Source organism: Sturnus vulgaris, chromosome 13 (assembly GCF_052056855.1).
Source record: "Sturnus vulgaris isolate bStuVul1 chromosome 13, bStuVul1.hap1, whole genome shotgun sequence".
Classification (NCBI taxonomy): Eukaryota; Metazoa; Chordata; class Aves; order Passeriformes; family Sturnidae; genus Sturnus; species Sturnus vulgaris.
The window spans coordinates 1,582,472-2,152,654 of record NC_142255.1 but is presented as its reverse complement, the minus strand read 5'-3'; the positions used below and the strand labels follow the sequence as shown (position 1 = coordinate 2,152,654).

General features: G+C 49.8%; 13 protein-coding genes and 2 long non-coding RNA genes across 29 annotated transcripts; 7 read left to right on the top strand and 8 right to left on the bottom strand.

The window, feature by feature from the left end:
• The first annotated feature begins 2,073 nt into the window (after nucleotides 1-2,073).
• STRA6 (signaling receptor and transporter of retinol STRA6) lies at nucleotides 2,074-27,338 on the top strand. Its single transcript, XM_088172313.1, has 18 exons — nucleotides 2,074-2,423; nucleotides 6,619-6,775; nucleotides 8,182-8,260; nucleotides 9,167-9,252; nucleotides 9,766-9,905; nucleotides 12,268-12,434; nucleotides 13,339-13,461; nucleotides 14,511-14,578; nucleotides 14,656-14,732; nucleotides 15,588-15,649; nucleotides 16,611-16,791; nucleotides 18,734-18,809; nucleotides 19,633-19,766; nucleotides 21,498-21,615; nucleotides 22,981-23,082; nucleotides 24,095-24,258; nucleotides 24,989-25,126; nucleotides 26,569-27,338. The coding sequence occupies exons 2-18, from the start codon at nucleotides 6,654-6,656 to the stop codon at nucleotides 26,745-26,747; spliced, it is 2,016 nt and encodes a 671-aa protein (XP_088028439.1). The 5' UTR covers nucleotides 2,074-2,423; nucleotides 6,619-6,653; the 3' UTR covers nucleotides 26,748-27,338.
• A 1,685-nt stretch (nucleotides 27,339-29,023) lies between these two features.
• ISLR (immunoglobulin superfamily containing leucine rich repeat) lies at nucleotides 29,024-32,002 on the bottom strand. Its single transcript, XM_088172866.1, has one exon. It carries the CDS (start codon nucleotides 31,125-31,127, stop codon nucleotides 29,880-29,882), a length of 1,248 nt encoding a protein of 415 aa, XP_088028992.1. The 5' UTR covers nucleotides 31,128-32,002; the 3' UTR covers nucleotides 29,024-29,879.
• A 5,022-nt stretch (nucleotides 32,003-37,024) lies between these two features.
• Nucleotides 37,025-40,783, bottom strand: ISLR2 (immunoglobulin superfamily containing leucine rich repeat 2). The gene has a single exon (XM_088172308.1). The coding sequence runs from the start codon at nucleotides 40,781-40,783 to the stop codon at nucleotides 38,681-38,683; it is 2,103 nt and encodes a 700-aa protein (XP_088028434.1). The 3' UTR covers nucleotides 37,025-38,680.
• LOC148222208 (uncharacterized) lies at nucleotides 37,443-46,573 on the top strand. Of its 2 annotated transcripts, none has more exons than XM_088172310.1 (3): nucleotides 37,443-38,084; nucleotides 44,559-44,688; nucleotides 45,009-45,198. In XM_088172310.1, exons 1-3 carry the CDS (start codon nucleotides 37,624-37,626, stop codon nucleotides 45,183-45,185), a joined length of 768 nt encoding a protein of 255 aa, XP_088028436.1. In that variant the 5' UTR covers nucleotides 37,443-37,623; the 3' UTR covers nucleotides 45,186-45,198. The 2 variants fall into 2 exon arrangements, with proteins under 2 accessions (XP_088028436.1, XP_088028435.1); XM_088172309.1 differs by lacking the exon at nucleotides 45,009-45,198 and adding an exon at nucleotides 45,208-46,573 and having other exon boundaries at nucleotides 37,476-38,084.
• Nucleotides 46,574-47,398: 825 nt separating this feature from the next.
• Nucleotides 47,399-64,846, top strand: LOXL1 (lysyl oxidase like 1). Its single transcript, XM_014889279.2, has 7 exons — nucleotides 47,399-48,530; nucleotides 55,665-55,773; nucleotides 57,057-57,194; nucleotides 57,989-58,145; nucleotides 60,738-60,833; nucleotides 62,608-62,723; nucleotides 64,729-64,846. The coding sequence occupies exons 1-7, from the start codon at nucleotides 47,414-47,416 to the stop codon at nucleotides 64,733-64,735; spliced, it is 1,740 nt and encodes a 579-aa protein (XP_014744765.2). The 5' UTR covers nucleotides 47,399-47,413; the 3' UTR covers nucleotides 64,736-64,846.
• Nucleotides 64,847-65,488: 642 nt separating this feature from the next.
• Nucleotides 65,489-73,208, bottom strand: ZP3 (zona pellucida glycoprotein 3). Its single transcript, XM_014889254.2, has 9 exons — nucleotides 72,818-73,208; nucleotides 71,173-71,291; nucleotides 69,959-70,062; nucleotides 68,707-68,884; nucleotides 67,458-67,578; nucleotides 67,288-67,379; nucleotides 66,794-66,924; nucleotides 66,343-66,426; nucleotides 65,489-66,227 (listed from the first exon to the last, which is right to left on the bottom strand). Exons 1-9 carry the CDS (start codon nucleotides 73,139-73,141, stop codon nucleotides 66,118-66,120), a joined length of 1,263 nt encoding a protein of 420 aa, XP_014744740.2. The 5' UTR covers nucleotides 73,142-73,208; the 3' UTR covers nucleotides 65,489-66,117.
• A 3,807-nt stretch (nucleotides 73,209-77,015) lies between these two features.
• LOC148222207 (uncharacterized) lies at nucleotides 77,016-77,915 on the bottom strand. Its single transcript, XR_015806450.1, has 2 exons — nucleotides 77,802-77,915; nucleotides 77,016-77,519 (listed from the first exon to the last, which is right to left on the bottom strand). It is a non-coding gene; the product is annotated as an uncharacterized LOC148222207 (long non-coding RNA).
• A 173-nt stretch (nucleotides 77,916-78,088) lies between these two features.
• PML (PML nuclear body scaffold) lies at nucleotides 78,089-85,610 on the top strand. The gene is made up of 8 exons (XM_014889247.2): nucleotides 78,089-78,318; nucleotides 79,362-79,426; nucleotides 79,976-80,549; nucleotides 82,109-82,686; nucleotides 83,643-83,680; nucleotides 83,947-84,012; nucleotides 84,119-84,311; nucleotides 85,075-85,610. Exons 1-8 carry the CDS (start codon nucleotides 78,230-78,232, stop codon nucleotides 85,161-85,163), a joined length of 1,692 nt encoding a protein of 563 aa, XP_014744733.2. The 5' UTR covers nucleotides 78,089-78,229; the 3' UTR covers nucleotides 85,164-85,610.
• Nucleotides 85,611-89,547: 3,937 nt separating this feature from the next.
• On the top strand, nucleotides 89,548-98,646 carry INSYN1 (inhibitory synaptic factor 1). Its single transcript, XM_014889282.2, has 4 exons — nucleotides 89,548-89,612; nucleotides 90,843-90,997; nucleotides 91,278-91,777; nucleotides 97,888-98,646. The coding sequence occupies exons 3-4, from the start codon at nucleotides 91,589-91,591 to the stop codon at nucleotides 98,521-98,523; spliced, it is 825 nt and encodes a 274-aa protein (XP_014744768.2). The 5' UTR covers nucleotides 89,548-89,612; nucleotides 90,843-90,997; nucleotides 91,278-91,588; the 3' UTR covers nucleotides 98,524-98,646.
• Nucleotides 98,647-101,439: 2,793 nt separating this feature from the next.
• On the bottom strand, nucleotides 101,440-109,390 carry CD276 (CD276 molecule). Of its 7 annotated transcripts, none has more exons than XR_015806449.1 (8): nucleotides 108,848-109,384; nucleotides 108,618-108,747; nucleotides 106,743-107,093; nucleotides 105,631-105,927; nucleotides 104,577-104,712; nucleotides 103,844-103,885; nucleotides 103,314-103,349; nucleotides 101,440-102,215 (listed from the first exon to the last, which is right to left on the bottom strand). XR_015806449.1 is itself a non-coding variant. In XM_088172302.1 (8 exons), the coding sequence occupies exons 1-8, from the start codon at nucleotides 109,184-109,186 to the stop codon at nucleotides 102,193-102,195; spliced, it is 1,359 nt and encodes a 452-aa protein (XP_088028428.1). In that variant the 5' UTR covers nucleotides 109,187-109,379; the 3' UTR covers nucleotides 101,440-102,192. The 7 variants fall into 7 exon arrangements, 5 of the variants coding, with proteins under 5 accessions (XP_088028428.1, XP_088028431.1, XP_088028430.1 ...); XM_088172302.1 differs by having other exon boundaries at nucleotides 104,577-104,717; nucleotides 108,848-109,379; XM_088172305.1 differs by lacking the exon at nucleotides 103,844-103,885 and having other exon boundaries at nucleotides 108,848-109,390.
• Nucleotides 109,391-130,028: 20,638 nt separating this feature from the next.
• Nucleotides 130,029-168,320, top strand: NPTN (neuroplastin). Its single transcript, XM_088172307.1, has 8 exons — nucleotides 130,029-130,277; nucleotides 149,226-149,394; nucleotides 151,345-151,439; nucleotides 157,679-157,812; nucleotides 158,523-158,796; nucleotides 166,512-166,533; nucleotides 166,857-166,930; nucleotides 167,256-168,320. The coding sequence occupies exons 1-7, from the start codon at nucleotides 130,190-130,192 to the stop codon at nucleotides 166,915-166,917; spliced, it is 843 nt and encodes a 280-aa protein (XP_088028433.1). The 5' UTR covers nucleotides 130,029-130,189; the 3' UTR covers nucleotides 166,918-166,930; nucleotides 167,256-168,320.
• REC114 (REC114 meiotic recombination protein) lies at nucleotides 167,345-183,689 on the bottom strand. Its single transcript, XM_088172804.1, has 6 exons — nucleotides 183,519-183,689; nucleotides 182,991-183,080; nucleotides 173,543-173,626; nucleotides 170,552-170,719; nucleotides 169,813-169,881; nucleotides 167,345-168,549 (listed from the first exon to the last, which is right to left on the bottom strand). Exons 1-6 carry the CDS (start codon nucleotides 183,687-183,689, stop codon nucleotides 168,388-168,390), a joined length of 744 nt encoding a protein of 247 aa, XP_088028930.1. The 3' UTR covers nucleotides 167,345-168,387.
• Nucleotides 183,690-226,332: 42,643 nt separating this feature from the next.
• HCN4 (hyperpolarization activated cyclic nucleotide gated potassium channel 4) lies at nucleotides 226,333-318,178 on the top strand. Its single transcript, XM_088172300.1, has 8 exons — nucleotides 226,333-227,698; nucleotides 256,350-256,773; nucleotides 283,417-283,578; nucleotides 291,139-291,357; nucleotides 301,218-301,364; nucleotides 302,493-302,733; nucleotides 304,504-304,668; nucleotides 314,375-318,178. Exons 1-8 carry the CDS (start codon nucleotides 227,001-227,003, stop codon nucleotides 316,006-316,008), a joined length of 3,690 nt encoding a protein of 1,229 aa, XP_088028426.1. The 5' UTR covers nucleotides 226,333-227,000; the 3' UTR covers nucleotides 316,009-318,178.
• Nucleotides 318,179-327,808: 9,630 nt separating this feature from the next.
• On the bottom strand, nucleotides 327,809-491,908 carry NEO1 (neogenin 1). Of its 8 annotated transcripts, none has more exons than XM_088172863.1 (29): nucleotides 491,778-491,907; nucleotides 438,407-438,724; nucleotides 423,156-423,431; nucleotides 419,476-419,629; nucleotides 411,908-412,044; nucleotides 388,627-388,781; nucleotides 387,740-387,860; nucleotides 369,955-370,174; nucleotides 365,470-365,624; nucleotides 364,875-365,023; nucleotides 363,803-363,941; nucleotides 360,234-360,283; nucleotides 359,668-359,812; nucleotides 357,906-358,016; nucleotides 355,282-355,476; nucleotides 354,615-354,710; nucleotides 353,387-353,610; nucleotides 349,843-349,981; nucleotides 347,266-347,373; nucleotides 343,898-344,092; nucleotides 343,275-343,307; nucleotides 339,697-339,765; nucleotides 338,913-339,060; nucleotides 337,167-337,405; nucleotides 336,574-336,666; nucleotides 334,572-334,730; nucleotides 332,472-332,708; nucleotides 331,839-331,975; nucleotides 327,809-330,397 (listed from the first exon to the last, which is right to left on the bottom strand). In XM_088172863.1, the coding sequence occupies exons 1-29, from the start codon at nucleotides 491,890-491,892 to the stop codon at nucleotides 330,314-330,316; spliced, it is 4,401 nt and encodes a 1,466-aa protein (XP_088028989.1). In that variant the 5' UTR covers nucleotides 491,893-491,907; the 3' UTR covers nucleotides 327,809-330,313. The 8 variants fall into 8 exon arrangements, with proteins under 8 accessions (XP_088028989.1, XP_088028991.1, XP_088028990.1 ...); XM_088172865.1 differs by having other exon boundaries at nucleotides 369,955-370,114; XM_088172864.1 differs by lacking the exon at nucleotides 343,275-343,307 and having other exon boundaries at nucleotides 491,778-491,908.
• Nucleotides 491,909-494,729: 2,821 nt separating this feature from the next.
• On the bottom strand, nucleotides 494,730-557,145 carry LOC106861075 (uncharacterized). Its single transcript, XR_015806625.1, has 7 exons — nucleotides 557,032-557,145; nucleotides 553,411-553,563; nucleotides 552,918-553,075; nucleotides 511,435-515,766; nucleotides 498,059-498,168; nucleotides 497,642-497,826; nucleotides 494,730-496,872 (listed from the first exon to the last, which is right to left on the bottom strand). It is a non-coding gene; the product is annotated as an uncharacterized LOC106861075 (long non-coding RNA).
• Nucleotides 557,146-570,183: the final 13,038 nt, after the last annotated feature.

Sequence of the window (570,183 nt, the reverse complement as noted above, 5' to 3'; positions counted from 1 at the left end):
TGGGATAAGGATGTCATGGAAATTGGGATGAGGACAAGGCGAGGACTGGGGTGAGGAGAAAATTGGGATGAGGATTCCATGGAATTCAGGATGAGGTGAGAATTGGGATGAAGATCCCACAGAAATTGGGAAGAAGATCCCGTGGAAATGGGGATGAGGATTCCATGGAATTCAGGATGAGGTGAGAACCAGGATGAGGTGGAAATTGGGATGAGGTGGAATTTGGGATAAGGATGTCATGGAAATTGGGATGAGGACAAGGTGAGAATTGGGATGAGGATCCCAGGGGAATCGGGATGAGGATCCCATGGAAATGGGGATAAGGTGGGAATTGGGATGAGGATCCCACGAAATTGGGATGAGGATGAGGTGGATGATGCCGGAATTCCCTGGATCCAGCGCCTTATCCAGAAGTATGGGATAAAATAAGGGGAGGGATAAAGGGAAATTCCCCATCCCTAAAAGCTCCCAAGAGAATTCCCTGGAATTCCCCATCCCTGGAAGTGTCCCTGGATAACCCAGGCTGCTTTTCCTGCTCTTCCCACCTCTCCCATTCCTGCTTTTCCAGAGCCACCCTCAAATCCAAGAGTCCTTTTCCAGGAAAAAAAACCCAAAACAACAAACCCCAAACTCCTGGAATTCCAACTTTCCCAGGATATCAGAGCACCTGGAAGAATTTGGCACCCCTGGAATTATCCTGGCAGCAATCAGGATGGATTTTTTATATAGGATTAATTAACCCCCCCCCACCCTCCCCAGAACACGGAATTCCAACCATTTCCCAGGAATCTCCTTCGGGGGATCACCCAGTGGCGTTTTTCCTTTAAAACCAGCGGCAGGAAAAGTGGGAAAACCAACACAAAAATCCCAACAATGGCTCCGGTCACGAGGCTGGGGCTGGAAACGAAGCGGAATTTTCCATCCGGATGAATTTTGCCGGGATTTGTGGTCACGTGGGGATTTGTTCACATTCCCGAGGTTTTGCCCCCGAGCTCCTGGATTTGTTCGTGGAGGGCGAGGTTGGAGCTGCTCCCAAAATCTTTGCATCCCAAATTCTTTTCCATCCCTTTCCCGCTTTCTCCGGGGGGGATGATGCTGGGTTTTGGTGTCCCCAGATTCCCAAGAAACCCCAATAAAGCTGCGGGATTTGGGGATGGGATTGGGATCAGTTCTGAACATCCCAACCCCTGTGGGATCATCCCGACCCTTATGGGATCATCCCAATCCCTGTGGGATCATCCCAATGTCTGCATTTCCAGCACCACCCCAGGGAGGTTTGGCCCCCAAATTCCCAAAAAAACCCAATAAATTTGTGGGATTTGGGGAAAGGATCCAGCTCAGCTTCCCCTGCATGTTCCCCCTCTATCCCAGGGGTATTTGACCCCAAATTCCCAAAAAACCCCAGTAAAACCTCGGGATTTTGGGGATTTGGGGAAAGGATCCAGCTCAGTTTTGCACATCCCAATCCCTGCACTCCCCTCTCCATCCCAAGGAGGTTTGGTTCCAAATTCCCAAAAAATCCCAAAAATTTGTGGGATTTGGGGAAAGGATCCAGCTCAGCTCTCCCTGCACTTCCTCCTTCATTCCAAGGAGGTTTGGCCCCAAATTCCCCAAAAATCCCAATACATTTGTGGGATTTCGGGAAAGGACCTGGCTCAGTTTTTCACATCCCAATCCCTTTGCTCCCCCCTCCATCCCAGGGAGGTTTGGCCCCAAATTCCCAGAAAAATCCCAATATATTTATGGGATCTGGAGGGAGGATCGGGCTCAGCTCCCCCTGTACTTCCTCCTCCATCCCAGGGATGTTTTCCCCCAATTTCCCAATAAATCCCAATAAATCCCAATACATTTGTGGGATTTGGGGAAAGGATCCAGCTCAGCTCCCCCTGCACTTCCTTCTCCATCCCAAGAAGGTTTGGCCCCAAATTCCCAAAAAATCCCAAAAAATCCGTGGGATTTGGGGAAAGGATCCAGCTCAGCTCCCCCTGCACTTGCCCCACTATCCCAGGGATGTTTTTCCCCAATTTCCCAATAAATCCCAATAAATCCCAATAAATCCCAATAAATCCCAATAAATCCCAATAAATCCCAATACATTTGTGGGATCTGGGGGGGAGGATCGGGCTCAGCTCCGGCTGCTCTCGATCCCAAAAGTTCCCATCCCATTCCCGCCGTTCCCAGTCCATGCCAGCAGCTCCCAAATCCCGGGAAAAGCTCGGAGCCGCCTCCTCCCCCCAGAGGAGCCGAAATCCCTAAAGCCCCGCGGGTGGCCCCGGGCCATGGAAGGGATAAAGTTCCCAAAGTTTTCCCAAAGTTCCCAAAGTTCCCGGAGGACTTTCCGCGGCTTCCCGAGCTCGCCCCCCGAATTCCAGAGGGAATTCCAGGCGCGGCCGGAAGGGAGGGAAGAAGGAAGGAAGGAAAAGGTAACTTGGATTTGGGATTTTTCCTTCTTTTCCCTCCCCCTTTTGTGGGATTCGTTTTTTTGGTTTTTTGCTCCGGGGTGGGAATTCGGGATCAAATCCTGCCCCGAAATTCCCCCAAATCCCCTCGTTCCCTTTCTCTGGGGGCTGCGGCATTCCAGCATCAGGGAAATCCCAAAAATCCCAAATTCCGCCCCCCCAGCAGGGATTTCATCCCCAGCGGATCCAAATCCTGCCCTGGGGGGTTGCGGGAATTCCCAAAAATCCCAAATTCCGCCCCCCCGCAGGGATTTCACTCCCGGTTTTCTCTTCCCTGGGGGATGCAGAATCCCGGGATCAGGTTTTGGGATTGTGGGAACGGGGGAACCGCGGGGATTTTGGGATGGGATCAGGAACGGGGTTGGGAAAAAGCGGCTCCATGAGCTCCTCAATCCCTTGGGATGAACCCACCAGATCCCCAAATCCCAGTTCCCAAACCCCATTCTCAGTTTTTAAACCCCATTCCCAGTTCCCAAATCCCATTCACAAATCCCAAACCCCATTCCCAGTTCCCAAACCCCATTCCCAGTTTTTAAACCCCATTCCCAGTTCCCAAACCCCATTCCCAGTTTTTAAACCCCATTCCCAGTTCCCAAACCCCATTCCCAGTTCCCAAACCCCATTCCCAGTTTTTAAACCCCATTCCCAGTTCCCAAATCCCATTCACAAATCCCAAACCCCATTCCCAGTTCCCAAACCCCATTCCCAGTTTTTAAACCCCATTCCCAGTTCCCAAACCCCATTCCCAAATCCCAAACCCCATTCCCAGTTTTTAAACCCCATTCCCAGTTCCCAAACCCCATTCCCAAATCCCAAACCCCGTTCCCAGTTTTTAAATCCCATTCTCAGTTCCCAAACCCATTGTTGGGATTTGCAGGAATGGAATTCAAGGAAATCCGGATAATCCCAAAAGCTCCCAAACCACTTTTTTAGGAACATTTTGGGGTTGGATCGTGGAATTTGGGACCTTTCGGAGTGGGACTGGAGCTCCTAAATCCATTTGTAGGATTTGCAGGGATCGGGAATGGGAATTAAAGGAAATCCGGATGATCCCAACTCACCAGTCCCAGCATTCCCTGGAAAATCCTGGAATGAAATCTTGATTGTTTTTATTTAACAAAAAAACCGGGATTGGAATCTGGGAATTCCCTCCTGGATCCCATTCCCAGATTTATTTTGGGAATTGGGAACTCTCTTTCCCATTCCCGGATTTCTTTCAGTGATTGGGAATTCTGGATCCCATTCCCAGATTTATTTTGGGAATTGAGTATTCTGAATCCCATTCCTGGTTTTATTCCAGGAGCTGGAAATTCCCTCCTGGATCCCATTCCCGGATTTATTTCAGGAATTGGGAATTTTGGATCCCATTCCCGGATTTATTTCAGTGATTGGGAATTCCCTCCTGGATCCCATCCCTGGATTTATTTCAGGATCTGGGAATTCCCTGCTTGATCTCATTCCCAGTTTTATTTTAGGAATTGGGAATTCTGGATCCCATTCCCGGTTTGATTCCTGGATCTGGGAATTCTGGCTGCTATTCCTGGATTTATTTCAGGAATTGGGAATTCTGGATGCCATTCCTGGATTTTTCTGGGATTCCTGGCGGAGCGGGATGAGGGATGGGCAGGAGTTTCCATGGAGCCCGGAGGGGTCACGGAGAGGAGCAGAGGGATCGGATTCCAAAGAAAATCCTGGACTGGGACGGGCCCGGCCGGGAACGCGGATCCTGCTGGGATTTTGCTGTTCTAACCTGGGTTTTTTTGGGATTTTGGGAGTCAGGAAGGAGCTCAGGGATTCGATTCCATGGGCAGGGACAATTTCCGTTGGCCCAAGCGCTCCAGAGGCCGGAAAATTGGGAATGAAACATTCCCTGGGATCTGAAAAAATCGGGAACTCCCAAACCCCAAACCCCAAATCCCAAATCCCAAACCCCATTCCCAAATCCCAAATCCCAAATCCCAAATCCCAAATCCCAAATCCAATTCCCATAACCCAAACCCCATTCCCAGCTCCCAAATCCCATTCCCAAATCCCAAACCCCATTCCTAAATCCCAAATCCCAAATCCAATTCCCAAATCCCAAACCCCATTCCTAAATCCCAAACCCCAAATCGCAAATCCAATTCCCAGACCCCAAGCCCATTCCTAAATCCCAAGTCCCATTCCCAACTCCCAATCCCCATTCCTAAATCCCAAATCCCATTCCCAAATCCCAAACGCCATTCCCGAACCCGGGATGGGCTTTGGGATGGGATCTGGAATTGCTAAGATCCCAAACTTGGATTTGGGGTTACTAGGATCCCAAACTGGGATTTGAGATCACTGAGATTTGGGATTTGGGAATGGGGTTTGAGGTCGCTGGGATCCCAAACTGGGATTTGGGATTTGGAATTGCTGGGATTTGAGATTGCTGAGATGTGGGATGGGATTTGGGATTTGTGGGATCTGGAATCACTGGGATTCCAAACAGGGATCTGGGATGGGATCTGGGATTTGGGATGGGATCTAAAATTTGTGGGATCTGGGATCTCTGGGATCCCAATCCCATGAGATGATGGGAACACCCTGGCAAGAACCATTGGTGGGGATCTCATTCCTGGTGGAGTTTTGGGAAGGAAGGTGCAAATCCCAAAATTTCCATCCTGGCCTGGAGGAAATCCCTGGGAAATGTGACCAGTGGTGACAGTGACACTGGTATGTGACAGCTGCAGGGATCTCTTGGATCAATCCCAAACCAAATCCCAACCCCAACCTCAATCCCAATCCCAATCCAAATCCCAACCCCAACCCACATCCAAATTCCAATCCCCAGGGAATTCCAGCCCTGGAGCAGAGCCACCCCCAGCTGTCCCCTGGCATCTCTGGGGACACTGGGGACATTCCTGAGCCGTGTCCCCAAAATCCTGGGATGTCCCCGAGGCTTTTCCCAGGATGTCCCCAATGTCCCCCGAGCTGTGCCTGGGCTGTTCCCAAATCCCGGGGTGTCCCCAAGTCCTGGAGTGTCCCCAGTCCCCGCAGGTGACATTTGGGGACATTTTGTGTTTCTGCCGGAATTCCCGGCTGGGACTGGGGACAATTCCCGGCTGGCGCTGTCCCCGCTGGTGACACTTTGGGGACAGCGCCGCTCCCGCCCCTCCCCAGCCGCGACCTTTGCACCGCTTTTCCAGCCCTAAAAATTCCTTGGAAAACCCAAACAAAGGCTGCGAGCGGCTCCGGGATCCCTCGGGACCGTCCCTCCCCCAGCTCCAGGGAAAAGTTGGAATTCCGCCGGGATTTTGGGATCAAACCCGCCGGGAGCGGCACCTCCAGCCTCATTTTCCCGGCCTTTTTCCCACTTTTCCATCCTCCAGGCCGCTTTTCCCGGTGCTTTCCCAATTTTCCCAGCTCCTCTCCCACTTTTCCCGGCGTTTTTCCCCACTTTTCCAGCCCCCATCCTGCTTTTCCGGGTACATTTCCCGGCATTTTTCCCACGTTTCCCGGGGTTTTTCCCACTTTTCCAGCCCCCCCATCCCACTTTTCCCAGCTTCTCTCCCGCTTTTCCAGCCCCTATCCCGCTTTTCCCAGCATTTCCCCCACTTTTCCTGGAGTTTCCCCCCACTTTTCCCGGCATTTTCCCCTATTTTCCCGGTTTTTTTCCCACTTTTCCCGGCATTTTTCCCACTTTTCCGGGAGTTTTCCCCACTTGCCCCAGACTTTTCCCCACTTTTACAGCGCCCATCCCACTTTTCCCGGCATTTTCCCCTATTTTCCCGGCTTTCCCCGGCGTTTTTCCACTTTTCCTCGTGTTTTTCCCCACTTTTCCTGTGATTTTTTCCCACTTTTCCTGCCGTTTTTCCCAATTTTCCTGGCGTTTTTCCCACTTTTCCAGGAGTTTCACCACTTTCCCCAGACTTCCTCACTTTTACAGCCCCCATCCTGTTTTTCCCAGAATTTTCCCCACTTTTCCCGGCTTTTTCCCCACTTTTCCAGGAGTTTCCCCCCACTTTTCCTGGTGTTTCCCCCACTTTTCCCAGAATTTTCCCCACTTTCCCCGGCTTTTTTCCCACTTTTCCCAGCATTTTTCCCACTTTTCCTGCCGTTTTTCCCACTTTTCCTGCCGTTTTTCCCACTTTTCCTGCCGTTTTTCCCACTTTTCTCGCCGTTTTTCCCACTTTTCCAGCACTCACAGGGATCCTGAAGGGGGAGGGGGTGGCCATGGCCTCCAACAGCTCCTCTGGAATTCGGGATTCCCCCCTGGAACCGGGAATTTTCCTGGATGAGGATCTGGGATCCGACTGGTACATCTACGAATCCACGGAATCCACGCCCCGGGATGAGTGAGTGTCCCCAAATGTGTCCCCAAAAGTGTCCCCAAAATTGTCCCTTTCCCATGGAGCAAATCCTGGAATTCTGGCCTTTCAGAAAATCCTGGATTTTTTTTGATCATTCCATGATTTATTCCCAGATTTTTGGCCCTCTAAAAAATCCTGGAATTTTTTGGGGGTTGGCTTTGTCATTCCTTGATTTATTACTGGATTTTTGGTCCTGGAATTTTTGGGGTCGGCCCCTTCATTCCCTGATTTCTTCCCATCATTCCCAGATTTATTCTCAGATTTTTGGCCCCTCTGAAAATCCCGGGATTTTTTGGGGCATCAATCCCATCATTCCCAGATTTTTTGGCCCTGGAATTTTTGGGGCTGGCCCCATCATTCCCTGATTTATTCCCAGATTTTTTGGCCCTGGAATTTTTGGGGTCAGCCCCTTCATTCCTTCATTTATTCCTGGATTTTTGGGCCTGGAATTTTTGGGGTCGGCCCTGTCATTCCCAGATTTATTCCCAGATTTTTTGGGGCTGGCCCTACCATTCTCAGATTTATTCCCAGATTTTTGACCCCTCTGAAAATCCTGAGATTTTTGGGGGCATCAATCCCATCATTCCCAGATTTATTCCCAGATTTTTTGGCCCTGGAATTTTTGGGGCCGGTCCCTTCATTCCTTGATTTATTCCTGGATTTTTGGCCCCTCTAAAAATCCCAGAATTTTGTGTCCTGGTTAAATTCCCATTCTCAAGGATGAGAGAATTCCCATAGGGAAATCCTGACCCTATAAACATTTGGGGACAGCAGGAATTTTTGGGATGCCTGGAAAATCCCAATTTTCCTCTGGGACCCTTCCTTGCTCCCATCCTATTGGAATTGTGGGGTTTGGGAAGGGCTTGGATGGAGTTTTCCCTATAAATTATGGGATATAGGAGTTTTCCACAGGAATTTATGGGATCCAGGGATTCTCACTCCTGATTTATGGGATTCAGGGGTTTTCCCTATAAATTATGGGATTTAGGGATTCCCACAGGGGATTTATGGGACTCGGGTTTTTTTCCAGCCCTTTTGGAATTAATCCCAAATCCAGGATTTTTCCCATTTTTCCATCATTTTTCCCCAGCCCTTTTAGGCTTAAAACCCCATCAAAATCTGGGATTTTTCCCATCATTTTTTCCAAGTCCTTTTAGGGTTAAAACACCACAAAATTTGGGATTTTTCCCATTTTTCCATCATTTTTCCCTGGCTCTTTTAGGGTTAACCCCAAAACTGAGGTTTTTTTCGTTTTCCCATCATTTTCCTCAGCCCTTTTAGGATTAACCCACCAAAATCTGGGAATTTTCCCCATTTTTCCATCATTTTTTCCTCAGCCCTTTTAGGGTTAAAACCCCACCAAAATCCGGGATTTTTCCCATTTTTTCCAGCCTTTTCCCCGAAGCGATCCCGGAATGTCACCCCACAATTTCCCCCCGGATGTACCACACCATCATGGCTCCCATTTCCGTGAGTATCCGCCCCAAAATCCCCATTCCTATCCCAAATTTTTTGGGAAAAAAACCAAAAAAATTCCCACATTCCCACATTCCATTCCTCACCTGGAATCCACGGATTGGATTTCGGGCCGGGCTCCATCTTGGATGAATTTTCCCACCTAAACCATCCCAGAATTTCCTGATTTCTGGGATTTTGGTTCCCTGTGGGACGAGAATTCCAAAATTCCTCCTGAATCATTCTCAGGACCCCTTTTCCATGGATTTATGGGGTTTCCATGGAATTCCCAGCATTCCCAGGACTCCTTTTCCATGGATTTATGGGGTTTCCATGGAATTTCCATCATTCCCAGGACTCCATGGATTTATGGGGTCTCCATGGAATTCCCATCATTCCCAGGACCCCTTTTCCATGGATTTATGGGGTTTCCATGGAATTCCCCTCATTCCCAGGACCCCTTTTCCATGGATTTATGGGGTCTCCATGAGGTTCCCATCACTCTCCTTTTCCATGGATTTGTGGGGTCTCCGTGGGGTTCCCACCATTCCACTTTTCCATGGATTTGTGGGGTCTCCATGGAATTCCCATCATTCCCAGGATTCCATGGATTTGTGGGATCTCCATGGGGTTCCCCCAATTCCACTTTTCCATGGATTTGTGGGGTCTCCATGGAATTCCCATCATTCCCAGGACTCCATGGATTTATGGGGTCTTCATGGAATTCCTATCATTCCCAGGACCCCTTTCCCATGGATTTGTGGGATCTCCATGGGGTTCCCACCATTCCACTTTTCCATGGATTTATGGGGTTTCCATGGAATTCCCATCATTCCTAGGACTCCATGGATTTATGGGGTCTCCATGAGTTCCCACCATTCCCAGGACCCCTTTTCCATGGATTTCCCATCCTTTTCCCAGCTGGCCGTGATCCTGGCCTTGTCCTTCCTGGTCAAGCGTCGCCGACTTTACCAGAACTGCTGGAACGGCGTCCCAGGATTGCTCAGGTATTGGAATTCCCCAAATGCCACTGATCCCCCCTTGGAAAGGGCTCAGAATTCCCCAAATCCCATGATCTCCCCTCGGAAAGAGCTCGGAATTCCCAAAATCCTGCTCAACTGTCCTTGAAAAGGTTTTGGAATTCCCAAAATCCCGCTGATCCCTCCTAGAAGAGAGCCCAGAATTCCCCAAATCCTGCTGATCCCTCCCTGAAAACTTCTCAGAATTCCCAAAATCCCACTCATCCCTAGTTGGAAAGGGCTCAGAATTCCCCAAATTGGATCCCATTGATCCTTTCCAGGAAAGAGCTTGGAATTCCTAAAGTCCTGTTGATCCCTCCCTGGAGAGAGCCCAGAATTCCCAAATCCCGCTGATCCCTCCTTGGAAACATCTCTGAATTCCCCAAATCCCACTGATCCTTCCTTGGAAATGGCTCAGAATTCCTAAAATCCCGCTGATCCCTCCTGGGAAACACCTCGGAATTCCCAAACCCCGCTGATCCCCTCCGGGATTCCCTGCAGCCCCGGGAATTTCCTGGAGGAGGATGGGAATCGGGGCCTGGCGGCCGCCGTGCTGGGAATCCTGTTCTCGTCGCTGTGCCAGCTCGTGCTGGACAAGGAACCGCTGCCCCTCGCCACCAACACGGCCCCCGGAGCCCGCGGTGAGCACAGACACCCACACGGCAACGGGGACACGGCAACGGGGACACGGCAACGGGGACACGGCAATGGGGACACGGCAACGGGGACACGGCAACGGGGACACGGCAACGGGGACACGGCAATGGGGACACGGAAATGGGGACACGGAAATGGGGACACGGCAATGGGGACACGGAAATGGGGACACGGAAATGGGGACACGGCAATGGGGACACGGAAATGGGGACACGGCAACGGGGACACGGCAACGGGGACACGGAAATGGGGACACGGAAATGGGGACACGGCAACGGGGACACGGCAATGGGGACACGGCAATGGGGACACGGCAACGGGGACACGGGAACGGGGACACCGCAATGGGGACACGGAAATGGGGACATGGCAATGGGGACACGGCAATGGGGACACCACAACGGGGACACTGCAATGGGGACACCACACTGGGGACATGGCAACGGGGACACGGAAACGGGGACACTGCACCGGGGACACGGCGATGGGGACACGGCAACGGGGACACCGCAATGGGGACACCAGAATGGGGACACGGCAATGGGGACACGGCAATGGGGACACGGCAACGGGGACACGGCAACGGGGACACCAGAATGGGGACACGGCAACGGGGACACGGCAATGGGGACACCAGAATGGGGACACGGCAATGGGGACACGGAAATGGGGACATGGCAATGGGGACACTGCAATGGGGACACGGCAACGGGGACACCAGAATGGGGACACGGCAATGGGGACACGGCAATGGGGACACGGAAATGGGGACACGGCAACGGGGACACGGCAACGGGGACACCAGAATGGGGACACGGCAACGGGGACACGGCAATGGGGACACGGCAACGGGGACACGGCAATGGGGACACGGCAACGGGGACACGGCAACGGGGACACCAGAATGGGGACACGGCAATGGGGACATGGCAATGGGGACATGGGAATGGGGACACCGCAATGGGGACACGGCAATGGGGACATGGCAATGGGGACATGGCAATGGGGACATGGCAATGGGGACACAGCAACGGGGACACGGCAATGGGGACACGGCAATGGGGACATGGCAATGGGGACATGGGAATGGGGACACCGCAATGGGGACACAGCAATGGGGACATGGCAATGGGGACACGGCAATGGGGACACGGCAATGGGGACATGGCAATGGGGACACGGCAATGGGGACACCACACTGGGGACATGGCAACGGGGACACGGAAATGGGGACACTGCACCGGGGACACGGCGATGGGGACACCGCAATGGGGACACGGCAATGGGGACATGGCAATGGGGTCACCACACCGAGGCCACCACACTGGGGACACCACGCCCCTGACACGGCGTCCTCGATACCACACCCCTGACACCGCACCGGGGTCACCACGCCGGGGTCACCACACGGGGGTCACCACGCCCCCGACACCAGGATCAACCCCATCCCACACACCATCCCCATCCCAAACACAATCCCAATCCTGATCCCAATCCCAAACACAATCTCGATCCCAAACCCAATCCCAAACACAATCCCGATCCTGATCCCGATCCCAAACATAATCCCTATCCCAACCCCAAACCTGATCCCAAACACAATCCCGATCCCAAACCCAATCCTGGGATAACAACGCAGAACCTCAAGTGCTGGAGATGGGAGGGGAACGTAGAGCGCTCCTGATCCTAGTCCCGATACTGATCCCAATCAGGCTCACAATCCCAATCCCAATTCTGATCCTAATTCTCATCCTGGTCCCCATGCCAACCCTGATCCCAATCAGGCTCTCAATCCCAATCTCAGTCCTGATCCTGATCCCAATCAGTGTCTGAATCCCAATCCCAATCCCAATCCTGATCCCGATCCCGTTCCTGATTCCCATCCTGTCCCCATGCCGACCCTGATCCCAGTCCTGATCCTGATCCCAACGAGCCTCTCGATCCCAATCTCAATCCTGATCCTGTTCCCAATCAGTCTCTCAAGCCTAATCCCCATCCTGATTCCCATCCTGGTCTTTGTGCCAACCCTGATCCCGATCCCAATCAGGCTCTCATTCCCAATTCCAATCCCAATCCCAATTCTGACCCTGATTCCCATCGTGGTCCCCATGCCAATCCCAATCCCAATCTCGATCCCAATCTCAAACTCTAAATCCCAATCCTGATCCAGATCCTGATCCTGATTCCCATCCTGGTTCCCATGCCAACCCTGATCCCAATCTCAATCCCAATCAGGCTCTCAATTCCCATCTCAATCCCAATCCTGTTACTGTTCCCAATCCCAATCCCAATCCCCATCCTGTCCCCATGCCAACCCAAATCCCGATCTTTTCCCCGTTTTTCCAGAGTTCTGGAAGATCCTGGCTCTGTTCTATTACCCACTCTTCTACTCGCCCCTGCTGGCCTGCGCTGGCCCCCGGCACCGCCTGGGCTACGCGGCCGGAGCGCTGCTGGCCTGGGCTCACTGCGCCGCACACCTGAGCCACCGCCTCCAGTGTCCCCTGGCCACCAAGGTGAGTGGCCCTCAGGTGTCACTGAGTCTTCCTGGGGTGGCCCTGAGGGGCTGTGGCTACCTTGTCACCTTCTGACGTGGCCCTGAGGAGTTGTGGCTCCCTTGTCATCTCCCTGGGGTGGCTCTGAGGGATCGTGGCTCCCTTGTCACCTCCCTAAGTGGCCCTGAGGTGTTGTGGCTCCCTGGCCAGCTCCCAGCGTGTCCCTGCAGTGTCCCCTGGCTCAGGTGGTGGCACTGGCCATGTTTCCCCAGGGACTGTGGCACTGTCCCCAGGGTGGTGGCAGTGCCCCCATGTCCCCAGGGTGGTGGCAGTGACCCGTGTCCCCATGGCAGATCCACAGGCTTTACTCCCTGCTGTCCCATGTCCCCAGGGTGGTGGCAGTGTCCTCAGGGTGGTGGCAGTGTCCCCATGTCCCCAGGATGGTGGCAGTGTCCCCAGGGGGGTGGCAGTGTCCCCATGTCCCCAGGGTGGTAGCAGTGACCCCAGGGTGGTGGCAGTGACCCCATGTCCCCCGGGTGGTGACAGTGTCCTCAGGGTGGTGGCAGTGTCCCCATGTCCCCAGGGTGGTGGCAGTGACCCGTGTCCCCATGGCATATCCACAGGCTGTACTCCCTGCTGTCCCATGTCCCCAGGGTGGTGACAGTGTCCTCAGGGTGGTGGCAGTGTCCCCATGTCCCCAGGGTGGTGACAGTGTCCTCAGGGTGGTGGCAGTGTCCCCATGTCCCCAGGGTGGTAGCAGTGACCCCAGGGTGGTGGCAGTGTCCCCATGTCCCCCGGGTAGTGACAGTGTCCTCAGGGTGGTGGCAGTGTCCCCATGTCCCCAGGATGGTGGCAGTGTCCCCAGGGTGGTGGCAGTGTCCCCATGTCCCCAGGGTGGTGGCAGTGACCCGTGTCCCCATGGCAGATCCACAGGCTGTACTCCCTGCTGTCCCATGTCCCCATCCTGCTGTCCCTGTCCCTGCTCAGTCTCTGGTACCCGGCACTGCTCGTGCGCAGCCTGCGCCGAGGGGACAGCGCCGAGCCCCAGGTACGGACACCGGGAATTCGGGATCGTCCCGGGGAAACGGGAACGGGAATGGGAACAGGAATGGGGATGGGAACAAGAACGGGGATGGGAATGGGAATGGGAATGAGAATGGGAACGGGAATGGGAATGGGAACGGGAATGGGAATGGGAACGGGAACGGGAACAGGAACAGGAAAAAGAATGGGAATGGGAAAGGGAAAGGGAGTGGGAACGGGAATGGGAGCAGGAATGGGAATGGGACTGGGATTAGAATCAAGATTGAGAGCTTGATTGTGATCAGGATCAAGACTGGGATCAGGGTGGGTATGGGGACCAGGACGAGAATCAAGATCAGGATCAGGATCAGGATTGGGATTGGGATTGAGACGCAGATTGGGATCAGGATCAGGACTGAGATTGGGATTGAGAGTCTGATTGGGATCAGGGTCAAGATTGGGATCAGGGTTGGCATGGGACCAGGATGGGAATCAGGATCAGAACTGGGATCGGGATTGGGATCAAGAACCTGATTGGGATGGGGATTGGGATAGGGAGTGCTCTGCATTCCCCTCCCATCTTCAGCTGGGTTGCTATCCCAGGATTTGGTTTGGGATCAAGATTGGGTTTGGGATCGGGATCGAGATCAGGATTGGGATTGAGTCAGGATTAGGATCAGGATCTCTGTGTGTTCCCCTCCTGGCCTCAGCGCTGGGGTTTCTCTGTTGCTATCACAAGGACAGGTATTGTGATTGGGATTGGGATCAGGATTGGGATTGCGATTGGGATCAGGATTGGGATTGGGATCAGGATTGGGATTGGGATTGGGATCGCTCTGCATTCCCCTCCCAGCCCTGCTGCTAGGGGTTCTCCGTTGATATCCCAGGATTGGGTTTGGGATTGGGATCAGGATCTCCACGTGTTCCCCTCCTGATCCTGGAGGAATTCCAGAGGGATTTGGGAAGGGATTATTCCCACTTTTCTGTATCCCATCCTGGGCTGGGAAATTCCCGTTGGGATGAGGGCGTGGCCAGGCAAGCTCTGCCTCCCCAAATCCATCCATTTTTTCCCAGAATCCCGGGAAAAGCTATTACAGGAAGTACCTCAAGGCTGTGCTGTCCAAGCGGGGCCGGAAGGAGAGGTAAGGATGGCAATTCCCATTCCTGGCAAATCCCATTCCCAAAATTCGGGAATGTCACCCTCTCCCACCTCCCACAGCTCGGCCAAGATCGAGGAGAGCCTCTGGTCCCGGATCCGCTCCTACCTGCGCTCCTACATCTACATTCCCGAGGAAGGTGGGCACCAGGAAAATCCCGGGAACGGTTGGGGTTGGGATTTATGGATCATTCCCAAGATCCCAGGTTGGAAATCCATTTAAAGGGGGTCCTAGGAATGATGGGAACCCCATGGAGACCCCCTAAATTCATGGGAAAGGGGAGTGATGGGAACTCTATGGAGACCCCATATATCCATGGAAAAGGGATCCTGGGAATGGTGGGAATTAGGGGAACGTCATGGAGACCCCACAAATCCATGGAAAAGGGGAGTGGTGGGATCCCCATGGAGACCCCAGAAATCCATGGAAAAGGGATCCTGGGAGGGATGGGAATTATGGGAACCTCATGGAGATCCCATAAATCCATGGAAAAGGAGAGTTATGAGAATGATGGGAACCCCATAAGACCCCAGAAATCCATGGAAAAGGGGTCCTGGGAATGGTGGGAATTAGGGGAACCCCATGAAGACCTCATAAATCCATAGAAAAGGGGAGTGGTGGAAAACCCATGGAGACCCCACAAATCTATGGAAAAGGGATCCTGGGAATGGTCCTGGCCCAATTGCAGGGAGTTTGGGGCAGCCTCAGTTTTCCCAGGAAAGCTTGGCCAGGGAAGGACGGGAGCAGCTGGGGCTGGAGAAGAGAATTTTCCTGCATTGAGGGGATGAAATCCCGGGAATGTGAAGCCACTCCTGGCTGTTCCCACCCATGGAGGGTACAAGAGGTGGCACCTCTGGAAGAGCAGGGTGGAGCCATCCATCCATTCCCAGCAGGAATTCCCAATGAGAATCCTGGCGTTCCCCAGGAGCCTGAGCCTGCCCCGCTGTCCCTGTGCCATCTCAAATCCCAGCTCCTCTCCCGCTTTTCCCTCCAGGATTCCGGATCCCACTGAAGCTGGTGGTGTCCCTCACCGTGGCCGTCATCGCCGTCTACCAGGTGACACTGGGGACATTCCAGGAGCATCCCGGGGGTCATCGGCACACCATTGAAATTCCTTCTGGAATTCTGCACTCCCGAGGCTCTGCCGAGCTGTAAATCCCAAAATCCCATGGGATTCCCAGCTGTAAAACCTGTGGGATCCCAGCTGTAAATCCCACAGGATCCGAGCCATAAATCCCAAAATCCCATGGGATCCCAGCTGTAAATCCCAACATCCCACGGGATCCGATCCATAAATCCTGAAATCCCATGGGATCCCAGCTGTAAATCCCAACATCCCACGGGATCCGATCCATAAATCCTGAAATCCCATGGGATTCCCAGCTGTAAAACCTGTGGGATCCCTGCTGTAAATCCCACAATCCCGCAGGGATATGATCCATAAATCCTGCAATCCCGCAGGATCCCAACCATGAATCCCGAAATCCAGTGGGATCCCAGATATAAATCCCACAGGATCCCTGCCATAAATCCTGCAATCCTGCAGGATCCCAGCCATAAATCCCAAAACCCCACAGGATCCCAGCCATAAATCCTGAAATCCTGCAGGATCCCAGCCATAAATCCCACAATCCTGCAGGATCCCAGCCATAAATCCCACAGGATCCCAGCCATAAATCCTGCAATCCTTCAGGATCCCAGCCATAAATCCCGAAATCCTGCAGGATCCCAGCCATAAATCCCACAGTCCTGCAGGGTCCCAGCCATAAATCCCACGGGATCCCAGCCATAAATCCCACGGGATCCCAGCCATAAATCCCTCAGGATCCCAGCCATAAATCCCACAGTCCTGCAGGATCCCAGCCACTAATCCCACGGGATCCCAGCCATAAATCCCTCAGGATCCCAGCCATAAATCCCACAGTCCTGCAGGATCCCAGCCACTAATCCCACGGGATCCCAGCCATAAATCCCGCAGGATCCCAGCCATAAATCCCGGAATCTCCTGTCCTCCCAGGTGGCCCTGCTGCTCCTGGTGGCCGTTGTCCCCACCATCCAGATTGTCCGGGCGGGAATGACCAAGGACGTGGTGGTGCTGCTGGTCCAGTTCGGATTGGTGCCCTCGGAAAATCCGGCCGTGCCGGGGGACATGGAAAAGGAGCTCGGCACCGTCCGCCACTACCTGTGGTCACTGGAAGGTGAGATCCCAACCATTCCAGAGGGGGATTTGGGTGGGAATTCTGAGAAATTCCTGGTCTGGAGGGTGAGATTGGGAGGATTCCGGGGGATTCTGGGGGATTCCTGGTCCGGAGGATGGGATGGGATGGGATGGGACAAATTCCAGGAGGATTTTGGGAAGATGGGATGGGGCAGATTCCAGAGGGATTTCCAGAGGATTCCTGTCTGGATGATGGGATGGGGGCAGATGGGGGGAGGATTTTCGGAGGATTCCTGACCTGGAGGACAGGACTTGGGAGGATTCCAGGGGGATTTTAGGAGGATTCCTGGCCCAGAGGATGGAATGGGGCAGATTCCAGGGAGGATTTCTGAAGGATTTCTGACCTGAAGGACAGGATTGAGGGGATTCCAGGGGGATTCTGGAGGATTCCTGGTCTGGAGGATGGGACTGGGAGGATTCCAAGGGAATTCTGGGGCATTCCTGGTCTGGAGGATGGGACTGGGGGGATTCCAGGAGGATTCTGAGGAATTCCTGGTCCAGAGGATGGGATTGGGAGGGTTCCAGGGGAATTCTGGGGGGTTCCTGGTCCGGAGGATGGGATGGGACAAATTCCAGGGGGATTTCCAGATAATTCCTGGGCTAGAAGATGGGACTGGAAGGACTCCAAGGGGATTCCAGGAGGATTCCTGGCCTAGAGGATGGGATGGGGCTGATTCCAGGGGGATTTTGGGTACACTGGCAGGGATGGGGGCAAATTCCAGAGGGATTTCCAGAGGATTCCTGGCCCAGAGAATGGGATGGGGCTGATTCCAGGGGGATTTCCAGAGGAAAACTGTTCCAGTGGGGATTTTGGGAGTATTCCTGGCCCAGAGGATGGGATGGAGCAGATTCCAGGAAGGATTTCTGAAGGATTCCTGACCTGGAGGAAAGGACTGGGAGGGTTCCAGGGGGATTTTGGGGGGATGGTGGCAGATTCCAGGGGAATTTTAGGAGGATTCCAGGCCCAGAGGATGGGATGGGGCAGATTCTGGGAGGATTTTTGGAGTATTCCTGACCTGAAGGACAGGATTGAGAGGATTCCAGGGGGATTTTGGGAGCGGCTGGCAGGGATGGGGCTGTGCCAGGCTGGCACGTGCCAAGGCGGGAAGAGACTCCTGGAAAAGCCGTTGGGAAGAGCCAGAGGGAAAAGCCAGAGGGAAGAGCCAGAGGGAAGAGGCAGCAGATGCTGCAGGCTTGGAAATCTGCTGGAAGTGAACAGATGGGCCCTGGATCCCTGGAGAGTGGAAATCCTTGGATGGGGGATGAGGGAAGAGCAGGGAAGAAGGAATAGCAGGGAGGGGAGATAGAAGGGATCAGGGAATTTCAGGGATGGAGGGATAGCAGGGATGAGGGAATTTCAGGGATCAGGGAATAGTAGGGATGAGGGATAGGGGGAATGAGGGATTAGGGATAAAGGAGTATCAGGGACGAGGGAATTCCAGGGATAAAGGAGTAGCTGGGATGAGGGAATTTCAGGGATGAAGGAATTTCAGGGATCATGGAATTCCAAGGATAAAGAATCAACAGGGATCAGGGAATTTCAGTGATGTGGGAATTTCAGGGATCGAGGAATTCCAGGGATAAAGGATCATCAGGGACACCCCCTCCTTCCTTGGGGTCCCACCAATTCCCAGGAAGATTTCTGTGGCTTTTCCTGGATTCCCAAACCTCTCTCATCCCGTTTTTTTCCCTCCATCCCTCCTCTGACCCAAGGCTCCCATCCCACCCCCTGCCCATCCCACCTCACTCCAGGGATTTTCCTGGATTTCCCTTCCCCTTTTCCCTCCCTCTGTCCCGTCCGTTCCCCCTTGGGAGCTGAAGGAAGGGGAAACTGAGGCAGGGGGCCAATCCCAAGGCACAATTCCCGCTAAAACCCCATTCCCAGCCCCAAATCCAGGGATGTTTTCCCGTTTTTTTCTCAGTCTGCTACATCTGCTCGCTGGTGCTGTGCTGCCTGCTCACCTGTGCCATGCTGCTCCGGAGCCTCGGCATGCACAGGTGGGGCCGGGCCCATTCCCCACATTCCCCACATTCCCCACATTCCCCACATTCCCCACATTCCCCACATTCCCAGCCCCTTCCCAACATTCCCATCCCCATTCCCACTGTCCTCACCGCCATTCCCAATGTTCCCAGCCCCATTCCCAATGTCTCCACCCCCATTCCCGACATTCCCAGCCCCATTCCCGACATTCCCAGCTCCATTCCCAGCATTCCCATCCCCATTCCCGACATTTCCATCCCCATTCCCAATGTCCCCACCCCATTCCTCATGTCCCTGTCCCCATTCCTCATATCCCTGTCCCCATTCCTCATGTCCCTATGCCCATTCCCGACTTTCCATCCCCATCCCCATTCCCGACATTCCCAGCCCCATTCCCAATATTCCCTTCCCCATTCCCCACATTCCCATTCCCACTGTCCCAATGTCCATTCCCAATGTCCCCATCCCCATTCCTAATGTCCCTATCCCCATTCTCGATGTCCCTGTCCCCATTCTTCATGTCCCTAACTCCATTCCCAATGTCTCCACCCCCATTCCTGACATTCCCACCCCCATTCCCACCATTCCCACCCCCATTCCCACTGTCCCCATCCCCATTCCCACTGTCCCCACCCCCATTCCCAGTGTCTCCACCCCCATTCCCAACATTCCCAACTCCATTCCCAACATTCCCAACCCCATTACCAACATTCCCAAGGTTCCCATCCCCATTCCCAACATTCCAACCCCCATTCCCAACATTCCCAACATTCCCACCCCTATTCCCTCTGTCCCCATGCCCATTCCCGGTGTCCCCATTCCCGGAATTTTTCCCAGGTCCAACCTGCGGGCGCTGTACCAGGGCGCCGTGCTGGACGTGTTTTCCAAGGCTCACATCCTGCGCCCTTCCCGGGCAGCCGTCGTCTGCTGGATCGGCTTCTCCAGCTTCCAGGCGGCCTTCGCCTGCCTGGGTACGGAATTTTGGGATCATGGCATGAGGAATCCCAATTTTCCTAAGGATTAAGTGGCAATTCCCCATTTTTGCCCCATTTCCAGGGGGGATTTTATCTCCCTTTTCTCAAACGGGAGATGACAGGAATTTCAGGAACATGAGGATGGTTGGGAATTGGGAAAATTGTAAAAAAAATAGAAAAATTGGGTTGGGAATTCAAAGAGGAGGATGACTCTTGGATAACGGAATTTTGGGATCACGGGATGAGGAATCCTGATTTTCCTAAGGATTAAGTGGAAATTCCCCATTTTTGCCCCATTTCCAGGAGGGTGTTTTTCCCCCTTTCCTTAAATTGGATCTGGTGGATTTTGGGAACATCGGGATAGTTGGGAATTGGGAAAAGCTGGAAAAATAATTGGGAAAATTGTAAAAAAAATTAGAAAAAATCGGGTTGGGAATTCAAAGAGGAGGATGACCCCTGGATAACGGAATTTTGGGATCATGAGATGGAAGATCCCAATTTTCCTAAGGATTAAGTAGCAATTCCCTGGTTTTGCCCCATTTCCAGGAGGGATTTTATCTCCCTTTTCTCAAACGGGATCTGGGGGGGAATTTTGGAAACATGGGGATGGTTGGGAATTGGGAAAAGCTGGAAAAATAATTGGGAAATTTTTAAAAAAGAAAAAAAAAGGAAAAATTGGGTTGGGAATTCAAAGAGGAGGAATGGGTGGGATGACACCAGGGTAACAGAATTTTGGAATCATGGGATGAGGAATCCCAATTTTCCTAAGGATTAAGTAGCAATTCCCCATTTTTGCCCCATTTCCAGGAGGGATTTTATCCCCTTTTCTCAAACGGGAACTGGTGGTTTTTGGGAACATTGGATGGTTGGGAATTGGGAAAAGCTGGAAAAATATTTGGGAAAATTGTAAAAAAAAAAAAATAGAAAAATTAGTTTGGAATTCAAAGAGGAGGAAGGGGTGGATGACACCAGGATAACAGAATTTTGGGATCATGGCATGAGGAATCCTGATTTTCCTAAGGATTAAGTGGCAATTCCCTGTTTTTGCACCATTTCCAGGAGGGATTTTATCCCCCTTTCATGAAATGGGATCTGGTGAATTTTGGGAACATGGGGATGGTTGGGAACTGGGAAAAAAATGGAAAAAATAATTGGGAAAATTGGAAAAAAAAAACTGGAAAAAATGGAAAAATTAGGTTGAAAATTCAAAGAGGAGGAAGGGATGCAATGATGCCTGGTTAACAGAATTTTGGGATCATGGGATGAGGAATCCCGATTTTCCTAAGGATTAAGTGGCAATTCCCAGTTTTTATCCCCTTTTCTCAAACGGTATCTGGTGGTTTTTGGCAACATTGGATGGTTGGGAATTGGGAAAAGCTGGAAAAATAATTGGGAAAATTGTAGAAAAAACCTGGAAAAACTTGGTTTGGAATTCAAAGAGGAGGAAGGGATGGGACAATACCTGGGTTTGGCTGGATCCCAAATATTTGAATGGGAAAAGCTGTGGGATCCTCCAGTCCTCTGAGCATTCTGGGAGCTCCTTGTCCCCATCCCAGCCTGGATCATCCTGGGGACCCCAAAAGGAGGGAATATCTTCACCCCCAGGAATTGTGGGGACCTCCATTGGGAATGCAGAGCTGTTTGGGGCACTGGTGGCGTTTTTATGGGATTTATGGAAGAAGAGCCATTTTCCCATGCCAGATTCCCTCTCCGTGTCCCCATTCCCAGGTCTCCTGATCCAGCAGGTGATTTTCTTCCTCTGCTCCGTGGCCTTCACCTTCCTGGTGGTGATCCCGCTCCAGGCCGGCACCGGCTCCCCCCTCTTCGGGATCATCCGGAACATGTGGTGAGTCCTTGGGAAGGGCTGGGAACCCCAAGGGATGGCCCTGGACAGGTTTGGGATGTTCCATTTGGGGTTTTTCTGACACCACTGGAAGTTCCTGCCTGGGACGGTATTTTGGGACATTCCCAGTATTTTGGGACATTCCTGGTGTCTGCCCTGATCTTTGGGATCACCCAGAAGCCGTGGTGAGCTGGAAACCCCAAGGAATGGACCTGGATGGGTTTGGGATGCTCCATTTGGGGTTTTTCCAACTCCACTGGAAGTTCCTGCCTGGCACGATGTTTTGGGACATTCCTGGTTTTTTGGGACATTCCCGGTGTCCCTGGGACAGTGTTTTGGGACATTCCCACTATTTTGGGACATTCCCGGTGTCCAGCTTTCGGGAAGGGCTGGAAACCCCAAGGGATGGCCCTGGATGGGTTTGGGATGCTCCCTTTGGGGTTTTTCCAACTCCACTGGAAGTTTCTGTCTGGGATGGTGCTTTGGGACATCCCTGTTTTTTTGGGACATTCCCAGTGTCCATCCTGCTCTTTGGGATCACCCAGAAGCTGTGGTGAGCTGGAAAGGGCAGGAATGGCCCTGGATGTGTTTAGGATGTTCCATCTGGGGTTTTTCCAACACCACTGGAAGTTCCTGCTTTGGGACATCCCTGTTTTTTTGGGACATTCCCAGTATTTTGGGACATTCCTGGTGTCCAGCCCTCGGGAAGGGCTGGAAACCCCAAGGAATGGACCTGGATGGGTTTGGGATGCTCCATTTGGGGTTTTTCCAACTCCACTGGAAGTTTCTGCCTGGGACAGTATTTTGGGACATTCACAGTATTTTGGGACATTCCCGGTGTTTTGGGTCATTCCTGGTGTCCCTGGGATGGTATTTTGGAACATTCCTGGTGTTTTGGGACATTCCCAGTACTTTGGGACATTCCTGGTGTCTACCCTGCTCTTTGGGATCATCCAGAAGCCGTGGTGAGCTGGAAACCCCAAGGAATGGCCCTGGATGGGTTTGGGATTCTCTATGTGGGGTTTTTCCAACACCGCTGAAAGTTCCTGCTTTGGGACATCCTTGGTTTTTTGGGACATTCCCAGTATTTTGGGATATTCCTGGTGTCCACCCTGCTCTTTGGGATCACCCATAAGCCGTGATGAGCTGGAAAGGGCTGGAATGGCCCTGGATGGGTTTGGGATGTTCCATCTGGGATTTTTCCAATGCCAGTGGAGGTTCCTGCCCAGGGCAGTGCCTTGGGACATTCCTGGTGTTTTGAGACATTCCCGGTGTTTTGGGGCATTCCCAGTATTTTGGGGGTTTCCTAGTGTTTTGGGACATTCCCGGTGTTTTGGGACATTCCCGGTGTCCATCCCACTCTTCCAGGCCCTTCTGGCTCACCCTGGTGGTGGCCGTGCTCGTGCAGCATCTCCTGGCTCATTTCCAGTTCCTGGAGCGGCATTCCCTGCAGCAGGAGCTCACCAACAGGTACAGGGACACCCACACTGTCCCCAACTGTCCCCTGTCATCCCCAATTGTCCCCAATTGTCCCTGATCGTCCCCAGTGCGGGTTTGGCGGGAATCCCAGGCTCCCACAGATGTTTCTCCAGATGTTGTGGCCTGGATTTTGGTGACACCGCCGAGGGTGGCCCTGCTCCACCAAGGCTGGGCAAGCCCAGATCCCTCGGGATTGGCTGGGTGGGGCTGGTCACCGGTGGCAGATGTCCCTCATTCCCACGTGATGTCACCACCCGGGACCAGGGTGACAGAGGGACCCAGGTGTCCTGTGCCACCCCCTGGCAGGACAGTGACGCCCTCCTGGAGCTGCTGGCCTCCATCCCAGGCCACCAGCAGATGTCACTCACTCAGGGATGGTGTCATCACCCCAGACCAGGGTGACAAAGTGTCCTGTGCCACCTCCTGGCAGGACAGTGACACTTTCCTGGCACCGGTGTCCATCCCAGGCCACTCATTCAGACACGGTGTCATCACCGACCAGGTGACAGAGGGACCCAGGTGTCCTCCTGGCAGAACAGTGACACTCACCTGGAGCCGGTGTCCATCCCAGGCCACCAGCAGATGTCCCTCACTCAGGGATGGTGTCACCACCCCAGACCAGGGTGACAGAGTGTCCTGTGCCACCTCCTGGCAAGACAGTGACACTCTCCTGGAGCCGGTGTCCATCCCAGGCCACCCACTCAGGGATAGTGTCACCACCCCAGACCAGGTGACAGAGGGACCCAGGTGTCCTCCTGGCAGAACAGTGACCCTCTCCTGGAGCTGCTGGCCTCCATCCCAAAATCCCAAGCCGCCATTTTGGCCGGTTCCTCAATGTCCAAGGACAAAAGGAGCTCCTGACACTTCTCCAGTGTCCTGGGAGGGCGGTGGCTTCTCCCAGCGGGATGGAGCCACCTCATCCGGACACGGGCGGGGCCGGGAGGTTGAGATTATCCAGAATTTTCCCTGGAAGCGCCACCCCATGGATGTGTGGCCCTTGCAGGCGCGCCCTGTACATCGTCACCTTCCTGCTGTTCCCCACCAACGTCCTGGTGGGCGTCCTGGCCGCAGTTTGGCGCGTGGTCATCTCGGGCCTCTACAACGCCGTGCACCTGTGCCGGCTGGACATCAGCCTGCTGCACCGCGGCGTCGACACCTTCGACCCAGGTGGGGCAGCCCCAGTGCCACCGGCGGGGTCCTGGCAGGGGGACTGGGGCTGCTGGGATGGAGGGTGGCCTCAAATGTTGGAGCTTCTCCTGATTCCTGCGTTTTTATTCCGAAAAAAAACCCCAAGTGGTGACTTTTGAGTTTCACCTCATGTCCTGGGAGAAAGAAGAAAGGACCTCAGGGGACTTCAGGGACCTCAGGGCACCTCAGGCTTTCCCCCGTTTTTCCAGCTGGGATTGAGGGTGGCTTGTAAATGGGATGATGAGAGCAGGTGGCTTCTCCTGATTCCTGCTTGGTGTGGCTTTTTTATCCCCAAAAATATGGAATGACCTTTGGGGTATCACCAGTGGTCACCTCGTGTCCCGAGGTAAAGGGAAGGGGACTTCAGGGGACCTCAGGGGACCTCAGGGGACCTGGGGCCTTCCTCCGTTTTTCCTGGATGGAGGGTGACTTCAAACCCTTGGAAATGGAACACCTGGAGCAGGTGGTGCCGGCTGGGTCCTAATTTTTATCCCCAAAAAAGTGGGCTGAGCTTTGGGATTTCACCTCATGTCCCAGGATACAGGGGAAGGGACCTCAGGGACCTCAGGGACCTCAGGGACCTCAGGGACCTCAGGGGTCCTCAGGCTTTTCCTGCTGGGACTGCGGGAGCACGGGAAGCAGAGCAGGATCCTTCCCGGGGCAGCGGGAATGGGGAATGCTGTCCCCGCTGAGCGCGGTGTCCCCGCAGGGTACCACACCTACTGCCACTACCTGAAGGTGGAGGTGAGCCAGTGCCACCCGCTGCTGAAAGCCTTCTGCTTCCTGCTGCTCCAGCCCGGCCGGCACGAGGCACCGGCACCGCCCCGGGACACACACCTGGAGGAAGGTGGGACATGGGGACACAGGGGGATGGGGGGAGGGAGACCTTGGAGAACTCTTGATGGCACCGCTGGTGGGTGTGGAGACAGCTCCATCCATCCCTGCATCCTTCCATGGATCCATCATCCATCCATCATCCATCATCCATCCATCATCCATCCATCATCCATCCATCATCCATCATCCATCATCCATCATCCATCATCCATCATCCATCCATCATCCATCCATCATCCATCCATCATCCATCATCCATCCATCATCCATCATCCATCATCCATCATCCATCCATCCATCATCCATCATCCACCCATCCATCATCCATCATCCATCATCCCTGCATCCTTCCATGGATCCATCATCCATCCATCATCCATCCATCATCCATCCATCATCCATCATCCATCCATCATCCATCATCCATCATCCATCATCCATCATCCATCATCCATCATCCATCCATCATCCATCATCCATCCATCATCCATCATCCATCATCCATCATCCATCATCCATCATCCATCCATCATCCATCATCCATCATCCATCATCCATCATCCATCATCCATCATCCATCATCCATCATCCATCCATCATCCATCATCCATCATCCATCATCCATCATCCGTCCATCCATCATCCATCCATCATCCATCATCCATCATCCATCATCCATCCATCCATCATCCATCATCCATCATCCATCCATCATCCATCATCCATCCATCCATCATCCATCCATCATCCATCATCCATCATCCATCATCCATCATCCATCATCCATCCATCCATCCATCATCCATCCATCATCCATCCATCATCCATCATCCATCATCCATCATCCATCATCCATCCATCATCCATCCATCCATCATCCATCCATCATCCATCATCCATCATCCATCATCCATCCATCATCCATCATCCATCATCCATCATCCATCATCCATCCATCATCCATCATCCATCATCCATCATCCATCATCCATCATCCATCATCCATCATCCATCATCCATCCATCATCCATCATCCATCATCCATCCATCATCCATCCATCATCCATCATCCATCATCCATCATCCATCCATCCCAGGGCTGATCCCTTTCCAGGGTTGGGATGGGGTTCTTTGGGGTGTTGTGGGATCTCAATGTCTCCAGGGAAATGGGGCTGGAGCTGGAATCCGGGATTCCTGGAATGCTTTGGGTTGGGAGGGACCTTAAAGCCCAGCCAGGGACTCCTTCCTGTCCCAGGCTTCTCCAAACTTTCCCTGGACACTTCCAGGTATCCACATCTCCTTTGGGAATTCCATCTCAGCCAGGAATTCCTTCCCAGCCTCTTCCTGTGTCCCCTTTCCCAGAAGGACCCCATCCCTCTGCACCTCATCCCAATCCCTGTCCCACTTTTCCAGGCCCTGAATATTTTTCCTGCTGCTCCCATCTCCTTCCAGGACTCCAGCTGATGCATCCCAAGCATCCTGCTCCGGGAAAAGCTCGGATCCGGCGGATCCGGGCTCGCTGGTGGGTGGCCTACACGCTCCTGCACAACCCTTCGCTGACGGCTTCCCGAAAAACCGCGCTGGCCGATCCCGCCGCCAATGGAGCCCAGCTCGGCATTCCCAGGCCCTGAATTCCCGGGAATTTCATCTCATCCCATCCCCCATCCCATCCCTGTCTATCCCAGCGGGAATTTCGGGCTCTTCCCTCTCCCTGTCGCAGCCTTCAGATTGTCCCCAAGGGTTTATCCCGAAATCTGCTCTGAGCCACTCCCAAAGTGACGCCTCCGAGCCCGGCCTGGAGCCGAGCCGAGGAAAACACTCCCGGCATCCCGAAAATATTTTGGGATTCACTCCTGCAGCGAGCCTGGTTCTCAGCAGCTTTTGCAACACTGCACAATTCCCAAAGATCTGGGAGAGGAGCATGGGAGGATCCTCAGCCAGCCGAAGGAATTCTCAACCGCCAGGAATTATCCCTGGAGCTCCACTTGTGACAGAATTCCCATTCCCAGCTTGTCCCTTCCCCATCCCGGCTCCATCTGGGCTCTGCATCCACTCCTGGGATGGTTTTTTCCCCCAGTTTTTGAAGGATCAAATCCCTCCCTGCTCCCTGTCCTCTACCATTCCCGGTTTTGTGGTGATCCCACGGTTTTCCAGGGCTGGGATCCATGGAAAGCCTCCCTGGGAAATGTGGGGGAGGGGAATAAACAGATACCTCATCCCTACTCCCGAATGTGCATTTTTCCTTGGATATTCCTGGTTCCAGCAGGATTTGGGACCATCCCGGCCCTGAATCCAGGGAATGGTTGGGATGACCTCCCCCACAGAGATTTTGGGATCTGCTCCACCCACTGGGAATGTCAGGATCTAATCCATGATCCCATTTTAGGGCGGTTTTTATGGGAAAACCTCTCCCTTCGCATTCCCACAGTTTGGGAAAGGCTCGAAACCGCGGCTTTGGGAAGAGGGTGAACAAGAATGGGGAATTTTGGGGATAAAAATCAATGGGATGGGAACGAGGTGGTGCTGGATCACCTCTTCCTGCTCTTAAATCCCACAATTCCCGACCTTTTGGGCTGGAAAGAGCAGGGTCCTGGTGGCTCCTTCCATCCCAAACACTCCAAGATTCCTTCCCTTGGGAATTCTCCTCCCACCCTGCGTGGAGCTGTAGGATAATTTTGGGATTTCCTTGGAAGTGGCCAGACCTGCTCCCCATAGAATCCAAAGGGTGCCAATCCGTCCCTTTGGAATGTTCCCAGCACCCTCCGTGGTTCCCATGCTTTGGGATTTCCTTGGAGGGATTTCCTCCCAAAGGGATTTCCTCCTTTTTCCCAGGATTCTCTCCCAGTCCATCCCGACCCCTGAGACTCCAAAGGCAGCCTAAAATCCCTTTTAAAAAATCCCCTTAAAAAAATCTCTAAAATCCCCTTTTAAATTCCTAAAATCCCTTTAAAAATCCCAAAAATCCGTGTCAGCTCCACGGGCGGGGCTGAATTTTGGGATCGGTTTCCACAGCCCCACCCAGGGCTCCCTGGAGATCCATGGAATTTGTGGGGTTTCTGGGATAGCAGCAGCGCCCTGGGCGGGATTTGGGATTTTCTTCCCCTTCCTGGTGGTTCCTTGGACACCCTAAATCCACACCCCCATTCCAGCTGACATTTTGGGAATAAATCCCTGCTATTTCCTGGGATAAAACGGATCCTGGGTGAAATGAACCCAAAACTTTTATCGAGGCCACTTTTTTTATTCCATAAAATTTGTGAGAATCCAGGAGCTCCCCACAGAGAGCTCAGCTGCCACTTTTCCCTAAAATCGGGCTGGATTTGGAATTTCGGTGCTGGAGAGCTCCAGGCTCTGCTTTCCCAGCTGATTTTGGGGTCCAGTCCATTCCTGGGCTGCTGCAGGGGTGGGATTTTGGGGTATCCCAGGATTTTGTGGGGTTCATTTCCAGGACTGAGGGGGGGTTGGGGAACAGGGAAATTTGGGGGATCTTGGGATGCTCTGGCACTGGGAAGGATTTGGGGGAGCTGCAGGGATGCTCCAGAAATGGGAAAGATTTGGGGATTCTCCAGCACTGGGATTTTTGGGAAAGATGGGAGGATTCTCTGGGACAGGGAAGGATTTGGGGGATCTGAGGGGATGCCATGGGACTGGGAAAGATTTGGGAAACTCTGGCCCAGAGGGATTTGGGGGAGCTGCAGGGATGCTCCAAAGCTGGGAAGGATTTGGGAGAGCTCCAGCACTGGGAAGGGTTTGGGGGAACTCAGGGAAGGATTTGGGAAAACTGGGGGGATGACAGAAGTGTCCCCTGATACAGGAGGGTTGGGGACAATCTGGGGGAGACCAGGAGCCACCGGCTCGGGGAGATTTTGGGATTTTGGGATGCACAGACCAAGCGAAGCCCGGCTGGTTTAGGAAAAAAACAAAAAAGAGTTTATTCCAGGTGTTTATAAAAAGTGATTATTAATTCAAGGTGATTATTAATTCAAGGTATTTATTAAAATGGCTTCTTTATTAAAAGTGTTTGTTACAGGTATTTCTTAATCAAAGGCGTTAATTAAAGGCATTAATTAAAGGCATTAATTAAAGGCATTTATTGCTGTCCCTACAGGGCGCTACAAGGCCAGGGGGCTGCAGGGAATTCCCACCGGGAATTCCGGTGGCACCGGAGCTGTGTCCCAGTCCGGGGGTGATGGAAGATCCCAAATCCTGCCCGAGGGATTTGGGAACATCCCAGTCTTTCCCCCATTCCCACTGGGAATGGTTTGGGAATCTTTGGCTCAAGTGGGGCAGCCCGCTGGGTCCGGCCCAGGCGGGATTTTGGGATTGGAATTCCTGCAGCATTCCAGGGGCTCCTACGGGGATCAAACCTGGGAATTCCTTCCCGCTCCAAGGCCGCGGCTCCATCCCAATCCTCTGTCACAGCCGTGCCCCCAGGACCCCATTCCCAGGCGGTTTTCCCCCTCCAGGGGAAGGGATTTTGTCCTCGGTGGCTCTGGGGTGGGATTGTCACCGCTGTCACCTCCCACGGCCGCGCTGGGATCTGGGCAGGGAGAAAAGCGGGATGTGGCACTTTGGGATCCCGGCTGGATCTGCCCCACATTCCCTGAGCCTCTCCAGGAACTCCAGGGGCTGGGCCACCCTCCGTGGGCCTGCGGTGGCCCCGTGGGGCTCGCGAGCGCTGCCGGGTGCCAGAAGCTCAGCAAAGGCGCTAAAAAAAAAAAAAACTACGGAAAAACCGGGAATGCCGAGGCTCCGCTCCCCCTTCACCAGAGCAGCAGCAGCACCCCCAGAGCCAGGCCCAGAACTCCCGGGCGGAATTCCCGGCTTCCCCCGGCGCTCCTGACCTCCCTGGGCACGTGGTACACGATGAGCAGCTTCTCTCCCATTCCGGAAGGATCCAGCTCGTCGCCCTTGGCGCAGCTGTGGCCGCCGGGCTGCCCGGCCTGGGGGTCGTCGCGGGGCAGCTCCTCGGCCGGCATGTCGGAGCCGGCCAGCGCCACGCTCACCGACACGTCGCGCGTCCCCACGTCGTTGACGGCCACGCACGTGTAGGTGCCCTCGTCGTCCTTGCCGAAGTCGGCGATGGCCATGGTGCCGTTCTTGAAGGCCAGGAAGCGCTGCCGGCCCGCCTTGGCTCCGCCGTCCCTGGCCACCGTGGGCCCGTGGATGTCGAGGCGGCCGCCGGCCGTGCGGATCTGCCAGCGGATCTCGGGCGGGGGGCTGCCGGCCACGCTGCAGTGCAGGCTCAGCGTGAGCCCGTCCTTAGGCCCGGCTTTGGCGGGGCTGGACAGATAGGTGAGCTGGGCCGAAGGCGCCACGCACAGCGAGCCCGGCATGTCGGTGACGGCGCGGCCTCGCAGCCGGGCCGGGGCGGCGCACAGCGTGGAGCCGGCCCTGGAGATGACCACCGAGGTGCTGTCGGCCCACTCCTTGAGCCAGAAGAGCTTGCAGGAGCAGTTGAAGGGGTTGTGGAAGAGCTGCAGCTGCGCCAGCGCCGGCAGCGCCTCGAAGGTGCCGCGGGCCAGCGTGGTGAGCTCGTTGTCGTTGAGCCAGAGCGAGCGCAGATCCCGCAGGCCGGCCAGCGCCCCGGCGGGCAGCGAGCTCAGCCGGTTGTTGCTCAGCTTGAGGATCTGCAGCGCGCTCAGGTTGCGCAGGTCCTGCCACGGGAACTCGGCCAGCCGGTTGTGGCTCAGGTCCAGGTTCTTGAGGTGCGGCAGCGCGGCGAAGGCGCCGGGCTCCACGGCCGAGATGTGGTTGTAGCCCAACCACAGCGACTGCAGCTCGGGCACCTCGGCCAGCGAGGAGCGGCCCAGGCGGCCCAGGCGGTTGGCGGAGAGCGTGAGGATGGTGACGTTTGGGGACAGGCCCCGCGGCACGTCGCGGAGCTCGCGGTAGGCGCACTCGGCCAGCAGGCGCCCGTTCTTCTTGGGGGAGCAGGAGCAGGGGCTGGGACAGGCCAGGCCTGGGGACAGCAGCGTCACCAGCGCCACGACGCCGAGCAGCGCCTCCATCCTCGTCCTGTGGATAGGTGGGGGAATTCAGCACGGCGGGACATTTTTGCCCGACATTTTTCATTGAGAATCGAGCTCTATCGGCAAAGATTCCGATTCCTATCAACAAAAAAAAAAAAACAAACCCCAACAGAGACCGGGCCAGAAGAGCGGGAGGAGAAACAATTCCGGCTGGAAAAGGCGGGTTTGGGATTCTCCCCAAAGCTCCCCCTCCAGCTTCTCCTTGCCCCTGTGGAAATCCCTTTTCCGGGTTTGGGATGAAATGTTGTTTGGGATGAGAAGAGGGAGCCGGGGCGTTCCGGATTGCTCAGCTCTTTCCCAAGCGGCCTTGCCCTAAAACCTAATGGGATTTTTGGCCTGAGCCGCCGCTCCAGCTTTCCTTATGTCATGGAAAAAAAAAAAAAAAAACAACCAAAAAACCAAATCCTCAGCCAGGAAATCTGCAATTCCTGGGAGGGGGATTTTCCCCAACTAACTCCTGATTCCCCTCTCTGGGACTTTTCCAGGCGGGAAGAGGAGAATTCCCGCTCCAGCAGCAGCTGGCAGCCAGAGCCCTTTGTCTGAGCCTCGCAGGAGAATTTCCCCGCTCCCCTCGGCTCCTTCCCGGCTGGAACCGATTTTTTGGGAATGCCGAGACGGAATTAACCCGGCCCCGACGCCTCGGTGACATTTTGGGAGTGCTCGGGGAAAGCCAAGACTCATCTCCCACGGATCGGGAAGGGGGATCCTGGAACTTTTTCCCTCCTGGAGCTCCTGTCCCATCCCACCCCTTTTCCAGAGTCCCCCCCCCCCCCGGGGGCGCATTCCAGAACCGTCAACACCCGCCCTGCCTCCTTCCTTCCTTCCCTCTTTTCCCGATTTTCTCCCTGTTTTTTTGGGGGTTTTTTTCCCCGGTTTTTCCCGGTTTTTCCCCGCTCCCCACCCGGCCGTCCCTGCCCCGTCACCGCCGCTGTCGCCGCTGTCGCCGCTGCCGAGCTCGGCCCCGCCGCTCCCCGCGCCCTTCCCGGGCTTCTCCTCCTCCGCTCGTCCCCTCCCCGTCCCCCGGGCCCGAGCCTTTGGGCCGCGCCACCGCGGGGCCATCTCCGCCCCTGCCCCATAAAATATCCCAAAACCCGCTCATCCCACAGCCCTGCCCCATAAAATATCCCAAAACCCGCTCATCCCACAGCCCTGCCCCATAAAATATCCCAAAGCCCGCTCATCCCACAGCCCTGCCCCATAGAATATCCCAAAACCCCATCAGCCCATTGCCCTGCCCATAAAATATCCCAAAACCCGCTCATCCCACAGCCGTACCCCATAAAATCCCCTAAAACCACATCACCCCAAAGCCCTGACCCCCTAAATCCCCTAAAACCCCATCACCCCCTAGCCCTGCCCCCCTAAATCCCCTAAAACCCCATCACCCCATAGCCCTGCCCCATAAAATCCCCTAAAATCTCATCATCCCACAACCCTGCCCACAAAATCCCCTGTAACCCTTTATCCCACACCTCGGCCCCCTAAATCCCATAAAACCCGGTCATAGAGATCCTCTAAAAATCCTCCAAACCCCAAAAACCTCGTCCCCAAAATCCCCTAAAACACCCTCACCCCACACTTCTGCACCCCAAATTCCCCTAAAACCCGCTCGTCCCACAGCCCCACCCCATAAAATCCCCTAAAACTCCATCACTCCATAGCTCTGCCCCCCTAAATCCCCTAAAACCCCATCAACCCAGAGCTCTGTCCCATAAAATCCCCAAAAATCTCATCATCCCACAGCCCTGCCCCACAAAATCCCCTAAAACCCCATATCCCAGCCCCATAAAATCCCCTGTAACCCTTTTATCCCACACCTCGGCCCCCCAAAATCCCATAAAACCCGGTCATAGAGATCCTCTGAAAATCCCCAAACCCCAAAAACCTTGTCCCCCTAAATCCCATAAAACACCCTCACCCCACACTTCTGCACCTCAAAATCCTACAAAACCCTGCCCCACAAAATATCCTAAAACCCCATCATCCCATAGTCCTGCCCCCTAAATCCCCTAAACCACTTCATCTCACAACCCTGTGCCACTAAATCCCCTAAAACCCTGTCATACCGCTCCTCTGCCCCTCAAAAATCCCATAAAACCCCATAGCCCTGCCCCACAAAATCCCCTAACATCTCATCATCCCACAGCTCTGCCCCACAAAATCCCCTATAACCCCTTCATCCCATAGCCCTGCCCCACTAAATCCCCTGTAACCCTTTTATCCCACACCTCGGCCCCCAAAAATCCCATAAAACCCGGTCATAGAGATCCTCTAAAAATCCCCAAACCCCAAAAACCTCGTCTCCAAAATCCCATAAAACCCTTTCACCCTTCGCTGCTTCACCCCAAAATCCCCCAAATCCCATCGCCCCACGGCCCTGCCCCATAAAATCCCCCAAAACCCCACAAACCTCGGCCCTTTCCCTCGTCAAACTGGGAATTTCTAACTGGTTAAACTGGGAAATTCCAACTGGTCAAACTGGGAATTCCCAACTGGTCAAACTGGGAGTTCCTGATTGGTCAAACTGGGATTTCCTGATTGCTCAAACTGGGAATTCTTAACTGGACAAACTGGGAGTTCCCAGCTGGTCAAACTGAGAAATCCCAACTGCTTAAACTGGGAATTCCTGACTGGTTAAACTGGGAATTCTCCACTGGTCAAACTGGGAATTTCCAAGTGGTTAAATTGGGAATTCCCATCTGGTCAAACTGGAAATTCCCAACTGGTCAAACTGGGAATTCCAGCTGGTTAAACTGGGAATTCCTGACTCCCCAGACTGGGAATTCCAGGCTGGTCAAACTGGGAAATCCTGACTGGTCACACTGGGAATTCCTGACTGGTCAAACTGGGCATTCCTGACTCCTCAAACTGGGAAATCCCAACTGGACAAACTGGGAATTCTGGGCTGGTCAAACTGGGAAATCCCGACTCCTCAAACTGGGAATTCCTGACTGGTCAAACTGGGAATTTCCAACTGGTCAAACTGGGAAATCCTGGCACCTCAACCTGGGAATTCCCAACTGGACAAACTGGGAATTCTGGACTGGTTAAACTGGGAGTTCCTGACTCCTCAAACTGGGAATTCTCCACTGATCAAACTGGGAATGCTGGACTGGTTAAACCAGGAAATCCCATCTGGTCAAACTGGGAAATTCCAACTGGTTAAACTGGGAATTCTCCACTGGTCACACTGGGAAATCCCAACTCCTCAAACTGGGAATTCCTGACTGGTCAAACTGGGAATTCCTGATTGGTCAAACTGGGAATTCTGGGCTGGTCAAACTGGGAAATCTCAACTGGTCAAACTGGGAATTCCTGACTGATCAAACTGGGAATTCCTGAGTGGTCAAACTGGGAATTCTGGACTGATCAAACTGGGAAATTCCAACTCCTCAAACTGGGAGTTCCCAACTGGTCAAACTGGGAATTCTCCACTGGTCAAACTGGGAAATCCCAACTGGTCAAACTGGGAATTCCCGACTGGACAAACTGGGAAATCCTTCCTCATCCTCATCCTCACCTTCTGGGATATTTTAACCATTCCCTACAGGAATTTTTTCCCGGAATTCCTGCTCTGGATGAAGAGTTCCATCCTCATCCTCCAGGATTCCCAGCAGGAATTTTTCCAGGAAAAGCCCCACAACCTCATCCTCATCCTCATCTTCATCCTCCTGGGAATATCCACAATTATTTATAGGAATATTCATAATTATTTATAGGAATATTCACAATTATGGGAATATCCACAATAATTTATGGGAATATCCACGGTTTTTTTTATTGGAATGTCCAGAATTATGGGAATATCCACAATAATTTATGGGAATATTTACAATTATTTATGGGAACATTCACAATTATTTATAGGAATATTTATAATTATGGGAATATCCAGATTTATGGGACTATCCAGGCTCTGATGGGATGAGGGGCTCCAAACACCTCGGATTCCCGGGACTTGAGGGATTTTGGGGGGATTTGTGGGATTTTGGGGATTTTTAGGGCATTTGGGGTTTTGGGGGGGGGGATTTGGAGGGATTTTGGGGAGATTTGGAAGGGATTTTGGGGGGATTTTATGGGGATTTGAAGGGATTTTTGGGATTTTTTGGCGGGATTGGGAAGAATTTTTGGGGAATTTGGGGAGATTTTGGGGGGATCTTAGGGGGGAATTGAGGGATCGTGGGGGGATTTGGGGAATTTGGGGGGATTTTGTGTGGATTTGGGGGTTTTTGTGGGGATTTGGAGGGATTTTTGGGATATTTGGGGGATTTTGGTGGGTTTGGGGGGATTTAGGGGGTTTTGGGGGGACTTTAGGGGGAATTGTGGGATTTTCGGGGGGATTTGGGGAATTTGGGGGGGATTTTTTGTGGATTTTAGTGGTTTTTTGTAGGGATTTTGAGGGATTTTTGGGATATTTGGGGGATTTTGGGGGATTTTAGGGGGGTATTGTGGGATTTTCGGGGGATTTGGGGAATTTTGGGGAAATTTTGGGCGGATTTGGGGGGGATTGGGGGATTTAGGGGGATTTGGAGGGGGTCTTTGAAGGGATTTAGGGGATTTTGGGGGGAATTGTGGGATTTTTCGGGGGGATTTGGGGGATTTTGGGGGGATTTAGTGTGGATTTTGGGGTTTTGGGGGGCGGTTTGCGGGGATTTGGGGGATTTGGGGGTTTTGGGGGCGGATACGTAGGGATTTTGGGGAGGATTTTAGGGGGAATTGTGGGATCTTGGGGGGGATTTGGGGAATTTTGGGGGGATTTTTAGGGGGGAATTGTGGGATTTTCGGGGGATTTGGGGAATTTTGGGGGGATTTGGGCTCCAGAGTTTAAAATGGGGATTTTTTTTCCCCTGAAAAAAAAGAAATATTGGATTCCCAGGGGATGATTTTGGGGATAAAAATCATCGGCGCGATGGGATCGGGAGCAGAAATCCAGCGGGAATTTTGTCACCGAGGTGACACCGGCAAGGAGAGGAGTTTGGGGAGAAAAATGAAAAAAAAAAAAAAAAATTTAAAAAGCGAGATTTGGTGTGTTTCTCTAGAAATATCGAGATTGTAGAAATTCTATCTAAAATGAAATAAATTCCAGATAAAACGGTAGGAATTCTATCTAAAATGGAATAAATTCTAGATAAAAATGATGGATAAAAATGACAGGAATTCTATCTAAAATGAAATAAATTCCAGATAAAATGATAGAAATCATGGATGAAATGATAGAAATCATCGATAAAGTGATAGAAATAATAGCTATAATACAGCTAAAATGACAGAAATTCTCTCTAAAAATGATAAAAATTAGACACAAAATGACAGAAATCATCTCTGCAAGATCCAAAATTCCCTCTGAAACGGTGGGAAGCGCGCCTCAAATTACAGAAATTATATCAAAATGCCAGAAATGACGAGGGAAATTGCGGGGAAGGATCTATAAAATGATAGAAAATGATGTGTAAAACGACAGAAAACACATATCCGTGGGATGTTTCCTCGCTCCAGTGCGTTGCGATGCGCGCCGGGGGAAATCCGAGTAAATTTTTCCTTCCTCCGCTGGTGAATTTATAGGGAAAAATTTAATGGATTCCAGCGATTCCATTTCCTCCCCCTCGCGATTTATGGCCGGGAAAATGAATTTTTTATTTTGAGGACGGTGCCACCCCCTGGCTCGTCCCCTCCCCGCCCCTTTGGGGACAGAAATCCGGTTTTTTTTTCCCCCAAAGATTTAATGGATTCCAGCGTTTCTATTCCCCCTCTCGCGATTTATGGCCGGGAAAAATGAATTTTTATTTTTAAGACGGTGCCACCCCCTGGCTCGTCCCCTCCCCGCCCCTTTGGGGACAGAAATCCCGGGTTTTTTTCCCCCCAAAGCAGGGAGCGGCTCCGCTTTCAATCCTTTTATTGACTCTGCACACACCGAAACGCGCACGCCCCGGGGCCACCGTGGCCACCGGCACAAACACTTGGCTACAAGGCTACTCTACCCAAAAACACATCGAGGGGCCCCGCCGGCACCGGGGAAAGGGGATTTGGGGATTGGGGAGAGGGAATTGGGGGTTTGGGAGCGGGGAGAGGGGATTTGGGATGGGGGAGAGGGGATTTGGGATGGGGAAGAGGGGATTGGGATTAGGGAGCGGAGAGAGGGGATTTGGGATTGGGGAGAGGGAATTGGGGATTTGGGATCGGGGATTTGGGACTGGGGAGAGGGAATTGGGGATTGGGGAGCAGGGAGAGGGGATTGGGGGTTTGGGACTGGGGATTGGGGAGCGGGGAGAGGAGATGGAGGAGAGGGGATTGGGGACTGGGGAGAGGGAATTGGGGATTTGGGATTTGGGATAGGAGAGTGGGGATGGGGAGACGGGAGCGAGGATTGGGGATCGGGGATTTGGGACTGGGGAGCGGAGATCGGGGAGAGGGAAGAGGGGATTGGGGAACATGGATTGGGGAGCAGAGATCGAGGAGCGGGGATTGAGGATTGGGGATGGGGGAACGGAGATTGGGGATCGGGGATCGGGGATTTGGGATCGAGGAGCGGCGAGCCCCGGGAGACCCCGGAGCCTCGGGGGGCCTCGGAGCTGTCCCGGTGTGCCCGGTGCTGAACGGGGAGCGCGACAGGAGCATCGGGAACGGGAGTGACAGGGACCGGGAACACCGGGACCCAGCGGGGACGGGAATTGCAGGAACCAGGGAGCAGATCCCGGGAGTGGCGGGGAGCGGAGAGCACCAATATCCATCGGGGGATGGAGAGAACCGCCCGGGAGAGGCGGGGACCGGGAATGTCGGCACCCAGCGGGGAGCACGGAGCATCTCCCGGGAGTGGCGGGGACCGAGGAACCCCGGGATCCATCGGGGAGAGAGGAAAACTGCCCGGGAGCGGCAGGGACCGGGAATGTCGGCATCGGGGAAAATCGGGATGCGCCGGGGAGCAGTGGGGACACACCGGTGAGCGGCGGGGACAGCTCTGGGGTGAGCGGGGAGAGCGCCGGGATGAGCGGGGACAGCTCCGGGATGAGCGGGGACAGCTCCAGGATGAACGGGGACAGCCCCGGGATGAGCGGGGACAGCCCCGGGCTCGGCAGGAGAGAACCGGGGATCAGAGGGGACTCACCGAGCACCGAGAAGCGGCGGGGAACCGCCGGGGACTGAACCGATTCCAGCAAAGAGAATTTTGGGCTCTCGGGCTTTCTGCTTTTAGCGTTTTTTTTCTGTTTTTTTCTTTTTTTCGTTTCTTTCCTGGGAGGGGAAAGCGCCCCCGGGGCTGGCGGGCGGCAGAGGGAGGCGGGGGAACGGGAATCGTTGTTGTCGCCGGAGCCCGAAATGGAAACGAAATGGTGGGAGGCTCATCCCGGCGGCACCGAGCGTGCCCGGGGGCCGAGGGGCGAGCAGCAGGAGGAGGAGGAGGAAGAGGAGGAGGAGGAGAGGCGGGGATGGCTCGGGTTGTTTTTCCCCGGGCGGAGAGGGGGGTGGGGTTGCGGGGCCGGGGTCTCGGGGGTCTCGGGGGGCTCAGCGGGGCCGGGGTCTCGGGGGTCTCGGGGGGCTCAGCGGGGCCGGGGCCGGTAGTTGCCGTTGATCTCCGGGGAGATGGTGACGGCCTCGGCGCCCAGGGGCAGCTTGTCGCTGTACTCGGAGCGCACCTCGAACTCCTCGGCGCCGCCCTTGGACTGCGACTCCGCCATGGAGCTGGCGGCCACGCTCTCCTCCCGCTCCAGCTCCGCCGCGCCTTCCCCCTCCCTCCCGCGCCGCCACCGCGCTCCTTCCTCATCCCCCGCCTCCTCCTCCTCCTCGTCCTCGGCCTCTCCGGCCTCTCCGGGCGCGAAGTTCTTCTCGGACTCGAGGTAGGAGGCGCGGGGGTCGAAGTCGGCGGCCATGCGCTTCTCCATCTGGTCGGGGTTCTGCGCCTTCATGATGAGCTTGTAGGGCTTGGCCTGGAGCTTGGCGAGCAGGTGGCACCACGTGGCTCCCAGCAGCGGCAGCGTGGCCAGCAGCAGCAGGAAGATGCTGACCACCACGATGATGATGAGCGACGGGATCTCCTTCTTGGTGGTGAACACCACCTGCACCTGGCACTCCTCGCCCGGCGAGCTCAGGCACACCGAGTAGTTGGTGCCGGGGCTCAGGCCCTGGAACCAGTACGAGTTCACGCCGGCCTCGATCTGCGACCACTGCAGCAGGGCGTGGCCCTGGCGGCCCTGCTGGCACAGGTACAGCACGCCCAGGTGGCCCCCGCCGGGCTGGGTGGGCGTGAGCTGCACTCGGGCGTCGCGCTCGGCCACGTCCAGGGCGATGACGCCCAGCTCGAAGCTGTGCTGCTTCAGGTCTCCGCTCTGGTTGAAGGCGTGGTTGGACACGTACTTGGAGCCGCCCGGAGAGGAGCCGCACGTCTTCCCCGGGACCGGCGGCTCCAGGGGGACCCGGTCCCGGCGCTCAGGCTCCGGCCCCGCCGCCGCCGAGGGCTGGCTCTGCCGGGTGGGGCCCAGCGCTTTGCCCCTCTCCTCCGGGGTCAGCACGCTGTTCTTGGCCCCCTTGGCTCCGGGTTTCTTGTCGCCCGCCTGCTTGTCCCCGCCGGGCACCAGCGGGTGTTTCTGCGCGCCCGCCACCGCCAAGCTGAGCGACGAGTGGTTGCTGCCCACCTCGTTGGTGGCCACGCAGGTGTAGGTGCCCTCCTCCCGCTTGCTGAGGCGCGGGATCACCAGGGTGCCGTTCTTGAACACGGCGAAGCGCTCGGGCTCCCGCTGCTGCTGCTGCTGCTGCTGCTGCGGCTCCTCCTTGGCCGCGCTCTCCGCGCCGCTCCCGCCGAGCAGCTCCAGGCTCTGGGAGCCCGTGCGGATCTTCCAGCGCACCTCGGGCGCCGGCGAGCCGCTCACGGCGCAGTGCAGGCTCAGCGTGAGCCCGTCGGGCAGCTCGGCCGCGTCCAGGCTGCTGGGCGAGTAGCTGAGCTGCACGGTGGGCGCGGCGCAGCGCAGGTCGGGCAGCCGGGCCAGCGGCACGCCCCGCAGGCGCTCGGGCAGCGCGCAGGCGATGGAGTCCTTCTCGGGGATGGAGATGAGCGTGCTCTCCATCCAGCGCTTCAGCCACTGCAGCGCGCAGGAGCACTCGAAGGGGTTGTTGTAGATCTGCAGGTGCGACAGCGAGCTCAGCGAGTCGAAGATGCCCTCGGCCAGCGTGGCGAAGCGGTTGTTGTTGATGCGCAGCGAGCGCAGGTCCTTGAGGGTGCGGAAGGCGCCCGGCGGCACCGAGGCCATGCGGTTGTTGTTCATCTTGAGCAGCTGCAGCGCGCTCAGGTTGCGCAGGTCCTGCCAGGGGAACTCGGCGATCTGGTTGTGGCTGATGTCCAGGTTCTTGAGCTGCACCAGCACGGCCAGCGCGCCGGGCTCGATGGCGGCGATCTCGTTGTGCGCCAGCCACAGCGAGCTCACCTGGGTCACCTCGGCGAAGGCGCCGCGCGGCAGCGAGCTGATCTTGTTGGCCGACAGGCTCAGGGTGGTCACGTTGGAGGGCAGCCCCGCGGGCACGGCCTGCAGCTCCTTGTAGGCGCAGTCGGCGAACTGGTGCGCGTACTTGTCCACGCAAGCGCACGGCTCGGGGCACGCCCGGCCCGAGCCCAGCAGGGCGGCCAGCAGCAGCGCCAGCAGCGGGGCCATGTCCCCCTGGCAGGGGACAGCGCGGGGCTCAGCGCCAGCGCGCCCCGGCCCCGCCCGCCGGCGGGAGGAGGAGGCGGCGGGGCCGCGCCCCATTGTCTGTGCCCGGCTCCCCCCGGCTGCTGCCCGCTGCCTCCCGCTCATCCCCTGCTCGCCCTCTCCGCCGCTTCCCTCCCCTTCTCGGGGGCTCTTCTCACTCTCTTTTTCTCCGCTCTGTCAGGTTTTTCCTTCTTTCCTTCTCCCTGGCTGGCTCTTCCCACCCTTCTCACTCTCTGTTACCCGGCTCGATCGAGGTTTTCCTTCTCCCCTTCCCAGCCGGCTCTTCTCGCCCTTTTCACTCTCTTTTTCGCGGCTCTGTCAGGTTTTCCTTTCCTTCTCCCTGGCTGGATATTCCCACCCCACTGTTTTCCCCGGCTCTATCAGGTTTTCCTTCTCCCCTTCTCGGGGATCTTCCCACCCTTCTCTTTTTAGCGGCTCTATCAGGCTTTTCCTTCCCCCCTTCGCAGCCGGCTCTTCTCGCCCTTCTCACTCTCTTTTTCTCCGCTCTATCAGGCTTTCCTTTCCTTCTCCCTGGCTGGCTCTTCCCACCCTTCTCACTCTCTATTTCCCGGCTCGATCGGGTTTTCCTTTCCTCCCCGTCTCGCGGCTCTTCCCACCTTTCTCACTCTCTCTTTCCTGGCTCTATCAGGTTTTTGCTTCCCCGCTTCCCCCCACCCCCCCCCAAAACAATCAATTAATTAACCTCCATTTTTCTTCATCCTCCGCTTTCATCCCTCCTTTCCCAATTATTTCTTTCGCCTTCCTCTCCTCTCCTCTCCCTCGCTCCCTCTCTCTACTTCATCCCCGCCCGGCTCCCCGCTCTCCTGGCCGCCGCTGTCCCCCTGTCCCCCGCCACTCACCCTCTCCTAGGTGCCTCTCCGCCACCCGCAGCCCTTCCCGGCGCTCCTCATCCTCCTCCTGCCAGCCGCCCGAGGGGCGGGGGGACCGGGGGGACCCCGCCCGCTGCCCCCGCGCCTGCCGGGGCTGAGCTGCGAGCGGCTCCGGGCTGCCGAGGCACAGCGAGAGGCAGCGATTTGCATTTCTGCCAGCCTAGCCTCCCCCTCCGCCCGCTCGCCACCCCCTTCTCCCAGCCCACCACCCACCCACCCACCCACCCACCCGGCCGGCACCGCCCGCCCGCCCGCGGCCGCTCCCGCACCGCCGCTACGCCCCGAAAATGCAGAAATTAACCCCAAAAACCGCCGAGCTGTCAGCGCGGGCGATCCCCGCCGCCTTCCCGTGCCCGCTGCTCCCGATGCCGTCGGGGCGCGGCTCCCCCGTCCCGCCCGCGCATCCCGGGAGGTTGGAGGGAAAGCGGCTCGGACCTTCCGCGCCGCTGTTCCCGATCCGTGCGGGAATTCCAGCGGCGATGCCGGCCCGTGCGGGCGCCCCGTGAGGCGGGAGGGAGGACGGAGGCGGCGGCGGGGGGGGGGCGCTGCTCCGCCACCCCGCTCCAGGAGGGCTCCTCCCCTGGGAAAGCGGGATAAAGGGGAAGGAACGGCTGCACGGGGGCGGTGCTCGCCCCGAGCCCGGAGCACGAACCATCGATCTGCAGAGCGGCATCGATTCCCGGCTCGCTCCAGCCCGTGGTGTCCCCATCCTAATCCCCATCCCGATCCTAATCCCGATCCCAATCCCAATCCCCATCCTAATCGCGATCCCAATCCTCATCCCGTTCCTAATCCCCATCCCAATCCTGATCCTGATCCCGATCCCGATTCCTCCATCCCAGCCCCTCGGCTAGAGGAGAGGCCCGGGGGGCTCGGCGGAGATTCGGGGGGGTCCAGCCACTCGTGCTGGTGTCGCCGACATGACTGAGTCGCGACAGACACAGCCCCGCCCCCAACTGTGCCTGCCGACCCCATTCCCTATGGATACAGGGATGGAGGGATGAATGATGGATGATGGATGGATGATGGATGATGGATGATGGATGATGGATGGATGATGGATGGATGATGGATGATGGATGATGGATGATGGATGATGGATGATGGATGGATGGATGATGGATGATGGATGATGGATGATGGATGATGGATGGATGATGGATGATGGATGATGGATGATGGATGATGGATGATGGATGGATGATGGATGGATGATGGATGATGGATGATGGATGATGGATGGATGATGGATGGATGGATGGATGATGGATGATGGATGATGGATGATGGATGATGGATGGATGATGGATGGATGATGGATGGATGGATGATGGATGATGGATGATGGATGATGGATGATGGATGGATGATGGATGATGGATGATGGATGGATGATGGATGGATGATGGATGATGGATGATGGATGATGGATGATGGATGATGGATGGATGATGGATGGATGGATGGATGATGGATGATGGATGGATGATGGATGATGGATGATGGATGATGGATGGATGATGGATGGATGATGGATGGATGATGGATGATGGATGATGGATGATGGATGATGGATGGATGATGGATGGATGATGGATGATGGATGATGGATGATGGATGGATGATGGATGATGGATGGATGATGGATGGATGATGGATGATGGATGGATGATGGATGGATGATGGATGGATGATGGATGATGGATGATGGATGATGGATGGATGATGGATGATGGATGGATGATGGATGGATGGATGATGGATGATGGATGATGGATGATGGATGATGGATGGATGATGGATGATGGATGATGGATGATGGATGATGGATGATGGATGGATGATGGATGATGGATGATGGATGGATGATGGATGGGACAGATCCCATGCTGTGAGGGATTCACTCCAAATCCCAAATCCATCTGGGAAAATCCATCCAGGTGTAACCAGGACTCTGTCCCTGTCCCTGGGCCGTTCCCATCCCAGCAAATTCCCGGGATTTTTTTCCTCCCACTGGAATGCTCAAAACCCCTGCACACCCCTCTTGTCCATGACCCCACCCTCCTGATTCCCCAAAAAACCCCTGTCCTGGAATGTTGGGAACACCATTGAGCCATCCCAGTCTCCACAGATCTATTGGAATTTTCTTTTCCCAGCTGACATCACGGCTGGCGAGGGTTGGAATTCCCAGCAGGAATCTCCTTCTGTAATACCCACCTTGAGACCATGGGAAGTGAATTCCATCTTTCCATCTTCTCATCCCAAAAAATCTGCAGGGATACCAGGACAGGGATTTATAGGAAGAATGGAGCTGCAGATCCCGGGATAAAATCCATGGAGTGATTTTAGGAAGAGGAGAAACGTGAGTGGAGGATTCAAAGAAATTCCAGCTCCTCTCAGATTCTGGTTTTACCATCTCCCATCCCGAGGTGAATCCAAGAAATTTCAGTCCGGCCTCAGATGGATAAAAATCCCTCAAAAATGCTTGGAGTGGGAGCAGTTCCCAAAAAAATCCTTCTGGGATCCAGGGAGAAAATCTGGGAGAGGATCATCCTTGGAGAATCCAAGCTCATCCTTCGCTCCCATTTTCCTTCCCATTCCCAGGATTCCATCTGGATGGACCCATGGATGGGAAATCCATGGAAAGCAACAGAAAAATGGGAATAATTTTATTCCCAATCCTGAATTTCCCCCTTCCTCACCCTCCCACCCCCATTTTTATTGGATTTCCCAGGAATTTTCCAAAATCTGCAGGGAGGGGTTTTCTCTGGGGGGGGGGGGGGGGGGGGGGAAGGGAATTTTATTCCTGGAATAAATTCCCTCATGGAATTTTTCTGATATTTTTCCAGGCTCATCCAGGATCTACCGGATCCAGCTGTAATTCCCAAACCAATCCTGATTTTTGCCATTTTTTCCGTTTTTCCTGGGATCCAGATGGTTCTGGTTTTAAAATCCAGGGAAAGCAGGAATGAGGAAAAGGTGAGAAACTGACTGATATTCCCATTAAAATAAAGAAGGAAATGGGAATAAATGGGAAAAATCAAGATTGATTTGGGGTTTGGAAAATCCGGAGCTGGGAATTCTGGGCAGGGAGCTCGGGAATTTGGGATTTGGGGGTTTCGGGATGGAGCTCCAAAAAATTCCATCCTGGATCATTCCCCCCCCCCCCCCCCCCCCCACCAAAATTCCCAAATTTGGGGGGAAAATTTCATGGATTTGAACTCTCCAGCAGGAATTCCTGGAATATCCAGGTTTGGGAATATCCCAGGGATTCATTCTCATTCCCACCTTTCCTGCAGCCTGAATCCATCCAGGATACGACAGGAGAATCCCGTGGGATCGGGATCTTCCGGAGCCCCTGGAAAATGGGATTTGTTCCTTCCAGATGTTGGGATGAAATCCTTCTGGACCCCCTGGATCTGGGCATTTCTCTGGCCCAGATGTTGGGATCAGATCCCTCTCCACCCCCCGGATAATGGGATTTTTTTTCTTGCCCAGATGTTGGGATCAAGATCTTCGGGAGCCCCTGGATCTGGGATTTGTTCTGTCCAGATGTTGGGATCAGATCCCTCCGCACCCTCTGGATCTGGGAATTTCTCGTGCCCAGATGTTGGGATCAGCGTGGGCTGCGGGCGCCCCCTGGCGGCGGTGACAGCGCCGGTGACAACCGGGATTTGGGAACAGCCGGGATTTGGGGATTTGGAATTTGGGGTTCGGGATTTGGAATTTGGGGTTTGGGATTAGAGGATTTAGAGATTTGGGATTTGGGGTTCGGGATTTGGGGATTTGGAATTTGGAGGTTTGGATCCCGGGTTTGGGATTAGGAATTTGTGGGTTTGGGATTTGGGACTTGGGATTTGGGGTTTGGGATTCTGAATTTGGAATTTGGGGTTTGGGGGTTGGGGGTTGGGATTTGGGGTTTGGGATTTGGGGTTTGGGATTTGGGTTTTGGGGTTTTGGGTTTGGGGATTTGAGGTTTGGGATTTGGGAACGCCGAAATTTGGGGTTTGGAATTTAGGGTTTTGGATTTGGAGTTGGGGTTTGGAATCGGGGTTTGGGATTAAGAATTTGTGGGTTTGGGATTGGGGATTTGAGGTTTGGGATTTGGGGTTTAGGAACTCCGAAATTTGGGGTTTGGAATTTAGGGTTTGGGGATTTGGAATTTGGGGTTTGGGATCCGGGGTTTGGGATTTGGAATTTGTGGGTTTGGGATTTGGGGTTTGGGATAGGGTATTTGAGGTTTGGGATTTGGGGTTTGGGGATTATCCCGGATTTCCATCCCACCCTGCTACATCAACTCCGGCATTCTCAGAGGGGAAAAGCCGGGAATTTTTGGGGGATCCAGAGGATTTGGGGTCCCACCGGCCATGGGATTTAGGATTTGGGGATTCCCTCCTCGGATCCCTCTTTTTATTCAATATCCGGCCCCCTCCCCCCCCCCCCAAAAAAAAAAAGTTTCCAGCCAAATTCCCGATTAATCCCAAACTTTTGCCGCCACAATTGGGGATTTGATATCCAGGGGGAAAATCTCAAATGGACCCAAGGAGGATAAACCTGGGGGAAAATCCCAAATTTTGCGAGGTTTTCCTTCGGGAAGCTCTGGAGAGGAAATAAAGGGGTTTTCCCAGAGCCTCGCCCCGGAAAAATCGGGAAGTGATGGGAATTAGGGGGGGAAAAGGATCCTCCAAGGGTTAAAAAAAAAGCGGGAAAAGGGGAAATTCCATTTTTTAAAATCTCTACTAGATACAATTCCCGCCTTCTCTGGGAGGGCAGGATCAGCTCTGGGAGCGAATCCCGAGGAATTCCACCCAAATTCCACTCCAGGGTTAAAAAAAAATATAATAAAAGTGGGGAAAAGTGAAAATTCCAAAGTTTATTTTCCCCGCCTGGCTGCACTTCCGGCCTCCTCCCGCAGTTCGGGATCCGCTCTGGGTGCGAATCCTTGGAGCGAATCCCGAGGAATTCCAGCGGAATTTCAGCTCCTGGCCGGCAGGAGGAGGAGAAGGAGAGGGAGAGGGAGAGGGAGAGGGAGAGGGAGAGGGAGAGGGAGAGGGAGAGGGACAGGGACAGGGACAGGGACAGGGACAGGGAGGAAGGCTTGGAAAAGTGGGAGGAGGAAATAGAGGAGGAGAAGGGAAAGGAGGAGGAGGAGGAAGGAGGAAAGTTTGGAAAAGGAGGAGGAGTAGGAAAAAGGGGAGGAGAGAGAGGGAGGAAGGCTTGGAAAAGGGGGAAGAGGAGCAGGAGGGGGGACAGGAGGAGGAGGAGGAGGCGGGGTCGGAGGAGAAGGAGGGAGGAAGGCTTGGAAAAGGGCAAGAGAAGCAGGAGGGACAGGGGGAGGAGGAGAGAGGGGAGGAGGAAAAAGAGGAGGAGGAGAAGGAAAGAGGAGGAGGAGGAAAAAGAGGAGGAGGAAAAAGGGGAGGAGGGAGAGGAGAAGGAAAAAGAGGAGGAGAAGAAGGAAAGAGTAGGAGGAGGAGGAAGAGGAGGAGAAGGAAAAAGAGGAGAAGGAAAGAGGAGGAAAAAGAGTTGGAGGAGAAGGAAAAGGAGGAGGAAGGAGGAGGAGGAGGAGGAGGAAGGAGGAGGAAGCGGAGTCGCCGCCGCTCCGAGCGGGACGGGCCCGAGCGGCGCTGCCAGCGGCGCTGCCCGGGGAGGCGCCAGCAGCGGTGCCACCCGCGGTGCCACCGGCGGCGACAGCGACACCGGGGCGATGGCGGCGGGGCTGTGGCGGCGCGGGGCGCTCTGGGCCGGGCTGCTGCTGCTGGCGGCCGCGCAGGAGCCCTGGCGGCAGCTGATCCAGTGGGAGAACAACGGGCGGCTCTACAGCCTCCTCAACAGCGGAGCCGAGTTCGTGCCCGCCGGGCAGGAGCGGCCAGCGGGGAACCGCCTGTGGCTAGCGGGGACAGCGGGGACAGCGGGGACAGCCGGCAGCGTCCGCCGCCAGGCTCCCCCCGCCTCGGGGACAGTGCGGGGACAAGCGCGACATCCCTTCGGTTTCGGCCAAGTGCCGCCCAACTGGAGGGACGGCCCGCTGGGCGACAGCGCGGGGGGACAGCGGCGACAAGCGGCGCGTGGCCGCCAGGCGACCGCCACGGGATCGGGGGTGGCCGTGTCCTCGTTCGCCTTCGCCTCCGCCTCGGCGGGACAGCCGCCCTTTGTCGCCGCGGGGGTGGCACCGCAGCCGCCCTTTGTGGCCGCGGGGGTGGCGGCGCACGGGGAGCGCCAGGAGGGTGGGACAGGGATGGGGACAGGGACAGGGATGGGGACAAGGATGGGGACAAGACTGGGAACAGGGATGGGGACAGAGATGGGACCAGGGATAAGAACAGGCATGGACACAGGGATGGGGACAGGGATAAGAACAGGCATGGACACAGGGATGGGGACAGGGATAAGGACAGGGATGGGGACAGAGATGGGGACAGGCATGGACACAGGCATGGGGACAAATATGGGGACAGGGATACGGACAGGGATGGGGACAGGGACGGGGATGGCGTTCCCGCTCCAACCCCGCGCGCTTCCCGAGGATTTCGGGGAGGAGCCGAACCCCTACGGAGCCGCGGGGTTCCCGCTGGATCGCCGCTATTCCCACAGCCTGTACCACGACGCCGATCCCGAGCCGCACACCGGCACGGGCTCCATGGAAAATTTGGGATTTGGGGCGCAATTCCCGCCCCAAGAGCGGCAGCCGCCGTTCCGGGCGCCCGAATCCTTTGGGATCGCTCATCCCGAGCCCTTCATTCCCGAAATTCCACAGGCCGTGCCCGACAGCCAAGCCCGGCTCAGCGTGGGCAGCGTCTACAGGCCCAGCCTTGGGGCGAGGGGTGAGTTTGGGGTTTCTTTGGGGTTTCCTTGGGATGCGCGGAATTCCCGGCGGGGCTGGAGCGGGGATGATCCCAAAGGGGTTCTTGGAAACCCCGCGGGTTTTGGGGATGGTGGGAAAGGGGAGGGGAGGGAAGAGCAGGGCCCGGCTGAGGGGGCTGGGATTGGGATTGGGATGGGGCTGGGCTGTGTCCCAGGGCATCCCAAATTTGTGGGATGTGGCTGTGTTGTGTCTGAGGTCATTCCTGGAGTCTGTCCCAAGTAATCCCATAACTTTGGGTTTTAGGGCTGTGTCATGTCCCAGGTAATCCCATAATTCGGGTTAGGGCTGTGCCATGTCCAAGGGCATTCCAAAATTTTGGGATGAGGCTGTGCCTTGTCCAAGGTCATTCCTGGGGTCTGTCCCAGAGCACCCCATAATTTTGGGATAGGGCCGTGCTGTGTCCTATGGTATTCCAAATTTGTGGGATGGGGGCTGTGCAGTGCCCCAGGGCATTCCTGGGATCTGTCCCAGGTAATCTCATAAATTTGGGATGGGGCTGTGCCGTGTCCCAAGGCATTCCATAATTTTGGGATGGGGCTGTGCAGTGCCTCAGGGTATGCCAAAATTGTGGGATGGGGTTGTGCTGTGTTCCAGGGCATTCTTAGGGTCTATCCCAAGCAATCCCAAAATTTTGGAATGGGGCTGTGCCATGTCCAAGGTAATCCCATAAATTTGGGATGGGGCTGTGCCATGTCCCAGGTAATCCCATAATTTTGGGATAGGGATGTGGCTTGTCCCAGGGCATCCCAAATTTGTGGAATGGGGCTGTGCTGTGACTGAGGTCATTCCTGGAGTCTGTCCCAGGGCATCCCATAACTTCGGGACGGGGCTGTGCTGTGTCCCAAGGCATCCCAAATTTGTGGAATGGGATTGTGCTGTGTCTCAGGGCATCCCATAATTTTGGGATGTGGCTGTGTTGTGTCCGAGGTCATTCCTGGAGTCTGTCCCAGGTAATCCCATAACTTTGGGATTTGGGATTTTTTAGGGCTATGCTGGGTCCAAGGTAATCCCATAATTTCGGGATGGAGCAGTGCCCTGTCCCAGGGCATTCCTGGGGTCTGTCCCAGGTAATCCCATAATTTTGGGATAGGGATATGCCGTGTCACAGGATATCCCAAATTTGTGGGATAGGACAGGGCTGGATCCCGGTTATCCATGGGGTGTTTGGGATGGGATAAAGCTGGATCCCGGTTTTCCTGGCTGGGACATGCTCCATTCCCATCCGGACAGAAGGATGAATGCACAGACGGATCCGTGCTCCCCCCATTCCCGGAGGTCACTCCAGGGTCACTCCTTCCCCATCCCGATGGAATCCCATGGATTTGGGCTGAGTTTTCCAAGAATTTTCACTCCGTGCTGGAGCTGGAAGGGTGTGAGGAGCCCCCGGGAGCCATTCCCAGCCCATCCCTTGGGAATCTCATCCCAACCTGACCCTGTGACCCGTCCAGTCCCATCCCAGTTTTCTGAGAAAAACCCATCCCAGAGGATTTGGGGTGGTGGGAAGGGCCCAGCCCTGCCCTGCCTTCCACTGACCAGGAAGGAACACTCCGGGAAAAACTCAGGAATGGGATTTTTTGGGATCTCAGGAGGAGCTGGGATTGGGACACGGGGAGTGAAGGATGTGAGGGATTCATGCCAGAATTCCCGAGGCTCCGGAGGGACACCCAAGGACAGCTGCCCCGCCGATGACCCGGCAAAGATTCCGGCCAAATTCCCCGGCAAAGATTCCGGCCAAAATTTCCCCTTTGGCAGCATCCGAGTCCTTCCAGGATCCCTGGGAGCCGTGGTGGCCCCACCAGGGAATTTGGGACACCCAGTTCCCGGAGCTTCCCACTTTTCCTGGAGAAATTTCACAGGAATCGAGCTCATCCCGTGAAATTCCGGCCTCTCCCCGGGTCACTCGTGGAGTGTTTTGGGAATGTTGTCACCTCCCTGTCACCTCCCAGGAATCCTAATTGGAGCAAACGATTCCCGGTGCCGGATCTGGCGTTGGTTGTTAATTATTAATTATTAATGATTAATTCCACGGCCAAAGCTCCTCAGGAGCCTCCTAATCCCGGCTGGATCTGCCAGGAATGTTTGGCATTCCCGGCCCCCGGCTGGGGGTTAATGAAGGAATCTGATCCCGCTGTTTTTATCGGGGAATTATCGGGGTTTCTGTGGGAATGAGGGCATGGGGGGTCCGGACCGGGTGGGGAAATTGGGGAAGAGGGGTTGGAAAAGATTCCAGGTCTGATCCAGAGGTGGGAGGGAGAGGAGCAGCTCCTGGGGGGTGTGGAAAGAAAGGGGGCTCCAGACACCCCAAAAGTTTTCCCTATCTGGATTCCAACCCCAATCCCATTTCCAGGGGATTTCTTCATCCTGATCCCAGCCCAGATCCCATCTCCAAGGGCTTCTGGGTCCCCCCATCCCATGTTGGGATGTTCCTCATCCCAATCCCAGCCCAGATCCCATCTCCAGGTGTTCCTCATCCCAATCCTCACCCCGATCCCATCTCCAGGGATTCCTCATCCCAATCCTGACCCCAATCCCAGCTCCAAAACTTCCTGGACCCAATCCCTGCCTGGATCCCATCTCCACGTGTTCCTCATCCCAGTCTTGATCCCAATCCCATCTCCAGGGATTCCCTCATCCCAATCCTGACCCCAATCCCATATCCAGGGATTCCCACGCCCCAATCCCATCCCCAAAGGTTTCCCAACCCCGATCCCAAGCCGGATCCCACCTCCAGGAGGGTTTTTCCCCCTGACCCCATAGATTGGTCCCCCAGGGTTGGTTTCGGAAGGAAAGTGGGATTTGGGAATTCCATGGGGTTCTGGGGATTTGGAATTCCGTATGGAATTTTGTGCTGGGAGATGTCAGAATTCCCAGGAAAGCCTCCCTTTGGCGGGGTTGGATTTGGGATTGGGGAGATTCCGGAGGTTGAGAATCCCGAGATTTCATGGGACAGAGGAGGGATTCTACTGGGATGGGTTCAGAATGGGAATGGGATTGGGAATGGGATTGGGATTGGGAATGGGAATGGGAATGGGAATGGGATTGGGAATGGGATGGGGAATGGGAATGGGATTGGGAATGGGAATGGGAATGGGAATGGGATTGGGAATGGGAATGGGATTGGGAATGGGATTTGTGTTTGAGTTTGGGTTTGGGATTGGGAATGGGATTGGAATTAGGAATAGGGTGGGATTGTGGTGGGATTGGGATGGGATTTATGGCATTTGGATTTTAAATGTAATTGAGATGGGATTGATGGAATAAAATTGGGATTGGGATAGGATTGAATTGGGATGGGATTGATGGGATGCAATGGGATGTGATGGGATTGATGGGATTAGGAATAGGAATGGAATTGGAATTGGGAATGAGATTGAGATCAGTTTGATGGGATGGGATTGGGATGGGGTGGGATTGATGGGATGGGATGCCGGAATCCCTTCACTCCGGGTGTCCCCATTCCCATTCCCATTCCCATCCCCATCCCCATTTTCCATTCCCATTCCCATTCCCATTCCCATTCCCATCCCCATTCCCATTCCCATCCCCATTCCCATTCCCATTCCCTGGCTCCTGGCCTCCCCTGCTCCTGCTTTTCCTCGGCTCCCTGTGGGATTTTCCCCCTGATCCCAGCACTCCTGCACAGCCAGGGGCTGATTATCCCAATTTTCCCTGGGAACAGACAGAAATCTCCTCTGGCAGCTCCCGGGGCTTCCAGAGGGGCTGGGAGGGAAAACCAAACCTTTTCCTGCTGGGATTGTCCCAATCCGGGGACGATTTTCCTTGGATTTCTGGGAAGCAGGAAAATGCTTGCTCAGCAAAACCCCCAGGAATTTGGGGACAATTCCAGAGGTGGGGATCCCAGATCCCGATATCCCACGAATTCCAGAGGTTTGACCCCAAAAGGAGGCGTAAGATCCTATAAAAACCACGGGGCCATCCCAGGGCGAAATCCAGAGGGAAAGAGGAAAATCCAAATCCCATAAAACTCCCCGTTGGTCCGGGAGTCGGATTTCGCTCCGGAGCTTCCAAGAATTCCTTATAAACAACAGCAGGGAGGGAAAAAAGTTTCTGAAATGACGGAAAACCTTCCCTTGGCTGGCCCGGGGTGGTTTTCCATGTTTTTTTTTTTTGTTAAGGATTTTTTTCAGGGATGGGGGAGAAGTTTTTCCGAGCTCTCCCGGTTGTTTTTTGGGTTTTTTTTGGGTCCCCTTTGGGAATTACATCAGTGGGAATGGGGCAGGAAATGAGCTCCAAAGGAATGACGTGATCCCTCCCGGGAAGGCAGGCCCAGAAACAAGGAGGCATTGTTCTCCTTTCCAGGGAAAAACGGGAAAAAATGGGGAAAAAAAATGGGAGAAAATGGAAAAATGGGGGGAAACAGGGAGAAATGGAAAAATGAGGGGAAATGGGGAAAACGGGGAAAAATGGGGAAAACCAGGGGAAATGGGAAAAATGGAGGGGAAAATGGAAGAAAATGTGAAAAACGGGGAAATAGAGAAAAGGGGAAATGGGGGGAAACGGGGAAATGGAAAAATGGGGAGAAATGGGAAAAAACAGGGGAAATGAGGGAAAACCAGGGAAAACCAGGGAAAACCAGGGAAAACCAGGGAAAACCAGGGAAAAACAGGGAAAAACAGGGAAAAACAGGGAATACCAGGGAAAAATGGGGAAAAATGGGGGGAAATGTGGGAAAATGAGGGGGAAAACGGAAGAAAATGTGAAAAACGGGAAAATAGAGAAAAGGGAAAATGGGGGGAAATGGGGAAATGGAAAAAATGGGGAGAAATGGGAAAAAATGGGAAAAGATGGGGGAAATGGCAGAAAACAGGGAAAACCGGGGAAAAATGGGGAAAATGAGGAAAACCTGGGAAAATGAGAAAAATGGGGGGGGGAAATGGAAGAAAATGTGAAAAACGGGGAAATAGAGAAAAGGGAAAATGGGGGGAAATGGGGGAAACAGGGAAAAACAGGGAAAATGGGGGAAAACAGGGAGAAATGGAAAAATGGGGGAAAAACAGGAAAAAGGGGAAAATGGGGAAAAATGGAGGAAAACGAGGGAGAAATGGGGAAAACGGGGAAAAATGGGGGAAAACGGAGAAAAACAGGGAAAAACGGGGAAATGGGAGGAAAATGGGGGAAATGGGGGAAAAGAGGGAAAAATGAGGAAAAACGGGGGAAACTGGGAACTGGATCAGGAAATGGCACCATGGGGAAGGGGGGGATCCTGGTGGGGATGGGAAGGGGTGGGAATGGACTTGGGAATGAGATTGGGATAGAGATTATGGGAATGAGGTTGGGAATGGGGATTTTGGGAATGGGAATTTTGGGAATGGGATGGAGATTTGGGGAATGGGATGGGATGAGGATAGGAATGGGAATGGGGTTGGGAATGGGGATAGGGATGAAGATGATGGGGATAGGAACGGGAATAGGGATGGAGATGGGAATAGGGATTATGGGAATGGGGAGAGGGATGGGGATTTTGGGAATGGGCTGGGGATGGGAATGGGAGTTGGGAATAGGGATGGGAGCAGGGATAGGGATGAGGCTGGGAATGGAGATGGGAATGGGGCTGGGGATTTTGGGAATGGGCTGGGGATAGGGATGGGAATGGGAATGGGGATGGGGATGGGAATGGGAGTTGGGAATAGGGATGGAGATGGGAATTTGGATGGGGCTGGGGATTTTGGGAATGGGAGGGGACAGGAACACGGATAAGGATGGGTGTGATAGGGATGGGAATGGGAATGGGGATAGGAATCGAGATTATTGGGATAGGAACAGGGATAGGGATGGGGACAGGGAGGCAGAAGGATGGGGATTGGAACAGGGTTGGAATAAAGATTATGGGAATGGGGACGATGGGAATGTGGAGAGGAACAGGATGGGGATTACGGGAATGAAGATTATTGGGTTAGGAAAAGGGATAGAGATGGGAATGGGGATTTTGGGAATGGGGATGAGCATAGGGATAAATACTGTGGGTAGGGGAGAGGAATAGGGATAGGGAGGGGGATGAAGTTTATGGGAATGGGGATAGGGATGGGGATGGGGATGGGAATGAAGATTATTGGGATAGGAAAAGGGATAGGGATAGGGATGTGGATTTGGGGAATGGGGATAGAGATAAAGGTTGTGGGTATGGGATGGGAACAAGGATAGGGATGGGGAAGAAGTTTAGGGAATGGGGTAAGGATGGGGATGGGGATGGGATAAGGATGGGATTGGGATGGGGATAGGAATGGGGATGGAAATGAGGTGGGGATGGGAACGGGGATGGGGCAGGGAGAAGGGAAACTGAGGCACGGATCACCTGGTGAGCATCCCCCTCATCCTGATCCTTCCCGAGGCGCTGATTCCAGGACAATTCCAGGTGCTGGAGGAGCCTTTGGGAAAGGGGCAGAATTCCAGCTCCATAAATTCGGGAAACCGAGGCAGCCCCGCCTGCCCCTGCATCCCTGTGTCCATCCCAGCTCTTCCCAATGGCAGGGAATTGTCTGGAATTTCAGGAAAGGAGGGATACAGGCAGGGATAACGCCGCGGTTTGGGGTGAAAAACCGGGACTAGGGCAGAGGAATAGGGATCCTGCTATTCCAGGGATTGTCACCGATTGTCCCCGCGTGTCACAGGGACCCATCGCAGGGCCGGGACTGGGAATGGCTTCCAGGGGAGCGGCCGGAGCGGGAAATGGAGGCTTGGGATGTGCCAGAGGGGCCGCGGGCAGGAGGGAGGGGAGGGGAGGGAGGACTTTCCAGCTGGAAATTGGAAAAACTTGGCGGGACACGGAATTTCCCCGCGGGGCTGCCGGGAGGAGGGGCCCTGTCCCCAGGGATGTCCCCGTGGGCATTTCCAGATCCCGTGTCCCCAATCCCTGTCCCCAGGGATGTCTCTGTGCTCATTCCCAGATCCCAAACGTGTCCAGGCCTCCCGGAGCTGTCCCCCCAATCCCAGGGGATGTCCCTGTCCCCAGTCCTTGTCCCTAGGGGCTGTCCCTGTGCTCAGGGATGTCCCCATTTTCCCAGCAGTTGTCCTGGATCTGATCCCAGATGTCCCCAATCCCTGTCCCCAAATCCCTGTCCCGTTTTCCCGGCAGGTCTCCCGGATCTGGTCCCGGATCCCAACTATGTCCAGGCCTCCACGTACGTGCAGAGAGCTCACCTGTACTCGCTGCGCTGCGCCGCCGAGGAGAAGTGCCTGGCCAGGTGAGATTCCCGGGAATGGGAGAGGGAGGATTCCTGGGAATGGGAGAAGGAGGATTCCCGGGAATGGGAGAGGGAGGATTCCCGGGAATGGGAGAGGGAGGATTCCTGGGAATGGGAGAAGGAGGATTCCCGGGAATGGGAGAGGGAGGATTCCCGGGAATGGGAGAGGGAGGATTCCCGGGAATGGGAGAAGGAGGATTCCCGGGAATGGGAGAGGGAGGATTCCCGGGAATGGGAGCGCTTTGGGATTGGGGGTTGTGGGGAGAAAAGGGAGGAGGGAGAGGGACTGGGAGGGGGGGGAGGGTGAAGGGGACAAGGGGGATATGGGGACAAAGGGGGGACTGGGATGGGCGGGAAATGGGAATTTTTTGGGAAGGGGGGGCGGGGTGAGGGGGAGGTGGGGAGGAGGTGAGGGGAGAGGGTTCCTGGGGGAGGGGGCGAGGAGATGGCAGCAGTGCCACCTCCCCACTGTCCCCAATGTCCCCTCACTGTCCCCATTATCCCCATTGTCCCCAATGTCCCCATTGTCCCTCATTGTCCCCATTATTCCCATTATCCCCATTGTCCCCACTGTCCCCATTGCCCCCACTGTCCCCCTTGTCCCCATTATCCCCATTATCCCCATTATCCCCATTATCCCCATTATCCCCATTGTCCCTGCTGTCCCCATGGTCCCCACTGTCCCCACTGTCCCCATTGTCCTCATTGTCCCCATTGTCTCCATTGTCCTCATTGTCCCCATTGTCCCTATTGCCCCCATTGCCCCCATTGTCCCCATTGTCCCCATTGTCCCCATTGTCCCTATTGCCCCCATTGTCCCCATTGTCCCCATTGTCCCCATTGTCCCTATTGCCCCCATTGTCCCTATTGCCCCCATTGTCCCCATTGTCCCTATTGCCCCCATTGCCCCCATTGTCCCCATTATCCCTCATTGTCCCTGCTGTCCCCATTGTCCCCACTGTCCCCACTGTCCCCAATGTCCCTATTGTCCCCATTGTCCCCATTATCCCCATTATCCCCATTGTCCCCACTGTCCCCAATGTCCCCATTATCCCTGCTGTCCCCATGGTCCCCATTGTCCCCATTGTCCCCATTGTCCCCATTGTCCCCATTTTCCCCATTTTCATCATTATCCCCATGGTCCCCACCGTCCCCACCGTCCCCACCGTCCCCGCTGTCCCCCCTGTCCCCGCTGTCCCCGCTGTCCCCACCGTCCCTGCTGTCCCCCCTGTCCCCCCTGTCCCCGCTGTCCCCCCTGTCCCCGCTGTCCCCGCTGTCCCCAGCACGGCGTACTCAGCCGAGGCCACGGACTATGATGTGCGGGTGCTGCTGCGCTTCCCGCAGCGCGTCAAGAACCAGGGCACGGCCGACTTCCTGCCCAGCCAGCCCCGCCACAGCTGGCAGTGGCACAGCTGCCACCAGTGAGTGTCCCCAGCTGTCCCCAGCCTGTCCCCTCCCTCTGCTGGCAGCTCTTTGTGGCGTTTCAGTGACATTTTCCCGTTTGGTGACGTTGCTTTGGGGTTGGTGTCACCTCCCTTGAGATCTTTGTCCCCAAAGCCACCGAGTTCCCACAGGTGATGTCCCCTCGCTGTCACAGTCAATGTCCCCAAGGCAGGCGCTGCCACCTGCTGTGCCCCAGCACTGATGTCCCCTCCCTCCATATCCACTCTAAAGGGTGGGGACATCCCCTGATTGTCCCAGAGTGTCCCCAGCGTGTCCCCGTGTCCCCAGGCACCACCACAGTGAAGTTCAGTCACTGTGACCTGCAGGATGTCACCTGAATGTCCCCTGACTGTCCCCTGATTGTCCCGAGTGCCCCTGAGTGTCCCCAGAGCGTCCCCTAAGTGTCCTGAGTGTCCCCCAAGTGTCCCCAGAGTGTCCCTGAGTGTCCCCTGAATATCCCCGAGTGTCCCCTAAGTGTCCCCTGATTGTTCTGAGTGTCCCAGAGTGTCCCCAGAGTTTCCTCAGAGTGTCCCCAGTGTCCCCAGAGTGTGCCCAGAGTGTCCCCTGAATGTCCCTAAGTGTCACCTGAGTGTCCCCTGCTATCCCCTGCTGTCCTTTCACTGTCCCCAGAGTGTCCCCGTGTCCCCAGGCACCACCACAGTGAAGTTCAGTCACTATGACCTGCAGGATGTCACCTGAATGTCCCCTGGCTGTCCCCTGAATGTCCCCATAATTGTCCCCGAGTGTCCCCAGCGTGTCCCCGTGTCCCCAGGCACTATCACAGCATGGCAGAGTTCAGTCACTATGACCTGCTGGATGTCACCTCGGGCCGCCGGGTGGCCGAGGGACACAAGGCCAGCTTCTGCCTCGAGGACACCACCTGCGACTTCGGCCACCTCAAGCGCTACGCCTGCACCGCCCACACCCAGGTGACACCGCCTCTGTCACTTCTGTCACTCCCGGTCCCTTTCAGTCCCCTTTTCCCCCCCTTTTTGTCCCTTTTTGTCCCTTTTTGTCCCCATTTGTGGCGCCTCCACCGCCCAGGTGACACCACAGGGACAGCGCCTTTGGTCACTTCTGGTCACTTTTTGGTCACTTTTGGTCATCTTTTGGTTACTTTTTGTCCCCTTTTGTCACTTTTGGTCACTTTTGGTCATTTTTTGTCCCCTTTTGGTCACTTTTCATCACTTTTTGTCCTTTTTGTCACTTTTGGTCGCTTTTTGTTCCCTTTTGTCAGTTTTGGTCACTTCTTGTCCCCTTTTGTCACATTTGGTCGCTTTTGGTCACTTTTTGTCCCTTTTGGTCACTTTTTGTCCCTTTTGGTCACTTTTGGTCACTTCTTGTCTCTTCATGTCCCCATTTCGTCCCCATTTCTGGTTTTTGTCCCCACACCCAGGTGACACCCGGGGACAGCGCCTTTGGTCACTTCTGTCCCTTTTTGTCCCCTTTTCTCCTTTTTTTGTCCCTTTTGGTCCTATTTTGTCCCTTCTGGTCCATTCCTGTCCCTTTTTCTCATTTTCTGACCCTTTTTTGTCCCTTTCAGTCACTTTTTGTCAGTTTTTGTCCCTTTTTGTCCACTTTTGGTCACTTTTTTCCCCTTCCCCTCCCCTTTTTGTCCATTTTTTCTCCTTTTTATTCCCATTTCCACCTTTTTTTGTCCCTTTCCCTCCTGTTTTTGGTCCCCTTTTGTCTCTTTTCCACCCCATTTCCCACAGGATCTCACCCCGGGCTGTTACACACCAAGGGACCCTTTCAGTTCATTTTTTTCCCTTTTTTTTTCCAATTTCCCCCCATTTTCCCCCATTTTCTCCCCATTTTCCCCCCTATTTCCCATTTTCTCCCAATTTTTTCCCATTTTCCCACTTTTCCACCCCATTTCCCACAGGATCTCACCCCGGGCTCTTACGACACCAAGGGACCCTTTCAGTTCATTTTCCCCCCTTTTTTAATCCAATTTCCCCCCATTTTCTCCCATTTTCTCCCATTTTTTTCCCCAATTTTTTCCCTTTTATCCCCATTTTTTTCCCATTTTCCCACTTTTCCACCCCATTTCCCACCGGGTCTCACTCCGGGCTGTTACACACCAAGGGAACACTTTCAGTTCATTTTTTCCTATTTTTTGTCCAATTTCCCCCCATTTTCTCTCATTTTTTCCCCATTTTTCCCGGTTTTCTCCCCATTTCCCCCAATTTTTCCCCATTTTATCCCCATTTTTCCCATTTTCCCACTTTTCCACCCCATTTTCCAGGATCTCACCCCGGGCTGTTACGACACCAAGGGACCCTTTCAGATCATTTTCCCCCCTTTTTTTATCCAATTTCCCCCCATTTTCTCCCCATTTTCCCCCATTTCCCCCCCTATTTCCCATTTTATCCCAATTTTTTCCCATTTTCCCACTTTTCCACCCCATTTTCCAGGGTCTCACCCCGGGCTGTTACCACACCAAGGGACCCTTTCAGTTCATATTTTCCCATTTTTTATCCAATTTCCCCCCATTTTCTTTCATTTTTTCCCCCTATTTTCCCCATTTTTCCCGGTTTTCCCCCCATTTCCCCAAATTTTTCCCCATTTTATCCCCATTTTTTCCCATTTTCCCACTTTTCCACCCCATTTCCCACAGGATCTCACTCCGGGCTGTTACGACACCAAGGGACCCTTTCAGTCCATTTTTTCCTATTTTTTGTCCAATTTCCCCCCATTTTCCCCCATTTTCTCCCCATTTTCCCCCCTATTTCCCATTTTCTCCCCATTTTTTCCCATTTTTCCACTTTTCCACCCCATTTTCCAGGGTCTCAGCCCGGGCTGTTACGACACCAAGGGACCCTTTCAGTTCATTTTTTCCTATTTTTTGTCCAATTTCCCCCCATTTTCTCTCATTTTTTTCCCCCTATTTTCTCCATTTTCTCCCATTTTCTCCCATTTTTTTCCCCAATTTTTTCCCTTTTATCCCCATTTTTTCCCATTTTCCCACTTTTCCACCCCATTTCCCACAGGATCTCACCCCGGGATGTTACCACACCAAGGGACCCTTTTAGTTCATTTTTTCCTATTTTTTGTCCAATTTCTCCTAATTTTCCCCCATTTTCTCCCCATTTTCCCCCTATTTCCCATTTTCTCCCCATTTTTTTCCCATTTTCCCACTTTTCCACCCCATTTTCCAGGGTCTCACCCCATGCTGTTACGACACCAAGGGACCCTTTCAGTTCATTTTTCCCCCTTTTTTTATCCAATTTCCCCCCATTTTCTCCCCATTTCCCCCCAGTTTTCCCCCTTTTCCCCATTTTATCCCCATTTTTTCCCATTTTCCCACTTTCTCACCCCATTTCCCACAGGATCTCACCCCGGGCTGTTACACACCAAGGGAACACTTTCAGTTCATTTTTTTCCATTTTTTATCCAATTTCCCCCCATTTTCTCTCATTTTTTCCCCATTTTTCCCGGTTTTCTCCCCATTTTCCCCCCTATTTCCCATTTTCTCCTCATTTTTTCCCATTTTCCCACTTTTCCACCCCATTTTCCAGGGTCTCAGCCCGGGCTGTTACGACACCTACAACGCCGACATCGATTGCCAATGGATCGACATCACGGACGTTCCTCCCGGGAATTACATCCTCAAGGTGCCCCGGGGACATTTTGGCCTCAAAAATCCCAATTTTGGGATTTTCATACCTTTGATCCTTTTTTTTCAGAGAGGTTTTCCTGCTTTTTTTCCCTTTTCCCGCTGAGTTTTGGGGTTTTTTTCCACTGATTTCTCCATTTCAACCCCTTTTTTTTTTTTTTTTTTTTTTTTTTTGTTTTTCCTATTTTATTTTATTTTATTTGCCTTGTTTTGGGATGTTTTCCCTGATTTTTCCATTTCCCTGTTAATTTTGGGATTTTTTTCCCTGATTTTTCCATTTCCCTTTTCATTTTGTTTTTTTTTTTTTTTTTTCCGCTGATTTCTCCATTTCACGCCTGATTTTTGGGATTTTTTTTAAATTTTGCTTTGCCTTGTTTTGGGTTTTTTTTCCCTGATTTCCCCTTTCCCTGTTAATTTTGGGATTTTTTTTCCCTGATTTCTCCATTTCCCTGTTATTTTTGGGGATTTTTTCGCCTAATTTCCCTTTTCCTTGTTAATTTGTGGATTTTTTCCCCTGATTTCCATGTCCTTCTTAATTTGGGGATTTTTTCCCCTAATTTTCCATTTCCCTTTTCATTTGGGGATTTTTTTCCCTAATTTCCCAATTTCCCTGATTAATTTTGGGATTTTTTCCCCTGATTTTCCATTTCCCTTTTCATTTTGGTTTTTTTTTCCGCTGATTTCTCCATTTCACGCCTGATTTTTGGGATTTTTTTTTTTAATTTTGCTTTGCCTCGTTTGGGGATTTTTTTCCCCTGATTTCTCCATTTCCCTGTTATTTTGGGGGATTTTTTCGCCTGATTTCCCTTTTCCTTGTTAATTTGTGGATTTTTTTTTCCCTGATTTCCATTTCCCTCCTAATTTGGGGATTTTTTTCCCCTAATTTTCCATTTCCCTTTTCATTTGGGGATTTTTTTCCCTAATTTCCCAATTTCCCTGATTAATTTTGGGATTTTTTCCCCTGATTTTCCATTTCCCTTTTCATTTTGAGATTTTTTTTCCCCCTGATTTCCCCATTTCCATGCTGATTTTGGGGATTTTTTAAATTTTCTTTTTCCTTGGTTTGGGATTTTTTCCCCTCATTTCTCCATTTCCCTGTTAATTTTGGGAATTTTTTTTTTCCCTTGAATTTTCCTTTTCCCTGTTGATATTTGGGGATTTTTCCATAATTTTCCATTTCCTTGTTAATTTTGGGATTTTTTTCCCCCCGATTTCCCTTTCTCATTTAATTTTGGGATTTTTTTCTCCCTTCTCTTATCCCTGTTTATTTTTGGGATTCTTTTCCCCTAATTTTCCCTTTCCCCTGTTTATTTTTGGGAATTTTTTTTCCCCCTGATTTTCCCATTTCTCTGTTTATTTTTGGGATATTTTTCTCCCTGTTTATTTTTCCTTTGCCTGTTGATTTTTTGGGATATTTTCCTCCTGTTTTTCCCATTTCCCTGTTGATTTTTGGGATAATTTCCCCTGATTTTCTCTTTTCCCTGTTTTGGGATTTCTCCCCTGATTTTCCCATTAACTTTTGGGGATTTCCTTCCGTTTTCCCTTTTGCTTTTTGGGATTTTCCCCACGATTTTCCCTTTAACTTTTTGGGATTTCTCCCCTAATTTCCCCTTTTGTTTTTTGGGATTTCTCCCCCTGATTTTCCCTTTTCCCCTTTAATTCCCGGGATAATTTCCCCCCTTCCCACCCGATTTTCCCGGGAGATTTTTTCCCTGTTGATTTTCTGGATTCCTTCTCCTGATTTTTTTTTTTTTTTCCCCCCCCATTCCCAGGTCCAGGTCAATCCCAAATATTTGGTGCTGGAATCGGATTTCACCAACAACGTCGTTCGCTGCCACATCCACTACACCGGGCGCTTCGTCTCCGCCTCCAACTGCCGCATTTCCCAGTACGAAATTCCCAAAAAATCCCCCCAAAAAACAAAAATCCCCAAAAAACCAGGATGCAGCCTCTTTTTCCTGCTTTTTTCCTGATTTTTTCCCAGTTTTTCCTGATTTTTCCCCCAAATTTTCCTGCTTTTTTTGCATTTTTCTTTTTTTTTTTTGCTTTTTCCCCTCTTTTTTTCCTGCTCTTTCCCCATTTTTTCCCAATTTTTTCCCAACTTTTCCCACTTTTTCCCTCGTTTTTCTCCTATTTCTTTCTTGCTTTTCCCCCTCTTTTTTCCCAACTTTTTCCCTGCTTTTCCCTCTACACCGGGCGCTTCGTCTCCGCCTCCAACTGCCGCATTTCCCAGTACGAAATTCCCAAAAAATCCCCCAAAAAACCCCAAATCCCAAAAAAACAGGATGCAGCCTCTTTTTCCTGCTTTTTTCCCCGCTTTTTTCCCCCCAAATGTTCCTGCTTTTTTCGGATTTTTCCCTCTTTTTTTTTTTTTTTCTTTTTCCCTCTTTTTTTTTTTCTTTTTCCCTCTTTTTTTCCTGCTCTTTCCCCATTTTTTCCCAATTTTTTTTCAAATTTTCCCACTTTTCCCCTCATTTTTTCCCTACTTTTTAATTTTTCCTTCTTTTTTTCCTGTTCTTTTCCCGGTTTTTTTCCTGTTTTTTTCACAAACTTTCCTGCTTTTTTTTCGCTTTTTTTTCCTGCTCTTTTCCCACTTTTTGGACTTTTTTCCCACTTTTTCTGGTTTTCTCCTGCTTTTTCCCTCATTCCCTGCTTTTTCCATTCCCCTCCTCTCCCTTTTTTCCTTTTTTCCCTTTTTCCCCCACTTTTTCTCTGCTTTTCCTCCGCCTCCAACTTCCACATTTCCCAGTACGAAATTCCCAAAAAATCCCCAAAAAACCCAAAAATCCCCAAAATCCAGGATGCAGCCTCTTTTTCCTGCTTTTTTCCCCAGTTTTTCCCACTTTTCCCCCCATTTTCCCCCAAATTTTCCTGCTTTTTTTGCATTTTTCCCCCTTTTTTTTTTTGCTTTATCCATCTTTTTTCCTGCTCTTTTCCCAGTTTTTCCCACTTTTTTCCCCAACTTTTTCCACTTTTTTCCTAAATTTTTGTCCCATTTTTCAGCCACTTTTTTCCCCATTTTCCCCCACTTTGTTCCCGCTTTTCCCCCACTGTTTTCCCACTTTTTTCCCCAAATTTTCAGGCTTTTTTTGCATTTTTTCCTCACTATTTCCTGTTTTCCCCCCACTTTTTTCTCAAATTTTCCATCTTTTGTCCCATTTTTTCAGCCACTTCTTTCCCTGCTTTTGCCCTACTTTTTTCCCCACTTTCCCCCCCACTTTATTTCCATTTTTAAATTTTTTTCCCACTGTTTCAGTTTTTTCCCTTTCCCCTGCTTTTTCCCGTTTTTTTCCCCTTTTTTCACTTTTCCCCCAATTTTTTTCCACTTTTTTTCTCTTCTTCCCCATTCTCCCCACGTTTTTTCCCACTTCTTTCCCCACTTTTCCCTGCTTTTTTCCACTTTTTTTTTGCTTTTTTTCCCACGTTTTTTGTTTTTTCCCCCACATTTTTCCTCACTTTTCCCCCACTTTATCCCAATTTTTTTCTCTTTTCTCCTGCTTTTTCCCACTTTTATCCCCACTTTTTTCCCGGCTTTTCCATCATGTTTTGCTGGTGAACATTAGGGGAAAAAATCAGGATTTGGGGTTTTCCTCATTTTCCATGGAATTTTCTGGGATTTGGCCATTTGGGGTTGGTTTTTCTTCATTTTCCATGGAATTTTCCAGGATTGGGGGTTCCAGTTGGGATTTTCCTCCTTTTCCATGGAATTTTCTGGGATTTGGCCATTTGGGGTTGTTTTTTTCCTCATTTTCCATGGAATTTCCAGGGATTTTCCCATTTGGGGTCAGTTTTTCCTCATTTTCCATAGAATTTTCTGGGATTTTCCCATTTGGGGTTGTTTTTTCCTCATTTTCCATGGAATTTTTCAGGATTTTCCCATTTTTTCCCTGCAGATCCTGATGGCAGCCAAATTCCAGGAATGTCACCCGTCCCCTTTCCCGGGAGGTTCCCGAGGTGGCTCCGACGCATTCCCAAAATTCCCCCTTTTCCCAATAAAAAGAGGGGAAGCCACGAGGACTCTTTGGAATCTTTTTTATCCCAAATTTTCCCTTTATTTCCCAGTTTTCCCCCATTTTCTGAGGGAATCCAAGGCTGGAATTAAAACAGGGACCACCCCAACGCTCCATAAAATCCTCGTGATCCTAAAAATCCTTGGGAATTTTTGGGAATGTTCCCAGGGAGGGGGAAAGAAACAGCTCTGGGAATTTGGGGAGGGAAATCCCACAAAGTTTTTAGGGAATTTTTCTGGTTTCTCATCTTTTCGAAAGCTGGAGAGAGCGGAGGTTGGGATTTGGGAATTTTGGGGCTGGGAATGGGGTCGGGAATGGGGACAGTGGGAATGGAATGGGGACATTGGGATGGGGACATTGGGAATGAGGATGGGGACATGGGGAATGGGAATGGGGACACTGGGAATGGGGACAGTGGGATGGGAATGGGGACACTGGGAATAGGGACACTGGGAATGGGGACATCCAGATGGGAATGGGAATAGCGGGAATGGGGCATTGAGATGGGAATGGGACACTGGAAATGGGGACAGTGGGAATGGGGACAGTGACAATGGGAATGAGGACACTGGAAATGGGGACACTGGGAATGGGACATTAGGAATGGAAAGGAGACATGGGGAATGGGAATGGGGACACTGGGATGGGGACAGTGGGAATGGGGAAAATGGAAATGGAATGGGGACATCTGGATGGGAATGGGGACATTGGGAATGAGGATAGGGACATGGGGAATGGGAATAGGGACACTGGAAATGGGGACACCGGATGGGAATGGGGACACTGGGAATGGAAAGGAGACTTCGGGATGGGAATGGGGACATTGGGAATGAGGATGGGGACATTGGGAATGTGAATGGGGACACTGGGAGGGGAATGGGGATACCGGAAATAGGGACAGTGGGATGGGAATGGGGACAGTGGGAATGGGAACAATGGGAATGGGGACATTAGGACTGGGGACACTGGGAATGGAATGGGGCCATTGGCATGGGAATGGGACACTGGAAATGGGGACAGTGGAAATGGGGACAGTGGGAATGGGAATGGGGACACTGGGGATGGGGACACTGGGACAGGACTGGTGACGCTGCCTGCCCCATTCCCAGGATTCCCCCCCAGAGTGACACCGTTTGTCCTTGTGGGATTTATTGGGAATCCCATTGATCTTTCTGGGATTTATTGGGAATTCCGTTGGTCCTTGTGGGATTTATTTGGAATCCGGTTGATTATTCTGGGATTTATTGGGAATTCCATTGATCTTTCCGGGATTTATTGGGAATTCCGGCGTCTCAGGCCGAGGGCCAGCGCGGCTCCGGCCACGGCCACCACGGCCACGGCGCAGGCCAGCACTGTCCCCAGGCCCAGCGGTGACACCGCGCCTGCAAAGTGACAGGAAGGGACACACAGGTGAGCGGGGATTGTCACCGGTTGAGTGTCACTGATGTCACCGATCAATTGTCACCAATGTCACCGATGTCACCTCAGGACACTCACCCGGGTGGCTCTCGGGGCGCTGGCCCCGCGGGTCACTGGAGAGCAGCACTGGCCCGATGACAACATCGGCTTCGGAGGTGGCACCTGGGGACACAGGGGACACAGGGGACACAGGGGACAATGACAGACAGTTAGGGGACCAGTGAGGGGACAGCAAAGGACAAGGAGGGACAATGAGGAGGGATCACCCCGTCCCCATTGTCCCCATGGCCCCTCTGTCCCTGGGATCCCCACTGTCCCCATGTCCCCCATTCCCCTGTCCCCATGTCCCCCTGTCCCTGTGTCCCCTATTCCTTTGTCCCACTGTCCCCCATCCACAATGTCCCCATGTCCCTGTGTCCCCCTGTCCCTGGGATCCCCACTGTCCCCATGTCCCCATGCCCCCCATTCCCCCGTCCCCCTGTCTCAATGTCCCCTATCCCTGTGTCCCCCTGTCCCCGTGTCCCCTCACTGTCGTGTCTCCGGTAGCGGTGGCCGTTCCATGGCTCTGGTGGCCGCAGGCTCCGGGCCAGCGCGGCGCTGCCGCAGTTGCCCAGCTCACAGCAGCTGCAGATGTCCCTTGTCCCCTCCACGGGCGCCCAGCTGTGACAGGAGGTGACACCGGTCACCCAGTGCCACCAATGGTCGGGAGGTGACATCAGGTGCCACCATGGTGGGGAGGTGACACCAGTCACCCAGTGCCACCAGGGCAGGGAGGTGACACTGATGACCTGGTGCCACCATGGTGGAGAAGTGACACTGATCACCAGGTGCCATCGGGGCAGGGAGGTGACACTGGTCACCCAGTGCCACCAATGGTGGGGAGGTGACACCAATCACCCAAGTGCCACCAGGGCAGGGAGGTGACATTGATGACCTGGTGCTACCAGGACAGGGAGGTGACACTGATGACCAGGTGCCACCATGGCGGGGAGGTGACGGCGCTGTCCCCGCGGTGTCACTCACGTGTTGCGCGCCTTGCTGAAGGAGCAGGCCTTGTTCAGCGCGTCCGGGCTCTGCTCGGCCGGTGTCACCTTCAGGTGACACGTGATGTAGATCTGCGGGGAGGGGACACTGCTGGGGCCACCGCGGGGTTGGGGACATCGGGGTGTCCCCAGGGTGTCCCCGGGGGTTACCAGGCTGCGGGGGTCGCCGGCGAAGCGGAAGGCGTCGATCTGGAAGCGCAGCACGTCCTGCCGGGGACGGGGGGTGACAAAAGCCGAGCTGGTGGCATCGGAGCGCCCGTCCACCAGGCAGCTGTGGGGACAGCAGGGTCACACCCCTGGCTGGCACCGAGGTGTCCCCAAGGGTCCCCGGGTCACCCAAGGGAGGGACAAGGGCTCAGCAGCACCTGGGTGGCTCTCAGATCCCCAAAGTGTCCCCAAATGTCCCCAAACTCACCCATTGAAGTCAATGACGGAGCAATGGGGAGGGATGAGGTGTCACCACCATGCCCTAGACCCCCAAGTGTCCCCAAACTGTCCCCAAACGTCCCCAGGCCCACCTGCTGAAGTCGTTGATGGCACAGTGAGGTGTCACCACCCCTGACCATGTCCCAAACCCCAAAGTGTCCCCAAACATCCCCAAATGTCCCCAGCGCACCCATTGCAGCCAATGATGGCATAGTGGGGCAGGATGAGGTGCCACCCTCCCGCACACCCCCAAGTGTCCCTGAATGTCCCCAAACGTCCCTCAGTGTCCCCAAATGTCCCCAAACATTCCCAAAAGTCCCCAGGGCACCCACTGAAGTCGGTGATGGCGTAGTGGGGTGAGGTGCCACCCTCCCCTTGACCCCCAAATGTCCCCAGACTGTCCCCAAGTGTCCCCAAACATCCCCAGACGTCCCCTGCGCACCCGTTGAAGTCAATGATGGCATAGTGGGTCAGGATGAGGTGCCACCCTCCCCCTGACCCCCAAATGTCCCCAGACTGTCCCTTAAGTGTCCCTAAACATCCCCAGATGTCCCCGAATGTGCCCAGACTGTCCCCAAATGTCTCCAAGTGTCCCCAAACATCCCCAGACTGTCCCCGAATGTCCCCAGTGCACCCATTGAAGTCAGTGATGGCACAGTGGGTCAGGATGAGGTGCCACCCTCCCCCGGACCCCCCAATGTCCTCAGACTGTCCCCAAGTGTCCCCAGATGTCCCCAAACACACCCGTTGAAGTCGATGATGGCGTAGTGGGACAGGATGAGGTGCCACACTCCCGCGGACTCCCAAATGTCCCCAGACTGTCCCCAAGTGTCCCCAAACATCCCCAGATGTCCCCAAACATCTCCAAACACACCCGTTGAAGTCGGTGATGGCGCAGTGGGTCAGGATGAGGTGCCACCCTCCCCCTGACCCCCAAGTGTCCCCAAGTGTCCCCGGATGTCCCCAAACACACCCGTTGAAGTCGATGATGGCGTAGTGGGGCTCGTTGCCGGCGCCGGGGCCCAGGGTGGCCACGCAGGAATCCACGAAGAGCCGGAGGGGGACGTGGCTGTGGGAGCCAACCTCGGCCTGGATGTTGAGCACGTCCCCCAGGCGGAACGCCGAGAAATCCCGCTCGGAGCTCCAGTCCTCTGGGAAAAATAATGGGAAAATGGGATTGGGAAAATGGGATTGGGAAAGGGGAACCCCGAGAAATCCCACTCAGAGCTCCAGTCCTCTGGAAAATCCAACGGGAAAATGGGATTGGGAAAATGGGATTGGGAAAAGGGGATGGGAATAGGGGAATCCTGAGAAATCCCACTCAGGGCTTCAGTCCTCTGGAAAAAATAATGGGAAAAGGAATGGGAAAAGGGGAATCCTGAGAAATCCCACTCAGAGCTCCAGTCCTCTGGGAAAAATAATAGGAAAAGGGGACTGGGAAAAGGGGATTGGGAAAAGGGGATGGGAAAAGGGGAATCCCGAGAAATCCCGCTCAGGACTCCAATACTCTGCAAAAACCAGCGGGAAAAGGAGATGGGAAAAGGGGATTGGGAAAAGGGGAACTCCAAGAAATCCCACTCGGAGCTCCAGTTCTCTGGAAAAAATCCAAAGGGAAAAGGGTTTGGGAAAAGGAATGGGAAAAGGGGAATCCTGAGAAATCCCACTCAGAGCTCCAGTCCTCTGGAAAATCCAACGGTAAAAGGGGATTGGGAAAAAGGGGAACCCCAGAAAATCCTGCTCAGAACTCCAGTCCTCTGGAAAAACCAACAGGAAAAGGGGACTGGGAAAAAGGGGATCCCAAGAAATCCCACTCAGAGCTCCAATTCTCTGGAAAACCCGACAGGATCATCCCCAAAGTGATCCCAAAACGAGGAAAGGAAGAAAAAAAGGGATGGAAAAGGGGGAAAAGGGGATTGAGAAATGAGGGAAAGGGGAAAATGGGGAATCCCAGAAAGGCCCTCTCGGAGCTCCAATCCTCTGGAAAATCCAATGGGATCATCCCCAACATGATCTCAAAAGGGGAAAAGGGAAGGAAAAGGGGATTGGGGAAAAGGGAATGGGGGGGAAAAGAAGGGGATTGGGAGGGGGAAAAAAAAAGGGGGATTGGGGGAAAAAAAAAAAGGGGGATTGGGGGAAAAAAAAAAAAGGGGGATTGGGGGAAAAAAAGGGGATGGGGAAAAAAGGGGATGGGGGAAAAGGGGGATTGGGGAGTCCCGATCCCGCACCGTTCATGAGGCGCAGGGAGAAGAGCAGCTTCTCCTCGGATGCCAGCGCGGAGTTGAAGGGAGACCACGTGGGACGGATGGAGCCACTGGTGACATTATCCCGCCTGGAAAAGGGAATGGGACACCGGAATGGGAATGGGATACTGGGAATGGGACACTGGGATGGGAATGGGATACTGGGAATGGGACACTGGGATGGGAATGGGATACTGGGAATGGGACACGGGACACTGGGCATGGGGCACTGGGAATGAGGGCAGTGGGATGGGAATGGGACACAGGAATGGGACACTGGGAATGGGAATGGGGACACTAGGATGGGAATGGCAAACTGGGAATGGGACATTGGGAATGGGGAGCCACTGGTGATGTTATCCTGCCTGGAAAAGGGAATGGGACACTGGAATGGGAATGGGGACCCTGGGAATGGGGCACTGGGAATGAGGGCAGTGGGATGGGAATGGGACATGGGAATGGGGAGCCACTGGTGATGTTATCCTGCCTGGAAAAGGGAATGGGACACTGGAATGGGAATGGGGACCCTGGGAATGGGGCACTGGGAATGAGGGCAGTGGGATGGGAATGGGACACGGGAATGGGGAGCCACTGGTGATGTTATTTCACCTGGAAAAGGGAATGGGACACAGGGAATGGGACACTGGGAATGGGAATGGTGACACTGGGAATAGGACACCAGGATGGGAATGGGGACACTGGATAGGAGTGGAAATCCCAGGAATGTGGGATGGGATCCCAGGATAGTAATGGGAACCTTGGGAATGCTGGGAATGTGGATGGGATCTGGGAATGCTGGGAATGCAAGATGGGATCCAGGGATGGGAATGGAATTCCTGGGAATGCTGGGATTGGGATCCTGGGATGGAAACTGGATTTCTGGGAATGTGGGATGGGATCCTGGGTTGGGAACAGGATTCCTGGGAATGCTGGGATTGGGATCCCGGGATGGGAATAGGATTCCCGGGAATGCCAGGAATGTGGGATGGGATCCTGGGGACGCTGAGAACTGAATTGGGATGCCACGACTGGAAAGGGGACAGTGGGAATGGGAACGGGATTCCTGGGAATGCCGGGATTGGGGGTGGGATCCCGGGATGGAAATGGGATTCCTGGGAATGCCGGGATTGGGGGTGGGATCCCGGGATGGGAATGGGATTCCTGGGAATGCCGGGATTGGGGGTGGGATCCGGGCAAACCTGGGGTAGTGGCACTCGATGGGAATCACGGCCGGGTTGCTGCGCACGATGGCCGGGTTGCTGCCGGGGCTGGGGTCGTAGCTCAGGAGCGTCCGGTAAATCAGGGAATCCGGGGTGATCTGGGAATGAAAACCGGGAATTCCGTGGGAAATGGGGATCCCCAGTTCAGGGATAGCATCAGGGTGAGCGGGAATTCAAAGAAATCAGGGAATCCGGGGTGATCTGGGAAGAAAAATTGAGAATTCCATGGGAGAGGCCACCCCTCGTCCCAGCACCACCGCTGGGAATGCTGGGGGAATCCATGGAAATGGGGGAAAAGGGGATGGAAAAGGGGAGGAAATGGGGAAAATGGAAAGGAAAATCTCTGAAGAGATGGAAAAGGGGGAAAGGGATGGAAAAATAAGAAAGTGAGAAAAGGGGGAAAGAGGGTGGAAAAGGGGAAAAGGGATGGAAAAGTGGTGAAAAGGGGATGGAAAAGGGGATGGAAAATCTCTGAAGGGATGGAAAAGGGGGAAAAGGGGTGGAAAAAGAATGGGAAAAGGGGGAAAGGGATGGAAAAATAAGAAAGTGAGAAAAGGGGTGAAAAGGGGATGGAAAAGGGGGGAAGGGACTGGAAAAGGATGGAAAAGGAAGGAAGGGGTGGAAAAGGGGATGGAAAAGTGAGAAAAGGTTGGAAAAGGGGATGGGAAGAGAGGGAAAAGGGGGGAAAGGGGATTGAAAAGGGGATTGGGAGAAGGGGATGGAAAAGATGGGAAAAGGATGGAAAATCTCTGTTTTCAGGGAGCTGAATTAAACCCGAGGGAAAAGGGGCTTTTCCCAGAGGAATGGGAAAAGTTGCGGGGAAAACGCTCCAGCCTGGAATGGGAAAAAATCTGCTGGAAAACCGCTCTGATTCCCAGGAAATCCCGGCTCCTCCTGCCCCTGGAATGATCCCGGATCCGGCCCATGGATCCCCCCTAAAACCGGGAATAGGCGCGGCCCCGGGAGCCGCTCCAGGGGGAATCCCTGTGGGAATCCCGGGATCGGAACGGGACCCACCCGGATCTCCCTAAAACCCTGAGATTTGCACGGGGCCGGGAGCTGCTCCGGGTGGGAATTCCGGGATCAGGACAGGGACTCACCTGGATCTTCCCCGACACCGCGGGAGCCTCTCCAGATGAGAATTCCGGGATCGGGGCGGAATCCCGGGATAGAGATGGGACTCACCTGGATCTCCCTTTAATCTGGGATCCGCGGCGCCCCGGGAGCCCTTCCAGGGGGGGATCCCAGGATCGGGGTGGAATTCCGGGATCGGGGCGGGATCCCGGGATTGGGGCGGGACTCACCCGGATCTCCCTGCACAGAGCCGGGAGCCGCTCCGGGTGGGAATCCCGGGATGGGGCCAGGACTCACCTGGATCTCCCCCGACACCTCGGGATCTCCTGGAGCCTCTCCAGGGCGGAATCCCGGTATCGGGACAAAAACTCACCTGGACCTCTCTTAAATCTGGGATTTGCACGGAGCCGGGAACCTCTCCAGGTGGGAATCCCGGGATTGGGAAAAGGACTCACCTGGATCTCCCCCGACACCTCGGGATGTCCTGGAGCCTCTCCAGGGCGGGATACCGGGATCGAGGCAGAATCCCGGGATGAGGGGCAGGACTCACCTGGACGGTGCTGCCGCACTCGTGCAGGCCGGCGCTGAAGGTGACGGTTTTTTGGGATGGATCCAGGTGGGAATGTTTGCAGGCGGCGGGGCCCAGGCTGAGCTCGGCCGCGCTGACCAAGCGGCCGTTCCCGAACAAATCCCGGTGCACGATCACCACCAGCTGCCCCTCCTGGCACTGCACTTCCACGGGAATATGGGAATAATGGGAATGGGAATCATCCCCCCACAGCCAGGGATTGGGGTTTGGATCCCAGGGAGGAGGCGCCGAAGCCGCCGGGGCAGCGCAGAGCAGCGCCAGGAGGAGGCGGATTTGGGAGAGCATCGCGGAAAATCCCTGGAATTCCCGGCGTGGGAAGAGGATTTCATCCCGGATTTATATCCCGCTTGGAATGAGCCCCCCCCCCCCCCATCCTCCATCCCCCCACTCCCCCCACCCCCACCCTTGGAATTCCAAGGGCGCCCCCTGAGCTCGCCCCCGTCATTTCCGGGGTGCGAGGGTTGGGGATGAGCATTCCCGGCGGATTTTTGGGAATTGTTTATCCCAGCCGGAGCCGCGGAGCCGCGGATGGAGGGAATTGTTTGGGCTCCGAGCTGATAAGGGACGATCCAAGGCTCCACTTTTCCCCCGGGATCCCAAATTCCAGGGATAACCCCGGCACCCCCGGAGCGCTGATTTCCCCTTGGATGAAGATTTTTGGGAAAGGGGAGGAGGGAAATCACGTCCTACCACCCCCAAAAAATGGGATTTGCGCATCCAGAGGGGGTTGGATGATCGGGAATGACGGAGAGATCCCCCCCTCACCCCCGAATTCCAGCCCTGGGAACGAGGTCAGAGCCAAAATTCCTTCGGTTTTTTGGGATAGAACTTGGCTTCTCTTCCCCCTCTCAAAATCCTCATCCCCAAACTCCGCTTTTCCCCGGGATCTCGAATTCCAGGGACAATCCCGGCACCCCTGGAGCGCTGTTTTTCCCTGCTTTTACCCCTCCAAAAAATGAAGGAATTTTGGCTGGAATTTGAGGGTGACAGCGACAGGGGCGGGGTCTCGGTCATTCCCGATGATCCAAACCCAAATTCCTTTTCTTGGGGGTAGAACAAGGGGGGAAAACGCCCCGGGGATGATCCCTGGAATTCGGGATCCCGGGGAAAAAAGGAGTTTGGGATGAGGGTTTGGGGAGGGGGAGGGGAAGAGCCACGTTCTATCCCCCCTCAAAAAACCCGGAATTTTGGTTTGGATCACCGGGAATGCCGGACACCCCAAAATTCCAACCCCAGAGCGAGGTCGGGGCCAAAATTCCTTCGTTTTCCCGAATTCCAGGGATAATCCCGGCAAGCAGGGGGCGTTTTTTCCCCCCTCGGATGAGGAATTTTGGGGGGTGGGGGAGCCACGGTCTATCCCAAAAAACCGAAGAAATTTCGGGAATTTCGGCTCCGACCTTTCTCCCGGGTTTGGAATTTTGGGGTCCCCGATATTCCCAGCGATCCAAACCTCTGCGGATGCTCAAATCCCGGGGTTTTTTTTGGGGATCCAACCTGGGTTCCCCCTCCCCTTTTCCCAAAAATCCTCATCCAAGGCTCCGCTTGTTCCCGGGATCCCGAATTCCAGGGGTCGTCCCCCCCCCCCCCCCGCCCCCCCCAAAAAAGGGATTTGGGTTTGGAGCATCGGGAATGACCGAGATCCCCCCAAATTCCAGCCTCGGGAGCCAAATTCCAGCATTTTTCTCCCTCCAGGCTCTTCACATTCCGTTAAATCCAAGGAAAACAGGGAAAGCTCCTTAGGAATAAATCCCATGGATTTTCCAGGCTCATTCCCAGTTTTTCTCATATTTGTGGGGTTGTTGATTGACCTTTGTTATCTCAATCCTGGTTTTTTTAATGGAATTTCTCTCCCTCCTCACTTCTCTCTCTCCCCCCTTCCCCCCCAGTTTTCCATCGGCTCCGTTTTTCCCAAATCCCGCTTTTTGGAAAACCTGAAAAAATCCCCCCGGATCTGGGATTTTTTTTCCAGCTGAAAAATTCCAGGTAAACGAAGGGAAAGGGGGAGTCGATCCCAAAGAAATTCCCGGGGTTTTGGAGCTGGCATTGATTCAACATTCCCAAAAAAATTTTATGGATCAGCGTCAGCCCCTCCACCCCTTCCAGGGGGTTTCTGCTCATCCCAAAATCCCTGAATCCTGGGGGTTTTTTTGGTTTTTTTGGGGGGTTTTTTTTCCCTGTGTTTAAAATACTTTGGAAGCGGCTCTGACCGAGTGGAAATTCCAGGAATTCCAGAGGTTGAGCTCCTGCGTCAGGGAGATATCGGGAATTCCTCGGCCGAGGAGAGTGGGGGAAGAATCCTTGGATTCAAGGCCTCTCCTCATCCCAAAAAAACTCCGGGATTCCTTCGGGATTTCAGGAAAAACCCCTCGGGATGGATCCCAAGGGGGGGAGGGGGTGAATTCCAGAGGGAAAATTTCTGGGAATAGGAGGTGGGGGGAGGAATTTCCCTAGGGAAAAGGGGATTTCTGCTCTCCTGGAAAAATGCAGGAGCAGAATTTTTTTGGGGGAATAGCAGAGCCCGGGAATTCCCAGGGAGCTGGGAAAGCACCAAATCCAGTTTTGGGGGTTGTTTTTCCTGTTCCATTTTCCCTAAAAACCGAATTTAATCCCGGGAATTCTGGGAGCTGCTGGGATGGGATGAGAGCTCTGAGAATTCCAGGAGTTTTTCCTCATTTATTTCAGGAGTGGATTTTCCCGAGGTTTTCCTTCATTCCCGGCTCTGGGATTGGGATTTGGGCTCTTTCCAAGTTTTTAACTTCAAAATCCCTCTGGATCCCAGGAAAACCAAGGGATGATCCCAAAAAAAAACCTGAATGGGGAAGGAATCCACGAGGATTTGGGGCCTGGGAAAGGATTCAGGAATCCTTCCCCAAATCCAAGGATTTGGATGACCCCAAATCCCAAATCCCCCTTGGAATCTCATCCCTAGGAATTCCAGATGAGGTTATCCCGGGATTTCCTGCCCAGCCCATGGAATTCCCAGTTTTCCATGGCCAAAAATTCCAAATTCAAGGGGAGAGAATCCTTGTTCTTCCCAAGGATCCCTTTTCCATGAATCCCTGAATCCATTAAAAAGCCCTGGAATTTTTGCTGCAGAATTCCCAAAAAAAGAAACTTTCCCAGCCCCACAAAATCCCAGGATTTGAGAATGGGAGTGGGATAAGCTGTAATTCCATGGGGGGAGAAAAAAAAAAAAAAAAAGGAGGAATAAAAAGCAGGAAAAGAGAATTTTAGAGCCACATTTGGGAGCAGGGGAAGGAATTCCAAGTGCAGGAATTCCAAGGATTGTTTATCCTGGCGGGATCCAACAATTCCAAACAATCCTTGGAGCAAGGAATGAAACTCCGGGGCTGCAATTCCTCCTTTCTCTCTCTCTCTCTCATCCCAAAATGGATTTTTTTTCCCAAAAAATCAGTCACAGATTTGATCCCATCCCCAGATTTTCCAGCACGGAGGAAATTCATAGAAAAAAGGGAGTTTTGGGAAGAGCTTTTCCCTCTTCCCTGAGGTTTTCCAGGGGAAAAAAAATATCCCTGGAGGGGGGAAATCTGATTCCAGAGGGATTTCTGGGATTTTTGTGCATGTGGAATTCCCGGGATCAGGGAGTTCCAAAGCCTGGAAAAATCGGGAAGCGCTTCCAGCCTGATCCAGGATCCCAAATTCCCTCCTTTTCCTGGAATTTTCCCCATTTTTTTCCAGCTGGAAAAGGATTGAACCCCAACTTTTCCCATTCCCTGTGGGAATTCCGAGCTCGTCTCCCCTTTCCAAGTGCCAAAAATCCAGGAAAAACGTTGGGATTTGGCCATCCCAGCATTCCCAGTTTTCCCAGTCCCGGGATTTCCTCTCCAGCCCCTCCAAATCTTTGGGAATTTCCTCTCAGAGCTCAGTGGAAAATCCAGGGAATCAATTCTTTCCTGGATAGATTTTCTGCTGGAATTTTTGGGAATTTCAAGGAAAACTTCGAGGTCCCAGGGATGGGGAATTTTCTGGGAATGGCCTTTTAGGGGTTTTGTTTATTTTCTTTTTTTCCCCCCCTTTTTAAAAATAATTCCTCACTTTTTCTTTTCCAATTGGAATTTCCCCGGGAAGCAGCACCGCGATTCTCCCAGGAATAAATCAATTAAAAATAAATAAATAAAGTCATTGATTAGCCAATTAATTAATTAATAACTGTTTATTTAATATTTTGATTCATTCATTAATTCATTAATTTGCACCGGGAGCAGCTGCTCCAGCCCCAAATCCCAATTTCCCCTGGAAGTGGAAGGAGCAGCACGAAAAATCCCAGAATTTTTCTAGGGAAAATCCAATTTTCCCACTTTGTCCGGGGGTGGGAAAGCAGCAATTCCTGGGAAATCTGGCCCGGGATGATCCCAAATCCTGTCCCTAAATCCCATCCTGTCCCCAAATCCCATCCTGTTCCCAAATTCCAAATCCTGTCCCCAAATCTCCCGTCCCTAAACTTTGTCCTGTCCCCAAAACCTGTCCTGTCCCCAAATCCCAACCTGTTCCTAAATCTCGTCCCCAAATCCCATCCCTGTCCCCAAATCCCTGTCCCGAAATCCAAACCTGTCCCCAAATCTCGTCCTGGCCCCAAATCCCTTGCTGTCCCTAAATCTCCTGTCCCCAAATCCCATCCCTGACCCCAAATCTTGTCCCAAACCTCATTCTGGCCCCAAATCCCATCCCCTTCCCCAAATCCAAACCTATCCCAAAATCTAATGCATTCCCCAAATCTCCTCCTGTCCCTAAATTTCATCCCTGTCCCCAAATCCCTGTCCCCAAATCCAAGCCTGTCCCCAAATCTCATCCTGCTCCCAGTCCTCGTCCCACTCTTAGGTTTTATCCCATCCCCAAATCTCGTCCTGACCCCAAATCTTGTTTTGTCCCCAAATCTCATCCCTGTCCCTAAATTTCAGCCCTGACCCCAAATCTTGTCCCAAACCTCCTCCTGTCCCAAATCCCATCCACGACCCCAAATCCAAATCTGTCCCTAAATCCCTGTCCCCAGATCTCCTCCTGTCCCCAAATCCATCCTGTCCCAAAATCCCTGTTCCCAAAACCTCCTCCTTTCCCAAATCACATCCACGACCCCAAATCTCCTGTCCCCAAATCCCTGTCCCCAGATCTCCTCCTGTCCCCAAATCCTTGTCCCAAAACCTCCTCCTTTCCCAAATCCATCCTGTCCCCAAATCCCGTCCCGTGTCCCAAGGGCAGCTCCCGGTGGCCGTCACCTCTGTCACTGCCACCCCCAGGGGACACCGGGGGAGCGGGGACATCCCCGGTGACACCGCAGGTGACAATTCCCGGCGGGATCCGAGTTCCGGGATCTTCCCGCGGTCCCGGCCCCGCTCTGGCGACATCGGCGACGCGATGGGGACAGGAAGGAGCAGCGGTGGCGCTTCCTGGTGGCTTTGTCATGTGACGGCGCAGCAGCAGATCCGATCCCGAATCCCGGCCCGGTGAGCGGATCCATTTTTCCGGGAAAACCCAGGGAATGCGTGGATTTGGGATCGGAGGGAACTCAGCCCCAAAAGGGGGTGGGAAAAGGGGTTTTGTCCCCAAAATTCCCGCGCCGCCGCGGCCTCCGTGTGGCTACAGGGAAGGGGAAAGCTGGGGTGGGAATGGGGCCGGGATTGGGGTGGGAATGGGGCCGGGAATGTCCCCCCCCTGGATGGAGCGGGGCGGGCACGGCCCCACGCGTGGGGACAATGGGGACAGCCCGGACAGGTCTCGGGTCCCCGGGTCTTTGGGGAAGCGGCCCCCACGGTACCGGCAGCACTTCCCGGTGCCAGAATTCCCATTCCGGTACCAGGATTCCCCCATTCCTGCAGCCCCATCCCCATTCCTGCAGCCCCATCCCGGTATCTCCATCTCAGTCTCACATCCCCATCCCGGTCCCACCATCCCCATCCCGGTCCCACACCCCCATTCCCGCATCCCCATCCCGGTCCCGCCGGCCCCACATTCCCAGTCCCACATCCCCATCCCGGTCCCGCCATCCCCATCCCTGGTCCCGCCATCCCCATCCCTGTCCCACATCCCCATTCCCCCATCCCCATCCCGGTCCTACCATCCCCATCCTGATCTCAGGATTCCCCCATTCCCACATCCCCATCCCATTCCTGCATCCCCATCCCTGTCCCACACCCTCATCCCGCTCCCACCATCCCCATCCGTGTCCCGCCATCCCCATCCCGGTCCTACCATCCCCATCCTGGTCTCAGGATTCCCCCATTCCCGCATCCCCATCCCATTCCTGCATCCCCATCCCTGTCCCACATTCCCAGTCCTACCATCCCCATCCCTGTCCCGCATCCCCCCATTCCCGCACCCCCGGATTCCCCCGGCACCCCTCCACAGCTCCCGGTCTCACTCTTCCCTTTTCTCCCTCTCCCCCCGCTTTCTCCCTCCTCTCTCTCCCTCTCTCCCCTCCCTCCGTCCCTCCCCCCGCCGTCCCCGCCCCTGTCCCCCGCTCCTCCTCCCGGTACCGTTCCCGTTCCAGGCCTCCCGGACCCGCGGCCGCATCCATGCCCGAGAGCCCGGCCGAGCCCCCGCCGCCCCCGCCAGGTACCGGGGGGACACGGGGACAGAGCCAGAGCCCCCGCAGGGACCGCGGGCGTTTCCTGCTTGGGGAGAGGCTGCGGGTGAATCCTTGGGCTGCCAAATCCCTGTGGGGTGGCAAGAGGCGTCCCGGCTTTTTTCGGCTCCCCCCAAATATTTATTTGGGGGAGAAGGGGTGGTTTGTCCGCGGGGCCGAGCTGGGGGAGGCCCGGGGGGTGAGGGGACACCTTTGGGGACACCTTTGGGGGACAGGTCTGGTGGTGGGGACAGCGGTGCCGGGGAGGTTTTGGGGTCGGTGCCGGGGAGGTTTTGGGGTCGCTGTCTCCCCGCTTTTCCCCCCGTCGGGGCAGGAAAGGGCGGCCGCGGCACCGAAACTGTTTTGCTTTCGTTTCCTCCTCTCCGCTGGAGGTTGGGAAATCCTGAATTCCGGGAAGGCGAAGAGCCCGGGGAGGGCGGGGAGGAACCCGCGAGGATCCCGCAGAACCCTGAGCGGGAATTCTGGCCCCGAGCCACAGCTCCCATCCCACGGGAGGATTTCCCTCCGTATCTCCGCAGATGCGGACGGAACCGAGGACGGAACCGAGGACGGAACCGCGGCCCCCGCGGAGCCGCGCCGCGCCGCGGGCACTCCCCCGTCGGAGGCGGAGGAGCAGGAGGAGGATGAGGACGATGAAGATTTCCAGTTCCTGCGGTGCGAGGGCTGCGGGCAGGACTCGGCGCGGCCGCGGCTGCTGAGCTGCCTGCACACGCTGTGCCCCGGCTGCCTGAGCGACACCAAGCAGTGCCCGCTGTGCCAGGCGGCCTCGGGGGCGCCCGCCATGGACAACCTGCTGTTCGCCAACCTGCGGAGCCGCCTGCAGGTCTGGAGGCAGATCCGGAGCTCGGGCGGGCCCGGCTGCAGCCGCTGCAAGGGCGAGGCGGCGCTGGTGTGGTGCTCGGACTGCGAGGAGTTCTTCTGCGCCAAGTGCTTCGAGGAGCACCAGTGGTGGCACAAGAAGAAGGCGCACAGGGTCAGGAAGGTGGAGGAGCTGCGGGCGGGCTCGGCGCGGCAGTTCCTGGAGGACACCAAAACCTCCTGCAGCCTCTTCTGCTCCAGCGCCAGCCACCCCGAGGAGAGCCGCGTGTGCAGGTGAGGGCGCCGGGGCGGGGCCTCCCCAACCTCATCCTGGCCCCAAACATCGGCCTGGCCCCAAATCTCAGCCCTCTCCCAAATCTGCCCCCATCCCCAAACCTCGTCCTGTCCCAAATCCCACCCTCCTCCTGAAATGGGCAGGAGAGGGATGAGCCTAAATCTTGTCCTGTCCCCAAGTGCCAGCCCTCTCCCAAATCTTCCCCATCTCCAAATCTTGTCCTGTCCCCAAATCTCAGCCCTCTCCCAAATCTCCCCCATCTCCAAATCTCGTCCTGTACCCAAATCTCACACTGTCCCCAAGGCTCGTTCTGTCCCCAAATTTCACCCCATCCCCAAATCTCACCCCACTCCCAAATCTCCCCATCCCAAATCTTGTCCTGTCCCCAAACCTTGTCGTGCCCTCAAACCTCCTCCTGTCCCCAAACCTCCTCCTGTCCCCAAATCTTCCCATTCCCAAATTGCCCCTATCCCCAAATCTCGTCCTGTCCCCAAAGCTCTGTCCCAGGGATTTTGTCCCCTGTGTTTGGGGAGCGTCAGCAGTGACCCCAGAGAGCCCCCGGCAGTGCCAGGGCAGGGGGGGCTGTGCCAGGGCAGCTCCAGCTGGGAATTGTGGGAAAATGCTCCAGAAGGCACTGCCCAGGCTGCCCAGGAATGGGCAGTGACCCCTGTCCATCCCTGTCCATGACTGACCATCCCTGTCCATGACTGACCATCCCTGACCATCCCTGCCCATCACTGACCATCACTGACCATCCCTCTCCATCCCTGTCCATCACTGCCCACTGACCATCCCTGTCCATCCCTGCCCATCCCTGCCCATCCCTGCCCATCACTGTCCATCATTGCCCACTGACCATTCCTGCCCATCCCTGTCCATCCCTGTCCATCCCTGTCCATCCCTGTCCATCCCTGCCCATCACTGTCCATCACTGTCCATCCCTGTCCATCCCTGTCCATCACTGTCCATCCCTGCCCACTGACCATCCCTGTCCATGACTGCCCATCCCTGTCCATCCCTGCCCATCACTGACCATCACTGACCATCCCTCTCCATCCCTGTCCATCACTGTCCATCCCTGTCCATCACTGTCCATCATTGCCCACTGACCATTCCTGACCATCCCTCTCCATTCCTGACCATCCCTGTCCATCCCTGTCCATCACTGTCCATCATTGCCCACTGACCATTCCTGACCATCCCTGTCCATTCCTGACCATCCCTGACCATCCCTGTCCATCCCTGACCCCTGTCCATCACTGCCCATCCCTGACCATCACTGACCTGTCCATCCCTGACCCCTGTCCATCCCTGTCCATCCCTGACCAGTGTCCATCCCTGCCCATCCCTGACCCCTGCTCATCCCTGACCAGTGTCCATCACTGACCATCACTGACCTGTCCCTCCCTGACCCCTGTCCATCCCTGACCCCTGCCAATCCCACCCATCCCGGGAGCCAATCCCATTCCCCCTGGAGCAGCTCCCGGGGGGTTCCAAACCCTCGTGGCTCCGATGCCACCCCTGTCCTGATTCCCGCCGCGTGTCCCCTCCCCGGCAGCATCTACTGTCCGCGCTGCGAGCGGGCTCTGTGCTGTACCTGCGCCCTGCTGGACACTCGCCACGCTCCTTTCCGCGACCTCCGCGCCGAGAGCCGCCGGCGCCAGGACGAGCTGAGCTCCCTGCGCCGGGACCTGCGGCGGCTCCGCGGCGGCTTCGAGGCGGCGCTGGCTCGGCTGCGGAGCGAGGCCGCCCGGCGGGAGCAGCAGCGGGAGCGGCTGCGGGAGCGCGTCCGCGCCAGCGCCGAGCGCCTGGAGCAGCTGGTGCGGAGGGAGGCGGAGGAGCTGCGGGCGCTGCTGGAGGCGCGGCCGGAGCGCAGCGGGAGCGCCCTGGCCGAGGAGCTGCGCGGAACGGAGGGGGCCCTGCTGCGGCTGGAGGCGGCCGAGAGGCTGGTGGAGAGGCTGGGGCGCTACGGCGGCGAGCAGGAGCTGATGGACATGCAGCCCTTCGTCAAGGGAGCGCTGCTGCAGCTGCAGCGGCTGCGGCCGCCCCAGCCCCCCGAGCTGCGGGAGCCGCCGGACTTCGCCCAGTGCCGGGCGGGGCTGCGGGCGCTGGTGGAGCGCGTCACGGGGCGCCCGGGTGAGGGGATACGGGGATGGGATACAGGGATGGGATACAGGGATGGGATACAGGGATGGGATACAGGGATGGGATGGGATGGGATGGGATACAGGGATGGGATACAGGGATGGGATACAGGGATGGGATACAGGGATGGGATGGGATGGGATGGGATGGGATACAGGGATGGGATACAGGGATGGGATGGGATGGGATGGGATGGGATGGGATGGGATGGGATGGGATGGGATGGGATGGGATGGGATGGGATGGGATGGGAGCTCAAGGCTCGGCCGGTTGCAAAGGCTGAGCGATGTCCCAGTTGGGCTTGGACACTTTGGATGGTGGGCATCTGGAACTTCTATTGTCATCCCCCTCCTCTCCTCCTTCTTCTTTTTCTTCTTTTTCTTCTTGTTTTCTACTTTTTCTTATTTTTTTCTTCTTTTTCTTCTTTTTCTTCTTTTTCTTCTTTTTCTTCTTTTTCTTCTTTTCTTCTTTTTCTTCTTTTTCTCCTTCCCATTCTTCCCGTTCTTCTCCTTCTCTTCCTTCTCTTCCTCCTCCTCCTCTTCCTTCTTTTTCTCCTTTTTCTTCTTTTTCTTCTCCTCCTCCTCCTCCTCCTTCTTCTTCCCCTCCTCCTCCTTATTCTTTTTCTTTTTTTTCTTCTTTTTCTTCTTTTTCTTCTTTTCCTTCTTTTTCTTCTTTTTCTTCTTTTCCTTCTTTTTCTTCTTTTCCTTCTTTTCCTTCTTTTCTTCTTTTTCTTCTTCTCCTCCTCCTCCTCATCCTCATGGGATTTTCTCCATTGTTTTTGTGGAGCCCCTTTCGGGGACAGGCTTTGGGAATGCTCATTCCCGAAGCTTCCCGAACCTCCTGGGCCATCCCAATCCAGAGGGGAGGGGCCTGGAGCAGCCGGGCGGGGTTTTCCCAGCTCCGGAGGCTCCGGGATCTCATCCCAGTTTTCTCCATCCCTGGCACAGATGTCCCCGAGGTCGAGGTGGCCCTGGAGGACAACCTGGTGAGACATCGGGGTGCTCCTGCCCCACCCCAAACCCGGCCCTCTCCTTTCCCTCCCCATCCCGATATTCCCGGTTTTTCCTCACCCGTGAATCCCCACATTGCACCAGGCACGGTCCTGCCCCGTCCCCTCATTTTCCACCGGGAATTCCCTGACCAAGGGAGCAGCACCCAGCCCCATCCCAAATCCTCCGTGCCTCAGTTTCCCCATTCCCGAGGGTATCCCTGCCCCCCCCTCTGGGATCCAAATCCACGCTTTTCCCACAGGAAGAGGATTCCATCCATCCCAAAATCCAGCGTGTCTCCAGCCTCGAGGAGATCCCCATGGACCAGGTGAGGCTCATCCCACCCACCTGGGATCTGCTGGGATCCGGGCATTCCCACCCTAATCCCAACTCCAATCCAAACCCCAATCCCAATCCCGATCCTGCTTTTCCAGCCTCTCCCATGCTCCTCCTGGAACAAGCGGCCTCTTCTCTGCGTGGAGAGGGGCAGCCAGATGTCTCCCAAAATCCTGAAGCTGGAATGTGACCACGAGGCAGGCCCCAGCCGTCCTGAATCCCACTGGGAATTCCAGACAGAGCCCGGCCCCTCCACATCACGGCACAACTGCGTCCGCAGCGGTGACGCAGGTGGGGACCGGGAATGTCACCGTCCTTCTTCTTATCCCATTTTTCCCCATCCTGTGGGATATTTCCCAGCCTTTCTGCACCCTCATTCCACGGGAATCATGGCCAAGGATGCTGCAGATCCATGGGGTGAGGGATCCATGGAGTGAGGGATCCATGAGGTGAGGGATTGATCCATGGGGTGAGGGATCCGTGGGGTGAGGGATTGATCCGTGGGGTGAGGGATTGATCCGTGGGGTGAGGGATTGATCCATGGGATGAGGGATTGATCCATGGGGTGAGGGATCCGTGGGGTGAGGGTCCATGAGGTGAGGGATCAATCCGTGGGGTGAGGGATCGATCCATGGGGTGAGGGATCCATGGAATTCAGGATCCATGGGATGAGGGATCTGTGGGGTGAGGATCCATGGGGTGAGGGATCTATGGGATGAAGGATCCGTGGGATGAAGGATCCATGGAATTCAGGATCAGTGGGGTGAGGGATCTATGGAATTCAGAATCCATGGGATGAAAGATCCGTGGGGTGAGGGATCCATGGGATGAAGGATCCATGGAATTCAGGATCCATGGGGATCTATGGAATTCGGGATCCATGGGGTGAGGGATTTATGGGGTGAGGGATCCATGGAATTCAGGATCCATGGAAATCAGGATCCATGGAGTCACCACCATTCCAGGGCTTTCCCCCAAGCTCTGGCTGGTTCCTGGTGTGACACCCAGGATCTTTGATCCCGTGGGATGTGGAACTTTGGGATTTTCCTTGCAGAGGGCTGCAGCATCATCATCTGCAGCTCGGATGACAGCGACGAGGACACCGTGGTGGTGACAGTGACACCGGATCCACCCCCCTGCTGATGGGCCTCATCCTGGAATTCCCACATTTCCACTTGGAATTTTATCTTCTTGGTCAATCCCAAATTTATTCTTGGACTGCGCTTCTGGAGTGACCCCAAATCGCTGCTGAGATCTCCCCTTCCAGGCTTTGAGGTTTCTTGGGAATGATGTTTGCTTCTTAAATCCCATCCTGGTTGATCCCAAAATAGAATTGGGGGATGGGATTTGGGATCTGTGCTGGCAGATCCCCTTCCCGAGCCCCCCAAAATGTGGGGAGATGATCTCAAGGGTGGGATTCCCTAGGGGATCCCCCATCACCACCTGGAGCAGGGAATTCCTTAGGATGTGGATTGGGATTGGGATTGGGATTGGAATTGGGATAAAAGTTGGTTTTCCAGTGTAACAAGGCACTAAAATCCCAGTTTTTTAATGTCTCCCCCAATAAAGCTGTTCCGGGATAAAATTCCAGCCCTGCCACTGCTCCCTCCGTCGATTCTTCCCACCCTGCTTTTCCCAATCCATCCTGAACGGAGGAAAAATGGGAATTATGGGGTAAAACCTGTCCCTGCTTCTGGGTTTTAGGGATGGGAGAAATCCCTGAGGGTAAGGAGAGACCACAGGGATAAAATTCCCACATTCCATGAGTGGAGGAGCCTCATTCCAGCCACATTCCCACAAATCCAGGGCTACCAGGAAAAAGGGAAATGGAATTTCCATTTTCCAGGAAAAGAGTGCAGGATTGTCCTGAGGGAAAACAGGGAATGAATTCAGGGCTCTGCTTTTATCCCAGATCCCATTTTTGGAACAGCTCCAGCTCCAGGAATGTTTTCCATGGATTGCATTCCCAGGATTTGAGTGTTCCTGCCTCAATCCCAGCTGGATTCAGGGCTCTGCTTTTTTCCCAGTTACCGTTTTTTGGGGGGACACTCCCAGCTCCAGGAATGTTTTCCATGGATTAAATTCCCATTCCTCACTCCCAAGGCTGTTCCCATCCAGCCTTGAGCCACCAGCCGGGATTGGGATCCCTTCTCCAGGATTTCCAAGATTTTAGGGATATCAGGAATTTCCCCAGCCCTTTATCAATATGGGAAAGCAGCAAAAATCCCTGGATTTGTGCATTCCTGCTTCAATCCTGGCAAGATTCGGGACTCCCAGATCCCATTTTTGGGACACTCCCAGCTCCAGGAATGTTTTCCATGGATTAAATTCCCATTCCTCACTCCCAAGGCTGTTCCCATCCAGCCTTGAGCCACCAGCCGGGATTGGGATCCCTTCTCCAGGATTTCCAGGATTTTGGGGACATGGGGACACCGGCCCGGGGGTGGCACCTGGCCTTGTCCCCATCCCAGCCTTTGGGATTCCCATTTGGAGCCGGGAATTCTGGAATTCCTCATCCACAAGGGTGTCCCCAAAAGTGACATATTCCGGGGAATGTGGGGACACAGAGGGACCCCAAAATCCTGATCCCAACCGCTTTTCCCAGGATATCCCGGGAGGTGGTGGCACTGGGTGTCCCATGGAAGTGGCACTGGGTGTCCCATGGAGGTGGCACTGCTGTCGCAGGGTGTCCCATGGAGGTCACCTCCGGTGACAGTCGCGGGGTGGGGGCAGTGTCGCCGAGCGGGGCTGGCTGTGACAAGGCAGTGCCACCACCAGGTGTCACCTTCGCACAGCGACTCGCGGGCTGGCGCTGCTCTGGTGACACTGGGGACATGGCAGGTGTGACACGGACACACTGACACTGGGGACACTGATGCTGTGACACTGACACTGGTGACATGGCACTGTGACACTGTGACAATGACATTGTGACACTGACACGGTGGCAGTGGGGACATGACACTGGGGACACTGTGACACAGCCTGTGACACTGGGGACATGACAGTGTGACACTGAGCCTGTGACACTGACACGGTGACAGTGTCACACTGTGACACTGACATTGTGACACCAACAGGGTGATATTGAGGACACTGACTCTGTGACACTGATCCTGTGGCACTGCCACTGCCACATTGACACTGGGGACACTGACACTGGCACAGTCACACTGTCACACAGTCACACTGACATTGGTCACATTGACATTTGTCACACTGACATGGATGACAATGACATTGGGGACAATGACATTGGTGGCACTGACACTGTCACACTGACATTGGGGACACTGACATTGTCACATTGATACTGGTGACACTGACACAGTCTCTCTGGCACTGTCACACTGACGTTTGTCACACGCCCAGACCCCCCCGTGTGTCCCCCGAAGGTCCCGTGGTCACCCCCAGCTGCACCGTGCCAGGGGTGGGGGGAGGGGGAGGGGAAGCCTCTCCGGGAGTTTTTAGGGCCACAAACAGCTCTGGTGGAATCCTATTGATGATCCCGATGGGATGTGATCAATAATTGCCAGCCCCACCAATCAATTCCTAAAGCAACACTGGGGAAAGGGAGGGGAGCAGGAGAGGGAAAAATGGGATGGGAAAATGATGGGGAAAATCCGGTCTGGTGGTGGAAATGGATCTGTGCCATCCATGGATCCATCATCCATCCATCCATCATCCATCATCCATCCATCATCCATCATCCATCATCCATCATCCATCATCCATCATCCATCATCCATCATCCATCATCCATCCATCATCCATCCATCATCCATCCATCATCCATCATCCATCATCCATCCATCATCCATCCATCATCCATCATCCATCCATCATCCATCATCCATCCATCATCCATCATCCATCATCCATCATCCATCCATCATCCATCATCCATCATCCATCATCCATCCATCCATCATCCATCATCCATCCATCATCCATCATCCATCATCCATCCATCATCCATCATCCATCATCCATCATCCATCCATCATCCATCCATCCATCCATCCATCATCCATCATCCATCATCCATCCATCATCCATCCATCATCCATCATCCATCATCCATCATCCATCATCCATCCATCATCCATCATCCATCATCCATCATCCATCATCCATCATCCATCCATCATCCATCCATCATCCATCATCCATCATCCATCATCCATCCATCCATCCATCATCCATCCATCATCCATCATCCATCATCTATCATCCATCATCCATCCATCATCCATCCATCATCCATCCATCCATCATCCATCATCCATCCATCATCCATCCATCCATCATCCATCATCCATCCATCATCCATCATCCATCCATCATCCATCCATCATCCATCATCCATCCATCATCCATCCATCCATCATCCATCATCCATCCATCATCCATCCATCATCCATCATCCATCATCTATCATCCATCCATCCATCATCCATCATCCATCATCCATCATCCATCATCCATCCATCATCCATCCATCATCCATCCATCATCCATCCATCATCCATCATCCATCCATCATCCATCCATCATCCATCCATCATCCATCATCCATCCATCATCCATCATCCATCATCCATCCATCATCCATGGATGTTTCTCTTTCCTGAGATGGCTCTCCTCCAGTTTCAGTTTGAATTTTCCTGGATCCCACAAAAATTATCTCCAAATCTCCCTGGGGGAAGCATCTTTGGAGTAGAGGGGAAGAGCAGGAAAAGGGAGACTCATTCTGAGGGAATGCACCCAGTGTTGCCTCTGTCTCCTCAGATCCCATCCCCCCTCTATCCCCGTTCCATCCCCGCTCCATCCCCGCTCCATCCCCAGCTCCATCCTCAGCTCCATCCCCTCTCCATCCCCCCTCCATCCCCTCTCCATCCCCGCTCCATCCCCGCTCCATCCCTGCTCCATCCCCGCTCCATCCCCTCTCCATCCCCTCTCCATCCCCAGCTCCATCCCCTCTCCATCCCCTCTCCATCCCCAGCTCCATCCCCAGCTCCATCCCCAGCTCCATCCCCCCTCCATCCCCCCTCCATCCCCGCTCCATCCCCGCTCCATCCCCCCTCCATCCCCAGCTCCATCCCCAGCTCCATCCCCAGCTCTATCCCCTCTCCATCCCCAGCTCCATCCCCCCTCTATCCCCGCTCCATCCCCAGCTCCATCCCCGCTCCATCCCCAGCTCCATCCCCAGCTCCATCCCCAGCTCCATCCCCGCTCCATCCCCGCTCCATCCCCAGCTCCATCCCCAGCTCCATCCCCCCTCTATCCCCGCTCCATCCCCGCTCCATCCCCAGCTCCATCCCCGCTCCATTCCCAGCTCCTTCCCAGCTCCATCCCCGCTCCATCCCCGCTCCATTCCCGGCTCCCGGTGCCTTTAATTCCCGTTTCCCGGCGCAGGCCCGGCCCCTCCGGTGACACAGCAGCGCCGGCGCGGGGCCGGGCGGCAGCGCGGGGAGGCTGCGGCCGGAGCGGGGCCGGGCCGGGCCCTCCGCCGCTCATGGCCCTGCCCGGGGCCCGCTCCGCCCGCCCGGAGCCCGGGGAGAGCCCGGCCCTGAGCCCGCAGCGCCGCCGGTGCGTCCGGGGGGACACGGGAGAGGGATGGGGGCGCGGGGGGGCCCGGGGATGGGGGCGCCGGGGAGGCTCCCGTGCGTCCCGGGGGTGCGGGACCGGGAATGGGGACACCGGGAGAGGCTCCGCCCGCCCGGAGCGCGGGGACAGCCCGGCCCTGCCGAGCCCGCAGCGCCGCCGGTGCGTCCCGGAGATGCCGGGGAGGGGACACGGGGAGAGGGGATGAGGGAATAGGGGATGGAGGAACAGGGGATGGAGGAACCGGGAACTGGAGGATGCAGGGAGCGGGAATCAGGAATGGAGGCTCCGCGGATGGAGGAAGCGGGGCTGGAGGATGCGGGGATAGGGAATGAAGGCTCTGGGGATGGAGGGTGAGAGCGGCGGGGACAGACGGAGGGGGATGCGGGGAGCGGGAATGGAGAGCGGCAGGGCTGGAGGATTCAGGAACAGGGGCCGGAGGGTTCGGGAATGGAGAATGCGGGAGCAGGAACGGAGGATGAGAGCGGCGGGGATGGAGGATTCGGGGAGCGGCGGGGATGGAGAATTCGGGAATGGGGAATGGAGGATTCGGGAACGGGGAATGGAGGATTCGGGAACCCGGGATTGAGGATTCGGAGAGCGGGGCTGGAAGCTGCGGATACCGGGGCTGGGAGATGCCGGTACCGGGGATAGGGGAACCTGGTACCGGAGATGGAGGATGCCGCTACCGGGGATCGGGGATGCCGGTACCGGGGCTGGGAGATGCCGGTACCGAGGATAGGGGATGCCGGTACCGGGGCTGGAGAATGCTGGTGCCGGGAATGGGGAATGGCGGTACCAGGGCTGAGAGATACCGGTACTGGGGATGGGAGATGCCGGTACCGGGGATGGCGGTACCAGGGATGGGGAATGGCAGTACCGGGGATGGGGAATGGCGGTACCGGGCATGGGGAATGGCGGTACCGGGGATGGGGGATGCCGGTACCGGAGAGGGAAACGTTGCTCTCCGGAGCCCCCCCTCCACGTGCGCACCCCCGAACCGGCGCCCCGGCCCCGCCCCGCTCCCCCCGCGCCTTTCCCGGTTCCCGGGGGGGCACTCGGGGGCACGGCTCGTTCTCCCCCCGCCGCGGCCGGGGCGGGGCCGGGATCCGGCGGCTCCGGGAGGGGGATGACGGCGGGAAGGGCTCCGGGGCCGCTGCCACCCCCCTGCCGGGCTGGCACCGCCGGTAACGTGTGTGTCCCCCCCCGCGACAGCGAGCGGAGCAGAGCGGCCCCGGCCCCCGCGGAAAAGCCCTGAGGGAGGCGGGAGCCGGCGAGGAGGAGGAGGAGGAGGAGGGGGAGGAAGCGAGGGAAGGAGCCACGGGAAAACAGGACAGGGAAGAGCTCGGAGCGGAGCCCGGGAGCGGCCGGTGAGTGCAGAGCTGTCCCCGTGTCCCCCGGGATGTCGCTGTCTGTGTCGCCCTGGCTGTCCCTCTGTCCCTGAGTGTGTCCCCCTGTCCCTCTGGGTGTCCGTCCCCGGGAGGCCCCACCGGCCCAGGCTCAGAGCGGGGGGACTGAGGGAGGCCACGGGGGGGGTGACAGCGACATTCCCAGGCCCCATCCTGCCCCCCCACCCTCAATTCGACACGCGGGGAGCGGCCAGAGCCCTTCCCAAGGATTTTCCCGGCCCTTGTCCCTCTGTCCCCGCAGGAGGGGACACCCCCGCTGACCACCCGCAGCCAACGCCGGACCTGCCACCCCTCCTTGGGGACACCGAGCCGCTGGAATTCCGCTTCCCGGCAAATCCCAGCCTCTCCTCCTCCTCCTCCTCCTCTTCCTCCTGCTCCTACCGCTGCCGGCGGTGTCACCCCAGTGCCACCACCCGAGTCCCCCCGCATGGTGCGCCCCGATCCCCCCGGGAAGCCGCGGCGGCGTTAAAATGGTGAGAGCTGCCCGGGCCGGGCCGGGCGGGGAGCAGCGGGATGGACACCGGCCCGGGAAGCCCGGGCGAGTAGGGAACGATGGACACGCGGAGCCGCCGGGATGCGAAGCGCACGGAGCGGCCCGGCAGCGGCACCGGCACCGGCAGCACCGGCACCGCTGAGGGCGAGGGAGAGCGGGAGCGCATCCGCGGCCGCATGAGGATGGTGATCGGGCAGCTCGAGGGAATCCTGCGAGAGCTCAAGGAGGTGGCCAAGGAGCTCCGCGAGGTAGGAAAATGCCGGGATAACGCTGATCCCAAAAGGGAAGGGGCTGTTCAAATTTTCTCCCATTCCCAGCTCGGGATGTGGCAACAAAGGTGGAGGGGGGGGATGTCCCTGAGCTGCCTTTCTAAAAGAGAGGAGGAAATTCGAGTGTGATTTGCAAAATTCTGAGATTCCTGAGCTGGGTTTCCAAAAAAGAGGAGGAAATTCGGCAGTGATTTGCAAAATCCCAAGGCAGGAAAACTCCTGAGCTCGATTTCCAAAAGAAAGGAGGAAATTGGGGTGTGATTTACAAAATCCAACTCCTGAGCTGGATTTCCAAAAGAGAGGAGGAAATTCGAGTGTGATTTACAAAATCCTGAGGTAGGGAAAAACCAATGTTGGGATGGTCCTGTCCCAGTTTTCCCCTTTCCCAGGCTGGGATGGGGTGGCAGAGGGATCCTAGGAAAAAATCTGGCTAAGGAGCCAAAAAATCTGGAGGAAATTGCAAAATCCTCAGTTTGCAGAATCCCGAAGTAGGAAAACCCCTGGGATAACCTTGACCCCAAAAGGGAGGATCCCATCCCAGTTTTCCCAATTCCTGAGCTGGGATGGGGCAGCAGAACCAGCTCAGCACCCCCAGCCCCAGGTGGGATCTCCCTGAGCTGGATTTTCCCCCCCAAAAAAGGAGAAATTTGGGAATGGTTTGCAAAATCCACCTCAAGCCAGGGTTTGTTCCCTCCATTCCCAGCCCCAGGAGGGATCTGCCTGAGGGGGAAGTTGGATTTTCCCAAAGAAAAGAAGGAAATTTGGCCTGGTTTGCAAAATTATTCTTGACCTCAGAGTTTGTTCCCTCCATTCCCAGTCACAGGAGGGACCTGGCTGAGCTGGATTTTCCTCCAAAAAAGGAGGAAAATTTGCAATCCAAATTTCCCCCCCTTTTTGAGGCCAATTTTCCACTTTATTGATCCAAATTTTCCCTTTTATTGACCCAAATTTCTCCCTCTTTCTATCCCAAATGTCCCCTTTTTTGGGCCAAATTCTCCTGTCAATTGATCCAAATTTTCCCCTTTTTTATTCCAAAATTTATCCAAAACATCCCAAAATTCAGCTTCTTGACCTAAATCTCACCGGTCCCACCAGGATAACCCAGAATTCCAAAATCCAGAGCTCTGGGGTTTTTTTTTCCCAAAACCACACAGAATTTGGGCTTTGGGAACTCATGGGATGGGTTTGGCTTGGGGTCCCCTCAGAGCCACCAAAGTGTCCTGGGTTTGTGACATTGAGGTGTCCCCATGGAGCCTTTGGAATGTCCATCCCAGTGTCCACCTCTGCTCAGGGCCACCAAAGTGTCCTGGATTTGTGACACTGGAGTGTCCCCATGGAGCCACCACGGGATGTCCATCCCAGGGACATTCTGCTCAGGGCCACCAAAGTGTCGTCAGGGCCACCAAAGTGTCCTGGACTTGTGACATTGGGGTGTCCCCATGGAGCCACCACAGAATCTTTGGAAATTTCCTGGCTGGTGGCTCCAAGCTGAGGTGGGATCATGGATTGGGGTCCCCTCAGGGCCACCAAAATGTCCTGGCTCTGGTGACACTGGGATGTCCCCATGGAGCCTTTGGAATGTCCATCCCAGTGTCCACCTCTGCTCGGGGCCACCAAAGTGTCCTGGATTTGTGACACTGGGGTGTCCCCATGAAGGATTTGGGATGTCCCCAACTGGTGGCTCCAAGCTGAAGTGGGATCATGGATTGAGGTCCCTCAGGGCCACCAAAGTGTCCTGGACTTGTGACATCCCAGTTTTCCCGGTCTCCCTCCTTCCATCCCATCTGTTTGTGTCCAGAATTATTCCCTGATGATTAAAATCCTTGGATGGAAAAATCCCCAAATTTCCATTCAACCCCCCAAAAAATTCCCATGGGAAGGGCTCATCCTGCCTGGAATTGCTGGAATGGGATCAATGGGATCCCAGCACCCCAAAGGGTTCCCTCCCAGCCTTTTCCCTGGAAAAATGAGAATAAATTCCTTAATAATGATGGGATCAATAGGAGATTAACTGGGAATGCTCAGGAAAGTCCAGGGATTGTTATCCCAAAAACAACAGCTTTGGGAGAGGGTTGGGAATTATTTAGGAACTGGGTTTGGGGGAATTTTGGGAGCTGAGTTTTGGGGATTTTGGGAATAGGTTTGGGGGGGGTTGGGGAGCTGGATGTATGGGATTTTGGGAGCAGTTTTGGGGGGATTTTGGGAGCTGGGATTTGGGGGTTTTGGGGATTTTGGGAGTAGATTTGGGGGATTTAGGGAGCTGGGTTTGGGGATTTTGGCTCTTTTTTCAAGGGATGGATGCCAGGAAAGGCATTTGGGATGATTTGGGAATAGGGCCAGGGAATTTTAGGTCCTGGACAGATCCAGGTTGGATCCAGCCTGGAATCAGCTGGAAAATCCATCCCTGGGAGTGTCCCAGGCCAGGCTGGACTTTGGAGCTTGGAGCAACCTGGGATAGTGGGAAGGGATCTAAGAATTCCAACCCAAACCAGTCCAGAATTCCATGGAAAAGCTTTGGATCCCAAAATGGGAAAACCATTCCACACCTCTGGAATGTGGGGAGGGGACACCCCAAGCAGTGCCAGGCCTGGATCTGCCCATCCCAGGCTTGGATCCACTTCCCAAATCCCTGTGGAGATGGAAGGGCTGTCAGATCCCAGCCCTTGGATCCCATCAGATCCCATCCCTTTGATCCCATTGGATCTCAAACCCTTGATCCCATCAGATCCCATCCCTCTGATCCCACCAGATTCCAACTCTTTCGATCCCAATATCCCAACCATGTGATCCTGTCAGATGCCATCCCTTTGATCCCACTGGGTCTCAAATCCTTGATCCTATTGGATCCCATCCCTCTGATCCCATCAGATCCCATCCCTCTGGATCCCATCAGATCCCAACTCTTTGATCCCATCAGATCCCATCCCTTGTATCCCATCAGATCCCACTCCATGGATCCCATTGGATCCCAGCTCTTTGGATCCCAATATCCCAACCCTTTGATCCTGTCAGACCCCACCCTTGGATCCTGTCAGATCCCATCCAATGATCCCATTGGATCCCATCAGATCCCAGCCCTTTGATCCCCTTGGATCCCATGAGATCCCATCCATTGATCCCATTGGATCCCACCCCTTGGATCCCATGAGATCCCATTCTTTGATCCCATCAGATCCCATCCCTTTGATCCCATCAGATCCCAACTCTTTGGATTGGATCCCGATATCCCAACCCTTTGATCCCTATGTCTCAATTCTCTGATCCCATCAGATCCCACCCCTCTGATCCCAGCCCAAAATCTGGGATCTGGAGCCACAAATCCCAACCCCAGCAGGGCCCTCGGGCCTGGTCTGCAGCCAAAATCCCCAAAATCCCATAAAAACAAGGATGGGGCTCCAGATGTTCCACATCTGCCTGAGCTGGGTGGGAACATTCCAGCCTGGTTTTTATTGGGAAGTTCCTGGCTGGCACCAGGGACTCATCCCAAACCTCCTCCCCTGCTTGTGGGGGATGAATCCTTCCCAGATTCCTGGGAATTGGGCCCCTACAAGCAGGAAAGTGGGTTTGGGATGAATCCCTGGGGATGTTCCCAGGGAATTGGGGGAATTTTTCCCCTATAAATACATGATGAGGTTTGGGATGAATCCCTGGGGATATTCCCAGGGAATTGGGGGAATTTTTCCCCTCCAAGAAGGGGAGGTTTGGGATAAATCCTGGGGATGCTTCTAGGTAACTGGGGGTGAGTTTTCCCCCTACAAACACATTATGAGGTTTGGGATGAATCTCTGGGGATATTCCCAAGGAATTGAGGGGATTTTTCCCCCTCCAAGCTGGAAAAGCTCCGTCAGCCTCAGCAAGGGAGGAAAAGGAGGGGGAGCAAAGCCCAAATCCTTCTTTCCGTGTAAATCCTCCACAGGAGCCGAGTGTCACTGAGGGATTTAACACCCAGCTTAAAATAGGGAGTGAGCCTAAAAATAGCCCCGAGTGACACTAATCCCAGGATGGGGACAGCCACAAGTGACACCAGTCACGGGATGGGACCGGGACTGGGATTAGGATGGCGACAGTCATGACTGACAGCTGTCCTGGGAATGGGGCTGGGATTGGGATGAGGACAGGACTGGGACAGGGACAGCCACAAGTGACACCAATCCCAGGATGGGGTCCAAATCGGGATAGGGCCTGGATTGGGATGAGGACAGGATTGGGATGGGGACAGCCACAGGTGACACCAATCCCAGGATGGGGTGGGGATTGAGATGGCATCAGGATGGGGATGGGGACAGCCATGAGAGCCAGGTCAGGGCTAGGATTGGGATTGGGATTGGGATTGGGATGCACTTCCTGCTGTCCCTGCTCAATCCCACTCTCCTCTGTGAGGCCAGGAAGGGACAGGGACATACTGGTGCTGTCCCAGCACTGAAATTCTCAGTGGGAAAAGACGGGATCCCATTCCAGCAGAACCATTTGGTAATGGGGTATTCCCAAAGATTCTCAGCCTTCTTCCCAATTTTCCCTTGTCCTGAAAATGAAGAGGTCAGAAATTATCTTTTATTAGTCTCTCAAGTTTAGCCCTTTCTTTCCCCCAAAAAGAATTAAAAAAACCTGAAAAGGGACCCAGAAGGGAAAAAAGGGGTTTTCCTGATTTCCACACTTCCCTGGGGATATTCCCAACAAGTTCAAAGCCAAAGATTGAGGGATAGAGGGATCCCACTTTCCCTGGAAGTTTTGGGGTGGGAAAATAATGCAAATATCTAAGGAGAGGAGTTGGGTCCATCCAACCATCATCCATCATCCATCCATCATCCATCCATCATCCATCATCCATCCATCATCCATCCATCATCCATCCATCATCCATCATCCATCCATCATCCATCATCCATCATCCATCATCCATCCATCATCCATCATCCATCATCCATCATCCATCCATCATCCATCCATCCATCATCCATCCATCCATCATCCATCCATCATCCATCATCCATCATCCATCCATCATCCATCATCCATCATCCATCCATCCATCATCCATCATCCATCATCCATCCATCATCCATCATCCATCATCCATCCATCCATCATCCATCCATCATCCATCATCCATCATCCATCCATCATCCATCATCCATCATCCATCATCCATCCATCATCCATCATCCATCATCCATCCATCATCCATCATCCATCATCCATCCATCCATCATCCATCCATCATCCATCATCCATCATCCATCCATCATCCATCATCCATCATCCATCCATCCATCATCCATCATCCATCATCCATCATCCATCATCCATCCATCATCCATCATCCATCATCCATCATCCATCCATCATCCATCATCCATCATCCATCCATCCATCATCCATCCATCATCCATCATCCATCATCCATCATCCATCCATCATCCATCATCCATCATCCATCATCCATCCATCATCCATCATCCATCCATCCATCATCCATCCATCATCCATCATCCATCATCCATCATCCATCATCCATCATCCATCCATCATCCATCCATCATCCATCCATCCATCATCCATCATCCATCCATCATCCATCCATCCATCATCCATCCATCCATCATCCATCCATCCATCATCCATCATCCATCATCCATCATCCATCATCCATCATCCATCCATCATCCATCCATCATCCATCCATCCATCCATCCATCCATCATCCATCATCCATCATCCATCATCCATCCATCCATCCATCATCCATCATCCATCATCCATCATCCATCCATCATCCATCCATCATCCATCATCCATCATCCATCCATCCATCATCCATCATCCATCATCCATCATCCATCATCCATCCATCATCCATCCATCATCCATCCATCATCCATCCATCCATCATCCATCATCCATCATCCATCCATCATCCATCATCCATCATCCATCATCCATCCATCCATCATCCATCATCCATCATCCATCCATCATCCATCATCCATCCATCATCCATCATCCATCATCCATCCATCATCCATCCATCATCCATCATCCATCCATCCATCATCCATCATCCATCCCTGTGTCCATCCCCATCTCTGCAGGTCGTGTCCCAGATTGATCGCCTGACATCGGACTTCGCTCTGGACCTGGAGCCGGACGCTTGGACTCCGGCCACAGCCAGCAGCACGTCCAGCAGCGACCGGGGCGGCGCCAGCCTTGAGCTTGGCCCTCTGGATTTCGCCGCCTCCGACGTCCTCTCGGACAGCTGGGAATTCTGCTCCTTCCTGGACACCTCCACGCCCTCGGACCCCGGCGATTGTCCGGAGCCTCCGCGGCCGCCGCCGGCCCGGCTGATGAACGGGGGGGTCCCCGTGGCCAACGGCCCCCGCGGGGGCGGGGGGACCCCGGATTCCTCCAGCGAGGAATGTTTCGGGAGCGCCGTCGTTCCCAAAATGCCGGCGCAGCGGCCGGCGGGGACGCGGGAGCGCGTCCGCTTCAGCGACAAGGTGCTCTACCACGCCCTGTGCTGCGACGACGACGGCGACGCCGATGCCGGCGCCGACGTTCCCGACGATCCCGCCAGGAAGGGGCCTCGGGAACAGCTCCTGAGGAATCCGGGCACGATCCCGATCCGCAGGGCCACGAGGAACAGCAGCACCCAGACCGTGGCCGATAAGAGCACGCAGACGTTGCTGCCCTACGTCCCGGCCAGGCAAAGAATTCCCAACAAAAACTGAGCCCGGATCCGGGTTTGGGAAGGGTTTGGGGGAGGGGAAAATCCCTGGGAAAGGGGTTGGAAAAGATCTATATATAAATATAAATATAAATATATATTTCAATAAATCCGTACTCCTCATAAACGCCGAGTGAGAAGGTGGCAACGAATATCCCGATATCCTGATATCCCGACGGTTTTCCAGGCTCAGGGAATTTTAATTTTTTTTTTTTTTTTTAATGGATAGAAGGAGCTCAATAAATCATCCATCCCAGAGAAATCCAGACCACAATACAGATGTGCCAGGAGGGGTCATCCAGCGTTTCTGGAAGGCAGCAATGGCACACGGATTGGGATGTGGGAATGCTGGAGGATGTGGCAGGATAGGGGACGGGGAATTCCCCTTCCCTGGGATGTGTTATCCCTTTTTGATTTAGGAAAAATCTGTGGGATGGGACTTTTCTGGCTGAGGGGAGTTGGAATGGCATCAGGATGGCTCCAGGATATCCCTGGGATGTCACTGGAATGTCACTGGAATGTCACTCCCAACTCCAAGAGTGACAACAAGGGGAATCACCAAAACCCCCCAGGAATGAGGAGCTGGCCTTGGAAACTCCTCCCCCCTCAAATCCCAAGTTTTCTGCTGGAAATATCCCTGACCATGAGAAACTTATCCAGCTGAAAACACTGGGAAATTCTGCTTTTCCAGAGCTCCCTAACCCCACTTTTCATGGGTTCCCTAATCCTGCTTTTTCTCAGTTCCTTAACCCTGCTTTTCCTCAATTCCTTAATCCTGCTTTTCCTGAGCTCCCTAATCCCGTTTGTCCTGAGTTCCCTAATTCTGCATTTCCAGAGCTCCCTAACCTTGTTTTTCCTGACCTCCCTAATCCTGCTTTTCCTGAGCTCCCTAACCCTGCTTTTCCTGAGTTCCCTAATCCTGTTTTTCCTGAGTTCCCTAATTCTGCTTTTCCTGACCTCCCTAATCCCATTTTTCCTGACCTCCCTAATCCTGCTTTTTCCTGAGCTCCCTCATCTCGCTTTTCCTGAGCTCCCAAATCCTGCTTTTCCTGACCTCCCTAATCCCACTTTTTCAGAGCTCCCTCACCCCGCTTTTCCACTTTTCCACCTCCAAACGCTGCTTTTTCAGGGAAAGAAATCAGGTCCACCTCTGAAAAACAAAGGAATCTAGAGCTCCAAATCTCCCCTGGGCATTTTTTCCCCCAGTTTTTGCAAGGTATCCAAAGGGGTCGGAGCAGCAGCTGCTCCTGGGACAATGTTCCCGTGTCCTTCCCGCGGGCTCCTGGTTCCACAGGGACACATTTCCATCCTGGAGCATTCCTGGCACAAGGATTTTCCAAAGTTTTTCTGAGACAAAAATGCCACCTTGGCACCTGCCTTTCAATCCAGGTCAGCAGAGCTGCATTCCCAAGCTTTTCCAGGTGCAATCATGGAGCTGGGACTGCAGGGTGGGAGGAATTCTGCTGGATCCAACACCAGTCAAAGCAGAGAAAAGGAGATTTTCCCCCAAATTGTGCTGGATACGGCTGGATATGATTGGATTTTTTGGGAATAATGTAAGGGATTGGCTGTGAGGGATTGGCTGTATGGGATTGGCTGCGAGGGATTGGCTGTAGGGGATTGGCTGCGAGGGATTGGCTGTAGGGGATTGGCTATCTGGGATTGGCTGTGTGGGATTGGCTGTGAGGGATTGGCTGTGTGGGATTGGCTGTGCGGGATTGGCTGTCAAGGATTGGCTGTGAGGGATTGGCTGTATGGGATTGGCTGTGAGGGATTGGCTGTCAGGGATTGGCTGTCAGGGATTGGCTGTGTGGGATTGGCTGTGAGGGATTGGCTGTATGGGATTGGCTGTCAGGGATTGGCTGTCAGGGATTGGCTGTCAAGGATTGGCTGTCAGGGATTGGCTGTCAGGGATTGGCTGTATGGGATTGGCGGTCAGGGATTGGCTATCTGGGATTGGCTGTCGGGGATTGGCTGTGAGGGATTGGCTCTCAGGGATTGGCTGTGTGGGATTGGCTCTCAGGGATTGGCTGTCAGGGATTGGCTGTATGGGATTGGCGGTCAGGGATTGGCTGTCAGGGATTGACTCTCAGGGATTGGCTGTCAGGGATTGGCTGAGGCCGCCCCCACCAGCCCAGGCAGGCCCTGAGCTCAGCTCCCTTTGTGCTGCCCAGCCCGGCCTGGGGCCCTCCCTGCAGTCCCCTCTGCGCAGCAATGGGGAGCACAGGCACCGACACCTCCTGTGTGTGCCGCTGTCCCCAAGGCGCGTCCCCAGGGCCACCCCATGGCGGTGGCCACCACCCAGAAAAGCGGGATTGATCCCATGATCCATGAATCTCCCTCTCCCGGGGGTGGGATCGGGGCCAGGGCTGCAAGCCGGCAGCAGAAGCCTCTGGAAAAGCAGATTTGGGGGAGCTGGAGGCACCGGCTCAGGGATGTCTGGGATGGGAGGAGACCCGATCCCATTCCGGCCAGGAAGGAGATCCTCAGGAAGGATGGAGCTGCCCTTCACTCTGGCCAGAGATCAAATCCCAGCATGGATGCATCTTGATCCCAGCCAGAGGCCAGCACGCTTCTCCCGGGCTGGATTTTGGGAATGTTCTCCCATCAGGATGCAGAGCTCAGGGAAGGACAACCAAAAATCATCCGCCATAGGGGATATCAGGAAGAACCCCAGGAAGGATCCCCCGGGAATTCCCACTCCATCTCGGCAGTGAGATGGAATTCAGGAGCCAGCTCGGTCTTCCCTGCGGGATTTTCCTGCAGGATGTGCCCAGGGATGAGGGACAGGGATGGCCCCGGCCCTGCCTGGGTTGGTCCCCGGTGCCGGAGGCTGGGTCGGGACAGGGCTGCACCAGGCACTGAAAGCTTTTCCTCCAGGAATCCCGACCCGTCCCGGAGAGCACACGGAGCCGGGAAGGATCGACCGACACGGTCCCGAATTTATTTGTCAAGGCACGAGAAACCCTCCAGATCCCGGGTTTTCAAGAAGGACTCGACCCAAGGAGCCCTTGGGGACTTCCCCCACTCCGGAGCGGGAGCAGCAGTGGGACAGGGACATTCCAGCAGCACTTGGGGTGTACCCGTGTCCCCGACAGCACTGGGGGGACCCCGGGACATCCCCCAATCCCAGGGGAATAACGAGCTGGGGATGTCCCCAGAGCTGTCCCCACAGCACCCGGCCAGCGGGTGCCCCCGTGGCCCTCCCTTCCCAAAAATGCCCTGGGATCGTTCCCGGTGGGACAAAGCCAGCCAGGACCCAGCAGAGTTTAAGGCCAGAAGGAGAGCGGAGGGACACGCGTGTGGCACATGGGACAAGGAGCGTCCCCACATCCAGCAGGAGATGCCAGCCCCAATCCCGGATCCCCCCTCGGCATTCCCGAGGCTCCAGGCTCAGGAAGGCAGGGAAAGGCACCCTGGGCAGCACCCGGAGCAGGGAAGAGCGGGATGTCCCCACACGGGGACAAACAGAGGGACACGGAAGCACAGGGACAGATCCTCACCCCGTGTTTCCCTGGGAAGGACGGGCCGGGCCTGGAAGGGAGGCAGGGAATGGGAATGGGATTGGGATTGGGGGCAGCAGCTCCGGGTCCTCCCTGCCGGGGCACCCCGGGGTTGTCCCCGCTCGGGGACATCCAGGCGGGGCTGGGGCTCCGGGGGGGCCCCGCTGCCGTCAATCGATCTCCTGCTCCTGACCTGGGAGAGGGAAAGGGAACGGAGAGGAAAAACACCGTGACCGCCAGGCCCAGCAAAAGAGAAACCCCAGGCTGGGATTAATGAATTAATGAATTAATGAATTAATGAATTAATGAATTAATGAATTAATGAATTAATGAATTAATGAATTAATGAATTAATGAATTAATGAATTATTGGGGCCGCAGCCGCTCTCAGGAAAAACGGGCTCCCCCCTCTCCAGGCTGCTCCAGACCCTGGGATTCACTCCCAGGCGTGGTTTTATCCCTTCATCCCCACTCCTGGCTGGAAATTCCAGATGTTGATATTCCAGCCTTGTTTCTGCTGGAAAAGTGGGATTCGCACCGGGAATGAGAAGCCACAGGGTTGGGAAGTGAGGGAAAGAAGGGTAATTCCCGAGGACATAAAATAATTGGGAAGGGTTAATTCCCAACAATAAAAGTAGGAAGTGGCAATTCCCCATAGTAAAATCAGCAGGGATTCAGCAGCAGCAGAGGCCAAGCTCTGATCCGATGGTGAGGGAGGGAATAAGTGGAAACATCAGGATTTGGGGACTGGAAGGAGCCGGGATTGAGCAGGTTTGGAAAACTCTGGAGCCTTTTCCAGGCTGGGATGGGAGGGGGCTGGAGGCTGGGAGAAAAGGGAAAGGCACCACCAGGAGCTGAGGTGTCAATTCCCATGGAATTCCAGCTGGAATTCAGCACCAGGATGCTGCTGGGAGTTCTGTGGGCTCCCTGGAATGGCAGCACCAACCCCAACAAATCCATGGAAACACCTAAAAAACCCCAAATTCCTTCCAGGGTTGGGTGTCAGGAGGCTTTTTGCTTTTTCCAATCCCAGAGTGGCCGGGAAAGGGAGGGATGAGGGATGCAGGAGCTGCTGGATGCTGGGAGAAGCCAGCACAGCCCAAACCAGGCTGGAAACGGGAGCTGGGAATCCATAATTTGGGAAATGCTGATGGAAAACCCGGGAAAAATGGAAATAGGGATGGGAAAATCCCCCCCAAAACCCGATAAATGTTTCCCGTGTGGATTTCAGGGAGAAAACGTCACAAGGGACCCGGGAATTACCCCGGATTTGCCAGAAACATCCACTCACCCTCTCTGCTCTCCACGTTTTCCAGCAGCTGCAGAGCTGGGGAAAGGGAAAAATATCCCTTGGTCAATCCCATCCCCTTCCCAAGGGTTAATCCCATCCCCTTCCCAAAGGAAATGGCTCCAAAATCCCACTTTTTGGGGAATAAACCCCAAGAGCTGCGCCCATTTCCAATTTCCCCACAGAATTCCAAGGGTTTGCTCCTGTGGAACATGTTCAGTGGATAAAGGGAATCCCTAGGAACATCATGGACCTGCTGGATACTGGAAAATGAAGGAATTGGGAGGTTTTATTATGGAATTCTGTCATTTTATGAAGGAATTGGGAGGTTTTATTTGGGAACTGGGAGATTTAATTAAGGAATGGGGAGGCTTATTAAGGAATTGGGAGGTTTTATATGGGAACTGGGAGATTTTATTAAGGAATGGGGAGTTTTATCCGGGATCTGCCAGGTCAGAGGTGTCAGAAAAATTGGGAATACTGAAGGGGCCGAGCACCCAGAGCACCACCCCAAACCAGGATCGGGCACCCACCTGTCTTGGGCTCCTCCCCCTCCTCATCCCGTTCCTCTGGCCCTGGAAAACAATGATCCAGAGGTGGGAAACCCTCACCAAACCCCATTCCTGGGATTCTGTGGGTGCCCCTTGGAGCATCCTGGGCTTTCCACAGGAGTGTCCCCCCCAGCCAGGGCAGCACATTCCTGAAAATCCCAGCAGGAGAAGCCACAGCTCTGAGGGACCTCCGTGTTTTTAGCACAGATCCCTGGATCCCCCAAACTTTGGGATGCTCCCACAGCCCTTCCCTCCCTCCAACAAGATCCTGGGAGCTTCCCACCTCCTGCTGCCATTCCCAGCAGGAAAAATCGCTGTCCCTGCTTCCCAGGCTGGTGGGAAGAGGCTCCTGGTGAGCAAAATCCATGGAAAAAAGGTGATTCCCGAGGGTGTACAGGCAGCAGTGGGAAACTGGGAGCAAAATCCATGGAAAAAAGGTCATTTCCAAGGGTGGCAGAGTTACTTCCCCAGCCCTTCTGGGAGCTTTTTTGGGAATTAATCCCCCTCTGGTGCAAACACCTCCCTGTAAAAATGTGAAATACAGCCCAAATGGGAGCAGGATGTGGGAAAGGAGCCTGGAGCTCTTTCCAGAGGCACCGGAGATGTGCTGGCTGTGGGAACCAGGAGCAGGAAAAAGGGGACAGGAGTCACAGTGCCACTCCCCCAGTGTCCCTCAGCCACACCCATCCCCTTCCCAGCCCTTCCCTGGATTTACCTGTGCGCTCCTCATCCTCCCGGCAGCTCTCCCGGATTTTCTGGTGGCACACGAAGGCCAGGACACCGAGCAGCACCACCACGCACACGGCCAGGGCCACTGTCACCCACAGGGCCACCGCCGGGAATGCCAGGGGCTGGCCTTGCGGGGAGGGAGGGAAAAGCGCCTGGATCAGCACCTGGGCTGTGCTGGGAGCTGGGGGGACCCCACATCCGGGATGGGTCAAAATCCGGGGTGACCCCATATCCAGGTGACCCCACATCCAGGGTAACCCCACATCCAGAGTGACCCCATATCCAGGGTGACCCCACATTCAGGTGACCCCACATCCGGGATGGGTCAAAATCCAGGGTGACCCCATATCCAGAGTGACCCCATATCCAGCATAGTTCAATATCCACATCCAGGATGGGTCAATATCCAGAGTGACCCCACATCCAGGGCTACCCCACATCCAGGATGCTTCAGAATCCAGGGTGACCCCACATCGAGGGTGACCCCATATCCAGGGTGACCAATCCCACATCCAGGATGACCCCATATCCAGGGTGATCAAACACCCAGGGTGATTCCAACACCCAGGATGATCCAGGGTGACCCCATATCCAGGATGGTTCAGAATCCAGGGTGACCCCACATCCAGGGTGGCCAATCCCACATCCAGGGTGACTAATCCCATATCTAGGATGACCCCATATCCAGGGTGATCAAACACCCAAGGTGATCCCAAATACCCAGGATGATCCAACACTGAGGGTGATCCCATATCCAGGATGGATCATGACCCAGGCCCCAGGAATTGCCACGTCAGGGGAATGTCACCATGGAGGACCTAAAGGTCACCCTGGGTGGCTTTGGGTGCCAGTGCCACCACAGCCACCTCCCCCAGCCCCTCCTGGATAGCTTTGGGTGCCAGTGTCACCACGGCCACCTCCCCCAGCCCCTCCTGGATGGCTTTGGGTGCCAGTGCCACCACGGCCACCTCTCCCAGCCCCTCCTGGGTTGCTCTGGGTGCCAGTGCCACCACGGCCACCTCCCCAGCCCCAGGGCTCACCCGTGATGGTGACAGAGGCGTGGCCATGCTGCTGCAGCACGGCGTTGAGCACCAGGCACGAGTAGGTGACGCTGGGCTCCACCAGCACTCGCAGGACGCTGTGCACCTCGAACAGCCCCTCCTCGTTGGCCACCTGGGACGTGGTGACATTGGAGGTCAGGTTGGCACCCCGGCTGTCCTGCCACAGCACGCTGGCCTGCGGGTACCCGCGGGAGGCGTGGCATGTCACCACGGCCACGTCACCCGGCTTCAGGTCCTTGCTGGGCTCCAGGTGCACGCTGGGCTTGGAGTAGGGAGCTGTGGGGACAAGGGGGGGATGGTGTGAGGGCTGGAATGGGGAGCTGGGTGAGCCCCAGCAGGGGATAAACCCATCCTCGGGGTCACTGCCAGCCCCAGCAGGGGATAAACCCATCCTCGGGGTCACTGCCAGCCCCAGGATGGGCTCACCCAGCTCATAAACCCCAGCTCAGGGTCACTGCTGGTTGAGGTGGCCCCTTGGCTGAGACCCTCTCAGGGCACGGATCACACTCTACTCCCCAGGGATTATTTTGGGGAGGTGCAGCCATTGATCCCCAGTGTCAGGAGGGACCCCCACCAAGCCTGGCCACCCTGCAGACCCCTCCTCTCTCGTGCTGTGGACACACTGTTAGAGGTCTAGGAGGATCACAGCCAGGGAAATCATTCCCAGGCTGAAGTCTCTCCTGTTCTCTCAGCTCCTTTCCCAAGCTGATAACGTGCTCAGCTCCAGCAGGAAGGTTTTTCCCCAGGACGTTTGTTTTGTCAAAATAGAATGGATTAATAACATAAATTAACACCTGGTGGTGACCGTGGGACCCATCCTGAAGGACAGTCCCAGAGGTGTTTTCCCAATTATCCAATGAGCCACTGTCTTGTCTTAGCTCAGCAGAACACCCTAGAAATATGCACCGTGTTCTCAATGAATGCCTTCCTTTCCCCAAGGAGGTCCGTGCTGCTCTCACGGCTTTCTCCAGCACGGTAGCGACAACCTGACACCTCCAGGGACCCCCGGCAAGGCTGATCACACTGCAGACCCCTGGTCTCACCTTTAGGGACCCTCAGCAAGCCTGTCCAGGCTGCAGCCCCCTCCTCACCTGCCACCTGCAGCACGACGGCGGCGCTGTCGTAGTCGCGCACGCGCACGAAGCAGGTGAAGCTGCCCTCGTCCTGGATGCGCACTCGCCGCAGCAGCAGGGACACGTTGCCCAGGGCCAGCTGGTCATAGAACAGGGACGTGCGGTTGGTGTAGCCCCGGCCCTGGTCCTGCAGCCGGTCGTGGCCCCCGGAGAAGCCGTGCACCAGGCTCTTGGTGTCGGTCAGCTGCCAGATGAGGCTCAGCTCGGCCACGCTGAAGTTGGCATCGGGAGAGAAGGAGCAGTGCAGGGTGGCATCGTGGCCGAACAGGGCCACCACGGGCTCCTCCGGCACCTGGATCTCCATGGCACCTGTGGGAGGGAGTGAGGACGAGCTGGGACACATCCAGGAGCACCTCCTGAATTTTCCAACTGGAGAGAGTCCAAGGAAATTGAGGGATGCCCATGAGAGGGACTCGTGGGCAGGTGGCATCTCAGGACTGTCCCCAGCTATGCCATCCTGCTGGAAGGGGAACAGTCCCACAGCCAGCACCAAACTGGGGCACCTGCAGCTGCCAGGAGCTGCCAGGAGCAGCCACGGGCACCCAAACCTGCACCGGGACACAGAGCCTGGATTGTCCCCAAGGAGACAGGACAGCGGGTGGCAGCGGTGGGGACACGGTGCCCAGGAGGACCCAGCACTGGCCAGGCTGGCAGGCTCTAGGTGGCATCAGTGCTCCAGCACAGTGCCAACAGGAGTGGCACAGCACGATTCCAACTCATCCCACTGCCTTGGAATGATTCCAGCTCATCCCAGTGCCATGGAATGATTCCAACTCATCCCAGTGCCATGCAATTATTCCAGTTTATCCCAGTGCCATGGAATTATTACAATTATTCCAGCCACATTCCAGTGCTATGGAATGATTCCAACTTATGCCAGTGCCATGGAATGATTCCAGCCCCATCCCAGTGCCATGGAATGACTCCAATGATTCCAGTCCCATCCCAGTGCCATGCAATGATTCCAAATCATACCAGTGCCATGCAATGATTTCAGCCACATTCCAGTGCCATGGAATGATTCCAATGATTCCAGCCCCATCCCAGTGCCATGGCACAATTCCAACTCATCCCAGTGCCATGCAATGATTCCAGCAACATCCCAGTGCTGTGAATGATTCCAACTTATCCCAGTGCTATGGCATGACTCCAGTCCCATCTCACTGCCATGGAATGATTCCAACTCATCCCAGTGCCATGGAATGATTCCAGTGATTCTAGTCCCATCCCAGTGCCATGGCATGACTCCAGCCACATTCCAGTGCCATGGAATGATTCCAACAATTCCAACTCATCCCAGTGCTATGGCATGATTCCAACAAATCCAGCCACATCCCAGTGCCATGGAATTATTCCAGCCCCATCCCAGTGCCATGGAATGATTTCAACTTATCCCAGTGCCATGCAATGATTCCAGCTCATCCCAGTGCCATGGAATGATTCCAGCCTCATCCCAGTGCCATGGAATGATTCCAGCCTCATCCCAGTGCCATGGAATGATTCCAGCTTATCCCAGTGCCATGGCATGACTCCAGTCCCACCCCACTTCCATGGCAGATTCCAGCCCCATCCCAGTGCTATGGAAAGACTCCAGCCCCATCCCTTGTAATACTTCCCGCATGGGGATGAGGGCAGGGTTGGGACAGGGAATTTTTGGGAAGATCCCGTGCTGGGACGGGCAGACAGGGAGGAAAAGAGCACTGGCAGCCGGCCTGGCCCCGGGCTGTCACCCACGGAGCACGAACCCAGGTGGGACGCTGCCACCCCGGGGCACAGCTGTGTCGGGACACGGGTGGCACTGGGGACATGTCCAGCCCCCCCAGCCCCACTCACCTGCCGGGCCGAGCACCAGGATGAGCAGTGGGAAGAGCATCCTCGGCACGGGAAAAGTCGGGATGAGGAAACGGGAGCGGGCACGGCCCCGGGAATCCTCGCGGGAAGGCTCCTCCCTGAGAACCCCGAGCTGAGGGAAAAACACAAGGAAACGCTGGGATGGTGCTGGGAAGGAGGGACACCGAGCGAGGGAAGGGATCCCATGGCAGCCATTCCCAGGGAGCACCCACCCCGCCAGAAACCATGGGAAGGGGTTCGGCTCCAGCCTGGCACGGGCCGGGGGATCGCTGCATTCCCGGCCCGACCCGACGGAGCCGGCGGCAGCTCCGGAGGCGGTGGCCGTGCCCTGGGGAAGCCACGTGAGCCTCTTCCTTCCCTTCCCTTCCCTTCCCTTTTGTTCCTGTCTTTCCCAGCTTCTCCCTGCAGCGCCGGGCCGTTCCACCCCCGTGCTCCAAGAGCAGCTCGCTCCCTGGCTCTGGAATTTCGCTCCAAACGCAACGGGAGCGGCTCAAAGGGAAAGGGTTGAGGGTTCCCAGCTCCGGCAGCGGCTCCAGGGGAGCGAGGCTCATCCCTGCCCGCGGCAGGAAAATCTCCGGGATGGGACTGTCCCGGAAAAGGGGGAATTAAACCGGAGCTGGATGTGGGGAAGGTGAAGGCAAAGTGCCCGGTCCCGCTGGCGGCGGCGCTGGATTCCCGAAAATCCGCGTGACCTGCGCTCCTCTCGCGGCTGGAATGAGCTCGGGACAGCGGCAACACTGCGTGTCCCCTCCCTGTCCCCTCCGTGTCCCAGCCCATCACAGGGACCCGCTCTGTCCCCTCCCTATCCCAGCCCATCACAGGGACCCGCTGTGTCCCCTCCCTATCCCAGCATATCCCAGGGTCCCGCTGTGTCCCCTCCCTGTCCCTGCACATCCCAGGGTCCCGCTGTGTCCCCTCCCTGTCCCCTCCCTGTCCCAGCACATCCCAGGGATCCGCTGTGTCCTGTCCCTGTCCCTGCACATCACAGGGATCCGCTGTGTCCCCTCCCTGTCCCCTCCCTGTCTCAGCACATCCCAGGGTCCCACTGTGTCCTATCCCTGTCCCTCTCCCTATCCCTGTCCCTGTACATCCCAGGGACCCGCTGTGTCCTGTCCCTGTCCCAGCCCATCCCAGGGTCCCGCTGTGTCCCCTCCCTGTCCCCTGGCACTGGCATTGCCACATCTGTGGGGTCACGGCACGGCGTTCCTGGGGTGCAGCGGGAACGGCCGCATTCCCTAAATCCCCTTTAACTGGGAAAACGGCAGCGCCAAAGGGCGGCTCAGCTCAGCTCCCATGGGGGAAACTCAGGCACAAAGGGAAACTGGGACACAAGGGGTGAAAAGGATACAGGGAATGGGGGAAACTGAGGCACAGGAAATGAGGAAAATTGGGGCAGGAAAGGGAAATGGGGGCACAGGGAATGGGGAAAGTGAGGCACAAAGGAGAAACTGGGGCACAAGGGGAAAACGGGTACAGGGAATGGGGGAAACGAGGACACAGGAATGGGGGAAAACTCAGGCACAAAGGGGGAAACGGGCACAGGGAATGGGGAAACTGAGGGACAGGGAATGGGGAAAACTGAGGCACGGGGAATGGGGAAACTGAGGCACAAGGGGAAGCTGAGGTATGGGAAAAGTGAAGTATAGAGGGAAACTGAGGCAGAAGAGAAAACTGAGGCACAGGGAATGGGGGAAACTGAGGCACAAGTGGGGAAAACTGATGCACAAGGAATGGGGGAAACTGAGGCACAAGGGAGAAACTGGAGCACAGGGAATGGGGGAAAAAGGCACAAAGGAGCACAAAGGGGGAACTGACTTATGGGGGAAACTGAAGTTTAGAGGGAAACTGAGGCACAAGAAACTAAGACACAAGGAGGGGAACCAAGACACAAAGGGGAAACTGAGGCACAGGGAATGGGAGAAACTGAAGCCCATTTCTACCCCAAGAGTCCTAAGAGAGCTTCCCCTCTCCTTCCCTCCAAAGCATGAGGTAAAACGAATTATCCAGGTTTTTTCTCTTACCCCTATCCTTAACTTTTCCCAACCGGACACGTCCCAGGCTGCTGGGAAGGAGAAAGGTGGGAAAGAGCAATGGGGCATCACTACCCAGGAGAGGGGAAACCCTGACTCATCCCCCTTGGAATCCTTCCCTTTCCTTGAGCATGTTAAACAAATCCTCTTTTCCAGGTTTGGTGACCTTCAGTTCCTGCCAGGCCAGCTCAGGGGTGTCACGGGAAGGGGACACCCGTGTCCCCAACCCTCCTGCTGCAGGCGGGAGTGTCACCGTGCCGTGACCCAGTTTCCCCAAGCACAAAAGACCTGAGCTCAAGCTGGGATATAAGGAATCCCCCAAAAACTTCCCTGGGAAGTGCCAGGGATGGCTGAACCCTCCAGAAACCCAAGAATAATTAATCCTCCGGGAACCATACGTCACCCGTTCCCTATTGTTTTATAATCCCCAAATTATCCACTGCCAGTTTATCACCCTGAGGTGTCAAGGAAACACCTCCAGATGCAGGGAGAAGTCCTTGTCTCCCAGTCCAGCTCGATCCCAGTTTTTGGGGTGCCTGGGTCAGCCCCGCCTCTGTCCCTCCCCTCGAGCCAAGAGTCCGGCTCTGCTCGGGACTATTTTTAGTTCCCGCTCAACTTCTGGGCGTGCAGCAGCAATCCCTCACTTGGGACTCTGTGGGGATAGGGTGTGGAAAGATGGGACACAGCCCCCAAATCCCATCGGGGATTCGGTCTGTGGTGTTTGGGGTTAGGAAGGGACGAAGATTCAGGGCGACACCTGGCAGGAAGAAGGGACGAGGATTTGGGGTGCAATACTGGGAATGAGGAAAGGATGAGGATTTGGGGTGCAATAATGGGAAGGAGGAAGGGACGAGGATTTGGGGTGCAATTATGGGAAGGGATGAGGATTTGGGGTGCAATACTGGGAAGAATGAAGGGAGGAGGATTTGGGGTGCAATAATGGGAAGGAGGAAAAGATGAGGATTTGGGGTGCAATAATGGGAAGGAGGAAGGGACGAGGATTTGGGGTGCAATTATGGGAAGGGATGAGGATTTGGGGTGCAATACTGGGAAGGGATTGGGATTTGGGGTGCAATACTGGGAAGGAGGAAAGGATGAGGATTTGGGGTGCAATAATGGGAAGGAGGAAAAGATGAGGATTTGGGGTGCAATAATGGGAAGGAATAAGGATTTGGGGTGCAATACTGGGAAGGAGGAAGGGACGAGGATTTGGGGTGCAATACCTGACAGATGGAAGGGACAAGGATTCGTGGTGATCCTTGCCGGGAGGAAGGGACTGGGATTCAGGATGGCCCGGAGGAAGGGCGGGTGGGTTATCCCTTGTTTGGGAACGGGGAAAAGGGGAACCAGCGCTTCCCCTCGGGACCGTGTCCCACGCGCGGGGCTCGTTCAGCCCTGGATACCCAAGAGGGCGTTTCCCATCGGATTCCCAAGCATCCCGGGGTGCCACCTCCCCTGCACCCACCCCGGCGCCGGGTCCCCGCCTCTCCCCGGGACCGCTCCGCACCGGGCCGGGGCACCCCCGCAGCCCCCCAAGCCCCTCGGGGCTCCTGCCCCGGCTCGGGGGACCCCCATTCATTCCATTCCACTCCATTCTTCCCTCCCTTCCTTTCTCCCTCCGTCCGTCCCGGAACCCCGCCCGGCGCCCAGCCGCGGCCCGCGGGAGGGGCAGGGGCAGCGGGGCGGCTCCAGCGGCGGGGGAGCGGCGGGGCCGCCCCGTTACCGGCCCCAGCCCGCACCCCCCGAGCCCCCCGGGCCGCCCCCGGGGCCGCCCCGGCACTCACCGGGCCCGCGGAGCAGGCAGCGAGGGCAGCGGGCGGCGGCCCCGGCACGATTGGCTGCGGCTGCTTCCTGCCGGGAACGGCGCGGGAGGAGCCTGGAGCCGGGAGAGGGGAGCCAGGAGAGCGGGAATGGGAGAGCGGGAATGGGAGAGCGGGGATGGGGAGAGCGGGGATGGGGAGAGCGGGGATGGGGAGAGCGGGGATGGGGAGAGGGGACACCGGGAATGGGGATTAGGGAGACCGGGAACGGGGATTACGGAGAATAGGAATGGGGAATTGAGAATGGGGAGACCGGGATTGGGGAATGGGGAATAGGGAATGGGCAGAACAAGATTGGGGAGCGAGGGGACTGGAGAGAGCGGGAATGGGGACACCGGGGAATGGGGAAAGCGGGGATGGGGAGAGCGGAAATGGGGACTGGGGAATGGGGAAAGCGGGCATGGGGACACCGGGAAAGGGGAAAGCGTGGATGGGGACTGGGGACACCGGGCATGGGGATTAAGGAGACCGGGAACGGGGATTAGGGAGAACAGGAATGGGGAATTGAGAATGGGGAGACCGGGATTGGGGAATGGGGAATAGGGAATGGGCAGAACAAGATTGGGGAGCGAGGGGACTGGGGAGAGCGGGGAATGCGGACACCGGGAATGGGGAGACCGGGATTAGAGATTGGGGAGAACGGGAATGGGGACTGGGGACACCGGGAATGGGGATTGGGGAGAACGGGAACGGGGATTAGGGAGAGTGGGAATGGGGAATGGGCAGAACGAGACTGGGGAGCGAGGGGACTGGGGAGAGCGGGAATGGGGACACCGGGAATGGAGAGAGTGGGAATGGGGAATGGGGACACCGGGAATGGGGATTGGGAATGAGGAGACCGGGATTGGGGACTGGGGAGCTGGGAGAGGGGAATGAGGGCATTGGGGAAACCAGGAATTGGGACTGAGGAGCAAGAGGATTGGGGAACCTGGGAATGGGAATGGGGAGCCTGGAGCTGAAGTTTGGGGAGCACTGAGCAGGGAGATTGTAGAGCAGTGGGCCAGGGATTGGGGTGCCCAGGGGATTGGGGAGCACTGAGGCAGGGGGTTGGGGAGCCTGGGGGATTGGGGAGGTGGGACTTGGGGACTGGGAGCCACTGGCCGGGGGATTGGGGTGCACAGGGCTGGGGGATTGGGGAGCACCCGGCCCGAGGGATTGGGGGTGTCTGGAGCCTGAGGGTTGGGGTACAGCCTGGGTCAAGGCATTGGGGGGCACAGAGCTGGGGGATTGGGGTGCACTGAGGGCATTGGGGTCCACTGAGCCATGGCACTGGGGTACAGCCTCACCCAGGGCATGGGGGTGCAGGGAGCCAGGGGACCAAAGTACAGCAGGCTGGGGGATATTGGGCTGATGGAGCCTGGGGACCAGGACACAGCAGTCCAGAGGATTGGGGTACATGGAGGCAGGGAATGCTGGGGTGCACAGCGCTGGGGAAACGGGGTGCATGGAGCCAGGTGAAGCCCTCAAAGCTGGGACATGCAGCCCCAGGGGATTGGGGTGCACAGAACCAGAGATTTTGGAGATCTCAGATTCGGGATGAGGTGCATGGAACCAGGCAGGAAGGCTGAGCCATCTCCTCTGGGGAGGACAAAAGGCAGCTGGAATTTGCCAGGTGGAGCCCAGGAAAATCCTGGTTAATGATTTCCCCACACCAGCTGTCCCACACCGTGCTGGGCAGAAAGCACTGCTGGGAACACGGGGAAAACCCCAAAAGTTTGGGAGCCATGGCACTGGAAGGGGACACCCACGAGGGTGGTTTGGGCCTTTCTTTGCTGCAGAGCAGAGGAAGCTCCTCACCCTTTTAATTACAGAGGAAAGCTGCAACACCCAAAGCTGGAGAGCTGAAAATTAAAAGGCGAGTTAAAATAACCCCAGACGTGCTATATTTAAACCCTTCCATGTTTTTTTTTTTTTTTCCCCTGGCAGGCAAGGGAGGATTTTGCAGTGAGGGAGCTGCTGAAAGGCTGGTGCTGTGACCTGGGCACCCGTGGTGACAGCAGCAGGGACAGGACAGGGTGAGGCCAACCTGCTTCAAAAGAGACTAAATGGGGAGCCCTGTGCTCCATTCCCGGACATGCCCTGAAAATCCAGAGGGTTTCTAGGAAGGGACCTTCAGGATTGTCTCATCCCAGCTCCTGCCATGGGCAGGGACACCTTCCACTATCCCAGGGTGCTCCAAGCCCCAGTGTCCAGCCTGGCCTGGGACACTTGCAGGGATCCAGCTGCTCTGGGAATTCCATCCCAGCCTCCCAGCCAGGAATTCCATCCCAATATCCCATCCATCCCTGCCCTCTGGCAGTGGAAGCCATTCCCTGTATCCTGTCCCTCCATCCCTTGTCCCCAGTCCCTCTCCAGCTCTCCTGGAGCCCCTTTAGGCCCTGGCAGGGGCTCTGAGGTTTCCCTGGAGCCTTCTCTTCTCCAGGGGAGCACCCCCAGCTCTCCCAGCCTGGCTCCAGAGGGGCTCCACTCTCAGAGCATCTCTGTGGCCTCCTCAGGATTCTTTCCAGCAGCTCTGCAGGTGGGGTCTCACCTGAGCAGGGCAGAATTCCCTCCCTCACCCACTGCCCACGCTGCTGAGGAGGAGCCTGGCACACGGCTGGCACAACAACTCCACCAGCCTCTCAAACCTCAGCAGCCCAAAAGCACAGGTGGAATCCAAGAAAAATCCCCCCAAAAAGTGCTTCCCACCATCCCAGCATCCTGCCTTTGTCTCTTCTCCCACCAGTCTAGCTGGTACAGGCAGCTTTGATTTCTCAGCCACAAGTGCTGCTCTGCTCCTGGTGGTGTTTGAAGGCACAAAGGGAAATCTGAGTGCCTGGAGCTGTCTGAGTGTTAAACAGAAGCACAAAAAATAATTAAAAAAAAAAACACAACAGGAAAAACGAAGAAGCTTGGAAACAAAGGCAGGTTTTTAACACCAGAAGACGCTCAGAATTAAAATCCGTGCTGCTCGTGGGTCTGCTTGTAATTAACAATGAAAGGGCTTCCAGGGGGGAATTTCAGCTGGAGATGTTTCCATCCCAAGTGATTCTTTTTGGCTTCTTTTCCTTCCTCCAACCCTGCAGTAACCCAGGTGTATGAGGAGAAGAAACGTGCATAATAATGACCCAAAAAACCACAGAAAGGTGAAGCAAGGGGCTGCAATTTGCAGGATTCAATCAGGAGGATGTGCTGGGACACATCCAGAGGCTCCCAAGGAGGGCTCCAGGGTCAGCTCTGGGAATCAGGGCTGTTTCTCCTGGCCATTATCACCATGGAAATGCTGCACAGCTTCACTTCCCAGCGTTTGGAGATGTGGGAATCAGAGGTGTGGTGCCCAGGAGGCTCATTCCCAAATTTCCTGCCAGCATGGGGGCACCCAGCACGCTCAGGACTGATCCAGTGCAAGGCAGGGGTTGGAGAGTAAATCCCACCTTCCATCCCCAGACCTGCTGAGATCATGGAATCCCAGCAGGGTTTGGGTTGGGAAGGATCTTAAGGCCCATCCAGTGCCACCCCTGCCAAGGACAGGGATACTTTCCACAATCCCAGAGTGCTCCAAGCCCCGTCCAGCCTGGCCTGGGACACTGCCAGGGATGGGGACAGTGACCTGTTCCATCCTGATCATCCCTCTGGAGCCCTTTGGAAGCTGGATTCACATGGTCCCACCAGCATTGGCCACTGCAGGAGCCTTGGGCACGTGGAAAATTCCAGAAACCAGCTCTGGCTCCTCCTGGGATCACCAGGAACATCCCAGTGCCAAAGCCAAAGGATGTGGAGCAGCAGGAAGGGGCTTTGGAGGCTTTTGGACCACGGGGCAGAGCAGGGAGATGATGCCAGCAGAAAACAGCCCCACAACCCCAACCTGGGTCTGTTTTTGCTGAGGCTGCCTCGGGGTAAGCCCAGTCCTGCTGACTCAGCATGGCAAAAACCAGAAGTGCCAGAAATCTGGAATGCTCCCACAATGCACATGAACTAATCCCACTGAATTAATTGAAATATTAACAATTTATTGGGGTCAGCTCCCCGGATTCCCACTGGAGAGCTCTGGTGCAAGGGAAGAACTGGGAATATGCACAGAGGGAAGTGGGGACAGGGACAGTGCAACCATCTTTAATGAATTTTACCCAAAATTTGCCCTGAGGGGCCTGCAAGGGGCAGTGAGGGAGGGTGAGCTCAGGGTCACCCTCAACACAGGGCCTGCATTCCCAGAAAAAGCTTGGGAGAGCCTTCCCAAGCCGTGTGTGTGCTCCTGCCAGCTGTGCCCAGCTGTGCCCAGCCCCACACAGCCTCCCCGGCCCAGAGGTGGTTATTTTTTAAAATAAATGTAATTAAAATTTAAAATTTTTAAATTTGCAGCAGTGCTGGGAGCAGCCCTTGGCCTGGATGCCTCCCCCAGCTCCAGTGAGCTGCTGGGTGGTGTGATAAACGAGGTTTACTTTCCTGCCCCATTTTTAAAATTTTTTAAACTTTTCCTGCCCCAGATTTGAAAAGGTTTAGTAAAAGACAAGAGACAAACAATAAAGCAAAAGGTTATAATGGTCGGGTGCTTGGCATTCAGCCAAGAGCACATTTGCTGTTTTGGAAACACCCCTTAAATTCATCAGCTCCTTGCATATTCATAGACCTGTCATTTTCAAACTTTTCTAGAAACTATTTTCCATATTCTAGAAACTGTTTTACATGGCCACTCCTGGAGTTTGTCTTTTTAGAGCATGTGTGTATTTTTTTGCTTGTGGTTTTAATTTATTTGTCTTATCAGTCTTAATTTGGGCCGTGATCTTCCATTTTTACAGATGGTCTGTGCTGGTAAACTGGTGTATTGTAGTAGGTGTCTTTATTGGGTATTATCCAACCAAGCAGGCAGTTCACTTACTACAAAGACACTTTGTTAGATTACATTTCCTAAAGAAAATTATATCTTAAAAAACATTTCAACACCACACATGTAGTATCTCCCCTAATATTTGCAAAAAAAGCCAATATCATAATATGTATTTGTAACAGTGGGATCAGCCATTCCCATGGGGTTTTATCCCAGCCTGGGCTCTGGGGATGTGTGTCTGGTGCCCACACCCCAAACCACGTCATTGTCCCCTCCTCAGGGACAGCCAGAGGACTGTGCCCCCTGCACAGAGCTTTTTGCACAGCCTGCAGCATGAAAAGCTCCTCTATTCTGTGAGGCACGAGGGGATGAGGAGCCAGCTGTGCTCCAGGCCCTTGGAGAGCCCTTCCCCTCCCCCAGGCATGGAAAATGAGCCCTTTTTCCTTCTCCTCTCCTCCTGCTTCCTTCCCACATCCTCCCCTCCAGCTTTGCTGCCACCAGCACCCCACATCCAGCAAGGACAGCAGAGAGAAGGCAAAAATTTGGATTTTTCCCCCCAAATTTAAGAAATATAAGACCTTATCCCTCAAAGGCAGCACCCCTCTATGCTGTGTCTTCACAGTGTCCCCCCTCATCCCCTGGAAGGCAGCAGGAGCATTGCACCTGGCAAACCTGGGGCCAGAGAAATTCCCAGAGCAGCAGGCAACAGCCAGAGCTTCCTGCTTCAGTCCCAAAGCACGTGCAGCATTTTGCTCTCCCAGGAAATTAATTCAGCTCAAAGCAGCCCAGCTATCTGTAAATATCAGCCAGGTATTTTTCTTATCAGAGAAAAGTCACCAGGGTTGTTTTTTTTTTGCCCAGCAGCACCTCTGCAAGATCGCTTCCAGCTCGGCTTTCATCCCGACAGGGCTCAGGGAAAAAAAAGAGCTGTTATCTCAAAAACCTTTCCTTGAGGTCTTGTCTTCAATAAACTACAAACCCCAGGTTGCTGCTACAACAAACAAACTCCTTCTCGGGGGGAGCAGAGCAGCCAGGCAGGACAAACAGCTGGGCAGTGCCCAAGGGGGTCAGCACGTCCCCAGGTGACACGGGCCAGCCGTGTGGAACTTCAAAAGAGCTGTCACCAGTGAGGGACAAGCCTGTGGTTACTGTGCTGTAAAGAGAGAGAAAGGACAGCGACACACACGTGTGGAGAGAGCAGAAAACACAGAAGAAAGGTTCCCTGCATCACCAGAACAAGCTCCTTGGAAAATCATGGCTTAGAGATAAGAGATGGCTTGTGAAATGATGAATACAAAAGGAATTTAGCTTCACCCCTTTGGAAGACCCTCTTATCTAACTTCAATATTAGTGGTTCATTCTCTTTTAGTATCCATAGGCCAGCTTTGAATGTAAAATCCCTCAGGGATTGGTTAGAAAGTAGAATTCCATTGGTAATTGGTGCAAATTGTACAACCCTCAAAAGAGATAAAAACCCCTGTAAAACAATAGCCGTGGGTATATGCTAGATCAGATGCCTTCATAGAATAAACCATGGATTTGTGCCTTTCTGCATGTGCTGGTCTCTTCACCCCACTGGTCTGAGAGCTCATCATGAGCCAAAATTCCATCTGGGCAAGGCTGGGGAACGTGCTCTGTCACTGAGGGCTGCAGAAGCAGCCTCAGGGATCCCAAAGGGACCCCAAAACCCCACCAGTGACACACACGGATTTCTTTAGGGAAAAAAGGCCAACTTTATTGAAAGGACAGCCCCGATTTAAAGTGTGTTAGTGCAGCCAGGACAGGACAGGAGCTCATTGGACAATTGGGAAAAACATCCTTGGGACAGCACCTCAGGATGTGTCCCACGGGAAAGACACCAGGGGTTAATGTTGGTGATGAATTCCACTCTGTTTGTCACCATGTTGTCACCCTGGGAGACTCCTCCCTAACTGAAGCTGCAGTCAGCTTGTCAACCTGGGAATGGAGCTGAGAGTCAGGAGAAATCCAGGCCTGAAAAGGAATTTCCAAGCTGTGATTCCCCGGCTCTGTGAATGTGTGTGTCCACACAAGCCCTGCCCAGGGCCTCAGGGACCACGGGTACAAGGTGAGGAGTGCAGGGTCCGGGCTGCTCCCTGCCTGTGGGCACAAACACCACAAAGCTGCACAGGCTTTACCTGAAGGCTTCACCCTACACCTTCATTTACCTGCAGGTTACCTGAAGTTGGCCAAACCTTAGAGCAGGACTGCCCAGAGCAGCTGTGGCTTCCCTGGCAGTGCCAAGGCCGGGCTGGGTCGGGCTTGGAGCACCCTGGCACAGAGGGAGTGGGAGGGGACCTTAAACAAGGCAGGGTGTAAGGATGGGTGCAGGGTCCCTTCCCACCCTCTGCTGTGGGATTCCGTGATCCCAGCGGCTGAGCCATCCCTGGTGTATCCCAAAATCCTCTGGAGCTCAGCTCCTGCCCGGGAGGTGACACCAGCATCACACAGGGCCTGGCACAGCTCTGTGTGAGCAGTGAGTGATTGCAGAGGCACAGCCTGCGCACACGGACACACGGACACACGGACACAGGGACACACGGACACACTGACACACGGACACACTGACACACGGACACAGGGACACACGGACACAGGGACACACGGACACACTGACACACGGACACACTGACACACGGACACAGGGACACACGGACACACGGACACAGGGACACACTGACACACGGACACAGGGACACACTGACACACGGACACACGGACACAGGGACACACGGACACACGGACACAGGGACACACTGACACACGGACACACGGACACAGGGACACAGGGACACAGGGACACACTGACACACGGACACACGGACACATGGACACACTGACACAGGGACACACGGACACACGGACACACGGACACATGGACACACTGACACAGGGACACAGGGACACACGGACACACGGACACACACACACACGGACACAGGGACACACTGACACACACACACACACGGACACACTGACACATGGATACATGGACACACGGACACACTGACACATGGACGCATGGACACAGGGGCACATGGACGCACAGACACACATGGACACACAGACACATGGACACACGGACACACGGACACAGGGACACACGGACACACTGACACATAGACACACAGACACAGGGACACACAGACACACTGATTTGTGAATGGAAAAAAGAGATTTGCCTTTACAGACAAACTGTAGGTTTGCTGAGAAATGAAATTGGGTATTGGAAGGTGAAAGAAGCAATGGGGAAAAACTCTGAATGCCATAAGAATTAAAAATTAAAAGGGAGGGTTGTACATTAGAGGGGAATCTCAGGTATCAGGAGCTCCGGGAAGTCTGCACCTCTCATGTACCTCAGCCAGTGGGGAAAGAGAGAGGGAAATAAATTGGGATAAAAAGGGAGGCTGCATCCTCCAAAAGTACAAGAGACCCGAGGGGAATGCCCCATGGCGTCTCCCTTTATTCCAATAAAGTTACAGGACTCCTCTGTCTCCTTTTTGGCCATAAACCTCTGGTGTTGGTGGATTAATTTTCCTGACAGCAGCCACCACCCGTGCCATGGCTGTCCCAGTTGCTCCAGCGGTGGCAAAGGGCTGATCCAACGGGAAGGAAGCCTGGAGATGGAATAACCCCCACGCTGCTGCTGCTGGAGCAGCTGGCTGTGAGCACACCACATTTCCAGCCTCATATATTTTTGGAGCCCACCCTGTGGTGCACAGCACGGAACTTTTTTCCTAGAAAAGCCCTTCCCAAAGTGGTTCCTTCACCTCAGCCCCACCATCCTCCTCCTCCTCCTCGTTCCCCTTTCCTCCGAGGCAGCTGCCAGAGCGGAATGGGGAATGTGGCAGCTGCAGGAGCCCGTCTGTGGCTGCTGCTCTCAGCTCCTCAGCTCAGCTGTCCCGTGGCAATGTGGCAAGGGCACGGTGCCCAAGGTGCCACCTTCCAGCGCTGCCCCTGCCAGCCCTGCCCACGCCCTCTGCCAGAGCTGCCCCTCAGCAGGTGGCTGGTGGGATGCTCAGAGCAGCCGGCAGCTCTGGATGAGATCTGGTGGCACAGCAGGCTCCAGCTTCTCCTGATGCCTTGGGGTTTAGCTTTTATAATTTTCAGAATCTCTGCTGCTTAGTGTGTAATTCTGAAACTTTATATTAGGTGTTAGTTCTCTTCACAGGGGAGTCGGACAAAACAATTCCTTTCTAACCATAGAATCAAGGACAATTGGTACCCAAAAAGCAGAAACAACGGTGAGGGAAAGGGGGCAAGGCAGGGGGGCTGAGACTTCATAGCCTGGGGCTGTGGGTGGATCATTGACCCCAATGTGCAGATGAACCAAAACTTATAAAAGTGTAAAACTCGTGACCAGGATCTATCTGGGATTTGATTTGGGTGTAGCCCCAGCCGGGCTCTTGCACTGCCCAAGGTGAATCCTTTCAATAAATTCCTATTTTATCCCTTTTGCTCTGTCTGGTGTCTGTTCCAGCTCAGCCTTTCCAGCTCTCAGGAGATTCCCACTCACCATCTGCTCCTGGGGCAGGGACCAGCCTGGGGGTGAGCCACAGGTCCCCTGAGGAGCACAGGGCCATGCAGGACAGCTGTCCGTGGAAACTCAGAGCCTTTTTTAACCTTTACACCGTGCTTGTTTGCTCAAGCAGAGCCCAGAGAAGGGCAGATGTCAGCAAAGCCTGAAGTAACCTCTGCACCCACCCGCTTCCCCTGAGCACCAGCAGGGTTTTCCCCAAGTTTGGAGCCATTCCCGTGATGTCAGGGAGCAGCAGGGAGAGCTGGAGCCCCGGGATGGGGACAGAGGGTGAGAGCTGCTCGTGGTGCAGCTGCACAGCCCAGCCCAGCTCCACACCCACCCCCGGCTTTGGAGAGGCAAAGCTGCTGCAGGGACCCGCAGGGATGGAGATTTCCAGTCCTGCTGCCACTCTCCAGCTTTTCCCAGCCCTGCCTCTCGCTCCTGGCAAGCCCAGAGCTGCTTCTCTTCCCCAGCTCACAGCCCCAGGCCCAGCATCTCCCTCCAGAGTCCCTTACAGAGTCAATCCTTTGCTTTTCCTTAGGGCTGCCCTGCCCAATTTATCATTTTTTCCACAAAATTGATTATTTTTTCCCTCCCCTAGTTCTGCTTTCTAGAAGCACATGGGAAGGAAGTTTCAGCCTTTCCACCGAGGCTATTTCATTCCTGAGCTCGTGCTTCCCTAAAACTGCAATTCAAACAACTTTAATTGTACATTATTTTCTCTCTGAATCGCCCCCATGGATAATTTATCTTTTCTTAGTGTAGCTGGAGGGAGTACAATCTTATCTTTCAGCTCCAGCAAGGCTGACAATTTCCTATCTTCTGATGCCTTCTGCTCTTCACTATGTTGGGGCTTTGTTAGAGAGTTGATTAAAGCAAAATTGCTTTTTTTTGCTGCAATTTTGCTGCAATCTAACCCAGAAATGCCCAAAGAATCACAGTCATTTTTCACAATGCTCCTGTGTTCCCTGCTATAAAAGTCTCTCCTGGCCAGGCTGGAGAATTCAGCACCAGCTTTAATGTCTGCCATCAATTAAACCTCCCCTCCTGTCACTCCTCTGAGCTTTAGGAGGTGAAATAGTTGGGATATTCAGCCCAGTCTGGTCACTCACTCTTGCTCATTTTCTCCTGTTGATAAAAAAACCCTTCTTTCCATCAATTGCTTTTCTTTTACCCTGTGCATCCAGCTCCTCCCAACTCTCTCCACTGCAATTTCCTCAGCCTGTTTCTGAAAGCCAAACATTGTCCCCAATACACACAGAGCCTAAAATGCCCAATTCTGCTGATTTTGCCCATTCCCAGGCCTTAGAGGGGCACAGAACCGTGGAATGTCCCGAGCTGGGAGGATCAGCAAAGCCCAGCTGCTGGCCCTGCACAGGACACCCCAAGATGTGGCACTAAGCAGCACAGCCCCAGCCCTGACTCCACTTTTGGGGATTATAACAATGATTTTGGACTGGCCTAGATGACTCTGGGGTTTTGGTAACCCCCAGCCAGTGGGAGAAGGTTTTTGGATCTGGGTTGTGCATCACACCTCAATCCTGTGATAGTTTGCACCCCATCTGTGTGCTTCCAGATCCCAACAGGATGAAAATGGCCCTTTCCTGGTCTGGAAGTCCAAACTAGACCAGATTTAGCACAGTCCAACTCAAACTAAGAGCAGCTCCCTGGGGCTGGGCTTACGTGGAGCAACAACACAGGGTGGGTGAGGAGGGGTCCCAGGTAAAGCTGCTCAAAAAAAAATTAAAATTTAAAATTAAAATTAAAATCTATCAGTGCCACCCTGCCTGGGCCCAGTTCTTTCTCATCACTGGGGTTTATTTTAGGTGTCACACTCCCACAGGAGGAGGGAGCTGTGGGTTTCATTAAATCACTTTTATTCCATCACTGGCTGAAGTGAATGTGCCCCAGGGCAGCAGAGAATGCTGATCAGAGCGAGCCATTAAGATGAGAACCACCCCTGGCTAATGCAACCTGCAGCACGCAGGACTAGGAAAATGATATTTCTCATTTCCAAGGCCAACTGATAGCTTTCATTTGGATTGAGCTGCTGAAGGATGATGAAAATAAACACCCCCCACAAGAGATGCGAGAAGCAGCAAAGCTCGGTCCCCGAGCTGCCAGCTCGATAGTGACCTCCTGGCTGTCCCCTCTGTCACTGCCACACCGATCGCAGCTCATTGTCTTCATTTCATGTTAATCACTGCTCTTTAGGCAGATGGATTATCGGCCTTTCTGCCTGGCTGCCTTCCCCCCCCCCGGGCGCCTGGGCTGGCTCCATCGATGATGGCCATGATAGCACAGCTCCCATCGATGGCTGCAGCAGGGACCTGTCCCTGTCCCCAAACAGTGACTCCTTAGGGACAGGCACTGTGTGGGACAGGGGACAGGAGGTGCTCAGTGATGGCCATGACAGCACAGCTCCCATCGATGGAGCCAGTTTGGGCAGGGACCTGTCCCCAGCCCCCAAACCAGCCCTGGGCACCCCAGAGTGACCCCACGTCGTGTGGGACCAGAGCCACGAGCCACAAGGGAATCATGGAATCACAAAATAGGCTGATGGGAAGGGACCCATTGGGATCATCAGTCCAAGCCCTGGCCCTGCACAGACACCCCAAAAATCCCACCCTGTCCTTGACAGCCTCGGGGCTGTGCCCATTCCCTGGGGAGCCTGGGCAGTGCCCAGCACCCTCTGGGGAAGAACCTTTCCCTGGTGTCCCACCTGAGCCTCCCTGACACAGCTCCAGCCATTCCCTGGGGCCTGTCCCTGCTCAGGAGAGGGAAGAGTTGGGTTCCTGCCCCCCCCACTGCCCCTCAGGAAGGTGTGGAAGAGCACAGGGAAGTGTCCCCTCAGCTTCCCTTTCTCCAGGCTGAACAAACCAAGTGCCCAGACATGCAGGTTGGCATGGCCAAATATATCCCTGAGGGAATTCTGAGGGAAAATAGCTCCCTGAGGTGTCCCTGGATGTAACCAACAGGGATGCCCCAGCTCTTCTGCCTCTTGGGCAAACGGTGCTGAGTGACAAGTCCTGGGGTACTGAAGCCCTGGCAGCCCCACGTGGGGTGGCATTCCCACCCACAGGCTTGGGAACCCTTTTAAGCTCAGCCCAGGGCTGGTGTCAAAACAGGTCTGAGCTCCTGTTGGTCTCTATTTTAGCCCCAGCTGTCCCTGCACCTCTGTGCCCCAGGGATCTGAATTGACTTCCTAGCTTGAGCTCAGGGCTGGTTTGTGCCCCAGGCTTCTCCTGGCTCTGTCCAGCCCTAGGTGCCCTCGCTGGGACTGATCCTGAGTTAGGATTGGTATTTCCAGCCTATCTTGTGTAGGATGTGGGGACTCCTGGCTGCTCTCCTTGCCTGCCAGCCATGTCGTTGTTCCCTTTCCTTCCCATCCCTGTGGGATAAGAGCCCTCCTTGCTGCCCCACAAGGGCACCCCGTGTCCAAAGCCACACCCCAGGCTACTAAAATACCCCGGGAACAGCCCGAGTGTCCCGTGGGGAGCACCCCAGGACACGGGGCCGTCCCTGCAGCCACCACAGGAGCCCCAATCCCTGCTCTTCTCCTCAGGGAGGAAGGAGAGGAAGACGGAGCCCAGCTGCAGGCAGTGCCCAGCCCTGTGCTAATCCAGGGCTGCCACCTGCCGTCTGCTCCTGCCGGATCAGCCACATCCTGAAAATTCCTCCAGATGTTCCAAGCTTTCCCCTGTGCGTTCCCAGACACCCTCACCGGCACCCAGGAGCAAGCTGGGGTGCAGCAAAGCTTGTTTTTCTGTGGCTGGATGGAGCTGCTCCCAACAAAAGTTATCCCTTCTCTCCCTTCTCAGGGAATGGCTGAGTTATTGGACCCCCATTTCCTAAAAAATTGAGTGGAGAAAAACTTCACAGTGTGGCTGAGCTGGATGAAGAATTTGCAATGGAGACAAACAATTTTGGGCTGGATCAGAGAGGAGGGAGGGGGGAAAGCAGTTTGACTCGTGTCCCTCTTGCTCCTTCCCTGCAGAAAACAAGGTCAGGCAAACTTCAGCTTTCTGTCATAACAGAGCTGATCTCAGCCCCGCTGAGATTCCCCCCGGACTTCGTGTTTGCATTCCAAACCACCCTGCCCCAAATCGCCCTTCGTGTCAAGGCGTTTGTTTTGCATGGAAAGCCATTTCTGCTCCGAGAGGAAACCACGGCGTGACTCCAGTGTGACCACAGCCGGCAGGAGCAGTGAGCACAGGGAGGAGGGCAGCTGGCTGCCAAAAGCCCAGCTGCCATTCCCCATGGGATTGGGAAGTGTCAACTCAGCTTTCTGCTGAGGAAAAAATGACTTCTAGATTTATTTTTTTATGACTACCCTGAGATGGTTTTTTTTGTTGTTTTTTTTTTAGCAGGTTTGCCTTTGACTCTTTTCCCTCAGAGCATGTCAGTGTGTGATTTTACAAGCTCTCCCTTCTCTCATTTCTCAGAGCATGAGGGTTTTGTTCAGTTTATTTTTTTCCTGGCTGTTTAGGATGAAAACTGCAGGGGTCACCTGTGCAGCAGGGTGTGAACGAGGCACGGAGCCTCTGTGGTGCCTCACCCCGATGTTATCTGATGGGGTTAATGTCGTTCTCCAGCTGCCATTGTGCCTTTGGGGAGATGAATACCCATTAATCAGGTCGGAGTTACCTTTTGGGATCGCTGTTTTCCTGGCAAGCGGCCCTCGGAGCATTATCTGATGTTATCCAGGGTTTCTCAGCCTGAGAGCAGCTGAAGAAGAGGAGTTTTGTGCTCTCGGGACTCTCTTTTGTGCTCTGCCCTGCCCTGGCCCAGAACACATTCAAAAGAACGTGAGTCTGAGTGAGGCAAAGCAAAGAAAATCTTCCCTGTGAGGGTGGGGAGACCCTGGATGGAATTCCCAGAGCAACTGTGGCTGCCCCTGGATCCCTGAAATGTCCCAGGCCAGGCTGAACGGGGCTTGGAGCAAACTGGGACAGTGGAAGGGTCTCTGCCCATGGCAGGGGGTGGCACTGGATGAGCCTTGAAATCCTTTCCATCCCAACTCGCTCTGTGAAAGCTTTCAAAGCACATCACAAAACACATCAAAACAACAGGGATCTCTCAAACACTCACAGTTGCAAGAAGACAAGCTCAAAATTCCCCCACAAAATAAGGATGATGCCTCTTTGCTGCTCCCTGAGAACTGAAACTCTCCTGAATTTCCTGCTGATTACAGGGTTTTTTTTTGCTTCCTCTTTGCTTGTCTGGCTTCCAAGATTTTCTGTCTTCCTCGTTCAGAAGGAATAAGCAGAGAATAATCAAAACTGAGATACCATCCCCCCTCCCTAAGTGAAAATATGGTCTTGATTTAAGGGAAAACGCAGGGATTGGAAAATTTTGACATACCTGGGTTTTCCCTGGCATTCCTGAAGCCAGGAATCACCATCCCCACAGCAGCCAAACACATCACCCTGCTCAGACTCGATCTGCTGGAATACCAGGGTTTTCCTCACTGCCAAGCCACCGTGGTGGATCTAGGGCTGCCAAATCCCCTTTTCCTGCAGAACTCCAGCTGCAAGAGGATTCCCTCATCCATGGAACAACAAGAGGGTTTTTTTACCACAGTTTACGAGGCTGGCTACCTGAATACTTTGGTATAAATTTAAGGGATTTGGAGGAACTCTGTGCTCCATGAGACTTAGGATCAGACCCATGAGGACATCTCCTGGTCATGGGGACTTTTTGCTCTGGTTTCCTGTGCTATATGATCACAGATCCACGGATCAGTTCCATGCAGAGCCTTCCTTCCCTGCCTGGGAAACGACCTGCACTGGAGACCTTCCAGGGAAGCTCCAGGTGAGAGCAGAGCAGCGTCCCCAAGGCAGAACCAGAGGAACACAAGTGACAGCTGAGTTATGCAACTGCAGACAGAAACTCCGGCAAAACCCAGCTGGTGACAGAGAGGGGAAAAAATTCCTCCTGCTAAGTTGGGTGCGGGCCTCTGGCAGCGTGAGTCACCCTGAGCTGCCATGGTTACGGAGCAAAGGATTACTGAGCAGATCCAGAGCCTGCTCCCAGCGCTCACTCCTTCCAAACTTGGAAAACAGGCAGTGGAGGTAAGGCCTAATAGCGAGTGGGTGTCTGCAAGGAGCAGAGTGACAGCAAAATCCTGGGAAAACAGCGTGCGAAGAATGGCACGAGGGGCAGTGCCCTGTAAAACTGGGATTTCTGCATCTTTGTTCCCCTTTTTGTCCGGTTTGCAAGGGCTGCTGTCAGGATTGTTCCACACGGGGAATAAAAGAGGATGTTTCCACAGCACGGTGAGAAAAAGCAGAGTAGTGTCACACAGATGAATCAGCTGGCACCAACAGTGAGTCATGGAAATGCACCATGGAAATTCTCCAGCGCAGTGGAATCTCTGAGGCACATCAAACCTGGCATCCCTGGGGAGCCAGGGGCAGCCAGGATGACGTGGAGCACCAGCACAGGGCCGGAATCTGCTGCTCCTCACGCGTGACCTCACCCCTGCCATCCTCATCCAAGTCCTGAAGCGCTCAGGCAGGGATTTCAGCAGGGTTTTCATGGAAAAGGTGTGCCTGATCCTTGCTTTCACTGAGTCACAGCAGCAATAAAAGGACGTGCAGTCTGTTTGCCGATGATCAGCTGAGACCTACCTGGGCAGGGTGAAGGAGGAAGGAGACAAAGTCAAGAAACCAGAACAGTTTGGGATGTCACCACCCATTATTGCCCAGCCCACCCCGCCCTGGGCACGCTGGTGACACAGGGCTCTGCAGAAAGCTAAAAATCTGATTTCGAGGATTTTCTACTCTTTTCTCCCCCAGTCTCCTTCTCTGCTGGTCTGTCCCATGATCTCCTACAAGCCTCCTATCTCCCCACCATCAGCTGGGCTCACGGGCACAGAACAAAGCAAAAGCAAGCTGCAGATCTGACCTGGTGTCTGTGATTTATGACAGGAAAATAGAAAAAAGCCACCCAAAGCTCACCAACAGCCGATTTGCAGCATGCTGGGCTTGTCCAGTCATCCAGGAGAGAGTTATTGTGCTCTTTGCCCACAATTCCACTGCTAACACAGGGCAAACACCTTTGCTTCATGTGGCCTCGATTGCCTACTTGTGCAAAAGCAACACGGCCCTTGAAAATCTTTTGTCTGGAAGCACAGAAGTGATGGATGGAACAATTTTTGCCAGTGTTTTAAGCCCACAAAGAACAGAAGTGAGGAAGAGTGTGGTGCTTCTCACATCCCAGCCAGAGGGGCTACGCCATGGCGGCCCTGAGGGTACAGTTCCCTCAGGAGGGCTCTGCCATCTTGCCCTCAGTGCCCCTGAGGGTACAGTTCCCTCAGGAGGGCTCCGTCATCTTGCCCTCAGTGCCCCTGAGGGGAGGATGCCTCAGCCAGGCTTTAACATAGCAGCTGCAGGGATGAATCCCACAGATGGCTCAGTGCCACGGTGCCCTCAGTGCCCCTGAGGGGATGGATTCCTCAACCAGGTTCTGCCATGGTGTCCCTGAGTAGGGGCTCCACCATGCTGCCCTGAGGGGAAGGTGCCCTCGTAGGGGATTCTGCCATTACACCTTCAGTGACCCTTTGGGAATGGATTCCTCAGAGCTCCACCATGGGGTTCCTGAGGGGACGAATCGCTGATGAAGAGCTCCACCATGGCAGCCTCAGTGTCCCTGAGGAGACAGATTCTATCAGCTCCACCATGGTGTCCCTCAGATCCCTGAAGAAGGGTTGAACCATGGGCACTTTCAGTGCCCCTGAAGGAACAGATTCCTCAGGCGGCCTCTGCCATGGTGTGTCTCCGAGGGGACATATCACTGACAAAGGACTCCATCATCCCACCCTCAACACCCCAGACAGGAAGCTGCCTCAGGCGGGTTCCTCCATGGTGCATCTGAAGGGACGGTTCCCTCGGGCGGGCTCCGCCATCGGGCCCCCGAAGGGACGGTTCCCTCGGGCAGGCTCCGCCATTGCGCCCGAGTATAGGCTGCCTCAGGCGGCCTCCGCCACGGCGCCCCTGAGGGCACGGCAGAAAGGGCACGGGGGAGCTCCCCGCCGCCTGGGGCGTCCCCGTCCCGCCGCCAGCTCGGGAGCTCGGCAAGGAGGAGAAACCCCGGCATAGAAGACGCAGCAGCGCTGAGCAGAACGGGCCGAACGGGGCCAACATGGCGGCGAGGGGCGGGCGAGGCGAGCCCTGACACCGCCCCCCCTCCCCTCCCCGGCGGCGTCGCCCCCCGCCCCCGGCGGATCTCGCGAGAGCGGGCGCTGCGCTGCGGTAGGAGGTCGGCGGAGAAGGACGGACGGAGCCGCCGCCGCTCCCGCCGCCGCCTCACCCTCCTCACCTTCCTCCTCCTCCTCTTCCTCCTGCCCCTGCCTCAGGAAGATGCCGCGCTCCGGGCCGCTCCCCGCCGCCTTCTCGCTGCTGCTGGCGACGGCCGCGCTGCTGCCGGGACCCGCCGCGGCGCAGAACGGTGAGGGAGGGCGGCGGCGGCGGGGGGAGCGGGGGGGGGGGGCGCGTTGCTATGGCGGCGGGTGCGCTGTGGGCAACCCCGCGGGTTGGGGGGCGACCTCGGGTTTGGGGGGAATCCCTCGTGATTTGGGGGCCCCTCAGGGGAAGGGGAAAGGGGGGGAAGGAGGAGAAAGGGAGGGGGGAGACAGGCTCGGCCCCCCGGCTCCTCCTGAGGCGCCTCGTGCCGCCGGTAAAATGGAACATCTCCTCATCTCCTCCCGCCTACTGAACCTGCATCTGCCGGGCCGCCTTAAATCATTTATAATGCAATAAAGCCCGTAGTTCCTTAGCAACTGGAGAGGTCCTTCTGATAGGAGCGTAAAAGAAGGAATTAAAAAAAAAAAAAGAAAGAAAGAAAAAAAAAGAAACAAGCAACCCACCACACCCCAAGCCTTCTCCGTTCCTTGTAGGATAGCGTGAGCTAAATCCAGCGCGGCTGCCTCCTCCCCGGCGAGTTCGCAGCCAAGTGCATGACAATTAGTGGCAGAGCGGAGCGGGGCCAAGAGGCTGCTCCAGCCGAGCCTCCTGCTCCAAGGAAATCCCGCAGCGCCCAGGAAAATGCCTGTGTGCTCCCGGCAGGCCGGGCAGGGCTGCCTGGCCCTGGAGCGGGAGATGGATGCTCCTTGTGCAGCATCACGGTCAGGGCTGCTCGGGCCTGGAGTGCTGGGAAGGACGGGGAGCTCGGATTTCGGGGGGTCTGCCCAGGAGGAGGAAGGGCTGCCTTGCTGATACACCAATTCCACGCTAGTTTAATCATTTCATCCTCCTTTCTCTCTCCTTGCTGTTTGCTCTGCAGATAATATTCGATGTTAGAGTTTTTCTGGCTGTTGAGGTGAATTTTGCCTTGCAGCACGAGGTCCTTGATTCTTTGCTCCAGGGGAATCCTGAAATCCCAGGATTGTGGAATCCCAGCCTGGTTTGGGCTGGAAGGGACCTTACAGCCCATCCCATTCCACCATATGCCATGGGCAGGGACACGTTCCACCAAGCCAGCATTGAGGCTCTCGGGGTGTTTCACAGTGATAGGTGAGATCCAGATGGGAAAAATACTGTCCTAAAGATCCCAGGTGAGAATTATTCCCTGAGCACGTGCAGATTTTGCAGTGTGAAACCAGCAGTGAGCCTCGTGTGTCTGTTAACCAGAGTTTGACATCTGCGCTATGAATGAGGACTGGGGGCTCTCTGCAGAGTGAGGCAGGCACTCCTTTGTGGAGTCTGGGAAGACCCTGCTGGAGCTGTGTGGGAATTGGGGATCTCGCTTCCCTGGGCTCCCGGGAAGGTGCTGGATGGGCTGAGTTATGGGTTAAATGTAGTTCTGTGCTCTCAGGGAAATTCCAGCCTTGGGCTAGGGCGGAGGGAGCAGTTAAATGGAGCAGGGGAGGTGTCAAGTGCCAGCAGCTGGGATGACAATCCCCGATGGCTGCGGGACAGTGCAAACATTTGGCGTTTGCAGCAGTCAGGAGTCTGGAGGTCAGCGATGAAGTGAATTTTGGGGAGAGCTTTGTTGTGACTTCCATGCTGGGCTTGAAGCCGACCAAAGTGGTCTTGGCATGAGAGGAGATTGCAGCCCTCTGGTGTGTCCTGAAAGCTCATTAATTTTTTATTTTTAATTAAGTGGTGAGGGAGACTCTGAGTTTCTGTAACGCTGTGGGAGCTCACACAGGTGGATGAAAATCTGCTGGGGAAGGGGTGGAGCACCCCAAGCCGAGTGAAGGGTTGAGATCTTTCTGACTTGAGATTTATTGCTGCCCCAATTTTAATGTAAAGGCTCTGCTGCAGAGGAACTGGGCTTTTTTTCAGCAAATAATGGCCCATGGGAAGCTTCCTGAAACAGAACAGTTCCTCTTTGGTGTGCAGAACAGGTCCAGCCATTTCCTGGACCGTGGATATTCCTTCAGATCTCCTTTGAAACGGGTGTGTGCTTTGAAGGGGCAGGGGAGGATCTCAAAGGGCAGGAATTTGTTATCTTTTATTGATGTGGAACCATCAGAGTGATGAAAGGTGATAGTCCAAGTGCTGCTGAGCTCAGGGTGGTGAAGGAATGACCTGTTGGAACTGCAGGTCACCACTCACCTGGAGGAGCAGAAAATTCCCACTGGAGTTTTCCCATCTCAAGAAGTTTTGGGAAGCAAAATTTTTCCCCACCTCTGACAGGAGATCACTGCTGAATTCCCAGTCATTTTTCCAGACTTGATGCAAATCAGAATATTTGGAGTCAGGCTCACCTGTGGATTTAAGCTTGCTAAAACTGGAAGGAGGTTTTTGACACTTGGGTGGCTTATTTTGAAAGCTCTTGCATAAACACCTCAAGATCTCAGGGAAATGTGTCAGGAATTGAACTTTTCCTGAATATTCTGCTGGAAAAATGATCAGTTTCTGCTCGTGGCTTATATCCAGAGCAGAGTTCTGATGGAATTGGAGGAGAGATGAGGAGGAAGAGCTGGAGAAAGCCAGTCAGGAGGAACTGTGTTTAACCTGCATTTTCTAAGGGCAGCTATTGGAAAATGGCTTTAATGCTTGAAAGCAGACAGCAGCTCCTGGTGGAGGGGAGGAAAACATGACTTTTCCACTGCTCTTTCACCTTTGAAGTATCTTTATTTCAAAACAAGCAGCTGGAAAACCAAAGGCTTCAGTGCAGTGATAATTCCACCCCAGAGTGGCTGGGATTTAAAGGTTATTTTATTGGCTAAAATTGCTGCCCCCTGTGAAATCTGCAGTGTTTTTTTAGCATGCTGACACAAGAGTTGGAGTGGGAGCAAGCTGGCAAGTTCTGCCCTAAAGTGCAGAGAATTCTTCACCGTTCTTCACCCTGATTGGGTTGTCCTAAGCTGAACATGAATAAAACCAAATTAATTCAGGTGGTGCTTGTTCAGTTCATTCTCTGCATGGATGAGGAAAGAACTGGCTGGCTAAAACCAGAATATGGATTTTCTGTTGGCAGAAACTATATAAAAGTGATCATAAAATCAGGAAAATTAGCTGAGTTAATCCTGAATTCTGAAAATGAATTTCTTCTTGAGGGAGCCAGTGAAAAACTTGGCTTTTATCCTTCTTTTTGACTGCTGAGCCTCATCCATTCTGCTGTGCCTTCTAATGGTGCCCAGATAAACGTGAGCAATGGTTTCCCAGAGCATTTTTGGAGCCTGAGTGTGGGCTGAGCAGCGAGGAGAATGTTCAAAGTTCTGTTTTCTTCCCCACCAGTGCTTCTCTCCTTCCTCCTCCTCTTCCTCCTCCTCCAACTCCCATGCTGGAAGCTGGGATCCAGGCAGGATTTCCCCTTCTCCTGCTGCTGTCCCAAGTCCTGTTTTATCTTCCCAGCCCAGCCTCAGGGACCCTGTAGCCCACCATGGATTTTATTTCATGGTTTCTGTCGTTATTGCACCTCCTGAAATTCACACACGTGCTGCACCTGCCTCCAGTGCTGAGATTTTATTTTTGGGGCTATTTTTCTCTAGGGCAGTGTTAAAGCTTTACTAAAATCAGGACAATTCCTGTGGCCAAGCTGCTCTAAAGTTTAGTTTTGATTAAAGCAGGAGGGGTAACACAGCTTGGGTCTGCCTTACCCCAATTTCCCATTTTTTTTTTTAATTTCCCAGTATAATTCTTTCTGGAGGCTGGAATTGGGGCTGTGTGGGGTTCCAGGTCTGACCCTTTGGGTGTTTGAGGATGTGCTTTGTGTGTTCAGTCAAACTCCTCAGAACAGGAGGATTTGGGAATAAATACAGCCACTTTTTTTCCCAGTTAATTCCCAAATAGGAATCCTCACTTCTATAAAGCTGGAAGAGAGAACTTGGCTGTTAAAACATAACTCAGGAATTATCAAGGCTCTATCAAATCCGATATCCAATCATTCAAATAATGATAATTGTCTGTGATTTTATTTTCATGGCAATTTATTTTTGCTCCAGGTTAAACATTTGTTTGATGCCTGGTGCTGCTTGGTATTTTTTTTTTTATTTTGGTGTTGGAGGAGATTAGCTCTGTGAGACATTTTTCTAGAGGAAAATGGTTTGAATTAAAAAAAAAAAAATTTTTTTTTTGCTCTAATTCCCATAGTTTTGCATTCCATGTTTTAAAATCCACAGCAGTGGACTGGATGAAACCAAGGTGTAGCTCCTCACATTTTGGGGGGTACTGATTTGGAAACCTAAAATGCAGCATTTTATAACCGGTGCATTGATAGAATGGGACAACAAGAGAAAGGGAAATATCACAGCCTAGAAAAAAAAAAAACAAAAAACCACACTCAACCCCAAACCTCAGCTGGAAAAACGGCTGCAAACACACGGAATTCCAGGAGCTTGGGAAAACTGCCACAGAGCGTGTTGGAAATGCTGAGAAAATGGGTTTCAGAGGCTGGGCAGGCTTTTGGCAGTGCAGAGAGCTCCCAGCAGACACGGGAGAGGAGAAGAGGGAGAGAGGCAGCCTGGAATAATTCCGTGAGGGCGGACAGCAGGAGTTTGCAAAAAAACAGATGCTCGGAGCATTTTTAAACCTGAGCGTGCAGCAGCTTGGCTGAGCACTCCCGGGGTTATTATTTTTTTTTTTTTCTCATGGTTTGTTGGGAAAGCTTTGTGGTGCTTCAGCAAAGCCTGCCTCAGGTTTAGGCTGCAAATGGGGGAAGTGTTTGAATTGCTGTCGTTTCAGGCTGTTTGGAGTGAATTAAATGGTGCTGGAGGGGTTTAAAAGCAGCTCTGAGGCAGGGTTCAGCTGCTTGCTCGGTTAGCCTGGTGAAATCCATGCGGGTTAGGAATGCTCAAAGGATTAGAAAATCCCTAAAATGCACTTTTGCAGCTTATTTTTGGTCTGGTGCTCTCCGTGTCTTCACAGCAAATCCCTGTTTGTTATCCTTTGGTGAGTCATTACTGGCTGAGGTTTCCTGATGTACAGAGACATCACCTAAAGCAGCTGTGCCAGGGAATTGAAAGCTTGCAAGCAGCTGAGTCCCATTTTCATAAAATCCCAGGATGGTTTGTGTTGGGAGGGACACCTTCCATTATCCCAGGCTGCTCCAGACCCATCTGGGACACTTTCAGGGATCCAGGGGCAGCCACAGCTTCCCTGGGAATTCCATCCCACGGCCTCACCACCCTCACAGGGGAGAATTTTTCCCCAATATTCAACCTAAACCTGCCCTTTTCCACTTTTTAGCCATTCCCTGTGTCCTGTCCCTCCATCCCTTGTCCCCAGTCCCTCTCCAGCTCTCCTGGAGTCCCTTTAGGCCTTGGCAGGGGCTCTGAGCTCTCCCTGGATCCTTCTTTTCTCCCAGCCTTGCTCCACCCTTGGAGCATCCAAGTCATCCAGGAATAAATGCCACGGAGAAAACAACTGGTTGTAAATATTTACAAAGCCAGCCTGCTGGATTGAGCAGAGTTAAAGAATGTTTCTGTAGTTTCAGCTGAAGATGTGCAGTCTGCACTAACCAGACAGCTGGGTTTGCACTCGAGGATTCCAGGGAATAAACTGGAAGTTTATTCATTTGGATTTGATTTGAGCCCTGCAGCTGCCTCCTCTCACACTGCCAGCCACAGAAATCAGGAGCTGAGCACTGCAGGAGATTGGGGAACAAATCTTGGGAGGTGTTTCCCAAATCCCAGAGCTCCCAGCCATGTCAGGGTTGTGACTCAGAGCTCCTTTGCACCTGCACTTTGGGATTCTCCTGATGGGCTCTTCCTTGTTTTGATGGGAATTGGGAAGCTGGGCCTGCTCTGCTGTGTTTTCCTGCTGGCAAGCAAAAAAATGCAAGTCTCCTCTTTTCTGATGTGTGATCCATCCCCTCAGAAAGGGCTGGGGTTTATTTAAGGTCAAATAAAGGTAAAAAAATACCTTTATAAAAGTAAAATCCCTGTGTGTCCCAGGGAGCTTTGGAGTTGTGCTTGGAGAGCTGTTCTGTGGTGCAGTTGCTCTGAGGCTGCACTGAGTGAAAAATACAGTGAGGATTCCACACTTTGGCCTTCAGTTTGCAGTCAGGAACAGGATATTTGGTGCATTTATTCCCTCTAACCTAGAAACTTAATTATTTTATGTGGCACCCATCCTATAATGCTGATCACGGTCACCTCTGGCTTTTGTCTTTTTGGGAATATTTCTGTTTTATCCCATTTCTGCCAGTTCTTTCTGCAGAAGGGTTGGGAGTGATGCTGGAGCACCCATCTGGAACCCCTGGGTGCTGTGAGAGCTTTTCTTCTTGCTGTCAGGCACGAGGGTAATTCAATATTTTCATTCCTTTTAACAGGATATTTGTGATTAAATCTTTTTCTCCTGGCTCTTTGCTTCCAAAACCAAAACAGAGCCAGGACAGTTCCCCCTTTTCCCCAGTTTTGAGGGTGCTGAACCTGATAGGAGGCTGGGATATTGTATTAATGGTTTCCTTGCAGCTTTAATTAGTTGCATTTTTATCTGACAGGGTTTTCAGCACTTTGCTGAAGTGCTCAGCAGCAGCTTCTGTTCTCACCCCAGGCTCTGAGCTGCGTGTTTGGGGTCTCAAAGCTCCTATATTTAGTGGTGACCCCAATCTTGAGCCATATGGAGTAAAAGAAAAAAAATCTAAAAAAGAAAAGAAATGTGGGGTTTGGGTTGCAGGAAGGGAATTATTGGGAGAATGGAGGCAAAAGCACAGGAGGGAAACTGCCCTGAGGCTCTCCTGCTTTGGGGCCTGACAAAATGGGTTTAGAATTCCCAAAGGATTTCCTTTTGCCAAGTGAAATGGAGCCTCTCAGAGATGGGGAACTGCTAAATCGAGATTTTTGGGTGCTTTGTGGAAACCTGAATTTGCATGGATGGCAGTGGAAAAACCACCTTTGGTTCAGGAAAAGCCTGAGGGCTGGCAGAAAATCCCTCTAAGTTTGCCCTGTTGTGACATTCCTGTCACACTTGGATCAGTTTATCTGTGGCAGAAATTCTCCAGTGCTTTTGCTGGGCTTTTCTCAGGTATTTTAAGAAAAATCTTTTAAAGCTGCTGTAAAATTGCTGCAGAGCTGAGCGTGGCCTCTGGTTGGAGAGCACAAGGGACACTCCTGTCACCTATGAGGGGACAGCTTTTAACACTGGATATAAAACAGAAATAGAAACTTTTAACTTGGCCTAGGGGACGTGGCTCAAATGAGATTTTGTTTAGGTCACTGTTTCTGTTCCTCTCCAACACCACCAAATCCCTGCAGTGTGATTAAACACAATTAATGTTGGTACCACGGTGGTGAAATTAATTCTTTTAATTTACATTGAGCAAAGGAAGCTTCTCCCAGTGTTTTGTTTGTTTTGTTGTTTTTTTTTTCTGGTGCCTCTTTGAAGAGTCCAAATCTGCTTGGCCTTTAATTGGATTTTGCTTTTGCTGGGGAAGCTCTGGGAGCAGCAGGGAAGCTGCTCTGGCATTTTGGGGGGTTCTTTTTCAGCACAGAAATGGTGTGGGGTGTGAGGCAGGATGGGTGCCCAGCACAGGGAGGTGATGGCTGCCTGGGATGAGGATGCACCGATGTGTGCTGGAGTGCAATTGCAGCTCAGAACTGGGGTGTTGGATGCTGCAGGGAGGAGCTGCCCTGCACAGGTTATTTCTGGCCCCATAATCTCAGCAGTGTCAGTAGGCCATGCAGATCAAACCTCCTCAGGCAGGGAGGAGCTGGGCTCTGCTGGAAGCCTGGCTTCACATCCCAGAGCTTCGGGGAGAAATGGGAAAAACTAAACTTGGGGGAAAAATATCCTTAAAAATGCAGTTTTTAACCAGGAGCACAGCAGAGAAGATCTGCTCCACAAAGTGTGGCATCTCTGCTGCTTTTTAATCCATTTCCTTCTTGCTTGCCTGGAATTCTCCTGCTGCTGGATGTGGCACTGAGCAGGCAGGAATTCTCTCCCACTCTGGAGAGCCTCAACTTGGAATAATTACAGCATCTCTAACCCCATCTCCTGCAGCAGGGCCAGGTTTTTACATGTGATTTAGGCTGCAGAGTGTGCTGGAAATGTGTTATCCCATGTGCTGATGCCATTCCCTTGTGCTCACAGAGGAATTATTTTTGTCATAATAAAAACGGCTTCTCCTCAGCCTCTGTTACATAACCCACAATTCAGCAAAGGGCATTTCTTTTGAAAAGTCGCTGGATAAAAATGTCCTTTCCCTCCCTCACGAGGAGATGGAGCAGCTCCTGCTCCTGCAGAATGAATAAAAGGGGGGAAAAAAGCAATGGAATCAGTCTCCCATCAAACACACATTTGTTGGATCAGGAAAGGTCAGGGGAGAACTGGGGAGCACTGAAAACCTTTGGTTATTTAAAATCCTTGCTCTGCACTGTTAGAGAGCCAGGCTGAGGATTTTAAAGAGCTAATCTGACACAAGATCGTTTTTATTACCAACATTTGAGGTGTTTTTAGTGTCTTCAAGACACAAATTTAATGGTCTTTAAATTTTTTTTGAGATCTTCAGCTTCAGTTGCTGCGAAGTGGGGAGAGCAAATTGAAATTGCTGCCTGCTCAGACTCTGCTTCCTGTGCTGCAGCTGAATCCCTTCCCACTGCTTTCCAGGGAATTTTAGGCTTTTTAGTTGTTAACATGGATTTTTTTTTTTTTTTTTGGCAGTTTCCAGGAGCCTCCCTGCCCTGGCTCTTTCTGCTTTGCAGAGATTCTTGTATATCCCTTAGCTGCAACACTAATATTCCTGTATTCCCTTAAAAAAAGAGATTAAAGCAGTGACTGCTGCCTCGGTGGATTTTTTCCCTGCCAGGGATGTGCTGGGGAGGAGCAGGAATAGGGAGAGCAGTGAACAATTCCTGCCTTTGCTGAGTGTGAGGTGGGTTTAATCCTTGGAAAAAAAAAAACAAAACCTCTGTGAGAAGAGGGACAAATAAATTCCCCGTGGAAGGAAATCTCCTCGGGAGGGATTCAGCCCAGCTTCCTGACAGCACAAAGCTGCATTTCCCATGGGATTACAGGGGATGGAATTCCTGAAGGAACAAGCTGGCATTTCCCTGGAATGCCTTTGCCATCCATAGTTTCAGAGGGGTTATGTAAATTGTGGAATTGCCCCAGGAATTTCTCTGGATTTGGCTTTTTTACAGCATATGAGGGAAGTGCCACCCAGGAAATACAATTGGTGTCTCCTGTGGCAGCTCCTCCAGCACTTCTGCACTGATATTCCTTAATATTTCCATTGAAATGTGGGAGAAAAATGTGCTTTTTAGGGCACTGGGCTTGCTGTGGATCTGGGTTCACAGGTTGATCAGAGCTGGCTCTGCTCCATCTTTATCCATCTATTATTTATTCCAGAGTGCTGATCCAGTTGTTTTAGGTAAAGAAGAGATTTTCTGTTCTTCCTGTAGAAGTGAATATTTTTGATACCAAGTCTGCAGCAAGATAAAAATGATGTCCCAAAAAGACAGCAGCACTTCCATAAACTCTATCCCTTTAAATTCCCAAGGTGCACAACCCTGGAATTTTCTAGTTCATGCTGAAGGCCTGGGAGCAGATGGGCTCCAAGAGCAGAGCTGGAGAGGGAGGGAGGGAGGGAGCTGTAAATTGGAGCAGGAGCTGTGACAGGGACACAGAGCTCCCCTGGGGACAGGCACGTGCCCACAGTGACATTCCAGCTGTGCCAGGGGTCTGTCACAGCTCCCTCCTCGGGCTGTGCTGCTCTGTGGAACCAGGGAACTGCCACAGCTTTGTTCTTCCTGGCTGAAAACTGGGGGAAAAAAAACTCCATTCCTGCTCTTGAGAAGGTGACTGCAGCCAGTTTATAAACCCTGTCCTGCTTATTCTTCCCTGTGGGATATTCCAGCCTTGAATCAATTTTCACCTGCACCCTCCAGGTGGTAGCAGCAGGAGGATTGGCACCTACAATCCCAGGAATTGTGTGTTCTGAACCCAGCCAGGAGGGGGAAAAAATTCCCTGGAATTGGGGGAAGCGTGGCTGTGCTTGCTCTGCCACACCAGGGACTTCTCCTTCCAGGGATGTTTCCATGGGCCTGTGCTTCCTCAAGGAATTGGGGCTGCTGAGATCAGGTTTTACCCCATAAAAGTGGCCATAAAGTACCAGTTCTGCTTCAGAAGTGTGAGGGCAAGCATGCTTTTTTTATTCCAGGGAAATTGGATTTGTGGGAGGGTCTCAGGCTTCTCTGAGGCGTTTGTGGGGCCAGAGAACCTTCAGGAATGATTTCCAGCCTGAATTCCCTGATTTATGCCCAGGAACTGATCCCTGTGTCCTGGCTCTATTCAGGAAACCTTTCCAGCCCAAATTCCTGATTTATCCTCAGGAACTGATCCCTGTGTCCTGGTTCTATTCAGGAATCCTTTCTAGGCTGAATTCCTGATTTGTCCCCAGGAACTGATCCCTGTATGCCAGGAATTGTCCCTGGGCACATTCCCTGGATGTCCTCACCGAAATCATTCCCCTCGGGATGCTCCCAATTCCCCACAGCAGAAACACAGAAATTAATTTGCCCCTAAATCTCCTGCAGGCCGAGGCTTTGGGATGTGCAGGGAAATGAGGGATGCTGAGCTGCATCCAGGGAATGTTCAGTCCCTCCTGTGGCCTGGCAGGGAGGGATCCTCAGGTTTCCCAGCCTGTGGAATGAGGCTCCTGCCCTGGCACAGCTCATGCATTTTAAATGATGCTCTCAGGGATGTGTTCACCTCTTCTCCCTGCTCTGGAAAGCTGCAGGATGAGAGTGCAGGAATTAAATCCAGGGATTGCTCTGAGCTCACCTCAGGCCTGGCTTAAAGCTGTTGTGCAGCTGGCAAAAATTAATGGGATTAACGTCAATTTTCTAATTTTGTGCTTCCTGGTGATGACAGAATGGCAAAGCAGCGATCCTGTGGAAAATGGGTGGGAATAGGCAGGATGCTTCAGTGCCTTCCTGGAATTGAGGTGTTTCACCTCTCCCAGCTGTCACTTTTTGTGTATTTAACTGATTTCCAAGATTTTCAGTGGATGTGAGCATTGGCAAGGAACAAAACATTAACCAGGATTAATTCCTTTTTCCAGCCCAAATGGAGTCAAAATGCAACACTGTGACAGTGAGATTTCCCCACCCTCAGGACTCTTGTTGCTTAATCAAGAGAAGAAAAAGGTGTTAATTAGCCAAGGCACCTCATTAACACAGCCTAGCTGAGGGGGGCAGTTCCTGCCTGGCGTTTTTTGGGCTATTCCCATCAAATTTTCAATGTGGGAATAAAGCAAAAATCAGCTCAGGTGAGAGCACAGCAAAGCTGAGCAGTTCTTGGTGGGCCTTGCCTTTTCCATCTGCATTGTTGTTTGTAGAATTTAAGAAAACAGGCTGCATAATTTGGATATTATGCTGTAAAATATAAAAATATAAAATCTGCTCCAGATCTTTCCTGAGAGCAGTGAAATACAAATTTTTGATGTGCTGAAAGGTTTTCCAGGTGCGTTTTTGCTGTAAAGACAGCCAAGCTCAAAATCATTCAGTCCTACAGCACTTACACTTTTATTTATTGTGGCTCCAGACTGAAAATCAGGTTTATTTTTGCACTCTAGCCTTGTAAACTCTCAGTTCTGAGCTTTGAACTGTGCTTTTTGCTTTGAATTAAGTGAGATTCATGTCGAGCAGCAGCCTCAGCCTGCTTTTTGGGGATTCCTTGGTTACAGTTGTGTTGGTTGGGGTTGAAAACTTCCTTGGAAATCCTTTGTTTTCCCCTCATTTTGGTCCTAATTTGTTCATTCTTTGTGCATTTTAAACCTGGGTTTTTTTATCTTTGAGCCTGGCTTAACATCTTTCCTCGACTTGGGTTTTAATGCACAACACTTTTATTTTTAAACTCCTTTTTTTACATCAGACTTAACCTGGGGAGATGAAAATTCTCCCTGCTGTGCTCCTCTAGGGCCATTTTCCTGAATTCTTTTGCCTTGCTTAAACCTTGATGAAATTTGAGTTCCAAAAGGATATTTTAATCAATGGCACAATAATTTCTGCAGTTCAGGGACAACTGCCAGGCACTGCCTTGTGTATTCTTACCCTGGCAGATTTTATGAGAATTTCTGAGCTCTGAAAATCCTGTTTTTTCTCAGTGGGGATTTAATTTTCTTTCCCCAGCACAAATTTTAACGAAAAGTTTGGGAATGTGAGGAGCCCTTGGAATTCCAGTGGAGTTCTGTGTGCAGACTGAAACATTTTCCTGCTTTTAGGGCATTTATCTCTCCTCCACTCCATCCACACAAAATTGGTGCATGAGATCAAATCTTGAATAAATAAACCACTTCCAGAAGGGATTTCAGATTAGTCCCAAATCTTTGGGGTTTAACAGAGCACAGTCCCAAATCTTTGGGGTTATACCAAACACGGTCCCAAATCTTTAGGGTTAAGCAGAGCACGGTCCCTGGGGCCAGCCCTGGGTTTGTGGCTGTGTCTCTGGCTGTGGGTATTTTGCTGGGTGCTGCTGTCTCAGGAGCAGGAGCTGAGCCGGGTGAGCTGTGCAGGACAAGCCCAAGAAAGGCAAGGCCGGGCTCTGGTGTCTCCTGCCTAAGGGGGATCTGCCCAGTGTCACCCACTCCGTGCTGGGACAGCCATGGAATGTGGGAATTTGGGAATCTGGGCAGGGCCCTGAGGCAGCAGCACTTCTCTTCCCAGCTCCCTTGTGCTGCAGCCTCTGGAATAATTCACCTTTTCCCCCATTTTTTTGGTGTTTTTTAAGCCTTCCTTTCCTGCTCAGTGCTGGCAGATCCCTTGTGCAGCTCCTGGCTGGGTGTCACCACGGGCGGTGGCCCTGTGGCAGCATCACCTCGCTCACTGCTGCTTTTTGTGAATGGCTACAAATGCAAAGTATTAACCCAGAGCTGCCCTTGGTAATTGAAATATTTGTTAATTTATACATGGAGGCTGTTTATCATCCCAGGGAGTGCTGTTCATTCATTGGGGTCAGGGAGTGCTGTTCATTCATTGGGGTCAGGGAGTGCTGGTCACTGGGGGCTCTTCGTTATTGGGGTCTGTGGCTGTGGCCATTGGTCCCTGGGGGCTGTGGCCATTGGTCCCTGGGGGCTGTGGCCATTAGGGGCTGTGGCCATTGTGGCTGCTCTAGCCGGGGTTTCCTGCCCCTGCAGCCCTGCAGGATTTGCTGGGGGTTTCTTGGTGCTGAGCCCCTCTGTGCTGGGGAGTCCCTGATCCCATGAGTTTGTAAATCAAGGAATTTGAGGATAATTGTTTAAAATTTCAAATGTTCCTTCAGCAGTTCCTTGCAGCTCCATGCCAGCTGCTCTTCCAGCAGGGCTGTGCCAGCAAGGGACACTTGGTGTGTTTTGGGGACACTTGGGGGCTTTTCCTGCCCAAAGGATCCTTTAGGATGCATCCCTAGTGCCACCTTCCCGTGTCATTGTGCAGCTCTTTGTTTTCTGTGGCCAAGTGAGGGAACAGGGCATTAAATGCTGTTTTTAATGAGTGCTCCAAGTCCATATTTCCATTTCTAAACCTCACTGATTTGTCTCTCATCCTAAAATAATCCCGGAATTCGAGGACAGGGATGGCACAGTCCTCCTGGTGTGACACTGTTCCTCCCAGGAACAGCACCAGGATGGGTTTTGCTGCATAATCTGTCTGGCCAGCTGTGTCCTAATCCTGCACTTTGAGGAGGGGCCTGGGGGGAGGGCTTGGTGTCGAGGCACTGCTATTCTCCTAAATATCTTTGGAAATAGGATTGAAGGACAATTTAGTGTGGGTGTGCTGCCAGCAGGGCGCTGAGGCGGGTAAGTATGGGAGGATTTAGGATATCCAGAATCTGGATATTGTGGCCTCTCCACATTGAGGGGGGACTGCTGAGGTTCCTCTGTGGGTTCCCAACAAAACAACCTTTGAGTGTTCATTCACTGAAATTCCCTCCTTCCCAGAGCTGGGGTGATCAGCTCCTCCAGGAAGAGAGGTCACTTGTATCTTGGGGAATTCCCTGCCCTGGAAGTCCTAAATGGTTGGGAAAGGAGCTCAGGGCAGAGCTCTCAGCTGGCACAGGTTTGGGATTTTACCCCTTGTGCCCCTGTGGGTGGGTCAGGTAAAGAATCCCCTCAGAGAGCAGATCCCTGAGCAGGAACATTTCACCCTGGCACATCCCGAGCTTCCCAGGGCTCAGAAAGGCCTGGAGATGCCTGAGGGTGGGCAGGGGCAGCTGCCAGGGAAAGGGGGAGCAGCGGGAACAGTGGGAATTGCTGCCCTGCAGCCCCGGCCCTGCACCCCTTCTGTGTGCTGTGAGTGTCCCCAAATTGTGTCACTGCCGGTGCCATGGGTGTCCCCAAGCTGTGTCACTGCCGGTGCCATGGGTGTCCCCAAGCCGTGTCACAGCCGATCCATGGGTGTCCCCAAGCCGTGTCACAGCCGATCCATGGGTGTCCCCAAGCCGTGTAACAGCCGATCCATGGGTGTCCCCAAGCCGTGTCACAGCCGATGCCATGTCTCTAACTGTGTTTTCTGCCCCGCTGCTTTGTTGTGTGTGAGCTCTGTTGTTTTCTGCCGCTCTGTCACTGCGTTTCTGCTGCCCCTCCCTGCAGCCGGGTTTGTCAAGTCGCCCATGTCAGAAACTAAGCTCACGGGGGACGCCTTTGAACTGTACTGTGATGTGGTTGGGAACCCCACTCCAGAGATCCAGTGGTGGTATGCGGAAGTCAACCGGGCTGAGGCTTTCAAACAGCTGTGGGATGGCGCTCGGAAGCGCCGTGTCACCATTAACACTGCCTACGGGGCCAATGGGGTGAGTGTGCTGAGAGTAACCCGCCTTACCTTGGAAGACTCTGGGACTTACGAGTGCAGGGCCAGCAACGATCCCAGGAGGAATGACTTGAGGCAAAATCCCTCCATTACGTGGATTCGAGCCCAGGCTACTATAAGCGTCCTGCAGAGTGAGTCTGGTCCCCAGTAGTGGCACTGTAGTGTCTAGAGGCAGTCTGGTGACCCCGTCCCCGTGTCCCACCCTCTGCCACCCTGTGCTGTCCTCCCGACCCGCGGGCTGCTCCTGGCCTCTAGTGCTGACCCTGTGTGCCACCCGTGTCTCTTCTCCTTAGGACCAAAGCACTCGGGAAAACCTCGGGATGTGTGTTAGAGCTTGGATTTGTGTTTGTTCCCTCCTCCCTTTAGTTTTGTAGGAGGTTTTCAGCCTCCCTGGTTTTCTCCACGAGTGCCTTTCTCTTTGATTTTCATGTTCTTCCCAACTCTAACCGTTTTGTTTTGATTTCTTCTGTTCTCTTGGAATTTCTGGGAATGCCTCCTCACCTGGTTTTGGTTACATAAATCCTTCCCTTTCAGTTCCACGTGACCTTTGGTGTTTGGATTTTTCCATGAAGTCGTGGTGTTTCTTTTCCTTCCTGGCCAGCAGCATGTTCCTAAGGAGTTCTCTGATGCAGCAGCACTGAGGAGATGCAGCCATTCCTAATCCAGCCTGTGGGAGGAGGGGGGGATGTCCTCCCCAGTACTGAACTCAGGCTTGAGCTCAGTGACTGAGTGATCTGAGAGCAGAGGCTGTGCTTGGCCCACAGTTGCTTTTTGTTCTTGGTTGTGACAAGGCTTTCCTGCCTTCACTTTGCTTTTCACCCCAGGTGGATTTGGGAGTTCATGTGGTCAGATTCAGTAGAGAAGAATTTTGGGCCAAATGTAAGACTTGCACTTGCTTAAGGAAATGGCTGCTGAGTTACAGGTAGAGGGAATTAAATCTGCAGTGTGCAGGTACAGGAGAACTTGTTTTGGGTGGTTTCTCAGTGTCCTCAGCTGACAGAAGAGCAGAGCAAAAGTGAGGTTTTGCTGCTGTGCTCTGTGCTTTAACGCCCTACTGGGTACAAAATATCAACTCTGTATTTGTATCTCGATTATTTATTTGGGCACCTTGAAAAACCCTCCCCCAGAGCTGTCCCCAAAGCCTGGTTCTGCTGCTGGCACTGCTGGATCAGAGACCTTCCCTCTGGAAATGGAAGCAGCATTGGTGCACGTGTTAAAATGGGTGGTGGCCCCGGTGGTGTGGGGTGACTGCAGGGTTTGGGTGAGCTGGGACTGCTCAGCCTCAGCCCAGCCCTCGCCCCTCCCGTGTCCTTTGGGCTCCCAAAGGACTGCAATGCTTGCATGGCCTCCAGCAGCAGCTGGGAATGATCCTGCCCTGGGACAAACCTGGAAATGTGTCTGCTAGGGAGTGCTGTGTGCTGGGGAGAGAGCCCTGCCAGCCCTGCAGAGCCACTCTGGGGGACAAAACCCTGCTGTGTGCAGAGCCAGCCTTTGGGAGCAGCTCCTGGGGAGATGTGTCCCTATGGAAAGGGGGTGTCCCTATGGAAAGGGGGTGTCCCTGCTGTGTGCAGAGCCAGCCTTTGGGAGCAGCTCCTGGGGAGATGTGTCCCTATGGAAAGGGGGTGTTCCTCCCTCAGGCCCCTGGCACTGAGCTGCTCCAGGGACTGAAGCTCAGCCTCTCCTCCCCTGCCATTTCCTGCCAAGTGCCTTGTGCTGCTCTGGGGCTCTGCTGTGCTGGGGAGATGTGGATCCAAGCCCTGAATGTTTTTGCCCTGTGTGCTGGGGAGAAGGAGCTCGTGGACATCAACACCTGCCTGACCCTGCTGGAGGAGAAGGAAAATGAGGACAAGGTTTCCAAGGTGTCCCTGGAAGTGGAGCCTGCCCAGATGGCCTCAGCTGTTTCCTTACGTGCCTTAACACAGTTTGTCTTGGAAATGGGAATTGTCTGGCTCAGTGGAGTTGGAATTTCCAGCTGATGTGATAGTGGCTGCTGCCCTGCTGTGACACCAAAGTCCCACAGAGCACAGGCTCCATCCTGGCCTCTGCAGAGATCAACTTGCTTTTGAAAATCTGGCACCCAGGAACCACCATCTGCCTTCCACCTCATTCCGGATTTGGAACCAGAATTTCACTTACTGGGTTTTTTTTTTAGTTGCTTTGCTTGGGTTTTAACTGTAAAAGCTGAGCTTACATAAAATGGGCACTTCAAGTGATGTGTAAAAAGTGATTTTCTAGGTGAGCATCCTGCTTTGGCTGCTGCTGTCCCAGTATTCCAACTGCAGTTTGTCTCCTGGAATTAAATGAGGAGGCCAGTCCATCAATTTGCTTTTTTTCAGAGCCAAATCAAGTTGACATAAATGCAGGTGAAGCTGGAAATGAGACTTACAGCTGGCTTCGGTTTTGCTAAACTAAAACTGAAAAGGTTGCAGGTCAGCCACCGAGTTACTATTTCAGACACACTCCCAAAAATATTCCCAGAGCTCTGTCAGTGTTTTTGTGGGAATGCAGATGAGCTCTTTGGGGGTGGAAAAGCACACGGGGCAGGCCAGGAATGGTGCATGATACAGGAATAGCACAACAATTTTGGGCCCAAACAATCCTTGAAAGGAGAAAATTCCCAGTGTGGGAGAAATGAGGCAGAAACAGAGTGAAAAACGTGATAATACAAACAGCAACTGCAGTGTTTCTGCAGTAAAAGAATGACTTAGAGAGCTGGGGGAAGGAGGATTTTCAAAAAGAATATCCAGGCCTGGAATGCTCCAGGTTATCAGTGGATACATATTTTTTTCCCCTGGGCAATAATGTAAGGATATGGCACGGGATACAGGGATGTTCCTTCCCTGTGTGGAAAGCTGGGATGGTTCTGACACAATTGGTATTTTCCAGTCTCTCATTGTGTTTCATGACCTGCATTCCAAAGGCTCCATGGATTATAAATTTATATCCCAAACTTGTTACCACAAGGCAGAGTTTCCAGAATCCAAACTCCTTGGATGACTTGCAGAAACCAGGGAGATGTTTGCTGCCTCCTGCATCCAGAGGGGAGGGAGGAAGGAGCAGCTGGAGCTGCACCTCTGGAATTCCCTGCTCCTTGGTCAGGAATTCATCCCGGGCAGGGCACACAGCAGCATTTACACACACAGGCTCTGGGGTGGCCTGCAGGCAGAGCTGACACTAAAAATCCGTTTGTTTTTTTTTTTTTAAGACTAATAGCAAGAATTGTGACATTTTTAAACCCTGCCATCCTGTGTGAGGTGGTTCTTCACAGGACGCTTCACACCTGCTGTGAGGCACGGGCCCTGCAGCAGCAAGGTCTTGTGGCCAAGTTTGGGAAGCAGCTTCTGTGACTGTGCTGAAAATCAGCCAGCTGTGTGTGCTGGAGAGCAGCAGCACCCGCAGGAGCTGAAGCCAGCGTGGTTCTCAAACAGCAGGACAGTGGCCTCACTGATTTTAACACTTCTGAAAGGCTTTGCCCTAAAAAATGTGAATTTGGTGTTGCCAGGTGAGGCTGTGGAGTGGAACAGCCTCAAAGCAGCCAGCAAAGTGCAGAACTCCCAGCTCTGCTCATCACTGGGGCTGGTTTTGTTCTTTATAAATGTTTGTGCTTGGGGTTGCTTTAGACACAAAACAGTTGCAGCTCTGATTTTACCCTGCTGTGTTTCCTTACATTCCACTATCAGGCTCTGAGTGCTGCTCTCAGCGGTTTTCTCCAATTCCAGACACCAGGGAAATTGTGCCATTTGGAATCTCCTGGGTGCACTTAAGGACACAGCAGCCTTTGGGCAGGGACAAATCCATAACATTACCGAGAACCCTAAATTTGAGCGCTGTTCATATTTTAAAAGGCTTTGTTTGAAACCTCAAGGAGAAGAACGAAGTTCCAGCCAGCAAGAAGCTTGTGGAGGAGCAACATGTGCAGCCCCAGGACTTTGTCTGCGTGTGCTGTGGCAAACATAAAGTGTGTCAGGAGTCTCTGGATGTGTGTGTGGTGCTGGGAATTCCCAATAAACCATTAAAGCGTTCTGTTAGTGCAGCCCGGAGCGGAGCCCGAGGCGTTGCCGCGCTGCTCGGTTTGTGCTTTGTCGCTGTGTCCCGCAGTGCCATTCACTCACTCATTCCCTCCTTCCCCGTGTGGTGCCCTCCCCTCGGCTCCCCTGTGCCATGTAGAGTAGCGGGCGGTGTCGCCAGGGGTGTGGCTGCTGAGGGCTGTCCCTGCCTTGCAGAGCCGAGGATCAACGCCAGCGAGGACGTGGTGCTGCACGTGGTCGGCGTGGCCGTCACGCTGCAGTGCAACCTGACCAGCAGCCCCAGCCCCCTGGCCGCCAGCTACTGGGTGAAGAACGGCGAGGAGATCCCGGGCACCAGGAAACTCTCCAACACCACCGAGTACAGGTGGGTGCCTGCCACAGCCAGGGGGGTGAACCCCAGAGCTCTCCTCTCTCAGGTTCACCTGGACACGCAGCAGCGTGGTTTGCTTTTCGCTGGAGTGTGTGGGGTTTGTGCTGCCCATCTCCTTAAGGAGGGATCTGTTGCTGCACGTCTTCCTGGAGGCCAAAATCCCAGCTGGAATGAGAAATGGGGAGTGGGCTGGGCCAGGCCTGCCCTGGGGAGGGATGGTGTTCCTGAGGTGAGGCTTTGGTCACCCCATTGCTGTGGGATGATCCCACAGACCTTGGCTGGAGTTGCTGGGATCCCCTCAGGGTCTGTTCCCTCTGTGATTTTCTTGCACTGTTTTTTCTTCCCATCCATTTTCCCCCTTGATGGACAGCAAATCCAATTTCCAGTTCCACCTTAAACCAAACTGAAGAGCACTTTAGGGATGTTTTAACCCCTGCTGGCAACTTGGTCCCAACTATTTTCTGAATGTTCCAGGATTTCATGGCCTTAGCAATACAGCCTCTCATCCACAGCATTATGGTTTTTACCCTGATAATGATTTATCCAAATTTTTCCTTTCGTTTTTCCCTTTAGCTTGCTTTGAATTACATGATTAATTTGGCAATTAAAAACTGAGGCTCATTTCCTGCCACAATTACCTCCTGTCCCTTCCTCAGTGCAGTGTTCAGCACTGGGCCTGAGCTTCCTTAGGGAGCATGGCACTGGTGCTCAGGGTTACTGGGAATTGCACATGATTGCCCAGGAAGGGCCCTGCTGAGCTGACTCCTCTGGCATCTCTTCCAAACTGGGATGGATTTTTCCTTCCAAATTCCTCTGCAAATGAAGATTTAGGCTTGGCTTCAGTTTTTACTGCTGGGGAAGGAAGGAGTGAAGTGGGAGGTCACAACAGTGCCCCTTGTCCCCAAGGAATCCCAGCAATCCCAGGGGACAGCTGCAGAAATCCCAGATTTCCATTTGCAGAGTAGATCCTGGATTCCTGACCATTCCTAGGCTGCTTTGCTGATGCTGGAGTTGAGGCTCTCTCTGCTGTTTAGTTTTGCATTGGATCTGTTCCTTAGCTGTGCTGTGGTTACATTTTAAATGCAGGAATTCCAGCATCAGCACAGCTGTGGTTAACAGAGAGTATTTACTTCCCCCATTTATTTATATTTTATATTGGTTCATCTTTTGTATTCCGTTTATTTCCCTTAAACTCCTGGGTTCCTGTTTTTTCAGTCACTTTGTTTTGGTGTTTGGGAGTTCAGAGCTGGGTACTTTTATCATCCAGAAAGCTCTATAATACAGAGGTTAAACTGCTTCCCTTAAAAATCCAGCCTCTTCCATTGCTGGCAGTGGGATGAACCTGTCCTAACCCTTCCTCAGCCTCGGGCTGTCTGCTCCTGGCTGGAGGGAGCTCCTGCCTGCCTGTCACACCCGGAGCTGTGTCACTTTGCAGCTCCTGAATGATTGATGGTAACTGGACCCCAGTGTCACGCTGGCCACAATTCCACCTTGTCCTTCCTTTCCTCACTTTTGAGCATCTGGAGCGGGTTAAAGCCAGCAGGGGTCAGAGTGTGGTTATTGGACTGTTCTGCCATTGGAAAGTTGCTTATCTGAAATGAAATGACTTCATAACTTGAGCCTTGGGTGAGTAAGTGCTGTCAGCACTCAGAGACAAGTGAGCAGCTTTTTCCACGTGTCTGAGCAGTTTCCACACGTAATTAAATTATTTTATTGCAGGATTTGTGTTCTTCTGTGGGGCTTTTTGCTTGATTAAAATAAAATGAATAAAAAAGGAAGCCAAGGAGCTTTTGGGGGGAGTGTGTATGCTGGGAGGGGGGCGCTGGGCCTGCCGATATTACACCAACAGTGCAGTGTGCAATTCCCAGGTGTTAATTGAGGTGCCAGTGGGAGGGGTTGCTGCAGTGGGTGTGAGCCAGCTGTGCTGTGTGCCCTGTGCTGCAGGATCCTGAAGGCCCGAGCAGAGGAGTCCGGGGAGTACCTGTGTGTGTTCGTGTTCTCCGGCTCGCCCGTGGCCAACGCCACCATCGAAGTGAGAGGTACTGCTGTCACTGTGTCACTGTGCCTGTGTCACTGTGCCCCTGTGCCTGTGCCCCTGTGTCACTGTGTGCCTGTGCCCCTGTGTCACTGTGCCCCTGTGTCACTGTGCCCCTGTGTCACTGTGCCCCTGTGCCCCTGTGTCACTGTGCCCCTGTGTCACTGTGCCCCTGTGTCACTGTGCCCCTGTGTCACTGTACCCCTGTGCCTGTGTCACTGTGCCCCTGTGCCTGTGCCCCTGTGCCTGTGCCCCTGTGCCTGTGCCCCTGTGTCACTGTGCCCCTGTGTCACTGTGCCCCTGTGTCACTGTGCCCCTGTGTCACTGTGCCCCTGTGCCTGTGCCCCTGTGTCACTGTGCCCCTGTGCCACTGTGCCCCTGTGTCACTGTGCCCCTGTGTCACTGTGCCCCTGTGTCACTGTGCCCCTGTGCCTGTGTCACTGTGCCCCTGTGTCACTGTGCCCCTGTGCCTGTGTCACTGCCCCACTGTGCCCCTGTGTCACTGTGCCCCTGTGTCACTGTGCCCCTGTGTCACTGTGCCCCTGTGCCTGTGTCACTGCCCCACTGTGTCACTGTGCCCCTGTGCCTGTGTCACTGCCCCACTGTGTCACTGTGCCCCTGTGCCCCTGTGCCCCTGCCCCTTCCCCGGCCATGGCAATGGCACTGCCTGCCTCCAGCAGCTCCCTCACAAAAGAGGAAAAGCCTCCTCATCATACAGAGCTAGGCCTGGGTTAATAATCATCAATAATAATTTATCATCATAGATAACAGCTCTGATTTCAAGGGAAAGCCTGGCACACATTCAGGGAAAGAGCTCACAGGGATTTGTGGACACTAAAACACCTCCTGACATCTCTGGGAGCCTGAAATTAGGGATAAAAGCTGCAAAATGGGCAAGGTTTGGCACGAGTGTTGCTGTAGGTGAAGCACAGAGCAGTGCTGGGGAATTCCCAGTGACCCCTGGGCTGCAGGGAGGGCTGAGTTTGGGAATTGATGGTGCATGGGCAGGCCCTGGGATCCAGGGGGGAGGATCCATCAGTCTGTGGGAGATGGAATTCCAGCACCCTGTGCCTCTGAGGAGCTTAGCTGGGTGTTCAGGGTACACAGGTGGAGCAGATTCATTTTCCTTCTTTTCCTTTCCTTGGGGATTTTTTTCTTCCATTCTGCCCTTTTGCTCAAATTACTAAATCTCCTAATGTTATCCTAATTAAAATGTTAAGTTCCTGCTGCCTCCTCTGGGCTGCTTTAGGTGACAAACCACTCCTGGAGAGGGGAAATGTAACTTTGGGAGTGGAGCAAGACCTGTGCCAGCTCTGGTCTCTGAAGGCCCTTTGGGAGTGTTTGCCTCGGGGCTTGGCTGCTGCTCTGCCAGGCAGGGCCACCAGCAGAGCTTGGCAGGGAGGGGGAGTTCACTCTGGGTGAAGAAAAGCCAATATCTGTGATTGAAGTGCAAGGAGAACTAATCCTACTCACTTCCCACAGGTCATTTACACTTAAATACTCCTCAGATGCTGTTCCTGGCAAATGGGATAATAAATGGGGATTGCACTTAAAGCAGATGTGAGGGACAGTGGCACTGTCTGGGCTGCCCATGCAGATCTGTAATTTAATATTTACCTGCATGGGTCGTGCTGGTGCTCAAGCAATTAGACACAGATTTAATTGCTGATTGTAATTATGGTGCAGCTCTCACTGCTGATGCACAGGGAAAGGAGGGTGCTGAATGCCAGAGTGCTCATGCTCCAAAAATAGGGATTTTCTGACAGCTCGTGAACAGCTTCCCCAGAGCCTGTGGCAGAGCAGCCCAGGCCATGCAGGGCCACCTCCCTTCGTGTGCTGCTGCTCCCGAGTCCCTCCAGCCTCCCTGCAATGGGCCCTGGAGCAGCCTGGGATAGTGGGAAGTGTCCCTGCACATGGCACAGGTGGCACTGGGTGGACTTTAGGTCCCTTCACCCAAACCACCCTGGGATTGACTGCAAAAAGTCCCTAGGGCAGTGGTGTAAGAGCAGTTGGGAATGCCAGGGTTTAAAGGCAGTGTCTGGGGCCTTTCCTGGGAATTCATTCCAAGGCTGGCTTCCCTCAAGCAGCTGTTGCTGAAGTTCTGGGGGAGGCTTTGCTCCTGCTCAGATCCCCAGAGCTCTGGGGGTGCTGTGTGGGGGCAGCTCTGAGCTCTGAGCAGATGCTGGCTTTGGGGAAATGGGGCCTTGGAGCAGGGATCTCTTTGTGCCCCCTTTTCCTTGGCCCTGGAGCTGCCAGGCCTGGCCAGGACAGCCCCTCCTCCCCCCTGGAAGGGGATTTTTGGTTGCTGCATTTCCACCCAGGGGAATCCCTGCAGTGCTGGTGTGGAGCTCTGCAGGCCTGAGGATGAAAAGAAACCCAAAGAATGAAATGCAGTCCTGGAGAACTCTGCAGTGCTGCTGCTCTTACTGGGGTCTTGGGAGAAGGGGAGAGGAAACAGGTGCTGGAAAGTTCTTCTTAATTCCCTTTCCTGGGAGGCCTTTCTGTCCTTCCCTCATCAAGGGATTCTTCCAGCTCCTTTTGCACCTTCCTGTTCATCCTCCCCAGGTATTCTGGGCAAGAGCCTCATCCTTGATTCCTGCCTGTCTCAGGAAACCTCTGCTGCAGCCTTGCTCCTCTCTACCAAAATTAATTAAACTGGACACTCCTTTGAGCCCAGCTGCATCTTGGAGTGATCCATGAAAATCCTCTCACATTTCCCCTTCTGGTTCCTTTGATATCTTCAAGCTCTAGAGGGAAACAGGGATTGGAATCATAACCAGAAAAAGAAACCTTGCAGAGCCCTTGTTCAGGTCACCCCTCACACATCCCAGTTTTCAGTGCAGGAATATTTTTAGGTGCTTTGACCTTGCTTTAATTTTGTCTCTTAATGGGAAACTTGAAGGTAACTGGGCCATGGTTTGGAGGTGTTACACATTTAAATTTCCCTCTCCTTTTGAGTAGTGACAGGAAAGAGCTTGGAATGCCTCCTGTATATGAGGAGATGAATTTTGCTGGCTGTGTTTCCCCAAGCCCTTCAGAAAGCTGCTGCACACCGAGTTCTGTGCCTGTTGGGAGCACTGGAGTCCCGTGGTCACCCTACCACAAAACCCCTTTCTCCTGTGTTTTGGTTTAAAACTGTTAAAATGATGCTGCTTAGAATTTTTCTCGTGTCAAGCATGCCTAAATGTCAGTTTATTTTGCCTTTTTCTTGGTAGCAGTTAATTTAAATTATCCCTGCTTCCTTTTGTTCTTCATGAGGTGTTTCCAGCCCACCTTCAGGATTTTTCCTGAAGGATTCTCCTGGTGCCAGTGATGGAGCAGGTCTGAGCAGAGAGGGGACTCTGCTGCCTGAGAGCTGAAATCCAAATCCTTCCCAACAAAACCTGCCTCACCCTGGGCTTTTGCTGGCACTGGAGCAGAGCAGTGCAAGGAGCAATCCTGGCTTGAAAAGCTTCCCAGGAAGAACCTGCTAAAGCTGGGACTGCAGGGATATAGGGACAGCAGGACATGGTTTCCTGCACTGTTTGGCAGAGAAAATGCTGGATTTGTGTCTTGGTGGCAGCACAGAGCCCTGAAACACCAGCACTGCACGGAGCTCCCTGGGTGCTCCAGGAATAGCCCTGTCCCAGCAGAGCCAGGCAGGAGCAGAGGTATTCTGGGCACTGCTGCTCTGCTGGGATCAGCCCTGGGATCTGGGATCACCCCTGGGAGCTGGCCTCTCCTTCCAGCAATGTCATTGTGTCACCCTGCACTAGGAGTGCAGGTGTCCCAGAAAGTGTCTCTTTTCCCCTTTCCTTTCCTTTCCTTTCCTTTCCTTTCCTTTCCTTTCCTTTCCTTTCCTTTCCTTTCCTTTCCTTTCCTTTCCTTTCCTTTCCTTTCCTTTCCTTTCCTTTCCTTTCCTTTCCTTTCCTTTCCTTTCCTTTCCTTTCCTTTCCTTTCTCTTTTCCTTTCTCTTTTCCTTTCTCTTTTCCTTTCTCTTTTCCTTTCTCTTTTCCTTTCTCTTTTCCTTTCTCTTTTCCTTTCTCTTTTCCTTTCTCTTTTCCTTTCTCTTTTCCTTTCTCTTTTCCTTTCTCTTTTCCTTTCTCTTTTCCTTTCTCTTTTCCTTTCTCTTTTCCTTTCTCTTTTCCTTTCTCTTTTCCTTTCTCTTTTCCTTTCTCTTTTCCTTTCTCTTTTCCTTTCTCTTTTCCTTTCTCTTTTCCTTTCTCTTTTCCTTTCTCTTTTCCTTTCTCTTTTCCTTTCTCTTTTCCTTTCTCTTTTCCTTTCTCTTTTCCTTTCTCTTTTCCTTTCTCTTTTCCTTTCTCTTTTCCTTTCTCTTTTCCTTTCTCTTTTCCTTTCTCTTTTCCTTTCTCTTTTCCTTTCTCTTTTCCTTTCTCTTTTCCTTTCTCTTTTCCTTTCTCTTTTCCTTTCTCTTTTCCTTTCTCTTTTCCTTTCTCTTTTCCTTTCTCTTTTCCTTTCTCTTTTCCTTTCTCTTTTCCTTTCTCTTTTCCTTTCTCTTTTCCTTTCTCTTTTCCTTTCTCTTTTCCTTTCTCTTTTCCTTTCTCTTTTCCTTTCTCTTTTCCTTTCTCTTTTCCTTTCTCTTTTCCTTTCCCACCCTGTCCCCAGCCTGGCACACACTGTGCCAGCTGGGAGTGCTGTCCCTGTCCCCTTTTCCAGGCTCAGCTGTGCTCAGGATGGCACTGGAACCCAGCCTGTGGGGGCTGCTGATTGCCATTGCTCCTTTTCCTCATGGAATTTTTCCCAGTGTGCAGTCCCTGCTGGCGTTCCAGCAGCCCCAGCTCTGGGATTGCTGCTTTGTCACCACTGGGCTCCATGTCCATAGGCTGCAGGAGATCCCTCCTGGGCATCCTGCAGGAAGCAAAAGCCACAGGAGGGTCACCCAGCTCCTGCTTTAAGAACATCCCGAGCCCAGCAGGGAAGTGGTGGCACCTTCCAATAGCTCCCAAGATGAATCTGCCCTCTGGAGCCCTCGTTATTTGGGATGAATGTCATTTTCCTCTCCGGGGCTGGGGACAGGGGCTCTGCAGTGCCTGGGATGCTGGAGCAGCACAGCACACCCAGCCCCAGAGCTGATTGATTTCCTGCCTGAAGCTCAGAAACTCCGTTTGCTCCAGGTGTTCCTGCCCCTTGCAGGCACAGGATCACCAGGCAGCCAGGGAATGTTCTTCCCAGCTTCCTTCAGCTTCTGGCAGCTCCTTCTAGTACAAGAGCAGGGGATTGTTTGGATCTGGAGCCTTCATTCAGGTCAGGTTTTATGGCTCTCAGAGCATTTTTAGGTCTGATGTGGAAAGATGCATTTTGGGTGTCAGTTTTCTTAAATAAACCCCCTGGGTTTGTTCTTGCCCTGTTCTTACCTGTCATGGCTGTGCTTGGCATCATCGTGGAATTAATGAGTTGGCATCTGGCTGAGCTTTATCCTTTGGTCAGGACTCCTGCAAAGGCCAGGGCTGTGTTGGAAATGCCGTTGGAATTTCCGTGGGCACTTGGAGAATGCCTCGGGCCTCTCCTGGTGTGCCTGTGCAGGTGAAGCCCAGGGTTTCCTACAGCCATGCATTTCCTGTGGTTCACAATTTCACTTTGGTAATGTTGTTGCTGTCCAGGAAGAACCTGAGGCATGGCATGCTTCCTGCATCAAAACCCCTTTGACATAGGACAGTAGGAAGCAGGTCAGCCTGCCAGGCATTTTCCCAAAGATTTGTGCTGTAATTTTGGGAAGAGCAGGCTCAGCTGCTGTCTGGTGGCACGAGATGTTTTGTTCCCTCTGAGCAGAGCTGTGAAATTCCCTTCATTATCTCAGCTTGCAGCTGGAATTGCTCTCTCTGTGTATCCATGTGCAGGGAAGTCTCCAGTAGGAAATTCCAGTTTCCTGGAGCAGCCAGGCTGGCCTTGTGTGGATTAACAGCTCAGAGCTGCCATCACACAGCGAGCCACGTGTGCTGTAATTAGGAGCTGCAGCTTTAAAGGTGGGCCCTGCAGCCCGGGGCCATCTGCTGGGCCAGGGGTCAGCCCAGGCACTGCCCTGACACAGCCTGAGCTCAGGAGGGTTTAGGAGAGGGTTTAGGGCTGCACTGAGGGACACAAACAGGAGCACAGGATTTAGGGCTGCTCCCAGGGACACACAGACACAATTCTTCCACAAGTCCCCTCAGTGTGGGAAAGCACAGCTTCCAGGAGTTTGGAGGGATTTGTGTCCAGATGAGTGGAAGAAGCCTGTTTGTACTTACAAGCTGCTCTGTTGTCTCGTAGCCACTCCTGACATCACTGGGCACAAGAGGAGTGAGAATAAAAACGAGGGCCAGGAGGCCCTGATGTACTGCAAGTCCGTGGGCTTCCCCCACCCCGAGTGGGTCTGGCGCAAGAAGGTCAATGGGGTGTTTGAGGTAAGGAATGGGGTCAGGATCCCCCTGCCCAGAGCCCCAGGACAGGGATGGGTTGTTAAAGGTGCTTTGTGTCCAACCTGTGACTGAAGGTGGATATTTTTGACAGCAGTGAGGATGGATGGGTGTATATAAAATTGATGTTTATATTATTGATATGTGAAAATAGTTGCTCACTGCATTGCCAGGCAAAGTTAACTTACCCTGAAAACCATTTTCTGGAATTTGCTACAAACTGTAAGATCTGAGTTACAAAACATGATTTAAAACCACATTGGGTTATAAATTCCTCCAAGTTTTACTGGTTGAGCTCACAAGACTTAACATGAGGAGGTGGCAGTTATCCCCATTGGAGCTTGGGTGATCTGTTTGTTCTGTGTAGCCACCGATGTAGTGAGCAGGAAGATGTGACCAGCAGTGGGAATAGCAGAGCTGGGAATTTCTAACCCCTCCAGCCCAGCTGTTTCCTGTTGCTGTATGACCTGCCAGGGAGGCAGACTTGGATGCAGGGAGCCAAAACGTGAGGCAAATAACAGGATGGGATGGGTGTTCCCTGCTGAGTGTGAGCTGGGGGTTTTAAGGAGTGGCTGAGTGCTGGCAGTGATCAGGGCCCTGAGTGCAGGGTTCCTCCCTCAAATCTGCTCCTGTTCCTGTGCCACAAAAGCCCCACAACTCAAAGCTGTTGCTGTTTCCCATCCCCGTCCCTTTGCCAGGACATCAACAACTCCTCGGGCAGGTTCTTCATTTCCAACAAAGAGAACTACACCGAGCTGAGCATCACAAACCTGCAGATCAACGAGGACCCCGGCGAGTACCAGTGCAACGCCACCAACCAGGTGGGCTCCGTGTCGGTCACCACCATCCTGCGCGTGCGCAGCCACCTGGCCCCGCTGTGGCCCTTCCTGGGCATCCTGGCCGAGATCGTCATCCTGGTGGTCATCATCGTCATCTACGAGAAGCGGAAGCGGCCGGACGAGGTTCCCGACGGTAAGTGCGCCCAGCGCCGCCTGTGACGGAGCACGGCCCCGCACCCACACGGGGCCTTGTGCAGCAAGGACCAGCAGCACACACTCCTGGCTTTCTCCTCTCTTCCCTCTCCAGACGTTGAGCCCAGAGGGTGCTGGATTTCAGGGGGCTCAGACCGTGGGGTGGGAGGGGTTATGGATATCTTCAAAGCTTTGTTGCATGAGGGATGGAGCGCTTCCCCCGTCTCTTTCCTGCCCCGAGGGCAGAGCTGGCAGCACCCTCACCTGTGGTGGAATTCCCTCCTCCCCGTGGCCTCAGGGTTGGACACCGGGCAGGGGCTCTGAGGGAACATGACACTCAAACCAAGGAATCGTTGCACTTCAAGGAATTGGGGCTGCAAAGGTGCTTCAAAACTAAAATGTGCTCAGGGTTCAGACATGGGGGGAGGGCTCCTACTCTGCTGTGTAGCTGAATCTGTAGTTAAGGAATGCTCTGGAACCTATATCTTATTGTAGCCACTGATTAGATTTTATAAAAATAGGGCTTATTATCAGGTTTGATGGTAGCAATAATTAATTAATTAATTAATGTGTTTGGTACATACAACTAGTAGTAACTTTTATTTATGAGCTTCTCCTGCACACCTTTCCCTGTGCACAGCTGGGGAAAGGGGCAGTGCAAGGCTGAGTGTTTGCAAGATCCGTGCTGAGAAGCAGCCTTTAATGTGCTGCTAGCAGCTTACTCCAGTGTACAGCAAGAAAACCTCTGCAAGGACTCCTTGGGAGAAGGAGCAGTAGGAACATGATGGATCCAGGCATGGAGCAGGTGGATGGCAGCGTGCTGGAGTGATCCTCAGCACCATCCTGGGCTGGCCAAGCCTTTCCCAGTGAGAGCTGCTTCCTAGGGTGTGGCTGTGGGGCTGCAGGGGGCATGGAAATAGAGGTGTGAGACAGTGATCTGTGTGTGGGGTGGGCACGGCCACCTTTGTGGGGATCCACAGTGAGGAGAGGAGCTCATGGAACACAACGAATGGAATGACAGGAGAAGGGCCGAGGCTGGGATCAGAACAGGCTGAAGTAGTGCATTGTTAGAGGAAACCAGCTTTGGTTGTAAGCCTTGAGTAGCACTTACTAACTGCTTACAGAGCATGTGTGGGGGCTGCTCTCTGGGGAGGGATGGAGCCCCCAGTGGAACCTAGTGCATGTTCTGTGCATCACTAACAGCTGCCAGTGGCTCCGGCGCTTGTCCTGCCCTCAGCGTGGCCTCAGGGACTTCCACCAGCCCGGAAAACTCAGAACAGACAATTTCCATTTTTTCCTTGCATGTGCTCACCTCCATGGCAGTGATTACTGTTTCCTGCATTCACAATTTTCATTGGATGAAGTTTCACAAGGACCAGAACAGGGTCCTGGGAATTTGATATGCAAACATTCCCTGCAAATGGGCTGAATCCAGCAGGAATTGGCTTTGGCATGAACAGATCACAGCACAGCCCCCGTGGTGGTGCAGGGGAGCTCTCACTGGAGGTGAGGAGTTCACTGCCTCTTTCCAAGGCTGGAGTTTTCCTGGCTGGTCTGGCCACCCCTCAGGTACCCGAGGGTTCCAGGCTCATCATCCCCCTGGAGCTGTCCAGGATGATGAGCCAAGGAGCTGAGGTTACTCCAGTGCTCACTGGGGCCGCTGTTTTGAAGGCAGAGCCCTGGAGAGTGACATGACGCACCTCCGTGGGGGTCAGATGTTCTCCCTGCCCCCTTTCCTGGAGGAAAAAATCCATGCTGAGTATGACAGTGTGTACCTGTGGATGAGGTTTGCCTGGCTGACAGACACAATGGGCATCACGTGGCCTTGAGTCACACATTCCTTGGATAGTTGTGCATTTTCAGTACTGGCATCGAAGCTTTCTGTGCTGCAGTGGTGGGGAATGCCCCGGGAGCAGGGCACCTACAAATGCACACGTGGGAAATCATCAGCAGCCTCCTGATTGCCACGTGTGGATGTTTCACTTGGGTTCTCCTGAATTTTATTATTTTCAAGACATGGTTATGAAATGCCAAAGTTAATGCTGGAATGCAGTGGAATGCTCAGCGTTTGGAATTTCAGCTCCCTCTTCCAAACTCGCACCTCCGCCTCCGCTGCTGCAGTGAGCCGGGGAGGGAACGTCAGGGAGCTGTGGCTGAGCCAGCAGGCTGAGGCCAAACACCACAGCACTCGGTGTTATCCACAGCAGCTGGCACCAGCCAGGGTCTCTCTGCTGCCTTTTCTAATCCTGGTGTCAGTGGGACGTGCTCAGCTTTAGGGATTGTGCTCATGGCAGAGCTCCACATGAGATGGTGCTGCAACAACCACTGAGCTGTTGCTGCCCTTCCTGCTGGGATGGGAACGTTCTCCTTGGACCTCTCCAGATTTAGACACTGAGATTGCTTCACCATTGCCACCATCACCCCGTGTTCCCAGGCAGAATAACTCTGGGATGCCTTTCAGAGTGCCCAGGTCTGTGTGATGTGCGTGTCAGCCCAGGTCCCACAGCAGGGGTGAGGGTGGATGGTCCCTGTGGATCTGTGCCCAGGGATCGTCACCCCTTGGCTCGGCGTGTCCTCCCGTGGGGGATGACTCTGGCTGCAGATCCCTGTAAAGATGCCCAGGGTTGGGCTGCAGGTGGTGGCCCTGTGGTGTGCTCCCTCTGCAGGTGCCGCACAGCCACCCCAGGGTGTTTGCCACTGTCCCTCAGGAATCCTCTGATGGCCTGGCCACCATCTGGCTGCTGAGAGGAGCGCACAGAGAACTGGGAAATGACTTACTCAGACCACTTCTAAGGATTGTTTTTAAAATTTGGAGAAGACCAGTGCTGCTAAATGTGGCCACTTCCTGTGTTAAGGAAAATCAAAGGCTTTTGAAGCAGAAGGAGCTGTTAAGGAGCTGCTGGAGCACACCTTGGCTCCTGCCTGGGGCAGCGCAGGATGAATTGCTGGTTTTGGATCCTGCAGGGAGCTGCAGATGCCCACGATGAGCTCTCACCTCGTGCTGTGCCCAGGTGATACTTTGTGGCTCCACAAATGACAGTGTTTGGGGTGTGCTGGGACAGGTCCTCAGGTGAGACCAGTCTGGTGCTGAGCCCAGTTAGTCCTGGGGGACGTGACTGGTGGGACAGAAGCATTCTCTGAGTGAGAGGATCCTCAGGTGTCTGGGACTTTTCCCCCAGCACTTGGGAACTCTGCCTGGCCCGCCCAAAGAAACAATGGAATGAATTCCATTTCCCTCTGATCTCCATGTTCTGCAGGCTTCAAATGCCCTGGCTCAGTGTGCCCATGGCTCCATCCCTGGGAGGCTGGGAAGGGTGGTGGACTCCTGGGTACACTTGGAACAGTTCTGTGTTCCCAAAACACTTCCCAGTAAAGATGTTCCCTGTATTGGAAGCTCTGCCATGCCAGCAGAGCAGGGACACTCCTTTAACTTTGGCATTTCCTGACTGCAGGGCTGGGTTTTGCATGGACCTTGCTTTGTGTGTCCAGTGAGCTGCTTGGTGTGCCTCAGGCCAGGGCTGCTCAGGAGCTCCTTTGCTGATGTTTCCTCCTTCTCAGAACTCTGATTTGGGAGTTGATTCTTCTTCCTGCTGCTAGAGAGCAGGAAAAGGAACGTTGCACCCGTGAAATCTCTGTTTCCACCAAAACAGTGGCATCGGGGGTGCCCAGCACAGGGTTTGCTGCGGAGCCTGTGGCTGAGAGGTTCTCCCAGCACATCCAAATCCCGTGCTGGAAGGAGGAAGGGAGGGCACACGGCGCCTGAATTCCTGCATCCTTTCAGAACGTGAGTTCTGACTTGCCTTACACCTGGTAAGGCAGCATCCAGCTCGCTCCCCGTTCCCAGGGCAATGGCCACGTGCAGCTTCCGTGGCTTTGGGGGCGAGAGCTGCATGAGCGTGGCATGCCCTGGCATGTGGCTGCATGCCCAGTGGGAGGTGCCAGCAGGGAATGCAGGGGTGCTCCCCTGGACAAGGAGAGGAGGGAATGGCTTTTGTTCCTCTGTGGTTCAGCTCGAGCTGCTTGGTTTCCATAGACAGAGCATCAGCCAGCACCACCTGGGTGTCGCATAGCAAAGGTTCCTAAAGGGCTGTCATTGGATCAAATAGTCTAAAATCAGCACAGCCCCTGGGTTAAAGGGTGTTTTCTGGGGTAAGTAGAAAGTAAAAACTCCTTGGCTCCATTCCCCATAGCAATGGGAGAGGTTTTTACTTGCAGATCCGTAGTCATGATGTCGAGTCCGAAGCCGTGAGGCGACTGGGTTATAACATGTCCCTTTTCCTTCTTCCCCTCTCCTTCCTCAGCCTAATCCAAAGACTTCCCATAAATGTGTTTCTTTTCCTGGCTCTGCAGAAACTCCATCCAAATCCCCACATTCTTTCTAACCCTCTTTTGCTTTTTTCTTGACTTTCCCTGTTCCTGCTATTACTGTAAGTAATTGAAAGAAACAAACTGTCTAACTGAACCATTTGCCTTTTGTAACCAGTGATTTTGGTGGGTTTTTTTTTCCCTTTTATGCACATCTTTCTCTCTCACACTTTAAATTCATCAGGGTGAGCAGACTGTGAGGCAGATACATAGTGAGGCCATAGCCATCAGCTGTTCCCAGCAATGTTGTTGTATCCCAGTGGGAATGGACCATAACACAGGACCCTGAGCTGTCACAGGCTCTGCCTGCTCCTTCAGAGCATTAAACTGCCCCTGCATCCCTGGAAGTGTCCAAGGCCAGGTTGGATGGGGCTTGGAGCACCCTGGGCTAGTGGAAGGTGGCCCTGCCTATGGCAGGGGGTGGCACTGGAGGGGCTTTCCAACCCAAACCAGTCTGGGATTGATTCTTTGCAGGTTTTAAAGCATGAGCTGAGACACAGAATCCCTTCAGAAGCAAAAATTGGAATCTTAGCGCTGGAAGAACCCGCTCGTGTTTCATTTTTAACTTCCATCAGTCACAAGATGCTACCCAGGATTAATTTGATACTAAAATAAACCCTGTAGCTTTCCAAAGGCAGTGAAAGAAACTGAGTGACATATAAAATGCCTTGTAAATTAAGGCTGAAAGTGGGGGGGGAGGACAACAGCACAAAACACATTAACATACAAGTGGAGGAGCTAAGGGAGATCTACTTGTCATCATCTTCCAGTTTTAATTCCCACTCGTTTTTGCCTGCAGGGATTGATTACATGTGTTAAAGACAAGCAGCACTGTCCCATTTTGGTTCAGAAAGGTGTGGTTTTGGGACCCCGTGAAGCAGGAAAATCCTGGCCATGGGGGTTATTCCTGTGTTCTGTGCCCAGGGGGGTTTGGAGCCTGCAGATGCCCAGTCCCAGCAGAGATCCTGCAGGAGGAGGGGCTCAGCGTGGCCAGGGCCACTCCTGGCAGCGTTTGGGCAGCTCTGGGGGACGTCCCCGTGCTGTAGGTGCCAGTACTGACTGTTCTAGAGCAGGGCTGTGGCATTAAAGCTTCGGGTTATATTGATCTTGTCGGTTACTATGACTTCTTTTTTTTTTTCCCCCCTTCAATTGCATCATACCCTTAAAAAATGGTGGTAAGTGAGAGCTCTGCATGCTTTGGAGTTTGTTTAACCTCCGCTTCAGTCTATACAACGCACAAGTCATAACGTTAACACTCTTGAAAACTTCCTCATTCACGTTCACAACTAATTTGGATTTCAGTTTGCTGTTTTGAACCTTTTCTTTAGTCTGATTTTGTACTGGTTTTTCTGTTGTTCTGTTGCCCCTGGTTTCGCTGAGGGTTCGGTCTGTGTCTGTACTGTACTGGGGATGCTCTTCCAGCACTGAACGGCTGACTGGGAATTTCCCTCGGTCATTTCATCTCTGGTTTAGGTTAGAGATGGGACAGGGAGGAGTGGTGGGCATCCACCCTGTAGTTTAAGTGTTCCACTAGGCTTTTTTATGGGATCTCCGTGAGGAATCACCGACGGCAGCCTTTATAAATGTGAAACTTCTTTTTTTTTTTTTTCCTTTTTTTTTTTTGACAACACAAACTTGCTGATCTGAAATGGGCATTTAAATCTTTGAGCAGAGAAGGGAAAATGGTTATTTTGTAGTGAGTGTCCACGGTGCAGTTTGATATTGCTGAAGTCCAGCCAAACAAACTCCCAAAGCTGTCGATGGTGCTTGTTGGAGCCGAGTTGGGTCTCAGAGGCAGCGCTGGCGTCGGGGGCCAGGGCTTGCTGTTCTTCCCAGGCTCGTCCCGCCCAGAGCACAGAGCTCGGCTGCTCTCAGATCCTTGATTCCCAAAGATGTTTGTGGAAGGAAGCTGTAGATTCCTCTGCTGTGCTTTGTGTTTGAGTACCTGATGTGTCTCTGTATATCTCACTGTATATACAACAGCACATTGATGTCTGGCTGTCCTTCCTAGTCCCAGTTCTCTGTACCGTGTCCAGTAGTTACTGTTGCTGGTACTGGAATTCTGTGGACACCGGTGTGTCGCTAGTCTGTTACTTTGGCTGTAAAGCTCTTGGTTTGTGGTTAGTTCTTTATTTTTGAAGTATTTTTTGTTCTGGTCACTGTCTGTGCTAGCGGTGGCTTTGCCTCTCCGTTGCCTCGAAGGCCCAGGTGGAGTAATGTCCCCTCTCCCTGACATTACTCCTGGCGTGTGCTCATGCGGATGCCTACACTGTAAGACTGTAATTTCCATAACTGCTTCATGTGCACTAAGCACCCTTGTGGAATCCTGCTGAGAGTTTCTCAAAGACTTCCCTGAAAAATCCCTCCAGCACGAGGTGGGAATGGCAACTGTCAAGTGCCAAAACCAGCAGGGCCGGCATTGGTCCTCCCAAAATCCATCTGTGGGAGCATTAGGTTCCTGGATTGACTCTTGGTACTGTTGTGTAAATGCATTTCTGTCTTCTGTACTACAGCGTGGGAGAAAACAGTGTTTGAGAATTCAAAAAACAAAAAAAAGCCCAATTGGTCATGAGAGTTAATACGAAACATTCCTCATTGGCAGATTTCCTCCAGCCCCCCGTTCCCCCCCCAGTTCTTAAATGAGTTTTGCCAAGGGCCATGGGCAGGACGGTGCTGTCAGTCCTCCTGCAGCTGAAGCGTGTCCCGAGGTGTCCCAGCACCCCGGCTCCTCCTGGTGACATCGGATGCTGCTGCCCAAGGACCATGGCTGGGGCTGGAATCGAGTGTTCCCCTTCAGCCTCCTCCTAACCTGGTCCCCTTTAATTAAACATTGAAAAAAATGGGGAATGTAAAGGTTGTTTCACCCATGGGGAAAAATGAGTGTGGGGTATGTACCCTCTGGGGTATATACCAGGAGTTACCCATCGGCAGTGGAAAAATGGCTTAAAAATTAAAATACATATTAAAGAAAAAGTCAATGCAAGCAAACATCCAGCAGGATTTTACAACTGAACCGTTGGTTTGTCTCTTCATCTATTTTTTATGAGATTGAACCACTGGAACTTGGGGACAAGATGAGTCTTGACCATGTTGCACCAATCTGTCCGCTACAGTTGCAGTCCTTCATGACCAGCATTCCAAGTGTTAACTAAACCCATTGAAGCAACATACCTGCCATTAAACCCGAATCCAGAGCAGTAACTCCATGATCCTTGCACTCCTGACTGGAATGGCCTTTGATGCTGTAGATAGATCAGTTTGCTGCTCAAACTGTGGCCCCCTGCAAACACTGACTCTCTTTTTCTTTCCTTCCCTTGTCTCTCCCTGGGTGCATCGGGATGCTTGCTGCAGATGATGAACCAGCTGGGCCAATGTAAGTGTGTTTTCAGGAAAAAAAATACTCCTTGGGTTAATCTGGAGGGTTGTGGGAGGTGATAAAATCACAGGATTGATATTGCATGTGACATTACAGATGGTGTTGGGCCGTCTGGTGCGTTTCTTAGCACTGGAGGAAAGAAAAGCAACATCTCGCTAGAAAACAAATATTGTGCTAAAATACAAAGTCTAAAACAGTGTGGTCTTCAGCCAGTTAAAGGGAGTAAGACTGAAACGCTGTTTAATGAAGTACAAATAATGTCCATTTTTCCTGGACCTGTGACTGATTTTGGTGCATTTCTCTCCCATCCCATTCCGCAGGAAAACCAATTCTACAAACAATCACAAAGACAAAAACTTACGTCAGAGAAACACAAATTAAAAATGCTCATCATGTAAGTATTGCCTGCGCCCGGCCGGGAGCGGGCAGGCCCAGCCCTCCTGCCCGGAGTGCTGGGGGCGGAGCAGCAAAACATTCCCGCTGCGCCTCAGGGAGCGCGGGGGGGAGCAAACATTGATTTCCTCGAGCAGGCGGGGGGTTAAGGACCTGACCTGCCTGCTAAAATCTAGACCAAGCTGCCCAGCCCTCCTCATTCCCTGCTAAAAGGCGGAGCTGGGGCTGTCGGGAGCCCGTGCCCCGGTGGGAGCGCGGGGATTGCAGGCTGCGGCGGCTCGCACTGTTCACCATTGACTAGCACCTCTTTCTCGTTTCTTTTTTAGAGCTTTAAGTTTCTGAGAGACTGATGGCAATATGACCTGCTAAATTTAAGGGTTGGAACTCTTGGTTCTAGAACTCCAGTTCTGTCTGATTTCTTTTTTTTTTTTTTCTTTCCTTTCCAAGTGAGCAACAATATGACTGTCTAACGCATGCCTTATTTAGCCTTTCCTGCAAGGATGACCTAGCCAGATGAATTTTAATAATGCTTCCGTGTAGAAGGTGTAAACTCTTTTGGGCTTGATGTGCTGTGAATGTTGCTTTTTTTTCCTCCTTTCCTCTCTTTACACGAGCAGTAGCCAGGCGGGTTCACGCATGCGCTGTTTTTTACTTCCTGTAGCTGTTAAATTCGGCACCGCTCAAACCGCACCGCTGCCATCTAGTGAGACTTCTTTTGTAAAGTACAGCAAAACTTAAAGATATATACAGTATATATTTATATTTGGGGGAGGGGAAACCAGAAGTCGTTGTGGTTCATTTTGAAGCTGCTGATATTCATTCCTTACTGTATGGCTGGAAGGAGGGAGCGATGCCAGGCTGGCGCTCGCAGCAGGGATATTGGAATTTCCTTAAGGGCTTTAACCATGGAGCACGGGGTGGGGGGGGTCCTGTTGGGCGTCAGGGCTGGGTGGTGCCAGGGGCCGCTGGTGGTGGTGGGATGCAGTTGGAAACAAAAACAAACCTTCAGTTTATAAATATATATATATTATTGCTTTTTAAGTGATTTTTTTTTTTTTGTTAACTCATGTAAATTCTCAAATCCTTTTGCACTGATGTGTTCGACATATTCTTGTACATTCAATTCAGGCAAACTTTTATAATTTTTTTTTTGTTTGTTTAAATGATGAAATGTTACAGCATGGTGATATTCTATGCAACTAGTTATTCCTCTTTAGTTTGACACTGTAATTTCTCATGATTTTAAGATTGTAGAAATAGACCTACCAGGGTTCTCATGATGTGCGTAACTGTAGCTGCATGAACTCGTGTTCTGTGTATTTGTTGAAGTGCAATGATGTATAAAAAGTGGATTCACCTGTTTTTAAAAATAAAACACCGACAAAAACCGCTGTAAGGCCTCGTTTTTCAACCTTTAATCAGCGGAGCTGTGTGCACCCGTGGAGTTCCAGGCGTGCCTCATTCCTCGGCGAGTCTGTGCAGCTCCTTCTCCACGTCCTCCACAAAGGCTGGGAAGTGCTGGTCCATGAGGCAGAGGCGGATGAAGGGCCCCAGCTCCCGGGCGCTCCACGCCGGCTGCCCCAGCGCCGGGGGCAGCCCCGGCCGCTGCCGCAGCACCGACTGCCAAGGGAACGATGGGAAGGTGGCCCTGATCTGGGACACAAGGACACAGCCACACCCCGGCCCTCCTGCACGCTGCACAAACATGGAGCTGCCTGGGATTGCTGCTCTTGGAATGCTGTTAGTCAGCTGTGGTTTCTGTATGTGAGCCTTTCTCTGATGCCCAGGTGTGATTCCAAGTGTAGCTTTTATGCAATGTCAAATGCCCCTGCAATTATTTCAGTTGGAAACTGACCCTGGAAATGGCCATTTGCTGGGTGCTGTGGCTTCCTGGTGGGTGTCCATTCTGTAATCAGTGTACACTCTATGAGCTGTACATGCTGCCACATGGATTGTGTAGGGATAACCAAGTGAGCACTTCCAAGCTTTTCGTTTAGCCAAAAGTCTTTTAAAAGTAAAGTACGGGGCTTTTATGTTACAACATCCTTTTCATCTGTTTAATCCCCTCTCCCAGATTTTTCCCCTGGTGGTGGGAGAACTGTGGGCATCGTGGCACTGGGGGTGGAATGAGGCAACCTTTGAGCTCCCTTTCAGTCCAACCCAGACTGGGATTCTGTGCTCACCCAGTGACTACAAAAGAAGGGTAAGGAAGACACAGAGAAGCAACTGCACAAAACTAGAAAAGAGCAAGAGTTTTCTGCTCATCTGCTTCTGCACTGGCCTGAATTCCCAGTAAATTAGTAAGAACTGACCTCCAGGTGTTTACCCAGACCTGCTCAGTGAAGCTGTCCATGGAATATGGGGATCCTTTGCTCTGGGTCAGGGTTGAGAAGGGTCCAGGGAAACCTCAGAGCCCCTGCCAGAGCCTAAAGGGGCTCCCAGAGAGCTGGAGAGGGACTGGGGACAAGGGCCTGGAATGCCAGGACAAGGGGGAATGGGTTCCTACTGCCAGAGGGCTGGGACAGATGAGGTATTCTGTGATTCCATGATTGATATTTTCAGGCGTCAGCTCTGATCTGCACAAGGCATTTCTGCAGAGTCAAACCAGTGCCAGAGCCATTCATTTGGATGTTGCCTCTGGGTATTTCTTTGCTCTTGGTGTGTCATTTGTTCCTATTCAAATAGGGTGATTACACCACCAAACACCTTATTTTGCTGCTTATTCCCTGGCTCTGGATCATTACACAGATCTAGTGCTTTGCTGGGGTAGATGATGGCATCCTGATGTTTAGGGAAGGCATTTCCCAGATGGAAAATGGAATGTGAGATAGCTCATTCTCAGACTCAGTCACAGACTCTAAACAGGAGGTGTTTGTTTTTTACCTGTGCGAGCTGTGCTACAGATCTTCTTTCTCCAAGGCTTGTGCAGGAGTCTGGGAGAGGCTCATCTGGCTAGAAAATACCAAATGCAAATAAGGGCTTGTTACCAAGCAGAGTGTGGGTATGTGCAGGGGGGGAAGCAGTTCCATTTTTAGCACTGACGGGAAGGGAATGTGCTCAGCTACCTTCTGCAGTAAAAAGGCATCTTTTTATGGAACCTGCATGCACATCTGCTCCAGTCTTTAAAAATGAAAGACATGACAGTTTAACTATAGGCCTATTAGTTCATGGCTAAACTGAAGTTACAGACTACTTCCTAGGAGTAACTTCAAAGAATGCTGTGTATGGATGCTCACAAGAGCACACTGCTTCTTTTCCATGGATCTAAAGACCCAGGCGAGCAGAGATTTTGGAATAATCACCCTGGAAAACACTTTATGTCTCTGCCTTTTCCAGTTCCTCGGGACTTTATCTTGGAGAGGGGAAACATTCTGTGCCTGCCAAGATTGCTTTTAGTTATGCCAGGCTAGGCTCAAATTGTAAACAGTCGTAGCAGCCACTACCACTGCAAAGCAGGAGCAGGTAAACACAGGCAGGAGCCGGGATGCAGGGTTACTTTGTGGCTCTGACCATTTTTTACCCTGCAGAGCGCATTTCCCAGTTGTATTTGATGTAGGCAGTCTCAGGTCCAGCTCCCGCAGGCAGAGGTGATTGTTTGTGGGCGTGTGTGGTCACTTACTGCGTGCTCAGTGTCCATGGCCTGGCTGTCGTGGCAGGGCTGCTGGCTCTGTTCCTCGGCGCCCTGCACCGGGACGTGCAGGCTCAGTTTGTGCACGCAGCTGCAGCAGTGCTCCTGCATCTCCTCCCTGGAGCTCCCTCCGAACTGCACGCGGAACATGCGGCACTCGTTCTGCTCAAACCACACGGAAAGCAAATTCGCTTGGAATCCCCCAGAGCTACTTGGATTAAATCCCTATGTGCTGGAGTTGGGAAGGAGGCAATGGATTCGTGGATCACTGCACCAATTTAAAAACAAATAAACAGGTTTTCCCTGCTGTATTTTCATTTTCCCCAGCAGCTTAACCAGAAGACTGTGATTGCTGATTTGAAAATCAGATTAAAATACGCAAGAAAAGGTAAGTGATGCAGGGCCACCTGTCACAAGTCAACGTTTAGCCAAGTGGACAAGCCTTGCCAGCTTTTACATGTGGCAGGAAAATTAAGTTTTATTGTTGCTGCAGGCAATATCCTGTAAGGGTGTGCCAGCACAGTTATTTGTGACAAAAAAAGGACACAACAGTAAGCAGAAGCTAACTCTGGATCTGAACTAGAAATTCTGGGAGTGGCAAGTTCCACTTCTATTCCTGATGCATCGAAGTCAACCCCTCTTGGCCTGCCTATGTGTAGCTAAACCAACACATTCAGTTTGGCTCTCACCTAAATGTTCCTCGAACAGAAACCAACATGTTGAATAGGAGTGCAGGAAATTCAAATGCATGACTTCAAAGAGTGAAATTATCCTAAGAATTATTGAAAACTCCCAGGTAGCTCTGACCCCCCCAGAGTAGGCTGCTGGGCTGTACCCTAACAGATATTTTTAATAAGGGCCCCAGGTTCAGCAAACTGCCCTGAAAGGGGATGGGAGGGTATGGTATGTGATAAGCTTGGCCTAAGCACCTTGAGCTGATGTAAGGTAGGTGCATATTCAATGTTCAGAGAGTGAATTAATGGAACTTTCTATTTGATCTTGAAACCTCAAATTTAAAAAACTTAAAAAGCAGCAAATTCTCCTTGGCCCAGCCTGGCTTATTTAGGTCTTCATCTTCCTGAGGTTCCAATGTCAAACCCATTTTCAAAGCCCATTTTAAGGCCACGTGAGTGCAAGGACACCTCTCACTTTAAAGTTCCTGTCTCAGAGATGAGCCAGCTCCTCCTGACAGCCCCTGTGTTTACAGGCCTGCTGCTTGAAGATGTTTGAATCACATGAAAAGATTTTTAGGGCAGGGTAAGCACAAAAGCCTGTCTCAGTGCTTTCTAAAGGGAAAAATGTCAAACTAATGTGAAGTGTAGCACTCATTTGCCAGTGCCCAGTTGGATTTGCCCTCATTAATTCAGGAACTGGGGCAGCCTCACAGACCCAGGGACTGAGCTGTGGGATGCCAGACAGGTGAGTTCTGAATTCAGTGACACAAAAGGAACAGGTGGAGTTTCTTTAGGACACTTTCAAAGAGCATTTGCTTGTTTGGATCCCCAAATACATTTTGAAGCAGAGATATTTGGACTCCCTCAGGTTTCTCACAAGGACTGTTAAATTCTTTAGTTTGCAGTTCATAAACAGTGGACTTAGAAAATTAAACATTGTTCCTTTGTGGAAAGAGAGCTGTGGTATGTCAAGGTTTATAGCATAAACTGAGGACTGGGCTGTCACACCTGAACCACTCAAGAGCTGAAGTATTAAAGAACCCTGAGGTCACGGAATCATTAAATTTGCACTTCTTCCATGCTGGGGTGGGGGGCTAAGCTCAAGGAAAACATTATGAAGGGAAATTATTTACTGTAAAATTATAAAGAATATCCACCTTGCTCCTGTTCATAGATTTGAAACTCATTCTGCTGGCTAAGAGCCCACAGTGCCCCACTGAAGGCATATTTGAAGTGATGAGTAAGTTGCACTGTAAATGCAGTATTAATGACTTACAAAAAACAAGGAGTACAAGATATACCAGGAATTTATCATGAAGATGAGCACAGCAGCTGCATCCACTTTTAGGATATAAAGTAGAGAAGCTGTGTGGTAGAACCACTGCACTGCCACTAAATCCAGTTGAAGTTGTGTGAATTTCTAGTAAGAAAACACTGAGATGCACCAAATTAATTTCAGACTGTTAATATTTCTCCTTTCCTGAACTGCCCCTCAGAGCTTTGCTCGAGCCTTGCAGTGAGTGTGATGTTGGTTTTGTCTTGCTGCTGAGGAGCAGCAGAATCCTTTAATGCTGCACTGGGGGCCTGGCTCTGGTAACTGGGAAGAACAACCTGCTGGTTCATCAGAACTAATTCCTGCCCCAGCTGTCTTCAGGTTTCTTTGGGTTTTCTAACAAGCTGATAGAAAGCAGAGTGCAGAAGTGTTTTGGTTTTAGGCATAACCCATGAATTTAAAACACTAAGATACAGAGTATCAGAGTTCATCTAAGAACAAAAAAACCTGAGATCTTTACACAAATTGGTAAGAATAAAGTGCTGTTTGATTATTTAAAGGCAAACCAACCACTTTTCATCAGGAGAGCTCAGTGGGAGACCAGAAACCCATGTCTATTTTGTTTCCTTGAGTACCAAATACCTCAACCACCAGCCTGCTGCTGCTGTGCCAAGAGCCACAAAATGGCTCAGTAATTGCTTGGTTAGAGAGTTTGTTTGCTGAAGTGCAGTCTGACTCAGAGGTATCTTGGAAGAGATTTGCTTCATCTTTTTGTCAGTTGTGGCAGATAGATTGTGAAATAAAACCGGTCTGGCTGTTCTAGCAGCTAAATCTCAGAGAGCAGTCTAAAAACTGAGTATTAGCAGTTACAAAAGATACCAAGCTTATTCAATCCATTCTTGTTTAGTATTTAGAGTAAGAAGAAAATTCTAATTGACATAGATAATTTACACCTGCTAGTTTAATTTAGCCAAAATGGAGAGATTTTCTCCATTATCTGTGTTCCATGTTAGGAATGCTCCAAGCAGCTCAGCTCACCTTGGCCTGTGCCCGCAGCAGCAGGCACTCTGCTCTCCTCACTATCTTCAGCCACTTGTGGGAATCAATCAGGGAAAAGCCTTCCTGAAATAAAGCACAAACCAGTGGCACAGCAAACAGCAGCACCCAGGATCACATGTTTAAGCTCTGTGAGGCAATTAAAGCCCTAATGAAGATCAGTCATTGCAGTTGTACAGTTTTTGTAGCTGTCAAACAGCTGCCACTCCAGTTTTACCACTCCAGGGATTAGCTCCAGTAACAACAAGGTATGTATGTTCTAATTTCCATCTCTCTCTATTTTTATATTTGTGCGTGCTCCGAAAGCCCCTGAAAACCAGAATAAAGCAGCTGCAATTGGAGCTTTGGGTGCTGAAGTTGCCCGGGAGGGCAGCAGAGGGCAGGCGAATCCGGGGAATGGCACAGCCCTGCTTTATCCAAGGCCCGGGGAGGCCTCTGCTCCAGGTGGCACTCAGGGAACCGAGCAGCACCTTCGTTAATTGGATAAAGATGTTTTTATACTCCAGTTGCATCACTGTCAGTCTTTTCGAACTCGACAGACTGCTCAGCCTCCTGTAAAAACACCCCAGGAAGGAGAAAAACAACTGCAAGCCAACAGACTGTGTCTCCCAAGGAAGGCACTCTGAGCCATTATTTAGCAAAGTCCAGGAAAAAACCCAAACAATTAATCAATGTTAGGGAAGGGAGGAAACCAGGCACCTGTTTTATCCAAACTCACAATACTTTCAATGATCAAGGGCTTGAGCCCAGGCTGCTTTCAAGGGTTCCTAAGGGTCAAACCCCACAAGTCACGTCCATCCCAAAGGGCCAGAGGTGTTTGCCCCAGCCACCATCCATCTTAGGTGGGTCCAGGCTGGAAAACCATCTGCCATTCTATTTTGGAACAGGAAATCACCTCAGTGACTCTGCTCCTGTACTGTGCTGGCACTGGCTTTACAGTCTCATGCAGCAACTGCATGTAGATTTTTAGCTGCACTTTACAGAGGAATCTCTCAAAAGCTGTGAAGAGTTGAAGCAAAGGCAGACTGGATCACAGGCATCTGCTGTGACAGACTCCAGAATGTCAGCCAGCAGGGAAGTACCATTCCCAAAAGATCTGGGGTCAGAGGGAGAGATGAATTTCCCTGTGTGCTGTGACAGCAGGTAAGAGGGCCAGTCTCTGGTAGTGTCTCTCTGCCCTGAACACACTCCAAGTGCCCTAAGGCAGGACGTGCTAAGAGGGAAAGGCCAAAGGTCACAACAACAGGGAGAGATCACTCGGTGAGCAATGGGGAGAGGTTGAACCAAGCCCCAAAACGCTGTCAGTGAAGCAATTCCAAACCATTCCTTCACTAGGCCACTTGAATTTGTGGCCACTTGTGCTTGTCCTGTTCAAGTAGTTTCTGTTTTGGATACACACCAACTGTTTCTTAAAATACAACTATTCCCATATTCAGTCTGGTTTTACAGTGTTTTTCCTTTCACTGGAGATGAAGGCTGAACAAATGTTATCTCCTTAAAATAATAACTGTTTTCAAAGAAATGATAAAAGGCAGTAACTGTTTAACTTTCCTACAAACTATTTTATTGGTGCTTCTTAGGTTCTTTTATATGTCCTGTTTCTGAGGTAAAACAAGTGGAAAAAACCAGCACTTGGAATTTACATTTATGTATTCCTCATTAACCAATTCCAACCCCAAAATTTGATTTAACTGAAATTTAAGTTTAACCACTTTATTTTTAAAATCATTGCCCCTGCATTCACAGAATCACAGCCTGGTTTGGGTTGGGAGGGACCTTAAAGCTCATCCAGTGCCACCCCCTGCCGTGGGCAGGGACACTTTCCACTATTCCAGGCTGCTCCGAGCCCCATCCAGCCTGGCCTGGGTCACTCCAGGGCTGTGCAGTGCATATGAAGTGAGGTGAATGAAATCAGCAAGAGGGAAGAAGACAATAAACGCGTCCCTTGAGCCACCTCGAAGGCAGGAGGATCTGTGCCAACACCCAGGAGCAGGGCAGGGGCAGGCCTGGGAACTGCAAGGCGGTATTTTCGGGTTACAGCCTTTCCTCAGGTGATGGATTGACTCGACGTGCTCTGGACATGGGTGATGAGACAGGAAAAAGCAGCGTTCCCTCTGGATTGGTGCTGCCACCACGCTGCCAGATAGGGAACAGAGCAGCTGGGCCCGGTTCCCTCGAGCAGGCAGCGTCCGTAGCTCCTTCAGTCAGCTAGGCAGGGGCAGTGTAAGATTAACCAGAATATCCCCAGAATGCAGCCTAGAACGGGGCACGGACACAAGAGCCCAAATGTTCACCATGTGAACAGAGAAATGGCAACACTTTATATTAAGTCTGGTCATCAGTGTTCAGTCAGGCACATGCTCCTGTTTTTTTCCACAACTCTACTTGGAACAAAAATAGGGTAAAGGAAAACTCTTTCCTACATCTGTGACCAAAATCCAAGTTTCTCAGAGGGAGGACTGAGTGGGATTAAGCTGAAAGAGAAAACAAAGCAAGATGTTTCCCAAATGTTTTGGAAGCAGGCAAGATGTGACCACAGCTGCCATGAGGCAGGAGCCAGAAATGCTGATCCAGCCTCACAGCCATCGAGTCCAGCACTGACTGGTAAATACTTTTGTTCTGACTTCACATTTCAGCATTCAGAAACCTGCTGTGTAATGAGGGCTGTGAGCTGTGGTGGAAGGTATTGTGTGTGATTTATGTATATTTTTTATTGTAGCATCTAGAAACCCTGTGGTGCTAAACAACACAGGAATAGATTATCTGTTTTGTTAGACTGCAGCCTATCTGAACGGAAAATGACTTTATATCTAAGAAATGTGATTTGTGTAGCAGTTCAGCTATGCTGGCTTGCATCAGTTCATTTGGATTCACTCATGCACAAACCAGATGTTTTCAAACAAAACTATGTGTAAACAATAGCTTAGGAAGAAAAGCTTTTTTTCTTGGTCACAAACATGATCTAGTCTGCCCTTAAATCACAACCAGTATTAAAACAGACAAACTAAACCCCAGAATACTATAGAGACACACACTCTCCACTCTGGGCTGCCTCTTCTAACAGGCCCATGAAATGCAAATACACTGGTTTGTTCTCCAAGTTCACAGCTGGAAGGAATGTATACATTGTATCATCTTATGGATTAAGGACTCAGCTGAGAACTGCATTTGCAGGAAAGGACGAGGTCAGCTTGAGATGAAAGTTGTTCTATTGTATGAATTGATAGTGCACAGCTGCCAGGGTGGTGCTGGCTGGGAGAACAGGAAACCTACAGGCCTCAGACAGCATCCTGTTTGCACCATTTTGACACAGGCTGGGCAGCACCAAGGGACACAATTCCCTGGAAAACACAGCCATCTCCTTCAGGTTTCCAGGGAGACACCTGAGACAGCTCCTTAAGCCTTGCCTTTCCCGAGGTAAGGTACCACTACACGGGTGGGGAGCAAACCTCGCTCAGCTCCACTCATGGAGCCAGGGTGGGGCTGAAGGAGGGATTTGGGAAAGCCCTTTTGTGGGAAGGGTGGGATGCTGTGCTGCTCTGAGCACCCTGCCAGCTCCTGCAGTGCCCAGCAAGCCTCCAGGGATGGCTTCAATAACGTGCCAGCCTTGCCAGGCACAGAGGCACTGCCCACCCGTGCAGCCAGGGCTCAGTGCCCCGGGGCTGCTCCCCACGCTGGGCGTGGAGCCATTATTCACTACCCAGGTTTAACTGTGCTATGCTCAGCTCAAATACCCACATTTTGGACCTGTGATATTGTGGGTGTTATTACAATTTAACATTTATACTGCACAGCACCTTGCTTATTCTTGGAAGTGCCCAATCTGGCACCAGAGCAATGGTAATGTTATTTGCAGGTGTCCTCACAAAAGAGAGCTGAGATAGTGGAGTTGCAAGGATGTTATTAGCCATCCTCTCAGGAGACAGGAAAAATAAAGATGTGTGAGCAGGCAGGCAGAAAAAGCTCGTCAATGATGTTCAAGAATGATACAGAATGTTAAAGAATGGGCAAAACTGAGATGCTTTCAGAAAATCCCAGAAGGTGTTTACAGGTAAGTGGTGATGAATGGTGATCACTTTAATAAGGATTTTCTCATTAATAGGTTATGATAAAAAAAGCTGCACATGCTTGAAACATGATATAGATTCTAAATCAAATGCTTGCATAAATCTGAAAAATAGCAATTTTTAACTCCTTGCCTTCCCAAGAGAATGTGAGTTGCCATTTTACACTTTTTTTTCCTAGAATAAGCAGTTTTCTATTTAAAAAATAAAAATTCTTCGTTAATGACTGTAGAATAAAGTTGTGAAAATTAAACTTTTAACATAATTTCACTCCAGTCTTCATTATTACCTTGTAACACACCTGGAAGTAGAAATTTTTATAGCTATTCTCAGTATCTAAGTAAGGCCAAATACATCAGGCTTGATTTCTGCAGTATGATCTGTCTTGAAAATTGAGTCAAGATTAGAAGAGCCAACATGAACCAAAAAAAAAAAAACCCAAAAAACCAAAAAACCCAAACAAACAAACAAAAATCAAACAAAAACAAACAAAAAAACCCCAAAACAAAACCAAAAAAACTCCCAAAAAACCGAAAGCCAAACAAGACAACGTGTAGAGTGAGGGAAGCACAAAGTTGTCCCTGCAAACATTTCCAACCCTACCAATCAAGGGGGACAGACAGGAGTGAGGAATAAAAGGATGTTAAGCTTTGCATTATCTTCTTTTTACCCTCAAATCTTGCTCTTAAGCCTGTTTGACTGTGGCAGAGGGCTGAACTCATTAAGGAGAGTGCTCTGTGTGTACACAGGCAGAGAAGCTGAAGGAGGGAGAAAATACAGGACACACAGACAGCCCTGAGGGGACTGCAGCCCGAGAATGAAAGTGCAAGCACTGGGTTTCAGATGGGCACACACCACAGCCCACTGACAGCAAAGACAAGCCCTTACCTCAGCACAAACCTCCAAACTTCAGAGGGACAACCTGAATTCTTTTGGCTTTTTTTTCCCAGTGACATCTGTCCAGGGACACAGAGAGGGGAACTGGATGCTCAGGGATGAGCTGGCTAAAGCTCTTCGGGGTGCCCCAGTAATGTATTCATTCATTCCCAGTATAAAATATGGACTTCCCCAGACTGATACCACACATTAAACTAGAAGGTAAATATGCTTCATTAACAGACATCACAAATCTAAAAAAAAAAAAATTCTAAGAGCTGGGTTTAGAAGAACTGAGGCAAGAGAAAAGACAAGAGCAGAAGCCCTTGACATGAAACAGAAACAGGAAAGCTGATGCAGGATGATACTCTCAGCTCATCCAAAATAATCACATCAAAAGCACATGTTGAAATAAACAAACTGAAATTGAGATTTTTGAACTACGATTGTGGTACTAAATAAGCCAACAAAATTTAATAGAAGAATTAATAGTTTCTTTTGTTTCTTTAATAAAAGAACAACCTTCTGTGGCTTTGCAGAGCTCTACCAAAAAGCAGCAACAAAAATTAACCAAAATTAGCAACCTGCTCTCTGCCCAGGTTCCTGCCAGGAGCCCTCATTTAGTGCAGAGGGACCATCTCTGCCCAGGGCACTGTTGTGAATCTCATCTGCAAAATCTGGTGCCTGAGTTTCAGGCACTGCAAAGAGAGCATCAGGAACGTGAGAATGCCTGCTGAATGCTTGCCTAATTAATGAGTTAGAATCTACTGTACCATAAGCACTGGTAGCTTATTGGAAGTCATGAGGGGACCAGGAGGGCACTAAGGACATTTAGTCTACACTTCAAAAGATCAGGTCACAAATCAATTACTCCAGATTAATTTTATCCTATTAAGTAAGTCCTCTTCACAATTTCAATTTGTTTAATTTGTAGGATATTATGAATTCTAGCACCAGAAATAATTGCACTGAATAAAACACCAAAATATAATTTGCATGATGTGTTGATACAGAGGGGAAAGGAAATAAGAGTTGTGGTAAATGGAACATGATGTATCTTCAGCATGGCCAGAAATTACCAGAGATGCTGTTGAGATATTCCTGTAAAATTCCACTGACTACAGTATACAAGAATGAGGTTTTTCTACCATCCAATATGCAGTCTGTTAGGCAACACTGCAGCAAACCCTGGTCTTAGAAATACATTATGTCATTTAATTCCAAATGAAGAATTTGGTTTAAAAAAGAATAAAACAAAACAAATCAAAACACCCTTGAATTTGCATTACGCATCAGGGATTTTTATGTTCCATGCTCTGAAGTTCCATTTACCTCCTCTTCATTCCATTACTCAAGGAATAGATGGCATTTCAAAAGGAAAACACTTGTTTCTGTATTTATTAAAAACAACAGTTGTTAGGATATGTGAATATTTTATTGCTCTTTTATAAATATTGTTCTTAGAAACAGATCATAAAAGAGCCAGTGGGCTCTAAGGAAAAGGTTTCTTAACTTTCCTACTTAAATAAAATTAAAAGGACTAAGAGAATACGTAAGTACTCCCATCATAGAGAGAATATTTTGACAGCAATCAGAAACACCTGAATATTGTTCCTACTATGGATATTAATCCAGCCATCAGCAAAACAGAAATTCTTCTTCACAACTCTTTCAGTTTTGTGTAAATGTTGTTCATAGGTGAGAATCAGGAAAAAAATCCTTGTATTATTCATCAGTGAAAATGTTACAAAAATACAGGTTCTGCACGTGGAGAAGGAAATGTGTCCCTGTGACCCAGATCTTGTGCCTCACCCTGTTCCTGTGCAGAGGTACAAAGCTACAATAATTGTTATCCAGTTCCCTCAAACCCAGGAGCCTGGAGCACATCAAAAAGGCTGAAAAGTAGGGATTAGGAGATAGATCAAAAGACAAGACATCAACAATTTAAAGGATACAACACAGCACAGAAGAGTTCTGTGAGAACATCAGAGGGATTTTGAATGCAGGTAAGGCAGCACACAGGTGTGGGAGGACACCTTGGCAATCCAAAGGCCACAGCCCAGGCCAGCAGGAGGAAATGAGAGCACAGGTACAATCATGCCAACAGCTGCAGCATTCCATCAAAGTAGATGCATTCCCTCTGGAGCAGAAGTTGTGCATTATCCCCTCTGACAGAATGTCCAGGATAATGGACCCCCAGTGAGTGGATTTGGAGTGTGACAGGCTCCAAGCACGCTCTGTACTTAGCCGTGCAAAGCCTGGTTAAATATTGTGACAGGTTTGTGACAGCACTGACAGCTGGAACTGGAGGGAGATAGAACCACTGAGATTAACCACTTCTGATGATTTTTCAGCAAAAATACAGCCTGAACAGCACTGCAAGCTGGTTTGTTGTTACGTGGCATCTCAGGAAGGAGTTTGCAAATTGCCCCATCCCTGAAGTGCTCAAGAACAGCCTGGATGGAGCTCTGAGCACCCTGGAAGTGTCCCTGCCCATGGCAGGGGGTGGCCCTGGATGAGCTGTAAGGTCCCTCCCAGCCCAAACCACGCTGGGGTTCTATGAGAACGAGCACATTGGGTATTTGTGGGGTTTTCAGCCACTCAGTTTAAGAGGCCAAGTGGGAGGACTGCAGCTGGCTCAATCTCAGAAACACAGTCCCAGTATGTACCAGTGCCTCTCCCACCAGCTCAGTGCTGCACACACAGAACACCCCTGTGCCACCAGCCCAATACACTTGCTCAGAGAGCTGCACCCAAAGAAAAATCAACAGGCTGTAAAAACAACTTTATGTCACTTTTCTTTAGCAACTCTCAAAGTGTTACTGTGTCAACTTTAAGGATGGCAAAGAAGCATTGCCAAAATAAATGTTTGAAATAAACCAAAACTACTTTTTTTTTTTTTTTGGGTTCTCAGTATTATTATATTTTGGTCACATCTACCAAGTGTGTCTGTTCCACCTCTCCTGCAGTATCAGAAACTGGAACAGTCCTGATAGATCCCAAAAATTCCTCATCTGGCATTTCGTGCAAAGCAGCTGCCTGAAAGCTTCACTAGCCACTAAACACAAGAGCTGCAAGAAAGTGCTTTTCTCAGCCAAGCTTTTAGAAGCTTTTCTGATCCCTCATCCCTTCCAACAGCACACTTTTATCTGCCCTGCTACTTGCCAGATTCAGCCTTTGCCAGACAAGTCTTTGAAGGGCTGCAGCTTTGGGTTGTGCCTTTTTTGCACTTCAGTTAATTATTAGAAGATGCTGTTAGCTTTTATCTGGTTATCTCAAGGATTTTTAGAGTGATGTCAGTTACTGGTCACTAACAGGTACAGCCACTGGGAACAGGAACATCCTGCACTGAGTCATTCCGAGCAGAATGTGGTAAGGGATGGCAGCAAGTGTCATTTCCATCCAGGTTTTCAAAATATCTTTCCATTTTCTTATTCAACACAACTGCTAAAATGCTTTCCATGGTCCCTCTTTTACCTCATCCTCGCTAAATGAGCTGAGGGCCATCCACAGTAACAGCTCTGTTAGTTCATGCATTGACTATTCAATGTTCCCAACACACAGGCCAAAAAATTCAAGGGCATCTGTGGTTCTCCCCATACTTAAATTTCTTTAAGTTAAAGACCCTTTAAGAGGCACAGTAAAAACTAATTTATAAGCTTATACATATTTAAAGCTGCAACACAGTCTCTTACACATTTTATTAAAAAAGCTTTGTTATCTTTATACTGCAGCATCTTCCAGTGGTTTGTAATGCCTTTCTAACATATTTAATACCTTTCTAACATATTTATCAGCCAGTTCCTGCTCTTTATCACCACTCAGTACTGGTGATGTGCACTGAACACACTTAATCCCACCTTCCAACAAGGTCTTCTATGTCAGAGCATCAAACCCACTCCTCCTAGACAAAATTTGCCTTTTGGTGTCATTGTGAAATCTTTAGTTTAGTAGCTGGTTATGCTTAAACAAGTGCAGGCTACAGAAAAACCAGTGACACAAGTTTGACTTTTGTCCCCAAGGATCTTATGTTGGATGTTAAATCTCATCATCCAATATAGAAAATACAAACCCTTTGATAAACCAGACTGTCAAACCAAAATGCTATCAGGTCATTGGCAAGCAGTCAGCTGGACCATTTAACAAATTATAGTTTTACCTATTTTCTAAACAGTGTGTTTTTCTGTTTTCTTAGTCAGAAGAATCATGAAAAAAACCTCCAAATAGCTTTCAACGTCAGCAACACTCATCATTACCTCTTAATCTAGATTTTTAGAAGTGCAGAAGAAATGTTGATCCTCAGCAGGAAATAATGCATTTAGTATTATTCTGATAAATGTGAAGGGAAAGCAGCACATGAGAATCACCATGAGCAAAACAAAATTGACAGTTCCCACTCAGTGGGAGAGAAGATGAAGCTGAGAAAAGAAACGAAGTTAATACTGATGGTAACATGAAGGAGAAATGTTCTTTATACATGACAAACTTACCAGCACTGTTCGTCCTTGGGAAATAAAGAAATGGCCAGACTCCACAATGGTAAGGACAAGAGGGCCTGATTCTTCATTTGATTCAAACACCTTTAAAAAGATAAAGGAAAATCTGGCCCTGCAAGCACAGAATCTGCAGTTCCCATTTCTAGTACCAAATAAAAGGTCTCAAAGGTCGCTATTAGAAGCCAGGAGTAATTCACATCTCACTAATGCAACTTGCCCTCCACTCCCATACACAGAAGACACATTAAATGATTTTTTTCACTAATTATACCTCCATATACAGATTTAACTACTCGGAACAACCCTCTGGATTATTCCGCCTTGATCTCTAGATTTTAATACCACAGGTTACTCCTGAATGAAGGAATAAAAAAAAAAAGCGGGCCGCTAACACTCTGATGTGTTGTCATTAATAATTCATGAAGCAAAATCTCTCCCGATTCCTGCTTTAGCTCTGGACTCGCAAAAAGACACCTGAAAGCAGAGTCATGACCCCACACCGCCCCGCCACCCTCCCCGCACCTTCCAAGAGGTGCTGTGCCCCTCATCGTCACCGTCCTTCGGAGGGAGGAAGCGACCGTAGCGCTTCAAGGGCCACATCGTGGCGCTGCCGAGGAGGGAGGTGTCGCCGGCGCTGCCCGGCGCCGGAGCCAGCCCAGGCTGGGAGCCGCGACCGCCGCCGGCCGCCGCCATGCCGCGCTGAGGGGGCTGAGGGTTCTGAGGGGACTGAGTGGGCGGGCTGAAGGCTCTGAGGGGGCTGAGGGGCGGCGGGGCCGAGGACTCTGAGGGGGCTGAGAGGCGGGAAGGGGCTGAGGGCTCTGAGGGGACTGAGGGACTCTGAGGGGGTTCAGGGCTCTAAGGGGACTGAGTGGGCCGAGAGCTCTGAGGGGCGGTGGCGGGCAGCGCGCGGGAGCTGGGCGGGAAGCAGGAGCCAATAGGAAGACGGAGAGGGCGAATGGCGGGAATTGTTCGCCAATCAGCGCGACGCGCGCGGGGCCTCGCGCTGCATCTTCTGTGGCGACCCGGCCTTACGGGGTGGGGTCTCGTTTTTCACCTCAGCGATGCAGGGCACAGCGCCCTGCTTCTTCCTCTCTATTTTCTTCTTCTTTTTCTTCTTTTTCTTCCTGTCCCGCTCCGAGGGCAGCATGGCTCCAGCCTCTCCCTCCTCCCAAGCAGCCCTGGCCGTGTCGATGTGGCGGGTCTGTCCTTCTGCTCCGTGCGAGGAGCGCTGACGCCGTGGCCGCCATTTTGTGGCGTGTGAGGGAGCGCCATGGGAGCTGCGCAGCAAGGAGGAGGATGCGCGGAAAAACACTTTATAACTCACAAAATAAGTTATAGTGCATATATATATGCACACTTTTGGCGACTTGTGCTTTTTTAATTCTCTGCAAACTAGGATTACACAATGCGCTTAATACATATTTGTTGCTTATTTTGCTTTATATTGAAATCAGTTTTACACTTTCTTGCGACTGCGAACTGTTCTTTTTAGGTTGTTTTGGTGGTTGGTTGGGGGTCTTTGGGATGAAGTAAATAGTCTTTTTTTAGTTTGAACTTTTGACCTTTTTTTTGCACATGCTTTTTTCTTTTAGTTTTTTGGTATTTTTGGACTTTGATATTAGTTTTTTGGTGTTTGGGGTCTGAGGACCCCCTTATTTTGTGACGGGTTTTTTTTGCATTTTGTTTGCAGATTTTAGCTCTTCGTAGCTTTGCTTTCTTTTTGTAAGGACTGTAAATACAGTAAACATGTAGTTTTGTTAGTTTCCCTTTTAGTTAAAGCATTTCTTGATGCTTGATTCTTAGTTTTTCTGTGTCAGTGAGGATGTGAAGCTCTCGCTGTCAGTCGCTGCCCTGTGGAACACAGCCGAGATGTCAGCATGCATCCTTCCTCAGGTGGCCAGTCCCTGTAAAAACGCTGTCCTACACTCTCAATTTCCTTTCCATTCCTTGGTGGTGTTCACTTCTTGGGGTTGCAACAGGAGGTTTTGTGATACATGAACTGGAGTCTGTTAAAAAAAGCTGTTTTCAATGTGTGTGATGGTTTTAGCCAGCATGAGCAAACAGCTGGATTAATAAATCAAAATTGCACTCTCCTCCCCATTTCAGCTGTTAGATGTTTCTGCAGTGTTGTAATGCTGCACTTCCCCTGGACAAGGAGTGATGATGGCTGGACTGCACTGTGATATTCCATTTATAGGACATAGCTTGGCCCAATAAAAATGTGTGAGAGCTGGTTGAGGTTATAGAGGGAGCCCAGAGGGCCAGGTACCATTCAGGACTGCCCCTGTTGGGATTGTAGGTGCCCATCACTGTGAGTTAAGCCATCCCCTGCCCGTGGGTGCCATCCCAGTGCCTTTAATCCCAGTTCTGTGCATTGCCCAGTGCAATGCAATACACCTGACCAAGATGAAACTTGGCTAAATAGTCAAATTAAGCAGAAAAAAATAAGTTTTTTGCCATTTTTTTTTCTTCTTTGCATTAATGATGTTGTGTTAGCTAATATAAATAAAGTTAAAATAACTACTGCCTCATCTGAAATAAAACCTTCAGGGATGAGGTTAACCTATTAAACTGTGATGGTTTAATCTAGATGGTTTAATTAGAAAATATTAGATTGACATTTATGTCCTGTGGCCCTTGTGTTTTTCATCTGATGCTGTACCCGAGAGCCAGTTCAGCATCCAAGGAACTATTTCCAAAATAAACAATTTTACAGTGTTTCCAAAAGGGAGGTGTTTATCTGAGCATTTTGCAGATAGGAAAATGCAGGCAGAAAGGCATTAAATGACTTGACAAGGTCATCCAGAGACATCAGTAATGAAACAGGGAATACAGCGTGGGCTTCCCAGCTGCCAGTTGCCTTCTCTAATCACTGCTTCCCCACAAGGCTTTCTCCAATTGTGCTTGTCAAACATTCAGAATTTGCCAGTAGACTTGGGACTTTCTTGGAATCTATAGAAGAAGCTGAATATTTTTGTCAGAGAAAAATACTATGAGTACATATAGGTAAAATATTTTGCCTTATTTCAGCTGGAAGCTGTTTGCAGCATTTATTTTCTGTGGAAAACAGTTTATATTTTCCAAGAGTGATTTCTGGCTTCTGCATGAACAAAACAAAAACTTTACTAAAGCAAAAATTTCAAAGTGTGGGTTTGAGAGAGGTAGATGGAAACCAAGCACATCAGATATTTCAATCTCCTCATAGATTTTTGCTTTATTAGCCTCTGCTAGTTTGCTTCTACTTTATGGATATGAATGTGTGATTTTACAGATATATATAAAGTCAAATGAGCATTGTGCTGAGACTGATACACAAGCTTTTGCAGATTCTAATTTCCTTAGGGAATTGCATGATTAGCTCTGGATTCAGAGAGGAGACAGAAGAAAATGGTTAAAATGTGTCTTGATTTTTTTTTTTTTTTTTTTTTTTGTAAACGGCTACAGAAGCTGCCAGTTTTTAAAAATTACAGAATAAAACGTAGAAGGAAGAGACAAGTAAAAGCTGTCAGGAGCCTGACAGGTTAAAATGTGTTTCATCAGAGATGAGATGGCAAATCCCATCTAGATGCCAAGGGTTTGTCACTGCTGTGTACTTCAGGATTGCCTGAGACTTCACAGGCTGCAGTGGTACAAGTTAATTTTCTCACTGCAGAAGTATCTGCTCCTGTTAATAAATTAGAGAAAACTGCCAAAAGCAGAGCTCTCTGTGCAGGGACACAGATCCCTTCTTATACCATATGGATTTGATAATGTGCTAATAATTGTTAGGTGTACAACAGTCGATTCTGGTACTGGGTATTTTGCTGAACAATCTGCATTATTGATTTTTTTATATTAACAGTTGTGATAAGGGCAACAATAAAATCATATCACCGTGACTTTATTGTCAAGTGTGAGCACAGATTTGCTACAAGTGCTGGGGATGGACTGGAGGATCTCACACAAATTGGGCAGATAATGTATTAACAACATCAGGGATGCCAGATGCATGAAATGGATCAAAATAAGCAACAAAAGGTGCTTTTTAGCAATTTTGGAGGTTTCCCTGTATTACTGACCACTTCCCATCTGCTTCTACCCAGCTGTGTTCAAGGCATGAATGGGATTCCTCACAGTGGCATAAATCAAAGGCTAGTGAAAATGTTCTGTCCAGAATATTTGATTTATTGCTTTGATTTCTGTAATAAATAGTGCTTGTCTTGTGCTTTAGTTGCTTTGTTAGCAGTTGTGGTATTTCCATTGGTTCATTCCATTAATTAACATTTCACACAGTTGTTCCTACTTCCCTTGGCAGCAGCCTCCCTGCCCAGATCTCTCAGTGCTGGTGAAATCCCAGCACCTTGGGTTAGTGCCCAGCAGTTCTGGACCCTGCTCTCCCCAGAGCACCTCACCCAGTTCTGTCCCCCTGAGTCAGCCTGGGGGCACATGAGCTCCTACTCAGATTTGAAGCAAGGCCCCAGTGCTGCTCTGGGCTGTGGTTCCATGGCCTGTGCTGTCCTGACGAGTGTCAGGTGTTCACACACCCACCTGTGGCAACTGCAGGCACTGGATTTTTTTCTTCACTTTTGTGCAGTTCCACTTTTTTCCTTGACAAAATCTACCCCTTTGTAATAAGCTTTACGTTTTCAAGTGAAAATCTGAGATCAAATTAATGTGTTTCTGATATCATGTACTGCAAGTATCAGTGTAAGGTAGAAGTAAAGTCTGATGACTTCTGTTTGGCACCAGAGTCCCACAGAATCCTGGAATAGCTTGGGTTGGAAGGCTCCTTAGAGCCCACCCAGTGCCACCCCTGCCGTGGGCAGGGACACATTCCACTGTCCCAGGCTGCTCCAAGCCCCATCCAGCCTGGCCTGGGACACTGCCAAGGATCCAGGGGCAGCCACAGCTGCTCTGGGCACCCTGTGCCAGGGCCTGCCCACCCTCACAGGGAAAAGTTCATTCCCACTATCCCATCTAACCCTGCCCCTGGCAGTTTAGAAACATTGTCCCTTATCCTGGCACTCCCTGCCTCTCTTCTTTATAAGCCTCCTTTAGGCACTGGTGGGGGTTCTGAGGTCTCCCTGAAGTTTTCTTTTGCCCAGCTCTCCCAGCCTGGCTCCAGAGCAGAGGGGCTCCAGCCCTCAGAGCAGCTCTGTGGCCTCTTCTGGACTCTCTCCAGCAGCCTGAGTGTGTAGTGTGCTGAGGACCCCAACTAATTTGCAGTTACACTTCACAGATTCCAGTGGCCATATCAAGATTAGGATTGGCTTGAGAATCCACCCTCAGCTCCCAGCTGAGTGTCTTCAGTTACCCTTTCTATTTTCAGAAGTTAGTTGTGGTGTCTCCAAAGATTGATCCCATAATTTCACATCTTGTTTGTGTTTATTTAAGGGGTGGCATTCCTAACTTGTCAAATACCACATTCCTCAATGACACCTTCACTAAACGATCTTTAAGATCCCTTCCAACCCAAACCATTCTGTTCTTCTGTGATCTTATTCCCAAAATTACTTAATTTTTGAAGGTGCTTGAGCTTTAAAGGGCAGCTGTGGAAGCTCCCAAAGCAGTGTGTGTTAGGGGCACACTTGGTTATGGGACAGGCAGAGGAGCCATGTGGGTCTGTGTGTAGTGGTTATCACAGCCCCTGTGGGATTATGGGATGTGCTGGAGTGTTTCAAACAGAGCCAGAAGCTGGGAACAGCTTGGTGCACAGAGATGTCCCCAAAGCCTTATCTCCTGAGCTCTGGTGGCAGGCAGTGACGAGCCCTGGGCCAGCCCTTTGGTGAGCAGGTGCTGGGGACAGAAAGCAGAGTTGTCCTCTGTCCCTCAGCCAGCAGGGACACACCAAAGCCAGAGTGAAGCCCTGACTTCATGGGGCCTTTGACCTCCCTGTGTGATTTGAGACTCTGCTGCATAAAGCCTTGCACTTTTTCCAGGGAAGGTCACATTTGTTCAAAACATAATTTATTTGCATTTCCCTTCTTTTCTTTTAAGTTATCTAACTTTAGCACTTGGGGCACTGATAAAGGAGCTGCTGCCTCACAGATTTTCCATTTACATAAAGTCCCCACCCACAAACACCCTTCACTGTCAGTGCATCCATTTTGCTGAGTGCTTTTCATTTTCCATGACCTTGAAAACATAAGGGCGTTTATTAATTAATTCAAATTTACAGCTGGGTGGAGGGGAGAATTGCAGATCAGAGATAAGCAATTTGTTGTGTGCCCCTTATTTGATGAGGATTGTAGGAGAAATAGTCCAAGCCATTACAAAGACTTCCCATCCCAATCAACTCTGGTTTTTAACCACTGGGGAAAGAGTGACCCTAGCAGGAGGAGAGTCTGAACTTAGAGGGATTGTTGTAAACTGAATTCCTGACAGTCTTGGATATGAAGAGGAGCTGGAATTACCTCTGCTTTTAACTCTTGCACTGATGAACTCTGGGTGTTTCCTAAAGTAAACCTTTACATACTGCTGTATAAAACACGGCAATAATGGGAATTCTGACTTGGACAACTCTGTCAAAGTTTGTTTCTTTTTTAAAGAAAAATCAAAAATTTTTTTGCCTTCAGGTTTCATTTTACTGATTTTAGCAGTTCTTGGAGTGAGCTTGTAGAAGAAAATACATCTTTGATTCTTTCTTTAAGCCTTAGTCCCAGAGCTGATGTCAGGGAGAGTTATGTGTGCATAAAGAGGAAGAAAATGTCTTGAACTTCTGTGCATTCTCAAAGAAGGATATTCCCTCCTCACCACCCTAATTCTGAATTCTCTTTCTAGACTATTAGATGATCATGTGTTCAACCAAGGATTTAGTGGAACAGGTGAAGAGAGGACTCTAAATATGTCTAGCTGGTGTAATACATGTGTGCCTCTTTGTGCCTGTAAAGAATAAAATGAAATAGAATATTATGTTTCAGCTCCTGTTCCTAATATGCAGCCTTTTAAAATAGAGAAAAAAATGTCTTAATGTTAGTGGCATGAGATTGTGACATGCACCTGAGCAGTTGCTGTGCCTTCCACTGAACAGTGTGACACTGAAACCCACCTTGGCACGTTCAGCTGTCCCTCTGACACCCAGCCTGGAATCTGTGCCACTTGAGAAGGAGCCTTTAGTCCCCTGAATCCCACACTGGTTAGGAAGCAAGCAGCAGAATGCTAATAAATTTAATTTACTTGCTTAATCTCCCCTGTGTTTTGTATTAATATGAATAGCATTACAGGAGCAGGGATGTGCTTATATAACAAAATGTTCTCCTTCAGCTTAAGGTTAATGTAGTTACTCGTATTTACCACACACGAAATGGGGGCTTAATCTCCTGCAGCAGGACCAGGAACTTGTGTGGAAGTTGTGCTGTCTGCCAGGAGCCTCTGAGCCAGGGAATGGGATCTCACCTCTGTGTAGCTTCCCCAAATCCTGTAATATTGGATACTGGAGATGTTCCTGTCTCACCACAGATGACACAGTGGGGATGTGCAGGAGAACAGTATTGATCCAAAGCATGGATTTTCCTTGTTTGCTTTCATAGCCTAAAACACAAATAAAGTCCTGATTTTTCTCCATCACTCAAAGGCTCCTGCCTTGCTATTGGATTGCATATGGTGCAGTGGAGAAATGATGCTGTGCTGCAATGTACACTGCTCTGTTGTTAATTAAAACAGGGGAGATTGATCATTTTCTCCTGTCAGCACTGTGGGTCAGGTTCCCTTCAGCCCACACTGATGGAGTCTCACTGGTGAGTGCACCGAGCAGCCCTGCAGTGTTTGACTGAGTCACAGACAGCCAAGGTAAGGGGATGTGCCATGACATCATCCTCTGTCAGCCAGCACCAGGCACAGGGCATCTCCCAGCTTTTGGGTGCTCATCTACGTCCTAAGAAATTAATCTGTGACAATAGGACAAGTGCAAGTATGAGTATCCCATCTTCCTGCCCTCCTCCACTGTCCCTGACTTCACAGGGGACATTTGCCAAACGGGCAAACGTGATTCAACTTTGGGCATGTCTTCAGGATACAGTTTTATAATGCATTTTCATCTCTGAGCCTGCTTTTGTACCTCTTGGACACGAGCTGCCTTTGTTTTCCTGTACTTTTATCGAGTCAAGATAATACCACCGTTTCATAAACATGGAATATCTTCTCTATGCCCCATGTTTTTGTTAATTTTCATACAGAAGGCAGCTGCTCATTTCAGTCTAATTTATTTTCTGCATGAAAACTGAGAGATGTCTGTTGTCATTCTGCAAAACGTGGGCATGATTCTGATCATCCAGCATCATTTTGCCACTTTCAGCTGATTTCTTTTGATATTGTTTGATAGAAGGAAGAGTGAGAACCTCACTCAGTCTTATTTGTTGTTACACAAAACCTGGATGGACAGAGATGCAAATAAGTCCAATCTTAGTTGTTATTCTCAGCAAAATATCAAGTGTGATAGCTGGAATGTCATTTGTGATGGAAAAGATTTTGTTTTCCTATCTCAGCTTTCCAGAGATAGAGTATGTGCTAATGTTTAACAGCAGCCTGATGTCAATGGAAAACTCAGATGCCATTTGACATAAGCTCTCTTATTAATAAAGAAAAATGTAAGTTCTGAGAGGCATTTCTACTGCCTGAACAGAAATGAGGCTTGGGATCACAGTGGAAGGTTGGAGATCATTCTCAAGCTGCTTTTTCTCCTCACATGCTGCAAAACAATGTCCTCAAAACACAGCCACTTTCCAAAAAAAACCATTTTCGTGGCTTCACTACATTAATTATAAAGGTAGATGTAAAAATGTCTTAATCCCAGCAGTGTTAATGTGAAATAATTGTTAGTGCTTTAAGGAGCTCATGAGAATATTTTAACTTGAGGGTGAAGGACTGAAAGGGAATGGTTTTATATCTATTGTGGTACCATTCCCAGTGCCTCAGTGTGTCTCCTGTGCTGTGTAGAGTGACTTTGGGATTGACAGCCACTGCTGCAGAGAATCTGCAGATCACCTAAACTTCCTACCATGCTGCATTTCTTCCCCCTAGGGAGAACTTTGGTGTGATTCCTGCATATCCTTCACCAGGGATTTCATGCTTCCTGTAGAAGTATCACCCAGACTCCTGCATTAAATTCCCCTTAAAGCACAAAGCAGTTTGCTGGCATGCTGGAATTGCCTGTTTGTCTGGGAACCAGCCTGGAAGTTGTCTCCAGGATTTGTGCTTCTGCCGTGAAAGTCCAGAGAGTCTCAAGGACACTTCAGTGCCACGAGGAAGGTGCTGAGTGAGGTGACCCTGCTTTTATCAGGATGAGTTCTGTCTTCTTTTGCAGACATCTTACTAGTGGAACAAAAGCCATTATACCACAGTGGCCCAGGACTTGAGATAGTGACAGAGGCAGTTGCAAAGTTTTAAAGGTATTATTGGACAGTGCACAGCAGACTCATGTTTGCAAGTGAAGTTAAGCACTGTTCTTATTAAGAAACAATGAGCTTTTAAATCTCTCTGGGCTTTTCATTCCATTTAAAGCAATCCATACCTGTTCTCCTCCAGTACATGTGCAAGGTTTCTTAAAGTTTTATAAAGTAAAGTAGGATGCATTAATCTGAGAATTTCTTGTCAAACAAAGAAAAGTATGTTCCATATTTTAAAAGGTTTTATTATTTTTAAAGAAAAATGCATACAAATACAGAGCACACACCTGACTGTACAAAAACAAACAATTCATCTATGGATCTCTTTGCCATTGGATGTTGTGGACATTTACCTGGATCTGAAAAGTAACTGGAGAAATGCAAGGGAAGAAAGTTGTGGTGTGCCTTTACAGGTGGAGGTGATAACCCTTGGAACCAGAGAGCCCTAGAGCCAAAGGTTGCTGAAGGTTTGAGAGGATAGCAGGGAAGTGTTTTCATAGGATTTGCCTGCAAAATTAGGATTTTCCCAACAGTGGCCACTGCCCCCTCAGGGTATCCAGGGAGGTGGTGGATCCTGAGAGGATTCCCAGGTACTTCCTGGTGCTAGGAGAGCAAGCTTGGCTGACAGGAAAGTCTTAGTGCAGCTTTGGGGTGAATATAAATTAGAAATGGGGAGGTAAAAACAGGGCTGGAAGAATGCAGGCTGGCACACCACATGGGTGGGGGGGTTTCTGTCTTTGTCAGAGGAAACAGGAGTCAGGAGACCCTGTGGAGTGCATCAGGGATGTGCCCACTGGCTCATGTTGGAGACTGGACTCTAAACAATCCTTAGTCTGCACCTCTGTGTCTGTTCATCTGCTTCATGAACCTTTTCTTATTCAAAATCACATTTTTCTAGTTGCTTCTTTGAGTGATAGAAACCACACAGAAATATATGTTGTATTAGCCATGTATAATATGCAGGAAATCAAATCAGGCACAAAACCCAGGCACCATCTTTATTAATAGTACAGTTTGAGGGGGGGGGGAAGCTATTTTATTCATTCTTTTCAAAAGGATGAATAAAAAAGGATGAATAAAATTCCTTTATTCATTCTTTAAAAATATCCAGACAACTCAAACTAAAAGAAACTCTCAGCATATCATATCCAGGAGCTGGGGAAGTGAATTTTGCACACAGCACACACATTATCCATTCCAGCAGCGTGCACACCTTTATCCTCTGTCTCCTACCTGCTTTCATAATGAGCCTTCCAGAAACAAGAACACATGTCCTGAAACAACTTCTGGGGGTTACTTAATTGCTCAGTGACCTTTTCTAGATTTGCCAAATCGCTTAAGCTCAAGCACTATTCATCAGTATTTAATGTATACCGTGAAGTGCCACTCAATTTTCAAATACTTAGTTCTGAACTTAGTTATTATTTCCGTGCAGAAGGATTTCCAAATTGCTCCCTGTTGGCAGAATGAAAGCAGATAAAACGGAGTAAATCCTCAGCTACCTGAAATTTGCCAGGGGACAGCCAGCAGGGTCACTCTGTCACATGTTTTGAGCTCAGAATTTTGTCTTAAAGTGGTTGTAAATTTGTGAAAATGACCTTCAGAATCAGAAGGTCAGAGACAATGCTTGGGGAAAAAGCATGCAACAGATGTTGGGAACTTTCTCCCATTGAGACACATATGAAGCAATGTTTGCATGTCACAGTATCTAAGTGTTGGATCATATGTTCATAAATATGGAAATGAGTAATATTTTCTCCTGACCAAGATCTCTGAAAAAAATATCAATTGAGAATTGACAGGTGACTGTTAATGGTTCATCCTCCTCTGCAACTGGTAATCCCTGAGCAGAGTCTTGTGTTCTTTCATCCCATGAGCACTGCAGGACAACTGGGAGTTTTGAAGTGACAATGAGATGATGTAAAGCCTCAGCCTTCCCAAAGTTCCTCTGGAACTGGCACCAGGAGGCAGCACCCTTGGCTCCCCTAAGACCACCTGGCATTTTACATGCACTGATGGACAATTTTCATACCAGCATTGCTTCATGAGCCACCTCATCCCCTTTGGTTCTAGGACAGCACAAGCTTGGACACTCATAGAGTGTGCATAACATTATCCAAACTCCAATTTGTGAGTCTGAGGGCTAAAAATACAACTTATTTTTATCATAAAGGTGAGAATATCTGTTAGTGATGTGACACTGAGAACTGAAGGCCTCAGCAGATGTTAAAGCTTTAAAATTTAATCTGGGTCATGAGACGTACTATTATTGATGTGTATGGATGTATTATTGCAAGGGTCAGAAGAACATTCCAGAAAGAAGTGCCCAAAAAGGAGTTAAATAGAAAGAAGACAAAATGCTGCTCTGTCTGAGCACTTCAAACCATTCCCTAAAGCTGCAAAGATCCAGAAGACACTGGCAAGTCACTGCTGGTTAAAGGGAACAAGTCAGGGTGCTCAGTTTCCAGCCAGTGACTTTTCTCATATGAGAGTTTACAAATTCCATTACACCCATGTTAAATTCAGAATTGTTACCTTCCTCCATTGAAGTGCATTGCTTGAAACTTGATAAAATAGCAAAAGTAATTATAAATTTGGCTGGGAGACAGACAGGAGCTATGTCTGGTTGGATCCGTGGCTGTTCAATATTCATTTTCTTCTTCCTTTTTAACAGTGACAGGGCAGAATTTATTTTTACAATTGTATTGAGATATTTCATGGGTGCTCTCAGAGGAGCAGTTCAGTTGGAATCTTCTCTCTGTATTAAGGTGCTGCTGTTGGTCAGTTATAAATGTGGTAACTGCACCACCTAATGAGTGGCTTGTCTTCATTTTCTTTTGCCTTCACTCAAGAGTCAGGATTAAAAACACAAAGGAGACTAATTTTTTTGTGTTTGGACTTGGTTGTTTATTAAATCTTATCTAAAGTACAAAGAGTTCTGCAACAGTTCTAACTACCAGCTAAAAGTGAGGTGAATCTGGCTAGTTAAAAGGTCTCTTAAAGCTAAGCAGTCCAATAGAGAATTACACCTAGATTATTGATACTTTTGACCCAATAACCAAACTGCTGTGACCTGCAGTGCAGCACTCACTGTCCAACCAGAAACTACTGCCTGAAATCATGGAGAAAGAAGGAAGAAAAAGAGACAGCACCCAAAATCCTCTGTCTTGTCCCATACCTATTCCTGTATTATAAAACCTTCGAATTCCAAACCCTTCACCGTGTGCAATCACACATTTCTATTTAACTACACACCCGTGATTTTAACTCCATCACTCAAATTTGAAGCCTTCTCCAAGGCCTCAGGTCCAAAGCAGTGTTCTCCAGGGGATCAGTGCCAGAAAGTACAGAAAGCTCAAAAATCTCAGATTTCTGGGATCCAACATTCAGTGTTTATTCACACACCAGAGTTCAGAGCTGCAGGAAGAAAGGACTGCACTAAGGCAGAGTACAGTTCAGGATGCAGGTTCCTGAGCATTCAGGACTGTTGGGAACATGCAGCCTGATTTGAAGATGATGCTGAAGTTCTGGAATGAAGTCATGAATCCAAGGAAGCCCTGGCTGGTGGCCTGCAGAGTGGGATAGATGGAGCAGTTTCTCTGTCAGGCATTGCTGTGGCCAGGGACAGCTCTTCCTGCAGGGTTTCATGCACGTGGCAGCTGCTGGGCTTGAAGCAGAAAGATGTGAGTCTAACAGGAATTCAAGGAAAAAAAAAACTGCAGTGTCTCAAAGCTGCTTTGAATTAGGGCTGGGTAGGAATGATTCTGCCTGCTGGCTGCTGGAGAAAGGTGATGGAGTCATTGTCCATGTTGTGAGGACTGTCTGTGGGTGTGTGTGGTGGACATTGCTATTGCCTCACCCAGCCCATGCTTACCTGGCACCCTCAGAAGGGAAGGCAGCTGCTAGAAAACCTGACAGCCTCCCAGCAGTGAGCTGAGGGGAGGTACAGGCCATGGCACAGCCCTGTCTCCAGTGCACAGCTCCCAAACCCCCTGGAGGTTCCTGGAGAAGACGGCAGGAAGGAGAAGGGCTCCAGTGTTTGCTTGCAGCCAGGCACCCGAGGGAGGTGCTCTTGTCTGGGGCTAGCACTGACTCCTGCCATAAGGTACTGGGGTATTTTTACTCTAAAAGCACAGTCTGAAAAGGCTAACTTGTTCTGCCATGTATAGCAAATGATCCGTCTGCTGAGCCACCTGGAAGGCCTCTATTTTTAGGCTCTTTCCTCGGAGCAGTTGTAACTTGAATTGACATATTGTTAGCCAAAAGCATGGCACACGAGGCACGAATATGTCTGGAGCCACGCAAGGCACTGATTGTTAGCAGCGCTGGCAACAGGGGCTTGGCAAGGGCCAGTTGGCTTTTTCCAAGTGGGAAAGCAAGCACACAGGTTTAACCAGTACAGGTCTGGCTTTCAGCAGCCTGAGCTGAGCAGCCTGAACAAGTCCGTCCTTGAGCTCCAAGAGGGGAGAGCAATGAAGGACACCTTGGACCTGCTGGGCAGAGTTCAGCCTGGCAGTCACCAGTTGTGAGCACACCCAGGTGCCTGTGGCCTGGAGTACACTGCTGAAGCCTGAGCTGTACATGCAAGGGAAGAGGTTTTGGCTTTTTTGTTTTTGTTTCTTAATTAAGACATCTTTTCCCCAGATCTTCACACTTCTTCCTCACTCCCCAGCTATAGTCCGTGGTCACAGAAACTCCACAGCCTCACAGAGGCAATTCTTTTCAAGGCCACTGTCAGGGTACAATCCCCTAATCTTCAGGTATTTCCATATTTTGTTTCTATGTTTGACTTTGAATATTGCTGTATTAAATCACACTCTATTGTTCCAAGGGATAAATCCGTATTTATCACTTTGGCAATCTTTGTTTCATTCCCACAAGGAATTGGCAAAGCTTTCCTACCTGTGGACCTGTGGACCTGTGGATCCTCAGGAAGCTAATTTGAATTACTTGTTCTGTGTGTTTCTCTGTGGGTGCAGGTGGACATTTCTGTTTGCTTTCTTACCAGTGTTAAATTCTGGATCCAGGGAATTTTGGTCCCTTTTTCCCAGATCAACTTTGACCACAACTCTCTACCATGGCAGATTTGCTTGGAAATCTGATTTCCTGTCTGTTCTTGTGTTTTGAGAATAGGGAAGTGGAATTTCTGCCCCATATTCTAGTTCTACAAGAAGCTAATGGTGAAGCTTTGCCAAACAGAGTTGTGCATTCCCAGAAGGCAGAAACACCTACAGGTGTTGGGCTCATGTATTATTTGTACAAAGGTTTGCAGTTTAGGTGCTACATTTTATTCAACTGTGGGCAAGGAGTTACTTTGATCCCACTCAGTCAATTTGCAACAGCCTTTCCCTGCTTTGAAACACTGTCAGAATCTCAGTAGTCCATACCCTGCCTCTGAAAACATGCATTCATTGAGTTTAAAATGATTTCCACTTAGCTCTCTGTTGGGAAGGCTGTCAGACCAGTGTATTATCCAGCAATTGGAAATGACTGGAGGAGTTTTCTTCTGTAATACTTCTCTGCAGCAGTAGCAAGGTGAGGAAGAATGCTGCTGTGTTTGGTCTAGGGCTTTTTGCTGAACTGCTGGGTGTGCTCCAGATGTGCAGTCAGATGCAGGAAGCAAGGGCTGTGAGGCACTTCATTGCTGCTGAAGTACAGAACTGCTCATATATAAATATATATACACACCTCAAGTCACCAGCACTGCAGCTGCTCAGAACCCGGGGTAATTGTGGGACACACTTTGACCCTACTTGTCAAAACAATCAGTAACTCAGGGAGAGGATTTCTACCCAGGCTGCAGCATATTCCTGTGGGATATGGAAACTTCTCCCCTGTGTAATGGAGGACGTGATTAATTCTGACTGTGCTGACACAAGAAGGTTATTGAATAGGGTTTCCTTGTGAATGGCACATCCATTCCCAGAAAAAAAAACCATTACAGAGATGTCAAATACACTCCCATTGTATTCTGAACACCCACCCCAAGGCTGCATAAAACCAGCTCAGGGTGCTCATAATTAAAAGCTGCAGAGAAGCATCTGCAAACCTGTGCATTTCATAGTAAAAACAATCTGAAGACTTCTATATTGAAACAAAATTTTAACTCTGCAGCCTCCCCGAGTGTCCTGAGTCTCTCAGTAGCAGTGGAGCTGTACCTGCATTGACTGTGGAGAGAGATGAGTCAATGACTTAGATCTGACTGCAGGCACCCGGGTCTGGCCAAACAAATCACTCATGAGCAAGGCATTCATCACTGTTAGCCTCTGCAAAGGGGACAAGGACCTTGGCAGGTCTGGGCTCCTCCTGCCTCAGTGTGGGGTGCACAGCACCCTGACCTCTGACACCAAATGTGGGAGCTGGAGCTGGCTCCAGCTGACCTGCACATGCTTCCCCTGCTGAGAGCACCTAAGAACCAGCGCCAGCTATTACTCATGGTGCTCCAAGCACTCTGAAAGGTGTTTTGGTGCAGGGTAATGGATGTAGCATTCCCAGTGAATTCCCTGAGATTTAATGCTGCACTGACACAGCTCCTCTCAGCAGCACTCACCTTGCTGCTGCTGCATTCAGTTCACTGCAGGCAGTGGAAAGATTTGCAGCTATTAAAAAGCAGGGAGAGTAATTGTTACTGCTCTGTGAAGTTCTGAAATGCTCCTGTAGCAACTGTTGGAAAGGCCTGGCCATGACTCACAAAGGCTTTGCTCTTTTATTCCTGTTCTGGCAGGGCCATGCTGGTGGAGGGAGCAGGGTGTCCTTGGGGAAGGCAGGGACAGCTGGGGATACCATGGTTAGGGTTAGGGACCACCAGGGACACCAGCACAGGGTCCTACAGCAGGATCGTGTCACTGCAGGACCCTTCTGACTCACTGCTTTATTCCCTTGGAATCTCCATATCATTCCCTTGGAAGCAGCTTATCGTGGTCATGGTACAAAAGGTGCTTGACAGAGCACAAGTCTCAAGTAAGAAAAACAATTTGATTATTTCTGCCATCTCATGCACACATTGGACACCTTCTAACTAGAACATAAAGAGGTCTCTGTGAAGGATCAAGAGATTCTGTACAATTTCTTTCCATAAGAAGTTTCAGGGATGTGGTAGGTCTGGGAATTTATTGATCAGCACTCTGAGTCCCTGCTGCAGCTTTCTAGGAGCATCAAGGACCTTAGGAGAATATCCATTAAGATACTGGATGCTAGTAGAAGTCTCATGGTTAGTAGAAGAATGATACTAAGATTAAGAATGAAGAATTATTAACTGTTAATACCCATAAAAAAACCTCAGTGCATAGAGCCATTGGAAAAGAACTATTTCAGAAAGTTTTCTGTCCTCCAGCAGTCAAGAATTAGGACTGGGGGGGTTTTGAATTTCAAGTACTTCTTAATATTTCATTTACATAAGTGCTAGAGATAACCTACAGGTCAATAATTTTTCAGTAGCCACTAATTAAACCCTGTAAATGCATAAATCAACTAAATTATGTTATTATTTCTGTTGTTGTTAGTGTGAAATCCTAGAATCATCCTTTTACTTGGATAGATCTTACTGATCAAGTAAGATTTTTTCCAAGTAAAAAGTTCATAAAATTAAATGTTATGTTCAGCCTTGTGCTTAATTTAGAATTTAATGGTATTCCGGGCAGCTGCCTGTTCTATTTATTTCTGCTTTTGTATATTAATTGGTTATAGCATTCCTTCTGCCTCTGAGGTCTGGAGGTGGAAGCTTTACAGCTTAATTAATCAATGCTTTTGCTATATTAATGTCATTGTGGAATCTGGGATTGGATGGGGTTCTTTTCCTGCTCCCAGCAGTGGTGAGAGCCATTTGTGTGGAGCTTCTTTTCCAAAGCGTGCTGAGCTTTGGGCTCATGGGCTTAGCTCTGCTCTCAGGCTCGCTGAGCAAACAGCCAGGAGTCCATCCCATGTCAGCAGTGCAGATACTCCAGAATATCTTACATTAAATCAGATTTTGAAGAATTCATTGATCCACATGCTGTGGTGGCATGAGGAATTCCAATTGCCTGTGCCATCTGGAGAGGACGCCTGGATCATTTCCCCCATGTGAGCAACAGCATGCTTGGAGAAATCTCATGGATTTTAAGTTTTAAATTTGCCTCTCTGGCTGAGCTTGTGGCAGTTTAAATACAGTTCCTCTGACAGCATAGTTACATCCCAATTTTTTCTTTCTTTTGATTCTCAAAGTATTTGGTTCTTCTTGAGTGCAGCATCTTCCAAACTGAGAGTACAATGCAAACATCACGGATTCATGTTATTATTTTGGGAGGTGGTGGTGAAAGATAACATTTGTAGATGTGGAAAAACATTGAGTGAATTGTTAGGCAGAGATTATTTAAAAGGTTTTGTGTCTTTGATGCATTTGCTGTTTAATGAATATCACACTTTAGACTCTTGGAGAGTTCTGCTTCCATATTCCCATCTTGGTTTTGCCAAGATAAAACACTGGACCACCAATACTAAGTTCAGCTTGAGCTAAAAGACCAAGTTAGATAAATCAGTATTTGCTAGTAAAGGAGCACAAAAGGAAATGTATATCAGAGTCAGGCCAGGGGAGTGTTTAAAACATTGTCAAGTGGTACTATGTCACATACTTTATGGCTAACTTGTACCTCAGACAGACTCAAGAGAACCTCAAAAGCATCACTGCAGTGGGGGGAAAAAAGTGAAAATATATGGTGTAGAAAATCCCTCTTTTTCCCAGCCTATCAACAGGGTGCCTCCATCCATCATCGTCAATTTTACCTTTTTCCCCAGAGCTGTTTACTGATCTATTTTCGGAGCTCTGTGTAGTAGCAACAACAAGAAGAAGAAAGGCTCAGCAAACAGGCCTTTTCCCCTTCAGGTACAGAGCAGGGGATCTATTAGTGGGAGAGATGCTATTTTTGAAGCATTCCCACTGTCCCACTTATTCACTGGTCTCATCCATCCATCCATCCACCTCTCAGAAAGCCGTAACAATGCAGGCACAAAGCCTTTGCACAGACGTGCGTGTCCCGCTGCTGTTTAATGGGTGTTGCTGAGTGAGCTCCAAAGGCTCTTTCGTGTCAGTCCCTGGCCCAGTTCCGAGCTCGGCACATCCTCTGCTGTGAAGTGCTGCCACTGCCTGGGAGGCACAGCCCCTGCCGAGCAGCAGAGGTGATGATGCTCAGAGTTCATGCCGTTCTGAACTGCCGGGAAAAGTCGTTTATTTCTAACTGCCCCGATGTGCTGAGTGCTCCGAGGACCACAATCCCATCGGTGAAATCCCTGCTCCAGAGCTCCAGGCAATCCTGCTCCAGGGGACTCCGTGTTTTGAACAGCTGAAGTTTGGCTCTGTTTTCCATCCAACAGTTCTAGAAGCTGGAAGTGCCCAGAGTTCAGTGATCCCGACCTTCGTTTTCTTTGGATAAACTTAAGAGCAAGGGAAGCAAAGGGCCCCCGAGTGTGTGACAAATCATCCTCACAGAGAGCTCTGCTCTGGCTTTAAGGCAGGTTTGTTCCTGGACATCTTCCCCAGTGCGGGAGCTACACTTGAAATTTACTTTGCTTAGTAACTGTCTAGTGCTTGGATTGGAAACCGAGATGGTGTAACCTTGGGGGAGTCATGGAATTGCATATAACCCTATTTGCAAGTTTGGGATATTAAAATCCTCTTCTTGAAGAAGGGCAAGAAGAAGTCTATTAAGTTCCCTAGGAGGCAGACTGCTGGGAAATGAGCATCATTGCAATTCACATGCTTGAGTGAGACATGAGTACAATTTGCTGTGAGCTCTGCAGCATGAGCAGCATTTTCTTCATTCTGTTGTACTGAGATTTTATAATTTCATTACTTTAAATTGAATAGGACATGAAGGAAAATCCATCTATGGAATAGAAGCATACTTCAGTGCATCCACTCATGCTTTAATATCTTTAGACAGGGACACATCCCATTGGAAGTAGTTTGTGCTAATGTTGTGAAAAGCTTAATCTGAGAAATTGAGGCGTGCATCCTTCAGATTATTCACCTGCCCAAAAGCTTGTGCCTTCTTTTCAAATGACACTCCCACTGAAAATGTATGGTTTTCATAATAATAAATATTTAACAGCCCTGAAGAATTCCAGACTTTTGCATATTTATCAAGTGATTCAAGCAGAAAACCTTGTCCTATCCTTGCATGCACCGCTCTAAAAAGGGAGAAAGTTTGCTTTCCATGGCTCATTCAGTTCTTAATAGGCAAGGCAGTTTTAGTCTGAAATCATTTAGTGCTCTCAGTGCACTCATCAGGTGCAGACATTGGTTCTGGCTCTCTGCAGGTGGAGCAGTGTGAGCTGGCTTTGCTCTTGAGGCTCTGGTTGCCATTGCCATTCTCCAGTGGCTTTTTCTGAGCCCTGTCCCAAATTCATGAAACGCTCCTTAGCATATCCCCCACCCTAGTTAGTGCTGAGACCATAATTTCATTTTGTTACTGACAGCTAATCCCATGAGGAATGTATGCAAAAGGAGAGAACCGTAAATGAGCAGGTGATCATGGAAGAATTGCTTCTCCCATTCCACCCCCAAGCATGCTCTCACACACACACACACACACACCTTGCCCTCCTGAGGAGGTGGAATTGCTAAAGGAGCAGGAAGAGCAGCGCTGTTCCACAGGGAAAGGCAGCTCAGCAGCTGAGGGAGCCCAGGCACAGGCAGGGGCAGCATCCTCCCCTATGGGGCACAGCCCCACAGCACCTGAGCTGGGAAAGCAGGACAGGGCTGCTGACCACTGCAGGTCCAGGAAAGTCAGAGAGCTCAGGAGCCAACATGGAAACAGCAAAGGACGGGGGGCAGGACCGAGGATCCCGACTCCACAGCTTGAAGGGACAGCTGCCATTAAAAGATGAGTGCTCCCTTCCCTGCCTCCTCCTGCAGCCTGCCTGGCACTGGGAATGCCGGGCTGCTGTTCCCTTCATTCGGTGCCATGAATCTCCTAAAGCCACTCACAGCCTGACCATCAAAGCAATTCATGGCAGAGCAGTTCTCTTGTTTGCTAAAGTGTCACGCTAAGGCAATTTGAAATCCGGGTTTATCTTCCCATTTCTTTAACTGCTGTTTCCTGCAAATTCACAGCACTGAATAAACGAAGAGCACACAGTAATAAATCACTCTCGTTGAGGCTGCTTGGCATCCGAACACTGCGGCCAGAAAGAGATGTCACACCTTTGCTGCGGTGACAGCAGGGGCGGTGAAGGATGGTGCTGCCCCCTCCCCCAGCGCCAGGCAGGAGATTCCAGCTATCCTATGTCTGCAGCCCTTGATGTGTGCCAGCTGCCATTCATTAAACAGCCCTGGAGAATTTACATCCATCCCCAGCACGTCTGATTTACTGACCAAAGACTTTCCTAAAGGAAACATCTTTTTCTTACCCTCCTTCACACATACAGCAATTTGATGTGGGGACATCTTTTCTTCCTTGATTCCTAACTATTTAATTTCGAGGCAACCCAATAGCTGCCTTATTTCCTAACCACTTTTAGCATCTTTATGAGCTTTACAGGCTCTTCCATGGGCAGCTCCTGAGCTATCCTTTTAGACATGGCAGCTTGGCTTCTGCTCCACAGGATACTTTGCTCCAGTTCAAGGTTAAATATTAGGCTATTCCCCAGAAATCCGTATTTCAGTTGGATGCTCCAGCAGAGTGCTGAGCCCTTTCAGTCCCACACAGGAGAAGCTCTACAGAGGTTGCTTGTTAAGGGAGAAAGCCACATTTTGTCATTTGGTACTGTTTAGTCATGGGTCCTGTGCCTTGGGGCTGCCTGAGGCATTGTCTCTACAAAAGCCGTTTTAAAAACAGACTTTGCATCAGATTCCTGAGAGTTAAAGACGATCTGGCAATGTTTAGTGCCATTACTGTTCTTCTTTGTGCTCCCTGTTTTAGCAGGTCCTTGGGAAGAGAGCTTTGTGATAACCTGTCCCTAATCCTGGAGAAAGATGTTTTTTCCTGGGCTGCTCAGGGCTCTGGTGAAGAGAGGTTGCATTTGGGATATGGATGCACTTGGCAGCATGGTCTTTCTTACACCTGATGGACTCTTCCAGGTCAGAGGGATGATCACCGATTCCCAGCCTCTTCTTTGTGACTCATTGTTGGTGACTGAGAAGTGTCTTTGAAAGCAAGGGATTCTTCCCCAGCTAAGCCATGATGGGTTTACAAACCTCTTTGGCTTCCTTTTTGGTTTTGATAGGAAATGAGTCCCACTTCTGCCTTCAATTCAGTGATCAAAGAGAAGGCAGCTGCCTGAGTTACAGCCCATGTCCTCCAAAAGAAGCCAAACACTCCTGTGGAGGTCAGTACATTGAGTTTTGTACCGGTTTGAACTGAACTACACCTGGCAGCCCAGGGGCAGAGAGGTGCTGCATCTTTTTGTTCTCCCAAGACATCTAATTTTCTAGAAGAGGATATAAATATTAACAAATAATTGCTGTTCTGGTTAATAAAAGAACCCATTTTCCATCATCCCAGGAGCAGACATTGATTTCTGTAGAAATTCAGCAATCTCTGATCCAGAGAACAGACCTGTTCACTATTTATGACTTACACTGAATGGTTTTCCAAAAAATAGAGTCAGGGATTTGATGTTGAATGATTCATGGAAATCAGAAAAAAGGTCAGTCCCCAAGAAAGTCTGATAAGTATTTCAGAATTGCAGCAGCACCTTCCCAGACTGTATTCCTGGCTCAGTTATCATCTTTGAACTCTCCATAGTCCCTGATTTCTTTCTGTCTTGCCCATAACCATCCTGACTAAATCCAGGGACAGGCAATTTCATCATTGTCTCTGTTAAGCTCCCAGCACTCGTTCCTGAGTTACCACAACAACAAGGATTAAGTGACAAGCAAATGAAGAACCAGTCAGATAATGGAGTTTTTAAAATGGGGATTACTGGTGCTGAAGATGGAATGGCCTCTTTGATGCTGTTACTATCTATAGCACAAATCCTTCTCAATCTTTGGACTATTGACCTGACACACTGAAAAGGCTCCTTTGCAGCCCCCATTGTCCAGAGAAAGGGAGAAGCTTTGAGCACAGATGTCTTCAAGGCACAGGAAAAACACAAGGCAAAGAGATAAGCTTGGTAATTTGAAAGCATTTGATTTCTTTCAAGCACAATCCCGACGTTTTAGCTGAAAGTGATATCCCGATCTTATCTGTGCTGCTTTTTCTCCAAGGTGTGCACTCAATACTTTGTAATCTCCAAAGATACTCCGAGCTAATCTTCCAGCAGTTTGCAAATCAGATCTGTTGGAAAGGACTATCTGAGGAGGTTCTGGGGAAAATGTTGTCCCTGACCTTTGGACCCTTGTGTGTGTATGTTTGCTCCAGTTCTTTTTGGGGTGCCTACAGGTTGGACTGGGTATAGACCTTTACTACCTAAGAATAAATAGCTGGATTTGGGAATAACTGGGCTGATTGTTCTTGGTTTGGGAGGTATCAGTTAATGGCAGTGGAATAATTTGTAGGAAGGTGAAGTTTTTTACCCTTTGTCCATAACATAATGCAGACAATGAGTCTGCAGAGCTGGTAATGTCCAGGGAACCTGGACAAGCATCAGCCTTTTGCTCTTTTATCCAGAGTTCTGGGGTTTTTGCAAATGGATTATCAAGTTCATAATATTGTGAGGAAGCTGGGGATTGTAATGCTCTCTATTTTACAGATATAAGGTGAAATTCTCTCCTGCATTAGGGCAACACTGTGCTTTCTAACAGAGTTATGAAGACTGCCTGCAGGAACTTAACAGATGTAGCTGTGCTTCACACACACTCCCCTGCTTGGGTCTCAGATTAGTCCCTGGTTTTGTGAGAGCTCTGTGGGATACCAGGCAATTAGCAAGTGTTGGACCCGTTTCAGTTTGCTCTGGGACTGAAAATATGTGTGCAAAAGAAAACTGAGGGGTGAGGCTGAAAGCTGCACTTGTAGAGAAGTTGCCTCCCTCTATTTTGACTCTGCTCCTCGTCTGCATCCAGGGAAACTCAGCACAGTGGGAGTCACTCAGGTGTTCTCTCCTGGAGATCCTTCTCCTCAGTGTCACCACGAGCTGTGCCCCACAGGGCTGCTGTGACCCATAAGCTGCTGTGCCCCACAGAGCTGCTGTGCCCCACAGGGCTGCTGTGCCCCACAGGGCTGCTGTGCCCCACAGAGCTGCTGTGCCCCACAGGGCTGCTGTGCCCTACAGGGCTGCTGTGCCCCACAGAGCTGCTGTGCCCCACAGGGCTGCTGTGACCCATAAGCTGCTGTGCCCCACAGGTTGCTGTGCCCCACAGAGCTGCTGTGCCCCACAGGGCTGCTGTGCCCCACAGGGCTGCTGTGCCCCACAGAGCTGCTGTGCCCTACAGGGCTGCTGTGACCCACAGGGCTGCTGTGCCTCTGTGTGTGCACAGGCCTCTGCTGATGCCATCACCTTCCTTAGGTGATACTGCCCAGGTTCACAGGGGCTGCTGCCTCCTTTCTCTTGGTGCCTCTTTGTAACTCAGGACTCAAAACACTCATCCAGGAGCTTGCAGGAGAAGTGACTTCTACTCTGGCTTCAGAGCATTTTCCCTTCCAGTGTTCCAGTTCTGGATATCAGAGCTGTTTCAGCATTTTGCTCCAGACTTTTGTTTCCACAAGTTTTGGATATGTCTCTCTCAGTTGCACGTTTTGTGTAGCATCAATACATCATTGGCTGGAGAATCCTGGAGTGACCAGCCTTGCTGCTTTTACTCCATTCCCTTTCCCTTCTCACGACAGCATTCCATAACAAACTGGATCGTCCTTCCTGTATTCAAACCCTTCAGCTATTGGCAGGTGGTGTTCAGGACCCTCGGTCATTGCTGAGCCAAGCTGTACATATTTAATTGTGTTAATTTAAACTTTCTTCACAAGTCAGTCCTTTCAGCTCCCTCATCACTTGTGTCAGTTTTTCTGAACTGTCAATAAGGAGCCCATGACAGAACACCACGTTATAGGTGCAATTTCACTACAGTGGCAAAGAAGAAATTTTACTGTTTCCTTCTTCTTTAATGCAGTGTCACTGCAGATTCTCCCTCAGAATGCCTTTGCTTTCTCTCCCCTTTTGCTGATGTATTTTAATGAAAACTCACCACCAGTTTCTCCTAAGTCCCCACGTGTTGCCCAGGGTCAACACTGTACATAGGATGTGGGGAAGCTATTGGCCTTAAATTCAGGACCCTCAAGAAGGATGGTGGGCTTATTGATCGGGGTGAAGTGCTGCTAGGAGTCCCCTGAGGCACAGCAGTTTAAACAGAATTCAGGCAATGAGTCACAGCCAGAGCTGAGAACACAAGTCAGGAGCTCTGGTTGCTGTTTTCTGATCAACCTTTGCCCGAACGGCCCCTCTCTGAGTGCATGCTCTGAGCTGCACTGGCAGCCTGAGCTGCAGCACCTGCACCCTGCTCTGTGTGTGTGCAGCACCTGCACCGTGCTGTGTGTGCAGGCACACCCGAGCTGGGCAGTGCAGCCCTGCAGGGACAGCCCCGTGATGCTCAAATGCAGCCACACTCGTTCCACGCTGCCCTGTGTGAACTGATCTGTTCAGACTGGAGCTGGTTTAGGTGTGATCTGTTTCAAAGGCACTGACGGGGGAAGCTGTGGAAATGGAACATGAGTTGACGTGTCAGTGTGACAGCAGAGACTCAGCATGGGTACACTGACCTGGCTTGGTGCTCAGAGCACCCTGCCCTGCCCCTGCCTTCACCACTGAATGACTGTGTGAGCATGGCTGAAGCACCTCCCCACCCTTGGCCTCTCTCTGCTCCCTGACCCTTCATCTAGAACATCAGCCCTCTCAAACAGCAGCTTTGAGACTTTTTTATGCAGTACCTAAGCAGCAGGGGCTGGGTTATCTGGGTTTAGATTCTCTCAATCACTCTGATGAAGCCCATCACAACAGAACAAACAAAAGCAGAGCAGAGTGATAACCCCTCACTAAGTTATTAGAATTGCAGCAGGACTAAATCCCACTCAATCTGCTAAAGACAAGGCTGCCAGCAAGGGAATATCAGTCATGTAATAAATGTATTTTTAAACAGGGAAATAAGGAATGTCTGAGGAGCTACAGGCCAGGCAGTCTCACCTCAGGACCCAGCGAGATGGAGCAGATCTGTGCTATGGCAGATGCAAAATAAGGAGGTGATTGATGGAGCCAGCATGGCTTCACTGGGGGCAAATCCTGCCTGCCAAAATTGGTGACCTTCTATGACAGGATTATAGTGTGGAGGGTGGGGGAAGGACAACTGAATCATCTGCCTGGACTTGTTTAAAGCATCAGGCACTGTCCTGCATGATCCAGCCTCTGAACTGGAGAGACGTGGATTTCATGGCTGGACCACAGGGTGGGTAAGGAATTGGCTGGATGGGCACAGCCAAAGAGCTGTGGTCAGTGGCTCAGTGTCCAAGTGACCAGTGGTGTCCTCAGGGGTCAGACTAGGACTGGTGCTGTTGGGAATCTTTGTCAGGGACAGGGACAGTGGCATCCTGTGAACCCCCAGGTTTGCTAAGACACCAGGCTATGTGGTGTGGTGTGTGTGGTGTGGTGTGTGTATGGGGTGTGCTGTGTATGGGCTGTGCTGTGTATGGGGTGTGTGTGTGGTGTGGTGTGCTGTGTATGGGGTGTGCTGTGTATGGGGTGTGCTGTGTATGGGGTATGGTGTGGTGTGTATGGGATGTGCTGTGTATGGGGTGTGCTGTGTATGGGGTGTGCTGTGTATGGGGTGTGCTGTGGTGTGTGTATGGGGTGTGTGCTGTGTATGGGGTGTGTTGTGTATGGGGTGTGTTGTGTATGGGGTGTGCTGTGTATGGGGTGTGTTGTGTATGGGGTGTGTGTATGGGGTGTGCTGTGTATGGGGTATGGGGTGTGTGCTGTGTATGGGCTGTGCTGTGTATGGGGTGTGCTGTGTATGGGGTGTGTTGTGTATGGGATGTGCTGTGTATGGGGTGTGTTGTGTATGGGGTGTGTGTTGTGTATGGGGTGTGCTGTGTATGGGGTGTGCTGTGTATGGGGTATGGGGTGTGTGTTGTGTATGGGGTGTGTTGTGTATGGGGTGTGTTGTGTATGGGGTGTGTGCTGTGTATGGGGTGTGTTGTGTATGGGGTGTGTTGTGTATGGGGTGTGTGTTGTGTATGGGGTGTGCTGTGTATGGGGTGTGCTGTGTATGGGCTGTGCTGTGTATGGGGTGTGTGTTGTGTATGGGGTGTGCTGTGTATGGGGTGTGTGTATGGGGTGTGCTGTGTATGGGGTGTGTGTATGGGGTGTGTGTATGGGGTGTGCTGTGTATGGGGTGTGCTGTGTATGGGGTGTGTTGTGTATGGGGTGTGCTGTGTATGGGGTGTGCTGTGTATGGGGTGTGTGTGTGGTGTGGTGTGCTGTGTATGGGGTGTGCTGTGTATGGGGTGTGCTGTGTATGGGGTATGGTGTGGTGTGTATGGGATGTGCTGTGTATGGGGTGTGCTGTGTATGGGGTGTGTGTTGTGTATGGGCTGTGCTGTGTATGGGGTGTGTGTTGTGTATGGGGTGTGCTGTGTATGGGGTGTGTTGTGTATGGGGTGTGTGCTGTGTATGGGGTGTGTTGTGTATGGGGTGTGTTGTGTATGGGGTGTGTGCTGTGTATGGGCTGTGCTGTGTATGGGGTGTGCTGTGTATGGGGTGTGTGTTGTGTATGGGCTGTGCTGTGTATGGGGTGTGTGTTGTGTATGGGGTGTGCTGTGTATGGGGTGTGCTGTGTATGGGGTATGGGGTGTGTGTTGTGTATGGGGTGTGCTGTGTATGGGGTGTGTTGTGTATGGGGTGTGTTGTGTATGGGGTGTGTTGTGTATGGGGTGTGCTGTGTATGGGGTGTGTTGTGTATGGGGTGTGTGTATGGGGTGTGCTGTGTATGGGGTATGGGGTGTGTGCTGTGTATGGGCTGTGCTGTGTATGGGGTGTGCTGTGTATGGGGTGTGTGTTGTGTATGGGCTGTGCTGTGTATGGGGTGTGTGTTGTGTATGGGGTGTGCTGTGTATGGGGTGTGTTGTGTATGGGGTGTGTGCTGTGTATGGGGTGTGTTGTGTATGGGGTGTGTTGTGTATGGGGTGTGTGTTGTGTATGGGGTGTGCTGTGTATGGGGTGTGCTGTGTATGGGCTGTGCTGTGTATGGGGTGTGTGTTGTGTATGGGGTGTGCTGTGTATGGGGTGTGTGTATGGGGTGTGCTGTGTATGGGGTGTGTGTATGGGGTGTGTGTATGGGGTGTGCTGTGTATGGGGTGTGCTGTGTATGGGGTGTGCTGTGTATGGGGTGTGTTGTGTATGGGGTGTGCTGTGTATGGGGTGTGCTGTGTATGGGGTGTGTGTATGGGGTGTGTTGTGTATGGGGTGTGCTGTGTATGGGGTGTGTGTATGGGCTGTGCTGTGTATGGGCTGTGCTGTGTATGGGCTGTGCTGTGTATGGGGTGTGTTGTGTATGGGGTGTGTGTTGTGTATGGGGTGTGTGTTGTGTATGGGGTGTGCTGTGTATGGGGTGTGTTGTGTGTGGGGTGTGCTGTGTATGGGGTGTGTTGTGTATGGGGTGTGCTGTGTATGGGGTGTGTTGTGTATGGGCTGTGCTGTGTATGGGGTGTGTTGTGTATGGGCTGTGCTGTGTATGGGGTGTGCTGTGTATGGGGTGTGCTGTGTATGGGCTGTGCTGTGTATGGGCTGTGCTGTGGTGTGTGGAGTTTGGCCATCCTGTCCCTGGCACAGGTTGCCCAGAGAAGCTGTGGCTGCTCCTGGATCCCTGGCAGTGCCCAAGGCCAGGGCTTGGAGCACCCTGGCTTAGTGGAAGGTGTCCCTGCCCATGACAAGGGGTGGCTTTAAGGTCCCTCCCTACCCAAACCATTCCATGGGTCTGTGTGTAAAACACACAGTGGGACAGGAGTACATGGCCGTGAGTGCTCCACAAGTAAATTTAGGCTGGAAAGTTGGAGAAGAACTTTCTAAGCACCAAGCCAGGTATGTTCTGGAAGAGTTTCCCCCTAAGGAAGTTGGAGACATAACCTTTTGTTCTAACTGTGAACACTTCTTACCTTTAAAACATGGGCAACTAATGAATTTTAGGGACAGATTCCTACTCCACATCTTGCTTTCTCAAAGCCATGTCAGATCTTCATTTTCTTTGTTATTTTCTATCTTTAATTCCTACCAAGCATTTCCTTTAGTTAACCTAAAAAATAGTCAAGACAAATTTGTAAATCAAGTTGACATCAGAAGGTTCTACCTGTCCATTCCAAACCCAAGAAACTGTGGCTTCTTAGTGAGGACTTCTAACAGGATTTTTTTCTGAGCCACATTACCATAATGGAGATAATTTGTTCCTTGATTGCAGCAGTCCACTTAAGGAAGTTTGCAGCTGCAGTGTGCAAGCAAATGCACCTTCTTCCCCAGCGGTGGGAAGGGAGCTGTGCTCCCCTGCCTGCCACCTTCCGTTTCTGCAGCTCTGCAGGCCGAGCCTGTGTCTTAACTAGGTCAGTCAGTGTGGAGAGTGGAACCTTAGCTGGTTATCACCCTGGAGAAAAGTGCTGGCTTGGGTTTCAGCAGAGCTGCTGATCCAACCTGTGGGGACAGTGACTTCAGTGGAAAAAGCTACTTTTGTGAAGGAACAAAGCAGAAGGTAATTTGAATGGACTTTATAGAGTAGCTGAGAAACTCCACCTGGTACCTGCCTGCCTTTGTTCCCCTGTGCCTGCCGTGCATGTGCTCTAAAATTCAGAGCAGAACAAGCTCCTTGGAGTGTGAAATGCCAGGAATTCTGCCTGAACGATCAATGTCACTCCTGTGCCAGTGGCATGGCTTTGACAGGGCTGCTGGATGCAAACATCCCATCGTAACCTCCAGGCCCAGGCAACACTTCCTTGTCAGAGCCAGCTTGGCAGCATCCTTTTCCAGGAGGTTTGGCAGGATCACGTGGCTGGCAGGCAGAACAATCTCTGCACAGGATGTGGACTGGAAAATACACTCTGCATCCATTGAGATCTTCCTTCATTGTGTCTTCACTGCTTTGTCCTTTCTCCCGTGATGGGATGAAGGCAGACTGCCTGGGAAAAAACTGCTTTTTTCCAGCAGTTACGTGTACAGCTGAAACCAGAGTCCTGAGCCTGCCCTGAAGGTACCATCTGATACTGCCCAGGCAGAGCCCAGGACACAGTGTTCTGCAGGGCTTCCAGCCCTTCTTTCTCAAAACATCCCAACAGCTTTCCTGGCAACGAGTCCCTTCCTGGGTCTCTACCTCACCTTGCTGTTCTGTGTGTCACAATGAACCCGAGCCAAAGGGGAAAGAGGGGAGCTGCATTTCCCCAGCCACCTCCTACACTCTGCTGCTTTTAGTGCCTCTGGCTCTCAGCAAGGGCTTTAAAAACTGAGGGACTCTTCTAATCTATCAGGCAACTAAGGAAGCAAAAAAACCCAAAAAACCTCTTACGTTTTCTGGATTAGGAAATAGAAATCTTTGTTTAAGTCAGTGCAAAGACAAGGGGAGAAGGGAGTGCAGAACTGGAGAGTGAAGACCACTTTCAGCATCTGCCAGCTGGTAGAGTTGTAGTTTCAGCTGTAGTTTCACCCTGTATTTTCTAAAACATCAGGAAAAACTGAAAAGCTGAAAACACAGAACCAGTTTTCATGGTTCAGAGAGATGTCTCTCCTAATAATGCAAAAATACCTACAGGATAATTATCACAGACCACAAGGCACACGACTGTAGTGTCCTTCATTCTAGGTGCATTTTGGCAGAGTGCTGCCCTTAATAGTGAATATTCTGCTCCTTGGGTGGTGTCTCGGCTAGCAAAAATAAAGAATTAACTTGTCCCAGTGATACACAGTCTGGTCTATTGCTGTCAGAACTTCCACCTGTAACTCTGGATGCAGGGTGTTCTCTCATGCTCCATTCACCCTGGAGAACCTTCTCCTGCTCTCTAGTGGTAGAAGCACAAAAAGGCCAAAAATGTTTTGCTTCTTCCCGGCCAACTCGCACATTCTCTCCTCGTTGTTGCTGCACAGCCCCAGAAATGGTTCCCAATTCCAAGCTGGAATAGTTCAGTGCAGTATGTATCTGTGTGCATAGCTGTTTATGAAGAGTGGCAGGGCAATCGTCCTGCTGCATTCTTGAAACTTTTAAAGAAAATAAAGTCCTGCCTTTCATGCTGGGGTGGGTACCTCACTGTTCAATTGCAGAGAACAGGGCAATAGCAGAGAGGCTCCTTGGCTGCCTGGCAGTCCTTAACCTCACACCTGCAAACACACCTATCAATAGACTCGAGTCCAAACTAAATGAGAGGTCAATCTGGATTTTAAACAGGCAAACATTTCAAACAGTGGCATGTCCTGGATTATAAACTAAACAAAAAGTTCCCTTTAAGGCTTGCTTTAACACAGGCAACTCAGAACAGATGAGTCAGTGTTGGAAAATTGCAGATTACTCTCTTCTTCATCCCATCCAGTGGAATAAGGGATATAAACTTTTTCCTAGTCATCTGCTGACGTGAGTAACATGGTTTGATACCTGGACAGGCAATCCTCTGCTTAACTGCCTCAGTTGCTGAAGTATCCATTTTAATCAGAGTTGCACAGCACCCTCTTCTGCTGAGAGGAGCTGAGCCGTGGAACTCCCTGGGCTGTCTCTTTTCCTGTCTCTGATGGGCATTTATACACTGAAGAGCAAGGTAAGTATAAAAACTCAATTACAGCAGCTAGGGCAGAATCAATAAAGGAATGAGAGGCTGGCAGCTGCACGGATGGGGCTTTATCTCTGCAGCAGAATCCTGACACACGACATTACAAAAACATGGAGTGCTCAGATGAGTTATGAAGATTGATATTTATGATTATGACTTGCAGTTGTGCTATTTTAAAAAGCCACCTATTTGGTAATGAAAACCTGCTGGCAAGATCTGCTCAAAGAGGTGAAATTGCAGGAAGAGTAAAATCAGATCAGTAAATCAAATGCTCTAAATCATCAGTGAGACACACTACAATTAGGGTTGGATTCAAGCAGGCAGACTTATTGAATTGCAAGCATAAATCCCTGGCATGTATGTGCTGCCATTCCTTCTGGGAAGCACACACTCACCTCCAGCATTTCCAGAGTGACCTCTGCCAAGGGCAGGAAGATAAGGACTCTCATCCCAATAATGATTCCCACGGACTGCAGTGAGTTTCAGTTGTCAGAGGCTCCCCAGGCTGGGAGGATCCCCATTTCCCTACCTCGGGCTCACGGGGCACACAGGTGGTTGGGGCAGAGAGACCTGCTGGAGGCCCAAGCACTTGGCTGACTCTGCCTGGGAGATGCATGGTTATTGATTTGAAATGCAGAACAACCTTGGAACAGCAAGGCCTTCTCCTTTTCTGACTACAAACCTTGTCTCTTTTTTTTTTTTTTGTTAATCCTACTTATGTGTTTGCCTTAAGAAAAATTCCAGCTCCTAACGATCTACTGGCCAATGCATGGAATCTGCAGCAGAGGAATGGAAGGTGCAGGAGGTGCTGTGAAAAATGCAGTGCCAGCTCTTGTGTGCTGCACTGTTATCCCTTCCCTTACCCACCACAGAAAAACTGAAGCTGATAAGTCATGAAAGTGCAGCCTGGGCTTTGCTTTGTGGCCAGGGAAGCTGCTCAGGACATTGCTGTCAGCTGGGGATTGAAGTGACTCGTTCCAGTGGCAGCAGTTGTGGCAGCTGGGCTCATCAGGTTTAGTGCAAACAAACCTGCCCTGGAATGCATTTAGGGAAATGCTTAACAAAAGCTCCTTTGGCTCAGTGCTAACAGCTGGATTCTGGTTTTAAGAGGCAGCATTGAACAAGTGGAGAGGAATAGCTTGTTCCAGTGGGCTGATTATGGCACAAGGAATTAGGAAATCCTGTATTTTAGTTCCTACCAGTGCTTTGTTGAGAGGCATTGGTGAAATCTTTTAGATTCTCTCTAGTGAGCATCTTCCTTATTTCACCTCCTATAGCAATAAAACTTGCTTCACTGAACAGTCACAAAGGCTGGCAGCTTGACATGCTACAAATGAGCCTTGCTTAGAAAATTTAAGCAGGGCATATGGTTTCCCTGGTTTAATTTTTAGTAGAGAGGAAAATTGTCCCAGGAGTACACATGGGAGTGATAATATCTGTGAATTTCCTGTTCTCACTGGAGGAAAACACAGATCTAAGAGCACTTCTGTCTGTTTTCTCCTATTTCAGATCCTCTCTCCTTGGTCCCTTTATAAAGAGGAATTAGAATAAAAGAGTGGGTTTATGAGGAAAGAACCCCTCAAACTAATTGGGTTTTTGCTACAGAATGCTGAGGAATTATTTGAAAGTGACAGCAAGACTGTTGCAGGTTTTTAATCTTGAGTCCAGCATTGGTTTCATTGTGGTAATGTGGCCAAATTAACCATTCTGCCTCACTTTCCCTGCACAGAAACCAGACACAAGGTGCTGAATTTGTGCACCTACCCTAAGCAGCACCTTTGGTGCACAGTAATTTCAGTGGCTCCTTGATTTTCTTTGTATGTATCCTTCAAAACTGCTGGAGGGAACTCAGTAAATGAATGGTTACTTGTCATCCAGCCTTGGGAATGGCTCCATCAGTTCTCCAAAGTGCCAGTTTATTACTCATTTTACTGAGCTACGAGGCATTAATAAAACATGAAGGCTGAAGCTGACTTCTCTGCTCTTGGAAATCCAGGCAATATAATCACCCAGGCTGGGAAATCTCATTATTTTGCTTTCAGTTTCTCCAGGAAAACAAACATTTTGCACCAACAGAATTTACTATTTGTGGGTTTCAGTTTGGATTCACCATCCCATCACACTGCCATGCTCCCAGCAAGATACTTGCAAAAAGCAAAGACACAATCCCCAAGAATTCATCAGAGTCTTCCTTTGAAGCAGACCCAAAGAGTGGTTAAACAGATCACTGTAGGCAAACCCAGAATCCTGAATTCTGAGCACCACAAACCTCCCACAGGACAGGAACTTGGATTAAAAAAATCTACTTTGGGCCACTTGGGAATGGTCAAAACGAGTCCTGAGACCTCTTGGACACCTTTGAAGAGTCATCAATAAATGGGATAATGAGATGTGATTTATACTGTCCATCGGAATTTTCAAAAGGCTTTGGCAAATTCATTTTTTGAGGAAACTAAGCAGTCAGAGAGGGCAAAGGAAGGTCCTAACATGGTAAAAGTAAGTGGTTGAATGCCAGAGGAGCTCCCTGAGGATTTGTGCTGGATGTAAGCAGTAGAGCATATTCCCAAGTGACTCAGAAAAGGGTGTGAGCATTCTAGTCACTATTCCTGTTCATTTCTTTTCCGTTTTCCAGGATTTAATATAGAAAGGAACATTATTAACATTTACTCTGGCTTCCTTTGCAGCATGAGCTGGGACAAACCCAAATTGATTGCAGATTCAAATCTAGTGTCTGGGATTGAGCTAAGGCAGACCTTTTATGAAGAAAATCTAATCTTCTTCTTAAAATTTCCTGTGACAGAGAATCTACGAGAACTTCATCGTGTCAATCTAGAGGTTAGTTGCCCTCAACATGAAAAATTATTAACTTAATTCTGGCCTGGAGGCGTGGAGCTTGCAGGCAGCATCTCTTCTGCAACTCCATCTGCTGGTGTGAGGAGTCCTCCGTGTTCAGGTCTCCACCTCTCCATGTGGGTACTTACAGATGATTATCAAATAATTACTTACACTTCCTTTTGCTTAACCAGAAAAGATTACACTCCCAGGATCTTTTCTGTTAAAGTCTGTCTTCCAGTTCTTTTCTGCTGAGCAGGATCTTACATCTTGAATTTGGTGCAAACATCTGCTCCCACCAGTCCTGGGTGAAGCTTAACCAGCTTTGTGAGGGTCTTCTGCACCTGGAGACCCTTCCAGCCAAGGGGAAGGGCAGGATCATTCCCTGTCCATCCCACTCCACTCTTGTCCCTGCTAGGAAATGTTAAACATTCTCTAGTACTGAAAAGGCAAACATCTGCTCTGATGTTCCCCTCCTGAGAAGTTGGAATTTATAGAAGCAACAACACAATTGGGAGCTTTCCCCCCATCACTCATGAACGAGGTGTTTCCATCACCACACGTTTCCAAAGAAATCCTGTCACCTAATCCTGTCAAGTGAAACCTGAAAATCCAAGGAAGTGGAAGTTTGTTGCTTCACTGAAACAAAGATTTGCGAAAGGTTTTGCTGAAAGGTGAAAAACAAAGAATTAACAAGCCCAGAAGTGGCTAATAACATATACACAATTGTTCTTGGAACAGACTTTGATCACAGCTTGTCAAGTGTCTGCTGTGACATGAAGCTGCTCTGAAGGGGGACAGGGGTGGCTTTGTTGTTGTTGAACCTGAAGTGCCTCCTCTGGGCTGGAGTGTGCCCTGGGATGTCCCCGCTCCAGAGAGCTCTTCAGGCTGACATCTCTCCGTGGGAGCAGGAGGAGATGGTGGCAGTGTCTGGGTGTGCTTTATTCAGCTGCTTTCTGTATCTGTGAATGTGAACACAGCCAGCAGAAATCAATGTTTGGTGCCAGACGCTGCGGGAACACAGATAACCTGGGAAACTGCCATTATACCCAGCCCCAGAGAAGGGTGAAAGTGCAGTGTGTGGGTCCTGGGGGCCAGCCAGAGTGGGACACTGACCCTCCCTGTGCCCTCCGGGGACCATGGCCAGCCTGTGTGCCAAGCAGGGAGCAGCTGAGCCATGAGGGAAATGCTGCCAACATCAGGTAACCACAAATTCCTTCTCCCCATCGTCAGCCACACGTGGGGCTGCCCGTGCTGTCACCTCATCCAAAACTCTGCCAGAAAGATTGAAGCTTTTTTTGCTAAAAAACTCCAAAAAACAGAAGCATTTTTATTCTCCTAAATTGCAGCTGGTGAAGCAAATGCCCCTTCCCTGTTTGCCTGGTGTCCCACAGGAAGCATCTCGGTGAAGCTGCTCCATTGAACTGAAGATTTAAGGCACCATCAGGCAGCAGGGAGAGCACGGGAGGGAATATGATGCTGTCAGCTAACGGTTCAGGGGGAAATCAGGAAGGCCTGTCTTCTTTCCTGCTCCCAGGAACGTCTCTGCAATTCACATGGGACACAGCCTTGTCTGAAGACAGCCCAGGAAGGAGCATCTGGAGCTGCTGGGTGTTGCCCTGGCCCTGCACTCAGCAGCACTGAGCAGTAACAGCTGCACTTCCTCATGGATTTCACCAAAAGAAGCTTCAGTGCATGCACAGAGGAGCCAGGTGAGGGATCCCTCCCCTGCACAAAAACACACACAAGCCTACCACCCACCCAGGAAATTTATTGCAGTGATGGACTCAGACTATCAAGGCAACAGCCTCAAGGGTCTGCAGAGCTTTGTTTAAACCCTCACACAAAGGTCAGCAGAGTGTTGGAAACAAATGGAAACACGGGCTGTGAAAATCAGGGTGTGGGGAGTCCCTGGGTGGGCTCTGGGAACACACGGGTGGGCAGGGCTGGGCACTCTGCTTCTGTCTGCTCAGCTCCAGGAGCATCCCAGAATCTGGCATTGTTTAACCAGGATGGCACCGGGGAGGAGCAAATCTTAGTTTGTCCTTGGCCTGAGAACCAGGGAGGTGCCTGCAGGATAGAATTCATTAGCACAGGCAAGGGGCATCCAGGGAACAACAGGCACAGGTAAGGAAACATGGAATGAACCTTTTCCCTCCCCCTCCTGGCTTTGCTGGGTATTTTGTCTTTGCCAAGTGAACAGCACCAGCACTTTCTTTTAGTAAGAAGTCCAAATCTCATTTTATTATTAACCACGTGAGTAATCCATTGCCTCCTAAACTACCATTTAAAAAGAGGGAAAACCATATTTTCTCTTTTTTTTTTTCCTTTCCTTCACATACAACCTTCTTGTTTGCCAGCAGGTTTTGCTTTATCTTTCAAAAGAAGGAAATTCCCTTTTTGGTAAAGATAAGGTGTTCAGAATGTCATCTTAGATAGTTGAGATGAAGAATGACCACAAGGCAGCTTATAATGGAAGTTCAGCTTGTCCTTAATGGTGGCATTGCAGCACAACTCCCTCATGCAGTGCAGACAATGACCCTGCCCTCTTCCCCTGTTCTCATGGAGCTCTTCCCTCCCCTTCTGCTTTGGATCCCCCCTTCTCTGTCTTTTCCCTGCTCAACTCCTCTCACCAAAGCTTTCATGAACCGAAACAAGCAAAGAGGAGGCAGCTCTCAGCTGGCATCTGGAAATGAGCTTGTTTCCTCTGCTGCCATATTCTGTTCTCTGCTGGCTTCTGACATCAGCAGGATTTTCTGTACCACCTAAAATTGAACAACAGCAACAAATGACACACAGGGCACCAGACTGGACATTTTTTGATCCAGAATTGAAGGCAAAGCTTGATCAGCACAAGCACAAATGTGCATGTGTAGACACAGGCAGGAGCAAACTGCAGGGAAATAACCTTGGATTTAGGATAACCACGAGACCTTTCTGGTGCTGAGTGGGCTACAGGCAGTGCCACCCAAGGAGGGGTTCTACAGCAAAGCCCAGACACAGCAGGCCTTTATTTTAATCTCAGATTTATTTGCAGCCTTATCAAGTGAAGCATTTTCCCTTTCCTCTCCTTATCTCCTGGCTCCTGAGGCTCTGGGCACTGCTGACACTGCTGCTGAGCCACACACATGGTGGTGGCACAAATCCTCCTTTCCCTGCAGGATCATGGGGATGTGTGCAGGACTCAGGCTGGCCTAACCTGTTTGCTTGTTTGTACAGGCTGTGCTTGTGCCAGTAAGAACAAAATGTAGGCAGAAAGAAATACTCTGTGTGCCTGGGCCTTGTTTTCATGGCAGTGAAGCTCTACTCTGCTGAAGTTACAGAGTGGGAAGGGTAAATCCTGAAAATCCCTCTGTGGGCACCATGATGGGGTATTTGCATAGAATAATTCCTGAAAATCCCTCTGTGGGCACCATGATGGGGTATTTGCATAGAATAATTCCTGAAAATCCCTCTGTGGGCACCATGATGGGGTGTCTGTGTGGGATAACTGCTGAAAATCTCTCTGTGGGCACCATCTGCTTGAAGTTCTTGTTCTTCAGACATGCTGACCAAGCTTGGGTTTGCAGTTTGGCTGCTTTCACAAGTCCAGGGATATTGAGTCAGAATGGAAATGCCTTGAGGTTGTTCTCCCAAATCCTGACCTCTTGCTTCCTGCCTGAATAAGTGAACCTTGCAGAGTCATGCCCAGTATCCATTATTGTGTCAGTTTCCTCCTACTAATATTTCAACCTTTTTGATAATTTAAAATAAATTTGACAGAGGGATTTTGTCTAAAAGTGAGTATTTTCCTACAAATTTATGGAAGTAGGTGGCTGGAGTAAAGAGAGAATTCCTCCTGAGTCATAGCATTATAGAATTAGAGGGTAATTCAGGTTGGAAGGGATCTCTGAGAATCTTCAGCTCAAAGCTGCTGCTTATGGCACCAGCATCAATAAATGAGCAGACTGGAGAATCCATGTGCTGTGAATTATGGAGAGAAGGTTTGTGTTGAATCCTGCACATTGGACATGGGAGACTCCACTCACAAGGAATTTCTTTTATGGCCATCTTGTGTGCAGAGAATCTTGTTTAAAATTAGTCTCCTATTTCAAAATTTTCAATCTTTTTCCTGTCTTCAGCAAGTGGAGGGAGGGAGGTACATCCCTGAGGATTGTGAGTTCCTAAATCAGAGCTGCACAAGTGCCTGACAGGGGGGACTGTAAAGCTGTAAAACTTTGGGTTGGAAATGTGATGTTGAGTTTGATTAACTTCCTCTGAGAAAAAGAGAGGTTTCAAGTGAGCCCAGACAGAATGCCTCTCACCAAGAGCAGAGTCTGGACTCGCCAAAGCTGGAGGCTGCCATGACTGCTGTGGGAGCAGTAGCACATTGGCCATCCAATCCAGCACTGCCTGACCATCCAGAATAGAACAGTGGCTGCAGACAGGAGATAAATCAGCAGGACAGGCTCCAGAGAGGGATCCATTATTGTCTGGGAGGCTGCAGCTCATTAAACGCTGCTGAAAGGCACTATTTTGAGAAGGACTCGTTTGATAAGCACTGAGCTGATCCAGTTGGAGCAAACCTCTCCATGCTGTCTGAACCCTCTCCTGAATAACTCCAGATCAGGGGAGAAAAATAAGCTAGTGCTCAGTTTTTAAATGGAAATTTGATGGAATATATATTTGGAAGGCAAATTTTGTCCAAGATACAAGCTCAATATGAGCATTTCACTGTGAATATTGGAGAATTCATTGGTAGAGTTTAGACAGGAACTTTGTGAGCTAATCGTGACTAAATCATGCAGCTGCTCTAATCTCAGCAGCTCCTCTGAGCTCTGTCATTTCTCTTCCTTACAGCTCCATCCATGGTTACCTGTCTCTGTTTTCCTATTTCTAGGAAGGTTCCTGTTCTCCAAGGAGAATATTAAAGGTCAGGTGGTAAAATGCTCATGCTAATCACTCAATTCCTAGCTGGGATTTTCAGCTGCTTGCTCCAGAGAGGATTACCAGCTTTTGCAGAACATCCTGGAAATCTCAGGGGGTTATTTGCTGCAGAGTCTGGGAATTCTTTCCATAGCCACCAACATGGCTGAACTTTTGGATGACATGTCCTTTTTGTAGTCGGGTGGCAAAGCTGTTGGTTGTCAGCACATTGCCAGCAGCCCCCTCTCACCCTAGACAAGCACTCACATTTTGATCTTGGTTACGAGGGCAAGGAGAGTGGCCTTGCTCTGGATTTATTTACCCCTGGAAGCTGGAGTTAATATTGCTTTCCAAGCACTTCCTGGTAGCAGCTTTTCCATCCTGTTGCATTTGTCACTCTCCTCGCTGTTCCCCGTGCCAGGCTCTGCACTCTGCCGTCGCTGGGGATCTGTTCAGTGCCTCTGGGCTCCCACTCATGGACTTTGAACCATTCTGCCTCAAAACCCACAGCAATCCTTCCTTCCATCCTGACAGCAACTCTGGGGGATCCTCCCTGTCTGTCCCCCTGCCCACATCCCAGCATCCAGGCATGGAGCTCCCTTCCCATTGCTCAGCTGGTTCCTTTGTAGGGACACACATTGAGAAAGCAAGAAAATTACAGCCTGAAAAATATTCCAGGCTGGAGTTTTCAGCTCTGTTCCCAGCCAATAAGCTAGTCCAGCTCAAGGCTAGGGAGAATTTCTCCCAGGGTGATAATTTGGTCAAAATAAAAAGGAATTAATAACAAGATAGAACACCTGTTGTGGTGTGTGCCCAGGCCCTGGCAATGGGGTGTCTCCTCTCTGAACCAATCACCTTTTCTCTACTCTTGGAATTGCAGCCATGCTATAAAACCAAGTGTGTTTCTGAATAAACTTGTCTCTTTCTTTCTGTCATGAAAGACCACCATGTAGCTGTGCATCTTATTTCTGCCTCACTTAAAGGGTTAAAACCCCTTTCCACGGCTACATTCCTTTATCCAGCCTGGTATATCAGCCTGGGCATCTGTTCCAGTCCCCACTCTGCAGCTCCTCTAAGGAACACGGAGAGCAGGAGGAAAGCCCAGGCTGAATTTCAATGGGGACAGCACACCTGGGTAATGAATAGGGCCAAGGGCCAGCGAGGATTTGTGTATTTATCACGATTATTTCTTCATTCTCTAGGAGCTATGACAAAAGATGAAGAGGCAGCCAGTGCAGCTTCCCCCCCTAAAACTCCAAGGCAGAATTTCCCTGGTTTGTACTGTTGAATATTTCATGAGTTTCAAATGCCAATTATGAGTTACCTGCTGCTTGCTAGGAACAATAGGCAGCTTTGAAAGAATTTGCTCCCATTCTTCCAAGCCCTGCCACATATTTAGTGACTCCTTTTTTACCTGAGAATCCGGAGGCTCAAGGGTGATGAGGGGAACTCTCACCCAAGCAAAGGTGAGCCTAAAGGACCAGCTTGCACTGCTGTTTCTGTACCCTGAGCCACAGGATATCTGTTCTTATGGCTCTCAGTCTATTCTCTGTAGTCCTGAGCTCATCTGGAATGGGATTTTTCACATTCACAGTGTAGCACCGGATTTTTATCAAAATACCATGTATATGTGTGTACATATATGAAATATATACATATATATATATAAATTATCTATAAATATATATTAAAATATAGAAATACGAGCTGGCAAAATTCCTTAAGAAACAAACGAATCACTGGCTGCTTCACCTGCATTCTTCCAACTAAATCCATTCTTTTTCTATCTATGCCAAGTCCCTTGGAACAGTATTGGCAAATATTGTTAAAAAGGAGGTAATTTCCCTCAAAACCAGTTCTGCCTTTTCCTGACAAGTGACTTCTCCATCCCCCCTTTGAATATACTGTGCAGCAAGTGATACACAAGACAGTGAAATATTTTAAAAATCTGCCTCTGAAAGGTGCATTTGCTGCCATGGAAAGCACTGCCACAACGCTGGCAATAAATTCCATCTCTGATAGTGATTTCATACCATTAGACAAGGATAATTCCCATCCCCTACACTTAGTTCTTGGAAGGCTCTCAAGTAAAATACCATTACTTTGAAGTTCTCTCAATACAAAATTGTCACTACATTTTAAAGACTTGAGAAATTCCTCTGAGTTTGGTTACCCGGAACTGCTGGAGCCAAGATTTTAGAAGTGTTTAGGAACCCACTCTTGGAAACAGATACACAAGGAGGCACCTTCTGGATTTAACACTTCAGGCGATTCCACAGGCCCACGGAGCTTCCTTAGATTCATCTTTATTGCAGGCAGATGTAAAGGTAGCTGTGGTCTGTAGGTGAGGAATTCCAGGTGTGATGCATGGACTGGCCAGTGGGGTGTGGGCAGTGCCAGGCTCCCGGGCACAGGGATATCCATCCCTCTGGAATGGTGCAGTGTGTGTGCCCACAGCCCAGCTCAGCCTCTGCTCTCTGGCATTTCCCTGCTCCTGCACGGGGGATGGAGTTCTGGAGAGTTCTGCTGCTGGGTACCCTGTGGTGTTCCCAAGGCTGGCAGAGAACCCGATCCCATCACCAAATCGGGCTCCACAGTCCAGGCAGGCCAGGGAATGGCAGTGCCTTTTCTGAGTGCCAGCCAGAACACCTCAGGCTGAGAGAGGACAAACAGCCTGGTTCCTTGAGCACGTCCTTTCCTGCTCTGTCATTCCCTGGGAACACGAGGGACCACGCTTAAGAAGCTGCATCAGTTTCAGATGTTGTGCACCTCATTAATCAAAACATATCCTTTTGGAAGGCAGTTGATTGCAGCTCAGGCACAGAAGTGCTTACACCTCAGCATCCCTAGTGCCTGCAGGAGGGAAGAAAAACAGAGAAAAGACCTTTAGTGCTCTCCCTGGCTTAGTTCACATTATCTAATCTACAGGAGCATTGGAAAAATGAAATTTATTTCCCCACAAAAGCTCGTTCTATTAGAAATTGTGATGAAAATAATAATATTAAATGATATTTGCACTGTAGAGTTTTGGGAATGAGTCACAGGCAGTCTGGCTGTGCCAGAAGGTGGGAGGAGAAGAGGAGCAGGTAGAACACATGGGATTCTAGGAGAGAGCAAGGGGCAAGGCGAGAGGATTCAGGAGAGAGCAAGGGGCAAGGAGAGGCAAACAAAGATGAGGAAGCATGTGCTGTGTGTGTGCTCGGTGAAGTCACTGCTGAGCAGCATTTCCTTGCTGCAGGAACATCCTGCTGCTCTAATGGCACAGTCACCTCTGGCCAGTGGCTCCTGCAAGGGAAAAGGGGAATATTTGCTCCTGAAGGCAGAAGCACAGAGGTGAGTGAGGTGGGGATTTCCTCCCTGCCTGCCGTGGGCATTCCTTGCCTGTGCTCAGCCTCCCTGCCTGCGCAGTTCACGTGGTCTCCTTCTCCTAGCAGGTAGGATTTGCAATGTCTGAAACAACAAATATTCTAGAAAGCCTCAGATGCTGAATCTCTGCAAAATGTACACCAAAATCTCTCATGAAGCCGAAGAGATTCTTAATTTTACTTCACTGGTTTCAAAGGCTTGGCACTAGGAACGATTTGAACCACTTTATCAATCTAGGAGCTTTTTAAACAGAATAAGCTGCCATTCACAAAGAAGCACAGGCGGGGCTGATTGCCACCTCTTTTCCTCTTTTTCTCCAGAAAAACCCTCTCAAATAGCAAAAGAAATCAGGGAAATGCCTAACTGTGGCCGTTTTCCCGCATCCTTTGGCCTCTGTTACAGGAGGTGCCCCGTGGGCAGCGGGCAGGGGTAGCAGCGCTGGCAGCCGGAGCTGTTCCCGCAGCAGCCTGGGCGGGCGGTGCTGACTCAGGAGCCCCGTGGGAAGTGGGGTTCCCCCGCCGCAGGGAGAACCCCGAGCCCTCCCTGCCAGCCCAGCCCTCCCGCAGGCCAGCGGCACAGCTCGCCCAGATGCAGCCGCCTTCCATTTATTCGGTTTTCAATGACTTCTCCACATCCAACCCCGCGGCAGAGCAGTGGTACCGACAGCCAGGGAAAAAGGGTCCTGCCAAACCTCCGGGACGCTGCAGACGGGGGCAAAGGCAGCGTGTTCCCGGCAGGCAAACTTCTGCTGGGGAACACGGGCACTCCCGAGCCCCTGCTTTGCATGCAAGCGAGATTTTCAAGGTGAACCGCTGGTTTTCCTTTAGATTTGGGTTCGCCCCTTCCCACAAAACCCCCCGTGCCTTCACGAGCAAACCTGCCCCCAGCAGCCACACCTCCGGGCGGAGCAGGGAACGCCCGCATCCGAGAGAAAAAGGAATATTCTCGCTGCTATTTATTTACTGTGTCATGATTACGATGCCGCTGTGGATAAGCTGGCGGCGGCCCGGCGGCCGTGGCCGCTGAGGCGAGGCGGGGCGGGCCCGGGGTGCCCGCAGCGCGGTGCCCGCAGCGCCCGGGGCGCGGTGCCCGCGGCGGCGGCGGCAGAGAGCCCCGGTTGCCGGGCGGTGCCCCTTTAAGAAGCCCGGGTGCTGTCTCAGGTAGGCAGAGCCTGTGCGCTGTAGTCGCTCCTATGGCAACCCAATAGAATGGGATGGCTTCATGAATATTCCCAGGAGCAGGGGCTGCATGAGGAATAAGTGATGACAGTGATGTAAGCAAATAGTGGCCGCTGCAGGTTGCAGTTCATTGTGTTATTGGCCGGCAGGTTGAGGAGTTTGAGGCTTGAGCTTCGCTTTCTGGATGATGTCTGCCCGCCGGGATCTACGGCACATTTGCATCTCGAAGCCAACATGGCAAGGCGGCTGCTGCCGCCGCTGCCGCCCTCCCTCGCCTTCCAGCCAGAAGTGTGTGGCTCTCCTCTAGACTTCTTTCCCAGTGCTCAGCATCTGAGCAGACAGGGATTGCAGTAACATTCAGCAAGGGGAGACAAGCAGCAAGTAGCCAAATCGGGACAACGGAGGAGAAGGGGGAGCTTTTTGTGCCTCCCTCTTATTTTCTTATTTTCTTTTTTTTTTCCCCTCCTTCCCTTCCCTTCTGGATGCAGAGCTTGTGTTTTGATGCAGAGCCTGTGGATGCCACAGCCTGGTAAGGAGATGCCACGCCAGTCTCTGGTCCCCCGTGCCCCGTGAGCCGGGGGCAGGGGCCTGGGGGCAGTGCCGGTTCCCCTCGCTGGGCAGAGCGGGGGGGTCTCTCCGTGTCCCCGAGCAGCAGCAGCAGCAGCAGCGGCCATGGACAAGCTGCCCCCCTCCATGCGCAAGAGGCTCTACAGCCTGCCCCAGCAGATCGGACCCAAGGCGTCGATCATGGACGAGGAGGATGACAGCGACAAGGACACCCGCAGGAAAAGCATCAGGCTCAAGCCACTGCCTTCGCCCTCTGCTGGGAGCACCCGGGCCCTCGGGGGGGACCCCGGCCGAGGGGGAGACCCCGGCCTGCTGGAGACGGAGGCCGGCGGCAAGGGCGCCAAGACCAGCACCAACGGGGACTGCCGCCGCTTCAAAGGGAGCCTGTCCTCGCTCACCAGCAGGCACCTCCACGACGCGGCCGAGGAGAAGCGGCTCATCGGCGGCGAGGGGGAGCCGGCCTCTCCCGGGGAGGAGAAGAGCCCCCCCGGCAGCGGGGAGCTGGAGCAGGGGCTGCCCCCACCGCCCGCCTCCCCCCCGGAGCCACAGCAGCCTCCCCCCCGGGCCTGCTCCTCGAGCTCCATCAAAGTGGAGGGAGGTGGAGGGTGCGACCAGATCACCCCGGATGAGGAGCAGAGGCTTGGCCAGGCCGGTTTCATGCAGAGGCAGTTCGGGGCCATGCTCCAGCCGGGGGTCAACAAATTCTCCTTGAGGATGTTTGGCAGCCAGAAGGCCGTGGAGAGGGAGCAGGAAAGAGTTAAGTCTGCCGGGTTCTGGATCATCCATCCCTACAGCGACTTCAGGTACAACCCCCCACCCCTGTCCTGGCCCACTCCAAACTAGCTGGCCTGCCCCTTCCCATGCCACCTCCCGCACAGGGCACCCACCCCGACAGAACTTTCCTGGGTCATTTCCTAGCCAGAGGAGCTGGGGGACGCAGCCAAGATCTGCTCCGCTCAAACGAGCTGCAGGTTGCATTGACATCTCACCTTAATTTTAGTGTCCCCACACTACTGATAATTTAAAATTATTTTTAAGCCAATTGTCTTTGGCTTTTTATAATGGAAAGGCTCTCTTTAAGTTCGTTGTAAATGGGGAAAAACTGTTCCCACCTGATGCACAACTCTAGACTAAAAGCATGGTGTCTGATCTTAACTAGTCCTGCATCTCCATGGATGCTCTGCCTGACTGATGCTTCCCGTTTTCACACCTCCAAGTCCTCTCCCTGCTCCTTCCCGAGAGTTAGGCAGGGATGTTGCTACTGTTGCTGCTGTGTAGGATCTTACTGCAGCCTGGCTTGTCAGGAATTGGGATGTGCAAGGGATGGCAGGTCTATTAACAAGGTTCTCAACAGAGAAAGAGCCTCTTTTGCATCTATACATCCTCATTTGCAAAATTAGTTTGGATTGGGAGCAGTTAACACTGACTTAGCCGAAGTAATGGCTTGCTTTCACTCCACAGCAACATTTTCGTGGAGGTAATAAGGAAATGAAGTTGGTAACCCTAGAGCCGGTTTTTGTAAAGTCCTGCATAGCAAAGAGGCTGTGTTTGGGTATTTCTGAGCAAAGTATCATCTGCTGCACAGGTGAACTGTCCTCTGCAATATGTATGTAAAGCACTGTAATCAATAATTAATTACCGAGTGCAATCAATGGCTAAGGTTTATTGCTTCAACTTTAATTACAACAGGCTTACACCTCACATTTAAAAGCACACAGGAGAAGAATATTATTCAAATACATCTTTATCAGACTACATGATTTTGTTGAATTTGTGGACTCTGCAAGGAACTGTGCGTGATTCCCAAAAATACAGTTAGCCAGATAATTGCAGAAGGAGTTTTGGGGTGGATTTGGCCTCCCAAAGGCAGGAATGACAGAAACCTCTTGACACCACCTATTAGGGATTTAGCAAGCAGCACACATGCTTAGTGGATTCAGCACTGGCACTGACCAGATTCCTTGATATTTGCTTGGATTAACAAATGTTATTAGAAGGCTCTGTGAGTTGGAAGACTGCACTGTCATTTAAATTCAGTGCATTCAAGTGTCCCAAGCACACAGCTGACTGAGCTTAGGAGGGTTTCCAGCAGCTACAGCATGATGCAGAGTCCTTGCAAGCACAGCCTTACCCAATCCCATGCTGGAACCAGGGCAAAATTGCTTCCCAGTGAGACTGACCAAGTAATAGCTCCCAAACACTGAAATGTGAGAATGAGCAGCTTTCAAAAGAACAAAACCAGTTTCATCCTCTCTGCTAGATTTGCAGTGTTTGCCATGAGTTTAACTGCTGTGTTTTCTCGGGTTATTCTAGCAAGGCGTGCTCTGCGTGTCGCACCCTCAGGAAATTTGGGGTTTGGTCTCTGTGTTGTATTTGGAGTTAGGCAAAAGCAGTGTTCAGCTTCCATATCCTTCTGTCTCTGTAGTGGGTTTATTCCCTTCCATATCCGTGCCTGTTTTCAGCACAGAACCAGCCTGGCAAACTTCAGCAGCAGGAGCAGAGGGAACCACCTTGCCCAAGGTGAGATGGTCCCAAGAGTTTGGGATTTTAAGGTTCCTACAGAACCAGTGCTTATTCCATAAGATGATGATGAGGTAACTTTTCACTCCTGAGGTGCTTGGCTGTGGGGCCACTCCTAGCCTTGCCCAAAGGAATGGAGTCTGCTGGCCAGCCTTGGCTCCCCGAGCCGGATGATGCCACGGAGCTGCTGGCACGGAGCTGTTCGTGCATGCAGAGCTCTGTGGGTGACTCCTGCTGTTAATGACAGGCCCTGCCCTGATGGAGCCGGCATGGAGGGCACAGGGAGCTGCATGTCCGTGCCTTGGGGCACATTCCGGGTGGGCTGGTTTCCTTCTGAACTGGTGTAGCAGCCCAGCACGGGCTGTGCCCCTGCTGTCCCCCTGGGCTGGGGCAGTGGGGCGAGTGTCTGGGGCCGTGTGCCGAGGCCGGGAGGAGCTGGAAGCATCAGTGCTTGCTCAGGGGGGATATTTCCAGGGAGGCTTTGTTCACCCCTGTTTCTAGGTCACCTGCAGCAGATCTGTTTGGATAGGAATGCTGCTTAGAGAATGTGCCTGGGCTTCCACGGAAAGTGACCTGTGGACAATGGCTGCCTTGCAGGGGAAGAGTGGGAGCCCTCCCACCTTCTGTTCAGGCTTCGTGCTCCCTCTTGCCCTCTGCTAAAGCATCTCTCTTGGAAACAGCTCCCATCAATAGGGCTAACGTTTTTTGACCTCTGGAATGCAGCAGATTGCACCAAAGAGCAGATCTTACCAAAATATTTGCAGGAGCTGTATCAGAGCCCCAAAGGAGGGTGTTGTGTGCTCGGGGAATTATGCAGCACATTCCTGACCGCTCCGTGTTCCAGCCGGGTGCGGATCCCGGAGCCTCGGGATTTTGGAGGCTCCATTGTCCTGCCCTTGGCTGGCACCAAGGCCGTGCAGCAGCGTTTGCTGGTCAAGTTTCAAGTGAAGAAAGGTTCAGAGCCTGAGCTCGCTTGCTGTGCCTTTGGAGGAAGCTGCCTCCCCTGTGTGAGCGAGGTGCATCTCCAGGCAGGCTCTGGTGGGGCTCCAGCCCTCGTGACTGCCGGCTCCGAGCAGCTGGAGCTGGGAAGTTTGCATGGAACGCTCCAGGCCGATGCACTGCTGTGAAATGACATTGGTGCGAGTCTCTGACTCCACCGAGCCGCTGCTCCTTCGCACTCTGCTTCCAGAGGAGTTCCTGATTTAGAATAGAACAGAGGCTTTCATCATTGTCTCATTAAATTATCATTTTAGCATCTAATAGGGCTAATTCCAGTGGCAAATCTATGACCCTCCAAGAGTAAAACAAATTAATATAGATTCAGGCTCTGTTGATCTCTGCTTTTAGTCCATTGTGAGGGGAAAAGACATCAAATGACCTTTATAAAAATCAAGCTCAGTGCCCCTGAGTACTCCTGACTAATGCAGTGGGCTGGTTCTAGAAGCACTTAAAAGGTGTCTAAGCAATTTCTAATGAAATTAAGAATCCTGGCTCCCGTTCTGAGGTGCAGATGTGTGTGCTGGCAGCTGGAGTTCATTTGCATCTGTGGTTGATTGCACATCAGTGCAGAGCCACGTTGTATTTCCTAGATCAAGATTTATCTGTGACTTTGAAAGCTCTTCCACTGGGTAGACAGAATTGTATTTTACTGCTGAGAGGAAGCATTGATTCAGTACAATTGGTTTAATAAAAAAATTCCTGACAAACAATGATCTGTCTAGTTTGTAGCTGACTGAAGCATATGGGTTGTAGCTGCTGCCCAGAATTGCTTGCAAAAAAAGTGTAGCATGCTGCTTTTAGAAAGACCTGAGAACAGATACACTATCTGAGGGCCCAAAATAGTCCCAGCAGTGGATGTAAATAGAACTGCACATTATTCACTGCCCAGTAATCTATTAACTTCCTCACAGTGAAGAGAAGCTGCTGTCTCTTTGAAAACAATGGCAAACATTCCGCTCGATAGCAGACCCAGCTACAGATTTTAGAATTCTTCTTTTCACTGGTCTGCATTACTTGTAATACTTGTGTGCAAACAGATCCTTTCTTTCCTTTGCTTCCTCTTCCAGCACTCCCTGGCTGCTGGGACCTTGGGGAGGCTTCTGTGGCAGCAAAAACCAGGTGCTCAGGTGTGAGGTATAAGGGGAGAGAGCAAAACCACTGCTTCCCTTCATGCTGCAGTGTCCCTCAGCCTCCCTTCTCGGTGGGAATCCGTGGAATTTACTAATTATAGTCCTAAGAACCGAGCCCAGTAACACTGTGGGATGGAGCAGAAATGGGAGGGATGTGTGTTTACCTTTCCCACTCTCCTGAGCAGACCTGCTCTGGCTGTGCACACTGTTCTCACTGGGAAGCTTTTCCCCGTGCTTTAGAAGGGTAAACAATTTGTGGAGAGTCCAGCAGTGCTGACTGACTTTGGCAGCTCCCTTGGGTGGGGTTTGCTCCCTGCTCTCAGGCAATAATGACCTTTTCTGCATCTCCTGCCCAAAGTGCTGCTCTTTGTGCTGCCCTCCCTCCATTCCTGCCTGTGCCCAAACGCTGAGCCCATGACTCGCCCTTTGCTCCAAGTGCCCGGAGCAGGATGTGCAGCAGATGGGAATTCTGGCTCAGGGAAAGGGCAGGGAGCAGTGGCTTTGGTGGCAGGACCTGTGCCTGGCATTGGAATTCAGCAGGGAGGGCCAACAGGCTGGGTTTGGAGGGGGCAGCTCCCAGGTTTGTCTCTCTTCTCCTCTTGGTGGTGGTGGCTTGTCCGTGGGGTAGCAGGGGGACAGTGCACAGTGAGATGGGAGACAGATACCACTGCCTTTGCTGCAGAGAACTGCCTGCCCAATTCCCAGGATTCTGCTGAACACATGGGCTGGGTCTCTGCTGTCTTCAGTGGACTTTGAGTCAGGCTGCAGAAGAATCATGGCTTTGTGACCATGACCTAAGGCAGTGAAACTCCTGCATCCATACTTCCCATGTCCATAGGCAAGCCAGGCTTGGTGCCCCAGCTCACTTGTCAGGAGGCAGAGGATAAATAATCCCACAGCAGACAGTCCATGTGGGAGAACAGCTTTTTGTAGGAAACATGTTCACATGCCTGAGCTGGAAAACAGGAAGGCCTCAGTAAAGGCAGCACCTCAGTGGGTCACCATGGTAAAATATTTTAGGACTAAAATTACAGTATGTTCACATGGAGAAAGTGAGATAAAATAACACAAATAAATAGTAAAGCAAACACTGAGATTTAACAAAGAGCTATGGTTAAGATTTTTGCATAAACTTGAGCCAGGCCCTTCATACCAATCTCTGCCAACAGATGAAGACATTATCTCTCCCACAGAAGCTCCTCCCTTGGTATACTCCATTGGGAAAAACAATTCAATGTTTTCTCCATCTCTTCTTGTAAGATAGCATATCTTATTTATTCTATCTTATTCAGATCCTGATGTGAAAAAAAAGGTTAGTTTCCTCATGGGTTTACAAAATATTCGCTATGCAACAATAAATGTTCACTTCCTGACAGCAAGGAAATTGCAAATATCATCCTCAGGTTATCGTGAGGTGGCACAGATTGGTGGGGACTGAGGTAAAACCATCCCTGACCTGGGTGTGCTGGCCCAGCTGTGCAGAGCAGGAGGCCTGGCACAGAATCCCCTTGGTCAGAGCCCTGCCCTGGTGGCTCTGCAGGGGATGGGGCATCCCTGGCACTCAGGAGGGCTAATGGGGACCTGTTTGAGGAGCCATGGGTGCCTTGAGAGGACTGGGCACGTTCTGCTTTGGACCATTTCTTAGGCTGGCTCTGTGAGCAGCCAGACTGGGAAATGGGCCCATCCCTCCCACCCTCTTCCCAAGCCACTGCTGCTTGTTGGTTTGTCTGTTGTTATAGCAAAAAATAATCACTGCTGTAAACAATGACATCGTGTTCTCTCCCATCATCATCTCAGAGTATTATTGCAGTTACAGTTTGGTTTGGCATTGGGCTCCTTGCCTGACACTTCTGCAGGAGCTTTCTGGCAGAAGGGGAGGCTCCAGGCTCTGCTCTCCTGCCCTGGCCATCACACCCCACCTGCAGTTCCTCCTCTCTTCCACTGCAGACCTGCCAGGCTGGGCAAGAAATGGGCTCGTACAGAAAATCTCCTCCTGCACACACCTGCCCCAAGCCCTCCCTCCCACCCTGGAGGAGGCAGGAATTCTCTGGGAGGCACTGGTTTGATCCATGTCATGACTGTAACACAACACAGCCAACTCCTGTCTGCTCTTTCCTACCCCGAGCTCTTGACTTTGCAGTCTGATTTTTAATGCAGTGTTTTGTACAGTTGTTAGGGTTTTAAAAACAACTCAGTCTCTCCCCTTGGCACAATAATATCTCTGGGTTCATTAGCAGGTGTGGAGCTGTTCAAAGCTGTGCTGCACTGCCCTCTGCTCTGAATGAAGCAGTGGCTGTAGCAGGGAGCTACAGCAAAGGAAAGATGCTGCACCACATTTCAGGGCTAGTCCAGACTCCAGACTCTGCCTGTTACAAACTCCCTGCTTGTTTTCTCCTCCTCACCTTCAGCACCACTCTCTCCAACCTGTTGTCTTCCCCATCTCTCACTTGAAGTTTGTGTTTCTCATCCCATCCCACCAGTGCCATCTCCATTTTCTAGGCTCCTCGTGGCAGGTGTCATGTCCAGCCAGCCCTAGATGTCAACATCCAGCTTCTTTTTTATCTGATCACTGATTTCCACCTTGTTTTCAGTAATGCCTCTCCCCCTCACCCCTTGCCATGTTCCAGTCTGTTGGGTTGGCATTTACTCAGTCCAGTTACAGTCTCTATCCTTATCCTTCAGCTTTTCCTCTGGGTGGGTCTCTCTGAATCAGTTCCTTCTCCTCCTACATATTCTTAGCTGCTATTGTCCTTCTGACTCTTCCAACAATCTCAGTTTTCTCCATCCCCTTCCTGACTTAAGAGTGGATCATTTTTCCCAGTAATTTAAAACCCTTCCACATTATCCTTCTCCTTATCCTTGGACACTGCCAATGTTTAGACAAAAACTACCCATTTTCTGTTTTTTAAACTTGAAAGATCTCAGTCTTCAGACCTCAGCATTTAACATGATGAATTTGTCTGGAAGTACGATCTCCACTGCAGGAGAATGAAACAGATTTTATTTGAAGGAAAAATGTGGTTTCTGAGGGTAAAACCCACAGAGTCGATGTAGGACTTTGCAGCACTATTTTAAGGAGGTAAACTTGGGGTTTCAATCCAGTGTTATTCTGGTTAGGTAACTGTGCTAGTGCTTTCTGTGGCACTGAGGTTTTTCCTGCCCCAGAGTCACTGCTGCCGCACTGAAATCCATTTATTATACAGATAAAAGAGTGATCTTTGTCTGGAGATAACATAGTGTCATTTTAGCTTGAAACCATTGAAATTTGTCTTTGTTTCTGATGTGTTATGAGCATCTCATTAGCAAGCCCATGAATCCTTCAGTTTGCTCTCAAAACCAACTATCTGAGCTCTCATCTCTGCCAGAGCAGAGATTTCCTCCTTTCTCTTATTTTTGAAAGCTGTGTTGGTGCCAAGGCAGTTATAGGTCAATTGAGTTATTGTTGGTTCTAATTGGCACTCTAACAAGCTATTAAATCAATTTACCTACAGATGAATGTCACTCAAAAAGCAAGGTGCCAGCTCCTTTTGAGAACTTCAAAAAGCCCATTTCCACTGCTGAGTGTGAGGGAAAGGTCAGGCTGCCGGGAAGTGGCTACTTGAGATTTGCCCCCGAAATGTCTGTGCCACGAGCTCTGTGGCTGAACACAGGCCGGGCTGTGAGGAGGGATAAGACCATTCCCACAACTCGAGGCCAGGAGGAAGAATTAAGAGCTCTGACAGATCTTTTGTATCCATTGCTGGGTGTGTAACGAAGCACAGGCTCATTTCCATGTGGAAGGATCCAGGTGCTGTGCTCCTCCTTTCCCAGCTGTGTGTCCCACATGCTTTGCTGTGGCTGTGCATGCAGGTGCAGTGTTCACAACCATCCTTCAAGCCAGGCAGCCCCCAGCTGGTGACATCATTGCCTTTCGAATGTCTGGAGATTCACGAGATTTCCTCACTTCCCTTGAAGAAAAGTCAGAGTCATTATGGTGAGCAGGGTTGATTTAAGTTCCATTCTGAAGCGTTTGGGTGACCTCTGCTCCCAGCAGCACTGCAGAGCTCATCCCCACGGAGCTGAGCACTCCTTGGCTGTAAACCTGTCACTGCTGAGCCTGCAGGGCAGCACAAGGGCTCTTCCTGAGCAGCACTGCACGTTGAGAATGCAAGCTGCTGTCCGGGACAGCAGTGAGGAGCGCCCAGGTGCCCTCGAGTTGGGTTTGGTGAGGTGCAGGGCAGAGCAGGATGCAGCTTGGCTCCATGCAGCTCTGCAGTGCTGACAGCACCAACCCTGGGTCTGTCAGCAGACACAGCACTCAGGACTCCAGAGACACAGCAGAGGGAGCAGATGTGTCCTGAGCCAGCAAGGTGCTCTTAGAGCCACCTTTTCCTGCCGTTTTTCCATGCTGAATGCTTTGCTAGCTGGGAAGTCCCTTTCTGAACTGGAATTATTCATTGCATGCAGTATCAAATGTGGTCACACCTGGTGTTAGCAGCGGGCTGGAGGAAAACCAGGCTCTTATCTCCTGAGGACATGCTGCAGGCAGCAGGGGAAGACAGTGCCGTGAGAGCAAAGCAGATGAGCATCCAAGGGGGAATTCCAAGGTCAGCTTGAGGGCCCACCACTTGAGCGTTCCAGGGGCACAGCAGCTTCCCCAGCCATGAACGCCAGCTAATCTCGTTTGTGGTGGCTCGTCCAAATGTGCTAATTAAGGATTTAACTCGCAGCCTCTTTGGATGGAGAGGTTGTCTGTGGTGTGCATGCATTGTTCCAGAGCTCAGAGGCAGGAGAGGAGCTGCAGGAGCTCTAAGTCCTTGTTTTTCCTTGTCACAGCCGTGCTCAGGGTGCTTGTGAGTGCCGGGCAGTCAGGAGCTGTGCAGGGAGGAACTGCTCGGCTCCAGTGGGACTGGGAGCACAGGAACTCTGCTGGCAGTCGCTTCTCCTGCTCCAGGTCAGAACCTGGGCGCTGGTACAGTGTGACCCTCATCCCGCCTGAGCACGGGGAGGGCATGGAAAAGCCTGGAAAAAACCGCGGGGAGACGCATTGGATGTGCTGGGTGTGGGAAAACGAGGTCTGGCAGTTATCAGCGCTTGGGAGGAGATAACAGCCGCATTCCAGAGACTGGGGGACTCCACTCCACAAATCCTTTCCTCGCCAGTGCTGCCAGGGCAAGGGGCTCACTCAGCTCAGCACTGACATCTCTCAGCAGGGCAGCTGTGCCTCTCGGGGACACTGGGGGCGGGGGGGCTGTGCCCAGGTGCACGGAGCCAGCAGGGACAGTGCCCGCCTCACTCCTGCCACGTCCTGGACCAGCTCTCCCGACAGCCCAGGAGATAAGAGAAGAGATAATGGTGCCTGGCTCCGTGCAGCTTTTTTAACAATACAAACCCACTTTCATTAAGCACAAATTCTTGATGCTTGACCTTTCCCCCTTCACTTCAAAGTACTAATGCATGCACAAGTTACACTTCTATTAATAACAAGAAGAATATATTTTTCCATCCCTATTTTCCTGTGAATTGTGGGGAGGGCAGGAGGAGGGACCAGTCTAGACTGCAGATGATGGTCTGTTCTCCTTGATGCCCATACAAAGCACTCGTATCGTGCTCATTTAGCTGTGGATGCACTTGGAATGACAAGCAGTGCCTAGCAGACAGAAGGACAAGTTGGAAGGGATGTCAGGCATACAGGTTGGACCTCTGAGCCATCCTGAGCTGAATTCTCCGTGCCTCGATGTCTCTAGCTTTAAAAAAAGGGGTTATGGTGCTGCCAGGGGCCATGGAAGATGCCGGGGGACTCTCTAATATTTTAATTTAGCAGCAGATGTCAGAGGAGGTACCAGCAAGGGTGGGGTTGGTCTCTACCGGGAAGTTTCATAAGGGATTCTCTGGGATTCTCCTTTTCTGTGTAGTGCTGTGGGTTTGGTCTCACCTATTGTCCATCTTTTATTAGGACCCCAAAACGCAGTGGATCCATGTACTGATAGGAGATTTCTGAGTCATTGGTTCCTTTGTCTTGATAAGGGAGGAGGTTGCAAATGCTCTGCAGTTCCATGTATGGTGCTCTATTGTCTGGCACATTTAGAACTAGGCTGGGAAAAGACAGGAAAAAAAGCCTGCATGGAGAGGCTGGCAAGATGGATTTTACCTTTTATGTCTATAAATTAGAATTGTGAGATGCTCTAAGAAGAAAATGTTCCATCTTTCTCTCACCGGTCATGTGTGCTACCCTTTTCTTTGGCAATATGTGACTCTTGACTTCAGTAAACACTCCCAAATGCCAGGTCTGGCACAGGAGCTGCAAGGTGTCTGTCCCTGCTGTGGTGTGGCAGCTCTGGAAAACATCCCTTAGGCTGGGTGGCTTTGGATCTTCTGGATGATGTGTTGTGACCCTCGGCTTTTAGTCCAAACACGAGGGTGCTCCGTGCCAGCCTTGGTCAGGGCAATTCCCTGTGTGTGCTGTGGCTGGAACATCCAGGCCTCTCCCACAGCTGGGAATGGAACAAAAGCCTGGCTCACAGATGTGCTTCAGTCCAACTCCAGATGTGTCCATGGCTGCTGGCTGGACCCTGAGTGCTTCTGGACAGTTTTTGGGGCTCGGTTTGTGAAACCACAGGGAAAGTTGCACTATTGGGGTCTCCCCTCCTTTATTCCCATTGTGATGGGCTCCTCTGCTGTGTCTGCAGCACAGGCACTCCTCCCCCATCCCCTCCTGTCAATCCCACTGGCTTCTCTTGCCTGCAGATCCCGGTGGGAAGTTGGGCCCAAGCCTTCCAAACCAAGGCAACCCCTTTGGCAGCACGAGCAGGAATTTGGGCTAACAGTGGCAGCTGTGGGCATGGCCTAGGACTCCTGCTTTCCAACAGGGGATCTGGAAGCCTCATTTGCAAGTAAATTCACACAGCCAAATCTGCACTGCAGACAAAAAAAGATTTGCCTTGACATCATCTGCCCTGCTCTGGCTCTCTGCAGTCAGTCAGGAGAGCAGAGCACAGCTCCAGCCTCTCCAGCTCAGCAGAATTAAGGCTAAGCTTCATCATGAGCTCATGCAAGCTGTTCCCACCCCAAATAATTGGCTGCTGCATGCTTTGTGTCTGTCTAGCCATCGCTGCATGTGGGTGGGTGTGTTGTGTGTGTGTGTGGATGAGTCTGCTGTGGAAATTAATGCATAACATCGGGGGTGCAGCTGATAATAAAGTGCCTTAGGAATACTGGGGCTGAGCTGAGCCCCTCAGACACCTGCACACAGATCCCTCTGCCTGCTACCACAGCATGGGCATTCCCACTTCCAGACCACCACCACCTCTTTTTTGCTCCTCCTCCCACCCTAAACTCCCTCAGAAGTGTTTCCAGCCCTGTGTTTCCCACAGCTGAGATGTAAGAGCAGGACAAAAAGCAGAGTAATTTCTCCAAAGCTCAGTCCCCCCCTCTTTGCAGGTAAAGAGGAAATGTCAGAGGTGCTGGTGTGTCCGTGGGGATGGGAGACAATGTGATCCATGAGCATGGCTGTGGAGACACTGCTGGATGAAATCAGGAACGAAATCCCTCTGGGACTTGGCAACTGTTGTGGGATATCGCTCTCACAGGGCTGAGATGTTCTCAACCACTTCCTCCAGTGCAATCATCACACACACTCTCTCAGGAGAGGCAGGCCAGCAGCATTTCTGCCCAGTCTCCCAGATAAGAGGAGCAGAGACAGGCTGTGAAAGAGCTCAACGAGGTGCCATCAATTAGGTCCTCACATTTCCTGAGCCTGGCCCATGAGTCCTTCCCATTCTCTCAGCCTGGCCCAAAGCTTCCAGCCTTGCTTTCTCTCCACACTCTCATGCCCAAGATTTTTCTGGGGAATGGGCACCTCTTTGAAGTTAGGACAGGTCAGTGGAAATTTTTGGGTAGCCCAAACTGGGATCCTAGGATCTGCAGCCCAGTTAGGGAAAAAGAATAGGGTTGGCTATTCCTCTAGTGGTGTGGTTCAGAGAGGAGCATGGCTTTCCTACAGCTGGGCACAGGAGGAGGGTGGAGAATTCTTCACAAGCTCTTGGAAAATTTCCTTTTCCTAGGCAAAGTATGGCCTTGGCTGGCTCAGGGAGAGGAAGGGAGGGTGTTCCAATAAAGGAGTTTTGTAGTAATATAAACTACCCAGATCATAAAACCCCCTGGCTTGGGCAGAGCAGCCCAAAGTGACCTTTGCAGGCAGGCAGGTGACACTTTGAGTAAAGGCAGTGCAGCTCAGATGCTCCAGCTTTGCTCAGGCCCTGCCCTGGAGCTGCAGTGGTTCTGCTGCATTTCCCTCAGCTCAGCCTGGCTGCAGAGGGACAGATCATTCCTGCACACACCGGGGTTCTTGTGGATGCAGGAGGGTTGATCATCATTCCTGTGAAATGAGCTTCATTATAGACACATGGAGCCAAATTCCCCGGGTGAGAATGGCCCTGGGAATGAGTTTCCCTCCTTGGAGGCAGCTCAGGCCTGTACAGGAACCCCAAATTACATCCAGGCCCTGTGCTGGCACTGGGTGGGACCTGCTGGTTCTGCACTGCTGTCCCTGATCCCAGATTCCACTCCCAGCTTGGTGTTTGTGCAGTGGCTCTTCAAGGCAGGATTCAGGCAGCCTGGGGCTCCCTTGCTACAGTGGAAGTGGTTTAGAGCCCTGAATTTTCTGCTCTTTGCTCACAAAAGAGCTATTTCTGATTCAAGGATGCTGTTCCTGAAGGAGATCCCTAATTTGCTATCTGAATATCTGATGAGCTAATCTGGGTTTGGATGCACTTGAGAGCAGAGCTGATCTGCTCCCTGCTTTCCCTGGCCTCCAGTCAAAGACCCTCTGCTGTTCCCCACTGCAGTCACTGCAGTGACTCCAGAGCTTTCCCCAGGTGCCCTCACCACTGACCCATCTTCCTCCTCCTCTCCCTGTGCTCTCCCAGTGCCAGGGCTCCCATCTGGGCTGAGCCACAGCACAGACTTTTCTCCTGGCATGAAAATACAAGAGCAAAACCCTGGCTCCTGCCTTACTCTGAGCTTAAGCAGAAGGACTGGATGAACTGAAAGGAAGCAAACCATAGAAATCTTGTCATTGTGATGGAAGTACACGAGATCCCAGCACATCCCTGCTGAAATCAAAGGCTGAGCCAGTGCCTGCTGCAGTGGCCTTGAAATTGGGTCCTGTGTGTGCAGAAGGAAAAACTACAAGGATGTTTTGTGTTTTGGGGAAGAGGGCCCTTTGAGAGTGTGTTCTTCTTGGAAAAGCTGGAATTCATTGAGACACTGCTGCCATCCTACATTCCCAAAACAGGGCAGGGAACAGACTTGCCTCTAGGCACCACAACCAAAGGATAAGACTTGTCTTTTCTTTTAAGGCACAAAACTTAAAAGCCTGGAATAGTCTTCTGTGGCTGTGACTCTCAGATCCCAGAACATGTTTGGGTTCTTTTAGGGTTTCCTTTTCTGCACTCAGGACCAGAAGTAGATTTTTCTAGGCTGGTGGAGAGGGCAAAGTGCCCATCTCACAGTTCCATGTGGTTCTGCGGGCTCAGGCATGAACAGAGCCTGTGCTGAGTTCCTGCCTTGAAGTATGGATTTAAAATTGAAAATACACCCTTCCACCTCATTTAGTGGCATCTGTGCCTTCAGTGGCCAGAGCAGGGTTTGGCTGTCACTGCCCTGGAGCAGGCTCCTGTCCTGCTGTCCCTGTGGCAACCATTCACTGTGTCAGCATGTCTCACATCTTAAAGGCAGTGGCAATTCTGTGTCCCAAACTCTTTACAGAGGTTGTTCTTTCCCATTGCCCTTGCAGCTTGTCTGAGCCTGATGCCAAAGTGGAAATACAAGGGGGGGTGTTGTTATTTATTGGGTTTTCATGACTCTCATATCTGCTCTGCCCCAGCTGTGTGTAGGAACAGCTTTGTCATATTCATGTGAAACAGCAGGGAGATATATTCCCAGCTTATGGCTGGAATAGGAATATAAAGAAAAACGCCTTTATTTCCTCTCAGACTGAACCTGAGTGGTGCAGACATCACAAGGAGCTCCTCAGTGACAGCCCTGTCCTGCCTGTCCCCTGCAGTGTCCCTTTCCCAGCCTGTCCCTGTGGCAGGCTGGAGCATCCTCCTTCTGTATTGATGGAAAATGCATCAAGCTGAATATATTTCTGAAACAACTTGTTTCTGGCAGGTTATTCATTCTAAAAATATATTTATTTCTAATTGCTGAGCAGAATGCTTAATGAATTCTTCCTTCCCAAGAACAATTAATCAAAGAAATGATTTAGGGCTGGCACTTTCTCCCCCAGGGCTCAATGGCTTTGTTCCATTGACTTAAATAGAGCAGGGCAGGTCCAGCCCATAGTGGAAAAGATTTATCTGGCCATTTTTCATGGTGCCCATCACTGTTTGTCTGCCTGTCCCTGGCACTCTGTGTGTTGGAGGAGCAGCACTGCACAGCAGAGCCCCAGCAAGTTTACAGAGCCCCCCTGATCCTAGTGGGGATTTGGGATGCTCAGCCTGCTCTGAAGATTTCTTGATGGGAACAAATGGCTGCAGAGGACTCCGGGGGTCACAGACCCTGCAACTTTTGATAAAGGAGAATTCCCTGGGAATTCCCACCACACAAGGCAGAAAATTTGCTGCATGTCCTGGAAAGAGCAGCAGAGGTGCAGCAGCATCCCAGGTGTGGGCAAAGGGCAGGCTGTGCTGAGTGGAAGTGCTGGATGCCCACACGTGCTCCCATGGCCTTTCCAGCAGTGTCACACAGGCAGGTGAAAAGCCCAATTTCCCCCTGCCACTCTGACAGGAGGGGAAAGGCCTTAAATGTCCTGAATGTGGCCACTGAATTCTTTATGTTGCATCTAATTGTGATTCAGAGCATGCCCTGTGGGCAGCAGTGTGACACTGTCCTTTCTGGGGACAATATATTTCACTTGTGCACTGTCTGAGTGGACATTCTGCTGTCTCAGGGTGTGCACCAAGTCCTGCTCCTTTTCCCCCACTCTCCTGCTGCCCCTCAGTTCCTGCTGGGATTCCTCACTCAGTCAGCCCAGCACAGGAACATTTGGAGGGACACTAACACTGGAAGGGGCTTTTGTGAAAAATGAGATTTATTTTTTAATTTTTTTTGGTAGATTTTAAAAGGTTTCATAAGAGACAATAAGAAACAAATAATAAAGCAAAAGGTTATAATGGCTGGGTGCTTGGCATTTAGCCAAGAGCACATTTGTTTTGGAGACACTTTTCAAATTTATTAGTTTGTTGTGTATTTATAGACTTATTAAGTATTTTTAAACTTTTTTATAAGTTATTTTTCATATTTTAGGAATTGTTTTACATGGCTAATTTTTGAGTTTCTTTTTTAGAGTATGTGTCGGTTTTGATTGTGGTTTTAATTTTTTTTTATTAGTTTTAATTTGGGCTGTGGTTTTTAATTTTTACAGATGGTTTGTGTTGGTAGTTGGCATATTAGTAGCAGGTGTTTTTATTGGGTGTTATTTAATTAAGTAAGTAGTTTACTTATTACGAAGATACTTTATTAATCTATGTTATTCTTAAAAGAAAACTATACCTTAAAAACCATTTTAACACCACACACACAGTATTTACTTTAATATTTGCAAAAAGCCAATACCATAATACGTATTTATAACATATTGGAGGATCTGAAGCTCAGAGCTGAGTGCCCTTTGGAATTAAATGTCAGAATTCCTGCTCTCCCCTCTCTGTTCTGTGGAGGGAGTGAGGCCCTCTGCAATATCTGCCCCTCTGTGCCTCAGTTTCCCCAGCTGGCAGATGCTGGTTGGGAGACTCAGCCACCTGCCCTAAAAATCTTTGAGGTCAAAAGGGATCCAGTCTCAGGGGAGCCCCTCAGTGTTTCAGTACAGGCAGTAATTAATTCAGCAGCCATTCCAGGGGGAGGGATAGTGGATTCATGTGGATGCCTTAGGTAAGCACAGCCTCAGTACAGTATGTTTCTTCTGAGACTGAAAATAATCAGAAGCAATTGGACTTTTTTTTTTTTTTTTTTTCCTTAACTGCTGCATTTTTAGAAGGTGATTCATCTCTTGTCTGGGGTCTGGGCTACCTGAATAGCCCCAAGATCCCAGCAGCATTAGTCTTTTTGAGGATTCATTGTGCTCCATTGCAGCCTGAATAACTCATTACAAACAAGAGTCTGATGTGAGCAGCAGGAGAGCTGGGCAGGAGGAGCAGTTTGTGCTTTGGAAGCTGAAGTACACACAGGCAGTGGCTTTTCAGGTGCCTGACTCCCTCCACCCCACTCCTGCCCCGTGGAAAGAGGCTGTGGCATCACTGGCTGTGAGCCTTGTGTGGAACAGTGGTGCCAGCACGGGAATCTCCCACCAGGGCTGTTATAAACCAGTGAGGATTCCAAGAAAGTCATGGGAAGGTTCAAAACACAACCCAGTGTGTGCTCCAGCCATCCCAATCCCTGCTCCTCAAACATTGCTCCTTTGGCACTGCCTTCAAGGCTTGAGCCATATTCACTGGCTGCAGAAAATCCACACCGAAAATCTGGCCATCCCTGTTGGCCAGAGCGTGTTTGACCCCACAGGAAAGGAAGGGATTTGACCAGGAGTGACCCCTCTCCTCCTGGAGTTCTTCACCTGTGCTGTGTAACCCTCAGGCCTGTGGTGAGCTGTCCTTGCCAGCAGTGACAGCCACGTGCAGCCAACGCCTCCTGTCACTCTGGCTTTCCCCATCCTTGCTGAACATGTGCTTTAGGAAGTTTGGAGCCTTTAGAGAGAGGCAGCTTTGAATATGATCATTCCAGCAGACCATTGGAAAACCCCAAACTGCTTTCTGTCACCTTTTTCTGGCAGCTTTGAGCATTCTCATGCTGCCATTACCCAAGTCTGACTTTTCTCCCTGCCCATCTGGGCTCACACAGCAGGAATGTGTGCACAGTGCTGAGCTCTGGCAGATGCTCAGACATAAATCCTGAGAAGTGTGGAAGCTGGAGAGAGACTGAGAGGGCACGTGTGCCTGGGAGCAGAGGTGGAGTAAATCATGCAGCTCAACAGCAGCTTCAGGTTTGATCCATCCTCGGGCACAGGGACCACTCCCGGTGCTTTTTGAGCTTTCCTTGTGGTACTGCCTGGAAAGGCTGAGCTGGAACAGAGACTACATAGAGCAAAAGGGATAAAATAGGAATTTATTGAAAGGATTCACCTTGGCCAGTGCAAGAGCCCGGCTGGGGCTACACCCAAATCAAATCCCAGATGGATCCTGGTCACGAGTTTTACACTTTTATAAGTTTTGGTTCATCTGCACATTGGGGTCAATGATCCACCCACAGCCCCAGGCTATGAAGTCTCAGCCCCCTGCCTTGCCCCCTTTCCCTCACCGTTGTTTCTGCTTTTTGGGTACCAATTGTCCTTGATTCTATGGTTAGAAAGGAATTGTTTTGTCCGACTCCCCTGTGAAGAGAACTAACACCTAATATAAAGTTTCAGAATTACACACTAAGCAACAGAGATTCTGAAAATTATAAAAGCTAAACGCCAAGGCATCAGTGGAGTGGCTGATGTGAGTGGCCCAGTGCTGAGCTGGGCACACACAGAGATGTTGTACCTGGGGCAGTTACCTGTGGGGAGGGTTGTCCTGGTGCTGCATGATTCAAAGGCTATGGCAGGTATCCCAAACCTGGGCTCTGGGGTCTCTAGGAGAGCCTGGATGTTGGAATGATCACAGAATCTCAGAATGGATTGGCTTGGAAAGGGCCTTAAAGCCCATCCCATCCCATTCCACCCCCTGCCATCATCCCAGGCTGCTCTAACCCTGTCCAGCCTGGCCTTGGGCACTGCCAGGGATCCAGGGGCAGCCACAGCTGCTCTGGGCACCCTGTGCCAGGGCCTCCTCACCCTCACCTTCCCAATATCCCATCTATCCCTGCCCTCTGGCAGTGGGAAGCCGTTAAGGGACCCCACTTTCCTTTTGGGGGGCCCTGGAGCTGTGAGTCCCACCCTCAGGAGCTGGGGCACAGCAATGCCCAGGAGGAACATTTTTAGTATCTTGGGTGGTGGGAAGTCTTGTTCTCAGCTCCAGATGACTTAGCAGGGTTTGTCACTTCCTTGGGGACAGCTGCAGAGTATGAGGGCATAAATGTGTCAGTGCAAGGCAAACCAACAGTTCACAGAAATCACTGCAGTGTCCCCTCCACACCCCCCACTCCCCAAACTGTGATTCTTACCTAGTTGTGTGACTCATGTCATTTCTCTGCCTTATTTTGGTGTTTAATTTTAGTAAATTTGGCTTCCTAGTGGTGAGAGTGACATCCTCAGCTCACATAAACCCATATCATGTCAAGACAGACACGTCAACACAAAATAGTTTAGAACTCAGCCTGTCATCCCTGTGACTTCCCAAGGAGATGAGCGTGGAAGGTCCCTGGTGTTGGTGTTGTGTGTCCTGTGCCTCTCTTGGAGCAGTTCTGAGCTAAGAGACAGCCCCAGAACCCCCTGCCCTGGGTGAGCCCCAGCGTGGGCAGCAGGGCAGGGAGGGATTCTGCCCCACCTCAGGTGAGACCCCACCTGCAGAGCTCCACCAACACAGCAAGGACCTGGAGCTGCTGGAGAGAGCCCAGAGGAGGCTCCAGGATGAGCAGAGGGATGGAGCAGCTCTGCTGGGAGGAAAGGCTGGCACAGCTGGGATTGTTCACCTGCAGAGGAGAAGCTTTGGGGTGAGCTCAGGGTGGCCTTGCAGGGCCTAAGGAGATGACAGGAGAGATGGAGAGAGACTTTGGGCAAGGGCCTGGAGGGACAGGACACAGGGAATGGCTCCCACTGCCAGAGGACAGGGATAGATGGGATATTGGGAAGGAATTCCTGGCTGTGAGGGTGGTGAGGCCCTGGCACAGGGTGCCCAGAGCAGCTGTGGCTGCCCCTGGATCCCTGGCAGTGCCCAAAGCCAGTTTGAAGGACCTGGGATGATGGCAGGTGTCCCTGCCTGGGCAGGGCGTGGCACTGGGTGGGCTTTAAGGACCCTTCAACCCAAATCATTCTGTGATTATATGATAGCTATGATACATATCTATCTTATATATAATGCATGAGATATATATCTACAGCATCTACAGAAAATCATTTTCCTTCCTATCCCTGTGTACAAACCAAGCCCCTTCCCCAGTCCAGGCAGCTCAGAGCTCCGTGGTGCAGATCCTCCCTGCCTGCCTGCCGAGCACTGGGGGGTGACTCATGGATGGTGGATGTGGGCCAGGGCCTGAACTTCATCATGTCACAACTTATGCATGTCTTTAGGCTTTAATCCTTCACATTCCACAACATGTTCCTGATGGCTTGGAGGCTGCAGCCCTTATTGATCCATCCCTCCTCTACAACAGCAACATATGGCACGTTTCCATGGCAATAGGTCCCCCTGAAGGGGCTTCCTTCCCTCCCTCACTTTATTGGTCTTTTTCATTATTAAATCATCAGAGATAAATGCACACAGGAGAAGGGTCAATGTCTGGATCAATGGGCAGCAAACAAAGAGGAACTCTTCCATATTCATACAAGCAGGAGATTTCAGGAGATCAAACAATGTGGAATTGCCAGGCCCTGAGGATGGCAGCTCATGCATAATGTATTCTGGGAACTCTGCAATCAATACACATCCAGCACGGGAGACCCCTGGGATTCAGCTGCAGGTGGGCAGGGAGAGGGGAATCCACAAATGTTTCTGAGTGCAGTAGGGTGGGGCATGAAGAGAGGTTCACTCTGCTTTGTGCTATCCATGCAGCTTTGGCTCAACGCTGCAAACAGAACGTGCTGCTGAATTCTCTACCCATGGAGGTTGTGGGGTGGGAGGTTCCTTCTGGTGGGGTTTGGTGAGCCAGCCACAGAGTGAAACCTGCCTTGTGCAATGGTGTGGGTGAGGAGGGAACCTTCCCTCAGCAGGAACCCCAAAATGGTCTGAGCTTCCGTGGGGACAGGAGTCCTCCAGACACGGGGCTGATGGTGGCTGCACTGCCCTGCTTCCCTTCCCAAGGAATCCTGTAAAGCTGCCAGTGAATCTGCACCATTCCATCCTCACATGGTGTCTCCAGCCCCTGCTGCAGTGAATTCACACTGCAGGACAATTTATATCCGTGCTGTGAGAACAATAAATTGTCTGGGTTCAGTGTGTAAATGCTGCTCCTTTGGGCCTTCAGACAGAGAGGGGATAAGCCTTCCTAGGAGCTGTACCATAAAAATTTCACTGCTTCTGCAGCTCGTTGCAGGGGAATTCTCCATGAGATATTAATAGCTGTGTCCAAGCAAGTGAGAAAATATTAATAATGCTGCTTTAGTGGGAAATGGGATGTGTGCTCTATTGGCCTCCATGCTCCAAATTTAGAGCCGGAACAAACCGAGTCTCTTGTGGCTATCTCTGGTTCTGTGAGAGAAATGAAATCTTGTTTATTTTTACCTTTCTGGGAAGATTGGGTTCTAAGTATAGATTTAAGATAAGCTTTAATTTGTTAGGCTGGTATCTGCAGGCAGCAGGAGCTGAGCACAGTGGGCATTGACTCCATGGGGCCAAGTCCAGTGGGACTTTCCTGAGCCTTGTGCCATGGGTATGGTTCAACGTGACTGGGAATGAAAGTGCAGGAGCATCTTGGTTCTGGGTGGTCCAGTTTGTCTGCAGAGCCAGGACAGGGAGCAATTCATCCAGTTGAACATAAATCCCTAGGATATGCTTATCCAGGTCCTGTGGAGCCCCTTGCAGGGTTAGGTCAGGGTTAGGACCTCACAGTTTGGATGGACCCTCATTATCCCAGGACAGATACAAGGCAGGCAGCAGCACTCCACCCTCCAGGAGCCTTTCTGCAAACGTGGTTTGCTCAATCCTTGAAACCGAGCTTGGGATGTGAGTTCCCTCACCCTTGGAGGGTCCATCTCACAGCTGGAATGCTGCTGTCCTGGCCATGGCATCTCAATCCTCACTCCCACCTGACTGGAAGTGAACAGGGCACTGTTTTGAGCAGGGGTGGCAGCATCCCTTCCACTGGTTTTTCTCACATGCTTGAACACCACTTCATGTGGGTGTGGCTCATGAGTGGCTCACTTGAGCACAAAGATAAAGCGAAGTGCGGGGTTTCCTGAGGCACAAAAGCAGCAAACACAACCAAGATGTTCCAGTAAAGTCGCAGAAGGTCAGGACTTTCTGTCTTGGCTGATTCATAAAGCCTCTTTCAAGCCGAGATGGAGGCCAGGGAAGATTCTGTGTCTCGGTGACTGCAGTTTCTGTGAAGGACAGTCACCAGCAGCTTCTGGGGGCTCCTCTGGCAGCTCCCCTGGCCAGTGCTGAGTGTCCCACATGTGCCTTGTTCTCCCTCCCTGCAGAGCCCACACAAGGGGAAGGTGTTGCCATCTCTCCTGAGGGAATACTTGATGAAAAAGGCACTGATCACTGAGCTGTTCCCTCATTCGGGCAAACCCAGTGCTTGGTGGATTGCCTTTGACATCAGCTCTGCTTTCCTGGTCCTCAGTTCTTCCGAATTCTCCAGAAAAATTCATTGTCACGTGGATCACTAGAATGGCTTGGGTTGGAAGGGACCCTAAACTCCAGTTAAATCAGTTCCACCCCCTGCTGGCAGGAACACTTTCCACTGTCCCAGGGTGCTCCAAGCCCCATCCAGCCTGGCCTTGGGCACTGCCAGGGATCCAGGGGCAGCCACAGCTGCTCTGGGCACCCTGTGCCAGGGCCTCACCAGCCTCACAGCCAGGAATTCCTTCCCAATATCCCATCTAACCCTGTCCTCTGGCAGTGGGAAGCCATTCCCTGTGTCCTGTCCCTCCATCCCTTGTCCCCAGTCCCTCTCCAGCTCTCCTGGAGCCCCTTTAGGCCCTGGCAGGGGCTCTGAGGTTTCCCTGGATCCTTCTCTTCTCCAGGTGAGCACCCCCAGCTCTCCCAGCCTGGCTCCAGAGCAGAGGGGCTCCAGCCCTTGGAGCAGCTCTGTGACCTCCTCTGGGCTCTCTCCAGCAGCTCCACATCCTCCCTGTGCTGTTCCCCAGCTCTGCAGGTGGGGTCTCACCTGAGGGGGCAGAGGGGCAGAATCCCCCCTGCCCTGCTGCCCACGCTGGGGCTCAGCCCGGGGGAATTCAGGGCTGGGTCATTTCCAGCTCTCAGCCCCCGGCACCCCCAGGTCCCTTTTTCCCAGGGCTGCTCTCAGTCTGTTCATCCCCAGCCTGGATTGATCCCAAGGCAGCACCAGCACCTGGCCTTAGGGGGTTTCCTGAGGCTCTGCAGCCTGCCCAGGTCTCCTGGATGTCACCCAGGTCTCCATCTCTCCAGGAAGCCTGGCAGCACTGGGTGCAGAGCAGAGAGGCAGCAGCTCAGCTCCCTCAGAGTGATAGAGTGCCCTGTGTTTTGTGAGTTAAAGAAAGGGCAGCATTCACAATGTACCCGCTTATAATTGCTTAAATCCATCAGTGCCTCAAACGTGGTGTTTGCAAATTGTCAGCTATTACTGCTGGAATAAAAATACCTCTAAGTAATGTGTATATTTATATTTTTACAGTAGAAAAGAGAAGAAATTTCCCTTTTGCTGCTACTGATCAAATTATAGATTATAACATGGCTGGAAACCTCTCCCGAGTCTAGACAACCACATTTGCTGGGTGGTACTTCTACCTCTGAATAAGTTTCTTTAATCTTGAGTATCTCATAGTCTATCTGTAATATATCTGTAATACAGGATGATAATACCTTCCTAATTATATCTGCTGGGATTTAATTAATGTTTGGACATTACTTTGAAAAATGTAGGGTGTTGATTATTGTTTAATAATGTAGTGTTAGATTTAAAAATTAATGATAGAGAAGCAATGAAAATACTTCCTTGCTTGGACTGCAAATGCCATCTCCAAGTATTACATAAGCAATAGCTTCCTTAATTTTCCACTTACCAAAATCCATGTAATTATATTTTAAGGTAATAATATGAGCATATGTTCTAAACTTGAAACATGGTTTGGAATTGGGCACTGCTCGGAGGAGATTAGGTGAGCAATTATGTAGATTGAAGATAATCTAAGGCAAAGGCTAAGTGCAGACCTTGGAGAATATCTTGCCTCGGGTAAAACTGCCAGCTGAATTGGATGGGAATTCTGTCAGGGACAGCACAGGAGCTTTAAGGAATCCAGATGCAAAGTGCTGCAGGCCCACACCTCGTTTGTGCAGGGATCTGTCCCCATCACTCACCTGCTTGTGTCAGCATTCCAGCCCTTCACTCACAGGCCTTGTGCACTGAATTCTGTGGGGAATCCTGTCCCATCCCACTGACCCCGGAGCCAGCTGAGCCCTGTGGTGACCCAGGGAAGGAGCGTTCCCTGCCAGCCCCTGCTGTCACCAGAGGGGTGCTGGAGCATCCCTGCGGGAGGTGCTGTGGCTGCAGCCCTTTCCCATCCTGCTGCCTCCCCACTCTTGGGTTTCCACGCCTGGCACTGCCCTGGGCTTGGTGCCCCCGAATCCAGGAGCACCCAGGAGCCAGCGGGGCTGCAGGAGATGCAGGCATCCAGCAGATGGAGGCATCCAGGAGATGGAGGCATCCAGGAGATGAGGGCATCCAGCAGATGGAGGCATCCAGCAGATGGAGGCATCCAGGAGATGAGGGCATCCAGGAGATGGAGGCATCCAGGAGATGGAGGCATCCAGGAGATGGAGGCATTCAGGAGATGAGGGCATCCAGGAGATGAGGGCATCCAGGAGATGGAGGCATTCAGGAGATGAGGGCATCCAGCAGATGGAGGCATCCAGGAGATGGAGGCATCCAGGAGATGGAGGCATTCAGGAGATGGAGGCATCCAGGAGATGGAGGCATCCAGGAGATGGAGGCATTCAGGAGATGCAGACATCCAGGAGATGCAGGCATTCAGGAGATGGAGGCATTCAGGAGATGCAGACATCCAGGAGATGCAGGCATTCAGGAGATGGAGGCATTCAGGAGATGCAGGCGTCCAGGGAATTCCAGAGGAGCTGGGAGCCAGCAGGCTCTCCCGTGCTGTCAGAAAGCATGGCTAATTAGCAGTGCTCCCAGGGGCTTTAGTCAGGATGGCAGAGTATTTGCATAGATCGGTCAGAAGGAATTAAAACTGTTTGTCTTTGCCTTTAGCTGGGTCCTTTCCCATTACACAGCACTCAGAATATTTTTGTAATTCATTTGATTCTTTTTCTGGTGAGTATTCATGGCAAAGAGTTTCCAAGTTCACAGGTCTTTGAGTAAACTCCCTATAAATAAATGAATTCTTCCCACAAGGGAATTGCTGGACTAGGAGCTGGTTAAATGTCCTTTAGTGTGTTTAGGGGCAGTGAATCCCCGTGTTCCTCCTGTTACCTCTGGGGCAGAGCAAAGTCTGTAACTCTCCAGTAGAAACAGCCTGCTCCTATCTGGGAGAAGTAATGCTTCCAGAGGCAGGGAAGGATCTCCTCCTGCTTTTTCTCTTGCTCTCTCTGTATTCAGCTATCTCTGTGAATGGCTGTTTCTGCAATAAACTTTGCTCCCACGGTGGCTCCAGCCACCCTGAGCTCTGCTAATGCTCTTTCCAGAAGGTGATCTCTGTTTCCAGCCCCACAGCACTCCTGGGAATTGCAGCACGACCTCTTTCCTGCCAGGCCACCTGGTGCAGTGTGTGCAGTCCAGAGCCAGGAAAGGCAGCTGCCACTCCGGACAGGAGCACAGGTTTCCATCAGCTCTGAAGGAAATGAGGAGCAGCTCCCGCTCACCAGGCAGGGGATGGAGATTCCGTGTGGGACTCAGTAGGTGGCACTCTGTTTCTGGAGTCAGCACCGAGCCTTGGGACAGCAGCTGGGTTTGGCTTTTGGGCTTGGTCTGAACAAGCTGTGCTCAGTAAAGAGCTGTTCTTGGGGGCTGGCCACGGGGTGGGAGCTCAGTTCCACTGCTGGGGAGAATCTCTCGGCTCCTGGCACTGCCAGGCAGGTGTATTGTTATTTGTGTTTCACTTTGAGGCAGTGCCTCACTTCAGCCCAGAGCTGGCTGCCCTTCAGCAGGAGCTGAAAAATCCAAAAAGCTTTGTTAATTTAGAGGCGAGGCCGCTTAAGTCCATTTTCTCCGGACTGTGCAAGAACTACAGAGCCAGAACAGAAGTTCAGAAGCCACAAATGCACAGGGTTTCAGTGCTGTTGTGACCCAGTGATGCTGCTGAGTCTCTCATCTCTGGGGTTCACTGCTTCCTCTCCAATTCCTCGCTTCCTGAGCTCATGCTCTAGAATTTCCCACACTTGCCCCATGGAATGGTCTTGAAGAAGGAAATTTCATTTAATTGTAAAAAATGACGTCCAAAAGCAATATTCCTGGCCTGCTGTCTCAGTGCACTCTAGGCAGAGCAGAAAGATGTCCAGCATTCCAAACCCACAAACCAATACCTACAGAATGTACAGGCTGTCACATCAGCTGGGTGACACAGCAGTGCTTAAGGGAGCACATATTCCTGAAGTGTCTGTGCCACAATAATTCTCAGATACATTCTGTTTAAATAATATATTGGGAATGAAGAGATCCGAGGTAGTGGTGCATGTTAAAATGTAATTTTCAGATCCAAGGAGTGTGCAGAGAGTAGGATGGAGTATAAAAACCAAGGGTGTTTGAACAAGACATCTGGTTTATATAGTGCTGCCTGTTCCCTGTGCTCTGAGCTGTTCAGTTGCACTGAGTCAACTGTAATAAAACAATACATTCATATTTATTAATTTTTTATGTACGCTTTTGGAAACAGAAAAAGAAGTGAGAAGAAGGCAGGATATTAGAGGGAGCCATCCCAGAGATGCTCTCTCTTAGGCTGTTTTGCAAGCTCTGTGAATGGCTTCAGATCTGGTTAGACTCAAAAATCAGATTCAGGTCCTAACCCTTGCTTAGCCTCAGCCTTGGGTGGACAAATCCCACGCTCTTCACTTTGCCATGTGTTTTCTCTGTGTGCAAGGCAGGGATAATAACTCTGCCTCTCCTGGGTGCAGCGGAGCCAATTTCATCACTGTCAGCTCCCTGGAATCCCTGGGTGAAAGGAACAACAGAAATCCAGAAAACATGGGTTATTAATAGCTGGTGCTTGCCCTTACATACATCACATGCACCGTTAGTCATTGTGGCCAGTAATTTACAGGGAGGGAAAAGATGTTCCTGGGAGCAAATGCAAAATGACACTTGGATGGTATCAGACCTCTGAGGTGCTGTGGGCCTGCAGAGTCTAATTAAGTCTAAATGCACTGATGCCACCCTGAGCAGATCCTGCTTCCTATGCGGGTGAAATGAAAATGTGCAGGAGCTCTGCAAGTCTTAACAGGGGAATTTTAACTCCCAGACAGTGATGGAAAGGTAGGTGTTGGAGTTGGCCAAATTGTCAGTGTGCTCCAGCTTTTTCTGCTTCCTTTATAGAGCCCCAAGGTTGTCTCCTCTGTGACACCTTTATTAGAGGGAGCACTGGATACAGAAGTTCCCTTCTGTGGTTTTTAGTGCTGGCTTTAAAGGTCAGAGCTGAGGGGCCGTGACAATAATGTGGAGTCAGCAGTGCAGCCCTGAGGAGAGCTGTGCTGCGAGGAACACGTGGCAGTGGGGTTGGCTCTCCTGGCCACACTGCACACCCTGCTTCTGCAGGGACAGCAGGGAGGAGCTGGAGCAGCTCAGGGCTGGAAGTCAGGATGCAGGACAGCTGACCACCCTGCACAGGGAGAGGCCGGGCCAGCAGGGAGTGCTGCAATCAGGGGAAAGCATTTCACTGGCCTTGTGTGTGTGCAAAACATCTTCCTGGAGCTGGGAGCCATCCTGCCACTGCTGGCTGTGTCCCCACTTACACCAAGTGTAGAAATCACCACCCAGCCTAAAAAAGAGGCACAAAAATTGCAAAGATCTCAGAAGAAAGGCACTTACCTTCCCAGCACTGCAAACCTGGCCATGCCAGGCTCATGCCATTAATTTGAAACTTGGGAAAACTCATTTTCTTTGTGCCTATCTCCTTGTGTATTCCCTAAGGCAAATGAAAGATGGCTGGGAGGTTATTTATTTTCGGTAATAATGCACACAGTGCTTCCAGACTTCCTGCTATTGTGCGATTATCCTGATTAATTGCCTGGGAAAGCTGCAGCATCATCTCAGGCCCTTATTAAGGAAACTCACAACACGGGTTTATATTAATGCATATTGCTGGGTGCCACAGCCTTGCTCTTGGAGGCAGATGGACAAATCCCACTGCTGAGTGCTGCCAGCACCCCTGTGCCTGCAGACTGAGGGGAGGACTCCTGGCACCTTCCCTCACGGCACCTTGAGAGCAGGGAAGAGAGAGCTGAGGTCTTTTTTAGAAAGCTCGTTAGTGAATAATTTTGCTTATTCTAAAATCAGTTCCCATCAGCCTCTGCTGACTGATTGTGAGAATTGCTGGGGTGCTGCTGGCTGCTGACCCTGTCTGTACCTGGGCAAGGGCTGGAATCTTAAAGATGCTTTTAGGTGCTTTAAAATGTTCTGACGAGGGAGAGAGGCTCTAGACAGAGAAGGCTTTTAAGGCACATTCTGCCCTTTTGGTTTCTCTGCTGAGAGTTTAACAAACCACGTAGTTGACTTGCTTTGGAAATCCTGATCTGCAGCAGCTCAGTCTGGTCCAGGTTCCAGCCAGACAGCCACTAACCAAGGTAGAGCTTGAGGGCCTTTAAAGCAAGTCCAGGTCTCCTGAAACATTTCAGGGATTTTGGCTATAAAGGGTTAGACAGAGGAGCAGCATGTGCATGTCCTTCAGCAGCCCAACACTTCCCTCTGATAAATCAGTGTCAATCCAGGGCCACACTGATGCTCTCACTGCTGTAGAGGTGATTTGCTCATTTCCTGTGACAAAGTGGTGATTATTGTATTAATAACTGACAATATTAGAGTAGCTGACTCAGTGTGCACAATGTGGGGCTGGTGGAATCTTGGCAATGTGAGCCCACAGTGCATCAGCATCTGTGTGTGACACTGAGGCTCCTCAGCAAGCTCTGACACTGGGAAGGGTTCTAGTCCTCATTCTAGGGGAGTTGTGACCACATTGGCTGATTGTGTACATGTGGAAAATCTTTTCAAAAATCCCAAACAAATAAATTAGTGGTTCTATTCAGACTGTTTGTGTCTTCAGAACAAAACTGAGTGTTAGGTAAGGTCCACTGGATAACACTGAGCTGCCACTGGAGTGAAGATAAGCTTCCTGGACACTGTGCTTCATGGAACAGTTAAATGTTGGTGTTGCTGTCCTTAGAAATGGAATAGGTATTTCCAGGCACGTGACTCCAAGCTTTATTGATTGTTTCTGTACAACACAGGAGCCTGTAGAGTGTGGGCAAAACTCCTGGAGTCCAGGCTCGGCAGGAATCGGAACTGAAGGCTGGAGATGAGAGCACAGGCTCCAGTTCCATCCTGATCCCAAAGCTGTCAGTGCTGGCTGCTTCCAAAGAAGGATCAGACAGCAGGAGCAAAGGCTGATGGTTTAACCCGGAATGGCTTTATTGACACACAGGCTCTGAGGCCTCCCAAATCCTGTTCTCTCCTTACCCAGCACTCCCTATAGTAACCACTGGCTTTTCAGTCTCTCCCCAGGCAGCTCCCAGGTCCCAGGAAAGTGTTCAAGTGGGCATGCCCAGCCCCGGCTCAGCTCCTCTGTGAGCCCTCGAAGGCAGAGCAGGAGTGTTCCTGTGATATTAATTAGTCAATTAGCAGCTTGTGCAGCGTGCGTGCTCGGGCAGCAGCAGAGCCCAGGGGATGACTGACAGCAGAGATGGATGAGTTCATCAGTGCAGCTGACCCAGGCTCCCCGACCTCCTGCTCTGGCGCTGATCTCACATGTCTCTGTCTTGCTGTCCAGGTTTTACTGGGATCTGACCATGCTGCTGCTGATGGTAGGGAACCTGATCATCATCCCCGTGGGCATCACTTTCTTCAAGGATGAAAACACCACGCCGTGGATTGTCTTCAACGTGGTTTCGGACACGTTCTTCCTCATCGACCTTGTCCTCAACTTCCGGACAGGCATCGTGGTGGAGGACAACACCGAGATCATCCTGGACCCGCAGAGGATCAAGATGAAGTACCTGAAGAGCTGGTTTGTGGTGGATTTTATCTCCTCCATCCCCGTGGACTACATCTTCCTGATCGTGGAGACGCGCATCGACTCCGAGGTGTACAAGACGGCGCGGGCGCTGCGCATCGTGCGCTTCACCAAGATCCTGAGCCTGCTGCGCCTGCTGCGCCTCTCCCGCCTCATCCGCTACATCCACCAGTGGGAGGAGGTGAGACCGGCCCGGGCTCTGCCTGACAGCTCTGCTCTCCCACAAGAGCTTTCCTTGAATGCCCTTTCTCCCTCCCGCCCCTTGTGTGGGAGCAGGGAATTCATTCTGCAGGTTGCTGGGACGGTGCTGTGGGCTCCGGGATTGGGCATGCACATGATCCTTGGAGATGCTGCGAGGGCTGGCAGGAGGTGGGGCCCTTGCAGGGATTGTGGAGCTGGTGCACAGAGCAATCAGCCAGACAGAGAGGGCTTGCCCTCTCCGAGCCCCCAAAGGTCCAGGAACAGCTCCGAGGAAAGGGCTGGAAACAGCTGATTTGCAGAACCTGTGGCATCTGTTTGCCATCTGCTGCTTCTCTGTGCTTATCTCTTGAATAAAGAGATAAGCATGGGCATGTGTTAGAGCCCTCTCGCTTTCTATATTCTCTGACACTATGCTAAGGGAAAAAGGAAGGAGAAGCAATCTGCAGACAAAGGTCTGGTGAAAAGCAGGATCCCCACAAGCCCGGGACCCTGTGCTGCTCCCAGGGGGAATCCCAGGATGCAGGGTGAGTTGACAGGAATAATGTGGGTGAAGCCACAACCTTGCTAGTAGCTTGAAAATCAGTTCTATTTTTCCTGTCTCTGTGCTTTCCAAAGCAGAGAGAAAGCTCCCTGCATCTCTCCCCACATGTCAGGAGCGTATTTTCAGGACAAGGAAAGCTGGTCAGGGCAATTTCGTCTTCATCCCCATAGTTTGTGTTGTGCTTTGGAGCAGAGCCTGCTGCAGAGCATGATCTAATGCAGAACCGTGCTCCTGGGAATGTGAAGGGGAAGCAGCCATGCAAGTCATGGCTCGATTGCAGCGAGCTGTCACAACACTAATTCATGATAGAGCTGAGCCCTTCCCTCCTCCAAGCAGCCCACACTCACAGGGAGAGCACTGGGGCATGATTCACAAATCCCAGGCTTCATCCTTGTGGTGTTATCGTTTGTGAGGGCTTCACCTAGAGCGGAGCAGAGCCTTGTTGAGGTCGGGGATGACACTGAACAAGGTGCTGGACAGGTGCTGGGCAGAGGCAGCCACAGCCCTCAGAATTCACTGCTGTGTTCATTCACTTCATGGTGCAGGCAGGAGTGCACAGAGAGGTGGAGATGAAAGCAGGAGTGTCCTTCTGGGGTGACTCAGTGAGTCAGGGACTGAGCAGAGCACTGAAATCTCTCCAGGTGTGTTGGCCTGTGGCTGCTTTGCTTCCCTTTCCTCTAATCCGGGTGGCTCAGCAAGGTGAGGTGGTGGCTCAGGCTCTTCACCCAGATTCACAGGCACCCACAGCAGTGCACAGCTCCCTGCTTGTGTCCCTCTGCTCTTTGACTTCCTTCCACAAGGTGCTTGAAGAGGAATGAAGGCTGTTTGCTGTTGATTGTACTGAATTTTAAAAATGATGAGACGGAAGCAGCTCCGCATTTTTCCCTCTCTCACTTCTCGTCATTTGACCGAGCAGCCACTCCCAGTTTGTGTCTCATAATGGGATTCCTGGGATGCTGTCCTGGGCCCTGGGTGCTGGCTCTGGGGGCACAGGCTCCCCAGGATGAGGCAGTGCTGCCAGGGCAGGGCAGGGATGGTGCTGGTTGCAGTTTGAGACTGCAATGCAGACTCTGCTGTGCACTGCAGAGCCCAAACAGCAAACACCACTGGCTGTGTCAAACAGGGCCTGGCCCAAGCTGCAGTTCCTGAAGAGAGTTTGGCACTGGGAGCTTCTCCACCTTCCACACCGGGGAGGGAGGCAGGGGAAGGGGTGATCCCCTGTCATTGGTGCAGTGGCTGCCACAAAGCAGCAGGGAGACAGGGAAGGGGAGTGCTGCTTCATCCGTGCGTGGGAGTTGTGCTCCCTGCAGCCACACTGGCAGCTCTCTTCCTCTGAAGTGCCTACAGATGATCCCTGTCTGAAAGGCCACATTCATCTTTCCTCCCTGCACCCATCTGTGCTGCTCTGGGCGTGCCAGGACAGAGCAGAGCTGGACCAGACTTACTCTGGGTGTGCAAGAGGTTGCTGTGCACAGCTGAAGGAGCAGGAGGACTTGGGAGAGGGGGGTGCTGCAGGTCTCATCTCTGTGGTCCCCCCCCCGTCCCACTCCATGCCTCATCAGCTGGCAGTGTCTCTTTAGCTCTTTGCTTAATGACCAGATCAGCTGAAATGTGAGCAGGGTGCACTGGGCCTGTGGAGAGGAGTGTGTGCACTAGGGGTGTGTGTAGGGCAGTTAGCCAAGGTGCCTGGACACAGAGGGATCACAGAGGGGGCATCACTGTGCCATTGTGTGTAGGCAGAGCAGCAGAGCATCCCCTCACTGCACAGAGCTGGGGCAGCCCCTTCCATGGAGGCAGGGCTCCAGCACTCACAGTGCCCTCCTCACCAGGGCACAATAAGGGGGCACTTCCTCAGCTGCCAGCAGCCTCTGCCTTCGTTCCCCTGCAATTGTCCATGCTCTGCATGAATTTATCAGCGAGGCTGCAGTGAGCAGGCAGCAGCCTTCTCGAGGGCTGCAGTGCTGTAAAGCAGCCAGGCACTCGTTAGTTCCACATCAGCACTGCTCAGGAGTCTGTGGGCTCCGGAGCCGGGGCTGTGAGTGCCTGCACTGGCGTGGCTCTGAGCAGCCTCTGCCATCCTCCCACATCCCACAGAGGTGCTCTGGGGATACAGCTGGGCAAGCAACCTGAAGAGAAAAGGAAGGCAAAAGGCAAGAAAAACAATCTAATGCACTCATGTTCACTGGAGTACGAAGATAAGCTTAATTCCAAATGTAGCAGTTTCATTTGCATGATGCATTTTGCATGAGTGGTCCCACGAATGAATTTACCAGGAGGGCAGAATATAAATAGAGTCTTTTTGAAGTGTCTGCCGTGTCTCCCCTGCAGTTGGGAGCTTGATTGCAATGTAGGCAGCTGCACTCACACTGGCTGGGGCCTGGCTTGCCTCAAATCCATATCTCTAGCCCAGTGTCTGGGAGTTCCCCAGGCAGGAGCACAGGTCCAGGAGGGTCAGAGCAAACAGGGCTGCTCCAGCCAGGCCTTGTTCTCCCCCAGAGAAACTCTGGTTATCTCAGCCTTTGATCTGCTCCAGCAGCTCTTCAGGATACCCAGCTTGGTCAGTGGTTCCTGGGCCATGCAGCACAGTGTCCCAGGATCAGTTGTCCCATTGTCCCATTGTCCCACTGCCCCACTGTCCCGGGGTTAGGGAGTTTGGCCTCCCCACTGCTGGGCTGAGTGTCCAGGGAAAGGAGATGTAAACGTGAGCATCCTACAAACCTCATGCCAAGGTCCCCCAGCAGAAAGAAAAATGGCAGAAACACAATGGAAGCCATGGATTCAATCAGGATGAACCATCCAGGTCAGACTGGGAGTCCAAAACCCCTCAATTTTCTGAGTGTTCCTTGTTGGATGCACAGGTTGGTGCTGGGGTGCAGTGACCTGTATTTAACATCAAACTATTTTGATTTATGAACATTCATTGGAACAACAGCACAATCTTGCTCCTATAAATTGGTTTCCAAATAGCACATAGGCCAAGATAACCAAAATGTTTTGATTGCAGACTCTGTGGGAGGGATTATGATGGGAAGGAAAGGAGCTATCTGGGTTTGATATATATCACAATGATAATACTATCATAAGTGAGATTTCTTTCAGGAAGAAAAATACATCTTTTGGTTTTTGCAGCTGAAATCTGAAGCAAAGGACAATTTGGTGATTTTCAGGCTATTTTATCAAAACCTTGCAAACTTGCCTGAGTGCTGTCCTTTTCTTCCCTTGAGTTTCCATATTACAGAGAAGCTTTAGGAGGGAGGGAATGCATTCTCTCAGGTCCCAGTAACAACTTCCCAGTAGCAGCTGGGCACAGATCAGACCATCTGAAAGATGATGTCACTTTTCAGAAGCTTCAGCTATTCAGAAAATGGTCCTAGAGGTGGAGGGGCTGTGTGGAAGGACCAGGAAAGAGAATATGAGAATATGACTCCCAACTGATTGTCCTTTTGATTTGCTAATTCCCTTTGTTTCTTCTGACCTATCTGTAGCCTTTCCTAAATTCCATTAAAATAAAGTGGCTAGTGGCCCTGGGGATGGAATGTTAGGCCAAATCCAGAAGTGGATCCTGGGAGGGGAGGAGCTGGGCAGAGTGGCTGTTCCCAGGCAGCACAGCAGGGTCCCGTGGCACAGGCAGTTCCAAGGGGCTGAACAGATCCTTTATGGATAGGATTTGCAATTCTGTCCCATTAAACAGCAAGGCAGGCCCAGGAGAGTAATTCATTAAAACCTCTGGCCACCCTTGGGTAAAATCAGACTCAACAAACACTGGCAGTGTGGCCAGGAGGAGGATGAGGGGCTGAGCTTCTTCCTAAATTTGCATTACCTCATTTCTGAAGCGTTATTAAGCACTGGTCTTTAATGTGCTTGCAGGAGCTTATTAAAACCATAATGCAAGTTACAGGAATTGTCATTCTCACTGCACAAAGTGACACCAAACTTGAGACATCTTTTCCTCTCAGAGAAAATCCTGGCTGCCCCGAAACAAATGGCAAAACCCTCTGGTGGGAATATTAGTCAGAGGTTTTTCAAGTATTTACCACAGCCTTTCACATGGAACTGTTGTCACTTGTGCAGCACAACATCCTGTGGAGGGAGAGCAGACAACACAAGGAGACAGATGTTCTTTATCCCTGTACATTGAATTTTCCCTCTCCTGCCCGTGGGCATCCCCAGTGATCCATCCCCTGCCCTGTGCCAGGAGAAAGACACCCAGAAAAAATTTTTGGAGGAGTTGGTCTTTGGCAGGAAGTTCTACTGCTCTAATGCAAATTCAGCTCCCCACCTGGGCACTGGGAATACAGTTTCAAAGAGAATATCATCAAAAATGGCTTCTAATGAATTATAAGGAGCCAGGCAAATATTTGAATAGCTGTGCAGCCGTGGAGGTTGCCATGAAAAGGAAAAAGCTTTTATTTTTTTCTGCAGTCACCTTCTGGCAGTGCTTAATGTGTCTTGTGTCAACAGCAGGGTATGAGCAGGGAATACCAGGTTTGGGGGCTTGGGATTAGGGCACAGAGCTGTCTGTAGGAATACCTAGTTTAGGGTTTGGGATTAGGGCACAAAGCTGTCTGTGCTTGGTTTGGGGATGGGATTAGGGCACAGAGCTGTCTGTCTGTAGGAATACCTGGTTTGGGGGTGGGATTAGGGCACAGAGCTGTCTTAGGACAGGAGCTCAGAGCCAGTCTGTGGGCAGTGGAAGCCATTTGCTGTCTGGGGGATGGTTTTGTGTTGCCACCACAGAGGTGCCCGTGTACCAGACCCAGCTGGGCACTGCCCCAGGCAGCACAGTGGGGTCAAACCCTCCCTTCTGCAGTGAAGTCCCCGCTGACCAGGGGTGAGGAGTGGAATGACAGCGTGCTGCCTGTGCCCAGCCTCTGTCTTGGGGTCACAGGGTCCCTCAGTCTGGGCTTTCCTGCTGGGCTGGGGTTGTGGAGGTGTCCTAAAGCCAGAGGCTGCTGTCCTGGTGATCCCTAATCCCTGGGAGAGCTGGGCCCTGGTCTCTGTAGGTTTGCTGTCTCAGGGAGCTCCTGTCCCCTGTGCTCTGCCAGCACCAGCTGCCCCAGCTCCGTGCCCAAGTGGTGCCAGCTGCCTGGCATTTGCCTCGGGCCACTGTGTTTGGAGGTGCCATTATCGCTGCTGTGTTGCAATAACAGAAGCTCCTCACAGCAGACGTGCTGCAGCCTGGCACCGGGACCTCTCCTGCCACTGTCACTTCCCCGGGTTTGATGGAGCTTTACTGATGGGGTTTGTTCCTGCCCTGCAGGAGCCCTGCCCTGGGGCTGGCACACAGGGGACAGCTGGGGAGTTGTCACCTACCCAGAGTCACCGGGTGGGCCAGCCTGGAAGGCACCACCCAGGCACAGGATTGTGTCCCCAGGGCTCTGGAATATCCCCAGGGAGGAGACTCCACAGCCTCTCTGGTCTCTGTTCAGGGCTGGGCCCTGTCCAGGACAGAAATTCTGCCTGCAGTGCCGGGGGAATTGCTGGGCTCAGTCCCTGCCTGTTCCTCTGGTGCCACTGCTGGGCCCTGGAGCAGAGCCTGGGCCCTGCTCTGACCCTCCAGAATTGCACCCAGGGACACCCAGGGACACCCAGGGACACCCAGGGCTGAGGGCCCCTCTCAGCTGGGGCTCCTCTTGAGGCTGAACAGCCCCAGCTCCCTCAGCCTCTCCTCAGCAGGAAGATGATCCAGGCCCTTCCTCATCTCTAAAGCCTCCAGAGCACCGTGTTCCTCTTTCCTGAGGAGCCCAGAACTGGACACAGCACCCCAGGTCTGAGCAGAGGGACAGCAGCTGTGTTTGTCACAGGGACAGGGGTCTTGGCAACCCTGTATTCCAATGGCAAAGTTTAAGGGAACTTCTAATGACATCCAAATGCTGTGAGCTCAGGAAGCAGCAAGGGCAGTGCCCATTCCCTGAAATATGTGGGAGCACAGATTTACCACTCAGCAGGGCTGTGTTCCATAGAAAGAGCAGGAAGGCACAGAAGGCCTCTGGAAGGGCTGCACCCTCCCTGGAGCTGGAACTGAGCACCCCAGGGTGGGTATGAGCACCCCAGGGTGGGTATGTGCCCCCCAGCCCACACAGCCTGCTGCCTGCACATCATCTGTGGTGCACACACGGACAGTGCTGGTGCTGGGGACAGCTCAGGAAGCTTCTGAACCTTCCACAGGGACATTCCTCTTACCACTTGGGCTCCTGGTCCAATGCCAGCTCTGGTTTTGTCCCTTAGAGTCGTGTTCTGCCAGCCTCAGCCCAGACTTGGAGGCCACTTTCTATAAGGCACATTAGCCCTGGCAAGTGGGTGCAAATTAATGGCTCCTCTTCAAAGGCTCTTCCAGGAAGGCACTATTGATTGCATTCTTATCAAGTGGGAAACTTTAATGAGACAGCTGGAGAGAACAGCATTTCCCTGCCTCACTTGTTGTGTTCAGCAAGGCAGGGCTGCAGAGGAGCGTGCCAGATCTGGAAGTTGTGTGAATGAGGCAGGAGCTTGGCCCCAATAGCACCATGGACAAAAATCAAGTTGGCTGGTGGAGGAGAAGGGGATTTTGAGAAGCAAGGCAGTGTGGGGTTGCTTTCTGCCAGGAGAGATTGAAGTCAGCTCCTGTGCCCACATCCTCCTGTGCTGTGAGCACAGGCAAGGGGCACAGGGCAGTGCCAGCCCTGCAGAAGGCTCCAGTCTCCTCCTGCCCTCACACTGAAAGGGAGGGGATGCTCTTCCCCAGGCCACCAAATCCCCTCAGAGGACAGGTTTGGTTTTGACCCACTTTTCTCCCTGCCAGAAATACGGCAGTGGAAGAAAACAGCTTTGCTTTCCCCACCAGCCTGAGGTGAAGGAAGGAGAAATCTTTCTCAGGAAGGACAAAAGCCCGACCCAGAGAGGTGTGTGAGGGTTTAATGGGCAGCAGCCTCATTGATGAAGTTATTTTCTGAGCCCTGCTGTGAAAAGAGCTGTTTGGAAGACAGTTTCAGGACATGCAATTATCCAGTTTGCCAGCTTAATGCATTCAACTTAACCTCATTTTTATGAAGCAGAAATCAATGTGGTAACTTTTTCAGGGCTAAGAGATGACATTTTATTATTGCTTCTCTCACAAGGAGGCATATTTTTAAGCTTAATTTTCTGCTGTAACTCCTCCCTCTCCCACTTTTGCTTCAGCAGGAATACTCCAAGGGCTAGAGAAAGAGTGAGGCAATTTCCACATTCCCAGAGTCACATTAGAATGGAAAATGTTTCTGAAATCTCTTTGCAATGCATGGAAAATTTTTCCTTCTTGGTAAAGGACTTGGAAGTGCCTTTAGAACTTCAATGCAAGCACTTTTTCATTCATTTCATCCGAGCACCACTTCACCCAGGAAGGATTCTAAGAGTGCTGATCTTCCCCCCCAGTTTTTCATTCCAAGGAGTGCATGGGCCCTGTTCTCTGTTATGCCAGTGCCTCTCACCCTGTCTGCTCCCACATGGTCAGGAGTATTTTGGTACCTGTTCCTCCCTTGTGTCCCCTTCCCAAGCCAGAAGTCCTGCAGAGCAGCAGCTGCCAGAGCTGGGAGCTGGGTAATGCTTGTCCAGAAGCTCCCCAGCAAGACTGTGCCACAGAATTGCAGAGAGCAGGTAATTGTCCTGCTTTTCCTGTCCCCTGTCCAAACCCTGGCACTCCCTGCGTGGTGGCAGCACACAAGGAGAGTGTCAGTGCCACATGCAAAGTCCTGTCCCCACGGAGCTGCTGGTGATGGTATCTTTGCCATTTACTCATCCAGTATTTATGAGGGAGAAGCCAGGAATCAGGGAAGGCCTCGTCAGGGGGAACATTCTGCCTTTGGTGACAGCTGGAAAGAGAAAGTGAGAGATGTGATCTGAAAACAGAAACACCAGAATTCTCGTGGCTCCCATCTGGGCTCGGGCTGAAGCGCAGGCCTGGAGTGCCACAGTGTTCCCTGCCATGGAATGAAGGCAATAATGCATCACCTCACAGGGATCAGCTGCAGTTCATCCCCACCCTGAGGAGCCACCAGGCACCCTGAGCCACCCCACAGAGCTGTGACAGCCACACAGCTCTCTGCAGGGTGTCCCCAGGGCTGGGGGACGCTGTTCACTCTCCTTGCTAAAACAGAGCCCAGAGCCAGGCTGGGACATTCACATCTTTATCTCAGGCTCATCACTCTGGGACATATCCAGTGGGCTTGGGGTCATGAGGGGACATGAGCACAGTGAGGGTGGGATCGTGGTTTCTCTGGGTGTCCAGTTCCTGCAGCTTTGGAGAGAGGCAGAAATTTGGGGAGGGTGTTTCTGAGGTTCAGATCCAGCCAGGACGGATCCATCAAGAAAGAATCAGGGTCTCTGTGTGTGTAAATGGATTTGGAGCAGAAGGAGGCTGGTCTGAGGGGAGACCCAGAGGTAAGGGATGGGTCAGAAGCTGAAGATGGCTGAAGACAGCAGAGCCTGGGAGCAGGGAGCAGCTGGAGTCTGCCCTCCCCCAGGATCACCTGAGCTCTGCTCCAGCACGGAGGGGCAGCTCTGGGACAGCCTCTCTCTGTGCTGCCACCGATAAGCACTCAAACTAACAGCAGCAGTGCTTCCTTGTGAACACTGGGGAGAATCTGGGAGGATAATGTCCCTTAAAGTAGCTGACAGGCCTGCTTTTCCTCAAGTCCCTGGAGAGGGTGGGGAGCAGTTAAAGACGCAGCAGCTGTGTTTGTTTTTTCTTCATTTATATATTTTTTTTCACACAGCAAAGTGCCGGGTGTTAATTCCTCTTGATTTGCTCAGTGCAGCCCAGTTTGGAGAGGCTGTCCCTGGAATAGGGCTGATTAGCCTCCTCTCCAGTGTGCATCACCCAAACAGCCACTAATCACACTTTATCCCAACTGTGTGCCTCTTTGCTGAGGCTGCAGGGAATTAGGCTGGAATTGTGCAGTTAATTACACAAACTTGGGGCAGCCAAAGCCCAGAGGCTTCTGTCAGGCCCTGTGCCCAGCTGGAGGGGATGCTCCTCTGGTGGCTTGGAGTAAAAGAATGCCCTGCTGAACTCTGGGTGTCATGTGAGCCCAGCACTTCCCTCTGCCTCGATTTCCCCGTGGCCCTGCCCTGTGCTGGAGCATCCATGGGAGGTGCAAAGTGGAGCCAGCACCTTCCTCTCCATTCCCATCAACTCCTGCATGCACATGAAGGATGATGAGGGCTGTCCTTTGCATACAAAGAGAGAGGAAAAATTCATGATTCACGTGAAAAATCCATGATCCAGGGTGGTTTTTCCTTCTCAAGTGGTTCCCCCTCACAGGAATGGGGGAGCCTTGTCCCTCTGCACTCTGAGCTCCCTCCCCAGGTCTGTTCCCTGCCAGCAGCCACAGACTTCCCACCAGGAGCCTCTTCAGCAGATAAATCACCTCAGGCTTGTAGGAAGCACAGATAAGAACTTCCACTTTAGCTCTCTTCCCTCCAGACTTGAAAGACATGTTAGTATTTTGTGTTGGGCAAGATGCAGCCCCAGTCCAGCTCTGGGGGAAAGAGATGGAATGGGAAAGAGATGCAGGAGGGGAGGACAGCAGGATAAAGGGGGCTCCTGTGAAAGGAGACAGGAGGAGGGAGAGCTGGGGAGGGCCTGTGGCATCCCCCAGTCTGTCCTGGCATGGGATTGTTTGATCTTTAGGGGCTGTTGTCAGATATTCCAAGCAGCAATATTTGTCACATTTTTTGGGCCATCCATGCAGCAGTTCACCCCACAATGTGGTGGGAAAAGCGCTGCTACACTGCAGGGAATTTGAGGGATCCTCCCTGGATCCCCTCTCGTGTCCCGTGGCAGTAACATTGCTGGACATGAGGTACAAGCACACCACGACGATTCTTCTCATACACGGATTTTTGCCCCTCTCCTTTTCCTCTTCAAGGTCATTTGAGCAGCTGGCAGGGAAGGAAGAACACAGCCCACTTTGGGAAGATGGAAAAAAAAAAACCTTCAGTTCCATCCTGGCTGGCTGTGAGTGCTGGGAATGCAGGCAGTGAGTGCTGGAGCCAGGCTGGAACATGTTCCCCTGGCCTTTAGCCTCTCCCTCCTCCTCTCCCCGAGCCACAGCACGCAGCAACCTCCTCCAGGAGCCCCTGCTTTTGGAAGGAGCCTTATCTCAGAGCACTCTCCCCTTATCTGCAGCCTTCAGCCTGGCCGTGCTGCACGCAGTGCTGGCAGCAGTTCCCATCTGCTGCTGGGAAGGGGGAGCTGGCTGGACCCTCCTCGCTGCCCGTGTGCAGCTGCACAGCCAGGGCACAGGGATCCCTGCTGCTCTCGGAGGTTCCCCAGTGTGAAGAACGACCTTCACTTTCCTGGTGGATTTGAAAAGGTTTAATAAAAGACAGTAAGAGATAAGCAATAAAGCAAAAGGTTATAATGGTCGGGTGTTTGGCATTCAGCCAAGAGCACGCTTGCTGTTTTGGAAACACCCCTTAAATTCATCAGCCCCTTGCATATTCATAGACCTGTCATACATTTTCAAACTTTTCTAGAAACTATTTTCCATATTCTAGAAACTGTTTTACATGGCTACTCCTGGAGTTTGTCATTTTAGAGCATGTGTGTTTCTTAGCTGTGATTTTAATTTATTTTTCTTATCAGTCTTAATTTGGGTTGTAGTCTTCAGTTTTTACAGATGGTCAGTGCTGTAACTGATGTATCAGTGTTTTCACTGTTATCTATCCAAGCAGGCAGTTCACTTGCTACAAAGACACTTTATTAGCCTACATTACTCCTAAAGAAAACTATATATTAAAAAACATTTCAACACCACACATGTAGTATCTCCCTAACATTTGCAAAAAGCCAATATCATAATATGTATTTATAACACCCAGCACTGGGGAAAACCGGGCTGATCTCTGTCCCTTTGGGTGTCAGTGACATCACAGAGCATGGACCTTAAACACCCGAGCAGGTGACACCCCCTGCACAGCCAGGGCCTTCTGCATCCTGCTGCATCCTCCTGCATCCTCCTGCTTCCAGGTGCCAGCACACCCCGGGCTCAGGCAGCAGGGGGAGATCCGGAGGGTGACAGTGCTGGAGGGCTCTGCAGCTTCCCTGCCTGAGGAATGGTTCCCCAGGATGTGCTGCTCCTGCAGCCTTCCCTTCCCACTCTGCAGGCTCTCCAGGCACAGGGGAAGAGCTGCAGGGCCCAGCAGTTGACCCTGATCAGCTAATGGGGGATTGGGAAGGGAGAGGAGCTGGTGCTACAATCAGTGAAGCAGGGCCTGTTTTGATTAGCCAGCAATTTTTCTGGTCATTTGGAGAACAAAATTTGCCTGCCTATTCTCCCTCGTGCTCCCTCCTTCCTGGGGGAGACATGAGCTGTTGGATACCACCCCAGAACTCCCTCTGCTGTTTGGGAAATGGGGAGAAGCTGTTCTGTGGGGCGAGGCTATTCCCACAGTGATTGAAGTGGAAAGCCCAAGCTCAAAGGGCTGGAGAACGTTTTATCCCAGCCAAGGCGTTTCCTCAGCAGGAGGGCTGGACATACCTCACAGGGGCTTCTTCCTGCTGCCATCATCTCTGGTTTGCAGCTGGTGCAGAGCTCGCTGTGCCTCCCAGCCAACACCCAGCCCCTTGCCTGGGGCTGGCACTTCTGTGCTCTGTGGAGCCAGGAAGGTGGGAAGGCTGCACCCCTGTGCCAGCTCAATTGACAGTTGGCACGGAGCAGGGGATGTGCTGATGGATGGCAGGCAGCTGCCAGCTTCAGATGCCAGCACTGGCATCAGAGGAGCGACAAGACACACATCCAGGATCCAGGAACAAGTTGGGGAAGAGCCCAGGACAGCCCCATGAGAGTGGCTAGTGCCTGACTCTGGGTGGAAGCCTGCGAAGGTGGCAGCCCAGGCGGCTGCCTGCGAGGTGACCCTGCAAGAGTGTCCAAGTCCTTGGAGCCTCCTGGGAGAGGGACAGCAAAGCTGTGCCCTCCCCTGCTTCCTGCTGGCAGCACTGGGAGCCAGCTGGGCTGGGCTCAGCTCCCACAGCAGGGACACGGCCACCGCTTCCTGGGATGGCCAGGACGTGTCCTGCTGCTTCCTGGAGCCGTGGTCACCGCTGAGAGCAGGACATCCTGCCCTGGGGGATGTGGGGCTGACCCCTCAGCACAGCCCTGCTGGCCCTGCTGCAGGGGACAGCACGGACTGGCCACCCTCAGCTGTGTGCTGGCCTGACCTGGCCCTGCCTGTCACTGCTGGCCTTCCCTTGGTGACTTTGCCAGCCTTGCCAGGTCACCTTGGCTGCACTGAGTCACAGCCAGGACGTGCTTGGGTTGGGCAGATCCAGGTGCAGCCACAGCTGCCCACAGGAGCCTCCTGTGCTCCCCATCAGCCCTGATTCCCAACACCCTAAATATGTGGGCTCCTGCCTTTCCTTTGGCAAAGGAATGCTGCTTGTCATGGAATCGTGGAATTCCAGACTGGTTTGGATCAGAAGGGACCTTAAAGCTCATCTCATTCCACCTCCTGCCATGGGCAGGGACACCTTCCACTATCCAGGTTGCTCCAAGCCGTGTCCAGCCTGGCCTTGGCACTGCCAGGGATGGGGCAAAGACCCTTCCAGTCAGTTTTTTCCCTTGGGGCTTTCTCTGATTACATCCTATACATTCTGCTCCAGCCCTTTCAACTCATCTGTCATGTTCCTCAACACTTCACCTCAGCTCCTCACCTCCCTTTCACCATCCAGCAGATCTGAAGAAGAGACAGTCACCAAATTCTTTGTCTTGTCAGAAGTACACAATATCCTCCACGGTATCTGGAGCACAGCTGGAATCCATAATGAAATCCTGATGTTCACATCATCTCTTGTCTTTGTACTAGGGAGTTACAAAGCTCTGCTTCAAACACCAATCACTCATTAAACATTTGAACACCACTCCAGTCCTTCCAGAGCTTGAGGTTCCTGGTGGTTTAGGGAGATCCAGACAAATAACTGGGATATCAGACATCTGGTCCTGACTCCATTTTCAGTCTTCCCACTGGGAGCTGTGCAATTTCATCCCTCAGATTATTTTGTTTGCTGCCCTTGGGAGTGCCCACACCCATCCATGTGCTTCCGAGCAAATTCCCTGGAGGAAGTCACCACTTCCTCAGTGATCATGAAGAGAAACTTCAGTGAATTCCCAGGTCTCACCTACCATGGGCTCTAAACTCTGGAACGTGGTGGTGCTGTGAATCCAGGTTTAGTGGAAGAGGCAAACTTTGCATTCTGTCAGATTTCAAGGGTATGGCACACAGACCTGGGATCTCAGGGTTCTGAGCCCTAAACTGTCAGGACAGACTCACAACTGGGCTCTCCCATCCAGGCTTGGAAATCTGAAGAGGTCAAGTTTAGTGCTCTGCATTTGCCTCATCCCATGCTCAGTTTAACCCTGTTTTTTTCATGTTCAGAGCCTTCACAGGCTGCTGAGAAACGCTGGAGTTGTGGCTTTTGGAACCCCCAGCTTGCACACCCCGTGTTACTCTGGCAGAACTCCTCATGTGCAGCTTAATCCCAGTTCTGTTTGTGCAGGGGAGAGCACTGTAAGTACAAAGACAGAACTTGGTGGTGCTATTTGAAACAGGAAATCATTGAGTGCCAAAACTTTCCCAAAGGAGTATTTAATGTTGCTTAAGAGGTGTCCCTTTTACCCTGCTGGTTCCCTTGCCTGATCCTATAGGGTGCAGCTGCTCCCATTTCTTGCTTTGCCAAAGCTTTCTGGGGTCAGGGATCCGGCTTCATTCATACCCATCTGACACTGAGTTATAGTTCACCTTGGGTTGGGTGTGCTTTTGGAAAAGACACCCATTATGGGAAATGCAAAGCACTGGAGCACTGCACTGGTGCCTTCTCCATCCCTCTTCCAGCAGGGCTTGCTCTCAAGGGCACAGATCCAGCCCTGCTGCAGTTTGACCACTCCAGTAGGACTTTTTATGGGGAGAAAAGGCAGTGTCAGCTTTCCTCCATTCCTGCTGTGGGTCTGAAACTCTACTGGAGTCCCAGCTTGTGTGGGATCTGCACTGTGTCAGTACAAACACAGGCATGGAGCAGCCCACAGCCTTCATGGAATTATGGAATCACAGAATGCTTGGGTTGGACAGGACCTTAAAAATCATCCAGTTCCAATCCCCCTGCCACAGGCAGGACCTGCACTTCAATGGTGAATGGGCTGAGTGCTTTCCTCAGCACAGCTCTCACTCACAGGTCTGGAGAGGTCAGCACTGAGGCTGACCAGCAGCCAGGAGCGATTCCCTGAGACCCTGAGCTCTCCCAAATCCCTTTCTGCTGCTGCTGTGAGCCAGTTCTGCAGCCAGGAGTGATCCCCTGAGACCCTGAGCCCTCCTAAATCCCTTTCTGCTGCTGCTGTGAGCCAGTGCTGCAGGCAGTGCCAGGGCTGGAGCAGGGTGTGCTTCACATCCCCAGGGCTCAGTGAAGCCTTTGCTGTGTTCCAGGGCAGGTGCAGCGGTGTTGGCACAGCCAGAGGGGCTCTGCAAGGCCCAGAGCTGGAGCAGCCTCACCCTCTGGAATGTCTGTGAGTGAACACCCAGAGGTGAGGAATGATCATCCTTGAGGATTTCACTCTCCCTGGTCATCTCTCAGTACTGCTACCATCGTTTTTTTCTGATGGGGGCAAATTTTCCTGCTGCTGGCCTGGGGGTTCACAGCAATGAGGTGTCATTAAATCAGCTTGAAGCTGGAGATTGATTCAGAGTGTAGAGGGCAAGGCAGGACAGGTGCAGTGAGCAGGTTTTGAATTCCCACAGGACTGGGTTTCCTTTAAACTGAACAAGAACCAAGCAGAGTAAACACGAGTACACAAAGCAGCTCCATTTGTGTTTTGTAGTGGAGCTTCTCTATAGAAGCTGCTTCTTTATAACTTCTTCCCTTCTGCTCCTCTGCTGGAGAGGATGAAAAGAGAACAGGGATTGAGGGAGCACAGGGTGGAGACAGGCACTAAAAATAATATAAATGGCCATTGTAGGTTACCTGAGTCTAAAAATACTCCAATTTTAGTTACTTGGGCTACTTCTATATCAGAGAATAAAGTGAATTCAGAGAAATGTGATGAGAACAACTTGGAAGAAAGGAAAAACTTGGCATCCTTTCCTTTAAAGGGGAGAGATAAAAAGAAAAAAAAACAAACTGTAAACTAATAAGTCAGCTAGAAAAAGATGAGTCTGTAGTAATTTTTCCTGCTATATTCAGCAAAGATAGGCGCAGCCAGTGAAATTGAAGAGGCAGCAAATTCCAAAAGCAGTCCAGGAAAAGCTCCTTGAAACAGCAGCTATTCAGCCATGGGAGCTCCTTCCACAGGGAACCCCTTCCAAGGGCATTTTGGGGCTTTCTTGGAGCTCCTTCCACAGGGAACCCCTTCCAAGGGCATTTTGGGGGTTCCTTGGAGCTCCTTCCACAGGGAACCCCTTCCAAGGGCACTTTGGGAGTTACTGGGAGTTTATCAGGTCTGTCAGGTAGACAAAAGAAATTATTCCATGGATGGACTGTGTGAGAGAGATCAGGCCAGGAGAGGAGTGAATCCCAGCATTTCTGTTCCCAGCAGGATTAAAAAGAAAACTCCAAGAGATGCAGCAGAAAAGCCATTTCAGAAGGCAAATAACAGAGACTGGGAGGAAGCAAAGAGCTTTGTTCAGTAATTCTATGCCACAGTGTGCTTTTGGACACAAACACCAACAAAAGGCTTTCTGCTCACGTGGTGCAGCCAGAAGAGAAGGGTTCATTAGGATTTATTAGCATTTGTGGGAACATGTTGCCATGCTCTGGTGGTGGCTGGGTCTGTTCCAGCACTCACAGATGTGCTAAAGAATTCCAATTTCTGTTTGGGGCAAAATATGAAAACCTCCCTAGAGGAGGGTGTGGCCTTTTCAAAACACTTCTTGCAGTTTTAAATTTGGGTTGAGGGGTGGAGGTTAGGATAGAGCTGTAGGTTTGGATGGAGCTGTAGGTTTGGGTGGGAGCTGTAGGTTTGGATGGAGCTGTAGGTTTGTATGGAGCTGTAGGTTTGGGTGGGAGTTGTAGGTTTAGGATGGAGCTGTAGGTTTGGAATGGGGCTGTAGGTTTGGGATGGAGCTGTAGGTTTGGGATAAAGCTGTAGGTTTAGGATGGAGCTGTAGGTTTTGGATGGAGCTGTAGGTTTTGGATGGAGCTGTAGGTTTGGGTGGGAGCTGTAGGTTTGGAATGGGGCTGTAGGTTTGGGATGGAGCTGTAGGTTTAGGATGGAGCTGTAGGTTTGGGGAAATCCAGGGAATTTGGGGGAGCCCTGTCCTTTCCCAGTCCTATCTCTGAGGCAGGGCTGCAGGGATACAGGGGTGCTTTATAACCCCTGAATTTTGCCCGAAACTACAACCCCCTGCCCTGCTGTTGTTATCAATGGGATCTCGGTATGTTACACTCCTCAAAATCTCCTTCTTTTCCCTAGCTGTGGCTCCTGGGATTCTTGCCCTGATAGCTGTCATCAGGCAGCATTTCCTGTTGGATTTCTAATTAAAATGGCAGCCTTTGGGGACTCTTTTCCTGCCCAGCATAAATTAATGGAGGAGTTAGAATATTTTTGGTAGAGTTTAAATACTGCTTGTCTTTGTTCTGCCTGAATACATTTTTTTGCAATCTATGAAATCTATGTACAACTACAGCAGGTATTAATCCCTCATACTTTCAAAAATATCATCTAGGCTGCTTCTTAGTTAAAAACCAGTTTTCCCTGCCCTAGATTCTTTAAGGAAATAAAGAATTCACCCAGCACTTCCCCCTTTGCTCTCCTGCTGGGATTGGAGCAGCCTCGGGTGTGCATCCCAAGGTTATGGGAGGTGCAGCTTCTCAGGATTCACTTTCCCAGTGCTCTTGCCGTGGGATTTGTCCCCTCTCAGGTGCAGCAGGAAAAGTTTACATTGCTGTTGTTGCCTCAGCAGAGTGGGAGGACATTTGTGTCCCTGTCACTGACGTGTGACACTGCATTAAAATACATTTATGTCAGTCTGGGCAGGGAAATTTGTCATTGCTGAGGTCCCCCAGAGATGATTCAATCCTTGCTGGGTGTCTCACACTGGTGTCTGTCAGAGCAATTTAGGCAAAACCCAGCACTGACAAAGCCAGGGGAGTTTGTGCTCCCTGTGCCCACAGACTGGCACAGCTCTTCCCAATCCCTCCAAGGATTCTGTCCCTGGGGTGGGAAGTGCCCCAGTCCTTTTTTCTGCCCTCTCTGAAATGCAGGAAAGCAAAAGGAGTGCCCAGAGTGGATCCCTTTGCAGGCGAGGGCTCAGCCCCTGTGACAGCCGGGCTTGGGGGCTGAGCATCCTCTGCTCCTGTGATCTGTGCCCACACTCTGCCCCGTGCCACAGGAAACATTCCCAGCTCCAGGCCTGCCAGGAGCTTCCTCCCTGCATGTCACAGCCCTGACAGCATCCCAGGAGTCCAGGCTGGAAGTTGTTCCTGGTTGCCGTGGTTGTAATGGAATTAGAGCACGGGATTGAGTTAGGTGCAGAGCACGGAGCATCCTGGCAGGCTGTGCCAGGCTGGAGCAGCCACAGGTCCTGCTTTGGGACAGAAAATAATCAAATATAACCCCAGGGCTGTGCCAGGACCTCACCTGCCCGCCCTGCCGTGCCGTGCCCAGCAGAGAGAACCTTTCACAGGCAAACAGGCACGTGCTCCCTTTTGGGGAGAGTATTTTTGGCTCTCTTCTTCCCCTGTGCTCCTACAAAAACCCAAACTGGGTTAGCAGAGGGAGAACTGTCTTGATTGAAATGCAGGTAGCATTAAAGAAATAATATTAATTGATCGAGAGCAAACTGCAGGAGTTCTTTGGTTCTTCAGCAAGTTTGCAGTTGCAGGGTGGGACCTCATGAGTTCATATTCAATCTCAGCTGTTAATTGTATGGATCTCTGGGGATCAAGCTTGGATTTTAAAAAATCTGTTCTGAATTTTAAACAAAAAAAATCATGTGGGACTGAAAGGAATGAGAAAACAAAGGTCGCTGCTGATTTCTTTCTGAAATTGGGAACAAGAGACTGTTCTACAGGCAGCTGGAATTTTGAGAAGACAATTCTCTTTCTCATTGAAGAGTCTGTTCTCTTGATGTGATTGTGTTTCTGCCGTGTCCTGGTGATGTGTTTCTGGATACAAACAGAGCTGGCAGTCCCTGGTTCCCAGGTCAGGCTCTGGGATGGGGACAGGGAGGCACCTGTGGCACACCAGACATTCCTTGAATCTGCTCTCAAGTGCTGCAGAGGGAGCATCAGGGGAGCATCAGATGAGCATCCAAGACAACAGCTCTAAAACAAGAAGTGATTTGATTTACTGGTCTTTAACTTCTACCACCTGATCAGGGACCTTCAGACTGTGCTGGAGCCAAACAGCTCCCAAAGAGCCACAGCACAGCCCAGCTTTGGGAGCTGGCAGGAAAAGGGTTGGGATCCCCTTCCTTAGCACAGCTTCATAATGGCCTGGCTGGAAACAGGTCCAGGGACAAGGCTGGCACTGGCCTGGGGGCTGGCACAGCCCAATGAGGGGACAGGGCTGGCACTGGCCTGGGGGCTGGCACAGCCTGTGCAGGGGGCAATGCTGGCACTGTGCAGTGCTCCCAGCAGTGTTTGCTCAGTGCTGCTCCCAGCCTGCTGCCTGCACTGACTGGGGGTCTGGGGGCTCCGTGCATTCCAGGCTGTTTTCCCACTTAGTCCAGGCAGGTTTTGCTCATGAGCCCTCCTGGCAGAGGCTGCAGCATCACCCCCAGCACCTGGGTCAGGCATCCATCACCTCCCCCTGCTGATGTTCCAGGGGGAATCCTGGACCCTGGACCCTGGGACCACCCTGCACCTCTCAGTGCCCCTTCTGGAGCCATTTCCAGGCCTGCAGGCTCCAGTTTCCAACCATTTGTATGTCTCGTCCCTTTCTCAGGGATTTAAGCCTCCTTTCCCTTCAGCATCCCAAATATTCCTTTCCCTGGGCACAGCTATGTATAGCTCCTGAGCAAGGCAGACCTTTTGTCTGGTGACTGTGGTCATTCTTAAACATCCAAAAAAGCCCATGACCTATTTCCAGCAGTGATTCATTGCAAGCCTCTCAGAAGGACTACAGTTCCCAAAGATGCAGATAAGAGCCCCGAGAGATTAGAGCCAGGTAAGAGATCTAATTCCCCTTGAGAAAGAGACACCCAACCTATTTACAGCTCTGGGGGCTTGTTTTCCTTCCTTTTCCCAAAGACAGGCGGGAAAACCTGAGCTGGGGGCGTGTGGGAACATCAACCCCATGGAAAAGCAAAGGAGAGCTTCCCCCAGAGTCAGAGACCTCTGGAAAAAGCCCTGGCCCCAGTCCTTGTTGTTCCTGGAGGTGACAATGGCACTGTCCTTGTGCCCCAGCAGCTCCTGCCTCTGCTGTCTCACACCCAGGGCAGTCTCACACTCCTTCCGTGGTGGCACAACCCAACCCCAAATGTTTTCCCCTGGAGGTTGAAAGGGAACCGTGCAGCAAAGGCAGTCGTTTGAGTTGTGCTAGAAAATATTTTTAAAAGTCTGTGTCACGTTGCCGTGGTGACAAAAGTTCTTAAAATGATGAAGATTAAAGTCTAGGCTGGGAATGGTGGCATGGAGAGAGGAAGGGGGGCTGCTGTCATGACAACCTCAACTCCGAGAGTGCAAGAGGCAAAACACACGGTGGTGGCAGGATCTTTGGGGTTTATATATATCCATAAACATCTGCCAGCTATGCCAGCCTTCTCAGTGCTAATTAGTTCTGCTATTTCACCTTTCTCTGCTGTAAATATTTTCCAGTAGACACAAGTCTCAGAGGGAGAAGGCAAGAAAATGCCATTTCCCCCACCCTTCCCTTTTGCACAGGCTTTCTGCTGTTCTCTGCCTCTGTTCCCTGAGCTCCTGCCTGGGGAAGAACTTCCAGTGGCCAGGACCAAGCTGCCTGGGCAGAGTTAAATCAGAAGAGGTGGGGGCTTGCATGGTGACCTTAGAGAGCTTTCCAGCCCCAGGCTGTGACAGGAGCCCTGGCTGTGCTGCCCTGCCTGCACACTCACACTGAGACACCTTCTTGGGCCTGGCTCACCGACAGTCCATGAGATCAGAGCTGCCAGCCCGAGATTTGGCTGAAAACTTTGCTCTCAGCTTCCAGTTCAAGAGGCTTTTTCCCTGTTCTGTGCCCTGTTGGCCCCTCTGGAATAGCAGAGCTCAGGAGCTCCGTGGGGATGAATGTCAGCACAGCCCCCCGAGACCTGCAGAGGAAAACTGCCACGGCAGCACAAAGGATTATTGTATTTGGAGTGTAAAATGTGCTTGGCTATCTCTGCTAACACCTGGGCCTGGGAGGGCTCCCCTCTGGGTGGCTGCTCCAGGCAGCGTGGCCAGCACGGGTGAATCACAGCCCTGCCTCAAGGCAGCATCAGCAACTCTGCTGACATTGCTTATGTCACTGGCTGCAAAGCAAGCAGAAAAAGAGAATCAACCCCAAACTCTCGCCTTCATCTCAAACGTGATCTGGCCGTGTGTGTGTGCTGGCACAGCAGAATGCAGGCAGGCACACAGCCTGCAGATGTAGCTGTGCTGCACAGCCCATCCCTGCTCCGGCCCATCTGCTGCCTGCTGCTCCCAGCCCTGCCCCAAACAATCTGGATGGCAGCTCCCTCCTCCTGCACAGCCCAGAGCTGTCTGACCCAGCGCTGCTCCTTTCCGAGGGATCCCTCTTCCCAAGGAGTCAATAAACCCAACTGTGTTCCTTTACATCGTTCTTCTTCTTCCCCAGCTCAGCCTGATTGCAGCAACAGTTGCCTTGGAAATTTGGAGTGTCTATCTTTGTATGACTTGGTGGCTAGAATACCACTTTGTCCACTCTTCCAAAGAAAAAAATGTGTAAAAATTCATTCTTCCTAAAGAACAAAACCTGAGCAGTTGCTCAGGACAGGAACCTCTTGGAGTCAAATTAGATTATATTTTGATGCAGCTTTAATATGACATCACTGGGAGAATAAATAGGAACTTGGGAAGGGTGAGGAAGGAGCAACAAGTGGGGAATGATGCATTTCCCACAGCAATTCACCAGTGGAATTCCTAGGGGAGCCACCCTTTCCCTGCCAGCCCTCATTACCCTGGATGTGCTCAGAGCTGGCTCTGTGTGCCCTGGGTGTGCTCAGAGCTCTGTGTGTCCTGGGTGTGCTCAGAGCTCTGTGTGCCCTGGGTGTGCTCAGGGCTCTGTGTGCCCTGGGTGTGCTCAGGGTTGGCTCTGTGTGCCCTGGGTGTGCTCAGGGCTCTGTTTGCCCTGGCCATGCTCAGGGCTGGCTCTGTGTGTCCTGGGTGTGCTCAGAGCTGTTCTGTGTGCCCTGGGTGTGCTCAGGGCTGGCTCTGTGTGTCCTGGGTGTGCTCAGGGCTGGCTCTGTGTGTCCTGGGTGTGCTCAGAGCTGCTCTGTGTGCTCTGGGTGTGCTCAGAGCTCTGTGTGCCCTGGGTGTGCTCAGAGCTGGCTCTGTGTGCCCTGGGTGTGCTCAGGGCTGGCTCTGTGTGCCCTGGGTGTGCTCAGGGCTGGCTCTGTGTGCCCTGGGTGTGCTCAGAGCTGCTCTTTTTGCCCTGGCCATGCTCAGGGCTCCCATGCCTCAGTGCTCTGTTGTGCCCAGGCAGGTTTGTCCTCCTGGGGAAGCCCACCCTGCCAGTTCTGTGTTCTCTGCTCTCTCCCTCACTGCAGCCTCCCAGGATGGATTTCCACATCAGGGTTCCCAAGCCCTTCTCTTATGTGGGTTGTGTGAGTCAGGGCTCACCCTGGTCGTGGAGGTGACATTTGCCACTTGAACTGGCACTGTTCCCTGAATCACCCAAGCCACTGTGTTCTCAGTGAGCTGCCTTCAGTTTGCACATTGGCTGGAATGAGCTTGTTGTCCAGGCTGGTGTCAAGACTAAACAGGATGAGTGGTTTGGGGTGGTCCAGAGCCACAGCAGCTCCTGCTGCAGACTCAGCACAGCCACCCTCAGTTATCGGGCTAAACTGGATTTTAGGCTCAGAAAAGCTCTTTGCAGCAGCCACCTATCCCCAGCCTATCAGGAGATTAACACTGGGGTTTGGAAAGGCAACTAATGCCTCTGTGAGGAAAATGGATCTTTACCTCTGTTATCTTCAAAAGCCAAAAAGAGAAAGGCAGACTGAAAGACATGTCAACTTTCTTCCCCACAGCCCACAAATACTCTTCTTAAATGTAAGTAAACACGTTTTTTCTCACAGCAGAACAACCTTAACTCTGACCCTGGAGCACTCACAACAGCATATGAGGCTGTTTTGATTCTCTTTTGAGATTTGTATTTCCTTCTCAAGTCTGTGGGCTTTTTAAGCCATAAATGAAGAGTAAATTCTTTGCTTTCTATTAAGCTGGAGCAGTGTCACAGCTCCTTGATTATCCCCAGGGGATTTATCACAGTTGTATATTAACCATGCTGTGGGCACAGACACCAGCACTGGCTCGGGACCAGCTAGGATATGGAGCTACAGAATTCCTGCCTGGCTGGCAGTGCAGTAGTGAAGGACAACAAGCAGTTTCAGTGCTTTCCTGTGGAGCAGAATCTGTTCAGGAGCCCCGTGGAGGGCAGCGAGTCCTGCTGGAGTCAGCACTGGGATGCTGCTGCCTCACCCTGCCTGAGCCTCTGCTTCAGGGCCCCCAAAACTCCAGGAAAGCCCCTTGGTTCCAGGCACAGCACCTCCAGAGCATGAAAAACCAGCAGGCAGATCCCAGCCCGGATGTGCAGGCAGATCCCAGTCCAGCTGTGCAGGCCTATCCCAGTCCAGCTGTGCAGGCAGATCCCAGTCCAGCTGTGCAGGCAGATCCAGCCCAGATGTGCCAGCAGAGCTGGGGACAGGGGCTGTGCCGAGGGCTGGGCCTGGCAGGGTGTGCCTGGAGCAGCTGCTGCCCTGCCCAGCTCTGCCCCAGAATGTCCCCATGGACAGCCCCAGGACACCAGCTGGCCAGAGCAGAGAGATTGGGGTGGCCAGTCTGGAGCAGAAAAATGTGGTGGCCAGCCCAGAGCAGAGGGATTGTGGTGGCCCCAGATGGAGCAGAAGGACTTTGGTGGCCCCAGATGGAGCAGAAGGATTGTGGTGGCCTCAGATGGAGCAGAAGGATGTGGTGGCCATAGCTGGAGCAGAGGGATTTTGGTGGCCCCAGCTGGAGCAGAGGGACTGTGGTGGCCCCAGATGGAGCAGAAGGATTGTGGTGGCCTCAGATGGAGCAGAGGGATTTTGGTGGCCCCAGCTGATCAGAGCAGAGGGATGGTGGTGGCTGTGGTTTGAACAGTGCCTGAGCCTTGTGCCAGCACAGACCAGCACACCTAATTAAACACCCAGCCTTGATTGGAGCCACTGCCAGAGCCAGGCCCCACTTCTCCAAGGTGTCCTTGATTCCTTGCAGCTCAGGTGCTGGGGTTGGAGGAATGCTGCTGCAGTCCAGGATGGAGGAGGGCTGCACAGTTATTGGGGCTGACAGGATTTCAGATCCCATCTGATAGGATCCCGATAGCTCGTTCTGTATAAGTGGAGTTTCCAAGATGGAGCTCTTACATAACCAGAAATGACTTTTTGAGGGAAGTTTCGGTCCTCCCACTTTCCCAAACTGTGCTTTCCACAAGAATTGCAAGGTGTCCTTTGACTGGAAGGACAACACTGATTTTGTAGCAGGAATGCTGAAACCAGAGCTTCTTTTGGTCTGTCAAAAACCAGAGATATTAACTTTATCCAAGAAAATCCTTTAAATGTGAATCCATGCTCGACTCTTCTCCTGGCTACCTTGTTCCCAGTGGAAAAGTAGCAGGAAGCAGGAGGGCAGGAAGCACAGGCAGTGCTGGGGTGGAAGGAGCTGTGGTGCTCTGGGACCCAGCCTGGGTTATGTTACAACAGGACACAAAGTCCCGGGTGCTCCTGATGGAAACCAGAGAAGTTGCAGTTACCACTCACGTTCCTGTGCTCGTGCATGGACCAGCTCTTCTGGAATGTTCCTGGTCCTCCTCTCCCTGGTGAGCCAGGGAAGTGCTGGAGGGCACTGCACTGCCCTGCAGCACATTACTGGATCAGAATTCCCTGTGACACCAGCACCTCTTTGCAGTAGGAGCTTCTCAGTGGAAGGTGTTTGTTCCCAGCCCTGCAGTTATTCCTGTGTGCTTCCTGGTTTTCTCCTGCATGGGAATGCAAATATGTGGGCAGGAGCTGGGAACTCCTGAGACGTTTGGAACTGGAGTTGTCTCACCTGCAGCTCAGACATTTGCAGTTCATAATCACAGCTACCCCTGGGAATCCCTGAGCCATGGTGCAGCTCCTTCTCAGGTGCCACAGCCCAGGTGTGTCACCCTCAGGGGTCTGTTCCCACCCCGTGGCTCTGGTGCAGATCTCAAGGTGCAGAGTAGGAGCTGAATCCACCCTCTCCTCTCTCTGCATGCACCAAATAAAGGCTCTCTGCCCTACCCTGACTCGGACAGATCCCAGCCTTCCTCTCAGAAGCTCCATATCCATCACCTGGTCCCTGAGCCAGCCATACCCTCGGGCTCTTGGCTGTCTGCTTTTCATCTATCAAAGGAAGGAAGGCACTTCCTCAATGTGACAGGGCTTCTCCCTGCCCCTGGCTGGAGCTCCCTGGGTTACAGCAGGGCTGGAGCTCTTTGAAAAACACCCGGAGGTGTGAGAGGAAAAGTCATTAGCACAGAAAAACCCTGGTGGCTGGAAAGATCCTTCTGCAAACTGCTGCTCCAGCTTCATTAAAAGCACAGCCCCAGGCTCTCATTCCAACAGGATGGATTTGCTCTGGGTTATCTAAATGAGAATGATCATTTCTGCAGGGGGAGGAAAAAAGAGGAAACCAGGAGGAATTATTCTGTATGAATTATGTGCTCAGCTTTCATACTGACCTATTGAGTCAGCAGCGAGAGCTGGATTTCCTAGAACAGCCTTTCATGCTGGATTTTGGAGATATTCTTCTTTTCAGCCCTGAAAGATCACTCGAATGGCCTTTCTCACACTAGCAGTGTGGGCTCCAGCCTGGATGCAGGGAAATAATGGAGTTAGCAGCAGTTATCCGAATCATTCATCCTTCTGGATTCCAGCATTCTTTGTGCTCCCTCCTGGCAAGGGTTGGACACGTGGGCATTGCTGTGGGCGTGTGACCCTGGGGTGGGGATGGCTGGTGTGGAAACAGGCATTCCAACTGGACAGCAGCAATTCCAGCTGGAAAAATGTGATTCCTTTGCCTGATAAGAAAAGCTTTCTGCTGCTTTAGGCTGTGGAGCTGCCTTCCTGTGGGATGAGAGGCCGATCTGTGGTGTGGGCAAAGGTGGGAGGCACACAGTGCCACGGTGGTGGGAGGAGCAGGATTATCCCTGTTGGAGCAGCCAGGTGTATGGATTTGGTCACACATCACACAGCCTGTCCCCTGTGTCACAAACCACCCTGACACTCATGTTCCTTGGAGGGTGATGCCCAGGTGAGGCACTTGAACCCCCCTGCATTAGGCACTGTGTCGTTTCTGGCCTGTAAGAAACTTGTGTTTGCAGCTTTATTTTCCATGTGAAGAACTGACAATGAGGAAAAACAGCCCTCTGTGCCATGATTCTCTTTTCCTTGCCCACCTGGACAGGGGTGTAGTAGCAGAATACAAGGAACACAAGAAAAGATGAATCAGATCCTTTTCCAGAAGCCTCTGCTGAGTTGGAGGCCGTTCCTTGTTGCATTTGATACATGCAGAGACTGCAGCTGACATCCAGTACAAAGGCAGCTGCCACCATGGGTCACTGTGGAACACGTCTCCAGCAAGAACAGAAATCAAAGAAGGGCATTGCGTGGCTGATGGTCCAGAAATATTTGCAACCAGCTTATTTTATAGAAGGAGTTATGGAGATTTTAATTGTAAATTAGAAGGCAAAGTCGCAGGGCAGGAGGAGTGACTGATGATGATTTTGTATTTTGTTTTTTTAAGCTGTTTTTCAGCTGTTCCGCTTGCACACTGTGCCAGACCTGAGCTGGTGCAGCTCCTCTGTGCCTTCAGCAGGGTTCTGGGCTCTGACACTGTGTGTTGTGCACTGGGGGTTGTTTGGGGGAGCTGCCATCTAACCTGCTCCTGTGGGTCCGCAGATCTTCCACATGACCTACGACCTGGCCAGCGCCGTGGTGAGGATCGTCAACCTCATCGGGATGATGCTGCTGCTGTGCCACTGGGACGGCTGCCTGCAGTTCCTGGTGCCCATGCTCCAGGACTTCCCCGACGACTGCTGGGTGTCCCTCAACCGCATGGTGGTGAGTGCCGAGCAGAGAACACTTGCACCTGCTTTTGTTTCCTCCTTCCTTCCCTATTTTATCTTTTACCCCCGTTTCCACTCTCTTCCCACTGCCTCCTTCCAAAGAGCGAGGCCGATGAGCAGAGCCCTCGCCAGGTGTTTTGTTTTTCATCCCCTTGACGAGCTCATAAGAAATAATTATAAATAACCAGCTCAGAGATGGTGGAGGGGGTCTCTCCTCTGGAGCATCCCACGTGCCGTGCTCCCTGTGCCACCTCTCAGCCCTAAACCCAGCCCCTGGGCGACATCCCTGCAGCACCCGCAGCATCCCAGAGCTTCCCGATCCTCCTTCCATCCCCCGGGGCGCTCCCACCGCTTTCCAGAGCTGGGAGCACCGGGGCAGATCCTGCAGGGACACAGTCGCGGGACAGGGAGATCCTGCAGGGACAGTCCCGGGACAGGGAGGCAGATCCTGCAGGGACACAGTCCCGGGACAGGAGATCCTGCAGGGACAGTCCCGGGACAGGAGGGCAGATCCTGCAGGGACACAGTCCCGGGACAGGGAGTCACATCCTGCAGGGACAGTCCCGGGGCTCGGAGCAGGACCGGCCCCGGCAGAGGCACAGAAGGCAGGAGCCAGGCTCCCTCTCCTGGCACCGAGCAGCAAGGAGCAGGGATGGAAACTTCCCGCTGAAATCTGAGTATATGGAGTCCCAGAGTCAGGGCTGGGGCTGATCCATAATTCCAGCTGCTGGTCCCTTTGCTCCATGCCCCCTGAAAGGGGCGGTGTGGCCTCCCCCCAGCCCGGAGTGAGCCACGGTCAGGGATGAGGAGCCAGACTGCCCAGTGCCATCCAAAGCTGTCCCTGCTGCTGCTGGGAGGGAGTGTGACACCATATGGCAAAGGCACAGCGAATTCATGGTACCTTTCAACCATCTTGCTGAGAATTCAGGAGCTTTTATTCAAAGGGACAATGTCCAGCTGATTAAGCAGCAAAAACTGACAAAGCTTAAAAAATTGCCTCTTTTTGCAGTTCTTAACCTCTAGATTCCCCCAGCCAATTTCTTCTTGAATAAAGGAAATAATCAGGCGCTGGGGCAGAATGGAACAAATGTAAAATGTATGAAAGATGTGCCAGCCTGCCCTGCCTCCCACGTGCAGGGCTGTGGGCACAGGCTGCCCCTGTCTGTGCTGCTGCAAAGTGCCAGACTGCCAGTTCTGAGCCTGGAACTCTCTGCTTATCTCCAGCACAACAACAACAACAACAACTCGTGCAGCAGCTGCCCGGGCTTCCCTGTGCTGCCTTTTCATTATTTATGTGGCAGGAGCAGTCAGAGATTGGGGCCCCACTGTGCTGCTCAGGGCCAAGAGGATGCTCAGCTCCTCATGCCAGGGAGCTCAGAGGTGCAGGTGGCCTCGTCCCCATCCCAGGGGTGACTTGGCCACGGTGCCCTTGCAGGATGGCTTCAGAGCAGCACATTTGGACCATGATTCCCTCATCCCAACATTTGGCAGCAGCAGCTCCTGGCTCTCCTCATCCATCCCCCGGGGAAGAGGTTGAAGCTGCTGGTGTTGAAACTGCCAGGTCTGCAAAAGTGGCAGGACATGGGACAGAGGAAGAAAAGATTTAGCCAAGGTAAATCTTAGCAGCAAGGCTGGAGAGAGAGGCCAGGATGCATTCCAGAGGCAGGAAGGCTCAGCAGGCTCCAGGAGGGCAGGAGTGGGAGCTCCTATCCAGAGCAGAGCTTTCCTCATGCTGCAGCCTTGTGTTCCCAGCCTTGAGAGCCTCTGAAGCTGGGAATTAAACTCGCCTTGGAGGATTTTTTTTCCTGCTTCTTCCCTGCAGCTAAATCACCTTCTTTTTTTTTTGTTCCACTTAAAAGAAGTGGAAAAAAACCCATTATCTCTGAAAATGGAGCCTCAGGAAAGTGGCATGAAGAACTAGAGAGATGCCCCACCTATAGTTCAAGGGAGCTTCCACTCCAGAAGCTGTACAAGAATATGCCAGCCCCAAAATAGCCTGGGGTTAGAATAATTATCAAAGAGTGCAGTAGTTCTTGGGGAACCAGATAGTTTTTTTTTCTCTCAATAATGTCCTTTAATCTGAGAAGATTTCCAGGTGTGTCACTGGGACCAGTGGTGGATGTGGATGGCATTATCAAGGAAACAATTTACATCTAATCTGGAGGGGAGGCCACAGAGCCAGGAAATAAGAAACTGGAGCTCTGGGCTCTTCTCAGGCTTTGGTGCTAGGATGTGGATGGAAGGTTCCAGCATGGCTCTGTGTGATGGACATGGCTGGGAGGGGAGAGGCCAGGATGGCCTCTGTGCCAGGGAGCCAGGATTTTGGAACATTCTGTACCGGCCTGGTCGGAGCTCTGAGGAGATAAATAAATATCCTTGGTGCCCTGATTACACACAGGAGCCAGAACTCTGGGAAAAAGGGAATCTTCTGAAGCTGCTACAGCCAAGGGGAGCTGGAAGTGAGGTCCAGATGCTTTGGAGGCTTTGTCAGTGTGCTGGTGCTGCTCTTCCTCTGCTCTGGGGTTTCCCACCACTTAGCACTCCATAAAACCAGCCCTGATTTCCATGCTGCAGGGAAAGAAGATTCATCATCTCCCATCTGCCTCCTAAAGGTTTGATCCTTATCCAGGGGATTTGTGAAGGGTCTGGTGTTGCCAAAATCATCTCAGGGTCTCGATAAATCCCCGAGTCTGGTTCATCTCGGTGTTTTCCACATGCCTCATGTTCCATCTTCAGCAGCCGTGGAAGCAGTGGGTGTCTGGCTGGCTCCTGAAACGGCAGGGCAGGATGTTTGCAGTTTTAATTGCTGAGCCCAAATCCCAGGGGCTTCAGCATTAGCTTTCCTGCAGTGCACTTTTATTAAAAACTGGAAACACTGGTAAGTCAGCTGCAGAGCGTGTGCTGCTCCCTCGGAGCCAGCCTGGCAGCTCCTCTCCCAGAGATCTGAGCTCTGCTGAGCCCCAAAAGCTGCTGGGAACACTTGGCCTCCTTCGTGGGTGCTGTGCTGAGCCCATGAGCCCTGCAGGGAGGGCAGAGATCCCCGAGGCCAGTGCAGCTGCTTGCCCAGCAATCTCTCATCAGCCTCCCCTGCTCCAGAACAAGGGGAGCACATTCCCATGGAGCTCTGCCCTCCCTGCTCACAGCACCTTGCTGAGGGGTGCTGATGAAGAGGAGGAAGAGGAATGGCTGCAGCGTGTGGGAGAGAGCAATCCTGCACGGACCTGCTGTGATTCCCCCCGAGCCTCTGGGCCAGCACATCCCTCCTGCCCTCCCTCAGCAGGCACGGGGATCTGCAGGAGATTCCATGTTCTGTAAAGTTTGACAGGAGCAGCAGGAGCAGGGCTGCTCCAATGGGGTGGGAACCTGGAGCCGAGGGCCACAGGCACAGGGAGTGCCCTCCCCAAATGGGGCCAAAACCAGTGCAAACCAGGACGGGCAGGGCAGAAGGGCCCATAACTGGGAATATTGGCCTTTCCAGGGAAGGCAGGGTGACAGGCACCTCCAGGGGCTGCCCAGGGAGGCCAGCTGGGAGCAGCAGGAGATGGGCACAGCACTCCATGCACAGGGCTGGGTACAGGTACCACGAGCCCAAGCAAGGTCTGGGTGCCCAAGTCTGGATCTCCAGGAGCACAGGCTGCTCGGGAGGGCTCCCAGGAAACCTGGGAGCAACTGGGACAGGGACACTCAGAGCCCTGAGAAGACCCCTGCTGTCAGGTGAAGGCCATGTTTCCAGCTTCCCTTGGAAACAAGCCCAGAACAGGCAGGTTCTGCCCAAGGTGAAGTTTGACCTGTCACCTCCATGTGTTGCCCTGCTATTCCCATCCTTTAAACTGGATCTGGAGGTCTGTTTTCCCAGCCCAGCAGTTCCAGAGGTGGGCCAGGATGGTCAGAGACAGCTCCTGAGTTCTCCAAGTGTTAATGGTGTAAGTCAGGCATAAGCCAGGTATAAGCCAGGACTATGCCCCTATCCCAAGAACTTCCAGTACTTCTCCATGTCTTTACTCATCTCACTCCTCCTCTCCAGTGAGGATTCAATCAGACACACTCACATGTACATCAGAACCAGAATACCCTGTCAGACACCACAGTTTGCCTTCAGGTGCTTCTGTAGGTACTACAGAACCCAGCAGTGCCTTTGAAGTGTTCCAGGGAAGTGTCTCCAAATATTCAAAGGTGGATCTGAGCAGGCCAGACTCTCATGCCAGAGAAGCCCTTCCAGCACTGCCAGTGTGGATGTTTAAAACAAACCAGTCTGAGAAACTGCTTCAAAGTCTTTTCACTCCTTTTTGCAAAGTCTCTTGGTTCCTCTGAGATAACCCCCTCTTGACTGTGAACAGGCACAGATCTGTAGCTCTGCTTTTGCTTGCTTTGGGATTTGCATAAGGGGGAGTCATTTTCCCTCCTCTAATGGGCCATTTTAGCCACTCCAGTATCTGTGGAGTGGTGCTGCCCTGGGGACTGGTGTACTTGGGTATTAGATAGGACATGGCTCTTACAGGAATGAGCTGTGGCTGTGTGAGGCAGCTGGTGCTGGTGAACCCGTGTCCACACTGCATTTGGAACCTCTTCTAGTCTGGCCTAAAGTACTGTGGGCTTGACCTGTCTGTTCATCCCATGGAAAACAAAACACCTGAAAACTAAAGAGGTACTGAGACCTGTAAGGGAAGAATCATCACAGAGCATCCAGTGCTCTTCACACTTGGTATCCTAAAGGTAATTGCTCTGAAAGGCTTCCCCTTCACAGAAGTGCCTTTTTCTGAGCAGTCCTTGATGTGTTCTCCCAGCAGAGCTGGGTGCTCGTGGTTTGTTTGGAAAGCTCTGTGTTTTCCTGCAGCTCTCACCCCTGAGCTGTCTCCTCAGTCTGGCACCCCCAGCCTGTCCTCACAGGAGCCCTGCTGCTGCTGCTGGGAATTGGGCTGGGACTCGGAGCTGTGCAATTCCCAGCGAGCCAGCAGTGTTTGTGCAGGCTGCAGGAGCTCAGCATATTGGATGTTACAGTTTGGGATGACTAATTCCTACAAAACACTGGCAAGCTTCTTTGTAAACAGCACTCCTGAGCAGCAAGTTGCTGGAAGAATGGCTTTTAAACCTCAAGCCTGCCTGGTACCCAGATGTTCACAGCCACTAAAGAGCCTGGCAGCCAGTTTTCCAGCTCAGCTATTATTGCTCTGTCTGGCCAGATTCCCTTTGGAATTTCAGCTCAGCTCCCTTTGTCCCTGCTCTCGGGTCAGTGGTGGAGATGTGCTGCCCTGTTAAACTGCTGCCACACTGAACTCGGAGGTCAGCAGCATTCCTGCAGCACCCAGTGAGGAATGAGGAAGGAATTCATTCAGCAAGGGATGGGGCAGGACAGCTGCACTGCTCCCTGTGCCCGGGTACCACTGGGAATGTGCTGCCCACCTTTGCAGGCATGCAGCATTTTAAATAAAGCATGGCCAAGTGTGACAGCTCCCTTCTGCTGTCTCAGGATGAGGGAACATAGATGGGCTCAAGCCAGGGAAGCCACAGCAGCTGCCATGGCCTGAGTGCAGGGCCATGGCTTCAGACTGCCAGGACTGCAGGGCAGAGGGAAGGGGGTCCTGGAAGTGCAGGATTCCTGTGGGAACTGTGTGAGGGCCCGGTGCCCACAAGGAGCAGAAGTGGCTCTGCAAAATGTCACAAAACCTGGGGGTGGAGAATGGACCCAGCACTTCTCTGGCCAGGCCTCAGAGGCACAGCCCAGGCCTGCAGGCAGAGGAGCAGGAGGGGTCACTCCTTTGGCCTTGCACCTCTGGCAGCGCCTTAGCCCGACCCTTTCTGTGCCCTGCCAGGGGACAAAGCCCCTGCCCTGTCCTCTGCTCCTTTGGGCTGCATCTCCTCACACATGAGCCAAGGGCACAGCCAGCAGCAGTCACCAGTGGCCACTTTGTCTCTTGCTCCTGTCTCTTGGCCCCAGGCTGGTTTTTCCCAGGTTCCTGCTCTGTTGGCAGGCTGGCACTGGCAGGGAACAGGAGCAGTCTCTCCTGGCTGTGCCTGTGCCACTGCTCCCGTGTCAGCTCTGCTGTCACTTGTGTGGCTTTGCCCTTCTTGTTGCCCTGGGAATCAGGCCTGTCTTGCACAGTGAAACTGAATCTGGCCAGGTAATGCTATCAGCTGGCTTTGTCCATGTGCTTATCCCCTAACCAAGCACCAGCCCTTGGCAAAGGTTCCAGCCCTGTGCCACAGCTTTGTCACTATTTGCTCCCTGTAAGGTCAGTGAAAAGTTTCCATGGGCATCAGTGGCACTGAGAGCTGCTTGCAGAGAGGTCACCAGCCACCCACCTGACCTGATGAGATACCTCCAGCAGGTGAACTCCAGAGCTCCCAGCACTGCTGGCCACTGGTGCTCTGGATGGAGGTCACAGGAGAATTCTTTGTTTATTGACAAGCCATCAGCAGGCCTGTGCAGTGACCTTCCAAGGTGCCGTGGCATATGTGACTGCAGAGCACCATCCATAACTTTGGCCCCTTTCCAGGAGCAGGGAGCAGCTGAGGAATGCCCAGTGCTGCCACAAGTGTCACCCAGCAGAGGCATTTTCACATCCTTGCAAGAGCCATGTGTGATGACAGAGCAGTTACTTGTCAAGGTTTCACAGCAAGAACTTGCTGGCAGATAATACCCACAGGATGGCAAATGCACCTCGAGCTGTTCCATGAGCTCAGGCTAATCAGAATCACCAGGAAACTTGTGCCAGTTTTTCTCCCTGTGCCATGATGTCACTGCTGAGGTGCTGCCTGTGTGAGCTGCAGTGGAGAGCACAAGGTGTCTCAGCATACCTCTCCTGACAGGACATTGCTGCTCTCAAATGAGACCATTTGTAATTCCTCAGCTCTCTGAAAAAGCCCAATTTTGCACTGAGAAGAACTTGCTGTCCAGACATTATCAACTTCATTTTCTGCCCTTCTCATGTCTCCAGATAATGAGCAGAGACCCTGGCCATTTCCTAAATTGCTGGGCAGTGATTTTCCCCACTCTCAGATCACGCTGCTGGCAGCCTTGCTCAGGCTTTCTGCTACAGTTCTCAGTTCAAGCCCATTTCCCAGGGGAGGAAATGATTTGCTTCAGTTCCCTCTCCCACACGTGGGTCATTGTGAAAATCTCCCAGTGCATCATCTGGGTTTATCCCAGGTTACCAGCAGGGCAGACTGGCTGCATTCCCTGCTGCAAAAAGCACATAGAGCCTCTAAAAACCAGGGCCAAAGTGATGATCTCAGATCACAGACTCTGGGCTTGTTTTTCCAAATGGAGTGAGCTGGGCTTGTGGGGTGGTGAGGGCTCTAAGGGCACTGAGGTGTGTGGGCTCTGTGAGAGGTACAGGAGTTCTGGGGGCTCTGAGGGGTTTGGGGGTTGAGACTCCATAGCCCTCCTAGCTTCCAAAAACCCTCCAAGCCACCAAAGAATTAAATTTATTGTGCAACATGTCAAGGTGCCTCCAACAGGGATTTTTGGGTGCAGTGCCAGGGATGCTTTCCTGCCCCATATCCACGTCCTGAATGCCACATCCCCGTGCTGACTCTGTGTCCTGTGTCCCTGCAGAACGACTCGTGGGGGAAGCAGTACTCGTACGCCCTGTTCAAGGCCATGAGCCACATGCTGTGCATCGGCTACGGGCAGCAGGCACCCGTGGGCATGTCAGACGTGTGGCTCACCATGCTCAGCATGATCGTGGGGGCCACCTGCTATGCCATGTTCATCGGCCACGCCACCGCCCTCATCCAGTCCCTGGACTCATCCCGGCGCCAGTACCAGGAGAAGGTAAGGCCAGCCCTGCTGGGGCCGGGGTGCTCTCTGTGTTGTCTGGAGGTTTCCATGCTGTGTGGAGGGAGGCAGGACTGTCAGTGTGAGAAGCCAAAGGTGCTGTTCCTTGGCCATTCATCCCCATCCATCCATTCCAACACCCCTCAGGAAGAAACAGCAGCAGGATCAGTTAACAGCAGGGCAAGGAGATGATTGTTGTTGTCTCTGCCTGTCTTTGTAAACCAACGTTATCAATGTCACCAGTACCTAAAATTTTAAGTCACCTCTTCCTTTCCCACATCTTGTCTCAAACCCCAAGTGAATGTTGCAGATCGTGCAGCTTTTGTTTAGCAAGTGCTCTCTTTTAAAGTGTCCAGATTATTCACTCCAGTGCTCCTGAGTGAAGCAGAACAACCCCCAAAGCCTAGATCAAGGCTTGGGTGCTCAGAGCAGGTTCCCCAGGTAGCTGTGGAATTAATGGCACCATTGTTGGATTGCAGAATGGAGGACACAGCCAGAAATGTCACATCTGATCGGGTTGCCACTGCCACAGAATTCACTGAATTCGTGAGCTGGGCTGGGCTCAGTTGGTGGGGCTGGGGAGGTTTTATGGCCAGGGTCTTGTGGGTACATTTGATCTGGAGATTAAGAAGAGGAATTGTTCCTGTTCTGACCCTGCCAGGTGTAGTTTAGGTGAGAGGGGAGCTGTGATTCAGGTAGGGAAACTGTGACCAGCAGGCACTGATCAGGTGAATTTTAAGTTCAGGGAGGAGGTGGGATGACCTTGGAACAGCTTGAGACACAGGGATTACAATGGGAGGAGAGCAGGGCAGAGAGGGAGAGCAAAGAAGACCAGAGGCTGACTCATGCTTGGAGCACAGGGAAGATCCCAAACCACAGCTAGAGCTAAAGGAGGGGGAATGCCCAGGAGAAGAGTGTGGAGGAGGCCTGAGATACATCCAGAGCATCCAGAGTTTTAGCTCAGTGTTACAGCTGGGCTGATCCTGATGGAGAAGAGAAGGACACTGCAGCACTGGGAATGCAGGCTGATCAAATCTCGGGATGCAGAGTATTTATTCAAATGTGTTTGAAGCAGCACAGAAGTCGAGGGCTGATCTGCAAACCCGAGCACCTGGCCAGCCTGGCACAGCCAGGACTGCACCTGCAGCACTGGGCACTCCGGGCTCTGGCTCGAGCCTGCGCTCACACAAGGGCACGGCTCGACCTTGGCAGATGCATTCCCGTCAGTGCTCAGGGAAACCAGTGCCCAGGAAACCAGCAGGGACTGTAGAGGGGGTGGCAGGCACAGTGGGAAGTGTTAAAGCCTTGTTAGAATGTGGGGATGTGAGTGAGAGGGTTAACAGACCCAGGAGAAGAGCTCTGACAAAGGCAGCAGGGAGAGGATTGAACCAAGGCTGTATTTCCTATGGCAGGTTCATTTCCTGTTATCCTTTGAGGATCAAAGCCTCAGGGATCGAGTGCGTTCATTTTCCTCTTGCAAATGGGACAAGTGATGGCTTAAAAACAAATATGTATTTACTTTCTGCATTCCTTAGCACTTGAATAGCCGTGATTAAAATGAGGCTGCTGCGTGATTTGCAGCCCTGCAACTCAATTTAGTTCAGTCCTCCTGGGACAAAGTGTCTGGTGAAGCAGATTAGAGAGAGAAAAATCTCAACAAGTTTGGAGGTCGATTGGTAGAAGCCAGCAGCAATTGGGAGACCTCTGCTGAGCACCCTGAGGGCTCTGCCTGTCCCTCAGCACAGCTCAGCCCGCAGGGGCCTCGGGAGCTGGGCTGGGAGTGGCCAAGGGAAGGGGACACAGTGGAGAGGGGAGAGCACCGCGAACACAAACAGGAGAGAAGGTTGTAGCTGGAACTGCCCTGGGAGGCTCTGCTGTGTGGGACCCTCAGGACAAGGTTCAGGAGCGAGTTTTTGGGGAAGTTTCAGATTGTCCAGACCTCTGCCAACACACTTGGATAAGCAGGGCTTTGGAAAAGAGGAATAAAAGCCAAGCTGTGCTGTCTGTTGGCTTCAGGAGCAGGCTTGTCTCACTCTGCCTTGGATTCTCTGAACACTGGGACATTTGATCCCTGTCCTGTCCAAATCTCCTCCTGGAGCCTCTCACTTCATGCTGTGCTGCTGTGCAAGGCAGGGAGGCTGGGTGGGATCCATGGGGTGGCAGCATCCATGGAGAATTCAGAGGGAATTCCCCTCCAAGCCAGGGAGGTGCTGAGATTCCTGAGTCTCTGAGGGCAGAGTCCCCTGTGGCACTCCCAGCACGTGGAGGGGACACAGCCATGGTGCAGGGCTGGCCCTGACCTCCCTTCAGCTGGGAACAGCTCTTTGCAAGGGGCTCTCTGCAGGGACTGTTTGACCTCCAGCCCCAGAGGCAAAGTGAGAAGGGACCTGTCCATGCCATCAGAGCTTCCCATGGAGCTCTCACAGAGAGTCAGTGGCAGGATGGGGAGCTGATCTTCTCTCTTAACCTCGGTCTGGAGTTAACTCCACAGCATCCTTGCACCCAGCACTGGCATCTGCTTCCTGCATGTGAGACACCACCACCACGGGTCCACGCTGAGGGATTCTGACAGACACATTTCCAAAGTGCTGCTGTGCAGTGTGCAGTTGTAACTGAGTGGATGGGACAGCTCTGACCAAGAACATGCCCCTTCTCACCCGGAGCTCCCTGCCCTGTGCTCAGCTGGCCACGCCTTTCTGGCTTCCCACACCTTCACTGAGCTCATTTCTTCTCCCACATTCGTTTTCTAATGAAAAACTTTGCAGGAGCTTCTTTTTGAGCCCAGTGAGTGCCAGAGCTGGTGCAGGTGCTGGTGGAGAGGGTCAAGGACAGGAGCAGGGGTACAAGACCCTCTGCAGCTGTTCATGGATCAGCTCCAGCCTTAACTTCATCACTGACTGCAGAATTACCCCCCAGCCTGTGTAACTGTGCCTCACATCAGAGGGAGACTGTTCCCTGCCCAGGAGAGCAATAAACTAGCCAGATATGCCAGTTATTTTCATGCTTTTTGCAGGTTCTCCTATTAATTTTTTTCCCTAATCCTGCAGCTCAGCTGGATTAGTATTTCTGTCAAGTCACCATGCACACCCTCTCCTCCTCTCCAGTGTGCTCTGTAACCTTGAGGGCTGGGGAGGGTGATGGTGCTGCTCACTGCAGCTCCTTGGAGCAGGGCAGGGATGCTCAGGGCTCGCCCTCCCATCCCAGCATTGCAGGGAGGCTCAGCTCCCCAGGTACACCCAGAGCAGGGATTGCTGCTGTCAGCACTGCAGTGCCCAGTAAAGCCCTAATCTCTCCTTCCAGAGCCTCGTCTCCCCTCGGGGTTTGCTCTCCACACTCCTTCCTCGCTCCTCCTCCTCCCTGAGCAGTCCATCCAGTGCCTCTTGCTCTTAAAATACCTCTTGACTCTGGCTAGGGACCGGCACTTTCCCTTGTCATTATCCTGAAGCAGCACGTGCTGCAGCATGATTGCAGGGGGACAAGCAGGTAATGCTGAAGAGAGAATCATTTCAGAAACCCTGCAGAGCACTGACATCACCCCCAGCTCCTCACACTTCTGCACAGCCCTGCTGCCCACAGTTCATCCTGTGCTCTGCCTATCCAAGCTCTTCAGTGTGCACATTTAACATTTCAGCCCTTCTGTCAGCACCCTGAATTCAGCAGAGAGAAACTGGGCGAAGTTTAGTCGTGGGAAAGGCTGGAATAAAACAACTGGAATGTTCTGTCCCTGCTGGGGATGTTGGAGCAGTATTTGTAGGAGGGAAATCTAGAGAGTGCCCTTGGCCTGCCCACTGCTCTGAGAGCTGGGACCTGTCCTGGGGCTCAGGCAGTCCTTGCTCCTTCTTGGAGACCAGTGGTAGAGTTTTATTAGCAACAAGTTTAAAGGGTGATTTGGGCTTTTTTATGGTCTGTGAGGAAACTGTGGAACTCACAGCTCCAGGGTGCTGCAGAGCTCCAGAGTCTCATTAACCTCAGAATATTTAGACAAATTGACTTGAGGAAAACCTTTCAGGTGTTGCTGAGTGCCCAGATGCAGATCCAGCCCCTGGCAGTGGGAATCCCAGATCTCCTTTGTCGGTGGGCAGGAGCTGGAGTCCTTCTCTCCTCCCCCAGGCCCCTGGAGCCCTCACTGCCCTCTGTGGGTTTGGGCTGCTCTGAGCTGCCTCCCCATGAGCTTGTGCAGGGAAAGGGGGCACAGATCCCACCAGGGCTCCTGGAGAATCCCACCAGGGCTCCTGGATAATCCCACCAGCCTGGCACTGTGCCCGTGCTGATCAGCTAATTAACCCTGTGCTGGAGCTGTGGTGATTGCTGGGGCTCCAGGGCTGGCTCAGCCAGGGACACAGACACACTGCAGTGGCTCTGGCAGCTGCTCTGGAGCCTGCACTGCCACAATTCCCACTGCTGCCCTGCCACAGAGCTGGCAGGAGGGGAATTCACATCTTTTACCGGTCTGGGCAGGATTGGAAGTTACATTCCTGAGAGGATTGGTCACCACTAAGTTCTCAGGGGTCATCCCCACATTCCTGGAGCTCACAGGCATTCTGGAGAAGTCTCCAGGTGGAGGTCAGGGAAGCTGCAGAGCTCACTCACTCCTTGGGTAATGTGTGTGAAGGAGAGGGCAGGGAGTGCAGCACTCCAGAAATTAAAGGTGTTTGCAGCACTTAATCAAATGCAAAATGTAATCAAATTTCCTAATTGGAAAAAGTTTGGAGAGCCTGGCTTTATCCTGTCATGCCACCACTGGGTTTTTGTTCCCTGTGTACAGAGATGGCCTGAGCACTGTTGTGTCCCACATTACTGTCAATCAAAACAGCCAGGCTTGATAACAAGGCTGATAAATGATATAAATGATGGCCTTCAGGGATTGTGTCAGGGCCTCTGGTGTGCCCTGGGCCTGGGGTCCCAGCACAGCTTTGCTTCTCTGCAATCAGGGGGTTCTGGCTGCTCTGCAGAGTCCAAAGAGTGTAAGATACAGGGAATGGGGTGTTCATTTCAGCCAGAAACTCAGAAATTGTGTCAGTTGTTTTAGGTTTACTTAATCCTTTCCCTGAAAGAATCCTGGGTTGGTTTAAAACAGAAATGTTTGTTTAATGGATTCTTTTCAGAATGTCTTGTGGTGCAAACTCCCTTAACCAGAATGGTTGAGTAGTTCCTGCTCCTGCAGGAGAATGTAATTGGTGGACTTAAACTTGGTTTACCTATTCGTGAGAGGAGGCCCATTCTGAAGCTGTAAAACGTGTCACAAACAGTGGGATTACAGCTCAGGTTGTGACATCTCCATCCTGGGCCTGGAAGGCAGACAGGGCTCTGCCCTGTGCCCACCACAGTGACACCTGCTGCGAGCTGGGGCTGCCTGCATTGTCACGGCAAGGGCATGTCCCTGCCTTGGCAGCTCTTCCCTTCCCAGGGAGGGCTTTCAAACTTCACTATCAGCCTGGGAATTCATGTTGGCACTCGAGCTGTACAGAACTAACTAACTAACTAAATAAATACTTGAGGAGGTGATGCTGCAGCATCCCCCAGAGCTGCCTGTCCCACGGCTCCCAGCAGTGCTGGTCCCTCCCTGCACACACTCCCTGCTCCCCTGTCCCCATCTCCAGCCTTTGGGGCCACATTTCACCTCTCTTCTGGGCCCTTTTCCCTGTCCCATTCCCGATGTGTGGATCCAGTGACCTGACATCTCCACAATGTCCTGTGAGATTTCTAAAGATGGATTGACCATGGCCAAAAGTGCCTTAGGGCAGGATGTGGCCTCTCCAGCCCAGCCAGGCAATCCCTTCAGGGGCCATTTCCAGGGAAAACAGGCTGTTTCCACAGCCACCATGTGCAGGTTTGTCCATATTGCATTCCCCATGGGATGCACAGGATGAGACCTTAGGGCTCAGCACTCACAACATTTCGTGCAGAGGGATTTGTCCCACAGCTCCTGGATCTGCTTTCCTCAGAGCCCTGAGCAGCAGGGATGGTTGGAGGCAAACAAGGGTTTCATCAGGGTCATTATGGAGCCTGCTCAGTCTGGTGCCATCTCCCAGCCCTGCAATGGGATTGTCCAAAATCCCTGCCTGCCAAAATCATGAACAGGAGCTGATGCACAGCAAGGGGAAGCAACTCACAGCCATCCCCTGTGCAAGGAATGTTGGACAGAAAGTGTGAGAAAAGCTCCAGGAATTGTCTGTACCTCAGCAAGAAATCAGGAGCCTGACTCTGGGCAAGAGAATTCAAGGTACTGTGCACTAAGGGAAAAAGTGTTCCAGGTTTTCCAGGAGGTGACACTTTAAACTCATTTTCTAGTGGCAAAATGAGCGAAGGCCATAGTACAGGAATCAATTAATCCAGCCTTTGGAAAGGCTCACAACCAGGACATCACATGAAGCTCTTGCAGAATGGAGGTAGCAGCCAGATTTTTGTGACAGGGCTTTTGTTCTTCCCTGCAGTCCTGTGACTCGGTGAGAATGACCATGTGGAGTAAGATGTAGGATGGAATAGATCCTGAGAGTGGGAATATGAATGGCTTAAGAGAGAAAAAAGCCCCAGAAGTCAGCATTTCCTTGGGTTTGATGATTCCTGAATGCTGGGGAGCTGCTGTTTGACTCCTAATCAGAGATCAGGGAAAATAAAACAAAGATTCCACTGTGTCCTGTCAGGACCTTCCCTGTGGTGAATCCCATGAGCTGATCTCTCCCCTGTGGAGCACTGATCCACCTGGAGAGCCCCAGCACTGGGCAGGGTGGCTCTTAACCCAGCCTCCAGGGACATCCTGCTGGCAGAGCACCACAAGCCTCCCCTGAGCTGAAATGCTCCGAAGGTGGAGCCTCCTCCTTCCACAGGTGCATCTCTGGTGACTTCCCTGGGCTCCAGATATGGAGATATTTGTGATGGGAATTAAACCTGGTGTCACAGTGATCTCAGCCTAATCCTGGAAGGATCCAGACAGTGCCAGAATCATGGAATGTGCTGGGTTGGAAGGGACCCTCAGGGATCATAGAGTCCTGCACAGGACACCCCAACAATCCCCCCCCGCCCCCGTGCCTGGTGGTTTTCATCTTCAGAACTGGGGCAAGAGAGAGGAGGATTCCTGATGGATATTGAGGGCATGGAAGCAGTTAAAAATATTTAGTTTGCTTTGGGCTGTGAGAGATCAGAGCTTTGGTAGAAGGGGAGGGAACTGGTGAGAGAAGAGGGAAAGTGGCCAGCTATAGAAGCAAAAATACTCAGCTAAATGGTTTCCTTTTGATATATTAATACCTCCTTCAAGGGCTATTTGAGGAAAACCAGACTTAAGAAAATGAGCTGGGATTTAAATGGGCTCGATTGTCTTCAGAGAGATTTAAATAATTCCTAAATTAATGTTTTTAGTTGAACTCAGAGAGGCCACTAAGCTCTGAGCACAGGTCAGGCTGGGGACAGGGAGACAAGTGAGAGGCTGAGCAGAGGAGGAGGAGGAGGAGGGAGGAGGGGAAGAGGCTGTCAGGGGAGGCCTGGCCACGGCTGGAAGGCAGCAAAGGGACAGCAAGTGGCTTTAGACAGGGTCAGCTGAGTGTGGCATCATCTGCCTGACCCCCCAAGAGTGGAGCCTTCAGCAGCTCCAAGGGAAGGGGAAAAGCCCCAGTGAATCTTCAGTTTCTCAGACATGGAAAGAAGGGATTGATGCTTTCAATTCTGACTCCATCCCTGCACAAGGGAGAGCTGAGCACCCCAAAACCCTCGTGGGTGAGAGGAGGGAGCATCAGCAGAGGCAGGAGAGACAAGATCTCCCTCTCCTTAACCCTGACAGAGAATGATGGTTCCTGATTTCACAATTTGCTTTTATAAGCCTGATTTTCATTTGCAGCACCTTTATTTGTGGGGAAGTGAATTTGTCCTGTTTTCCCTGGGAGCCTTATCTGGGGACAGCGGTGGCAGGGGACTCTGACAAGCACCAGGAACACTGCAGAGCAGTAATTTATTGCTCTTTGTTGCAAAGCCATAAATCCACGTTGAGTGGTGAATAAGCAGAGTCCCAGTCACCCCATCCAGCCTGTGCTGGTGGATTTTTGGAGCGTGGGGATGTTTTTCCCTGGGAGCAAAAGGGCAGTTGGAGATGGACAGCAAGTGCCAGTGGAGGAGAGGACAGGGCCAGGGGCAGGTGGCTGCAGCAGGTGAGGAGAGGCACCTGGTGACACTGGTCACTGCTCCAGATCAATCACTGCACTGAAGCCGAGAGCGTAAGGGGATATTTTTGGCAAATCATTTATTCAACAAAAATGCAGCATTAAAGCAAGCAGAGCTCTTTGTGGATTTTAGATGAATTTAATAAACCTGAGTCAGCAGAAACTTGTGCCTAGTGATTTCCCCTTCCATAGTGAGAGTCTCACATATCCTGTGCCTGGTTTGCCAGGTCCCGTGGGTGTCTCAGGCTGCAGTGGCAGGAGACATCTATGGTTAGATGAGCCAAAAACCCTGAGACTTTCTGCTTGGAAGAGCATAACCTCCAAAGTTCTCTTTGGATGAGTTGCCCACAAGGGAGCTGCTGTTTTCCACTCTGCTGCTGCTTTCCACTTCCTTTCTCTCCCTCATTTCCTCTGGGCACCCAGCACACCCTGTCCTGCCATAGCCAGTCCCTACAGAGCCTGAGCCACCCAGGTGCCAGTGAGAGGTGGTGACTCCCTTGTCTTTGGTCAGGCTTTGATCAGGACGGATCAGGAATATTTCCAGGCAATTCCTGTGCTTTGGGAATGCCAAGAAGCCCTGAGTGTCCCCTCTGCCACCTTGGCTCCTTGGAGTGATGCCCTTTCCTCCGTGGTGCAGATGGAGCTGGTAGTGCCAGCACAGGCTGTCCCTGGAGCAGGACCCGGGGCTGTAAAGAGCACAACTTCACTAATCAGGCTCTCCAGCTCAAGCTGCACTAAAGGGACATTCAGGGACACATTTATCAGGGAGAAGAAGGGAAATAGGGCTGGGAAAGGAGCAGCACGGTCCTTTTGTCAGCAATTAGTGCAGGACTGTGTCCTGTACTGCCACCAGTGAAAGGAGAGTGACCATTCCCTAGACACACACCTTGTCCTGCAGCACCTGCAGGGCAACAGGACCCTGGTACAGCCCTGGCCCTTGGGGAGGTGTCCTTTACTCGCAGAAAGCACCGTTCATCCCAAAGCTGCTCTGCCAGCAGTCAGTGTGCCCTTGTATTCTGCTCGAGCTGGAAATGTGAACCATCAGGTAAAAATGTGGGTGGATTAGGGTGAGTGCATGGGCCACAGGAACAAAGAAAAGGGGAGGAAAGTCACGGGAAAGCAAAGGTTCCATGGTGGCAGGGCAGGCAGGAACACAGAGGGGAGAAGCAGCAGGCTGGGCACTGCAGCTTCAGCCAGATCAGCGGGATGTCGATCCCGAGTGTGCCCCTCTGTTTGGCTGTGAGCACACACCCAGGGCAGCTTCTGTGCTTCCCCTGCTACAGGCCCTGGGGCTGCACTTCTGGGACAGCTCTGGAGCCCAGCTGGCCACTGTCCTGCCACATGCCATGGAAAAACCTTCCTTGGGGACACTTGGGCTCTGCTGCTCCCGTCCTGCACAGTCCTCACTCAGCACTGTTTGCTGGGAGGACAGGCTGTGTGCAGGGGAGCACAGGCTGCTCAGCACCCAGGCAATGAGCAGGTGTCTCCACAGGGCACCTGGATGAGGAGGAGTTTAAAAATTAAAACATGGGGGATTTGGGGAACACAGCAGGGTAGTCTGCAAACTCCCCATGGATCAGACAAGGCTTCCCTCCCGCTGCAGACTGCCCTGCTCGAGGTGAAGGAAGCAGGGCTAGCACAAGCTGCCCGTGAGCAGCCCTGTTAGTGGCAGTCCTGTGACTGGTGTCCCTCGTGTCCCCTGCTCAGTACAAACAGGTGGAGCAGTACATGTCCTTCCACAAGCTGCCCGCGGACATGCGGCAGCGCATCCACGACTACTACGAGCACCGCTACCAGGGCAAGATGTTTGATGAGGAGAGCATCCTGGGAGAGCTGAGCGAGCCCCTGCGTGAGGTAAGAGGGCAGGGAACGGGCAGGGAACATTCCCAGCACCTCTGGCAGCTGTGCAGCTCCTGGGGCAGGAGTTCGGGAATCTCCCATCTCATGGATTTGGCGAAAACTCAGCATGGAGTGTTGGCCTCATCTGTGCCCCGTCCACCAGCTGTAAGAGGGGGACTCACAGGAAGAAGGAGACCCCTTTCCTTCCCAGCTGAAGCCTGGCAATGAGGGTTGTCCCTGGTGTGTCACCAGTGTGTCACCCACCAGCTCCAGAAGATCCCTGCCTTCTGTCTTTGTCCCCCAGAAATGCTCTCCGTTAGAGAGAGAAGAGCTGAGCAAGTGCCAGCCAGAATTTCAAAGTAGTTTTGCTGAAGTCTCAAAGGGCACTGCCCTGAAAACCCCGTGGGGGGAGACAGAGCTTCCCCAGCTCTCTCCCTGCTCCAGTTATCCCCATTCCCATGGAGTGCTGTGCTGGGCTGATGGGCTCAGCACCACATCCTGAGTGGGACCTGCCAGGGCACAGAGCAGCTCCTGAGCTGTCACCTCTGCGAGTGACACAGGGCCCTGGGGGAGGCACAGCCCGGCTGTGGTGACAGCTGAGCAGCTGAACTGGCCTTTGTTCAGCTGGAGTTGGTGATCCAGCCTCTGCCCAGTGCCTGGTGAGCACCTCTCCCTCCTCTCCTGGCTCTGTCCCCATCTGCCCGGGATCATTGTCCTCCTGGGCACATTTGTGCTGTTTAACAGCTCATTGACAAGCAAGGGTAGCAGAGAACAAGAGGCTGCCAAGGTGAGTTATGACACCTGCCCAGAGAAAAGCGCTGGGCTTTGACAGACAGCATTTCACTGCCCAAGGTTTCCTGCAGAAACAGGAATGCTGTGTTTATTTGGAGGCTTGAGTGTTGTCCCTGTCAGGGGAGGCAGAGGGTGAAGGCAGTGAGCGTGGTGCTGGCTCCAGCACTGCTCCATGCTCTGAGCATCCACAGCCTGTCCAGCCTGCACCAAGGGGGGCAGCCAGAACAAGGCACAGCCAGTTTATCCCACTTTAATGCCCAGGTCAGGGATCTTCACGGGTCATTAGGTGTTGACTAACCATCTGTGTGTTCTCTCCTGTCCCTCTCTCTCCTTTACACCACCCGTGGTCAGGAAATCATCAACTTCAACTGCCGCAAGCTGGTGGCCTCCATGCCCCTGTTTGCCAACGCGGACCCCAACTTTGTGACGTCCATGCTGACCAAGCTCAAGTTCGAGGTGTTCCAGCCCGGGGACTACATCATCCGGGAGGGCACCATAGGCAAGAAGATGTACTTCATCCAGCACGGCGTGGTCAGCGTCCTCACCAAGGGCAACAAGGAGACCAAGCTGGCTGATGGCTCCTACTTTGGAGGTGTGTGCTGGTCACTCACCCTCCTGCTGGTCACTCACCCTCCTGAAGTCACGTCACTGCTGTGCTCAGGCATTCCTGCATCCTCATGGGACTGACCCCCAGTACCTCCTCCTCCATCTCTGGGCATCTCCCAGAGAGGGGATGGTGCAGGGAGAGGTGACTGGTGGGCACTGCAGAACCTAGGTCATAAATGACAGCAAAACACAGCAGGGAAACTTGGTTCTTGCAGCTTCATTTTTTTTCTGACAGATTGGTGAAGCTGAGAAGCTGAAGGAAAAAAGCATCCTGTTCTCAGTTCTGCAGGCACATTCCTCCTCCTGCTCTCTGGCTTCTGCCACATGAGGGGCTGGATAAACATGGAGGGAAAAACAGTTCTTCATCTGCCCTGCCTGCAGCTCAGCAAAGTGTCCTGGGGGTCGGCAGGCAGGCAGGCAAAATGTATGAGCAGCAGAGCTCTGGAGCAGTGGGATCAGCAGGAGGCTGGGAAGGATTTAGGGCATTGCTCTCAGGAGAAACACAAAGCCCCTTCTCCTGTCAGAGCCCATGCAGAGCTCAGCTCCAGACAGGGGACAGATTGCAGGACAAACTCTGACTGCAACACCTTTGATGAGCTGCTAAGGGGAAACAGAGCAAAACCTGCCTTGCCTTGCCTTCCCTTCTGGGAGGCCTTTCCTCTAAAAAAATTCCTATTATGCATTTCCCACACTCCTGTTACTCCTGGTTCATATGTGTGTGTGTGCACCTTGCTTGTGTACAAGGATTTTGCAGCCTGGAGTTGTGGGGTTGGAGTCAGGATACCCTGACTGACAGATGGGGTTGAACTTGCCCATGACATTCCATCACAACTCCTCACATGCATGGCACTGTCTCCTAAGCATCCTTTCCTTGGCAAAGCAGCCTAGGAGCACACTCATAACCTTGTGGTGCTGCTGTAGCAGGGCTTTGGGTGGGCTCAGCATGAATGCAAGGAATGGTGCAGGAGGACTGGCACCCAGCACACACAGGGAGCAGAGTGCTGTCACTCTGCAGCTCACACCATCTGTCCTGAAGTGCCTGTCCCTGCTGCCCAGACTCTGTGTAAGCAGTGGAAAAGCAGGATTTGGGAGCTCTCTGTTGAGTGTTCAAGGAGCTGTGGTTGAATGCAGGGCTTTGTATTCTGTAACCAGCTGAGCACTGAGGAGTGCATGACAGCAGTGTAAATACACCCAGAGCTGGGAGGTGCCACTGATGTGGCTTTCCCTGGCAGTGCTCGTGGCAAAGACATGAAAATCTTTGAAAACTGTGGAAAGATAAATGTTCCAGGTATAGGGATCAAAATTACAGCAAGGCACAGATCAGCACAGAGCCTCTACAAATCTAGAAAGAATTGGCTTCAATGAGAGCACGTTTTGACCTTCTGCTCCCAGTGCCCACAAGGAGCTGGAGAAACACAACTCCTCCAGTGTGAACACACAATGCTGCCCTTTGATAATCCCCCAGAACAAACCTTGTCTGGCTGACTGGACCACCAGAACCCATGAGGGGCAGCTGTGTGAGGCAGCTGCCCCAAGTGAGCCCCCGGTACTTTGAAATGTTGAAATGCACACACAGAATGTTAACACAGACTGTTAACTCTGGCTGTGTTTTCTGTGGGAGGGCAGTGCAGGGAGGGCAGTGCACGGATGGAGGTGTCAGGGCAGTGCAGGGAGGGTTGCAGGGAGGGTTGCAGGGAGGGTTGCAGGGGTGCTGTGCCGCTGTCCGTGCCGTGTCTCAGCCTCTCTCTGCCTGCAGAGATCTGCCTGCTGACCCGCGGCCGGCGCACGGCCAGCGTGCGCGCTGACACCTACTGCCGCCTCTACTCCCTGTCCGTGGACAACTTCAACGAGGTGCTGGAGGAGTACCCCATGATGAGGAGAGCCTTCGAGACCGTGGCTCTGGACAGGCTGGACAGGATTGGTGAGTACAGGGGGGAGAGTTTCCTTCCTTACCCTCTGCCTTGGCAGCCCTTCTCCAGGCTCAGTGCTCAGTTCTGTGCTGGAGTTGGGAACTGAAGGAGATCCCAGCCTGCTCCTCCTTGTCCAACTTCAGCTCCCTCAAGGACCCCAGTCTAAACCTACTGGAGGTAAGTTCAGCTTGGATGTTAGAGAGAAATCCTTCCCTGTGAGGGTGGAGAGGCCCTGGCACAGGGTGCCCAGAGAAGCTGTGGCTGCCCCTGGATCCCTGGCAGTGTCCAAAGCCAGGCTGGACACTAAGGCTTGGAGTGAGCTGGGACAGTGGAAGGTGTCCCTGCCCATGGCAGGGGGTCGGGACTGGATGACCTTTAAGGTCCATTCTGCCCCAAACTATTCTGGGATTCTGTGATTGTTACAGCTCACAGTGCCCCATCCCGGGATGCCCCCTGCCCTGTGGGAAACACAGCCTGTGCTGCAAACATCCTTGTCCAGGTATCTCTTCCCCAGCTAAGGACCAGGATAACATTCCTTGGTCATAGCCAGAGGTGCTTAACAGAGAGAGATGAAGTGACTTATGCAAGGTCATGCAAAAAGGCTGCAGAGCTGAGGAGCATTTTGGAGTCCCAGTCTAACTCCTTTAGCTCCTTATCCATCCCTCCACAGTGCTTGCATTCCCACTGCTTTCCACGTGGAAAGCTCAGGAGAGCTCTGAGCAAAACGCAGAGGGCCAGGCTGGTGATGAGGTGAGGGGATAGGGACTAAGCTGACATCCCAGCAAGGGGTGCAGTGCCTCTGCAGCTTTCCTGCCAGGAACATTGGATTCTGTGCACCTCATTACCTGCTGCAAATCACCCCTGTGTGCGACCCCTGAGGAAAAGGCTCTGAGCTGAAGACACGGTTTGGCAAAGCCCAGGCTAATTAGACCCTGGTGGAAGTGGCAGTAAGCCCAGCACTTGGGTTATTTCAACGAGGCTGTACAAACCACAGAGAAAATGTAAAATCAATGCAGGGATGGGCCAGCTTGGCTTTATTTAAAGTTCTGCAGGGCTGGGTGCTCAGTGTGGCTCAGCTTTGCAGCCTGCTGCTCTCTGACACTGTGGGATCAGGTGGGCAGAGCATCCCGTGCCTCCTGTGTGTGCTCTGTGCCCCTGCACACATAACTGAAATCCATGGAAAATTCTGACCCAGCACAAAGTACCTCACGTGCTTCTTTCCCGAGAAGACTGCCCTTCCACAGACAGCTGCAAATGTCAGCAAAGGTCAGAAGGTGACACAGAGCAAGTGGAACAACAGGCGCTTTGCTGCAGGGCTCTGCCACTGCCCCCTTCCTTCTGCTGCTCTGCTGGCCTGAGACAGTGTCAGTGCCTGTGCCACTCACGGTCCTGCTGTGCCCTGCTGTCCCTGGCACTCGCCCCCGAGAGCTGCCTGCTCCCTTAACTCTACATCTGAGCTATTGTGAAAGGGCTCCTCTACAGCCCTTTGTGGTGCCCAGCTCTCCTTGGCTGTAATTGCCCCACAGAGCCCAGGGCAGCTCTGGGCACTCTGCTGGAGCTGGCAGATCCCATGGAATTCCCTGACTTTATAAATGGGGCATTTCTTCCCTTCCTCTGGAATGTGCACCATCCAGAAGGAGCAGTGCACTAGTTCTGTACCAGTGTGTGACTTTTGAAAGAATTCAAGGTGACTGCATTCTGCTGAGACTCTCTGGAAGTGCAGCAATCATTCTGGAGGAGTGAAGTTGAGGAACGGCAGCTCTTGAAAAGCAGGGATGAACAGAAGCAGGACCACTTTTGTTCCTGTCCCATCCAGTTCAGGATCTGTGCACAAGGAGGAAGCAAATGGAAGCCTCTTTCCAAGCCAGTGGTGCATTCAGTGACTCCTTTCTGCCCAGGTGACAATGTCCCTGGGAAGCCCAGGGTGACAATGTCCTTGGGAAGCCCAGGCCACAGTGAGTACAGGAGATGATTCAGAGGGCCCTGTCACTGTTCTGGTACCAGGATTAGATCCATCCAATATCCCTCCTGTGCATCGAGGGAGCAGGAAGGAAAATCTCAGCCCATCCAGTCCCATGGAGAGGTGTTTCTGGGATTTCTGGCCACTGGGGGGGTTTGGAGAGCTCTGTGTGTAGCAGAAGGAGCAGGCAGGGGCTCAGCCCATGCAGCAACAGGAGCAGGATTGGTTGATGGAGGTGGGATGAGGCACTCCCAGGGCACAGCTGAGCAGTTTGGAAGCAGTGGGTGGGGAGAGGAGAGGAGAGGAGAGGAGAGGAGAGGAGAGGAGAGGAGAGGAGAGGAGAGGAGAGGAGAGGAGAGGAGAGGAGAGGAGAGGAGAGGAGAGGAGAGGAGAGGAGAGGAGAGGAGAGGAGAGGAGAGGAGAGGAGAGGAGAGGAGAGGAGAGGAGAGGAGAGGAGAGGAGAGGAGAGGAGAGGAGAGGAGAGGAGAGGAGAGGAGAGGAGCTTTCACCAGGGTCACCTTTGAACGGGGTTTGGCAGTGACTGGCACAGGGGGTCACTGAACACACACACACACGGAGTCATTCCCATCTGGATCTGCTAAAATCACAGAAACTGAGCTCCCAAAGAGCTCCTTAAACACTCAGAGACACAGAGTGCCTGTTGACAGAGGAGAACCTGCCTGACTACAGCAGGAAGGTGAGGGAGGAGGTGGCCAGCTCGGAAATTCCGGAGGGATTCAGACTGCAGCATTCCAGAGTCACAGAGGGACCCGGACTGCAGCTTTGCAGAGCTGAAGGGACAAATCCCAGCGTGCTCCATGTGCAGCTCCTGCAGCACTGCAAGGTCAGGCTGTGGCTGGGGACACATGCTGAGCTCAAAGCAGCCTGGGGACAAAGCTGCTGTCCCGAGATAAAACCAGGAGCAGCTTCCCAAAGCTCCTCGGCAGCCACTGCTCCGTGCTGGGGTCACCACACCTCACGCCACTCTTCAGTGCCCTGTCACCTGCCTGTGGCTCCGGGGGTGCTCCCTGGGCTCATTCCCAGCAGAAGCTCGGGATAAATCACCCTGGATGTCGCCCAGCCACACTCAGGGAGCTTCACAGCCCCCGGTGTCCCTGGCACCATGCTGAGGCTTTCCAAACGTGCCTAATATTTACTGGAAATGGTTTGATCAAAGCTCCTTAGGTTTGTGTCAAGTTGATGTAGTAATACCAGTAAAAACCTTGGAATGCTTTTTTTGTTGTTTTTTGAAACCAGAACACTCAATTTTCCCTTTGAAATCACATTACACTTCACTGTTTTCCTGAGCCCAGCTTGCCTCTATTAACTGTTTCATTAGATCACATTTTTCTCTTCTGTTTTGCCAAGAAAATATCAAATTTCTTGTCCAGAACACTGCAGAAGATTACTGAAAACGCTCTTCCAGCCATGGAAGGGGACAGGAATTTTTCAAAGCCATTTTTCAAAAATTTAACTGGTTGGCAAACTGAAAAATTAATCGACTTCCCTATTCTAATGAATTGCCTCATTTACATGATGTTTCCACATGCTCCTAGTCCCCTGCAAAATCCAATCAGGGATGCTGAGTTTGTCCTTCTGGGATATTTATCCCACAGAAATTAAAGTGCTGGGCAGAGTGAGGTCCTGAGATAAATAATCCACCCAAAATCACTGCTGAAGGCTCCACACACCTGAGACACCTCAGAGCAGAGGAACCATCTGCAGCCACCCCAGCTCCCCTCCCTCCCTCTAGAACACCCTCTGGGCTCTGAAAACTCCCTGTTTGCCTCACTGCAACAATGGGCTAAATATAGGGGGAAAGGGAGATATTTAGAGCCTTGAAGATGTTCAGAGCAAAGCTCCTGGTGCTTTGAAGTGGAGTGGGGTATGTAAAATTATGGAAACGAAGCAAACAGATGTTGCTCCCCTAATTAAGAACTGCAAAGTCAGATTTTCTTCAACTGTAGATAGCACACAAAAGAACAGGGAGAAAGGCTCATGTGATTTCATAAAAGGAGCCAGCACACAACAATAATTCTTCTATCAAACAATCAAAATTAGCTTTCTGTTGTTAAAATTCTGCCCAGACACAGGGGAAATTAGCTGTGACTTTCTGTTCCTTTCTCCTTTCAGTTCTCTCTGAGCCCACTAGCTGCACTTTAAGAATTCAGGTCATTAAATTGCTTTCTGAATTTGCATGTATTTGAAAGAATCTAATTTTATTAGGCTGCCTTCTGCCCTGGCCTGCTGTCAGCATGGCTGCTCCCACCACACGGGTGCTTCTCTCAGGTCTTCACTGATTATTCCTGGCACCAAAGGCTGGGTTTGGATCCTGACTGCACATCCCAGCTCTGCCCTGGGGCTGTGCCTCCCTTGCCAGGGGTTCCCGGTGTCCTGAGCTGTCTCCTGTGGGAATTCAGCCCCAGAGGGGCCATTCAGGCAGTGGCAGCTGCAGGCACAGACTCTGCCCACTCTGGCTTGGCCAGGGCTGCCCTGCCCCAGGATTTCCTGCCTGGGAGGAGCTGCTCCAGCTCCCAGGGCACAGGGAAATGCACTGGAACAGGGAATTCCAAAAGATTCTTAACCCCCAGAGTTTGGGAAAAATGTAGATGAACTCCCAGTGAGCTGCATGCTCTGCTGTGGGAAGGTTTCTGCCTGGAATTAAGGAGCCCTTGGCAAAGAGCTCAGCAAAGCCAGCTGGATCAGCTCTGAGAGCATCCTCAGAACACTTCCCAACCCTGCTCTGGAAAATCAGAGTGACTTCCCCAGGAGCCTGGCTGTGTAAATCCATGGATGTGTGAGCTCTGACAGCTGCCAGGCCAGCTCTCTCTGCATGCTGTCCTTCCCTTTCTCCCTTGCTGCATCCTCTCGACTCTGGGGGTTCCTTTGAAATGGACAATTCCCTCTCTTCCCTAGTGGAAACCTTCCCTGTACAGCTCAGGCCTGCCTCTGACTGCTTCCTCTCTTCCATAAACTGAATTATCCCCCAAAACAGGTGGTGTCTCTGTGCACAGCCAGAGCACAGCCCCACTGCTGCAGGTCCAACACACACTGAATAGTGTTATCTGAGGAGTCTCAGCACTGCTACACTCCAGATAACTGAAGCTCTTCCCTCCCACTCTTCACACAGAGCTTTGCAGAATTAAAAAAAAAAAAAGGAATGTCTAGAGTTGGGTAGGCTGTGACTCTCCATGGAGGGGTGAGGAGCTGTGGCATTCCCGAGGCTGGGACACCCTCAGGGCTCCTGGCTCTCACTCATCACTGCAGACTGAAGCCAAGAGGTGCCTTCTCCTCGAGTGGCACCGGTGCCAAGGTCCCTGCACGCCCTCCCCAGAGCCCTGCTGGAGCTGACAGCTGTGACAGGACACACTCTGGGACACTCTGGATGTGCTGGCACTGTCAGCTGCTGCTCTGAAGTGTGGGCTGGCTGCAGACAGCTCCTGGAGTGCCTTCAAGGCACAGAGAGGCCCCCAGGAGGAGAGGTGTCACTGGTGAGCAGCTCCTTCTTCATGAGATTAAAAAGAGGGTTGAAAATTATTTATAAGCTGGAACGGTAAAATGTTACCTGAGCAGGTGTTTGATCTTGAGGCAGACAGCAAAGAGCTTTGTGGACAGCAAAGAGCAAGGTCAAGGTCAGGGATGGGGCTCCTGAGATGTCCTCAGCACCCCCCACTGCTCCTTCTCCTGGGGTGTCTGGGGCTGTTTTCCTCTGGAGTCACAGGACAAATGGCATTTCAGGTGAGCAGGGCTGCCAGGTCCCCTTCATTAAGCTGAAGTAATTTACATTCTCCCATGGCTGGTGAGTTCCTGACCCCTTTCCTTAGGCTGAACACAAAACACTCTGAGTCTGGGCCTTGGCTTCCAAGGAAAAGGAAATTCAGATACTCAGTTCCTGCTGAAGTCCAAGCTCCCACCCTGTGCTGGGGAGCACTTCCAGATATGATTCACCTGACCCACCTCAGACAGCCACCTCAGGAGAGACAAACCACACTCTGAGTGCCTCCTTCTCTCTGCTGAGCAAAGCCAGATCCCCACGCTGTGGTGTTGAAGGGAGAGGGTTTCCAGGCAGAGAAATGCACAAGTGGCACTTGAACTTTGATTCCTCATGGACAGTTACATTTGTGGTTATTCAGGTGATGAGAGAGGACACTACGCAGGAGCACCTGTGTTCCCCTCAGGACTTGGATCAGGAACCCCACGTGTGCCTGGGCTGGGAATTTGAAAGGAAGCTTTGTGCCAAAGCACACACTGTTTCTGTATCTCTGTCTGCATTTATCTCCTGATGGCCAGATCATCCTGCTCCTCTCACCTGTGCACACCTCTGGGGGTTACTCACCTGTCCATTGAACAAACCTGGGACTATTTGGGTAAAGTGTAAAACTGCTGCTGAGCACGCTTTGCTGGAGTTATTTTAATTCAGCGTCTTCTATTCCCAAGATTCCCAAGAGAGCAGCCCTGAAACATCCCAGCTCCCCCTGTGTGAGCATCGTTGTCCCTCACCCCTGCAGAAGGGATGAGGAACTGAGGCTGGCAGCAAAGGCAGCACAAGGACAAGCAGGGAGTCTGTGGCAGAGCTTGGCACCACTCCCAGCTGCTCTCCTGCCTGGCTCACCTGGCCCAGGCCAGCCTGGAGGCAGCACAGCCCAGGGGATTAGTCAGGACTAGACAAGCAGGGCTGCAAACCCAACAGCATCTCAGCTGGACAAGTGTGCTCATGAGCTGGCAGGCCAGAAGTTTGGGCACAGCTATTTTTGTGGCTTTTCTATAGACAAAGCTTTTAAAATTTCTACCACTGTAGTATATTGAACAGACACTCTTATACTGCAATAATATCACAAATTATATTTAGAGGCTGGAATTGTGTTTTCTTGGCTTTTCTTTGTTTTTTTTTTAACATCTGCAATGCCTGAAGGAAACTCAAGGCATCTTTAATCCTGACTTAACCGGGATCCTTGCATCAAAACATATGCAAGTGGCATTCAAAGTGTATGCATTTCAAACCACGTGGCAAAAAAAATTCCTGAGGAAAATGAAAACAAGAACTTCCTCTGGCTCCTAGGAGGCTTTCAGCTCTCACCAGTGACCTTGCTGTGGGTGGGGAGGACCTGGTGGCAGGCATTCCTGGGATGTAGCACAGCACATGGAGCATCATCCTCGCTGTTCCCAAGCACATCTGCAGCCCTGGGTTTGACAACATTCACCACTTGTGCTGGGCTTACTTTCAATGAGCATTTAAGTGGTGGTGTTTTACAAGTGCAAATACTTGTGGAAATTTAATTTTAAGCTCCAGTGGTCACTGAAAGCCAGTTTCAAAGGCAGGCAGGAACAGAATGGTGTGACTTATGTAACGGGGCACAGCACCAGCACTGCCAGAGAATTACTGACTGCACAAAGCACAGCATCACTGCAACACAGACACCACACAAAACCTTACAGCCTGGGCAGCAACAAGGAACAGGGATTGATTTCATCAGGGATAAAATGATCGATAATCAGTGATCAGCCCAATTTCTCTGAGTGTCAGCCTTCCAGCCCCGAGCCTGTGTATGACTTGTGCAGGTTGAGGAGTTCTCAGAGCCTGAAGTTACTCAGACTTCAGCAGGGCCACAGATCCCAACGTCTGTCAAGTCTTGGAGATGAATCCCTTCCTGTCCAGTCCAGGCAGGACAGCAGGATCAATTCCCAGTAAGAGCAGAGGTTCAAGGATACACCTCAGCTCCTTGCCCAGGGGTCTGTGTGCCTGACAGCTCCATGCACAGCCCGTGTTCTTGCACAAGCTCTGCTGTGTCTGGCCATGGGAAGGACTGGGGTCTGTGTCCTTAGGGGTATCCAGAGCATACAGCATACAATGAACAGCCATTAGAGAATTCCTACACCTGCACTTCCAGCTCCTGAAATGACTTCAGCAGCTCCAAACTCTGCTTGCCTTCAGGATCATGTCCTTTCCAGGCTAGGATCTTGCTCTGAGTGGGAAACAAAAGCCTTTCTGCCTTTTTAAAATTTTTTTTTTTTTTTTTTTTTTAGGGAGTGATTGGCAGTAGGTACAACAGCAGAGCATTGAGCATCCCATCCCATCCCATCCCATCCCATCCCATCCCATCCCATCCCATCCCATCCCATCCCATCCCATCCCATCCCATTCCCCACAGCAGCCAGGTCCCAGGTGCACATCCAGGATCAGAACTCTGGCAGCATTTCAGTGCAGCTCAGCCCACTGCAGCTTTACCCACAAAGCCCTCAGAGCCACCCCCTGTCCTTTGTGAGGTGACAAAGGTTTGATTTGAAAAAGGGGAGGGAAGGAAAAACCTTCAGGATGTTCTTGAAGTATCTGCAATTACAGTCAGATTGCTCCTTCCTTTTTTATGGGCTTGGCTCAAATCCGTTTCTGCTGGTTCCTCCTGCAAGGGAAGGGAATTCTTGGGAACAGCTTCCTTTGTCCCTGAGCTCCCTCCTCAGCTGCTATGAAATCACCTTTATTCTGAATGTGCTGTGCTTACTCACTGGTGTTTTTCATGGGGATGTTTTCTGTACTTTCCACGTTTGCAGTAGGAAATAAACACATTTTACCTTGCCAGCTCACGGTGGGAGTGACTGGGATCTCCCTCTGATTTTACAATTTCTGTTTCATTGGTTCAAGAATTGTTTCACCTTTCTCTGGTGGTGAATTTGGGACTCAGTGAGTCATATCCAAGACTCTGCTGTTTAAGAGTGGCTTTTTAGGAGACCAAGTTGCCACCTTCCCTCTTCAGTGGCATTCCAGCTCTCTCCTGCCAGATTGTTTGATTTTCCATTTGCCTGGACTAAGAGGCATGTCCTTAAACTCTGTCTCTTTTATCTGCTGCACACTTAAAAGCTACATCATGCACTACAAAAAACAAGGAACCATCTGGATGTCATCTAGATGTGCCTCAGATCATAAAGATCTGAGAGCTGGCTGGGTGGGATCAAAAGGAAATTCCTCTGGTGCCAGGCCCTGCCCTACCCTGGCTGGCTTGTCCCTCAGCCCAGGAGTGCATCCCTCCAGTGCCAGGTGCACTCCCAGGCTGGACAAATCATTCCACCACATTTTCCAGCCCATTGCAAGGGCAAACAGCTGAGCTAACCTTTGACTGCTGGCTAGGAATCCAGCTGAACCATTCCCTAAAGCTGGGGCTCCAAGGGCACAGCTGGGTTCAGACAGGAGCTGCAGGATGCCCGAGGGTCTTACCTGGCCCAGCTGAGCTTTTCCAGCTCATGAAGTCATAGAATAGAACCACAGAATCATCCAGGTTGGAAAAGACTCCAAGATCATCAAGTCCTGGCTCACTGAGAAATTTCCTTTCAAGTGAGCCCCTAGCTCCAAAGCGACCAAGGCACCTGAGATGGGTGAGGAAAAGGTGAAACTGAAGGAGAGTGGCTGAAGACTTCACTGGATTTTTATTTTTGAGGTTTTATTGTCTTTTTTTAATGAAGGTTCAGGTGCAAAATGGGAATCTTCCAAATCCATCAGCGTTGTGCTGCCATGCCTACCAGAAGAGTTATAGCCTAAGGATGCATGTCCTGCTGGCCAGAGTTCTGTGGGACCCGAGGCTGTTTGTTCCCCAGGAGCAGGAATGTGGTGTTTGCCTTCTTGCTGCTGGGGCAGAGGCTGTGCACAGATCCCCCGAGGGCAGCAAGGGGAGCCATTCCAGGGAAGCGGGGCACGAAGCTCTGAGGAAGCCTCGGTGCTCTGCCACCCCACAGAAAGGTGACCCTTTCTCTCCTCCCTTCCTCCACAGGCAAGAAGAACTCCATCCTGCTGCATAAAGTGCAGCACGACCTCAACTCGGGGGTGTTCAACTACCAGGAGAACGAGATCATCCAGCAGATCGTGCAGCACGACCGGGAGATGGCTCACTGTGCCCACAACGTGCAGGCCGCCGCCGCCGCCGCCTCCACGCCCACGCCCGTCATCTGGACGCCGCTGATCCAGGCCCCGCTGCAGGCGGCCGCCGCCACCACGTCGGTGGCCATCGCCCTGACCCACCACCCGCGCCTGCCCACGGCCATCTTCCGCCCGCCCGTGTCCGTGCTGGGCTCCCTGGGCCAGCAGCCCAACCAGACGCCCAGGCAGCTGAAGAGGTTGCAGTCGCTCATCCCGTCCGCCGGCCCCTCTGCCGTGGGCTCCCCGTCCAGCACCCCGTCCCAGCTCCACACGCCGGGCGCAGAGACCCCCTCGTCCTCGTCCTTCCACATCCAGCAGCTCGCCGGCTTCTCGGCCGCCGCCGGCCTGGGCCACTTCCAGGTGGGATCCCCTCCGGGCGGCTCCGGCCAGCCGGGGCTCAGCAGCACCTCCTCGCTGGGGCTGGGCCAGTTCCAGAACGCGCCCTCTGGGTCACCCTTAGGCACAGCTCAGCCCCTGCAGCAGCAGCAGCAGCAGCAGCAGCAGCAGCAGCAGCAGCAACAACAACAACAGCAACAACAACAACAGCAGCAGCAGCAGCAGCAGCAGCAGCAGCAGCAGCAGCAGCAGGCAGCCCTCTCCAGCAGTGGATTTGGGCACTTCCAGCAAGCCACAGCCAGCTCGCCATCGACATCCCTCACCCAGCTGTCATCAAACTCCCCCCCCAGTCTCCTGAACCAGTTCCAGCCCACCACAAGACCACTGCAGGGGGGACAGTCGCAGCAGCTCTCGGGCAGTGGGACCCTCGGGGGAATGAACCACTTCCAGCCCCCTCTTTCTTCCAACTCTCCATCCTCCAGCCTAAGCCAGCTGGCGCAGGCCTCGGGCGGGCCGTCCGCGGGCCTGTGCCAAACACATCCAAGTGCTTTAGGATCTCTGACTGGAACCATAGCCCAGCTCCACCAGGAGCGGCCTCCCTTCGCCTCCGCGTCCCCGCTCCAGCAGCCCGGCATCGCCTCTCCCTGTTACACCCCTTCTGGCCTTAGCCCTCCCAGTCAGAGCCCGGTGGCCACCAGAACTTTCCAGTGCGGCCCCGCGGGAGCCTCGGGCTCGCACGGCTCGCTGCTGCTGCCGCAGCCCGCCAGCCCCCCGGCCCAGCCGCTGCCGGGCCGCGCCGCGCTGCCGCCGGGGCGCCTCAACCAGGACATCAAGCTGATTTCTGCGTCCCAGCCCTCTCTGCCCCAGGAGCTGGCTCAGACGCTGGGCCACCACAGCTCTCCTCATTCCTCTAGAGAATCTGTTTCCAGCTTCTCCCCTTTCCCTGGCGGCGGGAGCGGACTGGTGGGGAAGCCTTGCAGCTCCATCCCCGGGCGGGTGACTCTGCCACGCCAGATGTCCTCAGGTTCTCTGCCGCACCCGCTGGTGTTCGGGGCCGGCGCCGCCGCCCTGGCTGCGGGCGGGCGGAAAGAGTCCATAGTGCTCACGGGGGATCTGGAGCCCGTCAGGTCCAAACTGCCCTCCAATTTGTGAGGACTCCTGCAGGAGCTGCTCGTGCCAGCTCTGCCCTTCAGTTCCTGATGAGTTCACCGAGCAATTTTTTCCTTTCCTTCCCCCCGCTCCACTCCTGCTTTTTTTTTTTTTTTTTCTTTCTCCATTTCTTTTGTTTAGGTTTAAGTGTGCTTAGAAACAATGAAAAACCACATGAAAACAACAGGAAAAAAAAAAAAGAAGATAACCAGGTATTCTTAGAGCTATAGATTTTTGGTCACTTGATTTTATAGAATATTTTAATACACAGGAAAAAAAGGATACGAGCAAATTCAATCCAACGAGGTAACGCACAGCCAGGGCGTGTGCCTGAGCTGGAACACGTGAATGAGCAGCCATAGAAGCCACCAAAAAAGGTTTTCCTGTTGAGGCAAAGGTCCGAGGTTGACATGGGCCATAGAAGGGGCTGTGGGGTCCAGCCTGGAGCTGGTGTTTGTAGAGCAGCCCTGGCTGGCCTCAGCTTTGCCCCAGCTGTGACCCTGGGGCTGGGGACGTGGGTGGCCCAGCGCACACCGAGGGTGTCCCTCCCTGCCAGGTCACCTCCTGTGCTCAGCAGGTCCCAGAGGAGTCAGGAAGGGGCAAGTTCACTCTTGTAGAGATTGAGAGATTTCCCAAGGGCTGAGGTTTGGGTTGGACTCCAGCCGAGGAAGATGAAGGTGGCCAGGAGATGGACAGGCCTCACTGCAGACTGTCCCTTTCTTACTCCACTGATGCTCCAGTGGGAGCAAGGAGCAATCCCCTGTAAGGCACAGGCAGGGCAGGGATGATCCCTCTGTACTTTGGCATGTGGGCAGTAGGAGAAGCCCTGGCTCTGCCAGCACACCAAGCAAAGGCCCCAAGCTTCAGCCTCTCTGTGGTGTGTGCAAAGCACGGGAGGGATGAAGGAAGAGGCAGTGCTTTCACGTCCCCTCTGTCACTTCAGTGTCTCAGTGTCCGTGGGTGACTGCTCTGAGGAGAACTGGAAAGGACTGAGCAGTGGGGTGCAGTCCCCAGCCCTCCTCCTCCTCCTTAGCCCAGGGCAGTGTGAGGCACCAGGACAGTTCTGGTGCCCAGCCAAGATTTACAACTCTGTTTTTACCATTAAAACCAGATCAGCCCAGAAATTTGGCCAGCCATGGTCTGTGCTTGTCCCCTGCTGGGGGAACCGAAATCCTTTGATTTCACCAGCAATAAAAGCCTGCACCTGGTGGGCTTCCCCTGACACCCTGCAGCGTCACCTGGGCCACCTGGAGCTGGGCTTTGGGCTCCCTGACTGGGGCCACTCACAGTGGGGCGGGGACAGAACGGGGCCAGCAGCAGTGAGAAGCCACAGCCTTTACCTCTAGGGCAGACATCTCCTTTTGTGTCATTTTGTCCTTCCTTTCTCTCTGTTTGGGGTTTTCTTAGGCCAAGGGGTGTCTGTGGCCACCTCACTGTCCGAGTCAGGTGCTCAACTTTTCTAACACTCATTAGAGACACATCCAGCCTCCCTCTGTCCCCAGCTCTCCAGGCCCCAGCGCTCAAGGGGACGCAGGACTCCATGCAGCAGTGCCAAAAACTTCCCCCACCCCAGTCCCGAGCCCCCCAGCTCCCTCTGCCCTGCCCCAAACCCTGGCTGACACTTGTTTTAATACCGAGTTGTCTGTAGAACTCTCTGCCACGTGCCTGCACCTTGATTTGTGAGGATTTTCTGCATTCCTGGGCACTCCTGCTTCACCCTGCTTTGGTGGCTCCGAATTCAGACGTGATCAGCTTTGGTCTTCCTTAAAGGGTCAGGGGAACTCTGGAAATGCTTTTTCTACTGGCTCCATACAGCTCTGTGTGTGTGAGCGTGGTGGGAGGGTGAGCGTGTGTGTGTGTGTGTGTTTGTATAGATTTTATAGATGTATCTATATCTACACACCTGCTTTTCTATCTGTAGGGTAGTCACACACATCTGTAGTCTATTTATGCACATGTGTCAGCACACACACACACACACATATTTATATATATATATATGTATATCCTAGTTTTAAAATACGTGTCAGTTCTGGCCCTCCTGCAGGGCTGATTGGCAGGTGACAATTATAACCTCTAGATCCTGCTTTTCCAAATATGTACAGGTTCATCTTGAAACAGGAATTGAAGCAGACTCGCAGACCCTCTCATGTTTTCAGAGGTAGAAGGAAGACTCACAATATCCTTTTCAGTTTCTTGGGTTTTTAGCAAACCTTTCCCATATGTGCCAGAGGGCCCCTGGCCGAGCACCTGGAGAGCTTGGGGGGCTCCGTGTGGGGCTGGGCTGGGCTGGGCTGGCAGGGGGGAAAGGCCTGCAGCCCTCCTGGCTTCCTGTCCCCTGGCTGCTGCACTGGCCCCGAATCCTGGCCATGCCAGGGCCCCCCAGGGGCCACCCGGGGCTGGCGCTGCCCCCTCCTCACTGCAGGACACCCCCCTTGGCTTTGCTTCCCTCGGGGATCTCCTCTGGGTTTCCAGCTGTCAGCACTGCAGTAGCCAACATTGAGTTATTCTGACTGGACCCCAGTCAACACTAGGCTTGTCTCTGTAGATGGAACTATATTTATTACTATTATTATTATTATTATTACTATTATTATTATTATTATTAATTTTTTTGTTTCTTTTGGGGGGAAGGGAGGGGAAGAGTTCTAGGGGTGGGGTTTGCAATATAAAACACACAATAAAAACCTTAGTAAATAAAAACGTGAAAAACCCACCCCTCTGACTTGCTGGTTGCTTCATGTGGTGAGCTCCAGGCAGCACCAGACGAGCTTTAAGGAAGGAAAATCCCATTTCAGCCCTTTGCCTTGTCCTGTCTCTGCTTCCCTGCTGCCTTTGGAGCATTAGCAGGGTGTTCACCACCTCACACGTTCTCTGTATTCAGCCACTGACAGGAAAAGTTTAAAATTTCCATCCACACCTGAAGTTTCACCAGACTAAGGGAGAAATCTGGCAGCTGTTTTGCAGATGTGTGCATGCAAATCCTTCACTTTAATGTAGACATTGAAGCTGTGGCTGCCTGTGGGATCCCTGGAGAAGGAGCCCTGCACAGGACACAGCCCCTGGCAGTGGGACAGGGACTGAGCAGGAGCCACCCAGGGAGGAGGGAGGCAGCTGGAGGAGGATGCTGAGGCCAGGAACTGGAGGGTTTTGGGAAGGTAAAACTGGCCTCAGCTCTGAGCTCCCCTTCACTCCTGCAAGGCCCTCTCAGAGTCTGTGTCCAAACCCACCTGGTTTGACTCCTGGTGGGTCACCTTGTCCTGGAGTTTCCATGAGGGAATTTGGGCACTAAAATATTTGGTTTGCTTTTTGGAATGGGTTTTTAGGCCAGGCTATTTTCCATGCCATTCCTATTATAGAGGGAATGGGTTGTTGGTCCTGCCCAAGCAAACATTTCTTTTAAAATCAAGATTTCACGGAAGGTTTGTAAACTTGCAAGGTTGGACTAGAACGAAATCCAAGTTTTGAGCTGTCAAAGCACACCTGGAAGGCCTGGCTGGTTCAGCACATGGTGGTGAACTCACTGCAAGGACTTCAGAGTGCACTGGGATGATCTGGCTGTGGGGGAAGACATCCCCAACACCAGAGCCAGGTCAGTGCCCATCAGTGGGATGGGTTTACCCCTCATCACCACTGCCTGTCCCACAGAGCCTCAGGATCCCTCCCCCAGTGTGGGGGAAAGGCAGGAGCAGCAGCTCTGGCCATCTCTCCCTTTGCCCAGTCTCAGTTTGAGCAGGGCTGGAATTCATGGGAATTTCAGCCTTGTCTTGGGAGCCTGGCCTGGCCTGGCTGCCCATCCCCTTGAGAAGAGCAGTCTGGCTTTGGGAGAAGCAGCAGCTCCCACACCCACAGTTCTTGCACCCTGTGGGAGATTCTGGGGTGTTGGAGCCAGCAGAGCCCAGCAATTGCCAGCGGTGCCTTCCCAGGTACTGGGATTGTCTGGTCCCTGCACCAGCCATCCCTGGACAGGAGGGAAAGTGGTGCCAGGGCCACAGGGAGAAGCAGGCTGGGGCTCAGCTCTTGGGAAAAGGATTTTCCTCCTCCCTGCAGCCTCCCTGAGCTCTGTGATGGAGCAGCAGCCTGGCAGGACCCTCAGTGCTGTTCCCCGGTCACAGCCGCCATCAGGGACACCAGGGACCCCCACGTTGGGGCTGGGCTTGTGCATGCCCTGTCTGAGTCCCATTTCCTCTCCTCTGCAGTTCCAGGGATCTCCCAACACTGGGCATGGGACCAGCAAGCTCAGGTACCCTGCAAGGTACTCCTGGGAATACCCAGAAGGAAAAGGGAGTTGCATCTTTTTCCTGGCTGCTAAGGGAGCCATAAGTAAGTTGGGAATGATCCCTTTAAAGCAATCAATACCTCAGAGTGTGTATTTTACCTCAAATCAAGAACACCAGACAGCTTTCAGCCCCCAGCCTCAGGGCTGAGCTCGTCCCTGCCACCCAAGGCGCTGCTGTGACAGTGGCACAGGAACTGCAAGCCATGAGCCACACTCTGCATCCCTGCTGTCCTGTGGAAGAGGATCCCTGCGGGCAGTGGGAGATGGGCACAAAGCAATGCTCTCAGCCATGGCCAAACCACAGCGTGTAAAAAGCAAATGGGGGAGTTCCTCCAGGCCTCCCACACCCTGGGGCAGAGGTGACATCTCACTGCTCACACCCCTGAGCGGTGGCAGGCGACTTTTCCAACGCCTTGGGAATACCCTGCTGCCAGAGCTGGAGCAGGGCACCCACTGGGGCCGCTGTGCAGGGACTGAGGGCCCCAGAGCAGTGTGAGACTGGAGAGGCAGTGAGGGCACATCCTCTCCAGCCAGCCGTGCCCTGCCAGCAGCCGTGAGCCCGCCTGGGACACGGACACAGAGGGGAACACAGCCCTGGGGCCCAAGGGGACCAGCTCCTGAGCTGAGGGAGGGACAGGAGGGGGCCAGGGTTGGCTTCTGGGCAGCCTGGCAGGGAGTGCTGGGATCACTCTTGGAATAAAGGCTGGCCAGGAGTTCTGCTTGCAAAAGGGAAGGGAGCTGGAGACAGAGCTGGCACCTGGTGAGGCAGCACCCTTCCCTTGGGAATAATTCCCCTGCCCAGCACTGCAGCCACGTCTCCAAGCCCCAGAGGGACATCAGCACCATGGGAGTCCCAGGAGAGAGGGGAGGGCAGAGCCAGCCCATGGAAGGATCCCTGGAGCCAGTGCAGACCCCTGTGCCAGGAGTCTGGATGCACAAACGAGCATTCCCTCTTTGCTGGAGGCAGTCTGATGCCAGAGACTCCCTGTGCACACACTCTGCCCCTTGCAGCCATGCCCCAGCCCTCCGCCCCTGGCTGGGGTGACGTGTGTGGGATCAGGGGGATCTTTCCCTCTGCTGACCCCGGCCTGGGCTCGGACACTCCCCTCTGCAGCGGGGAGGAGAAGCCGGGCAGGGCAAGCTGCAGTTCGGGTTTGCTCTCAGGGCTTGGAGGTGATTCTGCAGCAGCTTTTCATCGTCTCTGCAGTTCCTTGGTCATGTTTGTCCCTTGTCCCACATGGAGAAATGCTCCCATCGTGGTCCCAGGTTTCGTGTGTGCCTCTGGCCCCTGTGGCCCAGTTTCTCAGCCCAAATCTACACTCAGAAACCTGCAGAAATTAAATTAAGCTGCTCAGGCACGTTGTGAGCGACACTATCAGCTCCTGGCACAGGTGCAACCTTGGCTGGACTCTGCTTCTCTGGCAGGGGGAGCCCAGGGGAGAAGCTGGGACAGCCCAAGGTCCCCAGGTCAGAGCTCAGCACCTCCCGCTTTCCAGCACAGACTTTCCCTGCTGGAGCTCCAGCTGTGCTCCAGCTGTGCAAGGTGTTGGCTGAAAGCACGGTCTGCCCTCCGTGCAGCTCCCCAGTGACCTCGGGGAGCACAATGCCCGGTGTCCCCAGCCCTGTCCCTGTGCCAGGAGTGCCTGGGAACTTGTTCCTTGTCTCCAAACCCATCCCCTCCCTGCCTGCTCTCTCCTCTCGATGAAAAGAGGCTGAATTTTAGCTCGGGTTTATGTACACAGGTTTTGCCACATCACTTGCAGAGGCCCCAGACAGTCTTTATCACTAATTCCAACGCCCTTTGCCTAAGCCCCGCTCTGGCTTTAGGCTCTGATTTTAATGGAGCTGAAGGTGGTGCCATTAAGGCAAATTAAGAGAACAAAGCCCTGACTTGGTTCTGCCATTTGCAGAGGCAGGAGAGCCGATTTCTCTCCCTTCAGCAGCCCCGCCGACCCCAATCAGCGACGGGCGCTGCTCCCTCCGCTCCCTTTCCAGACTCCTAGCTGGACCAAAGCTCGCTGGATCCCCTCAGGAGAGGGAGATGCTCCTTGGTCTCAGCCAGGAGACACCGCAGCTCCCCGGGCTGAAACGGGAGCTGCAGCCCAGCCGATGCCGGGCCCTTTGCGGGCACTCTGCCCTCCCGCTGCAGGAGCCGCCTGTGCCCGGGAGGGGACCGGGACAGCCTGGAGGGGAGCCGGGCAGGAAGGCGTTAACAGCTCCTGCCGGTGCCACACGTCTGCACGCCTTCCCCTCCCCGGGAGCCGCTCTCCTGGCTGTGCTGCAAATTAGAGAGCTCTTCAGGGTCATTTTCCCCTCTTTCTTTGGCTCGGTGTTTTTACACAGCCGCTCTGTTGGGCGGGCTGGGAGCGGGGCTCACGCGGTGCCAGCGGCGGGGACTCGTGCTGTGTCCCCTCGGACTCGTGCTGTGTCCCCCCTTGGACTCGTGCTGTGGCCCCTCGGACTCGTGCTGTGCCCCCTCGGACTCGTGCTGTGTCCCCCGGACTCGTGCTGTGTCCCCCCGGACTCGTGCTGTGGCCCCTCCAGCCCGTCCCGGTGGCCCGGGGCCAGCTGCAGCTCCAGGGGCGCTGTCCACACCGCAGGATGTGTCCGCTCCGGCCCCGAGCGTGCCCGTCCCTTCAGCCCCTCCGCAAGGCCACCCAGCACCAGGGCTGGTGGCTCCAGCTGGCCCCGCTGTCTCTGCATCCTGGGAACAGTCCCTGGAGAAGGGAGCTCCGTGGGCTGGGGGAGCAGCACATCCCGGGACTGCTGGAGCCAACCCACCGGGCCTGGGCGGCTGGGTGACCTCTCACTCTGGGGAGGAAGGATGGAGGGAGCACATGAGCATTCCTGCTTCCCACAGCAGCCTTGATGGATTCCCTGGGGCACGGGAGCCTTGGCAAGGAGGGGCACGGGGCTGAGAGCGCATTGCTGCCTGAACATCTCTGCCCGCGGCTGCACTGCCAGGCAGGATCGAGTCCCGAGGGATTGTTCACTTTTCCCTGCTGCCTCACACCCCTCTTGTGACAGACACTGGAGCCTCAGGACAGCTCCAATGTGCTTCATGTCCCTGTGAGCCCGGTGCTCCTGGGGAGTCTGTGGGACCGAGGACAGTCACACTCAGCTCTACAAGGATGCTTGAGGTGTAGCTTTAATCAGCTCTGCCATGAAAGCTCCACCCCACAGACCCAACAGGAGCTGCGGGTGCCCCGGGGAGGAGCAGGGACACCTGGAGGCACTCGTGGCACAACTCCCACCTTTTTAAACTCCCTGTCTCCAGCAAAGTGGTCTCCTAAATCACAGGGTTTGGCTCAAGTGGTATAAAACCAGTCAGACACCAGCCTCGGGCACTCTGGAATATCCTCTGGGAGCCCGTGAGTCACAGCACTGCGGGGACTCAGCATCCATTTCTAATTTATCATGATGCTGTTCTTTGCTTGATGGGTTTTATTAGATCCCAGCAGTTCTCACAAAGCAGCCTTGGCTGGGAAGGGATGTCCCCACTCCAGCTCCCATCCCATTAACGCCCCACTGCTCCCTGCCCCCTTTCCAGGAAAAGCAAAGCCCAGCTGGGTGGGCAGAGACAGCCTCGAGCAGCTGGGCTGGGACTCGGGGAAATGTCCTGAGGCTGGGGATGGGGATGGGGATGGGACATACCTGGGATGGAAATGGGAAACAAACACCTGGGGTGGGGATGGGAATCACCTGGGATGGAAATGGGACACACGTGGGATGGAGGTAATGGGAAACACCCTGGGGAGTGTGGGGCACATTCAGGTTCCAGTTTGGCTTCTCCCAGTCCAGGTCCTTGCAGCAAATAGCAGGAAAGACCAGTAGGTTCTCCTGTGTCTGCCTGGGTAGGAGTGGGGGGGTTTGGGGGTGACTCATCACCTGTACTCCACCTTTTGGGGGTGCTGCTGGTCCTCATTCCTGGCTATTGGGGGCAGCTGTGGGGCAAGGCTGAGCTCTGTCCCCCTGGCCCCCTCCTGCTTCTGTCTGGAGGCTCTGGGGGACTTGGTTGGAGTGGAAGGTTCTGGAAGGTGCTGGATCTGGGAATTGGGCTGTGTGCCCTATTTTTAGGGTCTCCCCTGTGCTGGCATATTTGGAGCCAGGAGTGGGCAGTATTTCTTCCCCCCCCCAGCCCCACGTCTGGGGGTGCCTTGTCCTTTTTGATTTCCCCACCCTTCCAGCATTGCCTGCACCAGCACAGCTTTTCTCCCTTTCTCTCCAAGTAGGAAAACGGCCCCACTGATCCGTGCTGGTGCCCAGAGCTGGGCAAGGAAGGGCAGGAGTTGCTGTCGGGATCCAGGGAAGCAGGAGGGAATGCAGCCATGAAAGCCCCTATTCCTGCAGCCTGGCCTCGGTACGGGGATGCTGTGAGGGCTCTGTGCCCCTGCGGAAAAGGTGGAGAATTCCGTAGGAGCAGGAGCAGCCAGGCAGGGACAGGGGTGGGGAAAAGGAGAGGGGAGGCTGGGGAGGGCAGGACACGGTTCCGCTGCTCCTTGGGACAGCCCTCGGGGCTGGGGGTGCTGGGAGAGGGTTTGGGATGGCACCGGGAGTGTGGAGAGCCCCTGGCAAGGATTCCCTGGCAGCTGCTCCCTGCCGGTGCCTCAGCGCCCGCCTGCAGTGCCAGGGGCTGTTTTTGTCACCGCAGCCCGAGCGGGGAAAGCCCCGTGCGGGAGGGAGGGAGCGGAGCCCCGGCCCCGGCATCCCCGGCAGGGGGGAATGCACGGGTGGGGATGCACGGGTGGGGGATGCACGGGTGGGGATGCACGCAGGGGATGCACGCAGGGGATGCTGTCACCATGGAGACGCTGCCACGGGGAGCGATGGGCTCCGGTGTTTTCCTGGCGCGCGAGGACGCCGGGATCCGGGAGGGAGGATGGGCGGTCGGGAAGCCCCCATCCAGGGAAAAGCCCTGCCCGGGCTCCCCACGCCCCGTCTGACCCCAACCCTGTGCCCCGCAGCCCCCGGGAGTCCCCAGGCCGGTGCCCGTGTCCTGCAGGGGGGCACCGGGGGGTCAGCAGCTGCCTCTGCTCGCTGTCAAAGGGCCCCGGCGGGGCTGGGGTCGGGTCAGACTGAGCTGCACCTGCCCCTGGACGCTGCAGCTCCGCCTTTGAGGCTCTGCCAGCTCGGGGTTCTCCTCCTGTTCCCTTCAGGTTTGCAGCCGGGAGCGAAGAGCTCCCCTCACCTTGAGGAGGTGGAGTCACAGCCAGCCTGCCATGACAGGAGGGACGAAGGGGCTCAGCCAAAGCTCCAGGAGAGGAGCCTGGGGCAGCCCAGCCTTCCCTTGCCTGCAGCCCACAGAGGGCGAGTCCTGGGTTAAGTTCATGAGTGATGATTTCATTGCTACACCTCCAGCTTGTCCTGTTTAGTCCTCGCAGCCTCTGCAGCAGCTGGAGAAGATCCCTGGGGTGCAGGGTGGTGTGTCCAGGGCTGGCCGTGCCTGGATTTGCAGCTACGGGAGCAGCACCACCTCGTGTCCCCACGGCTGGCACTGGTGACACTGGTGCATTTGGGTACTAAAATAGGAAGGTGGTGACACTGCCACCGTGCCCAACCCACTGAGGGCAGAGCACCCCTGGCAGCTCCCTGGGGTGGGATGCTTGGGGAACAGGATTTCCTCCTAAGATACTACCAGGGAAAATCAGTGTTTGCCCAAAGTTACAGCCCTGTGGGAGCCTCTGGAGAGGGAAAGGCAGTGTGTGCTGGAAGAAGGCTGGGAACAGTTGATTATGGATTACTAAAAGACAGGGAACAGATGTGGCTGCCCCTGGATCCCTGGAAGTGTCCAGGTTGGACACTGGGGCCTGGAGCACCCTGAGATAGTGGAAAGTGTCCCTGCCCATGGCAGGGCCTGGGATTGGAAAATGAGGTGGGCTTTAAGGTTCCTTCCATCCAAACCATTCTGGGATCCTACGAAAAGCTGCAATGGTTCAGTGGTTTTGATAAAAGCTGTTGATTTTAATCGCCCTGAGCTGCTGCAGAAACGCTTCTGCTGAGATGAAGAGAGTTTTGGATCAAATCCAGTCTCAGTTCAGGTGGAGAGGGGTGGCTGCTTTTTCTGGGCAAAAGCCTGCAAGTGTTGCCCAAAATTATTGCAGGTGTTTGAGGCAACCCTTGGTTCTGGGTCGGAAGCCAAAAAAAATAAACCAGAAACTTGGAAAAAGTGGGATTTGCAGCGTGAGCCGCTCCCTGCGCTGCCCGTCCGAGGCAGCAGGGTTGCTGTGGGTCCCTCATCCCCTCCAGGAGCTCGGCTCGGGCCGTGCGAGCGCTGCAGTTTCTCAGCAGCGAGGCACCGCTGCCATCTGCTGTCCCCGGGCTGCGATGTCACCGCGGCCCTGCAGGGCTGCCCCGGCACGGCCCGGGCACAGCGACACGGCCGAGGGGCTCCGCCGTGCCCGGGGAACGCTCTCGGTGTGGCAGAACCTGAGCACGGGGCTGGGGAGGCTCAGACTGGAGAAAAAGGAGGCTCAGGAGGGACCTTCTGGCCCTGCACAACTCCCTGACAGGAGGGGACAGCTGGGGACGGTCGGGCTCTGCTCTCAGGGGACAGGGACAGGACAAGGGGAAACAGCTTCAAGCTGTGCCAGGAAGGGTCAGGTTGGACACTGGAGGAATTTCTTCTGGGACAACGTGGCCAGGCATTGGAAGGGGCTGCCCAGGGATGTTTGGAGTCCCCATCCCTGGAGGTGTCCAAGGAATTCCTGAATGTGCTACTCAGTGCTCTGGGGTTTGGGCACAGGTGGGACTCGATGGTTTGGGTTTTCCCAGCGCGGTGATTCCGTGTGAATCCCAGACTGGTCAGGGCTGGAAAAGCTCAGCTCCCACCCCCCCACCGCGGGCAGTGTCCCCAGGCTCAGGGCCTGGGGTCGGTGTGTCCGGGCAGGGTTTATCTGCTCTCCTACACCTTCCATAGGAAATGTTCCCCAGTTTTGTCCCCTGGCCCCCCACCAGCTCTGACACGGCTGAGCTGCCCCTGCCCCTCTCCAGGCCCATCCCCCCGGGAGAATTCCAGGGCCCCTTCCCCCCTGGGCTGTGGGAGGGGAAGGAACGAGGGAGCAGAAGGAGCTGAGGGACAGAATGGTGACACAGGCCCTGGGCTGATGGCAGGAGCAGGGACACGGCTGAGGACCAGGGAGAGGCTGCAATCAGCACAGGGGTGGCAACAAGGAGATCAATTACTGCACTTCACAGTCCAGATACACAAAGTGCAATATCCCATGGTTATGGTATTATTTTTCCATTATTTCCCAGTTTATTAAAGCTATTATTTGTACTTCCACTGATTTGAACCCCTTCCCTCTCTGCTTGCTAATTAAAAGGTGTTATTTTTACCGTGGAGCTTTGAAATAGGGAGACAGGAAAATGCTCCAGGTTCAGTGTCTGCACAAAGCCTGAGGGAGGGAGAACAGTTCTCTTCTTTCTTTGGAGAACACAAACCACAGCAAGGAAAAAAAGGGCAAGTAAACCCCCAAACCTGGTCACTGTACCGACTATAAATAAACTCTCCAAAAAGCCCAGGAGTTGATTGGATTAAAAAAAGTGTATTGGATGCCCAATACAAAATAATAAACATGAAGTTATTAAAAAAAGCCATAGAAGATACAGCAAATACTACAGAAAAGCAAAAAAATTGTACAGAAAGGTCGACATCTACAGCAGTCCTTGAAATTCTTCTACATGAGAATCATAAAACAATGTACACGTTTGGTTTGTTCCTTTTTCCCCAAATGTCTGAGGGAAGCTGTCACTGCACAGCTGGACTATGACACTACAAGGATACACAATGTTCCAAAGTTAAAATCACAGGATATGTAAGAAAACGTAGCATTAAAATGTGAAAAAGTGCAATACAGATTGTACACTGAATTGAATAAGTTTTTTCTTTTTTTTTTTTCAGTTTAACCTTAAAAAACCAACTTTGAACAGTTGTTTTATCATTAAAAATATTCCCCCTCCCCAAATTCAATGACAATATTAACATTCATGGTGTTCTACATAAGGAATATTCACAAAGGCCCCCAGCTGGGAATACTGTGTGTGTAGGATGGCATTTCTTTGGGTATAGGTAAAAAATAGGCAAAGGAACAGGTCCACACCCTCCTTTCAGGCCAGGGGGTGGATTTTCTTCTTTAAATACATGTTCTGTAGCTTATTTTGCCCTGAATAGTACGGATTAAAAGTCCAAACATTAATTATCCAGGTGGCCCATGGTGCTACAATTTATTCAATTCCCTCCCCTCCCTCAATAATAAATAAATGCAGGAAATGGCCCAGAAATGACAACACAGAGTCCAGGAAAAGAAAGGAAGTGACCCCACCCTCAATCCCTGCTCTCCCCAGGGATTCTGTGGCTCTCCCTTCTCCCAGTGACAGGACATGAGGACAGGGAGCTTCAGCTTCAGTTCAGGGGATAATGGAAAGTAAATGAAGCAAAGTTCTTTTTGCCATTTCAGTGGAAATCTCCTGGCAGAGATTCGAGCTTCTCAAATCCCATCCCCCACAGCATCAGGAAGTTTGGGATTCCTTTTATCCTAGAAGTGGAATTGCACAGGAATTCATTGGCAGCTGGTTGGGATTTCTTTTTTTTTTTTTCTCTAATTTTACTGAACTCCAGCCCTTTTTCTAATGCAGAGAAGGACAGAGCCAGGCAAGCACACAAAGAGAGAAGGAACATCCCTGTTCCCTCCCCTCCCTGGAGCTCCCTGTTCTCTCTCCTCCCTTTCCAGACACATCTGTGAACAGCACCTGGGTCACCAATACTGGGTTTATTTTTACATGGTTTCCAAAGAGTAAAAAAAATACATTTTTGCCTTGTTTTGTGTCCGAGGAATCCTTCTGAGCAGGATTCCTGTTGGGATGGCCTGGGACAGGGCCACTGCTGCAGGACCCTGTGGATACTCAGTGCTCTCCAGGCAGGACCTGGGGTGTTGGGAATGGGAAGATCCTGAAGTTCTCTGAGCCCAGGGGGTTCAACCCCAGCCCTGCAGCCTTGCTGAGCTCTCACTCTGCACTTCCAAGGCTACTGATCCACCTTTAAACTAACAATAACAAAACAGCTGCCAAAGCAAGCTTCTGTAGGGTCACCTGGACAGGAGAACCCCAATTCCCTGGAGGAATTCTCTGAATGTTCCTAAAGGAGACTCCCTGTGCTCAGTGACCTGACACACAGTACAGCTGAAGATGTTTCCTTGTTCTTCAGTATTCCCAGTCACTGGAAAAAGACAGGAAAACAACAGGAATGAACCCTCCCCGGGATGCCCTCCCCTTCCCCAGCTACTTCTCCCCCCACTAAAAATATTGAAACTGCACAAAAAGCGACAAACAAGGCTCTCCAATTACACCTCAATTCAAACAGACCGGGAATCTCACAGTGATGAGAGGAGAAAGTCAGGCTTTTAATAATTATAATATAAAAATAATAAAAAAAGCTTACAAAGAGCAGTGCAGCATCCCAAAAGGCCATGGATTAACTGCCAGAAGGGGACGTAATTATACACAGAATAAAAACCAAAACAGAACAACCCACACTGGCAATGAATTTTCATACACAATAGAACAAGCAGTCAAACCTCAGCCTAGGCTGTGGAAAACAACAGTTTCTCCCTTTTTTTTTTTTATTACAATATTTTTTTCCTTTTTATAAAAAAAGATAAAATAAAAACACAAATAAAATTGTACATAAATGCCAATGTCCAACACTGAAAAGGCAGGGCAATCACACCACTGAGACAAAACCTGACCAGAAAAAAACTAATGGCGAGTCCACTTTGCTTTGCTTTTGTCCTGCTGGATCCCATCCTGCCAGGAGCTGCTGCAATCCCGCGTGGCTCCGCTGCAGGACAAGGGGTGGCACTCGGGTCACCTCCAGCTGCTTCCTCTCCTCCTCTCCCCCCTTTGCTCTCATGTGCTGTCCCTCTTTCTGGCTTGGGTATTTGTTTTTGTTTCCTTTAGTTTTTCCTCTGTACAATTCCTTGTGTTCCAAGGCTGAGTCCGAGACTGGCGGCGCTGTGGATGGCGTCGGGGCGGTCACGCCGTGGTGATGGCGTTGAGGTCCTTCATGAGTCCTTCCAGGTGGGCCATTTCTTTGGTCAGCTCGTCTGGCTCGTAGCTCTGCAAACAGGGAAAGGGTCACTCACAGCTGGGGCACAGCAGGAACCCCAGGAATGGGCACTCCCTGCTGCACGCCCTGACCCCGACTCAGGAATGGCCACAAATGTGAAAGATCCCTCTTTTCCACGTGCAGCTCTTGGGCCAGTTGTGCTTCAGCCCTGTTTTCCTGTCTCAATCCCTGCCTTTGAACCAAAGCAGTTGAGAAAGATCTTCCCAGCTTAACAGGAAAAAAGGTCAAAGGAATCACTTCAACAAAGCTCTTTGGGATCAGGGTAGTTGCTAAGCCCATGCATTTTTAGGCCCAGCTGTCTCATTTCTGTCACCACTGTGGACAGGCACCGTGGCCTGGCTCACCTCCAAACCCTTCCTGACCAAGTCCTTCCCAGTTCTGAGCAGTTTCCAGCCCTGACCTGTTCTTGCACACAAACCTCCTCCTTCATTTCTACAGCAAAGAACTTCCAGTTTACCAAACCTCTGCACTGTCCAGCAAAGTCATCCCCATCCTGTGCCCAACACATCACCTGCCAACTCCTGAGTGGGACAAAGAGCAGCAGCTGGAAGTAAACTCATTCCTTAAACTGATTCCTACATGTTCTCCTAAAAACCCAGAATTAATTCAAATCACTGAACCCCATATTACAACTGGTAATTTACATTTTTAGACTCATAGTTGAACCTGTAATTTAATTTAACCTGGTCTTTTGTGCTGACTGTGACTCTACTCTTGCACTAATAAATTAATGAAAAAAGTATTAATGGCTCTATTTAAATGTTATAAAATAGCTGAGGAGTATGCATTTGGTACTGACCAAACAAAATTAATAAAGCAGGAGTGACAGAAGCACAAAAGGGCACCAAGATCAAGTTTCCATACCAGCACATACAGAAATAAAATCAGGAGAGTAAAAAACACGTGACAAAAGGACAATGAGGAAAAAAAAAAAAAAGAAAAATAAATTCCAAACGAGTATTTCCTGTAGCAGTAATGCAACAGGGAATATTTGTATATTAACAGGTGACACAATGGCCACAGGAGCAACTCTTTGGCTTGCAATTTGAAAGGAAAACAGCTCTTCCAGTGCTTCACACCCAAAACATTCCTTAAAAGCTGCTTCCAAAGCAGCCCAACAGTTGGCTGCACCCTTCCCAAAAGTCAGGAAGCTTTGTTGTGAGAATTTACAAACATATTTGGGATGATGGCTTGGAACACAGCGACATTAAAGTCAAATGTTCCACGTGCAGTGGCAGTGGGAATGCTCTGCAGCAGGTCGGGAATGGCACTGGGAATGCCCTGCAGCAGATGGGGAAGCTGCAGCTGCAGGATTCAGCAGGACTCCCCCCCCATTTCCTACGCAGGTTGCTGGGCAGGGGAGCAGTGGGAGTGCAGATCCCTGCAGATCCCCGGGACTGAGCCCTGCCAGCTCGGGCAGGGGGCACCTACGCTCTCCGAGTCCTCCAGCATCCGCGTGGTCTCCTGCACCTCGGGGGCGCTGGGCACCAGCACGGGCATGGGCGGCCGAGTCCTGCCCAGGGTGCCGATGGACGCCGTCTTCACCGCGTGGAGGGCGTGGCTGGGAGCTGCGAAGGGATTGGGACACGGTCAGCTCGGCTCAGGGGCTCTGCTGCCTGCTCACCGGGCTCCTGGAAGGAGCAGAGGAAGGACAGCGGGGAATGGCTTCCACTGCCAGGGATGGACGGGATATTGGGAAGGAATTCCTGGCTGTGAGGGTGGGGAGGGCCTGGCACAGGGTGCCCAGAGCAGCTGTGGCTGCCCCTGGATCCCTGGCAGTGCCCAAGGCCAGGCTGGACAGGGCTTGGAGCACTCTGGGATAGTGGAAGGTGCCCTGCCCATGGCAGCGGGTGGGACTGGATGGGCTTTAAAGCTCCCTTCCAACCCAAAGCAGTATGGCATGATTCCACGAAGGAAAAGGATTCTATCAGGAGAACAGGAACACTTCAATTAAAAATGACACCAACAAAACTCACCCCAGCCTCTGCCATATTCCCTTTGATTCCCGGCTCTGGCCTCCCTTTGTTCCCCAAATCCCCATTCCTGCCCGCGGCGCTGTCTCACCTTGCTGTGTCAGCAGGGGGGTGCTGGGCAGGGCAGGGTCGAAGGGGCCCCCGGCGGAGGGCACGGCGGGCACGGCGAAGCTCTTGAGGGGGTGCGAGGGGCGCACGTGGGCAGTGGGGGGGCCCTGGGGCTCCTCCTCCGCGGGCAGGAACGGCCCCTCGGGCTCGGGCAGCTCCGCGCTCGGCACGGCCGAGGCCGCCGGCATCGTGTCCGTGCTGGGCGTGTTCCGGACAGACTCTGCAACACACGGAGCAACGGGCACACCGATCACACACACGGAACAACGGGGACACCGATCACACACACGGAGCAACGGGCACACCGATCACACACACGGAACAACGGGCACACCGATCACACACACGGAACAACGGGCACACCGATCACACACACGGAACAACGGGCACACCGATCACACACACGGAACAACGGGCACACCGATCACACACGCGGAACAACGGGCACACCGATCACACACACACACCCGAGCAACGGGGACACCGATCACACACACGGAGCAACGGGCACACCGATCACACACACGGAACAACGGGCACACCGATCACACACACACACCCGAGCAACGGGGACACCGATCACACACACGGAACAACGGGGACACCGATCACACACACGGGACAACGGGGACACCGATCACACACACAGAACAACGGGCACACCGATCACACACACGGAACAACGGGGACACCGATCACACACACGGAGCAACGGGGACACCGATCACACACAGGGAACAACGGGGACACCGATCACACACAGGGAACAACGGGGACACCGATCACACACACGGAGCAACGGGGACACCGATCACACACACACACCCGAGCAACGGGCACACCGATCACACACACGGAACAACAGGGTTATTGATCACACACACACCCGCCAAAGGGGTTATTGATAACACACACGGAACAACGGGGATACCGATCACACACACGGAGCAACGAGGATATTGCTGACACACACACACACTGACCAACGGGGTTATTGATAACACACACACACACCAAAGGGGTTATTGATAACACCCACACACCCACACACACACCAACGGGGTTATTCCCAGCACATACAGCAACGGGGTTATTCCTAACTGGAATGGGCTCCAGGGCCACAGGGCCCCAGCACCTCCTCCCAGGGCACTGTCTGTGCAGGGAGTGACCCCTGGCTGCTCCGAGGTGAGCATCAGCTCAATGGGAACTAAAGGAGCTGAGTGATTCCACCTCTCCAGCAATATCACATCAACACTTTGGCACTGAAACAGCTCCATGTTCCAATCCTCAGACAAACAGCACAGAACACGAATCTGCAGCCTCCTTTTACCCCAGAGTACCAAATTATTGGCGTTTTTAACTAGGAACTCTTCAAGCACACAGCACTGGGGTGGTCACAGAGGAGCCACACTTGAAATCCATTTACTGAGACTCATGGAATGGTTTCAGCTGGAATGGATGTTGCAGCCTCAGGAACTGTTTTCATAAGGAAACAACACTTTTGGCTGTGACACCTTCAATGTTGACCTTAAAGCAGAGAAGCTCAGAGTTTGCTTCATCCCAATACATTACCCATGTGCACATTTAGCAATACCACTGCTCTGGAATTTTTCAGAGCACTGGAGACTTTAGTGCTCTCTAGAACTAAATCACTGCAAATGATTCTGATCAAACCTGAAAGTGCTGCATGGAAATCACCCCCATTCTTTGTATGCCCCCCATTCTCAGTAACCAAGCCTGGACTTTCCTTCCCTGTTGGTTTCAAACTGTATTAATTAGGGAAAAAGTTATCCCATGAAGCAGCTCAGAGTTAATCTGATGCTTCAGACTCCAGGGTCGGAGGTTTTAGCAGAAGGAACCCCTGTTTGGAGATGTGCATAAAACATGAAACCCCCTTTTCCAAGGCCACCACCACGGGTGCCAAGGATCAATATCCGACCTGCCCAGGACAACCCAGCCCATCCAGGATTCTGTCTATACTTAACCCATGCCTCATGGAGCCCCAGAGAGGAGAGTGCCCCAGCTTCAGGCTCCAATTCCCAGGTTCCACCAAGCAACACCTCGCTGAGGGTTGGTCTCTCACCTGTGGAGTCGGCCCTGTCCGAATGGGACATGGCAGAGCCCAGGGGCCACGGGCTGAGCTGGTGGTGCAGGAAGCTGCGGGTTGGAGAGGCGAGGCTGCCGGAGTGGAAATGGTGGTGAGGGGGGTCGAGGGAATGGATGGGATGAGCACTAATCACAGCTGTGGATGAACACAAGACAGAGAAACACTTAACACACACACACACAGGACAGGCTGGGGACTCTCATCCCTGCTCCCTTCTCCAGCAGGGAGCCACACCCTCGGCTGATTTACAACCCAGCTTAAACCCCTGCGTTATCACACCTCAAAGATGCTTAGGACAAAAAGAATCACCCAATTACAGCTCCAAAAACTGTGCCACCAGCTCTTAATGCACTGCTTGATTCCAAGGAAAAGTTCAGAAGAAGAATAAGGAGAACACAGATCTGTTATCCCTATACAGTATGGCGATAAAGAGGAAATGAGGTGTGTTAAATAATAAACAGCCCTTTGCTTCCAAATATCCTTCCAGAATTTCTATATTCCAGGGGCAAAAAAGGAAGTCACTAGGTACATACCATTACTGCAAATTAAACTAAAATGGCACAGTGAATTAGCATAATTCAGTACTTAGGATGTAATTAATAAACAGTCTGAACGCTCCAGTGGGTGAAGAAAGCCATGGAAGGTTGTGCAGGCCCAGAGTTGGACACATGGAATGGTCCTGCTGGGGCTCACTGAGAAATGGCCTCACGTGCCAGGGTGAGCTCCCTGTGAAGCTCCTGCCAGAAGGGCACCTGCAGACCCCACACTGATGTTTCCACTCGCATAAAGCAGAGCCTGCAGCTGGGGCCCTCAGAGCTTTCACAAAGAGGATGGAGAGTCCAAGGCTCAAAGCCAAGCTCCAGCCCGAGGCACCAGCAGGGCCTGGGCCTGGTCTGTGCCCCCCAGGCAAGGCAGGAGCTGACAGAGGGGGAAGCAGCCAGGCTTGTCCAGAGCCTGACATGGGATAGGCACCTGTCACACACCCATGTTTGACACAGACCAGCTCCTAAGGAGTTTAGTGTAAAACTGCATCCTCTGCTCCCTCCTCACACAGGGAGAGCTGGGAGACAACAAGGAGATCAGACTGCTTAGTGTAAAACCATGAAACCAGATGCTACTCTTGGAAAAAGGTCGTAGAACAAGAAAATTCACAAACCGAGCAATCAGGTCATCAGGACACTTGAAAAAGTAGGTAGAGATCAAGAACATCAAGTCCTCAGTTCAGTTTTTAATTAAAGCAAAAAGAAAGTGGAAATTCTGAAATAATTCCACAAAACAGAGGGGTTGTGGCAGCAGTCAGCTGGCTACAAGTGGAACATCATCACAGAGATCAGGGAAGTCTAAAGCTCAGCCTGAGTGAGCTTGGTGTGATTCTACTTCCCAGTTCTGCCCCTGCACAGCAACTCCTGAGCTTCTCACTGGTGTCCTCACACAGAGTTTCAGTCTGGCTGTTCAGAAGTTCAGCCACCTTGGAGTCATTTGAAAACTCCAGATATATTGTTTAATTCCTAAAATATTTCTTCATAATGGTAATTTTGGTATCAGAGAAGGATCCCAGGGCAAAGAGGTCTCAAGGAGCTCAGAGCAAAGTCAGAGAAGGCTCTGAGAGCAGCAACTGCAGAGACAAAGAGCATGCTGACTGCTTGGACTGGGCAAACCAACAGTGGGGAACCTGACAAAGATTCCAGCACTCTCCAGCTCCTATGGAACAGCTGGACACTGGCAGAGTTCCAATGGAATGACTACAAGAAGCAGCCAGGCCCACAGGCTGTCCCTGGAGAGCCCCAGACTGGGACAGACAGATCTGGACACGCTCCTGCCCTCACCCCAGTACAGACACTCCCAGTCCTTTCTAATGAGGCCTCGCTGCCCACACCAGGAGGGGCTCAGGAGCCTCCTCTGAGCTGTTCCTGCTGCCCAGGATGGGATTTCCTGGGAGCAGGGAGTGGCTCCAGCAGGAATGGGGGTGTTCACTTACGCTGAGGTGGCTGAGAATCAAAAGGCATCATCATCTTGGGCCTCATGCCCCTCCTTCCCGCCAGGGTGGACATGCTGTCCTCGGACTCGTGTCCTGAGGGGAGACAGTGACATTACTCCTCTGCAGCCTGGCTCCTGGAACCACGGCAGCATTCCAACACTCCTCCCTTCATTCCTGTTCCCAGGTAAGTCTTGGAGTCACCAGTGATAGAAACAGCCCTTTCCCCCTTCGCTGGAAGGTGGGGTGAAGACAGTGCGGGTGAGGATTTTTGGGACTGGAGAAGCTCTCCAGGCCCCAGTGCAAACTTCTGGCAGTGGTTCAGCTCTGGGCTGGAAGGTCAGAAACAACTTCAGTGGTTTAATAAGAAGTGAGATGATCTTCCCATTACTAGTCAGTATTTACCAAGAGAAAGTAATGATATAACTCCTGGTCACCAAAACATGTGATCCACCCGTTTCAGAGTCTTAGAAACCAGGAACAAACCAAATTCACTACTTGGAAAACAGGAACAGAAAAGAGTAACTTAATCATCTGTCAATCAAGTGATTTCACCAGGCACAGTAAAATGCATTTCACTCCTCATGGCCCCTCACCTCTGTAGGAATTCCGCCTTTGATGGATATTGCCATCCATGGAATTGTCCACCGGGGTGATGTCCTGCGAGTTGCGAGGGATGGGGGTGTCTGTCATGATGGGATTAGGATCTGGGGATTTATCAATGGGTTTGAGCTCCAGCCTCTCGTGGTGGATCCAAAGGTCTGGAGGTTTGACATCTTTGGAGTTCCCTTTGTACTTGTGGGAGCCATTCACGGATTTGCAGGCAGCTCGTTTCCTGCGGAGGAAAGCAAAGGAGATGTTCTTCACTTCTTGGAAAAGGCAACTTTTCCCTGGGATTTCCCTCAGGTCTTGCATCCAGCTGGGCACAAGTTTCCTACTGGGCAGGGAGCTTTGAATCTTGCAAACAAACCCCACGGACACCTCAAAGCACACCCTGAACTCCAGTGCCATGGAATTTGTCTCCAATGGTATCCCATGTGCAGCCCTGGCTCTGCAGCCCAGCCTTACTTAACAAGAATTAAGTTTGCAGGAATTCTGGTTATTGAGAGAATATTCCAGTGCTGTGCCCATATCCTGGGCTCACCAAGCTCCAGCAGCAGCTGGAGAAGGAGGTGCAGACAGTCAGTTAGCCCAAGAGGATGGGAACACAGGATTAATGACAGGAACATCCCTTCCAGCCCCGCTCAGGCTGGACACATCCCACTAGGGAGGTTCCCATTGTGCTGAGCAGCAGCAGCAAACCATGGTGAAGCAGAGATTTGGGATGGCAGAATTTTGGGAAAGCAAAATGTAGGTTTCAGCACTCTCTCCACACTGATTCCTCACTTTGGCCCATGGCAAAGCTGGAGGAGGGGTCCCTTTGGGAGCAGAGCTCCTGGGAATGGCTCAGACATTGGTAAATGTCACCAACAGAGCCTCTGGCAGGGGCTCCCATTGGAGATGATGAATGACAGGGATCAGGTTATTCCCTGGCTGAGGGCACTCAGAAATTGAGATTTCACAGGGTTATTTCTGCCCTGAAAATCGAACACATCCCCTGGCACTGGCCCATCCTTGCTGCTCTCTCCCAAGCACAGCCCCAGCTGCCAGGTGTGCCAGGGCCAGCTCCTCCATCCCTGCTCCCTCTCAGGCAGCTCTGCAGGGTGGTCCTGCTGCAGCAGAGCAATTGCAGACTATCCAAACCTGGCTTTTCATCACTTCCTTAAAAATCTGTTTTGCATAACAGCATCTTTTCAAACTTCAGATACAGCTCTGGTCTTTCTAAGAATATGCAGCAAGACCCCACAGGAGCCCGTAAGTAGGAGCATCACTGCTGCAGCATTAATGCAGATGCTCTGAGGGAAGAATTCAGATATAAACACCAGGATTTTGGAGCACTTTCCTAAGGAATCCAGCACTACATTCAGGTTCACTCCAGTGATCCTACTAAAAACTGGACAATGTCAAGCACAGCCCATGCACTGAGTCCACCCTGGCAAGAGTGAGGAGCTGCCTGTGCTCTTGAGCTCTCCCAGCTCCCAACGCATGCACTGGCTCCAGTTTGGAAACTTGGAAATGACAATTTCTCCTCGGGGTGGGACAAGTGCAGGCACACCTGGAAGCACTGCCCCGATCTGTGTGTGAACGGATGGTTTGGAACTCTGGGGACAGCAACAGGAAAACCAGACCAGCAGCAGCACCTACAGCTGCAGGAATTGCAAGGAATAAACCCTAAAGCATCATGAAGAAGTAAATAATAGAGTTCACTAAGGCAGGCAGGGCCAGGCCCCCAGCCCCATTACTTTTTCTGGTGGGACGTGGTGCGGCGGGTGCAGAAGACAGCGACGATGACGACGATGACAATGGTGATGACGCCCACGGACACGATGATCACCAGCAGCATGTTGCTGTCCAGGGGGGACGTGGGACTGCCATGGGGACTGTTACTGCCTGGGAGGGTTGGGGAGAGGAGAAAAAGCTCATTTATTACACAGGAAAAGCAAGCAGTGCCCACCAAAGACACCTGAAATCCTGCTGGACCTCATGAGAAATGTTGGTTTCTTTGGCATTTGCCAACTGTTTCTGTACAATTATTCATTTGGAAGTTGATTTACAGATCCATTTCCTACTAAGACTGTCAAAATTTAAGTGCAGCCTACTCAATTATCACAAAAACCTCAACACTCTCAGCAGAGTCAGTCTGGGATCCTGCTCAACCTGCAGCACCACAGGCTCGCCTTGGAGCCACCAAGCACTGGAATTGGATCAGGAGCCTCCAGGGGTCACTTGGCTCCAAAGGAAACCTCCTTTAGCAGGGAGCATTCCCTGAGGACAGGAAGTCCCAACACACAGCACTGACCAGCAGAAGGAGCAGAGGAGAGTTTTCCTTCTTCATCTGTTCCTACAGAATTGATTTCCCACTCCAGCAGCCATTTCACACCACACTGGGAGCAGCTGTGCTTATGGAAATGCCACAGGAGCTCAGCAGCAGCAGGGACACCTCTGGAACTGCTGTTGGAGTATTCCCTGGGTGACCCCAAACTGGAACCAAAGTGTGCCCATGGAGAAGCTCTGCCCCACACTCACCTCCCAGTGGGGGTTTGTAGTCTGGGCCCAAGTCCATGGGGCGACTCCCCTTCCCGGCAGATCCCGAGGCTGGAAAGGTTGGACACAGTGGAATTTTACACACACACACAATTCAGCATCTCTGAGTCCTTCTTTAGAACCTCCCTGAGCCCCCAGGAGCTGTTTTTTCCTCCTTTTCTGTCCCTACAACACAATTTGGCTTTGCCAGAGGATCTGCTTCTCCAAGGAAAGAGCCACTTCTCCAAAGGAGCTCTTTAATAGTTTCCCAGTTATTATTTTCCTAATTAAGCTCAGGAGCCTCTCCTAATTTCACTTTGAAAATTATAATAAAGCCCATTTGCAGAAGGCACAGGTACATGTTGAGGCAAATGGTTTTGCCACACCTGTACTGAAAGTTCATCACTCTGAAACAGGAATGATCCAAATGTCTTTTCCTAACACCCAATTCCAGCAGCTGAGGGAGACTGGAAATGGGTGGAGAATCCCAAGCACAGTAAATGTAATATTAAGGCCCTGCCTATTCATAAAAACTTGCTTTCAGCTCCTCCCTGTTCTCTCCTGTGCAACACAAGTGACAACAAAGCACCAAAAAATGGTTTTGATGAAACCTGAGGAAACAACAAATTAGTTACATCCAAACGTGGTCTTTCCACTCTGCATTTCCATTAAAATGCATTAATGCAAAATTAATGACAAAAACACTGGAGTAGGGGAAACATTCAGCAATGGTGCAAAGAACAATATTCCTCTGGTTACAGGAATCCAGAATATTTTACACATTTTCACACTGTTCTACAAAAAAACCCCTCCAAAAAGTCAGGCAGTATGGCAGTTTCACAGTCAGGGGAAGGATGTTTTCCATTAAAAATTCCCTTTAATCAAGAAGTATTAAGTGTTAAAGAATGTGTAACAAATGGAAACTGAACCTCAAGTGAGAGCCTGTGAACTGGTCCCTGAAATAAAGACAAATGGCACAACCAGGCACAGGCAGGGGCAGGAACAGTGACTAAAGCTGGGGAGGGAAATAAGGAGAACGTTCTGTGTATGCAGAGAGGAGCTGGAGCCTGCAGGGATGGAAAGGAAGCACTGCAGGACAAATGGGACATGGCAAGGACCCAGGGAGCTGCCAGGATGGAAGGGACACAGCACCAGGGTTCCCTTTTTGGGGACCAATTATTGTGCAGCAACAGAGACAGACTGGAACAGCACCTTCCACAGTTTATGTGTCATATATTTGTGTCTGTCTGGCCACTTAACCTCGTCCTGAAAAGGTGGGAACCCCCAGATGGACTCTCAGAATCCCTGAGCCTGGTGCTGTTCCAGGCAGAGAAGCTGTGGGAGAGGGGGGAACATGAAGAACCAGCAATATTTTGGGAGGGCAATCAGACACCCTGAGCACTTCTAGAGTAGCAGCTGGAGCCCCAACACAGGTGAGATGGTGGAAGAGGGGAAGGAGAGGAGCTGGCACACACTTTATGTCCATCTTTCTGGTTTATGGAAAACAGGTATCTTCAAAAAGCTAAATGTCAGCCCATAAATATGGCTGGTAACAGTAACTATGCAGATATATAAAATATACTGCATTTAGGCTTCCAGGAAATATCTGAAAGAGTGCTGTGCAATGCTTTGCTAAAATAGCACCATAAAAAAAAAAACATGTGGAGCCTATTAGCAAGATTAACAACAAATTAACTGATAAGAATGACAATTATTCATGAGGAATGCTGCCAGTGAGTTCTGCAAGGGCCTGTGCTTGGCCAAGTGCAGCTCAGTGTCCTGACTAACACCATGAAAGAGAAGGAAATAACTGCCCTGAGGTCAGCAAGGGACATGAAATCAGGGGTAAGTAAGAGAGAGGCAATGCACAATGATCCTCATGGAACCCATGACAAATTTAGCATGAAATTTAGGTACCCAACCAAGGTGTTTCTCAGATCCAACTCCTAAACCCACAGATCAACAGTTTAAACCTTCCAATAAATTCCAGGGAGCCCCAGCTCTTACACAGTGTGACCTATTTTAAGGAACAGTTTAGGACAGCATTTGCTGGAATTGTTTTTCATTCAGCCTGTGAACATCCATGTTCCAATATATCCAGACAGAACATTTTAACTGTTGGTGACTTCAGGATGGGCTTACTCGATCAGAGAGCTTAATCTTTGCTTTAGGATGAGGCCAGTGCAACCACCTGAAGCCTGAGAGCAACAGGCCCTGAGTTCTGACCAAGCTCTGTGCTTCAGAAGGGTGTGGGAAAACAGAATCGTGTGCTGAGTTCAGAAGGAAAACATTAAAGTAGACAGAGAGGAAAGGACAGAACCATTAAGGGCAGAGCATCAACCCCATTTGGTTTTGCTCCCAGCCTGAGTATCCTGCTGGCTGTTTCCTGCAGCTCCCAGACTGGCAGTTCAGTGATGCTGTCACAGGGCAGCTCCTCAGCTCCTCTCCTGCACTTCCTCTGTCTTCCCCTTTCCCACATTTCAGCCACTGCCACGATTTCAGCTCTCCCGGAGTCCCTAAAGGAATTCTCAGATAAAATTCTTGGCTTTGATGATTTACAAATAATAGGATGTGATAAGAATTGATCATGACTAGGAGAACGTGTTACTTTAGGACGTAACACTGGCTGAAATGGGGCTGGAACAGGGAGAAACACAAAACAGCAACTTTCACCTAAAACACTGTAACCTTCCCCAGTTCCCTCCTGCTGCAGGTGAGCAGGACAGTGACACTGGAGCAGCTGCTTCCCAGACAGCCCAAACCTCAGCCCCACCTCCAGGACACAGGGATGGGGATCAATTTACTCCCTGACTGCCTCTGCTACCACCATTACCCGGTACAGAGTAAAAGCACATTTAATAAATTACTCCAAGTACCAAGCTGAGGAGCCAAGTGAGGAGCAGCTCCCTCAGAGCCCCTTTAGGATCTCTTTAATTGCATGTCTAAGCTGTTTGCCAATGGCTTTTTTAACTCATCCCTTCAGACTAATTCTCCCTCTTTTTATGGGGCTTGTAGGTTATTTGGAAGAAAGCAAGAAGTGCCCTGGGACATCCACCTTCTAATTCAATGTAGGAAGCTCAAAGCTCCCATTTTTCAAGCAAACATTTTAAAACCTTAAGGCTTTTAGGAGCCAGTGCTGGGCTCCTCAGGAGAGTCTGGGCTCCAAAGAAGCTGACAGGCAGAATCTCTCCTGCACAGAGCTTTCCAGGGCTTCCCTGCCTTTATTATGAATGAATCCTCACAAGCAGCACTCGTGCTAACCAGAATCCCTTTGATCTTCTACCCCCTCGTATGTGGGCAGGGGCTGGAAGGGGCAGTGCTGGCTCCAAAGCCATTCTCCCAGAAGGATTCAGTGCTGGCACAACCCCCACAGCCCTTCAGGGACACCTCTACTGAGATCCCTTTGCATTCCTCCCATCCATGGCCAGGACTTCCAGCTCTCCCCTGTCAGCACAGCAGGAACTCGCCCGTCCCCAGCTGGAGCAGCAGGATCCTGCTCCACTTCAAAAATGTCACAGCACATGGACAGCAAAGCAGAACAGTGAGGGATGGAGACAAGAGAAATGTGGCTGTTCATTTACCTTGGTCATTGGGCATTTTATCTGAGGACTCAGCTTAGTGGGGCAAGCACAGGGAGGAAAAAACAAGAGACACATCACAAGGCTTGAAGGAGTGAGACACAATTCCAAGTTTCCCACAGCACAGGGTACAGCTCTTGATTCTCAGCAGTAAAACTCATGTGAAAAAGTGTCCAAGGCCAGGCTGGACCGGGCTTGGAGCAACCTGGGCTGGTGGAGGTGTCCCTGCCCATGGATGGGCTGTAAGGTCCCTCCCACCCCAATTCTGTGATAGGATTCTATGACAATAAACTCATAATTTGATTTTTCCCAAGCCCTCTCCTATTTTACTCTTTACTACCTGCCCATTACCATCAGTTCCTGAATTAGGGGCCTGTTGCATCCCACAGGTTCCCACTGCATCATCCCATTCCCAGGAGCAGATGTGACACACCCGGATTTCACTGCAGCCACCCCGGGTTTGGAACAACAGAATGGCCCAAAGGCCCCCCAGGCACTGTGGAACAGCCTATGAACCCAAGAGCTGAGCTCTGAGCAGGCCCAAACCCACGGAAAATGTCAGTGTAGAGCCCCAGGAGCTCAGGCCGTGCTCCTCCCCCCACCCCCGGGGCTGCAGGGCCAGGTACCTTTGGGGGTGCGGAACTGCACGGCCTCGGACATGGGCCCCATGCCCTTGGAGTTACGGGCCTGGATCTTGAAGAAGTAGGGGGTGTCCAGGGTGAGCTCCTGGATCTGGTGGGTGAGCCTATTGCCCACCACGGGCTCGATCACCCAGTCGTGGATCTCAGCATTGACGTCCGTGCTGTAGTAGATGATGTACCCTGGGCAGGGAAAGAGACAGTGCCAGCCATGAAGGGACAGGAGCCACAGCACAGACACAATTCCATCCATGAAGGGACAGGGAACCTCAGCACAGACACAATTCCATCCATGAAGGAACAGGGAACCTCAGTACAGACACAATTCCATCCATGAAGGGACAGGGAACCTCAGCACAGACACAATTCCATCCATAAAGGGACAGGGAACCTCAGCACAGACACAATTCCATCCATGAAGGGACAGGGAACCTCAGCAGAGACACAATTCCATCCATGAAGGGACAGGGAACCTCAGCACAGACACAATTCCATCCATGAAGGGACAGGGAACCTCAGCAGAGACACAATTCCATCCATAAAGGGACAGGGAACCTCAGCACAAACACAATTCCATCCATAAAGGGACAGGGAACCTCAGCAGCCCACAGGAAATCTTCTGTTTGTCAGGGAAACCACCAGGGGCTTCCCAAGTGTGCTCTGACTTTGGCAAACACTAAAACCATGCTCAAGTATCAGCCAGCCCTCCCATCTTCCCTCTGAACTGTTCAAAATAGATGGTAAGAAAAAAAAGCCATTTAAAATATCAAGATTATTTCTGATCACTATTCCCTGAACATGGACAAATTGCTATTTCCATCCCTTTACCTATTTATAGACCGAATAAAGTAAAATAAAGCTGCCATTATCAAAATATCCTCAAAGAATTAACATAGTATTATTTAAATTATGTTAAAAAACCCAAACATTCTCATGCACAGTGGAACAACTTCTGTTCATAATTATTTCATTATTTTTCAGTATATTAGAAAGGCAACAAGAATCTGAAGAAAACTGAGGCTGCCCTGTACATCCCAGAAAAAAAGGTATGGCAAGAGTTTATGTTCTGATATTAAAATACAGTGAAATCACCAATCATTATGCAGTAAAAGCTTTTTAACATTTTATACAAGAAACACAGATCAGCATAAAATACATTTATACACACATATATATACATGTATCTATACATTTATATATACATATCAATAAATTAATCTGTATTTAGTTTATATTGTATATAACTCAATATATTTTATATATTTTATTATCTGTATATTTGTATCATTATTTATATCTATATCTAACTTCAAGTATTTATATGTAATATATATGTGGAAATACAAATTTTTCTGTAACTGTATATTTGCTATATATATATATATATATGTTGTGTATCTAGATATCTCTATATCTGTAACATATCTATATATATATGGAGTGATGCTAAAAGCATTTTAACAGTCTAGAGAAACAATTAACTCCAGAGTGTCCTAATTAGTCAGCAGGTCTAACGATGCCTGAGCACGTGGGACCCAGACTGGCACAGCTCAGCATTCCCATCCCATCCCCAGCCAGGGAGAGGGGAGCTGCAGAGCCAAGCATTCCATGGATGGGGGGCCATGGAATGACATCATCACTCACAATTCTGGCGTCACTGACAACAGAGTGAGTTAATGAGCAATTAATTAGTGCCGGGAACTTGGCCAACGGGGCTGCTCCCAGCAGAGGGCACTCGGACCCCACATCCCAAAAACTGCACTGGGAAAGGAGAGATGGAGATGGGCACTGGGAAAGGGGAGATGGGCACTGGGAAAGGGGAGATGGGCACTGGGAAAGGGGAGATGGAGATGAGCTCTGGGAAAGGGGAGATGGAGATGGGCACTGGGAAAGGGGAGATGGAGATGGGCACTGGGAAAGGGGAGATGGGCACTGGGAAAGGGGAGATGGAGATGAGCTCTGGGAAAGGGGAGATGGAGATGGGCACTGGGAAAGGGGAGATGGGCTCTGGGAAAGGGGAGATGGACACTGGGAAAGGGGAGATGGGCTCTGGGAAAGGGGAGATGGAGATGAGCTCTGGGAAAGGAGAGATGGGCTCTGGGAAAGGGGAGATGGACACTGGGAAAGGGGAGATGGGCTCTGGGAAAGGGGAGATGGACACTGGGAAAGGGGAGATGGAGATGAGCTCTGGGAAAGGGGAGATGGGCACTGGGAAAGGGGAGATGAGCTCTGGGAAAGGGGAGATGGGCACTGGGAAAGGGGAGATGAGCTCTGGGAAAGGGGAGATGGGCACTGGGAAAGGGGAGATGGAGATGAACTCTGGGAAAGGAGAGATGGGCACTGGGAAAGGGGAGATGGGCTCTGGGAAAGGGGAGATGGTGCCTGCTGCACTCAGGCTTAGCCCTGAATCACCATTTTAGTTCAATTTTAAGCTGCTAACTGCTGCTTGTGCAAAAGCTGATAAGTACTGAACAGTTCTGTTCCAAGGGTTTCCTTCACTGCCAGGGGATTTTGGAGCTGGACAGTGAGATAAATTTGCCAGCCCTGTACAGGTAAATGCTGCTGTCTGTAGTTGTCTCCCCTCCCTCCAGTGTGCTCCAGTGTGAGACATTTGTACCCCTCACTGACAGCCAAATCTCTCCACCAAGGCTCCTGTGTCTCCAGTCAATCCTCCTTTTCCATGGAGAGGAAACATTTTGCTGCCTTTTCCCAGGGATTTAATCAGTTTTAGTCTCCTGTCCAGAGCCTCAGCTCCAGCCCTGTCCAATCAAGTGGTGTCCCTGGTTTGATTCTGCACCACAGTTAATTCTGAGCTCAGACCCAAAACCAGACACTGCAAACAACATGCCATTAAAATCTGATTTCAGCTTTAAACAAATTAAAATTGAAGTGGATTACTTCAGAAAGCCCTTCCAAATGGGAGCCTGAACAAAAATTATAGAAGGGAATCAGTAATTATTACTTTCTGAAAAGTGATTTATCCTATGTGGCAGTGATGCAGCTAAAGGCAAGTAACAGTTTATTCCTAATGTGTCTGTCAAGGGAACAAGAAACTGCTCTGAAGTCTGTTCTGTGACACAAAAATGCCACAAAGATGACGAAGAGCACTGGGATGGCTTCTCCTAAATAAACCTCTGATGGGCCAGAGGCCCCAGGGATAATTGCTGGAGACCATCTATTAGAGCAGCACGAGCAAAGGTTATGGAGATATTTAAACCGGATTTCTGATTCCACTTCCATTTCTCACTGCAGTTAGTTGATATCTGAATATATTTTGATGAGGTACAGAAGTAAATCATGAATCTGAGCCACTGCAGGGTTGGCCAAGCAGCCAGGGGCAGCCCCTGAAGCCCCACCTGTGATTTTGCCGTTGGCCTCGGAGGGTGGCTGCCAGTTGACGATGATGGTGCGGGGTTTGCCCTCCTTGCTCACCACTGTCACGTCCTTGGGGGGCGAGGTTGGCACTGGAACAAACACAAACCCAGAGTGTCAGCAATGGCTGCTCTGTCACAACCACCTCAGGGCCCTGGACCTTCATTTGATGTGGAATATAATTATATTTGGGTTATTCTCTTTACTTTTATAAATCCCCCCTCCTGTAGTGTCTGATTTACCCCCTCACTGGCCAATGCCATCCAGTCAGTGCCTCCATCCCACAAGGAGTTCCCCCTTTCCAGAGCACTTCTGGCACCAGATGTGATCCATGACTGAGCATCCACAAAAAACTGGACAAGTGGGGCCAGTGACTTCCCACCTGAATGTCTTCAGTCATCAGAAAAATCCCACAAGCTTGTGAAAGATACATTCTATATAGGCAGGCATCTGAAATATCTCCCTCTTTCCAGGTTTATGGTGGGACTCAGACCCACAAGTGCCCATTTGCTACTTAAATGCCAATCAGCAAAGTAAATCCACCAGCAACTTAGAATTATACCAGCCTGGAATGGTTTGGGTGGGAATGGACCTTAAAGCCCATCCAGTGCCATGGCCAGGGGCACTTTCCACTGTCCCAGGGTGCTCCAAGCCTTGGCCTTGGCCACTGCCAGGGATGGGGCAGCCACAGCTGCTCTGGGGAACACTCTCTGGGCAAACCTGCAATGGTTTGACCTCCTGAAGAATGAGTTGTAATTTGGAAGGCATCTGCACCTCAGAGATGTTTCAAATGCAGAAGTATTTGCTCAACACATCCAGCCAACCTTTTTCCTTGGGTTGCCAGAGAACAGCACAGGGAAAGAAAGGAGGGGAGACTTTTCCTCCTCCCATCAGCCTCTCCTGACAAAAATTCAGGGAAGAGCACAAATTGCTCCAGCAGAAAACAAATCCTTGCTATGAACTGCAGCCTCCAGAGGGCACTGACCATCCTGCAGTGCCACATCCTGAAATCCAGGAGGCTCCTGAGGGGGCAACCCAGAGTAGATCCACCTTGGGTATTTAATACAACCACAGTACCACTGAACTTTCTGCATTTCCAGAGCTTTAGGTATGTGGCCTATTAGAAATTCATCCATAAATCCTCTGGATGGCCATCAATTATCCCTGTGATGGAGAGCTGGAAACGAGGGACAGCCAAAGCCCAGAAATTATTGTAACTATCACCCCAAATATGTAAAAACAGGATTCAGAGGAAACAAAAATAGAAAATCAGGAGTAGTTCACAGGAGATCAGGAATACACAGATAACAAAGAACCCAGAATTCTCTATTTTCCTTTTAGGAGCAAGTCCTACACACCTTTCAGGAGTATCCCAAATAATGAGCCACTTACTCAAGAATTTGGCCAGTATTATAAATCACAAGATCTGTTATAAGAAAATATATTTAGCCTTTTATTTAAATTTCTATTTTAAATTTCCTTCTTAATTCCCCAGCTTTATGGTCATATTTGCAAATATTCCTTACAACCACTTCAACCTGACCCTTCCTATTTAAATGCACTGTGCCCTTGCTCAGGGACTTTGTGTCAAATTCTCTTTTAAAAAACTTTATTTGTGCAGCTTTTACAGTCCCTGCACTCGGGGCAGAGTTATGGCTGAGGATTGAACATGTGTCAGCAGAAATACCAAATGGAGTGTTTAATGTGGGCTGGGAATAGTGGGATGGGAAAGGAGCCCCAGCCCAGAGCTGGCCCCACATGATGGAATTCCCACCCAAAACCACAACAATGTTTTCAAAAGCAATTGAAACTCACTGGGGCTTCGATTTTATCCTGGCTTTGCTTTTTCTTAAGCAGAAATTATAGAATTTCTATGATAGAATATCTGGAAAATCTCACTAATTCTTTGCATGTTTGATTTTTTTGGCTGTGTTTTAATTTAGAAGGAGAACTCTGGGCTCATTTGGGTGGGCTTCTTGTTCTCCACGGTCCATCTAAAGAGAACCCAAAGCATAACAAGCAGGCAATTTAATTGCCCAAAGTTCATTTAACACTGCAGGGTAAGAAGAATTAATGAAGGGCAGGTCGGGGAGAGGGCCTGGCCCTCACAGCCACTCCCTGGACCTGAATTTTTCCTGGCAGCTACAAACCCTGCTCTGTTCTTCACTGAACAGGAATTTAGGGCTCATTTGGATGTCTTAATGCCTACAGTGATTTTTTTTTTTTGTCTTCATTTGCCTCGTGCACCTTCTCACTCTGTAACAATTATCACATTTACAGCAAATTTTAATTATAATTTACTGAAGTGTTTTCTTTGTATTTGCTGTTAATGTGGTTTTTGTGAGACTTTCTTCTCTCCTGCCCATGAACTGTAGTGCATTATTCATGACTTCTGTGTAATTTGATGTAAATTCTCCTGCAATCATCCCTTGCAATTTTGAGTGATGTTGTTTTTTTTTCTTAATCAGAATTTCTGACTGAACCATTCAGATCCCTCCCAGCAAGTGTTAATTAGCAGAACCACTTCAGTGGAGGTTTCTTTAGGAATATCCCAGGAGTACCTAATTCAAAGGTTGTCCCATGTGCTGTCATGCTCCAGGTGCTGGATCTCCTGCCCTTGGTCACCATCACGGAGAACTCATAGAGGGTGTTTGGCTTCAGCCCCGTCACCAGATAGCTCAGGGTGGTGGCATTGGCAGTCTGAAAGGGAAACAGGGTCAGCACTTCCCAAAGCCACAGCTCTCACACCCCCCAGCATTTCCATAAGCACAGGCATTCGTTCAGGGCTGGCTCTTCTCTGTCGTGCAAATTCATTAATCAAATATCAACGTTTATCCTCCACTAGAAATTCTGCAATCAGCAGGAGCACTTAACAGCAGTCAATTAGAAATGAAAAAAAGACAATACAAGATCCAGGGCCCACTTGTTATGCAGTGGTTAAACTCTGTTTACCTGGGGGTTCATTTACAGCATTTCATTAACTCCTCTGGCTGGGGAAAACAAAAAGCACAGCAAGGAACAGTCCTGCTTGGAACCTGGAGCTGCCTCCCAGATTCCTACTGGAATTTCCAGAACAACCTCAAATTTAATAAACAATCAACTAAAAATACGCTTTTGAGACTTGAAGAGAATGAAACTTTACTAAGATGTAGATTCTTTTCAGAAAAAATGGTTATTTAGGATCAAGGAAACTCAAGGAAACTACACATGGGTCATAGAGGAATTTGTAATTCAGCATTTATCTGGTATTTATTATTATTTATCTGGTATTTGCAATAAATGGCTTCAGCACCAACAGAATGTACTGGAGGCCCATGGAAAAGAAGGAAAGCTGTATTTACAGATATGTATATTCCTCCCCTTGACCTGCAGTGGTGTAAACAGGGAATTAAAGAGTTGTTTCAGGATCTGACAGGGCCATACAACAACTGCCTCCAGAAACCACTGAGTGCAGCTGATTTACTGCCAGGGTAAAGGCACCTTTTCTGAAGGCTCCAGCAGTGACAAAGAAACCCTGAGATCTCCAATACCTTTATTTCTTTTTTCTTACAAGGGATGAAAGTTCAGGAAATAGTGATGGAAGGGATGACAGTGATTTGTGCCCAGGGCTTTGCTATCTGTGGCCAGACAACAAAGACTCATAAAATGAACTAAAATTAAATCCCCCATTGGCTTTAAGCCTCTCCTTGGTACACACTCTGCAGTTTGGAATGGGTGGGACTGTGGCTGAGGGGCTGTGGCACAGCTGGGATGGGCACAGCTCCCTGGGGAAGGCAGGGAACACAGGGAAGGCTGGGAGGGATGGAATGACAAGCCCAAAGCAGCAATCTTTCCCTCCCATCTGGCATTACCAGCTGCTGTACCCCAAAAAGCTCTTCCTCTCTGGGATGCTGGAATTCCCAGCAGTATTTAAGCATTCCAATATTTGTATTATTTGATGTGGCAGCTGGGCTTCTTTTACAGGTGAAAGTTCTGGTTTCCATCTCTGGCCTTGAGATCTTTTAGTTTCCCTGTGCATCCCACACTGAGTGTAAGTGACACAGCTGAGCCCCCCTGGTGTCAGACTCCACAATTTAACAGCACGTTTTTATTTTTAAGATGCCAGTCTATCCCACAGTAGCAAACCATGTGCACCTGCTAGAAATAAACTCCATAAATATTACCCTGAACAATTTGTTTCTCTGTTAGGCAGTCCTAGAAGATCCAATGTTTCATATTTTCATTGATCCCTGATGGATCCCAGGCTGCAGGACAACCCCACACACCAACAAGGGGGCTTTGGAAAACTGCTTCATGTTAGTGCAGAGACACAGTTTAAAGCACAGGAGCTGCATCCCATCTGTTCCTGGGTTTCCAGGCTCAGACTGGCACAATCCTGCACAAACTGAGGAAAATAAAGCTCCTTAGGGAGGAAGCACTCACGTGGAGAGCACACAGCCTCTTCCTCAGGAGTTTGTGACAGGGCAGGAACAGGGCAGAGGCAGAAAATCTCAGTGAACAGTCTCAACACCCAATTTAGGGATGAGAGGGAGAATGAAACCCCAGTGAGCTGAGCAGACACTGCTCTGGATCCTGCAGAGGTGACACAGGATTTCTGTCCCCAAGAACAGGGACATTTCAAAGCCTCTGCAGCGAGCACTGCACTCACTGCAGTGAAGTCACCACAGCCTGACTGAGACCCAGCACTCCCTGCCAGGGCTCTGACCTCCCCAAAAACACCCAACAGCTCAGGAGACGATTTCCAACAGAAACAAGGGAAGAAAAGCAGGATGTGGGTTCTCCAGACACCACGGGTTACACGTGGTTGGAGCAAATACCTCCAACAATTCTTTCCTTCAGGCAAATCCTCTCTACAATTTTGAGTAATTTTAAACTATATTCCATCAGTCGGTGTTGGCTTTGGTCACAGGAAAACTTCTTGCCCACTGACCATCAGAACAGTGGGAATAGTAAATTTACTATTTTATTCCATTTTCTATTTTATTTCATTCTTTTAAGCAATTAGCTAATGAAACTGCAGCTTTATTTAAACCACTCCTGAGACATCCTCTGCACATGACTCAGGAATGTGGCTCAGAAGTAACTTGCCTTTAGAGGAAGAATACACACATATTTACATCTTTTCATTTCAATAAAGAAAATATCTGGATTATAACAAACTGGCTCTGCAGGAGCATAAAGGGAGCTCCACTGGCTGGGTATTTTAACTACCAGTTCCTCTGAGTCTCGTAACAAATGTGAAATTTGCAGTCAGCAGCTTTGAGCCCTTGCGGTAACTCTGAAAATTAATAAAAAAATCCAACCAACTACCAAACCAAACCCCAAATCCAGTCTCCAAATCGAAACACATGAGAATGGAGGAAGGCAAGGATATAGTAAAGCTTTTGTTGTATATTTTGAAGCCAGTCAGCTCCGAAAGGGAAGGTTCACTATGAGTTTTGTATGAACTGAAAAGGTTCTAAAAGGAAACTTCAAAGCATGGGGGTAAATCTGTTTTCCCTACATGGCTCAGTGAGGGGCCCCAGTCACAATCCACTTGCAGTATTTTAGTGATTCTCCAGAGGGGAGCCCACACCTCCCACTCCCAGGGATCCAGCCAGGGGGAAGCTTCAAACTATCACGGTGTCCACAGAACAGAACAACTCTGGAAATTTCCATTCCTTCCCTGAAGCAGCTCTTCCATCCACTCCCACAATAGCCCAGCTCCAGCTCCTTCCCACAGGAGACAGGAACTGCTCCCACCAGACCCGGAGCAATCCTGGCCCTCCAAGAGCCCCAGGCTCATCCCGGCAGCATTCCCTGAGCTGAGCCTTCCCCTGGGAGTGGAGCTGGGGGAATCCTGAATCCTGCCCCTGCAAGGAGCCCAGCAGCCTTCCCAGAGCTGTGCCTTCCCAGAGCTGTGCTTTCCCAGAGCTGTGCCTTCCCAGAGCTGTGCTTTCCCAGAGCTGTGCCTTCCCAGAGCTGTGCCTTCCCAGAGCTGTGCTTTCCCAGAGCTGTGCCTTCCCAGAGCTGTGCCTTCCCAGAGCTCTGCCTTCCCAGAGCTCTGCCTTCCCAGAGCTGTGCTTTCCCCTGCCCGGGCTGGGAGGCTCCCGTGGGACTCAGTACCTTGTACTTGGTGTTGGCAGGGATGTTGGTTTTCCAGCGGACGGTGTAGAAGCGCGCGTCCGTGATCTTCTGGTTCTTGGGCAGGGAGTTGTCTGCCCAAGTGATCCGGATGGTGTCATGGCTCAGGATGGAAGCCTGAACTCCCACCGGGGGCATCATGGGAGACGGATCTGGCACTGGAGTGTATGGAGCATTAATAACAAACAAATCAACCTCGGAAGTGTCTGGCCAATCCATGGGGAAAAGGCCGTGGTTTAGAATTAAAAAAAGGAGGAGGTGGCATTTTAATGTCAACCAAAATAAAAAAGAAGGGATGCAGGGAAGTGCAATGAGATGGAAGGTGAGGAATGGAGAGAAAGAGAGAAAAGCCAGAGTTAATAGGTGACATCAGACTGGGCAGTAACATCACTCTTGCATTGTCCTCCCTCCTCCAGACAGTAAGACAACAAATCCCTGCTGGCATAGCCCTAATAAGTGCCCAAGGCACTCAACCGTGGCCTGGGAACCCCAAACAGTCACTGTAACTTCATTTGCCTGGAGTGTGCACTGGATCCTCTCCCAGAAAACAATGAGGAGGACACAGTACTGGAGCTCTGGATGAGCAAATGCCACTTCCCAAACACACGGGGAACCTCCTCAAAGGCACTTTCAAAGGAAGCTTTCAAGTGAGAGACTGACTTGCAGTAACTATGAAATTGCAATTCCAGCACCCTCTAGAGAATCTCCAAGCATTCCAGCTCATCAGGACTAACCCCATGTGTTGCACCTCCACCAAATTCCTGGGTGGTGTCAGCAGGCTGGGAGGGAGCCCAGTGAGCCATGGCAACAGCTCACCTGCACACTTCTCTGCTTAAACTCTTTTCTTTATTAATTACAAGGCCAAAATAAAAATTGCCAAGATTTTGTTTAGCGTGAGTGACAACAGAGAGACATAAAGCAAACACAGGCATCCTGTTCAAAGATCTCAGTGAAAAGGACCATAAACCCCCAGCTCAGGGCCTTTAGAACTGCACCCACATGGGTTGTGCTGAGGTAAGGGGAATGTTTGGAGTAAGAACATCCATTAGTAATTGTCAAGTGAGTTTGGAATTTACAAATGAGCCAAATTTAGGTGGTTTATTGGGAACGTGCAAGGCCAAGCATGACAGGGACAGAGAGCTCGGGATGAACTGACAACCAGGACACTTGCATCACTCCCAGCCCATCCCAGCTGCTGGGCAGGACTCACCAGAGTGGGGCCGGGTCACAGCGCTCTCGTACAGGGGGATCCCTTCCCCCACGTTGTTGAAGGCTTTCAGGGTTATCACGTAGTGGGAGCTGGGATCTGAAAGGGAAAAGAAATCAGCACAACCACTGGATCCTGATTTCGGCTTCTCCATGCCTTCTTTGTTCAATATTTTAATTTTGAACTGGAATATGTGATTTGAACTGAGAAAGTCTCCATACAGATCTGCTGTTTGTGGCCACAGAAACCCAGACTGGTTTGGGTTAGAAGGGACCTTAAAGCACATCTCATTCCACTCCCTGTCTGGGCAGGGACACCACAGCTCGAGTCTATAGTTACAGCAAATCTACCTTTAAGCACAGCCAAATCAGGAGTGAGAAAAACAATGTAAAACAACAAAACCAAAATAACTCAAACCTCTGATTTGATGGAATTCCCAATATTGCTATTTCTCTCACTTTCAGACTATTTTACCTCCCACAGAGAGTTCTGTGGAGGGGTGAATCTTTATTTTCCTTTTAAAGGAGCCACCAGTGAATCCTGGTGATATTTCAGTTCCTTTTTCCCCTGCACGGAGCACGGCGAACTCGGGCTGCTGCTCACATGGAAGTCGTTTAAGGAGCCCTGAGGGAGGCTGGGCTGGGGCACAGATCCCATTCCCTGCACTCACCCAGGTTCTCAATGGTGTAGTATCTCTGTTTGTAGTCCACCTTGATGGTCTGGGCGTGGGGGCTGCCGATGCCGTAGCCGATGGCGTAGCCCCTGACCACCACGTCCTGGTTCTCCGGCGGGGTCCAGCTCACCACGATGCTGGTGACCAGCGGCCGCACGTGCAGGGAGCTGGGCACCTCGGGCACTCGGCTCTCTGCAGGAAAAGGGAAGCACTGCAAGGCCCTCTCTCAAACAAAGGCAATGACATGGAGACCGTGAGGCAGGAAGGTCAAACAAAGCATTTCTGTGTGCTGGAATGAGCACAGTGAAACTTTGGTGTGCAGGAGCAGAATATTACCATGACATTCCAAGAGATCCTCCCTTTAACAGGCAGGATGGTTGTGCTGAAGCTCAGGGGGTTGGGATGGTTTTTGTATCAGATCTGCTTAGGCAGATCCACGTTGCCCATGTGGTCACCCAGTTTTCCAAATATGCACTGGTTTTATCTCATCCTTCTCCTCCACAAATTCATCCACTTTCAATTCCATCATATTCCTTATTTGTGGGTATTATAATAATTACATGGAAAAGTCTGGTGATGAAAGAAAGGTTCCTGAGCTGGTTGTAGCATTAAATAGGATATTCCACAGCTTTAAGAACTGCACTGCAAAGGGTTCTCCTCACTTATCCTACAGTTGTTGCTGCCTAGATCCTTGGATGCCCATAACTCATACAACACAAGGAGAAACTACACAGCCATACTAGAAGTTCAGAAAATACAGAGTCGACATCAAATGTTCAAACCCTTCCCCCAAAAGCAACACAAGTCTCACCCCATCCCACAGAGACACGGAATATGGATCCCTAACACCAGAACACTTCCACAACATGCCACTGTAAGCCCCTAATATTCCTCCTAAGAGGCTTTTCCCCACTGTTGACTGGAACCTAAAAGCAATCTCCCAACTGTCCCTGGAGTGTCCCTAACTTTGGGTTCACTTCTCAGAAATGAAATAAATCCTTTTGTCGGGTGCTGGAGGATTAGGGATAATTCCCTGCAATGGCAAACTGAGCTCCCCACTCCAAATGGAATCAAGGACTTGTGCTTCCTGCAGGGATTTCGTTTTAATGAAACACGCTGCATTTCTCTACAAACATTTAATAAAGCACCACAACAGGATTATTTGGATCACAGCACAGCCCTGGCCCCCAGCCCGGGGAGCTCTTGGGTTGCTGCTGACACAGCCCAGCAGTTCCAGTTCCCAACTATTAAACACAGCAAAGCTCCAAGTGCAGCAGGAGAGGTGACATTTCCACTGCACTGGGGACAAACTCTGTACAACTGATCAACACCTTCTGCTCTGTGCTCAGGGGGAACCTGCTCTGACTCCAGCGTGGAATTGTAACACTTCTGATCCCCTTTACACCCATGGGACTTCCCTGGGAATTATTTTCTATTTAAACTCAAAAAGCAGCTGTGGAATAAAAAGAAATGATGCCTCATGTGTCTGTTGAACCTAAGAAAAGCAAGATGAGCTGTAAATGCATATGCATGGTGTTAAAATTATCCACGTGAGCTTTCTAAAGGAAGAAACCCAAGATATGCAGTGTGCACACAGATCTCACAGGTGTATGCAGAGTTATATGAATATCATGTTGTGTTGTCTTAAATGTGTATTTTTGTTACTCTATTCAATGGAAAGAACGTGTAGAACATCAGATTTCCTGCAACATTTGGAGGTGAAAAAATTTAAATGACAAAGCCAACAGAGAAGGAAAAGGTTATTTTTCTTCTTCCTCCTTCTGCCCTGTTTAAATTTAAATTTAATCCTGTCCTCTGGCAAAGTGTTGTTAACTCTAGTTCAGGGACACTTCCATTGCCCTGTGAGGTGCTCATTTACAGAGCTCTGCCCCACTCTGGGGACTTGGCAGCTCCAAGGGTGTGTCACATTCACTAAGGGCTGACAGACACACAGATCAAGGAGTTTCCAGTATCCACATCCCTGAAATCCATGGCCTTGGTGGAAGAGACCCTCTATTGAGGAGAACCCTTTACAGCACAAGCAAAGATCTCTGGAATATCCCATTTAATGCTCCAACAAGCTCAGGAACCCTTCTGCCATCGTCGGAATTTCCAATGCAATTATTCTAATACCCACAGTTTCAATATAATTTTATATTTAGCACCCACAGCAGAATTTCTGATGTGATGCAGAAAATATAGAAAATATAATTCATCTCCCTTTTCTTCCATGCAAAGTAAATTACTGTGGGTCAAAAAGCACAGCACCACCATGGGGCTAAGACTGCAAAAGGCTGTGGCTGAGAATGTTTTCCATTATTTCTTTCCTATTGTGACATTTCATTGTCACTACAAATGAGTATTTCTTAGCAGAAAGCACTTGATGCCAACATACAGCACTAGGAATTGCAGAAGCAGAGTTTCATTTCAAGCCACTTCATTGACTTGGCAAGAATTTTCTGTTTAAATAGAAACTGACGTCAATCCTAAATAAATCCCATTGTACACCTAGAACAGAAGTGAAAACACAGAGGTTTGCCTTTCAAACAGGCAGCCAGATGTGGGTGAAATGAAATGAATGCATTCCCAAGTTTTGCTGTCCCAATCCCAGGGTGTCTCACCGTCCAGGTCGCTCTCGAAGGTCTCAGCTGACACCCAGTCGGTGGCGGGGCCGGTGCCATTGACGGTCATGGCGGCCACGCGGAAGCTGTACTCGGTACCTCGCTCCAGGCCTGGGGAGGGGACAATGCCCACGGCTCCAGCAGCAACTCCCACAGCTCCATCAGCATCCCAGCAACTCCCACAGCTCCATCAGCAACTCCCACAGCTCCAGCATCATCCCAGCAACTCCCACAGCTCCATCATCATCCCAGCAACTCCCACAGCTCCATCATCATCCCAGCAACTCCCACAGCTCCATCAGCAACTCCCAGAGCTCCATCAGCATCCCAGCAACTCCCACAGCTCCAGCATCATCCCAGCAACTCCCACAGCTCCATCAGCAACTCCCACAGCTCCATCAGCCCAGCAATTCCACCAGCCCAGCAATTCCCACAGATCCTGATTAAATCCCAGGAACCATGGATAACCCAGCCATCCACCCCTGCTGCCCCCACAGTGTCAGCACTGTTAAGGACTGTGAGGGCCTGTTTGCAGCCTTGTTTTAACTCAGGGCTGTTAATTTGTTTAATTAATTTGTTTTAAGAACAGGAACGCCCCCACCATCACCAAATCTGGGGTGGCACAGAGGCAGCAGGTTAGCAAACCCTTGTTTAATGAATGTAAGAGTCTACTGAAAAATCAGAGCACTGTGAAAAGGCACTCAAAATTTGATATATGGAGCCTCTCCAGCAGGTTTTGCTGCTGGCAAAAACATACTGCAATTACAGGAATACCCCAATTCTCTGAGAAAAATGAGACTTATGAAGTCACAGCTGGAGTTTTTGACAAAAAAATCAGAGTCTCTTGTTAGAAACTCATCTGGAATTTCCCAGTTTCTTCTCTTTTGACCAAGCACTCGTATACAGAGATTTTAAAGAGAAACACAATGTAGTGTTGCTCCTATTCTCATGCACTGCTTGTTCCTGCTGAACAGAATTGCAGCTCAGGCAGCAACACATGACTGACACTAAGTGATGGACTAGACTGGATTTTTAACTGCATTAAAGGAGGAAAAGCATTCCCTCTAGAACATTCCATGGACATGAGGTGGGATATTCCAGGGATGCCCAAGGTCAGCCATTCCCAGGGCTTGGAGCTGGGTCCAGGTGCCTGTGTCAACCCTGCCCAGCCCCTGCTCCTCTGCCCTCCTCCTCCACACTTCCATCTCTGGCATTTGGGCACACAATCAGCCCATGGTCACCTTATCCAGGCCTTTAATTAACATTTTATAAGGAATCATCCAGTCCACTTAACAAATCCATCAGAGCCAGTAATCAGATCACCAGGCCCCAAGCACCACCTGCAGCCCACACCATCCCAGAGCTCCTTTGGGAGCTGCTTCTGTTTGTCTTCCAAGGCAGGATCCCCATGGAATCCTGTCCCTGAGTCCCCTAAACATAGCCAGGGGAGGACAGGAACCCCATGGAATCCTGTCCCTGAGCCCCCTGAACACAGCCAGACATCCCTGGGGAGGACAGGACCCCATGTAATCCTGACCCTGAGCCCCCTGAACACAGCCAGGCACCCCAGGGAGGACAGAACCCCATGGAATCCTGTCCCTGAGCCCCCTAAACACAGCCAGGCATCCCTGGACCCCATGGAATCCTGTCCCCGAGTCCCCTAACACAGCCAGGCACTCCAGGGAGGACATGAACCCCATGGAATCCAGTCCCCGAGCCCCCTGAACACATCAGGCACCCAGGCAGGACAGGCCCTGCTGACCTTCGATGAGCTGGGAGAGCTGCGTGCCCCCCACGCTCTCGGTGACATCGCTCTTGCGGGAAACTTTGCGGTAGCGGATTTTGTAGCCCGTGATTTGCCCGCTGTGGGTCCCAGCAGGAGGGGGCTGCCACTGCAGCAGGATGCTCTGGGGAAGGCAGCACAAGAAGGTATTAGGAAAAAAGTCTTTAGGAATGCTTTAAAAAACGTCTCCGCACACAATTCCAAAGGTACAATTCCAAATATTCCACTTTCTCTTCTCAAGTGCCCAAGGTGCTCCAGAAGCGTGTCTGTGTGTGCCCACACTGCAAACAACAGTGAGCAGGGATTCCAGCTCTGATCCTCCAGGGCCTCATTAAATCCCATCATTAGCACTGTCACTGCATCCCACCACAGCCAGCCCACAGCTGGACTGCAGCTTCTCCAAGCCCCACGTTCGTATTTTCTCTATAAAGAGTTCAAAAGCTGCATGGGAGGAAAAGGACCCAAAGCAGCTCCAGAATGTGGCCAATCTAAGACCTCCCAGCCTTTTATTTACCCATTATCAGCATGAAATCCTCCAATCTTACCTTGGAATTCCGCACCTCCAGCGTCAGATTCTGTGGTGGAGCACTGGGGACTGGAAACATTAAAGGAATTACAACCTCAAAACTTTCAAATATTGTATTTCCACACCCAACTACTCTGTGCTCTCATTTGCTATGGAAGTACAAACCATTCTGGCTTAAGGCAGCACATAAAGGAACTACCAATCCTCCCACAGGTACTTTCTGAAACAGTGAATGGCTGAGGAGGGTTCTGTATTTTTGTCATGAAGAAAAAACTCTTTATTCAGGTCTTTATTTTCACACCTATCTAAATAAAATATGTTTTATATTTAAAAACACTTCTCAAGCTCTCAGAGAAAGTCCCCCATCCAGCTCTTTCCCAAGGCAAATCTTTAATGAACACACTGCTTGACTGGGGGAACCCACATTTAAATTTCTGGCCTGGATTTTGTTATCCTGATTTTGTGTAACAGGAAACCTCTGAGTCCTCGGGGCCTTGTGACAGTGAGGAGGTGAAGAGCATCTCAGACACTGGGGCTGCCTTTGAACTCCCACTCCTTGCTTGTTCTTTACTTGCTGCTCATGGCAGTGAAATATAAACAGAAAGGGAGTGGAAGAAAAATCCTGGAAGCTGGGAATTCCTTGTGGTACCACAGCAGAGGTTGGCCCCTGGCAGAGCTGAGGCTTCCCTGGCAGGAAGGGGAGGCTCCACTGAAGCAAATGATGGGCAAAGGAGCACAGGGATAAAGGGATGAGGACTGCTCCAGCCTGCAGAATTCATTTTCCAAATAACTCAGCCCAGCCACAGCAACATCCCAGAGAACCCCTCTGAGGGCATGAAGTAGAAGGAGTTTGGAAAGGCTCACTGGGATAGGGTGAAACAAACCCCCCTCCCCACCACAATGGAGAGGGGCAGGATTTGCCTTCCCTTCCCTTGCCCCCCCAGCTGAACCTGAAATCACCACACCCGAGGATGAAGAGCTATGGGCCTGAGAAGCAGCACAGTGAAGAGGAGAGGATACAAAGCCAAGCTTGCTTTGTTCCTCCAGGAGCAGGGACACCTTCCACTATCCCAGGGTGCTCCAAGCCCAAGTGTCCAACCTGGCCTGGGACAATTCCAGGGATCCAGGGGCAGCTACAGCTTCTGTGGGCACCCTGTGCCAGCCCTGCCCACCCTCACAGGGAAGAACAGGGATTTCTATGGAAAGGCATTTCCTGGAGTGGGAGCAGCCAGGCAGGAGCACCAGGACATGCTGATGGCTCAGAGACTCTGAGGGAAGGGCCTCAATCAGGCTGTGAGGTTCAGATTCCACTCCCAGCTGTAATCCCTGATCATGAATTCCAGGATAGGAGAAGCAATCCTCAGGAGCAGCACATAAACCTGGGTTCAAATGGTAATACCTGCAGAGTTATCCCTGCAACAAGGCACTGTAACAGATTAGGAGCAAAAACCTACATAAAAATGCAGATGCCTTGTTAAATCAGGGCTAAAGGAAGCTTAGGGAGAAATCCCTGCAGGGAACATGGAGATTGCTCCTGGACACCACAACAGGAAAACATGGGAGGAAAATGTGCACCATTTCAGAAAGATTTGAGAGCTTCACAGGGTTATGACATTGTAAGAAGCAAGATTACATCCTTCAGAGAGCTTTAGAAAGTATGTACCTACAGGTTAAGTGTGAAAACTCAAGTTGGAGAAGAAAGAACTCCAGGAAAACTTAAAAATGACATTGTAACTAATAATAAATTTTTCTTCAAACAACCAAGGAGCTGGCAGCCCTTCAGAGAAATCAGTGATCAAACTTTCAGGAAGGGCAGAAAAAGACAAAGATAAGGCCACACAAATCTCTCTTTGCATTGGTAGTGAGGGGAAGGGAAAGCAGAGGTTTCCTTGACACCCTTCCAAAGGATTCCCATGGTCTCTCCAACTGAAATGTAAGGGCTTATGGAAGAGTCAAACACAGGGAACAGCAGCCTCTTGCCAGGGCCATGTGTTATCCATCCAGGAATTCTCAAGAAGCTGGGGAATGAAACAGCTGCAAGATTTCTGTAACGTCTACCAGTTTATCTTGATCCTGGAGGTGGCAAAGTGGGGCCAGCACTAAAATGGGAGCACTCAAACTCCACTTGCTGGTCAGAAACTTCCACCAAATCAACCCAAGTAACAATAAAGCAAGAAACTGAGAGAGCAGGAGCTAGAACAGGAGCAGAATAGGGATTTCTCCCTCCTTCAAGGGAAATCCCTTCAATTTTAAGCAATGAGGGCATGGGAGGGAAGTGCTTGCCAGAGTAAGGAGCTGATTGAAAGAAAGGCCAGAGCAGGAAGATATGGGGGTAGATGAGCTGTGTGATCCTGTGGTAAAGAACTGTACAAAGACATTGGGATGATTCCTCTAGGTGCTCAGAAGAACACAAAAAACTCCTTACATGCAAGTAATGCCTCACTTACACCTTTGATACTGTTTTAGTCCCCTCTACCTCAGTTTTTAAAACAAAGGAGAAAAGGAACCCGGAGAAAAGTTCAGAAAAAAGCACTAAAGGTTAAATCAGCTTCCACAGGAGAAATGGGCATCATTCCTATGTCTTTGGAATCTGGAAAATGGATGAACCAAGGAGACCATGGTAAAGATCCACAGAATGAGGAGTGGGACAGAGGAATAACCAGTGGACACTAAGTATTGCTTCTTTCAGGAGCACAGCCCCAGGCAACAAGTGACCTCAACACAGAGCAGGGGCAGAACAGCCAGAAAAAAGGGATTTTTCAGAGAAAATTTATCTGTGGAATCTTTGCCCACTTGATGTGGATAAAAGCTGGTGTGGGCTCAAGAAGATGCTGACAGGGCTCATGGAAGAGGAATTGAATTAGCAAATACACAGAAATCATTGCAAAGTCAGGAAGTGCACCAGAAACAAGCCTGAACCTAGAGAGAGTTTGGGACAATATTCCCCTCTGCTCCTGGTCACTCCTGGGGAGAGGATTCCAGGCTCTGCTCCCTTTCCCTCTGAGTGTTCTTCTATATAAACTTCTCTCTAACAAACACAAGTTACCCACTAACTCTGATCACTCTGCAGTTGCTCTTGTATCTCTGTTTGCTCACATCACCTCTTTATCTGCCTTATTGAAAATACTGACTTCACATCCTGCTCTTGCCACTCTGTGCAATGGATTTAACAATATCTGCACTGGAGTGCAAACATGGGAACACAATTAAAATAAAACCACTCCAAAACCAAGAGTTTGCTCATATGTGAGAGAACCTAGAAAATAATTTGGAGTTGGTGCCTTCAGTGTATATTTTTTTTCTGTCTACGCTCAATGTAGGCTCAATAACCCATGAAATAAATGGCTGCTGCTGGAATGAAGGACAGCATTCACAAAGGTGTCTGCAAGCACAATCCCACATCCTTCTGCAGCTGTAACAATTCTCCTTCACCCAGCTCCGAAAGGCCTCCGGGGGGATTTTGACCGTGAACAGCCACAGGCAACAACGATCAAAGCCCATAAAAGCCTGGTTAAAGATTCACTTGTGGGAAATTGCCAGGTAATTCCAGGAACAACCCCAAAATGTGAAGAAGTGGAGCAGCTTTACCGTCTGACAGGGTGCGGACCACGACGTCGTGGGTGGAGACGCCAGGGCCGTGCTTGTTGTAGGCGACCACGCGGAAGCTGTACTCAGTGAACTTCTTCAGGCCACTCACCGTGTGGGACAGGCCCCCCACGTCCACGTCCTGTCCCCAAAGACACCCCCAGGGCAAGCTCAGGTCAGCTCTGCAGTGCCAGCCACACCACAGAGTCCCTGCACAGCCCACGGCAAGTGACGCCTCTGTGTCACCTCTGCAGGCACAGGCAGCACTTGGGAGGATGCCAGCTCTGAGTTTCCAGGAGAAAATTCTCCCTGTCCTATTTAAATCCTAACATAGATACTGGTCCTGGACATGAAAAGAGAACGGAAAACTCTCAAAGCCATCATAATATATATCACTATAATTGAAATAGTGGGATGCAGAAGTACAAAAGGCAACAGCCCTATTTAAAAATTGATGTAAAAAATACTTAAAAGCTAAGAAAAATATTCTTCCCCTTGTTTTTTAAAGCTGGAATGATACTGATATGCAATCAGATGGGAACGTGGCTGTGAGGACTGGGATTAATCCTCATTCTCAGGTGGCAGCCCATATTTCTACAAAACATACTGAATGCTTCAGTGGCATATGAAGAAAATTAAATTAATTGGATGCTCAGCAACATCAAAACATCAATCAGTGGGTTCCAGAACTCAAGAAAATTTGGATTAGGGATCATGCCAAAACCAGTACTTAGCCTGAACTGCTAAAACCCAGCCCATAACTCTGTGCAAGCATCTTTAATACCATCTGCACCAGAACAGCTCAACAATGACATGGCTGCTCTCTGCCTTCTCCTCTCATGATTGGATGGAATTCACCAAAAGTTACTTGATCTTGACAAATATCAAAACAGGGCATCACCAATGAAATGGGTTTCATTCCCAGCCCAGACACAAACATTTCATGCTGGAATTCTGATTTTAAGCATTTCCCACATCTGGAGGCTAAAGGATTCAGCCTGTTAGAACAGCAGACCCTTCCCAAGGTGTCTGCAGCCTTTCAGGGCAGTTTGAGTGGGTGCAGCAGGCCCCATACCTGCTCTGTGTGCTGCCCCTTCTCCATGTAGTAGAGTTTGTAGTTCTGGATGTCCCCGTTGCCCGAGAGCGGCGTCTCCCAGGTGACAGTGATGGACGTGGGGGAGCTGGAGAAGGCACGGATGTTGGGAGCAGGGCCAGGCAGCTGGACTGCAACACAAGGAGGGAGCTCTGTTAGTCCCCAGCCTGGTGTGCCCAGCCCTGGCCAGCACCCCAGGAAAAGGAGGATTTTTCCCATTGTGACATTCCACACGGATCCACCGCAGGATAGAAAGGTGGGACCAAATTTCCAAAGGAGATCTTGCTCCTTGGGTCCCTTTTTGTCTAGAATGACCCTAACAAGTAACTTGGCATTTGCCTGAAGTTTTCTCTTTTTCAGTTAATGACCATTTAGAAATATTCCTGTTATAACAGTTTAGAGAATTTAACAAGGAATGTCCCATCAGTTCTTAATGGTGACAATAAATCCCACAATCCCACCGACCTGGAAAATCTTTGGAAACTGTGGTTTAAAAAAGCATGAGATTCTGGGAAAGGTTGTGAATGGGGAGAATAAAAAATAAAGTCACTCTCAATCGTGGAATATCCCAGCTCACCCTCGGGCTGCGTTGCCACCTTGAGCGGCGCCGAGCTCTCGCCGGGGCCGTGCCTGTTCTGGGCCACAACCCGGAACACATAAACTGTCTCTGGCATCAGGTTCTGGATCATCACCTGTGTCTCTCCAGGACGACTCGTGTTTTCCACACGTTCCCTTTGGGAAACAAAAGGGTTGGGCACAGACACCACCGGATTAGTAAATGAGGAGTAGCTGCTCCTGCAGCGTGTCCCATCTGAACATACCCAGTGTGCAAATGATATGGGATTTACACTGTGCTCCCTGCACAACACCACAACCGTGTGCCAGAAGTGCTGCTGACAAACTGCTCCCAATCCTGCAACTTCCCTTTGCACAAAACCGAATGGACTGAAGGAACAGAATAAATTACACTTGACACCCACAAACTCCGAGTGGTTTCTTTGTTATTCCCATGACAGCAAGTGATAATTCACAGTGACAGTTTATCCTACAGCTCGGGAGTCAGCACAGAAACTATTTTAGCAGCACACACAGTCTGGCAAGATTTAGGGCAATCCTGTTAATATTGTGGGGCTGCTTTTTGGGGATTTTTCAAAGGAGCTGTTTTAACGTGTTATTCTACCTCCAGCCTTGCCTTGGCTCTTGCTGATGTTTGGAATTGTTTGGAACACCCAGGACACTGCTTTCACACAGAGTGGAGGTGAAGTGAAAATTCCCACCTCCAGTAACTCCTGGAGACAGATCCAGGTGACCAGACCCCACCCACAGAAGGAACACACTGGGGATGAGAAGGGGCATCTCTGTCAGGCCAGCATGCTGTGAGCTGGGAGCCCTAACCCAGCTGGGAGCACACGGGTCGTGTGTGGGGACACGTGGAAGGGGCATTGCTGCTGCTCAGTGACCTCCAGCAAACCCCTGGCACCGGAACACAACGCTCCCCCTGCAGAACAAGGCCTCTGCCAAACACCACCCAGGAAACTCCATCTGTTCTTATCAGGGATTGAGGGGAAGATTAGGAGATCAATCATTAAACCGAGGGCAGCCTTTATTCCAAGGCACTGCCGTGCACCTGAGCTTGCTGGAAGCTGTGTGTGGGTGACACCGTCCAGCCTTCCCTGGCAAGGAGCTCCCTGCTCCCTGGGAATGCCAAGAACTCCAAAAGGAGCAATCAGAAACTTCCCACTGAGTAAATGCAGGAGCCTGTGCTTGCTCTGAGCACTATCCTGCCCCTCTGGGCTGCCAGAGGCCCCGTGGGACAGGGACAGGCTGGCCTCGGCCCTAGAGACACCTGTTAAAGCATTTCTGACACAGAACTCCAGCACAACCATCCCAGTGTCCCCTTCCTCCCCGCCAGCCACTCTGCTTCAGTTTCTATCAGGGAAATACCATCTCCAAATCCCCATTTTAAATTTATTTCTTTTTACATCCACCGGTGTGGCTGATTTAGCAGAACTTGGCTGAAAACATTCAGAAATCCTTGTTGGTTTCTGCACTATTAAACTGTATTTATAGAAAGGGGAACAATGCACTCTCTGTAACTAAATACCTATTTACACCCTATTTTCTAGAATGTTCCCCTTCATAAGCTCAGCTAAAATGGTACTGCATAAAAGCTTCATTTATTCCAGCTCTATATTAATTTTCATTACTATTTTTTCCACTTTGAGCACAACATTTTCTTGAAAACACGTTTCCAAGTGGAGTTTCCTTTAAGACGTGCTGTAGCTACAAAGATGAGATCTGAGAGCCCAGCTTAAGTGCCAATGGATTCACAGCTGTGGGATAATATCCAGCTCCCATTAACATGCAAAATATAGCATTTTCTGCCTCAAGTAGAAGTGCACTCCCTGATTTGATCTCGGAAAAAATGGTAATCAGCAAACCAAGGTTATTATTTACAATTAGAAAAATTAAAAAAAAAAAAAAATTGTTCTACTGGAAAGACAACATTTACCAAAAATAAATAGACATGTCACAGTATTGCAAATTTTCCATAATAAAGGAATAATAAAGGAATGTGACTTCACAACAGTGTGCTAAAAATAGGAGAGATTAATCTAATTAAGTGCTGTGTGAATCCTTCCTTTATGACCGTTCCTGGGGAGCCCAGAGCACCTTTTCCAATGTGATCAGGTTGGGCTAACAGGCACCAAGCAGATGGCCCCCAGGAATAACTGCATTACCCTGCAGGTAGTTATGACTATTCCACTCTAATCCCCAGTTAGGGAGCTTGGGAAACTCCAGTTAAGGTTCACAGGAACTCCCAAGCACCCAAGGGAAAAGCCTCCAGTGCAATCCCAGGAGTTTGGCTGGAAATGTCAAGGGTAAAGTTGCACTTGTATCTAAAAGAGCACCTTTGGGGAGCTGTTAGGGAGTGGATGCTGTGTGTGCCAGCCATGCCAGCTGTGGGGCCTGGCAGGGAGCTCCAGAGGCATTCTGAGTGTGATTACACACAATTAAACTCCATTTGCTGTGTCTGAAGCACACCACAGTGAACTGTGAACTCAGCAGTGTTTGAACATCCCACATGTGTAATTTACCACCTCAGACAAGCAATGTGCCATCAATTCTTTTATTTTTGTCCAAATCTCGAAGTCTGGGGTTCTTCCGCCTGAGTGCTTGTCTAAGGTTCCCCAGAATAAACCTCCCTGCAGCACTTCTGAATTTTCACACCCTTACCAGGGGAAGTGCTTTGAGTGTGAAGTAAATAAATACCTGACATGGGGATGAAATAACCTTGCAGCTGTGTGAGACAGTAACATCCATATGATCAGATTCCCCCAGGCATCCAGGGCTGTGACAGGAGAGCCCCAGGACACCCCTTCATTCCCAGCCCACTGCCCCCAGGGGAGCCTCTCTGATGTCACCAGGCCAAGGAGGGCCAAGTCACAGCTGGTGACACTGAGCAGCCCCTGCAGCAGGAACATCCCCTCTGCTACTGCTCCACTTTGAAATGTTCCTCTTGGAATCACAGAACGGGCTGGGTTGGAATGGAGATGAAAAGTGATCCAGTGTCACCCCCTGCCATGGGCAGGGACACTTTCCACCAGCCCAGGATGCTCCAAGCCCCATCCAGCCTGGCCTGGAACACTTCCAGGGATCCAGGGGCAGCCACAGCTGCCCTGGGCACCCTGTGCCAGGGCCTGCCCACCCTCACAGGGAACAATTTCTCCCCAATATCCCATCTGACCCTGTCCTCTGGCAGTGGAAGCCATTCCCTGTATCCTGTCCCTCCATCCCTTGTCCCCAGTCCCTCTCCAGCTCTCCTGGAGCCCCTTTAGGCCCTGGCAGGGGCTCTGAGGTTTCCCTGGATCCTTCTCTTCTCCAGGGGAGCACTCCCAGCTCTCCCAGCCTGGCTCCAGAGCAGAGGGGCTCCAGCCCTTGGAGCATCTCTGTGGCCTCCTCTGGGCTGGCTCCAGCAGCTCCACATCCTCCCTGTGCTGTTCCCCAGGGCTGGGGCAGCTCTGCAGGTGGGGTCTCACCTGAGTGGGGCAGAGAGACAGAACCCCCTCTCAAATAAGTCCAAGGGGCAGAGGTGAGGAGGCACTGCCATGTCCTGGGTCTCCCCTCCCTGAACAAATGAAAACTGAAGGAGGCTGAGCCAGCAGAGGCCGAGGCAGTCGGAACCTTGGAGCCTCAGAGGGATTTGGGTGTTCCTGCACACTTCCCACTATCCCAGGGTGCTCCAAGCCACATCCAGCCTGGCCTGGAACATCTTGGATATTACCAAATTAAGGGAGTAACAGAAAAACAACATTTGTGAGGCAAATAAAATGTTACTAATTGCCTCAATTAATTGCCACGAGCCTGGACAAGACGTCTATCCACAGGATTAAGGAAGAGCAGGAATTCCCCTCTAGAGCATTTTCTGTTCCAAATGACTTTGCATCTCAAACTCTCATCAGTAAGGTGACAGATAATTTTCCCTTGAGTAATAAATCTGATAAGCTAATCTGCAATTAATTAAGCATTGTTCCAAACAAATGTTCATTTCAACTTCCTCTAATTTATCACAATTTGAAACTGTAATTCCAAGCAGTAGATCCCATCAGGGAGGAGAAGGGGTAGACTGCTATCACCCATTGGGATAATACATCAAAAGTGATGATTGTGAGGCATTCACCAGATTTCTGTCTGTAGTGACTCCTAGGAGGGAATTACATTTAGCACTGACCATGGTGTTTAACCAACACCCATCACACAGCTGTCCCTGCAATGGGAGGGGATCTGCAGGGCTTTGAAGCCTCATGTGCCTCCTGCTTCCAGCACAGCTTCCAGGGGATGTTCCTGTGCCCCCTGAGGAGCTGTGACAGTCCTGCTGCTGTCCCCAGCAGGCTGCTAAAGGCAGGTGGCAGCTGTTGGAAGGGTTTGCAGTCAACCCAACCATGCCCAAGCAGTGCCAGTGAAACTCCCGGGGCAGGAGCACAAGCCCTCCAGCTCACCGACCGCGGGGTCCTGGTGTGTCAGCACAGGCCAGGAGAGCCCCTGCCCTGTGTGTGTTTACCTGTTGATGCCCTCCTTGGTGTAGAAGATGGAGTAGGTGAGGTTGTCTCCCTGCGGGTCCGAGGCCGGTGGCCGCCACGTGAGCCGGATGAAGCGAGTGGACACCAGGGTGGCCACGACGTCCCGCGGGGCAGAGGGCAGGGGTCCCGCTGGCGCTGGTGCTAGATGGTCATTAGTGGCACTGGTCAGTGAAGTGGGAGCTAATGTTGGGATGGCAACATCTTGGCATGTGCAAACATTGGGGAATATGAAGGGCAAACATCACCACGGTTTAAAAAAAGAGAACAGAAAAAAAAACAAAACGTAAAAGAAATAAACAAAACCACGATGGGAAACAGAAGAAAATGAACACACAAAAAAGGCCATTAAACTGAAGGCTGACATGCAGGCAGAGGTAACTACTGACCACTAATGGCGAGTACAGGACACGGCACTGTCAGGCAAGCAGACCAAATCTCCACTGTAATGGAAGTGGTGGGGAGGGAAGGGTGGAACCGGGGGTAAAACAGACCTCAGGAGAGGATACCAGCAGCAAACCACAGTGTCATCGCTTTGTGACCACATGTCATGCCACACGAGTGACACTTAAACCCCAACCTCTGTCAATTACTCAAATACCCACTCAGACATCACATTCTACTGTAGCTCATTAACATGCACAGTTCATTTAAATGATTCTCAATCATAACAAAACGACAGATGAATACACAGAATTCCTTTCAGTGCAAACTCATCCAGTCAAGCCCTGCAGTCATTTCATACAAAGCTGCTTCCCGACCTGGTTGGGTTCTGCTACTGCCCATGGCGCTGCAGTTACAGCCTTTTCCCCACCGTTTTCCTGCCATCAGTGCTCTTCCTCTGTCCCACAATTCCCATTTCATCATTTTACAGTGACTCCAACAAGCACAAACAACTGCTGCTCTGGATTATACCGACACTCTCCCAACTTTTACCCTCAGTCATGTCTTCCTATGTTGCTACTCCAAGGCAGGATAAATCCAGGGATTATTGCATTAAAAGGCTGGTGATTTAACAGCACAAGCTGAGCCATAGGAAGAGCCACTCTCCAAATCCTATTAAAGCAATCCAGCCAGTAAATGTAACAGTGAGATTCTGAGCAGCTGGACTCCAATTACTACTGAGTATTCCAAGCAGCACAATTAGTAACAAACCCCCCAAACTCAGGATATACAGAATTTTTCTGGACTCTTAACTATTTAGCAAGCTTAAGCCACCTGATGACATTTTCCACATGGGAATCCATGCTGCCAAATACATTTATTTTTTCATTAATTATGGAAACTAAGTAAAATTGCTCTGCTTTTTCCCAGAAAGAGATTCAGGACTAGAAGAGCTGTTGTTGAGCTGCAGCATCTCCACCAGAACATGTGGATTTGTGTTCTGGTACACAATGAGAAAACCTCCCAAAAAAATGACTAAAGGAGAAAATGTTGTCTGAATGACCAAACCTTCAGGGAAAACCACTGAGGAGTCTTCCATCAGCAACAATCTGATTCGAAATTGTCAAAGCCCCTTGTCCACCCAAGCATCAGCTTGGGAATTCCTCAATTGGCAGACTCTCATTTTTCCTGTTCTGTTTCTTGGGCAGGTCCTTACAGAGACCTAGAACCAGCCTTGGGTTTTTATCAGGTTTGTACAACGTAAAATTTGTAAAACCAGTCCGTGGGCAGGACTGGGAGATAAGATTCCCAGAGCCACGAACATTTTGGCATTCCAAATGCAAATCACAGAGAGACATGTACTCCAGGGTATCTCCTTAATTATCTCTTCCACACTCTAATAGCTAAAGATCCCAATTAAGTGTTCTCCAGCAGCCTCTCCTGGTCAATACATGACACCATTAATTTCACATTCATTGCAAAATCTATTTTTATCTAACTCTCCCTTTTTTTATGTCCCGTAATTGGATTTCTTGCAGGAATGCACCACTTTTAGCTCTTCTGGCCTCAGCCAGGCACCATTCTCCCAGGGAGTCCCTTGCTGCTGCAGGTCACTAAGGAGAGCCCTAAATGGGGCCAGGGGATCTTCCCAAACCATCTCCCTGCTCCTGAATGATATTCCAGTGCTGATCCAGTATCACACCAGGCTTTCCCTGTGTTTAAATCCCAGCTCTTGTCACCAGTTCCCTTGGACTGGAGACCTTCTCACTGCACCTGACAATTCCTTCCTCAGTGTTCCCAATGAGGAGCAAGGGATGGAACTGCAGAACTCTCTGTGGTGCCCATTGATTTCAGCACTTTTCCCACTGTCCTGCTTGATTTCCAATTCACTTCAAATTCCAAACACTCATACTTGGGTTTCTCTTACCTGTCTTGGCAATACTGTCAGGTGATCTGCTTCAAATCACATGGTTTTGATGCAAAATCCATCCCTTATCCATTGTTAAAATTCATTCAGTTGAGTTCAAGTGGAATATTTTTAAAATTCATCTGCTTAATCTAAACCCCATTCCCACACACTCGTGTGTTTTTCTTCCCATATCATGAAATGGATCCATCTTTTATGAAGTGATGTGCACACAGAGCTGATGGGTCTGGGAGAGCTGCCAGGACTTCCCAGAGAACAGACACCCTGTTCTATCCTTGTGCAAGGCTCAGCCCAGGAATGTTCCTTCCCACGGCATGCCAGGAGAACAGTCACAGACAACAAAATCCTAATGATGCCTGAAAAATCAGCTGTGACCCAGAGAGAGCAGCAAGGACTGAAAGCCTCCAAGTGAGGTGATCAGGGCAGGCCCCAGGACTCCCCCAACACTACACTTCAACACTTTTGGGACTGCCAGGAGCTGGGGGATGTACCCTGAAGATTAAGAGATTTCCTTCCTTTTGTCCCTGTATTTCCTACAAATGCCTCAAGTGCTGTTACAGAGGCTTCATCCCCAGTTGGGTGAGCAGAGCTCCACAGTCAGAGCTGTGTTAACGAGCAATTACACCCAAATTAGCTCTAACACCAGTCAGGGAATGGCTTTGTCACTTCCACCTTTCAGCACTATGGAAGAAGCAACTCAAGTTCTAACATCTCCTTCATCACTTCTTTAACAGTAACTCCAAATCTGGACAGTTCTCTGCAGTTATTCCTACACAGCTTCCCATGAATCTCATTTTTTAAAAGCACATTCAGCAAGTGACTTGTGCTTTGCACCACAATCTATGTCCTGCTGTGGAGGAACTGGGACCAGAGGGATGCTGGAACTCCTGAACAACTCCAGGCAGCAGAGTTCCACTCCTGCATCCCAGCCACTACAGGGCAGGAAGCAATTCCCTGCAACATAAGAAGCAGAATTTTTAAATTTTGCCCTAGAAATTATTTTCCCCATGGAAATGGTTTTCCCTACATCCTGCAGCATTCCAAGTCACAGGAATCTGTGTTTGTGCTGTTCAGGTGTGACACCAACAGTGCCAGCCAAGGCAGCTGCACAGGAATGCCAGACATCCAGGGTGGGAGGACATTCCAGCTGCTAATCCTCAAGCCCCTTCTATCAAGCTGCCCTACCCAGGGCTCTTCTGAGCAGACATCAAACACTGCAACTATTTTATCAAAATACTTGCAGGGTGTGCAAATACCCACAAGGATTTGGGCTCGAATCAATCATAACAAGGTTTTAGCTGCCCCAGCACTGGGCTGGTGACATCCAAGAGGTGAAGGTGTCCATGGGGTGGGTGCACTGGTGTGATCCCATCTTTTCATCCTGTAGGAAAACCCTGGGATAACAAAGAGATGCAGCATGCTGGAGAGCTGCTCCAGGGCCACCAGCCAGGGGGCCCAGGAGATCTTTTCCAAACAACTCAGCCACACCTGAAAAGCACTCAGTGAAACACTCTGCTTGTTATGAAATCACTGGAAATACTTTCCACATTGTCCAGCCCCTCCGGTTCAGATTTCTCTCTTCCTTCCTTCCCCCTCTCCAGAGGTTATTGGCATATCCAGGCTCCCTCCTGTTTGGCAACAACACACCAGTGATACCATGTGATCCAACACAAAGGCTGGGGGGTGGGAACAGGGATGTTATCTGCTCCAGGCTTATCTGAACGACATTCCAACCCCTTGGGTACCCATCTGGCACTGCCACCACCTGCCTCTGAAGGGCTGTGGAAATGCAGGAATTCAGATCCAGAAGCACCTGAAGAACTGGTTAAGGTCACATTTAGGCTGTTGTGGCCATATCCAAGTGTTTGAAGTCCTCATTACAGGACCTACACGAGGAGAGTGCTGGGGATTTTGGAAGAAGAGGCACCAGAGAGTGATCCAGGTGTTCTGGAGCCCAGTGCCTGCATCCAATGGAGCTCTGGAGCAGCTCTCACCCCAAACACCCAACAGGGACCTGAGTGCATCTCCCAGCCCACAGACATGGAGATCCAAGACTCCCTGAGGTGCAGTCAGGGGCTGAGGAGCAGGAATGGGTGGGGAAGGACAACTGTGCCAATGAACCCATGGAGGGGGAGATGGATCCAGCATGAGAAGGATCTTCTCAATGAGAATCATTCATGGGGACAACAAGAAACACGGGCACCACTTAATACACAGAGCAGGAGAAGAGAAAGTTCTCCTTGGAAGGACTTCAGGGTAGATTTGAAACATGATTTCAGCAACAAAGATCTACTACAACTAAAAATAGCAAAAAACTATTTTGCCAACAAACCTTTTGGAAAAAAACCCTACCTAGGACATTCAGATCTCAACACTTCTAATAGTTTAACTGTATTCCCTAAGAAAAAAATACCTCAGAGGCACCAAATGTTTAATTTTGACTTCAAATATTCATATAAAACTGTGTACTCAATAAATAATATTTCTCCCATAAATATATTTAGCTGGTTCCAGAAAGGTAATAAAGACTTGCAAACTTTTACTTAATGCACTGGTCTCCTAAATTTGAACGTTGGTTCATGATGTCCTGATGGAAGGATTCAGCTCAGATCAGGATTAAGCAGCTGTGATGCTGCAAAGAGAGTCAAATCCCCCTGATTTCATCATGCTCATCCTAGTTAAAAACAACAGCAGCATTTGGCTGCAGTGCAAAAATAAGCAGGAAATAACAAAATTAGTAAGTTCACACTACATACCTCCCTTCAAAACTTTGCTTTCTTTATTTTTTGCCCGTGTTTTCACTTGTATCCAATTGTCCTTGTTCAAATGCTTAAAACATAAATTTCCAACAGAAGGGATCACTTTGTTATTGCCAGCTGTTCCCTGAGTGACACCACACTCAAACAAAGTCACATTACCTGGCCATAATAATTTCTCTCAGACAAACAGCCAAAGTGCTGAAGTTGGTCTCATCAGATCAGCTGTAATAATGGAATTAACTTCTTCCCTTGAAAAAACTCATTTAAAGAAATCTCTGGAACTCCCTCCACAAATTGATGCTTTTGTGCAAAGCTGGAATAGAGACTGAACACTTGTGAAAAGAAGAGGATGGCAAGTAATTTCTGCTTTACAGAAAGATCAGAAAAGTCCTGAATCTCCTGGATTTCCAAAGACAGCCACCATCACCCCTATTCCCCCGGTGGAACACACAGATCCTTGTCTGCTTAATATAAAACAGCCTCCAATTTAGGATTTTGTAGACTTAATTATTCTTCATGAGCTAATTGAAACTGCAGAACTTTGTGGACTCTAATCAATTTTGGAAATTTGGAAACATATGGAATTTGGAATTTGTGATTTTGGAAATGTGTCAGAAAGACAAACACGACAGCATTGGGACCAACACCTCAAGGGAGGCACAGCTGGACATGGAGCCACTGACCAGGGCATGCCTTTGGGAATTACACCTGCAGGAACCACAGCAAACACAGGAGCTGATCCACACAAGCACTTCCCTGGATCATCTCACTCAAGGGACAGGTCTGAGGACAATTCTTAGAATAAATTTTATTCTTCACACACTTAATAACCCAAATTCAATCCCTACCTCTGAGGAACAGACCCTGCCCCACCAATATCCCTCATTTTTCCTCATAAATTAAATGGAGATGCTTCCTTATTTATTCCTCTATGGTGACACATTTAGCCCAGAGCAGGAGAAATTTCTTATTTTTAATTTTTAATTGCCTTAGATTAATTTACATCACCACTGGGAGCAAGAGCTGTTATTTACTCTTCACTCAATTCACAGTGTTGCAAAAAAAACCCCAAAAATCCAGAACAAGCAAGTGTTTACCTGCCACTCAGTGATTCTGATTTTTAGCCATTTATTTGGTTCTGTTTTGCACTCTGAACAGACACTGCTGGATGCTCAATGAACTGGGATATATAAATATAGTGATAAGCACTTTCTGACTGGGAGCCTGTGTTTTAAAGGAAGTCATAAATCCCCTCCTGATAACAAGCCCTCCTCCCATCCCCATTTCACCATGAAATGCTTTGGTGTAGAGGAAACAATTTGATTTTTTCCTGTCTCATAAAACAAGCCTTAAAAAGGCGTGACAGCCCTGCTGACGCATTCCAGGGAAATGGAGCAGGAACCCCCCGGCTCCAACCACATCCCAGTGCTCCAGGGGAGGATGGAAAGGAAAAAAAACCCTGCAGGGATTTCAGTCACAAGACTCAGGTTATTAAAAAAAGGGAAATAAGCCATACACACCTCACCTGTCCCCAGGGAGTTCAAAACTGCTTTGAAACACATTTTGTCATTGGAAAGAAATTCAGACCATAACACATATTGCAAAATGATGGGTATAACCTTCAAATTCAATAGTGAATATTCAATTATTTTAAAAATTAAATATATTTTTAAAAAACTACTCATTACGAAAAAAAATCAAAAACCCAAAACAAAATCTACATATAAGTGTCCCCAAAGAACCCTGGCCAGGGTCTCCTCTTACTGTAAATATTCATCAGTTGAACTCCTCTGAAGGATTAAAAAAATCTCCTGAGAGCAGCAGAGCCTGCAAGAGTGTTCTGCAATCTGACTGTAATAATGGCAGCAGAGCTGTGACTTTATTCCCAAATAACTGAGCTCTGTTCAAGCACAGTCTGAGAGAGCAGTGACAAATTAAACCCCGTGTCCTGTGCTCAGGGCTCAGCTCTGCACAGCCCCTGGCACATCCAAAGAATTCAGGATGGCTCTGAAGTTGCCAATAACTCTCCTGTTGCCCTTGGGCACTTCCCTTCCCTTCCCACGTCTCCCCTGTGGAATCCACAGGGATGCTCAGCTGGCACTCCCGAGGGAAGAGGGTCAGCAGTGCTGGGAGCTCTGGGAATGCTGCAATAATCCCCAATAACCCTGCGGGCAGGCAGTGCAGGAGTTGCTGCTGAGCTGGCACAGCCCTGGCAGTGCCCAAGGCCAGGCTGGCTGGGGCCAGGAGCACCCTGGGACAGTGAAAGGTGTCCCTGACATGGCAGGGGTGCATGGGATGGACTTTAAGGTCCTTTCAGCCCAAATCACCCTGGGATTCCATGACCATGCTTCTACTATTTCAGGAGACAATTTCAAAGGAACAACACAATACCAGCCTGAACTGAAATAAAGGGACCCAGCAAGCACAAACCCTGCTGGCTGCTGGTCAAGGCTGCTGCCCACAATCACTGACAGCCCTGACCTTCATCTGCACTGTTTTCTGTCACTGCCATGCTCCTCCAAGTGCCTCTGGACAAACATCCCTGCCCCTGTCTGGGACACTGCAGGGGTACAAGGGCTGTAGTCCAGTGCTACCCTCCATGGCTGCTTTTCTCCAAAAAAAAACCCCTTGGAAGTGGGACATCTTTTCCTTCTGTTTGAGAGCTGCTGACACTTGGAACAACTCAGCAGCACCAACTCTGCCAAACTAGAGCTGCAGCAGATGAGGCTGAACAAGCTGCTTATTGTCAAAATTGTCCTTATTCCGCCAAGCTTTTAAAAAAACTTATACATGTATCTACCACACTCTATCTTCCTTCTATTAAGGTTTATATCTACACAATTAATAATTTTTAAGAGAGAGAATGTCCCCTCAAACTTCCCTTTCCTCTTTTAGTCTGTAACCACCTACAGAGCAGCACTATTAGACATGGTACTGGATATTTTATTAATTTTCACTGGATTCCTCTGCTAAAGGCCACATGTACATGCTCCTTGCTGCCCACCTCACACCCACTCATTTTTATAGAACCAGAGGAGTATCAAGATATTTGAGAATTTTACGAACTCTCAACGAGGACTTTTTTTCTTTCTATTTTTAAACCTGTAATGTTGACTTGTTTCCTCATATTTCTAATACCAACAGAAAAAGTGAGCCTCGTGTTTTTAAAACACAACTGTTTTTCCAAGCACAGAGGCTTGGGAATTTGGTGTGCACTTCCCAGCACACAAGAATTGAAGGTTATTCTCCAGAAGTATATGATGGAGTTCATAGCAAAAGATAAACCCCATTGAACTCCATTTAAATGTGGATCTGCTGTGGTCACTGACAACTTAAAAATGCCCAAAAAGCAAGTTTTCAAAGCAGTTTATAAATGTAAATTGGTACTGAAGAAAGGCCAGGGTGGAATGTCCATCCCCAGTCAGCTGTGACCTGGATCCAGGCATGACTTTCCTCCTCCTTTCTTTTCCTTCAACACCTCCAGTGCTGATGTGTCACCAGGAAAACCACACAGAATCTATCTGTCCTTTAAAGACTCTGGATCCACAATTATGAGTTTCTTTTTGGGAAGAAGAGAGATGATAGGAGAGGGGAAACAACCAGGAAATCAAGAAACTCCCACTCCAGGCTGTTCTATCCCAGTAAGAACAGTGACATTTTACAGCTGGATTCAATACTGAACACACATTATTAAAAACTGCATTTCTGTGTTAGGTTTATGGCATTTCCTTAGGGAATAAACCCCATGAGCCCATGGTAACTGTGCAGGTTATCCTGTCAATAGAGTACCAGGGTCTTCTCCCAGCCCCAGATATTCATCAGCATGAGTGCTCTTACCCACTCAGCCCAAGTGAAAACCAATCCTGTCCCTTCTCTCCAAATGGCATTCAGCCATCTCTGCTATTCCTGTATAATTTAGCAACTCTGAAATATAAGCAACCAATTAAGACCAGCCCCACGTGTTTGTTCCCCCCACTGGTGCGAGACTGACAAAATCTGATCTTTCCCTTTCCAACACGAGCCTGGGATCAATTACAAATTAAGGGTGTTTCTGTCAACCCCCCCAGGCCTGGATATGAGGAATAAAGGCAGAGGAAATGCCTTTGGAAGTCATGACGGATATCAAGCTACAGCTAATCCTGCCCTTCCACTCATCCAGGGATGGAAAAAGCAAAGCCACTACAAACAACAGCCCTCGTGATCCACTGCAGTGGCTGCTCTTGCCCCTGATTATTTGTATTTTCCCTCTAAGCAGGAGGCAGAGGAGCCATCAGCCATCACTCCCCAGCTGGAGCTGGGCTCGTGTCCGGAGCGGCACCACTTTGTTCCCAGGAAAAAGCACTCCTGACATGACATCACCCAGCCAGCTGCCAGCAACATGTAAAATATGAGCAGAAACATAACTGGAATGGGTGGATTTCAGTGCTGTTGAGGGAGGTGTATTTGGTGTTGATAATCAGCCTTTCTGGTGGCCAAGAGATTTTTATGTGACAGAGAAACTCTCTCAAGAATTCATGATCAGCCAGAAGAGATAAAATGGACTCAGAGCCTTCCATATGCATCCTACCCCACTGCACTTCTGCAGTGGGACAAAAAATATGGAATAATACAGGTGGAGCACAGCAAACTTGTATTAACATGTGTTGTGTGTTTCTCATAAAACCATGAAGCTTTTTGCTCCTACAGGTCCTTGCTCTGCCTCCACTGAACATTCCTTATGTACCACTCCTTTTCCAACATGACATGGAATTTCTTCAAGTACCTTGTAGCCATCAACTCCCCTGGTGAAAACCAAAATTCAAGGTGCCAGTGTTTCCAAGCACAGCTGCACAAGCAGCATCCCCAAAATCCTTTATTTGTGGGCCCAGGCTTAAGGCACGGCACCCAACCCCGTATGAATTCCACCAGGAGTTCCCACTTCTTTGCCAAGCCAACTGTAAATACAGTCATAAAACAAGAAATGAAAACTAATAAACACAATATAAATGCTGTTCTGCCTCCCTGCAATTCATGGCACGCTGGCAAACATTAATCTATTCCTAATTTAATCTAAATTAGAGCAATTTATTCAAAGCCTGTGCCAGCTTTAAACATGAATAGGCTACTGAGAACTGCTTAGCTCCCGTTTCATCAAGTTAAATGTTAAAGAAGTTCAGGATCTAGGGTGGTTTAATCAGTTCTGCTTCTCAATAAGACTATATATAAGCAGGGCCCATAAAGAGGGAATAAATAAAGATCATTTATTAAACAGGAATTGAGTCGAGAAATGGAACTGACTGAATTCAAACAGCTCCCAGGCCATTTTGAACAGACATGCAGCCATGAGAAGCACAAATGCTCCTTTCCCTGAGGAATAATAGCTAAGTAATGTAAATTAAAATCAAAATTAAACCCAAAAACCCCACTCTTCCAGCACTAAAGAGGAGCACACACTGCTGTGTTTACAGAAAATTAGCACTGGAGTGTACACAACCGGTACAAAACATTCTCTGAGTTTGGCTTTGGCTATGACTGTTTGAAGTCAGTTTGTGATTTCAGATGCTGTTTATGTTCCTGAAGCACAACTCTCCAAATGAGGCTCCCAAGCTGTTCCTGCACCATCCATCTGACGCTGGGGGGATGCTGGAGGGCCAGGATGGAGGCAGGGACTTCAGGAATGTTCATCTCCACGGAGCCCCAGCACTGCCAGCAGCTCCTAAACGTTCACCACGTGCAGCTTGGAATTGGACATTTGCTGCTGTTAAAGCTTTTTGGGGACAAACTTTAATCCTGGGAGTGGAAACCCTCAGGGATATGTGGATATCAAATAGACAAAAGCAGGGAGGAAGCTCCCCTGCTACTCCTGGCTCTGATGATGCTCATCCCACTGGATTTTCCATTCTCTGACTTTCAGATCTTCCCCTTCCACCAGATCAGAGATTCTTCTCCATGTCCCCAGGTTTCCAGTGCAGCACAGCCAGGTGCCCTCAGCACAGACCTGCTCTCCCAGAACCCTGGGCTGCTTTGTGCTGGAAGGGACTTTGAACATCCAGCTCCACCCCACGTCCATTGCCATCTCCCAGTGCCCCAAAATCCACAGCTCATTCCTTGGAGTACTTTTTCCTCTTGACAGAAAACGTGAATTTTTGTCTGCAAGGCTTTGCAGCCTCCCTGCTCAATTTTCATCTATTTCTTCCCTGGTGGACACTGAGACTCCTGAAAGCCACTCCTGGAAACCACATGGACCTCTTCCCATTTTCCTTCACTAAGACATGCAAAACTGGACAAAGCAGAAAGAATATGAGAACATTTCTGTCCGAGAGAAGAAACAGGAGACCCTGCAGAGGAACACCCAGAGTCCTCCTTTATTGTTCTTTCAATAAGAACAGTATATTTTTATCTTGCTCTGGCATTTGATTCACAACACCCTGCAGATTTTTCAAGTACTTCTGCAGTCTCCAAGAACTCCACAGAATTCCATGGACTGAGAATGCTTTCATTCACAATATGTAACTAAAAAATACTCTAAAGCATCACCTCTATGAGTGAGAGAGCCTGAGAAGGTACATTTGATATCTAGAAAATCATCCAAAATAGGTCCTGAGGTGACATGAGAGGAGTCTGCCTCAGGGCTTGAACCAGGCAAGGCCCTATTTATGGGATATTTTACACATGGCAAATAGACAAATGTGTGATTGAGTTTTTCAAAGCAGAGCACAGTTGGCCTGTTAGTGCCAACTTTTGCATTTCTTTCAGTAGGAGCCAAAAATTGTCAACAAGAACTTCTATTTGCCTCCTACAACAGCATAATGAAGCTTACAGCTATGAAAAACACAGAGTACTTCATCTATCCTGACTGAAGTAAGGCTTCTGACACTGCCTTTAAAATCCAGCTATAGCTGGGAATCTTTTCAGTCAGGTCAGGGGAGCTAAAATGGCATCTATGTGAGGAATATGAATCTCCAAGTCAGCCTGAAGTGACTTCAAACAGTCCAGTACCATCTGCAGTGCAGAAATGACAGGTTTTCAGCACAATCTTAAATGAAATGTGCTGGCTTTGGGTAATTTGGATCAGATTCCTGATGTTCTCCATCTATCTGTGGGTCAGAGAAGCCCCCAGCCCACCCAGCCCCTTTCAGTGCTCCAAGACTGCACACAGCCCATGGCCAACCCTGGCAGAGAGGTACCAACACAAAATGGAATTGCTTATGCAGCAATGGGCCTGGACAGAATTCAATTGCTTTAAAAAAGCACCAATTTAGGACAATAAATGATGTCTGTAAAATTCCCTCCAAATTAGGATCCACGGAATGCAACTCAGCAGAGGAACTGAGATGATGCAGTGGTGTCAGACTTTAATTCAACATCAGGCACTTTTGTTTTTCCAGAGGGGATCAGCAGGAAACACATCCCATGGAATTGTCAGATTTGGACATTCTGTGCAGAGCACCAACACCAAGAGGGTGCATCCCCATCCCTGCCTCACAGTGTGGCAGGACCATGGAACAGCTCTGGGTGTCTGGGAGCTCACCTGAACTCCCCCTTGAGCAGAGTCACCTCCAACCAGGCTGCTCAGGGCCTTTGGCCAGGTGTGCCTTGAGTATCTCCCAAGAGCAGAGATGTCCAGACCTCCCTGGGCAGCCTGTTGGGCTGCAGTTCCCTCCCTGTGAAACTGCTTTCTCTCATCAGAAATTCCTTTGGTTGCAGCTTTTCCCTGTCCCCATCCCTGCCTGAGCAGTAACAGAGTCCAGGATGAATCAAACTCAGCACATCCAGTACATCACATGGCTCTCCACACATCCCATCATCCAGTCTGGATTTCCCCACTTTAGCTCCAGGGATACCCTCAGACACAGCACCAAAGGCCTGGCTAAAGGCAAAGCAAACAAAATCCACTTCTGTCCTCTCAACCACAGGCCCAACCATTTCATCTCAGACAGGCACATGAACATAGTGTGCCTTTGGCAAACCACGCTGATTTCCCCAACATCATCCCTTTCATGTACCCACAGCATGGCCTGCAGGGGGATTTGCTCCATAACCTTCCCTGAAAAGGTTCCAGCTCCAGCTGAGCTTTGTCTTTCCTACATCTCTACACTTCCAGGCAATTTTCTGCCTTGGATTCCAGACTCCCTGGGCTTTCACTCTGTGTCAGAGCCCAGTTGGCAGCTCCTTCTTTATCCCTCCTGGTCTCCTGGACACACACATTCAACCCCTGCCCTGTGGGGCACACCATTCCTGTGCTTTGGTCCTTCAGGATCAAATGGTTTGTCTCTTGTCCATTAACACAGTGTCCTATGGAAACCTACCAAAACCAGCCCAAACAAGCCAAAGCCTCCTGTCTGGAAGCTGAAGGCTGGAATTGTCAGCTCCATTCGCCAGCCAGACACAGGCAATGAATTCCAGCCTAGTCTGGAAACCCCACATCCTGCCTGTCACACATGGAGCTGCCACCCCAGCACCCCTACATGAGTACCCTGGCTGTGTTAAAAGCTCCATCTCCCCCCTGCCCTGCAGGATCTAGTCTCCAGCAGACACACACATGTCCTTCCATCCTCTGATCCCTGTGCCAGTGCTCCTGGCTGGCTCATCACCCTCTCCAAAGTGATGAAACGTTGGAGTCAGCCCTAGAGGGTGTCCCAGTTCCCTGTTTCCCTGTCCCTCCTTCCTGAAGAACCTGCACCCATCCCTTGGAGCCATCCTCAGATGTCTCTGTGATCCCAAAGCCTCACAGCTCTACAACTACACACAGATTTCTAATTCCTCCTCCTTGCTACCCATGCTGGGAATAATTAATCACATGCAGGATACCCTTGCTTGGACAGGGACCTTTCTTCATGAAAAAAATGAGTTTAAAGAAACTGATAGTTCCACTACAAATAATCCTGGCATTGTTCCTACAGCACCATATCCAACTCATTCACTCCAAGATCTTACTCCTATACAATCCACAATACAGTGAAAAAAAACCCTATTTTGTGGTATAAAAGTACAAGAGCCCCACAAAACACCTCCCTTCAGCTGTGAAGGTGACACAGTGCATCTGAAAGGAAGGTTTGAAATTGTTCTCCCATAACATGGCATATTTGTTTACAGTCCAGGGCCGTGCTTTCCACAGCGTTCAGGCATCGCTCCTGTTTTTTCCCCAGTGCCTGAGTACTTGTCAATGCCTTTCACACAGGGTGACAGGGAACCATCTGCCTCCCTCCTCCTACTTGTTGCCACCTGTTCTTTTCCCAGTCCCCACATGGCAGCGTGAGCTGGGCCAGATTCCCTGGACAAGGCCAGGTTACAGCACCAAGAAAGCCCAAATGCCTCTGTTACCCCGAGGGTCTCACTCACCTCACACAAAAATGCTCTAACAGTGATGACAAGGAATGGCTCTGCTCTAATTTAGTGTATCTGCTCTGTAACTGGGACACTCAGGGGCTGAGCAATAAGGATTGGAAGTAAAGCAAGCTGGATTTGTGTAAAAAAGGGGAAGGAGAGATTTGAGGTTGCTGAGAAAAGCATTCCCATGATGGAGATTCTGGGATAGGCAGAAGTCCTTCATGGGGGCATCTGCAGGACATCAAAGCACTCATCTCTTTATAAAGGAGGCAAAGAGAGAAGCATTGAGACTGAGAAGTCCAAGTGCAGGGCAGTGAGGTCATTGAGGAATTTCCTTCTTTTAGGGAGTTCCCAAATTCTTCCTAAAAGGCAGAGCAGGCAGCAGAGCCACTCCAGTGAAATTCTGAAAGGCACTGAGTGTCCAGGGGCAGTATCTGAGAAACAGGGACACAGCTTCAAATCTCAACGTGGTTGGAAAGCACATGAGAGGCTTTTCAAGCCCCTTGCAGAATTCTGCACCTGGTGTTCAGTACAGGGATAAAGAGGATTTAACTCAGATCATTGACCCAAATCTTCCTCCCCCTTCTATTCTTCCAACCCTCTCAAATACAAACACTTGTCCTAAAAATCTCTGCTCTCAATACCATGATTCTTTCATATAGTCCTGAAAAAGCAAGGGTTGTGGATTCTGTATGGCAAATGCCTTTCCAGATGCAAACTCTTCTAAATTTATTAGCCGAAGTTTAGAATTACCAAAGTTTAGAGGAAAAGCCACTCAAGAAGCTTTTCAATTCTGTGCTTTAACATTCTCCACAAATAACTTTCCTATGTACTAAAAGCTACCCAGAAGTCACACCAAACACAACAAAGCCCAGCCTAAAACATTGTCTGATCAATGAGGATACCGAGCTCATTGCAGGAGATGAAGAATCACAGATGGACTTTACAGAGGTTTCTGTGTGGCTGTGCCCACACTGTGCAGAAGGTGAATCACCAAATTCCTGCTCTCTCCAAGTCAGAAATCTGTCCAAACACAGACAACATCCCTTTGTAGCATATATATGTTTTCCCCTCACTGCATTTCAAACTTACACTGCCTTCTAGGAGCACAAAACACAGATGTGGGACTTCATTTGGATGAGAGAACTCACATGGCTTCCCTGAGAAACTCCCCAGGGCTTCCACTTTCTCATTTGCATTTAGTTCATTCAAGATCAATTTGATAAGCAAAAAGGGCTAATGAGAAATGGTCTGTAAATAGCCAGATGTTTGCCAATTCCAGCAGGAAGGAGAAAACAGAACAGCACGGGAAGGGAAGCACTGCTAACTGGGAAGAACTTTGATGAACACTTCATTTTTCTCACAGAAGTTACTTTTCAAATTGGCAAAGTTGGCATTTCTCATCAGCAGCTACAAAATAATTAAAAAAATCCAAGTTTCCTGAATTAATGATTGAAATGTTCAGAATAGTTTTTGCTCAAATTAGGGATTTAAATTTTTATACCAAGCCAGCTGCCACTACTGCATGTGATACCTTCTCCCTCTTTCCCAGAACACTTTCCTTCTTCACTGGTCATGCATTGAGGGAAGGTATTTTAAACCAAATTTCCTCCACCTGTGAATTGCCAGCTTCCACATATCACACTCATTCCTCCTGGCACTCCTCATCACAGCCCCCCTGCACAGCACAGTCCCACGTCCCCTTAGATGTGTTCCATGGGGGTGTCCCACTGCTGGAGAACAGCATCTCAATGGCCCCAGAGCTGCAGGGACACAGCCTTGGGGTGTGTCTCTACACCCACACTGAGACTCCACCACTGCAGCCCAAATCCTCTGGCAGCATGCAAAAGAGAAAGGACATTATGAGGCAAAGCCCTTCAGAACGGCAGGACGAGGTGCCCGAGTGGAGCAGGAAGGAGAAACCACTGGACACACAGCAGCAGAGGGAAAGGAAGAGGAGTGAGACCACAGGAACTCCAATAAAGCAGTGAGAGCCATTTATAAACTACTGCTGGGAACTGGGTGCAGGCACAGGCTTGGGCAGGGCTTCCAAAGCCAAGGCCGTTCATTATTCAGTGTTTTCAAACGTGGAGAATATGGAATCATGCTTCTGCTGGAAGGGGCTGCAAACCACTCAGTTGATTAATGCACAGAGCAGAAATTAAATTACTTTTAATAATTTTTCTGGCAATCTGGTGACAGCAGGGTAGTGCTGGATGCAGACTCCTGTCACTGCTCCGAGGCTGGAATGCCACGGCTCCATGGCTTTAAAGCTCCTGACCTAAGGAGAGGGCACCCTGCATTCCCCAAATCATTCTGGGGGGTACCTGTGGCTCTTCAGCCAGCAGTGAATACACCCAGATCCAAAGAGGAATTCAGAGGAAGTAGCAATTGCACAGCTACTCTACAAAACAACGGGAAAATAAACGGGAAATCTCTCTTCATGGCTCATTCCTAAGTTTACTCTCTGCACACTGGACACCAAACCCAGGGGCAGCAGATTCACACCTGTTCAAGGTGTGAAGTTCCAGCAAACCTCCAGCCATGGCCAAGACCGTTTCTCCTAAATCCTCTCCATCCAAATAAGAAAGTAATTGGAATTTAAAACAATCTCTCTCCAAAAAGACAACACAAAGTCCCCCTTGGTACAGTTTCAGTATTTTCTTGTCTACCTTGTCTCCCCTTATCCTCTGTACTAGTGGTTTTCTTCCTTGGACTCTTAGAAATTATTTTTCAGAACTACATGACCTGAAAGAGCAAAACAAGCTGACGCCTTAGTGATGATATTTGCAGCACCTCTTTTTTGGGGTTTAAACATAACACCAGTTGTTCTGCTTTGCCACTCCAGCCATGTATTGCAGGACACTGTATAGGGAACACTGGCAGGAGTTTCACTAATTGGAGCACAGGGACAAATATTTACCCTAAACTGCAGCTGTAACCCACCAGATGTGCAGCTGCAGTTTGCAAGAATGACAAAATTCACTATTTTTTTACACTAATAGCAGAAAAAAGCTTCTGACACTGGAATGGCTTTGATATAAAATATGTGATTTGGGGTGTGCTCCATAAGTGCTTCTTTTCCAGGTTTGTGATTTTAGTGACTGCTTTCATTTTGGCTATTCTGCTATTGCTTGTAAACCTCAGCATGCAACATTTCTGATCATGCTTTATTACTGCACCAAATATTATCCAAAACACAGGATGGATCCTGTAGAATTCCTTCAATTCTCCTCATTAAGTTTACAGAAAACAACACTGGATCACTCACATGAATTTTAATAAATCACCCTGCTCTAGCTGAGTTACTGACAGAACCTATCATGTGGAAAGGTCCCTTGGAATGGTCCCTCTCCATTTTTTGCTCTCTGCTGTCACAGTTTATCTTACCAAGGTCAAGTATTATCAGCTGGGCTCCAGCCTGTGCATTTCCAACATCATTTTCTGCAATGCACTGATAGAATCCTTCATCAGACTTCACCAGCCCCAAAACTTGCAGGTTATGTTCTTTCTGAGGAGCAAAGGGAGAAACAACACTTAGAAATGGCTGCAATTGCCAAAACAATGGTGTCATCACAGCACATTACTGTGGCAGGAGAAACTTCTGACAGCAGCTGGGAAAAGAAAGTGTGTTTGGTGTTCCAAGATCTCACCTCCCTTGCACTGAATTCTCGTGTTCTAGGGCATCAAAAAGCAGCAGAAGCTCTCATTAATGGCTATCATTTTCTAGCATCACACAGCACTGGCAAACCTAATGTTTCCCCAGCTGTTCTGGTGGTACTCTGGGCCTTGACTGAACCTCACAGCCCCACAACCCAGGTACACCCAATTATACAGCCATGTATTTCTCAACTATGTCTCAATAATGCCTTTCACTGCATCTAAAATCTCCCTGTAGAAGCACCCCTGTGCCAAACTCACCATCCACAGCTCAGTTACATTTTTATTTCAGCTCCTGCTTGAAACTGGAATTTTTATGGAGCACAGACTGAAGCACACTCAGCCAGTGGTCATAGTGAGCTCATACTCTGACACTGCATTTTGCCACCTGTGTGCCTGACACTCCTGGAAAGTCCAAGCTATAAAGGCATCAGCTCTTACAATATAAACAATGTACCTTAAAAGGATACAAGAAACCATTTCACTTCCAGGCCCCAAACATCAACAGGACAAAAGCAGGACGCAGGTTCCATAGAAGAACTGAATTTTGAGGATTATGTGTAGAAGATCTGACAGCCAACAGCCTTAAAACCTGCCAGAGGGACAAATGCACTTACCACGATTTTGAAGTAGTCACTGGGGATCACCATGTCCCCGTTTTTGACCCATTTGACAGTGGGTGCTGGTTTCCCTGTCACCTCACACTCAAACACGATGTCCATGGACTCGTGGGCATAGATGTTCCCAGGGCGCTTCAGGAACATGGGGGGCACTGCAGGGTGAAAGGAAGAAAGACAAGAACACGATGTTACAAGCACAGAAAGAGCTGACACACAAACATGGACTGGGACTTGGGCATGGGATCTGCAGCTCAGGTTTGACAGACACCCACACAAACTGGGAGCTCTTCCAGAATCACATTTGGGCCAGGCTGGACAGGGCTTGGAGCAGCCTGGTGTCACTGCAGAGGGTTGGGACATGATCTCTAAGGTCCCTCCAAACCACATGAAGGAAGAAATGGAACTGAGGTGCATAAACTGCAAAGCTAAACCTCAGAGTTCAAGTCAATAGGAAAACAAAAGCTACAGTTACATCAAAAAGTACTTTTAAAAACGAATGGACACAAAATTGAGATGAAACTTTCCCAGGCACTGTGGCCTCGTGTTCCTGTGAAGGAATTGAGATTATCACAGAGTGCTGCATTGAGCCCCAGAGCTCCCTCTCTGACCTGTGGAAGCCAAGGAAATCAGATGTCCAGGAGCAGCCAGGTGCCTTTTACCACAGAATGACATTTCATGGATATACAGGAGGGGAGCTGTGCATTTATAACACAGCAGAGCAGAAGCTCTGAACATAAATTCTATGAAGAACAGAAGTCCCCCACTTAAAACATGCACCAAAGGTCTTGGCTGCCTTTTAAATATCCTTAAGTCCTCAGAGTGAGATTAATTCAATTAAATATATTTTAAAAATCACAAAAATGCTGAGATACAGATTTTCTGGGGACACCAGCCTCAAGTGACTGGTGCACAGACAGGTGACAGTTTCTCCCACAGGAGCCTCCAGCTGCATCCAGGGCCTCTGCACTCATCTGGCTCAGCAGCACCAAGCCCTGCAAGCACTCATTCCTTGAGTATCCTCTTTAGACAACACCCATCCATTTATTTGTGTTTACTGCACTCCCAGCACAGGGCAGTTCTCTTACTTGTGTTGGCAGCTCGGATTGTTGGAGTTCCAGGAAATCCCAGAGCAGCCTTTTGCCCTTTAATATTTAGCAAAGAAAGTCAATATGAAAGGGCCACGGGGTTTAGACAAACAATTTACACACTTGGCCTCTCAACAGGGTTTATTTGGTGCTGTGGATAAGGAATCCTAGGTCATGTTTTACTCCTTCCTCTGAAATTATCCCCAAGGTTTGTAGATGGATTTAATACTTTAAAAACAGCTGGAGGTGAGCAGCTCTCCCAACCCCCCTCATGTTTTGGATTATAAATGAATAAAGAGAGCATTAATAAATGGAAATACTTTAGAGTAAGAAGGTGGTTTAACTCTCAGGTAAGGGTGCAAACCTGCACAAAGCTGTACATTCACTGCTCAAATTCTCACACAGCAGCAAAAAGCTGGATGTGGCAGAGCCTGACTGCCTGTGAATTCAGACATCCCTTTCATACCAACTTCCCAAGAATTTCCCAGACACACCATAAATTCCCCCTTGAAAAGGTTCAGATATTTCTGTGCTAACTCTCTGATGGCTGCTACCACCACATACAACTCTGACATTTGAAAACTCTCTTCTAAATTTATTTGCCACCAAATTGCTGCAATTCATTCTCTATGAAAATTATTTTTATCCCTCCCTGGTATTTATCCTCAATGCTGTTATTTATTACAAGCTGTGCTACTGCTCCCTCCCTTCCCCTATCCCAACCTTATTTTGGGTGGTTCAACAAGTCGTGTTTGCTTTGCTCTGCTGTGACAATTCCTCACAACCCCCTGGATGTGCTCCAGCCTGAATCCATCTCCAGAGCCTGTGCAGTTTCAATCATTTACATGCAATTTCAGCCATGTCTCAGCAGTGCCTTGAAAAATGGCATAAATACCATGGCAGCACTGCAGCAAATCCCTCACCCAATCCATCACTCTGCCTCTGCCCTCCCCACATGCATCATCCCTGCCAGCCTGGGACAATCATTGCCTGCTCATCGTTAGCCCTTTTTAACTAATGACTCATTTTGTTCAGCCTGCCTGATCAATAGTTCATGTTCTCATTTCCCTTCCATCTCTGTCTCTGGCTGTATTCACATGCACTGATTGATTCCTGTACTGCTTGCACAGTTGAAAAAAGGGAATACAGGAATTGGAAAAGTTGTTTTTCCATGAATGTACAATGCTTCCATTTCCAAAACATTCATTACAGGTGAGTTTTAATTCCTTTGTCACATATTAATTTTGTCAGAAGAACATAAAGAGACACAAGCCAGTAACAGTCACCACCAAAACCATAAAAACTTATCTGAAAAACTCATAGTGGAATCCCAGCCTGGTTTGGGCTGGACAGTTCCTTGAAGATCATTTATCCCACCCCTGCCATGGGCAGGGACACCTTCCACTGTCCCAGGGTGCTCCAAGCCCCATCCAGCCTGGCCCTGGACACTGCCAGGGATCCAGGGGCAGCCACAGCTGCTCTGGGCACCCTGTGCCAGGGCCTGCCCACCCTCACAGGGAAGAGCTGAATGCCCAGACAGTGTCACAGCAAAGTTCTGACTCTGCCTTCCCCACCAACGTTTAACTCTTAATGAAGACATTTGGAAAGAACTCAAATATCTTTGGCAACTGATATTGCTCCAGTTTGGGACATCAGCCAAAAAGAGGCATTGATTTTGAATCAGAAGAGCCAGGATTTTTTTGACACAAAAATGGAAGTTGAAGTAGATAATATCCTACCTACTCTCAATTACTTTTGATTTAGGAGATTAAGAATTTCAAACACGCTATTTTTTCAAAGTGACTTTGCTTGTCTGGCTCATGGAGCAAATGCCAAGCTGCTCACAAAGGGATAATAACACGAGGAGTGCTCACTTTATCAATTACCTCCCAGTTAATGAATTAATAAATGCTTTTCAAACATACTCTTCTGGTTTAACTATGTCAGTGTTTAGCATTAACACAATGCAAGTACAGATGTTTGTGGTAGAGAAGTTCAATTGATAACCAGCAAGCAAACAAGTCAATTACCACAGAAAACCAGATCTGTAAGGGAAGATCGTGTGCTCTGTTGCCAAACACACAATTAAATTTCAAAGACGACTTGGCAGTTCACCCCCTCTTCGTGTCAGCACAGAACAACTCCTGAAAAGGAAAAATTCCTAAACAGAATTTCACACCACCCAGGGAGCCTTGCCACCCTTTTGGAGACTGAAGAAAATATTTTGATCACAACAGTGATCAAAAGATTGAGAAAAAAACCCAATCCAATCTACATTGGCAGTTGATTCAAACTTCTAAGCTACATCTCAATAAAGGCGAAATATTTGAAAAATAAGATGCTTTTTTAAGCCAATAGCTCTAAAAGGATGGGAAGAGCTGAGGAACTCCACCCATGCAGCAGGAATTGCACCCAAGGTGATGTGGAAACAGGAATGGCTGCTGGACATGGATCCCATTCCACATGTACAGATCAGAAGGAAATGGAAATGAATTCCAGTGGTCTGTAGCTCTACTGTACAGGAAGAGCAGGGCAATAGTCTCCTTTGGACACAGAGACATTCAGGTTGTAAAGATCATTTTAAAAGAATTACTCTCTTTCTAAAAAGCATGAATAAATCAGCTGTTGGTCCAAGCACAGCATCCAACAAACCCAAAACGAACAGGACTGACCAGTGCAAGTCACAGAATCCATGACCTCAAAGCCCACCCAGTGCCACCCCAGCCATGGGCAGGAACACCTTCCACCAGAGCACAGTGCTCCAATCTCCATCCAGCCAGGACTATTCCTGAAGGAGCACTGGAACTTCAGGAACAGCCTGAGGCAGCCAAAGGGCTGAATTTCCAAACCAGAAATGTCCAGGACAACACTGAAGCACCATTGCTGCTTCCTCAACCACCTCCATGTGCCCTCGACCCCCAGAAACTGGTTGTGTGTTTTCCAAGGTCAGCCAGTGAAATCCCAGCTCCTGCCACTCCTCCTCATCCCTCTCCTCCCACACTTTTGTCCTGACCAAGCAGACACGGAGTGTGTGTCCAGCCATCCCTTACAAAAGCATTTGTTCATTCCAGAACATTCCCCATAGCCCAAAGAGCACAAATACAAACTAAGCAGAGTGGCCACATTTTCACAGTGTATCTCAAATAATCCTGATTGCAGCATTCCTGGCCAGTTCCATTTATAACCCATTTCTGAGGGATGCTGGGGGCACAATCCCTAGCTTACATTTCAGTTACAAATCTGGATTACCAGCAGTATTTTAAATGGACATTTTACCATAAAGCCCATTTCATATCAGCCTGAAATGGTTCCACAGGGATTTTATTTCCTCCTCCAGGGATAACAACCTATTCCATTAGGATATGCTCCAAATCCTATTAGAATCATTATAAATTTAAATGCAATTTCCACAACTGCAATGTTGTTTCTAAGAAGGATCAAAATTCAACATGACCATCACCCAGTTAATCCATCCCCTCCTGTCCCTCCTCAAAAATACAGAAAAAATGCTTGAATTGATGTTTGACAGCAGAATTTTATGATTGTTATCTTTTAATTCCATGAATTAGTTGTACAAATTAGTTGGTTTTCTTCAAATGTATCCCAAAAAAAAAAGAATTTACATTTTAAATGAAAATGGGGAGACATAACATTCTTCTTTAAAAAACAGCAGAAGTATGTGGATAATACTTAGTAAAAAAAAAGATATTTAAACTCCAAAACTATGTTGTAGGCAAGACAAATTCTTCCAACCCCTGAGCACGGTTGTGATGTCCTTAAAACACACTTAATATGCAGCTACAAAATGTGTGAAGCAAACACAAGCTGACAAAAAAGGGTTGTCTAGAGAAATGCAGAAAAGTGCCAAATTAATGTAGAAAAACCAGCATACCAAGAAGCAAAAAGGTTGCAAAAATGTAAACTACTACAGCAAATTATTTTGCAGCAAAAGCAGAGTTGCAGTTCATGAACAGTTTTGGTGGCAGTGACATTCTCTAATGCAGTCAATGGTTATGTTCTCTATCTATTTTAGAAAATTAAAGCCAATGTCCCTAGGGAGAAGTGGTGCCTGTGGCATCCCGACTGGTGGGAATCTTTCCCACTTCTTCAACAGCCAAAGCAGAGAGAGGGGCCTGCTCTGCCTTCTCCAGTGACCTCATTAACATCTGCTCAGCAGCTGGAACTGCCCCAAATGACCATTTGATGGCCCATCAATTGTTTTTTTGCTCCTTTGGACTGTTCAGAGCTTTACAGTTTCCTTGGCAAATGCCAAACCCCAGCTCCATGGAGAGCTGATTCCAGTGGTGGCAGAAGGGCAGGGCTGAATAAATCAACTATTTTACATTTACAGTGAAAAGCTTTCATTCAGAAATTGCTAAATATGATCCAACTTCAGAGACCAGCCCTGAAATAAACATTCCAGAGGCAGAAACTAAAACCCAATATTCAATGCTAGGACAACAAGCAAGAAACCAGGTAAGCATGAACAGTACAGAACAAATTTATATTGATCAATTAGAGAGAGTAAAAAACTTATGTGTAATTCAACATATGCAGGGGGTTTTAGGGAGAAATAACATATTGAAGATTTATGGAATAGGAAGTAATAGCACTAAAGTTCACAGAAAAAGGTCTGAGAAACAAGGATTTTCTCACAAACTGGACACGAGTCCCAGTATCATACTGGGATGGAAGAACTGCCCATGTGGAGTCTGGCAGCAGCTCCCCCCCCCGAATGTGATACTGGAGCCCCACATTTGAAGGAAAACATGAACTCTGATTTACAAGAGAGCAATGAAAACGATCAATGACTCAGAAAATTGGCTCCAAAATGAAAATGGAAGAGCTGGAATTGGTTATTTGAGCAAAGGCAGGATTTTGCAGCCGTGGAACTGGACACCTCAAACAGGAGCTTAACAAAGAAATGCTCAGTGCTGCAGAAAGGAAATGAGTGCATATACATATCTAGATCTATATTTATGTATCATTCCTGTGCAGTGCAGGAGGAATGACACAGGACTAACATCTCCATCCCAGGATCATACTCCAAACAATTAACTGCTCGCTCTTGCATGTTGGGATGGAAATGGGATTCCTTCCCAGCACGAGCTGTGGTAAAATCAAACAGTCCTTGGGCACAGGCAGGAAGGAGCTGTCCTTGGGCAGCAGCCCCATCTCCAGCAAGGCTCCTGTGACAGCTGTGGGCTCCAGCCTGGCCCAGGTACTGCAGGCAGGCAGAGCTCACAGACACAGATCCACAGATGAGACTGCCTGGGAACTTCTCTGGGTGCACTCACACACAGAGAGCTCTCACAGCATCCTGTACATGGACAGGATTTTTCTTTCTGGGTTGTTCACGTTGGCCAGAAACCTCTGGCAAGGCTGGCCCAGCATCCCCCACTCCCCTTAACCTGTGAGCACGAATCCAGAGTGAACAATGTTCCTCCTCACTGCCCTGCTCAGCCACGGAGCCAACGGGTACCGGCTGCAGGTGTGCTGCCTGCTGTGCACCCAAATCCTTCCCACAGACTCTGCATGAGCAGGACACATCCAGGGACACCAACACACAGTGCCACTCGGCAGCCAAGGCCAGGTGTCTGGGAGGGCACAGAAGAAAAGCAGAGAAGTGAAATATCTCTGGATATTGTCCAGGCATTGAGCAATCCCCGGCTGAGGGATTTCTTGAGAAAGAGGAGATACCCTTGTGTTTTCTGTTCCTGGTCAGACTTTGCCTTTAAAAAGCTGCTTTCTGGCTCCAGGTGAGCCTTCAGCAGCCCAAGGATGAGCTCCATGAGATACCTCCAGAGAAAATTTACCAACTTTTTTGTGGTTTGGAATCAGTCAGCCACAGGATGTCTCTTGGTTCTTGCCAACGAAGAGAAACAAGCATTCCTTTCCATTCTTCTCCCCACAAAGCACTCATGATTTACAGAACAGAACTGGTTTGGACACAGCCCTGAGCATCCTGGAACAGTGAAGGTGTCCCTGTCTAGGGCAGGGGGTGGAACTGGATGAGATTTAAGGTCCCTTCCTACCCAAACTATTCCACGATCCCTGTTACATCCTACACCTGCTCTGGCTTTACTACACCTAAGAGCTTTGCTGTGTTTAAGAGAGGAGGGAACAAGAACTGCTCATCCCATTTGACATCCAGGACCAGCACAGATTTAGACAGTCCCCTAATGATCTTTCTGCTCAAGTGCCTATTCCTTTCCTGACAATTCCTACCATTTCATTTGGTTTTTAAGATCTTGCATTTTCCAAAGATCTACATCTTCCAACTTCAGTATTTCATGGCCATGCCAAGGCCCAGGCCAGAGACCATGGCTGTATTGTGGAAACTGGCAGAGCTGCATTTCCCTGGGTAATCCATGTGCAGTGCATTGAACTCCACTGTCATTTAATCACCTGGATGTTCCTCACATCACAGGGTGTTCCCAAGGCTCTTCACCAGCACCATTTGTTTCCACAACCCCAATGAACTCAGAACACTCCAAATTCCCTTTTCCACACTGAGCAGTGCAGACTCAGCTTCACTGATAAAAACAACACCTTATTCCCCCTCTAATTTCCTATTAAACAATGAATTTATTCCCTTTTTCCTGCAAGAGGGAATTGACTCTGACTCCCAGCACTGGTGTTTGAGGCTCTTAGTGAATGACACTGTCACAAGGGTTCTGAGGAAGGAAGGGCAACAACATCCTACCAAAGGTTCTCCACAGCAAAGTGTGGCTTTTTCCACACAAAATACAATGGATGGATTCAACTGCTGTGTTTTATTTTTTGTTGTTTTAACAGGTCCAGACATCAGATTAACTCACCCACAGTTCCCCAGATCTCCCCCAAAAGGCTTCTAAAACCCTCCCATCACACTGACCAAATCTCCTTAGTCTGATTTTTTTCAGTCTGCTGATTTAGGTGCTAGGTTACACAGCACTCTTGGGAACTCAGGATTTCACACTTCAGCTCCTTGAGAAACGTGGAGTGAAGACCATCTGGTCCTGATGATTCCTCACTGTTCACTTCAGGGGTTTGCTCTGAAATAGATTTTACTAACCCTGCAAGTTCAGGTACAGCCTCCCTCCAGCTCCCTCTGCTTGAAAAGATAAAATACAGTTTAAGACAAAAGTCTCCAATTTTGCAGAGAACATAGACAGCAGGAATTCACTTTTCTGCTTCAGGCCATCTTCTCACCCCTTTCTCCTCACACTCCATCATGTGCTGACCCTGTGCTGTCCCTGGCAGATGTCCCAGCTCTGACAAGCTTGGAAAAAACTATCACTAATTTGTATGTTATTAGCAAATTACTGAAAGTTTTGTATTAATTTACTTGCAAATAAACAGAAGAATAATAATTCCTTTCCTTTGTCCTTAGGAGGTCTCTGGGGAGGTTTGGAGGTGGGTATTTCTCTTTGCAGGGTGACCTCTCACTGGTGTTGGACACTCACTGTGAACACAAACACCACATGCCCAGTATTTGTTTAACCTCCTTGGCTGTGCCTTTGCTTTGTGTTTTTAGTAACCTTCCTCAAACTATTTTATTTTTATTACACAGATCACTCTCTACTAAACTAAATGCTGGTGGTGGTGATGCATGTTACCACCCTGGAATGGCCATCAGTTTACAGCCCTAATTCCTTGATAAATTTTGGGTTTGAGCCTGGATTCTCCATGTTTTCCATGACTACAATGCCATTATCTCTGATGTGGGGTTGCCAGCATTGTTTGGGCAGAGGCTGATGAGGCCTGGGCAGGGATGGACCCTCAGGGACACGATGGTGCTGAGCTCCACCAGAACAGAGGAGTGAGGGAAGCTGGGGCTGGAGAACCTCTGTGCCCATCCAAACACACACAAACCACCCCCTCTGCCTGTACTGCCATGGAAGGGCTGTTCCTGGGGCACGCCTGGGCCCCCCAGAGGTGCAGGTGTAGCTGTAGGAACAGCAGAAGGAACTCCTGTGTGTCTCAGGACACCAGGTGGGTGCTGCTCTGAGCCACAGCACTGCCATGGATCAGCACCCACCCTGAGCTCAGGGCAAGACATGCCTGAGCTCCCTCAGCTACTCCCTGCAGGGATGGAACACTGACCTGGGAGGAAGAACTGCCTTCCATGAGGGGCAGAACCCTGGAACCCTGGTCCAGGAGGGTGTGGAATCTCCCTGTCTGGAGACATCCCAAACCCACCTGGAAAATCCTGAATGGACTCCATGGTCCCCAGAGGTCCCTTCCAATCCCAGCTGTTCTGTGAGTCTGCCTCAAGAGTGTTTGGCCCCAGCAGTGAGTGTCTGTCCTGCACTAACCTGGATTGTGGTGTTTTGCCCACGACAGTGGAACACACAAATGAAAACTCAAACCATCTGTGGAATTAAAATGTACAAATTTACAGATTCCTGTTCCTTCTGTGGGAGAGTTCTGGCCTCAATACCTTCTGCACTTGTCACCTCCCCTCCAGTGCTCTCAATAAAACTTCTCCATGACCAAAGACACCAAAGATTTGTTTCCTTCCTGCTCAGACTGAGACCACCTTCTGTGGGAGGACATCTCTGAAAACCTGTGGAGGCACAGGCTGGGATTAACCTGCTGCTCTTGAGGTGAACTCCTCAATTAAGGAGGAACTCAGACAAAGAACAGATGACAAGAGATTTCTATATGGAAATTAGATAACCAGATGACATGGAAAAGCTTATCAACTGTAATAAAGTAAAGCAGAGCTCACTCAATGCTTATCAGAGGTTATTACTGATTATCATTCGAAGCGAGCCTTCCAAGCAACTTCTCGGGTGATCTTCAGAAGTAAAAACCTTAATCTAGACATCAATAATGTAAAACTGTTACATTCATTATTTCTCTGTTTTACTAAGTTCTCCTTCCCCAGCCCTTCTAGGAGAAATCTCGCCTGTTTGACCCTGAATCTACTCCAAGTACCATGGAAACATCTGAATAACAAGAACGCTCATCAAAATTTAAACTTCTTACAGCAGCGCCAAAGGCAATGAAATTTTTATTGAATTCCAGAGCCCTCATTTTCCACACAAAGCTGAGCTGGAGAAGAGGCCTCAGACAGCCCTGAGCACGATGAGACCTGGAGCCTTTGGGGCCATTTCCAGCTATTTCCAGGCAAACCCCTCAATCCCAGCTCCCCCCACACTGCCTCGTGTCTGTTTAGATCCCTCCTGCTCCCTCCAAACAAAACCCCAACAGGGATCCTCCATCTAACCCTGGGACTATTTAGTGGAAGGATCTGCAGCACTGCTGCAATCACTGTGAACAATAAAATGTTATTTCAGGATTTAGAGATGTTTATTCTGGATATATATGGTAGATATAGGGCCAAGTCCTCCCTCCACCTGGAATGACACCCAAACACTTGGTAAGAAGTGCTTTGTAACTGGATAAACTGGGAATATGGCACACTGTTATCTTCTCCCTTGAATCTTTCAAAAATTCAAATCCTAAGTTTACAGTTGGTCAAACGATTTTGAGATGTGAAGATTTAAAAACAATAAAGCTGTTGGCTTTGTCTAAGATGACAGGGAGATGCCTGGAGAGGGACTGCAGGCTTGCAAAGGCACCACGAGGAGAGAATGAATGGTCCTGATGTGACAGAGCCCTGGAATCCAGTGCCTTCCCCAGCCCCACCTCTGTGCTGGGATTGGGTGGATGCTTATGGAGCAAATCTGGTGTTTGAGAGGTGACTGTGGCCTGCCAGCCCCTTCTCCAGGGCAGTCACAGCTCTGAAGGGACAGATTAGGGGATGTATATTCTGAAAAATCAACGCTGAAGTGTCTCACACTGGGCACTAAAACTGCTGGATACATTTCCTCTTAATTTTTCTGTGTCCCAGTCAATTTTTTAAATGGATTCAATGCCACTTCATTTCAGCAGAGAGCAAAAATACATTCATTAGTAGTTATGAATGATTCAGGTGCCATGGAGCTGAATACCAAAACAGGAATAAATATGGATTTGAACTGAGCATTATAAATAAACCATGGGACTATCCCCTGAATAAGGAAAAATATCAAATATTGAATATTTTCTCAATAAAGTAGCACTGTGAAGTTTGTGCAGTGCACAAGGCAGTGAGATCCTGGGGAGAAACAGCAGGAGAACATGCATTTAAGAATTTCCTAACTCCATCCCATAAGAAGGGGAAAGAGGATGTGACAAATTAAAGACAGCAAGCCTTGACATGCCATATCTTTGAATATTTCCCAGTGCAGCCCTCACAGTGGGGGTTTCATTTGTGTGCTGCAGACTGAGGAGCTCCAAAGGCCAGGAAGGACACACATTTTAAGATCATTTCAAATATTAAGCTGTTTGTTCACTGAATACAGATTGCCCCAGATCATTTGGGGAAAAGAAACTAGAGCTGGGAACAGTAAAAATAATTTATGGGATCAACTAAACCCCTCTCACGTTCACCAATAGCTGCTGCCAGATCCACGCACATCCTGGCACTAGAAAAAATAGCTATTTCCTGATCAAGTTCAAAAGAAAATATAGAGAGCTACTGCTTTTCCATGTTTTTGTCTTGTAACGACACAAATTCTGCAGGCTGGCTTTACACATCAATTCCAATTCCTTTCCAGCTCAGTGAATGCAGGCCCATCTTCACATCAAAGTCCCTTCTAATTTACAAATCCCAAAAATAACCTTAATTACAACCCACTTCAATAATAGCTTCCATGTAAGGAACAAGCAAACAAGACTCTGCAGCCTGAAAAGAAACAACTCAAAGGACTCAATAAAGGCCCAGATAAACATGCCTGGCACAGTGCAGGAATAAGGGTGGACTGGCTCAGCCTTTCCCATGAGAGCTGGGAAAAGAAAAAGCCAAATACATTTAACAGATTGGCACAAAATAAAGAAAAAAGGTGCTGCTCTTCTCAGAGCCACGGGATGAGAGGGATACAAGATGTTTACATGGGGGAGTGGGAGAGGAAAATGGAATAATAGAAAAGAAATCTATGCAGGATTGATAATAAATAATGGAGAAACCACTGAGGAAACCCCAACCTGCCTGCAGAACGAGCCATCACTCAGGGGAAATAACAACCATGGTCATCCTTTACTTAAATGGCCTCAGCCATCTGCCTGTGGGCACTGCCAGAACACAGGATCCTGCAGCATTCCCTGTCCCTGAGCTGCTCTGGGACTGCCTGCCTGGCACCAGGCAGCAGCTCCTGGGGCCCTCCACCAAAAGAGATCCTCATTTCCCTTCTGCATTTTTTTAATCTTCAAATGGATTCTCACCACTGAGGTACAGAAAGATAGAAAAGAAACTTGGAGCAATCTTTGTAAACTGGGCCATTAACTGCATAACAATTTTCCAATTAATCTTTAAACTTTCCAGAATTATTGAAGGTGGAATCTGGGGCTGTTTCTTCCCACACTGCACAGATACAAATTTGTCTTTACAATCTCTTATGCTGAAATCTGGCCCAGCACATGAGGCCAGTGATAGCAGCAGAAATTCAGAATGGGAATTCAGGAAAGCACAGACCCCAGTAATGCTCTTTTTGCTTAAATAAAATCCAGTAATCTGGGTTCCTGAAGGTAAAGAAATTGAGCCAGGTATTATGGATCAGGTGCACACCTCAAATCCAAGGGAGTTTTTAATATTTCAAGTTTGTGATATTCTAGGAAAGAATTTTTCTCTCAAAGAGAAACAGGCTGCAGAGCATTCACACATTTAAACTACAAATTAGTAACAGTTAATAGATCAGGAAGTTCTAAGAGTCTCCAGTACTCGGATTTCAAATCAGTAAATTAAACAGTGACCACTTGAACAGAGGCAAAGGAGCCCCCCATAAAAACACTGGTCAGTAATTCTAAAAGGCTGTCTTAGAACAGTATTTTTAGCAAGGTGATACAGCAATGGATCCCTACAAGGGAAAGATGCTCTTCCAAATGATGTTTTACCCATCTGAGCTGCTCCAGGCAAACCAAAGAATCCTTTATGTTGGAAACGACCTCCAAGATCATCAAGTCCCACCATGAGCCCAGCACTGCCAGATCCATCACTAAACCATGGCCCCACGTGCCACATCCAAAATTCAAATAATTCCCTTCAATCCATAACATTTTCCCTGCACTTCAAAGAAGTTTCCCTTCTCCTCTGAAAACAACAATCCACAACTACAATCCCATGTGAAACCAAACAAGTCAAGTTCCAGTTTTCTAAGTGAACCAGCTTAATATTTGAATCCACACTCCTTTACCCAAGTATCCAAAGTCCTGATTTAACATGACTGTGGTTGATGTGATGATGCAGAACTCTGGTAGCAGCATCAGCACTCCATGGAAACCCTTTGGAGGCTCCATAAAAGCTTTTTTTCCTTGTGCTCCAGCACTTGCTCACACCCAGGGGAATCTCACAGGAGTTAACAAACCCTCCCTTCCCCTGCTCCCAATGCTCCACGTGTCTGCCTGGACCATTCCAGCTGCAACCTGAAGCAGCAGCAGGGAGATCAGGAGCTCTGAAATCACTCTAATGGTTAATCACACTAATGATCGTTTAAGCAAATTAGCAGAGCAAGAAGCATGCACCGTGCAGATTGAGTGTGTGACTGGGAGCAAAAGCACAGCCAGTGCCAAGGACAGAGCCTACAGCTGCTCCAGCCCCAGAAATCTGAGCTTACAGAACTGAACTCCTCCCCAGCCCCACAAAGCCTCCAGTGGTTCTTCTTTCCCACTCCACACAAATTCCCAGAGAGCAAAGCAAAGTTTCAGCTAATTATTTAAAGCACAGTGATTTGAGCCTCATGGTTCCTTCTGCAGACAACAGAATATAAAAGGATGGTGGTCACAAACTCCTATTTTTCTACTATCTTCCCAATGGAAGTACCTTCCTAAAATACAGTTTCTTCTCTATGTGGTATCTTAGGATGTGCTACAGGAAATAGGCAAAAGATAAAGACTATAAATCAGACCTATGTTAGTGTTGACATTGTCAGTAAACAAAGTCATTAATTATGCATATACTGGAAAAGCTGAAGAAAAATTATTTGCCCAAAGGGGAAAGGAAAGGCAAAATTATATTTTAAAGATTCTCCCCAAAGCATGACACACAGCTTATAGTAAATCACCAGAATTTAGTGAAATGTTTGTTCTGCAGCCCTGACTCAGCTCTCAGAGCCGTGAGCTGCTATAAACTCAGGTCAAAAGAGACTTTCAGTACAGAAAAGTGACACATTTTAAAAAGTGACACGTTTTAAGTTCTGCTTCAGCCTCTTTAGTTCTTCCCTGTGCACAAAGCTTCCCTGCCAATACCAGCTCCATCCCTGTCCCAGAGCCATGGGGTGGGGAAGGGGCTGGTTCCAAGCCCTCAGAGCCCCATCCAGCCTGGCCTTGGGCACTGCCAGGGATCCAGGGGCAGCCACAGCTTCCCTGGGCACCCTGTGCCAGCCCTGCCCACCCTCACAGGGTGGCCACAATTCCTCACCCATCCAGGGGCACATCCACCAAATCCATGACACTGCAGGCTGGCATCAGCCAGGACAGGCTCTCATGCCTTGCACAAGCCCAGGCAGATGATTCTGCTGCTCTTCCCTCACTCACCTCCTCATTTCTCTTGTTCTTTACTCCAGCAGCATCTGTTCCATGACTCTGCTGGGCACACGGGTGGCACTGACTGCCCTGTGGTTCCCAGGGCCTTTCATGAACATTACTCCATCAGGATAAACAAAGAGCAGTAATTTGTGGTTGGAGCTCCAAAACACTACAGAGCTCACTGAGCTACAGAACACAAGCAGAATTATTTCCAAAAGGTGCCAAAGCTGTTGCATCCCCTTCAAGTCCCATTCCACTCTGACACATTGCTATGGAAAAAATACATTGTTCTGCCTAAGAGAACTGCTCCTTGTGCTTGCTGATCCAGCTCTTGACAGACAAGCAGCACTTTTAGGAAGGTTTTGCAACTTGCATGACTACAACCACTGCAGGCAACACAAAGAGAAATCCTCAGCAATCCCACACTCTGCATTAAGCTATCAGGGATGGGGAGGTTCCAGGGGGCCTTCCAAGTGTTGTAACTCAGGATGAACACAAGCTCCCTTTTATTCAAATTGTCTTCACAGAACCAAGTGTTTTACTGAAGCTAAAACCATCAAATGTGAGAGACACAACCTGGGGAGAGGCACTTCCAGAGCACAGGGTGCTTTGAGGTACCACAGAACAGCAATTTGTATCCTCACCTGCAAAGTGCTTTGTTTCATGTTATACTGAGACTACATTTAACCTCCTAAGGATATGAAAAAGGAAAGATCATAGATGCAACCTTTGAGTCAGCACTAAAAAACAAACAAGACCAGCAGAGCTGCCAGAATTCGGGACTGGTTAGAAAAATATTCAATATAAAAATAACTTGCCCTTCATTAACCATTAAGCAGCCTGCTTTGAGCCTGGTTTCCTTTTGTGAGTATCTTGGATCCTGTTCCCATTTCCCCCCAGGCCTGCCCCCAGCACCTCTCTGGAGAGGGCACCTCGAGGAGCAGAAAACACCTTTATTAGGCAGCTCACACCTGCCTCCAAGGCTTCCCACCTCCTCAGAACACCAACTGCTTAACTTCCACTGGCATCATAACCAAACTCTGTTTACTCCAGGAACCCAAACTCCACCGTGGTTTTCCTTTAAATTATTCTTCTCACGAAGACAAACTAATTAACTGCAAGACTGCATAGGGAATCAGCCACCACAGATAAAAGCCCTCCTCCTTCCCACAAATTACTGGATTGTTTCATCTCTGCAACTTCGGGAGAAACTTCCCTGCCAAGGACTAGAGTTTGGATAATGAGACATTCAGTAATGGCAATAATCTGGCTCCCATTAGAGAAATCAATTATCTGCTGGATGAGAGTCAGCTTTACCATCATAAAAATTTAACTTGAAATAAAGTCTATGTTCACTTTATGGTATGGGCTCTCTCTCAAGACTGATTGATGTGTGGTGCTCCTCAGCATTTCCACTTGAACATCATCCTCAGTTTTCATTACGAAATTTGGTGGTGTGAAAGCAGTATAAAAGTTTCTGCTGAAATGGAAAAAAAATAAATCCCATAAATTCAAAAATTAAACTTGAAGCTTGATTCAACCAATTAAAATGGAAGGATGAACCTGATGCACAGAGAAAAGCACTTGCCACTTAGGGCACAACTCCTAGAAAAAGAGTCTCCTTTGGAGGCAAGAGGTGTTTTAATGAGCTGCTTAGTCCACACACTCACATCTCCTGGAAGGCTCTGGCATGTGCAACTTAAAAATCACTACTGAACCTTGCAGCTTTTAGATTGCAATTGAAATTCTGTCATCTCCTTTGGATGGGGAATAAAAGCAGTATTAAAACCCCTATGGCTTATCTCTAGTACATACATCTCCTGTATCCTGGAGTCCTTAAAAGCATCCAAGAGCACTTGGGACCATGAGCCAGCAGGGCTTACATTTCCTACAGCATTGTATGGAAAACACACTGCAAAAAGAGGAAATCCTGCACTAGGCAAAGCCTGTTCCAAACTAAAAAGCACATTTTTACTTTGGGGACCAAAAAAACCCCAACTCCTAAATATGAATCTTGGGCAAAAAAATTTCTGTAACTACTTGTCTAGGCCAAAGGCACAGCCTCAGCTCACGGCTTTAAAAGCCATTTTGGGGGAAAAGGATTTCTGTCCTAAAGCAGCAGCTGGTTCAAACCCCTGTTAATATGATCCTCATTTATTAGAAACTCTGGCTGAAAGATAAACCAGCCTTTACAATTCCCTAAGTTCAATATCAGTTTCGACATTGTAGATATTTAAGACACTGCTGCTTAATTTAGTAATATTTTCATTATCCCCAAGGATTCCTCAAGAACATTTACAAGGAAAACCATTTGTGTGAATTCTGTGGGTTACTGATCATTTGGCTTTGTCTTTCTTAATGTTTTTATATATATAATCTTACAAAGAGATTTTTTTTTTAATTATTTTTTTTAATTCCACATGTATCTCATCTTCCTGGCATGTGCAGGATCTTTCCTCCCAAATCTACACACTATTCCATTATGGACACCCATCCCAAAGGATCTCATCCCTGTCATCATTAACCCCTGCCCATTTGGGGCTTATTTTCTAACTGATTTTTCAGCACCACAAAAATCCATTTGAAAGCTGTGCAGCACCTCTGTAACACAAAGACAACTTTTCCAGCTGTAATGAGACTGTCCAGGGAATTCCAGATGTTTCATGTAGAAGGACCTCATGGTAAAATGCTGTCAGGTCTTTGGCAAAGAGACTCTGTAAGAATAAAACCCCCCTTGCAGCAGGACTATCTGGGGCCGGCACAGCCCAGGCTCCTGGGGATGGTCCACACAGAGGGGCCACACATCATCCCTGTCCTCTCCATCCTGGGATCATCCTGGGATCGTCCCAGCCTTCTCCTGCCACAGGGATCCCACTGACCACACACAGCAGCTGCCCCTGCTCAGCCTCGACCCCAGCAAAGGCTGGAAACCCTTCCCAGCCCCGAGCTGTCAGTGCTGCTCACCTGGAACGTGGCAGCAAGGCAGAGATCATGGCCTGGCAGGGCTCTCTGACACCACCAGGGAATGTTAAACACCTGCACTGCTACCACAGAATCTTCCTTTAAATTCCAGCAAAGCTCATTAGGGACTTTTGGAAAATACAGCTGAACAAAACAAATGTTGGTGTCCCCACTGAGAACCATGGCAAGCTTTCTTCCACGTGTCAAGGGCTGGACAAATGCTCCTCCTGGTCTTAGAAAAACATCAAGACACACCAAAAAACCAGCAAACTTACAACAGTCCAGCTACAGAACAAGTTTTAGACACTGAGCAGGAAAAGCAGAGGTTCTGCTGAGCCCAGCCCATGGAACAGAAACCAGATCACAGTCCTGAACACAAGAGTGGGACTTTTGTATGATGTAAAGAATATTTTGGGGAAGTTTACCTTTAGTATTAAAAATTACACCTCTCCTGAAGATGGGCTTTTCTGGTGTCCAGGTACAATGTGAACAAGCAATGTAGCCTTAAAATAATGCTCCCCTGCCCTTCCCCTCCCATGTACCTGAATATCTCTTCATAGCTTTTCACCAGCAACACTTGCCTTGAATACAAATGTGAGAGGCAAAAATTCCCAGTTAGTTGAATTTACAAGTGAACTGTGAACTCCATTCACATTAAACTTCACTAAGGAGCAATAAGGAGGACTTTCAGAAAGAAAGGACTTTTCAGTGAAGTGCAGTGGTAGAGACCCAAATTCCAGGGAGCTCAGCTCATTCACCTTCCCCACTCCTGGACCCACTGCCCCTGTTTGCATCACTGCAGAAAAAAAGGTCACTAATTCCTCATTATAGTTTCAGGGCAAGAAATAAATCCTATGAAGCCAAGGTGTTATTTTTACTTCCAAAAGCTTCCCCAAGCAGCACATTCTGAGCCCCCCAAAAAGGACAATTCTTTGTCCCCCACGTGAGCCTTTGACAGCTTCAGGTACCTGCAGCATCTCCTGAATCTCTAACTGAGGAGCAGCCCATTATCAAATCCAGCACTGAGCTTAATTAGAGAGGGAAATCGATGAAGATCATCCAGAAGGATGAGAAAGGTCTGAGCAATTTTCAGTGATGGTTCAAATTTCTTCCCTGGAATTGTTTCCAATAATAATGAAAGCTTAATGCAAAACTAAGAGTTACCCAGACATATTACTCTGCTGCTGCAGGATTTAATGTGCTTTGCAAACAGCTAAAATTTCTGGGGCAGGGTGGCATCAGCTTTTATCAAAGCAGCTGGCCCTGAGAACCCTGGACAACAAGCCCTGGGTTCTTCACATTCAGGCTCTTCCTCTGCAGCTGTCATGGTTTTGTTTTAAACAAAGTTTTGACTTGCCTCACATTCTCATTTTATTTTAATAACAATTCATATGTTAATAGATGTATAATCACAACTAGTTTTTAAGCCAAAATCTTCAATTAAAAACTTAAAATAATTACCTGCCATGAGTAATCAAAGAGACCCCATCCCAGCAGGAGCAAAGGCAACAGAAAAATCAAGGTGAAGCAATCCTGCCAACCCTCCCAGAACACAGAAATCACTGTTCCCTGACACTGCAGGACCACCACTCCAAAACACCTATTTTCTGCTGGAATAAGGCTTTGCCACTGCTGTAAGCCTTGTCAGTTCTACTGAAAGTATTTCCAGCACTTCCTTCTAAAGCACAAAGGGGACAATTCCATCAAAACACTTCCACATTTGGATTTTTCCATACAATTTGCTGTGGCAGTATGAACGAGGCCATGATCAGCCAATTGCCACCTGCAATCTCTGATTTATCATTACAGATACCCCAAAAGAGGCATCTCTTGTTTTATTTTTAAATTTAGTTACATTATCACAATGAGATATTTAATGCATAATACTTAAGATACACTATCAGACACTGAATGCTGTCCTAGACAACTCAGAATTGGACTTTCTGCTGGTCCAAAAACTCACTGAAAGTTAGTAACAAACAGCAGCAAAGAGCAGTTCTCACACTTCTCCCATAAACACGGGGATTTATTTATTTGAGAGCCTGCCATGTCAATTTTATAGGAGAATGAAAATGGAATTATTTTTTTGTTTACGACTTTCTGGTTCATTATTAACTACAGTAAATATTTCAACAGCCAGAGAAAGTCCCCCCAAGCTGCTGGTCCCCACCCCAGCACCAAGGCAGGCCACAGGAAGCCCCTGTGGTGACCTCAGTCAGTCCCAGCCCCTGCCCAAACTCCCAGGGCACTGGGCACAGCCATAAATGTGATATATTGCCCAGATGAAGGCTGAACTTATGACCTTCCCAGTATTTAACTGCCACTCTGGCTCTTCCAGGCTGAGCAGATTAAATACAATAACTACCTGTTTCCCCATCTCTGCTGTCATCACTTCCCACTCTTATCTGAGGGAAATGCTACAGATTCTTTCATGGCTGGGGGCAGCAAAACAAATTTTTCCAGTGCTCTCAATTCATTACAGGTGTTGTAAATAACCTGGTAGCAGCACCCACAGTGAGGGGAGAACACTGTCACTACAGCCAAGAGAGGGGTGACTTTTTCAGGCACCAAATTCTTGTCTCCACCATGGGAAGTGTCCTGCCCTTGCTTGGCCTGGACTGTGGTGATACCCAAGGCAAACCAAGGAGGTCCCTTTTCCAAAATCTGTGATATTCTGGTACAAAGGTGCACACACATTTTATCCACTCAGTGTTTAGTCCTACATCAATTGTGGACAGGATTCAGCCATGTCCAGCTTGAGGGGCTGGGACTCTCAGCCACAGGCTCTCCCTGGGACATTCCCTGTTCTCTTCCACATGAAACCTCAGATGCACCAGGCAAAGGTTCAGTGTGTGACCAGTGGGGCCATGAAATCTCCAATTTGCAGATACATATAATCACTGAATGGTTTGGCTCGGGAGGGGCCTGACAGGTCAGCCATTCACCCCCTCCCAAGGACAGGGACACCTTCCACTAGCCCAGGCTGCTCCAAGCCCCATCCAGCCTGGCCTTGAACACTTCCAGGAACAGGGCAGCCAAAATTTCCTTCCAAAGTTAAGGAAGTTTCTTGACTCTACCTCCCAGATACACAATGCAGATAAAGAGACTGAGGGCAGAAATTTGTGTAGGATTCTTCTGGACTCTTTAGTACATTTCTACTTAAGTTAAAGGTCATTTTCCTGATTCAGTCCTTCTGTGATGTACATAGGGAAACAATCACTTTCTAAACCCAACATCAGGGCAATAGAAGGCTTCTCCAGCACCTTCTATTTATGACACAGGGCTTCAACTATTTCCAGGTACATGAAATTGGTGATATCCCTAAGCATCACCAATAGGATCTGGGTAACTGCACTGAAGGTACTGCTTATCCCAACTGAAAATGGTACCAAAAGGAACAGAAAACACCCCAGGAACTCCCAGGACTGGTGGCTGTACAGTCCCATATAAGTTGGGATAAGCTTTCCCCAACCTTCTTCCTCATACCTTACACAAACCCACAGTAAAACTCAGGGATTTTCCTGCCCCAGTGTGACACCTAAGGGCACCCTTCCCCTGGGATGGTCAGGAATTTCATCCCCACTGCCAGGAAAGGAGTATTCCAGTGGCCAGCACCACAGCAGAGACACTCATTTGCTTGCAGGGTTTTGTATCCTTGTCAGAGGACACAGAAAAGCTGGCCATGGAGCAAAGTGACCTTTAAGAGCATTCCTTTGAATTCATGTACAAGTGGATAAAGCAGGCCGGTCCTGCCTGCAAATTTCAGTCAGCCCAGATCTGGCACTGCCAGGAAGTCTCAGTCAAGAGACAGCCACAGGAAGACCTCTCCACTTTCACTGCCCTAACACTGCCAATCACCCCCCTTGGCACAGAATTCCATGTCTAAACTGCCATGGGGAAATGCTAGTAGAAGGAAAAAGATTGGCTGCCTGAGCACAACCCCCAGTACAGAGTGAAACCTCTTAGAAAAAACAAGGCCTTCAAGGAGAGCTACAGAAAAATGCAGAAGGGAGTTAGTACCCCAAAAATGGATTTCTTGTCTGAACCACTGACAGACTAATTTCCAAGAATGGCAGAAAGAACTTAAATTAAGCAAAATCATGCTGTTATTAGGTGGGGAGAGATGACAATTTCTTTAATCTAGAAGAAAATGATCCAGGGATCAGGTAACAGTTATTCAGGCTATTCAACCCTGCACCAAACTACCATAATGCAGAAATACAATTACTCCCGACAGTGACCTCTCAAGGAAAGCAGAATTAAGATTACAACTAAGAAGTAAAATCAGAAATGTCACTATCCAAAATGCACTCCATAGAACCTTTAATATATTTTAACATTTGAACATAAAGGATTTTCTTTCCAGTGCCAAGTGTATAACAAAATTAGCAGGGAAGGTCTGGCAGAACACATTCTAAATCTTCACACTGAAATGCAGAAATCCTTTACAATGGTTCAGATAAAGAGAAAAGAAGAGTTGTCTCCAGTTCACTTTCATCTGCAGGTGACCTGGCTGCATGTCCTGCACTAAGGCTCCTCTCAGCTTTACCCATGACCTGCTTAATAGCATCATATCATTAATGTTATTAATGAACACACAAAGCCAAGTCTGTAAAATGGAGAGGCTGGAACTGAATTAAACACAGCCCACAGTGAGCTGTTTGAAGCTACCATAAAGTGTCCTGAAGCCTCAACCTTGGAGGTATTTCCAAAGCCAGAGCACCAAATCTTTCTTCTTTTGGCCAAGATATAAGGTAATAAAATCGTGGGGTTTTCTGCATGACCAGATTGAGTCTGAGCACTTCCTTTTGGTCAGAAATCCCTTCCTGTTATCTATAGAAAACCCTTCATTTATGGATGTTCCATGAATAAATTTCTTCCCTCAGAATTACTTTTTAGACCAACTTTGTAGTACCACAGTCCACAATAAACCAAGTCAGTTAAGTTCTTATAAGGACTCTGCATATGCCATGAAACTCCAGAGAAAGAACTGGAAACCCCTATTAGAGTCCAATCAATAAAAAAGACAGATTTTCTCATGGAATGTAAGAAAGGCAAGGAAGGCAAACTTTTACCTGAATTTTTCCCCACTCCTTACCAAGTCTATTTTCTTTCCTTACCCAGTCTGCTTTATTTACTTTTTTATGTATAGTAAGATGCTTTTAAAACTACATTATCAATATTTCAGTGCTTTTTCTAGTAAAAATAGCTTGCAAGAGTAAGCAAAACAGTTATACACACAATAAACCAGCATATTACTAAATATCTCTGGTTTTATCTTCTCACAAGCTCATTGAAAACAACAACATATTTAAGGATTATGAAAAATACATTAGAGATGTCCTTTCCAAAGACAATCAGGTTGCAGTACCACAGGTTCACTTTCAGGTGGGATCAGCCACACTGTGGCCTTGGCCCTTCTTCAAGTGCATGACATCAGCCACATTTAATACAATAGCAGCAAACAGAGCAGCTTTTAAGCACCCTCAGGTTGTATTATATAGGCACAATGCTCATTTGGCTATTTAGGAAATTACAAGCATTTTGAATAATAAATCAGAGTAACAGTATTTATAGCAGTACTGGAGGGGGCTCAGTTTTTAACAGGGCACAGAATAAACTTGGTATTTAGTGATCTGGAGAAGAGTTCTCTGAGAAAATAAAAATTTCTGACCCACCTTGGACTGCCAGCTCTGCCTGGGCCTCCAGGGTGTCGTTGCCACTCTCGACGATGCAGGTGAAGGTCCCGGCATCGGTCTCGGCCACGTCCTGGATCTGCAGGGTTCCCCCAGCCAGCAGCTGGAACCGGCCAGACCTGCACACACAGGGACAGCTCATTGCATGGACATGGCCTCAGCCAAACCCCAGACCAGGCCTGCACACACAGGGACAGCTCATTGCATGGACATGGCCTCAGCCAAACCCCAGACCAGGCCTGCACACACAGGGACAGCTCATTGCATGGACATGGCCTCAGCCAAACCCCAGACCAGGCCTGCACACACAGGGACAGCTCATTGCATGGACATGGCCTCAGCCAAACCCCAGACCCCTAGGACAGTCCTGGCCAGGCCTGCACACACAGGGACAGCTCATTGCATGGACATGGCCTCAGCCAAACCCCAGACCCCTAGGACAGCCCTGGCCAGGCCTGCACACACAGGGACAGCTCATTGCATGGACATGGCCTCAGCCAAACCCCAGACCAGGCCTGCACACACAGGGACAGCTCATTGCATGGACATGGCCTCAGCCAAACCCCAGGCCAGACCTGCACACACAGGGACAGCTCATTGCATGGACATGGCCTCAGCCAAACCCCAGACCAGGCCTGCACACACAGGGACAGCTCATTGCATGGACATGGCCTCAGCCAAACCCCAGACCAGGCCTGCACACACAGGGACAGCTCATTGCATGGACATGGCCTCAGCCAAACCCCAGACCAGGCCTGCACACACAGGGACAGCTCATTGCATGGACATGGCCTCAGCCAAACCCCAGACCAGGCCTGCACACACAGGGACAGCTCATTGCATGGACATGGCCTCAGCCAAACCCCAGACCAGGCCTGCACACACAGGGACAGCTCATTGCATGGACATGGCCTCAGCCAAACCCCAGACCAGGCCTGCACACACAGGGACAGCTCATTGCATGGACATGGCCTGAGCCAAACCCCAGGCCAGGCCTGCACACACAGGGACAGCTCATTGCATGGACACCACCCCAGTGTGGGACACTGAGGATTATAATTACACCATCACATCCCACACTGAAAATTGAGTTCAACCTGGTCAATTCCACAAGAGCAGCTCATCTTGTTGCACTTGCATCTTCACTTGCTCTTTATTAAATGTGATCCAAGGCATTTAGTCAAAAGCAGCCAGAACTGAAGAAAATGAGGTATAGTAACCACATAATTTTTTAAAAAGGCATTTTGCAGATCCAGCTGGAATGACTGACTGCTTGGAGAGCTGAGGGAAGTACAACAGGAGAGACTGTGCCTTTGCAACACAAGGACAACAATGCACATTATATAATGTACAGGAATTGAATTTCTGTGAAAAGGTAAGCCATCTCTGAGAGATTAAGTATTTCAGAATAAGATACAGTTTAAAAGAAATTCAAAATACAGATTCATCAGGTGACAAAGGGTCTGTACAGAACTTCCCCCTCTGACTTGTAATGGGTAGAGAAAGGTTTCTAATCCAGTCCTTACAATCTATCTGCTTTTGCTGCTAAATGGGCACTTCATGCTCAGTGCAGCATCCTCAGATTCCAGCCACATCCTCCTCCCATTGCAGCCATTACTGCCCTTCACCTGATACAAATTCTGATACACACCTTATACACAACTTTTTCAAGTTCCTTCAACACTCCAAGTATCCACATAAAATACCAAATAAACTTTCCAATAAGATGCCAAGAACCTTAAGCCAGAACAACAAGTTGTGTCTGGATGATGACCCAGAGCCATTCTTGTCTGCAGCTGGAAAAGGAAGGGTCTGGGGGAAAGGGAAAGGAACCTGGTGGCTTCCTGCCTGGCATCTCAAACTGTGGCTTGTGGGCAGGAAGGGACTGAATTCTGTCAATATATGAGCATTACAACGATTGCATTTTTTGGTCTCTGTTTGGAATGGCCAGTGGACAAAAATCAACCTCTGTGCTTTCTCCATTTAAAATTTTCCTAGAATTACATTAGTAAGACCAATCCTGACCTGCTTAGACAAGCAAATTGTTGGGATACAGACTTTTGCCTCATCTCACACTATTATTTATTGATTTATTATCCTACTGTAACTGCTGATCAAATTTAAAAGCACAGCAAACAAAACCATAATTGGCATTAAGTGTTAAAAGCATCCAAAGAGATGTCCCTATCCAGGTGTTCTGTAAGAAAAGCCATACTGTTCCTGTGAGAAACACCAGGACTACAGAAAGGCTAGCTTGGAAGAAGTGCAAGGAATTTGAGTGAAGATATGAGTTTGAAAAATCAAATTAAGAGCTTCCCAAATGCTGGGAAAAACGTCCCAGGCTCGCGTGGGAATGGCACATCAGACAAGCTCTAAAACCAGGCCTAAAGAAAAACACTGGAGTAAGACAAGCCTGGACCTTGACACATCCATCCATGAAATTTTCTGCCTTCTTTTATTATGTAAAAGAGCTGCTTTGACTTTTTGTTCTTGCAGCAGGGAATGTGCTGAGGGCTGCAATGAAAGCAGGGAGCTGGATCTGCCAGGGACAGCGGGGCATGGAGCAGGGAAGGAGCTGTGCCCCAAGAACTGTGACTGTCACATCCTGAAGGAATGATCAAAGGCCATCGGCGTGTCCGTGGCATTTTGAGGACATTAATGCCTTTTCCAGATATCCATTGTTACCCTCCAAAAACAACACGTGCCTTAGGATGCTCCTTTCCCACTGCCAGCCTCTGGAAAAGTTATGACAGCATTAAGATGTTACTAAAACTATTAAAAACTATTCCTCTTTGTCACTTGAGTTTGTCCTAGGGGACCTCACAAACTACTTGTAGCATCAGAATATTTATGGGAATTCTCCTGTTCAGCCATCTCAACTTGTGCCATGTTTATATTCCCTTTGATTATTTTCCTCCAGAAAACCAAGGGTTGAGTTCAATTTCCTAATAGGTGATTCAGTAGAAGTTTAATGGAAGAAAACAACTAATGTGCCAGATTCCTTGGTGATTCCCTCTGTATGAATCAGCTGTGGGCTTAAAATCCTGGGCTTAAAAGAAAGCTGCTTTTGTAATAAAGCAAAACATCTTAATTTTGTAAGGACAATGAAGCATTTTCACAAAAGAGTGAAGCAATCGGATTTCAGACACTGGAGACAAAGAATCAGCTTAATATAAAAGTGATAACATAATTTGAAGTGCCATTAAAAACAACAAAGATTGATCACTCATATGTCAGGGAAGAGGAAAATCAAATTCCAGCCTTTTGTATGCATTCCATACAGCCTTCACTTGCACCCCCCTAACATACAATTACTGAGCTATTCTGGATGCCTCACTCACAGGCTCTTTGTGTTTCATTAGCACTAAATATAGTGAGCCTTTATTAATTTACTGTAGTCAAATTGTCAGTTATACCCTGAGGTTTGGGCTTTTTTTCCCCCTTTTAAATTACTATTCCCCAAACATCTTATAATCTATTTGCTGTCTCAGTAAGTACAGCAGATAAAATTAGACAGTAAATTAGATTATTTTGTGGAATCTACTACAGAAAAATCTCCATAATTACTCAGCTATGCTTAACCTTTCCTGAGCTGGGCAAGTGTAATTCACTTGGTACCAATCACTCAGAACCCTGCAAACAGAAATGTGTAATAATGGCAATATCACACATCTGTGGGAAGCACCAAGGAAAACCCTGCATTAGGGATGTGATCATACAATCACAGACCTCATGTGAGCACAGACAGCAGAGCAGAAATGAACATGGCACAAGTGCCCTCAGCTCTCACCCCCTCACTGTAGGAAAGTATTACCTGTACAACCACGTTTCTGCAGGAGCTTTTCAATTACATGAAATTTTGCTAAAATGAGCCTGAAGCAAACCTGCTGCAGAGTTTGCTGGACTTTACAGTTATTGCTCGAGTCCTTTCCATGGTTCAGTTTCAGATGAACCATCTCATCTACTGCAGTTTTTTCAGAACCTGTGGCACCTGCATTTATTCCTTCTCTGCCAGAAATGTCCCATATAAATGAAGATACACAGTATATGCTGTTGGAGCACACACTGATCCACACACTGCAAAGTTTCCAGAGCAGATCATCTTCCAGATACTTCTCTGTGCCTGTGTCCCAAACTCTGAGGACAAATCTACCTGGGCAGTCATCTGAAACTTCCCTTTCCAAGTTAGGAATTGTCAAAAGCACAAAGTGACTCCTGCACTTGCTGAAGAACCCTTCACACAGCAGATTCCTCAGCCAGACTAGAGACTGAAATAAAAAATATTCACTAGGTAAGAAAGGCTCCAGGCTGGCTCAGACCTGAACAGCTACTCAGCCTGAATATAACACCTCCATTCTCACCTTTTGTACCAAGCAATGTTGACACCACAGATTTTACTTTAGGAAGTTTTCCATAAATAGCCTAAGATTTATTCCAATAACTTCACACTCCAGTGCCTTCCCTGCTTCCTTCCATTTCCCTCAGCATTCTCCACATTCCTGGCAGAGGCAGTACTGACTCAGAGCCCATGGAGCCAAGAGCTGGAAAAGCAGGAGGATAATCCCAATGCTGAGCCCACGGATGATGTCTGTCCATGTGCCAAGAGCAAAGACCAAGCAGGTCCCCACCTTCCACCATGGATCACACAAGGCTGGAACCTTCCTAGAGCTCCAAACTGGAGCTACATCTCAATCTAGAGCAGGGTTTAGTCTTTTCCTTTCTTTACAGACAGTGGAGTTTTGGGAAAGCTATAAAATATGAAGGTTACAAGCTGGACCAGCAAACCAATTCAAGGAAAAGCTTTAGTCTTTAGTGGCATTCTTTATGGAGAACCAAGAAGTCAGCAGTCTCTCCATCAGATTTCTTTAAAAATCTTCAAGTGAGTGAGTTCAGAAGGATTCCCTGGCGTTCTAACAGCCTTGTTCCAATGGAAACTTGAGCACTGAGTTAACTTCAGTTTCTCACCCAACACCCAAAGTCTCCTTCTCTCACACTATAATTAATTTGGAAAATATTTTATCACAGCAACTAATTTCACAATATATTGCATTACAGGCTGTCTGAACAACTGCCAAGGCTGCCATCACTCAAGTTTACTCATATTTATCCATTAACATAAATCTTATTGCAGTCTTCAACAAATAATCCATCAAATTTAATCACTTTCCCTTTTCTCCAGATCTTACAACAAATATTTAATACCAAAACCCCACTACTCCCTATCCTTAAAATTCATCTATTTTCCTATAAATACAGGCTCCTATCCATATTCCCTGTAGGAATACAACTCAAAAGGCAAACATTCTATTTTGCATTAATTAATTACCACAGTTATGACAAAAGTAAAAATAAGGTTTTATGTAAAACCTTCTAACAAGGGGTCAAAATTAGGGATAACCTGCCCATGCTGTCTGCGTTTTGTTTTCTAAGCCCAGACACACAGAGAGAAATCTCATTATATATGGCTATACCTACATATATGTATGTTAATGTTTGGGGTGGGAGTGTGCATAAACAAACTTGGGATTTCAGAGCTTTTCCCAGGCAGAAATCCTACTCAGATGAAAAGAATCAGTTTTTTCTTGGGATAAAGAAAAGCCACACTAAGAAAGTCGTACTTTTATATCAAAAGGGGATTTTAATACAAATTAAATGTGATTTAATTTGTAATTACATTAACAGACCATGCATAACAAGCTAAGGTAGCTATTTAGCAATAGTAACTGCAGGCTTTTCTCTAACAAAGAATCTTCATTTCTGGAGATTTTCCAGTTATTCTATTCACACCAATAACACAATAGCTGGAGGGTAAATGGAGTTTAAGAGGTTTCTGTTCTCTGTTCTTTGAATCTCTGCCCTGTTCAGCCACAGACACAAGCAGCAGACTTGGGAGCTTTGGCTCAGTTTGATCACTTGAAGGAACAATGAAAAAAGTTTACCCCATAAAGGGGAAAAAGATCAAATTTTTACATTTACCTACCTTAAAACTCGAGCCTACAATGAGGAGCATACGTTTCACTTTAAGAAAAGAAGAGCTAAGTGTTGCAAGAAGAAAAAAAGTCCACTGGAACCTGCTCTTGTAACAAAGGGCCAAAACACTAAAAACTAATGCTAAATATTCTGAAAAATCAGGTCAGACTTGGTTCAAATTGTGTACATTTGAAGATCAAGTACACTTACTAATGCTATGCTCCAGTCCTCCAGAACAATTTCTCACTCTGAATTATGAGAAAAAGAAAATACCTGTGAAGCCCTAAGAAGTTATCATGGTAACCTCATGGAATGAGGGAAGAGAATTCCAAAGGGAATTAACAGCACTGTATTCAGTGAGAAAAACTGGGCTTTATATCTCAAAAATGAAGAAAATAAAAGGAGAGCTTTAACCTCCCTGAGCCCTGAATGTGCCACAACCTAGAGAAGGACAGGGAAACAAAACTTGCTAAAGACATGACGTGACATCACTTTACATACAAGAAAAACAAAATCAGATCTTACCAGGCACATTTATTCTGCCATTTCTTCCCATTTGATTGTGCCACCCTAATGAGTCTGTACCAGCTTTCATAGGGGGAGTGAGTTCTTATATTTATAAAAACCCCTGAATTTAAATCATGTGCCTTCACATTGACACAGCACCATCTCTCAGGGGCTATTTGTCATTTCCCACAGCAGCCTCCCATCAAAGACAGTTCAAATAAGCAGCCCCTGGAATCTTTTAATTTAAGAGTTGCCAAAAAAGAGATATATTATATCCCTGGTGCTGCAGAGACTTGAGCATTGTTCTGACTGCTTTCTGTGTCAGCCACACCACAATTTACCTCTCCTTGTTCCATGATTAACTTGGCTCCCCATTAATCTCACTGCTGACTTCGAGGGACATGGAAAACATTCAAATAGCTGTTTGCAATCCTGGTTCTAGGAAGTACGTTCATTATATGGACAAAAAAGGGCTTTATAAGATCTCTTGTGCTTTTTTTATACTGATTTCCTTCCACATTATTCTGACTACACCAGCAATGACAATGTGTAAGTTTTCACTTGAAACATCTCGGAAAGCTCACTGATTTTTTTGCCATCATGCCTACTGTTTCAATATTCTATTTTAATGAGAAAATGTGTCATTTTGCTTTAAACACTTACTCGTCAATTCCTGTGGGACATTCTGACACTCGGTGGGCATTTCCACTGCAGAAAGAATGAGTGCAGGGCTTGACACTCAAAATACCCCAAGTCATCCTCCTTTTCCTGCAGTGTCCTTATTCCCTCAATTACTGCTTCTACTCCAGTGCCAGTCTAAAAGTAATCTATTCTTAATAACCTCGCTGCTTCACTCAAGGTTTCTTGGCTTCAAACTGGTACCCTGAGACTGTTCCAAGGTATCCTGAACCACCTCCCTCATCCCAACACCGAGCCTTGAGCTCCCCAGCATTTGGGATCAGCCTCTGCTCTCCAGGTTTCAAGCCCAAAGGAAGGTGTGCACTGATCCCAACTCCCGACTCCAGCGGGAATCCTGCCATGAGACACAGCCAGGGCTGTCAGCCATTACTCACCCATCTGTGGGAAGCTCCTCCTCATTCCTTGTCCACCGGACGTGGGGAGGAGGGAAGCCTGCAGCGACGCAGGGGAACAGGGCGCTCTGTCCCCGCAGCCGCGTGAGGGACGAGGGCGGCCTCAGCAGCGCCAGCCTCTGCGGCTCCTCCGCATCTGCAAACACCACAGGACACAGCTGCCACCACGTGCAAAAACACAAGATGCTCATGTTAAAAACCACCAAACCCCCCCCCCCCCGAACCAAAACCCAACCAGTCAAAGAAAAGCACAACTTAAACCTTGCATTCCTTTCCTGCCCTTCGAGGATTCCATCCCCACCTCACCCACAGCTTCTGTCAGAGCCTCTCCCAGCATTGCTACCATTTTCCTCCAGACATGCAAAGTGATTCCCCGCTTTTGGGATTCTCTTCCAACTCCCTGGGAAACTATTTCAGCTTAAAACTACAGCCCTGAAACTGGAACTTCCACCAGGTAGCAGAGATTTAGGAAAGGAAGGAACAGATTTGAGTTTGTCCAGCAAGCCTTGGGATTCATCAGGGAGCTGCCTGAGGAAGTGCTTTTACACACTGGAAAATTAAATTATTGCAGCAGTGACTGACCCCAGGTAAAATACAACAACCAAGGAATGTGCATACTGAAGTAACACAAAACAAAAATGCCCCATCACAGCTTTCCACCCATCTATCCATCCATCCATGAGAATCCTCTGAAGTAGTTTTGCATTGGATTAAGCTGGAGAGGGGTGTTTGTCCCTTTTTCTTCCCACCCTTAAGAAGAAGCACAAGCCAAGTGCATGCTTATTCAGTCCCTACTACAGTGTGCACCCTCTGTGCCCTGCACTGTACTCAGAGGAAATGAGTTCTAGAGAGCAGCTGCAGTTTGGGTTGAGTAACCCCTGCTCACCCTGCACTAATCCCTGCATTGCCAGCACTCTGAGGGGTGTTTGGAGGTGTTATGGCAGCAAAGCTCCACAACTGGACAAGGCCTGAAACCATTTCTGGTCACCTAAAACAGGGACAGAGTATTCTGTATCTACTCTACTCCCTGAATGAAGCACATTCTGTGTCTCATCACACATATATTTGGCTGCTCTCTCACTTGGGCCCGAGGTGATACTCACAGGGATTTCAGGAAGTTGTTGTTTTGGTGTTCTTCAGCTCAAAACACTAAAAATAACACCAAGTACTGAGCTCAGGGCACACACGAGCTCCAAGGCACAACACGAGGAGGTGCCAGGACATTTGGGGGAAGTAGATCAGGTGGAAATCCCGTGTGGGAGTTGGCACAGGCAGAGGCAGCCACGCTGTGAGCAGTTCTGGATCAGCCAGCCCCACCCCTGGGGCTGTGCCCACGTTCCTGGCAGGAACTTCTCTGCCTGCCCTGCTGTGCATGGGGAATAATGAAATGACAGGGACCTGGAGCAGCACGTGGAGCCAGCCAGGCTGCAAAGCACGGATACAACAGCTCCAGGCAGCCATCCTTACACAGAGAGGAGCCAGAATGATTCCCTGGAGACACGACCCCAACTGCTCAAAGCTCCCAGAAGGGAGCTCAGCTCACAGGTAAACGGAAACGGGATCCCAAAATTAAGTGGCATTTTCGCCCTGCAGTCCTGTGTTTGAAAGCACCCACTATAAGTGGCAGAGCTCAGAAATGCATCTTCCTGCTCAGTGGCATCCTGGTAGCAGACAAAGCAGAACGTTAGAGCAGCAGAACATTGTCTGTGGATGCAAATCCCTGGGATGCAGGAGTGTGCTGGGTGTGTTTCAAAGCCTGGGAAGCAGTGGTGGGTTCACTGTCAGCCACACATCAGATAACCATTTAAAAGGGGAATAAACTGAATAAAGAACAGATTAATTCAAATCCTTCTTTCAAATACTTCTCAGGCCAAACAATCAATTACAGGACCGCTCAAGACTAAGGGAGCTTTCCCTTCAACAGCTTAATCCCACTTTCTAAAAAAAAGCCTGCTGGGAGGGATTTTACCAAACCTCACTATCGATACTTTTGGACTCATAATGGAGCAAAGAAACAGAATCATCTGAATTCCCTAACACAGCTCTACTTCATCACTTTCAGCAAAGCATTACAAAAGCAAGGAAACTACAGATGGAGCCAAAAAGAATTCAAAAGATCAGTGTAATATGGAAGTTTTCAAGAAATCTTCAGTTTCTGAAACAATCAGCAAAATCCACAGCATTTGAAGGGCTGCAGAAACATGAAGGCAATCCAAACTATAGGAATTCAATCAAGCATCTTTTCCAAAAGTGCTTTTCTTCAAACCCTCTATCCTTAGTTGGAGAAGAGACAAGACTTTGCAAAGGCTAAAGAACTGAATTATACTGAATGAATAGTCATTGAAAAAATTATTCATTTCCAACACCCCAATTTCAAAAGAGAGCTACAATTGCAAAAATTGGGGTATTTTACAGAATAATTTAGTATTTTAAGTAGAGAATGGCCATAGTCACATGAAACAGAACTATTCCTGAAAGAGACCCCTGAAGGTGCTTCCACCTGCCTCAAGTTCACCTGCTGCCCACACCAGGTCAGGCCAACCATAACATTGTCCATCCTAACCCTGAGAGTTTCCCGAGATGGAAACTCAGTAACTCCCTCCAGCAGCTCTCCAAGAGTAACAACTGAATGAGAATTCTAAAATGGAGACTAATCCAGAAAGAGACAGTGCTGGGAAAAATTAAGAACCTCACATGAAACACAGCCTGCATTTCCCTGGTTTGGGAAAGCATGACCCACATTCCTGTCCTAGTTTTTTGGTCACTGTTCAAACCTTTGTATTAGAACAGCTGGTGGTGTCACTGGGAACAGAACACTCTGAATGTGCCAACAGTTTACATCAGCACTGGACTTCTGTTCTAACAAAAATATCTCAACATTTCAGCACAACAGGCAAAGCTGAACCTTCCAAAATAAAATGTCACCTCCTCTGGGGATTGGACATTTCCCAAAAAGTCCCATTGCTTAGACAGTCAGAATTTCCAGAATACTGGGACAATTAAAAGCACCTCAGCTTAAGCATCCCAAGAGCTACAGACTAAGGACCAATTTCTTTGTGAGCTTCCAAAGGGTTTGAAACATGAAAGTCAACCCGAGAAACTTAGAAATGCCCAACTTTTATACTCACAGAAACAGTCAATTCCCTCTTTGTATCATGGCACAATGGAAGTGTATTACTGGGGTCTTTTTTAAAGAAGTCTTTCCACAAAATGCCTTAAAAGCTGAACCATTAAATATGGGAAGGCAATCTGTGGGTGTCTGCAGCCTGTTTCTAACCACTGTGAAGAACTCAGGGCCTGCAGACAAAGACCCTGAGTTGGAGACTTCCCCAAAAGCCCCAGTGTTTAGATGGTCAGAACTTCCTGAATATGGGAAGAAATAAAACCACCTCCATTTAGGCACCCCAAGAATGACAGACTAAAGATCAATTTCTTTGCAAAGCTCCCACAGGGTTTGAAACATGTGATTCAACCTGAAAAAATACAGAAGTCCCCATTTATACTCAAATAAACACTCAGTTCCCCCTTTGTCTCACATCCCAACGGAAGTGCATTAATTCTTGGTGGCTTTTTTCATCTTTTCCCCCAAGATGCCTTAAGAGCAGAACCATTAAACACGGGCAGGCAGTGTCCTGAAGAGCCCCGGGAGCGGCAGGGGGTACCTGGCAGGACTTTGAGCTCGGCCTCGTCGCTGTATTTGGGGGTGCCGCCGGTGTCCAGGGCACAGCGGTAGAGCCCCGCGTCGGCGTCCGAGGCGTTGCTGAGCAGCAGGGCCCCCCCGGGCAGCTGCAGCAGGCGCGGCTCCGGGGCCAGCGCCTGGCGGTCGCGCTCCCAGCGCAGCAGCGGCGCCAGCTCCGCCGTCACCTCGCAGGCCAGCACGGCGCTGCCGCCCCGGGACACGGATGTGGGCTCTGGCTGGCTCGTGAACCTGGGCAGACCTGCAAGAAAAATAAAAGCATGACAAATGGGAGATGTTCTGACCGTGACGCCAAAGCTCAGAAGTCCAAGTTAAGATTCAAGAATGTAGTTTTTGAAAAGTTAAGCTGCTCTCCAACTCTTTAAAAACCTTAACAGCTGACAGGACAATGCTAAACATGGATGGTGTAAAGGCAAACAAACCCAATAATCACAGAATCCTGGAACGGTTTGGGTTGGAAGCGACCTTAAAACTCATCCAGTCCCACTCCCTACCATGGACAGGGACACCTTCCACTACCCCAGGGCACTCCAAGCCACGTTCAGCTTTGCACACTTCCAGGGATGGGGCAGCCACAGCTTCTACAACACAGCCTATACAACACCTTCACTTACCACCTCCAGCTACAAAATTACAGCGCCACAAGGTAAATATAGAGATAAATATTTGCATATGAACATTTTCCAAGACTGGAGTTTCTCCAGGGTATACCACAGAGCTGACCCAGCAGTGCTGCACAACCCATGTCACCTTTACCATAAAAATGTTCTCCAGAAATACCAGGGACCACTTAATGGCTTCACAGTTGGGCTGGGTAGGCCAAACTCTTGGGGGAGTTGTGGGAAGAGGCTGGGGACACAATTAGAGCTGGTTCCATGGAGCCACAGCTGGGGCAGCCAGTGAAGCTGGGGGCACATGCAAGACAGGGAAAACCACAGGACAGCAGTGATGGAAGTGTGAGACACAGTCCTGGGGTGGGCAGGTCAGAGGAGGACGAGGGAGAGGAGGAAGGGCAGCTTTGGGTGCCGCCCTGGGGAGATCAGGGTAGAGCATGAGGCTTAAAGAACTGGGAATGAAGGCATGAAGTTGAACCTGGAAAACAGGGAGCAGGCAGCGAGAGCACTTTAGTTTGGTTCTCTTTTCTTACTACTCAAGTTATTTTAGTTGTCAAGAAATTAAATTAATTTTCTGCAAGTCAAGGTTGTTCTGCCATTACAGTAACTGGGAGTGATCCCATCTTGACTCAGTGGCTTTAATATTATTTCCTCTCCATCCTGCTGAGGAGCAGAGCGAGGGCACAGCTGGATGGACAGCCAGCCACAGTCACCCCATCCTAAGTATTCTGCACAGACAGAATCAAATCTGCCACAGTTCAACCCTCTATTTTCACAAGTCTCAGTTAATACCCATCACAAATGCACTGAAAATGTATCGGCAAAAGGACCAACCCTGCAGGACAGCCAGACTGAATGCCAACAGAGGAGATTGCTAACATATTCCTAACACTTCTGTCCTGTCAAGTTCCTTCCATAACCCTGTACAGTTCATCTCCAACTGTTACATATTTTCTTCCCTCTCAGAGTCCCACCTGGGGATTCCTTAATTCCTCAGAGAAACTTCCCGTTTCTAGTTTCCCCTCCCACTGTACTTCCAACCAACTTGCACTCCTTTGATCTTGACTTGTTAACAAATAATACTTTGTTTTGGTATTATTTTGCATCTTTGATATTTATCCATCAGTCCCTCCAAGGTATTCACAGGAACAAAGAAATCCAACTTCTTTCTTTCAACTTTCCTTCTGGTTAATGAAGCCACCATCTTTAGTTTCTCTCCCTCATTCCCCTAACACTCTGTTCACCTTGAAAGAAGCAGAATGCTAGGATAATTTTGGAAGGAAGGAACCCAGCCCGAGCAGAATCAGCTACAAGGTCAGAGCTGGTTACTGAGGGATTGTCCAGTCAGACCTCAAAAATCCCAAGGGTGGAGACTGCACAACTCTTGGGCAACTTGTTCTACCTCATGGAGCAGAACTCCCTCTTTAAACCCAGTCAGAACCTCCCTTGCTCCAACTGACCCCCAAACGCCTCCTGCTCTCCCACCAAGCACTCCTGGCAGGAAGACAAACCCCAGTACCTACAGTAATTTAGTATCACAAACAACCACAGAAATATTACAAAACTGCTTCTCTGTGTATTGAAAAGATCTTCCCAAAAGACAGAACCATCTCAGTGGCTCTGCACAATCAATCCTAGAACCCAAGCAACCTTCTCCTCTCCTGAATCACCCATCCCTCTGTCCCAGCACAATCCCAAGGTATCTTTGCATCTGCCTGACTTTGCACACTGTGCTCACAAGTCTCATCATTAGTCAGTCTGGAGTATTATTTCATCCTTCCTGTGGGCCCATGGAGGTCACAGCCAGGGTACCAAGGTCTCCTCTTTGCCACACTCACTAACATGGTGGGTAAACAGGTTGTTGTTGCAGCTGAGGCTGTTAACCCTGAGCCTCTGAACTCCAGTCTGAGGCATCTGTCCTTTCTGAACATCTCCTTCTTGACAGAACCCATTAAATGTTCATGATTACCTCTGATTCTTATCTCTCTCAGTATTCTCATTTATTAAGAGCCCTGCATATTAAGCCAGTTCTTTCCCCAGCCTGGGAGGGAATCCTGGGTCCCCTCCTTTATCCAGGTGACCCCATGACTTCTGTCTTCACCTCACCTGTTGCCATGTCTTTGCTCCCAGTCAGCCCCACACTGGCTTCAAGCACAAGCCAGAACACTCCTGGAGGACTGAAGCCCTGCAATTTCTCACATACAGCTCAAATATGCTTTAATTTTTATCCCTTACAAGTACTGTTCAATTCCTGGACAAGACAAACCTTGTGCCTTCTGTTGTTTGCAGGTGCTCCACTGAGGTTAAATAAGCTTTATTCAAGATGGTTTCATTACTCACTAGAAATGAAATTACAGTTCATTTTCCAAGTCATCTTAAATGCCACTAAAACCTGTATTTCGTCATAGTCCTGTGTCATTTTAAAATATACATTTTAACCTAGCCTATAATTTTGTCCTAAAGAGTAATTTTCTCTTATTCTACAATTATTGGCAATTTGCACTGCTTAAAAGCCTCCATTGTGGAGGAGGACCCTTTGCTTTAGCCAACAAACAACCACAAAACAATCACTATGCATTATAAAAAGCACTCCAAATCCAGGCCTTAATTACTATTAATTTGGAGATCTGTTTATAAATCCAGGAGAAGGTCTCAGAGTGCTGGCACACCTCTTGCAGCAGTGAGCCACTAGAAAATACCCTTTCATTTCCCAGCCCAGAACCTTTCCATTACAGAGCTGCTCTCTTCAAAATACCAATTATCAACTTCTAAGTCACCATTTCCTGAACTTTCTATAATCATTTTTAAAGGCATTACCATGTAAGCCAATTCAGTCTAGTTAAACTATAAACACTTTTAAAAACATTTTCAAAGTTAACTTTTTAAAAAGTTGATACTTTTTTCTCAGTGGTTTCTATTTCCCAAACACTTCAATCAGGAAGGCTGAGCAACAAGTTCTAATGATGAGCAGAATCCCAGGATGGTTTGGGTTGGAAGGGACCTTAAAATACATCCAATGCCATCCCCTGCCATGGGCAGGGACACCTCCCACTATCCCAGGATGCTCCAAAGCCCATCTCACCTGGCCTGGGACACCTCCAAGGATGGAGGATACATTCCTCATTGAGGAAGCAGCCCCCACTCCTCACCCATGTGTTGCAGGACAATCAGTTGAAGACATCAGCCCATCTTTTGGTAAATGAATGTCATGATAAATGACACTTTGGGCTTCTGACATTGAAGACAATTTTTTCATGTTTGTACACACATTAATCATTCTGTGGCAGTGCCCATACATTAGGTATCGATTTTAGGACACTACAGGAAAATACTACTGACCTAGCAAGAATGCAGGTTAATAAACTCAATTTAGGAAGGATGATTTTCCATTTGGAATATTCTCTAAACACAGGCAGGAGAACACATAAGCAACAGTGCACTCACATGCATATAACAGGGATTAGATGCATCCCAAACCCCTCATTCCTGCTAGGACAATGCAAATGGCAGAGAAGGTGGGGAAGTCAACTCTGTCCCTCTTTTCTCCTTTGCTTTTGTCTCTCCTTTCCCCTCACCCAAGCTCAGAGCAATGGCAGGAATGTGAATGAACAATCCATTAATGCAAATGTGGTGCATTCAATCAGCATTCCCAGCCTCAGCATTACTGAGATTTGTGGCCCATTGTCTCCATTTCTGAAAAAGATGTGCCTAGAAGAGCAGTAATTCCCATGCTCCTGGAAAACACAGATGGTTAAAATTCTGGCTGTAGTCTCCCGCCCTCAATGGAGCCACTATTTCATCTCCTGGAGTCTGCAGAATCAGGGAATTCACTGCCCTGAGCCAGATGCCAATTTAGTTCAGCAGCCTCCCTGCAACTGCAGCCAGTGCCAATCATTTCCAAGGAGACCAAAAGGAAAAAAAACCCTTCATTATAAACCATAACTGAACAACTCACTCACCTGAGTGTAAAAGCTCCAGAGTCACAGGTGCTGTGCTGTGCAGCCTGTCAGCCTCGCTGCAAAGGCTGCTCTGGTTAACGTGGTTGCCACTGCCATACACACGTTTAATCCCCACAGAGTCCTACCAACCCTCTGGGACCCATCTCACCAAATCAACGCTGCAAAAGGGAAGTGAGAAAAGAGAACCATCTCCTCATCTCTAGGGGAGAGAAAGGTGTGGAGGAATCCCCTTTCCCTGCCCGTGGCAGGGCTGTATGAGTGGTCACAAGCCTCTGTGTTTTCCTCCCATGTGTCTCCTCTTGCCACTGCCCTGACTGGAATCTAAGATAACACTTTGTACAAGCATGAAACTGCTGTAAACACACACACATCACATTTGTGAAATTAACATTTTCCCAAAGCTGGTTTCATGCCTTCTTGTGACATCTCGATGTGCTCAGCAAATGTTTTCTGTTTTTTCCCCCGTTTCTACTGAAATATGGGAAAAGTAAAGCACAGGAGCAGCTGGCAGGTTTTCCATCCTGTTCCCTCCTGGATACCATCTGTGAAAAGCCTTTGCTGCCCAGAGTTAACTTTTATTCAAGTTTCTCCTAACCTACCCAACTCTAAACTAACTCCAGCAGCACCAGCTCCAAATATTCCACCCTACAGCTTCCACTCAATCTGAAATTCATCCAACTAGTCTGTGAATGATCCTACAAACTGCTCACAATTTTCAGCCACTTGGATATTCCCCCATTGCTGTCTGCCTGATCGAATTTGAACTCATGACAAATCCATAACTATGACTCCTTTCCCCAAACAGCCTCTTGGGAAGTGTGGAGATTTCAGCACCACAAGAGGTACTGGAGAATGGGAACACGATCCCCTATTGTTAGGACAGCTCCAACATCTGCTACCCTTCAGCAAGGCAGCAGACCACAAAGATGCTGCCTATTTTGTTAGTGCATCAGCACCTCACCCCAACCCTGCTAAAAAATTAATAAGTCCAGCCATCTGTGGACACTTCATTAAATTATCACAGCTCCTTCTCTCCAACATTATTCAGCATCATTTGTTGGAGTGGCAGAGGTGTGAAATGGCTTAAAATACTCTCCTGCTAATGAGACATATTTCTTGGATCTCACTGGCACATGGAGCAGACTTTGTAATTACAAACACTCCTGCAGAACACAGGTCCAGCATCACCTGAATTAGGATAAGGCCAGATGCTTCCAGTCCTTGCTACAAACACCAAGCAGCACATCATTCTGCTTTGCCTAAAGCAAGGGGGGAGAAAGTGGAGAATGCAACCAAAAAGCTCCTCGGGGAAGGGAAGAGGATTTTTACAAGGACTGTAACATGGAGAGAGGAAAACTTAACAAATGTCCTTGCTGGCTAAACAGAAGTGGGAAATATACGGAACACAGAACACAAATGAGAAACGTCAGTGCATAACCAGAATCCTGACTTGGTTAAACACAGCCATGACAGCATGGTCTGTGCTGATTACAAACAGTGTCCCTTGGCCAGAATGAAGGGAGAGAGGAGAATGTCACTGGACACATCAGTAACACAGACACAGGTACTGTCACATACTGTGACACACCAGGTGACCTGGTGGCACCTCAGAGCTGTTCTGAACACCCCTTTCACGCTCACTTATCTGATGACATGGGGAAGGCACACAAAAAGCCAGTGAGAAATAGCAAAATATTCACAAAAAAATTTCTAACCTGGCCACAGACACTTCCAGTGAACCAGGGGCAGCCACAGCTTCTCCAGGCAACCTGTGCCAGGGCCTCACCACCCTCACCCTCCCTAATAGCTACTACACATCCAAAAATTTTAGAGGGTGTTTGAACAAGGAAAACACATCAGCATAATATGATTTTCTACCTGGCAAAACAAGCAAATCCAAATGCTAGTTAGATGATATCAAGAAGAGATCAATAAATTATTTTAGGAATGAAATGGGAGCAACAAAATGACTGAATGAAAATCTTCAAAAATACAGAGGTCACTACTGACAGCCACAACTACAAGAAAAGCAGTGGGAGTGAGGTGGGGATGGCAGTCCATAGCATGTGGTCAGGCTCAAGAAGGGTTGCAAGGAATGGCACAGATAAACAAAAAAAATTATTCTGCTGATGAAGGAGGTGAAATAGTATAATGAAAACTGGAGACAGGACTGGCAGTTCAAGGGCCGAATGACAAAAAAACTCCAGAAGCAACAGGAAAAGCTGCAGCAGCCACAATGAATCTGATCTCTACAGACACCAAGAAACAGCTGAAACAACATTCTAATGCCCAAAAAATGAATTGAGGGCATGCAAACCATGGAGTTGTTTATTTGCTGCTGTTGAAGATCATTCTAATAGCAAGACAGACCAATGAAACCCCTGTGGGATTTCGAGAGAAGCCCTAAAGATAAGACACACAGATTGCTTCATCATTTAAGGAACTTCAGGTCTTCATCAATACACTGCCTAAAATAAGAACCCTACAGGCTCACAATTACTCTTTCTAAAACAAAATCGAGAGCCATAACAAAAGAAGAATAAGATCCAAGGGTTGTGGTGAAAGAAAAGAGCTTGACAGGTTAAATAATTTTAGTTCCAGGCGAGGCTATCAATTACGGAAGCTCATGTGAACAAGCTATTCAAAGAAGATTAATGCACAGAGAGGACTGTCAGGATAAATTTATCACAAAACTCGAAGAAAGGAAAGAGCTGAAAAACTTTTGCAGGCAACTCTATAGACAGTGACAAAGACAGCTGGTACCTGACAACAAGCATTTAGAGACAGGAAATAACCAATAATTTCACTGTGAACTCCTCGGGATATGAGAATACCAAAGAAAGCCCGAAAAAGAGGGTGCTTGAAGGCTGACAGAACAGCAGCAAACACAAAGCACAAAGAACTTCTAACAACACAAACATGCAGCTCAAAGAGATGTCTGGAGACAACAAGGGTGCGTGGCAGGATAACACGAAAAGCCATATAACTGCGAATTATCTAACACAGGCACAGCCCTGGTGGCACCAGCACACCCCTGACTCCTCCAGCACCCGCTGGCCATGAACCTCAGAGCATCAGGAGTAGATTTTTAGAGGTCTCTCCACAACAGAGCCTTTCTTTGCCTAATTTTTATTCTCTTTTTAATAACAGTTTGACAGTGCATTTAAGCCAGGGCTGACTTCAGAAGCTGTTACAGAAGAGCAACATCTTTAGAGAAACATAAATTACCTAGAGACATTTTCCCATGTTCCCCCAAAATAGGGGTTTCTATACACAAATGAATATGGCTGGGGGAGCTTTTAAAAAATTTTAACATCCTTATTTCCAGTGTATTTATGCAAATGGTGAGACACCCTGTGCTTTTAAGACTGTTACCAAGAACTAGCCTCACTGAAATCTCCCCTAGCAAATGTCAAACTAATTTTTCCTCACTCAAAATAATTTTCCTCCATTTTATTTCCTTTTCAGGGTCTTTAAACTTTATCTTGAATTTTTGTTACAGAAAAATAAAACATTAATCAGAGATACTCTTGTGCCTTGATACTTCTTACCCTTGCTGCTTTTGTGTCACCTTTCACTCGGGGCTTTTTGTTTTCAAAAAGCAATATTCAATCAATCAGAAACCTGAACAATGTCAGCACACAGAGCCTTCACTGTACACTAATAAAGCCGAAAAGTCTTGCTGATTCCACACTGCAGGCAGGGAGTGAGGAAGGAACACAGGCTGCAGATGTAACCATCACTCTGCTGACAGCTCGGGATTCCGAGCAGGCTCTGTGCAAACTTGTCAAACAGAATGACACAGGGATTGCTGGTGCTGACATGCAGAGCAGAAAGAGGGGAAAATCTGATCTGAGTCAAAACATTAACAAATGAGAATCCAATCTAAACCAAGTTCAGCCAAGTTTCTTGTTCAGGGGTGCTGATGCACCATCAGTATGGTATCACTCAGTCCTTGCCTCACCACCCAGAGCCCCCAGCCAAACACGAGGGATTTCAGAGATCTGGCCCCAGCTCCTTTCCACACAACTCCTGTTTCCCCACACATTAACTCCAGCACCTGCCATGTTTTCAAAGGCAAAGGCCAAGATGGAAAGGCACGCTGCAAAGAGCTCCCATTTCTTATGATTTACAGTAAGTTTATATTATTCTGAAGTACATGAACATAACCTTCCCCATGAACTAAGTGCTTAAAGGAGATTCCCTTTGCCAGTTACAAGACTTGCATTGCTTGGAATTTGAATTTCAGTCTAGAAAGCATGGGTTTTTTTCTGAGCAGTGCTATTACACCATTACTAAAGCAGGATGCTCAGGCACAAGTGCCACACATCCCCTGTGCCCCCTCTACTCGAGCTTCAGCAGAGCATTTGTCACCCTCCAGCAAGCACAAATAAGCTTTAACTGGCTCACTGACCCACAGAATTCGGGACAGGGATAGTATTAGTCACAATGAGCTGTTGGATTTGGTGTGATATAAGGTGAAACAAATTTGAAATACAAAAGCTTAAGAAAACCTGCATTTTTCAATAGGAACTAGTTTTAAGCAAGCAAATTACGAGTGTTCACCTGGGCTCTGACTTGGTCATTCGATGTCAATGCAGGGTTTCAAAACAAGCAGGTGACATTCCCTGCTGGGGGCTTTCCCCAGGATTCTAGTGGTAATCCAGCTGCAGGCAAGGCCTGCTCTGGACATGGCAAGAGGCTCCTCTGAGACTAAAAATTTAGAACAGTTTTGAAACTGGACCTTTGCCTTCAGTCCAAGAACCAAAGAGCAGTTCAAAGCCTTACATAGATTTTCTTCACTACTTTAGCTGGACAAATGTGGACAGCAAGAATTGAGAATGACAAATAACACAGAACATTTATTGTCTTAAGTGTCTCAACTCTCACACTTTCAGTAACTGCTGACAGAACCTGTACAAACTGCAGTTGTGTTAAAACCACCTTCGCCATTTACCTGTCAGGAGGAAATGCATTTTGATCTAAGCCAATTTATGAAAAACGCAGATGCTTTTTTCATAGAAAAATATATTTCTGCAAGGAAAATTTATCACTCATGTCACTTACTGGCTAAGTACTCTCAAATACCCTCCTCTGAAGTATCTCTGCTCTGAGGCTTTTCCAATTCCAAGATACAGAATGTTCTTTATTCACAAAGATCTGCCCAAGATTACTTTTTTCTCCTTGCTGTTAAAGCAAATGTGCAATCCTGGGTAAAAACGTGCCGTTACTTCTAACTTAACCCCATCTCTACAGAGCTGGGACAGTTTGTCCTAAGCTTTTCTCTCACCCTTTGGTATGGTACATAGAGTCTAGTGAGAAACACACTGCTCAGCTGCAATCTTTAGAGCTTGGCAAACTTCTCAGAGGACATGAGCAAACAGAACCAAACAATCTGCCTACTTCCATGCAGCTCCTCGTGGTTATGGCAAAAAGTAAAGATAAAATTTCAGCTCAAATTAATGTTTGAAGAAAATCCTTATCTAGTCACCATTATTTATACAGAAATAAGTGATTGATTTTCAATAGCTAAGCCCTCTAACACACCAGAAGGAAACACAGCACACCTCTGCTGCTGGCCTTTACAGAGCTCTGCCTTGAACTGCAAGCCCACATCCCCCCAGCTCCTGCTCCCTCCCACAGACTGTGCTCAGGGAATGGCCTGGGTAATCATTTCTTGGCCACAACTTCACCCACTGCATATCATCCAGAGTCTGTAATGGATACAGAATTCCTTACCTCTACCTGTCCTCCTCATTTGCAGCACCTTGGTGCATTATAAAAACTAATACTTTAAATTTATAGTGGAAAAATTCTTTATTAGTCGATGGAGAAAAGGCAAAGCACAGAGGTCTGGAGCTGTTGTCATGAGCTGCACCAGAAGCAGGATTAAGCCCTGGCAACTCCTGGCTCAGAGCTCAATTAACTCCTCCAAGCCTCAGGAACCACCACAGCCCATCCAGGCCCCTGCAATTCCAGGGACAGCTCTCCCAGGCATCAGTTTGGAAGCCCCAAGCCGGACACACACAAGACACAAATCTTGAAAAGGCAACGTGGTCAGCTAAAAACTGGAGCAATTTCCCAAGCCAAGGCCATTCCCTGTATCTGATGTCTGCAGGAACTCTCAGCAGCAAAACCCAAGTGAGGGTGGGTCCCTCCTCCCCACAGGGTCCATGGGACACCCAGCAAGGTCACACTGACCCCACACAGACCAGCTACAGGAGCTTCCAGTGCACTTGGGAGAGAACACACCGTGCCACTGACCTGCCCACAGCCACAGATGAGCTGGATGAAGCTGCAGGAGGAGGGGATTTACCCAGGCCACCAGAGAACACCCTGCTCAGGGACAAAGTGCTCGAGTATGCCCGAAATTAAACTCCAAATCCTTCTTCCAAGTATGGACACGATGGGCCTTGGTCCATTCCAGCATCCCCAGTTGTAAGTGGAAAAGCAGGAAGGTGTCCAAGGTTTCAACACAAAGCAACACATGAAGCTTCATCATGTCATTTCCAGAAACATCCTCCTCCTGGGCTGTGCTGCCCCTGCAATGTGCTCAATGCTTCCAAAGGACATACCACACTTGTACTAAGTACATCCCAATCTTCCTGGTTTCTGAACCATTGTAGAGTTTGATGTTACGTGGTAGGAGCATTTCTTAACCGAAGTGATTTGTCTCTACTTTTTCTAAAAGTAATTACAAAACGAAGGCTTGAAAATAAAATTTCTATGAGTATTTAAATGAGAAATAATAATTCAAGGAGATCATTCAGTTGAGGTGAGAAAAAACAAGTCAGGAGTTATCATCAAGTGCTTTTAAATTAATGAAACTCAGACACACCTGAAGTCTGTACCACGGCAGTGCCACACCTGCCTCATCAAAGCCAAGAGAATGAAACAAAGCTCAAAGCCAAGAATTATCAAATGCAAGGATAAGTGGAAGAAGAAGAAGAAAAACAGCTGGATTCACTTGGGGAAAGAAGATGACAAGAGGTGAAACAAATAATTTAGTGAGCAGTCTTGAAATGGATTTACAGAGCAAATAAATCTGCATGATCAAACTCAGTGCCCCTGTCACACTTCCCAACTTTTAGACTCTCATGTATCTGTTCTCTTAATTAAAGCTTTAACCAAGTCATAGTAACCAGTGACTGGGGAAGGATCATCCTGGGAATATTTTCAGCTCATGTCATTATACTTTTTATGAAAATACATACATATTTATTTTTCCAAGATGAATTAGAGACACAGATCTCCAAAATTTTGTAAATCTATTTTTAATCCATGTTTTACAGCAGCTTTTTTAAACCCTCTACCCTTCTTAAGATCTAACTGCCACTTAAGTATCAAAGACAGATTTGCATTTCAAAAGCCAATTAAAAAACATACTGTACCAAGGCACTGATTAAAGTGTTGTGGCTTTACATAAATTAGGCAATTCCTTTGACTTTCCCTATTTCAAATCCATCATAACAATGGGAAAATCCTACACATTACAGGGACTGGATGACCACCTTCTCCCTCCACTGCCCTTACAAATTAGTCATGACAAACTTAAACCTCATTTGCTTGAAGGAACCAAACTGTGGAGGCTCACACAGAATGGGAAAGAGATACTCATATCCCCAAACTGCTGCTCATTAAAGAAAACTAACGTTTATTGGTGTCTGCAGCTCCTAAAAATCAAGAATTTACTACTACAACCCTGGTAGAACAGCAAACACTTTACTACCAAGGTGTAGCAGCACACAATTTCTAGTTCCAGACTAATTCAAGTGTTCTTCACAATAGAATATTTTATCATATCCTCTGACTTTTTAAAATCTAAAGGCAGCAAAGATCAGTTTCTTGAAGAGGCTCAGTCACCACAGAACCTCTTGATCCTCACACCTCCAAAAACCCAAAGAGCAAAGTCCTCTCATGGATCATCACACACAGAAAGGTCCTTTAAAAGCACATTACCAAGTGCATGGTGAAGCTGCCATGACCTCCTCCCCTGCCACAGCACGTTCAGAGCTGGGTCAAACACACAAATTGATGTAAAGCCCAGCCAGTCTGCCTCTAATGCAACTCCTCCCATCTCTGACCCAGCACTCCAGGCCCAGGCACTCAGAGCACGTATTTCGAGTTCAGTTTTTCACTAAACAAACCCCTGTCACCCTTTGGCAACCAAAGAGCTGCAGATTCCAAAACCCAAATATTTTAGATCAGTCCATAGAAAGTCCTTTAAATTAACTTGAAAAACTTATCCAAATTTGGCCATCTTCCTGCAGGTAGATTGCTCAGCATCATCCACTGGCTGTGCAGTTCCAAGACTGAAAATTCCAACCCTGTATCCACACGATAGCACATGACATGTTTTTACTGGATTTCCTTGCCCTGGCCTCCATGACTAACCAGAACTTGTCATTTTCAAGAGTTATTTAATGAGTAAGAAGCTGTTAAAACATGCAACCTACACTTCATCATGTTCCTTTTCAGAGATCAGGTGCATGGCAGCACCACACTCACACACAGAGAGGAACCCCACTGCTCAATTAAGAGGGGAATTAGCTCCCTCCCACTGGAATTTTGAGGCCAAGGGGAGCCCTTACTATGCTAACAATGCCCACGCTCACCACAGCCTGAAAGCTGCCAATTAAAACAAAGAGTGGGAAGGCATATTAAAAGCCACTGTTAAAACTGAGGGATTCAAATGAGGAAAAGCAAAGCAGTAGGCTAAACCAGAATTTAAATATTCCACCTCTTATTCCAAAGCCTTCAGCAACCAAAGTGCCTTTCCCCCTACAAGAGAATTAAACTCAGCATGGTCTTGCCCAGCTCTTGGCACTTGACTGGGGTGGTAAATAGGTTTTCACACACCCACATCTGCCAAAGCCTCTGAAGCAGTGCAGCCAGAAGATGCTCTGGGGCAGGTTTCCAAGGCACAGGATGGCAAAAGGCAATGCACAACATGTGTCACCACTATTTCCTCTAGTTCTGGGCAATAAAAGTACCATTTTTATTGCATGGAATCAATCAATAATCTTAATACACAGCTGTCAGGCCAATGTGTGCCAAAGGGGCAACTGGTTCTGTGGGGAAGGTCCTTATTGTCTTGGGCCAGACTATGTTTGTCCTGTTTTCCAGCTAAGATTGGGAAAAAAACCTCAGAACTGCATTGTTGTTTGTTGGGGGGTTTTTTAAAGTAGGCTTTTGGGTTTTGTTTTTTTCTAAGTATCTGGGTTCTTTTTCAAGTACTAAAAGGCTTTTAAATATTGCATCATTTTACTAAATATCAGTGGAAATAGTACCTTCTACCTAGATAGGAGAAAATGGAAGTGGAAATTCAGCAGACATTTTGGCTTACCTTCATTTTTAACCCCATTAACCTCACCTAACGATCATAGAGAGCAGGCTGATGGCAGAGGCAGGAGGCTGAAGGCTCTCATGTGGAAAGCAGCAGAATTAATCCCGACAGCAGCCATGCAAGGAGGTGGTAATTGCTCGAGAGAAGTGTGGGAGAACTGTCTTTATTGTCCTCATTGCCAAGAAGCTTGGAAATCTATTCCTCATTAAAAGATTCTCAAAGTCACTCTTTTAAGGTATTAAACCCCAATTTTTCTATTTCTGACACTGCTGATGTTTCACAACAGTGCTACAAGCCAAGTTAATGGGAACAACATCTGAATATAAACGATGGAAGCAGCAGCTCTGGGAGATGCAGGAGCACCAGTCAGGAAGAATTCATTACCCCGAGACATTTATTAAGCAAAGGAAAAACAACTGTTTGAAAAAGGCTGGCAAACATCATTAGAGAAACAAAGGAAAATAGCTTCATAGGCTTTTTTCTAGTTACAGTGCCTTAGTTTACCTTGCTTTTTACTTTTGGGTGGTTTTTGAAGTCTCACCCTTACTCAGTAATTAGAAGTCTCTTCCTACTTACTGTTTACAAGACAAACTGACAACACCCATCCCTGAGAAATAAGCAAGTGACAGATCACTTTTCCCAGACATCATCTTTATTTTTACCTGCAAACTTCATTCCCTCACTGCTTCCTATCCCCCAAAATAAAGCTATCACCTATGAAGGCTAAAGAGTACTCAAAACACCAAAGCCAAGGTTATGACTTGGGCTTTTTAATGGAAAATTGTATGCATTTGGTTGGTTGTTACTTTTCATACTTCCTTGTTCACAGCTGATATTCAAGAAACACTGCACTCCATTCTGTATCCATCTCCCAGTCCTGCAGGGACTGTACACACTGCTGTTAGGAGCTTCCCAAATGTTTCAGACAGAGCAGGTAATTCTCCACATACAAGCACAGAAAGTTATTTTAAGGCTATTTTTACATAAAGGAAGTAAAATCCTGTTTTCTTCCCCCTTCTAAGCTGTGGTAAATCTCCATTGTGATTTCAGACACCTGACACTTCTCTTAATCCATTCCTTGCAGCTTTCCTGATCTCTAGCTTTTCTTGAGAAATGCCCCACATTAAGCTGCTTACAGGAACAGAACACACGTGAAATGAGAGCCACAGTCCCAGTTTCCCTGACAGCTGATGGAAGCAGCCCGTGCTGCTGGGGAAGCACCTTGCCGTTTTTCCAAGGGCAGAGCATTCCCTTCCCTCACCGTGTTCTCAGCCACACTCACAAAGCAGAGCCTTACCTGCCACAGTGAGCTTTGCTGTCCTGCTCACGATGGTCCCCAGGCTGTCCACGGTTGCCACACACTGGTAATATCCTTCATCAGGTTTATTGTGCTTGGAATGCACCACACTGTTAATTAATAGGGATCCATCTGGCAGCAGCTGGCGGCGGTCATCGGACACCAAGTTGAGGAAAGTGCCGTCCTTTTTCCACTCGATCCTGGGAGGGGTCTCACAGTGAGCCGAGCAGTTCATGATCACCGACGCCCCCCGCACCGACAGCACGTCCAGGGGCTCCACCAGGAAGTAAAAAGGAGTGAAGGTTCTCACAAGCGATTCTGTAAAATATCACCAAATTTTTGAGTTAGTTTTCCACAGTTTTCCATGTGAAATGTACCCTCCTTGAAGACACTGTAAGAATCACAAGCACTACCACTGCTCACCCTAAATACATTCAACCAGCCCGGCCTGCAGGACAATGTTTTCTGCTTTCATTATTCACATCATGGACCCTCCGATTCTGAGACTTTTTTTCATCCCTGAAATGTATTTCCCTGCTCTGCTCTCAGCCTCTGTGGCATGGGTGCCCTCCCAGCAGTGCTGTCCTTTGGTTTGTGGAATCAAGACTGGGAACCATCAAGAACAATTCAGCCCTCAGTGGAAAGTCTCCCATTCTGAGCTTAAAACATCTTGCAAGTGTTATACAGTGTTTTTTACCTCCATTCTATCCCAGGATAAACATGATTACTTTCCCATTTTAAGTATTCCCTGAAGAGTTCTGTAATTAATATCTAGTTTGCATTAAGAAGTGAATTTTAATTACTGTCTTTCTGGTGGATTTGGTCAAGCAGAATGATTGTGTGTCAATATCACCTTGACTTGTCTTAACTTAATCATCTGTACGAAACAGAAGAAAAATTCTTCCAGAGAAGAACAGTTTTCCAATCAGCATAACACTGGGAAAAGGGCATCTTGGTTTTTAAAGCCTACCTTAGAAATAACACTTACATAACAAACTCCTGCACTCATTTCAAAACCATTTCATCTCTCACCATTGACCATCATCTCATGGTCAATAAAAAAACAGTGAAATATTTTAAGACCACCTGGAAGACAAATATGCATTTAATAACGAGATTTGTTTAATTAAGCCACAGAATAGTTCTGGGATTTGAGGAAAAAGCACGAACTGTGAAGGCGACCTTTATTTGCAAACAAAGGCTGTCCTGGAAGCATTGCAGCTTCTCCCATTGTTTGGTTGTTTGTGGGGTTTTTACAATCGGATTTACCTTCTAAAATGACCTTAATTAACAAATTGATACGATTTCCTCTATCATTGAACTACACAGAGAGTCCCGGGTCTCCAAAGAGCCTCCAGCTTCCCCCCAGAAGGACAGCAGCCTTCCTGCACAGAGCCCATTGTCTCTGCTACTCACAGTTCACAGCAACTTAGAGATAAGGCAGGAGTGGTGTGAAAGAAACAACAGATAAATGACGCTTTGGCAGCTGATAGCATTCAAACACTCTCTCACCTTCAAGAATTCAAAGAGGAAATAAAGGAAAACATTCTAGAAAGATTGAAGTTTCCCCAGTGACAGTGTCAGGCTGGAGACCTGTTAGGTTGGGATCTAAATCCTTAGGATTCTCTTTCTTAAAGATAATTAAGACATCCCCCCAAAAAACCCCAAACCAAATATACAGAACAAAAAATTAATAAAACTTGAAAATTTTCTAGGAGCTACTTACGTTACTCTGGTTTGTACAAGGACACCTATGAGTGGATGTGGATCCCTGTGAGGCACAGGATGTTCCCTGTGCCTCTGAAATCCTGAGTGTCAGCTCTCATGCAGAAAAAGGCAGAGCAGAAACAAGAGCCATGAACAGCAGGAAAATCTTTGACATTTTACCTCTATAATCTCTTCCAGTGCCGCAGAAATCTAAAGTTCTTGTTAAAATTGAAGACCGAGCTGCACAGACCCTGGGCTTTGCAAGGGAAGCATTTCCCCCCCACCTCAATTACAGGCTTATCTACGTTTTTCCAGTATAAATCCAGATCCCTATGAGAACAAAATACACTGGTTTGAGTTTTGCTTCACTCTGGCTTTTCAAATAAAACTCAGAAAACCTTTTAAAAGGAGAATGGCAGCTTTTTGTTTGCCCTGCCAGTCTCCAGTGCAGATTGGAGCAGATCTAATCCATCTATGATAGAGTAAGATCGTTCTTGTCCTGGAACCAACAAGGTGTCCAAGGAAATAGAGCAGAGGATGTCAATAGAGGTCACACCTAGACTTAAGAGCAGCTCAAACAGGGATTATAAGCCTTGAGGAAGAACGGGAAGCAGATTCTCAGCCAGGCTTCAGAGGTACCAAACTCCTGCCAAGAGCCCTGGAAAGACAGAGCATAAACTGCTTTTCCCAGGATATCACTGTGCTCCTGCACTGAATGCAGTGGGGACAAAATGAAGGATTGGTGAATAACTCCATTCCAGCTTGAAGGAAGTTAAACCAGAATGGAGACCATTTTTTCAGAGGATCTGCAGTTGGGGTTTGGGGCACTCTGGAGCCAGCTGAGCTCGTGCCACCTTCAAGCCTCAATTGGGCACAGAAAGGGTTTGTACACCTTAATAAACTTCTGTTTCTACCAATGAGCCATTTCTTCCACCCCATCAACCTGCTGATTACTCAGCTCAATGACAGCATCTCATTTTGGGTACAGTGGGTGTAATTTGGTGCAGAGTCCTTCCCCTTTCCACACCCTTACATACACAGGCGTGTGCACACCACTGCCTTATTGGTGCTAACGCTGGCCAAGGAGCTTAGCACAAAGCTTAAGTCTGTGTCCCTGCTCAGAAACAGGATCAGCCAAGTCTCACTCATTCCCACCAGGCTGGAGTTTATTTCTCCCCAGATCTGCTCTGGAGATGAGTGGCAGGGAGCCAGATGTGCCCAAACACAGCAGAATGCCCTGGCACAGACAAGATGTCAATGACTCGCAGATGGAGGCATTTCTCATGTCTGGAAGCTCCACAACTCACTCAGCCCTGCCAGCACACAGGCACTCGGGTTTAGCAGTCCCGGGCCCAGGCACTCGGGTTTAGCAGTCCCAGGCCCAGGCACTCGGGTTTAGCACTCCCGGGCCCAGGCACTCGGCTTTAGCACTCCCGGGCCCAGGCACTCGGCTTTAGCAGTCCCGGGCCCAGGCACTCGGCTTTAGCAGTCCCGGGCCCAGGCACTCGGCTTTAGCACTCCCGGGCCCAGGCACTCGGCTTTAGCAGTCCCGGGCCCAGGCACTCGGCTTTAGCAGTCCCGGGCCCAGGCACTCGGCTTTAGCACTCCCGGGCCCAGGCACTCGGCTTTAGCACTCCCGGGCCCAGGCACTCGGCTTTAGCACTCCCGGGCCCAGGCACTCGGGTTTAGCCCTCCCGGGCCCAGGCACTCGGGTTTAGCACTCCCGGGCCCAGGCACTCGGGTTTAGCCCTCCCGGGCCCAGGCACTCGGGTTTAGCTCAGCATCGTGACACTGCTGACTACATCACTACCATAATCCCCAGATCCTGCTCTTTGGAAATTGTTGTAAGGCTTGCTACTTTCAATTTAATATTAGAATAGCTGATTATTCCTGCCTAACTGTATTAACTTGCACTTGGGTCCTCCAAATTTTTTCCACCTTCCAAGGAACAGTTTGCCAAATTTGAACTCTAACCTTGTCCTTGCTCTTCCCTAAGTGTGAAAATGTAACAAATACAGTTTATACCATCAACCAATTTGCGAGTGAAAGACAGCAAATACAAGTTCACCTAGAACACACGAGTGCAAAATCCCCAAAAAACAGCCTCCAGCATCAACATAAGGACGTGGAGCTGCTGGAAAGAGCCCAGAGGAGGCCACAGAGATGCTCCAAGGGCTGGAGCCCCTCTGCTCTGGAGCCAGGCTGGGAGAGCTGGGGGTGCTCCCCTGGAGAAGGCTCCAGGGAAACCTCAGAGCCCCTGCCAGGGCCTAAAGGGGCTCCAGGAGAGCTGGAGAGGGACTGGGGACAAGGGATGGAGGGACAGGACACAGGGAATGGCTAAAAAGTGGAAAAGGGGAGGTTTAGGTTAAATACTGGGAAGGAATTGTTCCTTATGAGGCAGGTGAGGCCCTGGCACAGGGTGCCCAGCGCAGCTGTGGCTGCTCCTGGATCCCTCAAAGTGTCCCAGGCCAGGCTGGACAGGGCTTGGAGTACCCTGGGATAGTGGAAGGTGTCCCTGCCCATGGCAGAAGGTGGATTGGATGAGATTTAAGGTCCCTTCCAACCCACACCATTCCAGGATTCTGCAATTCTAAGTTTGGGAAATACAAACTTGTTCACATCACCCAGTTTGTCCAGGAACTGATCCCCAATTAACTACTTCCATACATTCCTATCCCTACTATTAAAAATCTCTGGGGTGCTCTCCTCCTTGTAGCTCCTCTCTCCTCAAATTCTCACAATTAACCATGAGTTCTGATACTGTTTCAGCCAAGCCAAAACCCATCACCCCAAAGTGATCTGACAGTATTTAACCACAAAGTGCTTCCAGCCTGCCCTGCACCATTTTCTGTGCAGAGGTGCATCTTTATAAAGCCTCAGGTGAGCAATGTGTGGAACAGTAAATGCCAAACAGCTGCACAAGTGGGAAGAAGCTTCCCTTCGTTATCCAGTTAATTTCTGGAAGACACCAGCACTCCAATATCCACCTTAAATCACTGAAATGCGTCCTTTAACAACCACCTGCCACGAGCTCATCAGAAATTACAGCACTTAGGAAAATAACTCCAGACAAAACCACTCTCATGTCAGTCCTACTGACTCCACATAAATCACCTCAAACTGGTACAGGGCAATGTCTCTGGAGATTTTAGCAGCAGTGTCACAGACGTGACTTGCACTCAGTGCTGCCACCAGAACTGTCCAGGTGTGATGTTCTCCTGAGGACAAGCACCAGCTGCAGCCCAAGCACAGGGCTCCAACACCACATTTCACTTCACTTTGGAAAGAAACCACATCACATTCTACAAGGACCAAATGCAACAACCACCCAAAAGGAAAATGTGAAGCACATGTATCATCTCAGAACTCCTTTTTCCAAACAGGATGATAAATTAAGGCAGCCAAACACATCTTCCATCACAATTAGCTGACTTGAGATGAGCAGCACACCAGGCTTTGGTTTGGAAGGAGTCAAACTGGGCTTTGATGAGGGAAGATCACTCACTGTTCAGAGCTGAAGAACAACATGGCACTGAGGGCAATACCTGTCCTTCTGACACCAAGGCAATTTAGGACTATGGATATGACACTCTTCAAGCCTGGCATGTAGAACAGAAGCATGTGACAATTCCTCATCACACTGGCAGGAACTGTTAGACAGCCCCTTCTCATGCACTGCGAGTCGATGATAAAAGCTCCAAGCTCTCTGGCTGCAGGACTGCACTTTTAAAAGGCTTTTCCCCAGAACTTAATTAACGTTCCCAATGGCCTCTATAATCCTAAAGACAGTGTTATGCCCTTCCTAACCCACATCATTACCAAAAGCTGCCTCCAGAATCAGCCAGACGTAGTTTAAGTGAAGATGTTCCCCACGCCATTCCCTGCAGGCTGCCAGCAGGAGCTCACAGGGAACTTGTTCTGTGGTTTTGTTCACATATTCATGGCTAAGGAGCATGTTATCTATGTGGGCAAATTGCTGCATGTGGTAATCTCTAAATAAATGTATGTATTAGCAGCTTGGTAATTTATTTTCCTTGACAACATCAAAAGCATTCTGCATTCCTCAATAAGTAAAATTTATCTATGATATTACAATGTACCAATGCTTAGACAAAGATGCATTTTCTGCTTAATATTACATTTTTTTCTTATAGGCAATAGAGATTTCAGACCACCTGATCAAATTAAACTACAACAGCAATATACACCAGGCAAACATCTTTTGATTTTACTTTCATAAAGCACTTCCAAAGCCCAACCAAACACACAGTGGTTGGCAAGTTCACCACACTCAAAAACCAAGGTCACATTTCTAAACTGTGCTCTCCAAACGCCACTTCAGCTCCTGCTTCACAAAGACTCTGCAATCCACAAATTATACCAGACAAAAGTTAAATTGCACTTAAGCAGCAAGAAAAAAAAAGAGGGAGTGTAAGAGCTAGCCCTGACTGCAGAGTACAGTATAAATCCTGCTGGTACTTCCATAACTCCAGCAGCAGGCTGGCAGTGGAACCTGGCAGAGCAAGTGATGGAACATTATAAGATAAGTAATGCCTTGTGTAAATCCAGACTTTCCCAGACTTAGTAGATTCCTTTCTCCTTCAGCTCAAGCAGATTTCCTCCTCTGATGATTTAATACACTGAAACAAAGATATCCATCACAAAGAGTAACTCCTCTTCGCCCCAGTGTGGTTGGGAATTGTGGGCTAGGAATGCTCAAACTCCCCCCACCCACAAGGCAAGGGGCTGTTCTGAAATCCCCAAGGGAGAGAGATCCTTTCAGGATGGAGGAGGACACGTGGCATTCCTGGCTGTGAGGGTGGGCAGGCCCTGGCTCAGGGTACCCAGAGCAGCTGTGGCTGCCCTGCCCCTGGGAGGGTCCAAGGCCAGGCTGGACAGGCCTGGAGCACCCTGGGATAGTGGAAGGTGTTGCTGCCCATGGCCAGGGAAGGGGATAATCCTGCAGGTCACAGAATTCACAGAATGAATGGGTTGGGAGAGGCCTTCAAGATCGAGTCCAACCCATGCCACCAAGTGCCACATCCAGTCTTTTTTTAAACACATCCAGGGATGGTGACTCCATCACTTCCCTGGGCAGACCATTCCAATACTTGATCACTTTTTCCATGAAAAACTTTTTCCTAATATCCGACCTAATTTTCCCTTGGCACAGCTTGAGACTGTGACCTTTGTTCTGTCAGTGCTGCCTGGAGAAAGAGACCAATCCCATCTGACCACAGCCACCTTTCAGAGAGTTGCAAGAGTGATAAGGTGACCCCTGAGTCTCCTTTTCTCCAGGCTAAACAACCCCAGCTCCCTCAGTCATTTCTCACAGGGTTTGTGTTCCAAGCCCCTCCCCAGCCTCGTTGCCTCCTTTGGACATTCTCAAGTGTCTCAATGTCCTTCCTAAACTGAGGGGACAGAACTGGACACAGAACTCGAGGTGTGGCCTCACCAGTGCTGAGTCCAGGGCAAGAATGACCTCCCTGCTCCTGCTGGCCACACCATTCCTGACACAGGTCAGGAGCCATTGGCCTTCTTGGCCACCAGGGCACACTGCTGGCTCATGTTCAGTCAGCTGCCAACCAGTACCCCCAGGTCCCTTTCTGCCTGGGCACTGTCCTCTCCAACCCAAACCATTCCCAGATTCTATGATGTTACTGAGCTGAGAAGGTATTTGACATCATGTACCAACAAGAACACAAAAATCAAGACAGTCACCATAACGATCACATTATTGCAACACAGAAAGAGGTAATATGGTTCAGGACTCTGCCTCGGTAACTTGAGAGTATCCAGACAGCACAGCCAATAAACAAAGACCCAGTCAAGCAAAGTAAGCCATATTTTGCAACAATGCCTTTAGAGCTTTGTTTATATTTCCAGTTACCTTTCATTTATTAAATAACAAATTATTGTTGGCTTAATCTTAACTGACCTTCCTGATGGACCTCAAGCACAAAATTACATTTTAAAAAAGAAGCTCATTTAAAAAGTGTGCAGGAATAGAATTAAGAAGTCCCCAAATAGTGTGGTGTGTCTACAGTAAATCACTGCAAGGAGGCATCTCTGCATCTACTCCAACCATTCCGTCTGTAAGCGATACCATTGCCTCATATATTATTAAATAATGGCAAGAAAAACACGATAATGATCAGCAGCCACATCCAAACACAGATTGTAATCTCCAAGATCAGATGTCTGTGGAGATGCACTTATCTGGAGTTCAGTTCCACAGCCTTTCAAACCCCTCGAGAGAGTCAGACGTTTTTACCTGGATTTGGAGCACATGTTAGTGATTTTATTATTTACAGTTAACTGTCCCAGGTGCTGTGCCATGGCTCCCTTCAGCAGCTGCTCCCGAGCACTGTCACACCAGGTCACAACCTCTCTGTCCCTTTGCTGTTGGGCTGCAGCTCTGTTCAGCTTGGAAAACTGCAGGAGAAAAGATGGCACTAACTCCTCTTCCCCTAAAGCACTTCTCGTGGTACCCTTGTGTAACTTATCTGAAGAAAACCCCCACCAAGGAGGTGCTCCCCATGTCCAGTCCACATTCCCTCTCTTAAACTGTTTCCTACTCACAAGGATTTATTCATTTGCCTTAAATCCAGACTCAAAGAAAGGAAAATAAAAAGCTGCCTACCAACTGTGCTTCAAAAACAACTTCTGGTGCACTTTTTGTTCCTCCTGGTGTGCCAGGAAAAAAATCCTTTATAAGCACTAAGTCCAAAAACGTGGACTTCTTTCAGGTCATTTTAAAATATCCTTGGGTTTTACAGAATTTGCAGGCAGCAGCTGAGCCCTACAAGCCACAAGGTGAGGTCCTTTCTCACCTTGTGTGAGGAAACATTCTTTCAAGGCCATCTTGCTTTTATAAATCAAAGGAAACACAAATCAGACCATCTAACATCATGTATTTGAATAAAGCCAATGAGGGAACCTCTCTGAAGGTATTAACTGCAAAATTCCTTCCATAACCATTTCAGAAGAAGAGCTTAAAGGATTTTATCCACCTTTTGCCTTGTTTGTGGAATACTAAAGCCATTTCTCTCATTTCAAGGAACTATCACTTTTTAATATCAGCAGTGCTTCCTTCGAAGAGCACCTCAGTCCCAGGGGACCAGAACTCCATTATTTATTTAATTTTTAATTCTTTCAAGGACTGTTTTCATTATTTTCTCCACCTGGGCTGAGAAACATCCCTCCAGCATTTCTCCACAAGTTTACTAGAGGGCACTGTAAAGACACCTACAAAAGGAAGAAAATGCATTTCTGTTCCTCCCAGTGAACAACAGTACTTTGACTTTTCCCCAGAAATAGCTCCCAGATGTTGGCTCCTGACAATGCTACAGTTGTTATAGCAGGTGAAGAGGAATTTCCATTTTTTCCTGGAGTAATGGATTTCCTCTCCCAGAGTTCCAGTCTGAGTGCTCAGACGCCTAATTTACCTCTTCAGAGAGAGATGTGAAAGAAAGTGGCTTTCCAAGGCTTAAGGAAAAACAGAAAACCCATTTTAGGGCTCAAAATACACACTGCACACAATGCAAGGAGGTTCCTCATCCTGCCCTACTCCCCCTGTCTGGGCTCCACTCAAACCACCCTGCTCAGACCCACAGAACCGGTTCCCCAAACCCTCCCAAGGCCAGACAAGACGCTGAGCTCCCTATGGAGATGCTCTGCTGGTTTGCAAACCAAGCCCAGACAATCAGGGAGAAGATTCCTTGCTTCAGACAGGGTGGGTTTTTTGCCAGACTGGTATTTCAAAAATGGTTTAGAATATAAATACAGAAAAAAATCCCCATACATCACAAGAGAATTATTTGCTGAAACCAATTACTTAAATATTTCCCAAGTGTAAACAAGCTGCAGCATCCAAGAACTGTGCATCAAGGGGAAAGCAGCTTTAGCACTTCTCAGATGCCAATGAGGTTATGGGGCACCCAACAGAACGAATTCAGTTTCAGATGCTCCTTAAGTGAGGCAAGCTTTGCACTGAGTGAATGCTGTCCCTCCCCCAGGCCACCTCTTCAGTCCAGGGCTCCAGGCAGACCACAGAGATGCCAAGGGATGCTCACAAGTGTGAAGGGCAGGGGGAATGCTGTCACCAAGTCGGGAGAGGCTCCAATCATAGCAATGGCCAGAAAAGCCTCACAGGAAGAAATCTGGGAGGAAAAGAAAAATTGGTTTCTACAGTAAGCATAAAATAAAAAAAAAGGATGAACATGAAAAAAAAAAGCAAGGAAGAATCAAGTGGGAAGTTGCTGAACATCATTTCCAGTGTCTTTCTAAAGACATACCTTTGTCACACTTCATGAAAGAGGAAAAAATTCTTAACAAATACCTTTAATGTCAGATCAAGCAAGGAACATCTGAGAGGACCTGGAAACAGAAGAGCAGCATTGGCTCAGAGCAAAGGGAATCCCTTTAACTCAGCATCCTGTGACAGCAGCCAAGAGCAGATGCTGGGGAGCATCCAAGGTCACAACCAAGAGCAGCAAAAGTCCCCAGGGTCAGCCCCAGCACGTCCCTCTCAGAGCCCAGGGACACCCGGGCACACGAGGGTTTGTTCCTGGGCTCAACAGCTCCTGGAGGGAAAGCACAGCCAGTAACCTCCGCCAGCACCTCGGAGCTGCCTCCAGGGAGAGAAGGAAGGAAGGGGAGAGGGAAAACAAATGCATGTTCAGCATTTGATTCGGGGGTCCCCAATTTAGGGGACTAGTGCAGAAAGATCAGGATAATCAGTAAATTCTGTACACTCAGCACAACTAATTCTTCAGCCCTTCCTTTCTCTGGTTTCCTACCAAGCACTGCCCAATCACACCACTGAGCCACAATATATAAAAATCTAATAACCTTAGCAATGTGTTAATGAGGGGTTTATTGATCTTTCAGGCAGTAGTGAAAAAACAGGAATAGCAGAAAGGTGGAAATGATGCACATACACACTACTACAAGCATGCTACAATGTTACCAAGAATCTTACTTTAAGAACACGTTTACACCAGTTTTCTATCCCATAAAATTCAATGTTACTTGCATAGTTCATGAGGTGCTGTTGTGGTTTAACCCAGGGACAAATCAGGTGCAATAAAATCTGCCCCTCACAAATTTAACTCAGAACACTCTTGTAAAAGCGAGCTGGCCAAATAGAGAGCCTCAAATTGAGACTTTTTTTAGCAGAAAGGGTTAGAGTGGATGACAGTACACATGACCAGCCGCAGGAAAAGAGGGATGCAGAAGGTGTCCTCAATGACATGGAAAACTGGGGCAGATTTTAGTCACACCAACAGCAAGGTAATACCCTGGGGAAGCTGAGGAAATGAGAGAACCAGCAATATTCCCAGTTTTCTTGGGCTTCCACTGAGCAGAAGGGTTAGTGTCTGTGTTTGTGAAGCCCAAACTGAGAGCTCTAGAGTGCACAGCTAAAGCCCTCAGACACCCACTCTGGTCAGGTGACCACAGCACAGCATTGGTACCCTTTAAAAATTACAACACACATCATAAATATCAACCAAACACCTTACTAGTGTCATCAATGAATGAGCCATATAAAAAAAATATATATATAACAAGGTTTACAAAACCAGTATGTTACTGCACCAGATTTCAGGAAGACCTGGCAAATCCAGAACTGGTAAAAATGTATATGATATTAAAATCTGATATCCAGATCAGCTCCAATGTTCAAATGAGCACCATTTTCACTGTGCAAGTTAGAAAAAGAAGCAAAGAAATGGCATCTCAGACCTGTGCCCACCAGGAAAGCAGGAACTCAAACATGCACTGTGGAGTCAACAGCTCCTTCAAGTTACACATTCTTCACTCTGAGCAGTGGATAAAGCTCCCCATTTGTGCCACCCCCACAACACACAGTGGTTTGTTTGGCTTTTTTTCATCCTCTCAGCCGTGAGCTCTGCATATTGATCCTGAAACGTTTAATACCTTTTACATGCTTTGGCTGCTCCCACTCACCAATGCCATGGGCTCTGCCTGGCCCAGCACTCCCTCCTCGAGGGACTATCTGCAAATCTTCCTGACCCTTCATCATGAAATGCACAAAAATGATCTGCAATAAAATCCAAAATATCCCCAAGTCTTATTTACCACAACTTAATTATTTCAAGTATAGTGAATGTACATGGAGTAGAGAAAATTATTGGATTTTTGTTTATTATTTGCTATATAAGAAATCAAGCAGCTGCACTTTGGGAAGGCAACTGCAGCCTATTAACAGCGTATTTGTATTCTAAACAGATCTATAAAAATATCTAATTGCACCAGTCCTTCACTGTAACTTTGCAGCCGTGTTACTTTACCCAGCTGACATTTTTCTCCAGCAGATTCCTACTAAGCTGTGAGTGCTCATAAGCCTCATAAGCCAAGAAAAGCTACGAGAAAAAGAGCCAAATGGCTCAGTTTAAGTCCTGATTCTCAATGTCTCCTTTTCCCCAAGAGGAGTGGGTGGCACACAGTTATCTCCCCCTCTCTGGCAGGGTAAGGGTATCACTGCCATTCCCACACCTTCCCAAAGCACTGCAGTTGTCCAGGTAACACAACCCTGGGCTGTAACTGGAGCATGTGGAACCAGCATCCCTGCCCCATTTGATGTCAGTTGAAAGTACAGTAAAATTAAGTGAAAGAGCAGTTTTAAAAGCTTTACACAGATTCTTGTCTCTCCTCAAAGCACATTAATGAAAACACTTCCTGTGGCAGTGTGTGAAGACAAGCAGCACCTTTCATCTCTCCTGTTTACTGCCTTCACCTCCCAGATTCCCAGGCACCACTGGAGCTTTGACTGGCACAGCTTTTGTCAGAATGAAAGAAAAAGCTCAACTGTAGCTTTGCAAATATATTAGTAAAAACATTTGCAAGTATTAGCTTGGCAAATGTTTTATACATGTGAGGGGAAAAACAGATTTCTCTGTTCATTTATATAATACAGATTATTCCAAAGTGGGAAAGTACGTTTCAGAAGAACTTACGTAAGAGTGGAAATACAATTACTGCATGTATTAAGTGAATTATCATATAGGTATGGATGCACAGTTCTGGATATGCTGCTTCCCTCAGCCTCTGCTCCAGCTAATCCTGGCTGTGCTATGGACTGGCACGCACTGACAGCTACCTGGGTGGGTATTTGAAAGGTTCCTCTGCAAGGTTTTGCTCTGCTTAACACGAAGCAGAATTTTTCAGCTGAAATAATAACATCAAAACAAGCCCCAGACCTGCACTCTGTGCATCGCATCGGAGAACAGCACTCCATTCACACCACTCCATTCCTAAGCTGTTAAACAAACAGACAGAGCTGATGAAATATTAATTTGGCTAATTATGGCAACAGAACTCCAGAAGGAAGTGACAACCCCACAGAAACAGAGGGGTACCTGTTGGCAGCAGTGCCAAGCAGCCGGGTCCCAGACGGGTGGCAGATGGCTCCCGAGGCCCGGCCACTCCGTGCTGGTCCCAGCACTGGCAAGATGCAAAGGCTCACCTGGGCAGGCAGGGCCTACATGGGAGCTACTGAATGGGGGCTTTTAGGGAAAGACAGCACACAAAGCACCTACTACACAGCAGGTCTTCTAATTCACAGACTGCAATCAAATCCAAGTGCTTTCAGCAGAGAGACTTTTACCTTTATGGCAATAAAAACCTGCTTGGACAGCAGCTGCAAAGTACCCGGAAACTCACTGCCCAAACCAAAAATTTTGGATGATAATACTTCATAAAACATCATTTGAATGCAATTCTTTGCACAGAAGAGTCTTCTGGAGCTCATTTAGTCCAGCCAGCTGCCCCAAGCAGGTCTATTTAGATCAGGCTGCTTGGGGATCTGGCCAGCCAAGCTTCAAACTTCCCCAAGGAAAATTTCCCAACAACAGAAGAGAGCAAGCAAGAAATGTGTGAGCATCCAAAGCAGCAAAGCATGATGAGAGATACACCCCCAAACTGGCTTTTCCTTATTTCCTTCCTGACATATCATAACTGTGAACTTTAGTTAAGCATCTACAAATTAAAATCCCAAAGCCACTGATGCCTTGAGCTGGAACAGAGGCTACACACAGAGTTAGGGAGAATAAAATGGGTATTTATTGAGAGGCCTAGGAAAGGCCTACAAAAGCCACACCCTAGCAGTATGAGTGCCACAGTTGTGACTCCTGCCTGGACGGCTCCAAGATGGAAGCAAAGGAGAGGCTGGTCACAAAATCTCACACTTTTATAGGTTTTGGTTCACTTGCATGAACCCACCCTTCACCTTTCCATGTAGTTTGTGCTTAGGGCCTGAAGTTTGGAGGAACTGTCCTTGAGTTCTTAACTGGAATAGGACTGTTTTGCCTTCATCACCCTAGCACATCAGAAAAACACATTCAAAGAGACTAGGAAAACTTAAAACGAAAGGCATCACCACAATAATGGTAACATTAGGAAAGATCTGTTTTGAGGAACTCAGCAGTAAAAGCTACACGAAGTGCCTGGTGAGGAGCTGGCTGCCATTGCAATGATGGCTTTGTCTGTACCACCAGCCACATAAGCTGGGCTGTTCTGGCTCCCAGAGCCCAGCACACGAGTCCAGTGAACAAGAGACACATGAAGCCATGGCTGAAGATCGACTTGGAACTGTTCACTGCTGTAGTGTCCCTCAGCATCCCCAAACATCACTTCAGCTCCCAACTCTGGCCCAGCTCCAAACCACAGACTGACCCCACTCCTCAGCTGCACATCTGGCGAGAGCTGCTGCAACTTCTGATGTGACTGCACCGTCCCAGGTCAGCAGAGTCATCACCAGAGCACAGAACAAGGACCTCAACACCCTTACACCGCTGTCTTTGGTTCATTCCCTTTAAATCCAACCTCCCCCATACTGCCAGGGCACTTTTCCTCCACTTGAAGTCCCTGGCAGCATCCATGTAATGTTTTTGGCACATCCTTCCCATTTGTATCAAGGTCAGCACCTGCCACAACAAGCTTTCTATTTTAAATAGTGCACATCCAGAGGACTGCATTAAAATACAAAGGGTTTACACAGTTCCAGAAGATGTAATGGCACAGCTTTTCCCAGGTTCTACCAGAACTCCTGCTGCAATTTGTCCCAGTCCTCAAGCAGCACCTTTCAGAGACAGCTACAAACACCGGGAGCTGCAGGGCAGAGCCTCCACAGAGCCAGCACTGACCACCACCAGACACCATTAGAGAGCCAGAAATTCCTTTGGTCTCATTTTCCCTGCCTGTTCCAATGGTTTATGTAAATAGCCTGTACAGCCTTCTCCTGAGAAACTCTCCCAACCTAAACCTACCTAAATCACGCATAATCAGATAATTAGATTGCTGTCCTCTAAGTCTGCTATTAGCACTTCCAAGCTATGTTTAAGGGGATAAAAAAAAAGCTTTATTTCAAGTAATTCACAGCACATGATGACTATCACAAAGGGGAAGCTCTATTTTCTAGCAGAGCAATTTACTTTCGAAGCAAAAGAATTCCAAGAGAAAAATTGTCATATAATATGTGGTGTGGTTTTTATGTTTAATTTTTCTTAGTGGGGTTTTTTGTTTGCTTTAAAAAGTACAAGCAGAAAACAAAGCTATTGAACCAGCTCCTTTCAGCTGTAAGAAGGGTGAAATGAAGCTTTCCAGGAAACCAAGCACTCGTGTCACCATCAAGCATGAAAAAGTCCCAGACAAGAGCATGCAAAATCATTGTATCGGCTCCATAACAGGAACATCCATGCTACAGATGGGATTATGAGAGAAGGGGGGAACAGAGGTCAGGAACTGCTCACGAGCAGCAGCATCTGTGAGGTGATGCACTTGAGCAGCACATTCTGCAAATACAAACAAAACCTGATCATGCTCACTTTTTTTTTAAATTCAAAACCCGTTAGGTTGGTGTAAAACATTGTTTTTCTTGGATTTTCTGGCTTTGACTCAATACCAGGCACTACTGAGGTCCTCCTTGCCTTGCTGCACTATTACCTTGCTTGCACATCAGAGAGAATATAAATCACAGAATATTAAGCAAAGCAAGATGCTTTGCCTTTATTTGATTAGGGTTACTCTGCAGCACGGATTTCTCACAGCCAATATTAAAGTGTAATTACTTTGTCTCCCAAAGTTTTCAAATACATGACTTGCATATATAGAAGTTGTTTTTATCTTTGTAAACACAAAGAGAGGGAGGGTAAAATTACTCCACTTTTCTGCTTAGCAGTTTCAGTTCTAGCTGCACCTCCTCTTCCCCAGCCACAGCAATGCATGCAGGGCTTTGTCCCTGCTTCGGCTGAGGACAAGGAGACTGTTAAATATTTGTCACAGGAGTCTGTGCCAATAGCAAAAGAGAAGGAACCACAACCAGGGCAGGCAGATGGGCCAGAGCTCAGCAAGGCATGGGCTGAAGTGTGTCAGGAATCTTATGAAATGAGACATTATACAACAGTATCAAATCTGGGTACCCAGAGCTGGGTCACCTGCATGTCCCCAGCTGCACACGATGCAGACAGCCAAACAAGCATTTAAACATCTTACACCGAGTTATAGACTGACTTATTTTTATATACTTACATATAAAAGCATGCAGTCAGCACAGCTGTGCAAATGGATGTACCTACTGGGTTCTAAATCAAAAATTAAACTAGACCTATCAACAGGGCAGATAAACCCATGGGCTTTGATACAGCATAGACAAGATCATTTGAGCCTCAACCACTAATGGCACCAGATCCACCTCGGCATCCAAATGAACTTTGCTGCTCCTGCAGCCCGAGTGCTCCCCTCGAGCCTGAGGGAGGTGGGACTGAGCTGGCCCAAGGCTTCTCAGCACAAAGCCCCACTTCTGGCATGGCTGCAGTCCCTGGGGGTCACCTCTCCACTTAGCTCTTAACAATACAAAGGTAACTCATGGATACCAGTGCCACCTCTTCAAACTGGGAATCTAGGTGAGCTATTTTTACCAGAGGATATTTAATCAGAGATCTGAGAACAATAATTATCTAGATACTGAAGATCTGGGGCTACACTGCAGGACCACACAACAAAAAAAAAAAAAACACAGAATAAGGACACTGTAATGAGGGCTCAGCCTGGAACACATGAGAAAAGCAAGACCCCACAATCACAAGGCACAATAAGCTGTCCCAAGGGCTTTCTGCACCAAACCCAATTGTCTGAAGGGCTGGTGACTGCAAACGACCCCACCAAACCAAAGCCCAGCAGATGCTACACTCACATCCAAGCAGGAAGTTGAGAACATTGCAAGAGCAGCTCATTAAGTTTGCTTTTAGCTCACAGGGGAAAAAATCATGGTCAAAACTTACTATTAGACTAAGGTGTCTTTGATATCTCATCGATTAAATTAAATGTCATTAATTTTGCATGCAACTCATAGATCATTCTCTAAATGCTATGCCAAAAATCTAATTGAGTCTTCATTAAGTGATCAGATGGGAAATGGAAGCTCTTCCCCCACTATAGAATTCAAGGTTAAAACTTCAGCTCACCAAGGACTGTTAAGAACTGCCTCAGAACCTCACTTTCAGTCACCACACAAAAACCCCTCTATTTCATTCACTCCAAATTTCCCCTATTAGCCAGCTCCTCCCCCCAGCTTACACCAGTAACCTTGAAAAGAGGACAGGTGGAGCTACTAAAGAAAGACAAAGGGGCTTAAAAAAGGAGATTATTTCAAGCTACAATTAGAGTATCCTACTACACTACACTATTTTGAAGCTTAAATTTAAATTAAATTCAACCTGCATTTTTAGCCACATGCTTGTCATTAACTTTTTGTGATCCCAGCGTCAGGAGAGAATAATTCCTAGGCTTTCCTGCACCACTGAGTGCCACGGCTGGATTTGGCCACCCTTGTGGGTGGTGGTGGGTCAATCTACTCTCTGTCATTTCACAATTAACAATGGGACTATAAAAAGTGGTAATTTAATAGTCGAAGACACTTCTGGAATAAAACAGCAATGCAGAAGAGGCCATAGGGGTTATCTCTGTGAGGAAAGCACGCTACTGCTCCCCAAGTCGGGCATACAGTGTTAGGTCATGACTGCACCCTCCAGGACAGGAAAAGCCCTTGGCTAATGCCAGGCAGCCCAAGCCTGAGGATGTGAGAGGTCAGGCAGGAATCCAAGCAGGCAGCAGGTTGTGGCCACTGCCTCCTGAGAGACCCAGAGAGAAAGGACTGGGGCCAGTGAACAAGAGCAACAAACAGGGAACAGCACTCCAGGTTTGGGAAAGGCTTTGGAAAACTCCTCTGGTGCCTCAGTGAACGGGAGCACCACTCTGGGACAGGAATGGCTCCCATGTGGCCATTCCTGGAGGTTCAGGACAGGCCTTTTGGACTTCATTTCTTCATGTTCAAGAAACGGACACCTGCCCTTTGTCTCCACAGCTACCTTGGTTCAATCTTCTGAAGTACAACCTTGGAGTTCTGTGCCCATTCCAAACTCTGCTCTCTTTGGTGTCACACTACAGAAGGAATACTGACACAATCTAAGCAATCAATTTCTCCTCTTCACTCCAAAGCTGTGCATTTGGATTCTCCATTCTGCATCCTGCCTCAAGCTTCTTATTGGATTGCTTTTTCAGCATAAATGGTACAGCCATAAATATTATTTTTCTCCATGAGAAGTATTTTGCACAGGTGGTATTTTGAGTCTCCCCAAATCATTGATCCATTATTGAGCCAAGCTGAAAACACACTATCAATTTTCACTGAACTATTGATCACGTGAGGTCAAGCCTAGCAAGATACATGGAGCACCAGGAATCTACAAGCAGGCAGCTGGAATGAGCCATGGTATTTCCGATGCCATACAAGGAAAGGAACTTAGAAAATAATATTTAAACAGCTTGCTGGAGTGCAGGCTACTCGTAGGAGAATGTCAGCAGATTGGGTACTGATTACAGTGAACGAATGTTATCCCCACTTGCAGAAACAAAGGTGATTTTTGAAGCCTGCTCCCTGAGCAGCAGGCAGCCTGCCCCAGCTCCCCAGCCTGAAAATGAAAATAAACTCGGGTTATCTCCGTTAAGGGGAGGTATGGATGGCAGGGAGTCAGGAGAATTCAAGCATTGGGGATAAGTGTGAAATGCCCACTTTTGCTTTGCCAGTAAGGCACTGCCATTTGCTACGGCAAAAGAGGAAAAAAGAACCATTTCACACACACATTCCTTCCCAGGACTGGCACTGCCAGAAGTTACAGGGAAGCTTTAACAGAAATCAGTGGGATCTCTAAGTGCCCTGGACACAGCACTGGCTCCAAGCTGGGCTGGGCACTATTTCAATAACCCACTCGCTCCCTTAAAAAGCTGTTTTTTCACTTGAATTTCTCATTCCCTGCAGCCTCGTTTCCGAACTGAAAACAAAACCGAGAATAACTTCCACTTGTAAAAATCTCGCAAGAGATAACTCGGGCTGTTAGCTCCCTTTGAGCTGCCGGGATCTGCCTGGTTTTCTGCCGCACTCCTTTACAAGAGCCCATTATGAGATTTGTATAGGAAATCAATGGCGAGCAGCCGCAGGTAGCCCCGGCCTCCTTTTGTGCTGCCAGCACACGGGCCCAGCTGCAGCAAAGCGGTCCTGGCCACCGTGCCCCAGCAATCCCGGCCCAAACAATGACATCACTCGGTTCCACACGGCATTCGGGCAAGGTAAAAGCCTTGCTGCTCCTTTTAACCATTATTGCAGAAACTACAGCGAAAATGTGAGCCTTGTCCTGCCGCCAATGGGGAAATGAAAAGCAAGACGGGCAGAAGAATGGTCTCTCAGTCATGCCACTCCAGCAATAATGTTTTTTCCAACGAAGCTTTCAGCAGTCAGAAATGGGAAAGATTATAGACACAGAGCCTGCAGTTCCATTCAAAAAGATCTTTGTTAGCAGCAGCAATGAAAAGAGGGGGGAAAAGCCCACAAAATTCCTCCACTTAAAGCACAATCTCAAAACATATGCTTACAATCCTGGAAATCTTTGGGAGATTCAGGGTGTTCAACAGCTGCAGCTGAGCTTACAATGAACATTGCAAATAAATGCTAATGAGATGCTTATAGATCCTGAACAAATTGATTTACTGAGATCTTGTCGAGTGTCTCCTATCAAGGGTTTGTCAGAGTAAACAACCAAATCCTTATAAACAGAAGTGACTCATTCATTACAACTGGAAGAAGAAAGGCATAATAACTGAAGCTATAGTCCAGGAGGATGATAAAACAAACCACACACATACACGTGCTATTTACCAAAAAAATAATAAAAATTAAGTTTTTGAAAACACTATTAGAAAACCTGTACAGTTTAGCTCACCACACAGCTATAGATCAGCCTGCAATGCTGTGAGTACATTAAAAACCACAACAGTTATCAGCACAAGAAGTAACCATAATAAAACACACTTGAATAAAGCTTTAGGATAAACCCACATAAAGCAGATGCATAATGAGTTCATGCTCATGCTGAATTGTTTTATTGAGCATTGTTATAGTACAACCTATGTGTGTAAGCAGCTCCTTGGAAATCAAATGGGAACAAATCCATTCTCTTACAAAAAACCCCTACTGTTCATAAGGTTATATATGATTATGAACAATAAATTATGCAGAAGTCAAGTAAAGCTTCAGAAGCTCTATATCAGAATAAGAAAAAATATTTCTAGTTCAATTACTCTGAGATGATTCCATACTATTACAACTGTCTAGCACGGAGAATTCTAAGATTCCTTTTTGTCCAGTCACCTATAAAATATGAACATTTAATGATTTCATAATGGCAGGCAGGGAAGGTGGTAACATGTATCCTCTGACTGAGCACAGACAGAGAGTTTCTCTTACAGAACATTAAGAGCAAAAAAGTGAAATTCTCCTAACTGGGATAAAAAGCAAGGGCCACTTTATTAACACTAACGGCCTTTGGGAAGGTTGCCCAAAAAAACTCTTTAGTAGGAAAAGCAACAAAATGCAAGAAAAATGAATCCCTTCATCTTTTCAGTCTCCACAACTCCACTTAGTGAAATCCTGGCAGCTTTTAAGGGAAATCCAATCTCTCGGTCTCCACCTCCTGCTCAAGCTGGAGCAGCCCCAGCCTCCCATCCGTGGCTGAGCCTGAAGGTGATTTCCAGAAGATCCTTGTGAAAGGCTGATGTGGCCTCCTGTCACTACACACTGCCCTGCCTGCAGCTCCTCCCAGCATCCCTTTCCCACAGGAAGCACAGGGCTGGGGGGAGTTTCTCCCTGCAGTTGTAACACAGCTCACCACCACCTCTCTTTGTATCTGCACAAAGCAGAACAGCAGCACTAGACATTCCGAGAGAAATCCCCTTAGAAATAAACAAATCCAACTCCTCTGAGGTTTGGGATCCTCCACTGGGATAAGGAAAGCACATCCAAAATAAAGCACAACTCTGCAGACTTCCTATGCTCCTCATTTTAAGCACTGTAAAGCAATTTCAACGTGTCTCGCAGCAACATTAGGAGAAAATCTCTGTGTTTTCCCCAAAGAGGCCCAAAGCTCTCAAGTGAGTGACAAATGCAGCTCTAGCGACCGCAAGGAGGAAAGGAAATCTACACTAGGAATTCTCTTGTGGGCAAAAATCCCAAGTTCCCACTGTGGTGTCTGCAGCAGGATCCTGGTCAGGGAAGGTCCTGCTCCATGACATTCCTGCAGAGATGCACCACCGGCCCTGGCTGCTGTGGGACACAGCCTGGCCTCCTACGGACACCAAACCACGGGAAACACGGAACGCTTTCACACCTGAGCCATTCAGGGGCTCCATGCCGCGATCATCAGGAAACTCCAGCTCCTCTCTCTTCCTCGGAGCACTTTGCAAGCCAAAAGTACAAAACAACAACGCAACACAATGGGCTGTGCCCTCTGTGAGGAATGCTCAATGCTCCTCGTTCTGCAAAACGGCTCTTCTGGTGGAAAAGGGCTCTGGAAACCGCCTCCCCCACCCCAGCTGCAGGGCTTAAAAACACAGCAACTCCCTGTTACAGACACAAGGCCACCTGCAATTTCTGTACATTGAGCCTTCACTAGATTGATGGTGTTTTATTATTTTTGGGAGGCTTGTAAGCTGAAAAACATACAGGAATGGGGGTTATAGATAGGTATTTCCCAAGACATTCCAGCTGACAAACCCAACTATCTTCAGGCTCTCATCATCTCTTGCCAGGCAGGTCTCCCAGAAGTGATCCCACTTTTGAGAAAGGCAAGACTGAAAGAACAAGGAGAGACATGACAGTCTCAAAACAGGACAAAGTAATTAAATACTTGACCGAACTCCTGTCTCTCTCAACCTGAAGGCAGCAGTCAAAATTAAAACCAGACTTACTGAAAATTTTGAAACATTTCGAAGGAAGCCCCAGACCACATATCCTAAGAAGCTTAGAGTGCTCCAGATGAAAACTGACACAGTCAAGAGCAGTACTGCAGCTCCACAAAGGAAACAAAATCAGGTCCACAACATGAAAGAGAATGGGTTTGGACTGCACAGGTGCTGAGGGCAAAATCTAGTGTATGAAATCAAGGTAAGCACAAAACCAGCTCAGCTTAGAGACAATTTTCCCCCTCCTCTAGTCTTCTTGGCTGAGTCGCTCAGGATGTTCCAGGGTCAGTAGGACTGGATGGAAACTCAGATAAATCCCAATTACTGCTACGAAAGGCCACTGCTTTAAGCACTTTAAAATAATCAATCTTCCCTTTCCAGTGCTGGACAGCAATCTCCTTTCCCCAAGGTGTGAGCAGAAAGAGAAGATGCTGCAAAGAGGCAGCACTTGCACTCCTTGTTGACAGTCACTTTCCTGCAGATACCAACCTAAAATGCTCATGTTTGCTTTATCAGACTTTCCCCTTCACCTGTTTTATGTGGTGGATTTATCTGTCCCTCTTTCATCAGGTTCATTCCAAACCAAACAATTTGGTTTGTTGTGTTTTTTATTTAAAAAAAATAAAAAGAGGGAGAGAATAGAACAGTTATTAATGGAAATAAGAAGACACTCTTGAAAAAAAGATAAAGCTTAGAGCATTTTCCATTTGAAATTACATTTATAATGATATCTAGCAAGTTTAACAGGTTTATATAATTCAAATAGTATTTTTAAAAATGGGGTTAAGCTGTGCAATTTCAAAAAATGAAAGAACATAACAGATCAGGAGATAGCAGCAGCAAGCTTTCCATGGCAGGAGTTTCAATAATGGTGTTTTGGATACTTTGCTTCCATCCTCCACAGAACAGTGATGAGATTTTAACTGTACACAGAAGGGAACTGCCAGATGTGGATTAACAACACCACAACACACTCAAAGGAAAATAATTTCTCAACTCCTGGGTGCAAACTGAAGACTACTGAGAGCTGCTCATTTTCCCAGGATGCCAGTTTGCCTTTAAAAGAATCTCACTGAAAAAGCTGAAGCTATTATTTAACCAATTTTAACAAAAATTAAAATCAATCCAACAAGTGCTCTTAAACAAGCCATCTGCACAGATGGGCATCACCAGTACAACAGCAATAATTCTCCACATCCAGGAAATAGATATTCTTGAAGCTTGAGAATTTTGTAAAAGAAAGTGGCTTTGCAATGCTCCTGTTGACAGGTTAATCTGGTGTCAGCTAGAAAGACATTGCTGCAGGTCACATCTCCAGCTCTTTCCAAGGCCAGGCTTGCCTTTCCCAGGAGCAAATTTCCTCTCTAAACTCAGCTAAACAGGACCCTCCAAGATGAGTTTGCATTAGGGTCCCCCAAACTCTCCTTTGAGTCACCGCAGTTTGTCCCCCAGGTGGAGTTCATGCCTCCCCAGCCCACTGTGGAAGTGTTTGCTGTGGAACACTCCCAGTCCCACAGGTCTGCTCCTGCAGTCGCTCCAGCTACTTCTCCTGCATTTCTGACTTTCGTGTTCTTTTGTCCCCGCAGGAAAAGAATCCACCAAAGCCTCAGAGCAAGCTTTTCAAGAGCAGAATTCCACAGCACCGTGCAGCAGGAGCGGTTGGAAGCCTGTGGGGTTTTCATTTTAATTTGCGTCTTCAGGGGAAATTTAAATAAAAGCAGCAGACGCCGCATCTATGAGGCTGCGCCAGCCAACACAAAACAGCCAGATGTTTACACAAAAACAACAGCATTTTTCTAAACATAAAAAGGGAAGATTTGGGAGCTTAGTCTCTGCTAAACTCTCCTGTACTACTTCAGTGCCATTCCCAAGGCCTATTTTTTCCTTATTGAACTCTTTGGCAGGGATGTGATGTGCTCATGCCATGAAATTGCACCACGTCTAACACAGCCCAGGTCTCAGCTGCAAATCTATCCTGAACTTCAGAATAACAACATTGGTTTTCCTGACAAAGACACTGCTCCACTATGGAAGTGGTGGTCCTTCAGTGAGGTCACACAGTGGATAATTCTGCCAGAAAACCAATTCAGAATTGACTTTTCTCCCCTGTAGGAGGGCACACACTGAGCTCCCCTGATTTACAGCTGGGTGTTCACAAGTGCTTCTGCATCTCCCATCACTCTGAGCTCTGTAAAGTGTTTGTGCACAGAGAAAAAAATAAAACTAGTTTCTTTTCATCCTGCTCTAGATGTAGAAGCTCCATTTCAAATCCACCCTATTATCAGTACCAATCACTGGAAATGTATCTCCTGCTCTCAAAGGCACTGTGCCCTAAGCCTGGACAGCTCCATTCAGCCCTCACTAAGGCTCATCTCCGTGTCACACACTGCACCTGCCCCCTCCCAGGAAATCCTGACAGGTGTTTCAGCCAAAGGTCATGCGGGATCTGCTGGAGTCACAGATGACCCCTGGCTGATGCCAGCCCTCCCACCAGCTTCAGCTGTGACCTTAGAGCCCTTGGATACCAACTTCTCATTCCTCAGACATGGGAAATCTCTGGTGCACTTGGCAGTGAGAGACTCAACACCTTGCAAAGGGCACAAAATAACAGCTTTGTGATTAAGACAAACACAGGTTTCAAAATCTCTAATGAAAGCCATGCTTTCACTACCTCTCCTCTCACATTAACTTGGAGAATAGAGGCATCAATCTGCTACTGCTCAGAAAACCTCAAATCCTGAGCAACCATAAAATCATAGAATCATTTAGATTGTACAAGACAGTTAAGACTGAGCCTAACCCAGCACTAAAGCATGTCCCCAAGTGACACATAGTCCAGTGGTGCCAGTTCAAATGGAAATGTGTGCGCCATAACCCCCTCTACAGTCACACCACCACAAAAATTTAACATTATATATGAATTCTGCCCCGATATAGGTAAAAAATTATTACAAATCTATATTCAGATTCAACTCCTTCAACACAGGCCAGACTTACTAACTGAGAAGTCAACAAATGCCTACAAAAGTCAGTGATGCAGAAAGCCCCTCCAGCAAACCTAATTTTTAGGTTGAGGAATTTGAATGCAACTCAAAAGCAGTAGCTATTTGCACAGAATAATGCCATAAAATATTAGAATGTATTTCACTTTTTTCCCCATAAATCTTAATTAGAGAAGTCCTGGTTTTAACACACATAATTGACCACTTGACTGGATGACCAACAAGTGTGGAAAGCTCCCCATCACTGAGACTGGAAAGATTCTCAGGGACATATTTGCCATTACAGAACATCCTGCATTCCAAGAAGGCACACTGGTTTGAAGTTCTTTGGAAGCAACCATACATAAATCCTGTAACTGCTGGTTAACAGGTACTGAATGCAAACAGACTCCAAAGCTGGGAGCTAGAACTAAGTTCCTAGTTCTAGTCAGGAAGAAGAGGGAGTGCCACTCCTATTTTCTGAGTGATCCAGCACAGCAGTGCACTAAGAAAAGAGAAAGCATTAATTGCAGCAGAGAACCTGCACCCAGGGCACAACAGCTCCGAGATTTGTAGAACACGACTCCAGAATGGAGAGGTGCAGGAGCAGTATCACAAAGGGATGCAGGGAAATGCATGAGAACCAGCTGGAACCCTAGTTTTTGATTAAACAGGATGCATTTCTGAGAGTTGTCTCCACTTTGATTAAGAAAACACACATAACACACAGGGCAAGACCTACAGTTCAGTTCCAGCAATACAATAGCAGCTTTTTCCTATTATTACTTTGCAAGTGAAAACACCAGAGCCTGACCATTGTCTGTACCTCATTCCCCCTGCACTCCTCCAGTACGTGCAGCTGACACACAAACTGCTGGGGGTAAATCCCTGCCCAGACTTCTGCTGCCATTCCCCACCACTCCCAATCCCTCTGTCCACCTGCTCTGGGCCTCCCATGGCAGAAGCTCCATCCCCACTGTGGGATGTGGTTCTCTGTAACTCCTCCTTAACAGGGCCATCAGTTTCACCAAGTGACTCATCCCACTCCAGGCCTACCTCAGGCTCTTCTCCAGCCTCAGCCTGACAAGGGAAGGAAATTGGTTTAAAAGCTACAGTGAATTACATGTTGTGCCCAAGGCAAAACACCTCCAGACAAAGTAACAGGACAAATGTTGTCAAATCACAGAAACCCTTTTAGGGCCATCACAAAAATTAAACATTGACTCTCTCTTTTCTTTTGTATAATTCAGTGCAAACTACAATAACAAGTTGTGCTAACACTGAAAAATAAAAGTGATTTTGGAATGACTGAGCTGTTGCAAAGTGCTCCTCTAGTAACCAGGCAGGAAACGCTAATGCTTGTAACTCCTCCTCATAAGCAAGGCCAATAACACTGCTCATTTGCTGCCCTTGCAAATGGGAAGATGCTTTCAAACATCTTTACATCTTTTGAAATTTGACATAAATTCCCCATCTATCTCCACAGCGTGCTCTTCCCAGCGTTTCAGTGCCTGAAATAAATTGCCTATGGAAGAAAATTGGACATTTTCACGAACATTTAAATCTGTAGTCTAAAGAAAAGTGATTATTTCCCACAAGTACAGAAGCACAATCCAAGACTTAAAAAGAAGCAAAGACAAGTGAAGAGCATTACAGAATTATTATCTAGATATACATGTTATATGCATATCTGTGTCTTTGCCTCTTGGATAACTGCTAAAATGAGATAAAGAACATAATTTCACACTTCCTTCAAATTACAAAGAAAACACGTTCCTGAAAAATAACATGACAAATGTGATAGAAGCAATTGACACCACAGGCCTGGGGGATTTGGAGAGGTTCAGGTGTGTGGCTTGTGAGTTTTGTTTTGCTCTTTAACAAAACCAACATCTTAGGACTTCAGAATGACCTTGTTTGAAGCTACTGCTTCACAAAGTATTAAAATATCACAAATTATCTTAGAAACAATACACAACTTCACTTTACATAAGTGACTGTCCAAAAACCAGCCCTCCTTGAAGTAAACCCCATGAATCCTTCTAAATAGGACCTACCAACATTATTTAACATTATGGCTGCAGGTTTTATGCAACTTGGTTTCAAAACCGCAGTTCCGAAACGCAAAGAAATTCACCCAAAATGAAAACACAGTAACTCAGCATGCAACAATTTCACTCAACTTCAGCCATGGAAGGGAATTCTGAAGTGAAGCTGCATTAATTCCTAAACACAGAAAATGAACAGCATATGAATAATTTATTGATGGCTTTTGCTCCATGTCAGCAGCTTTGCTGAAGGAAGTGATCTTTATGAAGTCCCCCAGGACAGCAGGAAGTTAAAGACAGGCAAAGAGACTCCAGGATACCATTCTGTGAGGCTGCAACACCACTCCAGGGGGCTGGCTGGTGTGGGGGCTTCCAAACACCAGGGGTACACAGTGCCCAAAATCATGGGGCTGGGAGAGGAGTCACCATTCCCACCTCCAAGAAGCAGGAACTGGATCTTACATGCACATACCAGGGGTTACAAGGGGGAAAAGGTAAGCAGGGATGAAGACCGAGAATCGGGAGCCCCTGGTGGAGAAGAGCATCACAGCTCCTCAGCAGGGCCGTGGAGCAGCACACACCCACAGTGCAATGGGAGGCAGCAGCTCCAACAGCCACTCACCTCCTCTTTACACTTCCTGGCACAAATTTACCATTAGGTTCTCCCCATCACCTCTGCAGCCCAGAGCAATTTCTCCCCACAGCTCTCCCTGTCCAACCAGCAGCACCTCCTCAGCACCACAGCTCACACACCACCTAAGTTATTTGCCCTCTAAGGATCCAAGAACCTACTCAGGCATCTGCAAACAGCTCACTTCCCTCAGGCACCCACCAGTTCCACATTACAGATCTAATTTTACAAAAAACTTAAATAATGGAAATATCACTAAGACCTAATCAGCCTCCCCTAATTTGCCCAAATCCCTTTGTAAGATCTAATAAAGAATATACAATATGCTTTCTTGACAGCCTCTACAAAAAGCCTTTTTTTTCCAGATGTGGATTAGATGTTAAGAAATACTTTACATGAAACAAGAGAACTCTCTGAAATTCATATATAAACAAATATCCTGCTGTTAATCTAAAACCACAGGTGACAGCTCTGTAGCAGCTCTTACAAAGGTAACTGAAATGACTGACCAGTTTATTGCATATCCTGCACTGGGGATGAGTGTTTATTCAAAATGTGTTTATTCAAAATGAAGGGCAGATTAGCAGCAAATCTACAAGATGGGAGGAGGAAGCAAATTAAAAAGTCAGTGAGAAGATAACTGATTCAGTGATGCAAATTAAGTGTTTTAAAGCCACTGGGAGTCTGGAACATAGCACAGCTCAACAGAAAAAAAACCCAAGGCAAAGCAACCTTCCAAACATAATTAACCATTTCTCTGGAATGCCAAGATTCAAAACATCACATTACCTTCACTTTGACTGCTGATGGCTCAAAGCTTGAGTGCTACTACAACAATTGCCAATAACCAATATTTAACCCCATTTCTGCAGAAGATTCTCTGAACTTCACCACCCCTCAAGCACAGCAGCAGTATGGATGGCTCTGCAGTGAACATGAAAGTTGTTCTCTGCCAGAGAAGCTGAGCTTGGCTTGGACACACCACTCCAGCCCAGGCTGAGCCTACCCCAGACCTATACCCAACACTACATCAAGCCATGCTTTTGCCTTCAAGAATATGGTACTCACATATACAAAGATTCAATTTTCATTTTTTCCCTACTCACAGCAGGCTACAGGGTAAATTAATGCTTCAGCCTGCAGTGACTTTGGATTAGGCCAGTCTTGTCAATAATTAATACAGCTCTGTAGAGCAAAAGCACAGGAAAAAACTAGATTAACCAAAATCCCTTCTGCTGCAACACCAGCTTTTACCCCTGCTGAATGTGCATGCACAGGACTTAAAAACCGACAAGACTATTTATGATCTTAATGTAAAAGTTCTGCATGTCAGGATTGGGGTTTTCTTCCTTTCCTTTAAAAAAAATATCTTATGAAATAAGCATTTTTATTGTAACAACTCAATAAATCGAAATAGTAGCAAGTGTCTTTTTAAACTGGCCTCTAACTTACCTAAAGTCTTAATCCAAAGTCCTTTTCAAGCCCTGGGGATTTCAGAATCCTAATGCATGCAATGGGAAGCAATGAACAAAGGCAGCAGCCGTGCTATTCCATGGGCTCAGGCACGGTGATCTGCTGTGCTCAGAAAGGAGGGATGAAGCAGTGACAGCCCCTCCACACAGGGATGATCCCCCACCACCAAGGCAGTGACCAGTTACAGAATATCCATCGGATGGAGCTGCCACTCACTGGAGAGGACGATGGACAGCATTTGGATGCTTTCCCCATCCCCTCTCTGTATGTTTATATTGCTGGCACGGCACAACAACTTCAGTTATTAAATCTGCAAGAGGCTTCAAGGTGAAACAATTCATTTGCAAATTGGCAGATCATTAAAAAATTGTTTTAACAATTCTAACTATCAAACAATGAAATACATTGCAAACATTCAATCAGCTGGAGCCTAAATTAATTCCTTGGTAAGGCCATTTTTCTTAAATCAAGCCCCTCTCCTGGATAATCCTGGATTTCAGCTGTTTTGTTCAGAGTGCATCTTAACGAGGCCACTGCTGCTGAATGACACGACCCGATTTCTTCTGAGGTCAATGGTTATCAGCAGAACTGCAACAAAACAAATTTCTACCCTGACACACAAGGAAAGCACTGAATCTGCAGTACTTTTTGTGAGTTTTCACATCTGACACCTCATTTTGACAGGAAGTTCTTCAGCTGATAAAGTTCTCAATTTTTGCATGACCAAATCCAACTGCTTGACATCACTGTCCACCCATTGATTTTGGGGAAGATGCTTGCAATCTCAAGGAATGTGAGATGCTGCAGCCCAGCCATGAACTAAGCAACTGCTACAAAGCAATACATAAAGGTTCTTTTTTCAATCTTCAAAGCAGGTGCTCATACTGTTTATATTTTCCTAGATAATAGCAGACTTCTAGTGGAGAGTGAGACAAATTTAGGTAAAGACAGAGCTCTGGTACTTAGGGCCAGGCAGCAAAGTATTAACTTAATCACCGAGCTCCCACTGAAATAAACATTTCTATTGTGCTCCTAGAGCCATGAAGGGACAGACCCCATAGCTCTGGCTGTCCTTTCAGACGGGTTTTCCACCCCTTCACTCAACCTCCAGCTCCACTCCAAGGTTTGCTTCCCCTTTGCAGCAGCTACCAGAGCAAGGTGCAAGCTCAGACCTCTCTGTGCATCACACACCTGGAAGAGTAAAGACTGAACCGATTCTTCTCAATTAACCTCAGTGAAGTGAACTCAGACACCAGGAGGGTGGAGAATTGCTCGAGATGGTCAAAAGCGAATAATTTCTGTTCTTCATTATTAAGAATAGCACAGAAGGAGAGGCACAATTCACACGTGATGCAAAGGCAAGCCACTATTTCATGGAGAAGCCCAGGAAAGACTGTTTAAAACTTCAGGACATTTCTTCAGTGAATTATGCCATAAACGAACAGTTTGAAGTAACTGAATCCATTTGCCTTTGGTGCAGCTCAGAGGAGCTACAGCAGTTGCTTGAGGTTTTACAGAACCACCTTTCCAGGGAAAAGGGCTCCCTGCCCCCCTGACACTGTCCCTGAAGTGCTGCTCTTTGAGGAGGACATGTCTTGCACCATTCTGACACGGAGACAAAAAAGGACAAGGTCCTAAGGAGAATCCCCAATACTTTCAAACACAAACCATTGCAAACATGAAGAGGGGCTTCCAAAGGGGCATAAAGCTTGGAGGAAAACAGCAAACTAAACTCTTACACAGAGACAGGTGGAAATCTGAAGCCATTTTGGGTAAAAATTTTGTAAATCAACTAAAGCTTACCTCATCCTCACAGAAAACTTTAATAATCAGCACTTTCATAATGCTGGCACTGCTGGGAACCCAACACGTAGCACACTTCAGCCCAGTGGTAATTTAAAATAAATCCTGCACAGCAGGGAGACCTACCCACCTACCATTGGAGATTTTGTTTAAAAACAACTAGAGCATTTAGAATTTCCCTTTAGGCTGAAATTCGTCTTTTCATTCAAAAGCCTTATCCCTGCCCCAAACGACATTTAGTCAACGTTTACAAGACTTACAGCTGAACAAATCAGTCTTCTTTCTTGTGCTTACACCTAGTGAGACTTTACCAGCAAATCCTGCTCCAGCATTGGTTCACACAGGCTTTAAGCCAGAGGAGCCAGTTTGTTGCAAAAAAAAAAAAAAAAAAAAAAAAAAAAAATTCAATACATAACCACAAGGGCCACATAAAAGTAATTTAGCATAACCAGAAAGCACACTAAGTCAAATTAAAGCCCAGTGCTTTCATTAGGGCATGGGGAAGTCTATTTATGCTCAGACATTCTCTACTTCAGAATGACCAAAAATAGTCCTGACAAAGTTTGCTGCCTGTTTCCTCAGTGCTGGACCAGCATTGGCAGTGCTGGCTGTAACTCAGCCAGGCTCCAAGTCACCCAAGGACACCAGGGCCAGCACGGTCTAACAGTCCTGGAAAATAGAGCATTTCCATGGGGCACATCCCAGGGAGCCTCTGCTGGGACTCAGCAGCTTCCCCAGGGCACAAGCAGTGCCCTGGCCAGCACTAACCAGGCTCTCTCAGCCTCCTGATGGGTTCTTCTGCACATGGGATTTGCTTTTCCATCCCAAATCCACAGATTCGTGTGTCAGAGTGGATTCTACAAGGCTCAGCACATCACAAGTGTAATTCCAAGAGACAGCAGCTCCCCAGATCTTGGGTAATCCAAAGGAAACCGTGGAGTGAAGCATGGGAAGAACACTCTCCCATGTCCCTGTGCTTGTGGCTCTCAGATGGGCTTAGGAGAGCTCAAGTCCCAGCAGCAGCACTGACTCCTGCTGCCTCTGCACCCTCCCCCTCCTCTTCCAGCAGGTTTCAGATCTGCATTCACGTTTCAGATCTGCATTCACTAACACCAGAAGCTCCAGTCCCACACACACAATGTAGGTGAGCAACACTTTGCAATAATTTTATGAGCAAAGTGCCAGAAAACTGAGGGGAAAATACAAGGCATGTTACAATTGTGAGTCCTTATCCCCCACAGGGACCAGTTTGGGGACTGGGGAAGGATTCCCACAGAAGTCAATCCTTGACCAAAAATCAGACCCATGCAAAGATGAATCCATACATTAGATACATTAGAACTTCCTCACTTTCAGCTGACAGTGGTACCAATACCCCAGCAATTCAACATTAAAAGCACTGGCTGCCCTCAAGAAGAAGGTTCAGCAAGAGACATGGGTGGGTGACAGGACTGAAAGATGCAGCTGGGGGGTTTGGGTGAGTACAAGAGGTCTCAGCCAAGAGTTTCACCTGGTCTGTAACACTCCAATTTCCTTCCCTGAGGATTATACTGCGGGAACAATGGCAAAATTCTGAAGCAGCAGAAAAAAAAATATTTACAGTAAAAACAAAGAACCAGACAGAAGAGGAATATGCTAAACTCTCACTACTGAATTCTACACAAAACTTTTCTTGAGGACTCCACAAATGTTTCGGCTTTAAGAGATTATTAAAAATGTGGAATTTAGGCTGTTCTCATGAGACTGTTCTAACTCTTAGATAGCAGAAATATATAAATATTGGATCAAACTCTAGCACCACTTCTTACATTATTAATTCTAGAATAAAATACTGTCAGAGTTCTTTTCTTTTATCAAATCATTTCCTAACCTGCGAGAGGGGCAGGGAGGATGAGATCAACCCTGCATATTCAAGCTTAAGCACCACTCACACTGCACTGTGCCTAAAGGCTTTAAAAGTCTGGCTATCACTGAACTTGCTGCTGCCCAAAAATACACTACTGCAAGTCCTGCAGTTTCCAGTTTATACAGGAAAATGCACAGAAGGAAGGAAAAGAAACAAATTAAATGACCTTTTAGAGTTCATTAGTGATGTACTTAGACTTCTGCTCTCTTCAGAAATAAATCAGTTTAATCAGACCCCAATTAGTCCAGTTCCAGCAGGCAAGGACAGCTACTGGGAGACTGCACAGAACAACACTGAGATTTGCTAACTCATTCTACAAGCTGTTAAAAATGTCCAAACCTACTGAGAGGCCAAGGCTAAAAAAGGAACCCAAAAAATCCATGCTCAAAATGTAATTTAGCCAAGCAGTAAAAACGGTCTGCATGACAGAGATGGAAACAGCAAGTCCAAAATCCTTCTGTCCACCAAACAGGCATATTTGCATCAATATTGCTGCTGACTTTAAGTTTAAAAAGACTAATTTTGTACATATGTACATCAATTATGTACAGTTATGTTATATACGAGCACACACAGTCCCTACTTGCAGAAACTCCAAGTCTATTTGCAAATCTTGAGCATATTTGACGAAGATCATTTCAAAGAAGTCCCATAAATGAATAAAAACTGAATCAAATCAAGGAAGGATATGCTGCTCTCAAGATGAAAATGGCCACAAAGTCACTTTTTAGACCATGCAAATATCCACGGAATATTTTAGTGTTAATTATACATATTCAAAAAGTATTCATTCAATGGCTTGTAGAATTATTAATTACTTCCCTCCCTCCTTACAGATTTGTGTTACAGAGGCCAGGGCAACAGGAGCACTGAAAGCTGTACTTTGAAACTGTGCCCACACTCCCACAGTTGCCCAGCAGCAGTGCCCAGGACAAGGGCACAAGTGGTCAGTGCCGATGGGGAGTCTCTCACCTCATTTCCTGAGGGACAGCTCAGACAAGTTCACTTTCACCTGTCAAATGGTGAAAGTGCTGCCACAAAATATACCTTGAAGTTCATGTTAATGTTTTTCTTTCAGTCCTCCTCACAAACTTTCTCAAACTCAAGAGACAATTTTATATGTTATCAAGACTTGCTCAAATTTGAAAATGTTCACACTCAAATACAAAAAAGTAATTCCTTGTCTACATAATCTTAAGGCAGGAGGACAGACTGATTAAACACTTTTGCAGCAGTTGCTACCCTGTGCTGGGACTATGTACTTACATACTGACAGATCTGATTTACTTTAATAACACAAAAAAGAACTCATGCCCATCACAGCAGCCCAAGAACATATTTTATCACTTAAGACGTTCTTTATCCTAACAGACATCCGTTTAAAAAAAAAAAAAAAAGTGTTTAATCATATGAAAGGAATCGCCTCTCTTTTAAAATCCATGTGATGTAGTGAGGATAAAGCTCACAGTGCAGCAACACGGGGACTCCCACCCAGGGCTGGCTGGGAGGTGAGACAGGGCAGGGAGGGGGGAAAAAAACAACAAAAACCCCTTTATGTCACTCTGCCACTGATAAAAAGTGTTAGTGGAGAAAGCACAATACAGGCCCCCACTGTAAGGCTGTTTCCAGATGAGGTGAGGCTCAGGTAAGGAAAACCAGGGGGACTCTGTCAGAGCAGTTGGCACACACAGTAACATGAACATGAACTTCTGCCCCTTCTCACACCTGCCTCTCTCAGTACTTTCCTTGGCTGTTTTTCCTGGTTTGCCTGCTTTTCCCAGACAGAAGTACAGTGAAGTTGACAAGCTGGTGGTCAAAACCAAAACTGGACCAACAAGAAAAAAAATAATGACAATGAGATTCCTTTCTCTCAGCAGTGCAGAGTCCTGCATGTTGCAAAGATCTGCCAGGAGCTGTTCTCAGCGTGGTTACAAACCTTTGTAAGGGCCTGATGCCACATTTCTGACACCCAGGCTACAAGAAAGTTTTCTATCACTGAAAACAGCTCCATTTTCATGAGCTGTGTGGTGTACATGCTGGTGCTATTGAGAGCTGAGCACTCCAGAGCAAGCAGGCAGGAGCAAAAGTTTGCATTTCCCAACAACTTCCTGGATATTTTACAATTGCTTCCCCTCAGGAAGCTGATTCAGTCTTTGCAGCTCCAACACCAACAATTCTTGTTGAGAGGCAAGTTGTCCAAGAATACTAAAAGCACATTCCTACAGCACACACAGACCCACTCCTGGCTCCCTAACAATGGTTTTTTCTTTTGGCCAAACCTCTCACCCAAGGAGGAGAAAAGGAATGAACTGGTCAGGTAATGCCCAATGTCTCAGGCCTTTCCTGAATTGTCTGTAAGCAGCAGGGCATGGCTCACAAAAGGAAAAGCAGACTAGGGAACCAGTCTGAAAGGAGAAAGCTAATATGGAATAAATCACCACAGTCAATCTGGGGAGAAGGATTTCCTTCACAACACATTTAACCCTGTTTTTCCCTCATCTTCAAGTCCAAAACAGCCACGTGTCTGCACATGTAACAGACTCCTTTTGTTTTGTTTGTACATAACACAATTTCACCTGCAACTGATCTTTTTGCTTAACACTTACTAACTAACTAACTCACTAAAATTCCATCAGACTTTTTTCCACAGAAGTGCTACACCTGAGAGTAAAACAATTGGATCACCAGGACTTCAAAGCAAGGATTTCAAGGTGGTGGCCTTTCAGTGCTTAGTCAGACTAAAGAATTGATCTACTTGGATCGATCTGTTAATCCTGTTACTCTGAAAAAACAAGAAAACAGTTGTATTTGGTCATCCCATCCTCTGATTGTTCTAAAAATCATCACTCTATTATTACAAAGCTCCTCCCCCTCAAGGCCAGGCTGATAATTTCCAAGATGATAACCCATAATCACAGCATCAAACCTTAATCTTTGGAGTGAGAAAGATATTTTATGTGCATCAGACCACTTAAAACTCATCTGTACTACTTTTCACATGTCATTACATTCAAAAGAAATATTTATGACATAAAATTACTTAATACCAGTGTCAAGCTGCTCTTCTGGAGAATTAACTGGAATGCTGTAAACACAGGGAGAAGGTGTTTGGTGTTGTTGGAGTCTTTTTAAACAGCACACATTAAAGGCTCCTGACTCCCAGTTTTGCCGTGTTGTGTAGATGTGAGATGTGTTGAACAAAAGCCTCTCTGGTTGGGAGCTGCAGAGCTTTGATCACGAGGTGCTCTGATCTCCACTTCCCACACACTCCTCTTCACTCCCAGACTGGAGCAGAAAACACAGTTGCCCCGATTTTCCTGCTCCTGATGAATATTTTAAGGTTGAATGAAGTACCCACCGAACTTTCCTCGCAGCAGCATAAAGCCTGATGTCTGTCAGAATCCAGCTACTATTTAAACTCAACTGCCAGTGCTTATCCAGTGACTTCCCCCTCCTACTCATATGAATTTCTTTCAAATGTCAGGCTTGTACTGCCAGAATATTTAGTTATGCATTAATATAAATGTTGACTTTAAAGCAAGCTCAACTTTAAACATTTAGTTTTTATTTAAAAAAAAAAATCAGCTATAAATGATAGCCTGTGTTTAAATAATATTTTAACTACTTGGCCAGTAAATATTCAGATAAGATTAAACAAAATTTCCAGGAGCTAATGGGTCAGGAATTGCTTGAAAATGACATATTGTAAAATGAGAGAACACTAATAATTTTTAATAATTTTTTTCCAACTTGTTCTTGGCAACCAAATCCACAAGTGAAAAACCTCACGACTAAAAGTCTTTCTTCCAGCAAATAACTAGGATCTAGTTTGCCATGGATGCTACCCGAACCTGCCACCTCCTCTGGGCGTTTATCAGTTTGATTAACTCAGCCCAAGGATGAAGGCTGCTTATCACCTTTGTTAAGGAGCTTTGAAGATGTTAAATGCTGCAACCCTCAGGAGTTCAGAGGAAAAAGATTATCCTCTAGTCCCATGGCTGAATAACTCAGATGTGGTGGTTTCACCATTAGTTTTAACAAATTCTCTTTGGTGAAACGTGGAGAGCAGGAAGACTCTGCTAAATCAGCATTAGGGAGGACACAAGTTACGTCGACATCCTACTTGGAATTCCACTCGAAATAATCCCAGAACAAACGGTGCAGCTGCCACAGGAACAAGCACACCGAGTGCAGCTGGAGCTCAGCCTGGAGCACCCAGGATGGCAGCAGCAAGGCCAAAATGAGATGGACAGAAAGAGCCGGGCCCAAGCTCTGTGCCCAGAGCTCTCAGTTAAACAGATTAATGGAAACTCCCAAAGCTGCACCAGAAGCCTGCAAGTGGCTGAGGGGGGAGCAGAGGGAACATTAGTGCCAAGCCTCAGTAATTGATTGGGTCTGCTTGCACGCTCTATCTTTCCCCTCAAACTACATTTTCCCCGCATATGGTTTCTCTTTCTGCCACTTTTAAAGTGATTTATTCCTTCAGAAGGAGAACTAGGTCTTATTTTGATCAAATATTTAGGACCTTTTAGACATTAAAAGCCACAGATTACAAAGAAGGAAGGGTCAAAACAGCAAAGTCAGATTAAAATTGCAGATAAGCCACAAATATTGAAGTCAGGAATGAACAAACAACTAGCAAAACAAGATTCAAAGAACTAAGAGGCTTATCCACCCTCCCTGCAACGTCTGGCTCCTTACTGCTAAATAACTGCTCCTGAGATCTTACCCACACAGGAGCTGATGAAAGGGGTCTGAATATAGGTCAGTGAAAGCCTTTCAGATCCAGCTACAGACACTAATTAGATCACTTTCAGTTATTAAAAAAAGAGAAAAGGAAAAAACCTCCAAAACAAAGGTTTTACTGCTAAAAAAATTCTGAATTTTTTCTTGTCTCTAATTGGCAGTGGCCTTTGGTTTCAAAGCAGCTGGTTGCTGCCCCAGCTCTGAAATTGTCACCAGCACACACCAAACACGGCAGTGACCCACACTGAGGAAGAACCTCCAGCAAAATTAAGGCTGAGCACCATCTGCAGTGATCCACAAAGACGTGGGGGGGGTCTTTAAATATGTTTTTAAGATATAAAAGAATTCTTCAGTTTTATAAGAGAACACTGACTGTTTTGTTTTACACTGCCAGAACCCACAAGGCAAAAAAAAAAAAAAAAAAAAAAAAATCCGACTATTTTTTTTCCCCCTGAAGTATACAGTATAGCTCAATTCATACAGGGCTCCTTGTACCAGCTTGTTTATGCCTCCTCTCCTGTGAAACAAGCCTTTATGTCTCCATAGTGGAAAAACCCACTGGTTTATATCCTTTTCGAGATGTATGCAGCCAATTAAATTGTAAAGTAATACCTGTTTCAAAGTCTAACTCAAAGAAACGATACATTCCGGGACTGGGACCAGAGCCAAGGAGGTCACCTTACACCCCGTGGTCACGTGGGAATACTCGGCTTTTGGAATTTTGTATTTTGATTTCCACGCAAAGTAAAATTGGGGAATTGAAAGGATGAAATATTGTGTATTCTCTGCACACAAACTGTGCTCGTTTCTCAAGTGATAAAGTTAATATTCCGAGGAACAAGAAAAGACAGTTCAAGAGTTCAGAGTGATTTCAAGCCTTTCAGAAAGGCTCAGGGAAGTGACAATTGCTGGTAGCTCCGCACTTTCCAGAACAATTTTAGTGATGAATAAACTATTATGTGACCAGACTATATGCATAAGAATGGTATAATGTGCAAAAAACAACAGTGCACCAACACATTACAATAAAATCCACTTGTCAGAGTAACAAGCCAAGTCGATTTCCTTCCATATGAGAACGGTTATGAAAAGACTGACATCTTATTTTAATTTCCAGTTTCGTGCAAAACAAACAGCATAGCAAGCCCAAGAACAGCCACTGGAGACAGGCTGCACCCCACCAGGTGAGCTCACCTGGGCCACCCCACAGCGACAGACAAGTCTGGATTTTAAACTGGTTTGATCTGATCTTTGAGCTAACGTTAGGGTTTATTCTAAATTAAGCAAAGTTTACTGTGCATACACATTTGTGCTGTCTCTACCTAATGCCATTTAAAGAAGGATCCTAAAGTTTTGATGCCATGGAGATTTTTGGATGGGTAACAGAAGTCCAGCAAATGTACTAAAACAGGGGCTTAGGTATTTTTGTCTGTGTCTGTGTCTGACAGAAGCTGTTGAGTCAAATTCACAGGTTGCTTTCTTCTAAGTTAGTGAACATAATTACAGGGTTTTCTATGGAGCTTTCAAGACACGAAGCAGTTTGCTGTGCCATATTCCCACAAACCTCCTGCTTTAAAATCTTATAAACTAGATTGCCTAGCCCACGTGAAAAATCCTTGCAATGACTATACATTTAGTAAGTTTAATTCCTTTGTCAGATCTGTACCATGCCACAAAACTAATACCCATGTAAAACACATTTTTGTACCTGTTTCTCATAATAATGTCCTGAGAACCCAGGAAAGGTAGAAACAGAAAAGTAGCGTTAAAATCAATTTTTGGCACATAAAAAAATAATTCTGTATATTGATTAGCTACTCAGAAAGAATTGACTTAATATTGGCATCATTAACATCTAACAGCGAGATTGAGAACGCTCTTCAAGCACAGGCTACATCAAAGAACGACAACATGGAGTAAGGGTTAGATAAACAACATCAAGCATAAGCAGCTACATTTCCTTGTAACTTGTGTATAACCCAGCATTTTGTAAAGTTTCTGAATAATATTTTAAGTGTTTAACCTTAGAAATATAAAAAATTACTTTTTTGATGCAAGTTGTGTGTAAAATCAATTGTGTTGACTAAAATGAATTTGAACATATTTACATTTTCAAGGCTTTTCTGCATTTGACTTTGGGGTAACAAAACCCTAAACAAAACTTAGCTCTCATAGTGTACGTTTTTCCCCCAACATGTAAGAATCAGGATTTTCTGTATTTTCACTGTATAGATCTACGAAATAGCTTTTCCCTTGCAAACGTTTCCAGTGCAAGTGTGCATTAAGAACAATAACCACGTAGAAAAGCTGCCACAATGGACTGGGAAAAGCTTTGTCTTTGACAGCCGCGCTGGAAGCAGCAGTTTGAGTTCTGAGTCTTTCTAGAATTTACCACCCGAAAACTTGTGTGTTTGGTACTCCCACCAGGCAGGGCTGCCATGGGCGGCCCGGGCAGGGCGCAGCCGCTGCAGGTGAAGGTGGCAGTCGTGGTCCTTTGTGCTCAGCGTTCCAGAAAGGCAAAGCAAGCTGCAGGAATCCACGCTCGTGTCTGCCCGCGCCGCAAGCGTGCGGGGCCGCGGCGGCTTATTCTTCTTCCTCCTCCTCCTCCTCCTCCCGGCAAGGACAATGCCCGGGCCCCTGCCCTGCCTGCCAGGGCACGGCAGCCGCTCGGGCACGGCTGGAGCCCGCTCCGCCGATGGCCAAGAGCTCTCCCAGCCCCCTGCGGCGGCCTCAGACATTCCTCTGCTCTGTCAGGCAATGAAAATATCCCCAAGAGGATTAAAGCAGCCCCCGGGAACAGAGAGGCTCGAGAACATCCCCAGCCCACGAAAGGCACCGACGGCTTGGGGGGGTCACACAATACCGGGAATGACCCTCAATTACGGCCGCTAATGGTGCGGCTTGGGCCTCTGACAAATTAAGACCTCTAAAAAATTCGCTGGTACTTTCACATTCTTGCGGGATGCAGCCAGCGTTTGCAAGTCTTCATTAAGGAGGGCAGACTCCTGCTCTGGCACTTGCACTAAGGGAAAAAAAAACCACGAGAACAAGCAAAATTAGAAAGCAAAACATCTCTTCCTATTTCCATCCCGGGCACAGGAACAGACAGCTACTCTATTCTTCTCCTATTCAGCTTCATACATAGTGGTCAAGGGTTAAAGTGCTTTAAAAAAAAAAAATTTAAGAAAGGAAAAACATTTTTTTCTACAATGAGGAACACTTGAGAAAGGCCCCAAAGCACAAGGCTAACAAAGAAAACGGTCCTGAAGAAGGAGGCCCTCACTACAGCATTCAGGTTTGGATTCTGCATTCACTTCCCTTGCCAAGCAAATGTATTTAAATAAAATTATTCAATCCCACTGTGGCTTCCAGGCCATATTAAGGTAGTAACATTCTCCTTAATTATACTCTCACATCTTTAAAAATCTTTTCGATGTTTACTTGAAAAGCTAATTGCTGACAGCCAGGAAGAGCACACATGTGATCCTTAACAACTGTGGGGTGGAAGGAGAGTGCTGTCCCCTCCCCATGCCAGCTCTCAGGAGCCCTAGAGCTCCTAACCCTCCCCGAGCCCCGTGGATGAAGAGTGAGAACAAAAGCCGCACAAAAGGGGGCTCGGAGGGCACCCTGGCACGAGGTGTCCCCAGAGACACCAGGAAACAGCCTCCAGCTGCCCAGGGCAGGTTTAGGTTGGATATTAGGGCAAATTCCCTCACTGAAGGGCTGTCCAGCCCTGCACAGGGCACAGGTGGGGTCCCCATCCCCGGAGGGATTTAAAAGCTGTGTGGATGTGGCACTTGGGGACATGGGTCTGTGGTGGCCTCGGCAATGCTGGGGGAATAGCTGGAGTCAGCAGTCACGAAGGACTTTTCCAACCTAAACAATTCCATGACTGTCTGTAAATTATCCATCTCAAACACCTTCCAGGTTATCCCCAGTTTCTTAAGAATTTACAAGCTTGAAGTGACAGTCCTACTGAGCAATGCAGTTCACATTTTCTGTGCTGAGACGACCAAATTTCTGCTTTAAAGCCAAGCACAGATGGCACGGACAGTTCTAATCAGACTTCTATGATGAACATTTTTTATTGATTGTTTTCTATAAAATGAAGTTTGAAAGTAGAAAAACATAGGTAAAAGACGGATATTAAATCAGGTCCAGTTCTATCCTTATAGAGATTACACAGTTAGACACAGGGATGACAGAACCACAGCAATTAAATATGCATCATAGAAACGTTTCTAATTTTAACAAAAAGTTGTGAAATCCAACTTAGCAGTAACTTGGAAGGCAAAGTCTGAGGAAAGGCACTGCAGGGTTTACCCGGAGGGTAGGGGAGGGAGGAGCTGAGCTAAAAGGAGCAGCAGCCACCTCCCCCAGAATGGTTTATTAAAGCAAGAACCCCGGCATCAAAGCACACGATAAATAATTAACGTGCAATGCCTTTGTGATAAGGTACTGAACTTGAGCTTTCTCCTAAGGTAAATGATTTGTAAATGCAAATTTGTCCAGCTGCTCCTTTCCTGCATCAAAAGCCTGCTCAAAGATAGCATTTATGAGCTATTTTTGCCAAATATTTACACCATCTTAATCAGGTTTTGAGTCACGTGTGTGCTCGTTGGTATACAAAAATGCAGGGCAGTTACATAAACTAAAGGCTTTGGGGGGTTTAAAAGTTGGCTTTTGCTTACTGATCTATTCAAGCTCACTCTTTAATTACCCTGCCTCGTTCACAGCGAGCACTAACACACCTGCAGAGACCATTCCAGTTACATTCCTCAATCCATCTTTCCCTTCACATACAGATCAGAAGGCTTGGAAACAAGTATTACATTTTTTTATTCTAAAAGCATTTAGGAAATGGCACCTCAAAATGAAATTGCATCTGCACAGCCACCACTGAAGGCTGTGCTACAGCCTTGGAAGGGTATAGAAGCAATTACAGCAGGAGCATGGATGTTACTGATTCCAACTGCTCTAAGTCTGCACAAATGTAACTTATTATCAGTACAGGCTGAAGAATGAATTAAATGTGGCTCTGCTTTTACAGTGATACCCAGTTTGGTCAGCATCTTACACCTGCCTATCAATCTCTAGGAAAACTACCTGAAGAGGAATTTTCCAGGCGATAAAACAAACTGTGTTCTTGTTAGCAGAATTCCAAAGCTCTGCCTAAAAAGCTGTAACAGCTTCCTGAAAACAGAAATACTCCTGCTCCTTTGCAGAGGATGGGAAATGGCTCCTTACCCACACAGCACATCTGGAAGCCCTGGAAGAAGATAAAGTCCTGTTTCTGAAAGCACTTATAAGAAAGTTTTAAGAAAACCAGCAGTAACATCCAGGACGGTTTCCTGGCTAGGAGGGAACAGACTGGCCCCACGCTACCAGTACCTGAAAGATACTTAAAACTTCATAACTTAAAACCACTTCACTAGGTTTTGTTGTATGACAAGAGTCACCCAAATAAATGTTCACTCTTTGGGTTACTGATATAAAGCATCAACTCAACTTACCATCCACTTACTACACCAAAAAACTGCAAAAATGACAAGCAATTAGATGCCAGCAACATAGGTAGTACACAGCATGGGTGGTGATTTGACATTCAGTTTACTAATTCAATCCAGCTTTGCATCCCAAGGGAATCACAGTCAAGAGGGACAGTGAACCCAGCTTTGCATTTGGTAGTGATTCCAAAAGGCTCTCAGTACCACCACAACCTACAAAGGCCAGTTATCACTTTGTTTTTTTAAATGAACACCATCACCTCCACTCATCGTGCTCATGGACAATAACCAACAGTCATTCAGCACACAAGTTAAGAATGATAAAGTTACTCACATGACAGGAGCTAAATTAGATTTAAGCAATCAATATGCTCCGTTTATTAATCTGCAATAACAGAAACAAGCACCTGATAATCTTTCAAAGCCTTCTGCAGAAACAACGTCTTGAATAGGCTAAACTCGGAAAAAATGTTTCTTTAACATCACATAAGAAAAAAGTAAAGGCAAAAATCTACTTCTTACAGGTCCTTATTTTAATAAATTAGTAAAGGACATGTTTGAAAATGCTAAAGTCATAAAGCCTGCCCAGGATAAATGTGAAAGCAAAGATAAAACCCCAAAGCACAGGCTCAAGCTCTGCAACAGAGCCCTGAGCAGCGGTGCCTCCACAGGAAGTTCCAGAGTGAAAAAAAAACAGCACAAACCAAATTGCACATGGAGAATCAGATCTAGCACAGATGTATTTTCAGCTCCTGTGAATGCTGGCTTTTTCCATTTAGACTGATTTCCTCAGTGAAATGAAAATCTGGCAACAACAGCAAAGAAAACAACTGGAAAATGTTACTTTGGAAAACCAACACTTGAGATTTGGGGCTGTTAACGCTGTTGCCATGAGCACACGAGATTCCAATTGAGCTGAACCAGGAAAAGGCTTTAACTAGCACTACCTAGAATGTGGGATGTATTGGATCCTGCTTTGGGTGCATCTCATGCCTGGTTCTCCTCTTTCCCATTCACAAGTCAATTCTCCCCTCCAGAAGTCTCAGATGTGAAATACAAAAACCTCCATTCACATGCTGTGGTGTTGCCTTGCAGATTCTGGCCCCTCAGTTCAGAGCAGACCTACAATATTTACATCACCTACGAGAAACCCTATACATCTGCACTCACAGAACACATTGAAAGGGGAAGATCACGAATTTACACTCAATGGAACTGCCAAGGTTCTCCAGTTGTGCCAAAGGACACTCCATTTTCTGCAGCTATGGTTTGTGTGGATTCTCTTTCATCCACATCTCCAAAAAGTTACACAACACCAAAACACAAGCTGGTAACCAAATCATTGCAGGTATCGCAACCATTTCTTATCTCATACTATCCAGGTATTTTTCAAACCTACCGTAACTTCAAATAAGGAGATAAGTAAAAAGAATCCATAGCAACAAAAGAACGACAGAAGCTAAAATTAAGGCTCTAAAGACCTGAAGTAGGTATGAGCAAACAAGAACATGTGAAGATTTGGATAAATAAGCTGTTTTACACTTCAAACAGAAGACAAGCCTTGTCAGATTCCAGAAAAGGAAGCGACTTGGGAAAATGATGGAAAGCTGTCCCACCCAAAATTTGTGGTGCACTCTCTAAGAGCTTTTAATGCTAATGAGAATAGTGTCCCATAAAATGTATTAAGTTTGCTGGTTGCAAATGAGCAAGAAGAGACTGCTGTGATTTCAGGTGGAATCCCTGGGACTGTCTGTCCATCATACATGAGGCATGGTGCACTGCACCCTTACAGGGGTTGGTAGGGGTGGGTCTATCAGCCCCATGATCACCACCCCTGCATTACCAGTTATCTCCTTCAGTAAAAAGGGGAAACAAAGACATTTCAAAACACTTTGTCCCCTAACTGCTCTGCAGAACTAAGAACACAGCAAAACAGACCACAGTGCAGGCAGGGAGCATATTTCCACCTCCTGAGCTACATCCCCCAAGAACCCCTGAGCTCCTCAGCAGCTCCCCAGACATGCACAGCCCCAGCACTTCATCCCAACGCTCATTTTACCCTGAGAAAAACGGAGCAATGTCACCCTGAGCCATTCGATGGGCTGGCATTCTGCTCACTCTGGGTGGGGGCTGGTTTGGCTGTCAGGAATGCTTCCCATGTCCCTTCATGACCACATTGTCACACCCTATGACATCTAAGTCTTTCTTACACTTCCCAACCAAGTTTCCATGAAGTGCTGTCCTTAGAGGATTTCATTATTGATACAGGGATGATGTGAAAGTCCAGCCCCCAAAAAATAACAGCACAGTTAAAAATTATATGCTACACAAGACAAGCAACATTAACCAAGGTTCTCTCTGGACTTCTGCAAGTGAGTGTATTCAGAGCTGTCAGGCCTCCATCCTTTTCTGAAACCATAACCTGTTGGGCAGTTTTGATTTTTTTTTCCCCTCAAGGCTAAGTATTTTAAGATGAAACCTGTAGCTTTATTCCCACTTCAGAACCAGACAAACAAATGAAATTTCAGCGTGGGAAAAAAAAGTTACAAACCAAAGCAATTAAGTAATTAAAGTAATTAAAGCTGAACTGAGAATTTGTTACCAATCTGAAAATGAACTTTGATGAAACATTTGTTTTTCAATGAATTTGCTAATAAGCAGTGCACACTTTTTCAATAAAGTTCCAGTCTATATATCTGGAATCTATATGCTGTAATACATACTATTAAAGACTAAAATGGTGACATGAGACACTCAATGTTATTTTGCTGACACTGCTTTTCATAGTACAATTCTATGCCAATCCCTACCCCCACCAGAAAAGCAGTCTGGCTTCCCGGTGGCAGCGTTCCCTGTGCCCGTGTCACCCTCTCCCTTCTGCCAGCACAAGTACTGATGCAGCCACAAGAGCAGGGATCTGATCCAGTTCTCCACAAACACTCAGGAAAGCCAATGGAAGGGCACAGTACCCCTCCCAGTGCAGTGGCACTGCCAGCTTGAAACACTGAACACCAAAATAGGATTAACACTTGGCTACAACTTCATCTCAGCTGTGTTTCCTATCTGCCCAAGCACATTTCTAATGGAAGATCCACAAATCGATAACAAAATACCTGGATTTTCTGCAAGGTGAGCACTGACAGCCCATCACTAAAAATTCCAATCCCAACAGCACCAGAGTGTACTACAAACTGCTGAGGTGTCCTACCACAGCAAAAAATGTTTCTGGACGCAGTTTTCCTTTATTTCCAGTTTTTTACACTTCTTTTCTTGCCTGTTTTCAAACAGGAACATTTGGCTTTACAAATCACTTTTGGAAATATTTCATTTTCTTGTTAACACCCAGCTTTCCTCACTGCTATGCACAACACTACAACAGTCATAATTTCAAGCAGTTACTCAGTTATTCAAAAAACATGTGGGTGTGGCACTTGGGGACATGGTTTAGTGGTGGACTGGGCATTGCTGGGGAAATGATTGGACTCAATCTTGGAGGGCTTTTCCAAATTAAATGATTCTGTGACTCTTTGGCTATTTTTTTAAAGCAATGGGACCTCTCTCAAAATTTTGAAGACAAGTTAGACTCCACTTCTCAATTTTAAAAGTCATGACAGGTCTAATGACTTAAATTACTTTTGGCAGCCTGTTCTACTTTTAGAAGGAATATCTAAACACCTCTATTTGTGGCTCTCCCTTCCTCACTACAGTTACATTATAAGGTTTCAATGCACGAACCACAGAGCTGTGTTAAGAGGAGCTATTTGGGCTCATTAACTACAGAGGAAAGCCAAGAAAGATGAAACTCATACAGGGCTTGACTCCATCTCAGCCCAAGTAAAAGCAAGCTGTGGGACAACCACACTGAGAACTAGGGTATGAAAAAATCCTGGAAGCTGCCTCCAAGTGCTCAAGTCTGTTAGTGATGGCAGCAACACAAAGCTGGCTCTGCCAAAAGGAAGATGAAAGAGGAAGAAATGGGACCAACACAATCAGAGCTGGAGCTTTTACTTCCCAGACAATGTAGGGAACAGTGCTTTGTTATAAATACACAATCTAAAATACAGAAAGACATTATATCTATTCATAGTGTCATATAAACACAAACTGAGATTTACCATGGCTCAAAATATCACAATAAATAAAGTACAACTTCCCCAGAAAAGCACTCATTAAATGGCTGGAAACTCCATGCAGAACATGAAACAAATGGAAGCTGTAGATAAATACAATGTCTCTTCAAAACCATATCAAGTCTAACTTCAATATGTTAATAATCAAGAAACAGCAGCTAAGCCCACACTGGTACAGCCTCAGCCTGCTGAATGCCCAACACACAGCAAGCTCTGTGCTGCTCACCCCAAGGTCAGCAGCAACACTGGACACATGTCACGAGAGTTAAAAACACATCAAACAAGACAAATTCATCAAAGTATTGTAATAATAATGGCAGACAACTGTGCTGGCTACTGACACATGCTCTGACCCAGTGTCACAAAACCTGACAGCTTCACGACATCCAAGACAGGCATCAGACAAAAACAAAGGTAAAATATAGTTGGACTCCATATAGAAGAGCTAGAATTAAAACCCCTCATAAGTTACCCAAACTTCTAAGCCAAAAAGAAAGTTAAAAAACATAAACAGATGGCAAAGGCCAACAGAGCTATACTGATGAAAACTGAAACCCCAAAGGATATCAAGTACATAGGTGCCTACTAGGAGAGACAAAGTGAAATTTTAAGGGCTAAGCAGACAGAAGTACAAAAACATGGGGTTTTAAGGTAATAGTAACACAAAACATAATAAAGCCACAGTAAGATTCATGCCCATATACATAACAATTAAAATTTAATCTAACTACAAAAGACAGTAGTGCACAAATTCTTTGAGCAAACAGATGAATTAGTGGGTAATTTAATCACAAAACAGTTTTTCCACTTTCAAAAGATCTCCAGACAAAACTGTATGACTAGAGGATATCAAAAATTATCACCAAGCTGCCATGCTTTGATGAGAGCCAAAAAAACTGAATCATCAAAATCCACACCTCCAACAACATTAGAGCCAAAACCTCTGCAATGCACTAAGGAAAAGAAGATCAATAGATTAAAATGTGCAAATGAAGAAATTCAGGCTAAGCAGAACATCTGAATTTCTTCAGTGGTAACCAGCACCAAGTCAGCTGCACAAATAGCTCCACACTGAAGAAAATTCACAGCTAACATATGCAGAACAACACATTTTGAGGGGGGAAGAAAGCTCTCTCTATTGTACAATTCACTGTTTCTAAATCAACTTAAAATGAGATTTCTCACTGGAAAACTATGAAAACTACAGTGTCAGAGGAACAGGAAAATAAAACATTGTTACATGATTGAATGACCAGTATATTCCTTCCCAAAAATGCCATACTCAGTCCTGGTCATGTCATAACAGCAAACCCAAAGCTGAACCAGGGAAGTTCAGAGACTGGCAATGAGAATCAGTGATGACACAAAAAACACACCTAAGTTTGTGTATTTGCACCCCAGTGAGTTCCCAAGGTGGGCAGATCTGTCTGAACAGCACCTTTAGGGATTTAACTGTAATTTTTTTCCCACTAATACACCTAATCCCAAAACATTCAGAAGCAATAACTGGAGCAATAAGTTTAGTGTTGATGTAAAAAAAAAAATCCCTTTAGAGTAATTTATTACTTTTTATTAAAATTAAACCTCTTCTCTTTTTGCACTAACCAAACAGCTTGTGGTTGTTACACACTCCAGGGAATTACCCAAAATCCCAAGAAAGTTTAGCAGCAGAACATTCCAATTCCTTCACTGCCTTCGGTAAGGGCAGCTTTAATGAGAGAAAAAAATAACTGATGCAAAAAGGATTTATCATAAATTGATAGTCTGCTTATTTTGTAAAATTAAGACGCTCCTCTGCATGAATACTAAATGGTAAAACCTCTGGAAATTAAAGCACCTAATAGACCATATAAAGCAGGCTTTCAGATTTTCTACCGAACCCTGCAACTGTACACATACAAATCAGGCTTATCTATTTATATGGAATTAATCAGGATTACCACTTTCATCTTGGCAATTTCACTGGAGGATTAAATCAATAGCACCCAATCAGTAAAATATGACTGTTTCCACTGTGCTGAGGCATTTTCCCTATTAAGAACTATTCTACCTTTTTAAAAAATCAATAGCCCCAGGCACTATGTTTCAATATCCGAGGGCCAGAGCTGTAATTCCAGCAGGACAATCCAAGCAGCACCCCAGTGTTTGAGGCAGCTCACCCCTCTCAGCCCAGCACACTGGAGAAGCAAACACAGGCCTGTGCTCCCAAAGGCTGCACTGAGACTCTGGAGCTCTCACCTAGTCCACAACCCTCGGAGGAAGGAAAAAAACCCTGCTGGATCCAGCATGGAAGCTGCAATCTGGGCCCTGCAGCAGATCCCTACAAACCAGCTAAACAAAGTGGAGTTTCCCTTCCACCAAGTGACATCCCAATATTAGCACTGATTCCTTATGGAAAACCAGCACTAATTAGTTACTAGCAACAACTCCAGTTATACATCCTCATATGCAATGCAAAGTGAAACTTTCAACATCCTGCACCTATTAAACCACTGCATGTTTAGAAAAGTTGGCAACAAACATTAGCACACATTTTATACACATTATCTCCACGAAACTAGTGATAATAAAATTCACTTTCAATCCCCCTTGTGACGCTCAGGTTGATGTTGCCCAAGTTAAATGCTTTTATAGCCTGAAAGCAAAACTTAAGCAGAATATTGCATTGCTCCTTGTGTAGTTTTCTTAAACTTCCACTTTATTTCCTCACTCATTTATTATGGCTCTTTTTTTCTTGGTCATGCAACAAATTCCAGTTAGGTGCCTACAGAATCTTCAGATTTCTCTGGCAATCTCTGGCTGAAGGTTAACGTCATGTAAATCACAAGGGCATTTTATAATCAGCAACAACCACATACTCTTATTTGTATAAGGAAATACCTACCATATGTAACTTCCTTACTTACACTGATAAGTCCGCACAAGGTAACTAAGCCAAGCTTTTTTTTTTTTTATGACACTTTTTGTTTGCTGCTTTTCACTGTGATGAACATTAGGCACAGGTGTGTACACACCTGACAACTTTGAAACTGAAGTGTTAGTTTATTAGGAAAGCTTCATAAGCAAGTCGAGTAATTTTCTTAGATGACTAATAAACATGCACTGCAAAAGCCATATGCAACCTGTCCATATGGAACAGAAATATCAAGCAGGGAGACTGGTGCTTAACTGACTTGGGACGTAACCGAGACCTGAGTATTTCTCCTCTATTTTTAACTTGGGATATAGTTAAAAATAATCAAGTAGCACACACAAAACAGAAACAAATGATGACCTGCTGTTTCTAGGGTCCCCAGCTGCCATCCTTAGCTTTCCATACCCCCCCATCACTCCCCAGTAGGAGCATCCCTGGCAGCAGCACCTGGATGCAGTTCCCAACTTGCTGCTCACAGACCCCTTCAGTTCTGGGCTCCTCCTGCAGCTCCAGGCCCACCAATTGCTAATTCTGCTCCACTGGGACTTCCCAAAGCAGCAGTTTGTCCTCTAAAAACAAAATATAGATTCCAAGGACTTCAAGAATACCAGGCAGAGAGAACAAATTTCCTGCTCTTGAATAATCTCATTTGCAATCTTAATGGTGTATACAGGCTATCACAGCTTTCCTATTAAATATTAAGTGACACCAGCTTCATTTTTATTTCTAATAACACAATCTGTATAGATCCAACTTTTTATGCTCATCTCAACTCACCTACAAACAGTTATAGGAGGCAGGATTTAGCTTAATTTGATGCTTCTTCCCGATTTGTTTTATTCCCTCAGCTAAATGAAATGTTGTCCCAATTCTAAAATCAGAAGCTCATCTTGCCTTATCTGCAGAGCAACCAACTAGATTGGAGAACACATTAATGTTTGCAGATACACCAATAAATGAAGTTTTACAGATTTTTCCTAAAAGAATTCAGCTGCCCTCTTTTTTTTTCTTCAGAGAGCCATGATGAGCTATTTATAAATAGGATCAAATGTCCCTCCAACACACATGACTCCATACAAAGAATATGGGCTTCCAAATCTGCAACTTCTGCTCATTTATGGCACTTTCACCCACACCAAAATGCCAGCATGGGGGGTTTTGGGGCATTAAAATCCCCTGTTCTGGACACAGAGAGCAGCACTTCAGCCCTGACAAGAAGAGCTGCGAATCCCACAGCTAAAGCTCCACCTGGACCTATAAACCTGGTGCTCCCCTGCCTCTCCAGCCCTCAGCATCAGCCTAAGGAGGCTCTTCCCAGCAACCTGAAGAGACCAAGCTCCACCCAGAGCATGGTACAGAAGACAGCCCTACCCCCCTCATATCTAAATTCCAAGGGGAGAACTTTCGTGCCATGGAACATCTGCACCCAGCTCCCTCTCTTATGAGCACCTTCCCACATAAAAGTATGTAGAACATCCCATATTTAAGAAAAACTGGTAGCAATTAGATGGGAAATAGCGTGAATTAAAATGAAGTTCATCCACTACACATGAAGCATCTCCTCTTTATTGAGAAAAAAAAACTAAGAATCTTTCTCCCTTTCCTCTAAGTAACTGGTACAAACCCCCTCAGACAGGGAAAGCCCAGCTCCTGGTCCTCCCCAGGGATGCCACAGGACAGCATCCATGGACACAACATAAAGGAACCTTCTGCAACAGAGAGAGAGGAGGAGCTCACCAGAACTTCCAAGATTTCCACAGTACTACTCCTAAATTCCTGCCCTGATAAACAGCTCCAATGAAGGTTTTATTCCCCATCATTTCAGCACATCACTCCCCCTCTGCAGACTAAATTCACATATTTGGCTCCAACAGACAGAACTTCACCTATTAATTTTATTTCCTTAAATCATAAAGGATTACTTTAAACTAGCAAAAAGCTACTAACACAACCATAAGACCACTGAGCTGTCAGGAGAGCAGGAATATCAGAGAAGAATCACCACGTGGCAAGATTTTACACATCAAAAATAACTTATCTCTTACACATGTCCTGCAGATTTTTGAGTCAAACTGCAATATTTCTCAAAAGAAAAAAAAAAAAATCTGCTTCAGACCTGGAATCTGCAAAGCTTGTACTGTGTAAGAGGATAAATAAAAATACTCCCTGTCAACAGGAGTCAGCACACATGGTTCCATCAGTGATGTCCAAGATGAGAACCACCGTGGAAAAGCCTACCTAATATGATTTGAAACCGAACAATTACACCATTTAATGTCAGAATTTAACCATTCTCACTTGCCCAAATTGTTAACAGGTTGCTAAAATAACACTCATTTGACAAGCAGTTTTTTCCATATTCCACTTGCACAGAGCCCTCTCTTAAAATATCAGGATTCAATCAACCTATAGAGGATTTTTTTTTTCTTTAATCCCAGCACTCAGCATTCGAGACCAGATTCTCTTTCAAGCTTCCTACTAGCTTATTGCTGGCAAGAAGGAAATAAAGAAGTTACTTTTTAAAGCCAGTATTTGGCATAACGAGCAGATAACATCGCTGCAAAGCTAAAGAGGCTTCTGTGGTATTAATGGTCTCATGCAAGGGCTTTTGAGAGAGCCTTCTCCTGCCTCACCTGGGTGAGATTACGTTTTCCGTAGCCTATAAAGAACCAGGATTCAATCATAGACCATTAAAGACAACAATGGTAAAAGGTGTGAGAACTACCGCGGCTGAAACGCTGCCAGACCGCTCATTTCTGGGCTACTGCGGCAGTTCCCAGGCAAGTTCCTCTCTCTCCACAGGTTGCCGGTACCGAGTCCGTGCCGCTTCCAGCAGCCCTCCCGAGCCGGGGCAGAGCCCGCCCGTGCCCGGCTCCGCTCAGGGGCGAGCAGTAAGCCCGATGCCCCTCAGGTGTGCCCGGCTCCCCTCGCGGGTGCCAGCGAGCCGGGAGCACAGGTGGCTGAAGCGTTCGATGCCTCACAGACGGGGCTTCAGGTGTCCCTTGTTCGCGGGGAGGCACCGCCGCCGCTCCCCGAGGCTCGCAGTGGCCCCTGCTGGTGCCCGCACGGGGGGAGCGGAGCGGGCTCAGCCCCTCGGCACCCTCGGCTCGCCCTGCCGGGTCCGCCCCGGGCCCCGCCGCCCCCGGGACCCCTCCGCGCCCCGGCACGGCTCCGCGCCCGCCGCCTCCGAGGTCTCGCCGCGTTCTTACCCGTGAGGAGGCTCCGGGAGCCGCTCCGCGCCGCGGCGCCGGACGGTGGGGGCTGCGCGAAGAGAAGGGCGATGCACAGGGAGCCGAGGAGCCGCCGAGCTCTCCGCGCCGCCATCGCTCCACTCCCCGCGCCCGGCAGCCGGGCTGCACCCAGCGCCAGCCCCTCCCCCGGGGGGCTCCTCCTGCCTTCCTTCCCTACCGGGTGGGCTGCGCGGAGGGAGAGCGGCGGGCGGGCGGAGCGGCCGCGCTCCCTCCCTCACTCCATCGCGGGCCGGGCTCCGCCGCTCGCTGGCTCCGTCCCTCCCTCACACGGACCCCGCGGGGCGCGCGCCGCCTCCCGCCCACCCCCGCCCCGCGCATGCGCGCGCCCCTCCCCTCCCGCCCCCGACCCCCGCGCCAGGTGTGCGCGCGCCCGCCCCCCCTGCGCGGCACCGCGCCTGCGCGAGCGCGCGAGGGGGCGGGGCCGCCGCCCTCCCCTGAGGGGCGCTGCGCTGCACCCCCCCCCCTCCCCTCAGGCGTTCGGTGCGTAAAGTTCGTGGGTTTTAACGCGATAAATCCGTGTTTTCCTCTCTCCAAGACCAGCCCAGCATGGGTGCGCGACCTGCGCGTTTTCCACGCGTAAAAGCCTGGAAAACCAAAGAATTCGGCAGCAATCCGGGTATCCCCGCTATGTGGCGAGCCGGAGGGTGTGGGAAGAGGGAGCCCTGCTCTGCCATGGTGCTGGGAGCCAGCAATCCAGAGCTGCCAAGAAACCCGAAATCGAACGAAATGTAGAAAAATAACTTGCGGAAACTTGTTTTATCGGGGAGCAACTCTGCTGCTCTGTTCGGGATGCCTCTCCTAGTAAACATGCTTCTCAAAGATAAATAATGTGAAGAAAAGGCCAGATATGCTCCGAAAAGGCAAATGCAACGTATTTTCATCTTCCTGGGGGTAATTAGTTTAATACAGCATTTGCCATTCAAATTCAAATCACTGGAATGCCGCATCCTTACCAGCCCGTTCCAGCCTTACTGCCGGATCCAGTCTCCTTACAAAGGACACAATAAAAACTATAAATATACATTCCTCCTTCATTAATCATATGGAGTGTACCCTGATATTTTTTCCATCTCAGCTTGTTACCTACTAAATTGTATTTTTACAACGCACACAGTGTCCTTGCTCATTTTACTGTTGACTAATTGAGTGGTCTCTTTCAGGACATAAATTACATGGGACCAGGGCTGGAGGTAACCAGGAGAGAACCAGACCCCTGGGGCACCGCAGGATGTGAAACATGGGTACATCCCCTGCAAAACATGTTACAAAACATTTTAAAACTAATTTTAAATAATTCGTTCCAAAAAAAAAAAAAAAAGGCTTTTAACTGATTTGATAACCTCGGTGTGTGTGGCAAGGGTTTCCCTCTCGTTGCAGGCAGCTCTATATTCCCGTGAAATTCTTCTTGATCCAGCGGGATTTGCAGATTTGTTTATGGAGAGGGTTTTGTGCGAGGCTGACGCTGGCAGAGTGAGTGTGCATTGCCTCAAACGCAGGTGTGGGTTTTGCCGTACGGGGATGCTGAGATGTGCACAGAGAATTAAATGCTGACGTGACTGCAAAGCGCGAGCTAATACAGGTGTTTGAGGCGTCTCTCCTTGTGAAGCTTGCTTCATTATTTTATGTTTCTGTCAGGGAACAGGGGGTTTGGCCACTAAAAATATCCCAGGGCATTTTCACAATGGAATAATTACCTCCTCAGAAGGATGTTTGGGTTTCTCCAGCTTACCCTTGCCGAGTTATGCTGCTATCTGATATGCCACAAGGATTACCAGCAACCAGCTGCAATTTATCCTGAAAATGGAAGCAATGATTAAAAGGCAGGACTGGTAGTGTAACTCCTATTAAAGCTGGTTAGCAATTCCCATCATAAAATCCTGCCCTCAGTCACGTTTAATAGGGCCACACTAACCACTGTGCTGAAATACAAGACTCTGAAGTTCATACGTTAGGTTAAATTATAAACATTTCTCCTTCTGTTCCTTCTGTCAAGGATTTTCTAGTCTGAAAACGAGAGTGGTCACTTTGTCAGAGGTGCTCCCTCAAACCCATTATGAAAACTCTCCTGAAAGTCCTGCTGGTTCTCAGCAGGGGCTTCCTGGCACTTCCACTTCCCAGCAGCTCCATCCTCGTCACAGCCCAGGACTGTGGAATCAGAGCTGGACCTGCAGCTCCAGTTCCTGGCTGCTCTGCACCATGCCATGTCTGCAGGTAGGAAGAGTGAACCTGTCCATCCAGTCCTCTTGGGAAACAGAGCAGGAAGCTCCTTGAAAAACACACAGTGGGGATGGGGACTGGGTCTGTGACAGGTAAATTGGCAGGCATGGAGGCTCTGGACAGAGACAGGTTCTCCAGGGTGGTGGAAGGGAATGAGGAGCCAGAAGGAAAAACAGGTCTGCCTGGAGGGAGGGATAAAGCAAAGCTCACAAGAAAGAGTCTGGAAGCCAGGCTGCTGGGAGAAGACTTTGGTGGGAATGGGAGAAGTTTCTGGGAGGGCTGGGAGCTGTCCCTATGGCCTGGTCAAGGGCTGAGGGAGAGCTTGCTGGGCAAAGGGGATCAGATGGGAGAGCTGGAGTGGGGCAAGGGAGGAGGACCCCGAGGCTGGGTATGGGATGCAACAGGGCCTCTGGAAGAGGGAATTCACTGGAGACAGTGAAGTAGTAATGGGAATGACAGAAGCTGGGGCAGGGAGGCAGAGCAGAAAGGTGAGGATTTAGGAAAGGAAATGAAGACCACCTGGAAAATGGTCAGCAGGTACCTGAAATACACTGAGAACTCCCTTGGAGTGTTGGAGCTTGTGCCAAGCATGACATCTCTCATACAGGGCAATTTGCACATTGCTGATGGCCTGCATCGATGTCAACCCAGGATTATTGCTGGGGTTATCTCTACATGGGAAAGAAGTACATATTCAATAAAGCAACAGTTCTCAGGCTGCACAGTAACACACGCCCCAGGTATCAAACTGCAGGATAAAGGCAGCCAGTGCAGAAGGATAAGCCAGGCTCAGACACTGAACCAAGTTCAGGGAACCCAGACAAGTGCCTCAACAACTTGCACCTCATTTACTATAAAAATCAGATGTAGGCATTTTATGCACCTTGTGAGGAACTGTAGGGCGAGCAAGCACAGCACTGTGAGTGGGGCAGGTGACTGCTGCTCCCAGAAAGGATTTTTACCCTCTGGAATCTGTGGGATGCAAAGCACAGTCCCTAAACAGAGCCTGCCCAGCGCTGCACTAATTGTGCAGTCAGCACTGCCCAGGTGCCTGGACTGACATTCTGAAGCCTGACTTGGAGAAGTGAAGAGCTCTTGCAGATAAATCTGCAATAATTGAGAATTTATACAACTTCTGACTCAATTAGATGCTTGGGCCATGTTCTATTTTCTGACAAAATCAGGCCATTGAGTATTCCTAATTGGATCTCTGGAATGAAAAGATATTTTTTACTATTCTGTCTGTACACTCGAGTTCCTCGTCTGTAAAATAAGGGCAACACCAGTTCTTGCTCCAGTGTTGAGAAAATGAATTAGAGTTTGTGAAGCACTTGGATACCATAGTGATGAGTCCCATGGAAAAGCTCAGGAGGAAATGAATAAATCTGTCTTCAGAACAATATTTGAATAGTCTGCTGTAAATAAAGCACGGGCCACACAGCGAACAGTAAGGAGAAAATAAAATTATTACTTAGTGAGCACAGTCTATTCTGTACAATGAGTGAAGTCAGAAACCTGTTGAAAGAACAGCATGTGATCTAATTACAATTAAATACGGTATCATAATGCAAATGCATGGAAGGGACAAATTACAGTTGCACAGGCCACCTTAATGTTGGTATTTCTAAACTTTTAGACTCTTGAATTTAAAAGGTGCAAAGGTGTAATGCATATATATAAATTATTTCCTCACCCTTTAAAAGTGGGAGACAACATATTTACCTCTTCTACCTCAGCCACTTAAGTGGAAAAAGTGTTTTTCTCCTCTTGAATATATCTTAGCCTTACAGCCAAGATTTAACAGTCATTCACACACTGACATAGAGATTTAAATCCAAAATTTACCTTCTTTGCGAGTCTGTGCACAATCATCAGAGACAGACTATTCTCCAGAGAGGAATCCAGAGGAGGACCTTCATTTCGGTGATTAAAATTTTGTGTTTTGCTTGGAGTGCTTCCCATTGTAAGCCAGCCCCCTGGTTTTGGTGCAGAGGCAAGGTTATGGAACAGCAGCTCCCCTGATCTTTCCGACTCCTCAGTCCCGAGGCTACGCTGAGCTTTCCTGACTCCTGCTGAGACTTGGAGCCGCTTCAGAGCGGCTGGAAATTGCACTGGGTTATCTGTCGCCCACAAGAAGGGTTATGGAATTAGGATTGCACTGTTCAGTGCCACTCTGGCCGTGCCTATTTTTCTCGTCGTGATTTCTCTATTGCTTAGCAGGATGTGAGGTGACACTGAATCGTTACACCAATTTATTGTTATCCAGAGAATTTTCCATTACCAGGCATCCTCTGGCAGCTGGTAAAGGCAATTTGGGATAAGAAGGGGCTGCAGCACAAATAAAGATGTGGCTCGTTAAGTTTAAGACTCAGAGCTATGACATACCTTCAGTTTAACCTGCTGTGCTGCCTCCCTTGTGGGAGGCATTCCTCCATTCATGGACAACTTCTGGCAACATGGCCTGTCCAATTATTCCCGATCTCCATCCTGATTCCAGCACCAGTGCCCAGCAAGGTGTGCTGTCTTTCATCTTTCAATAGGGCTAGATTTTGTTTTCATTTATTTTTCACATTTATTGGTCACAGATGTGGTTTTGCAAATTGCTCTGAGGTTAAAAGTCATGCTCTGGACTTTGCCGAGCAAATTCTAGGTTAGCAGGTCATGTGCCAGAAACCCTCCAACCCCAGCACATACTTCTGTCATTCCTGAGCAGTTCCAGCTCCTCGGTGGAATCAGGGAGGGTCGTAAATGGAGGCAGACCTTCCCATCACTGAGGTGAGTTCTCTGGCATGGCTGAGAGGAAGGTGGAGCTCCTTGAGTCCCAGGCTGACAGAGTCTGAAACATAAGCAGTGCAAAATGCTTTTAAAGGCTTCCCTTGCTGAGCAAGGGAGCTGCTGAGGTCTAATCCAATGTTTGTTTATTTAGGGTTTCCAGAGGTAGATGGAGGGAACCTAGAATCCAACATGCAGGGTTTACTGGAATCGAATCCACAATTTGAAAGAAAAGGGTAAAGCATTTGTGATCAGGAAGTGCATAATGATGTGGGTGGGATATGGGTCTCTCCAGAAGGAAAGAAATGCAGGGAACCTCCAAGGGGAATGCCTGATGTTATTGCACTCAACGGGATTTTTGCCATCCATGTCAGTAGAGTGAGATTTCATCTCTGGAAACCTGTCATGGGATGACACCGTGCCACAGCTCTCACAGCATTCTCAGTGACTGTATTTTCTTGTTTTGGTGGTTGTCTTGGTCGTTGTTCTCAGATGAGATCATTACCAGGGACACACTGACCACTGAGTCTCCCTTCTTCTTCCCCACTGTCCGTGCCCTCACTTTTCCAGTGTCCCACTTCTCCCTGAGCTACAGCAACTCATCTTTGGGCTGAAAGACTCTCTGCAGATCCAGTAAGAGAGGAGACAGATGGTCCATGCCCTCTTGTGCAAACAGGATCTGTCTCCTCTGCATCTTAAAAACCACATAAACCAGGCGAGGATTCCAGGTGGTGTTTATCCCAAAGCATTTCCAACAATCCCACAAGAATGTTAATTACTGACACCAACAATCTTGTTCTCATTCATATAATGGGAGTGCCTAAAGGTCTTACCTGAGGTTGTGTTAGACACCGTAGGATCACACAGGAAAAGCGTGGAGGGTTTTAGTCCAGGTTATCCTGACAGGAAGTCAGAAAGCAGAACCACCAAGAGGTGTTGGAGGTCGAGCCAGCAGGGCCACCTTTCACATCTCCTGAGTCCCAGTGCTTCAGCTCTGTAAACATCATCACGTTTTCTCCTGTGAGGGGAAGTGAGATTGCAGCAGTCTGAGAGAATTTGAAGTGAGAGGAAAACTGTGGAGAGGAGAAAGGGTAAGAACAAAAGGAAAAGAATTGATGCTTAGCACACAGAAACAGTCATTTGCCTCTGGGCTTGGGAAATCAAAGAAATAACCAAAGACCAACAGCAGAGGATGCCTGGGAAACACAGCCCAAGGCTCCCGGGGGTCCCAGCATCCTCACAAGGCTCACCTCTGCCCACGGCAGGAACCAACAGCAGCACAGACCCCTGCCCGTTCTGTGTGCCACCTGAAGGGGTCAGCGGAGGTCATATGGCTGGAATCAGGTGTGTTGAGGGACTCCTGGAAATGGAAAAAAAAGGCCACTTTATCTGTGAGAGATACAAACAGACCAGCCACAGTTAGATGGGCAAGTCCACACATAAAACTTGAGACCAAATACACTTGACTGTTGTGACAACACCAACTCCCACTGTCCTTCCTTTTGGTCTGTATCCCAGACTGTGATTTGAAGTGTTTAAAACTGAATATACAGAAGCAATGATTCCAGGAGTCATTGCTTGGACATAGTGGCTGAAGCGTCCCTTTGCTTTAAATGGCAGGAACTGGAGGCACAGAGTGCTATTAGAACCTTGTGATGGAAGAGTAAATATGAACAAAATTACCTCAGTCCACTAATTCAACAATTCAAAACCAGTCCTTGCTATGATGGAGCGAAGGCAGGGACAATGAGCCACAGAAACAGGAAGGAATAAAGACATTGGACAATAGGTTGGGACAGGGACAGAGTCCTGTTTGCTGTAATAATCTTGTTCATGCACTCTCAGACAGTCCTTTAAAGTCATAGTTTAGCTTTGCTTCCTCCAATAGGAATGCTCAGACAAACTGCATCACCCTTTCAAATGCTATGAAGGAATTTCCTATAAATACAATGGATTTTTCATGGAGGAAATATTGGACTTCTTCATTTTTACCATGTTGTCTGACAAAGGGACAAGCTCGAACAGTTGTAAAATTAAAGTTTTCAGAACAAGACCTGATTTACAAAGTGCTTTCATTCCCCAAGCTCACAGAAGGATGCCTGGAGCCCTGAGGGATTGCTTTTGCCACAGGATCTGGAAGTTTGAAGATCATGGTGCATCCTAAATCACCTTCTTGCCAGGAAGGTTGTGCTGCAGCACCTGGGAACGCTGCAAAAGTCTGGACAAGACCTTGGTGATGCAGCTGTCAGAGGAGAACATGGAAGTCTCTTCCCAGACAGCAATAGCAGGGGTACAGCCCTGATTTGCTAAGGAGAGAAACAAGCTTCTGTTCCCAGCAGTTCCTGGTTTATAAGCAGTTACACCTTGACTCGTTCTGCATAAATTTTACTTTTAAGTCATTCTAACCTCTTGAAATTCTTCAGCTTCTCTAAAACCAGGGTAAATTAGCCAACATTCCTTCCTAGTGTTACCAGTGCGACCTCTTACCCCATCAGCACCGACTGACTCTTTCTCAGCTGCAGGACTGAGCAATATGGGGACACAAGGACAGTTTAAAAAACAAAGAACACACTTTGTGCCAAGGAATGGTGCTGCACTGAGAGCTCTGCCAGGGAAAATGTGGGCAGCCTTCAGACAGGTGAAGAGTCTGACTCCTCAAGCTCCAATCTGACACTTCTCACAGACATTCATTTAACTTTTTTTAGTTGTTGTTTAAACATCCCTTCAGGGCAACACTGCTGCAGAAACACCACTGTTCTCCCAGCTTCCCATGCTCATCCCAGGGGCCTGGTGATCAAAGCCAGGAGCACAAACCAGGGGCTCCGATGGGATGTGGAACATGGGTGATGGAGCCAGGAGCCCTCGGATCTCCCTGACAGGTCTGAGCACTTTGCACATCAGGATTGCTGGGTCTGCTGTCACACAGGGCTTCTACCACTGCTGTCATTCCCTCAGCACCTGAGTGGCAGCTTTAAAATGAAATTACATGAGTGCTACAGGCTGCAGCCCCTCTCTGAGCCCCAAAGTCAGATGACTTGAAACAACAAATGTGCCTGGGCAGCAGTTCCCTAAGAAATGTCATCCTTACACTGCTCCACTTTTCCTCCTAAGGGAACCTGACGGAACTGATCGACTGCCCGGTATTCCTGCAGCTGCATCGGAAATTATTGATTCTGGGAAATATGAAATGGGTCTCAGAGACGTCAGAACGTGACTGTGTCCAAGTGAGACACAAAGGTCTTCAGAGACACTGAACGGGCCAGAGGGAGCAGGAAACCAAAGGTGGGGACTTGACTCCAACGGGGATCAGTGGGGTTTGAACACGACTGCCCCAAGAAGAGGTGAAGGTGCTGATCCTTGTGACCAGAAACCACCACACTGTAAATGTTGCCCAGGCTGTTGCTCCACCTGCTTCCCTCTGTACTAATACACATTTTTTAAGGGATGCTCTTAGAAGGACCAAAAGTTGAAATGCATTTCCTTCTCCTCCCATAGTGGAAGGCACATGCTGGCAGGGGAATCTGGGAGGAAAATGCTCTTATTCTATACAGGCAATGGACATTTTGTGCACAAGCAGCATTTCTTCACATTCCCAGAGGAATTCAGCTAAAAAGCATCACTGCCAAAAACTGGAGAGAATTCAGATGCTTGGAACAAACTTACATTGCTGAAAGTGGAGAATTGGTAGAGAAAGATGTTCAGGCTATCAGAAGTTGTTATCAGAAGTGTCCTTCATTTCTGAAAGCACAGAAGTGTAGGTATTCAACAAAAATCAATTTCTCAAAAAGACTCTCCTTCTGTGACCAAAAACCTTTGGTGAGGGCTGAGAAGAAATGGAGGTTTATGTCTATATCATGTGGACATTTAGATTCCATGAAGCAAAGCAATGATATTTTTCAGCTGTGAGCCCTCGGAGGCAGGTAACAAATAACAGAGATTTGACAGAAGGAGAAAAGCTTTCTCACAAATCTGTTTTCCCAGTCCCAAAGGGCTGCAATCTGCCTCTGACCCCTTTCATGCTGCCGCTCAGTCCGTGATCTGTTGGGTTTGTGTTTTCAGATGGGAGCCCAGCATTTCCTGCTGACCTCTAGCAATCAGTAGCACTCAGCTGCTCCTTCTGGGGTGCCATCACAGTATCCACCACGCCTGAGACTGCCACGACATTCTGGGAACCACTGCTTTTGGAGAAGGCAGTACAAGGAATAGTATGACTGACACTTGTTTTCATGATTACAGCTACTATGACTGTGAGCGTGTGGTTTGTTTGTAAAGATCAGAGTTAATGAATTATGCTCAGTTTAAAAAGAAAGCTGTAAAAAGGTACCAGTGAAAGACATCAGGAAAAAAAAACCTCAAAGCCACTCCTGTTCTCTTACTCTCTCTCTCTTTTTTTTTTTTTTTTTTTAATTCTGCATCCAGTTTCAGGCAAATGCAATCTGGGGTGTGGTGCCTCCAGAAGGCTCCCAAAGAAGACCTGCTGTGCTCAGGCTCCTGCTGTGGGAAGGGAGCAGTGGGAACTCAGACACAAGAGCAGGTACTTCACTGTGAACAGTTTCCACACCAGGAACAGGAAGAACCTGGTCTTGTTCCTGGCTACAGGAGGCTCTGACACATGAAAGGTTTCAATAATTCTGTCGAGACAAGTGAATGATGCCTGCCCTGTTAGAAGTGACTAAGGTCTATCTTGCACTTCACCTAAAATTGACACCAGAAGAAGGGCAGGTTTAGATGGGATATTGGGCAGGAATTGTTGGCTGTGTTTGGTGCTGAGGCCCTGGCATGGGTTGCACAGAGCATCTGTGGCTGCCCCATCCCTGGAAGTGTCCAAGGCCAGGTTGGACAGCTGGTGGAAGGTGTTCCCACACATGGCAGGAGGTGGGACAAGGTGGTCTTTAAGGTCCCTTCTAACCTAAACATTTCTGGGATTCTGTGATCAAGAATGTGAGAATGCCCACAGAGCCTGGAACATGGACAAAATCCCTGTTTGGAGTTCCTGGACCCGGGGTGGGTGGGGTGACACTGCAGCAGGAGGGTCCAAACCACAAAGATAAGCAGATATTCAAATTGTACACCAACTTATGAACTTCTAGGAACTTAATTAACCCCAACCAAAAGCTACATGCAGACTTTGGGGATTGAGCAGTGACACTGCTCTGAGTCATCTCCCACAGTAGGGATTTTCCCTCTGACCAAAGGGATCCCTTGTTCAATGTATGGAAACACAGACAGCAAAAGAGATGGTGTGAAAAATTAGCAGCATTTACAGTTGTGTTGGAAAGCCTCGTTCACATCAGAACACCTTCCCCAGGTACCTCAACAAGAGAATGGGGATTTTAAAACACAGGGAAACCTGGACAGGGCGCTCAGTAAATCTGAAAGGAGCACACACACCTTAAAGCTAATCTATATGGAATTTTTACCTAGAGTCCAGCTGAAACCAGAGGAAAGGGTGAAAAGGCTTACAGATCCGTGAGAGACAATGACAGAACTGACAGCAGTGGACCCTGGTGGGTCACCAGAGAAGGGGGAAAAATGCAACCCATTGTGACTACAGTCAAATACAAATAAATACGTCAGAAAAGAATATTTTCTATTTCCTGCAAGCAGTAAAGTTTGGGGGGAAATGGCCTATGACAAATATTTTTCTCTGCTGGAGGCAGCAGCAGGGCTCTGACAGGCACGTTGGAAAACAGACCATACGTTTGTGCATATTCAACAGCCCCACTGGGACACATCATTTCTCAGGCTGCCATTGGGGTTGTGTTTGGCACTTGAACTGCTTCGGGAGCTTTGATAGCCCAGGATCTGTGGAGAGGATGTTTTGTTTTGAGGGAAAAGAGCACAAGCACATGACCAGAAGCTCTGATCAGCTATTGAGAGACCCAGACCTGCAGAGCTCAGCAACACAACTCCTTTGTAATGGAAATGCCATACCTAGGCATGAAATTAGGAAAGCAATGTGTACAAGCAGGTTCCAAGAAGATTGAAGTCATCTCTGGTATTCCTGCCCCAGCAGAAAAGGATGCAAAGTTAAGACACCTCTGAGTAGTGAAGTGTCGACCCAATTTAGCTGCCCAAGCAATCAATGACGGATCTTTATGAGTGTTCAGGAGCCCTAACACACAGATCTTCCCAGGGAAACTGAAAGGAGCTAATTAATAGCCCAGATAAACAGAATGAAATGCAAAGCCAGACATAGATCTTTACAGCCCGGTGCTGACTGAGCTGAATTCTCTCCTTGCACTCCCAGCTGACCCCAGTGAGGCATCAAGATTAATGCTTGTACAAAAAGCTTTTGCTTTCCACTTTTTGTCAAGCACTTGCACACTGTCCACTCGAGTGTTTCACCTGGCTGCAATTAGAGATAATTTAGTTTTGACTTACAGACTTAGCTGGGTGTAGTTTTGCTCTCCCCATTCCGCTTCAAGCACCCTGAAGTGATAACTCTGACTTTACTGCTCTGGCTGCCAGGACATGAATTCCCTCATAACTGAGACTGTAACTCCAAATTGCTCATTTGATGCCATCTGCCCCGTTTGCAGGTGTGCTTTGGGACCCTCTGGTGCCCCGAACTGCAGCGAGGTGATGATGTCACTCAGAGTTAACACCCTGGGCAGGAGATGTTGGAAAGTCATGGAAATCCTCCTTGTTCCCAAGAGGTGCAGCACAAGGGCACTCAAAGGAGATTTAGGGGGAGTTCCAAGGCTGGCCTTGAACATGGACAAGGATGGATACTTCCTGGACAGCGTACCTGGGGTCATTTGGCCTTTTCAAGAACAGGTAAAGGGACATGGGCTTGCTTTGGGAACTGACTGCTCCAACCATGGGACACATGGCCAGCCCAGCAGAAACAGCTCCTGCCCTCTGCCACCAGACTGAGGCCATTTTGATCCAAGTATTTTAGGGAGAAATATCAGTCAGTCTCATCAACAGGAAAGGTGTGTCTGGGAAGACATCCCTTCAAGTGCCTTGAGATGGCAGAGGAGGAAGTTAAACACTGAGGGTTGTCTGCCTTGCATATGCAGCTCCTGCAGCAGGGAAAGCCAAGAGCAGGTTTTCCAGGATCATGATTTTGGATGAAGGTGCCTAAATTTCGTGTACATTTCACTTCAGTCTCTGCTTGGATGCAGCCTTAGACGTCCCTTGTTTTTCCAGTGGAGAGCAGCAATACTGCCATGGTGTTTCCCAGTGTCACTACTAAACAGTGATCCCTCTTCAAGAGCCAAGGTGGAAGGCACAGCACAAAAAATCTTTATTTTTTAATTAAAGTAAAGTGAAAGAGGAGAGTTATTATCAAATAACAGGGTCAGGCTGAGGGCACTGAGAGGATTCATAGAATCCCAGAATAGTTTGGGTTGGAAGGGACATTAAAGTTCACTGCATTCCACCCCCTGCTGTGGGCAGGGACACCTTCCACTCTCCCATGCTGCTCCAAGCCCCATCCAGCCTGGCCTTGGACACTTCCAGGGATCCAGGGACAGCCACAGCTGCTCTGGGCACCCTGTGCCAGGGCCTCACCACCCTCACAGCCAGGAATTTCTTCCCAATATCCCATCTACCCCTGGGGTCCAGAGAGATGTGAGATGCTTAAGAAAGGTAAATCTCGAGGGCTGCAGCTGACCTTGATGTCACTCCTCAAGTGAGGAGCTCTCCTGGCTCCAGAAGGAGCCTTTCTATATGGAAGCTAAAGATCATTAAAACCTTCCAGAGGACAACATGAGATCCAGCCAACATTGTCCTTTCTCCCAGCTCCCACTTCCTCAACACATTCCCTTCCCTTGACTGAGGAAGAGGAGCAGGTTCTGCATGGCCTGATTTGGAAGGGAGACACAAACCCCACTGGCTGGGATCTGGAGTTATCCAGCTGCACCTCAGTCTTTCCTGTCCCATCATTCTAGTGACCCCGAAGTCCTGGAAAATAAAAAATATTTGTAATTGTTGGGTTATTCCTCTACACAAATGGAGTCTTCCTATCAGTGCTGTGCATAAGGATATGCAGAGAAAACAGGAATGTTCTTGGGATCGGAGACCAGTGGGCAGGACATTTTTTGGAGGCCTGCATAAAACTGTTGGGTTGTCCCAATCCAATGTCACAAAAGGACTTCAGAATCAGCACTTTCACTGCTGAAATTACCCACAACCAAGATAAATGCATGAAATATTAGTGGGAATATTGAGAAATAACAAAAACTGGTACAGAAACCACGGTGGAATGTGCTTGCAGGGACATGCACAGGCACAGCCTGTCCAACGGACTCGTGGTCATCCACTATCCTGGCTCACAACCTACAGCCATTCCCTGAAACCTTCCACCATTCCCTGAAACCTTCCACCATTCCCTGAAACCTTCCACAGCCTGAATTCTTTCTCCACTAAGGGAGTCTCGTGGCCTGTTTTAAAACTCTAAAGCTTCATTTTGGTCTGAGCTCAGCTTCTCTTCTAGGCTAACAGATGTTTGGGAAGCTGTGAGGATCACACAATCATTGTGTGCTCCCTTTGACATCTTCCTGTGCTCTGTGCCCACAAACCTCAAGGCTTTGAGTCTGAGAGATGAGCAGGGGCTGGAAAGAGCCAGCTGGAACCTCTGGAAACCTGGAATCCTCATGGGATTGAGAAAGGGGGAAAGCACCAGCACTGGCCCCTTCTCCAAAAGCTGCACACCAAGACCCCAAATCACTTCTTACTCCTACACTCAGGAACTCACTGGAGTCAGAGCTTTGGGATTTAACTGCTGCTGGAAAAGGAGGAAACTCATATTTACATGCACAAAAATTGTGAGTTTTCTTCCTCCACTCCAGTGGAAGTTTAATCCAACAGGTCTCTTGCTGTGTGTCCAGTGGCCTGGTCACCACTGCCTCAGGTGAGCACAAATCCAGTGGATGGACGTGGGAAAGTAGCCTGGGCTAGAGGTGTGCTCACATCATTTCATTTAGATATTTCCTGATGGGAGAATTGAGAACTAAAGATGTTCCCACCAAACCTACTCATCCAATTAGTGGAGCACTTTGAAAATGTGATATGGATCAGAGGAACAGCCTGCGCTTTTCCCAGGACAGCGGAGCAGCGTGCAGACACTGCACTTTTGGGAAGCATCAAGAACCAGACACAGGAGTTTTGTGGCTTTTCTTCATCGGTTCTGACTTGCTCTGACTCCTCACCTGCTCACCATTAGCATCCCGTGGTGCAGTTGTGTTTGACATCCCTGTAACAGCCCCTGATTTATATGGCATCACACAATCCCTCCTCCTCTGTGCAGGCCTTGGGAGCAGCAGAACAGACATCCTGAAATGGAACCCCTTTGAATCAGTCACTGCCAAAGGAGCAAACATCTTCAAGGAGCATTATCTTTGTGAATCGATAATTGATCCTTCCCAAATGATCCCTTTTTTTAAATTAAATTGAGCTTTTGGGGTTTGGCAGAAGGGGACAAATACTCCAGTGAGCAGACTTAAAAAAAAAAAAACTGTGAAAGCATGACTGAGATTCACACTCACAGAATTAAGGAGAGAAAGGACCCAGGGAGAAATCCAGCGTGCTATATTCATCACTCATTCAATTACAAGGATTTGAGCAACTGTCCAGTGAAGGGAATTCAAGCTCCCCATTTTATGGTGTACCTCTGATGCTTTTCCACATGGCACTGCAGGAGATGAGCTGTGCTCCTTTCTACACCCATTCCCTGCAGAAAATCTGCAAACCATCACCAGTGATGTTCCCTAATTTAGGATACATGTCCTAACATTCTCTGCCTCCAAAGCACGGCCATCACTTAATGCCCTGCTTGCTTTAGGAACGTGGTTTTCCTTTCCTCCGATGGGAACACCACAATTATGTGCTGCACGTGCCAGAGAGGCAGGGCTGGGTGGGGAAGGAGAAGGGAGGCTTCAGCTCAGAAGTGATAGTACCTATTTCTGGCTCCCGGAGCCAGGCTGTGTTTCTCCCACTCTGTTTTGATGCTCCAACACATTTCACTGGAGATGTCACCAATCCCAGGCAGTCACGACAATCTGGGGTGCTGGGATTCAGCCTCGTGGGGGAGGAAAGACAAGCAGCAATTTTTCTGAAGTCTGTGGCAGGAACAAATGGATTTGTGGTGACTGTTATTTGAATATTAATATTTAGATGAGGCTGTTTTTCAGTCTGAACATACCATTAGAACACAGGAGTTCTATACCTGGCACTCCCTTCCCTACCTGGCTGCAGTGGGACATCCCCTCTTCCTAAACTTCCAGCCTTGTGCAGCCACGGTGAGGTTTTCAGGTCTGGTTATACATCTTGCAGAACCAAATGCCCTCTTGCTCCCCACTGCCTGGGACACATAAAACACAAAATACAGTCTCCTGGAGTGAAGTCATGTCCTAAATGTGTTTTAAATAACTACAGTGCCTACTGGGGGTGCACAGGATTTTCCCAGAACTCCAAGTGCTACAGTTCCCAGTGTTGTTAAGTGACAACTTATTTTCATCCCAGAATCCTGAGGCAGCACAAGCCAAAATCTCTGCTCACATCATCTGCTGCAGGTACCCCCAGGAGGTTGTGAGAGCCTCCCCTCTCCATGGCTGTGCTTCAGGGCAGTCCTGTGAAGGAGGAAGCCCAAAAACTCTCCTGAAACCAAACACTGGACCTGGGCACCTCAGTCCATGCTGAAGGGGCTCCCCAGAACCAGGGCACCCTGTGCCCCCTGCCCCAGCAGCCTGTTCCTGCCTGCCACCATCCCCTCAGCCCTGCAGCACCGAGTGGGAGGGGAGATAAAGTGTCCAAGGCCAGGTTGGACGGGGCTTGGAGCAACCTGGGATAGTGGAAGGCTCCCTGACCATGGCAAGGGGTGGAACTGGATGAGCTTTAAGGTCTCTTCCAACCCAAACCATTCAGTGATTCCAAATCCAACAGGATCCAAGGGAAGTCGAGGTAGAGGATGAGGAGCTCAGGCACTTCTGATGCCAGACCAGTGCTCTGGGAAAGTGGGGAACCAAAACCAACCCTGTGGGCCTGCTGCTCACCCACCACAGGATCAGCTTTCCTTTCTTCAGCTGCTTTTCTTCATTCTGTTCTCCTGCAGCACCTTGTGTTATGGAGTGATAGAAACACGTAACAGCTTCTCCAAACACAGTTATCTTTAGAAATGGAACAGCGAAAGAAAATGACACCATGTAGACACTGTAAAAAGAAAGCCTTCTCTACATGAAAAAAAAAAGTTACATTCTTGATCAAGGAACAAACTGGTCTGAATAGTCACAATCATATTTTACAGCCATGGAACTCTTTTTATCTTTTTCTCTCCCAACATCTGAAGAAGATGAACATCTGATTCCTTTATGTGGGAATTGCTTAAACCAGCACTAGGAGAAAATATGCAGTTGAATATTGATGTGAGAAGATGGAGTGAGTTCAGCCCTGAGTTAATGGTCCTGGATTTCGGATGGGGGCTGGCAGAGCTCAGCCCCTCTCAGGACCAGCCCCATCCTGTTTCCTGCCAGCCCTGCAGCCCGAGGCTCCTGCAGCTCCATTCTTTTCAGCAAAGGTTGGCTGAAGGAGCACAGCACCATTTTATTTAATCATGGTTGGAGTTCTGGTATCCACAGGAAAAAAAATCCTGGGAGCAGAGTGTGTTTTCATGATCAGTGCATACAGTGGTATAAAATGTCTACACTGCTTCTTTCCACTCCAGCCTGTGCCTTTGAAGTCATGGTAACAGCTTTTGGATCCCAATCCTCTGATGAGACTCCTTGATTTATTAGGTAAAACATCTGGAAAAAATGAGGACTTGTGGCAGTGTAAATCCTCCAGAAGGAGCCGAGAGAGGTTTCATCTGAGCAGCCCTCCCGTCAAAACCAGGAAACCTGAGCCCTGGCCACTGGCCTGAGGGTGCTCCGAGGCTGAGAAGCTGCAGCTGGGCCCGTCCCCATTCCCTGCAGTGGCCAGAGAGCCGCTGTGAGCAGAGCAATGTCCAGGGGAGCTGGGACCACGCCAGGCCCTGCCATGGTCTGCACACACTCCGTGCCAGCCCTTGGCAGCACCAGGGAGCCCCTGCTGTAAATACCTGCAAATACCTGCCTGTCACCCACACAGGAACAGGCACCAGTCAAACCCACTGCCCCTTGGGGTGACTTTTCCATCCTGCAATTACAACGGGAATGTTGGAGAAGAAAATGGTTTGGAAGGAATGAAGCCCGTGCAAGTAACAAACAAGGTGACATGCATTTTGTGAGGCAGTTTCCTTCTTTTATTTGGAGCCAGCCCTGAGGTAAGAGAAGAAAAGAGAGGAGAGAGGGAACAGCAGGAGCAGCTTGCTGTGCTCCAGAGCTGGGCTCCTCCATGCAGTGTGTGTGGTGGGCAAACACAGCACGTGTGCATCCGGGCAGGGCGTTTGGGGACAAAGGTACAAATCACCCAGGTACTTGACTCAGAATTATTTACTCTCTGCCTTCTCCACTTAACAACCCAGGTTCCAAATTTCAGCACCGACACTCTGGGGAAAACCCCCCGAGAACCATCCTTTGCCAGTTATTTTCCCATCTAAATCCCCCTTCCAGCAATTTGAATAACAGAGTTCAAACACCAGCCCTGGTGCCAATGGTGCTTTTTGGAGGGGGTGTAGGACTATCAGAGGAGGGGGAGGTCGGGGAGGATTTTTTTAATCAGATAAATTATTGCTGGGAAACCAGCCACTTCTCTCCATTCAATTTATACTCTATGGGGAATCCATCCAATACCCCTGCTCAGAGTGTGAGGCAGGAGCAGCGAGATGCTGTATCAAACCAGGGAGGGAGGCAAAAGATGGGATGGAGTACAGGGAACGAACAAACAACGGGAGGAAAGGGCCCTGGAAAAGCCCGCGGAGAAGAGGGAAAGCCAAGGGATGTGTCTGCAGCTCCTCAGACAAGGGAGGAGGGGAGAAAATGGGTTTCTCTGCTGGCAAATTGGAGCAGGCTGGAGCGTGGGTGGAGTGGGATGAGATGGCTCAGAACTGCAAGGAGGTTTTCACCTGCAGGGAGGTGGCACAGCTCCAGGCTGGATGGAGGCTCTGATCAAGCTCTTCTTGAGTTTGCAAAGTGAGTTTCGTGACATCCCCCCGTTCCCCAGTGGAGCTGGGAAGCTGCCAGTTCACCCCACCGCTGTATTTGGAAGTGGTGCACGCTTTGCTGGCCGGCAGAGAGAAGCCAAGGCCTGGGAACAGAGACAGCAACACCCGGGGCTCCCGTGCTCGCAGGGCAGCATGTCTGGGCACCTTGCCCTGCTGTCTGGGCATTCCTCTCATCCCTGTTTGCCTTCCCTGCCTCAGCTCCAGGGCTGTGTCCCCAGGAGCTCCTCCCCCAAAGGGCACAGCTGGAGTGGGCACTGCCAGCAGGGGCACAGGCAGGAATGGCTGCCCCGAGCCCACCGAGCCAGCCGGTGAGCAGAGCAGCCCAGAGCCCGCTGCCCCTGCAGGACTGCCTCTCTTTCATGTGCTAACACCAATTTAGTCCAGAGGCTTCCCACTCCAGCACTTCCCAGTGACTATAAATGCACACGGAGTTTTTAAAGAATTACGGGGTAATGGCACCTGAATGGGTGTCGAGGTGCACTTTGCTGGCCTTTTATTCTTCTTTATAACAAAGAATTCAAAGCTTTAGTGGGAGAGTTGGCAGTAAGCTCAGGAGATAGGGAGACTTCTGAGGATGATTTCCCAGATTCTGGGAGTGACTACAGTACAAATAATGTTGGAAAAGAAAGGAATTGACTCAGCAGGAGGCAAAAGGGAACAAGTGGAAGAGTAACTCTGCTCTGGAAAGCCGTGAGGAGAATATGACACAAAGCAGGAAAGAGAAATAAGGCCAAAAAAAAGAAATCCAGTGTGTATTTCAGAGGGATTCCTTCTGACAGGCTGACTGTCCAAAAACTGCTGAGTGCCATTCTCAGAAAACTGAGCCTTACACGAAGTCCAGGGAATTTTGGCCCAAAACAATGAAGAGATGATTTTACTCAGTCCATGGGCTCTCTCCAGTCCCCCTGGTTGTCTCCCAGTCTAAGCAGTGTGAAAATGTCACTCCTGACATTACACCCTCCTTTCCCAGGCAAAATGAATGCTTGAAGCAACACTGATTTAAACACATAATTAAAGCCCCTCTAGTCCACCTACCAAATAAACTCTTTTCCAGACACCAATTAACCTCCAAGGTTATTACTGGGGATTACAAATCTCCCTAGAACTCCTCGTGCCAGGATGCAGGGATCCCACTTGTTCTGCAAGTGTCAGGTCATGGGGATGACCTTAACCTTGGATCCCTGTCTGGCTATCAGAGTCCTGGGAATAAAATTAATAACTTTCTGGCATTTTCTCTCTCTCTAAGAAATGGAGAAAGTGTTATCTCTTCCTCCTCATAATTTTTCCTTGTATGTTGAGTCCCCAAACATCTGTACTTTGTTAAAGCACTGCCCATTTCAGACGTTTTTTTCCAGGACTGGATGAACTCTGGTGATAGATATCCAAGCTGCTTTGTACATTTAGTAGTCCCTAAATGTCTGTTTTGGAATCTGTTCCAGATTCTAATCATTTTACATTAAGGCTCAGAGACTTAGTAGCCTGTCCCCTCCCAATTCCCAAGAAAAATAGAAACAACAGATCAATCCTAGATCAAGAACAAACCTCTCCAAAATCCCAGCTTGGAATCATCTTTCATCAGTCTGCTTTCCGTGACTCCTGGACTCCACAGGACGTGCAGAGTCTCCCTGTCCAAGGAAAGAACACCCATGACAAGAGTCAGGACTTTCTCCTGACAGAACAAGGTGGAGGGGCTGCTCTTGGCCAGCACGTTCCCATTAAGGGGCTGTTTAAGCCTCTCCAACATTTCTGGAGCCTCGCTGGGCTGTGGGAGTTTTGGGCTGCTCCGTTGCTCCACGTTGGTTTTCATCCCTCATTTCTTTGACACTTGATGCCATGTGGTTTGTGAAATCCCTCTGGGCTCAGTAAACTATGGAACTGAGCCTCCTTATTCTGCTTTTTTCTTCCACCCATGGGGGGACTCTGCTCTGGGTTTCTTTTTCCTCTGTCCAGCTGCAAACTTTCAGGTAACTTTTGGGAATTTTGTATCAGTGAAGTTACTCCCAACTCTGCTGAGTTTCAGAAGGAATTCAAGGGAAGGGAAGAATGGCAGGAAAACAGCAGGATACCTCTTTAGAAACCGAGACTGTGCAAAAGGGCTGCTAGAAATCTTGTTTTCATAACCCACAAATTCCCTGATGCTGGAAAACATCCCCCAGTTTCCCATCTTCTCCCATTTGCTGCAAGTTCTGACAGGAATAGCTTTTCTGGGAAGAGCTGACTGTGCCAGAATGGGAGAGCTGCTGTTCCTACATTGCCCTCCCTTCCCCAGATCCCCACATTTCAGCCCAGAAAATGGAAATTGCTCCGTGTTTACCAACCCTCCTGCTCCTTCCCACTCTGCCAGGACCTCTGTGCCCGAGCCAGGTCTCTGCTGTTTACAAGCCCATCTGCTGCTGTTGCTTTTCCTCACCTCAAGTTTGAATGCTCCATTCAGGATTTCACTCGCCATTGTGTTGGGAACTGCAAAGAGCAGCCGAGGATTTCAGGTGGGAAGTGAGCAGCAGAGAGAGAGGAATACAAATCTGTTCTCATCTAAAGAGCCCTCAAAATGATCTTAAAAAATAGAAAGAACCAGATGAAAGAGGAAATTCCAAATGTTTTCAGCAGCACAGTCATTCCAAGGAGAGTTTGTCTCATATTTTTGTAGAGAATTTGAACATTTAGAACCATAAGGGAAAAAGCACAAGTGTTCCAATGGCTGTTTTTCTGAAATTACCCTCATCCCTCTGGTCTCTGCAGTTTAGTCTCTATAAGAGCTTCAAGCCTCCACTTTGCCTGAACCTGTTGAAAGTGAGTTGAGAGCTCTCCATGCAGGGTAACTCAAAGCTGCATCTCTCCAGGAGTAAGGGGAGACCCTCGGGAGTCAGAGAGAGACTGGAAATGTCTGTGTCTGCTCTAAGGCCTTCAGTGGGGTGCCCAGAGCCTCCTCTGAGCAGCAGAGCTGCTGCCCTCCTGCCCTCCTGCACGAGCCTCTCTCCAGAGGCTGACAGATTGGAGCTCTCTCCTATCCTTCCCTTTGCCAGCAGGGAAGCACAGTGTGGAACAAGCCTGGGCAGGTGCTCAGACACCAGCAGGCTCCTGCCAGGAGCAGGGATGGGAAGCAGCCAGGCTGTGGCTCACACTGTGCTCCTGGACACGCCGAGGCTGCAGTGAGAATCGGTGACCACCCAGCTCCACTGGGCCCCACTGCTGGGTCTGGGTTCTGTCTGTTCCCAGTTTCAGCCTCCCAGTCCATGCTGATGCCTGGATTGGGAGGGAAAACAGAAATTGTTCTCCTGGACCCTCCTCAGAGTCAGTGGGAATCAGGAGAACCCAAAGAGCTGAACTGCTCTGACCAGAAAATATTGGTGGGCAAAGTGTCTTTGCTCCAGCCCTCCCTGGGCTTTACTCCTGGAGTTGTGAAGTCAGCCAAGAACTGGATAAAGGAAGCAGCATTTGGAACAGAATCTGCTGTGCACTGAGCTTAGGAAGGCCCAGCCTGTCCAGGCACACCTGCCATTCCATGTGGGAGAGCAGACATGGCAGGTGACAGAACCAACATCCACGGGAAGTTCACACTGTGTGCAGACAACGATGGAGAAAGAGCAGGAGGAACTGGAAAGTAGAGAGGATGGATTCTCAGGAAGGAAAAGCCCACCAGAGATTCCTTCTGACTGTCCCTCTGTGCCACTGGATCACAGTGGATCAGCTGCACCAGTTCTCAGCCAGGAATCTGCCTGGTTTAGGGAAGAACACACTGTCCCACTTGGCAGCTTCCTGGCCCTGCCCTACCAGCTCAGCACAATGCACAGATCCTGCCAAGGCTGATGGGGAAGGAGGCTCCAGGGAGGGCAGGAGGCTCCAGGGAGGGCAGGAGGCCCCCACTGTGGCCAGGGCAGCTGCTCTGCTCCGACCTGGAATCCAGGATAACATTCCCTTCTCTCTGCAACACCTATGGCCCTTTCCCAAAGGATGTGTGTTTGGATCATCTCTCTTTGAGGACTTCACCGTGCAGAGCAAGGTCTGAAGAGCCCAGAACTGCTCAGAGGTGCTGAGTGAGTGCTGGTTCAGCTTCCTCATCCCAGAGCACTCAGGGAAACAGCTGGATTTACAGACACACTCCCAATGGAATCAGCAAGGTGCTGGGATGCCCTGGAAATGCCATGCTCAGCAGGTGAGGGCAGAAAGATTGAAATTAGGCTGCAAAAAGTTCCTGCCTCGTTCACTCGCAGAAATGTCCTCTTGGAGCCGAACTGCTCCTGGGAAGAGCTGTGTCTAACACCAGGCAGTGCTGCAGCTCCGGGCCTGGAGCAGGACCTCTGCAGCACACATGCTCTTCATTAATGCTAATCCAGGAGCAGGAACGATCCCAGAGCAGAACCTCCGAGGGGATTAAGTACACAGAGACCGCCTCACGGAGCTGCAGGGCGGGATCCAACCTGAACGTCCTCCAAAATGCACTCAGATCTGGTTGCTCTGGTTTGGCCCTGACTCCAGCAGGATGGAAAGAGCTCAGGGAGATGGGGAGAGAGGGGAGAAGGAAGAAAGGGAAACAGTCTGCTCCCTGTGCTCCCCAAAAAGCAGCGTTGCACTGCTGGGGCTCTCACAGTTGTGCACAACTAACTTGCCTCCCTTCCCTCGGTCCCATTTACATTGTTCACTTTCCTGCAAATTGTTTCCACATTCTGTATAAATAACCCCGGTGCCAGCGAGGGGGAGGGGAGGCGCAGGGAAGGGGTGGGAGGAAATCCAATGGCTTTGTTACTTTGGAAAAAGAAGGTGGAGGATGGAGAGGAGCGGTTGGAGCGGGAGCCCTGGCAGACGGAGCAGAGAGTTGCCATCGAGCTTGCGTTCAGACCTGGAGGAAGAAGAGTAAACAAGGAGGAGATTATATGTAATTATAGACAATCATGTTGCCGGGGATAAACAGGAATCAAAAGCACAGAGGCACTGGAGTCTGGCACATCCCCAAGCACGGAACAGAAGCCAGCCAGCGAGAGGCACTGCGGCTGGAACGAGCTTTCCTTCGGGCCTGCTTTCACTTAGCTCAGGGGCTGGGGGCTTTTTCCTCTCTCTTTGGCTGGAGGCATTCCCCCATAACGAGAGGAGCCTATCCAATGGGGAACAGAAGCCAAACTGAAGTCAGCAGAATTCTTGTCTGTGACATTCACAGATTACCCTGTGAGAAACGTCAGAAACATTTGGAAAAGATACAGCCCACAGAGGTCAGCAGGAACAACAACATCAGGAATTCCTGAACAAAAACGGCTTTAGAGACACTCCAGAATCTGTGCCTGAGTGTTCTGTGGGCAGCTCCTCTTTGGCAGGAGCAGAGGGGGAGCTGCAGCTCAGGGTGGCACTTGGGTCCTGCTTATGGCTCCCAAGGATCCAGGGGAAATGGTGAACAAAGCCATGGAGCAAACCTGAAACAGCGGCAGATGGGCCATAAGGGCTGTGCTGTGCGTTTTTAAACCAGGGCTTGGGGGAATTTAACAAAGAAAAAAAAAGAAAAGGAGCCTCCTTCGTTCCCTTGAAGGCTCTGGAGAGTCAGAGGGAAGGTGACAAACAAAGGACAGACACCGCCGATGGTGACAGGAGGAGATTGTTTAGCAAGGCAGTGTGAAGAGCTCTCTCCCAGACACTGTTTCCAATCCAAATAGCTCACAGCCCACTGAATTCTTAAGCCATTTTCCTGATCTCTCAGCTGTTCTTCATTGGGAATACAGGCAGATACTTCAAAGCAAAAAAGCAGAGAGGAAAAATAAATATATATAAGAAACAACAGACCTGTGTTTAGAATCTGCGTAAGACCAGAGGAGGAAGGGAATGCTCACAGGCTCCTTCACCTTCTCCCTTTCAGTACAGATGCTCCAGTTCCTACAGATGTCCTTTCTTCTAAGGAAAGAAAATGGATTTTTAAAGGGAAATTACATTTACTCTCTGAGAACAGTGTCACAGTTTGGTGGATAATATTATCTGGTTATCTGGGCATAGGATTGCATATTTTCTGTGAATTCATCATTATGGGCATTTTTCCTCTGGAATTTCTTGTGCTGACAAACCCTTCCCCAGAGGATGTACCTGTGTGTGTGCACGTGCAGGGGCAAGTGAAAGATCTCTCTGCTGGCCACATAGAAACTGTTTGGGTATCACAGACAAGTGATAGAACAGGAGTCGTGTTCCTCTCAAAACTGCTGGAAAGAGCTCAGAAAGAGCAAAGGGAATGCACTTGGAAAAGACAGTAAAGGGTTAAAAAAGGTATTTGGGGTCCAAGTCTTATCTACTCTAAATTTACATCGACTCTGTGAGGTAATATTTAAGCAACCTACTCCCATGCCAAGTTACAACAGCTCCTTCCAAATATCCCAGACAGAGAAGGGAACCAAGACTAAAGCCAAGATAAAATGACAGCAAAAACAGCCGAGCACGTCCTTTCCCACGTGCCCCTGGGCAACGTGGGGCACAAACAGTGCCAGGGCTCGAGCCATAGGGTGACAGGGTAGCTCTGGAGGCCACAGCCTCTTCACTTTCTCTTTCATTTGTACCTGACCAAGAAGGGAGAAGGACACAGAGCTCTTGTCCCGATGCTCTGGCAAAACTGAAATGAGGTTACTGATCTCCTGCAAGCACAAATGAACATCAATCACCAAACACTCATCAAGGCACAAAACACAGTCCCTCGGTGTTGTTAGACAGCAAGAATTAAGAGTTTATCAAGCTGGAAAGAGCAGATCCTCGAGGGAGAATGGATTTCATAAGCAAGCAGCAAATCCTTCTCCAGGCACCTTGGTGCGACTTTGGCATCAAGAAAATCAAAAGAGCTCTCACCTAAAGAGAAACACACAGGAGTGTTCCCAACAGGCATCTTAGGAAAAGCCCTTGGCAGGAGAAAGTGAGAAAGTGTCAATCCTGCCTCGCCTCCTCCCTCTTTCCTGAAGCAAAGAGGGGGAAAAAAGACAGGGGAAATAAAAGAGAGTATGATATTTGCATTGCTGCTAATTTTTGCCCTGTAAAACAAATCTATGTGTGCTGGAGGAATGGTTTGCACTGGCTTGTCATAAAATCTCTGCAGCTGGGTCAGTCAGTTGGACACCCTGGCTTAGGACAGGCTGGAGGCAGCAATACCAGCCCAACACATCCACAGAGGTGGGAGGTGCATCCCCAGAGCTCTCCAAGGCACAGGGATACAATGGAAGCTGCTGAAGGTGGGCAGAGGTGAAACTCAGCTGCATCTCACCCTGGTAATCCCATTTTGGAGACTGGAATTTGGCCATGGGGAATGAAAATATAATTGAAGTATTTCTTTATTCCAAGTTTGCCTGGCTGCCTTGGAGACCCACCTCTGGAGAATCCAATTGTAAAGGGACAGAGCAATTAGGGTATTCCCCCAGCTCCTGCTTCGTGGTGCTGGAAATCCTTGTATTCCCAGCCCTAGGACACACTAAAGTGTCCAAGTGCACAGCAACTGCACAGAGATGGGGGATTTCTCTGAGGTCAGGGATGACGGGCTGCGGGGGACCAGGGGATGAGCTGCAGCATCACCCACTGCACCTTTAGCCACCAGTGACCTCTCTATGGCCACACTTCCATGCCCAGGTGCTCAGGAGGCAGATGTTTAAACCTGCCATCCAGAAAATGTGCTTCCCTGTCACTGTTCATATGCTGACACCCCTTATGCAGCCACTTTGGAAATAAATATTCCCGTTTTTTATGAAAAGGGGCAGGGATGAGCTCAGCCCTCCAGGCCAGAGCTGCTGGGCACATGCACCTTCCAACACATGCCTGTAATGAAGCAGAGTTGCTCAGGGAAACCCAACATTTTGTTTAATGAAAAAAAGCCCTGCTTCAAGCTTCTGAAGGGTTATTATAAGCTGTGGCGAGATGAAACTCAAGACATAAGTCTCTTTGTATTTAATAATACATGGGATCGATTTTTTCCTGTGGAGAAATTTCAATGAACACCTTTTTTTTTTGTTTAAATCTTTTGTTGCAGGTATTGATTATTCATTGAAAATCTAAACCCCAAAGATGTGACCAAATGATTTCACAAAACAGGTCTGATTTCTGCTCCAAAGCAGGCGTTTCCAAGCAGTGACAACCCCTTTGCTGTACAGATATTGCAGCACTGATGGCGAGTTTATAATTAGTCTATACAAATGTGTATGTAAATGTACATAACTGCATTTAAGGAGAAACTACTCACCCCCCTAAAGCAAAAATGCAGCTACATTGGAGCTTCTCTCTTCTCTCTTCTACCAGAGAAATGTAGCAAGCATTCTAATCTTAGCAGGGAATTAAAGCAGATTAATAAAAGCCAATTTATTACCAAACTGTCCCCAGAAAGGCTCCCACAAAGGCCACTTGAAGAGCTGTGACATATCCAAGCCATGTCTGCTGAAGAGGCAGCACTCCCTGGCTTTACTGTGAAATCACTTTCCCACAGAGAAGGTCCAGAGCCAACACAAACCCCTGTGTTTCTATAGCTGATGCAGCACGAGGGTGCCATCCTTTTAAAATGTATTTATGCTTCTTTAACATGCCAGATCTCCTGAGCACTGCCTGTACTGCGGGCCTGGTGGGATTTATTCTCCGAGCTGGAGCAGGGGAAGCAGCCATCAGGAGACGGCGACTGAGACGCACATGAGACAGGAGGAGGCAGAGGGAGGGAAAGAAAGAAAAAAGATCAATTAAGATCTGATCTGATCCCGGGGACAAAACAGCGTAATTGTGGTCCCTAAAGTTCCCTCAAGTCGGTCGTGGGCGTGAGCGCTGGGGAGGGACGCGGTGCTCTGTGACACAGCCACTTCCAGCGGCCGGGCTCGAGTCCCCAGATCACAATGAGGCAGCTTGAAGGTGACAGATTTCATTGTTGAAGGTGATAAAATTCCACGTGGCGCGCTGCAAAACAAGGGCTGGAGCTGCGCCCGCGGACACGGAGCAGCGCCGCAGGCAGCGAGGCGGCAGGGAGCGATCTCCTGCTCTCCCGGCATGGAAAACCCTGGAGAACGGCCCCACGCCGGCGGGGACAGCTCTGCTCCTGCCCGGCACAGGGCACGGGAGCTGCCCTGGGCAGCGGAATCTCGGCATCGCCACCCGTGCCCCGGGAGCGCCACGGAGCTGCCGGGAAAGCAAAGGGAAGGGATAGCCAGGCAGGATCCAGGATGCACGCTGGCCACTGCACCTTCTCCTGCCCGTGCTCCTTGCAGCTGCTTCCCCCCAGTTCCCTCTCATCTCCTATGAGGATTACACCAGCACAGGTCCATCATGAACAAGGTGTCCCAAAAGCTTCAGGCTTTGTTTTCCAAAATAACCCCCGATGCTGTTACACAGCTAAAACAACCATCCAGCAAAAGCCTGACCTTTGCTGACATTAACACGTGCCTACTTTGCTGCAGAGACTGTGCAAGGGCTGGGCTAGAACAGGCACTGACTCTCCGTTACACAGAAGTGCAGCTCAGGCTGGACACTGCCCCAGCCAGGCTGCCTGAAATGCAGGAAAGACTCAGTGGCAGAGACGTGCAAACAACAGGAAAATCAAAGCCTGGGACTAAAGGAGCAATTAAACCAACCTCAGAATATACTGGAGTCAAATCAATCCATACAAGAATTGCAGTCACGGTGTGCTGGTGCCGTATTTCTCCCTCCCTCCCTCTTCATTTCCCTCTCCCTCCCTCCCTCCCTGCCTCCCTGCCTCCCCAACCCAGGCTGAGATCCAGCCTCACTGTCTGCTTCATCAGAATATGAACAAACTGCAGTGACATCTCCTAAGATGCTTTATCAGATTTGCAAAGTCCCAGTTCATCCTCCTCTTGCGGATCCATTTACATATTGATGTATTTATTCCCTTCTCTCCAGGCAGGCCCCATGAGATCAAACTATTTTATTTACAAAGACATTGGGGTTGCAGCTCCTAACAATTAAGTCAGCCAAGATGGAACTTTGCTGGTGCTCACAGATTGATGTGTGAACAGAGGAATCAGCCTCGTCAGCGATTTGGGAGCAGCCGGGGGGGGACTGGCTCAACCCCATCTCTATAAACCACTCAAGAGCTGCTGCAACTGGGAAAAAATGAATTGGGGTGGTGGGAGTCACCAGTGTGCAGAAGGGAGAGATAATGAGGCGACAGAAGGAGCAATGAATAAAACCAGGAGGAGAAACTTTGCCAACAGGGCTCACCTTCAAAGGTTGGTGCTCCAGAATGGTTTGTGCCTCTTGGGAACTTGCAGGCTCCTGGGAGCTGCCCCTGCTCCATCTCCCTCATCCACATCAGGCACACAAGGCTCCAGCATGTGTTCCTGTTGGATCCTGTGCCTCCCACCGGGAGAAATATGTCCAGGTGAACTATGTCCATCAGAGCACCTCAGGCTCCTTAAACACCGGAGCTGAAAAGTCACCTCCCTATTGAGGCCTGTATAAATCTGGCACACTATTGCCTCTCCGTGACAGCAACTTCATCCAGCGCCAGCATTCTTCCCAGCATCTCTGACATTTCAGAATTATATTTAGAGACCTGGATGGGAATTTAATTTTGAAGTTTGCCACGACACCCTGTCATATAAATATTCCGCAGTGCTGCTGTCGGGGGTGTCGGTGCGGAGCGAGCCCGTGCTGCTGCCTCCAATTAAACGGGCCCAAGGAAAGGCACTAAAGAGTGCTGGAAACATCTTAAAAGTCAGCACGTGTCTCCCTATTAATTCTCACCCTGATCTTTTGCATAGCGCTATCGCCAGGCTAATTAATCACCGGTGTGAGCTCGAGCATTAATTGGAACAATGAATCATTTTTTTTTTGTCTGTTCCTGGCCACTTCTAGCCTATAGGAATGCAGCTACTGCCATTACTTTAATAATTATTATAAATATAAAGCCAGCAGCACACACTACATTTGGTAGGCATTAAAAAAGACGTGATATTTGGCCTGGAGCATTAACAATCTGCTGCATGTTCAGGGGAGTGATGGATGCAGCTCGCTGACAGTCCAGAAATGTGCTCCCTGAATCACTTTAACTCAGGACAGTTTATGAAGGTGCTGGGAAAAGCACAGGTTTCTGTGCTTTTTCTGATCCAGTGTCTGGATCAACACCCTTCAGCAGGTCCTGAACTCATGGCTTGTTGGGACTTCCAGGGCACCCAGGGATGGAAACATCTCCATGAACCGCATGAGAGAGGAGAAGCTGCTGACGGAGCTGTTCCAAGATTATCAATGTATGGAATGGCTCAGGTGCACCCTGCGTCCTGCCCAGGAAAAGCACCTGCATGCACAATGCCTGCCTGGGATGTGGCAGTGACAGCTCAGGCCCTGGGGTCAGGACTCACCTCCAGTGTCAGGCTGGCAGAAGCACTCCAGGCTTCGAATGCTGGGAAATACAAAGCCACAAGGATGAGAACAGAGCTTTTCAGGGAAGAAACAAAAGCTAAAATGTGAACAGCTATAAACCCCCAATTTGTCACTCAGAGGACAGCAAGTGTTTCCTTTCCTTGCCAGCCTGGAGGCTGGGGAGAAGCAGAGGTGGCTGAAGGAGAGCTCAAGGTGAGGCCCGTTATTTACTGCTGCTGATGAGTAAGCAAACCCCCACATCATGTTTTCCTCCAGGACAGGAACAGCTCTGGAGTGTTTAGCAGGCTGGGCAGTTGTTCTTTTCCCCCTCCTGGGGTGTGTTTTACAGGCTCTTCCAGCAACACGCAGTCCCACTATTAATTGTTCACGCACATAAAACACATGGAATTCTCCTCTGCCCCACTCAGACCCCGCAGAACAAGTTGGGGAAGGCTGGAAAAGTCACCTACCAAGACGGGGGTGGGGGGTAATAATGTAAAAAAAGATCCAAAATGGTTTGTGTTGGTTTTTTAAAAAAATGTAATATACTTCTCTGTACCAGTTTAAAAGCACAGGCTTGTTTGAACTTCCTAAGGAGGCAGGAGCACGGGGCAGGAATTGGCAGGCTCCAATCTGGCTGCTTTTCCTTATTATGAGAAAATCCACTCTGGTCTTGTGCGAGGGTATGAATTCTTCATCTCATATTGTGTTTGCACAGAAGCGTGAAATACATCCCGAGCGCTGGTGCCGTCCCCAGAGCACAATGCGAGAACAACGAGGGCACTGAGAACGGGGCCACTGCTCTTCCAGGGCCCGGGCTCTGCCCTGCATTCACCACATCCATGGGACTGAAAAGGAGAACCCGAGGCACGTATTTCCTCCCCAGTGCTCGGGAGCTGGGAGCTGTTGTCCCTGTGGGAAGCTCCCGCCTTCCCTTCCGTAAACGTTCCCCCCGCTGCCGCTGAATCACCAAATAATCAGGAGACCCGTGGGAAGGGAATTAAAGGGTGGTTATCACGCTGCCGTGTTCTGCTCACTTTATTTGTTTTAAATGACCATGGAAGCAAAGGGGGGGAAAAAGAAAACACACAAGTGGAAACTTAATTGAGCCGCTGAAATGTCTTCAAAGGAGCATTCTGGGCTGGACTGCGATGCCTCGGCTCCCACTGGTGGCATTTGCTCACACGAGTGGGCAGCTGATGAGGCAGTTCAGGACCATTCTCTGAGTGATCTGTGTCTTTTGCTGCAGGTTTGGAGCAGAGGATGGGCACAGACACACAGCTTTGGGGTCTCGGGGACACTGCATGTCCCAGAAAGGGGCAGGATGGGAGCGGGCTGCAGATACCCGGCATTGCTTAGGGATACAAGGGTCTGAGTCCTTGTTTAATGGCAGAGTTTGCTACTCCAGGGGAATATCCATGTTGGGATACAGCTTTTCCCTCTTGGAGCCAAACACCGTCTGCTCTGGCTCCACTTCTGGGCAGGAGGAAAGGGGAACCCACTCCACTCATCACAGACACCAAAGTGCAGGCACAAGGTGACAAAACCACCTGAAGTCACAAAGCGGCCTTGGTTAGATGCTGTCTCAGGGTGGATGTTTGGGAAGGGCTTCCAGAGGGGCTGCAGAGCCCACAGAAGATTTATGGGGCAGGAGAGCACATGAAAGAGCTGGACAGCAGCTGGTCTGGGACAGGAGCACGATCAGAGGGACAGGAACAGTGCCACGGGAATAGAAGGGAACTTGCCATGGAACTGGCCAGCAGAAAGGGACCCAAATGTGGGGAGAGGACTCTGACAGAGAAGAGGGAGGAACTGCCCTGACCAACTGGCTGGAGCTGGAATGTAGGAGAGGGGGCAAAGAAAAGCCAAGATGTGGAAAGGCAGGTCCCACAATCCAGCACAAACCGAGCCACCCACAGCTGAGGGAGAAGACAGGGCGGGACTGTGTGGGAAAAGGGGGCTCAAGAAATCCCGTGTGGGAGCGCAGGGATCTGACAGGGAACCTGCTGGACCTGCTGGAGCAGCCACACTCCAGCTAATCTCCAAGCGGAACAGAACTTGCCTTTGGCTTGTTACACCCTATTTTATGAGGAGTCCAATATGCACCCAAGTAAATAAAAATGGGTTCCTCTCTATTCAATCTTCTACTGGATCTTAAAATCTTCTAACAGGAAGATGCAGGAAACGCTCTCAAAGATCCCTTGGGAAGGATCCCTGCATTCTCATGTCTGAGTTCCGAGTCCTGTGCAAATCCAAAGGCAAATGGGAGGAGGGGGAGCTGAGCTGCTCTGCCCTGCTGTGTGCATCCCTTACCCTGGCTTAGCACTGCTCAAAGGAATGGATCAGCTCCTTTCTGACCCACTTTTCCAATCCTCTCCCTATGCATGGGCAGACTCCAGCCCAGCAGCAGTTTTTAGGATGCCCCATCTCCTGCTCAGTTCCTCCTGCCCCTATCTCCATGCCCCAGCTGTTTTGTCAGGTGCCTTCCAACCTCAGGATTTCCCAGGAGCCTGGTGCTCTGAAATCCAGTGAGGTGGGTACACATCCCACTTGTGCTGGGAAGATAATGATAAGAGCAGCCAGGGATGGGAAGGGGGATGGAGCCCTTCCTGAACAGCTCCTGCTCCACTGGCTCTCACTAGGTCAGCACTTTCTGGGAATTATTGCATTGCCAGATGTTGATTGGGCATCTGACAGGAGACGAATAAAGCCAATAAAGCTCTTATTTCTGGCTATAAAAACAATAATGAAAAGCAGACAGGGATGGTGGATAGGTTGCCCAAGGCCTTCCTAGGCCACACTGAGCTGACTGTAGCAGGAACTACCTTCAGCTGCCCTCCCTTCTTGTTCCCTCCTGCCTAAGTGCCATGAGCAACGAGATGGAGCACTTGGATGATGCTGTGTACACTCAGAATTCCTCTATTCCTGTCCAAGCTCCCCAGCCACGACCCTCCTCCAGAGCTGTCTGTGCTGAGCTGATCCCACAGTGAGATCAGGGCTGTGCACAGCAGGGCAGCTCCACACAGGCCAAGTCACCTCCTTTAAATAAAAACTCCTCCATCTCCAGTGTGGCACAGGAAAGCTCCTGTTCCTGTGCCAAAGGCTGCCCAGGCCTCTCTCCCAGAGGCACAGCCCTGCCTGTGCTTTCAGCTCCTGCACAACCAAAGACCAAGGTTTGAATATCAACCACTTCCTTTGTGCTCTGCTGTACCAGCCTGGGGATATTTGGCCAGTTCTGAGGAGTTCTGAGATTCTGAGATGTATTTCTGCAGGGAGATTTGCTACACAGCTACCAGAAGAAGAGCTACCTCTGTCCCTCCCTCCAACAGTGACACTTCTGCTCTTGGGAAGTGCTGCAAAAGGGGCAGATCACAGAATCAGAAAATCACAGAATCCTAGACTGGTTTGGGTTGGATGGGCCCTTGAACATCATTTCATCCCATCCCTGCCATGGGCAGGGACACCTTCCACTGTCCCAGGTTGCTCCAAGCCCCATCCAACCTGGTCCTGGACACTTCCTGGGATCCAGGGGCAGCCACAGCTTCTCTGGACAACCTGTGCCAGGGCCTGCCCACCCTCATAAGGAAGACTTTCTCCCTAATATCCCATCTAACCCTTCCCTCTGGAAGTGGGAAGCCAGATCCTACCATGCCCACACCTCCCAAAGCCAGGTGACAGATGCAGATTTGGAGGGTGAAGGAGATATTTACAAATAATTCCCTGGGTTTATAACCTCATAACCAGGGATCTAAATGAGCTCCCCATTGAGAGGTCCTGAACAACCCATAAACCTGAGGGTTGATGGCAAAGGTATCCTTTGTGGTAAAGGAATCATCCTGCCACACTGCCATTCTGGGAATACTGGCACTGACCTGTGCATACCTGGCTCTGGATAAACCTGCAGATCCAGCTCAGTCCATGGCAATCAGAGCAGCCCTGTTACCCACTGGGATCCAGCAACTGAAAAGCAACATTTGAAATGTGGATTAACAGTGTTCTAGGGGGTGGGCACCACCAGAGGGACAGTGTCCAGCTCCCCAGAGACATTGTCCAGCCTGGCTGACACACGGTGGCACAAAGCAGAGCTGCATGACTGTGGTAAGCTGCAAGGCTCAGGCTCAGCTCTGACTCATAAAGCCAGGAAAAGGAGTTCTTCCCAAACAACAGCACCTTCAGCCCTTCAGAAGCTGCTCCAATCCACATGGGAAAACCTCCTGCTGGACCTCAGAATGCCAAGGAGTCAATTCCTAATCCAAAGGCCAGCAAGCTGCATCAGCACCACAGGGCATGCATGATCTGGTTACACTTGTGCAAACACCTGCACCAGCAGTGATACACACACCTATGCATTTAACATTTATGTTTTCCCTGGCCTCAGCTGCCAGCATAATGGATTGGGAATGCACATTTAAGGTAGAAAGCATTCCTGGAAACTGGCTGTTCTTCAAAGGCATATTTACTGGATGTTCCAACAGCCACAACTCAATAAACATACAGCAATATTACATTGGCTAAAAATATCTGGGATAAGAGAGAAATTCCCATTGCCATTTTATTTAATATTTTTATCAATGATCTGAATGACTATATAAATCCTTGTCATGGGAGAGTTTGCAGATGCCAGTGAGATTGGTGGGAGGGGAACAAGAAGCAGAATTGGGCTATCAATACACTGGGATCTGACATGAGTGAGAGCTGGCCACATGCCAGTGAAACATGATTTAAACTGTCACATACAAGGTAAGAAATCTGAAACAAGAAACACAGGTTACACTCACAGGATGCTGCCTCAGAAAGGAATAGTTTGGAAAAGGACTTGGAGGACACTGGAGATTTGCAGCAGCCCTAAAGCTGCCATAAAGGGGGACTGTGATCCCTCAGATGGATGATCCCAGCAGGAAGGATTCCTTCTGGCACACAGCTCCAGGAACTTGCTGGAAGGCCATGATCAGGCTCTGTTCCTTCCTTAATGGAGAAAGGGAAAATACAGGAGCAACTCTGCAAAGCCAAACAGTGACTCTGAGGCTGGGAAATGGAAGGTGCCCAGCATTCTCCTGAAGGAACCCAAGGTGTCAACTTGTCAAGGATGTGACTGAGACAGGACCTGGTCACTGCTCCAGGCACTGATATGGGATGGCAGTTGGTGGGGAGGGCTTTTGGGAACAATGATATCTCTTCCAAGACAATTGCAAATTTAACCTTGAAGAAACCTAACAAAAACATCCATGGAGGATGTCCAGCACTGGAAGAGCTTCCCAGGGCACCAGGTGAAATGAGGAGGTCAGGTGTTTTCCAGAAGGAGCTCTTTAACTCACCTCTGGAAGAAATTATACAGGGGGTTGGTTACACTCCATGTGGCTGTGGGAATCCCTGGATTTCTACACTGGAGTCTAGTCCTTGCATAAACTGTGTGGAGCAGGCTTCTCTTTGTATTGGAAGGAATGGAGGAAGCCTGTGGAATGGCTCAGGCAGCCTGAATGACTTTTTCTGGCTGCCTCAAACTCTACACGAGGGGATACTTCTGCTTAAGCTTTACATACTGTAAGTTATAGGGCTGTCTCTTCCCAAATTAAGCAAACAGAGATTCCCTCCTGCCGAGCTGAAAATCTCAGTATCAGTTTCTCCAGTCCTGAACAAATCCTCACCAGCCTGGCTCTGGAGAAAATGCATAAAGAACCCCCGTCTGCTCTGAGTTCCAGCTGGGGAGCCGCATGGATATCAACAAGGTTTCAGGGTGTAACAGAGCAGAAACCAGCTCAGCATGCTCATCTTCTCAAGCTAAGTCTGTCCTTCTGTTTGCATAGATTAGCCCTTCCCTGCATTCCCCCTGCACAGGATGCCAGCCTGGCCCCGGCAGCAGCGAGCCGCGAACAGCGGGCGGTCCCGCTTCATCCAGCACCAGCTCCCACGTCCCCAACACTGGCAGCTTTTGTTCTCCTGTTCCTGGCTGATCTCTCCAGCCCGTCTTACATTCCTCCTTCAGGGCCCCCTCCAAAAGTTACTCCACAAAAAAGGATCCTGCTTTTCTATTTCAAATCCAGTCCTGGCATCGGAGCAAAAATAAAAAGCGATCCATCGTGGCACTGATGCACAAAGGTCTTTTTCCATCTCTCCCTCGGTTTTTGCAAGCTGAACTGTCACAAGCAAAAATTCAGCTGCTGTTTGGATACACAGGGAACACGTAGACTCAGGCAGTGGGATACAAGGAGTGTATTTCCTGGATAAAAAACGGAATGCATCGAGTAAACAGATCTTACCTGTACAGCTTCCTGCCAAAGCAAGTTAGGAGCTCGTGTCACTGGGTGAACTCCACTTCTCACTGCTCCCATTCAGTTCTGTGTCCCACTTGCCCTGTGTCTTGGCTCCTAAATCCCATGTCATCAGTGGCAACTTTTCCACCACAGACCACATCCTTGGTGGAGTACCAGGTCCAAGTGTCCTCGGCAGATCCAAGTCTGCCCAGACAGTGCCATCCCTTCCCTTGGGAGCCACAGCAATTCTAATAATGAAACAAGCAACTTCCTGACTGCGAGCTATTGCTTCCCTGGAACAACAGCATTTCAGAGTGAAAGTGTTATCAAAACAATAAACCAGGCTGTGCATGTCCAGATTAACTTTCATCTGCTGTTTCCGGGAAGGAGCAGCTGCTCTGACAGCTCCCTGCACGTCCCGTGCCTCTGCTGGTGTTTGCTTTATTGGAGCAGAGCAGCCCCTTTGAGGGGACTCTCCTGACCTTGCCAATTACTACAGTCAGGTCCAGGCTGCAGAACTGGAGTCCTTTCAGCTGTGGGAGGAGCCCCAGGGACCCAAAGAACCCACGCTGCTACTGAATGCTCCAAGCCATGGGGCCAGACCAAACCTATCCCAAGTCATTCCTCCCAAAACACAGAGTGGACCAGCACTGGGCATGTCACTCCCCAGATCTGTTCATATTGCATCTTCCTGCTTCCTAGTGCAGGCTGCACCTCTGGGAAGCCTCTCTGCCCCTGCTTGTCTCCCTGCACGACCTCATGGTGTTTCCCAGACAGCTTACACAGCCCCATCAGCTAAATCTCCCCCCATTCCACTCTGTTCGGGTACAGCTAAACAAGATTCCCATCAGTAGGAGAGGGAAGGTGGTAAGACTGGAGCTCCCAGTTTACCCACAGCTGTCAAGAGCAGCTGTGGCTGCCCCATCCCTGGAAGTGTTCCAGGCCAGCTTGGAGCAACCTGCTCCAGGGGAAAGTGTCCCTGCCCATAGCAGTGGCTGGGACTGGACAGGCTTTAAGGTCCCTCCAAACTTCAGCAGTCTGTGATTCCATGATTGTCCTCTTGTCTGTGAGTGAGTGCAGCCTGCAGAGGTCCATGCCCTGGGAGCTTGGCTTGGACCATCAAACCCTCAGACTTCTCCAACTCAGGGTCAGGCTCTGAATAAAAGAAAATCCAGAGCTGAGGTTCAGGAAGGGAACCGTGTGTTCTCATGCTGGAGGCCCTGAAGGAAGTGGAGGTGAATTCCCATAAAGAAATTACCAGGATCATTAAGGATTAATAATTACCTTTACATCTGATAAGCTATTGGAGCTTTAATTTCCTGCAAGGTTTTTGTGAGCTGTTGTGTGTATAACAAATTGTGTGTGAGCTCAGCCCGGCATTCCCGGGCTCTGATGACAGCCTGGTAAGATGTGCTCAGCCACCAGTTATTTTCCAATTAACGTGGAGCTGTGGTGTGATGAGTAATCATGCACAGAGAGGGAATCTTAATTTGCTTGCCCTTAGAACAGGTTACTGGGATTTTGAATGGGTGGCAAACAATTGCAAATCCTAACAAACCAAATAACAGGGCCCTGGCCAGTGTCAAGTCTAATTTCACTAAACACCAGGATCATTACATTCTCCTGTGGTGGTTGATTTTGAACTGGCACCAGGAATGAGTTATTCCCACTCCGTGGGGATTTCAGATTTCATCTTTGCTTCTATCTTTGACTTATTGAACAGATTTATTTTCGGGGTTAGATGTTAATATTTTTGCCCTTCTGCTAATGACAAGGTTTGCAGTTCAGTGTCTCACTGGTGAAGGAATCAGGAGTGTGGCATCTGGGTATGCTGGAAGTACAACTGGCCACCTTTAGACACTTCCTTTGGCTCAGAAACACTAGTGTTCTCCCCCTTTGCAGAAATCTCAGTTCAAAAGCATCACTCTTCTCCCAGAAATGAATTCTGCCTCGGGAACTGATTTAAATCAGAGACCAAAATAGAGGAAAAACCACTCTCCTGTTATTTTCACTCTTTCCCTGCTCAGAATCTCATGCGACAAATCAGCTGCTACTTACAGAACATCTCCCAAAACTGAGCTTTTTTCCTGGAGAGGCTGGGAGAGGAGGGCACGTCCCACTGCCTCTGGAGCAGCACAGTCAGCACACCAGTTACCTTCTATCAACCACTACTGGGCAAACCTTTATGGTGAGAGTGTCTTAAGGACACAAAAAATTTAAAAATCAAGGAAAACTCTCTCTGTGTCCTGCAGGTGATTTCTCTCCCCCACCCTCCCAGTACAAACTTCCCCAACCCCACCATAAAAGCCCCAGTTTGTACCTTGAGCTCTGCAACCGCCACGGAGCATCCTGGTCCAAGTCAAGATCATGCTTTCAGTCTCCCTGCATAATTTAGGAAGATTTTATTGCCAGAAAGTAATTTCTCTGCAAAGAAAGACCAGTAAGTCTTGCCTGATCCCTTTAGCTCTGTATAACTGCAAATTTAATGACCCTACATGCTGCCATGTCCTGTAAATCTTTAATAAAAATATTAAAGAGCCCCAGTAGAGGATCTGCTGCTCAGTCCTCTCCTCACTGACACTCACCTTGAGCTCCAAGCCTTCTTCCCAGTATTTTACCCCTTTCAATAATAGATTATTTTAACCTACGTTTAGGGAGTTTGGACCATAATCCATCAGGCAAAATTTTCTTAAAGCCTCATGGACAACCAGATAGATTAATACTATCTAGCCTGATAGTTATTTCATTAGTATATGTGATCAAATTAGTCTTACATGATTTACCTGCAATATATCCATGCTGACTCATTCCTATTACAGTAAATTTATTCATCCTAAAAAAAAAAAATTGAGCTGCAAACTAGCTGTAAATGAAAATTTTAGAAGAACAACAGTCCTCTGGAATCTCTGCCTCCTGTTATTATTTCTGTTGGGATGGAGCACAGGCATTGTGGGGTTGTTTTGGGAATGGGCTGGACTAAAAGTGAGCAAGAGGATACTGGAACAAGTGGAGGCATGAAGGAGCTGTGACTGCAGAGAGGGCAGCCACAGTCAAGGATTCTTGACTCCTTTCAGAGAGACACACAGCATGAGGAATTATGCCTGGCACAAGACACTCAAAGTGGGATTTATCAGATCTGATTTTCTACAGACCCTGACGAAGCACCTTGGGCAAAAGAGAGAGGAGCAGGTCCACCTTGGAACTTCCAACCACAGACCCACCATTGCCTTCTACTTCTAATAAAACTACTAAGCTCACCTCCCCAAAAAACAACCAAAAAAAGCTGTTGCATGGCAAAACTATCTGTTTCTTACAGTTCCTTTCCCCATCGTGGTGGGCAATAATTGTCCTTCCCTGAAGGGTCTCCCCAGAGCTGAATGCAGCTGGCAGGCCCCAGGAGCAGGGATTGCTGTGGCACAGAGCACAGGCACTCACGGGGGCTTGGGCTGCAATTCCAGGGCTGCTCCTGTCCTCTTGTGCCACCTTTAGGCACAGCACCTTCCTCCCACCTTGAGCCTGCCTTGGTTAAACCTGAACTCTGCAGAGGACAGAGCAACTCGGGTCTCTCCCAGAGAGCTCTGGGCAAAGATGTCCAAATTTGCTTCCAGCTCTTTCAGTCAAAGCAGAGACTTTTCTTTCCTTTTGCTGTTGGCTGAACATTCCGTTGAGATTCCTCACACAGGATTTAAAGATGGGAGAGGAGGAAGAGACCTTTTATACGGGCAGGTAGTGACAGGGCAAGGAGCAATGGTTTTAAACTGCCAGGGGGCAGGGATGGATGGGATATTGGGAAGGAATTGTTCCCTGGGAGGGTGGGGAGGCCCTGGCACAGGTTGCTCAGAGCAGCTGTGGCTGCCTCATCACTGGAAGTGTCCAAAGCCAGGTTGGAAGGGGCTTGGAGCAACCTGGGAGAGTGGAAGGTGTCCTTGCCCATGGCAGGGGTGGAATGGGATGAATTTTAAGGTCCTTTCCAATCCAAATCATTCTGGGATTCGGTGACTTGGGAACTTAACCACATAACATTGGTAAATTTAATTTTGTCTAGGGAAGCATTTTTATATCAAAGCATGCTCATGAAGGCCCACTCCACATTCAGCTATTGGGTAATTTGGGTTACCACTTGAATCATTAAATTACATTTTAATTTCAGCCCTGTTCTCCAAGACAGTGAGGCTACCTTCAACATCGTGTTGAGAGCAAAGTCAGTCAAATGTGGTTTTTCTAAAGTTTTTAAATGGTCACAGTTGAGAGGTAAAACAAAGGTCCAGTCATTAAAGCATTTTTCACTATATAAGCCTCTGTCAAGCCTCCCCACTGATTGGCAGAGTAAAGTAATATAACCAGAGATGATATTTTTTTTCCTCCTACATAAACTCTCAATTTCTCAGGGAAAAGAAAAACCTTTTCAAGCTCTTAAGAGTTTAAAGAGCAATAAAGTTAAGTCTGACAGTCACTGAGGCATTTCCAGCCTGCTGTGTTGGATCAAGTGATGAGCTGTGTCCTCGAGGAAGGGCAGGTACCAGTGAGGATTCATCCCTGACCAACCGGCAAAATTCAGTGTAACTGAGGCTGGTCCTTCAGCATCATTGACTTTAAAAGGTTTTAAGCACATATTTAAAATTATGGGGGGCTTTGATAACCTGGGACTTTAGTCAAATCCAAGGATGTCTCTAGGGAAGGAGGAGACACTGTCTCCAAGTGCAGGACACACAGGGGCACTCCATGAAACCCCTTAAGGAGCCCATAGTCTGTGCCCTATCAGGAAATCTGAGTCTCTTCTCGATGAGCACCATCAACATCACGGTAGTGCTGCAGGAACCTTCTCCTTAATTACACAAATCTCTGGAGCAATCACGCACTGTGTAATTAGTCCCAAAATGAAGTATTTCAGTAACTTGCATTTAACAAGTAGTACTGCCATCCTCATTGCCAGCCAGTGTTCAACCACCATAAAAAGATGTTCTTACCCAGGAAAACAGATTTTTCCTGCTTCTAATATGCTGCAGATTGGAAAATTTTTTCCAGGCTTTTCTAACATCAAGTCCTGTGTCCTTACAGATCTCAGGGTCAGCACTGACAAGGGAGCTTATCAGACAGAATGATCTCTGGAGCAGGTTCCCAGCTGGATTAAGCACTGCTGTGAATGGAGGAAATCAACCCAAAAAATAACAGGGAAAATGACAGCCTTCCTGCCGTTTGACAGAGATCTTGCTTTTCCCTTTTTTCTCTTGTACACGTTCATAATTTTGTAGACAGGTAATTACATGTCTGATGTAAAGACCACCCCTCCTAATTCAGGCTTCAAAGCTGGCAGAATTCAGTTGCAATTTCATCCTAGAAATCCCAGATCCGGCAGAAATGCAGCTGGGTGGAGGTGGAAGATCTCGCTTCCAATAGAGGTATTCAAGTGGGAGACATGGAATCAGCCACAGAGCTGCTGCTCTTGCCTTTACCTTCATGCTCCAAGCACAGGGGAGACCTGAAGGAATGCAGATCTAGGCTCAGTTCTCCCACAGGACAGCGATCCAGGCCACCCCAGCTCCCACCTGAGCAGGACAGCACCCAAGCTGCTGAATTAAGTGGGGTGAACCAGGATCACCCCAACCCCAAGCCTGTTTGCTACAGGCAGCTCAGCATCCCAGCCCTGCCGTTGCCATCTCTCCCACCCCGACTGTGGCAGGGGCAGAGCCAGCTCAGTCTGCCCAGCCTCCCTGCCCAGGCGTGCCCTTCCTTCCCCACGGAGCCCCACAGCCACATTCCCTTGGACTGAAAAACTTCTGGCAGGCAATGGCTGGCAGCCATGTGGGCCAGTAAGCACATGTTATTTGGGGAGGGCAGGAGTGAGGAACACCTCAGAATTTAGGGCATGGTAGCCCAATGTTCCAGCTTCCTCTGAAGCATGGAGTGGACTCTGCTCAGGAGAGAGCTGGTGCAGAATTCAGAATCACAGAACATTCTGAGCTGGAAGGGACCCACAAGGATCATCGAGTCCCACTCTTAAGTGAATGGTCCATAGAGGGGTAAAACCCACAACCTTGGCATTATTAGCATCATGTTCTGACCAACCGAGCCAATCCTAGTGAAGAACTAAGGGAATTTTCATGAGGACATGGGCCCAGAGACTCTGCTCCGTTATCATGAGCTGGTCTGGGGGCGTCAGAGCAAGAGCTGCACTGCCAAGGCTGCCAAGATCAGGTGTAAATGAACACATCAAACAACCAGAGAAAAAAGCAGGAGTGGAGTGAACAAACATTTGCTTTAACAACAGCTTCTTCTCACCTGGATCTTGTCAAAACACCTTTATCTCATCACCAGCACTGCTCAGCATCAGCGCTGTGCCATCCTAGTAGGGCAAACAAACCTTCCCACAAGATGTGAACATAAAGGGGAAAAATAAAAAAACAGCTTCTCTGGTTTTCTAGTGGCAGGATGGCCAGTGGAGAAAACTGATATTCCCTGAACAAAACCAAAGACTAGATAGGAAATGAGCCCTGAAATTACCATCAGACATTTCCCTGTCTAACAGACGCTTGTTCTGGAGGTCTTCAGTCATTATTATTTCAGGGCTGTGCCTGGCATCACTTCCTTTTGACACATACACACAGAAAACAAGCCAGAAATGTATCCAAACTGCTCCTAAGAAGCTCCAGCCCTGGGAACTGTTCCTCTGCAGCCCAGAGATGTGCTCACACCGTTACTATTCTTACCACTTTCCCAGCACCTACGTTGGATATCCCTTGTTGTTAAGTCCCTTCTTGCCCTCCCAGCACAGACCCATCCCTCCCTCTTTGCCAGAGCATCATCACCAGGTGCTCTCTTGCCCAAACACGCCCAGTTCCCTCTGTCTGCTCCCCAGGCAAATGTTCTCTGGAACTATGATTGCTCCAACATGCTGCTCGTCTCTGTTGGTGTGTGCACCTCCTGTCTCCCCACTGAGGCAAGGACTGGTTTACAGATCTTTCAAGTGCAATTTCTATTTTATAATAAAATAAAGAAATAAAATAAAAGATAAATGAATAAAATAAAAGATCAGGTCAATCAGAGACATGGGGAAAAAACACACAGGAGCCCTGTCTATGCTCAAACACCCAAAGAGCAAAAGCCTAAAATACGCTGTGGATGAGAAGATAAAACTGAGAGCATCACAACTAAATTGGGATGTCTGGTCACTTTAGCTCTGTCACAACTGTACCCTGCTGGTGCTATTGAAGCCTCTCAGCTGCCCTTTAGCAGCAAGTCCCTTTCTTAAGCTGCCAGGCCTTTGTTCCTCCCCAGAATAGTGTCCTGCTCGTGCACACAGGGGCAGGGCAAGGTTGGACACTATGCACTGCATTGTACTGTCAGCCTAAATAGAAGCTGATGGGATAATAATTAATTGCAGTCTCCCTGTAATAAAAGACAAGACAAAGCCAGAGATATAAATAAAATCATCAAAGGGACTCACAGAATAGGAGCTGTGTCTGCATTTTGTGGGCAATTTACAAGCCAAAGGAAGGCTGGGAACCCAAGGACTGAAAAGCAATAAAAATCTATGGAGCCCTCACAAAACCGTGACAGCGTCTCGCTGATCTGCCTTGTTACCAGGCAGAGGTATAAATTCCCTCAACACCTCTGTTGTTGAAGGAGCTGGAAAGGGAAGGGAAGGCAGGGCTCGAAGAGGGGGTGAGGCACAGCGGGGATGCCCAGCACACACAAGGCACCAGCCCTGCTCCGGGGGCTGCCAGCAGCCTGCACACGGAGCCTGCGAGCTCCGGCCAGCCCCGGGCCTTTCATGGAGACGTTTTTAACTCTCTTTGTGCCACGACGGCTCCTTTCCTTATGGCCTGCACAAAAGCAAACCCTCCCCTGACCTGCAGCTTTGCAGGGCCAGCTGCTTGTCCCTGCTCCCCGGCTGTCACCGCCTTCCAGCTCAGGGGCAAGACGTGGTGAGAGGCACAGCTCAAAGGACTCTGACACTGCCCCGGCGTCGAGCAGCTGCAACCTGAAGAAACAGGAGGGAGGACAGAGGGAAATCCTCCCCCTGCTCCCTCCCCATGAGGCCATGAGAGAGGAAAATGGATAGAAACGAGGGCGGATATGAAGGGAGGCAAGATCCTCTGTCCCGTTTAATGCGCCGTTCTCACTGAAGTCGGACAAACAGGTACCTAAACACCCTCAACACTGGTGACATGGCACATCCCTCTGCTTAGCAGCCTGCCCTGATCCCCAGATCTTTCCACTCAGCCTCAAGGACAGAAGGACTGAAAGAGGATGACCAGGTGCTGTCATAAAAGGGAGAGAGGTTCAGCCCTCCCAGACATCTGGGCCAAACGGCTGCTGGTCCAGGGCCCTTCTCCTGGGAAACAGGCTATTGTACATTCAGCTCATCTCCATATGGCCATGAATCCCACCACAGAGATACACAGGCTTCCCTCATTCATCCCTGAAGTGGATGGAGAGGCAGGAACAGTAGGAAAGCAAGGAGGCACACCCTCAGCCTCTGTGGTAAAAGCTTTTCTTGCTAAGTGTGTGCATAGCAGGGACAAGCTGGAAGCACAGATCCCAAATCCTAGCCCCACATCTGAGCTTTGTTTTGTGTTCTAGTTCCTCTCCCTGGCTTTTCTTTAAATTCTCCTTTCAGAATCTTCTTCTCTGGCTAAACCACGCCAAGGTAAAGAAACAACAACTAATTAAAAGGAACTGGCATTGCACAATGTTCCCCCAAAGGCAAACACGATCTTCTTCCCAAAGAACAAATAAGTCCTCAACTAAACAATGGCTTTCTTAATGGAGTCGGCAAAGTCTTTCTTCCACCCGACCCCTAAACAACAAACAAAGCAATCAGAGGAAAGTCACCTCCCTTTTCCTGCTCCTGCCTTGCCAGGACTTTTCATCCCCGCAGCAGCGATGCCAGTGGGAAAAGGGCTCTGCCTTGCTGGGGACCTGTTGGGAGGTCACCAGATCAACACAGACCCCCTGCCCTGTCCCCGTGCAGCCCAGGCTTGTCAGGAAGGAGAGCTGAGATGGCCCCAGCCAGCCCCGGGGGCAGCACAGCTCTGGCCAGCCCAGGAGCTCAGGCTACAACTTTTGCCTTTGTTTCCAAGCAGGGCACAGAACCAGAGCTGGGTTGGTTGGATTTAGGGACCAAGTCTTGGATCTAAAAGGAGAAACCTGTCTGAGCTAAGGGTCAGCCACACTTTACTGGTCTAAACAGCTCTCTCTTGTGAGCCCTTCTCTATGCTCACAAGTTGGATGGATTATTTTAAAGCTCTTTTTCAACCTGGATGATTTTATAATTGTGTGACACTATTCAAGGACCTGGAGGGGCGATGCCCAGAGCAAACTCAGCAGTGTAGCAGCCCCACCTGGGCTCCAGGGAACTCAAAATGGATCAATCAGAAGTCTCCTGTCACCTGGCAGGTATTCTGATAAAGCCCATCTCTGGGTGCAAAGCTGGAGCTGATGGGTGCTGTGGGGAAGAGAAAGGCAAACTGAGAGTTAATCTGTGTCCTTGACTTCAAGCAAGACGAGAGCTGCTACAGAGAGTGGGAGAGATCTGGAAAGCACCCAAACGTTTGTGGGGCCTGCCACCAGATTCTCCTTCTAGCTTGCAAGCAATCCTCTGGGTAGGGAGAAGGGATGGAGGCTCCAAGTGCTGCCAAGGGAGGAGCACACCGTGGGCACACGAGCAGGAAAATCAGAGCCCAGCTGCAGCTGTGCCAGCTCTGTCACTGCCCACTCCTGAGGAACACCCTTGTGCCATCTGCCAGCTGGGGTGGCCTCTCACTGCTCCCTAATCTGGCTCAGCCAACATGAGCTGTCTTTTTCCATACCCTACACGTGCATGAGCACTTTCCTTCTCTCTCCTTGTCCCTCTGTGGGAGGGATGGATGAATTAGGAATGCTCATGAGGAATTATCACCATACTGTTGGTGTCCTACATTTCACATCCATAGTTTCCTGAGGTTTTAAAAGACCACAGCCCAGCCTGCTCCTCAGGAGCCCTCCCACTCCAGACCTATGTCACACATCTCTTAGCCAAGGCCATTTTCAGAGGGATTCACTTTGTGCTCTTCAGGGCAGCCTTGTACGGCCAGATGCCTCAATGGAGCTGTGGAATACAAGGATTCTGGACCCATAAAGTCCAGAGACTGCAGCTTGATAAGGAAGATGGTGGCAATCCCTATTCCCTCACTTGAAGAGCTCTCAAGGCTGAATTCAGTAACCGTGAAGCTCAGAACTGGGGAAAAGCATGTGGCCAAGGTCTTTCATTGGTGAGAGCAATCAAAATGCTGTGTGCAGCCACAGGCCTGGTGAGATGAGTCCCACAGCTCCAACACCAAACACTTCTTAGAGCACTCAGCCAGCAGCCAGAAGCTGCTTCTGCCAAGGGCACAGTCCTGGCTGTGCTGCTGACCTGAGAATCAACATTATTCCTGAGCTTCAAATCCAGGGCTCACCCCTAAACCCCCAAGTTCATCCTTTCCTGCAGCTCCCGTGGGCTGGATAGCCACAGGTGCCTGCTGGGAGTGTAAGAAAGGGCCAGGAGATCAGCTCCTTATCAAGGCCCTCATTGAAAACAGCTTTGGGTGGGAAGCCCCAGGGGCCATGCACACCACCACTGCTCCTGAGGGACAATGGTGAGGAGGAGGAGGAGATGCACAGCTTTGTCTCTTGGCAGAGCTGGGGCTTCCGTCCTCACAGGAGTCCTCAAAAGAATGAAAACTGCCTCTTCATCTAGGGATGTCCTGTCGACCAGATGCTGTTGGGTCATGGTGATAAGGCAGAAAAAGCCCTGGTTTGTTGTTTCATCTTCTCTACTGTTTTCCCTACCTGGTAGTACTAATTTTAGCCTCAGATGTGATTCTTAGGGGTTTTTATTACCAAATTGTGTCCCATGAGCACTTGCTGTTCCTCTCTTTACCGGGCGCCATTTTGGGAGGGGGCAATGGAGATGGGCATGGGTGTGAGTGAGTACTGGGACAGGGTAAGGGACAGCCAGGAATACAAACAATTTACAAAGACATACAACATTAACAATAAATAGTCAAACATCAGTTATGGTCAACTACTTCGGACATGGTAAGGGACAGGCAACCAGGAGTATTAACAATTTATAAAGACATACAACATTAACAACAAATAGTCAATACAAACGTCAACAATTATGGTCAACTAGGTAGACACACATTAACACAAAACAACAACCCTAATCAACTGGGTGGACACCTTGTAGATTAAAAAAACTGTTCTTGGGAATTCATTCCCCACAGGGGGGTGTCCGGGGCGGTGACACTGGGCGGGCACTGCCCCTGCCAGAGGTCACAGCTGACACGGCCGGGCTGGGCACACAGAGCGGTGTCAGCAGGGCCCTCAGCAGCCCAGTGACCGTGCCCTGCACACAGCACACAGCCCTGACAGCGCAGGACTGTAACCTTCTGCGGAAATACTGAACTTCAAAAAGTCACATTCTGGGGACAGAGCAGACGCTCATCTATCACACCTTCAGCTGTAAGAGATGCCCTTCTTACCAGCAGGGCTTTTTTAACCTGCATGCAGGCAGCGGCAGCTCCATTCGCCCATGGAGCCGTTGCTGTTCGCAGCCGGCCCGAGGTGATTGCTACCCACGGGCAGGGGAGGAACAGCTTGGGAACAGCTCCTGCTCCATCGTCCAGAAGGAGATTAAACACTGGGCTGCTCAACGCTGGCAACCAGGCAGGGACAGGTCAGAGGTGAGGAGGGAGGGTCTCACTATGTGAATATCGAGTATAAAGAGAAGCATCTCCCTCTAAATGCATTTCCAGCCTCTTGTGCAGTGTGAGCAGGAGGAACAGGTTGGAGGAGACACTTCCTGTGCTGGGCTGTGCAGGGCTGGGCTGGGCTGGGCTGTGCTGGGATGTGCTGGGCTGGGCTGTGCAGGGCTGTGCTGGGCTGGGCTGGGCGGGGCTGGGCTGTGCTGGGCTGGGCTGGGCGGGGCTGTGCTGTGCTGGGCTGTGCGGGGCTGGGCTGGGCTGGGCTGTGCTGTGCAGGGCTGTGCTGGGCGGGGCTGGGCTGTGCTGTGCTGGGCTGGGCGGGGCTGGGCTGTGCTGTGCTGTGCTGTGCGGGGCTGTGCTGGGCTGTGCTGTGCTGTGCGGGGCTGGGCTGTGCTGGGCTGGGCGGGGCTGGGCTGTGCTGGGCTGGGCTGGGCGGGGCTGTGCTGTGCTGGGCTGTGCGGGGCTGGGCTGGGCTGGGCTGTGCTGTGCAGGGCTGTGCTGGGCGGGGCTGGGCTGTGCTGTGCTGTGCTGTGCGGGGCTGTGCTGGGCTGTGCTGTGCTGTGCGGGGCTGGGCTGTGCTGGGCTGGGCTGGGCGGGGCTGGGCTGGGCTGTGCGGGGCTGTGCTGGGCTGTGCGGGGCTGGGCTGGGCTGGGCTGGGCTGTGCGGGGCTGTGCTGGGCTGTGCGGGGCTGGGCTGGGCTGGGCTGTGCGGGGCTGGGCTGGGCTGTGCGGGGCTGTGCTGGGCTGGGCTGGGCTGGGCTGTGCGGGGCTGGGCTGGGCTGGGCTGGGCTGGGCTGGGCTGTGCGGGGCTGGGCTGGGCTGGGCTGTGCGGGGCTGGGCTGGGCTGTGCAGGGCTGGGCTGGGCTGTGCAGGGCTGGGCTGGGCTGTGCTGGGCTGTGCTGTGCTGTGCGGGGCTGTGCGGGGCTGTGCGGGGCTGGGCTGGGCTGTGCAGGGCTGTGCTGGGCTGGGCTGTCACGTCACAGCAGCACTCAGAGAGGAAGGGGCTTGGACTCAAGCTTAGAAACTCCCCCAGCTTGTGCATGGAAGAAGGGGAAGGCTGCAGGTTCCTCCTCTGCCCACCTTCAGCACGAATCCGGGACTATTGCTCCTGCAACCTTGGCAAGCTGATCAGGCCTTGGGCCTCCTGCCTTTCCTGTTCCTGAGCCATCCTGCCTGCTGTGCAGTTTAGCAAGTGTAGCACAAATTCTGCAGGGTGTGAGCACACTTACACGCTGAACCAAACGCAGTTCAAATTTTTTTATCAGGAAGTGATAGCACCTGAACTTTGAGTATATATTTAGACTTGTTTAGTGATTTGTAGTAAATATTCTTGATGATAGCATGTGTGAAATGCAAGCAAGAGCTCTTTTGATCTTCTGTCCTCATGCTCCTGGATCCTGGACTCCATGGCACAAAAAACCACATGACTGTAGCCATGGGATGTGGGTGCTCATGTCCCATGAAGAACATTGCCGTGTCCTCTCCTACTCTTCACTCCAAGATCCTACTGTTACAGCCTGCTGGGATTTTTGGGAGGACTCAGCTGGGTGAGAAATCATGGATTTTAAATAAAAACAGAGGAATCTTGATGGATGTGGCATAAGGACACATGAGCTCCGCTTTTCCCAAAAGTTGGACAGGTTCTTGAGCCTTGTGAGAAGTCAAAGATGATGATACCAGATGCTCATGGGCTCCAAGGCATTGTTTCCTGCTCCCCAGAAGCTCTCCAGGTGTCTGCACCTGCAGGACCATCAGCAGAAGGCAGAGCAAGAGCAGAGCACACAGGACGACCACAACCATCTAATCATGTGCTGCTAATGCCACGAGGAAAGAAACGCCACACCTTGCCATTTATGTATTATTGTATGTGCTCCAAGAGCAGATCCAGATACCAGCAGCTCTCCCTGCTGTAGGATTCTTGGAAGAGAGCACTCCATCCAGCTGAGCTCCCACGGACAAGTGAGGGCTGGATCAGGACTAAGTAGATGTGTTAAAAGTCTCCCTCTAACAGAATTTTTACAGCCCCTGAGGTGCTGCAGCCTTACATTAATGCTGCACTTGACTTTACAAGCTCTGTTCCTCACTCGCAGCCTCATGATGCCGAGGTCAATCCTACAGAGCCGTTTTCCTGAGCTCACCCTTCCAGGCACATCAGATCCACCTGCCACAGCCATGAAGCAGCTCAGAGGCAGCAGCAGCATCCTGAGAGGCTGTTGAGGGCAGGAGGGCAGAGCTGCCAAGTCCTGGCAGCCTAAACTTTATCGGCTGGAGACCTGTAGGTCCTGAGCTTGCACTTGTTTTGTGCTCACAGAAGAGCCCTGCAGTGTACAGCAGTTCCTCTGTTCTTTACAAGACTTTTCTTCCTCCACAAAGGTGTTGTTTTACAGGCATTTCCTTCTCACGTGTCCACCACAGCACGGCTGGGTGGTGCAGAGCTGCTGGGGGCACATGATGTGACTTCCTGACCTGAGCTCTGGGCAAGGAGAACAGCCAGGCCCTGAACCCAAGGAACCTCCCACCCTGGGCTTAGCATTCCAAGGTCTGCTTGCTCCATAAACCTGGTGCATGGTGGTGTGACCATGGAGCCACAAGGATCACAGCTGTGTGGAAGGCACTGGGCTGCCATGGAAGGCTGCTCTGAGGGAGCAGAGCTATTTGAGTCACTCACTGAAGACTTAAACTACACTGACTGTAGTGTACTCCAGGGTTTAGGACAAACCCCTTCTCAGGGGTGAGCACAGGGGTGACAGCCAGGGGCTGGCTGCTGGCACAGCACAAGGCACAGCTCTGGCTCAGCAGGGCCATTTGTTCTCTGACTTCATCCCTGGGCTGTTCTGAAGGGAAGTTTGCACGAGACAAACGTGTATGGCACACAATGCTAGCTTCAGAGCAAGCTGTGAGGAAGCAGATTGGGCTCTCTGTGCAAACCAACAGCAAAACCATTCCTTGGTGGCTTCTCTTGTGGGACACTTCAAAGGCACCACGCAGCCACAACGCTGCTGCTGCCCTGGGGAAGGACTCGCTGAATACCCTCTGTGAATGAGAAGTAAAAATTAAGCACTTCTATTTGGCATGTGCAGCCCAATAAAGATCCCTGAATGCTCAGCTTCTCATTGAACCTAAGGCAGGCTGTTAATTCGTTATTCACTTCCCAGCCTGGAAGGAAAAGCATGTTATACCCGAGGGCCAGAACTGATGAACAGAGCCATAAATCAAGCAGTTTACAAGACCAGCAATTAGGAAACAAGCCGACAGAAGGGAGAACTCTGTCAGTAATAAAGCAGACACACCACAGGATCTGCTGAGTGCTCAAAGCAACAGGGGATGCACAGTCCTTTCCACACTCCATCTCTAATTCTTCCAGTCATTTGCTGCTTTTTCCCTCTCCCTTCTACTTCCTTTTATTTCCTCCTGCACTCCCGCCAGTTTCTCCTCTATTCTCTCCCTCCTCTCTTCCAAAAAGCCTATTCTCCCCGTGAATGCAGGAACACACCTGCTAAGCAAATGGATTTGGCAGCTGCTGCCCGGGAGCAGAGGCACATGCTGGGTACCAGCAGCCACAGGATGATGGATATGGGCAGTCCCCAGGTGCAGGGTGGGATGGGGGGATCTGGGTGCTGCTCTCAAGCCCGAAGACTGCACAGTGCAGGAGCCCCTGGGCAGGGGACAGGTCCTGGGGGAGAGAGTGACACTGGCAGAGCTGCTCAAATAAAGAAGGGATGGAGTAACACTAAACTACCTTGCTTGCTTCTGCCCTACTCATATCCTGGATCCAGTACCAGTCAGATCCAGCTCCCTTGACTTTGACAGCAACTTCCAACATCTTCCCAATGTCTCCTGCTCTCTTCCTACTTCCCTGTCCTTTGACCTTACTCCAAATGATCTCCTGGAGTGGGGTCACTGGGTGATCAAGGGGTGTTAGTGGCTTTAGACCCACTGCTGGTCCTGATCCCATGGGCAGTTCTGCACCATGTTACCCCCCTAGAACCCCCCCAGAGAAGGGCTGGGGGCTGACTAGACACTCCTTCTCCCAGATACTGCATTCCTGTGGAGCTGCACTCTGGGCAGGGTGAGCCCTGAGCAGTTTTCCTGCACACAGCACAGGCACACACACATGAAATCCCAGTGCAGGACATGGGCTTGAACCACCTCTCACATCCCCCTGCACTGCCACAGCTCCTGAACGTCACAGAATTGGGAAATCACAGCCAAAGGTGAGAGATTTTGCCTGCATTTTAGCCTTTGGCACTAATCTCCCTAAAACAAGAAGAATAAGGTTAATTATGAACCTCTTTTTATCATGGAAGGAGGGAGACCAGAACACTCCTCCAGTCATCCCAAGACCAAACGGATCAAGTTATGCCAAGAATTAAGTGTGTGATATTCCACTGCAGCCTGGAAAAACCTTATGTTAAGAATGAGCATCACTCCAACGCCCTCCCATGTGCTTGCAGGTGATCTTGAGCGGAAAAGCCAAAGATTTGTCTGGAGGAGTTGTCCATAAGAGGAGGAAATATCTCTTCTAACCTTGAGCAGAGAGAGAGATTAATAATCCAACTCCTCCAGCACTGGGGATGGGAGGCTTTGATGACCTCTTTGGCAAGTGCTGTAGGAAGAGGCTGCAATGCAAAGTTAAATAATTAGGTCATTGCAGAGCACAAGGAAAGAAAGTAGAAATATTCTCTGATTCCAGAGAAGGAGCAAACAGCTGTATTTCTGGAGACAGGCTGCATCAAGCTCCACGAGGAGCTGGGAAGGGGAATAGGTTTCAAGGTCTTGGGAAAAGCAAATCCCAGACACGAGGCCATGACAACAAAGCATACTCAGCAGCTGGGACTCCTTGGGAAGAGATGGGAAATCTTCTGAGGAAGGTTTTTCCCACTCACATCTTGGCAAGCCACTGTGAGTATTTACATTTCACTTATCCAAGGTCTCTCTCAGGCCAGCCAGCCATGGATTTCACTGCCAGAACAGCTGGACACTTCCTGAACTACCATGATTCACCCCAAATATGTTTGAGGATGGGAGATCCCAACAGAGCTATGTGGGGCTTGCCTCAGGTATCCTACCCATGGTCGTGCAGCCCCTGGGATTCCCAGAGCCATGGAGGGAGCACCCATGGAGCTGTGCTGCTGTTCATCACCTGTGACACAGAGCCCACAAGGAAGTCACAGGTGCTCTCCTGCTGCACCATCCCAAGTGTCTCAGCTGTCCATGGTGCACAGGAAGGAAGAACATGAGGGAATAACAACTGTTGGCACTTGGGCCAAGGGTTTGTTTTCCCAGAAATGTCACAGAGGATTTCCACAGCAGTCAGGTAGGTTTTGAGTGGCACTGGAAGGGAATTCCAGCCACTTGGCTCTGCCCCACTCCAGGAAGGTCAGAGCTCCATAATGAGCCATATGTTCAGCCTTGGCTTCCCCTCACAATGCCAGGACATGTCTGTGAGGAAGGAAGCCAGAGGGAGCGTGGATCACCACTGAGACAGAGCCTCTCCTTGGCTCCCACCCTAATTAACCATTGGAAGGGCCCTGCCTTGCCAATGAAGATCGTGGGGTAGTTAATTAATTAGTGGCCTATTGGGATCCCAGCACCTCTCACCCAGGCCCAGCTCCATGGACTGATACAAAGCAGATTTAATGGAATCACAGTGGTTTTCCCATTATGGCCTTGAGCTAAATAGAACTGGTTTTTGAAGGAACCTTATTTACAGTCCTGTCCTGCAACTGATGCTTGGCTCCTCACCCTGCATGTACAGGAGGAGATGGGAAAGGAACCTGCTTGTGGAATGCAGGAATGACAGAGACAGAGCCCCTGAGCTGATCTGTGAACTATTGATGTTCTCCATCCTCCCTGCATAAAAAACCAGCAAGAGCAGAAGGACACCACCATCCTTTCCCACAGCACGAAGCTGGAGGTGAAAGGTGTCCAGGAGCTGGAACAGGAACAGCAAACCAGGTAGTTCATTTCCTCTCCCATGACCATGGGTGACATTGAAACACCAAGGTCTCAGGCCCAGGGGAAAGAGCAAGGGCAGAAAGGGCATCAGGAAATCACATCAGGACAGCCCAAATTTCTTTTAAGAGATGCTCGGAAGACAAGATGAGGAACAACTTCCAGAGGCCAAGGGATGATTTCTCTCTGGCCTGGGATGGAATAAGACTTTTCTAAGGGCACTGAGGGTCTGGCAACATGTATGATACCCACTCAGCCACATCCCACCCAGAGATCCAAACCAGAGCCCACTGCAGCATCCTGCAGATGCACAGAATGTGCACAGCAGTGAGACAAAGCTGTTTGGTGTCAGGGCTGGGTTTGTGGGCCCAACCAGTGACAGAGCTCTAGAGGACAAAGAGTACAGGAAAAGGTCACCCTGTTTAGAACGAGGTGTTCAGAGCCAGACATAGCACAGTATCAGCAGTGGGACAGGCCCTGCACACCATGAGAAAGGAGTCAGAGCAGGGGCAGACAGGATAGAGAGGAAACCATTCTGTCCTATGAAGGGAAAAGATGTTCCACACACAGCCAAAAGGTACCAGAACCACATCAACAGTTCCCCAGATGACAGTTTTATTCCCTTATCCTAGAAATGAGAACAGGCCACTTGCAGGTTATCACCTCCTGGCCTCCCTGTAGCCACTGTTCCTTGGATTCAGCCACATTTATCCTACACCCCAAATAAACTGACATTAAGCCCATTCTTCTCACCCACCAAATGCTAGATTTTCTTCCCTGCTCTCACCTTCCATCTTCTCTCTGGAACTGGGTGAGCAGGACCATCTGATCCACAAGATTAACTTCACAGAATCATGGAACATCCTGAGTTGGAAGGGACCCATAGGTTGTACAAATACTTCTGGAGCTCTGGCAGCCTTGGAGCTGTGACCATTTCCTGGGGAGCCTGTTCAGTGCCCCAGCACCCTCTGGGGGAAGAACCTTTTCCTGATTTCCCACCTAACCCTCCCTGACACATCACCAGCTGTTCCCTCTGTATGCAAGTGAACTGTGAGGGGTGCTCTGGGATGCTGCTGCTCCTGCTGGGCACCCCACCTCAGTGCCAGCCCTGGATGTAACCCCCTCCCAGATGCTGCTGGGCATCCTCTGCCCACACTTGCAGTTCTCCTCCCTTGCTGACAAGCTCTCTTGTTCATTAACCTTGTTTTGCTTCTCTTCATCTCCCTTATTGCAGCTGGAGCCTTTCCAGCTCCCTCTCCTGGCTTGATGTCCCTGTCCCTTGCAGCCCTGTTTTGAGGGGATGTGTACCATGCTGCTCTTGTCTGTCTATCCCCAAGTCACAGCATCATCCCAACACCAGCAACTTCACACTGGCCTCTCCCAGGTGACATCCACACTGGGAGCTATTTTAACCTCTCCTTTCAGAATCCTCTGATAGCCCATGTCCAAATAAATTCATCTTGAAAAGATCAGGATTTTTCTTTCCAACAGACACCTTTTTCACTCCTCTCGGTCGGCCTTCATTTTCCCACATAAAGCTGTCAGTTCCCTGAAAATGTCAGCTCAAGGCTCGGCAGCCATCGAGAAACAGATCAAGTGGAATGAATCATTTGGAAAGCAAAGAACAGAACAGAAAAATCTGTGATTCATCCACACCTTGGGTACTGTGGGCACTCGTGGTCCCTTCATCTCAAAAGGGGATATCAGAACTGAAACAGATTCTGAAAAGAGCACAACAGATGGTGGTAGACACACAGCATAATTAAAAGCACAATTACTGAGGCACAATGAAGTAGGCTCAGACTCGTTAGTGTGCAAGAGAAAAGGCTCGTGGGGAAAAAGTCGGGGTGTGAAGTCATTATTGCTGTGAAGGGGGCTCGGCTCCTCACCTCCTCCTCCTCCTCCAAGCCAAGGGCTCAGGGCTGTGGATTAAGCTCAGAGCAGCACCCCAGGAGGTGCAGCCCACCCCCCTTCCCCGAGACCAGGAAATCCATCCTCTACATCTGCTCCTGAAGCTGGCACAGACACTTTGCTTCAAGTGTCTCAGGAACAGAGCACAACCACATTCACCTCTACAATTCCCATTATCTCCTTAGTCAAACAATCCTCTTTTCTCTATCATATTAGGAAAAAGCTCATCCCAGTGTTCTCAGGAGTAAGTTAATTATACCAGTGCTGAAGGCCTTTCCTTGCCTCTCCCCATCTGTCATCTTTCATTCATTACGAAGGAATGAGCCCCCACCTTCTATCAGCTCATAGCACCAGGCCACCCACCAGATTTCCAATGAAGCACTTCGTGCTTTTCTTTATTCATGCTTCGAGCAGGGAAAAACACCCAGAAAGCTCCTCACTTGTCTTCAAAACCTCCTTCTGCTGTGACTCTACAGCAAGTATGCCAGCACAGCACCAGGATCCCTTCACTGCTCCTCTGTTCACCTCCACCAGTCTCACACTTTGGCAGGAGCTCTCTGGGACAAGCCTCCTCCTTTTCCCTGGTGTAATTCCACACCACAAGGCTTGGTTTGCAGCTCTCTTGTAGAGGATCTAGCACAGGAGCTCCCCCACCTGCATCCATCACTGCTTCAGTATCTTCCTCTTCTGATCCATTTCTTCCAGAAGGACCATGGGAGGGACATTCAGGCCCCTCACTGTACTGGTCCCACTCTCTTCCTAGACTGGTTGAGCTGGGCCAAGGCATGCAGTGGTCTGGGCTGGCCCCAAGTCCTCTGGGGTCTGCAGGGAAGTAAAGGTCTTGGAGCCAGACTTGTGTGTGGAATTAGCTGGAATCCCTTCAAAAGCCTGTGACACTTCATCTCCTCAGCAAAACATCTGAGATGCTGCACATTTATTTACTATGATGTTCCAAGTTATAAAGTGCCTTTCTAAACCACCCTTAATAATGCTGGATGGGAGTCAGCATCATTCCTTCTACTCTTGGAAAAGCCCACAAAGAGGCTGGAGGATCTCTGGGAGGACAGGGGAAGCCTGGTGGGTGTTAAGTCAGTGATAAACTTGCTTTGAAAGCAGAACCTCTGTCAGCATAGAAAAGGGCCAAGATTTAGAAGATTTCACAATCATTACTGAGCACTGTACTCCAGGAAAACCCAATTATCCAGGACAGTGGCCCAGAGATGCAGAACAATCTCTGTCCTTGAAGACAAATAAAAGCTGACTGGAGGATGTCCAGACCAACTGGACCTCACTTCGAAGCTGGCTCTGGAGACTCCCTGAGTGTCCTTCCACCCCATTATCCTCTGACTGTGGAACTACACCTCCCTGACACCACAGGCAGGTCTCAGCTGCACAGGGAACCACAAAGCTCTTACAGTCAGCCCCAGAGCACTCCCTGGAGCTCTGCTCTCCTCCCTGGCTCCTTGGCATGAGATACCCACAGCACAGGATCTTCTGGCCCAGTCCCTGAGCTGGGTGCCTTTTATGCACAGGAAAATGGCTCCTGTCTTGACAGCATTCCCACAGTCTTGCAGATAAGCCAGAGGATGCCCCTGGAAAAACAGTCTGCAGGAAAACTGAAATGTTGGAGTGAAAGTCTGGCTGGTTTGCATTTGAATTCCAATAAAAATGCACTCAGACCAATGTTTGGCTCCAAAAACCCTTCCAGGTTTGAAAACAGTTCCTAAGAGCCTTGCTAAAGCAGTTTTTGGCAGTGGGGTGGTGTCTGCAGGAGAAACACCAGTTCCCACTGACAGACACAGGATGGAACTGCCCCTCCCTTACACCCAGACACACCTCAGGACTGGCATCCTGTTGATCCAAAAGAATGGATTTTACACCTTCACCTGGGGATCATAATGGAAAACAAGGGGTTATAAAGCCACTTTATAACCTGGAACATCACAGTAAATAAATGTGCAGCATCTCAGATGTTCTGCTGAAGAGATGAGGCATTGTGGGCTTTTGATAAGATTCCAACTAATTCCACATACAAATCTGGCTCCAAGACCTTTACTTGCAAGTAGACTGTTACTAAGCCCTCACACCAAAAGGCAGAATGCAGTGACTGATTGCATTCCTCCTGGCCAGGATTTTCTCTGGCCTCTTCTCCCTTGATGCAAAGTTTGGCCCCCCTTAAGAGTGCAGCACAAGGAGAGACCATACTGCAAGACAAGGGTTGAAGGATGTTGGGTTTTGCTGCTTGCAGGTGTTTTCAGGGACCTGCTTTGAACTGAGATCACTTGGATTTGCTTGGACATTTGTAGCCCCACACCCCCAAGACTGTGCAGTAGCACAGGGAGAGTAGTTCTGCCACCAGGGAGCTCAGCCCTGAAGTCTGTGTTCAGGGCTATGTATTCCAGGACTGGCACGAAAACAGGGACGAGCAGAGGCAGCATCACAAGGGGAAACATGAGAGACTTCCCTTGGAATAATCCCATCCATGGAGAGAGGTTCAAGCAGCCATAGGCTCTTCCAGATTATACCTTCCAAATCCCTGGGATAAGTCAGAAAGAGGCTAAGTTGTTGTTTCCGCTGCCTGACTCTGGAAACTACACCCAGTAACACTTTACAGAGATGGTTCAGCACTGGCCTTGCTCCTGTTCCCCACAAAGGCAATAAAAGGGTGTGCTGGCAGCTCAGAGAATCCCCCATGGCATGTTCAGTTGTGGCTGGTGTCTTTAAAATAATCAGTGCATCCTCCAAAACACTGCCTGCATTCCCTGCTCCTGAAAACTGCCTGCTGGAAGTGCTAATGTGCTGTTAGACTCTGCATGATGATTATAGATGATAAACATAATTATTTTGGGTCCTGATTGCCTCTACTGTCTCCTTTCTGTTGCTGATGTGTAAAGCAATCTGTGTTATCAGTTTTATGGGCAAAGTGTGGAGGTACAGATTTATTCCTGAAGCCAAACCTTCAGGGAACACCCCCACTCCCCACCCCCAACCCCATCCTGAGGCACAGAGCTGTGCTGTGACAGATTCCTGCCTCTTGGAACCTGAAGGCTGCCCAGCCAAGGTCAGAGAGTGATGGAGGTGGGTTTCCTCATCCAGCTGTAAATCCCAAGTGGAGGAAAGCACTGGTGATGGAGTGGGAGTGATTTCACTGACCTCTGTCCAAAGCAGAGCTGTCAGGCAGGTACCACACAACTCAGGATTCCATGGAGATGAAGAAAATTAAGTCTCCTAAAGCAGCACATGGTCCATCCAACCTGTGGGTACCGTGTGTGAAGCTGGGGGTGGGGGAGCCCTTCAGATTAGGACCAGCAGATGCCTCGAGTTGGGATCCAGAGCACAAACCTCTGACTTTTGTTTCAAACCCCCGACTAATCCATCCTCCAAAAGAGTGCAATTGCTTCCCAGCCATGGGAATAAAGACAGCACTGCTAAGCCCTATGGGGAGGATGTCACTGTCCCTTATAGAAGAGAGTGAGAGACAGGAGACACATGCTGTGACAGCTGTAGGGATCTGCACAGGAGAAATAACCAAAGGAAAGCCCACTCTTTGTGTTCCATCATCTTCTCTTTACTGTCATTTTATCCTGTTTGTAGCCTTGGGTGAACTCCCTCTTCTGCTATCCTTGCCACAGTCCTGAGAGAGATGGAAATGGCAAGGTCTGGACAGCCTGCACAGCACCATAAACTTTCCTGCCAGTGCAGGAGGCAAGGGGTTACTGGAGAAGGCTGAGGGGCAGAAGGAACAGTGGGATTGGCAGATTTCAAGCTCCCCAAGCAGCCCTGCTTCCCTCCACACCAACCCCATCATGACCTGGCTCCATAGAGACAGCCACTGCCTGGAAAACAACCCACTCTTTAAACTTTATTATTAAATAAATAAATCCAGCCAGCTATTACAAGGCCCTGCAGCCAGAGCAGCCAAGAAAAGGATTGGAGAGGCCAGAAAAGCTCCAGTGAGAGCAGGTAACCAGAGACTTGTTTAGCACAGAGCAGAGACAAGGCTCCTCACACGAGCAGCCTGCAGCCCCACGAGCATTCCCCCTGGCCTGGTCTGGCTGTGCAGGGTATTTACACGTACAGGCAGGGCGACGCCGAGCCCTGGCTGCTCAACAATCGACTTTTATTCTCTGCAGACCAGCAAAGCCAAGATTTCAGTAAACACAACCCCAAAAATGCGCCTGCAGATTGGGTAGAGCAGAGCCTGTGCTCTGCCTGCCAAACTACAAAGGCCTGCTCCAGTGAGTGGTTTCACGGTGAGGCTGCTGTGGGGAGGAAGGGTTTGCAGTGGGCAGGGGAGGGAACAGGGCTCCAGGAGATCCGGGTCCCACCCCTGGCTCTAGGAATCGGGAAAGCTCTGACTGCAGGAAATCTCAGGCACACTCAGGAGCCACTGTCCCTCCACCCATCACTCCTTGCTGAGGCACAGAACACTGCTCTGAGGGGAGGCTGATAACACTGCCTGACCTTGCAGGGGTGTTGCTGTGCTGCGTGATTGATGCCTGAAAGGCTGTCACAGCTCTCTGCATTAAAATCTCTCTGGAAGGCACTGGGAGACTGCACATATGGGTGCAGACACGTGAGAGGGAGACATGCAGCTCACACACACTCTGCTCCCCTCCCTGCCTGCAAATCCCCACACAGACTTGCTGAGCCTACTACTCCTGCATTTCAATATTTCAAGATGGACCTGCAGAAAACCTGGGGTTTAGAGCAGAGCAGCCAACACTCAGCTCAAAGCTGCCCTCACAAACCCAGCCTGCTGCTCGGGCTGCCCAGGCTCAGCCCCAGCTCTTTGCTTTTACTCACAAAACCAGGCCAGTGGGGAGCCTGAGCCCATGGCAGACACAGCCCAGCTGTGCTCAGTTTGGCCAGGCTGGAACCTGGGACCTCCTCTGGCCCTCCATGCCTTTCATAGGTTGCTTAGCCCATCTTTCACCTCATTAATGAAGACACTAAAAAGGCTGGACAGAGCCCTGATCCCTGTGGCATGCCTTTGGCAAAGTACCTCCTTGACCAGCTCCCATCACCTCCTCCATAGGAAGGGCCTTGCCTGGAGGTGTGCAGAGCTCCTAGAGCAGCTCCTTTGCCCCTGGGGAGAACCCACCAGCTGCACCAACAGTTTCTATAACAAATACAAAAGGAAGCAGGAAGGAACATCACACTCTCACAGGATGGCTCTGTATTGAGCAGCTGTGCTGGGCTTGGCTCTACAGTATTATCATCCAACTTTTAGGCTCCCTTCTTGTCCTAAAAAGGTCTGGACACTGTTAACTTTTCTAAATCTTCTCTTACCTTATTGGCTGTGTTTCAGATATAGGTGGCATGAGTCAATCACAGAGGACCAGTTTAAAATATTGTAAGCTACTTCCCTCAAGTGGAGGGAATAAAAATCACTCAACTATGTGTCACAGGCTCTGTGGGTACCTCAGGTAGGAGGAAGATAATGAGAGATGGACACCTGCACGAGGTAGAACCTACCAATCTGTCTGAAAGGTGTTAGGAGAATAGAAACATTGCCAGTGATAGTGCAGAATAAACTTTCCCACTGCACAGACCTCAGGGCACATGAGGGGCACTCTTTGTGTCAGATTCCAAAGGGGCAGGTGCTCTGAGAGCCCAGCAAGTTCCCACGTGGACAGCTCATCTACATCATGCCTGGGTTCTGGGAACATGCTGAATGCAAGCTGAGATGAGTGACAAGTGCTCCTACACAGCATTTCAGCACAAATGGAAGAGACTGCTTAGAAGCAGCTTGGGGGATGAAAGACCTGAGTCCTGTGGAACAAAGCTTTCCTGCCTCCCAGAGCTGGGGCAGGATGGGATGGAGGGAACCAGGCCCAGCTGAGGGAACTGGCAGAACTGGTGGTGGGGCTTGCACTCACCCCGAGGCTCTGTCTCATCTCATGCTCGCTGTTTTCCTCAGAGAAGCCAATGAAACACGAACAAAGAATCCCCATTTCACTGGAGTTCTACAGCAGTGGAGAAAGCAGCCCAGCTCCAGCCTCTTCCTTGTGCTGTGAGCAGGAGGATGTTTCATCTCCTGCAATGGAAAGAGATAAGAGAGGTTTAGCACGAGGCAGGATTTGTTTCTGATCAGTCCGACAAAGGGACACACAACCCGTTTATTACTGGAAATTAATTGTGCCATCAATGCAGACGCCTGCAATTACTTCTGTTAAATATTATCTTTAATTAACTGTAAAATATATAATTAATAAACTTGCCCCCTCATTTTTGTTAAGTTTCACTGCTAAGACCTTATTACTGAAATAAATCTTCCTAGCAGCACACGTTGACAGAACAGAGGAGGGTGCACGCCTCTAGCACAGTATAATTTCCGTATGGGAAGTGGAATTAGGAGGGAGGAATAATCACCTCTCTTCGTGGCTAGGACTGTAGAGACACCCCACTCTGCCACCAGTTGTTTCAGCTTGTGCTGCTTGGAAGCAGGCACGGAGAATCTGCTTTGGCTGGCAGGGATGGCTCGCTCTGAAAGCTGTCGGGCAGAGGCACGCTTGTCTTTCAAGCCTGAAGAAACAAAAAATAAATTTCCTTTTCTGATTTACAGTCCATTAAAGAAGTTTTCTGACTGTAAAGCTGCACAGAAAGACCTCGGTGGTTAGGTTGGTTCTTTTAGAAGCCCTGTGTTGTTCCAGCTCTCAGTGCTGTGCTAGACCTGCACGACTGATTTGCTTCCCATGTACATCACAACTGTTTGGATTCAGGAAGGTTTGTGGATGGCTCTAAAACCATCCCAATTAGAAACCCTTCAAAAACGTTGCTGAAATTTGACTCCAAGCATAAAATTCCCCTTAGACTTTGTCTCCACTTGTGATCTTTACCTCAAGTTCGTTGATTGCCAGATCAACCAGGGGTAATTAAAATATTTCCAAAGGCTGTTCTGGGCAACACTTTTTACCTTGCTGCAGGTGACAAATGTTTGTGGTTTGCCTGAGGCTGGCGTTCCCTCCTGCCTGAGCTGAGCATGCCAAACCCAGAGGAATGCCTGCTCCATCACCATCCTCCCTGCCTGGGTCAGGTGGCACAGGGACCCAGGGACTGCTGGCACGAGGGAGGAGTGTACAAGCACAGAGATCCAGCTCCTGGGTATGGAGAGACATAAAGAGGCACACAGGAGGAGAAGGGCTGTATGTTTTTTAAGGAAACCCTACGATTTCCCTGTTTTTGGAGGTACCTGAATGGCCCCAGCAGAGCCCACAGGTTGCAGAGCCATTTGCCCACAGCCCAGCAGTGTCAGTGCAGGTGAACTCCAGAAACAGAACCACAGAACCACTGAGGCTGGGAAAGACCTCTGTGATCACCAAGTCCAGTGCTCCACCCAGCACCACCACCACAGTCTCCACTAAACCATGTCCTCAAGGGCCACATGCACTTATTTTTTGAACACTTCCAGGGATGGTGGCTCCACTACTTTCCTGTTCCAATGCCTGGCCATCCTTTCTGTGGAGAAATTTTTCTTAATACCGGGTCTAAACCTCCCTTGGCACAATTTTCCCTTCAAGGACCTGGTTTGGTCCCATTTGGAGCTAGTTCACAGAATCATTGAGGTTGGAAAGCCTTCCAAGACAATCAAGTCCCGCTTATGACTGATCCCTACCTTGTCACCAGCCCAGAGCACTGAACCCCATGTCCAGGCATTCCTTGGACACCTCCAGGGATGGGGACCCTACCATCTCCCTGGTCAGCCCATTCCAATGTCTGAGCAATCTTTCCACGAAGAAATTCCTTCTGATGTCCAACCTGAAGCTCTCCTGGCACAGCCTGAGGCCTTTTCCTCTTGTCCTTAGTAGAAAAGGAGGAGGGTTCTCACCTTAACCACTATACTGAAGTTCTGGCAATGAGATGAACTTGGGGACATGGAGGGTGTCAGTTCCTGGCCATCCACTACCACTTCCACCCCATTTTGTAGCTGTGGGCAGACTAAAAAGGGCTCTGTGGGTTGTGAGTGCTGGAAATGCACAATCCCTGATAACAGAGCAGGTCCTGTCTCAAAAAACCATACTGGAGACCCTCACCCTGCTACAGCCCTGAGTCTAAAGAAAGGGCTCCATTCTCCACTTCATTTAACTACCACATAAAAATGGTGTTGGACAAATGTTAAAACAGCCAGCCAATTTGATTACACAAAAAATTTAGAGTCAGCAAATTATCTAGTGAAATGATGCATATAGAAATGTTAATTCAACAGCAACTGAAACCTTCCACATCCCTTAACATCTAAAGATGATAATTCTACACAAAGAAAAGAGAGGGCTGAGTGCCCTGTCCTTGCTGGAGAAATTAAGGGAATATTCTAGCTCTCACCTACACTGTACCCTATATGCAGTGATATAAATAACACGGGATGAGGGAAAGTTTAGAAGTGGGTTTGGGCTGGAAGCTCTGAAATTATATTATTTGCCATGGCTTTCCTGGGGGAAAGGCTCCTGTATCAGCCCATTCCCACCATGTGCCTCTCTGCAGAATCTTTCTGTATAAAAGTCTAATTTTCCTGTTCTATACAAAGCATAAAGGCACTTTACTGTGACACACACACACACACACTCCCATCCTCAGGAGTGAGGACCCTTTGTGCCCATTCCCAGGCATTTCTTTCCTCAGGATCCCTGCTAGGTCAGACCAGAAACACTGGAGAAGGAGAATGGAAGAGTTAAGCAACTTAACTCTCTGGCTCTTGGGCCGCAGAAGGGGAGGGAGCAGGGAGGCAAAGCATCTGGCTTCCCTGCTTCCCTAACAGCCTGGCGGGAAGGCTGCTGTCAATTCTGCCTTCTGCCTTGTTGGAAGAAAGTAGAAGTGACAAGAGGCCCTCCAGGCAGGCAGCCAGGAACCAGAAATTCAATTGTGCTACCTCCTGAAACTGGACCTTTTTTTGGAGACCCTTTCCCTGAAATTGTTTTGACTTTTAAAAAAAAGGACTGTCATCGCAGTTCAGGGCCAATTCATCACCCCTGGTCTCCTGGCTCCCATTGCCTCCATGCAAGCAGATTTGCACAAAAGGATTTTCCATTTTCTGGGCTGCTCTACAACCAGCCTCACCCACAATAAATACACAGACACATAAATATGCACACACACACACAAACACTGTTATTTATAGGTACAGGCTCTGCCACAGACAGACGCACGCCCGGGTGTTTTCCTTCACTGGGTAACACGAGGGCTGGAAGCACTATGGCAGCTGAATTTACTCCACACTCACAGCTTAGGAAGCACAGTGTGGGCCATACGGTCTGTCCCAGGGGCTTAGACCAACTGGTTATTGGCTGGTGCTGTTGTTCCTCTAACAAGCCCTCGGATATATGGCAGGGGCTGCAGAGAAATGCAGCTGGAGGAGCCTCTCCCTGTCAGCAGCAATCTGTCACTGCGCCTTTGCACCGCCCCGTGCAGCACAAAAGCTGCACCACAGTGTCAGCACAAAGGTCAGGCTGCAGGTAGGCTGGGGGGGTTCTTCATTTCTGGGAACGTGCAGCCAGCTTGAGGCACCGTCTGGATGCTGCAGCAGGAATCTCAGCCTCACAGATGCCTGGCTATAATTTAAAACAGGCAGCATTTCCATTACAAACCCCATTTTTCCCTGTGGATTTATACCTCAGCTATTCAGCTCCACTTTGGGGTGGACCTTCTTCACATTTTTCCTGCACAACATTTAAATCCAGCTCAGCCTCTGTTGGTCGTGAGATGGAGAAGGAAATTACGTATGCACACAAACACTCATGAGCACACACAAAAAGCTTACACAAACGTATGCCTGCAGAGAGATCTGTCACAAAAAAACAGACCAGCCAATGCAAATAAGCTCGATTTTAAGAGTGAATTAATTTGACTTGATTATTCTAAATTATTAACAAGTTCCAGCAACCTTAGAATGCAATAACCACACTCGAGCTTTCATCTAGGTTAAATGGAAACAGATAACTTACACTGATAGAGATGATATCAGTATAAATCTGTGACAACAAAGTTGGAGGCACAAACCTGACCCACTCAGAGCCCCTCTCCTTGCAGCAGTGTGTTAACTCCTGGATGCTTCCCCTCCCCTGAAATGTTCCAGTGCAATGAATCATCCCTGACAGAGCCAGAACCCCCTTGTTTCCCTGGCTGCCAGGGGAAACCTGACCTGCACAACACTCCTGTCTGTTTATGACTTGCTCTGCCTTTAGAAACCACATTTTGTTAGGTTTTTTTAAACTCTCTATCAATTCTACTTTGATGTAGTCCAATAAAGCACATTGACAGAGGCAATTTATGTTGGCTGGTGCCTCCAGTTCCCAGAAAGCCTTCCTGGCATACGAAGAGGGGTTAAGCACCTGGCAAGTACTATACAGGTTATGCAGTTATCCCAGATTGCCAGGTTCATTCAATGCAAACCCAGGCCTGAGATGAGGAACGACCTCCTGTTCCTCCCACTCCCAAGCAGAAATAGGTATGCTTCTCTCTAGGATCACTTCCTCACACCACATAGAAACATTAGGAAATGTGACAAGGATTTTCTCAGTCTTAAAAGGAAAAAGCTGAAAGTGGCCACTGGAAGGAGATGAGCATTTTCTTACTTCTGATGGCACAGAAACCAATCTTGGAGCACCAGAGTACCAGCAGGGCTCAAGCACCTGGAAACTGTAAGATGTTCCTATTCACATTTCTGCACAGGTGTGCAAATGCAAATTGTTCCAGTGCTACAAAGATCTTGATGAGGCAGTTGGGAATACCATGGATTTATCCAGTCAGCTGGAGATGTTGCTGGTATCCACATGCTATGCTGTATTCCCTCTTCCTTTCCTGGTTTCACACCCAGACCTTGCTCCTGAGGCTGGGGAAGCACTGAGCAAGAGCATCACTCACGGAAGACATTTGTAGATGTTCAGGTGGCTCCTAAAAGCCACCTAACAGTGTCCTTGCCTCTTGCTAAGAGGGCAGAGGAGCAGAGCTGAGAGCTGCAGGGAGTGGAAAACTCAGCTCAATTTAGCCACAGGGCAGTTTAAAGTGCCTGTTGCATTTTTTATCTAAGTACAGCAAATCCCTCACTAAGCACCAGCTCGGTGGCCATAACTCCTGGAATGCTAAGTGGGGAGCAGGTACTGGACAGGCTGTGCAGCAGGCAGAGCAGGGAGCAGCTGGAGAGGGGCACTGTCCTTCCAGAGAGGCAATACCACCTGTCAGCAGCACCCGAGGCATCCAACCATGCTGGATTCTCATCCATCCAAAGCTTCCTGCAGTCATCAAGCAGGGATAGGGTTTCACTCCTCACAGTGGGAGCTCCAGGAAAGGGAAGTCTCTCTCCAGAGATGGAGATGGGTGGGGAACAGAGAGGCCGCAGTCGTGACACTGCAGCGATGGCCATTGGGGACCTCCTGTGCCAACGGGACACTTGGGTGCTGAAAATGCAGCTCAGCACTTACAAAAGGAAAAGAACGCAAAGAAAACATGGCCTTAAAACCCACCTGGACCTGTTGCCTCTGTGCCAGGCTCCCAGGGAGCCCTTGCTGCAAGAAGGAGAACAAGGCACATTAATTTGCCATGAGGCTGCAAGCATCTAACTTAGGGCTCTTCATTTACCAGTGGAAGAGCTGCAGAGCCTCCTGTCTCCTCACAGAGAGCCCTGCCCAGCATCAACAGGAGGTTTCCTCATCCATCCATCCATCCTGAGCTCCATGGGCAGCTGGCAGTGCCCAGGGCTGAGGATGGATGGCTGAGCGTGGCAGCCAGGCTGGAGCACAGGCAGACAGGAAAAGGGAGAGGAGCTGCAGCAGCCCTGGGCGAGGCCTGATGGACACAGGGGTCTGCACCGTGACCCCCAGCATGTGGCTGCTCCAGGATCCCCAGCAGCTCCCATATGGCAGCTCCTGAGTGCTCAGGACCACATGGCACTCGCTGGCATCCTACCCAGGAGTTATGAAGCCATCACTCACTCAGGCTATCCCCACACAGTGCCAGAAAGGCCTCAGAGCACTGCCTGCCCTCACCTGATTGGCATTTTTGGATGCCAACACTATTACTGAGAGGCAGTTCATTACTATTACTGAGAGGCAGTTTTGGAGCTTTGGGATCTACTGAGGAGAATGAGGCCAAACTCCCAGCCTTTCTGCCTTCCCACTTCTGCCCTGCTTTCTCTTTTCTGGAAAGTCTTCCCATGCTAAGTATAGCTCCTAACAGGTGCATGACCAAAGAGGACTGTCAGGGATGCAGCTGTTCCCACAGAGGCCTGGATCCATCTCCATCTGTCTCACTGGAGCTGTCCATGCTGCCCAGCCGAGCTCTCTGGACACAGGATGGGGGAGCATCAGGGATGCAGGCAGGAAATACACATACACACACAGGGAGGAGGATTATGCCAGGGAATGCTGCAAACAAAGCCTCTGACATCAAGCTAATGCATCCTTTGAGGCTTTAAAGACCCCTTGGCACACACAGGCAGGCTGCCAGCTAACTCATCTCTCTTCCTTGCCATGCTACCAGCCTGATGCCAAGGTCAAGCTTTAAAGGAAAGCTGGCTGCTCTGTAATCCCCTGTGCCTCATTTGGGGATGCCACTAAACTTGTAAGGATCAGTGACAGAAAAATATTTGACTGGGGCCAAGGCCAGTGTGATGCCTGAAGTGGTTCCCTTGCCCAGCCAGCTGCCAGTCCTGGCTCCCATCCTGCTAGCCCCACACCATCCCCTTCCAGCTGGGAACCAGTGCTGGGGCTGCAGGTGATGTAAGGCAGTGACACAGCCAGCTGGGATCCCTGTAACACCCCAGAGTGGGCAGTGGACATAGGGAGGCACCTCCACGTGCACAGTGCTGACAAGGTGTCCCAGGTTTGTAGTGGACAGGTGCTGGGGTGACCCTCCTGGGCTCATCACTGTGCAGGGGATATGAAAATATGAGCAACAGGGATAAGTGACAACCCTGCTCACAAAGTAAAGGTGCTTCCTGCCCCTAAGGTGTCCTGGAATAATTCCAGGCTGATAGGACATGAGGAAATAGACATTTTGCAACAGTCTACCGGGTGTTGCAGCAGGAGCAGCTGATCTTGTTCACAAATCTGGCTCCTGGACATGTGCTGTGCTAAGAGGCTAGCTTGGCTTAATGGGAGAGTGATGAAAACCATCTGCAGGGAATAGGATGGCACCATGACATCAGCACCACTGGAAGAACAAAGGAGGAGGTTTCTGCAGTCACATTGGGCCACCACAGAACATGCTCCAGACTGTGCTTTGGCCACAGAGTCTGAACTTGGGGAACCCAGAGCCCAACTCCCTGCTCAAGCTGCAGGAAACTGAGCCACAACCAGCCCTCAAAACTGCCTGGGGCTCAGAGAAGGGGTGGAAGGGGCTGGGTGAGATGGATGTGTATAAATCCTTAGCAGAGGGAAAGCCCATTCTCCTCTTTAATTCTCTGTTGAAATGAATTTTAAAATGAAACCACACTGCTGATAGCAATCCAGTCACACCCTCTCAAAGGAAGAATGTGTATCCTGGGATCTGGGGTGACTTTCTTTCATCCTTTCACAACAACTCTTTTCAGGCAGAAGTGCTGACTGAAGCTCTCTGGGTCTCCAAAGACCATTCCATCAGCTCGGTGCTGCTGGGGCTGCCAGGCTGAGTTATCACAGGTCCTGCCCTCCCCTGCCATCAATACCTGCTCACCAAGGGAGCCCTGGCCAGCCCAGGCAGAGAAGGGCAACCCTGAGCTGCAGGAGTCTCCCACAGTAAGGAAGGAGGCATCAAAGGGAAAAAAGAGGAAAATAAATATACCCCAGGCATCTCTGGAGAGTCTTAATGAAGTTCAGACAGCCCCAGGAAAGGAATGAATTACTGGGAGTCACAAACTTTCTAGCTCACATTCCCCGAGGAGCTCCAGCCACAGCTCATGGCCAGCCCCGTGTCCCACAGCACTGTGTCTCACAATCTGGGGTCTCTTTCTGTCCCAGTCCAACCCCTTCCTGCCAGGCAAAGGGTCACACTCCTGTCCTGCTGTCACCTAGGTGACTGTGCCAGGTAACACCTGTAAATCATCTTTCTACCAAAACAGAAGCAACACCCAGCACTTCAGCAGCACAGCTGGAACATCTGCAGCGTTATGCAATCCTCCACCTGCTCAGACATGGGGCTGAGAAAGGGTTTTCTGCTGAAAAACACAAGACATGGGTAAAATTCTCTTTGCTTTTAGTTTTAATCCCAGACCTCGAGTGTCTTAGCCCCAGGACTTGTGCCAGCACCCCAGCAATGAGCACAGCCACCCCCTGAACACTCCAGAACTGAACAGGATCAGTGACCAAACATGGGAGCAGGGCTTTGCCCCTGGCCTGGAACACGCAGCACCACAAACCCAGCTCAGGGATCTGAGCAGCCTTGGTCAAACCTCCTGCCTGCATTTTACCATCCAAACAACAATCCAGGGGGGAGGGTGGCGGGGTGGGGTCTCATGTGCTCCATGGATTAGAACTGGTGAATTAAGAACCTATGAAGATATTATCCAGGATCAGCCTCGAGAGCCCCAAAACACCCAGAGCCATAACTTTACTACAAAGCCTTCAGAAAGAGGGTGTTCTTCAGTCCCCAGCTCCTGGGGCCCTGTGTCTGCATGCAAAATTCCACCTTTGTTACTGCAAAAATGGCATTCTGGGCTCCCACAGCTGAAGAGTCTGAGAATGCAGCTAAAGGATTAAACCCCTCCTCCCCGGACCTACAGTAAATAAAGAGAGTTAAAGCAGTTCTGCAAACTAGAAGGATTTGAAGCCAATTTTGTGACTGTATCAGGCAGTTCTGGCATTCTTTGTTCAGAATAAAGAGGGATTGACCAGAGAACTGGGATGGCTCCCTTCAATGTGGAGATTTTGGAGGTGGAAGGGCTGGCAAAGAGGAGGCAGAGGGAATAGGAGCAGATATTTGAGAGACATTTACAAATGGATTTCTCAGCCAAAATTTCCCCTCAGTTACGCCTGCATATCTCTGCAAACACACCTGGCCTCTGCACTGTGGGTTGAGGACAATTTAACCTGGAGTCTGAACAATGGGATTAAGCACTAGATCAGCAGAAAAATGGTTGCAGATAGCTACGATTGCTATTGGAGAGTGATTGTTTCCCTGAGCCACATTGTGTAAGTGTCGGCGCCTTTGTGAGATTTAATGTTCCAATTATCCCAGGCAGTGTCACCTCCTCCTCCTCCTTGTGCATGCCCAGACCTGCTCTCCTGCCTCCATTCCCCTCTCCTGTTCTGCCAGCATGCAAACTCAACTTTGCTGCTCATTCATGGGTAGTCCTCGACTAAACTTCTCCCATGCCTAGGGATGGGGGGCTGGGGATGCCAGACCAGTGAAAGAAGTGGTCTCTGGGATGGGCATCTCATCCTAAAGGTGGCTATTTGGGAGCTGGTCTTCTAACATGGGTGAAAATCTAAGTTTTTACTTAATTAGCAAAAATCTAATGAAGAAAATCTCATGTCAAGCTCCTCTCCCAAACGTCACAGTGAGCCACCATCCTGGCCTCCAGCAGCTCCAGCCTCTGTCACACAGCACCTGCTCAGCATCCCAGCAGCTCCACCTGGCACTCACAGCAAGAGCCCTGGCTGGGATGTCCAAGGAGAGGATTGAGAGGACCCTGCCAGACTACAAAGTGCTTCTATCACCCAAAGATTGAGGTTACACCCAGCCATAGATCAACCAGTCTCCAATTAGCCCCACAATCCCTCTCTGGGAATACCCACTAAATACCCCATAGGCAAAGAAACCTACCTTTGGTACATGGTTGCTTGTAGAGCAACACCTGAGCCAAAAGGCCATAGAGCCATGGCAATGGGCAGTGCTGCTCCTCCCCACCACGGAGGGGTCAGGCCACAGGGAATGGCTGGGTTGGAAGGGATCTTAGAGCTCATCCAGTTCCAGCCCTGCCAGGGGCAGGGACACCTTTCACAGCACCAGTTTGCTCCAAGCCCTATCCAGGTTGGCCTTGGATACTTTCAAATTAATTCCAGAGTTCAAGAAGGGGCAAGCACTGGCATGGGCAAAAGGGCAAAGCTCCTCTTCTGCTCTCTGAAGAGCAGCCTGCATCAGGTCATCCAAGATTATCAGTTCCTCACCAGGATATCAAAAAAGCACGAAAACAACCAGAATTAGAGAGTTTCACCACAGGATTGGACATCTTTGTGCACAGTAACAGCACCTGCAGAGACTCCAGCCCCAGGGACAATCAGAGCAGCTCCTGCCTCTCCTGCTCTGGGGTAGAAGCTGCAGCCACCTAGGGTCAGGGGGGAATCTCCCCTCACAGGGTAGTATTGCACAGTTATGAGCATTATGGGATTTTTATGTCTTGCTTTAAGGCATCCAGCTTGGCTTCTGATGGAGACAGTATACAGGGCTGGAAGTTCTATGGGTCTGTTCAGCTCAAACAGTTTTTATGTCCTAATACAAAATTCATGGTTCTCTCACTGAGACTCCATGAGGCAAAGCTGCCTGCTCCGGGCATTTCATCCAACTGGCAAAGCAAAAGTGGGGCTGAAAACTCATTCCTTCCCAATGCTCCTGGATGGAACATATTCCTCAGCCCCCACTCAGGCTCATTGACTCACCTACATCAGTACAGTCCCCCCAAACTCTCTGGAGCAACATGGTGATGCTGGACCCTGATGGGCTGCAGTTTGGAGCTCCCATGCTCGAGGGGTCCCTCAGCCTCCTGCTTCCTCTGCCAGGGATACCAGATGCACAAATCCCTGCAGCACCAGCTGCAATGCAGGTGGGTTGCAGGCACTTTAAACCTGACTGTGCCACCTCTTCAGGAGCCTCTCCTGCTGACTAAAGGGCTGCCTGTCAGGTTAGGCAGGAACAGCTGTCTCAAAAACTGTCTTTGAGTGTACACACAGAGGTTCCTTCTGATTGTATGGAACAACACCTCATTCATCATTCAGAGAGCCAGACAGAGCCACTCATCTTCACTCGATGACACCTTTTATCTACCAACACCTAGACTGACTCACAGCCAGCCTGTGAACCCAGCAGGATCTTTTTACCACACCAGGGGCAGGTTTTCCTGGTTCACATCCAGCACAGTGCTGGAGGCTGGAAGAATTCCTTGCTCCCACGAGGACTTTTTCAGAGTTTTTCTGAGCAGACACTGTGCTTCTAGTGACTGCAGCAGGCTGTTTGTGTGGAGTTGATTATTTTAGCAACCAAGTGGGAGCAGAGCTCTGCAATTGCTGTGTGTGTGGTGGACTTGTGGCTTGCCCTGAGGGGATCTATGGCACTGCTGGGAATTCTGAGCCCAGAGTCCTGACTCAGGTGTTCTGCAAAACCACAGGGCTCGCTGCTTCCAGACCCATCGTTGTGCTCCTGTGTCTCTGCTGGGGCCAGCACAGTGATGGAAAAGGCAGGATTTGAACTGCTGGGCCAAAGTAAGGAGAGATGTGAGCAGCAGTCATCCCCTACAGTGCAGCTCCAGAAGTCTCTTCCCTGTGGCTTTGTGTCCAGCTGTGAAACTGCAACAACTTCCACCATCCTCATCTTCCTACTTGCATCTGATCCTCTCCAACACATCTTCACCTTACTGAAGGCTGCCACAGAGCTCCTTTGCCTCCTCCGAGCCACTGCCATAAAGCAAATCATTGTGCACTGTTACATATGGGGGAGCTTTTTCATGCAGCTTAATTCAGTGGGAAAGAGGAGTAAAATCTTAGGTCCTGACTCTGAAATAGGGAATTTCTCTTGGTGGCCCTTAGACCTCCGTGACAAACTGACCACACAACAATGAAGCAGAGGACCAGAGCCCCTGGGCCCATCCTGTGACACCAAACACTCCTGCTGTGCCCCACTCTGATCACAGCACCATGCTGAACCCTTCCTTCACCCCCCAACTCTGTCTGTCTAGGGGAACAATGTCCTAATTCCTAGAGGGATGTTGACCAAATCATAAAGATGTAATGACATTGTCTGGGCTGACATGCTGATCAATGCCTTTCATGCAAAATTATGCTTTCTGCAACTAATAAATATTGATCCTTTTTGTTCCTGTGCAGCACTGCAATAAAGAGTGACTTAACTGTCTGCCAGCTCTGAGCTTTCACCATTGTTTTCCAGCCCCCAGCTCCCTGGCAGCATCCCTCTGCACTTCCTACTAACACGGATGCCAGTAGCTGATCCCAAGGAGGGCACAGCACGTCCATGAACATCCACCTCCCTCTGTTCTTCTGGCCTTTGAATGGTACTTACCTTACGGGGCTTCATGGGAAGCAGCAGAAAATAAATGGAATTGGAGGGAGGGCTGGAGAAGGGAAGCAGGGTCATGTCCTGGGTACATTTAGGATAATAAACAGGAGAAACCAGACCAAGTGCAGAACAAATAGAAACATTTACAACTGCTTGGCAGGGGAGTGTAAGTGCTAATGGGCATGGGCACGGACTCCTTAAATCAAAGCTCTGGGTTTGGCAGCCAGCATCTGCTGACAAACTTTGCTGGACACAGGGATGCATTCAGCCCTGAGGAAAGGCTGGGCTTCACGTGACAGCAAGTCCTGCTCTATTTGCTTCTCTTCTGGAGAGGGGTCAAGCAGGACCCTGCCCTTCACACCCACTTGGCTCCCTCCACTCCACACCACAGTGCCCGGCAGCCACGGCTCCAGCTGCTCCTGTAGGAACACACGACCCCAGAGTGATGTGATGGTACCCCTCGGGGTGGGTTCTGGGACCCTCTTTCCTCCAGGTCTCACTCCATGGCCTCTCCTTCTCCCATCTCCCCACCCCCAGCCGGAAGAGGAGCCTTTCCCATTCTCCCAGGAGTGCAGAGAAGGGAGCTGCACCAGAGAGCACAAGGTGTGAACTCAGAGCAGGGCTGCAAATGGATTGATGATGACAGGCAGAGGCCTGGCTTCAGTCACTGCTGCCTGGCAGCCAGGCACTGACTGGATTTGTGCACTGCACATATTTTGGGAGCACACTGCCTTCCTTTGCTGAAGGGATTGAAACCCATCATGAGCAGAGTTCAGCTGGAACAGTGAGCCATAAAGCAGGAAGGGCCAAAGGTCCACAGAGCCCTGTACAAGCTCAGTGAAATGTGTCCTGCTCCCTTCCCCATGCACACAGCAAAGTGCTGAGAAGGCTTTTAAGGCAAAAAAACTACACATAAATACACTGCCTCTGGATTACAGAGCTTAAAATATGATGGCATCTCCCCCAGATTGTGAATGGGCTCCCTGAAGAGCTCCTTCAGTTCTGAGACCCTACTTTCCCCATTCCCCTCCTGGGAGAATTGGAGAGGCAAAGGGCTGCTGTTCCAGCAGATTTGCAGGAGTGGGAGTTGAAGAATCAATGAAGCTCTGAAAGCCAGTGGGGAAAGTCATTCTGCACCTTCCTGACACCAGGAATAAATGATTCAGCGGGAAAGGGAAAAAAAAAATCCAACAACCCTCAAAGAGGCTGGAATTATCCTCTGGAGAGATATTTCATCTTGAGGAATTGTGTTTGCTGCAGTGTTCATCTTACTGAGCCACAGCAAGGCTTTAATATCCAGCAAAAGGTCAAACCTAAATGGGAATTGCCAGAGCCTGCTGGAGCTCCTGCCTGCACAGGAGCTCCCAACCCTCACATGGAGAGGCTACACCTAAGCCAAGGCCTGAAACAGGGAATGAGCTGAGCTGCAGCACGTGAGGATATCTCCCTTCCCAATGGAATCAGCCCTGCTGTGTCCCTGCGTGTCTCAATGGGACACAGCTCAGCCCTGCACTCACTCCCTTTGCACGGGTACCAAAGGAACAGACCTGCCTGGGTGTCCTGAGCAGGGGCAGTTTGGAGAGAATGCTGGTAGCTTCCAGATGTTGCCATCCAAGGGATTGTCAAGGAAGGTGGGATTTCAAGGCACTTGAGGGCTCAGCTGGAACATCAGTGTTTGAGACACTGCCAGTGCCCTCCGAGTCTGCATGGTCTGCAGGGCAGTGAGAGCTCTGCTCATGCCCATCAGCTCCCCATGGATAGACAATTCTTCCCACTTTTCCCACTTCTGCTTTGGCACTGATGCTGTCTCCCTCCACCCACACATCTGCTTAGTCTCTCCTTGGTCATTTGTACTCTTCTTCCTTCCCTCGCTCAGCTCTGCCCTCTGCAAGGCTGGTATCACTATCATGGGCTGTAGCAGAGTTCCAGGGATAAATCAGGCAGACAGGAGGTGAAGGCAGAGGTTTCCTGGGAACGTCCTGTCTCCTCTACACCGTGACAAAGGTGAGTGTCCAAGAAAAGAAAGGAGGGAAGTGAGCCCTCCCTGTAACATCCATGGTTCCCTCAAGAGGGCACAATGCTCGTCAGTGCTGAGCAGAGGGGAGTTTTACCTAAAGCAGAGCTGAAAACCTGCTGGAGCTTTGAGATTGATAGCAAAACTGGTCCCATGCTACAGGCTAAATCCAGACCCTGCAAGGAAACAGATTTGGGAGCTGCCAACAATCCTGAGAGCCCCGAGCCTTCCCCCAGCTGTCTCAGTCATCCCACACGACGTGGAGCCCTCCTGCTTTCCTGTTCAGGACCATATCAACCTCTACCAATGCACTTCATCCTGCCCAGCAATTCCAGCTGTCCTTTCAGCCCTTCCTGATGAACAGGGTGCCATCCATGATGGGCAACACGCTGGTTTCTGTGCCAGTGTGGAGGAACATCCACCGAGGATGAAACTACTGCTCTCATTTGTGACTCAAGCCAGGTTTCACTATGTATAGAGAGATTGAATTTCTCTAAGGTTAATACAAGATAATTTTTTGTTCAAATATTTACAGTTAGAGCTCACCAGAAAATCAACAGGATTCTACTGGACAACATTTAACTATCCACATACCCCAAAGGCAAAGAGGGTTTTTATGTGGTATTTAAAGCATCCTGAGAAGCCATCCAGAATGAAGCCCTCACAATTACTCCCAGGCCAGGCTGGGTCTGTGCCATACATCAGTGCCTCTGAGGGAAGCAGGAAAAATTTGCTGGCCTTTTCTTCCTAATGATGTGCCCACATGGACACAGCCAGAGCAGGTCACCAGCCCCTCACATGGTGACACAAACAGAAGAGGTGGAGACCATTCAGAACTGCATCCAGCAGCCACATACTTAGGAAGCCCATGCTGTGGAAAATGGGGTCAGATTGCTTCTCCTTGTGTTTGGCTTTGTGGAGCTGTTTGTGTCTCCTGGATGCAAGACTTCCCTGGCAACAAAACGGAGCTGCCATTTGGAGATCTTGTCCTTTCTATCCAGGACGTTTAAATTCAAGCCTCAAACTCGTGGTTGGCAGGGAACGGGGGCAAACAAAGAGCCAAACAATCTGCTGTCAGCTCCTGACTGCCCAGCCTGCAACAGTTATCCCTCCTGTCCACAGGGAATGGTGGACTAAAGAGGCAGTGCTCAAGGGCCTGTCACAGATTTAAGCTGCTCAGACTTACAAGACAGAATTTAAAAGACCCAACAGACAATAAGTGACTGAAACATTTAGACTTTGCTCCCTCCTCTACAGGGTCTGTTGTTTCATAAGCAGAGGGAAGACTGAACTCACTCACATTAAACATCTGGGGCTTGAGAAACATTCGCTGACTGCTTCTGAACCTTTGTTTGCTACTCCCCCAACCCCTGATCCTATTTTTGACATGTCAACCTCTACTTGAAGCTCCCCTCTCCCGCTCCTGAGACTGCTCCTGTCCTGTGTGTGCACCTGAGGTTTAATGGTTTTCTGTTAGGGAAGTTCTCTGGGAGGAAAGTTGGACAGAGCTGCTGTGTCAGGTGCAGAAGCTCAGGTGGAAGTTGCCCTCCCCCTCCTCTGCTCCTTTCCAAGGGTTACGAGGGAAGGTGAGCACAGGCTGGATCCCTGCATGAAGAGCTCTGAAGGGAGCACAGACAGCCTCAGATGCTACTCCTACTGAGTTGATTTCACAGTCTCCTTCCCTAGGTGGACAGTCAGCTTTCCAAGGGAGCCAATGACTTTCTGAGGCTTTTCTAATAGGCAGTGCTTTTCTGGGATGGAGCTCCTGCCTTCGAGGGTGGCTGATCTCTCTTCTGCTTACTCTGTTCTCCCATGCAACCACATCCTGCAAAGACATCCCATGCCAGCTTCTCTCTCTGCTGGATGCAGAAACATTTCCCTGCAGCCACAGTGTTTGTGTATGGTTCCCTTCAGTCCACCAGGCTCACAGGGAATGCTGGAGTACACACAGCTCCTTCCTCTAGGTTGTGACCACCATCCCCTCTAACCAAGCAAGCCCCAGCCCTACAGATGGCAGGTCAGCCCTCCCTGTGCTGCTGAATAAGGGAACACAAGAGGCGAGGGGAATGCAGACAATATCCTAAACAAATCTGCTGTTTACAAAGTCCCCTGTAAACTGTTTACATTGCTGAGGAAAAGCATGGAGGAACAGCAGCTGGAGAGTGCTCTTCCCAGCGGGAAGAACTCCACTTCTGTTTGCTCCACTGCTGTGGGAGGGAGCAGAGCTGATGCACATTTGGAAAGGGTGCAAAGGATCGAGAGAAAAGAAGACACAGCAAAACCCCAGCACCACCCACTCTCCCAGGCTGTCAGGAGCTCTGGCTACCTCAGCACTGCCTCCCAGAGCACGCTGTGAGGAAGGTGGTCTATCCCTGGGGTGCAAGGTGACAGCCAACTTCAGGCTCTGAGCAGTGCCTGTGGTGGTGAGGCTGAGCTGTTCCCTGCTGCCAGAGGAAGCATCCTGAAGGAGCCAGCCCTGAAGCTCTCTTGGAGCGTTTGGCTCTTGGGCTGTGTAAAGAGCCTTGTGACTCTCATCCCTCAGAAATGTGTGTTGTGCCTCCTGCTCATGGTTAAACATGGGGCCTCAGGAATACCAGCAAGAACATTGCAAAGTGCTGGCATGCTATAAAAGAGTGTGCCTCTAATCTCCCTGTTTCCTGTCCCTGGAAAGTTCTTTGAAGTGCCTGTGCTCAGGGCAGTGTGGAACACCCGTGACCAGCACAACGTGTGCCCCTGACACAGCGTGACTGCCCAAGCCCTGGGGGCTGCCACGGGGCACCAAAGGCTCTGAGGGAAGACATGGAAGAGTTAAACCTCAAACGCCCTGGATCAGTCCCCTTCACACTGGAAGGTTGGTTTTGTTACTTGAACAGGATGTGAGAAAACACAGACTCCACTCAAGGATGGTGTTAAGTGCTGTGAGCCCAGAAATAGTC

Bases quoted from the DNA above. Each gene is read 5' to 3' on its own strand.
- STRA6 (XM_088172313.1), top strand. From the start codon at position 6,654: ATGGCCTCCAACAGCTCCTCTGGAATTCGGGATTCCCCCCTGGAACCG. The intron at 19,767-21,497 runs GTACGGAATTTT...CCCCATTCCCAG, and splicing joins GGCGGCCTTCGCCTGCCTGG to GTCTCCTGATCCAGCAGGTG. The intron at 23,083-24,094 runs GTACAGGGACAC...TGGCCCTTGCAG, and splicing joins CAGCAGGAGCTCACCAACAG to GCGCGCCCTGTACATCGTCA.
- ISLR (XM_088172866.1), bottom strand. From the start codon at position 31,127: ATGGAGGCGCTGCTCGGCGTCGTGGCGCTGGTGACGCTGCTGTCCCCA.
- LOC148222208 (XM_088172309.1), top strand. From the start codon at position 37,624: ATGGGGGAACGGAGATTGGGGATCGGGGATCGGGGATTTGGGATCGAG. The intron at 38,085-44,558 runs GTGAGCGGCGGG...ATATTTTTCCAG, and splicing joins GGAGCAGTGGGGACACACCG to GCTCATCCAGGATCTACCGG. The intron at 44,689-45,207 runs GTGAGAAACTGA...TTTCTTGCCCAG, and splicing joins AAAGCAGGAATGAGGAAAAG to ATGTTGGGATCAAGATCTTC.
- ISLR2 (XM_088172308.1), bottom strand. From the start codon at position 40,783: ATGGCCCCGCTGCTGGCGCTGCTGCTGGCCGCCCTGCTGGGCTCGGGC.
- LOXL1 (XM_014889279.2), top strand. From the start codon at position 47,414: ATGGCGGCGGGGCTGTGGCGGCGCGGGGCGCTCTGGGCCGGGCTGCTG. The intron at 48,531-55,664 runs GTGAGTTTGGGG...TTTTCCCGGCAG, and splicing joins GCCCAGCCTTGGGGCGAGGG to GTCTCCCGGATCTGGTCCCG. The intron at 57,195-57,988 runs GTGAGTGTCCCC...CCGTGTCCCCAG, and splicing joins CAGTGGCACAGCTGCCACCA to GCACTATCACAGCATGGCAG.
- ZP3 (XM_014889254.2), bottom strand. From the start codon at position 73,141: ATGCTCTCCCAAATCCGCCTCCTCCTGGCGCTGCTCTGCGCTGCCCCG. The intron at 70,063-71,172 runs GTTTGCCCGGAT...TCCCTTTTCCAG, and splicing joins ATCGAGTGCCACTACCCCAG to GCGGGATAATGTCACCAGTG. The intron at 66,228-66,342 runs GTGAGTGTCCTG...GTCACTTTGCAG, and splicing joins GCGCCCCGAGAGCCACCCGG to GCGCGGTGTCACCGCTGGGC.
- PML (XM_014889247.2), top strand. From the start codon at position 78,230: ATGGGGACAGGAAGGAGCAGCGGTGGCGCTTCCTGGTGGCTTTGTCAT. The intron at 78,319-79,361 runs GTGAGCGGATCC...TTCCCGTTCCAG, and splicing joins CGATCCCGAATCCCGGCCCG to GCCTCCCGGACCCGCGGCCG. The intron at 84,013-84,118 runs GTGAGGCTCATC...CTGCTTTTCCAG, and splicing joins AGGAGATCCCCATGGACCAG to CCTCTCCCATGCTCCTCCTG.
- INSYN1 (XM_014889282.2), top strand. From the start codon at position 91,589: ATGGACACGCGGAGCCGCCGGGATGCGAAGCGCACGGAGCGGCCCGGC. The intron at 91,778-97,887 runs GTAGGAAAATGC...CCATCTCTGCAG, and splicing joins TGGCCAAGGAGCTCCGCGAG to GTCGTGTCCCAGATTGATCG.
- CD276 (XM_088172301.1), bottom strand. From the start codon at position 109,186: ATGAGCCTCGCTCCCCTGGAGCCGCTGCCGGAGCTGGGAACCCTCAAC. The intron at 107,094-108,617 runs GTGAGTGGGGCT...TCCCTCCCACAG, and splicing joins CCTGGTGCTCGGCCCGGCAG to GTGCCATGGAGATCCAGGTG. The intron at 103,886-104,576 runs GTAAATCCAGGG...ATTGTTTTCCAG, and splicing joins GGAGGATGAGGAGCGCACAG to GGCCAGAGGAACGGGATGAG.
- NPTN (XM_088172307.1), top strand. From the start codon at position 130,190: ATGCCGCGCTCCGGGCCGCTCCCCGCCGCCTTCTCGCTGCTGCTGGCG. The intron at 130,278-149,225 runs GTGAGGGAGGGC...CCTGCCTTGCAG, and splicing joins ACCCGCCGCGGCGCAGAACG to AGCCGAGGATCAACGCCAGC. The intron at 157,813-158,522 runs GTAAGGAATGGG...TCCCTTTGCCAG, and splicing joins AGGTCAATGGGGTGTTTGAG to GACATCAACAACTCCTCGGG.
- REC114 (XM_088172804.1), bottom strand. From the start codon at position 183,689: ATGGCGGCGGCCGGCGGCGGTCGCGGCTCCCAGCCTGGGCTGGCTCCG. The intron at 183,081-183,518 runs GTGCGGGGAGGG...ATCTTTTTAAAG, and splicing joins GGCACAGCACCTCTTGGAAG to GTGTTTGAATCAAATGAAGA. The intron at 170,720-173,542 runs GTGAGCTGAGCT...TGGTTTGAGCAG, and splicing joins TGCTGCGGGCACAGGCCAAG to AACGAGTGCCGCATGTTCCG.
- HCN4 (XM_088172300.1), top strand. From the start codon at position 227,001: ATGGACAAGCTGCCCCCCTCCATGCGCAAGAGGCTCTACAGCCTGCCC. The intron at 256,774-283,416 runs GTGAGACCGGCC...GTGGGTCCGCAG, and splicing joins ACATCCACCAGTGGGAGGAG to ATCTTCCACATGACCTACGA. The intron at 283,579-291,138 runs GTGAGTGCCGAG...GTGTCCCTGCAG, and splicing joins TGTCCCTCAACCGCATGGTG to AACGACTCGTGGGGGAAGCA.
- NEO1 (XM_088172863.1), bottom strand. From the start codon at position 491,892: ATGGCGGCGCGGAGAGCTCGGCGGCTCCTCGGCTCCCTGTGCATCGCC. The intron at 387,861-388,626 runs GTAAGTGCATTT...TTTGCTCCTCAG, and splicing joins GTGACTACTTCAAAATCGTG to AAAGAACATAACCTGCAAGT. The intron at 363,942-364,874 runs GTATGGGGCCTG...CTTTGGGGACAG, and splicing joins AGGGGCAGCACACAGAGCAG to GACGTGGACGTGGGGGGCCT.